This window comes from Balaenoptera acutorostrata, chromosome 1 (assembly GCF_949987535.1).
Source record: "Balaenoptera acutorostrata chromosome 1, mBalAcu1.1, whole genome shotgun sequence".
In the NCBI taxonomy this organism is placed as follows: Eukaryota; Metazoa; Chordata; class Mammalia; order Artiodactyla; family Balaenopteridae; genus Balaenoptera; species Balaenoptera acutorostrata.
The window spans coordinates 35,002,362-35,579,077 of record NC_080064.1 but is presented as its reverse complement, the minus strand read 5'-3'; the positions used below and the strand labels follow the sequence as shown (position 1 = coordinate 35,579,077).

Here is a 576,716-nt window from a genome sequence, read left to right as displayed (position 1 = left end):
CACCCTTACCTTTCAAATAACTTGGTTCTTAAGTTATTTCACTAGCATAAGGCCTGACATAATCAGGATCACCCACTTAGAAAAACAAATTCTGGAGAAAGTCTCCTGTGACCTTAACTAAGACATTTCAGCTCAGGGTTTTAGGAGAATAGAGGAGGGCTCACTACCCATAGAGGAGAAATTAAAGAAAGCAAACCTTATTGTTTGCACAATAAATAAAAGACATAGAAACCTTCCTTTTAAAAACAGATTATCTGCAATAAATTAAAGGTGAGATTTACATGAATGCAAAGGCAAACAAGTAACATTATTTTTAAAAAGGACTTAGACCTTGTGAGTAGAACCCAGGTGAGATTGAACATAACCAAGTATCTGCTATCCACACATGTGGTGGGTGTTTAAGGGACAGGGGAAATAAGGATAGTGCAAATGGTAGCAAGGACAATATAAAAATTCAGGGGGCCCCATCAGCCCAGGTAGGAATTCCTGGGAAAAACAGAAAAGAAGGGAAGGACCAAGTCACAAAAGGATGTTAGAGGGGCGAGAGGGTTCTAGCTCTCCTGAGACCTGGCCATAACAAGTACAGCTGCCTTCCTATGGTGTTCCTTCATTCTCTCTCGTAGGGAGGCTGATGCCTGTGGAGCTGGCAGAGCAATAGAGGCGAGAAGGACTGCGCCAGCACTGGACTCCCACAATGGAGTCTGGGTCTGCTGTGCCTGAGGCACCAGACCTTATGAGGTCCTCCTTCTATAGCCTGACAGAGCCCAAGACAAGACTCTCCATGTCGAACACTGCTCCTCCTCAGGCCCCTTTGCCAGCTCCTCCTGATCCAACTGGGCCTTTAGATGCTGGAGTTCCTGGGGATCTCCATCCCCAGGTTCTCTTCTCATCTCTCCCTACACTCTCTGTCTGAGCAATCTCATCACTGCTATAGCTTTAATTATTATTACTTTAGTTATTATAACTTCCCGATCTTCACCAGCCCAGACCTTTCTTCTTCAGCTTCAAAAACAAAATCCAACTGTTTGACCTCCCATTCAAGTGCCTCATAGGCCCTTAACATATCGGAAACTGACATCAGAACTTACCTTCTGGCACAGTGGTTAAGACTCCGAGGTCCCAATGCAGGGGGCCCAGGTTCGATCCCTTGTCAGGGAACTAGATCCCACATGCATGCCACAACTAAGAGTTCGCATGCCACAACTAAGGAGCAGGCGAGCCACAAATAAGGAGCCCACGAGCCACAACTAAGGAGCCCGCCTGCTGCAACTAAGACCCAGCGCAACCAATTAATAAATTTTTAAAAAACTGACATCTTTCTATCAAATCTACCTCTCCCTCTAGTCTTTTTGCTCTTGGTAGATGGTACTCAAGTTGAATATCTAGGAAGCATCCTTAATCCACACCCTTGCAAATCCCATTAATCACCAAGTTCTAGTGAGTCCATTGCAGCCAACCTCATTTGAGTCATTGTCATCTCTCCACTGGGCCACTGCAATAACCTCCTAACTGGTCTCCCTGTATCCATTCTTGCTCCACTGCAATCTATTTTCCACATAACAAACCGATCTTCTTAAAACACAAAACTGAATGTCACTTCTTTGCTTAAAACCTTCATTATCTTGTAGTTACTCTTAGGATAAAATATAATTTAGCCCCAGACTAAAATATATTAAATTATATTATAATATATTAAATTATATTATAATATATTATATATATAATATATTAAATTATATAAAATATAATTTAGCCCCAGACCATACCAGCATTCTTTTAGTTCCTTGAACATACTATGCTTCTTCCCATCTCAAGGCTGTTTCCACTTCCATCTATCCCCTTCCCGTATGCCTGGATAATGCCTACTTATCTTTTAAGTCTCAACCTCAACGTCACATAGAAAAGCCTTTTCCTAAAGTGGTGAAACCAGCTGGTATTAGCAAGTCAGTTAGTTGGTCAGTAAAAGAACTGATATTTTGATACTTATCTGCCTGACTCCTGTGTGTCTTGGTTCGAAACTCAGGTGGGGAGAAGAGATGTGTTGCTTTTTGAGCTCCCTCAAAACCCAGCAGTATAAGCTCTCATAGCACTCTGTACTTGTCCTTCATAATCAAACCATCCTTACTTACTTGTGAAATTGTTTAATGTCTGTATCTCCTCCTCCACCATAAATTTCACATGGGTATGGAGCATGTCTTTTGCTTATCTTTATATCCCCAATGCCTAGCTCAGGGTGGCACTCAAAAATTTGAATGAATACAATGCTGACATTTTACCTTCATAGAGAAACATATATTACTGATACCCGTTGTACTGACCCCAGGCTTGACTTCCAAAACCCTAACTCCAGTCTGTGAAGAATTCACTCCCCTACCACTGATGGCCATCTTCCTACCACTCTCCTGAGACACATCCTCCACCACTGTCACCACTTATTCACCACTTTCTGGACAATGTTCCTGTACCCAGCTGTGAATTGCCTCTGGCAGCACAGTAAATAGCTGTTTTCTTGTGTGCATCTCTGGCCTTAGCCACTGAGGGCAGAGCTTCTGGGAGCTGGCTGAGAGCTTCCTGGAGTCCTTCTCTCTCCTGGTAGTGGAACTGTTTACCAGACTGGTAAGAAATCTCAGGGCTGGGGCCATGCCCTTGCAGGATGGAATCATGTTTCCAATTTGAGGTCTCTTCTAATGTCATCATTGGTAGTTTCTCTTATTCCTGGTGGGCCCGGCCTTAAGAGCTCAGGACCATGGTCACCCAGGACTCTGCACTCATCATTCAGTAGACAGATATAGGGCAACAATTCCGTTTCTTCACCCTCAGGCTCTAGAGGATAGTTTCCCCCTAAAAGAACCTGGAAAGAGAGACCAACAGGGCAGAATTAAAATGGGAGAAATGTTTCAGAAACAGCCAATCTCAAAGGCCTACAACTCATGTAACTATCAATCAGTAAGTTTAAGGAAGTTCAACTCCCTTCAATGATGACTTACAGAAATATGTAAAAGACCTTTTTCTTTTTGGCCGTGCCACGTGGCTTGCGGGATCTTAGTTACCCAACCAGGGATCTAACACAGGCCACGGCAGTGGAAGTGCGGAGCCCTGACCACTGGACCGCCAGGGAATTCCCTCTAAGAGACTTTCTAGAGAGTGAAATCTCATAGGAAGCCAGCAGAAACAAGAGCAGCTAAACACTATCCCAAGAAGCAGGTAGTCAGACAAGCTTTAACATCAGAGAGGATCTGAGGGATATCAAAATCAGAATGAGAGGGGGGCAAGGAAGAAAAAAATGAAGACTACGAACTCTATTTGAAAGGCCCCAATAAATTACAGTAGGTTTGTTATTTTTAAGTTATATTTAGGGGCATAAAGAAAAGCATACTATGAAGGCTTTAGCTGTGAAAAAACTTATGAATTCAGATGTCCCTGATCTTGTAGGTTGAACAAGCAACTGCCACCAATAATATTAGTTGGGGTGGGGAGAGGGGACAGGGATGCCATAACCTGTCTAATGTTTCCACAGGAAATTTGTTCTCCACTCCTTGCAGGTGGGAAGGGGTGGGCAACAGGAAGGTAACTTATGCCCATCTCTTAACCCCCTACCGACTCCTCCTCAAAAGGAGGGAGACAGTTTATCTAATTGGTGAAATTTTTTATCTAATGGGCAAAATTGAATATAAAACTGATTTTAGGGGGCAAAAGGGAGTCCTGCTTCAAACACCAACATCTAGTGAACAGGCTTGGAATACTGAGAAATAGATACAGGAGTAAGAGAGATGGAGATAAACGTCAGCTCTTCTACTGACAAATGTTAGTTTGGGGTTTCCCTGGTGGTGCAGTGGTTAAGAATCCACCTGCCAATACAGGGACACGGGTTCGAGCCCTGGTCCAGGAAGATCCCATATGCCTCGGAGCAACTAAGCCCATGCGCCACAACTACTGAGCCTGCGCTCTAGAGCCCACGAGCCACAACTACTGAGCCCACGTGCTGCAACTACTGAAGCCCACATGCCTCGAGCCTGTGCTCCGCAACAAGAGAAGCCACCGCAGTGAGAAGCCCGTGCACCACAATGAAGAGTAGCCCCCGCTCGCCTCAACTAGAGAAAGCCCATGCACAGCAACGAAGACCCATGCAACCGAAAATAAAAATAAATAAAATAAATAAATTAAAAAATATTTTTTTAAAAAATGCTACTTTGGAGGACAGGGTTCAGACCTGGGGAAAATGAGCTCGTTAAGTTCATCCCTGAATTAGGCAAACTCACACCCACTGCTGCAGAGGCTGCTGATTATTCCCTATTCTGTCTTTCAGTTTCAATTTTGGGCTGAGGAAATGGTTTCTTGGAGTAAAGACTATAATTCCTAGTTTTCCCTGTAGCGAGGTATACAGGCCAACAAGATATAAACCGAAGGTCTACAAGGTAGCTTCAAGGAAAACCTCCCTAAATTTTGCCTTTTGTGCCTTCTTCTTCTCTCCTTCCTCCCTTCCTCCATCCTGCTGCCTGGAACACAGATGTGATGGCAAGAATATACTAGTTTTATGTCCTCAGAGCACCCTGTACTCTAGGTTTAACTGAGCAATAAGCAGGAGGCAACTGGGTCCTCAAGGACTTTGAGGGCACAAAGCCATCAAGTCCACTGGCCTTGGCCTGCCTACCTCTGGACATTATGTAAAAAAATAAAAATTCTAATCCATTTAAGCTATGGTGTTTTGGATTTCTGCCACCTGCAGCAAAATTAATCTGAACTGATACACCCAAGCAGTCAAAGACAGCTCTGGGTTCTTCAGGCCTCCCACTTGGTGACCAACCTAATAAAACTTAAAGACATGGAAGGTAGACCATTCCCAAAGAAAAAAGAGGAAGGAACTTAACCAAGTAGCTCAGCTTTTTCCAAACTTACCAGCTAAGCCACCTTTCCTCTCCTTGAAGGAGAGAAGAATGAGGAAGCAGAGAGAGGTCAGGAGGTCTCTTTAAAAGCTCCTCCACATAGAAACAATTAGGAATGGGGTTCCCACCTCTGCCCTGCCCCATTGCCTACATGTCAACTTCAGCTCCTCCCTTCCCTTCAGATCCTATATCTCATCAATCACCAGGTCTTGCTGATGCTTCCTCCTTAGTATCTCTTACATTTAGCTGCCTCTTTCTTTCTGAATTGCCCCTATTATAATTCATGTCAGTAGAATAATAGTGTAGATTACTGGTCAAGATCATGGGCTTTGAAATTAGACACACCAAGGTTAGAAACCCAGCTTCTGAATCAGTCTGTGTGTGGCCTTGAGCAAATTGCTTACCTGATTTACGCCTCGATTTTGTAATACATAAAACAAAGATAACATTAATCTCACAAGGCTGTTAAGAGCGTTAAACAGGAGAATGTTCACAAAGTATTTTGATAATACTTGACCATAAATGATACCTACAGATCTATAACTTACCTCTCCTCTGGACTACTGAAACAGCCTCCTAATTAGCCTCCCTGCATCCACATTTACTTATCTACCTAACATTCCACACTATTACCAATGTGATTTTTCTAGAATCTGATTGTCACTCCCTACTTAAAAATCCTTCTATGTATCCTACTGCCCTCAGGATAAAGTCCAAACTTCCTAGTGCTACACAAGACCCTCTATTATCTGAACCCTGCTTACCTTCTCTGCTTCAGTTACCATCACTCACTTCCTCGACCACTCTCTGCAGGGTTAGACGTGAGCAGGGTCAGACTGTGAAGGCACAAAGATTTTATCCTATCTGTATCTGGGAGTCATTGACAAAAGCCCTCTCGGGGCATATGATCACAATTGCATAAATGCAGCCTCAAAGCAAAAACTCTGTGTCAAGAAACTCATCAACTAATACTGATTTTTTTTTAGTTAGAGGTATTCCTATGTATTTTGATATTATTATAAACAATCCCTCTTTATATAAGTTTCCCAGTTGGCTTGGCACAATACAAAATAAAAATCACTGTAACGCAAGACTCAGCCAACTTACCGTGCAGTATGCACACATCTCCCAATGAGCAGCCTTTCTCTGACTATAATATGGACAATATGATTTTCCTCACCCTCCTATATCAAGTTTTTTCTTAATATTTATTTTTTAAGTGTATAATTTTCTAGATTTTTTCAAAAGGTAAACACTAGCCGAATTTATAAAGAATATTAAAATTCTAATTCTAATGTAATTTTAATTCTGACCCAATAGTTACAATAATAGTGTTAATAATAGCTAATGCTTGCAGGGTGCCAGGGACTGTTCTAAGTATTTTAGGCATATGAATTCTCACAACAACCCTATGAGGTAGGTGCTATTGTTATCTTCATTTTACAATAAGGAAACTAAGGCAAAGAGAAATTGGGTTGTTTGCACAAAAACCCACAGCTAGAAACCTTGATTTTGAAAAACATTCAAAAGAAAAAAATCCTCACTTTCCCACTCTGGAATGTGATTGGTTATATCTTTTTCAGACTGAAAAGTTCAGAGGCTGAATTTCCTGGTCTTGATGGGGAAATAAAATATTGCTATGAATTTCTGGGACATGCCCATTTATGATCATATGAGCTGTTTACTGTTTTACAACTGGCTGGAAACAGCCAATGCTTGCTTTAAGCAAATCCTTTCCTGTGCCAGTTGGGGAAGTTGGGTCAAATCTTCATTTTCCACCTTCTGTATTTGGAGATGCCCTCCTTTCTCTGATACAGTCACGTGAAAGCAATCTTTTACATAAGGTTCTGAAAATGGATAGATGATACAATCATATTAAAAGCCATTCCAGCATCTTAAAGAACAAATACAAATTCACATATCCTGATCCTAACCCAGGAAAGTTCTTTACCAACATCATATATACCCTTTCTCTAGAAGGAGATATTGACCTCACCTGCATTTAGAAAGGGGCTCTCTTGTTTTCTAAAGATACCATTATCAATTGAGACTTTTCTAATGAAATTGATGTTTTCATTTTTCCAATTAACCTCTACATGAATAATTTCTAATAAAATAAAGCAAATTAGTAAATAAACATATGGAAAAAAATATTAACAGTGTCAACCAAAGAAAAGCAAATGATAATAACAATAACAATTACATTTTCCTAATGAGTGAGAGGCCAAATTGGCCCTTTCTTTTGGAAAGCAATTTGGTACTATCTGTCAAATAAAATGTTTAAATACTTTGACCTCTCCTAGGAATTTATCCTGTAATACTAATCCAAAATAATGGAAAAGTTACTTGCACAATGATGTGTGATGTCCATCCGGTCTATAATAAGTTAAAAGCCACATAGATGAACAACTATAAGGAAATATCCATTCAGTGGAATGTTAAACAGTGACTAAAATTTTAAAAGACTATGCAATAACATGGAAAATGGTTATGACACATTAAATAAGAATGCAAGATTAAAAATTATATTGAGCTATGACTGCAATCCACTCACAAAACAAACGCATAGCCTAGTCAATAGTTAACATTCAAAACATAGTAGCCATTTCAATATTGCTAAAATCCATTAGCTCTTAAAATTGGAAACTATCCTGGAATCCATGGATGGGTTTCAGGGAATCTGTGAAAAATCTGGAGTTGGCATTTTTCTGAGGAATAGGTCCTAGATTTTCATCATACTCTCAAAGGGGTCCATGTCCCTAAAATACTTGAGAACCTCTGCCCTAAAAAATTAGGGTCGGGTTTGGGAAGGAAGAGGTTAAAGCCAAAGGGATGAGATACTGAGGCTTGACTCATCCTACAGTTATCAAATTAATCTTGCTAAAGTTTTGCTTTTGTCAAAATAGTGCTCTGCTCGAAATCTCAAATGACTCCTTGTTTACTATCACATTAAATTCAAACTCCCAGGACTTCCCTTGTGGTGCAGTGGCGAAGAATCCACCTGCCAAGGCAGGGGACACGGATTCGATCCCTGGTCTGGGAAGATCCCACATGCCACAGAGCAACTAAGCCCGTGCGCTACAGCTACTGAGCCAGAGCTCTAGAGCCCGCGAGCCACAACTACTGAAGCCCGCACACCTAAAGCCTGTGCTCCACAACAAGAGAAGCCACCGCAATGAGAAACCCATGCACCACAACCAAGAGTAGCCTCCGCTCACTGCAACTAGAGAAAGCCCACGCGCAGCAAGGAAGACCCAATGCAGCCAAAAATAAAAATTAATTAATTAATTTAAAAAAAATCCAAACTCCCTTTGCCTAGCTTTCAAGGTCCATCCTAATCTTTCTCAGCCCATCTCCCCAACAGTACTTACTTCCCAATTACCAAGATAATCCTTCTTCAAGCTAGTTTCACCAAACCCCACACATGGCAAACAATCCTTGCTCTTGCCATCCCCTATCCCAAGGAAGTTCTCTCCTCTTCACCTTTCAAGACCTAGCTTAAGTGCCGCTTCTCCTACACCACCTTCCCAAACCCGTGTCTCCCTTTCTGCGATCTTTTCAACTGTAGTTTCTTCTAACTGCTAGTGGAAGAACTCTTAGCTAGGCAAAAAGAAATGATCCTTCCTTCTTCCCAGCTGTAGATAAGCAGACACTATTCTGCTTCATATAATTGTTCTTGCAAAGGGCTACTAACAAGGTAGCCCTTTAAAACATCAGGGCTTCTGAGATTGCTGGTATATCCAATGAAAATAATCTTTAATCCCAAAAAGGCCTTTAATGATTGACTGTTGTTGGGCTGCACCCCACAGGCCTGCAAGCCTTGTAGTTGCCCAGCCGCAAGACTGAAGGAAGAGTCCAGATACAGTGACAGAGTCATCAATGGTTTTATTGGATAGGAGACCTTACAAGTCTGAAGCAAGGTCCTGGAGTGACACCCCACCATGTACAGCAAATAGCAGGCAGGACATGGCATCAATCTTCACTATTGGGTGGTGGGGAGAAGGAGGCTACCATTTATAGGGGAACTGACATCCGTTTGGCTCATCAGTTACCAGGGAAACCAGCAGCTGGGGCAGGAGGCAAGAACATAGGCAGTTACTGGTTAAGCCCCATAATTAAGAGGATTGGATAGTCATGTGAGTGAAATAGGGACTGATCAAGCAGAGGATGTAGAGAGAGCAAGGGAACAGCCATTTTGAATGGCCTGACCATAGAGATGTCTTCCTTAATAATTGTTGGCATCTCTATTCTATGGAAGGTATAAATACTTGTAACGTTATTTTGTTAAGCTGGTAGAGGATCAATGGCATTTTCCTCTTCTCATATTGAATACATACACAGGTAAAAAATAAAATGACACTAGGAGATTTCTGATTTTAACAGAATTTGAGTATCTGCACCACATTTAAATTTAACACATATAATAATTTCTGAGATAAGAGTGAGCAGAGAGTACCTTAGATGCACAGAAGAACACTCATATTGGGCGAGATTTGGAGATAGTTTATATGATTTCAAGAGTCAAGAATGATTGCGCTGGGTGGGGGGGGATGGGCAAAATAGGTGAAGGGGATTAGGGGGCACAAACTTCCATTTATAAATAAGTCATGAAGATGTAATATACAGAATAGGAAATATGGTCAAAAATATGGTAATAACTTTAAGTGATGACATGTTAACTAGATTTATCACGGTGATCATCTCATAATGTATGTAAATGTCAAATCACTGTGTTGTACACCTGAAACTAATATAATGTTGTATGTCAATTATATTTCAATTTAAAAAAGAAAGAGGGACTTCCCTGGCGGTCCAGTGGTTAAGATTCCGCGCTTCCACTGCAGGGGACAGGAGTTCGATCCCTGGTCTGGGGAACTAAGATCGCACATGCCGCATGGTGTGACCAAAAAAAAGAAAGAAAGAAAGAAAGAAAGGAAAGAAAGAAAGGAAGGAAAGAAAGAAAGAAAGAAAGAAAGAGAAAGGAAGGAAGGAAGAAAGAAAGAAAGAAAGGAAGAAAGAAAGAAAGAAAGAAAGAAAGAAAGAAAGGGGCTTCCCTGGTGGCGCAGTGGTTGAGAATCTGCCTGCCAATGCAGGGGACACGGGTTCGAGCCCTGGTCTGGGAAGATCCCACATGCCGCGGAGCAGCTAAGCCCGTGAGCCACAATTACTGAGCTTGCGCGTCTGGAGCCTGTGCTCCGCAACAAGAGAGGCCGCGATAGTGCGAGGCCCGCGCACCGCGATGAAGAGTGGCCCCCGCTTGCCACAGCTAGAGAAAGCCCTCGCAAAGAAACGAAGACCCAACACAGCCATTAAATAAATAAATAAATAAATTTAAAAAAAAAAAAAAAAGAAAGAAAGAAAGAAAGAAAGAAAGAACGCTTGCACTGAATGTGGAGTAAAAAGCAGACAACTACTGGAAAAGCATTCCAGACACAGGGAACAGCATGTGCAAAGGCACAGAGTAAAGAGAGAGCATCGTGTCTTCAGAGAACAACAAATAGTATGACTAGAGCAAAGGTTTCTGTCACAATGTAGTGGAAAATAAGTTTGGAGAGGGAGGCAGAAACAAGATTATAAATTATCAGGTTTTCTTCTCTAATTGGGAACACAAGTTTTTTCTGCTAGTTCCTGTCATGCTATAGATAGGTGATTGCCAATACTTTCACTTGTACTGAACTAGATGGCATATAGGTTGACAGGAACGCACAGGCTGGGGTAGTATTTTAGGTGTTTGGGAGGTTTGGGGAAAAGAACAAGTATGAGGATTATGAAACTGGACAGCTGTTGCTAAATGCCATTGATTTGTTAAAGAGAGAAAATAACAGAATTAAATCTATTAATTGAAGGTTTAAAGAAGAGTGTGAGCATCAGAGACCCTCCTTGGGAATATTTAAAGAAATCCTCATCTCCTGCAGACAGAGAACAGAAAAAAACTACCTTTTTAATTGTAAGACAAGCAGAACTTTGGAGCAGACTGAATTCTCAACCTAAGCAAGTCTCCTACGCCCTGATAGGAAAGGGATGGGACCTGAGAATTGGAATGGGACCATCCAGGTAAGTGCATTTAAGAACCCTACATTTTGGATACCCCCTGAAACTTCTGGTCCTGAAGAAGTGTACCACTCCTCTTTATGGGGAGATAGAGGACCCCCTTACCTGAAGACTATGTAGATGACTCAAATGAGGCAGGTGCCTCACAATACAATGCCTGCCCTCCTAAAGATCTGCTCTCACCCCTTTCATCACCAGAGTCCAAACTAGGTTCAAATCTCAGCATAATATGACTGGGGAAGGCACTAGCATCGCTGAAAAACTTAATAGGCTTGGATTGACAGGAGGAGAAGCTATTCCAGAACCAGGTTCCATAGCAGCAATAGTGATGGTTGGATCCCAGAATAGCAAAGGTCTGGTCTGGTGGCAGCACTTAGCTACTAGAAGCAATGTGAGGCATAATAATGTGATGGGCAATAAGATCAAAATTGCAACCAAGAGGACCTTAGCCTCAGGGATCTATGGAGATGATCAGAGAACATGGTGTTTCTAAGGGCAAGATAGATGAGCAGCTAACAGGAGAATCGCTTAAATTATATACTCAAAAACAGTGAAGAATAGATGAGCAAAAGACTTTGGTCAACTACTCCATGGAAAGTCACTATTCCTTGTCCGATTTCGAATCATGAGCCAGTTCTCAGAGGCAAAACCATCAACTGAAGGAGAGGCCAGATCCCTGTAAGAAAAAAACCCTGAAACACTGTGCAAAGTGAATACAGTAGAGATTTTCACAGTACCCCAACCCCAAAGAGATTACCTATTACCTATTACTTATAAGGATACAGGGGGGCTGAGTTGATGTTGATACCTAGGGACCCAAAGCTCCATCATGCCCCCACTGTTAAAATAAAGTTGTATGGGGGTTCGGTAATAAGTCTTAGATTAGGTTCATAATACAGTAGGTACATTGGGTTCACTGGCCCACTTTGTGGTCGTTTCCCTGGTTCTTGAAGTGTATAGTTGGGAATGACATTTTTAACATTTGGAAGAACCCTCATATTGACTTGACATGTCATAGAAGAGACCAAGCAGAAGTCACTGAAACTGTTCCCTTTCCCACCAAGAGAATAAATCAAAAACAATTTGTATCCTGGGGGAAATGGCAGAGATTAGTGCTACCCTTGAGACTTAAAGGTACTATAAACCTACACCATATCCCCATTTAGTTAATCAGACTGAACCCTGAAAAAACTACATGGGTGACAGCAAATGACAGAGGAATATCACAAACTTAACTATCTTTACTAGATCAAATTATCACAGCCTCAGCCACATGGTAAGTGTCTACTGATTTAGTGAAAACATTCTTTCCCATCCCCATCATACAGGAGGATTCATAGCAGTTTGCAATCGGTGGGACAGATTTCATTATGCATTCACAAGCTCCATATTCACATTCACAAAATTCACATTTCCCCAGGGCTATGTTGATTCGCCTTCCCTCTGTTATAATAGAATCCAAAAGGTCCTGAACTGTTTGACCATCCCACAAAACATCATATCTAATGAGCAAAAGGTGATAGAAACTCTGAATGCCTTGGTAAGACACATGTGCTTCAGAGGGTAGGGGATAAACCCTGCAAAGTTCAACATTTTTTAATAAAAAAATATTTCAGAAAGTTAGAAAGGAAGTGTCATTTGGGACTTTCCTGGTGGCGCAGTGGTGAAGAATCTGCCTGCCAAGGCAGGAGACATGGGTTCAATCCCTGGTCCGGGAAGATCCCACATGCCATGCAGCAACTAAGCCCACGCACTGCAACTACTGAGCCTGCACGCTGCAACTACTGAAGCCCGCACACCTAGAGCCTGTGCTCTGCAATGGAGTAGCCCCCGCTCGCTGCAACTAGAGAAAGCCCACGTGCAGAAATGAAGACCCAACACAGCCAAAAATTTTAAAAATAAATTAAAAATTTAAAAAAATTAAAAAGAAGAAAGGAAGGGACTTTTCTTAATTTAGATAAGGGCTATACATGAAAAACCTATAGCAAACATTACACTTAGCATAGAATTTTAGATGTATTCCCCGTAAGAGCAAGAACAAGGAAAGAAGGTCAGCTATCCCAGTTACTGTTTAACATAGTCCTGGAGGTCTTGGTCGATACGATAAGAAAAATAATAAGTATAGAAATAGGAAGGGAGGAATTCCCTGGCAGTCCAGTGGTTGGGACTCTGCGCTCTCACTGCCGAGGGCCCTGGTTCAATCCCTGGTGGGGGAACTAAGATCCCGAACGGTGAAGGAAGGAAGGGAGGGAGGGAAGGAGGGAGGGAGGGAGGGAGCAAGGAAGGAAGGAAGGAAGAAATTAGAAGGGAAAATATTATATATAGTATTACTATTCACAGATGATATGAATATACACAGAACATCCAAAATAATCAAGACTAAAACCAGTACAAGTTCATCAAGGTTTCCAGATACAAGGTCAATTGTACATCTGTGGCATTTCTTCCAAAAGTGCATAACCTGAATCTAACCATAAGGAAACATCAGACAAACCAAAATTAAGGGCCATTCTTAAAACTAACTGGCCTACTGTGAGCCACAGCTACTGAGCCTGTGCATCTGGAGCCTGTGCTCCGCAACAAGAGAGGCCACAACAGTGAGAGGCCCACGCACCGCGATGAAGAGTGGCCCCTGCTCGCCTGCAACTAGAGAAAGCCCTCGCACAGAAACAAAGGCCCAACACAACCAAAAATAAATTAATTAATTAATTAATTAAAAAAAAAAAAAAAACAAAACTAACTGGCCTATTGTGATAGCCAAAAGATAGCCACATACTAATCCTCAGAACCTGTGAATATGTTAGGCTACCTGGCAAAGAGAATTACGTTTGCAGATGAATTAAGATTGCTAATCAGCTGACTTTGAGATAGGGAGAGTATCCTGGACTAGCCACATGGGCCTAATCTAATCACAAGGGTCCTCACGAGTGGAAGAAGGCAGAAGAGAGAGAACCAGAGAAATGGCAGCGTAAGAAGGTCCCAGCCAACATTGCTGGCTTTGAAAGTGGAGGAACAGAGCCTTGGGCCAAGGAATGCAGGCAGCTTCTAGAAGCTAGAAAAGGCAAGCAAAGGGATTACCCTCTAGAGCCTTCAGATGGAGTATAGCCCTGTGAACACCTTGATGTAGGCTTGTGAGACCCATTTTGGACTTCTCACCTCCAGAACTGTAAGATAATAAATTTGTGTCATTTTAAGCCACTAGGTTTGTGATAATTTGTTACAGCGGCAATAAGAAATTAATATATTTCCTTCAAAATGTCAATGTCATGAAGAAAAAAAGACTGAGGAACTCTTCTTGATTAAAGGAGACTAAAGAGACATGGCAGCTGGAATCAATGCCTGATCAAAAGTTTTCTTTTGCTATAAAGGATTCTATTGGAACGATATCTGAATATCAGCAAATCTGAATAAGGTCTGTAGATTAGAAAATAGTATTGTGTCATCTCTTCAGCAAGCAGTGTTGGGAAAGTTGGAAGGCCGTGTGTAAATCAATGTAGTTAGAACACACCCTCACACCATACACAAAACTAAACTCAAAATGGCTTAATGACTTAAATATAAGACAGGACACCATAAAATGCCTAGAAGAGAACATAGGCAAAACATGCTCTGACATAAATCATGCCAATGTTTTCTTAGGTCAGTCTCCCAAGGCAATAGAAATAAAAGCAAAAATAAACAAATGGGACCCAATCAAACTCACAAGCTTTTGTACAGCAAAGGAAACCATAAATAAAATGAAAAGACAACCTATGGACTGGGAGAAAATATTTGCAAATGATGCAACCGACAGGGGCTTAATTTCCAAAATATACAAACAGCTCATATAACTCAATAACAAAAAAACAAAAAACCTAATCAAAAAATGAGCGGAAGACCTAAATAGATATTTCTCAAAAGAAGACATACAGATGACCAATAGGCACATGAAAAGATGCTCAACATTGCTAAGTAGTAGAGAAATGCAAATCAAAACTACAATGAGGTATCACCTCACACTAGTCAGAATGGCCATCATTAAAAAGTCTACAAATAACAAATCCTGTGGAAGGTGTGGAGAAAAAGGAATCCTCCTACACTGTTGGTGGGAATGTAAATTGATGTAGCCACTATAGAAAACAGTATGAAGGTTCCTCAAAAAACTAAAAATAGAGTTGTCATATGATCCAGCAATCCCATTCCTGGGCATATATCCAAACAAAACTATAATTCAAAAAGATACATGCACCTCTATGTTTGTAGCAGCACTACTCACAATTGCCAAGACATGGAAACAACCTAAATGTCCATCGACAGATGAATGGATAAAGAACATGTGGTATGTATACACAATGGACTACTACTTAGCCATAAAAACGAATGAAATAATGCCATTTGCAGCAACATGGATGGACCTAGAGATTATTATACTAAGTGAAGTAAGTCAGACAAAGACAAATACCATATGATATCACTTATATGTGGAATCTAAAATATGACACAAATGAACTTATCTATGAAACAGACTCACAGACATAGAAAACAGACTTGTGGTTGCCAAGGGGGATGGGGGGAGGAAAGGATTGGGAGTTTGGGATTAGTAGCTGCTAACTATTATATATAGAATGGATAAACAACAAGGTCCTATTGTATAGCACAGGGAGCTATATTCAATATCCTGTGATTAAACCATAATGGAGAAGAATATGGAAAAGAATGTGTGTGTGTGTATGTATGTGTATATATATATATATATATATATATATATATATATATATATATACTGAATCACTTTGCTGTACAACAGAAATTAACACAACATTGTAAATCAACTATACTTAAATAAAATAAACTTTTAAAAAATAAATGTGGGAAGGGAAGTGAAAAAAGAAAAGAAAATAGTATTGTCAATGTTAATTTCCTGGTTTTGATCATTAGACTGAAGCTATTAAGAAAATGCTCTTGTTTGGGGGATACATACATTGAAATATTTAGGAGTAAATATTGTGTCTACAACTTACTCTTGAAAATTCAAAACAATTATACGCACAGAGAAATATCAAAGTGTTAACAATGGCTCTTTGTATTAGCGTTGCCACTCTATCACAACTTTTCTGTAAGTCTGAAATTATATCAAGATTTGAAGTGAAGAGAAAAACTTTTTAGTTCCAGTTTTAGCAAAAACCAAACCAAACCAAACCCAGAGCACTCTTATTTGCAGATACCTTGATTTTAGGTATATTTCTAATGACTAGAGGAATGCCCTCTTTTAGTAGGAGAATTCCAAAGTTGTATTACATACTTAAACATTTTATACTAAATATTGACACAGGTAATCTGAGATAAGTTAACTTTTAGGGGTCAAACTGTTTATACAAACATTTCCAGTGTTACACTTGTTTCCTCCCTCACTCTCTCTCTCTTACTCACTCTTTCATCATCTTTTTTTATTTCTGTAGAATTGTTTGTAATGTTCCCACTTTCATTTCTGACCTTAGTAATTTGAGTCTCTCTCTGTTTCGTCTTAGTCCATCTAGCTAAAGGTTTGCCAACTTTGTTGATCTTGTCACAGAACCAACTTTTGGTTTCATTGATCTTCAGTTTTTGTTGTTGTTATCCTCTATTTCATTTATCTCTGCTCTAATCTTTATTATTCCCTTCCTCCCACTAGCTTTAGGTTTAGTTTGTTCTTTTTCTAATTCCTTAAGTTGTAAAATTAGGTTGTTCATTTGAGATCTTTCTCTTTTTTTACTGTAAACATTTATAGCTACAAATTTCCCCCTTAGCACTGCTTTCACCACATCTGATAAGTTTTTTATTTTAATTTTTTAAATTAAGGTATAATTGATAAGGTTTGATATGTTGTGCTTTTGTTTTCATTCATCTCGAAGTATTTTCTAATTTCCCTTGTGATTTCCTCTTTGATCCATTGATTATCTGTCTGTTAATTTCCACAAATTTAACCATTTTCCAGTTTTACTTCTGTTATTGATTTCTAACTTCATCCTGTTGTGCTCAGAGAAGATACTTTGTATGATATCTATCTTTTTAAATCCACTGAGACTTCATCTGAGCCTAACATAGGCTCTGTCTTGGAAAATGTCCCACATGCACTTGAGAAGAATGTGTGTACTGCTGTCGATGGGTAGAGTGTGCTATGTATGTTGTTAGATCTAGTTGGTTAATTCTGTTATGTCCTCTTTTTCTCGCGTTTTCTGTCTGGTTGTTCTTCATTTGACTTTAATAACAAGACGGTTTGCTTTTATTTCAGTTCTTGCCAACCCGCATTCTTGCTTGTATCTGGCAATACATGTTTTATACCAATTCTTATCTAATCATAAACAGAATCACAAGGAGCAAGATAATTTCTAAGACTACAGTCTATTTTTAGGTTTTGCCTAATCATGTGTTTCTTCTGTTTCAAGATCCCTCCTCACTTAATGCTAGAGATCCCAGGCTTTTAATTATGTGTATCATCAGAGTCACTGCTCACCACTGTCTCCTGGACTGTTTCCCTTCTATGTCTTGAGACTCTCTCTTTCAATTCAATCTTCAATTTGATGAAATATTTTCCTTATGTGGCATCCATTTGTGGTAGTTTTTCTGAATCCTCATATGTCTGAAAACGTTTTCCTTTGAAACAAACCCACAGGTGTAGAGAACAAACTAGGGGTTACCAGTGGGGAGAGGGGGGACAGCCAGTATAGGGATGGGGGATTAAGAGGTACAAACTATTGGGTCTAAGATAAGCTACAAGGATATATTGTACAACACGGGGAATATAGCCAATATTTTGTAATAACCGTAAATGGAGTATAACATTTTCAAGTTGTATAAATATATATATGGAGGAAAACAAATTTTTTAAAAAAGAAAAGAAAATGTTTTCCTTTTGTGCTGTCAGATGAATTCTGTCCTTGCTGGATTTAGAATTATTTAATTGCACAACCTGTTTCCCTCAATAGTCTATAGACATTATTCAATTATCTTTTCTCTTTCATTGTTGTAAATGAAATATCCAACATAGGTCAGATTCCTTTTTCCTTCTGTAGGTAACCTGTTCTTTTTATAAGAGAAGTTGATAAGATTTTCTCTTGATCCTTGAAATTTAGTGTCTTTTTGCTTTTTTAGAAAAATCATGCCTAGGATTATTTGAGCTCTTTCAATCTGGAGGCTCCCCTTTCTTTAGATCCAGGAGATTTTCATCTGTAATATCTTTTCCTCTTAATTATTTATACTTATGTGCATTTTTCACATATAGGCCAAAAGACTGGAATTTGTCTGGGTTTTTCAATGACCAAGTAAGCCCACATTCAACTAGACAAAGCTGTATTTTTCTATTTGTGCTTTAATTATGACTTCTCCATCTATTTTCCTTTTCTACCCTCTGTAATTCCTATTATAGCATGTTCAGCTTCCTAGTCCTATCATTTGAGTCAACCATTTTTTTCACTCATGATTTCAACTTCTTTGTATTTTTACTCTGGATTATAAGGGTATTTTAACTTAAACATCAATCAGAATGTTAATTCAACACACCATTGTAAAGCAATTATACTCCAATAAAGATGTTAAAAAAAATGTTAATTCAGTTCTCAGCTCTGATCATACTTCTTAATTAATTTGCCAAGTTTTTAAACATAGAAATTATGTCTTGCACTTTTGAAAAGTCTTTTCTGAGGTTTAGTTGCACTGCCTTTGGCGTTCTTGTGGTACTTTTGTTTCGGTTCTCTTTTTTATCACTCATTGGCTGCACCTCAGGAGGACCCTCCTGTTTTGATTGTTTGACTTTGTCTCTCTCCTCTAAGATACTGTCCCCTTAAATGTACTGCAATTTGAGTGTGAGCTGGGGACTCCCATGCAGTGGCAATCCAGCAGAAGATGAAAGTCATGCAAGTTTTTGTTCTGGAGGGCCAATAACAAATGGGCTGGTAAATAATGACCACTCCTTTGCTTTCTGGCCTTCTTAGGTAAGTTAAGACTGGTATTCATGTTTCAACTAAACTTATAGGTACCACCCACCTTCCAAGATTTCCAGCAAGATCAGACCCCCCCAAAGATGACACATGGCAGGAATAGAACAAATGAAAAGCTCGATCAATCTCACTTATTAAAAATTTAACATCGTGAGCAAAAGGCTTCATAAACAAAATTAGAACAAACAACATACACTGAGGAAATACTTGTAATATATGTCAGAAAATTGATGCCATTAGCACATAAATAAATCACATAAGTCAATAGAAATAACTGTATATCCCACCTTTTTTTAAAATAAATTTATTTGTTTATTTATTTATGGCTGCGTTGGGTCTTCGTTGCTGCGCGTGGGCTTTCTCTAGTTGTGGTGAGCGGGGGCTACTTTTCGTTGCGGAACATGGGCTCTAGGTATGCGGGCTTCAGTAGTTGTGGTGCGCAGGCTCAGTAGTTGTGGCGCACGGGCTTAGGTGCTCTGCAGTATGTGGGATCTTCCCGGACCAGGGCTCAAACCCATGTCCCCTGCATTGGCAGGCGGATTCTTAACCACTGTGCCATCAGGGAAGTCCCAATATCCCACTTTTTAGATGAATGTTCCTTAACTCACCAAACAAGACATACAAACGGCCAATAAAACATGGAAACATATTCAGCTTCACTAGTAAAGAAGTGTAGACATAAGCAATAAGATATCATTATTTTTCGTCCACTAAACTGGCTCTTCTTTTCTTCAGGATAACAGCAATGTTGGCAAAGGTGGAGTGAGAGGATGCGCTCGTGCTGTTGGCAGGAGCATATATATTGACACAACGTTTTTTGGAAAGCAGTTTGGCTTTATGTAAAAGGAACCTGAAAGTATACACACCCTTTGTAGTTAGCGTTGCTTTTTCTTGCCTGGCAAACAGCATCTTAATTTCCTTTGAGGAAATACAGACCTGGTAGGACTCTCAGTTAGAGTGCCCTGTGCTCCCTTGCCCACGAGGAAGGCACACAACCCAAGCTAAGTCAATCAGATTCTCTTTCCTGGGAATTTGAATCCTGAGATGATGACGATGACTACTGCTAGCACTAGTAACATCTATTGAAGTCTCGCTCTGTGCTAGGCACTGTGGGGAGCATCTTGTAGCCTCGTAAACAGCTCTATGAGTGAGGTACCATTACTGTGCCTATTTTGCAGATGGGGCTAATAATACTGACACCAAGATCAATAATCATTGGAGATACCTTAAAGATACCATCTTTGTTATCTACTGCTGCAAAACAAATTACACCAAAACTCATTTGCTAAAAATGATAAACATTTACCCCACGGTTTCTACAGGTCATGAACTCTAGAGGTTCTTAGCTGGTGGTCTGGCTCAGGCCCTCTCAGGGTTGCCGTCAAGATGTCAGCCAAAGCTGCAGTCATATGAAAGCTTGGCCGGGACCGGGAGATTGCTTCCAAGATGGTGCACTCACATGGCTGTTGGCAGGAGGACTCAGGTCCCTACCACCCAGGCCTCTCTATGGGGCTGCTTGATAGTCATCAAGACACGGCAGCTGCAGGCTTCCTCCAGATCAAATGATCGAAGAGGGAGGAAGGTGAAAGTCACAGTGTTTTCTATGGCCTAGATTCAGAAGCCACAGACCATCATTTCTGCCATATTTTATTCATTAGAAGTGAGTCACTAAGTACAGCCCACATTCAACAAGAGGGGATTAGGCTCCACCTCTTGAAGGAAGGAGTATCCAAAAATTTGTGCTTATCTTTTAAAACTATCACAAATACCATCCATTAATTCTGTTATAAACATCAGCAGATCTTCCTTGGTTCCCATCTGCTCTATGGGCTTGTTCAGTCTTTGCTTTGTTCCTTTGAATTACATTCCTTTAAAATATTCCCTCCCTTTTATCTTAGTTACTCAAACCATTTCTGTTGCTTTCTACAACAGCCTTTTTTTAAAAAACAAAAACCTCTCATCCGGTCACTCCACTCTGAACCTCTACTTGTCTTAGCCTGGGTCCCCTGCAAATCAGAGCCTGAGGCAAAGTTTACCTGATAAATCTTTCCTTGGAAGTACAATCCCAGGCAGCAAGAGTGAGGGGGGAAAGCGAAATAAAGCAGGGGAGAAAAGAAAGCAAATACAAGGTGGTGTATTACAAAACCAGCCACAGTTTCCCCAGAAAGAATAGGCAACCACTTGGTCATGCAGAATACCTTACCAACAGGTTATCAAGAATGCCACACCCTGAAACAGTATGTCATGGGAAGGAAGGAGGAGGAATTGATCTGCTGTCTCTCATTCTTCAAGGTTTGTCCCATGGAACATTAACTTCCCTACTTTTGGGGCTTTGTAATCCAGTCTTTCCAAAAAGCTTCTGGGAAAGCCAGCTATTACATCCTGCAATATGGTGCTTCATCCACATTTGGAAGCCTTAGGAGGACCCAGAGCCTTCTTGGGTGCATTATGGTTGGACCTGAGCACCAGAGCTACTGTGGTCCCCACGTGGAAAGCACATTGGAAGCTGTGTTAAAGCAGATCCCATCCTAAAAGAGGCTGAGAGAGTTGGCAGCGTTAGGAGATGAGAAGCGGCAGTAGGGGACAGGACTCTCCATTGACAAGAGTCTAGGGCCTGGGGCAGAGCACATGAGCATATCTCATGGGGCACATAAACTGGGTTTGGTGCAGGGCACCACTTGCATCTCTCATATCTGTTCACACCCTCTTAGTATATCTGGATCTCATATGAAAACAAGAAGCCCTCACTTCTTACCTAAAAGAAGTGCAAGTCCAATCCTTCAAGATGATGACTATGTAAGTGTTCATCGATAGATGAATGGATAAAGGAGGTGTGATATATACGTACAATGGAATATTACTCAGCCATAAAATAAAATGAAATCTTGCCATTTGTGACAACATGGATGGACCTAGACAGTGTTATGCTAAGTGAAATAAGTCAGACAGAGAAAGACAAATACTGTATGAGTTCACTTATATGTAGAATCTTTAAAAAGCAAAGGAACAAGCACAACAAAACAGAAAAAGACTCATAGGTACAGAGAACAATCTGGTGGTTGCCAGAGGGGAGGAAGTGGGGGGGATGAGTGGAATAGGGGAAGGGGATTAAGAGGTACAAACTTCCAGTTATAAAATAAGTCATGGGGATGTAATGTACAGTAGAGGGAATATAGTCAATAATATTGTAATAACTGTATAGTGACAGACAATAAGATTAGACTTATTGTGGTGATCATTTCATAATGGATAAAAATATTGGATACTATGCGGTACACCTGAAACTAAAATAGCATTGTAAATGAATTATACTTTAATTTTTTTTCAAAAGATAATGGCTAGGTGTGATATCCTGCAATGACTTAAATAGGGTTAGCAAACCAAGATCCAGTCCCCACAGCTAAAGCTGCAGCTGATCCTGAGGCTAATTGATATTCATCATCATTCTCCTCCATTAGCCATGTTGGATTTCTTTCACTTTCAACTAGCACTGCAGCTGGTCTAGGTTGCTTGCTTAGAGGGGTGACCCAGAGCTTCATCCTTAGAGGGTCTTAATCCTTAGTTGCTGTGCCTTTTTCAGGTCATGGTTGGCAACTGACCATTAATGGTTAGCACTGGATATTGAATCAACAAGAGATGTCCCATGAATCTCCTGGGTTCCAGATATATTGTTCTCTACCCGTATTGTGTAGTAGCAACCCCATGTCCTAATGCTAATCAGGTCAATTACTATTGCCTATTTGTAACTTTTTTCTTTTCTGCTGGTCCACTGGCATGAGGAGCTAAAACTGCTAAGTGGGAATCACAGCCCCAAATACAATGAAAATTTTACTGTGTCCCCTGGAGGAAGTGTTTCTCCCACTATATTTGCAGGAATGGTAAATACAGATTTCATAATCAGGTCACCAGGATTGATCATGAAAGAGCCAATCCTACTTCTACCCCTTTGTTCATGGACCTACATATTTTACCTATTAAGGACACAGCAACATATATCAGCCACTGGTTCAGCACATACACCACATGTAAAGGACAGCACTATAACCCTATAAGGTACTGTCCCTAGGCTGGTGCCTTAGCTGAACTTTTACTTAGTTGTTCCACTGTTAATATCAGGCTGACTACTCCTAGGTGATGGGTTATATTTACCAATGAATCATGTGGTGATGAGTTCATTGCCTAATTCCTTTGCTATAAAACGGGCCCCTTGACCAGAGGCAGCATGTAGGAGATGCCATGACAATAAACCAGGCATGCTGTAAGATATCAGATAATAGTACTGGTGAAGGTTATGCAATCAGAGAATGCAAATCTATCAAATTATCGATTCTAGCAAAAAGAAATCACTGCCTCCGCCACAGTATAAGATATCCAATGTGGTCAACCAGCCATCAAGTAGCTGGCAGGTCTCTCTGGAGAATGATGCCGTATCAAGGGCTCTGCATCATTCTCTGATGCTAAAAGGCCAAGCATTAAATCATCCTTGTTGAGAAGGATTCATTGCAGTCGAGTCCATGAAGAACTTTCATCCATGCCAACATGGCCATTATCTTTGGGCTCACCTGGCAAGTTCTAGGATGGCCAAGGAGAGAGGCTAGTGTGGTGGAGGGAAGTGGGCGGAGTGGTGGTGGTGGTCTCTTCTGAAGTGGATGCTCTCTGGAAAACATTAATATAAGACACAGAGATCTGTATGCTTTATGTTCACCCCCATAAGTATACACTCACATAACTCTTCCCCAAACCTCTCAGTCTTGTTCCTTCTTGGCCATTGACCAATTGGCCAAGTCATTCATCATGGCCCAGGAATCCGTGTGTGTAGGTATCTTGAGCCATATCTCCCTCTATAGGAAATCCATGACCAAGTGTACCACTTTCAGCTCTACCCATTGAGAACACACCCCTTCACCTCTTGCCTTTCAGGACCACCCCGATAGAGTCTGTAATCAGGAGCAGTCCTTTTCTAGCGTGCACCAGCAAATCACACTGAACCACCAGTGAACCAAGCCCAAATCTTTCCATCCTCTATCAGTTGGTCATAGGGACCCCTTCCTGATGCCATAGAATAAGTTGCGTTGGTAGGTGACGTGAGAGTCTGGGACACCTGTCCTTATCATTTATTCATGACTCCTAAATGATTACTCTCATCAGACAATGCATTGGTGCTGTGCCCACCCAGCCTTATGACTCAGTGGATCTGTAACGATCCAGTAAAACCAGCTCATGATAGGCAGTCATGGTCACATAGTCTCTTAGCGTCATGTGGTTAAATATTCAGTCTCTACCAAAGCCCAGTAGCAGGCCAGGAAATATTTTTCAAATGGAGAGTGTTTCTCCACCACAGAAGTCATAGTCCTGCTTCAAAACCTAAAAATCTTCACATGAAGGTCTATCGGAGCTTACCAGGCACTCTGCACAGTGTCCTCACGCACCATAGACATTTTGGGCACCATGGTAACTGCTGGTCAAATGGCTGAAGCAGCAGAACAGCTGGCATCACAGCCTGGATCAGCTGCAGAGTCCTCTTTTCTCAGGGTTGTAGTCAAAACTGGAAGCCTCCTAAGTCACCTGATTAAGGGTCAAAACAATATTCCCAAGTGTGGTAAATGCTACCATCAAAATACAACCAAGTGTTGTGCCCCTTTCTTAGCGGTAAGAGGAGTGAGGAGAAACGATTTGTCCTTTACTTTAGAAGGAATGTCTCCTCTAGGGTAGGGGTTGGCCAACAACCATCCACAGACCAAATACGATCCCCCTCCTATTTTTGTAAATGAAGTTTTATTGGAATACAGCCGCATCCGTTCAGTTAACTATTGTCTATGGCTGGTTTCACACTACGATGGCAAAACTGAGTAGTGGCGACAGATACCTTATGCCCTGCAAAGCCTAAAATATTTATTAAAGATAAAACTTGCCAACTCCTGCTCCAGGATAAGAGGGGTCCTAAAAACTTCACCAAGTGGCAGACCCCTGAACCTTCATGGAGTTTATCTCCCATCAGAGGGCATCTAGAATTCTTGACATTTCCTGCTCATGGGTCTGTAAGTAGAACGCCACTAATATAGTGAACAGCATGATACTCTGCAAAATTCTTGCAGACTATATATTAAGACAGAGAAAAGCAGAGTTAATTAACTTGGCCCTGAGGCAAAAGAGTGAACGTGTGCCGGTATCTTTGCCATGAGTGCATGTCTGTGTTCAGCTGCAGCCACGCCCTTCTAAGACTGGGAACTGCATTTCCCAGAGTCCCCTTTCCTATGTGCTTCCAGGTTAGAATTTGCCAGATAAGAGAATTCACACAAGATTTGGAAGGTACAGCCGAGTAGAAGCCATTATTCTCTAGCTGTGGTTGCAGCCAAACACATGAACAGACAAAAGTGTCACAAAAGCTTCACACAAGCTCTTGAGAACTGCCCCCTTTAGCACTGCAAATTGAGATGCCTGGAGCTTTCCGGAGGTTTCTGAGGCTTGCAGTGGTTTCCAGGCAAGCTTCTGAGAACTATGCACTTCACTGCTTGAAGAAGAGATCTTGTGTGTCAGCTTCTCTGACCTTCAGCAACAGTTTCCTTGATTTCCACTCCCTCAGCTTGGCTGGCTCTTTCCACAGCTGTGTGAGCCCCCAATTCTGTATTAAAGCCTTTATTCCCAGAATACATAGAATTGCTCTGTCTTCCTAAATAAACTCTGAAAGTCTTTAGTACTGCAAACAGCTCTGGAATTTGTTTTCCAATCTGTTTAGATGCAAAAGTAGTAATGAACTCACTGATATTGGAAAAAGGGACACTATTACCAGTCCATGGCATGCGGTTACATAAATTATCACCTGTAGTTGGCTAGAGTCAGTGGCCTATAGAAGGCAAGCCTTTGGAAGACCAAGTAGCTATAATAATAGAATGTTGCTGAATACCCCCTCCACAGTGAAGGATAGTTGTTGCATCAGGCACCTCCAATCACAAAGAAAGAAGCACAACATCTTTGGATTTGGAAGACAACTGGGCACGCTGCTATGGCCTATTTGCCGAGTAACCCACAAGGCTGCCACAGGGGGGCAGTGTGGCATCTTGCAAAGTTCTTCGGCTTCAAACAAGTTTGGATGGAGCTTGAGCCTATTTTCTCATATGTAAAATGATCATAAAAAACTTCTTCATAAGGTTATGGTGACTATAAAATGAGCTGAGAAAGCCCTCTAAAGCACACATCCTTGGGTGTCGCCTGAACCACTTTGCAATCTGGTGCCAGACCAATGACAAAATTTTCATCAGCCCAGAGTAAAATTTGCCCCATAAGGATTGGCAACAATTCTATTTTTTTTTTCTGTTGTAACATAGATACAGAAGTGCCTGTAAAACATTAATGCAGGGTTTAAAGAATAATAATAATGCAACACCCTTCTAACTAGCACTCGAGTCAGAAATAGAACGTGGCCACTTACCCTGCAAAATGACGCCGGGATGAGAGGCAGAAGGGGGCTGAAATTGACGAAACTTCTACCCAGTGCCCTCTGGGGCACAGCCTCACATCCAGTAAGTTGTGGAAGTGCACTCACTTTCCCTGAACCCCCAAACTCTGAAAGGACGAGTTGGGGTTGTTCCAAGCTCATCTCACCCTTCTTCGGAGACAGGCAGGTTGCCAGCTCTCCTCCCTGAGAGGACAAGTCACATTTAGGACACCAGAGGGCGGCCACTCCCCACAGATGGTGGTGCCTGGGAAAACAACAGCTGAACCAAGGGTGCAATGGGCCACAGACTCCCAGGGCTCTTTTTTTTTTTTTTTTTAGAGATTCTGTGGCCCACAAAGCCTAACATTATTTATTATCTGGCTTTTTTTTTTTAACATCTTTATTGGAGTATAATTGCTTTACAATGGTGTGTTAGTTTCTGCTGTATAACAAAGTGAATCAGCTATACATATACATATAGCCCCATATTTCCTCCCTCTTGTGTCTCCCTCCCACCCTCCCTATCCCACCCCTCTAGGTGGTCACAAAGCACCGAGCTGATCTCCCTGTGCTAAGCGGCTGCTTCCCACTAGCTGTCTATTTTCCCAGGGCTCCTCTTGTCCCTCCTCCTGCTCAGGCCCACACCACACATCAGAACGGTGCAGTGTAAAGATCCATGGTGCTGGTAACTGGGAGACCTGGGCTTGAATCCAACTCTGCCACTTCCTACCTGTGACCTTGAACAAGTGACCTCACCTCTCCAAGCCACGGTTTCCTCACCTGGAAAAATAAGGTACAAAAATAGTACCTACCTCATAGGGTTGCTGGAATGGCAAGTGAGATTGTGTGGCCCAAATATTGTCCAAATATTCGTTGTTCTTAGGCATCATAACAGTTCATCTAACTGGATTCTCACCAGAGTCCTGGCGGGTAGAGTAGGTAAACGTGATTCTCATTTTTCAGATGAAGAAACTGAGGCTTAAAGCAGTTATCTGACCTGCAGAATCACGATGGTCAGAGTCGTTTGATTTTCTAAGCCTCTCTCTCTACCATTTCACAGTGATGGCAGCTGGCATGAAGAGACTTGCCCATAATCCGTTTGTGATTCTGGTATTCTGAGGTCAAGAGAGGGCATATATTACCCAAGGCTACATGGTGAGCCAGGACTGAATGAGCCAGTCCAGTGGGCTCCTGGTCTGGTGTTCTAGCCGCAGCCCCAGACACCCTGATAAGACACAGCCTCATTGTTCTGCCCTGATTGATTGTCAGAGGATCCCATCCTTGTCCTGTCTCCCTGACTAGATTGTGAGCTAAAAGAGAAAAAAAAAAAAAGTCTTAAGGAATATATATTATTGATACTATGGAAAATCGTCCATGACGTGTTGCTAAATAAAACAAGGGATCTACAAAACAGTAAGTACATGACCCCGGTGTCTATTTCTGTATATCAGCAGAGGAAAATAGTAGAAGGTCATAATACACAATGGTAAAAATGCTTATCTCTGGGTGGCAGAATTACAGGTAACTTTTGTATTTTCCCCTTGTACTTTTGTGCATGTGTTTCTAGGTTTATCCAATAAGCATGTTTTATTTCTGTGATCAAAACAAGTGTGTGTGTGTGTGTGTGTGTGTGTGTATGTGTGTGTATTATACAATTTCAATTGTCCATTTTAAAAAATTGTTACATTAAGTGTTGGGGATCTTGGGCTGTCTTTCACATTAATTTATTGTAACTCTGTTCACTGATGAGCCTCAGTTTCTCTACCTGAAACATAGGGAGGACCCCCCACCCCCTTTACCCAGAGGTTCAGAGCCTTCCTGGTCTGGCTGCTTCAGGCGGCTCCCGCTTCTCCTCAAGCAAGCTTCCGTGCAGTGTGACACCTGCCTCCGTCTCCGCTTCCCCCACTCCATTAATTAATCCCTCACGTCCCTGCAGCTTGCGTTTTGCCCCCTATTCTTCAGACTGCATTCTGCAGGGGTCCCTGGTGGCCTCCAAGCCCCGCCCCTCCCCAAGCCCCTCCCCGGTTCCCCTGCATGGGGCTCTCTTGGTCTGCCCTCCTCCTTGGAGCCCAGTCTTCCCTCGCCCTCTCTGCCCACAGCTCGCCTCGGTTTCCTTAGCCCTCTGGCTGCTGCTTCTCCCAAGGTGCTGCTTCTCAGCAAGGGGTTGGCTGGGCTCCAAGGCCCCGTTCTCTATCTTTAGCCTCCCTGGGATGACCTCGCCCACACCACGAGCCTATCAAATGGTCCCCACACCCATCTCCAGCCCAGACCTGGCTCCTGAGCTCCAGGCCTGATAGCAAATCCCCAGGGGGCTCACCCCACACTCAGCACAGCTGAGCCCCTTCTCTCCTCCGTCCCCTCCCACATCTCACTAACCCTCCTCCATCGTCCACTCTGAAGATAGCTTCCCAGGTGCCAGTCACTCGGAGCCAAAACCACAAGTGCTCAGCCCGGACTCTTCCTCTCCTCCTCCCTGGCCACAGGGACTTGTCCCCAGGTCTTGGTCAACTCACCTCTCAAGTACCTCTCTAACCTACCCTCCTCCCCAAACCCTGACAGAGGTCCCTCCACCCCTCCCGCAGTGAAGCCATTCTCAACCTCTCCCTCACACTCCCCAGCACTCAGCACGAGTTCTGCCCACCTTCCTGCAACAGCCCAGACCCCCTTGAGCCCTCCGCCTGGGTCCCTTACTCATTCAGGGGACCTCACCATGGACCTCCATACCTCTCATCCACAGGACGTCCTTAGAATCCCCACTGGTCTCCCTGCCTTCACTCTCTTTCCCTCCAGCCTGGCCTAAAATATAGGTTATATCATCATATCATCATAACTATTACTGAGCCCTTAGTATGTGTCAGGCGTTGAGGGCTTTACCTGTATTCTCATTTATTCATTTATTCCTTACCACAAGGTGAGAAAAGTACCACTGTTATTATCTCCATTTCAGAGATGAGAAAAGAGAGGTACACAGAGTTTAAGCAGCCCACTCACAGTTATACAGTTAAATATAGTTACTAAAGTCTTGGAACTGCGATTTGAATACACACAGTCTGATCTGACTGCAGAGCACCTGTCTTTAATCACTCTGCTACACTGCTAATTGGCCTCTTCTGCCAGAAACACCTGGTGGATAAAGTCCACACACTTCTGCCTGGCCTCTGGGGCCCCTCAGACACACCTTTTTCAGTCCCATCGCCTACTGTGCCCAACTGGTGGCTCCCAGCTCTCCATCCTGACTGCACTCCTTCCCGGCCCACTTCCATATCTCAACCCACGTCGTCTCGCCACCGGCTGCGTGTCTGGCTCAACCCCATCTCCAAATGTCAAAGCCCTCCCATCCTTCAGGGCCATCTCAAAGGCCTCTCCTTCCATGCTGAGTAGGCCGAGCTGAAAAGCAGCCATGATGGCAGAAGGGCCGGCAACTGAGAGACAGGAGACCTGAAAACTTGATCCTTGCCCTTCCAGGAGGTAATTGGGGGATCTGGATCCAGGCCTCACTTTTTCCCCGTGTATAAGATGGAGGGAATAGGATGAGACCATCCTTAGGAGCCTGTCTCACTCTAAGAGTCTAGGGCCCTAGGCTTTCATGATCCCTGAAATGGGGGTGAAATTGCCCTCTTTAAATCCCTTTAACGTTCACAGAATGGAGAGAATGTTAGGGCGGGGAAGGGCTTCAGAGAAAATATAATCCCACCCCCTCACCTTTCCCCCTCTCCAAGGGATACTTAGGCCCAGGGAAGGGTGGAGGCCCGGCTAGCCCTCTGGGGAGTGGTGGGAGGGAGGCCTTGCTCTCTGCTTAATGGAAGACCCATCTCGGCAGGTCCCCAGCCCTGCAGAGAGGAGTGGGAGGAGCCTGGGAGGGCAAAAGCTGCTGAGCCGGGCTCTGGGCCGGTTTGGCCAGCCCTTCCCCAAGAGGCCTCAGTAGTTTTCCATAACCAGCAGGCCTGCAGCCCAGTACACGTGCTCCCCTCTCCCCTTGCCCCTCACATTCCTCAGCACACTTAGGCAGCAAAGTGGCATTCAGGGCCCTGATGCGGTGGGGCCGGGAGGGAGGCCCACACACAAAGACTCACTGATACCAGTAAAGCCACAAACATGCAGACCCAGAAAGATAACATAGATCCAGCTGAGGCAAAAGGAATCACACACAAACAACACACGCAGAAACAATATGCCCATCCCGCCAGACAAGTAGGTCCATTCTCAGAAGCACACACACATAAGACCGTCACACAGAGATATGCAACCCGTGCGCAGACACACACAGGCACGTTCACCCCGGGAGACTCCCGTGCACACTCGGCAAACACCCCACCCCCGGCCCCTGCCATCCTCCCTCCTCCCCCGGCCCCCCACACTGCTTGTCTAGATCAAACATTAGTCAAGGAAAGGGGGGAAAATCCTGAGCTGCCCCAGTCCTGGGAGATAGGACAGGGGCTAGACAAAACCCAGGGCCCAGCCAGGCTCCCCCTGCACTGAGAAGGCGCCACTTTTTAATTCCAAAGAATTCACCGGACAATCCCCATCCTGTTCCCAGAGGCCAGGGTGAGGCTTGTTCTAGAGCATCACCCCTCCATGACCCTTCCTCCAGCCTCTCAGATTCCAGCTTTGTCCCCAGCTGTTAAGGGCAGAGCAGAGGGGCACTCAGCAGCCATCCCCCTGGTTCATTTCCCTCCAAGCCCCTCTCCATCCCCACACCTGTCTCCCTCACTCCGTCTCCCCGCTTCAGCCCCACAGTCTTCCTCCAAGAGATTAACTCCACACCTTCACCCGGTCCACCACACTCAGGAACCCAGAAACACAACTCCTTGACCAGATGGACCCAGGGGCTTACACCCTCCCCAGAACCTCCCATGGGATGTTCCATGAGTACCTGGTGGCCAGGGGGTCCAGCAGGGGGACTGCATACGCATAGCGCCCCGCGTTGAGTCAGCAGAGGTGGCTTCAGTCCCAGCCTCACTCCACCTGTCTGGGAACCTTGGACAGGTGGCTTCAACTCTCTGAGCCTCAGTTCCCTCATTTATAAAATGGGGATCGCGATGCCGCCCAGCTCTCAACAATGTATGTAGTTTATCACGGGGGCTTAATTAAGATCCCTGGTTTTAACCAAGAAATGGGCTAAGACTACTACTCACTACCGCGAGCCTCAGTCTCCCCGTCTGGGAAATGCGGTAACTCTTGCTACCCTGGGGGAGCGAAATACCCTGTCCGGAGCAGACGGCCTCTGGGCGGGGGCGCCCGCCACTGGATTCCGCTCCCCTCGCGCCCACCTCACCCCCGGCCCCACTCGACCCGATTCCCACGCCGCCGGGCCCCAGCCGGCGCGGGCTGTCAGCCGGAAGGGATTTGGGATCAGCTGCGTCGGCACAGAGGCCGCCTTGTCCCGGTGGGGACCCGAGGCCGCGGTGGGGCCGCGCGATCACGTTGCTCGGCGGCTGCGGTGCCAGCGGCCACCCGCCCCCGCCCGACCTGGGGCCGCTTCAAGGGCCGGCGCCGGATTTCCTGGCCCCGCGCCCAGCGCCCCGCGGGCTGTTTGGGGGGCGCGCGGCGCGGAATCTGCTGGGCCTCGCAGGGCGCACGGTTTCCGCCCAGCGCCGGGGGCGGCTGGAGGGGGCTGCCGCGCACTCCCCACCCGTCCGCTCCCACCCGCCGGCAGCAGCCAAAGCCCACTCCTCAAGCTGGACCCCCAGCCCTCCCTGCAAAGGGCGTGGGCCTGGCTTCCTGCCCCCTCCTCATCCCAGGCATCCCGAAGGACGACCACAGATTTCCCCCAGAAAAAGCCTTGGAACCTGCGAAAGCCTCTCGGGATGAGCTCATCTGAAGATGGATTGGGGGCGGAAGGGACGGAGCGGGGCAGGGGTGGGTGGGGTGGCCGGAGGGAAGGCCTCGCTGTCTGTTAGGTGTTGGGACCAGCTCCGGGTGTTCTGGGTCAGGTTGCTGGGATACAGTCAGGGTGTTCTGGGTCTGAGTTGGAAGTCAATCAGATGTTATCTGGTCCAGTGTTGGGATCTTCTCGTTCAGAGTTTGGGTGTTGGGACCCTCTCTGGGTGCTCTCCTCTAGATGTTGGGATCTTCACTGAGTTTCTGGATGGAGTTGTAGGGATCCACTCAGGCCAAGTTTGCAGTGGAAGCTGATCCAGAGGTATCTGGTCCAGGTGTGGGGATTGTTTCTCCGGGTTCAGAGTCTGGGTGTGGTGTTCCTCTCCAGGTCAGGTTGTTGGAGCCTTCTCTGGTGTGGCTTGGAAGCCCATCTAGTACCCGTGGTCCAGTGTTGGCGATCTTCTCTGGGTGTCAAGGGTCTGAGTTTGGCACCTGCCCAGGCAGATTAGGTCCAGGTGTTAGTAGCCGCTCTAGATTTGTTTGGACATAATGTTTAGCCCCAGAGCCTTCCATTGGCCTGAAGGCACACATCACGGCTCACCATCCGCCCCAGTTCATCAAGAACCCTGTGGGGGGCTTCCCTGGTGGCGCAGTGGTTGAGAATCCGCCTGCCAATGCAGGGGACACGGGTTCGAGCCCTGGTCTGGGAAGATCCCACATGCCGCGGAGCAACTAGGCCCGTGAGCCACAATTGCTGAGCCTGCGCGTCTGGAGCCTGAGCTCCGCAACAAGAGAGGCCGCGATAGTGAGAGACCCGCGCACCGTGATGAAGAGTGGCCCCCGCTTGCCACGACTAGAGAAAGCCCTTGCACAGAAACGAAGACCCAACACAGCCAAAAATAAATAAATAAATAAATAAATAAATATTTAAAAAAAAAAAAGAACCCTGTGGGACCAGCTAAAGGAGGGCCCGTGGCAGCTCAGCTTGACACCCCTCTTCAGAACCCAGGAATTAAGGGCAGACCCTAAACTCCAGTTGGGAAGCAGAGTGACTGCACTCTGCCCAGAGGCACATCCTTTCCCTTCTCTACCTTCATTTCCTCACCAAGAAAAGGGAAGATGGGATCTGATATTCTCCAAGGTCCCCTACACCACCCTCTCCCTGTCCTCCCCTACACACACACACACACACACACACACACACACACACGTTGCTCATTCCCATCTCTCCACATTTGTTCACCCTGGTCTTCCCATCCAGAATGCTCTCCTTTCCCTTTCCAGCCTCTACGAGTCCTCCAGCCCCCTTTCTGCTAGAAAACCTTCCTTACCCCCACCCCGCTTTCCAGCCTGACTCTCCTGGTTCACTCCATCTGGCTGGGAGCTCTCTGAGGGCAGGGCCCTGTCTATTCCTGGCCCTCCACTCTGAAGCCTCATTCTAGATGGGCACAGGGCTCAGGGGTTCAGGCTCAGCTCAGCCACCATCCCACGTTGGCAGTTGACCCTCTAAGAAGAAGAAGAATTTCTTTAGTCTCTAATACCCCAAATAGTGGGGTGGGCACTAAGCGGATTTAGGAGGCCTGTCTCCTGCCCACACCAATCCTCCTTTCCAGGCCACTGCACCCATGTGACAGACAGTCTGGGGCACGGGGGAGCCCTCAGAATCACGTGGGCCCAGGTGGGTAGCTGGAAATTGACTGCCCAGCTCTACGTCTCCTGGGTGGCTGTGTCCCAAGCAGTCAGAAACCCCAGAGGGCAGGAGTGATCTAGATCAATTACTCTGTTTTCCAGACCAACCTGCACAGTCAAGCACGTGAGCATGGCTGTCCACGTGTACACACGCATATCCACACAGACATGCACACACACACATGCATCTCTCGCAGAGGGAACTAAGCCAGATTCTGAGCTAGACCCATTGCAAGCAATATTTCCTAGTCCTCACGGCAGCCCTGTAAGAATCACTAGCATCTGCAGACGAGGAAACTGAGGCTCAGAGAGGGGAAGGGACTAAGCTGAGACCACATAACTGTTAAACGTGGAATCAGAATTCAAAGCCATGCCCTTTGCACAGCACCACCCTGCTGCTGCGTGTGCACACACACACACACACGTGCACAAGTGCACACACAACTTTCACACACTTGTGCTCAACTCCTAAACTGGTCATTGAATATCAAAGCTAGAAGGAAACTTCAGAGATATCTTGTCTATGCCATCCCATTTTACAGTAGGAGGGGAAGGGATTTATTTAAGTTTTCAACACATCTAGGAAATGGCAGCACCAGGACTCAAATTCACATCGCTGCTGTCACACAGAGTCACGTGTACACACATCCACACACCATACAGCTTACCCAGAGACTGTTACACACAAACCCATGAATGTACACATAGACATAGATAGCCATTCCCACCCACATCCCATCCCCAGTTGGTTTGTACACCTGCACACATGGCATTGCACATGTCCACTCATCACACACACGCATGGTCATATGTGTTCACACAGAGCACACACTCACCTACACTCATCACACATGATCCTCTCACTCATCTGTCTACTCACACACACGGACTCACACACCCACGTTCTCTCACTTTCACACTCACGTGCCCCACCCTCCTGCTGCAGAAGAGATGAGCTGACCCAATCAGGGACCCTGCGCAGCTAGACCCTGGGGTGGGAGCTACGCGCTGAGCCTTTAAGAGGGGGTGCCTGCAACCAGCATGGCGTGGCGTGGGTGCACCCTGGCATCGCCATCAGCAACCCTGGCAAGTGTGTGCTGCCAGCAGTTCCCCACAGGCCCAGGCAACTCGCCCTGGCCAAACCCAGCAGGTAGGCCCAGAAAGTGCCAAGTCACAGGCCAGGAGGGGCCTGGCCGGGCCAGGCTCGCGGCAGTGCTGGTCCCAGCTTGCGAGCTGCTATTTGTCTTCTGCCTGGAGCTACACTGGGGACGCTCCTCCCTGAAAGGGCCAGACTCTGAGTCACGAGGCCTCTTCCAACACCCACTGAAGATGAGGATCAAGGCGCCAGGATTTGGGGGCAAAGCACCCAGAGCTGCTAATGGGATTTACCAAAGTTGGTAAGCCAACTAATGTATATATCTAATACAGAATAATCCCAAAGCCTAGCCCGTGAACAGTGACACCTGTCAAAGTCCTCTAACAGATGCTCTGAGCTGGACAGACCAGACACGTAAACAAGTAATTACAATGCCAGGATTGGGGGCTCTAACACGGAGACAGACATAGCATGTGGGAGCTCGGGGCAGAGAACAGCCACCCTGGACCAGAGGCGGGGCCACTTGATCTGGGTCTGGAGTGGTGAGCTGGAGTTCACCAAGAGGCTTTCCAGATGGAAAACTGTGTTTCAGAGAACAGAGGCCAGCATGAGTGAAGTAAGGAGTGGAGGGTGGGCTTCAGGTACAGGAAATGAGGCAAATTGGAGTCAGCCCTTCAACACATATTTATCAATACTTACTATGTGCTAGATTATGACACATAAAATATACAAGTCTCTCTCTCAAAGAGCTTAAGCTCAAGGGTCCCAAATCAAGTGCTTTCTGGTGCCAAGCAGGTGGTGTAGTTGGACGAAATGGTACAGTGTAAATGATGGTGGCGGGAGGGGGGTGTGTGTCTAATGGGAGCATTCCTGTCCTGTCAAAAGCATTTCTGTTCAAGATTATGTGTCAATCCAGTGACAGCCGAAAAAACTGATTTGTGGATGCGTTCAGAGGATAGATCCTGAATTGGAAGGAAGCCTTACATGTAGAGCGAAGGAGTTTGAGCCTGACCCTGTAGATGGACCTAAAACCCACGGGAGGTTCTTGCCATGAAAAGACACTTGTCAGAGGGGCCTCCCAGAGATGCTCTCACACTGTGGTCACTGGACAAAAAGGGGCGGTGTTCCTGTTACCCAAGACCCTGACGGCAGGGACAACTTCTGCTTTGCCCCATCACAACTGCTTCCTGGCAAGGGCCACTGTGTCCTCACATGAACCTTCATCTTCAGTCCCTCCTCCTACCCCTGCCTAAAATCCTCCTTTTCCTACCCACATCATGCATAGAAAAACTGACTTGATTGAGTCCTCCCACATTTCTCTCTCTGACCCAAGGCCCTCACAAAAGGACAGCGCACACGCGCACACACACACACACACACACACACACACACACACACACACACACCCCTCTGTAAGGCCAGGGGCTTAGACTAGTTGACACGGGAATGATTCTGTGTGTTCCACCTCATGGAAATGTCAGAAGGGCCTGAAAGATGAAAATGCCTGAGTTGCCGTCCTGGTTCCCCTGAAGTTCCTTGGGGAGACTGGGGGCTAGATTGACATCCAGGCGAAAGCGGGGAGCCTGAGCCTGGGATTCAGATGCAGCTCTGCCGGTGCCCAGGGAAGGAGGGCAGCGTGGCCAAGTCCCCAGCACAGCCTTTCCCCTCCCTGACACACGTGCAGGCCCCGGATGCTTGGCGGTGGAGCCTGGGAGCTGCCCTGGGCACATACTGGCAACCCTCACCAGCCGCAGCCTCCCTCCTGGACCCTCATTAAATTATTCTGCCCCACTGGTCCCAGGCTCAGACTGCCTTTGATGTGCACCGTTCAGCTTCTGAGGCCAAGGCCAGACCCCTCACACCAGGCCAGGCTGATGGGCTCTGACAGCTTCCCTGGGGCCCCAGGAGAGCAGGACACCAAGGCCCACTCTCATGCCCACAGGACACATGCTCAGGCCCATGGGCAGCCAGAGATTCCCACACTCACATGCAACGCTCTCTCACACACATGCACACACACGCACACTCACCGACTCCTAGTGGGACTGGCCCTGTGGCACAGACACGTCCACCCTGGCGCACTCACCCGCACTCAAGCACACCCATGTGCACACACTCATACACACACCCACCTGCAACACTTGCAGCACACACACCCCTCACGCACTCCTGTGGTCTCACACGCTCATGACACGGCACCCGGCTCGCACATGAGGCTCCCGTACCTTCTTCCTTGCCCCTCGGCCATCTCACTGACCTCCTCACCTTCCGCAACGTCAGAGGTCGTAACATTGTGACTGTGAACCCAGACAGCCTGGCTTCAGTTCTTAGGGATCCCATTTGTAAGCTGTGTGACTGTGGGCAAGTTACTAACCTCTCTGGGACTCCATTTCCTTTCCTGTCGAAGGGGAATGATAATGGTGTCTTCCTAGGGTTCTTGCGTGGCTTAAAAGAGGTTCTGTACTCAACCGCTTCAACAGTGCCTGGCACATAATAACTCAACAAACAGCTCTTGCCTCTGGCCTCTTCCCTTTCATACCCTTTGCCTCAGCCGTAACAAAACCATGAAGTTTCCTAAACCTGCCGAGCTGCGACATGCTTCTGACCCTTTACCTAGGGTGTTCCTTCTATTTGAAACATCTCTGCCCCATTTCTCCCTCCCTGCATCCACCCGGTGAGCTCCTACTCAACTTTTAAAACCCTACTCCGGGGGCTCTGCCCGCCACCAGCAGAACTGATCACTGACTATTTTGCATCCCACCCCTGCCCTGAATTGTCCATTTCCTAGACTGTGAGACCCTTGAGAACATGGGGCCGCATGAAAGTCATCTCTTCAATCCTGTACTACATCATAATGAGAGCATAAGAGGCCCTTGTGCAACTGATTATTAAAGATTATGGAAACTATGTAGCCTAAAGGCCTGATAGAAGCAATCATAACATCCCTGTAATGATAGCTGACTTTACGGAATGGGAAATTTGGGCAAGCTCAGCATTAAGGGCTTTCTGCTCAATGCTTCAGTAATACTGTGAGGCTGTGCTGGCGATGCGTCTGTCGCTCGGGGGAATGAATGAGGGAAGCGTGTGGATGCTTCTTATGGAATACCATGCAGGAGCAAGAAGGAACAGAGCAATCTACGTACAGGAACTTGGACAGACCTCAAAATCACGGTGTTGAGTAAGAAACTTAGGGACCAGAAAGATTTACTGCACAGTACTATTTTTGTAAATGCACCCCCCAAATGCATATTTTATAAAGATAAACACATTTTAAGGACATAGTTTTTAAAAATACATATTGGAGTGGATTCCTGGATTGTGGAAGGGAGTAAGGAATAGGAACGGAAATCTGGGAAGAGGGGAAAAATTAAACTGGCAGAGAGGACTCAACTCTATGCACCTGAAGCCCAATCAAACAGGAAAAAAAAAAGTTAAATCCATGGGAGTGTGTCATTTTTGTCTCTTTTACAGCTGAGAAAATAAACTAGTCATACAGTTGATCTTTTTTTTTTTTCCTCTTTTTTTTCCGACCTTTTATTCAGCTGTTGATTTTATGGTATCTAAATAGCATCACTGTCGACAGTTTTTCTCAATGTAAAGTTTGATTTTCATGTAATGTTTTCTCTCCCTCCCTCTCCCTCTCAATCCCCCTCTTCCTCTCTCGCTCTCACTCTCAGAATCATTCACTGAAGCCCTGGTTGAAGCCTGAACTAGATTCTCCCTGAGACAAAGGCAGACCCTATGACCTCCATGTCCTGTAGAGAAATGAATGAATGAATGAGTGAATGAATGAATGAGCGAATGAGGAAGCGAAGGAAGAGAAACAGAGAGGGAAGTAGGGATGAAGGAATGAGAAAAGATTGCTCAGAAGCCTCAGCATGGGAGAACTCTCCTAGAGTATTCTCTTCCTTTCTCCACCCCATCCTGGGCATGAGCTGGGGTTGGGGCAGGCGGGAGGAGGGCAAAGGGCTAGAAACTAGATGGCTGATCTCCTCAAACTCCCCCATCACAAGGAAGAGGAGCTGCTTCCAGGAGGCAGCCGGCGCTGGCACAAGATCCTGGAGCTGCAGGATAGCATCCAACGCTCTAGGGATCCAAAATCCCACATGACGTGAGCCCCCTGCTCCAGGAGGGACACTGGGACTGGCTCTTATACTAACGACAAGTAACAACTAATGTCTTCACCTGTTTACTCCTTTTCAATTCTCTTATCAAGCATGTACATTAAGGATTATCTCCATTTTGCTGGTAAGAAAACTGAGACCCAGAGAACTTAAGGGTCTCTTAAAGTGACCCAACTCTCAGTATAATAATAAGAGCAAGCACTTTCTGAATGCCCGCTCCATGCCAACACCTCAAGCACTTTGTAAGCCGTAACTCATCTGATCTCACAGCAGCCTATGAGTTGCACGGCCATTGCCCCCATCTCACAAACGGTGAGCCAAGATGCAGAGAGGGCAAGTGACTGTCCCAAAGTCACACAGTGACTGCGTGGGGGACCTGGAAATTGAGATTAGATGGTCTGGGTCCAGAGCTTCCTCTCCTCCCTCCCAGGCTGTGCTGCCTTTTGTACAGCAGAGCTGGGATTTGAACGCAGGGTAAACCAGCCATGTGGAGTGGGTGAGGGGGTGGGGGGTAGGGTAACTAGATTCCTTGACACCTGGGGACCCTGGCTTCCTGCGAGTCATATGAGGGCCCACTGGGAATGAGGTCAAGGACACACAGGGTCAGTCACTGGCCCTGCTGGGGCCCCAGATTCTGCCCACAGCCTCCCCAAGGGCCCCTAAGCCCGGGGAGATGGGAGAGGCTGTCTCCCTCCCCCTTTCCCAGCCAGAGCTGAGTGAGCTAATCCCAGGAGAAGACACATTAGTCCAGGAGAATCAGCCCCAGCCTGCTCTGCTGAGTCAGCAGGAAGTAGAGCCCTTGTTCTGCCAGCTACGTGAGCCCCTGCACGGCCACCACGGCTGCCGGCCCGTCTGCCTGGTGCGGCCCCCACCATGGGCATGCCCTCATGTGCCTGTTTCCTGCTGACCTGCCCACTAGAGCACTCTCCAGCTCAGCAATCCTGGGCCTCCCTCCCTGCCCACTTTTCTAGCAACAGACTTATTTCCCCGCTCCATCCCCACTGACCCCAAAAGACAGCCAACTAATCCGGCACAGACAACTAATCCTCACCAGAACTGCAGCAAGTGGGAAGGAGGGCTTTGGGGGAGTGTAGTGAGCCTTTTCCCCACATCCTGCACACGGTCAGCTCCAGAGAGGAGAGCTGCGGGCAGCTCATGTAATCTAGGGGTCATTGCCAGAAGTGATACCACTCTCAGTGTAATCACAACCAACCTGGTCATCATGCCTGTCTCCACTAACACCCTCCCTATTACTGCCACTGTCACTGGGACCACCACCATCATCGCCACAGCTGTCAGCCTGACAGCAAGGCTACTGTCAAGTTCACCTCTGACGCCAGCACCCGTACCACCACCACTTACTTGCATCAGTTAGTTCTACCAACTAAGACAGGCAGGTGTCACCAACATCATCAAAAACAGTACTGCCACTAGCACTGACACCAATACCACTACTGTCATCACCAACACAAGGCATCAGTAAAATCATTTTGACCAACACCTCCACCATTCTTATACCAACCCCACTGTCACTGTCACCACCATCCAAGCCAATTGTCATTTTGCCACCAAAAATATGACCACCATTTGCAACAGTGGCACCACCCTTGCCTTTACCGCTATCACCACTACCGACATCATTACGACCACCACCGTCACTATCACTCTTACCACTACCATAATCAATACCACCCTCATGGACTTCCCTGGCAGTCCAGTAGTTAAGACTCTGTGCTTCCACTGCAGGGGGCACGGGTTCAATCCCTGGTCGAGGAACTAAGATCCCGCATGCTGCAAGGCCAAAACAAAAAACAAAAAAACACCACCATCACTGTCACCTTACCCACCACCACCATTATGGCTTCCATCATCACCATAACTCTACTCAGCACCTCTAAACTGGACACCACCAACGCCAACACCACCATCATCATCATTACCACCATAACCGTAAACAATACCAATGTCACCATAACTTTAATCAACACCATGAAAAATGGTACTACCAACATCTATACCACCATCACTATAATCTCCACAGAGTTGTCAGCAATACCTTCCCCAATATGAACACTCCATCATCCCCAAACTGTCACCACCACCACCTCTTTATCAGGATGAGGAACATTTGCTCTTTACCTGAGCCTGTTTCTATGCCAGGCAGAATGTGAAAACAACAGTTGGAGGAAAGCAAAGCTCTTCTTATTGTTCTGACTATATAATTATATGCCCACTCACTTCCCATTAATGTCCTCCTCTGAACAGACTTGATTGTTTGCTAAATTGGTCCGTTTAGCGATTCACAGAGGAACAGCTATGCATGCCTGAAAAACACAGGAGTGATTACAGGAGTGACCCCCTGCTGCCTGTGACATCAAGAAGTCCAGCTCCTAGCATCACACGCCCGTTCCCCTCCGTACCTCTCTCAGACATTCTGGGGCTCTGCAGATAGAGAGCCCCAAGTCTCCAAGGTAGACTTAATCCCTTCCCTTCCCCAACTTCTGTCCTGCTCCTCTAGAGCAGAACAGAATGTTGGAAGAGTGTTAGTCTGAGAGCCCTAGATCCCAGCCTCAGTTCCACCTCTAACTCTCTGTGTGGCCTCAGCAAACTCACTTCCTTTTCTCTGCCCCAGTTTCCTCACCTGTGAAAGAATGACCTTCAACTCTGCTTCCTGAAAGGTTTTTTGAGCTGAGACACACTTCCAGGACAAATCTGAGCCCTTTTTCCAGAAGGTCCCTTCCAATGAGAAAACACAGACTGTCAAGTCATCTATTGATTCCCCCAATAGACTCGCCTGGCCAACAGGTCCCAGGATCTCCAGAGAGGCCTCCTCAAGCCCTGAGATGCTGCTGCCAAGGCAGTGTGGGGTGTGAAGGGTTAAACAGTCAGGGCTGAGCTTCCCTGGTGGCGCAGTGGTTGAGAATCTGCCTGCCAATGCAGGGGACACGGGTTCGAGCCCTGGTCTGGGAGGATCCCACATGCCGCAGAGCAGCTGGGCCCGTGAGCCACAATTACTGAGCCTGCGCTTCTGGAGCCTGTGCTCCGCAACAAGAGAGGCCGCGATAGTGAGAGGCCCGCGCACCGCGATGAAGAGTGGCCCCCGCTTGCCGCAACTGGAGAAAGCCCTCGCACAGAAACGAAGACCCAACACAGCCAAAAATAAATAAATAAATAAATAGAAATTAAAAAAAAAAAAAAACAGTCAGGGCTGTGCGTGAGCAAGCGTCTCAGATGAAAGGCTGGTCCCCGAGAACGCCATGAGGCTGTTGTGGTTGGCAGGCTGGGGCAATGGGGCCAGGCTAGGTCCCGAAGGAAACCCCCTCCTGGTCTCACCAGAACAAAGTGGTGTTTTACGAAAACGCCATTGTTCTTGGGCAAGTCTTTCTCATCTCAACATAAACCAGGAAGCAGTGCTTCCTTTCCTTGGGCGAGACCCCAAGGTCCCCCCACCGGTAGGAGTGGGGGGAGAAGAACAGAGTTTTTCCTGCCTGGAATGATCTACCACAAAGCCCCTGCCCAGCTATCTGCAAGGCTCCCCAAGGCTGGTATGTGTGTGTGAGCGTGGGGGGCATGGGCGCATGTGCGTGTATGATGGGGTGAGGAGTGCAGAAGCAAGAGGGGCACCTAGCCCAGTATCTTGCCTCCAAACAGAACTCTGTAGCAGGAGCCAGACCATGAAAGAGGAGTCACTGCCCATCCATCTCCCCACACCCCTGTGCCACTGAGGCTTTCTTCTGTGCCCACCAACATGGCAATCTTCTTTCTGCCTGTGGCCTTTGCACATGCTGTTCCCTCTGCCCGGAACTCTCTGCCCTTCACACACTTGCTCCTTCTCATCACTTTGGTCTCTGTTCTAACATCAGTGAAGATATAACTGTTGAATCACTAGTTCAGTGTCTGCCTTTCCTGACTCCATGAGGTCAAGGGTGAAGAATTACGTCCATCTTGCTCATTGCTGCATCCCCAGGACCTAGCACAGGATAACCCCTGTGTGTGTGTGTGTGTGTGTGTGTGTGTGTGTGCGTGTGTGTGTGTGTATTCCCACCTCCACCCCACCACCCAGCCCCATATAAAAAACAGGTTACAGCAGTCTCTCAGGCAAGGAAACCATTTCCCTTCTCAAGCTGGAAAATAAGAGGCTTTCAGCCCTTGGAGAGCAAGCTCCACTTTCTTGAAGGGGAAACTGAAGCTTAGAGCCTGGAAGGTCCTGGCCAGAGGCCCATGGTTGGTCAGTGGAATTCCTGAGCTAGGCTCCAGGTCTCCTGATGCCAAAGTTACCAGACAGGACCTATCACCTGCTTTCCAAGCTTGGCCACATCCTGGTGCTAATTCTCTCACCTCTTCAGATACAATACCTGGCTCCTGCCACAGCTGAAGTGTGCCCAACCTGCTTTCCCCATCTCCCTGAGAACTGACTTACTGAAGGCCCAAAGAAAGAAATCCCTCCATGGGGCTCGGAAACTTCCTCCTCACCACCATCACCCCCGAACTTTCCATCTCTCACGTTTAGCGAGGGACAGGTGAGGGCTTCCCTGGTGGCGCAGTGGTTAAGAATCCATCTGCCAATGCAGGGGACACAGGTTCAAGCCCTGGTCTGGGAAGATCCCACATGTCACGGAGCAACTAAACCCGTGCACCACAACTACTGAGCCTGTGCTCTAGAGCCCGCTAGCCACAACTACTGAGCCTGTGAGCCATAACTACTGACACCCGCACGCCTAGAGCCCATGCTCTGCAACAAGAGAAGCCACCGCAATGAGAAGCCCACGCACTGCCGCAACTAGAGAAAGCCCGCGCACAGCAACGAAGACCCAACACAGCCAAAAATAAACAAATAAAATAAATAAATTTTAAAAAAAAAAGAGAGAGAGAGGGGTGAAATCACCCTCTGGGCATCCCTAGTGGCCAAGGAAGCAGGGTTCCGGCTTTCTATCCCTTTAAACTTCATTTTTTCTTTCTTGCAATTAGTATTTCTGCTTTTGTTTCTATAGCTTTTGCTTGAACCAGCAAGGCTCATTCACTTAAATCTTTGTGGATAAATAGAGAAGGAGTATTAATACCTCCTTGAAGGAGTTGAGGGGAAGATTAAATGGGATGCTGTCCCTAGCACAAGTAGATGCTTGATTAATGCCAGATCCTTTCAAAAGTCTAAAGAGCTATGTAAATGCAAAGAGTTACTTTGTAGGCAAGGAGTATTTACAGATTGTTGCTTTTAAAAATGTGTGTTTAGGCCTTCTGAGGAAAGGAGGCAAAGTCCCTTTTAAGAAGTATTCCCTAAGTGGGCTAGGCTGGGAATGGTTAGCTTTTTTCTATTCTTTGCAAAATAATGTATACTCCCAGGTAGGACATGAAAGCAAGCAAACAAGTGGAGATGAACAGGTGAACAGAGTTGATACTAATACCAGTTCCCAAAGAGACAAAGAAACAGAGGAGGGAGCTTGCTGTGTTTGTTCCATTCCTTTGAGGCTCCTAAGTTTATCTCTTATCCCAGGCTGGTGGACAGGACACAAACAGATGTATTTTGTGCCTCCAGGCAAAGAGCAAGATAGGGAACAGATAAAATTCCACCTGAAGAAATTAAGATAAGCAGCTAGTAAGGGATTTAACCCCCCTGGGGTGGGAAAGAGGGAGAGGAGAAGAGGCCTCTTCTCCCAGCTCAAGTGCCTCTTAGAAAACCAAACAAAGAACTCATTGCCGTGATTTCTCACCCTGGGAAGGGAGAGCAGTTAGATTCCAGCCCTGGAACAAGAGGGGGTTAATAACCCTCGAATTTCCCATAGAGATGCAGCTTAAGCTGGACGGTGGCTATGAGTTTGCAATCACAAGCTCAAGGGTGCTTGTGATTCTTTCAAGTCAAATTAAAACTAATGGTGCATCTCTTTATGCTGTGCTGATGGAAAATTCCAGTTCCATTATTCGTGGGAAGGTCTTCCCTGTTCTAAGGATGCACAAGAGTCTGGAAGGCTTAGGTTGTGTCCAGAAAACCAGGGAACGACCCTTGGAGCTCCTTGTTGCTCAAAGCGTGGTCTGAGGACCAGTCACATCAGAGTCCATGGGAACCTGTTAGAAATGCAGAATCCCAGGATCCACTCCAGAGAATCAGAATCTGCATTATCTCAAGATTCCCAGGTGATTCACGGGCACATTAATGTTTGAAAAACCCTGTAGACTACCCCCGCATACCCCTCGGAGGCTGACAGCACTGCGGCTTTGGTGGATCGCAGGAGCGTGGATGCCTGGGGTTCGGCCTCCCTCAGGGAGCAACACAGCAGACACTACCCTCCAGAATTCCGCCAGTTCCTCATTCCTCCCAGAACCTACCCAACCACCTCCCTTTTGTCCCTCCTTCCCTTTCTTTCATCACAATTCCTTCCATAATCTCAGGCTTTCCATCAACAAAAGCCTGAAAGACCAGTTGTCTACAGGGGACTTTTAACTGCAGCTTCACCAACACCCCCTGACGTGATGGAGAACAAAGGCAGGGCTCTCTGCTCTCTGCCTGGGATGGAGGATGGCAGGATGGGGAGGAGGGATGGGGAGAAGAAAAACCACCCACCAACACAAATAACATCACAATCTATTATCCTGCCACCCTTGTAACTCTTTAACTCTTGCTCTCAATTATATCTGGATTTAAGAGTGCAAAACAAAGGCTTATGCTGTAATTTTAATGGACTTGTTTTTATAGGAAAAAAATGAGTCCCAGAATCCTAGAAATGATTACTTCTAAGACTCCCAGGGATTTAATGAGCTCCTAGTTTAAAGATTAAAAAAAAATTTTTAGCATCAGTGGAACGTGTCTCCTGCCCTTCTTCCAAAATAAACCACTTTGGGAATCCCACTGTATAAAACAGAAATGGAACTGCTTTAGTTGTCAGGTGGGGGGCACAGAACCCCAGCTGGATGGTTTCCTCTCCATCCCCACAGCAGCCCTTGCAGTGGCGCGAGCAGATCAGAGGCTCAGTGGAACATGGGGTGTAAAACCAACCTCAACACCCCCCCCCACTCAACACTGGAAGTTGCCTCATGGCTCCCCTTCTCCCACCTCTGATCACACACTTCCAGAGAGAAGTCTCACAGGCAGCTGGACCCAAAGCCCAGAGGTACCCAAGACTGGAATACACTTCCTACGTGATACCCAAACTCACTTCCCTGTCACTTTCACCCAGAAGTCCCAGTTCTACCTAGGGGACTGCAAGGAACAGGTCTAGTTCCTCTTTCGCATGATGTACAGAGCATATCTCTCCTGGAGTCTCCTATCCAGATGAAACAGGTGCTTAAACCTATGACAAATGGTTAAATGGATGAAGAAATCAAGAAATAACCAAATGGGGGAGTGGATTGGAGGCAGAAAAGGAAGGAAGAGAAAGAACAGCTGAATGGAATACCCTGCCCATTCTCTTCTGGACATGCTGTAACTTGAAAACAGTTCTCTTAAAAAGTGATATGTGTAAAAAAAAGTTTAGCTTTTGGAATCAAACACAATACTCCAGAAAGACCTTAAGCTGGTGTTTTTCAAACGATGGGTGGTGACCCATGTAAATAGTAAAAATCAGTTTAATGGTTCTCAACCATCATTTTGTTTAATGAAACAACAGAATAGAATAGAACAAAAAATATAATAGTTCATCAACCAGCACTAAGGTTAGGAATTGTTTGGAAAACTTTTTTTCCAGCTATACATACACATGTATGTATGTATATATATGTAGGAATGTGTGTACTGGGTCTTGATGTAGAATGTATTTCTTACTGTGGGTCACAAGTCAAAAATAAAATGAAAACCAATGCTCTAGCTCTATGAATGAGGCACCACAATTACCCCCATTTTCAGGTAAAAAAAAAAAAGAGACACAGATCAGTTATTAACTTGCCTAAGGTCACCCAACCAGTAAATGGCAGAGCTGAGACTGGAACAGGATGGGAGGGTGGGGGTAGGAGGCAGTCTGCCCCCAGAGCATGAACTTAGAACCTCTCCACTCCATGGCCTCCGGAATAGAAACAGCCATGCCATGAAGGCAGTGGGAGGATAGTGCAGGACCAATCTTGGGACCCGGGCACCTAGCAGGGTTTTCCTCTCACACATTAGACTCGCATTCTCTTCCTCAGCACAGGACACACAGAGACAGACACCAGCGAGCTTTAGTGGAAGGACCATATTGTTGATGCTCTAGCTCATAAAAGAGGAAGAATCCCATCCAACAGAATCGCTGTTATTCTTCTACCCTGGGCAGAGGGCTTCAACCAGCCATGAGAAGGCTGAACGACCCTAAAATCTGGTCCCTATTTCTCCACTGACCCGCAAAAATATGTGTGAGAGGCATTTCAAAAGCCTCATCAACAGCAAAATTGACCTTGGTGCTACTGGTGCCTGACAAGGAAATCAGCCTCTCCATAATCCATGTCACATATTCTAAGGGAGTCTTGATATTTTAGTCCTATGGGCGAAATAAAACTTTCTAGGTCCTAACTGCTATGTTGGGCAAATACTATCACTGTCTCTCAAATGTAGGTTACCAACATTCATCACCTCAGCACGTCTCGTCTTTCTCACTCAGTGTCCCAGGGTTCTTCCTCCATCACCGACCACAAGACAAATTCTGGCAGCACTTGAGTCTCCTCTGCTATAAAGGGAAGCTTATAATTTTGGTATGTAAGGGACTGGGGTGACTCTGGCTAATGAACCCTCTCTTTTCTTCCTCAATGCAGCTCTTTTTTTTTTTAGATTTATTTATTTATTTTATTTTTGGTTGCATTGGGTCTTAGTTGCGGCACGCGGGATCTTTGTTGAGACATGCGGGATCTTCCGTTGCGGCGTGCAGGCTTCTCTCTAGTTGTGGCGTGCCTCTCTAGTTGTGGCGTGTGGGTTTTCTCTTCTCTAGTTGTGGTGCTCGGGCTCCAGAGCACGTGGGCTCTGTAGTTTTGTGGCACATAGGCTCTCTAGTTGAGGCACATGGGCTCTCTAGTAGTGGCACGCAGGCTTAGTTGCCTGGCGGCATGTGGGATCTTAGTTCCCCGACCAGGAATGGAACCCGCGTCACCTGCATTGTAAGGCGGATTCTTTACCACTGGACCACCAGGGAAGTCCCCTCAATGCAGTTCTTATAACAGAAAAGTCTTATTTTAAAATTCTGTGTCTGTGGTCCTTTTCCCACAACATGCTCTGATCACCCTTCCTACAGGGGAAGTCTGTAGAGTGAGGCATGCCTTGACCTACGTGAACCCGTCTTGGCTCCCAATAATCCCTGCTTAGAAAAGGAACTTCTGGAATTTTGCCTAGGATTATCATAAGCTCAATGTACCATATTTTTCCCATGCTCAAATTGAGGCAGCATTTTTTTGAATTCCTTCCTGGAAACCCTCACCTCCCCAGAAGGGCCCCTGGAATGACCCATCTCTGCCCAGAGGGGCTGTGAACAAAGCAAAGGAAGCTGGGGGTAGCTAAGTCTTTTAACTTACTGTTAGCCAGGATTGTTCTACTTCTCGGTTTGAAGAGTGTTTTCCACCATAGAGAAGGCAGGGTCCATTGGGTTCTGTTCTGTTCTGTAACATTCTGTTCTGTTCTATAAACATTAAACCTGTGCCTTATTTTTTCTCTCTTGCTCTGAACAGGGTTCAGAAAGTCTCTTCCATCTTCTTTAGGTCTCAGTGGTTCAGGAAGATGGGACTCAGCTACACCTAGGAAGGGTTTATCCTTTCCATGGTCCAAGTCCAAAACTTGGGGCTTGTTCTGAGGAGCCAGAGCAAGGGAGGAGGGGTGGACAAAGCAGGGACCTGGCCAAGGCATGGTCCCCAGGTGCAAGGATACAGCAGTCATTACCAAGGGGAGATAGAGACCCGCATCAAGGAAAGTGCATGAGCTTTGGAGCCACACAGGCCTGGATGGAAATTTCTGGAAAACAATTCTTCCCTCTCAGAATTGCTGGGAGGGTTAAATGAGATCATGTTTGTTAACCCTATGCATCTGGCACGTAGTAAGGATTTAATAAATTGCAATCAATCTTGATATCATTACTTTTGCTGTGATCCAAAGAGCTCTGGTAGGGACTTCCCTGCTGGCACAGTGGTTAAGAATCCTCCGCCAATGCAGGGGACACAGGTTCGAGCCCTGGTCCGGGAAGATCCCACATGCCGCGGAGCAACTAAGTCCATGTGCCACAACTACTGAGCCTGAGCTCTTAGCCCGCAAGCCACAACAACTGAGCCTGCATACCACAACTACTGAGCCTGTGCTCTGCAGCAAGAGAAGCCCCTGCAATGAGAAGTCCGTGCACCGCAACAAAGAGTAGCCCCCGCTTGCCACAGCTAGAGAAAGCCCGCTCGCAGCAACGAAGACCCAATGCAGCCAAAAATAAATAAATAAATTTATAAAAAAAAAAAAACAAAGAGCTCTGGTAATTCCAAACTCTCCAGCGAGCCTTCAGGGCCTACCATGACTTTCCTGACCCCAGGAGCTCCTCCAGCTGCCTCTCCAGCACATAAACATCACAAGCTAGAGCAGGCCGGATTCACTGTGGCCCTGGCTCCCCAGTTACCTGGTTATGAGTCAGGCTTCTCAGATCTCTATCCCTACAGATTTGGGCAGTGACCCTACCCAGCCATACTTGCATTAGAGGAGGAGCCCTGGGCTTGGAGGACAATGGGCTGGGGTCCAATCCCAACTCCACCTCCTCTCTCTCCTGAGCCTCCGTGTGCTCAGAATAACAGATCCTGCCTCACCAGGTTGTTGTGAGAGTTATTATGGGAAAGTGCCCAGCTCAGGACCTGATACAAAGCGGGGACGCAAGAGTGTTTGCTAAATTTCAGCCCTGATATCTGAGTGCCTGGCCTCCTTCTGAGAATTATAGGAGGCAGGTATTCTGGGGGGTGGGAACGAGGGGGCAGAGAGAGAGTGGGTGGTCTTGGAAATGGAGACTTTTCCTCAATAACTCATTGGCAGTTACTGGCAGAGAATCTGTCCCTGAGGGATTCTGGCTGGGCCTGTACTGTGGAGGGAAAAGAGCAGCCATGCAGTGTGGAAGAGAAAGAGAGAGGAATCAGAGAGATGACAAAGATGAGGCCCTTTCAGGAGGCACAGAGGCCAAAGCTCCATGACCCGTCAGTGCAGAAGCTGCGATTGGAATCCAGGTGTGTCTGACTTTAAGCCTATGCCCTTTTGACTTCCAGAGGCTGTTCAAGGGGAAGGTGTGGCCTTCCAATGGGGCCTGAGAACAACTCTCTCACTTTCCAGATCCATCAAATGGACACTGAAAGCCCAGGTTACCTGGTGTGATCCTAGATCCTGAAAGTTACTCAGGCTGCTGTCAGACTGTGAGGCAAAACTGACAAAGAAGTCCAGCCAACACAATACGGAGCTCCCCAGCAAAGACTGCCCATTAGAAGAGCCCCACACTGGGTAGAAATGGCCAGACCCTAGGACCCACATGCTTCTCATTGGCTGGGAGTTGCCCAGAGAATACGGCCTTGGCCTGAAGGCTCTGCAGCTGGAAGCTGTCACCTCCTGCTCCCCTCACAGATGAAGGGCAAGTTCTTCACTGAAGGGAGGTCTGGGTAGTGCACCTCCATGACTTCCACAGTCCACCTATTCCCTGCAGGGATGCACTTCTCCAAGCTTCCAGGGGACCACTCCTCCTAAAGGGAGGAGACCTGGAAGAGGGAGGTTAGTGGGACAAACTTCAGCTCCCATCACTGCAGTTGATCTTGGAGCTTCAACTGGTGCTCATCATCTCCCTCCTCCAGTATCCATTCTGAATCCCCTCCCCTTCCCTGAGATGTCACCTTGACAGGTCAGAGGATGTGACCCAAGCCCTCGATCCTCATCCCAGGGCTTGCCTTGTGATGCTTCTTCTGGGGCTTGCTGCAAACTTCACTCCACACCTTTTTCTGCACTGGCATCTCCCAAACCAAGATCATATGGTGGATCATATGGCCCAAGTGGCAGGGCTGCTTGCACTGCAGCCTGGACTTGCTGCATAGCCCTTTCCAGCTCTGGGCCCCACTCAAACCTGGGACCCTTTCCTGTCACCATGTATATGGACTGGAGCAGTATCCCTAGACATGGAACGTGTGCCTCCAGAACCTAAAAAGTCTAACTGGCACTGTGCTTCCTTTGTGGTGGCAAAAGCAAAATGCAGCCATTCATGAATCTTCTCAAGGCTTATCTCCCACTCGCTATAGCACACGTGTCTTATCAAAGCCTCCAGCGTGCTAGCCACCTCTTGCTCATCCTCCCAGTTACAATAATGTCATCAGTGTCACGGGTTCCTGTGATGTTCTGCAGGATGTCCAGGTGGTCTACAACTCTTTGGACTATATTGTGACAAGGAGCAAAAGAATTAACATGGCCCTAGGATAAAACTAAGAATGTATATTCTTGTCTATCCCACGTGAATGTGACCTGTTTCTGATCTTCTTTCCTGATTGGGATAGAAAATAACACATTTACCAAGTCAATAGCAGCACGCCATGAACCTGAAGTCATCTTAATTTGCTTTAGCAAAGACCCTAGATGAGCATGGCAGCTGCATTTGGGGCTACTATTGAGTAGAACTTCCAGTTGTCTACAGTCACACTCTAGGATACATCCGGTTTCTGTAAGGACCAGACTGGTAAATGAAACAGAGATATGATAGGGACCACCACCCCTAAATCTTGAGATCCTCACTGATAGCACTAATATCTGCCACCTCCCCTAGGATACAATACTGGTTTTCATTTACTATCTTGGTGGAGAGTGGAGTGTGGAGAACAGAGAGTGGAGAGGGAAAGAGAGAAAGGAGGACAGATTCAGGGGCTTCTACTTGGCCTTCTCCACTATGGTAGCTCTTACCCCACAGGTCAAGGACCCAATGTAAGGATTACTCTATCTGTCAAGTATGTCAACCCCAATAATACATTCAGAGATCAGAGAAATGAGTGCTTAGTGGTCTCACATCCCAGTGGGTCTACTGTAAGCTGGACCCTGGACAGGACTCCATTATTACTTGGCCCTCATATGTAGGTCCATAATGACACTTCAGGTTTCTGGGTATCAATGTCAACTCAGACTCTGGGTCCAATAGTCCTAGAAATATCCGGGTATTCCCATTTCCACAGTAAACAGACTCTGAGTAAATGGCCATCAGTCTCTTTGGGGAATGACTGGGAAGATCCTTAGAGGATGTGCTTGCTGTGATATAGCACAGTGTTTCCTCCTGGAGACACAGCCACTTCTTCAGTTCAACAGGTTCTCCCTTCTACTAACACAAGGATCTAAAATCTGGATCACACCCAAGAATTGGGCAAGGGATTGTGACTATTTATGGGGCAACCACCCTAAACCTGCTGCTTAAACATTCTTGCTTTCTTTTGATGATACCCTCACTGATTAGCCATCTATTTTGCCTGTAGGGCAACTTATTCTATTAATCATCTCTACAGTTCTCTGCAGGTCAAGCTCCATTGGCTGCCACCTTAACTTTGCCAGTTTAACAATAATTGTGACCTCCTGGTTTTTGTAGGAGCCATAATCCCCATTGCTACCAAGAGGCCAAGCTCTATGACAGTCATCTTCTACTATCACCTCCTCTTAAAAAGGAGAGAACCACCATTGAGCTTAGTGACACTGGTGCCCTCTCATCAATACACACCCGATGAACTTGGTGAGTAATGTCTTCTCTGAGCCTTCCTAAGGACTATCATCCTCTGATGGGTCTTCTGACCTCACATAATATATTCATTCTAGCACATCTGCTTCCCTGACACTTTTAATCCCTTTCTCCTCCATTTGCCATGGCAACTCAGGCATTTCAACTTTGCTTGGCATACACCACCATATTCTCCAAGTTTCTAGGAGCCTCCCAAGCAGCAAGTTCCCACTGTCCCCTCAGATCCTTGCCAGAGGGTTAAATCCCATATCCCCAAGTAAATAAACTCCCCTTTCCCAGTCGTCTGTTCTGGATCCCTTGTCCAGCACCCTTAAAATACAGTCTACTGTATAATTCTTATAGTTCTTCTGGAGTATAGTCCCTTTCCTACAATGTAAGACTCTGGCTGGGTCATGATGCAACTTAGTTCTGATTATCAGCCTGGCAGCCAGGAAGGGAGATGGGGGCAGACTCTGGAGAAGACCCCTATTGCCGGGTGGGGCAGAAGTGTCTTCAGTGTCTTCCTGCATGAGGGGAGTGCTATCTCTTATTAGAGAGGAGTGGGCCACCTCTGCATGCTCTGATAGTGCAGAGTCTGGGGAGCCAAAATATACAGGTGTCCCCATCCCAGGTGTCCCCATTCCATGTGTCAGGCCCCAGTTTTTCCCAGCCAGGCCCCTGAACTTAGCATAGAGACTTGCCTCAGCTGAGCATTCTTCATCTTTGAAACTCCATACTATTCAATCCTGATTTGGATCATAAATTTTTTCTGCTCTCCTTCTGCAGGAAATAAAGGCTCATTTGTAAACCACCCAAAAGCGTCTTCACACTTAGTTTTTGTTTTTTAAGTGCCCTCCACTTTTCATGATCTCTCTGAAGGGTCAATATAACTTATGTAACTTAATACAACCAATTAATTCCATTGTCTTTATATGCATTGTCCCCTGTGCTTTTCAAACAAACACCCACATCATTGCATGGCCAGGATGTTCCCTCCACTGGAACATTCTCCCAAGTCATTACCAATGAAAGTTTTAGCAACTGAGCTGCCATCTTGTACCAGGGACTATCGTGCCTCACGTACTCTTGGGGACGGGGTCTTCATTGACAGCTGGGCAGCAAGCGACCCAGTAAATAAATCCATCTTACCTCCTGTGCCAGGTTTGGTCCTTCAGGAAGCACACACCGTGATGGAGTAAGGGGTACAAAATACTTAATGGGAGACAATGTCTATGAAAGATGAAGAGAGAAGAAGAGGATTAGGCCTTCTGATTGTGATGCAGATCTGATAAAGCCTCTTGCCACTGGTTGAGAGCTGCCTGGGGAAAGCGTGGCTCCCCAAAAGTGCTACAGCAAGAAGGGGTCCACTAACCGCACTCCTGGTAGCTTGTCATGGGTTGAACTATGTCTCCGAACCCCCTAATAGGGATATGTTGAAGTCCTAACCCCATGAATGTGACCTTATTTGGAAATAGTGTTGTTGCAGATGTAATTAGCTAAGAGGTCACATTGGAGTAGGGTGGGCCCCTAATCCAATATCATTAGTGTCCTTCTAAGAAGACGGCCATATGAAGACAGAGGCACACAAGAAGAGCACCACATGAAGACGGAGGATGGAGTAATGCAACCACAAGCCAAGGAATGCCTGAGGCTACTGGAAGCTAGGAGAGAGGCATGGAACAGATCCTTCCCTCGCACCTTCAGAGCAGCATGGTCCTGCTGATTCCTTGATTTCAGACTTCTAGACTCCAGAACTATGAAAAACTAAATTACTGTTTTTTAAGCCACCCAGTCTGTGGTACTTTGTTATGGCAGCCCTAGGAAACTCATTCACAGCTGACTAGCAAGTTATCTTTTGAAGGGAGAGCTGAGTGGTGCACCTCCATGGTTGACACAAATCTTAAACTGGCTCCAGAGCCCACATTCTTTACCTTCCCTGGGGGCCCATGAACTGGGGAGGGAGAAGGTCAAGGCCCCATGCTTTCCTTTGGAAGTCCTCCCACCACCACCTCTGCTCCAACTGGTCCTCGGCTGTGTGGACCCAAAGACTGGGGTGATGGAGACTTAGGGCAGCCCCTCTGGACAAGAGAGCCAAGGCTCTAGGAGACCTGAGCCCCATCTAGGCCACAGCAGCTCATCTGGCCCCATCACTTGAGTGACAGAGAAGGAACTTGATCTGCCACCTCTCACACTGGGGCTTCCATCTCCTGGGAAGCTGGCCCCCAGGTCCTCTGAAGCTGGAGACACTCATGTGGGGAGGGGAAAGGGGTGCAGAAGGTGCCCCGTTCCAAGCCCCGCACCTCTAGGGAAGAGCTTGCTGCAGTCTCTCAGCCTACACACATGTATATTTCTGGGGAGGGGGTTTAGGGTTTTCAAAGATGTCTCTGACCAACCCCCCAAAGGTAGGAACCAAATCTTCCTCTCAACCAACATCTCTTCTGAGCTCTGCACTTGACTCACTGACTTCCCTCCCTCCCTACAGCCCCAGAGACCCGCCCTTTGGTGACACCCTAGGGCCAGGTTCCATTTTCCTCCAAAGAAGACCTTGGCCACAAGGCTTGCCCAGTGCCTTTGGAAGTCTCCACAGACAAAACTCCATCCACTTGAGGTCTCAAGGGGCTGGAAGTGCCAAGTGACTGAAATGGGCAGCCTCTGCAACTGGAAAAGACTGACATGCCTTGAGTTGCCTTTGGGGATAGTTTTAAGAAGTGGGGAAGGAAGCCCCCACGTCCTGAGTTCCCAGGCTGTGTCAGGCCTGGTGCGAGTCCTTTGCCTTCTGCAGTGTCATGTTATTGGCCCCATTTTGTAAGTCAGAAGTCATGGGCTCAGGGAGAAGAGAATGGCCCAAGGCCACCCAATGACAGAGTGGTGAGGTTGGACCTGACCCAGATCTCCTGCTTCCTAGCTTGCCAGCATGCTGCCCTCTCTGGAATCATCTATATGGAGAAAAGGATGGAACTCTGCGATGATTCATCTCCCAATCTGATTCAAATAGAATCAAGTTTTTCATAAAGTTCTTTGGATGCATGTGCCAAACTTATTTTTCCAGTGTCTGGGAAAGCTGTTAGAAAGACTTTGACATGGGCAGAAAAGATTACTGGGTGTCTTGTCTACAGTCGTCTTCCAGGTTGTTGTCACATTTTATTATCCTTGAGATAGTCTACAACTCTCTAAGTAGTGGAAAATTGATAATAAGGCAAATTATTCTTTTCCATGGAAATGCAAATGAATAGCATCCAGTGCAATGCATTGATGATTGCCCCATGGATAAACCAATTATGTAAATATTTTTAAATATATCAACATTCTTATAACCTATATATGTAAGGTTCTCTTAATTCTCCTTTGAGCCAGTGGTACCATCTTACTGGTTCGCTCATTCATCAGTGGGTTAACCGACACATGTTCGTTACATATTTGTAAGTGGCTAGGAAATTCGTACTTACTGGGGTGACTTTGCTTCTTGACGCAAATCTGCTACTCGTCACCTGAAGTGTGATAAGGTTCAAGAAGCTGGACTTTGTATTACCCGGAACTTGCTTTTTAAGACCTCTTCCAGAGTTCATAAAGAGACATTCTTTTCCTTTTTGTTCTTTTATTTTTGTTACTATTTCCAGTCTTCTTAATATTTATTCTTGTGTGTATCATAGGAAGGGCCACGAGCACAAGTCTACCTGTGTCCCTTAGTGGAAAGGCATGTGTGCTCGCCAAGGCCACACGGGAGACATTTATTGACACTGTCACCTCCTCTGTTTACTCTCACTCCAAGGACAGACTGTAACCCAGCAGGATGGAAAGGGGCACGAGATTCAGACTCCGTCTTACACACTTGGGCTCTGATAACAGGAAAGGCTGTTGAAGGCTCCAGAACTGATAACCTCCTGGGCCAGCAGGAGCCAGACATTCCGGGAGCTGGCGAGAGCAGACAGCTCTGACCAAGCTGAGGATGCACCAACATCTGAGAGATGATGCTATTGGTCCCTGTTGGTCCCCTGCAGGGACCCAGCCTGAGCTGAGCCCCAGAGCAGGAAGGAAGTCATCCTGAAAGGTAAAGTTCAGGATGGTTCCCCAGAGCTGTGGTCTCCAAACCTCTTTGATCTCATACCATTACTGGTTAAAAATAATCTAAGCATGCTGTTTCAAATATGTGTGCGTTTTATTTTGAAATATTGTATTTGTTTTCCTCTATATTAAATAGCAGTAAAGCTTAATGACTTTTTTGTTTTGAAAAAAAATGCATATAAAGAGAAGTTCTTCCTGCAGCCCAGAGAACTGTCTTGCCCTCACTTCGGAGTCCACACTGCCCCGGAGCAAGCCCACCTTCACAGCACAGGACAGAGTGGAGCACGTAGGGAGCTTATAGCCAGCTCTACCACTGAAGACTTAGGACAAGCTGTGTCTCCTCTCTGGACCTGAGTTCCCCCATCTGTTTAAAACCAGGATTATAATATGTGTCACTGTCATGCCACCCTTACAGTTTTAACAGAAACACCAGTTTATGTGAAAAATGTGAAGTACTATAATTATCTGCTGTGAAGTGTCATTTCCAGGAGCCTGAAATACTCATGCTTTTTGTTTTTGTTTTTTTTAACAGCAGACCGACAAGAATCTGGGCAAGAATGAAAGCTCAGGTCTAAACAAGGAATACCCCCTGAGGGTAACACCTGGACGGTATAAACTCACCAGAGCAAAGCTGCACTAAATTACCGCAAATAGATCCTCTTCCAAGGAGGAGGGAATCCTGGAGGGGACAAAGGGATGTAATCAGGGCCCCAAAGTAAATGTTGTTGACTTCCCTTCTTTGCCTCCAGCAATAACTAAAATTTGTACTGATATTATTTGCTGACAGTAATAATAGTAACTATTATTTACTGAGCACTCAGGATTCTAAGCGTTTTGCATGTATTATTTCATCTTGTTTTTGAAATTGGACCGGGGTAAAGCATGATTATCCCACTTTATCTATGGGGAGCCTGAGACTCGGAGACATGAAGTAAGTTGGCCAGAGTCCTCTGGCTGCCAAGTCTTAGACCCAGGTCCTCTGGCCCCAAGGCTCCCTTCACCACCACACTCCAGCACGCCATGCTGCCTCCTTTCCTGGGCACCTCCATCTTTGGCGAGACGTGGATGATTCCCTTCTGTCAGTTTCCCTTCAGACTTTCCCTTAGAGATGGGGGCCAAGTGGGCCACCAGCAGCTACGGAAAGACCCTGGGACCAAGGAAGGCCGCCAGCAGCCCTAAGGCTGGCAGAGCCACGTTCACGGCCACTACAAAGCTTGCAGCTGGGGGGCATTTAAACTCATCCAGACCCCCGGCCACTCTTTGACTGACCTCTCAGACCGAGTTCCAAAAGGTGATGCACCCCGCTTGGGAACTCCAGCCCCGTGGTTGGCTGGTGGGTTAAAGAAGGCAGAAGCTGCTGCATTTGTTAGGAGCACTGGCCTTGGAATCAGCCTGAGGTTTAAATCCCAGGCTGCTGCTTAGTCGCTCACTTAGTCACTGTGCCTTTCTAAGCAAGCAGCTTTATCTCTGGGAGCCTTGGTTTCCCTATCGTAAGATAACACCTGCCTCATGATTGCTTTACAATTCATTATTTTATTCATTCAACAATAATAGGTTGAACAATTTGAAATTGCTGATGTTTAATCATTTTCTTACAAAAACAGCCATTTCGTATAGTTCAACTCTAGTATTTCTTGAGCTCTTTATCAGTCAGGGTTTTACAGAGAAACAGAACCAACAGGTTTGAGACAGAGAGAGAGAGATAGCTTTTCAGATATTGGCAAATTCCCCTTCTTTTAACAGGCTGGCAAATCTGAAATCTGTAGGGCAGGCTAGAAGTCTGAAAATTCAGGTAAGAATTGACATTGAGGTCTTGAGTCCAAATTTTGCAGGACGGCAGGAGGGAAACTCAGGCAGCGTTTCTATGTCACAGTCTTGAGGAGAATTACTGCTTCGGGAAACCTCAGTCTTTGCTCTTAAGGCCATTAACTGATTGGATGAGGCCCATCCACTCATTATGATGCAAAATCGGCTTTACTTAGACTCAACTGACTGAAAATATGAATCATATCTACAGACACCTTCACAGCAACACCTAGATGTGTGTTTGACCAAACAACTGTACACCATGGCCTAGCCAAGTTGACATAAAATTCACTTTGCAAGTGCCAACTATGTACTAGGCTCCGTTGGAGGTGCCGGGGGTCCATGAGTGGATAAAACTGACAAAAGTGCCTGACTCAGTGTAGCTTAACATTCCAGTTGAGAGACAGAAAGTCAATAACCAGCACAATAAATAAGTAACTGTGTATTATGTTAAGAGGGAAAAAAGTGGGCTAAGGGGGATGAAAGCTCAGGGGGCTTGCAGGCACGGCCTGCAGAGTGGTCAGGGGAAGGTCGGTCTCACTGGCCGCCATGGCGTGAAGGAGTGAGGGGTCAGCCACGCCAGAGCCTTCTGGGCAGAGGGACGCGTCAGTGTGGAGATGTTAAGGCCAGAGCATGCCTGGTGTGTTCTGGAAAGGAGGCCAGGGTAGCTGGAGTGGAGCAAGCGATGGGGAGGGAGAGTGACAGGAGGTGAGTTCAGAGAGGTCCTGTGGGGCCTTATAGGTCATTGTCAACTGAGAAAATGAGGATTAACTCAGAGACACATGCATGTCACGTACACAGCACAGTGTCTGGCCTAGGTGACCTAGGTCCTTTAGTGCAGGCCACTGGACTCCGAGTTAGCGCTTTTTCCTCTCCTCTTGAATTCTGTGTCCTGGACTCCACATTTTACCCACTTCATTCTTAAACAGATATTTTGGGAACCACTGGACCACCATGAGAGCCTGGAGGTCCAACAGCACCTGCCGTATACGTGAGAGAGCTGGACCCACCGTGCGAGGAAGCCAGAAATACCCTGGGTGAGCTGGGCTGAAAAGGGGCTGGCCCGAGACATACGGACCACTTCCCCCACTGGCATCCCAGCCCTGACCTATCTGCCCGGCCGGTCTGCAGCCCCAGCCAGCTCTGTCCCGGGCTTTGTTTCTGAGTTTCCAAGGCCCCTCTTCCTGCCAAACAAAGCCCCCAGCCCCCGCCTGCCGCCCAACAGGCACCTGGGGCCTCCGGGCCTGGGAATCAAAGCCTGTTTTGCAAAGGAGGCCCTGTGTTTGGAGAAACACCCATCCCCTGCTGCCCAGCCCTTCAAAGAGCTCGCATTGTTCTGCGCTGAGAAGGCGCCTCCTGACGCGAGGGCTGGGCCGGGGCTGACGCGGGTGGACCTCTGATCTCAGGCCAGGCCCTCCACACCACTCAGGGGGGATGCAGGGGCCAAGCCAGGCGTGGTCTGTCTCATGGCACTGTGCCCCTCTCCTTTCCTCTGCCCACCTGAGCCCCCATCCCTTGCCTCCCCGCCGAGGCCAGGACCTGGCGGCCCAGGCCCTTCCACCACCTGCCCAGACAGCAAGGTGGGCCAAGAGAGGCATCAGGACAAGAACTGAGGTGGGCCCCACAGGAGTGCGCCAGGGCGAGCGTGTCAGACGCTATGTGAAAAACGCCCTCATTTCACAGATTGCGAGACCGAGGCCAGAGAGGAGATGGAACTGGACCCGGGGCCCAGCTCCAGCTAGGGAAGACTGGACCTCACTCCACACCCTTGGTAATGAGAGGTCCAGGCCAAAACACAGACCTTCTGACCCAAACCCAGGTGCTCTTTTTATTTTTTAAGAAATATTTCATATGTACTTTTTTTTCCCCAACCAGCATTGTTTTACAATGACAATTACAACTTAATTTCAGGTAGAAGTAAACTTAAATCCTCTTAACAGCAAGTGGAGGTCGCAGAGCTGGCAGTGGGGCCCAGGCGGGGCCCGATCACTCACTCGGCCCTTGGAGGCACTCTCCTGTGCCTGCTTTCCTTCTGTCATCGTCACACAGCCCAGAGGTGGCCGTGGGGCCTCTTAGCCTCACCCCTGCCTTCCTGAGGTCTCTCAAGGCACAGAGAGGCTAAGTCATCTGCCCAAGGTCATACAGGAAACCAGGGACAAGCCATAACTCAGACCCCCATCTCAGGGGCTACTTCCATATTCTTCTTTTCTCCAGCTACACTGGTGAAGCGGTGGCGTCCCTTTGCCACAGTGTCCCCAGTACCAATGTTGACTTTGCGTCCAGGATACTGACTAAGATAGAGGGCTCTGCAATCAGACAGACTTGGGGTCCAGCCAAGGCCCCTTCACTGCAGAGGCGAACTACTTAAAGCAAACTACTCGCTCATTCTGGGCCTCAGTTTCCTCCTCTGTCAAACAGGAATGATGACAGCCCACAACTTAGAGGCTATTGTGAAGATTAGCTTTGGGGGGAGGGAACATGTGAAAAGCCCTTAGCACATGATAAATAATAAACGCTCAATAAGTGTTATCATGATCATTATTATTACTCCTACTTTTCACTATTTGGAGCAGAGGGAAAATGAGGGGCCAGGGTAAGGTGTGGCATTGTCTCTTTGTGTGAGCTCTTCCTGAAGCAAACAGCAACGGCCCCTTCCTGCCGGGCTAAAGGGAGAGGGAAGGGCCGTGCAGGGCAGGGTGGGGGAGGGGATGCTGTTGAGAGAGACTTCTGATCTCCAGCCTGGGATTCTCGTATTTCACCTCCTTGGCCTTCTGGGTCCCTGAGTGTGATCTTTTGACAGTCAGGATATTGCTGTCCTGGTCATCTTCCTCAAGTGTCTAATGACCACAGAGGTCACTTCCAGCCCCAGATTCCTGGAAAATTCCACAAGACTATTTGGGGAGGTAGTATGGCAGAGTAAAAACTATGGTGACACCCTGAGCAAGCCACTTCTGAGACTTGCTTGAGAGACCGGCAAGCACGGCAGTTAAGGGTTCCAATCCCAGCCCTGCCATTTGCTCATTGTGTGAACTTGAGTAAGTCCCTCAACCTCTGTAGGTCTCAAGTTTCCTTCCACCAAACAAGGACAACAATATCCATGCGATAGTATGATTTAGAATATTCTATATGCCATATTTGCTGGACCCTAAATGGTGCAAGGTGACATTATCCAAAATTATGCAAAACGTCCACTGTAGTGTGTGGTTCCTTACAGACACTAAACAAATTCTAGTTCCCTTCGGAGCCAGAGTTTAGACTCTCTTAAACTTGTGTCAATGGGCAAGTCATTCCAGCTATTTGTTAGGTGATTCCTCATCTACAAATTGGAGCTAAACATGACTTCCTTACAATATTAATAATAATAGCTGCCATTTGTTGATTACATACTACATGCCAGGCATTCTCTGTGCTCGGCACCTTTTTTTTTTTTTTTTAATTTTATTTATTTATTTATTTATTTTATGGCTGTGTTGGGTCTTCGTTTCTGTGCGAGGGCTTTCTCCAGTTGCGGTGAGCGGGGGCCACTCTTCATCGCGGTGCGCGGGCCTCTCACTATCGTGGCCTCTCCCGTTGCGGAGCACAGGCTCCAGACGTGCAGACTCAGTAATTGTGGCTCACGGGCCTAGTTGCTCCGCGGCATGTGGGATCTTCGACCAGGGCTCGAACCCATGTCCCCTGCATTGGCAGGCAGATTCTCAACCACTGCGCCACCAGGGAAGCCCCAGGGGAGCCCCCGTCACTTTTCATATACTAACTCATATCATCTTCTTGGCAAGTTCATAAAAAGGTATCCTTATTCCCATTTTACAAATGGGGAAACTGAAGAGTTTCCCTAACAGGCAGCCTGACATCAGAGCCCTGCTTTCCACCACCACACACACCGCCCAGCGCTCAGCACCTGCAGGGTAGGTCAAAGAGGGGCTTGTGTATAAAGTGACACACGGCATCTGTCAATGCTAGTGCCCTTCTGGCCTTGCTAAGAGCCATATCAAATACTGGGGGACAGAGCTAGAGATACAAGTATCGAGAGGGATTTTTCAATATTTGCTTCTTAAATGATAAAAGATTTGCCTATGGAATATTCATACAATGCAACACCACACAAATAGTAAAATCTAAAGATGTCTTAGAAGAATTTGCAATGACATGGAGAGACATCCGCAATATTACAAAGTGAAAAGAAAAATAAGATCTGTTCTCAAACAATGTGAAATTCCCAAAACAATTGATGTTGAAATGCGATTGCTTAGAAGAATGCCTGGAAGGATCGATATGGCAAGTTATTAACACCAGTGGGTATGGCTGGACAGTAGGATTGCATGGGGTTGTTATTTTTTTCTTTTTGATCAGCTGTATTTTCCAATTATTTTTCTAGAAGCAACATATATTTCTTTTGTAATTTAAAAATATTTACAAATGCAAGATGATTAGTGACTTAGGTCTACCAGTTAAAAAAAAAAAAAGACTGAGCTTTATTCTCTCACATTCATTTATTCACTCAATAAATATTCAAGTATGTACTACGTGCTTCTGTTCAGCAGCAAGTTCAGTCGGTCCAGAATAACACTGCTGTGAAGGAGTAGATGGTGGGAAGCACCAGGAAAAGGGGTGCTGGAGCACACGTGGGGACTGGTCTCGTGCTGGAAAGGACACATGCCTTCCCTGTGACAGCCCAGAGAGCCTGCGCTTTTTCCTCCAAGGTGGTGTAGCCCCCTGTCTATTCAAGGGAATCAGGCCTCCCTCCTGAATGACTCCTTGAGAGGGAGATACAGGAGCTCATACCACATGGGAAAGGACGAAGAACAAACATCTGCTGAGGATCTTTCGCCATGCTGGGGACTTTCATGCCACCCAATGAGTCCTCCCATCCACCTTGCATCTCCATTTTTCCAGATGAGGACACTGAAACTCAGAGAAGCAAAGTTGCTTGTCCAAGGAGACCAGCTAGGCAGTGAATGAGCAGGAATTTGAATCTAGCTCCTTCTGACTGAGACGCCATCATCCTTCTACTGCAGGACCCACTGTCTCCCTCACTTCTCCTTCACTATCGTCAATATTCTGGACACCATGTGCTGGCGCCCTGCTAAGGGCATTGTCTCAGCGATCGATGTTTTCTCATTTACTCTTGCCCTGAGGTGGAAGCAGGAGGGAGGTGGTATTTACCAGTGATGAATCCCAGGCTCAGACAGGTTTCTACCTGCCCGGTCACACAGCACTGGAGTGGTGGAGCTGAGATTTGCAATCTGTCCTTCTGGGTTCTAGAGCTCTGGTCCTGAACACCCGCACTGCCTGCCTCTCCTCCTATCTTAGGTTAGACTCCTCTGAACAGCATGGAGCACTTTGGGGGTAGCATTAGGGAACATAAACAAGTGTCAGCTCTTCTTTTCCTTTTCCCTGCTTTTTACAACATTTGAGGAGTCTGTAATGTGGAAAGATAAAGAAGGTAGAGGAGTACAGCAAGAGGGAAGATGTAGGAGGAATGTTTGACAATTTGTCAAGCTGCAAGAATCAACACCCCATTCTTTGATAGAAACAAAAATTCAGTTTCTGAAAAATGAGCATGGAAGCATGGTGGGGAAAGAGAATGGAGAAAAGGCTTGAAACCAAGTTCTTGGAGGTACAGTTAAAGGAACTGGAAATGCTTAACCAGGAGAAAAGTAGTTTTGATCATTCAACTAACAAATACGTGACAGGCTTTTCTTCTGGGGCAAGCATTGTGTAAGGTGTGAGGACATGCAAATAAACAAGACAGACATGGCCTCTGTCCCTGTGGAAACCTAAAATGGATGGGATGGTCAAGGTCTCTGCCTGCAAATATCTGAAGGGGTACTGGGGAAGAGTGAATGGCCTTGTTCTGTGGGGGTCCAGAGACAGAGCTTGGATTGTTGTGTGGATGCCTTGATGGGCAGATTTCCTCCCTGAAGATGGAGGAACTTGCCTACAGGCAGAGCTCTTCCAAGATGGATGGCTGCCTCAGGGAAGTAGTAAGCTCCCTGGCACAAGGGGAAAGGAGGTGTGAGCACTTTGAGAGGATAAGGAAGAGGGACTGTATTTGTCTGCTCAAGCTGCCAGAAAAAAATACCACTGAGTGGCTTAAATGCTAGACATTTATTTATCACTGTTCTGGAGGCTGAGAAGTCAAAGATCAATGTGCCAGCCAATTTGGTTTCTGGTGAGCCCTCCTTTCCTGATTTGCAGATGGTGACCTTCTCACTGTGTTCTCAGATGGCCTTTCCTTAGTGCATGTGCAGAGAGGGGGTGTGGGGGAGGGAGATAGAGCTCTGATTCTTGCGTCTCTTCTCATCAGGGCACTAATTCCATCATGAGGACCACACCCTCATGACCTCATCTAACCCTAATTACCTCCCAAAGGCCTCATCTTCAAATATCATCACCTTGGGGGGTTAGGGCTTCAACATATGAATTGGTGGGGGGGCACACAAATATTCAATCCATAACAGGGGTCTCAGCATGAACAGGGCAGCTGGACTAGCTCACTGCAGAGAGCCCTTCTATACTTAGTTCTGTGCTTCTGTGGAAGTTGAGGGCCATATGGGCCCTGTGCTGAGGGTCAGGTGTGACTCAGGCAGCTGGAATTGGGCAGGATGAGAGAACCAGGCAGAACACCTGGGTGGTTCACCCATCAGCCCTCTCTGCTCTGTGAGTAGAGATGCAAAGACAAGCAAAACCACTACTTGTGGTAACACAACCCTGGGCAAGGCACTTTCCCTCTTGTAGTATTAACTTCTTCATCTGATAAAGAGGGTGTCATCACACCCAAAAACCTATTGTGAAATGGGGATAAGGTAGGGAAATGTATGGTACAGCTCAGCACAGAGCTCAACACATAAGCACTCAGTGGATACGAGCTGCCATTTATGATTACTTATAATAATTAGAACGAGTGCCTGCCATGGGGTTTCAACCAGGGTGGGGAACATATAGGAACACAGACGAGGAGATTATGGTGTAGGGTGTCTCTCTACCTCAGAGGGTGTTTAATTCTCACAAATACCCCTCCTGGAGTAGGAATCAGGGAAGGCTTCTTGGTGGAAGGGACAATTTGAGCTGAAACATGAAGAAAGACTGAAAAAGTTGAGGGGTTTGGGGTCAGGTTATTGAGAACTAAAGGATTAAAAAAAAAAAAAAAAAAAAAAAGACAGGCTGTTGGGCTAACTGGAGAAAGAAAATGGCTCAGATGACCACATACGTATATTCACTCATTCACCTGCTCAATCATTCACCACTTCCCACATCCCCACCTGCCACAACTACAATGGCTTCAGCTCTAAAAATCACAACTCGTACATCCCACCCTCTGACCACAGTTCCACTCTCCCACCACATGTACTGCACAGGTCCCCTCCACCTGTTCTTCATCACACAGGCATCTCCAGCCACTGGCCCTCTTTGCTCTTCCAGTCCTTCACCCTCTTCTTCCTCATGTCTTTCTCCTTCCCCTCCCCCCAGCTCCTCACAACCACTTTTCTACTGTTTTTTATGAGTCTGACTTTTTTGTTTTGTTCTGTTTTTAGATTCCACATATAAGTGATATTGTGGAGTATTTGTCTTTCTCTGACTTATTTCACTTAACATAATGCCCTCAAGGACCATCCATGTCATCACAAATGGCAGGATTTCTTTCTTTTTCATGGCTGAATCATATTCCATTGTATATATACCATATCTTCTTTATCCATTCATCCATTGACAGGCACTTAGGTTGTTTCCGTATCTTGGTTATTGTGAATAATGCTGCAACGAACACAGGAGTGAAGATATCTTTTTGAGATCTTGTTTTCATTACCTTTGGATATATACCCAGAAGTGGAATTGCTGGATCATATGGTAGTTCTATTCTTAATTTTTTGAGAAACCTCCATATTATTTTCCATAGTGGCTGCACCAATTTACATTCCCATCAACAGTGGACAAGAGTTCCCTTTTCTCCACTTCCTCACCAGTGCTTGTTATCTCTTATCTACTTGAGGATAGATTCTAACACTTGTGAGTCATGTCCTTCTTTATTACAGCTCAGAGTCTGAGGTCCGAAATTTCAATAACAGTCTTGCTAATGCCATGAATTCTCTTGCCCCTCTGTCTTTAGATCTCATTGGTTGAGAAAAACCCTCCCTATCTGTTCCTGTGGCTTACTCTGCCCGGCAGCCAAACACTGCTGAGAACTGTACACCACAGGGCAGAGGCCTTCCCTGTAACTCTGGGACCCTCACATCAAATGGGCCTTGGACACTGCCCATAACCAACCACCCTCCAATGGCCACTTCACACCTTCACCATGCTCCTGAAACCTGCTTCCTCATCCTCAGTGGTGACTTCACCTCCTACTTGACAGAGAAAGAAAACACTATTCCTTATCTTCACACACACACACACACACACACACACACACACACACACGCAACCCTACACCCATCCTCTTCACTTTCCCCTTCTATTTCAGCACAGGAGCTGACATTCTCATCAAAGCCCAGTTCTCCACCTGGCTTTTGGGGCCCTGCCTTCCCCCTTTCTTGGGGACCTAGTATTTCTTATTATCCTTTCTTTCTCTTGGATTTTCTAACTTTACTTCTCCATCACATCTTTCCTGTTAGCCTTTAAACACATTCAAATCACCTTGCTAAACAAAAACAAAAGCTAACTCCCTCAACCTCACATCTTCTCCAGCAACCACCCTCTGTGTTTCTAACCTCCACCACAGACCTCTGTCTCCACTTTCTCAGCTCCACTCACCTTTCCTGACAGCTTCAGCGAGGTATAACTGATGTACAATAAACTGCACATATTGAAAGTGTACAACTTGGTAAGTTTCGCCATATGTCTACACCCATGAAACCACCACCACGATGAAGATAATGAATACCTCCATCACTCCCATGAGTCTCTTTGTGCCCCTTTACAAGCTTCCTGCTCCATCACTCACTGAAAATGCTCTTGATAAAGGTACCTGTGAGCTGTATCTCACCAGATCCAATGAAGAATGTAATTGCTCCTTAGACATCTCAGAAATACCTCAAATACAACCCATCCAAAACCAGACTCATGAGCTTATTCCCCCAAACCTGCTCCTATTCTGGTAGCACCAGTCAAGTGCTAGTGTGAGGCAGGAGCTTAGACGTGTCCTCGACACACTTGGGCAATGCTGCACCAAGTACCATCCATTTCACATCCTCAGTTATCTCTGTCCCCTCCTCTCCATCTCCATCATCACTGCCTTAGCCCAAAACTCCTTCCTCAGTCCCGCACCATAGCAAGGGTCTCCCAAGAGGCAACTCTATCCACGTTGGTGCACACACCTCACCTCCCAGCTGCAGCCAGAGGGATCTTTTTTGAAAGCAAGAATGATCATGTGATCCCCACCCCCACTTAAAATACAAAGACTAGGGCTTCCCTGGTGGTGCAGTGGTTGAGAATCTGCCTGCTAATGCAGGGGACACAGGTTCGAGCCCTGGTCCGGGAAGATCCCACATGCCGCGGAGCAACTAGGCCCATGAGCCACAACTACTGAGCCTGTGCGTCTGGAGTCTGTGCTCCGCAACAAGAGAGGCCGTAACAGTGAGAGGCCCACGCACCGCGATGAAGAGTGGCCCCCGCTTGCCGCAACTAGAGAAAGCCCTAGCACAGAAACGAAGACCCAACATAGCAATCAATCAATCAATAAAATAAATAAATCTTTAAAAAAAAAAAAATACAAAGACTAAAATCCATAACACAACCTACAAGGCTTGCAAGGTCTGGCCTCTCCTTTCCTCTGCAGCCCCGCCTTACCCCACACCCTCGGTCCCTGGGTTCTCACCACACTGGCCTCTGTTCAGTCCCTTTAATTTACTGGGATTCACCCCATCACAGAGCTTTGCATATGTTGTTTCTTGTCCAGAACTCTTCTCGTTCATGCTTCAGACCCTGGCACAATTATCACCTCCTCAGGAAAGCCTTCCTTGATGCCCCTAAGTTGGCTAAATTATCTTGTCACATCTTCACTTAGCATTCTGTACCTTTCTCTGTAATATATGCCACTTGGGTGTGACTTGATTATCTGTCTGCATATCTGTTTCCCTTACAATGTCATTTCCCTCACTAAAGTCCTAGGCAAGGGAGGGGGTCTGTCTTTGCTCACCATGGTATTCCCGATGCCTGACCTGGTGGACCCAGTCTCCAGCATTAGTAAGAAAAATGTGTTAAATTAATGAGCATCTGCTGAGCATCTACTGTGTGCAATGCTCTTCTGTATGTTTGATTGCATTCAATCCTCACAACAACCTTGCAGGTGGATATTTTGCTCTTTATAGATGAGGTCACTGAGGCTCAGAGAAGCTAAGAAACTTAGCCATGGTCACACAGTGGGAAGTGACTGAGCCTGAGCAAGAACCAGGTCTGTCCAACTCCAAGTCAGAGTCCTCGTCAGTTTCCCCAGCTGCCTGGAAGGGAGGAAACATTCTCATATCCACTCCCACACTCGGAGGGCCTGTGCATACCAGCTGCATTATCTCCATTCATCTTCAGAATCAGTCTGAGGTGGGTGTTCTAGCCTTTTCTAAATGCAGTAATTGAGGTACAGAAAGGTTATGTGAACAGCCCAAAATTACTCAGCAGAACAGCAGACCTGGGCTTCTAACTCGGGGTAGCAGGGCTCTTTTCACTGCACCAGACACGACAGAACAGGCAAGGGAAAGCATAGCCAGGATGGAGTACCTGTAACCTCCCACTGAAGGACCAAACTGGCTTCTGCGCCTCTTCTCTGGCTCACACTTGCCAACTTGAGTCATCTTGGCTTTGAGAAATACTCATGCCTACAATTGCTCTGTTGACTCAAGGCATCAGAGAGTTTCCAATCGATGGGGAAGCAAGGGTAGGAGCCATGCCCCATCCCTGGTGCCAACTCAAGGAGGCCCAGTGTCAAGACAGGAGGTGACATCACAATCCTGGAGCTGACCTTCCACCTCCACTTAAAAATAAACCGTTTGGTCTTAGGGTGGCTTTTCAAGGACAGCCTGTGCCAGCCATCACCCTCCCTCCAGGGCACAGTGTGGAAGCACAGGGAAGGTGGGGCCCTGACTGACAGCGGTAGGTGCCCACGGGCTCTGGACAGAATCAGCCACTTTCCAACTGGAGTAGAACCAAGAGCCCTTGGGCAGTGGAGCTGCTTGGGCCTGAGCCTCCTTGCTCACCCTCTGGTAGGCAGGAGAGGCATGTCGGCTGCAGTGGCCTGCACTAAGGGTGGGGTTCCTAGGAAGGTTTCCCTTGCCAGCAGATGACAAAACCACAATCGGAACGGTGGGATGGACATTCTGCACACCGGGGCCTCCCTGTGTAGGACCCACTAATGCCACCATGGTTTCCTTTGCTCATGCTTTAATACAAGAGATAACCAGGACATTTCTCCACAGAAGACAAACAGATGGCCAAAAGGCACATGAAAAGCTGCTCAACATCACTAATTATTAGAGAAATACAAGTCAAAACTACAATGAGGTATCACCTCACACCTGTCAGAATGGCCATCATCAGAAAGTCTACAAATAATAAATGCTGGAGAGGGTGTGGAGAAAAGGGAACCCTCTTGCACTGTTGGTGGGAATGTAAATTGGTACAGCCACTGTGGAGAACAGTATGGAGGTTCATTAAAAAACTAAAAACAGAGCTACCATATGATCCTGCTATCTCACTTCTGGGCATATACTCAGAGAAAATCATAACTGGAAAAGATACATGGACCCCAATGTTTATAGCAGCACTATTTACAATAGCCAAGACATAGAAACAACCTAAATGTCCATCGATGGATGAATGGATAAAGAAGATGTGAGATATATATATACATACACACGATGGAATATTACTAGCCATACAAAAAAGAATGGAATAATGTCATTGTAGCAACATGGATGGACCTAGAGATTATCATACTAAGTGAAGTAAGCCAGAGAAAGACAAATATCATATGATATCACATATGGGGAATCTAAAAAAAAGATACAAATGAACTTATTTACAAAACAGAAATAGACTAACAGACACAGAAAACAAACTTGTGGTTACCAGTGGGGGGAGGGGGAGTGGGGTAAATTAGGAGTTTGGGATTAAAATATACACACTACTGTATGTAAAATAGATAACCAACAAGGACCTACTGTATCGCATAGGGAACTCTACTCAATATCTTGTAATAACCTATAATGGAGGAGAATGTAAAATATTTTTTAAAAAAGAGATAACCAGACAGATCGATGCTTCCCAAATTATTTACAATGTACCTCAGACCTATCTTTTTGTACTACCACACTTGGATGTCAAATTGCTGCAAAATGTTTCTAAATGCTTACTCAGAATGTTGGTACTTAACTCACAATGCACTGGTAACAAAGAGTGTGCAGACCAGCATAGTCCATGGACCACATTTTCAGTAGCACTGGAATAGAGGACCCATTATGGGCTAAGATCTGGAGGGGGAGTGCAGGGGGAGACCCAAGAACGAGAAAGACCGTGTCCGCTGCCTTAGAGGAGCACAGGCTACAGAGAAAGACACCTGGGTTCAAATTCTGCCATACCAGGGACTTCCCTGATGGTGCAGTGGTTAAGAATCCTCCTGCCAATGCAGGGGACATGGGTTCGAGCCCTGGTCTGGGAAGATCTCACATGCCGCGGAGCAACTAAGCCCATGCGCCACAACTACTGAGCCTGCGTGCCACAACTACTGAAGCCCGTGCGCCCTAGAGCCTGTGCTCCGCAACAAGAGAAGCGACTGCAATGAGAAGCCCACGCACCACAACGAAGAGTAGCCCCCGCTCGCCGCAGCTAGAGAAAGCCCGCGCGCAGCAACAAAGACCCAACACAGCCAAAAATAAATAAATAAATAAATAAATTTATTAAAAAAAAAAATTCTGCCATAACATACCAGATACTAGTATAACATTTGGCAAGGCACTTCTGTTTGCTGAGCCTCAGTTTCTTTATCTGGAGAATGGGGGTGGGGTCATAGTACAGAAGATATCTGTTGCTTCTTTCTGTTCAGTGTCTGGACAAAGATAGCATCTGACTTCCCTTTGGGTTTGGGTGGGCTTACCTTTTCTCTTGGTTTCGGAGCTGAGTACATAACCTAAGTGTGACCAGTTAGCAGGTTCAATCACCCTACGTACAATATGCTTGGTCCAGAGATGGGCACATACACCAACCGAGCCACTGAAAGTCTATCTTGGATCCCTTGCTGGATGTGTTAAGGGAGAAATGCTCTTTTTGTGTGGGCTGCTAAGTGCAAAGAGAGCCCTTCTAAAAATGAAGCCAAGACAGAAGAAAGCTGAGCCAAAAGTTGGAGAGAAAGGCTCCTGATAATAGTGTTTGAATGCCTGGACCCAGATGAGCTTCCAACACCCCCTCCTCTCCTTCTCCCAGTCACTGCCCTTGGTCAGACTCCACTGGCTCTCCTCCTCTCTGACCTCCCTGCTGACATGGGCATCCAGGATGGGAAAGGTCCGAGAATGCAATCTGGGTCAAGAGGTAGGGACAAGCTTTGTGTCATGTCTCTGGACCTTGGCCTTCTCATCTGTCCAGTGGGGATGCTGTCTGTCTCAGACTCTCAAAGTTCTCTCCAGAACTTGGCACACTCATGAGCAAACATCCTTTAGAAGCTTAAAGGCTGAGCCTTGACCCAGGACTGTTGCTGGCATTTTACTTATTTCCCTGAGGCCATTATGACATGTGCAGGTAGATAGAGTGTAGGGAGAGAGCTTTGTTAAAAAGATCTGATCTCCACTTATTGTGTGTGACGCCGTGTGTGCCCATGATTCAGCCTCCCTAAGTCTTTGTTTCCCCATGTATAAAATGGAGTAATAATAGTACCTACCTGCCAGTATGTCTGTGAGAGGCAAGTGATAATGTAGACAAAGCACATGGCACATAGTAGGTGCTTTAAAATGGACTTTATAATTTTTTAAGGACACCAAATGTAGGTGAAACTCAGCTGACTAACTCAGGAAAGGTTTCTGGTGTGTTCAGTACAATGTTCCTCTTTTGATGCTTCCTGAACAAGACACGTCCCGAAGGTATTACTATTCCTATGAGGCAGAGCATCGTCTTGATAACCTCCTCTCTTTCCCCTGCTCCACTCCAATCCAGTCAGTTGCCAAATTCTGTCCATTTAGACTCTGCAACACCCTTTCACCAGGCCAGCTCCACCCGACCACCTCCCTCTTCCCTCTCCCCTGCAGCACATTGTGGGGCTGGCAGCAGCTTTGGGGAGCAGCCCCCTAAGTTCAGAAAACTCCCATGGCTTGCCATTGCCTAACAAGTAAACAGCAAATCTCTAGTAGGGACTGCAGGGGTCCCACGAACTCTTTTCAGCTTTTCTTTCTACAACAGGTGCTATTGGTACCCCACCTGTATCCCCTTAGTGCATCTTGAACATCACCTACAGATTTGGTGAGGAGCTCCTGTACACACTGGTGGTGTCCTATGTCAAGCACCCACACCTCTTTGCCCAAAAGCTTTCTGTGGCAGCAGGAATAGGCTCAACCATCTGAGTAGGATCATGGGACTGATCAGACTTGATAGACAAATACTCCAGCTTCCTCATGCCTCCGTAGGACACTTCTTTTTTTTTTTTTTTTTTTCTGTGGCCACACTTCGCGGCTTGCAGAATCTTAGTTCCCCAACCAGGGATTGAACCTGGGCCCTCAACAGTGAAAGCGCTGAATCCTAATGACTGGACTGCCAAGGAATTCCTGGGGACATCCTCTCAAATACAGTACTTACACCTAAATCCTTGATTCAGCAATAGCTTTGGAGGGTACCCAAATTAGGACACTTTCAAAGCTCAAGTCCCATCACACCCTTTCATGCACCCTAAACTCTAGCCAACTTAAACTGTAAACTAGATGCCCCATACATTCACCCTTTCATGTCTTTCTTCTTTCTGGGCCTGTTACCTAGAAGCCCTTCTTGCTTTCCATGGCTGTCATCCCCTATCTATTTTTCAAGAACCAGGTAGAGTTTCATTGATTCTACGATAAGCACAAAGAGTGATTGCTTAACCCTTTGAAGTCAGGAGCAGTCTCTCAGGTCCCTCAGTATGCAATTTGCCCTCCAGGTCTCTTGACCAAGTGGAGTCTACCGACCATCTTCCTGCCTCCCCCATCCCCTACACCCACTGCCCCACTTTAGTTCAGTGGCTTACTCCACAGTCACAACTAGACCTTATCATCACCCAGAACGGCTCAGGCTCTGGGACCTTCAACTCCAGTGTCCCCAGGGTGACCACAGACACTTCTCACTCTCTTGCTTCAGAGGCATCTGCTCTAGGAGGTTATCAAGCTCTCCAATCTCCTCTTCCCTGTCTCTTGGCTCCTCCAAGCCACACCTACCCTACCAACGCCATAAATCTTTTCCCCAAACTCACCAGTCCCTTGGCCCCTTCCACCCCTCCAATTGTACAAAACACAGCTCTGGGTCAGTTTACCCCTCAACCTTTTTGGCTCCCTCTCCACCAGTGGCCTGAGAAGAAGGGCAAAGTGGTTAAGGGCACCCACAGGAATTATCAGGGTTGGAATCTTGGCTCCACTACATGCTCGTTGTGTAACCTTGAGCAAATTACATAAGTTTTTGATCTGCAGGCTCCTCATCTGTAAAAGAGAAAAACAATAAAATGCACTGCTCAGGTGGAGGGTTCAATTTTTAAATGCCAGAGACATGGCAAACCCTCAGTATCTGGTTACATGTTGACATTGCTTTTATTACTGCACATCTACTTCATTGGGTTGGGGAATTCAATGAAGTAATACATGTAAGGCACTTAAACCTGTGCCCAGCACAGTGTAGGCACTCCATAAGGTTGGGAGCTCTTATCATTACTAAATTAGTTTCTTGCACTGCCTATAAGTCGCCACAGCTTATAACAGGGGTTTATAACAACAGCAGTGTACTGTCTCGCAGCTCTAGAGGCCAGAAGTCTGACATTAAGGTGTCTTCAGGGTTGACTCCTTCTGAGCCTCTGCCCAAGAACCCCCTTGCTTCTTATGGCTGCCAGCAATCCTTGGAGTTTCTTGGTTTATGGGTGTATAAGTCCATTCTCTGCCTCTGCAGTCACATGGCCTTCCTTTCTGTACCCCAGCATCATATCTCCCTCTGACTTCCTCTTGTAAAGATACCTGTCATCGTATGTAAGGGCCACCCTAAATCCAGACTGATCTCATCTTGAGGGCCTTAACTTAATTACATTTGCAAAGACCCTTTTTTCCAAATATGTTCACTTTCACAGGCTCCACAGTTTAGGACTTGGACATATCGTTTCAGGGGCCAGCATTCAACCTTCCACAATGATCATTACAAAGAGTTCCAGGGGAGGGGTGGGAGTGGAAGCCAGATTGCAAAGAAATGAGACAAAGGGGAAAGGGAGAGAAGAGAAAACAGATTTTTCTTAAAAAGACAAAGGGACTACACTACCTAAAGCAATCTACAGATTCAATGCAATCCCTATCCAACTACCAATGACATTTTTCACAGAACTAGAACAAAAAATTTCACAATTTGTATGGAAACACGAAAGACCCCGAATAGCCAAAGCAATCTTGAGAAAGAAAAATGGAGCTGGAGGAAACAAGTCCCTGACTTCAGACTCTACTACAAAGCTACAATAATCACGACAGTATGGTACTGGCACAAAAACAGAAATATAGATCAATGGAACAGGATAGAAAGCCCAGAGATAAACCCACGCACATATGGTCACCTTATCTTTGATAAAGGAGGCAAGAATATACACTGGAGAAAAGACAGCCTCTCCAATAAGTGGTGCTGCGAAAACTGGACAGCTACATGTAAAAGAATGAAATTAGAACACTCCCTAACACCATACACAAAAATAAACTCAAAATGGATTAAAGACCTAAATGTAAGGCCAGACACTATAAAATTCTTAGAGGAAAACATAGGCAGAACACTCTCTGACATAAATCACAGCAAGATCCTTTTTGACCCACCTCCTAGAGAAATGGAAATAAAACCAAAAATAAACAAATGGAACCTAATGAAACTTTAAAACTTTTGCACAGCAAAGGAAACCATAAACAAGACTAAAAGACAACCCTCAGAATGGGAGAAAATATTTGGAAATGAAGCAACTGGCAAAGGATTAATCTCCAAAATATACAGCTCATGCAGCTCAATATCAAAAAAACAAACAACCCAATCCCAAAATGGGCAGAAGACCTAAATAGACATTTCTCCAAAGGAGATATACAGATTGCCAACAAACACATGAAAGGATGCTCAACATCACTAATCATTAGAGAAATGCAAATCAAAACTACAATGAGGTATCACCTCACACCGGTCAGAATGGTCATAATCAAAAAATCTACAAACAATAAATGCTGGAGAGGGTGTGCAGAAAAGGGAATCCTCTTACACTGTTGGTGGGAATGTAAATTGATACAGGCACTATGGAGAACAGTATGGAGGTTCCTCAAAAAACTAAAAATAGAACTACCATATGACCCAGCAATCCCACTACTGGGCATATACCCTTAGAAAACCAAAATTCAAAAAGAGTCATGTACCACAGTGTTCATTGCAGCTCTGTTTACAATAGCCAGGACATGGAAGCAACCTAAGTGTCCATCAACAGATGAATGGATAAAGAAGATGTGGCACATATATCCAATGGAATATTACCCAGCCATAAAAAGAAACAAAATTGAGTTATTTGTAGTGAGGTGGATGGACCTAGAGACTGTCATACAGAGTGAAGTAAGTCAGAAAGAGAAAAACAAACACCGTATGCTAACAGATATATATGGAATCTAAAAAAAAAAACGATTCTGAAGAACCTAGGGGCAGGACAGGAATAAAGACACAGATGTAGAGAATGGACTTGAGGACACGGGGAGGGAGAAGGGTAAGCTGGGACAAAGTTAGAGTGTGGCCTGGACATACATACACTACAAAATGTAAACTAGATAGCTAGTGGGAAGCAGCTGCATAGCACAGGGAGATCAGGTCAGTGCTTTGTGTCCACCTAGAGGGGTGGGACAGGGAAAGTGGGAGGGAGATGCAAGAGGGAGGAGATATGGGGATGCATGTATAGCTGTTTCACTTTGTTATACAGCAGAAACTAAACACCACTGTAAAGCAATTATACTCCAAAAAAGATGTTAAAAATAAATAAATAAATAAATAAAATGGGTAACCAACAAGGACCTACTGTACAGCACAGGGAATTCTGTTCAATATTACATAACAACCTAAACAGGAGAAGAATTTGAGAAAGAATAGATACATGTATATATATAACTGAATCACTTTGCTGTACACCTGAAACTAACACAACATTGTTAATCAACTGTTCTCCAATATAAAATAAAAAGTTTAAAAAAAAAAACAAGACAGAGTGGGGGGTAAAGAAATGTAGATAATTATTGACAGAGATTTGGTGAAGAAAAAATACAAATAGAGAGGGAGCTGGAGGGGGGCTAAGTAGAAGAGGAATTTTTGTTCCTATTTTAAAATATGGTAGAAACTTGAATCAAGGTGGGGGGAGGGGGAAGGGTAACAGAGAAAGGGGAAGACCTTGAAGACACAGGGAAGAGAGGGGAGGGACAGTGGAGCAAGGAGCAGGCCCCAAAACAGGGTCACCTTCAACACATCAAGGCTAAACGGATGACTCAGTAAATCCAGGGGTGGGTCAGCCACAGACTGACGGCAGCCACAGAACAAGTCAGAACAGATACATCGTTGGAGGAGAAAAGGCTGAGCCAAGGAACCACCAAAGACAAGAGAAAACATAACCAACAAGCCTCTGGAAGAGCCTGAGACTTCAAAGGGCTGAGTCAGACATCATCCGTTGGGCAGCTGACGAGGCACTTTCTGCAGCTTCTCATTGGAAGCTCTGACTGCTGCTGGGGGGCAGGCAGAATTATGATGCGCCTTGCGTGGAGGAAGAAACTGAGACCCAGAAAGGCCTTAGGGTTACTGAATGACACACAGGTGACTGAGGTTACCAAAGGACACACAGAGCCCCCGGGTGAGGAGGCAGGGAGCCCAGGGAGGGCCTGGGGCATCCTCTATCTGGACACATGAAGAGACGCCCTTGAGGCCCCGCCCAGAAGTGGGCACTCTTTTATACAGTTGCCCTTTTTCCACCCTCCTCCCTGGGCTTCTGAGATAGTCTTCCTGGTTTTCTACCTCTTGGATCTTTCTCAAGAGACTTTGCAGAGCACCGCTTCTCCCTCCAACCATTTACAGATCCAGAACTGCATTCACCTTATTCCACCCCAGACTCCTCCTGCCGTGCTCCCTACTTGGTGGTTGGCACCACCAGCCACAAATCTGCCTCTGCCTCTCCCCAACATCCTGCCAATCACCAATCGCTGTGTCTTCTGCCTCCTAAATACCGTGTGAGCCTGCCCGCTCTCTCCATCCCCAGGCCTTGTCGCCCTGTCTTGCCTGAGCCCTGACTCTTGGCCTCCCCAGTCCATCCTCCAGACTGCTACAGCCTGAGCCTCCTAAATCACAATAATGAGGTTCTTGCTCAGGCATTTAAGGATCTCTGCTGGCTTCCTACCTCTGTTGGGTAGAGCACAAACTAGCATTCAAAGCCCTTTATGATCTGGGCCCTGCCAGATTCTCCAGCCTCAACAACCCTGAACACATTCCACCCTCCAGCCACACCTACAACTTGCCATTTTTCAAATGTTCCACACCATTGTCTAGGTTATTTCTACTGCCTGGAAGATCCTCCTTCCCACCACCATCTGCCTAAAGCCAGCTCAGATATCTACTCCCGTAAGAAGCTCTCCTGACCCTCCATCCCATGGGGTTAACCCCTCTACGTGCACTTTTCCCCACTCCTCTTGTCACACTCTCACACTATACAGTGATTGTTTCCCTGCCTGTCTACCCATCAGATGTGACAGAGAAGTACTCCCAGGTGGCCAGGGGAGAGTTCAGGACCTGAAGCATGCTCGTGCTCAGTTACTATTGGCTGGACTGTGTTGATTGTCACAGTGTATACCGATCTACCATACTTTGTCGTTCACTTACTCATTGCTCTGTTATTGCCACTTTTCCCCACGACGCATAGTCAGCTCAAAACATCTTTAGACAAATACGGGTTTTTTCCCTTTCCATTATTTACTTGGAATATATTCCCCAAAATACTTTTACTTGGCCAAAGGTTATACTTAAGTGTGTGGCTTTTAATAGGCATTGCCAGATAGTTCTCCAGAAAGATTGTGTTGATACATATCACTACTAAGTGTGTGCATGGATCCCTGCAACACTGCCAGCACTGGCTTTTACTATTTTCATTCATATTTACTACTTTAACAGGTATGATTGGTGATGGTCACTTCCTTCAAGGAGCCTTCTCTAGTCCTAGAGAGGCAGCTATCATGCCATGACAGAAGGCAGCCAAGGAGACTGTGGGAGCCTAGGTGGAGTGGAGGTGAGGTCTAATCCAGGCGGTGAGGTTCAAGGAAAACTTTCTAAAGGAGATGACACCCAACTTGGATCCAACCAGTTGACGTTTCCTCTCACCTTGCCTTCCACAACATCCCGACCTGCTTTGGATTTCCCAATCTTCTCTCCACCAGTCTTCATTCATCTCATGCCATGGGGCTCCCATGTCCAGAGACAGCAAAGTACAACAGCTCAATGGGAATAGATATTTTTCCCATCTCACAAATGAGGAAACTGAGGTTCACAGGGACCATGCAGCTAGTGAGGGACGGGACTAGAATTTGAACCAAGCCCTATATGATTGCCCCTGGGCCCTGCTCACCCAGCTACCTTCACTGAGAAGGGAGAAAGAGGACACTTTCTGGAAAGACTATGTGCCAGATCCCATGGAAGCCACTTCTCAACTATCACTCCATTCACAACAGCCCTGCAAGGTAAGAAATACCAGCCAGAGTCTACAAAAGAGGAAACTGAAACCCAACAACGACCTTTCCAAGGTCACACAGTGGGGCAAGTCCAGTGGGACCAAGAATGTCCAGGAACATAGACTCTCCCTCCTAGGGAGGGCTCCCCACCTCCACTTCCCTACCACACTCATCTCAGAGGGAGCAACGCCAGCTGAACAGTGTGATAGGTTGAATTGTGTTCCCACCACATTCATATGTTCAAGTCCTAACCCCTCGTACCTTAGAATGTGACCTTATTTGGAGGTAGGTTCTTCAAAGAGGTAATCAACTTTAATGAGGTCATTAGGGTGGGTCCTAATCCAATATGACTGGTGTCCTTATAAAAAGGAGAAACTTGGACACAGAGACAGATATACCAAGAGAGAAGGTGATGTGAAGTCACACAAGGAGAAACTAGACAAGGAACACCAGAGGCTCCCAGAAGCTAAGAGACAGGCCTGGAACAGATCCTGCTCTCACAACCCTGAGAAAGCGTCAACCCTGCCAACACCTTGATTTCAGACTTCTAACTTCCAGACCTGTGAAACAACAGATTTGGGGTTTGTTTTGCTTGTTTGTTTTTTTAAGCCACTGTTTGTGGTACTTCGTTACAGCAGCCCCAGGAAATGAACACTAAGAGAAAACTGCTACCCACCCCAAAAAGAAGAGATCCTGAAGATATTTTTGAACACATGATTGTTGTGATTTTTAAATTGCTAATGTTTTTATTATTATTCTATATTTCTATTGAAGAAAATTTAGAAAGGATCAGACAGTATAAAGAAGAAAATTAAAACCACATGCCCTCTTTGGAAGTGAATTCTTGGGGGGGGGCAGGTACACACATGCCCTCTTATTTTACTGTTAACATTTTAGTGAATTTCCTTTTAGTCTCTTTTTCCCCCCCCTTGCAGTTACTAGAATCTCCCTTGCAAGGCTGCTGTGATGCTTGACTGAGAGACTGGGTAAAGTTCTTAGCACAGGGTAGAGCACCCAGTCCAGCACTATCAACAGTACATATTGTGCATATTTATATAGACATTGGATGAAATTGGATTCATGCTGTTTTATAACTTCCCCTTTTCACTTACCAGCACATCTTGAGTGTTTCCTCATATCTTTTATGTCCTTCAAGAGCATGATATTTAATTTCTGCACAGCCTCCCCACCTGTGAATGTGGCATCACTTATTTACCCAATTCCCTCTCATTGAACATTTCAGGAATTTCCCATTTTCCCCAGTTATAAATAAGACTGGGATGAAAAAAATCTTTGATTTTAGGGTACATCCTGGAAGTAGAATTGCTAAGTCAAAGCATAACTCTTTTAAAAAGCTTTTGTATATAAAAAAATGTGCATAAGTTCCCGCAGAAACGCTGTATAATTTATCTCCTCAGCAGAGAAAAAGGCACTGACTTCCCCACGCTTTACCCACATCTGGTGTTTTCATTATTTTTTTGTCTTGACCAATTCTATAGGTAAAAAAAGCCGGAATCTCCTTTTCATTTGTACTTCGGGATTTCTAACATTTTCATAAGGTTTTTGTATTTCCTCGGTGAATTACGTTAATCATCCTTTGCTTGTGGTGTCCCAGGTCAGTTCCTTTCATTGTTACGGGTTTAGCAGGACTTGAAAGGGCTGCTGCAGTTGGGGCCCCACGAGCAGTTTCCTCCCCGCCCTTCTCACCCTCCTCTTCCCACATTCCCATCCTCAGAGCTTTCCTCTGCTCCCCAGGGAACCTCTGTCATTCAAACTAGCCCTTGCTTTCCCTGGGAAAGCATCTCCACCACCTTTTGCTGCCTTCCCCACCCCCAAGCCCCACATGCCTTCGGCTCCCACCTCACCTCTCACCACGTCCAGCAGCCCAGCACGTTCACCCCTGAAATTCCCCAAGGAGGCCCAAAACCACAGGGCACCCAGACTGACTTAGCCCTAGAACAAGCATCCCAGCCCTGCTCTGCTCTGGCCTGAACACAAGGAGATGGTGAGCGGTTCAGAGGAACAGTTGTCCCCAGGGGAAGGCCTGGGAGAGCAAGGCAACAGTGTGGGGTGGGAGAAAGCATGCTTTGGATGTCTTTTGGTGTTCGATGTCTTTCTAGCACAGAGCTCAAACCCCAGGTCAGCCACTTGAAGTCTGTCAACTCACTATCTTGCAGGGTCACAACGAGGGGAAAATGCAACATGATGTGTACAGCACCAGGCACAAAAGTCGGTTGCGCTGATGACAAACCCCAAGGATCAGGTACTGCTGCTCCGGGAGAGACGGGCCTTGGAAGGGTCCAGTTTGCACTTGCGGCTGGAGAGGGAGCGTATCAGGCAGAAGGAACAGCTTGAACAAAGGCTGGGAGGCCAGAGGTGGGGCTGAGTAGGTCACGTAAGTGGAGGGTCTCAGGGCACCGAAGAGGCCCCAGGGTCAGTAGTCGGGGCTCACAGGGAAGCTCAGACCTCAGCTCGGGCCGTGGAGAGGGCCACGCCTGGCTCGGGAAACCTCGGTTTTCCTTCCTGCCCGTCTCCAACTTCACTCCTTCACTCCCCTCGGGAAGACACTTGTATGTACGGCGGTCGGGCCTGGGCCGGGCCCCACCCTGGATCTTGAAGTCAGACGAGCCTCGACCTGAGTGATCAGGGCCCAGAGGACACCCCGAGGAGAGTGACTAAAACTGAGAGAGCTTCCCAGAAGCAGCCTTTGAGCCAGGCCTGGGGGTGCGAGTTGGTCAGGCGCTGGGAGGGGGAGACAAGGCGGGCACCGCGTGCAGAAGGGTCGCCTGAACCCCGACTGGCCGGCCAAGCCTGGCTCCGGGGATGGTCTGCGAGCACCACGAGGGTGGTGCGCGGGGGAGGGGCGGGATGCAGCAGGTGCCCAGAGACGCCCGGGAGGCCCCGGGCCGGCGGGGAGGCGGGAGCGGTCGGGGGAGGGGAGATGGGGGAAGGGGAGATGGAGGGAGGCCGACGTCCCCCGCCCCGCCCCCGAGGGCTGCCGCACGTAGCTCTCGTCGCTGGTCTGCTGCGTGTCCCGGCAGGTACAAAGGAGGAGTTGCAGCGGAGCGGGGCCTGCCCGCTACCTGCCGCGCCGCCCCACCCCCACCCCCTTCCCCGCCAGGGTTGGGGGGTGCCCCAAGGAACGAAGCGGGGGGCGGGGTGGGCAGGGGCCCAGGAGCACACCGTCCGGGCCAGGCTGGTCTCCTCCACCCGCAGCTTACCCTCCCGCGGCCTCCCCAGGGCCCCTACGGCCCGGGATGGAGGCGGGGTCCTTGTGTGGCCGACTGGATGTCTTGAGGCCCAGACAAAGGGACTGCCCCGGTCCCACAGGGGTGGGGGCGAGGCGACTAGTGAAAGGCACGATCGTGTCTTTTGCAGGAGAGAAGCGAGGCCAGGGCCCCCTTTGTACTTGCCCCGACCTCACCCCCACCCCCAGTGTGAGGACGGGGACTGTGCCCCAGGCCCTCTAAGCGGAATTTGATGTACAAGAGCACTCAAGTACACAAGTCTGCGCTCCGGAATGTCTTATCTAGGAGTCAACCCAGATGGATCTGTCTCCAAGCAGCTCTTTACGCAAGATCGTCCAGTCCACATCAAAGGAAGGGAGAGGCGCCGATAGAGGTTAGAGGGAGATCAAAGCTTTCTCAAGCCATCCGTGGCTCCACCTCTGCACGTACCCATGCCCAGAGGATGCCCTCCCTCGTGGGCGCTCACAATCCCGCACACACACAGGTAGCCCCGCCCGCGCATGCGCTTGTGTGTTGTCCCCACAGACCCGTGTTCCCATCTGATTTCACACATGCACGCGTACGTTCGGGCTCCCCAGGAGCCACCCAGGTTCTGAAAGTCAAGGAGGGCTGGAGAATGAACCCTAGAATGATCCTTTGGGATTATCCCTCCTATTCACTCCCCGGACCCTCACTTTGTCCTCCATGCAAGGCAATCCTGGGGCAGATGGGAGAAGAGAATGGGGCCAGGCTAGTTGGAGATCAAAAGCACTTTGGGAGGGAATGTCCCCTGGATGGGAGCGGCTGCCCTCCCCCACCACACCAGCCCAGTGCAGAGGGACCTCCCATCCCCCATCAAAGCAGGCCAGAGGACCACCCGGGATAGATGTGAAAGCCACAGAACAGGGAGCTAAGAGACGAGGCCCCCTTCCAGTTGTAGGGGAGGGGAGGGAGTGGCTGCCTCACTTTTCTAATCATTACAGTGGGGTGAGGGCTGTTCCCTGTGATTGTGATTCTGCTTTGGAGCTGATCAGCAGACCCAGGGAGTGCGGCCCTTGTGCCCACATACACACACACACACACACACACACACACACACACACACTCCCCCCACCCTTGCAACCTGGCCTAGAGCCCCCATTCCTGGAGGAGGAACCCTGGGAGCAGCAGACAGAAGCTCTGAGGCAAGGCGCCAAACAGCCTGGTATAGTCTCCGCTTTGTCAGCTAGAGAGGAGTGAGGCCAGGCCCCTGCCCTGCGGGTGTTTAGACCATGAGTAACAGGCACGTACACACATGCAGGCGCGGGGCTGCAGCCCAGGTGCTGAGGGCTCAGGACCAGTGTTCAGAGAGGGAGGGAAGACCGCCCCCCACCCAAACAGGCACAGGGCTGGGTACACAGGTACCCTCAATACTATCTGGTGACTGAATAAAAGAACAAATGAGTGGGTGAATTCAGTGGATAAATGAATGAATGTCCGAGGCCATTAATTTATTTGAGTGGAAAACCCTCGGCATGCCCAGGCTGGGACTTTTTGTGGATCGTCACTGGTCTTGCCCTAGTATGTGTCATCACCCCAGCAGGCTACAGCTCCCCCGGGGGCCAGAAAACCCTTTGTTTGAGCCCCAGCCTAAGGCCAGACATTCATAAGGTGGCCAAGCAGTGCTCACCGCCAATCAAGAGTGGGTGTTGATGTGTCCACCTCCCCACCAGACTGAGAACTCTTCACAGGAGTCTTCAGTATCCGGCTCAAATTCCTTCCCATCCTCCACCACAGTGTCCCCTACAGTGAAGGGCCAACTGTGCCAAAAGAGAAGGACCTGGAATGAAGGCAGGCCTGGCCACTTCCTGGCTGGGTGGCCTTAGGTAGTCATTTCTCTCTGCGAGCCTTAATTTCCCTGTCTGAAGAATGGAGACAAGATGCCTTCTTTGGAAAATAAAAAAGGCCTTCTTTGCTTTGCTTTACAGGATGCGGGGTCACCTGCAGCACCACCCCTCTCTGAGCGCCCTCACTCAGCACCCAGCGTTCTTTGTTCACCTACACACCTCTTACCCACCGCTCCCTTTATACCTGCCTTTGTACCTGCACTAGCAGTTCCCCGAAGACAGGAATTGGGGCTCCCTCTGTCTCTCTGGGCCCTCTATTGCCCAGCAATGCCCAACACATGGTGAAGCACGTGACAGTGAGTGGAAGAAAAGGCTCCTTGAATGGTAAGTGATGAACGAAAGCATTTTGTTAACCAGACAGGGCTGTGCGAATATGAGGGCTTTGGTCATTATGACAGTAATTTAAATCATAGAGGTTCAGGACATGAACATATCTTACAGGTTAACTGAATCCTCCCGTTAGACAGATGAGGAAACCGAGGTCCAGAAAAGACTGCCAGGTCATTCTCCTCAGACCACGCCCCCTCCCCTGCTGGGCTCAAGCCAGCACAGACACAGGGAAGCCCAGAAGGAAGGGCCCAGTCTTCCTTCCTCCAGTGACTGCCTTCTTCCAGACACCTGAGAGTCATGAGTGTATCTGGGGTTCTTGAGGGCTGAAGATGAGGTCCTGCTGTAAAGAAGCTGTGAAGTCTGAGTTTGCACTTCAGTGGAAGGCAGCGGCAGTGACAGCAGCGTGTGGAGGGGAAAACTGGAGCCTTAGCTCGGAAGTTCCCAGTGGAGCCCGGGGCAGTGGAATCAGCATGGACTCCAGAGCCAGGCCAGCCTGGTTTTGACTCCTGACTCTGACGCTCAGCTGGGGGGTGACTTGGCAAGTTACTTCATCCATGAGCCTCAGTTCCCCTCACCTGTCATATAGGAATACTAATATCTACCTGACAATATAGTTGAGATGATTCAATAAGAACATAAGCAAAAGTGTCTGTTATGGACTGAATGTATCTCCCTAGAATTCCTATGTTGATACCCTAACCCCTAGTGGGGCTGTATTTGGTGATGGGACTCTAAGGAAGTATAATAATTAAGGTTAAATGAGATCACTGATCTGATAAGGATCAGTGTCCTTAAAAGAAAAGACATTAGGGAATTCCCTGGCAGTCCTGTGGTTTGGACTCCGTGCTCTCACTGCCGAGGGCCCCGGTTCAATCTCTGGTCAGGGAACTAAGATCCCACAAGCCGTGCCCATGCGGCCAAAAGAAAAGACACTAGAGAGCCTCCCCACCACACCCCCGCCCCAAGTACAAACAGAAGAAAGGCTATGTGGCGGGTGACATGGCAACAAGGCCGCTGTCTACAACCCAGGAAGAGAGGTCTCACCAGAAACCAACTACACTGGCACCCTGACCTCAGAGTTGCAGCCTTCAGAACAGTGAGAAAATTAATTTCTGTGGTTTAAGCCAAAGAGTCTGCGGTATTTTGTTATGGCAGCCCAATCTACTACAATGACTAAATAAGTAGGAGGCCATAATTGTTCTCCCTCTTGACGTCTCCAGTTTCCCCTCTACTCTCAGGATGGAATAAGAAAAGAACCTGCTGCTCCTTCCCCCACAGATCAGAGGCCACTGGAAGGAAGGTAGTGGTGTCGGGTGGTGAAATTGGTACCCCAAAGATATCCACATCAAATCCCTGGAACCTCTGAGTGTTCTCTTATAGGGCAAAAGATGTGATTAAGTTAAGGATCTTGGGAAGTGGAGCTTATCCTGAATTGTCCAGGTGGGCCCTCAGTATCATCCCAACTGTTCTTATAAGGGAGAGGCAGAGGGACAGAGAGAGGAGAAGACATACATACACAGAGAAGGAAGCATGAGGACAGTGGGAGACTGGAGCCATGTGGCCACAAGTCAAGGAACGCCTGCGAGCACCAGAGGCTGGAAGAGGCCAGGAGCAGATTCTTCCCCAGCATCTCGGGAGGTAGTGGGGCCCTGCCAACACCTTGCTTTCAGACTTCTGGTCTCCAAAACCGTGAGAATACATGTCTATTTTTGTACGCTAACCAGCTTATGATATAGCAGCCATGGGTAACTAAGATAGGGTTATTGGTCCTGCCTCCAACTCAGCCAGCCCCCTGCCTCTGTACCTTTCATCTCCTAGCCACACCTGGACCTGGACCCCCCAGGCACTCGCCCACTAAGCCCTAAAGCCCAATCCTAAGTGGGATGGGACACCTGCCACCCACAGCGTAGGCTGAGTCACAGCTGCCACCTGAATCCACTGGACTCAGCACCAGTTCTCTGCGCCATCAGACCCCAGTAGGAGTGGGAGGTGGTGTGCCTCCTGGGGCCAAGTATGGTTAGTGGGGAAAAAACACTAACTTGGGAAAGTCAGGGGGTCTGCATTTAAATTTTGCCTCTCTATGAACTTGAGCAAGTCACTTGAGCTCTCCGGGCCACAGTTTTCTCATCTGCCGATGCCTGGATTGAAGTGCGTGATTTTCCTGGGCACGTGCAATTCTGACTGTGAATAAGCAGAGAAGGGGGTGGGAGGGTTTGGGAGGGAGGAGGCAGATAATCAGTGTCGAGCATAAACGTGTTCAATTCTATAAGTGGGGTTTGGGTTTCTCTCGTGGATTGGATGAGAAGCAGTGTCACACAGGGATTCAAGGCTTGGAAGGAAGGAGCGCTTGGGGTTAGAGGTCTGCATGAGAGGTGTCCATCAAAGGCCCACCCTGTGACACCCCTTTCCAGGGAGGTTGCTCGGTCTCCAACCCCCGCAGCCCAAGTGGGTACATTCGGACCATGGAACTTTGTCTCCTGTGGACAGAACCAACTGGAAGAAGGGGGCACCTGAGGAGAGGGCTGCCTGGCAACCAATGACATGGAGGGAAGAGATGAGATGGGCCACCACATTGTCGTACTTGGGAACTTGAACTGGGAAACATGGGAAAACGTGATAGGAAAATGGAGACAAAGAAGTCACACTATAGAGAAGTGCAGAGATCCGAGCCTGGTCAAGCCAGTGACTGAAAAGAGAAATTAAAAGAAGTGAGTTAGTAGCCAGCAGAATGAGGTGAAGCAAACTGGGATGGTAGTCAAGTCAAGTCAAGTTATGTTAAGTCCCATTAACACACTGGGATGTGTTAATGTTGAGCTGTGAAAGTAAAAGGCCATGCACTCCTGCAGCTGGCTGTCCTAAAGGGTTCTAGCACTGGAGGGGAAAGGCCTCAGACTTAGAATTAGTAAGAACTCTATTTATTCAAAGTGCACTGCAGGGAAGAAGGAAGAAATGCTCACCAACCAGAACTGAGGACTACCACGCTAGTTTCTTTTCTTTTCTTTTCTTTTCTTTTCTTTTGCGGGATCTTAGTTCCACGACTAGGGATTGAACCAGGCGGAAGTGAAAGCTTGGAGTTCTAACCAATGGACCACCAGGGAATTCCCAACCACGCTAGTTTCTTAACATATCAAATCTACAGACTTCTAAGCTACTAGGACTGAGTTCAGCAAGGTCACAGGATATAACGTCAATACTCTAAATTCAGTTATATTTCTATCTACTGCCAATAAGCAATTGGAAACTGAAATTTTTAAAACATCTTTTTAAATAGTATCAAAAAACCATCAAAGACTAGTTGACACATTTATCAAGATAGATGCAAGATATGTATATTAGTTATCTATTGCTACATAACAAATTATCCCAAACTTAGTGGTTTAAAACAACAGACATTTCCTATCTCAGTGTCCAGGGATCAGGAATTTAGGACCAGCTTAGCTGCTAGATGGTCTGGCTCAGGGTCTCCCATGGTTGCAACCCAGATGTTGGCCAGAGCTGCAGTCATCTGAAGGCTTGATGTGGCTTTTAGCAGGAGGCCTCAGTTTTGCATCACATGAAATGCTCCATAGGACTGCTCACAACATGACAGCTGACTTCTCCCAGAATGAATGATCCAGGAGAGAAAGGGCAACCCAGTTAGAAAGCCACAGTGCTTTTCATGACCTAGTCACTGAAGTCCCACACTGTCCCTTCTGCTTTATTCTGTTAGAGCAAGTCAAATCACTAAGTCCAGCCCATACTCCAAGAGAGGGAAATTCATCTCCACCTCTGGAAAGGAGGTGTATTAAATAATCTGTGGACTTACTTTTAAAATCACCATAACCAGTACACTGGAAACAATAAAACATTGCTGAGAGAAATTTTTAAATGGAAAGATAAGGCATGTTGGGCTTCCCTGGTGGCACAGTGGTTAAGAATCCATCTGCCAATTCAGGGGACACGGGTTCGAGCCCCGGCCCGGGAAGATCCCACATGCCGCGGAGCAACTAAGTCTGTGTGCCACAACTACTGAGCCTGCACTCTAGAGCTCACGAGCCACAACTACTGAGCCCACGTGCTGCAACTACTGAAGCCCGCGTGCCTAGAGCCCATGCTCTGCAACAAGAGAAGCCACCGCAGTGAGAAGCCCATGCACCACAACGAAGAGTAGCCCCCACTCGCTGCAACTAGAGAAAGCACACGTGCAGCAATGAAGAACCAACGCAGCCAAAAATAAAATAAATAAAAAATAAATAAAGAACAAAAACTGATGATAAATAAAAAAGAAAGATAAGGCATGTTCATGGATGGGATGACTCAATATTGTTGAGAAATCACTTCTCAGATTGATCTATAGATTCACTACAATCTCAATAAAACACCAGCAGAATACTTTTACAGAGATTAACAAGCTAATTGCCAAATTTATACGAAAATGTGACGGTCCTAACATAACCAAAACAATTTTGTAAAGGAAGAACAAAGTTTGAGGATTACGCTACCTGATTTCAAGACAATATAAAGCCACAGTAATCACTTTGATGTAGGGATGGATATTGATGTGATATAGGGATAGATATATAAATCAACGGACTAAAACAGAGTCCAGAAACAAACCCACACATACGTAGTCAATTCATTTTTTATAAAGGGACCAAGAGAATTCAATGGGGAAAGGATAGTCTTTTCAACAAATGGGCTGAAACAATTAGGTATCCATATTCAACAAAACAAATCTCAACCATCACATCAAATACAAAAATTAACTCAAAATATGTCCAAAAAATCATAGGAGTTAACACTATAAAGTTTCTAGAAGAAATGTAGGAGAAAATTAGTTTTATCTTAGTTTAGGCCACTGTTTCTTAACTTGGGGCAATTTTCCCCAGGGAACATTTGGCAATGTCTGGAGACACTTTCAATTGTCACAGCTGGAGGGGTGATGCCACTGAGTTAGTGGGAAAAGGCCAGGAATGCTGCTAAACATTCTACAATACACAGGACAGCCTCCTACAACAAAACATTTTCTAGCGTAAAATAACAACAGTACCGAAATTGAGAAACCCTAGGCTAAGCAAAAAGATTTCTTAGAAAAGGCACAAAAGTCAGAAACCATAGAATTTGAAAAACGCAAAGATTAAACTTTACCAAAAAAAATAATTTCTGCTCTTTGAAAGACACTATTAAAAAAGCAAAAGGCAAGTCACAGATGGGTGAAAGCATTTGCAAAACATATTTCTGATAAAGGACTTTTATCCAGAATATATAAAGAACTCCTACAACTCAAAGTAAGAAGATGACCAGTTTTTTTTAATGGGAGAAAGATTTGAACAGATACTTCACCAAAGAAGATATATGAATGGCCAGTAAGCACACAGAAAGATACAAGTCATTAGAGAAATGCAAACTTAGATCACAATGAAATGCCATTGCACATCCATTAGAATGACTAAAAAATTTTAAAAACTGACCATACCAGTGTTGGCAAGGATGTGGAGAAACTGGAAGTCTCATAAGCTGCTGGTGGAGATGTAAAATGGCACAACTTTGGAAAACAGTTGCTAGTAAAGATAAATATACACTTACAACCCAGTAATCCCATTCCTAGGTATTTACCCAAGACATACTTACCAAGAGAGGTATTTACCTAAAGACTTATAAGTGAATGTTCATAGCAACTTTATTCATAATAGCCAAAAACTGAAAGTAACCTAAATGCCAATTAAGAGGTAAATGGGTTAACAATCTGTGGTACATCCATACAATGGAATTTACTCAGCAATGAAAAGAAACAAACTGCTCAAGAATATGGATGAATCTCAAAATCATTATGTGGGGTGAAGGAAGCCAGACACAGAAGAATGCATATGGTATGATTCCATTTATAAGAAATTCCAGGAAATTCAAAATTACAGTGATAGATTAGTAGTTGCCAGGGGCTGGGAGGAGAAAGAGGGGACTGACTTCAAAGGGGCACAGGAATATTTTGGGGTGACAGAAATGTTCTATATCTCAATTGCGGAAGGGGTTACACAACTACATACATTTGTCAAGACTCATGATATTTTATACTTGAAACTGAGGAATTTTTATTTCTATAAGTTGTACCTAAACAAAGACTATTTTTTAAAAACTACAGGCTTCTTTTTATACCACCTCCAAGATTCACCTTGGGGTCAGCAGTGGAGGAGGAGCCTTATAACACCAAGGTGGGAAAAATGACAACTTGGGGAATTTAACCAAGAAGAGGAAAGTGCACTTAGCACTCTAATTATCAAAAATTTTAAATCTGAAAGGAGTTCTAATATACTGTACATTTGAAAGAGTTTACTGTTTTTTTCCAGTAAAATATATATGGGTTATAGTATTTGCCCAGTGAAGATTACCTATCAAAGATCTATAAAGGGGGTCACATAGCTTGTCCAGGGAATAAGTCATTTAAGAATCTCTTCGTTCATTGAGATTTCTGACGTTTAGCACCTGACATGGAGTTCTGCTGATGAGAGGGGGGCTGCATTCCTCATTTTTAGGGGCCCACCTCCACGTAGACCTCCTGAAGCCCATGCTATAGAGTCCTTGTAATAGTCAGGGGATTTCACTTACTGCACCTTACATACTCTTATACAAATGCCCCCTTTGTCCTTTGTTTCTTGACACTAAAGCTTTTCACTAGAAAAGGGCCAGAGTTCTAGTTTATGACTGAGGATTAGGTTAAGATTAAATTGAGGATTATGCTCATGGAAAACCTGGTAGATATCGCTCCTAAAACTGTGTCTAACACACAGTGTCAGTATAAATTGGTCACATAAATAAATGAATGAAAACTGGTTTAAACAAAAGGAATGTTAGTTGGGTTCAGGTGGCTCAAATAATATCATCAAGAATGAGGAAGTGGTCTCTCCCTCTCTCTGCTCTGACCTCTGCAGTGTCAGTCAAAGCCTTCCTACCACCCACCATCATTCTACTAAAAGCCCCCTTGTCCCTCCCTGTACTGTTCTATAAAAGGGAGTCTCCCTGGTAGCACTTTCTCAAGAATCAGAAAAAGTCTCCTTGTTTTTCATTGTCTCTGACTTGGTTCGGGGCCAACCCTGGACAATTGCTGTGGATGTACGGATTGGCTAAAACCAATCAGAACATATTATCCTTGGTGCTGGGGAGTGAACTGCTTCCTAGAGACATAGGGAGAATGGGTGCTTGGTGGTCAAAAATGATAAATGTCACAAGGAATTTCAGGGTCTGGACTGGAGTTCCAGGAAGGCTCCGGCTTACGCTAAAGCAGTGAACAGGTTGTGTTTTTTTAGATCAAGATAAGTAGGAAAAAAACATGTCACACTTTGCACCCTGCAGCCTACTCTTCAGACTTTGCCTAAAAACAAAACATCACCTAAGAGCTGTTCTTACTGGTGTTTCTTATGTAGAAGAATATAAGACCACATGTAAAGATTTAAGATTGGGATCAGGGAAAGGGAAAACAAATTTTTATGTACATTATTGAATTATGGTGGTAATAATACTTTTTCATAAGGATAAAAAACATGGAAGGAGAGTCAATAATGTACAGGGGTTGATTGAAAGCAATTTAAATTTTTTAATTTTGTCTTCCACAAATATCACAATGTTTGTATAATCATAAGAACCAATTAAAACAGAGTTTGAATTAGATTAGGGGTAAATGCTGGGGCGAGGACTCAGTCAGATGCCATTTCCTTGGAGAAGTAATTTAACTGCTCTGAGCTTCAGTTTCCTCATATGTAAAACAGAGTTAATAATATAGCATCACCTCACAAGACTACTGTGAGGGTAAAATTTAAAATTCCATATAGTGTTTAGCACACAGTACCTTGTGCATAATAACCCACTCAATGCACACTGGCAGTCAGGATGAAGATACAGGGGCAGGGATGCTGTGTAAAGACCAGACTGGCCGTGACTGCTCAGAACTGGCATCAGATTTTTTAAACAGTTTCATTGAGGTATAATTAACATTCAATAAAGAGCACATGTTTAAATTATACAATCTGACAAGTTTTATCACACGTATACACACTTCAAACCATTGCCGCTGCCACCAAGATAACAAACATATCTGTCACCCCCAAAAGTGCCCTCTCATCCCTCTACCACCCTCCATCCCAGGGAACCCTTCGTCTGCTTTCTGTCACTGGAGATTAGTTTGCATTTCCTAGAATTTCATATGAATGGACTCACACACATTATGTACTCTCTCTTTTTTGCTTGTTTTTTTGGTCTGACTTCTTTCATTCACCTTGTTTTGAGATCTATCTATGTTGTTGCATATATGAACAGTTCCTTCTTTTTCACTGCTGAGAAGTACCCCATTATATAGATATATCACAATGTGTTTATCCAGTCACCTGTTGGTGGACATAAGGATCGTTTCCAAGTTTTGGTTATTACAAATAGAGCTTTTATTTACCAGTCTTTGGGTGGACATTTGCTTTCATATGTCTTGGGGAAATACCGACGAGTGGGATTGCTGAGGTGTAATGTTAGTGTATATCTTTACAAGAAATTTCCTGGCAGTAAATGTGGTGTTCCAAGTGTGGAGTTCCCTTGGAGAGGGTTGGGAGGCTGGGGGTCAGAGTCAGGGGTCTCTCACACCCCCTCCCCACCTTCTCAAGCTCTCTGTTCAAATCTGGTATTCCAATAGGGCCTCTCCCTGCATAATGACACCCTGTCCCCATATGTGGGTGGGCATCAGAATCCCCTGGGGAGTTTTAAACATGGTCCCAGCTGAAACCTACTACTGAAAATATTGCCTGGTGAGGCCAGGTATCTGTGTTTTTTTTTAATGTCTCAGGTGATTCTGCCACGTAAACCGGCAAAGGAGCTCCCCACCTACTGGAATGAGTTTAAACCCCCAGGCAAAGCATTCTGCACCCCCGAAGCCTCATGCCTTGCCCCTCACCCCAGACATGCAGCCTAGTGAAAAGTCTCCATATTCCCAGACATGCTCAGGCTCTCTCACCACCAAGCTTTCACTCATCTCTCTACCTTCCCCCTTCTCTACCCAGGGAACTTCTACAAGTCCTTTGAGACCCAGAAAAGGCCACTCCCCCCTACCCCAAGCCTTCCACACCCATCCCCCAGCCAGGCAGGAATTTTATCTTCCTCCTGAGTCTCACAGCACCACCCCCACCTATATCATAGCATCTGTCACTCACTCTGCCCTGAAATTACTGTCAGCCCTCCTGTCCCCGGACTCTGCATCCACAGCTCAACCTACAGCGGATCAAAAATATTAGAACATAAAAATTCCAGAAAACTCCAAAAGGCAAAACTTGAATTTGTCATATGCTGACAACTATTTACATAGCATTTACATTGTATTAGGTATTATAAATAACCTAGAGATGATTTAAAGTATACAGGAGGATTGCCAATAGGTTATGTGCAAATACTGTGCCATTTTGTATAAGGGACTTGAGCATCCTCTGATTTTGGCATCTGCAGGGGTCCTGGAACCAATCCCCTGCGGATACCAAGGGAAGACTGTATCTAATAATACCTCTGCCAGACAGTTTGCGTCAGCAGCCTTGTTTAAGCTTTCTAAGAAACCTTTGAGGTAGGTCATGGTGACGATGATGCAAAGCCTGATTAGGTGAAAAGCCTGCTACAGTCCTTCTGCATATGCTGCTAGACCCTTAAATCCTCACAACAGACAGATGAGGTAGGTACTGTTATTATCAGGCCCATGTTACAAATGAGGAAACTGAGGCCCAGAGAGGTAAGTGGTAGAGCCAGGATCTAACTCAAGAAATGCTCCAGGGCTTCCCTGGTGGCGCAGTGGTTGAGAATCTGCCTGCTAATGCAGGGGACACGGGTTCAAGCCCTGGTCTGGGAAGATCCCACATGCCGCGGAGCGACTAGGCCTGTGAGCCACAATTACTGAGCCTGCGCATCTGGAGCCTGTGCTCTGCAACAAGAGAGGCCGCGATAGTGAGAGGCCCGCGCACCGCGATGAAGAGTGGTCCCCGCTTGCCGCAACTGGAGAAAACCCTCGCACAGAAACGAAGACCCAACACAGCCAAAAATAAATAAATAATTTAAAAAAAAAAAGAAAAGAAAAGAAATACCTGGAAACATTAAAAAAAAAAAAAGAAAAGAAAAGAAATGCTCCAGCCCTTTTACAGATAAGGACACTGACACTCAGGGAAATAATTTGCCCAAATTCAACATTTTCTTAAGTAGCACAGTCATAATTTGCACCCAGGAGCCGCTGATCCCACAAGGCCCCTGTTTAAAACTTCTACTTAGTAATCCACAGGCCTAGCCCTTCTTTTTTCCTGGTCCTGGGACAAGGATTGTTTCCAGTTTGGGACTATTACAAATAGGGTTGTTATGAATATTCATGCACAAGTTTTTATAAAGCTTTCATTTCTCTTGGGTAAATAATTGGAAGAGGAATGGCTGAATCATATGGTAGGTATACATTTAACTTTCTAAGAAACTGTTTTTCCAAAGTGGTCAAACCATTCCACACTCCCACCAACAACATCTGAGAGTTCCAGTTGCTCCACATCTTCACCAACACCTGGTATGGTCAGTCTTTTTGATTCTAGCCATTCTAAAAGCTCTGTAGTGGTATCATATTGTACTTTAATTTGCATTTTCCTAATGACCGTGATATTGAGTTTCTTTCCACGTATTTATTAGCAACCATATATTTTCTTTGGTGAGGTGTCTGTTCAAATCTTTGCCCATATTTTAGTTTTTGTTTTCTTAGTGCTGATTTGTGAGAGTTCTTTATGTGTTCTGCAAACAAGTCTTTTGCCAGATATGTAGTCTTTGTTCTCCCAGTTTGCGGCTTTCCTTTCATTTTCTGAACAATGTCTTTCAAGTTGTAAGTTTTAATTTTGATAAAGTCAAATTTGTCAGTTTTTTTATGGATGGTGCTAATTTATCTCAGCGATAGTTTATCATTTTTAGTGTATAGATCTTACATGTATTTTGTCAGATTTCTCCCTAAATATTTCATATTTTTGATGCCACTGAAATTTTTTAAATTTCAATTTCAGACTGTTCGTTGCTAATGTATAGAAATATAATTGTTTCATATATTGATCTTATAGCCTACATTCTTGCTAAACTCACTTATTAGTTCTAGTGCCTTTTTTTGTAGATTCCATAGGATTTTCTACAAACGTAATCATATTGTCTGTAAAGATAGTTTCACTTCTTCCTTTCCAATCTTAGTTGCCTTTTTTTTTTTTTTTAATATTATTGTATAGCTATTTGGCTGTTCAAAGTTGTCCCACAGTTCACTAAAATCTTGGGGATTTTTTTAAAGTATTTTTTCTCTCTGTGTCTCATTTTGCTTAGTTTCTATAACTATGTCTTCGAGTTTACCGATCTTTTCTTCTGCAACGACTGATCTGCCATTATTTCCATCCACTGTATTATGTATCTCAGACATTGTAGTTTCCATCTCTAGAAGTTTTATTTGGATCTTTTTTAAAATTAAAAAAAAGTTTTTAATTTAAATTTAGAAGTGCCGCTTTTTTGTTTTTGTTTTTAAGTTGATTTATGTCTCTACATAAGTAGGCAACCTTTCTTCTGGTTAAACATATGAAATGGGCAGCTTCCCTGGTGGCGCAGTGGTTAAGAATCCACCTGTCAATGCAGGGGACACGGGTTCGAGCCCTGGTCCGGGAAGATCCCACATGCCGCGGAGCAACTAAGCCCATGCGCCACAACTACTGAGCCTGCGCGCCTAGAGCCGGTGCTCCGCAACAAGAGAAGTCACAGCAATGAGAAGGAGCCCGCGCACCACAGCGAAGAGTAGCCCCTGCTCTCCACAACTAGAGAAAGCCCGCGCAGCAACGAAGACCCAACGCAGCCAAAAATAAATAAATAAATAAATTTATTTTTTTTAAAAAATATGAAATATATCTGTAATAACTATTTTAATGTTATTATCTATTAATTCTACCATCAGTGTTGCTTCTGGGTCAGTATCAATTGATTGATTATCTGTTCATTATGGGTGGTGTTTTCCTGCTTCTTTGCATGCCTAGTAATTATTGATTGGATGCCAGAATCTTACCTTTTTGGGTTCTGTATAGTTTTGTATTTCTATAAATAATCTTGAGTTTTGTTCTTGGAAGTAATTAAGTTACTTGGAAACAGTTTCATCTTTTTGATAGATGGGACCAGAAATGTGTTTCGTTAGGGTTACTCCCCAGTACTCAGCCAAGACCCTTCTTAGTACTGTAATTGATGTCCCTTGAATTATGAGACTTTCCACTCTGGCTATCAGGCTATGAGGAACAGGATCTATTTCTCAGGCTTGTGTGAGCCCTGAGCACTATTCCCTCTTATCCTTTTGGGTGGGTCTCTCTGCAGCCTCAGATAATTTCTAGTTGATTAATACTCCGCTGAAGGGTGGAGGGGTACCCGCTGCAGATCTCCAGGGCCCTCACTCTTGCAGGCTCTCTCCCTACAGACTCTAGCCTCTCTGGCGTCCCCCAGGTTCCCAGTTATGTCTCCTTAATTCAGGAGACTGTCAGGCTCTGCCTGAATTCCCCTACCCCTGTGCCATGGCCTGGCAACTTTCTCCAAGCAGTATGATCACTGTTTGTCATTGCCTGATGTGCAATGTCTTGAGTGCCATTTTGTGTGTGTGTGGGGGGGGGGGGGGTCTTTTGTTGTTGTTATTTCAGATGGGAAGGTAAATCTAGTCTCTGTTGCTCCATCTTAATCAGAAGCAGAAATTCCTGTCATCAGAGTTGGTACTGGAATTGGTCAGGGTTGGCTCTGAGCTGAATCTAGGAGGTTTTTCCTCTCTTACACCAGGTGGCACAGCTGGCCCCAGGGAAGGGCTGATCCTACTGTGCTCTCAAGCTCTCAGGCACTGGGTAACAACCAGAGCAGTAGCCAGGAAGAGGAGGTAACCAGTATGCCCCATGGGAAGTCGAGCTGGGGTATTTCATTATAACTTTGTCAACAAAATGATTCCGCACTGAGGTTCCAATGCCTTCCCCTCCTTCTGCCATCCCAGCTGGAGTCTCTGACAACTCTGACCTCTTCTCTGGTTACTGGCCAGGGCTGGAAAGGGTTGGCACCTGCAGCCTCCCAGCTGGCAACATTAACTACTACCTAGCAACAACAGTAAGAATTTCCTTCTTTAAAGCAACTGCCATTTTCCTGACCCTGGGCTACTTAGTAAGAACCTGAGGCTGGAGGATGTAAAGTGACTCCCCTAAGGTCACATAGCTGGAAGGGGCAGAATCACGGTTTAGCACTTACCTCCAGAGACCTGTTGTGTTGCCTGCCAGGAAAGAGCCTCCATTTTGGCCTGGGCTCCTGTGTCTAGTTCTGACTTGTGTCTGCCTCTGGGCCTGAAGCCCAATCTGGAACCTGCTTAGTTATGGGAGGTGACATGGGGGGAGATGGGTGGGACACACACTGGCTTTGTAATCAAACAGACCCAAGTTCAAATCCTACTTTCTAATGGTGTGAACTTGAGGGAGTCACGTACTCTTGCTAAGCCACAGGAATCGCCACTACAAAATCAAATAATGGTATTACTTCACAGTATTGAGGTGAGGATTAAATGAGATATTTCTAAAAAGTACTTACTGGAGTTCCCTGGTGGCCTAGTGGTTAGGATTCGGTGCTTTCACTGCTGTGGCCCGGGTTCAATCCCTGGTCAGGGAGGGAACTGAGACCCCGCAAGCCAGGGGGCGTAGCCAAAAAAAAAAGTTTCCAGTCCAGCGTGGAAAGAGCTTGGAAGTCATCGCTCCATGTTAAAAACAAGTTAAAAAGCTGGATAAACTTTGAAAAATCAACAACTCTTCTTAGACTTGTCAGAGAAGTGAGGTCACAGGGCAAACCACTGCACTGAAAATTGGAGAGACAGACAGGTGAATGCAGAGATTCACACAAAATCTGCCACAGTAGAAACCTATGTGTAGACACTTCCACAAAACTAGCACTGGATGGGAAAAGCTAAGCTGTCATTGAAGAATTGCTGAAGACTCTGTGCAGACATGGAGAGTTTAAAAGCCCAGGGGGGGCCCAAACACAGGGGGACCCCACATGTTTGTGAATTTTACCTCTGGAGCTCTGCCCCTCTGCTTCTGGCAAGGGCAAGGGAAAATGAACATCCTGCTCTCCTTAACAAGATCTGCCCTCAGGAGAAACTATTTTACCAGTGCCTAACCTACTGGAGTTTTATCAGAGCCTAACCTGCATGGAAGGGCAATACCCAACTCCAGCCCCCTCCAGCCATCCTATCCTGTCCCACCTAAGGGCGGAAAACTGAGAAGCACTTGTGAAATTCACAGTCCAGGGGTGCAGGTTCTCTAAAAGACAGAGACCTAGCCATAGGGCTACAGAATGCCTCTCATCCCCCATACCTTTACCACCATATCACTAAAGGTCTATTTACTGGAGTGCCCTCTAACCAGTACATCATATCCGACTTTCAACAGATACTTACAAGGCATACTAAAGGGCAAACACAGTTTGAAGAGACAGAGCAAGCATCAAAACCAGACTCAGACATGGCAGGGATGTTGGAATTATCAGACTGGGAATTTAAAACAACTATGATCAATAGGTTAAGAGCTCTATGGAAAAAGTAGACAGCGTACAAGAACAGATGGGCAGGGAATTCCCTGGTAGTCCAGTGGTTAGGACTCCGTGCTCTCACTGCCCAGGGCCCGGGTTCAACCCCTGGTTGGGGAACTAAGCTCCCACAGCATGGCCAAAAAAAACCCAGATGGGCAATGTACACAGAATTGGAATTCCTAAGAACAAAAAGCAATGCTAGAAATCAAAAACACTATAACAAAAACGAAGAATGCCTTCGATGGGCTCATTAGTAGACCAGGCACAGCTGAGGAAAGAATCTCTGAGCTTGAGGATATTTCAATAGAAACTTTCAAAACTGAAAAGCAAAAGGAAAAGACTGGGGAAAAAATGGGACAGAATAGCCAAGAACTATGAGACAACTACAAAAAGTGTAACATACACGTACTGGGAATACCTGCAGGAGAAGAAGAGAAAGAAGCAGAAGCAATATGTGAAGGAATAATGACTGGGAATTTTCCCAAATTAAGGTCAGACACCAAACCACAGATCCAGGAAGCTCAGAGAACACCAAGCAGAATAACAGCCCCCCCCCCCCCCAAAAAACAACAACCCTGCACCGATTATGTTCAAACCACAGAAAATCAAAGATAAAGACAAAATCTTGAAAGAAGCCAGAGGAAAACAACACCTCATCTGTAGGGGAGCAAAGATAAGAATTACATCCAAATTCTCCCAGAAACCAGGCAAGCGAGAAGAGAATGAGGTGAAACTGAGTGCTGAGAGAAAAAAACCACAAACTAGAATCTGTATTCTGTGAAATTTCCTTCAAAGTGAAGGAGAAATAAAGACTTTCTTAGACAAACAAAAATTGAGAGACTTTGTTACCAGTAGACCTGCCTTGCAAGAAATATTAAAAGAACTTCAGAGAAAAGGAAAATGATGATAGGTCAGAAATTTGTGTCTGCATTAAAAAATGAAGAGTGGGCTTCCCTGGTGGCGCAGTGGTTGAGAATCTGCCTGCTAATGCAGGGGACACGGGTTCGAGCCCTGGTCTGGGAAGATCCCACATGCCGCGGAGCAACTAGGCCCGTGAGCCACAACTACTGAGCCTGCGCGACTGGAGCCTGTGCTCCGCAACAAGAGAGGCCGCGATAGTGAGAGGCCCGCGCACCGCGATGAAGAGTGGCCCCCACTTGCCATATCCAGAGAAAGCCCTCGCACAGAAACGAAGACCCAACACAGCCAAAAATAAATAAATAAATTTAAAAAAGGAAGAGTATCAGAGAAGGAATAAGGGATGGTAAAATAATAATAAATTTAATGTTTTTAAATTGATCTTAACAGATAACGGTTTCAAAATAATAGCAGCAACAATGTGTCTGATGATGATAACGTGTATATGAAATGAATGATGGCAATGATGCAAGGGATGGGAAGGAAGAATTAGGAATGTTTGTTATTATAAGGTACTTGCACTACCGTAAAGCAGAATAATGTTATTTGAAAGTAGACCTGGATTAGTTGTAAATGTACATTGCAAACTCTAGGGAAACCACTAAGAATATTTTTTAAAATTATAATTGATATGCTAAGAAAGTAGAAAAAAATGGAATCATATAAAATGTTCATCTGAAACAAAAGGCAGAAAAAGAGTGGAAGACAAAAATAGGAACAAAGAACAGGGCAATGAATAAAAAACAGTAACAAATATGGTAGATATTAATCCAACTATATCAATAGTCATTTTAACATCAATGGTCTAAATATACCAATTAAGAGACAGAGATTGTGAGAGTAGATCAAAAAACAAGACCCAACTATATGTTGCCTTCAAGAAACCCACTTTAAATATAAAGATACCTGTAGATTAAAAGTAAATGGATATGCTTCCCTGGTGGCACAGTGGTTAAGAATCCACCTGCCAATTCAGGGGACACAGGTTCGAGCCCTGGTCCAGGAAGATCCCACATGCCGCAGAGCAACTAAGCCCGTGAGCCACAACTACTTAGCCTGTGCTCTAGAGCCCGCGAGCCACAACTACTGAAGCCTGTGCGCCTAGAGCCTGTGCTCCGCAACGAGAGGCCACAGCAATGAGAAGCCCGCGCACTGCAATGAAGAGTAGCCCCCACTCGCCACAGCTAGAGAAAGCCTGTGTGCAGCAACGAAAACCCAACGCAGCCAAAAATAAAAAATAAAATTTTTTAAAAAAGTAAATGGATAGAGGAAGATATTCCATGCTCACCCTAATCAAAAGTAAGCTCGAGCAGCTATATTGATTTCAGACAGAGCTAACTTTAGAGCAAGGAAAGTTATCAGGGATAAAGAGGGGCATTACATTGTGATAAAGGAGTCAACTCTCCAAGAAAACATAATAATCTTTAATGTGTATGCACCTAACAACAGGGCATCAAAATACATGAGGCAAAAACTGATAGCACTGCAGAGGAATAGATGAATCCACTATTACAGCTGGAGATTTAACATCCCTCCATCAGAAATGGATGGATCCAGCAGGCAGAGAACCAGTAAGGGCACAGCTGAACTCAATAGCACCATCAATCAGCCGGATATAATTGACATCTATCAACTACTTCATCCAACAAGAGAAGAATACACAGAATACGCATTCTTCCCAAACTCACATGGAAAATTCACCAAGATAGACCACATCCTACCCCATAAAACATACCTTCACAAATTTAAAACAATAGAAGTCATACAAGATCTGCTCTCAGACCACAGTGGGATTAAACTAGCAATCAGTAACAGAAAGCTGGGAGAGAAGTCCCAAATTACTTGGGGATTAAACAACACACTTCTAAATAACACATGGGTCAAACAAGAAATCTTAAGAGAAATTTAAAAATATTTTGAAGTAAATGAAAATACAACTTATCAATACATGGTAGCCATCACCATTATCCTCATTCTCTGGCTGCAGCCCTGCCCCAATCGTAGCTGAGCTCACCATGATTATCACGCATTGGATCACTCAGGTCCCAGCTCTCGGCTCTAGCTAGTTTACTGTATCTTGGTCTTCCCAAATGTCATTGCTCTAAAAACTCGGCACACCTTGAGCTGGAGTCCACCTGTGTTATCACAGGTATAGAAGAAAGTTAATTAGGGACCTCCTTATTGCAAGCATTTCTACAGGCAGCTGATGTCGTAATCTAACAATGGAATGGGCCACCTGGTCAGAGAGTGCGAGCTGTGTTTCAGTAGAGCCAGCCGAGCAGTCAGAACAGCTGCCAGCCACGCTGTTGTAGAGGAGATGCCTGCACCGAATAAGGTGTGGACTCCAGGACTCTCTATGGTTCCTTCCAACTGCACGATGTGGCGGATTCTAAAATTCTCCATGAGTCTCAGAATTTACAATCCTTAGGTTAGATTATTCCAAGATTCTTCTTCTAAGATTATTTGATTTTAAAGTTCTCTGAGTCTTGGGTTTCACAAGCGGTACTAAATGTGATGAGGTATACAAAAATTATTACCTAACACATGGCCCAGAAGTCCTTTTGGGAAGAGGAGGAACTATCTTTGTGGGGGAAATGATGTGATAAGGGTAGAGACCCCATAGAGTGCCTGGACTCCTGAGGAATGAACTGGAAGGGAGAGAGGGAGTGGGGTCGGGGGTAGATGTAAGGTGGGGAAAGGGAGCACATGACCCATCGTACTCTCTAGATTCCAGTAGGCTATGCTCCATAAGATGTGCTCCTTCTCTGGAGCATTCCAAAACCTCTGTAAAGTCTACTCTCAGGAATGCTTGGGAGGAGTGATTTTGTTTTTTATATGAAATCCAAATAAAAGTGTGAGTTTTATCACATTCAAGTCAGTGTGGTTCAGGACAAAGCCAGCATGGTTTGCTGGGGGAAGAGAGTACAGGGTTTAGTGTGAACCCCCTGACATTTAGCAGGCTTCTCTGGAGAAAGTGGGGCCTCCCTGTGTGGTGAGGCAGGCATCTAGGGGTCAAACGGCATCTAGGGGACTCCATTCCTATCAAAGTCTATATGGATGGCTCTCTCTAGAGGCATATAGTGCGCGACCTGAGCAACTGAATGTGACAGCCCTGGCCTGAGGCATTAGAGGAAATTTCACCTCCATCTGAAGGAACAGGGAGACCCACCCAGCTAATATTCAGGCTCCATGTTTTCTTTAGGTTCTATTCTTAAGGTTGTAAGATCCTAGGGTTCTATGACTCCAAGAATCTAAGAGTGTAACACAGTTTTATAATTCTAAGGCAACAACCACTACCACCACAGCCAATGCTACTGTGTTACCACATGCCAGGCACTGTGCCAGGCACTTTAACTGTATTATCTCAGTTAATCCTCAAAATCTATGAGATACACATTATTCTCTCCATTTTGCAGATGTGGAAACTGAGGCACGGAGAGTTAAGTCATCAGTCCCAGATCACAAAGGCAGGACTGAAGCCAGGTATTCTGACTGTGGAGGCTCCTTACCTGTGCCCTCTACTGCTGGCATTCCTTCAAGCATCTTTGTCCCTCACAACCCTTTTGCCTATGAGCTGAGCGTTTTTCCAGCTCAGGCCCCAGAGATCTGGAAAACAGACCTGAGATCTGAGATGTGTTGAGTTGAGCTGGGTCCTGTTGGGTTGTGTTGTTATGTTACAATAGGTTGTGTTGTGTTTAGTGTGTTTGTCTGCCTCCATTATACTTTGCCAGGACAAAGACTGGATCTGGTTCAGTCCAGGGACTGGTACACTGTGGGTGCTTAAATAAATGCCTAAAATACAAGTGACTAATTGGCCAAGCGGGCTCTAGGTAGTGAGCTCTTCCAGCCATACACCCTGAGATCATCATCCTGTGATTGTATCCTGATGGGGGGCTGGCGAGGTGGGCACACTCCCAAAGGCACCTGAGCAGGTGAAGCCAAGCCAGAATTCATCCTCAAAGAACCTTGGAACCAGGGGTAGGCCAGATCCGTGAAGACTTTGGGTCCCTAGGCCAGGGGTAGATGGTAACTGGAATCAAGATGAGGAGTCTGAGGGGAGCCTTATGTGAGGGGGCCAGGCATGGGCAGGAAGACAGCCCCAGGTGCCCCCATAGTCCATCTTCACAGGTAGCCAGAGAAAGGAGGTGGTCCAGGAAATAAAGGTGCTGGAGCCAGGCATCCTCTGCTGCTTTGACTTGTAGCTTCTTCTCCCTTCAGGACCAGGGCACCATCTGACACCCAGCCTGGCTCATGGGAACCCTTCTCTAGGGCTGGACCTGGCCCTGACTCCTATGTGTGGACTGGGGTCCTGCTGTGGACCTCTTAAGTCTCTAGACACAACCCAGCTGCATCTGCTGACCTTGAGCCTGCTCAAGCCCAAAACCCAGGAGCTCTTGGAGTTCCTGCCTGCCTCAGCCTCTCTTTGACCTCGAGCCCTGGCAATGCCCAGCTGCCCTGAGTGGGGCCAGCTCTGCAGCCCATCTGCCCCATGCCCACCTCAGTTCTTCCACCCAGAGGTGCTCACGCCTGCTGAGCCACCTGCCCTTGCCTGGGCTGCCCTTCCCTGGACTACGTCCGGTCCTCTTCACTGGCTGCCCCGCCCGGCCTCTTCTTCTCCAGCCCATTCACCCAAATCGGCTTCCACACCACGTTCTGAGATGCACATCTGACCGTGTCCCTCCCCCGCTCACAATCTTCCAATGGCTCCCCATTGCCTATGGCAGAAAGTTCTAGTTCCTTAGCCCAGCATTCAAGGCCCTTCATGGACCGCCCCTCTGAGCTCTCCAGCCTCCACTTCCTCTGTCCCTTGAACCCTCCCGGTGCCGGAGTCATTGCAAACATCACTCCTCCTTTACACATGCTGTTCTCACTGCTTGGCATGCTCTCCTTAAGTTCCTGCTCATTCGTCAAGGATCAGTCTTGCCTTCGTTCCTCCCTGGGTTTATAGCAGCCTGCGCACAGCTCCACAGTGGCCATAATCACCTTGTGTCAGTATTAGAGCTCTTGGACTGTGTTTGTTTCCCTACCCGGTGGGAGTTCCATGTGAGGCCCGATTGTGCCTGCAGCTTCATCCTCACTGTCTGGCACGTGGTACCTACGTGCTGAACGAATGAGGGAAGAAATGAACGGATGGCAGTGAGTGACAGTGACATCCGCAGCACCCACACTGGGGACGGTGAGGGTGGGACTGGGGTGGGCAAGGGATGATGATGAAACAGAAGAACAGAACAAAAGCATGAAGCCACAAGGAGACGGCTCCAAGACGGAGGCAAGGAAGTTGCTGCAACACGGTTCTAACTCCATCTCTCTGCATGGGTCCATCCTGTACCGGAGCTGCGTGCTCTGAAATCCTGGGAATCCCTGTCATTTCCTCCTGTTTGTTATTTCTGCTGCCCCTGTGAGGAAATGCTCCGTGAGTTGCTCAGGCCTTACCCAAGGCTGTTGCCTTCTCTGTGGGCGGGGTGTGAGGTGAGGACTGCACAGATCACCCCCTCTCCCGACCACCAGGACCCTCCTGGCAGGGGGTATCCCAGGGATGGCCTGGGAGTTGGGTAGGCAAGGCCTGAGCCACCTGGGAGAGGAGACTGGGCCTGTGAGACAAGGGGAACCAGGAAGCCAAGGGGCCTGGAGGATGGACCACTGCTGCTGCTGTCTGAGCCCCCGGCTGGGTTTCCTGTCCCAGCTCTCTTGTGCTCAGTCACATTCCCAGTGCACTCCAGGCTAGCCAGCTGAGGGAGTCAGAACTGATGGAAGGTTCTCTAGGGGGGCACGGAGTGTCCACTTCATTCACCCTGTACCTCCATGACCCAGCACCATGCCTGGCAAATGGCAGGGTGGGCAACTCAAAAACAGTATTGAATGGATGAACAGATGGATGGATGGACAGATGGACAGATGGGCAGAGAGAAAGAAGGTTGTCCTTCCTGGAGCTAGAGGGCTATAGGGCAGTAGCATCTCTAGGGTCCATCCCTGGTGGCAAATGTGACCATCAGAGTGTGGACTTCCTTGGGGAGGGGTGGGAGGCTGGGGGTCAGAGTCAGGGGTCTCTCACATCCTCTCCGCATCTTCTCAAGCTCTCTGCTCAAATCTGGTATTCCAATTGGGCCCCTCCCTGCATAAAGACACCCTGTCCCCATACGTGGGTGGGCATCAGAATCTCCTGGGGAGCTTTAAACAGTATAGAGTCCTGGGTCCCAGCTGAGGCCTGCTACTTAGAATATTGCCAGGTGGGACCATGGATTCTGTGTTTGTTTTTTGTTTCGTTTTGTTTGGCCACGCCACCTGGCTTGCGGGATCTTAGTTCCCCGACCAGGAATAGAATCCCGGGGCCCTCAGCGGTGAAAGTGCGGAGTCCTAACCACTGGACCGCCAGGGAATTCCCGGATTCTGTGCTTTTTAAATGTCTCAGGTGATTCTGCCATGTAGACAGTCATAGGAACTCTCCACCTACTGGACTGAGTTTAAACCCCCAGGCAAGGCGTTCTGCACCCAGCACCTACCCCCTCCCCCGGGCAGCCTCATGCCTTGCCCCTCACCCCAGACACGAAGCCTAATGAAAAGGCTCCACGTTCCCAGACATGCTCAGGCTCTCTCACCACCAAGCTTTCACTCAAGTTCATCTCTCTGCCTTTCCCCTCCTCCACCTGAGAACTTCTACACGTCCTTTCTTCGAGGCCCAGAAAATGCCACTTCTCCCAGGAAGCCTTCCACACCTATCTTCCAGCCAGGCAGAACTTTCTTCTTCTTCCTGAGTCTCACAGCACCTCCTACCATCTACATCGTAGCACCTGTCACTCTGCCCCATAATTACAGTCGGCCCTCCGATCCACGGGCTCCACATCCATGGCTCAACCAATAGCGGATCAAAAATATTCCGGAAAAAAAATGACAGAAAGTTCCAAAGAGCAAAATTTGAATTTGCCACATGCTAGCAACTATTTACATAGCATTTATATTGTGTTAGGTATTATAAGTAATCTAGAGATGATTTACAACATGTGATAAGATGTGTGTAAGTCATATGCAAATACTATGCCATTTTATATAAGGGACTTGAGCATCCTCCGATTTTGGTATCCACAGGGGTCCAGGAACCAATCCCCTGTGGATACCAAGGGGCGATGTATCTAATAATGCCTCTGCCAGACAGTTTGCATCAGCAGCCTTGTTTAAGCCTCCCAGGAATCCTTTGAGGTAGATGATGATGATGATGATGATAGCAAAGATTGATTAGGTGAAAAGCTTGGAAGCCTACAAATGCTGCTAGACCCATAAACCTTCACAATAACTGGGTGAGGTAGGTACCGTTATTATTAGGCCCATCTTACACATGAGGAAACTGAGGCCCAGAGAGATGAATTCATTTGCCCTGGGTCACACTGATAAGTGGTAGAGCCAGGATCTAACTCAGGGAATGTTCCAGCCCTTTTACAGATAAGGACACTGATGCTCAGGGAAATATTTGCCCAAACACACCATTCTCATAAGCAGCACAATCATAATTTGCACCCAGGAGCCTTTGACCCAGAGCTCCACATTCCCACATGGCCCCAGTTTAAACCTTCTGCTAAGCAATCCCCAGACCATGCCCCATTCCTGGCCTGTTCCAGGCTCCCTTCCTCTTCCCACAACCCCCCAGAGATCTGTCGTCTCCTCTTCCCAGACTGGCCTGCCCTCTGATCTCACTTCTACCCAGCCTGCCCCACCTTGAGTTCCCTGGAAGGAACACCCAGCCCTTGCAGAGGTCACAACTCAGCTGGCAGGCAAAGGTCCAGCCCTGCTGGCAAGCTTTTCCCTGCAACTTCCCCATCCGCATTCCAGACAGAGCAGGCTGAGGCGGTAGGGGGAGCAAGGCCCCTCCTCTCCCTGGGCCTCAGTTTCTCCATCTGTTGGGCAGAAAATAGCAGGGCTGAAAGGAGGCTCTGATGATCTTGGGGTAAAAGGCTTGGTAAACACTGGTGGTCCAGCCCTGACTGCCTCACTCCCGAGTCCTGGATAGGAGGGTGGCATCCCCTGTCGGCCTGGAATCCACCTCCGCCGCCCTGGCAGTTACCTGCCCTCCTAACGTCCCCGTGCCCCTGCTAAAGAACAGGATCACAACCAAAGCATATAAAGGGTACTTCACAGAGTAATAGCTCCATAAGTAAATAGCAGCAGTTATTAAATGAAGGGCCTTGCCTCTGTCTGTGGAGAGAGCAGACTAAAGCCGAAGCATAGCTGTGCAGTCAGGCACCTTTCTGGAGAACTCGATGGGAAACTTGGCTCTCCAAGGTCGGTCCCCAGCGCAGCCATCCCACCCACTAAGCATGAATCTAACCGTCCAGAGGGTGACGGCAGGTTGTAACTGCAGCTGTTTTGGACACACGTTGCAGAACTCTTTCACATGCCCTTTTCTTCTCCAATCCTTTACAAAGCCTGTAAAAGGAGCTGGCGTGGGCTTTGGTTCCAGGCTGACCTGAGCTCATTTCCAGCTCTGCCACTTATTTGCTGCGTGATCTTGGGAAAGTTATTTCTCTTCTCTGAGCCTCACTCTGCCTCGTCTGCAAAGTGGGCACGATACTCCCAACCTTTGAGGGTGCTGTGAGAGTTACAAGGATCAGGCACAGAGGAAATACGTACTAATCCTTATAGCTCTATCACCCCCATGTTCTAGATGAAGAAACTGAGGCTCAGAAAAGTCTATTGTTTGTTCCACAGCTAGTAAGAAGCAGGGCTGACTCTGAGTCCAGGACCCCTGCTTCCACACAGGAAGGTGTCCCCCAGTTCATGAATTTGTGAGGCCAGGAGGTATGGCTCTGGATGCTCAAGGCCAAGGACCGATCTCAGGGTCCTGCTTTATACGCCTCACCTTACAACCATCATTAGTCATGGCTGGCCAGGTTCCAGACCTCAGCATCAGGCCCTCCCGAGTGGGTCAGAGTGGACAGGGTCAGAGTCAAGATGGACTTGGCGGGCATGGCAGGTGGGGCCGTGTGCCCTGTGCACACCGGAAGACCCGCAGACACAGGAAATGAAAGCAGCGGGCTTGTCCCAATTGATCCACACTGTGAGGACACAATGACCTCATCTCCACAGCCAGGAGCTCGCTGTCAGCCCTGTGTTCCTTTTAACAGCCTGAGTCAGCGTGCAGAGACACACCGCAGAGCACTGCCTTCTCCCTGCTGATTTATTAGGGCGCTTTCCCAGAGAAAGATAAAAACTCTTCTTAAGCATCTGGCTCCGGGCAACTTACTTTTAATTTTCACCCTTTGAAGACAAAGATGAGATACCATTTCTCACCCATCCAACTGACAAAGACTAAAAAGATAAACCACACCCAGGATTGGCCAGAGGATTGTGAAAAGGGCAGGTCCCTTTACAGCCGGTAGAAATGCAACAAGTAAATACTATGTTTTTGAAGGGCGATTTGGCAAAGTTTTTAAAATTCCCGTCTCCTTTGACCCTGTAATCCCTCTCCTACAAGGATTTGTACCTAGTTTTTGGTACAAAGTTGATCTTCACGGTGTTGTTTATAACTGCTCCCAAATGAAAGCCACCTAAATATTCGTCAGTATGGGATTGGTTAAATCAATGATGGGCTATCAGTCAGCCATTAAAAATCAGGCTGGGAAGAATATTTACTCAAAGAGAAAATGCTCATTATAGATTAAGAGACAAAGCAAGTCATATCCAGAATGATTTGCATTGATATGAGCAGGCTTGATAAGATTTTCCACACCTGGGCTTGTTCTTGAGAAATTCTCCCTCTTGGCCCCAGCCGCCATGTTGTAAGGAAGTCCAGGCTATCCTGCTGGAGACAGAGGAGGATGCAACACCATGTGTGGAGAATGGCCCCAGCCAAGTATCCCATTGAATGCAACTGCATAAATAACCTCAGCTGCATCACGGGGAACAGAACTGCCCAATCCCCCAAATCAAGAGAAATACATCATTGCTGTTTAAAGCCACTAAGTTTTGGAGTGGTTATTTGGCAGCAGTAGATAGCTGAAACACCCCGTTTTTCAGTTCCTAGATTTTCAGAACGCATACAGACCATTAGAGCAGAAGCACCTGTGTCTGCGCACCCAGCCCGCTGTGCAAACCTTGGAGGGAGAGCCTTGGGTGACCCCAATGGCTGAACCTCTACTGCTGGCCAGTCATTGTGCAGCTTTCACAAGCACCATCACGTACTAGATGCTTAATAAATATTTATTGAATAAGTGAATAAATGTCTTAGTTAACACACACTGCAGCCCTGTGTGGTAAAAGTGATCATTTTATTATTACTCAACTGACATTCATTAGAGAAAAATCAGAAAAATGCAGGCATTACAAAAGAAGAAATGAAAAGTTACCCCTAATTCTACTACCCGTAATTTCAATTAATATTTAGCATCTATGTATGGAAATTCAGTTACATTACATATGCATATTTACTTTTTTAAATGTGATAAACATACTGTTTTGTAACCCATTTTTTCAATTCAAAAATATCTTGACTCTCTTTCCATGTCAATGAACATATATCTCTGTCCCACATTTTTAATGCATGCATGTGTTTGCCTGTGTGACCCCATCGGTGAGTCACACACCCCTCCTCCACCCCAACCTCACAGCAGATATGAGCCCTGCCAGCCTTGTTCGTTTTCTATGACCCCACCGCCCAACCACAGCCAATAGGACCCAGGACAAACATCTCACCCAAACTGGGCCAATCCGCTTCTCTCGTCTAGAAACTTGGAATCCAGACCAGGAGAGAGTCAAGTCAGCCTTGAAGTGGTCCCAGGTAAATTCTGGCATTGTGTGGTGGTTATAGCCTACCACCTGGAGCAGAACATGCCTGTCTGTGAAGAGAAAGAGAAATAAAGCAAGGATGAGGGATGTAGACCATCCTGGTGGCACTCTACTATGTCCCAAGCTTAGTCAGCATCTGACTGCACCCCTGCCACTGTTTGCCGGACACCTCTGTTGCCTTTAATGAAGTCTCCTTTATTGGCTGAAGTTGGCTTAAATATATTGATACTGGCAACCAAAAAATTCCTAGCAATGATTACTCTAAGGAAATAAGACAGATGGGACTCTCAGCCACAAGGCCAGGCCTCTGGGAACCAATAAAATGAACACCCAAGATAGAAGACTAGTGCCCCAGCACCTTCTATAAGCCACTTTCCAATACTGGGTACACAGGCTGGAATGCCAGCTGCTTGAGGGGAGGGCTCTAGAGCCAAGCAGTCAGGGCCCTCCCTCGATGACACGGCCCCCACCTTCCAGCCTCAGCAGCAAACGTCTGTTGGGCACCTGCCACATGCAGGGCACTGTGTGAGAGGCATAGATGCACACGATGTATAAAGTTCCATGTGTGACTTTAGGCAAGTCATATCCGCCTCTTCAGGCCTCAGTCTTCTCATCTGTAAATGTGTTGAAAAGCACAATTCTAACGTCTTTCCAGCTCTCACACCTACAAGTCTAAGCCAGGGTCCCAGCCCCAGCATGCCAGGAAGAGGGCATATATAACAAGCTCTAGAAGGGGCATTGGACTTTCCAAACACCTCCCTATCCACTGTCTCCTGTGAGCCTGCCAACAGCTCTGCAAGGCCGGACTCATTAGGCCAATCTTAGGGATGTGGAAATGGGAGAGACAGAGAGGTTAAGCAACCTGCCTGAGGGTACACAGCTGTTGAAAGGAAGAACTGAAACTTAAATCCAAGTCTGAGCCAACTGCCCACTGGGAGAAGGATCAAAGTACCCTTGACATTGGTTATCACAGTTTTGTTGTTGTTGTTGTTATCACAGTTTAAAGACAAGGACAGTTTAAATGAGGCACCTAGAGAAGTCAAATTCAAAGAGACAGAAAGTAGAATGGTGGCTGCCAGGGGCTGGGGACAGGGGGAGTGGAGAGTTATTGCTTAATGGGTAAGGACTTATGGTTTGGAAAGATGAAAAAGTTCCAGAAATGGATGGTGGTGATGGTTGCACAACAGTGTGAATATATGTAATGCCACTGAACTATTATACACTTAAAAATGGTTAAAATGGTAAATTTCATGTTATGCGTAGTTTTATCCCAGTTTTTTAAAATGAGGACGCTGAGGTCTAGCAGGATAAAGGTCTAGCACTTATTATGACAAGGCTTCTCAACCCAGAGCTAGAAAGGTCTTGGAAGTCACCTGTTGCAACCCCTTCATTACGAAACTGAAGAGACTGAGGCTTAGAAAGGGACAGTGACCTGCCTGAAGTCACCCAGCAAACCAGTAACCGCCCAGAGTGGAGTAGAACCACTGTCGTCTGAATCCAGGGATGTCCGCCTCCAGTGCTTTCCCTTTCTTAAGAGCCAAACTGCTGTGGGATTGGGGCATTAATTTCAAGCCTCAGTGAGGAAGGGAGGGCTTCTCCAGGCTTTCAGTGTCTCACTTTCCATCTTCTAAAGCGTGAGTCAGCTCCGGTATAATGCGGTGAGTCAGCCGGCTCCTCCGTGATGAATGTACATGTGACTGCCAGGTGGCAACCAGGTGGGGCTGGGAGTGGGGGAAGTGGGCACAGCCAGATGCCGGCTGGGCCATGGCCGCTCACTCAGGAGGTGAGGTCTGTGCTTTCTTTCGGCTCCAAATTGCTGCATGGTGGTATCTGGAGGTTAAGAGGTCCAGGTCTCACACCTTCCATTTGCTACCCAATTCCTCCTTTGGTGTGACCTCAAGCAAATGGCTTTAACCTTGGTGTGCCTCGGTCTCCTCACCTGTCCAATGGGCACATGAATAAATCTGGTCTTGACCTCCGCACAAGGTGTGGGGAGGACCCAAGGAATGACACTGAGAAGGTGTTTTGCACAGTTAAAAAGTTGCACCAGCATAAATGGCATTGTTATTTCACTTCTCGGGAGAAATAAAGTTCTAAGAACAAAACAGAGCCCAGCCAGGCTATTTACTTGCTTTTCCCATCAGTCCTTGGACTTCTTAGGGTCTGAGAGCCTCTGGTCTCCTTGCTCTTCCCCAGGGCGCCAACCTTAATGGAGGGCGTACTGTGGACTAGGCCCAGGGACAAGCCACTGAACCCTCCCCAGAGCCCCACAAGGTCAAGATTATTCTGAGCCCCATTTTACATAGAGGAAAGTGAGGCTCACAAAGAAGAAGCAACTCATCAAAGAAGGCACCACCGGAAGGGTAGAGCTGGGCCCTAAAGCCAGACTTGCGGACTATTCCGGCACTGGTCCTCTCTGTGGGTTCAAGGAGGAAAGCTCCCGGGGTCTGCATCAGGTCCCCTCCTTCCAACAATACACGGAAATCGAAAGAGGTAGATCCCTGCCACCCTAAAGTAAATCAGGCTTTGAGAATGTGAAACACTGGAAAGAATAACAATAGTTACCATTTTTCAAGAATTTATTATATGCCAGTCACCTGACAGTCATCTTCTCACTTCATATTCTCACTAAATCTTTGAGGTAAGTACTGATATTATTCCCATTTTACAGTTGGGGAAATTGAGACTCAGAAAGGCTGAGCAATAAGCCCAAAGACACACAGCTAGCAGATCTGCCTCCCCGGCCTGTGTTCCACCCACCGTATATCACTGCCGGCCTCCTCACTCGTTCATTCTTTGCTTCATTCATTTATTAAACATTTAGAGCCTCTTCTCTGTGCTATAAGTAACTAGCTGGACAGAGGAAAGACAGAGATGCCTGAGCCCCTACCCAAAGGAGGTCATTATCGGGAGAAAGATACGGCTCAAATAACTGTAATCTCATCGGTAAAGGGCCAGGCCCTGGTGCACTGCTGGTGCTGGTGCTGGGCCAGGTGCCTAACCAGGTGCTGCAGGTCAGAGTTTTTGTTTATTTTTTTTAATCAAGGTGCTGGAACTCATACCTACTACCTGTGTGATCTTGGGCAAATCACTTCACTTCCCTAAATCTCAGTTTTCTCTTTTAGAAAATGGAGAGAAAAAGACTCATCTCACTGAGGTCTTGTGGGGATTAAATTAACTGGAAGAAGCCAGGTACCATTTTGGGTGCTGGGGATGCTGGAAGAAGCAGACAGCAGTCATTCCCTTGGAACCGCAGAAAGAATTTTTTTTAAGTAAAAAAAAATTTTTTAATTGAAGCATAACATGCACACAGGGAAGTGTAAAAACTGGAATTGTCCAGCCCAATGAGTTTTCACAAACTGAACACACACATGTAACCAGCACTCTGATTACAAAACATCACCAGCAGGGTCAGGACTAGGACATGGCAAGTGAGACACTCACCTCCTGAGTAAAATTTAAGGGGGTACTGAAAAGCTCAGCCATCAAGATAAATAACGTTTTAATGCAATATTTTTAAAAAATCAAAACTAATGCAAGAAAATCCATGATGACAAAATATTAAACTTTTAGATAAAGACAGGATTAGGAACAATGCTGTGCTGAGTCACATTAAAGCTCAGGGCAAAAGGGAAATATCAGTAATATTGATCCTGCCTCATCTGCCTCACCCTAGTCCCAGCCCTGATTACCAGACCTCCTGAGGGTCATTCATCCCTCCAAGGGTAACTAATACCCAGACTTCTAATCCTATAAATAAGTTTTGCCTGTTTTTGAACTTTGCATACATGAAATCACACTCCTTTGCATATGGCTTCTTTCACGCAACATTGTGTCTGTGAGCTGTAGCCACGTTGCTGTGTGCCAGGGAAAGATGCTTAAACAAGGAAATGACAATGTGCTGGCTGGATGTTTGAGAGAGACCATGGAGGTGGCAGGTGGGAGGGTGAATGAGCAGAGCTAGCACAGGACCAGTGGAACGGAGAGAAGGGGATGGAGTCCAGTGCTATTTTGGAAGGGCAGAGTCCACAGGATTGACTGGATATTGGGGATGAGGGAGAGAGAAGAGTCAAGGAAGATGCCAGATCTCTGGCTTGAGCTATTTGGTGGATAGAGGAACTGTCTCTGCAGTGGGGACCAGGAGGGATGGGAGAGGATAATGAGTTTAGACTTAAACATGGTGAAGGCCAGGTACCTGTGGGGCATTCAGAGGGCTGTCCTGGAGGCAGCTGGACAGACAAGCCTGGTGCGGGAGAGAATGGGGGAAAGGAAGTGTTCCCTCAATATCCCCCAGCATTGGGCGAGCAGGTGGTGGCCCTGATGAGAGCGTGTGCAGAGGGCCGGGGAGGAGCTTGTGAAAGGATAAAGGAGGGAAGCTGAAAAGTTCTCTGAGAGCAGGTGGTGTGATCTGGTGCACAAATCAGAATGAAAATATTAAACATACAAAACTGTCCTCCCTGGCCCATCAGGACTTCCAGGAGTCCAACACAGGGTGTACCTGCAGCCTGTGAGGGTTGCAGAATATCCTGCGGATCAGGGGCTCTCCCGCCCCAGTCCCTGCCAGCCCCACTTGCATCAGCGGCAGCTGACTCAGCAAAGCCTTTTCTCCTGGCTGCCAGAGACGCTTGCCTTTAAAGGCAAAAAAAAAAAAAAAAAAAAAAAATTGCCTTTCCCCCGGCAGCCCTTACTCACTCCAGACTCGGGAGCTGCTGCTACCACCCCCTACCCTCCTCACCCCGCCCCGCCCCCAGCGCGCACAGCGAGCCCAGCACGGCTGGGGACCCGGAGCATGCGAGCGTGCGTGCAGGCACGCACCAGGCCGCCAGCATCCGCCTGGCCACCTGGCACCGCCCCGCCAGTCCCACGGAGCTCTTTTCCTCCGACTGGCTAGGGCTAGAACTGCTTGGAATCCAAAAGTCCGAGTTCCTTCCTGGGCTAAAGGCAGCCTCCAGGGAACAAAGCTGCCAGTGTGAGAGCAGCTTGGCGAGGTGGGCGCTTGGTCCTTCCAAGCGGAGCCCAAAGGCTCCACCCCAGCCTCCTCACACTCCCCTTTAAAGCCTCGGGGTAGGGAAGGCTTGAGAGGAGGCTGACACCTCCTCAGGTCCTTCCCTGCTCAAAAACCCTCCATGACTCCCCACTGCCCACTGAATAAAGCCCTAACTCCTATACCTGGCATTGGACCCCTCCTCAGCTTCTTCTCCCATCAAATTCCCCCTAACTTCATCTCTTCTTGCTCCCAATCCCCTGCACTCCCACCGCAGGGGCTACTTAGCCTGGCTCTCTGGCTTACGCTGCACCTCCATGAGCCCGCTCTGGGCATTTGCTCTCTCTTCCCAGGCATCCCAAACTTCCAGGCTCACTTCCTTAGTCTTTCTCTGGTGTTCCCTCTCTGGTTGCAGTTAAATCCGGTTGCCCAGGATTCAGCCATCCAAAAACTAAACTAGCCCATTTGTGAATCTAATATCTGATCAGTGTCAATAACTTCTGATGAATTTACCTCTATACTGTGCCTTCCAGGGATCATAAAGCTTTTACACAAAGAACATCTAGAAATGCAATTTCAAGCATATAATGGGAGTCTATTGGGGCAGGTATGATGGGGTAGGGCGAAGGTAAAGCTGTTTTTCTAGCCACTCTGCTCTGTCTTCAAGTCCCACCCTGACCATAGGAAGGGGGTTTGATTGAACTTCTGACATCATGAATTAGTACTGTTTATTTGGATAAACTTTTATACACAATCCGTTTTTCCTCTGGCCAAGTCAGGAGGGGATTGTTACACCCATTTTACAGATGTGAGTCTTGAGGCTCAGAAAAGAGAAAGGATTTGCTTGGTGATGTTTGACAAGTAAATAGCAGAGCTGGGACTCAGGAGTCCAAATCCAGGGCTCCACCATCAGTCTCTGAGTGTGGTCTAGAGATTCTTTCTCCCCTTCAGCAGTCACTCTCTGCCCGTCTACTGTCTTCGCACATGTTCTTCCCCTTGCCAAGGATGGCCTTCCCTCTGACCCACCTGGTGAACTCATATTCAGCCTTCTAAACCCTGCTCAGCCTGCCCTCTCCCTTTCCTGAAGCTCTCTCCACTCCCTCTCCTTCCTCTGTAGTACAAGTTCTCTCCCATACACATTCTTAACCATGCACACCCAACTTGCTACTGTTGCTGTGCATCTCGCCGCTTCATCCTCTCCAGTTTGGGGGCTCCTTAAGGCTAGCAATAGGCTTGCCTGCCTCTGTCCCTGGGGAAGTGGCCAGCACAGGGCTGGCCTGGAGAAGGAAAGGGAGCCTGATGGTGAGTGTGCCCCATGAGCTGGGTGGGGTGTACCCACAGCTGGGAGGAGGCATACGCAGTAGACTGGATGTGTTCGGAAACAGGGAGCGATGGAGAGACTTTGAGCAGGGATGTGGCAAAACCCAAAAGGTACTTAAGGGAACACTGGTCTTGGCAGGAAACAGGCAGACTAGCTGCTCATATGTTCATTCATTCCTGCCTTCTTCCTTCACTCCTTCACCCCTGTGTCTCAGCTACAGAAGCCATCCTCAAGATGCTCAGTCTGGAGGGAGACAGAAAGGACTGCAGCACGCTAAGAAGCATCAAAGGGTAAAGGAGAGAACAAGCTCTTGGAGGACTCAGGGACACTTCCCGGAAGGGGCCCCATTCTAGGGGTGCTTTGTGCCATCAGAAGCATTTTGGCTTGGTGAGGTGGAGGGAGTCAGGCAGAAGAAACAATCTGAGCAAAGGTACAGATGTGGAAAGTGCTGGTGTGAGGGGTGAGGCTGAGCCTGTAAACTGCTGCCCTGAGGGCCTTGCTAGCCAGGCTGGACCCTGCTGCCTCTATGGCAACGTGGGACATACGAACAGGAGAGTGAGGGTCAGCACTAGAGGACACGAGGCCAGAGGCGCTGGAGGCCCTGCAGACAGAAGGAAGGGAAGGAGGATGAGGTGGTACAGAAGGTGAAATCAACAGGACTTAGGGGCCCTTGGCACCAGATGAGGAGAGAGGTGGACCTCAGCTTTCCAGGCTGAGCAGCTGGGAGACCACAGAAATAGGAGCCACGGGCAGGGGTGTGCCCAGAAGGGGCAGGCCTTCCCTTCCAGGGCTTCTTGGTCAGCCAGGGTGCCCCCTCCCAAGGCCAGAACTGGACCGACAGCCCAGACAGAGGACTCCAGGGGTCATGGGGTCAGCTCAGGCTCCTCCTTCCCAACAGAAAGTAGCCCCTCCCTGGGCCCCTCCATACGGAAAGGGACCCTCAAACCAACCTCAGGATTTTGTCCAGACCTTTGGACTGGGGGGTCTTTCCTTTCACTGTGTCTCATGTAAGACACGGGTCTAGAAGAAGAAACGAGGTGAAATCAGATGAAATAAGGTGAAATAATACCACTACCACTAAAGGGGTCTAGAAGAAGAAAAGAGGTGAAATCAGATGAAATAAGGTGAAATAATACGACTACCACTAAAGGGGGACTTACCGCGAGTAAGCATGTGCTAAGTATTTCATGAGCTTATCTGGACATTGTATCTCTCATGATAGCACATGAAGTTGGTGGTCATGTTCATTCCGTTTAACCCAGAAGAAAGCTGAGCCTCATAGGCCAGCACCTTGCCTAGGATCACTTGAGGGGTGGTCTACAGTGGAGCTGGTTCAAACCCAAGTTCTCCTATGTTCCTACCATTCATATTTTTCACACGTACCTGTCACCATAGAGTCACATGTACTGTCAGGAGTGGAGAAAGGCTTCACAAAGGGGGTGATTTTAAAGTGCAAAGAAGAGGTGGGCATAGATTTCCAGGCAGAGGGCCCAGCCTGTGCTAAAGCAAGGCTTGGCTTACAAACAGGAATGTGGGGATGGAGAGGGGAAGGGAGAAAATCGCGGAGCGAGACCTCCCGTAGTCTAACAAATACTTAAATACCACTTACCACGTAACAGAAGCTGTTCTAAACACTTTACAAATATTAACTCACTTAATCTTCATAACAAACCTATGAGGTGGTTCTATCATTACAGCTAGTTTCCCGAAGTTATCCGGTGGCGGAGAGAGGACTCCAGTCCTTGCTCTTAAGCGCTACCTTATGCCGCTCCTATTTTGTCTCACAGCCGGTACGAGCTCCTCCATTTTGCTACAGGCCGCCGAGGCTCAGAGAGGTGCGCACACTTGCTGAGGGTCACACAGCGAGGGAACTCCCGGGACCCAGAGAGCAGGGGAGACGCTCAGCCACAGACAGGTCCCCGCGGGACGCCCTCCTGCCTGCCCTCCCGCCCCCCTACCCCGGCCCTGGCCCCCTCCCCGCGGAGCCCCGCCCCGGACGTGCCCCAGTCCCCGCCCCCAAGGCTCTGCCCACCCCTCCTCCCCCGCGCACCCCAGCCGCGCCAGCCAATGGCTGGGGTCCTATAAACGCGAACGTCCCAACGCTCAGAGGTAACCCCAGCGAGCGTTAAGATCGTGGGCCGCAGGTCCGAGGAGCTAGCTCGCTAGGGAGCGGGAGGCCAAGCGACCAGAGTCGGAGTCAGAGTCGGAGTCGGAGTCTCGGGACCGGAGCCGGAGCCTGATCCGCAGAGTGCAGCCCGCCCGCCCGTCGCCGCCCGCGCACCCAGCGCTGCCAGAGCCACCGGCACAGCGCGGCCATGGAGCCCAGCAGCAAGGTGAGTCGCGCGCCCGCGGGCCCTCCCCGCCTGGAACAAAGGCGCGGACCCCCGGTCACCCCTCCGCCGGCCTAGGCCTCCCCGGGCCTCCCCGGCGGCCCGGACGCTCTGTGCGCCCGGCGCCGGCGGCGCGCCTCTCAGAGCCATGCTTTGCGCGGGCCTGGAGCGCAGCGCCCTGCCGCTGCCGGGGACGCGGGCGGGGATGGGGTCGGGATCTGGCCGGCGCGTGGGCGCCGCGTGCGTTGCTGGCGCCCGCACTGAGTAGCTGGCTTCCTTCCGGGGGCGCCGCGCCGTCCACGCGGCCCCGCAGGGCCGGGGGACCCAGGGCCCGGGCGCGGCACGTCGCTCACGATCTCCTCAGCGGCGGCCCAGCTCCGACTTCTCCCGGGGCGGGGGAGGGGGCCCGAGCGCGGCGCCCATTGGCTGAGCCGGCCGAGCCCCCGGCCGGGCCCCGGCCCGGGCGCTCTGAGGAGGAGGGACCCGCCCCCGCTCGGCCGGCTCGGAACAGATGCTCCCTTTTCCTGGGCGCCACACTGGGCGCGCGGCCTGGTGTTGGGCGTTTTTCGCGGCCTCGCGCAGTCCCCGCGCCGGTCCTCCGGGGTTCCAAGGCGGAGGGCACTCTCTTAAGGCCCGGGCTCCAACCCCAGGGTGCCTGGCTACAGGGTTGAGGCGAAAAGCCTGACTTCCGAGGCCCTTCTTTCCGCGTAGTGCAGGCCCCAGAGCTTTTGCCAAGACCCGGGGAGATGTGCTCTGAGGTGGCACGTTTCCCTGCTCGGGCGGAGCTGGTGAGGGCCTGACGGAGAGAGGACCCCAGGGGCCGCCGCCGCGATTCCGGGGGTGCGGAGGGTCGGGAAGCGGCCCCTGGCTGGAGTGGAGTGGGAGTAGCGCGGGCCAGGGAGCTGAGGGACGCGGGACTGAATAGATGAGGACTCTTCCTTCCCCCGGGAGCAAACAACTGCCTAGATACGATCTCTTTTTTTCATCTGTAAACGGGCTTGTCCTACAGGGGATCTTTGTGAGTTTCCCAGAACGGTTCCTTTCCAACAAATATTTATTGGGCCCCACCTTGTGTGTTGTAGGGCATTGTTTCTTTCCTCCCTCCCTTCCTCCCCTTTCTATAGAATATTTTCAAGTGACTTTTTTCTTTGAAATTCGGCAGGGAAGGCACGTGGATGTCCGTTTTTCCACCTGGCATGGGGGGTTAGCGCTGAACTCTGCACTGCCCTTTCTATGGGCTGTGGAGGTGTCCGGTGGAACTGAGCAAGGTCTTGGCTGGGCGGAGAGGTGCGTGACAGTGACGCCAGGCTGTACCCTCAGCGGGAAAAGGCTCCTTTATGCCTGATGAATCCAAACAACTTGCTTCACCACCCCGCCCTGGCCTGAAGGGAGACCCTGAGCCCAGAACACATTTCCTGACAGTCATAGGTGAGCCATTATGCTGGGATATAACAAAATAAAAATAAGATGAGAAGCTATTTTAGCTAGTGGTAAGAACGTTGCCACTGCAAAGCTTAAATATTTGCTGTGTTACCTCAGGGCTCTGGCAGGTCACTTAACCTCTCTGGGCCTCAGTTTCACTGTAAGAGAGGGAAAACTTTTTTCACTCCGTCAAGGGTAAGAAATGTCTGTTCAGCATGTGATGCAGGACCTGGGTGTTCATCTGTTGAGTGGATAAGTGAATATTCTGAGAGGAGACAGAAAAGTGGAGGAGAAAGTCAACAGTCACTTGTAGTTCACTAGGCTCTGGGCTCAAATGCTTTTCAGTGTCACTGACCCTCCATATATAGCTCTGCTGGTTCAGGGGCCTAGAGCTCAGAGAAGGGAAGTAACTTACCTGAAGTCACACAGCTAGTAAGTGGCTGAACTGGATTTGAACCCAGGCCAATCAGAAAGGGCTTTCAGTCTACACTATCCCTTTTCACCACAGACTTTCTTGAATTTTGAGCCGAGGGGAGAGAGTTTGCCTAACTTCCAGGGTGCCCATGTGCCAGCCATTTCTGTAGCAGGTAGGTGTTTTTCATGCAGTACCCTCCAAACTTTTGATTGCCGGCTCCATCAATAAATAATTTTGGAGCACCTCCTTCCCAGTGGTTTACCTGTATTTATAAATTCATGTATGTGCACTGTTATAATAATAGATTATATGTCTACATAAAGTAGAAATTTCAAAAGACAAATATAGATAACAGTTATAGTAAAAAATTTTTATTTTTTATTTTATTTTATTTTTTTGCTAAACTTTCTATGAATCATCCTGTATACATTCTAGAAAAAAGCCCTTCCCTTTGGAGCTGCTGATTCACTCAGCAAGCCCAGCCCTTTTGTGCAAGAGGTTAAACTGAGGCCTGGAGAAGTTATATCACTTGCCCAAGGTCTTAAAACCAGGTGTGTCTAGTTCTGAAGTTCCTTCGGCTATGTTCCTCCTCATCTTCTCAGTTGACTCAGCTGACTTTCCTGCGTTCTGTCGTGCTCCTCTGCGGCTCACTGTGCTGACTTTAACTGAGTAGGAAGTACGGAGGAGACAGGTTGAAGACCCTCCTGTCCCAGCCAGCGCTTTGCTCATGCTCCGTCCTGGGCAGCAGATGAGGGTGAGACCTGCCCCCAGATGTCTCACCCAGCCCTTTGTGAAGAACTCCCAACTAGTCCCTCCTGGCACCCCAGTGGTGCCCCAGGACTCTGTCGCTCCGCCCTCCAGACAAAGGAGAAATGAGAAACCCGTGGGGTTCCTCAGCCCCTCAGTGGTACGGAAGAGCATAGGCTTTTGAAGTCCTGCATTTGCGGTTTTGAATTCCAGCTTAGCTCAGTTGCCACGTCTGCAGAATGATGTCATTTTCGTCATTAGAGTGTCTGTAAGAATTCAGAAATAAATGTGTCTGTCTGTCCCCATGGATGCTCCATAGATATCCCTTGTTTCTCTGGATTCCCAGGATGCATTGCACCTACCTGGGCCCCCGGTGACCTGCTACCTGGGTTGCAGCCTCTGTCCAGAAGTCTGGCATTCGGGCAACATGAGCTTTTGGGGAGTCCCAGGATGCCCGGGCTGTATCGCTTGGTTGGGTAAATCATTAAAGTTCCCGCTGGCTAGTTCTCCAGTAGGGGTTTTGTCAGGAAGCTGGCTTGCAGAGTAGCCCGTGGGTGAGAGTGCCAGGCCCAGAGATGGGTCAGCCGACGTGGCTGCCCTGCCTGCCCTGTGAGGGTGATAACAAGTCATGATGATGCCACAGTCCAATGGAAAATGACTTTTCCAAGGTCACATACTAGCCTCCCACCACAAAACACCTGCCAGCCTTTCTAGGATGGCATAAGAGGATAAAGGAAAAGTCCCCAGCAGGAAGGGACCTTCCCGTGCATGGCCCAGCCCTCTGTTTGACAAATAGGAAACTGAGGCCAGAGAAGGAAAAAGGCTTAGCCAAGATAAGGCTGTCACAAAAAATTTGAGATGTTCTTCAGTATTTTTTTTTAAAACATGTTTTTTTCTGCACACCCCTGTCCTATGTGCCACCTTCCACTCACCCCAAATGAGCAGGAGTTCCCAGACTCCCAGACTTTCCAACCTCTTTCTGGGTGCAGTCTAATAGTTGGATTAGATATAATTTGACAACTGAAAGCCTTCTGTGAATGGAAACAAAACACATCCTCATAAAACCATGACCTTGGGGAAGTGGCCTTCCTCAGAGCCTCGGTTTTCTTCCCTGTAAAATGGAGGTTCACTCCGCATGGTGGTTGTGGCGAGACTGCCCAGTGCCCTCAAGCAGGGTGGTGGCTATTTTCAGTGGAAGGACCCTTTGCATGTCCAGTTTGGGTGTACGGACATCGTAAACATCTCCATGATGATCCCTGTCCCATGCTGAGCCATTCCGGGACCAACCCTACCTGGCCTGGAGCTGGGTCAACCCCCAATCCCCCTGTAATCAGCTTGTGACTTCAAGGAGCTCAGCTTTACCCAGTGCCTCCTGGTCACAGGATGTCAGGGCCTAGAGCTCTGCTCCAGCTCCAAGGGTACAGGCATCCAGTTCTCTGCCCCTCCCACCCCAGCTGGCAGAGCTGGGGAGGCCTGGGACAAAGGGGAGGTGTGCAGCATTGGCTTGGGACCTGCAACCTCACCCCTCCCCCACCTCACTCCTGGGCAGAGAGGTGACAAAGCCACTCAGTTTGGTAACCTGCGTCCCAGAATGGTAGAGGTTGAGAAGGTTCCTGGTTGGACCTACGGGCTCAGAGAGGCTGTGTCTAGGCCTGGTCACCAAAACAAACCTCCGGTTGTTACCGGCCTCCTCCGTGGGAGGCATGGAGTGGAGCCTAGGGCTCTGCCATCCAGCCTCCAGGCCAGGGAGGGAGTAGCTCAATAGCTAATGCATAAACATTGGGGTTTTGCAGTAATGGAGCAGGGCTCCCAGACCTTGAACTCGTGCAGAATGAGGGCAGTGTTCACCCTTTCTAAGACTTCAGCACCACCACCTTGCTGACTTTTGCCTCCCCAGGGCCTTGGTACCCTGGAAGGGGAGAGAGCTGTCGCCAGACCCCAGCTTATCGAGCCTTTGGCTACTGAGGCCTCTGCTGGACAGGTCATCTGCCCAGAGCGCCTAGCCCAGAGTTCACCCCCACTATTTTGGCACTGGGGAGTGAGGAGGAAAGGGCTCCACCAGAAACAGCTCTACCATTTGACCTCAGACCAGCCACAGCTCCTGTTGGAGCTAATTTCCTCAACTGTAACAGGGATAATACCTACCTCTCTAGGTCAGGTTGCAGGGTTTGTTTGTTTTTTTTAATTACAGAAGTACTGTAATGGAGCCAACTATAGAGAAGCATGCAAAGTAAGAGAGTAAACATCTTCTCCCAGTTGCAATGGTTTGGTGTTTACCCTCACAGACCTCTTTTTGTGCATGTGTATATGTGTGCCTGTAAATGGAATTTAGTGTAATTGGATCACACTTTCTACATAGTTCTGTGCAGCCCAGTGCAGCCCATCCTGGTCACCTACCAATACTTGCAGTGTTTCTCTCTGCACATATGAGGAAGTGCCATTATACAAGTTCATTATCTCCTCCTTCCTTACACAAAATGTACATTCTATACGTTGTTTAGTACTTTGCTTTTTTACCTGGCACTCTTTTCATATCAAGTACATACAGATGTGTTGCATTCTTTCCAATAGCTGCATAATATTCCATTACAAGATGTCCCACCGTGATTAAGAATTAAGTGATTGTCCTCATCACTTTCTTTCTTCATACCACTCACCACCTGATGTATTTTACGTATTTATTTTCTACCCTTCCACCCCACCCCCCGCTGCCAGCCCCCAACTAAAATATCAAGTTCCATGAAGCAGGGATTCGGTTGAGTTTATTGCTGAATCCCCGTTGACTAGAATAGTGTTGGGAACATGCACTCAGGTATTGTCTTTCCTTAGTAGTATAATTTCTTATTCTTAGGAAACCTCTCTTATGGAGAACAGGATGTCTTAGGGGAAGAGGATTTTTCAAGGTCACACAAGTGGGGTACTTAAACTTGTCTGCTGAGAGTGTTGGGGACCTTTACATATTCCCATGGTCTTATCAAATTACTCTTATCATAGTCAAATTGGTGCCCACCTCTCCACTGAATGGGTACCTCTCTGGGGTGTCAGCTTCTCCAGATGCCCGGGTGCTGACTCAGGGAGTCATTTGTTTGCATTTAACACCTTTTTGGAAGATGATTTGGTTTTGCCTGGAAGGCTTTGAAAAGTCCTGTGCAGCTCGTGTGTTGGGTTTGCACTTGGCAATTCAGAGCACCTGGGAGTGCAGAGATGGGCAAATTTTTTCTGTAATGGGCTAAATTGTAAGTAAATATCATCGGCTCTGTGGGCCATATGGTCTGCTGTTGTAGCACAAAGGCAGCCATAAACAATATAGTCTTCACAAACAAGTATGGCTGTGTTCCAATCAAATGTTATTAATGGTAACTGAAATTTGAATTTTTTTTTTTTTTTTTTTGGCCGAGCCACACGGCTTGTGGGGTCTTAGTTCCCCAACCAGGGATTGAACCTCAGGCCCACGGCAGTGAAAGCACTGAGTCCTAACCACTGGACTGCCAGGGAACTCCCCTGAAATTTGAATTTAATACAATTTTCATGTATCACAATATATAAGTCTTCCTTTTTTTTTTTCCCAGCCACTTAAAAATGTAAAACCCATTCTTAGCTGGCAGGCTGGATTTGGCCATGGACCATAGTTGACCAACCTGGGCTTAGAGCAAAATCTACCCAAGCGACCGAGAGGTTTCTGAGCTTGGGCCTGGGCTGTCCTGGCTCAAACTGGGCAAGGCCCAGTGAGTTGCTGGAACGGAATTTGACCTACATAGGAAGGAAGGAGCAGATAGAAACCTTGCTTCCTTTGGGGACCAGTACCCGGAAGCAGGGGGAGGATGTGAGCAGGAAGGGTTTGGCAGCAGAGACCCCTCAGTTTGAAGCTTTCAGCAGCCGAAGGCCTCCTGATCATCCGCCTTTTCCTCTCTGAGTCTCCCGTTTTCTCATCCGTGAAGTGGGAGCCATCTCTCCCCCAGAGCCTGGTGATGGTGGTTAAATCAGGATGTGGATGCAGCCCCTGGCACGTTGCCTAGGGCCTGCCCGGTGCTGCTGGTGCTGATAAAAGCGGCAGCTCCCTCTCCTCTCTGCTTTTGAAGACTGATGAGCACCTTCTGCCTCCAGGGCCACTGCGGGGTGCAGGGGAGGCTCAGCCATGCAGAAGTCCTGACATCACTGGAGGACTTGAAGAAGATGGCTGAGAGGAGTAAATGCCTGAGGTCACCTGAAGGTCAGGCTTCACATGGTTATTACTCTTCTTCTTGAAAAGACCTGACGGGCTGGAAGAGTTCAGAGGGTAAAACGCCTTGTCCAGGAATCCAAAGAACTCAAGTCCCAGAATTGGCTTTTGTTTGCCGAGTATCCTGGGCCCTACCCTCTGACCTTAGGCTCCCCATCAATCACATGAGGGTATTACAGCAATTCTGCAGTTTCTTGGGCTTCTTTTTTCATCTCCCAGAATTTTGTTCAAATGAAATCTTAGAAAATTAAAGTAAAAAATAAATAAATAAATAAATAAATAAAAAGGGAGCTGTCACGGATCCCATAAACCCCTGCTCCACCCTGCTTAGAACTGGGGACCACGCAGTTACAAGGTCCTTGTCCCATGCTCCAGTGCACCCAGGGCTACTCAGGAGCTGTGGGAGGAGGAAAGGATGTGAGTGACATCTGGCTCATCCCGCCTCCAGGACCCTCCTCCCGGACCCTCCTCCCATTGGGAGTGACCTACCTCTGAATGGCTTGGCCACATGCCCTCCCTCCGCCAGTACTGACTGGGAGAGCCCGGAGCTGGAGTGCGTGCCAGGGAGAGGCCCGGCCCACGGACTCAGGTCGAAAGGCCACGCATGGTGCTTGGCAAGTTACATAACCTGGCTAGGCCACCCGGCATCCCCGTGTGTGGGAGGAGAGGTTCTGAAGCCAACACCTCATCAGTGGCTTCCTGGGAGAAGGAGAGCTCTAAGTGGGCCTCAGGACCCCCAGAATTGGGATGGGGTGGTGAGGGGTGAGGGCGTGAGAGCCTCCTCGTGCAGGACCCTGAGCCCAAGCACTTGCTGAATTGTGAGGCCTGGGGCACCCCTAGGAGAATCAGGATTTGAACTCGGGTCAGAGGTCTTTCCTCCACAGCCCTGTGGGTTGGGGTGGGGGCCTGGAGCGTGACTTTTAGGCTGTCTCCAGCTCTCAGAGCTGATGTTCCAGTACTCCTCGTGGCTTTGCTACACGGCCGAGTTCGAATCTGTTAGGATGGACACTGTTCTCAGAGAACAGATACACGCAGAGCCAGTTCTGCCCAAAAAGCTAATTTCAGAAGTGACACGTTTGCTTTGTACAAATATTCAGCGCTGCACCCTACTCTGGGCACCCTAGGTGCCATTCTTAAGGAGTTCCCAGTGTGGTGGGTAGACAGCAGATGGGTATTCCCAACTGCTTGGAGCAGAAGCTGGAGACTGTAGAGCACACAGCAAGGGCAAAGGCCTGGAACAGCAAGGGATGTTCTAGGAGGTAGCCCCATCCCCAGGGGTGGTGATGGGCGGCCGTGGTCCCAGATTCTGGACTCTCCCTTGCTCCTCCACCCCTATAAAAGGCTTCCACAAGAAAGCCGTGAGCTGTGGGGCTTGTACCCCTTCTTTAAGGCACCACCAACTAGTCCATCAGCTTGGCACCTACATATATACATGTTGAGTGAATGGACTTCATCACCGCCTTTCAGTTCCAGCCATGGGACTGGTGGGGGCAGACGGCGCCATGGGGACTTCCCATCCCTCCTTGATTCAGCGAACACCTCTCGAGTGAACCCTGCCGGCTCCATGACGCAGAGCTTGACAGCAAGCCTTAAGGGAAGGCACTCTTATCCCCATTTCTTATGTGAAGAAACTGAGACCCAGAGTCAGGGCTTCCACATATCCCAACTCCAAGGTGAGGGAAGCAGCTCGATGCCTTTCAGCCTGGGCCTCCTGATTCCAAGTCCTGTCGTGAGCATGCTGGGTGCAGTGGGTGCAGTGGGGCGAGAGGTGGTGGGGGCCGCTTGCCTACCCAGGAGCGGGGGCCATGCTCCTCCCCTGGATCTAGCATCCAACCACACTGAGCACCCCATTAGATCCGGCTTTGCAGGGCCCCCCCTTCTTCCCCCTGCATGTACTGTTCTGTCTACCTGGAATGCAGTCTTGCCACCGCTTCTCCACTTGGCAGACTCCCTGCATGTCCTTCACGGCCCAACTCCAGTATCACCTCCCAGGAACCCACCTTTGATTGACTGTCCCAGACAAAATTACAAGTCTGTCCCTGCAGGGCTCCCGCAGTGCCCCGGTTGAAGCTCAGACCACACTAGCCTCCCCTTCCCAATGGACCTGATGCCTCTTCCTTGATAATAGGACCGGGGCCCGGGGCACGAGTCACTGAGCCTTTTAGTAGGTCCTGATGCAGCAGCCTGCCTGGGTGGATGTGGATATAACCCAGCGGGTGGGTAGGCAGGTTTTCTAAAGCAGAGTTTGACCTTGACCTGCCAAGTGGCAAAGTCCAGCAGAGGGCTTTGTCCTTGGCTCCCAGCAGCCCCCGCTCTCAGAGGCACAGCTGCTCAGCAGGGCCCCAAGACTGACTTCAGAGGCCCAGAGACCCCTGGCACACCAGAGCCAGACTGGAGACAGGGCTGTAGTAATAGTACTGCCCCCCAGCAGAGCCCCTTCTGCGAGGGCATTCATGCAAGGGCACGATTTTTACCAGATCCGCATATCATCTGTATCATTTTTCACTTCTATTTTTATTTAAATTGCTGTGTTCTAAATAATATGAAACCACAGGGCTTGTAAAAAATATTTTGAATAGGTGATACATTCATGTGGTTCAAAATTCAAAAATGTACAAAGGGATATAAAATGAAAATTCTCCCTTCTACCCTGCCTCTGCCACCCAGATCCCCAAGGTACACTGTTACCTTTCTTGTGCATTCTTTTAAGGAAGTAGATGTGTATATTCTCCCCCATCCTAGCCTTATTTTTTTCCCCCCCACACAAAAGGTAGCATACAACACACTGTTCTGAAGCTTTGCTTTTTACTTAATATAACTTGGGGAGTATGCCAAATCAGTACCTAAAGAGCTTTCTTTGTTAAGTACTCCATTATATAGTTATGCCACATTTTTTCAAATCATAGGTTTGCATTGCTAGTTTTATATTTATTCGAGTGTGTACTAGAAAAATATATACCTTGTATACCATTAGTATCAGACGATGGCCAACCTCAAAGCCAACCCTGAGCCGTGACGCCTGTGACTCACCAGGCAGAAAGCCCCCACATGGGGGTTCAACAGCCGCTGTTGTGCCGTCCTTGTGACATCCTCTTACTTAATCCCAGTGGTCACCCGAGGAGTTGGGCTTGGCCGGGGCCCACCAGAGGAGGTCTGTCAGGTGCTCACCACCCACTCAGAACCAACAGCGTTGGGTCTGAAGGCTCCCTAAGGAGTTGAGAGGGAGGCTCTGAGGGGTGCTGGGCAGGGTGGGCCGTGACAGACAGGATTTACAGGGAGTGCAGCCCGCTGGGAGGAAAGCCGCAGCGTCTAGGATGAATGTCCAGAGTTTGGCCAGGAAGGAGCCCGTGGGAAGGGAGGATCCAGCTCTCCCTGGACAAGGAATGGGCTCTGAACTCCTGCTGGCTGAAACCTTCCTCTTAGCCTCTGACGTGAGAACCTTAGCTTTCGCAATCGTTGGCCTGAGGCTTCTAGAGAATGAAAAGACCATACTAGGAATGTGTCTGATTAACAGCTAAGCCCAGCGCTATCTGTGAGGATCTTGAAGTCAGGGCTGCTTCTGGGTTCCAGGGGTGGGGGTGGGGGGGTGGGGGGGGGAGACCAAGGCCATCGCCAAGCTGAGGCTCTCCCCTCCACAGGTAGGTGCAGCTCAGGATCTGTGCCTACACCCCTCCCCTCCAGTGCCCAGCCTGGTGTGGTGCACCTGGTGAATGCCCGCCCATCATTTCTCTGGCATCCCTCCCCCCAGGCCCTGTTCTTTCGGTCAGTTAAGGGCCTGCCTTAACTGTCATACATCTTGGCTTCTTCATTTTTTTTTTTTTTTTTTTTAAATTTTTATTTTATTTTATTTATTTATTTATGGCTGTGCTGGGTCTTCATTTCTGTGCGAGGGTTTTCTCTAGTTGCGGCAAGCGGGGGCCACTCTTCATCGCGGTGCGTGGGCCTCTCACTATCGCAGCCTCTCTTGTTGCGAAGCACAGGCTCCAGACGCGCAGGCTCAGTAATTGTGGCTCACGGGCCTAGTTGCTCCGCGGCATGTGGGATCTTCCCAGACCAGGGCTCGAACGTGTGTCCCCTGCATTGGCAGGCAGATTCTCAACCACTGCGCCACCAGGGAAGCCCTTGGCTTCTTCATTTTAAAAGAAAACAAAAGTCCTCTCCCTAGCAAGGCACCTTGCTCTCCCCGGGCCCTCCTGCCTTCTGGCCTCCTCCCTTCCTGCTGCCTCCGGCCCTTGGCTTCCAGGAGACAGAATCCCACTGCCCTTTTTCTCCCCCAGCCCTTTGCCCATTGGAAACACCTTGACCCAGCACTCTTACTCGCCTTGTGTTGTGTACTTTTCCAAAGCACATTCCTGGCTGCTATGTCATCTGTGTCCTGACAACCCTGGGAAGCTCGTGGTCTGGGGATGGTTGCCCCGAGCTTCAGCCTGGCTCTCTGCAGACCCCTGAGTGAGCTGGAACTTGTCTCTGCCTCAGTATCTGCCCTGTGAATGGAGGCGAGGGTTTGCAGACAAGCAAACAGACGGTCCGGGAGGAGTGGGGAAGGGGACTCACCTGCTGGAATTCACAGAGCAAGGAGGCAGATGGGCTGGAATTAGAAGCCAGCATCTTGGGCTCCAAGTCCAGGGCACTTCGCCCATCTACGCCGCTCCTCCCACGTAATTTGGCCCCCCTTGCATTGGTTCCTGGGCCTCCCAGTCAGAGAGTCTGGAGCAACCTCAACCCCAGGCATGGCTTCAACAGGGGAATGAGACCCCAGAGAATGCCAATCCCTGGCTACAGAGAGGGGGAAGACCCTAATTACCCTCTCTCCCCAGGAATGAGTCTGGCCAGCCCAGTGTCTAGAAGTTGGCAGGGCTGGTTTGGGCACCTGAGGTCGGGAAGTGGCCAGGTTTCTTCAGAGAAGGGCTGGTGTGGTGCCAGGAGTCAGGCAAGCTATCTGAACAAGGGAACCTGCCAGCCCAGGCCCTGCCCTCTAGTAACCTGGGCCTGACGTGCCTCTAACAGTGTGGGGTTTTCTCTCTGCAGAAGCTGACGGGCCGCCTCATGCTGGCTGTGGGAGGGGCAGTGCTCGGCTCCCTGCAGTTTGGCTACAACACTGGAGTCATCAATGCCCCCCAGAAGGTGAGTGCTGTGCCGTCCTAGGCTTCTCGAGACCAGAGGGCTCTGCTGTGCACCCCTGCCCCCCATCTCTCACACACACACGCACACACACACACACGCACACACGCTCACCCTGCCTCTTGGACGTTGCAGTCATTTACATCAACTCACCATCTGCCTTACCAGCCAATATTCTGGCCCTGAACGGGTTAGAGACTCTTAGCTTTGGCCTTGGAATCTTGGGGCCCACAGAACCATGAGATCTTTATAGGTCATCTCGACCAACCTCCCACCCGACACAGACATTTGTAAAAATTGAAGCCGTGTTCGGTGTAGTGATGCTGCATTCGTGCGGCCCTCTGGGGCTACAGAGGGCTTCCGTGGTGCTCTTCTCACCTGCTGCTCACACCGAGCCCTAAGGCAGGCAGGCAGCCATGCCCACTCCTACCCTGCAGGTGCGGGGAATGGCCAGAACCTGCCCAGCATGACCAGCTAGTCAGGGATGGAGCTGGTATGCGACAGCAGTCTGCCTTGGCGCCCTCCCTGCCAGGTGGTCCCCGAGCCCGTGCTCTCACCCATCCACACGCAGCACACTCCCTTGTAAGGGAGCCCATTCTAGGCTGAAACTGCCTGTCTCCCTGGAGGCCCCGGGCCAAGCAAAGCAAAAACAGCGTCTTGCCCTAGGGAACTGGAGGGGTGCAAGTGTGCGCTTATTCCCTTCCCCCCACAGCACAACCCAGATCTGTCCTCACGTGTTCACCTGAGTGTCGGGACTGGGAGGGGTCCCGGTGAGTGCCTCCAGCGTAGCCAGCCCACAGCTCTGGGGAGGAGAGAAGAGGACGGGGGCAGGAAAGGAGACTGTAACGAGTCCCTCCTCTACGCCAGGCCTGTTGTGTATATTCATAAGGTCGGGCGGTGATTTCCATTTTATACACCCGAAAACCGAGGCCCAGGGCGGGTGAAATGACCAATGGGCTCAAGGTCACATAGCTAGGGGATGGTGGAGTCAGAAGCCAAACTCTGTTGTTTACACAACCTCAGGCTGTCTTCCGGACCAGCCACCTGGTCATTTTAAAAGTCTGTACCTTCCCGGGCAGGACAAAATGAGAGTGGACCGTCCTGTCAAGGCCACATTCATGGTCCAGACAGGTGAGGCCAGGAAGTGAGTGTGGCTGCTTTCCGAGGATTGGGGCCTGTCTGGGGGAGCTGGGCCTCCTCCAAATAGGCGGAGGGTGGCCGTGGGGGCCACGCCCAATGCTGGGGAGCAGGTCACCAGAGCGGCCAGGCCTGCTGAGTCATGCTCAGCTGCAGCGGACGTGACGGGGCTTTTCCAAGCTTGTGGGAAATGGCGACCGTGGGCCCATGCTTGAAACAGTTCCAAGCCCTGCTTTCGCTAAGTGCTCTGAGCAGATCTTGCCAAGGTGTGTGCCTTGGAGCTGGCTCCCTTTGGGAATCCTTACAGATGCAAAGTGTGTACAGTCTTAGAGAGAGGTTGAGTTCTCCACTTGATTGCACGTCAGTAAGTGTCCCCTGACACTTACAGAATCTGACCTCATTGGTCTGGGATGCTGTCTGGGCATCAAATTTTTAAAGCTCCCCAATTGATTCTAATGTGCAGTCAAAAGATGAGAAGCACTGGATTAAGTGATCACAGTCAGGGGTGATCACTTGACTGTGATCACATAGTGAGTTACGCACGGTGACAGAACTAGGACTCTAAGAACAGGATAGAGGTGTTTTCCAGAAACAGAACGGGGTTGTGGTAAGCAGGGGCCCACAGGTGGGGATAAAATGCCCAGAGGAAAGAAAGTCTGTGTGTCACTAGGGTAAATGGGAGGAGGGAGAAGGAAGGGCGATGAGGTAAGCCAGAAGCTGCCCACAAAGGGCTCTTGTGGTCGGTAGTTTCATCTGTAGAATCTCCAGCCACTGGCAGGGCATGGCACAGCGAGGATGGGCACGTGGGCACCAATGCATAGGCCGAGCTGGGGAGTGTGGACTTCAGAATGAGGACAGTAGGACCCCGTCGAAGAGGATAGATAGGATCAGATTTGCATTTTGGGGAAATGATTCAGGCGTCTGGTGCAGTGGGATGGGTCTGAGAATGTGAAACTAGAGACAGGGAAATAGTGAGAAGCCTGCTGTTGTTATAGGGGTAGAAAAACCAACACTGAGTAGGAAGAATGGGCAGGAGCTGGTCATCAGTTCAGCCTGAGGATGAGAGAGCGGGGTTTAAAACTGGCTTCTAGGTTTCTGGCTTGGGCGACGTGGGGTCTGGAGGAGGAGCAGGGAGGTGCCGTGGGATATGCAGGAACTGAGGTTTGGTGACACAGCGGACAAGCACTTGGACACGGGGGTCTGTTTCTTTGGAGGGTAGTCAGCGGGAGAAGACCGATAGGTTGGTCACCGGTATCCATAGTGATAGAGAAGGATCTCCCAGAGGAACTGCAGAGTAGTAAAAAGAGAAGTAAGGGTCAAGCCCTGGAGAGCACACCCACTGACAGAAGATCCTGGGAAGGAGGAGGAGAGCTGGCATCTCTACGCCAGGAGACAAGACCCTTCTGAGCCAGAGGAAGAATGGAAGCGCCTGAGGATGAGCGTCCATGGCCATGTCCTTCGTCCCTAGAGCAGCGCCCGCCCATAGGAACAGGCACTCGGATGTGGACGGAGTGAAGCGATGCTATCCGGTGCTCCGGAGGCTGACCTGGGCAGATCAGCTCCATACTGCCGAAGGCAAAAGACCCTCCGGTGACCCTGCCGTGGCAAAGTGGAGTCCTGTCCAAGTGGAGTCCTGTGGGCAGAGACCTCCCTGCAGTGGGTTGAACAGGGAGAAGGGAGATGGGGGAGAGCAAAGACAGCCCTTCCAAGGGACTCGGTAGAAAAGGAAGAAAGAAGGGTGGTCGCCAGAGGGGTTGTCTGGCTAAGGTTTTTTTAAATACGAAGACTTCATTTTTTTTTTTTTTTTTGAAGAATTCATTTTTAAATGGGCTGTAAGGAATCAGCAGAGGAGGAGAGGATGAAGATAAGGAGTGGGGGTGGTCCTTCAGGAGGCCGGTGGTGGTGGAGCAGAGGCAAAGGGGTTGCATTTGGCCGGAAGGGACTAAGACACTTCCAAGGGTGCAGATGTGGACAAACCCAGAGTGTTCTCTAATTCTTGGGACCTCCCATCTAATCAGAAACAGGCGAAAGGTGAGAATTACAGCGGAAGATGGGCGGGGCAGCGGGCAGCGGTTCCGGGCAGCACAGAGGGCCCAGCGGTAAACATTTATAGGAGCATTTGCGGGCACCTGTCCAAAGGTCACCTGGGCAGCCGGCCTCTGAGGACTGAGGCGAGAGACCTGCGTGGCATTTCCGGGGGCGTGCGCTCAGGCACTCCGCCTGTTTACTCTTGTACTTTACAGACACTTCTCATAAGCCTGGCGGTAGTTTTTCCAACCGGGAAAAAACGTGATAAACTTAACATGTGAAGAGGGGAGAGGACAACACTAGAGGAAGAGATGAAAGCGGGTCTCAGAGCCAACGGCCGTGCCTCAGGAGGCACCAAAGCCATTGTCCTGGGATGGCCCAGTGATTGTGCCAACACCTTCACTCATCGTGGACTGTGTGCCAGGCACTGCCCTAGATGGTGGGGAGGGATAGAGCTGAGAACGCAGCAGGCTCACCCTGGCCCTCAGGGAGCTGCCTGACACATGGTCAGAGCTGGGCCCTGTCCCTGCCCTCCAGAGATTCAACCATCCAGAGTGCAGGGGCAGGGTGGGGAGGGGAGACCCCTTGGGAAAAGCCACAGTATTATTAACGGAGGGCTTATCCGTGCTGTGGGAACGAAGAGAAAGGAATGACTAATGCTGGAGGTAGGGCTGATGGGAGAGACAGAAAGGGCTTCGCGAAGGAGTTAGCAGCTGTGCTAGACCTTCGAGGGCAAATCAGTCCCAGAGGGAAGGAGGGGCAGGTATCCCAGGCAATAGGAAAGGCTTGTGCAGAGATGCGGTGGCATGAAGTGTTCCACTGATGGGGAATTGCTAACGGCCCGCACCGACCAGGCTGACCCCCCCTTGTCTGTCTAGAGGCACTTCCCTTAGGAAACTGCACTGCGCTGGCCACATTGGCCTGCTTGCCAATGGAGACTTTGCCCCACTAGAGGTGAGGGTGCCAGTACTGCTGTTAATTACCAGAAACTTGGTCTCCTCCATAAAACAGGCCCCAAAGGGCTTCCTCTTGGAAGTGGTTAATTAATCATAACATTATTTTAAATGTTTACAAAGCACCTCCTAATAAGTTACCTCCTCACAGCAGCCCCACAAGGTGGGTGGGGCCGGGGTTATCTTCCCCCTCATAAAGGAGGCACCGAGGCTGTGAGAGGTCACCTGGAGAGAGAGGCTTAGTTACAGATGGACGCCAGGCCTGATGGACGTCACGCCTGATGACGACATCCCTGCCAGGCCTCCGGCCTCTCCAGGGGAGGAGGGGAGCCCAGCCACACAGAGAGCAGATAAATGAGCAAGGGCATCCTGACCATCATACTGAGTGGAGAGAACTACCTCTCCCCTCCCCAAATGGCTGAGCTGCCAACAGAGGTGACTAAAGGCCACTGAGGAACCATGAGTCACTGGCCAAGGGACAGTGTCAGGCATGTCTGAGGGATCCTCAGAAACCAGACCACTTGGGCTGGAAGGGGCCTGACAGTCCGCTGGCTCAACGTTCCTTGTTTGCCAAAGGAAGAACTTGGTCTAGAGAGCAGGCGAGGTCTGCCCAGGACGACCTGCTTGGTGAGTGAAAGTACTGGAGGCAAGACGGGCTTCCCAGCCCAGGCTCCAGGCAGCCTCTCCTTATCTCTGCCTAGATCCAAAGAGCTCTGGGCCCCCTCTCCCCTTCGCCCATCTCCGCTTATACGGACTCTCACAGCTTACAGCTCACTTGTCACGCGCCAGGCATTGTTCCAAATGCATTAGAAACAATAATTCAATTGTTCCATATAATATAACGCCATTAGGGAGACACTATAATCCCTGTTTTATAAGAAACTAGGGCACAGAGATGTTAAGCAATTAAACCAAGGACACACAGCTAGTAAGTGGCAGAGCTGGGATTTAAATCCAGGGAGTCTGGCTCCAGTCTGCGTCCTTGACCACCACAGAAGAAATGGCAGTTACACTTACAGGCACCGAAACACCCTTTTACACGTCAACAACTGCTACCCTGCTGCTCTCTCCTGCTCTTACTTCAAGCTGAGTCACGCACAGACATCTCAGTTTCCCACACACAGTTGCACAGCCTCTTACACCACGACACCCTGCCACAGCTGTGTCATCTCTTAAGCCTTTCCGGTTCATGGCCTGTTTATCAATTAGTGACAAAGCTTTCTGCCTCCAGCCCTGTGCTGGGACCCAGATGAACCAGACTGTCCCCCTGTTGGAGTTTAGTCTAGAGGGAGCACACAGTGCCTCATAGTTAGCTGTCCGGGGCGGTGATGGAAACACAGACAGGCTGGTGTAAGCACACGAGGGGGAGGGAGAGGGTACCTGGCCCATAGAGGAGGGTTTTTTCCAACACCATAGACATTTGTGGCCAGATAGTTCCTTGGCATTACGGAGGCTGTCCCATGCATTGTAGGGTGTTTAGCAGCATCCCTGGCCTCTACCCCTGCCAGTGGAATGACCAAAAATGTCTCCAGACACGGGGGGGGGGAGCAAATTGTCCCCGTTTGGGAACCACTGCAGTAATGAAGAGGAGGTTATGAAGGCTCTCCAGAGGAGGGATGGCTCTGGAAAGCGACCAACAGCTCACCAGGCAGGTGGTGAAGCAGCAGCAAAGCGAAGGTGCAGAGGTGTGGGGTGCCCAGGCAGCGTGGGGGCGTCGCCATGTGGGGTGGGAAGAGACACTTCATCCTGAGGGTGGTGGGGAGACAAGAAAAGCTGTGAGCAGGGGAAATGAAGATTCTTCTGTTTGCAGGGGAGACCCCAGAGGCCAGGGACCAGTGAGGAGGTCAGAGCAAAGGCTTGGAGAGAAGCCATATCAGGGCTCTTCCAGAAAAGCAGCCAAAGCAGCCAGGGTGGTCCGATCATCTGCTCTGGGGTTGGGGCCCAGCTTCTAGCTCCATCTGGCTGCCTGGGCCTCTTCACCAGGCCCCAGGGAGAGGCCCTGAGGAACCCAGAAGTTATCTGTCCAGCCCCACCTGTAGCATCTGTCTCGGAACTCCCAGCTGACCCTGGGGCGTGGCTGAGTTGCTATGGAGACATACCATCTGGGCTGAGGGGCGGGGGCAGCCCCAGCTGTGGGGGAGGGGTAGGTAGGGAACAGGAAATAGGGGTCAAAGCCAGGCTGAGGGGCTGAACTGGATAAGCTGGCCCTTACTTCCTCCCGACTGGACCGGCTGTTTAACCCCTTCATCCCCACAGTATATCTAAGAGAGAGAAGAAAGGGTTGAGAGAGAGCTGATTCCCTCTCAGGATGATCTAGAACAGGGGGCCCCAACCCCTGGGTCAGGGACAGGTACTGGGCGACGTTTCATCAGCCGCTCCCCACCGCTCGCATTACCGCCTGAACCACGCCCACCGCCACGCCCGGTCCGTGGAAAAACCGTCTTCCACGAAACCGGCCCCTGGTGCCAAAAAGGTTGGGGACAGCTGATCTAGGAGACCAGGCCTCTCCAGGGGAGATGTGGCGAGCAGCCAGAAATTTCAAAACATATACCCCTTCTCTTGGCAGTGGTCTGGAATTCTAGAACACGGGTTGGCAGGGGGACCAAATCTAGCTAGCAGCCTGTTTTTGCATGGCCTATGAGCCAAGAATGGCTTTTACGTGTTTAAAAGGGTGGTTGGGGGAGGGAAGGGAAGAAAAATAAGCAACAGAGGCCATATGTCGTCAGCAAACTCTAATATTTTCTATCTAGCCTTTTACATAAATTGTTTATATCAATCCCTGATCCAAACTTTGACTTGTATGCTCCCTGCTGACAGGGGACTCACTACCTGTAACATGGGTCATCTCATCCTCTGAAGCCTAGAAAGCTCTTCTTTCCCCTGAGCTGAAGTCTGTGCCCTGGGGCTCTGCAGACCTGCTGGGTCCCTCGGCCTGGGGCAGCCAGCACGGTCTGAAGATAGAGCTTTACTCCCCAGGGCAAGCCTCTAGTTCCTTCAGGTTCTTTCTTGTACTATAAATTCCTAGGTTAATGCTTTGTCTTGCAGTAATTTAAAAATGGAAAACTCTGGGCTTCCCTGGTGGCGCAGTGGTTGAGAGTCTGCCTGCCAATGCAGGGGACACGGGTTCGCGCCCTGGTCTGGGAAGATCCGACATGCCGTGGAGCAACTGGGCCCGTGAGCCACAATTACTGAGCCTGCGCGTCTGGAGGCTGTGCTCCGCAACAGGAGAGGCTGCGACAGTGAGGGGCCCGCGCACCGCGATGAAGAGTGGCCCCCGCTTGCCACAACTAGAAGAAAGCCCTCGCACAGAAACGAAGACCCAACACGGCCATAAATAAATAAATTTTTTTAAAAAAAAGAAGAAATCAAGGCACAGTTATATAAGTTTAAAAAAAAAAAAAATGGAAAACTGTCCTTAATGTTCCTCTCAAGGAGATGGCTTCTCTTCTTGAGAGAACAGTGACACAAGGAACAGCTTACTCCATGTGCCAGGCAGTGGGCTCCGCCTCACACCCAGAGCCTCACTACAGACGCTGCCCTGACACAGAGGAAGTCAGAACTTCCGCTCTAGACAGGCAGACGTGTGGTCCTTCAGCCACAGTTACCCAGGCAGGGAAGGGAGGGGGGATGACAGACATAACACAAGCCTCTCCCCACCCTCACCCGCAGGAGAACTGCTGGGATGAGGAATAGCTTTTTACTGGAAACCATTCAGTCCAAGGGATGGCAGCTGCCCAGGGCCATCCTGCTTCTCCATGCTGGCCCCTACAGTGTCATCAAGTGAGCCTCTACCCTCTAGGTTCAATGAGGGGATGCTTGGACAGAGAGAGCTCTAATAGCCCCTCAACTTCCAACAGCCTGATGCCATGGCTGACCAGGACCTGCCCCAGCATGCATGCACTCACACCGACCCTTGGCAGGGAGAGGGGTTGGGAATGGGCTGGGAAGGGAGCAGAGACAAACGGAGGGCTGAGCCTGGTCCACTCGATGTCCAGGGCTCGACTGCCAAGTCAGGGAATAATGGTGGGAATGGGAATCTGGCTTCGGTGGATGGGAGGAGTCCAGAGCAGAATCCAGGTGAGACCTCGGGCAGGTGCTGCGTGAGTAGAGAGGAGGACCGATTAGGAGGTAGAATTTTATGGACAGGACCTGGTGAGTGACTGCATGTGGGGCAGTGGCAGGATCAAGGGTAGCTCCCAGGCTTGTAACCAGAATGTGAGGAAAGAGCATTCAGAAGAAGCATGTGTGAGGCCTCGCCTCAAACATGAGCCGGGGCTGCGGAGGCTGCCAGGAAGCTCGCTGTGGAGACTGGGCCTGTGGGATCCTGTTAAAGGAGCAGAGCAGTAAGGAGGCTCTTCTTCCATGACAGGCACCCAGCCGCTGCTGGATGATGCTCAAGGCGGCGGCTGGGTGGAAGAAGTGACCCCAGAACTTCTCCCCACGCAGGGTTCTCCTGTTCTCCAGGGACCCACCGCCTTTCCTGGGCCAAGGGCCAGCTTCACTCCCCACATAGGGCATGGACCCGAGGGGAGAGGACAGAGAGCCCACACACCGCCCGCAGGAAAGGAAAACCACGCTTAGCTTCTTCCCACAAATCTCAAGCACCAGATCAAGAGGGAGGAACCCAGCGGGCAACCTCGGCTTGGCCAGGAAGTGCTGCTGGGGGGTGAAGAGGATGAGCCTGGGGCCAAGGTGGAGGGTGCTGGCTGCTCACCGTCCCTCGACCCCATAAAGTGGTCTAAGCAGCAAGGGGCCCAGGAGCCATAAAGGAGCTAGTCGTGGCCAGGGTTTGGCCCCTCTGACTTGTTACCACATGCAGGAGACTTAACTGGGGAGGATCTGGTAACACCTCACTTACACATGGCTCTTCAACATCTCCAGCCAGGTCCCAAAGAGAGGGTTAAAGACCTCAGCCTCACACCCTTAAACCCATTTAGGTAGTAAGCACTTACTACCTAAATACTACACGTATTGGCTCTGCATACAATTCAGACAAGTTCCATTAGCTGACTTGGCAAATTTTAAAACAGATGTGGAGAGTTCTGTGAGACAAGCATCTGAAACACAAGGGGCAGGGGGTGAGCCTGAGAACTACAGCATGCAAAAATAAAGTGTCATCTGGGGCAAACACCTCTCCTTGCCCCTGCAGAGAGCCCCAAGGACATCAGTGCCCCGGAGCCCTGCTTGTAGGTCTGGTTGCTCAGAGCGGCAGTGTGAGGCACAGGAGGGAGAAAGATTTCCAGCCAGATGATGGGCCCTCCAAGGGGTGAGGGCCATTTATCTGGGCAGTTCCCTTATCCAGGACAGCTTGCTCTCTGCAGAGCCTGATAAGTGGAGCATTACTGTTCCCAGCCAGTCCTCCTCTGGGGTTGGTTTTGTCCCGTGAAGAACACAAGCACTTTGTGTTTGTTTTGTTGAAATCTGCCTTCTCTGCCCATGGCAGAAGCAAGGGAGGCTAGGACAGAAGCCTAAGGCCCTTTCATTGCCTCCTCCATCCACTTGCTAGGCACCCCTGCAGCAGCTCTGGGACGGGCCCTGGGGTGAATCCACTGGGGTCCCTGCCCTCAGGGAGGACAGACTCTTGGGACCCTCTGAGCTGGATCTCAAAAGGTTTCAGCGTGGTAAGGCAGGTGGGCCCTCCAGGAGGAGTAACCGTGGAAGTGGGGGAAAGGGTGCATAGGGCAAAGGTAGAGATGCTGGGAGGTGGGGAGGTGGGACTGATATCTGGCAGGAGGCTTGACTTTGAATTATGGGACGCAGGCTCTGTTAGCCTTTGTCAGTGGCCTGCACTGCCCTTGGGTCAGTACCGGAACGTGGTGGGGTCCCTCAGCTCAGTGGTGGTACCAAGCACCGTGTGAGCACTGCCAAGGGTATTTCATTAACTTCCCACAACACTATGAAGTGGATATTGCTAATGTCATTCGAGATGAAATCATTTGTCCTCGGTCACACTGGAGATGAGTGGTGGAGCTGGGTCTGAACTTGGTTGCGTCCAGGTTCCTCACCCCTGAGCTGTCCAGCTTCCCTGGGACAGACAAGTAGATACTTCAGTGGGCATTCCTGGGACTGTGGGCCTTGGTTCCCCCTTTGGCTGTTGTGGCTACCCGCAGCCTCCTCTTCTGCTAGACCCCTGGAGCTTGGGAGGGTTTTACGGGGGGCCAAGAGCAGTGCCATTGGAGATCGTACTGTATAAGAGGCTGCATATTGCCCGGTGCACACAAACTTGCAGTGGGGAGGGGTGCCAGATGGGTGCGTGGAGTTGAGTTCGAGCTGCAAGTGGGGAGGGGAAGAGGGGCATGCAGGTTTGTGACTGGCTGAAGCCGAGAATATTCAGATTACATGAGCGCGAGTACGTGTGTGCGATGGCATGTGTACACAGGAAGCTGTTTCTGGGTACGTTGGGCCTGTGGCTACGCATGTGGCTGGGTGGGTCTGGTTTGTCCCGAGGCACTGGGCATGTATCTGCGTCGCCTGAGAGGAGGGGTTGAGTGTGAGCAGGCAGAACCGGTGCTGCCCGCCTGCCACATTCCTGGGCCTGGGCCAGCCAGGCCCTCCCTTTGGTGGGGGCAGGGCTAGCGGGAGGCCTGTTCTAGGACAGGTGTCTCCAGTTCCTGGAACTGCTTCCTTGTCTGTAGCTTTCCCTGTACCGCCCAACTGGGCACCTGGGAGAGGGGACGAGGCCATGGGTCCTTCAGAGGGGAACTCCCAGGCCAGCCAGGAGGGGCTGGGCCTGGGGGATAGAAAGTGGCAGCGTGGGTCTCACAAGCATTTGTGTGCAAGTTGCTCACACCAGGCCTGAGTGCAAAGTGAGCCTGCCCTTCCCTTCCTCGCAGGGCCTCTGTCCAGCTGTATTTCCTCCCCAGCAAGGGGGATTGGGGAGGGGCATGCGGGAAGAAGCACTCTCTCTCTGAGCCTCTCTGCTATGCCTGAACTTCCACCACTATTCACTTGCCATCATCCCCAGAAAGTCCTGTTGAGCGCCTGAAACTACAGGGCACTGGCAACCACCCCTGGGGGAGGTATGAGAGCCGGCACCACTCTCCCTCGGTGGTGTGGGTGGCTGAGGCCCACAAAAGGGGCGGCACCCGGCGTAAGACAGCAGCGAGTTTGGGGTTGGACCTAGTGCTGGGCCCCTGGGCCCCCTCTAGCATCCCGTGATAAAATGGTCCTCTTTGAGGCGGGGAGTGCAAGGGAGAAGGATGACTGGGTCCTGGCCTTGCCCATCAGGCTGCTTCTCCTCCTGCAGGTGATTGAGGAGTTCTACAACCAGACGTGGATCCACCGCTATAAGGAGCGCATCTTGCCCGCCACACTGACCACGCTCTGGTCCCTCTCTGTGGCCATCTTCTCCGTGGGGGGCATGATTGGCTCCTTCTCTGTGGGCCTTTTCGTTAACCGTTTTGGCCGGTGAGCAGAAGGGGTCCTGGCCCTTCCCAGGGAGTGGGAGGTGGGGGGCCTTCCCTGGCTGTCCTAGGGCCTACCTATGACCCAGCCCCTGGGGCCTCTAGGGGGGTCCAGGGACCTGCCTGACCTGTGACCTCCGCCCCGTCCTGCCCCCCAGGCGGAATTCAATGCTGATGATGAACCTGCTGACCTTTGTGTCCGCTGTGCTCATGGGCTTCTCAAAACTGGGCAAGTCCTTTGAGATGCTGATCCTGGGTCGCTTCGTCATTGGTGTGTACTGCGGCCTGACCACTGGCTTTGTGCCCATGTACGTGGGGGAGGTGTCCCCCACGGACCTTCGTGGGGCCCTGGGTACCCTGCACCAGCTGGGCATTGTCATCGGCATCCTCATCGCCCAGGTAAGCCCCCACCCATGGCTCCAGTGCCTCAGGTGTGTGTCCAGATTCAACTCCTCACCTGGCCTTCCACAACCCCGCAAAGGACAGCCTCGTAGACACATCCTAGGCGCAGGTCCCGAGAACAACACTGCTCACCATTCTCCCGGGGGCCCCAGTGGGAGAGCAAGTCCAGATGCCTTGACCCTTCTCATCCCAGCCCACTCAGCCTTGCGTCCTTTCTTCTCACCGTGGGGATCCAACCACAGGGCAGCCCACTGGTTCCTCAACATGCCGACTCTCTCACACCTCCACACCTTGATGCCTGTATATATATATATATGCACTCCCCTCTCTCGAGGCTCTCCCTGCCCCATCCCTAAATCGTCCTGTGGCAAAGTAGCAGCCCCCATCCCCCTGCCAGACATGTCTGTAGCCCTGCCATCTTATCCCCCACTAATGCCATGAGGTAGGCCCTACTTCCCCCTTGTCACAGATGAGGAAACTGAGATTCAGAGAAGTTAAGCCTCACGTTAGTGGCAGAACTAGACTGACAACTAGAGCCCTCTCTCGAAAGCAGCAGCTGCCACAAAGCAGGTGAAGAAGGCCCCTGGGTGGATTGGGGCCGCGAGTGGGCCCAGGGCAAGGTGCTCACAGCCGCTGCTCTGGCCCTGCCTCCCCCAGGTGTTTGGCCTGGACTCCATCATGGGCAACCAGGAGCTGTGGCCCCTGCTGCTGAGCGTCATCTTCATCCCAGCCCTGCTGCAGTGCATCCTGCTGCCCTTCTGCCCTGAGAGCCCCCGCTTCCTGCTCATCAACCGCAACGAGGAGAACCGGGCCAAGAGCGGTACGGCGGGCCCTGCCCCTCCCCGCCCCCGGCCCCAGCCCCCTCCCTGCTCTGAGCCACCCCTGCCTTCCCTCCGGCCCCCCCAGTGCTGAAGAAGCTGCGCGGGACCTCGGATGTGACCCGCGACCTGCAGGAGATGAAGGAGGAGAGCCGGCAGATGATGCGGGAGAAGAAGGTCACCATCCTGGAGCTGTTCCGCTCGGCTGCCTACCGTCAGCCCATCCTCATTGCCGTGGTGCTGCAGCTGTCCCAGCAGCTGTCTGGCATCAATGCTGTGAGTGCCCTCACCCACCCTTTCCTGTGGCCCTAGCCAAACCCTGCGGTTAAGTGTGTGCTGTGGACAGGTCCCACACTTAAAACAACAGACGAGCCCCTGCCAGAGGAGCAGCTCTCCTTTAGAACCAAAACCCATGAGGGCACTGGTGCAGTGTCCCCTTCATTCTTTACTGACCGTGTGTCCTGCCCCCACTGGGACAGAGGCCAGGGAAGAGCCACCGCACCTGGCCGAGCCCCATGACTTCTGTGTCCCGTAGGTTTTCTATTACTCCACAAGCATCTTTGAGAAGGCGGGGGTGCAGCAGCCTGTGTATGCCACCATCGGCTCCGGCATCGTCAACACAGCCTTCACTGTCGTGTCGGTGAGTCTTTTGCATCGTTGCTCACAGCCAGTTGGCAGCTGGGGTCCAGCTTGGGGCCTCAGGGCCTCATGACCAAACAGCAGCCTTTACTGTGAGCCAGGCACGCATCACGGGCTCCCTAAGTGCTCTCCCATTTCATCTTCGACAACTTGTCAAGTTCATTACTCTATCAAACAGCTGATGACACTGACGCTCAGAGAAGTGCAATGGCTGGCCCAAGGCCACAGCCAGAATGCTCAGCTGTCTGGCTCTCGGGGGCCAGCTCTCATTCCCTCAGACCCTATGTAGTCCCCGAGCTGAGCCCCAGGGAGGAGGCATCCATCTCTGCAGTGCCACGTGGCTTTCCCAGCACTGGGGGCCACCCTCCTGGAGGAAGGGGTGTGTTCAGAGGGGCACCAGGCGGGCTGCACTGACATCCTCTCTGCCCACAGCTGTTTGTGGTGGAACGAGCTGGCCGGCGGACCCTGCACCTCATAGGCCTGGCCGGTATGGCAGGCTGTGCGGTGCTCATGACCATCGCGCTGGCGCTGCTGGTGAGTTGCCACACTCTGGGGGCGAGGCGGCAGGTGGGGGGAGCTCACATGGGCATCAGACCCCAAAGTGCCTGTCTCAGCCCCAGGCTGGCGAGCAGCACTGGAGGCCAGGTGGGGTGGGAGGGCTGCCCTCACCCTGGTTCTGCACCCCTCACAATCCTGGGCTTGGGCCTGACCTTCTGCCTCTTTAGGCTGGCTCCTTCCATCCCACTCCCGTCCTGTCTTCAGCCGGCTCCTCGCTGCTTGGTGCTTTCTCACCACCGCACCTCCAGCCCCAGGCTTCAAGTTCCCTCCCCCCAGGAGCTACTTTGCCCGATACTAAAGTTTTCAAAGTCTTCCTCTGCATCTTCATTTCATCTTCAGAACAGCCCTAGAAAGTAATGCCCTCCTCATCACAGAGGCATAGAAAAAAGCCTCATCTCACTCAGTCCTCACGACGCACAGGTGTAGTTCAGTCAATATTCCCATTTCTCAGGTGAGGAAACCTCCCCCAGTGAGGTTAGTAATGTAGCAGATAAAGGACGAAGCCAGGAATCAACCTCAAGCCTGCTGGCCCCAAGCCCGTGACTGTAATCTCTGTGATAATCCTGTCCCAGGCACTTCACACACAACACTTGATTGTCCAACATCTGGGCAAGGAAAGCACCAGTACACTCATTTTACAGCTGAACCAAGGCTTAGAGAGCGCGGTGATGGCCGAGAGGCCTGGCAATACGTAGGCAATGAGCAGCGGATCTGGGATCTGGAACAAAGCCCATATAACTTTTCTACTGCAGCCTCCTCGAGAATGATTATACGTAAAACCACATGCCTGCTCTGTGCCAGTCCTGAGTAGGGCACCTTACAAGCCTTCTAACACCCACCCCCAGGAATGTTCTTCCACATCCTCCTACTGTAAGCAGACTGCTCCGCAGCCAGAGCCAGGGGACCTCAGGGACCTCTTCTTAGCACCTTCCACATGCAACTACATGACCATTCTGGGAGGGCAGACCATGCAGGACTTAAACTGTTTTGTTCAGATGAGGAACCCGAGACCCGGCACAGGGTACCTAAGTCACACGGCAAATCCAGGATCAACCCTGGCCTCCTGCTTTCCAGCCTAGAGCTCTTAGGCCTGCCCTGGGCTGCCTATGCAGTTTGTTTCTTCTGAGGATCCAGCACAACCCAATCCAACTTTCCTCCGCTCTCTCATCCTCAACAGGAGCAGCTGCCCTGGATGTCCTACCTGAGCATCGTGGCCATCTTTGGCTTCGTGGCCTTCTTTGAAGTGGGCCCTGGCCCCATCCCATGGTTCATTGTGGCTGAACTCTTCAGCCAGGGCCCTCGCCCAGCTGCCATTGCTGTCGCTGGCTTCTCCAACTGGACCTCAAATTTCATTGTGGGCATGTGCTTCCAGTATGTGGAGGTGAGAACTCCCAGAGTCCCCACACTCAGCGTTTCTCTCCTGCATGCAGGACCCCATAGTACTGTGCAAAATGCTGTCCCTGCCGTTCTTACGGGAATCATGCTGGGGAGGAAACAGGCTCAGAAGCCCAAGTCACACAGGGTTCTTTCCTTATCTTTGAATTTTCTGTTCTGCTCTGCCGTGGGAACCTGCTCCTATCACATGCCAGGTGCCGCAGAGTCTAACATTAACATCCCAGTGCTCCTGGGTTGTAGGTGGGTGTTCCCTTTTTCAGATCAAAGGCCCAGAGGTAAAGTGACTTATCCAAGGTCCTACGGCCCGATGTAGGGTCAGGTCTCCAACCGAGTGTTTCTGTGTATCTTTCAGCAACTGTGTGGTCCCTATGTCTTCATCATCTTCACCGTGCTCCTGGTTCTGTTCTTCATCTTCACCTACTTCAAAGTTCCCGAGACGAAAGGCAGGACCTTCGATGAGATTGCTTCCGGCTTCCGGCAGGGGGGAGCGAGCCAAAGTGACAAGACACCCGAGGAGCTGTTCCACCCCCTGGGAGCTGATTCACAAGTGTGAGGTGCCCCACACCACCAGCCTGGTCTGCTCCCAGCAGCCCAAGGATCTCTCGGAGCACAGGCAGCTGGAGGAGACTTTCAAACTGACAAGATCTCAGCAGAGCTGGGCCTGGGGCTCCTTCCTTCAGCCAGTAGTGATGTCCAGAAGAATATTCAGGACTTTTAACGGCTCCAGGATTTTAACAAAAGACTGTTGCTCAGATCTATTCAGACAAGCAACAGGTTTTATAATTTTTTTATTACTGATTTTGTTATTATTTTTTTATCAGCCAGAGTCTCCTTTATCCACATCCCTGGCTTCACCCTGAGTGGCTCAGTGCCTGAGGGTGGGGACCAAGCCCTGCCTAGACACTTGCCTTCTTTGCCAAGCTAATCTGTAGGGCCGGACCTATGACCCAAGGACACACTAATCGAACTGCGAACCATGAGTCTTCTACCCCAAGAGGTGGCTCTGGCCACACCTTCTGTGGGCCTGGGTCTCCCCACCTAGGGATCAGGCTCCAGGATCAGGCTCCATTAGGATTCGCCCATTCCTGTCTCTTCCTACCCAACCACTCAAATTCATCTTCCCTTGCCTGAGACCAGTTGGGAGCACTGGAGTACAGGGAGGAGAGGGGAAGGGCCAGACTGGGCTGCCAGGTGCTAGTCTCCTTTGCACTGAGGGCCAGACGATCACCAAGAGAGGAGGGCCATGGGAAACTGAGAACTCACTATTCAAGAAGACGTGAACACTCCTGCCCTGCTGTGTATAGTTGGAAGATATTTATATATATTTTTTGGTTGTCAATATTAAATACAGACACTAAGTTATAGTATATCTGGACAAACCAACTTGTAAATACACCACCTTACTCCCTCTGTAACTTACCTAAGCAGATATAAATGGCTGGTTTTTAGAAACATGGTTCTGAAATGCATATGGGTTGAGGGTAGGCAGATTTGGATGGGAATGGGAAAGAAGCAACTATTAGAGCGGCTTCAGACTTTGATGCCAAGATTCAGTCACTTCCAAGCACCTTTGATCAACACCCTCTACTGCTTAAAAATCTGTTTGATCTCTATTACCTAGAGAAAAATCTAAAAATCTTGGTATTCGAGGCATTCCCATTTTCCTTCACGTATGATAGCTGGTATTCAAAAAAATGATAGCTATGTGCTGACCTTGATGCTCATGCCTTGATATGCATTATCTTGAATGTGAGGTAGGTACTATCTCTGTACATCTGACAGGCTCAAAGAGGTTAATGTGCCTGAAGCCTCACAGCAAATATGCGAAAACCCCTGCTTTTAACAATTATACTGCAGGAATTCCCTGGCGGTCCAGTGGTTAGGACTCGGCGCTTTCACTGTGGTGGCCCAGGTTCAGTCCCTGGTCAGGGAACTAAGATCCCGCAAGCCGCATGGCCAAAAAAAAAAAAAAAATTATACTGCACACCCCCCACCCTATACCCGACTCCTCCCCCCAAACCCCCAGCCCATCCAAAGCAAAATGAACCATGTTCACTGCATGGGCAGAGTGAGCTGTCAAGCTGCCTTCTCCCATCTATTTAATTCAGAATGCCCCCTCTGATCCAGCTTACAGGCTACTGCACACTCTCTAAAGACTTCTAACCGCCTTCGCCCAATCCCTGAATTTCAAGAGCACTTCATTTGTTCCTTTCCTGTGGCACTGTATATTTATCACGTCTTTTATGACCACCTTTATCACAAGTTCCTATTTCCCCCACTAGTCTCAATTTCATGGAAAGAAGTCAATTTGGTTCATCTGGGTCTTCAGTACTAAATACAGTGCTTGGCACAGAGCAGGCACTCAGAAAACAGTTGAAATAAAAGCACCAAGGATATTTGTCCCTAGAGGCTCAGCTGACAAAATCGGGGGGGTGGGGGTGGATATGCCTGTCGAAGCCTTCGTAACTGCACACAGGTTAAACTATAAAATTTGCTTGCCATGAAGCGGGGTTGTACGGAGAGAATGAGAAGGGAAAACGGGTACATCGTAACTGGCAGCGCCTGTGTGTATTATCATTAGGTACAGAGAATTTGAGGAGTTAGCCATCCCCATCTCAAATCAGGAGTGAGGCTCGGAGAAGGGTGTGCCTCGCCTGAGCCTGGGGGCAGGGTGGTTACGATGAAGGGCTGGGACCAGGTGCGATGGAGGAGGCCTTATCACATGGCCCCAGCAGACCTCTGTTTAAAGAAGTTAGCTCTTTAAGCTTCGCAGGGGCCCCGGGAGGGGTAATGCAAAGAGGAGTCAGGGGCCCAGGATGTCAGGTGTGCACTCAGGGCTCTTAAAATCCTATGGTGGCACTCTGGCTTTTGTTCCCACCGGATGGAAGGAAACGGACTAGGGGTGGGGTTGGGGCGGAAGGGGCACGCTAGAGGCCAGAGCTTAAGGATGCAAAGCAGATGGCGCCCGAGGCCCCACAGCGGGGCGGAGACCGGAAGCATCCCGGCCCCGCCCCAGCCCTGGGCTCCACACCCTGGTCTGAAAATGCCCGAGAACCCACTCCCGGGTTCCCGCCCCTCACAGGGCTTGCACCAACGTGCCGGGGGCCACCATTTCCCAAACTGCTAGGTGCACGCAGGCGCCGGAAGACCCGGCCCACCCCAGCCTGGGCCCACAATGCTTCGGGAAGCACAGCTTCCGGTCCCTTGACGCCTTTTTTCTAGGGACTGCAGTCCATCGCGGGTATAGAAAATTTGGGGCCGGGGCGACCTTCCATCTACCCCAGACCGTAACAGCGGTGCTCCAGGGCCCCCTCAGCAGTCGCGCACCCACCTGGTTAGCCTCCTTTGCCGACTGGCGGGAGGGGCGGGGCCACGCGGTGTCTCCACCAATCAGAACCGCAGTGTTGGGCTGGTGAGGGGCGGGCCCCAGGCTCCCACCAATCACAGCCTGTCTGCCCTGGGCGGCGGTCCAGGAGCCTCTGAGGCACACTAAGCATGTCTGTCTTCTGGGAAGTGCGTTTGTTTGCTCCAGGAGCTGGCGACCGTGGCTGGGTTAGCGCTTTCATCCTGGGGAATGTAGCTCACCTGGGACACCTTATCGCGCATAAGGTGACGTCTACGGTTTGTGACGAAAAGGGGTAAATAGGTAACGGGGCTGCTCCCAGACTCCCTTCTTTTCCAGTGCTTAGCTCACTGACAGTTCTGTGAGATCCTTTGCATATCTTGGGCTCAAAAGTCTCCTCTCCCTGGAAACCTGCATCAGGTTCCCCCGCTGGACCCCACACTGTCCTGTATTTCCTCCATCAAAGCCCTCTCCGCACTGTGCAGTTGACTGTTATTCCACCAGAGTGGGGAGGCAACTGCTAAGTCATTCCTTTGTCGCCAGTTCCCACCACAGACTGATAGGATTGTTGAGTGAATTTAGACGTAAAGAAGTTCCACGATCTGAGCTCTTCCACTGCAGTTTTAGGGAGAAAATCCAACAATTCAGCAAGTGTTCTTAATAATGGGGAGAGAATATTCATTCTCTTCTGTGAAAACTACATTTTAATGCCCTCTTTCTCATTCTATGATTTTTATTTCTTAAGTCTCCTACAACTCTGACCCCTTCTGTCCACTGCAATCGCTGACCCTAGTTCAGACCACTCATCATCTCTCTGGGGATCACTGCAGCACCTCCTCACTGTTCTCTCTGCTTCCTGTCTCTTTCCCCTCATTCTCCACACTGCAATCTTGGTGATCTTTCTAAAAGGCAAGTCTAGTCATGTTTCTCTTCTACTTAAACATGGGTTTCTTGGGTCCCCATTTCCCTCAGGATAATGTCCAGCTTTCTTAGCCTGGAAATTCAAGGCCATTTGCAATCAGTCTCTAGCTCTCAGATGCAGCCTCCCCTCTCAGCCCTGCCCCCCACCCCACCGCAACCATCCTCCGGGCATTGATCACCCTGTCCTCTGACCTCCACATACTCCTTCCCCTGTGGGTCTTTGGGGTTCCCTCCGCACAGGCTGTTCTCCCAGCTACTCTTGTGTTCCACCAGGTGACCATACCCCATCACAGCCCAAGGAGTTGGCTGAGGAAGCTCCTACTTGGGGGCTGGCCCACCTGTTTCTTGGGACATTGCTGCCAACTAGTGGCTGTTGTGTGAATGTTTAGGTCAGGGCTGGTTTTAACTCAACCTTTCATGGGTTCAGAGAGAATTGACTGCTTTGGTGATAACCCTTCACTGGGACTATTACAATAAATCCATTTGGTAATCCCATCCCCAGCACCCCAGAATGACTTCCTAAAGCAGTGTCTGAGCACATTACTCTACAGCTTAATGCTCCCCACTGTCTCATGGTAAAGTCCAAATTCCATAACCAAGCAGTCAAGATCTTTCACATTTGGGTCCTTGGAGACCTTATCTCCCAAAATGCTCCTTTAACACCCTAAGATCCAGCTAAGCTGATGTACTCAGCGGTCCCTGGACAGCTCCTCACCTAACTATCTAATCTTAAAACTTTTTGTTCAATCTCCTTCTTTCCCCAGGTCTGCCTTTGGTCTCTCCATAAGGCTGTTTGATCTCAAAAAAGACCAAATTAACAGTCACTTTCTCTATGAAGCATTTGTTCATTCCTTCAACTGTTACTTAACTGAACACACACTCTTTGCCAAACTTTCTCCTCAGCTGTGTGGTGTCTTGAAAAGAACATGGTTTCTAGAGTCAGACAGAGTTGACTTCAGATCGAGGCTCTGCTACTTAGCTGAATAACCATGGGTAAGTCACTTCACCTTTCTGATCTTCAATTTCCTCATCTGTTGTGATATTAAGATGAAATAAGATAATGTGTGTGTGATGCAGGTGTCAGTTAGAGTTACTCCATATTCCCCCTTCCACCCCCTTCATAAAGTCTGGTACTCACCCCCCATGTTTCTGTGAATTCCCAGGGATCTCTTCCCTTCTCAGGGTCATCTCTGGCTCTGATGGTCGGCATCTCCTAAACCGCCTGGTGCAGGGTTCCCAGTGCAAGCTCTTTCCTGTCATGGAACCCATATCTTTTCATTAGTTTCACTTCATTCATTTACTGAGCACCTGCTGGGCGCCAGGCATTGTTCTAGGGCTGGGGATACAGCAGCAAACAAAACAGAGATTTGCCTTCATGGAGCTTACATTCTGGTGGGGAAAACCCAGCAATCAACAATCAACAAATGCATAATAAAGTATGAGATGGTGATTTGTGTTATGGGGAAGAAAAGGCAAACCAAAGAATAGAAGATGATGGATGTGAGGGTGGGGTGGGTGGCTTGATTTTAGATGAGATAATTTGAAGGTCTCCCTGAGGGAGTGATATTTGAACAAATGTGAATGAAGTAAGGGAGCAAATCATACACATAATCTGGGGGAAAGGCTTTTCTAAGCCAAGAGAACAGCAAGTCCAAAGGTACAAAGGCAGGACCATGTCTGGTGTGTTGAAGGACAAGCAAGGAGGCCAGGATGGCTGGACCAGGGCGACAGGGAGATGAGGGCAGAGAGGTGGCAGGATGCTAGATCATGTAGGGCCTCATATATCACATGAGGACTTTGGGTTTTGTTTTGGGTTTTTTTTTAATGTAAGAAGAAACTTTCCAGTTTTGATATTTTGTTTGTATTCATTATAATATGCAGTTATGCTCAGCAGGTTAGTTATCATAGAGTTAGTGAGCAAATCCACCCTCCTATGACATACTTTACAACTTGGAGGGGACCTATATTGCAACACATATAGTTTTCTATAATGAAAATATAGTTGTAAGGTGAAAACAACCCATGGAAGATAATTATGAAAACAAACCTCTGACTCTTACAGAAATTTCATTGCCTTTCCCAGTAACGAGTCTTGGAAATTTCTACTGCTCTGCAAGATAGAAATAAGTATAAAGAATAAGTACTAAGTTTCACGGCGGCACACTTGTGGTGGGAATCGGGAGGAGCAGGAGACAGCAAGGATAGGCCCACGAAAATGAAGAAATGGAGCAGCTTGTGCAAAAAGGAAAGGAAAACCGCCCTTTGGGAGGGGGCGAAGGCCACCAGCCAGCAGGAAGTAATAGACGGGGACAGGCTCGCCAACTTGCCCCTAATTTCTGATGGGCCGTACCCAATAGGCAGGTCAAAGATGGGATGGGTGGAGATGGAGATTATATGGAAATGTTCATGAAGAGATGAGCGAAATCAGGAGAAAACTTAGGGAACTGCAGTTGAGGAATTGTCTACATATCCTTATGGGGGAGCTCTCTAATCACCATGACCATCATGATGAATTTTGCCTTATGCATTGACTCCTGCCATTTTCCATGAGATTAATACTGTGATTCCCACTGTTGTTCTCTTTTTTCTTGCATTTTCCTGATACGCCTTTTCTGATCCATTTGCTGTGAACCTTACGTAATTTCCATGTCAGGTGGGTTCTGTGTTACCAGCTTCTAATTGGAGATTGCCTTGGCACCCAATCTAAGTTTCTGTCAACAGTAGAGTTTCACCCATTTGCATGGAAAATGTGAAGTTAATAAAGCAATTAAAAAGCAAAAAAAAAAAAAAACCCCAAAAAACAAGAATAAGTATAAATTTAACCTAACCTTTATAAGAACTGGGAAGTAGATATTCTGTCTCCTCCCTCCTTTCTTTCTAAGCAGAGGGTACAAGATCTATTGGTGTTTTGAACTTTCAAAAGCACTTGTGTCAACAGGCTTCACTCAGAGTTTCTCAGAAAGTACCATTGATACTCGTGGCCTAGGGTTTAAAATCTAATTTTAAACAAGGAATCTCAAAGTACTTGGGGCCTATAATTTATTTCCTTAAACCCTACTGCAGACTGTGGTGTAATTATGGCGTGTCTTAGTTCCCCCACCTCCACCCCAGCCTGTTGACCCCCCACCTTGATGTCTGGTTCCCAGTGGTAAACCCTCAAAGAAGCTGAGGGTAGAGGTTAGAAGTGTGGGCTCTGGGGTCATATTGCCCAGGCAAGAATCCCCATCACTTTTTGTTTGTTTGTTTTAAAATGAATTTATTAAAGAATAGTTTTAGGAAGGCAACAGTGTTTGATTTGTCATTAAAAAGAAAGCTCTGTTTCTTCATGATGTATAATAAATGTAATGTAAGAGGGTACAGAGTTATAAGCTTCTTTCTACTGGAATTCTCTGATAGTACAGCACAGTGTAGTCATTTCTGCAATGCTAGAATAAATTTTTTAAAAAGTCTCCTATGCTTCTCTTCGAAAAGAGATGAACAATAACAGGATGGCATTAAAAAGCCAATTTTTTTCTATTCATTCTGTAGTATTGGAGCCAGTATTTTTACCATCACAGCCTACACTTTTTAAAATTATTTATTTATTTATTTGGCTGCGCCGGGTCTTAGTTGCAGCACATGGGATCTTCATTGCCGCGTGCAGTATCTTCGTTGCGGCATGCAGGATCCTTAGTTGCAGCCTGCAGGATCTATTTTGGTTGCGGCGTGCGGAAACTTTAGTTGCAGCATGCGCAACTCTTAGTTGCGGCATGTGGGATCTAGTTCCCTGACCAGGGATCGAACCCAGACCCCCTGCATTGGGAGCACAGAGTCTTAGCCACTTGCCCACCAGAGAGGTCCCACTCACAGGCTACAATTTTCACTTTATCAAGTTCTGTCACCTCTCTGAATTCAACATCGTTCAATACAAAAGTCCACACATTATCGCAGAATCTGTACGTATTTAGAGAGCCCTTCAATCCTGCAGATAATGTTTCAGACTTTTGAAATCTCAGTAACTCTTTAGGGAAGGTAGCCAAACATACATAGGCCTGGAATTGACCCTGTTCCTGACCTTCTGTACCAACACTGAATATATAGCCTTATCAAACCGAAGTAAAACTTGAAGGGCAAGTTGGGGGGTAATCTGTTGAGACTGTATGAGCTCATCGAGGCTCTCCTGAAGACTGTTTCCCGAAGTGGTATTTCTGTACAACTAATGTGCCATGGCTTAGGAGGGAGAAATTCTTTTTCTTATTCAGGCTTACACGGATGTCCTGTGGAAGAGGCGCTTCCTGCCTCGGAGAGAGCCAAGAGAAGCTGCACGGCCGGGAGCCCAGCAGGACCACCCTCCACCCCACCTCTCCCATCACCTTCTATTGTCTTTTTACAGAGGTGGGAGTGGAGGCTGACAGAGGACACAGTTAATAACACCTACCCCACAGAACTGTGAGGATTAGGCAAGACCAAGTTGGTATACTCTTAATGTGGTGCTTGATTATAGAAATGGTAAAAATTAGGAGCTATTTTTATTTTCTGATAACGTTATTTCTCCATCCCTGTCATATTCTTTGAGCTCTGTTTACTATTGGCCACGATTATAGCTAGCTAATCTTCCTAACTAAATGCCTACTAGGAAAAAGCCAGGGTGAGTGAGGCTTCTCCCCTATCTCTGCTTGGAGGTTACATATATTTATGGCCACAGTGATCCCTGGTAGCCAAGTTTCTATCTTTAATACCAGTAATGGCTAGTATTTAGATAGCAAGTGCTATTTGTCAAGCACTGTCCTAAATCTGTGACATGTATGAATACATTGGATCCTTACAAACACCCTAGGAGGTGGACACTATTATTATTATACCCATTGTATAGATGAGGCAACTGCACTTGGGCCACCAACACAAACCACACTCTGTAAGTGGCCTCTTATTTCCATTCACACCTATGGGTGGACATGGCCTCTTTTGCAATCAAACCAAGAGAGAAAAACAGTCTTATCTCCCGTTACTCTTGCCTGATAAACAGGCAATTATTTCCATTTATTGCTGAGCAAATCAAGACACAAAGAAGTCAAGCAGTTCTTTTCTTGTCACATCATCATCCCCAGGGGCAATGCTATATGCTGTCTGCCAAGCACAACTGCTTAAGCACATGAAGTGCAATGGGTAGACATGATTTTGAAATAGAAAGCACAGCATTTTAATCTACGTAATGCTGCATATTGACTCTGACCTCTCTTAGACTCAGTTTCTTTTTTTTTTTAAAGATTTTTTTTTTGATGTGGACCATTTTTTTTTTTTTTTTTTAATGAGGATCTTGAATCAGATGCGTATGTTTGATTGATTGATTGATTGATTGATTTTGGCTGTGTTGGGTCTTCGTTTCTGTGCGAGGGCTTTCTCCAGTTGTGGCAAGCGGGGGCCACTCTTCATCGCGATGCGCGGGCCTCTCTCGTTGCGGAGCACAGGCTCCAGACGCGCAGGCTCAGCAGTTGTGGCTCACGGGCCCAGCCGCTCTGCGGCATGTGGGATCTTCCCAGGCCAGGGCTCGAACCCGTGTCCCCTGCATTAGCAGGCAGATTCTCAACCACTGCGCCACCAGGGAAGCCCTCAGTTTCTTTATCTATGAAATGATGATAATAAGTGAATCTACATCACAGGTTTGTGAGTATTGAATGAGGAAAGACTTATAGTACCTGGCTCATAGCAAGTGCTCATTCAATGGTTACTATAATCATTTTGTTTGTTTATTTGTTTTTAATTCTTTTTTTAATTGAAGTATAATTGATTTACAATGTTGTATTAGTTTTATTATTATTGTATTATTATACAGCCAACCTATGTTGGCTCTCTTAAAAACCAATTAGAACAAAAGCAACTTGGTCAAAATCTGTACATTTGTTTGTTCTTTTATTTTGGGGCAATAGGTGCTGGAGCTTGGGCAAGCTTTAGCCTTTCATTTTATACTTTCAAAAATCATGTCTAGGGCTTCCCTGGTGGCGCAGTGGTTGAGAATCTGCCTGCTAATGCAGGGGACACGGGTTCGGGCCCTGGTCTGGGAAGATCCCACATGCCACGGAGCAGCTGGGCCCGTGAGCCACAATTACTGAGCCTGCGCGTCTGGAGCCTGTGCCCCGCAATGGGAGGGGCCGCGATAGTGAAAGGCCCGCGCACCGCGATGAAGAGCAGTCCCCGCACCGCGATGAAGAGTGGCCCCCACTTGCCGCAACTAGAGAAAGCCCTCGCACGAACCGAAGACCCAGCACAGCCAAAAATAAATAAATAAATAAATAAACAAATAAAATAAATTTTAAAAATAAATAAATAAAAGGCTGCTAGTAAAAAAAAAAAAAAAATTGTTTAAAAAAAAAAAAATCATGTCTAGGGCTTCCCTGGTGGCGCAGTGGTTGAGAATCTGCCTGCCAATGCAGGGGACACAGGTTCGAGCCCTGGTCTGGGAAGATCCCACATGCCGCGGAGCAACTGGGCCCATGAGCCACAACTACTGAGCTTGCGCGTCTGGAGCCTGTGCTCTGCAACAAGAGAGGCCGCGATAGTGAGAGGCCCGCGCACCGCAATGAAGAGTGGCCCCCGCTCACTGCAACTAGAGAAAGCCCTCACACAGAAACGAAGACCCAACACAGCTAAAAATAAATTAATTAATTAAAAAAAAGAAAAAAATCATGTCTAACTCTTTGAGACATATTTTCAGAGGCAGGCCCTATTAGGGGTATTTTATATCAGGACATTTATGGAAAAAGGTGTATTGTTCTCTGAGTAAACTGAAATAACTCCTCAACCAAGTTGACTTCCTCCACACTCTTCTCATTTCATCCTTCACACTCAGGTCTGGGATTATGGCTCCTCCCTGCTGGATGGCCTTGATGACTGCACACTGCAGAAAGAATACCTAGCCTGCCATTTAAAACTCTGTACTCTCTGGCCTGCTTTTTCTTACACCCTTACCTCTGCTAATACCCCTAGTAATCTGTAACCTTTTTTGATTTAAAGTCTATTTTGTCTTTTTGCTCTCTTTTGCTTACTATTTCCATGGAATATCTTTTTCCATCCTTTCACTTTCAATCTACTGTATTTGTGTCCTTGGATCTAAAGTGAGTCTTTTCAGAGGAATGGATAAAGAAGGTGTGGTACATATGTACAACGGAATATTACTCAGCCATTAAAAAGAATGAAATAATGCCATTTGCAACAACATGGATGGACCTAGAGATTGTCATACTGAGTGAAGTAAGTCAAACAGAGAAAGAGAAATATTGTATGACATCCCTTATATGCAGAATCTAAAAAGAAATGATACAAATGAACTTACTTACAAAATGGAAACAGACTCACAGACATAGAAAACAAATTTATGGTTACCAAAGGGGAAAGGGGGGGGAGGGATAGTTAGGGAGTTTGGGATCAACATGTACACACTGCTATATTTAAAATGGATAACCAACAAGGACCTTACTGTATAGCACAGGGAACTCTGCTCAATGTTATGTGGCAGCCTGGATGGGAGGGGAGTTTGGGGAAGAATGGATACATGTATATGTATACTCCAATATAAAATAAAAAGTTTAAAAAAATAAAAAATAAATAAAGTGAGTCTTTTGTAGACAGCATATAGTTGGATTATGTGTTTTCTATCCATTCTGCCAGTCTCTGTCTTTTGATTAGAGAACTTAATCCATTTACATTTAAAGCAATTCCTGATAAGGAAGGACTTACTTCTGTCATTTTGCTACTTGTTTTCTATATGCCCCATAGCTTTTTGTCCCTCATTTCCTGTGTTACTGTCTTCTTTTGTGTTTAGTTGATTTATTTGTAGCAAAACATTTGCATTCCTTTCTCATTTTCTTTTGTTTATATTCTATAGTTCTTTTCTTTGTGATTATCATGGAAACTACATTTAACATCCTTAACTTATAACATTCTAATTTTAATTTATAACAGCTTAACTTCAATAAGATACAAAAACTCTGCTCCTTTACATCTCCATCCCCACCCCTTTTGATGGTTGATGCCACAGAATTACATCTTTATATACTGTGTGCCCCAAAACATAAACTAATAATTCTTTTAAATTCATTAGTCTCTTAAATTATGTCAAAAATGAAATTTGGAGTTTCAAACCAAAGTTACAAGAATACTAGCTTTTAGACTAATTGGATTTTTTTCTTTAAATGTATTAGTCTCTTAAATCATGTTGAAAGCAAAATATGCAGTTACAAACCATTGTTACAATAATACTAGCTTTTGTAATTGCCCATGTATTTACTTCTGTTGAGATTTCTATTTCTCTATATGGCTCCAAGTTACTGTTTAAATGTCCTTGCATTTCACATTGCAGGACTCCCTTGAGCATCTCTTGCAGATCAAGTATAGAGATTGATTTCTTCAGCTTTTGTTTATTGGGGAATGTCTTAATTTCTCCCTCACTTTTGAAGGCCAGTTTTGCCAGATATAGGATGCTGGTTCACAGTTTTTTCCCTTGAACACTTCGAATATGTTGGCCCACTGCCTTCTAGCCTCCAAAGTTTCTCATGAGAAATCTGCCAAAAATCTTATTGAGGCTCACTTTTGTGTGATGATTTGCTTCTGTCCCGCTGCTTTTATATCTCAGTGTGAGTCTCTGAGTTCATCTTACCTGGAGTTCATTGAGCTTGTTAGATGTTTATATTCATATTTTTCACCAAATTTGGGAAGTTTTCAAACATTGTTTCTTCAAATATTCTCTCTGTCCCTTTCTCTCTCTTGTCATGCTGGGTCTCCTGCAATGCATATAATCAGTCTGCTTGATGTTGTCCCACAGTTCCCTTAAGCTCTGTTCACTTTTCTTTAATCTTTTTTCTTTCTGTTCCTCAGACTCAACAATTTCTATTGTCCTATCTTCAAGTTCACTGATTCTTTCTTCTGCCTGCTCAAATATGCCTTTGAATCTCTCTAGTGAATTTTTCATTTCAGTTATTATACCTTCTGGCTCCAGAATTTCTTTTTGGCTTCTTTTTAGGTTTTCTATCTCTTTATTGATATTTCCATTTTATTCATAGATTACTTTCTTGACTTTCTCTACATCTCCCTTTAGTTCTTTAAGCATCTTTAAGACAAGTGTTTTAAGTCTTTTCTAGTAGATTCGCCATCAGGCTTTTTTCAGGGACAGTTTTTGTTGGTTTTTAAATTTTTTTTATTTTTATTTTTATTTTTTGAATGGGCCATGATTTCTTGTTTCTTTGTATGCCTTGTGATTTTTTATTGTTGTTGAAAACTGGACATTTGAATCTAATAATGTGGTAACTTTGGAAATCATATTCTCTCCCATCCCCAGGACTTGATGGATTTGTTTGGTTTTTTTTGTTTTATTGTTGTAGGCTGTCTCTGTGCCAGTGATCAGCCTGAGATGTAAACTTAAGGTCTCCTCAGGTCTTTTCTGGACCTGCATCTTTCCCTGGGTATGTACAGTCACATTGTAATTTTCCCCATATATACAGTTGTTTTTGAATCTCCTAGTCTTTAATGTCTGGGCTCCAAAAGGAGAAAAAGAAAAATGAAGGGCAGGAAAAGGGTGCTGGTCCTTTAAGTCACCTGGAAGTCACTTGAACCAGAGGGGGAGTGGCTTGTGACAGTGGGGGAAGATACAACAACAATAGCTGCCCTTCTCTGTTTGCACCTCTGTGATCAGAAGCAGCAATCAAATGCCATTTACAGCAACATGGATGGACCTAGAGGCTGTCATACTGAGTGAAGTAAGTCAGACAGAGAAAGACAAATATCGTATGATATTGCTTATATGTGGAATCTAAAAAAAATGGTACAAATAAACTTATTTACAAAACAGAAATAGAGTCACAGACATAGAAAATAAATGTATGGTTACCAGGGGGAAAAGGGGAGAAGGGATAAACTGGGAGATTGGGATTGACATATACACAGTATTTTTTTTAAGATTTTTTAAATATTTATTTTATTTATTATTATTTATTTTTGGCTGCGTTGGGTCTTCGTTGCTGTGCACAGGCTTTCTCTAGTTGCAGCAAGCGGAGGCTACTCTTTGTCCTGGTGCGCAGCCTTCTCATTGCAGTGGTTCTCTTATTGCAGAGCACGGGCTCTAGGTGTGTGGGCTTCACTAGTCATGGCACGCGGGCTCAGTAGTTGTGGCTCACGGGCTCTAGAGCACAGGATCAGTAGTTGCTCTGCGGCATGTGAGATCTTCCTGGACCAGGGCTCGAACCTGTGTCCCCTGCATTGGCAGGCGGATTCTTAACCACTGCGCCAGCAGGGAAGCCCCTATACACATTATTATATATAAAATAGATAACTAATAAGGACCTACTGTATAGCACAGGGAACTCTACTCAATGCTCTGTAATGACCTATATGGGAAAAGAATCTAAAAAAGAGTGGATATATGTATATGTATAACTGATTCACTTTGCTGTTCACCTGAAACTAATACAACATTATAAATCAACTATACTCCAATAAAAATTATTTTAAAAAAAGAAAGAAGCAGCAGCAATCAGAGCACAGATCCCCAATATTTGGAGGACAGTGTCCTTTTTATTCACCATGGCTCCCACTGCTCTGTGTAGGTTACTCCAAGAAATGTGTGTGTTGCCTGCAATGAGGCTGGAGTGGAGGATGAGTACCTGCTACTGTGCTAAGAGCTGAAATTGACCAAAATTAACTGCTATTTATCATCCAAGCCTTCCCCTGGAAGTTGCAGGCCTTCAGTAGACTCCAGCCAGATCTCCAAAACAGTTACATCAGACAGATTCTGCCAGTTCAATTGTTGTCTTGGTGGGGAAACAGATTCCAGGTGCTTCCTACTCTGCCATCTTCCCAGAATCCTCCCTCTGTAATTCTTTTTATATTGAATACATTGTTGGATTCCATTTACTAATATTTTGTTGAGAATTTTTGCATCTATGTTCATGAGAGATATTTTTCTGTAGTTTTCTGTATTTGTAAGGTCTTTGTCTAGTTTTGGTATTAGCATAATGCTGATATCATAGAATGAGTTAGGAAGTAGTCCTTCTTGATTCTGTCTTCTGGAGGAATTGTAGAAAATAGATATAATTTCTTCCTTAAATATTCGGTAGAATTCACCAATGAAGCCATCTGGGCCTGGTGCTTTCTGTTTGGGGAAGTTATTAAATATTGATCAATTTCTTTAATAAATATAAGCCTACTCAGATTGCCTGTTTCTTCTTATGTGAGTTTTGATAGTTTTTACCTTTCAGGGAATTGGCCCATTTCATCTAGATTATTAAATTTGTGGGCATAGAGTTGCTCATATTCCTTTATTATCCTTTTAATGTCCATGGGATCAGATGCCCCCTTTTTCACTTCTGATATTAGTAATTTGTGTCCTCTTTTTTCTCAGTTAGCCTAGCTACAGGCTTATCAATTTTATTCATCTTTTCAAAGAACCAGCTTTTGGTTTTGATCATTTTCTCTATTGATATCCTGTTTTCAATTTCATTGATTTCTGCTCTAATTTTTATTATTTCTTTTCTTCTGCTTACTTTTGATTTAGTTTTCTCTTCTTTTTCTAAACTTCCAAAGGTAGAGCTTAGATTATTGAGTTTATAGCTTTCCTCTTTTCTAATATATGCTATTGAGTGTCATCAAAGCACTTCTTTTGCTACATCCCACAAATTTTGATAAGTTGTGTTTTTCATCTAGTTCAAAACATTTTAAAATTTCTCTTGATATTTCTTCTTTGGCCAGTGTGTTGTTTAGAAGTTTTGTGTTATTTAAAGTTTATTTAATACTTTAAATTCCATGTATTTTGGGATTGTCTAGCCATTTTTCTGTTGTTGATTTCTAGTTTAATTCCACTGTGGTCTGAGAGCACTCACTCTATGATTTCTATTCTACTCCTGAGTGCTCCAAGCCGTGCCAGCTTGGGAGAAGGGCTATTGTGAGTGAAATGAAATGGTTCCTCTTATCTGTTTCAATGTAGCTGTTCTTGGCTTTTAGTTTGCCTGGGTACTGTGAGTTTCTTAACTGGTTTCTGAAATTCTCATAAAGGCTTTTTGGACTGTATATTATTGTTAAGTCAATGTCTCTGTTGGGGAAGGGAGTCTGGGCTTCTTATTTTACCATCTTGCTGTCATCACTCTTCTTAGTCAGATTAATTTTTGTAAAGAGTACACCTGGAAGCTGAGGATCTTTACATTGATTCCCTTTAAGCTAAATATGCTCACATACCTCTTGGAAAGTTTTTGTGAACCCCCAGGGGTATGCACACCCAGTTTGAAGACAACTTTTCTGGAGGGTCCAGATTAGTATTCCTCTGGCTTCGCTTGGGGTTGTGTTTTCTAACTCTGCCCCTGTTGTGCTGACAGGGTGCCAGCTCCCTATTCAGGTTCTCTTCCATCCCCTACCTGGGGCATCTGGGTCAAGGGAACTGCCTGGCAGGCCTTGAGTGATGAGTGATGGGCAGCCGTCCTGGGCCCATATGTAAAAGCAGCAGGGTTACCATTTGACCAGGAGGGCAGGCTATTCCCTCTTCACCCTCAAGAAGCTCTCCATGTTTACCTCAGACCCACATACACTGAGAAATGAGTATCATGGTGGGCTGCCTTCTATCACTAGCCTCTCCCTCCAGGAAGGTAGGAGGGAAAAGGAATGAGCTGTTCTCTCATAGAGCCTGGATGGCTCCTTCTCCAGCTCTACTCCTGTTTTCCCACACTTCCTATGCAAGCCTTGGCTTCTGAATGACCACAGTCAGGTTTTCAGAATGGGTGAAGTTTGATAAAGATGTCCTTCCTCTGAACAGCCAAAGTAAAAAGTGTGATCAACTCTATTTCACAGTCTCAAGCTCAGGCACCCTGCACACCCTCCCTCTGGAACTAAGCAGTACCCTTCCCATGTCTGTAGACATGCTGTCTCTGGGACAATGCTCCATTCCTTTGGGTGTCTGGAAGCATGGTCTCTGCTTTGTCCCAGTTTGCCCCATATGTCTGTGGTTTTGTGGGTAGCTGGGTCTATTTGTGACTAGGTTCTTCACACTCTGAAGTGGTGGTTTTAACCCTGAGCCAGGACCTGGGCCTACTCTGGGAGCCTTTTGACCTGCCTACTCCCCAAGCCCCAGGACTTGGGTATAAGTAACTTGATGGGGGTGCTCAATAAATGGAAACTAAAAACCTTAAACCCAATCAACATTACACTTGATAACCCCAACCCTCTCCAGGACTCAGTCCATTACCAAGGGCTCTATGGTGGCCCATTCTAACATGGATCTGGGCCGAAACCAAATCACAGTAACCAACACCTTCCATCTGTCTCTTCCTCTAAGCTGGTTGCTCTTTGAAGGCCACTGGAACACTGTCCCCAACAGGAATCAGCCTAACACAAAGAAGTTATCAATAAGTGTCTGGTGAATTTGACTTACCCTCCTTATACTACATAGCTACCACCCACAATACCATAAAAACACTTTCCCATCTTCCTTATTTCTCTTCTGAGGTAACAAACCCAGGCTCCTGTAACCTGGGTTTCATTCATTTAGAAAAATGCCTGAACAGCTTTTATTTTGGTCACTGATGAAAGGAAAGACAGATATCCCTGCTCTCAAAATGCAATAATGGGAAGAATAAAGGATAGACAGTTAAGTTAGAGTGTTGTATCGTGATTCCTGGCCAAAAGGAAGAGACTATGTCAGCAGTACATGTGAATGATATAGTGAGGTACTTAAGTAAGAGAGAAGTTTGCCCACTGTAGTGGACATCTGTTTTGGCTGCCTGTCATCCAATCACCCTTCTCTAGGACTGCTCCCTCCCTACTCTCAGCCCACGTGTTTGTGGTGGATTTGACTCCACCTCCAACTCTAGGGGTCAACCTGAGACCCCAGGCATGGCCATTTAAAACATCACATTTCCTCGGTCACAGTAATTAGTTCCAGAATAGACCCATGAGCTAATCCGGGTCAGTGAGATGCAATGATTCCTTTGTGGGAACACTGGGAGAGAGGCAGCCACATTTTCTAGCTGTCCTTGAGCCCAGAGGGGTAGCACCAGTCATCTTGCACCACAAGAAAGCCTGTGTCTGAATGGAGTCAGCACAGACAGATGGACAGAGAGAAGCAGGGTTTGAGTCTGTAGCAACCCTGCCTGAAGCCAGAATTTTCTGTCACATGAGCCAGTAAAGTCTCTTTCCTTGAGCTGAAATTGACCACTTAGCTGTGAAGTCAACCTATAATGCATATGAGCAGACATTGATTAAGTCACTTCAAAATAGTTTACTTAATTATTCCGAAGTCATTTGACTTTTCAGGAGGTTGATCCATCAGGGAAACCACATGCACACTGGTTAAGAGCACAGGCTTTAAAAGCCACACACGCATGGAGTTGATTCCTGTTTTCTTAACCTTTCTGAGCTTCCATTTCTTCATCAGTTAAATGCAGATAATAATAATGTTGATGTGATTTTTTTTCATGTCTGAGGGCAGATTTTGTGAGCAGAAAAAACTACAGCATTTTAAGTTCTAAATTAATATTAAATTTTTTCATCTACAAACTCAAAACCTTGGCTTTATTTAAAACTTAAAAGTTCAACTTACAAATATATTATTCTATTTATAAATTGATTATATTTATATAAAAATAATGATTAGGCTTAAGGGGATCTTTTATTATTGTTCGGGTAACTCAGGCAGAACAATTAAACTCTGTTAAACAATCCCATTTATAAAATGTAATTTCATTAAACATTGTAAACTGAATATAAATTTCATGTATTCTCTTTTCATTTTACACCCATCATATGCATGCTCAATCAAGTTTCATCTCTAGTGAGCAAATTCTTCCCAAGTACTTAACAAAAATTTGTTACATATATATAAATAACATATAGATCAGGATTTCTCTGGTGGTGCAATGGTTAAGAATCCTCCTGCCAATGCAGGAAACACAGGTTTAAGCCCTGGTCCGGGAAGATTCCACATGCTACAGAGCAACTAAGCCCATGAGCCACAACTACCGAGCCCATGTGCTGCAACTACTGAAGTCCGTGCGCCTAGAGCGCGTGCTCCACAACAAGAGAAGCCACGGCAATGAGAAGCCCGCACATCGCAACGAAGAGTAACCCCCACTCGCTGCAACTAGAGAAAGCCTGCACGCAGGAACAAAGACCCAAAGCAGCCACAAGTAAATAAATAAATAAATAAATTTTAAAATAAATAACATATAGATCTAGTAGATCTAGTATTCTAATATTATTTACATGGGAATTCCCTGGCGGTCCAGTGGTTAGGACTCTGCGCTCTCATCACCAAGGGCCTGGGTTCAATCCCTGGTCGGGGAGCTAAGATCCCACAAGCTGCACGGCATGGCCAAAAAAAAATTTTTTTTAATAATATTATTATTTACAAACAATTAAATTTCCTTACATTTCATAGGTCTAATCTACCAAACTAGGCTAATCTCTTAGAATCTTCAATATGCCATATTATTTCAAAATTACATTTTAAGTACCAAACACACACACAATTATTTTAAACACAAAAGTATTTATATGATAGGTTTGATTTATTTAACATTTCTATATTTATTTATTTATTTGGCTGTGCTGGGTCTTACTTGTGGCATGTGGGATCTTTAGTTGTGACATGAGAACACTTAGTTGCAGCATGTGGGATCTAGTTCCCTGACCAGGGATTAAACCTGGGCCCCCTGCATTGGGAGCACGGAGTCTTAGCCATTGGACCACCAGGGAAGTCCCCATTTCTGTATTTAATTCTAAGCCTTTTCAGACTTGAAAAGCCACTTATGCACTGAGAAAGAAGTTCTACCATCTCCAGGGATTTCAGATTACTGGGTCAACAATTCACAATCATGATAGAGTTACCATCTAGGGAGGCCACACTGAGGTAACCAGCTTAACAGTTCCTGGCTGTGATATAGTTACCTTCTTAGGAAGGCTGAGATTGACACATTAAACAAGTCGAGGCTATTGGGTTGACAGTTTATTAGCACAATAAGTCACTATCATCAGAGATTTGACACCTGAGCTTTGCAGGCTTCAGGATGACTCTATCTGAGCCACATGTGGATACACTGAGACCTTTTTACTGTCTCCACCACAATGTGGGACTTCTAGTCCCTATCCTTCTCCTGGGTTCAAATTACACCCTCTGTAATTCATCTGCTCAGAGTGTGCAACCTCACCCAGCTTTCAAGAAAGGAAACTTACACCACAATTTGAATGGATTCTTGAGTTCTCTTAAGACATTTTAATGCAGTTGTTCTTTAAAAACTACTGAGGCCTTTCTACCCTTCTTCCAAGATTCAGATGTAATTGGTCTGGGTGCAGGCTGGGCATCAGGATTTTTCAAAGCTCTCCAAGTGATTCCAGTATGCAGCCAACATTGAGAACCACTGTTACGCCTTCTCCTCTAGCTCTAAAGACGTACTAATTTTATTTCATTGGCTCTTGACTACCTCTCATACCTCTCTTTGTCTGTCGCAAGTTGTGTTGATGACAGTAAAGTTATAATATAGAAGAGTGATGAAAACTTAAGGGCCTAGAATTAGACTGCTTTGGTTGATCTTGAGCGAATTTCTTACCTTCTCTGTGCCTTAGTGTCACTATCTGTAAGATGGGGATAATAGTTATACCTATCTCCTAGGGTTGTTTTAAAGTAGGATTAAGTGGCATTTATACATGTAATGCTTACTGAACAGCTCCTGCATATATTAAGTACTCAATACACATTAGCTATTCTTATTATGATTATTTTTATGCAAATGATCATATAATCTGCAAATAAATCTCTTCCTTTCCAATCCTTAGAGTTACTCTTTCATTTTCTGGTCTTATTGTATTGGTCAGGACCTCCAATATCACACTGAACATTAGTGGTGATAGAAGTACTCTGCATCTTATTGGCCTACTTCATTACCACTATTAAAGGAAATGCTTCTAAGGTTCATAAGCATACTTGTACTTTAATGTATGAGGTTTGATGGAGGTTTTGCTACAGATGCTCCTTTTCATATTAAGGAAATTCTTTTCTCACTTTTTAAGAGGCACTGAATTTTACTGTGTGCTTTCCTTGCACTGAGGGCAACAGTCATATAGTTTTCCTCCTTTAAGCTATTAAGGTGAATTTCACTTGTTGAAAGGACAGCATTGATCAATGGGGGGAAATTGAGAAGGGGAGTTTATTATATAGGAGGTGGGAAAAGCATCAAGGTTAACTACCAAGAAATAAATTCACTAAGTAAATTCAGGAGAAGCTATTCAGATGAGTCAGACCTTATAAAGAGAGAGGAGAAAAACAAAAAGTATGGAATGTTTCCATTTTTGTGACCACAAAAGTGAGGGTTTCAAGAACACAGTGGGTGATTAACCAAGTAAGATTAAAGTTTCTGTAATTTTGCACTGCATATCCTTTCTCCCTTGCTGCCCTTGCCTTTTGCCAACTGTAGTAGGTGCATTTTTTTTTTAGTTTTTTCTTTTTGCTTTTTCCCCCAAATTTTTATTTTGAAAAATAATCCCCAGAAAAGGTGAACTTGTGGTATAATGAATTAGTAGCTTATCCATTACCTAGATTCACCAGTTGTTAACGTTTGGCCACATTTTATTTATCTGGGTATCCATATATGTACTTTTTTCTCTTTTTGCTGAACCATTTGAAAGTTCCAGACATGACGACGCTTTATGCCTGAACACTTCAGCATGTAGCTCTTTAACAAGAACATTCTCCTAAATATCTGCAATACCATTATTACATCCAAGGAATTTAACATTAATATATTTAATATACAATAACATAGTAAAATTTCATCAATTATCGCCAATTTCCTTTATAACTTTTTTCTTATTTGATATAGGATCCAATTAAGGATCCCACAGTGCATTTGGTTGTCAAGCCTTTTTAGTATCCTTTCATCTTTATCTTTAATCTAGAACAGTACACATACACATGCATGTATGCAATGCACACACACATAGGTGGTCTTTCATGACTCTTCTGTTTTGGAAGAGTCCAGGGAAGTTGTCTTTTAGAATGTCCCACAATCTGGATTTGGTCACCTTCCCCCAACAATTAGATTTAGGTTAATCATTTTTGGCAAAAATACTATATGTGTGATGTGTACTTCCCATCACATCACATCAAGAGGCACATAATGTCAGTTTGCCTTGTTATTGGTGATGGTAAATTTGATCATTTGTTTCAGGTGGTATCCATCAGAATTCTACTTTAAAGTTACCTTTTCCTCTTTATAGGTAATCAATTAACCTATGGAATGATACTTTGAAACCACGTAAATTTCCTGTTCTGCAACAATCTTTCACCCAATAGTTTTAGTATACATTGATGATCCTTACCTGAATCTATTCATTACATGATGGTTGTAAAATTGTGATCTTCTAAGGCAATAATACCACCTGCAAATGAAATAAGTGGAAGTTAGAGATGTTAACTCTACCTTGGGGGAAGATCTGGGGAGGCACCTACAAGGGATTTATGCAGAAGACAAAGACATGATGTCCTGAAAGAAAAACATTATCTTGAGCCTTTACACCCAGGAGAGCTTCTGGGTTCTGGATCCATAAGACAGCTGTTTTTCCTGTCAACTTCAACCTAGTTAAAGTTAATAAATCATGCAGTTGCACATCTGTTTTATCCGTATGTTGAAATCATTAGCCTTGCTGTATGAATGAACCCCAGACATTCATTCCCTGGTCCTCCATATAATTTGGCCTGGATCACAGTAACTGTAGTGGCTTACTGCTTGGATTGTTCTCCTTGCCTGTGCTATTTATTGCCTACAAAGAAGTAGTGGGACTAGGTTAGGAAGCCAAAAGCACCGATAGTTTTTAATTTTCAAAAATCCTTACATTCCTAGAATAAGCTGTACTCTGGTTGTATGTAATACATTATTTTTAAATTTACTACTGGGTTTAAATTTTAATATTTTATTTAGAATTTTCGCTCCATGTTCACAAATAAGGTTGTCCATTCTACTGCCCTTAAGTGGTCTTGATATCAGTATTATATTAACCTCTTAAAAATGAGTTGGATAATTTCTCCCCTTTGGAAAAACATGTATAAGATAAGAATTATCTGCTCCTTTGAAAGTTTAGTAAATATTCACCAGTAAAACAGTCTGGCTTTAGTGTTTGTTTTTTTTAATTTATTTATTTTATTATTTTATTTTATTTTATTTATTGTTTCTGGCTGCATTGGGTCTTCATTGCTGCGCGCGGGCTTTTCTCTGGTTGTGGCGAGTGGGGGCTACTCTTCTTTGCGGTTCACAGGCTTCTCATTGTGGTGGCTTCTCTTGTTTCAGAGCACAGGCTCTAGGCACACAGGCTTCAGTAGTTGAGGCTCATGGGCTCTAGAGCGCAGTCTCAGTAGTTGTGGCTCACGGGCTTAGCTGCTCCATGGCATGCGGGATCTTCCCGGACCAGGGATCGAACCTGTGTCCCCTGCACTGGCAGGCGGATTCTCAACCACTGCGCCACCAGGGAAGCCCTGGCTTTAGTGTTTTTAATGAAAAGAATAGGTAAATAAGTTGTGGTATTCCCCCAGTACAACAGTATTCATACAATAGAGTGGTGAAAATCAAATGCAGCTTCATGCAATAACATAAATAAATCTCAAAACGATGAAGCCATCATTTTTGTTACATTTGTTTGTATGTTTTGCTGTTATAGGCAATGCAGCTATAAACATTCTTCTACAAGTCTCTTGCTGCCCATGTGCAAGAGTTTCTCTAGGAAATATACCTCATAGTAGAATTCCTAGCTTGTAGAGTGTATGCATTGTTCAACTTATTAAGGTAACGACATACTATTTTCCTAGGGAACTTTTCCAGTTTACACCAATATCAGCAACACGTGAAAGTTCCCTTTAGTCCATATTCTAGCTAACATTCACTATTATCTAAGTTTTGCATTTGGTGGCTGTGTAATTGGATTTTATTATGATTTCAACTTTCATTTCCCTGATTTCAGATGAACTGGAAATATTTTTCAAATGTTTATGGATTATTTATGCTTTCTCAATCAAAAACAATCAAAATGTCCATCAATGGGTGAATGGATAAATACATAAATGTACAGCTATATGACAGAATACAACTCAACAATAAGTATGGATGAACTATTTATGAACCCTACAGCATGCATGAATCTCAAAATAATTGTGCTGATTGAAAGACAAACAAGAGTACATACTGTATGATTCCATGTATATAAAATTACAGAAAATGCAAGTGATCTACAATGACCACAGCAGATCCAGTGGTCACGTGGAAGCAAGCAGAGGGTGAAGATGAGAGGGAGGATCACAAAGGACATGAAGAAATTTGGGGGATATTGGATGTGTTCATTATCTTGACTGTGGTGATGGCTTTACAGGTGCTTATGTGTGCCAAAACTTAACAAATTGTAGACTTTAAATATGTGTAGTTCATTGTGTGCTGATTTTACCTCAATAAAGCTGTCAAAAACAAGCAGCCCATTAAAGATTTATTTCTTACTCATGCTCCATGTGCATCATGAATTGCTAGTAGTATTTTCATTATCCTCACTCTAGGACCCAGGCTGATGGAGAAGGTACCATCTGGACAGTCCTGATTGCCATGGTGGAGGAAAACAAGGGCATGTGGCAAAGCACATACTAATTCTTAGAGCTTCCACCCAGAAGTAACAAGGCCACACCTAACTTTTGAGGCTTTACTAGGTTCTCATAGCATCAGGATCATTATATGTTTCTGATGAATTATAATTCATCATTATGTGGTCCTTTTTAACCCTAATAATACTTTTTCCCTTATAGTCTGTGATTTCGCATATTAATGTAGCTACACACTGGCTTACTTTTGGTAAGTAATTGCCTGGGATATCTTTTTAAATTCCTTTACTTTCGATCTTTCTGTATCTGTACATCTTATTTATTTTTTATTGTGGTAAGAACATTTAACATGAGATTCACCCTCTTAAATTTTAAGCTTACAAATTGTATTGTTACCATAGGCATTGTGTTGTACAGGTACTATGTTGTACTGTTGTTACTAAGGCACTATATTTGTCTTTAGAACTTGTTCATCTTGCATGATTGAAACTTTATACCCATTGAACAATACCTCCCATTTCCTTTGCACCTAGGAACCACCATTCTACTCTGTTTCTATGAGCTTGACTATTTTAGATAAATGGAATCATGCAGTATTTGTCCTACTGTGACTGGCTTATTTCACCTAGCATATGTCCTCAAGGTTCATCCATATTATTGCACATGGCAGAATTTTCTTCTTTTTTAAGGCTGATCAATATTTCACTGTATTATATACTGCATTTTCTTTATCTAGGCTACATTAATGGACATTTAAGTGGTTTCTGCATCTTGGCTATTGTGAAAAATGCTGCAATGAACATAGGAGTGTAGATATCTCTTTGAGATCTTTCTTTCAATTATTTTAGATATATGCCCAGAAATGGGAGTGCTAGATCATATGATAGTTCAATTTTTAATTTTTTGAGGAATCTCTGTACTATTTTCCACAGTGGCTGCACCATTTTTATATTCCCACCAACAGTGTACAGGGGTTCCAATTTCTCCACATTCTCACTTTTTTTTTAATGTAAATTATTTTATTTATTTATTTTTGGCTGCGTTGGGTCTTTGTTGCTGCGCACGGGCTTTCTCTAGTTGTGGCGAGTGGGCGCTGCTCTTCATTGTGGTGCACAGGCTTCTCATTGTGGTGGCTTCTCTCGTTGTGGAGCACGGGCTCTAGGCACACGGGCTTCAGTAGTTGCAGCATGCGGGCTCAGTAGTTGTGGCTTGCAGGCTCTAGAGCGCAGGCTCAGTAGTTGTGGCGCACAGGCTTAGTTGCTCCATGGCATGTGGGATCTTCCCGGACCAGGGCTTGAACCCGTGTCCCCTGCATTGGCAGGCGGATTCTTAACCACTCTGACACCAGGGAAGTCCCTCATTTTCTTTTTTTATAGTGGCCATTCTAACAGGTGTGAGGTAACATCTCATTGTGGCTTTGATTTGCATTTCCCTGATGATTTGTGTTGTTGAGCACCTTTTCATATACCTGTTGGCCATTTGTATGTCTTCTTTGTAGAAATGTCTATTCAAGTCCATACCCATTTTTTAATTGAGTTTTTTTTTTTTGCAACTGGGCTGTAGGGCTTCCTTATATATTGTGGATATTAACCCATTATCAGGTATAATGTTTGCAATATTTTCTCCCAATCTGTAGGTTACATTTTCATTTTGTTGACTGTGTCCCTTTGCTGTTCAGAAGCTTTTTAGTTTGATGTGGTCAGAGTTGTCTATTTTTGCTTTTGTTGCCTGTGATTTTGGTGTCATATCCAAGAAATTACGAAGACCAATGCCAAGAGGCTTTTCCCCTATGTTTTATTTTAAGAGTTTTACAGTTTCAGGTCTTATATTTAAGTCTTTAATCCATAAAGGTTCAATTTCATTATTTTGTATGTGGATACCCAGTTTTCCAAAACAATTTGTTGAGGAAACTGTCCTTCCCGATTGTGTATTCTTAGCTCTCTCTCTTTTTATTATTATTACTGAAGCAGAGTTAATTTACAACATTGTTAGTTGCAGGGGTACAGCAAAGTGATTCATACATATATTCATATCATATATTTTTCAGATTTTTCCCATTATAGGTTATTACAAGATATTGTACATAGTTTCCTGTGCTATACAGTAGGTCCTTGTTGTTTATCTATTTTATATATAGTAGTATATAACTGTTAATCTCAAACTCCCAATTCATCCCTCCCTCCTCCGCTCTGCCCCCTTTGGTAACCATAAATTTGTTTTCTATGTCTGTGAGTCTATTTCTGTTTTGTAAATAAGTTCATTTGTATCATTCTTTTAGATTCCACATATAAGTGATATCACATGATATTTGTCTTTGTCTGACTTACTTCACTTGGTATGATAATCTCTAGGTCCACCTATATTAACGCAGTGGCCTTATTTCATTCTTTTTATGGCTGAGCAATATTCCATTGTATATATACCACATCTTCTCTATCCATTCATCTGTTGATGGCCATTTAGGTTGCTCCCATGTCTTGGCTATTATAAATAATACTGTTATGAGCATTGGGGTGCATGTATCTTTGCGAATTGTCTTTTCCAGATATATGCCCAGGAGTGGGATTGCCAGATCATATGATATCTTTATTTTTAGTTTTTTGAGGAACCTCCATACTATTTTCCATAGTGGCTGCACCAATTTACATTCCCACCAACAGTGTAGAAGGGTTCCCTTTTCTCCACACCCTCTCCAGCAGTTATTATTTGTAGCCTTTTTGATGATGGCCATTCTGACTGGTGTGAGGTGATATCTCATTGTAGCTTTGATTTGCATTTCTCTAATAATTAGCAACGTTGAGCATCTTTTCATGTGCCCATTGGCCATCTGTATGTCTTCTTTGGAGAAACGTCTATTTAGGTCTTCTGCCCATTTTTTTTTTAAATTTTTATTTATGTATTTATTTTTGGCTGTGTTGGGTCTTTGTTGCTGCGCACAGGCTTTCTCTAGTTGCAGTGAGTGGGGGCTACTCTTTGTTGCAGTGTGCAGGCTTCTCATTGCGGTGGCTTCTCTTGTTTCAGAGCACAGGCTCTAGGCACGCAGGCTTCAGTAGTTGTGGCACACAGGCTCAGCAGTTGTGGCTCATGGGCTCTAGAGCACAGGCTCAGTAGTTGTGGCACACAGACTTAGTTGCTCCACGGCATGTGGGATCTTCCCGGACCAGGGCTCGAACCCACGTCCCCTGCATTGGCAGGCAGATTCTTAACCACTGTGGCATGTGGATTCTTAACCACTGCACCACCAGGGAAGTCCCTTCTGCCCACTTTTTGATTGAATTGTTTGGTTTTTTGATATTGAGCTATATAAGCTGTTTATATATTTTGGAAATTAATCCCTTGTCGATTGCATCATTTGCAAATACTTTCTCCCATTCTGAGGGTTGTCTTTTCGTATTGTTTATAGTTTCCTTTGCTGTGCAAAACCTATTCAGTTTAATAAGGTCCCATTTGTTTATTTTTGCTTTTATTTCCATTACTCTAGGAGACAGATTCAAAAAAATATTGCTGTGGTTTATGTCAAAGAGTGTTCTACTTATGTTTTCCTCTAGGAGTTTTATAGTATCCAGTCTTATATTTATGTCTTTCATCCATTTTTAGTTTATTTTTGTATATGGTGTTAGAGCATGTTCTAATTTCATTCTCTTAATGTAGCTGTCCAGTTTTCCCAGCACCACTTACTGAAGAGACTGTCTTTTCTTGAATGGATATTCTTGCTTCCTTTGTCATAGGTTAATTGACCATAAGTGTGTGCATTTATTTCTGGGCTTTCTATCCTGTTCCGTTGATCTATATGTCTGTTTTTGTGCCAGTACCATACTGCTTTGATTACTGTAGTTTTGTAATAGGGGAGAAGTCAGGGAGAGTGATTCCTCCAGCTCTGTTCTTCTTTCTCAAGATTGTTTTGGCTATTTGGAGTCTTTCATGTTTCCATACAAATTTTAAATTATTTGTTCTAGTTATGTGAAAAATGCCATTGGTAATTTGATAGGATTGCATTGAATCCATAGATTGCCTTGGGTAGTATGGTCATTTTAACAATATTGTTTCTTCCAATCCAAGAACACAGTATATCTTTCCATCTGTTTGTGTTGTCTTCAATTTCTTTCATCAGTGTCTTACAGTTTTTGGAGTACAGGTCTTTTGCCCACTTAGGTAGGTTTATTCCTAGGTATTTTATTCTTTTTGATACAGTGGTAAATGGACTTGTTTCCTTAATTTCTCTTTCTGATATTTCATTGTTAGTGTATAGAAATGCAACAGATTTCTGTATGTTAATTTTGTATCTGACAACTTTACCTCATTCACTGGTGAGTTCTAGTAGTTTTCTGATGGCATCTTTAGGATTTTCTTTTCTTTCCTTTTTTTTTAATTGAAGTAGAGTTGATTTACAATGTTGTGCCAATCTCTGCTGCACAGCAAAGTGACTCAGTTATACACATAGAGACGTGCTTTTTATATATTCTTTTCCATTATGGTTTATCACAGGATACTGAATGTAGTTCCCTGTGCTATACATTAGGACCTTGTTGTTTATCCATTCTAAATGTAATAGTTTGCATGTACCAACCCTAAACTCCCAGTCCATCTCTCTCCCTACCCCCCCCTTGGTAACCACAAGTCTGTTCTCTATGTCTATTTCTGTTTCGTAAGTAGGTTCATTTGTGCCATATTTTAGATTCCACATGTAAGTGGTATCATATGGTATTTGTCTTTCTCTTTCTGACTTACTTCACTTAGTATGATAATCTCTAGTTGCATTTAGGATTTTCTATGTATAGTATCATGTCATCTGCAAAGAGTGACAGTTTTACTTCTTTTCCAATCTGGATTCCTTTTATTTTCACCTCTGATTGCTGTGGCTAAGACTTCCAAAACTGTCAAATAAAATTGGTGAGAGTGGGCATCCTTGTCTTGTTTCTGATCTTAGAGTGAATGCTTTTGGCTTCTCACCATTAAGTATGATGTTGGCTGTGGGTATTATTGCCTCTCTTGTCAAAGATCAGGTGACTGTATGTGTGTGGGTTTATTTCTAGGCTCTTTATTATGTTCCATTGTTCCATGTGTCTGTCTTTATATCAATACCTTACTATTTGATTACTGTAGCTTTATAATATATTTTGAAATAAGAAAGTGTGATGCCTCCAGCTTTGTTTTTCTTTCTCAGAATTGCTTTGGCTTTTGGGGATCTTTTGTGGTTCCATGTGAATTTTAGGATTTTTTTTTCATTTCTATTTAAAATGTCAGGATTTTGATGGGGAAAGCACTGAATCTGTGTATAATTTTGGGTAGTATAGACATCTTTAAAATATTGTCTTCCCCAATATGAACATGGGATGTCTTTCATTTATCAATATTTGCATCTAATTTCTTTCAGTGATGTTTTGGTTTTTTCAGTGTATAAGTCTTTTGCCTCCTTGGTCAAACTTATTCCTAAGTATTTCATTCTTTTTGATGCTATTGTAAATGGGATTGTTTTCTTAATTTTCTTTTCAGTTAGTTCATTATTCTAGAAATGCAACTGATTTTTGTATGCTGATTTTTTAATTCTGCAGCTGTACTGAATTTATTACTTCTAACAGTTTTTTTTGTGGTCTTCAGGGTTTTCTACATATAAGATCAGTTCATTTGTAAACAGAGATAAATTTACTTCTTCCTTTCCAATGGATGCCTTTTATCTATATCTGTCTGTCTATCTATCCATCTGTCTATCTATCTATCCAGTTTTTCTGGCTAGGACTTCAAGTAATATGTTGAATAAAAGTGTTCAGAGTGGGCATCCTTGCCTTGTTCCTAATCTTAAGAGGAAAAGCTTTAGTTTTTCATCACTGAGTGTGATGTTCCCTGTGGGCTTTTCATATATGGCCTTTAATCTGTTGAGGTACATTCCTTCTATACCTGGTTTGTTGAGTGTTTTTATCATGATAGGATGTAGAATTTTGTCACATGCTTTTTCTGCATCAACTGAGATGCTCATGTGATTCTTGTCCTTTGTCTATTAGTGGTATATACATTTATTGATTTTCATATATTGAACCATCATGTATCCTGGGGATAAATCCCACTTGGTCATGATGTATAATACTTTTGATGTGATGTTGAATTCAGTTTCCTAGTATTTTGTTGAGTATTCCTGCAGCAAATTCATGAGGGATATTGGTCTATAGTTTTCTTGTAATGCCTGTCTGGCTTTGGTATCAGGGTTATGCTGGCCTCATAAAATGAGTTTGGATGTGTCCCTCCCTCTTCAAGTTTTTGAAGAATTTGAGAAAGACTGGTGTTAATTTTTATTTAAATATTTGGTAGAATTCTCCTTTGAAGCCATCTGGTCTTGGACCTTTTGTTGTTGGGAGCATTTTGATTACAGATTTAATCTCCTTAGTAGTTATTGGTCTGTTCAGATTTTCTGTTTCTTCATGATTCATTCTTGGTACATTGTATGTCTCCAAGAATTTATCCATTTCTTTTAGGTTATCCAATTTGTTGGCATATAATTGTTCACAAAAGCCTCGTATGAGTCTTTTTATTTCTGTGGCAGAAGTTGCAGTGTCTCCTCTTTCGTATCTGATTTTTGTTATTTGTGTCCTCTCTTTTTTTCTTACTTAGTCTAGATAAGGTTTTGTAAATTTTGTTGCTCTTTTCAAAAACCAGCTCTTAGGGACTTCCCCTAAGTGGCACAGTGGTTGAGACTCCACGCTCCCAATGCAGGGGACCAGAGTTCGATCCCTGGTCAGGGAACTAGATCCCACATGCATGCCACAACTAAGAGTTCTCATGCCACAACTAAGAAGCCTGCATGCTGCAACTGAGGAGCCAGCAAGCTGCAACTAAGTAGCACGCAAGCTGCAACTAAGAAGCCAGTGAGGTGCAACTAAGGAGCCCATGTGCTGCAACTAAGGAGCCCACCTGCCACAACTAAGACCCAGCACAACTAAATAAATATTTTTTAAAACTCTTAGTTTTGTTGATTTTTTTCTATTGTTTTCTAATCTCTATTTCACTTATTTCTGCTCTAATCTTTATTAGTTCCTTCCTTCTGATAAGTTTGGGTTTAGTTCTTTTTTTTTTTTTTAGTTCCTTAGAGTATAAATTTAGGTTTGCTGATTTGAGCTCTTTCTTCTTGCTTAGTATACACATGTTCTGCTATAAACTTGCCTCTTAGTACTGCTTTTCTTCATCCCATGAATTTTAGTATGTTGTGTTTTCATTTTCATTTGTCTCAAGATATTTTCTGATTTCCCTTATGATTTCTTCCTTGACCAATTTGTCGCTCAAGAGTGGTTTGTTTAATTTCCACATATTTGTGAATTTTCCAATTTTCCTTCTGTTACTGATTTCTAGTTTTATTTTATTGTAATCAGAAAAGATACTTGGTATGATTGTTTTGTGGCCTAATATGATCTATGCTGGAGAATGTTCCATGTGTACTTGAGAAGAATGTGTATTCTGCTGATGTTGAATAGATAGAACATGATAGAATGTTCTGTTTATACTTGTTAGGTCTGTTTGGTTTATTGTGTTGATCAGGTCTTCTATTTTCTTATTGATCTTCTGATTGTTCTATCCATTATCAAAAGTGGGGTATTGAAATATCCTACTATTATTGTGTTACTCTCTATTTTTCTCCTCAGATCTGCCAATATTTAGTTCATATATTTCAGGGCTCTAATGTTAACTGTGTGTATATTTATAATTGTTATATCTTCCTGGTGAATTGACCCTTTTATCATTATATAATGTCCTTCTTTGTCTCTTGTGACAGTTTTTAACTAAAGTCTATTCTGTCTGACATAGTATGGCCACTTCTACTCTCATTGGGTTTCTATTTGCATGGAATATTTTCCCTTCTTTTCACTTTCAGCCTATGTGTATCTTTACACATAAGATGAATCTCTTGTAGACAGCATACAATGAGTACAGGGTTTTGTTTTTTTTTTAATCCATTCAGCCACTCCATGTCTTTTGATTAGGGAGTTGATCCATTTACATTTATTTATTTATTGATTTGGCTGCACGGGGTCTTCGTCACTGCGCATGGGCTTTCTCTAGTTGCTACGAGCAGGGGGTCTACTCTTTGTTGCAGTGCACAGGCTTCTCACTGAGGTGGCTTCTCTTGTTGTGGAGCACGGGCTTTAGGCGTGCAGGCTTCAGTAGTCACAGCACACGGGCTCAGTAGTTGCAGTGCATGGGCTCAGTAGTTGTGGCTCATGGGCTCTAAAGCACAGGCTCAGTAGTTGTGGCACATGGGCTTAGTTGCTCCACAGCATGTGGGATCTTCCCAGACCAGGGATTGAACCCATGTCCCCTGCACTGGCAGGTGGATTCTTAACCACTGCACAACCAGAGAAGTCCCTCCATTTACATTTAAAGTAATTACTAAAAGGAAAGGACTTACTATTGCCATTTTGTTCATTGTTTTCTGCCTGTCTTGTGACTATTTTGTCCTCTTTTACTCTCTTTCTGCCTTTCTTGTGTGTTGTTGATTTTTTGCATTGACATTCTTTGATTCCTTTCTCATTTTCTTTTGTGTATCTTCCATAGGTAGGTTTTGTGTGCGTGGTTACCATGGGGCTTACACAAAACATCTTATAATAACCTGTTCTAAGCTGATAACAATTTAATTTTAATAGTATATATAAACTCTTTTGAGATTGGATCAAGATGGTGGAGTAGAAGGACGTGTGCTCACTCCCTCTTGCGAGAGCACCGAAATCACAACTAACTGCTGAACGATCATCAACAGGAAGACACTGGAACTCACCAAAAGAAACCCCACATCCAAAGACAAAGGAGAAGCCGCAATGGGATGGTAGGAGGGGCGCAATCACAATAAAATCAAATCCCATAACCGCTGGGTGAGTGACTCACAAACTGGAGAAAAATTATACCACGAAGTCCACACTGGAGTGAAGGTTCTGAGCCCCACGTCAGGCTTCCCAACCCAGGGGTCTGGCAACGAGAGGAGGAATTACCAGAGAATCAGACTTTGAAGGCTAGCAGGATTTGACTGCAGGACTTCGACAGGACTGGGAGAAACAGAGACTCCACTCTTAGAGGGCACACACAAAGTAGTGTGCACATCAGGACCCAGGGGGAAGGAGAAGTGACCCCATAGGAGACTGAACCAGACCTACCTGCTAGTGTTGGAGGGTCTCCTGCAGAGGCAGGGGGTGGCTGTGGCTCACCGCGGGGACAAGGATATTGGCAGCAGAAGTTCTGGGAAGTACTCCTTCGCAGGAGCCCTCCCAGAGTCCACCATCAGCCCCATCAAAGAGCCTGTAGCCTCCAGTGCTGGGTTGCCTCAGGCCAAACAACCAACAGGGAGGGAACTCAGCCCCACCCATCAGCAAACAAGTGGATTAAAGTTTTACTGAGCTCTGCCCACCAGAGCAACACCCAGCTCTACCCATCACCAGTCCCTCCCATCAGGAAGCTTGCACAAGCCTCTTAGATAACCTCATCCACCAGAGGGCAGACAGCAGAAGCAAGAAGAACTACAATCCTGCAGCCTGTGGAACGAAAACCACACTCACAGAAAGACAGACAAAATGAAAAGGCAGAGGACTTTGTACCAGATGAAGGAACAAGATAAAACCCCAGAAAAACAACTAAGTGAAGTGGAGATAGGCAACCTTCCACAAAAAGGATTCCGAGTAATGATACTGAAGATGATCCAGGACCTCAGAAAAAGAATGGAGGCAAAGATCGAGAAGATGCAAGAAATGTTTAACAAAGACATAGAAGAATTAAAGAACAAACAAACAGAGATGTACAATACAATAACCGAAATGAAAAATACACTAGAAGGAATCAACAGGAGAATAACTGAGGCAGAAGAATGGATAAGTGATCGGGAAGACAGATGGTGGAAATCACTGCCATGGAACAGAATAAAGAAAAAAGAATGAAAAGAAGTGAAGACAGCCTAAGAGACCTCTGGGACAACATTAAACGCACCAACATTTGCATTACAGGGGTCCCAGAAGGAGAAGAGAGAGAAAGGACCCGAGAAAATATTTGAAGAGATTGTAGTCAAAAACCTCACTAACATGGGAAAGGAAATAGCCACCCAAGTCCAGGAAGCACAGAGAGTCCCAGGCAGGATAAACCCAAGGAGAAACACGCCGAGACACATAGTAATCAAATTGACAAAAATTAAAGATAAAGAAAAATTATTAAAAGAAACAAGGGAAAAATGACAAATAACATACAAGGGAACTCCTACAAGGTTAACAGCTGATTTCTCAGCAGAAACTCTACAAGCCAGAAGGGAGTGGCACAATATATTTAAAGTGATGAAAGGGAAGAACCTACAACCAAGATTACTCTACCCAGCAAGGATCTCATTCAGATTCAACAGAGAAATCAAAAGCTTTACAGACAAGCAAAAGCTAAGGGGATTCACCACCACCAAACCAGCTCTACAACAAATGCTAAAGGAACTTCTCTACGTGGGAAACACAAGAGAAGAAAAGGACCTACAAAAACAAACCCAAAACAATTAAGAAAATAGTAATAGGAACATACATATCGATAATTACCTTAAATGTGAATGGATTAAATGCTCCAACCAGAAGACACAGGCTCCCTGAATGGATACAAAGACAAGACGCATCTATATGCTGTCTACAACAGACCCACTTCAGACCTAGGGACACATACAGACTGAAAGTGAGGGGATGGAAAAAGATACTCCATGCAAATGGAAATCAAAAGAAAGCTGGAGTAGCAATGCTCATATCAGATAAAATACACTTTAAAATAAAGAACATTACAAGAGACAAGGAAGGACACTACATAGTGATCCAGGGATCAATCCAAGAAGAAGATATAACAATTATAAATATATATGCACCCAGCATAGGAGCACCTCAATACATAAGACAAATGTTAACAGCTATAAAGAGGAAATTGACAGTAACACAATAATAGTGGGGGACTTTAACACCTCACTTATACCAATGGAAAGATCATCCAGACAGAAAATTAATAAGGAAACACAAGCTTTAAATGACACGATAGACCAGAGAGATTTAATTGATACTTATAGGACATTCCATCCAAAAACAGCAGATTACACTTTCTTCTCAAGTGCATATGGAACATTCTCCAGGATAGATCACATCTTGGGTCACAAATCAAGCCTCGGTAAATTTAAGAAAATTGAAATCATATCAAGAATCTTTTCTGACCACAATGCTATGAGATTAGAAATCAATTACAGGGAAAGAAAACTTAAAAATACAAACACATGGAGGCTAAACAATACATTACTAAATAACCAAGAGATCACTGAAGAAATCAAAGAGGAAATCAAAAATACACAGAGACAAATGACGACGAAATGAAAACATGACAATCCAAAACCGATGGGATGTAGCAAAAGCAGTTCTAAGAGGGAAGTTTATAGCAATACAATCCTACCTCAAGAAACAAGAAAAATCTCAAATAAACAATCTAACCTTACACCTAAAGGAATGAGAGAAAGAAGAACAAACAAAACCCAAAGTTAGTAGAAGGAAAGAAATCATAAAGATCAGAGCAGAAATAAATGAAATAGAAACAAAGAAAACAATAGCAAAGATCAATAAAACTAAAAGCTGGTTCTTTGAGAAGGTAAACAAACTTGATAAACCTTTAGCCAGACTCATCAAGAAAAAGAGGGAGAGGACTCAAATCAATAAAATTAGAAATGAAAAAGAAGAAGTTGCAATGGACACCATAGAAATACAAAGCATCATAAGAGATTACTACAAGCAACTCTATGCCAATAAAATGGACAACCTGGAAGAAATGGACAAATTCTTAGAAAGATATAACTTTCCAAGTCTGAACCAGGAAGAAACAGAAAATATGAACAGACCAATCACAAGTAATGAAATTGAAACTGCAATTAAAAATCTTCCAACAAACAAAAGTCCAGGACCAGATGGCTTCACAGGTGAATTCTATCAACATTTAGAGAAGAGCTAACACCCATCCTTTTCAAACTCTTCAAAAAATTGCAGACGAAGGAACACTCCCAAACTCATTCTACGATGCCATCATCACCCTGATACCAAAACCAGACAAAGATACTACAAAAAAAGAAAATTACAGACCAGTATTACTGATGAATACACATGCAAAAATCCTGAACAGAATAGTAGCAAACAGAATCCAACAACATATTAAAAGGATCATACACCATGATCAAGTGGGATTTATGCCAGGGATGCAAGGATTCTTCAATATATGCAAATCAATCAATGTGATACACTATATTAACAAATTGAAGAATAAAAACCATATGATCATCTCAATAGAAGCAGAAAAAGCTTTTGACAAAATTCAACACACATTTATGATAAAAACTCTCCAGAAAGTGGGCATAGAGGGAACCTACCTCAACATAATAAGGGCCATGTATGACAAACCCACAGCAAAAATCATTCTCAATGGTGAAAAACTGAAAGCATTTCCTCTAAGATCAGGAAGAAGACAAGGATGTCCACTCTCACCACTATTATTCAACATATTTTTGGAAGTCCTAGCCATGGCAATCAGAGAAGGAAAAGAAATAAAAGGAATACAAATTGGAAAAGAAGAAGTAAAACTGTCACTGTTTGCAGATGACATACTATACATAGATAATCCTAGAGATGCTACCAGAAAACAACTAGAGCTAATCAATAAAGTTAATTGTAAAGTTGCAGGATACAAAATTAATGCACAGAAATCTCTTGTGTTCCTATACACTAATAACAAAAGATCAGAAAGAGAAATTAAGGAAACAATCCCATTCACCACTGCAACTAAAAGAATAAAATACCTAGGAATAAACCTTCCTAAGGAGGTAAAAGACCTGTACTGAGAAAACTATAAGACACTGATGAAAGAAATCAAAGATGACACAAACAGATGGAGAGATATACCATGTTCTTGGATTGGAAGAATCAATATTGTGAAAATGACTATACTACCCAAAGCAATCTACAGATTTAATGCAATCCCTGTCAAATTACGAATGGCATTTTTTACAGAACTAGAACAAAAAATCTTAAATTTGTATGGAGACACAAAAGACCCTGAATAGCTAAAGCAATCTTGAGGGGAAAAAAAACAGAGCTAGAGGAATCAGACTCCCGAACTTCAGACTATACTACAAAGCCACAGTAATGAAGACAATATGGTACTGGCACAAAAACAAAAATACAGATCAATGGAACAGGATAGAAAGCCCAGAGATAAACCCATGCACCTATCAACTAATCCATGACAAAGGAGGCAAGGATATACAGTGGAGAAAAGACAGTCTCTTCAATAAGTGGTGCTAGGAAAACTGGACAGCTACATGTAAAAGAATGAAATTAGAACACTCCCTAACACCATACACAAAAATAAACTCAAAATGGATTAAAGACCTAAATGTAAGACCAGACACAATGAAACTCTTAGAGGAAAACACAGGAAGAACACTCTGACGTAAATCACAGCAAGATCTTTTTTGACCCACCTACTAGAGTAATGGAAATAAAAACAAATATAAACAAATGGGACCTAATGAAACTTAAAAGCTTTTGCACAGCAAAGGAAACTATAAACAAGATGAAAAGACAACCCTCAGAATGGGAGAAAATATTTGCAAACGAATCAATGGACAAAGGATTAATCTCCAAAATTTATAAACAGCTCATGCAGCTCAATATTTAAAAAAAACAAAATATCCAATAAAAAAATGGGCAGAAGACCTAAGTAGACATTTCTCCAAAGAAGACATACAGATGAAAAGCTGCTCAACATCACTAATTTTTAGAGAAATGCAAATCAAACTACAATGAGGTATCACCTCACACCAGTTAGAATGGGCATCATCAGAAAATCTACAAACATCAAATGCTGGAGAGGGTGTGGAGAAAAGGGAACCCTCTTGCACTGTTGGTGGGAATGTAAATTGATACAGCCACTATGGAGAACAGTATCGAGGTTCCTTAAAAAACTAAAAATAGAATTACCATATGACCCAGCAATCCCACTACTGGGCATATACATCCAGAGAAAACCATAATTCAAAAAGACACATGCACCCCAATGTTCATTGCAGCACTATTTACAATAGCCAGGTCATGGAAGCAACCTAAATGCCCATTGACAGACAAATGGATAAAGAAGATGTGGTACCTATATACAATGGAATATTACTCAGCCATAAAAAGGAACGAAATTGCGTCATTTGTAGATTCATGGATGGACCTAGAGACTGTCATACAGAGTGTAGTAAGTCAGAAAGAGAAAAACAAATATGGAATATTAACGCATATATGTGGAATCTAGAAAAATGGTACAGATGAACCGGTTTGCAAGGCAGAAGTAGCAACACAGATGTAGAGAACAAACGTATGGACACCAAGGGGGGAAAGTGGGGGGGCGGTGGTGGTGGGATGAACTGGGAGGTTGGGATTGACATATATACAGTAATATGTATAGAATAGATAACCAAAAAGAACCTGCTGAAAAAAAAATAAAATAAAAATTCAAAAAAAAACCAAAACTCCTTTGCATCTCTCCACCCCTACTTTATACTGATGTCAAATTACATCTTTATATAAATTGTATCCATTAACATAGTTTTATAGTTACGTTTTATGCTTTTATCTTTTAAATTCTATACTGAATTAAAAGTGCTTTTCATAACACCACTACAGTATTATAGAATTTTCTATTTGTCTATATTTTTATCTTTACCAACAAGCTGTATATTTTTATATGCTTTTTTGTTTCAACTTGCAGACTCCCTTTAGCTTTTCTGATAAGGCAGGACTAGTAGGGATGAATTTCCACAGCTTTTGTTTATCTAAGAAAGTCTTTGTCTTTCATTCTGAAAGACAGTTTTTCCAGATACAGTATTATTGGCTGGCAGGTTTCTTTTTTTCTTTCAGCACCTTGAATGTATTATTCCACTCACTTCTGGTTTGTACAGTTTCTCCTAGAAATACATCAGTAATCTTATGGGAGCTACCCTGTATGTAACAAGTTGCTTTTCTATTGCTGCTTTCAAGATTCTCTCTTTATCTTTGACTTTTGACAGTTTGATTATAATGTGTCTTGGTGTAAGCCCCTTTGGAGTCATCATACTTGGAGTCCTTTGAGCATATTCGAATTTGGATGTCTAATTCCTTCTTTGGTTTTGGGAGATTTTTGACCATTATTTCTTCAAATATGCTTTCTGTCCTGTTCTCTCTCTTTTCTCTTTCTGGAATTCCCATAATGCATATATTGGTCTACTCTACGGTGTCCCATAAGTCCCTTAGGCTTTCTTCACTCTTCTTCATTCTTTTTAATTTTTGTTCCTATGACTCTAAATAATTTCAAATGACCTTCTTTGAGTTTGCTGATTCTTTCTTGTTTGATCAAGTGTGCTGTTGAACCCCTCTAATAAGTTTTCAATTCACTTATTGTATTCTGCAGCTCCAGAATTTTTTTGGTTCTTTTTTATAGTTTCTGTCTCTTTGTTGATATCCTCATTTGGACGGGCTTCTGTCAGGGGAAGACCTTTAATAATTAACCTGACTAGAGATTCTGGGGAATCTCTGAAAACTTTTTTGGTGGATGTGACTTCTCTGAGCTTGTGCAGCTAATTTTCCAATTACAGAGGTCTGCTGGTTTCTTTTTCAGGTTTCTTTTTCATAATCTCTTGCTCCCTCTGGTGTCTGTCTGTGGTACTGAAAGCTCTCTGGTGCTACAGCGTCAAGCCACCTCACTCAGCAGCATCCCAAAGTATGTTGTGCTTAGTGGCATCCGAAGTATTTTGGCTCCCCATCAGTACTGCAAATCATGAGAGACAGAAACCAGTCCCTCGGGCAACCCTCTGAAAAGCCAGAACGTTGAATGCATAGTCCACTCTTCTTCCCACCCTCACCCCAACCCCTTGAAAAACAACCCAAGTTGAGCTGTGCCTGCTTGTGGGTTTCTGGAGTTCTCGAAAAGGTATTTTGGTCCATACATTGTTGTTAAGCTGGCGTCTCTGTTGAGGACTGACATTTGGGACTTCCTATTCCACCATCTTGCTGAAATCACTGCCTTATCTCTTTCTTGTAATATGGTATTTTATCTAAAACAGCATCTAATTTTGGAGATGTTAAAATGTGGAGGAAAAATGACCAATGGCAAGAGTAAGACATCATATATAGTAAGATGACCCACAGTCTTGTTATGGCAGAAATTCACCTCTAAGTATTAGGATGAAAGATTAGGGTGCTGTAATAAAGAGACCAAACAACACAGTGGCTTGGAGTACAAAAAAAGTGTGTTTCTCTCTCACTAACAGTTTTGAAATGTGTATCCAAGTGAATGGGGTAGCATTGCTACATGCTAAATTCAAAAACCCAGTTCTTTTTATCCTGTTGCTCTGCCATCCACTAAGATGCAATATCTGGGACATACTTATACTAAAAATGATTCATTGTTTATCTGAAATTCAAATTTAACTGGGTACCTTGTGTTTTATCTGGCAAGTCTACACTAGGACATTGTATAGTCTGCAACCATCAAAGCTGGGCTCCTGCAGGTTACAGCTGGTAAAAAGGGGAAAGAAAATAATGTGAAGGCATGCCTGCTTTCCTGAGGGTATAGGCCCAGGAATGTCATATACCATTTCTGCTCATTTTCCATGGGCAAGAACTTAAATTATAGGATTATACCTAACTACAAAGGAGACTAGGAAATGTTAGTTAGTTAAGTGCCCCCAATAAAAAAGGTGAACGGATTTTGGAGGACAACCAGCAGTCTTCATCATAAGAAGTTGATTTTCTGTGTCCTTTATTTCTTCTTTCCCTATCTCTGTATTTTTGCCTTATATTTTAGGGGCTTTTCTTGATGTTATCTCCCAAGTGGTTTCTTGAATATCTTATTTTAGCTATCATATGCTTAATATCCAAAAGTTATTTCTAATTTTCCAATTGGTCTCTTTCCACTAGCAACCTTTCTTGTTCTATGGAGGTAATCTCTTCCCAGATCTTCCTGAGGATATCATTAAAGTTTTTAAAGATTCTACTGTGCCAGAGAGCCCAGAAATAAACCCACACCTTCATGGTCAATTAATCTACAACGAAGGAGGTGAGAATATACAATGGGGAAAAGACAGTCTCTTCAATAGGTGGTGCTGGAAAACTGGACAGCTACATGTAAAAGAATGAAATTAGAACATTCTCTAACACCATATACAAAAATAAACTCAAAATGGATTAAAGACCTAAATTTAAGGCTAGAAACCATAAAACTACTAGAAGAAAACATAAGTAGAACACTCTTTGATATAAATCATAGCAATATTTTTTTGGATCTCCTAAGGCAAAGGAAACAAAAGCAAAAACAAACAAATGGGACCTAATTAAACTTAAAAGCTTTTGCACAGCAAAGGGAACCTCAACAAAATGAAAAGACAACCTACTGAATGGGAGAAGACATTTGCAAATGATATGACCAATAAGGGGTTAATATACAAAATATATAAACAGCTCATACAACTCAATATCAAAAAAACAAACAACCCAATTTCAAAATGGCCAGAAGACCTAAACAGACATTTTTCCAAAGAAGATATACAGATGGCCAACAGGCACATGAAAAGATGTTCAACATCATTACTCATCAAAGAAATTAAAACACAATGAGATATCACCTCACACCTGTCAGAAAGGCTATCATCAAAAAGACCACAGATAACAAACGTTGGTGAGGATGTGGAGAACAGGGAACCCTGTACGCTGTTGGTGGGATGTAAATTCGTGCAGCCACTGTGAAAAACAATATGGAGGTTTCTCAAAAAAACTAAAAATAGAACTACCATATGACCCAGCAATTCCACTCCTGATATATAGCTGAAAAAAAAAAAAAACCCACTAATTCAAAAAGATACATGCACCTCAATGTTTGTAGCAGCATTATTTACAATGGCCAAGGTGTGGAAACAAGTTAAGTGTCCATCAACAGATGAATGGATAAAGAAGATGTGGTATATATATACTATGGAATATTAGCCATAAAGAATGAAATTTTGCCATTTGCAGCAACATGGATGGACTCAGAGAGTATTATACTTACTGAAGTAAATCAAATACTGTATGTTATCCCTTATATGTGAAATCTAAAAAAATAACACAAATGAATGAATATAACAAAACAGAAGCAGACTCACAGATACAGAAAACAAACTAGCGGTTACCAGTGGGGAGAGGGAAGAGGGAGGGGCAAGATAGGGATAGGGGATTAAGTTACTAACTACTACATATAAAGTAAATAAGCTACAAGGATATATTGTACAGCACAGAGAATATAACTAATGTTTTATAATAACTTTAAATGAAGTATAATCTATAAAAATTCTGAATCACTATGTTGTACACCGGAAACTCATATAATATTATAATCAACTATACCTCAATTTTTAAAAAAAGATTCTACTGTGCCATTAAAACTTTGTTGCCTAGAGTCACTTATTCTGTTTATCTTGCCTCTCTCTTATGCTTTTAGTTGTCTTTATAATTCTGGTCCTCCTGGTTGCATGTTTATGGAATAACAGACCAACAATCTTAGTAACTGAGCTGGTGTCTTCTGTTGCTGTATATTTCCTCTGTTTCCCTGTATCTGTTTCCCTGAGACAGAACATGAAGGACTTTTGGCAGTAGGGTTTTCTGGCAGGCATTACTGTAGGGTGAGTGTGTGGGTGATTGTTGGGGGAAAGGGTGGGGGGAGGGTTTATAAATGTCACAATAACAAAAGTTTTATTCTGGGATGTCAACACATTAAACACCCTAGATTTCTCCTGGGGACTTACTGGATTTCTATAGAATGAGCCTTCTTGGTTTTGCTGTGTGTGTGTGTGTGTGTGTGTGTGTGTGTGTGTGTGTGTGTGTGTGTGTGTGTGTGTGTGTGTGTGTGTGTGTGTGTGTGTGTGTGTTTTGCTTGTCTGGAAGTAAGTGCCAATCACTCTCCATTTTGAAGGTAAAGGGGTTAGGGGGTGACGGGTACAAGCTTCTGCATAGACAGACTTTCTACAAACGCCCTTGTTTTTAGGTCCACTTTTCATGTCTGTCTCAGCACTTGCTGGTTATGAGTTCAGAGCCTCTCTGGGATCTTGCCGGAAAGACTGGCTCTCACTCCCATTGCCTACCTTCTGGGCTATGGCTTCCTCCACTCTGTTGAGCAACCAGTGTACTGTCATTTACTTCTAGAAATTTGTTGAAGTCTCTACACTTGCCACCCCTCTTCCCTGCCATTCTCTTTGCTGTTATGTGTTAATATTCCTATTCTGTCATTTTAATGAAGGTCTCAAAAGGAAGAGGAAACAACCACTTGTGCTCACACTACTGTCTTGAACTTTAATATGTTTACATGCTTTGCAAATCTTCAAGGGCATTTATTTGTTTGGGTTTTTTACAGCTGCTTTTTTTGGGGTGGGTGTACCACCGTTAAGTGGTGAGACCTTGTTCTGCTGAGCCCCTTGATGTGTTTTTGTATACAAATTAGTATCAGAGGCTGAGGAAAGCTAAACAGCTTTTTATAATAGAGTAAAACAACCTGGAATTTCCATGGCAATCTGGGGGAGAAGGGGTAAGGACAGCGATGGGAAGAAAGAAGAGCAGGGACTTCCCTTGTGGTCCAGTGGGTAAGACTCTGCACTCCCAATGCATGGGACCCGGGTTCAATCCCTGGTCGGGGAACTAGATCCTGCATGCTGCAACTATGAGTCCGCATGTCGCAACTGTGAGTTCTCATGCCTTCGCATGCCGCAACGAAGACCCTGCATGCCACAACTAAGACCCAGCACAGCCAAAATAAATAAACTTTTTTTTTTTTAAAAAAAGAAGAGCAAGTTAGTCACACACCATGGTGTGACCTCTCCCCAAGATTCCCCATCTCTTCAAGGGATTCTAAACGTACAAAATGCTTGGTATGACAGAACTTCTCAGGGAACCCATGAAGGTGCTTAGTTCTGTGATAAGGCAAATGGGGACAAAATAGATGATGAAATAAAATTCATATTTTATGGTAAGACAAGAAAAATTAAAATAACATTTTTCTTTTTTCCTCCTCCCTCCCCTTTAGTGTGTGTTGTGCACCTGCACTAACCAGACCTCATTAGGAGATAACATTCCTTGTTAATCTCATTAAGGGTCATAACTCCTTGGGAGATAACCTTCCTTCTTAATCTTGTAAGGGCCCATGATGACCCATGACCCACTACTTGCTTTGTACACGTAGATCTGGATTGTGTAAACTGTCAATAATACGTCACTTAATGTACAGCCCTCTGTCTCAGAAACTTATATAACTGAGCTTTGACCTCTAACGGGTGGAACAGTTCCCAGAGCTTTCTGAGAGGCTGTTCCCGGGTCATAATACCCAGTTTGGCTCTAATAAAATTTTCCATTTCTTTCTTAGATCGACTGATTAATTTTTTGTCAACACAGAGAAGGACTGCACAGACCACAGGAACCTCAGGCAAGAGACCATGAGAGCATAAGGGCCAGGAATCTGCAGAAATTGTGGCGGGTTTGGACTCTCCCGTGCTGTGGCTTTGGCAAGGCTCTGAGGCAATCAGAGAGCTCTCTGTGGGTTGGGAGGCCCCAGCTGGCACCTGGCTTCTATATACACGTTCCCGACTTACTTGCCCCCTTTAGTTCATACTCCACACTAGCCTGGTGTTCTTCCTACAGGGTGAATGCGATCATGCCATCCCTCGGCTTTAAAATTCTCTACCATCCACAATCTGAAATTCTTTATCCTGGCATCCAACACCCTTCATGAGCCGGCCTCCAACTACCTAACAAGCCTCATCTCCTCCTCACACAGGACAATCTTCACTACCTCAAATGTTTCACCGTTCCCTAAAACACTAAGGCTTCCCTTCCATCGGAAATAGGCTTCCTCTTCTTTACCTAGTAAACACTTACTCATTCTCCAAGACCAAATTCAATCCCTCTCTCAGCCTTCTCCTCCCCTGCAGTTAGCCATCCCACGTGTGTTCCCCCAACACCTTGATCAGAAGGGAGTTTCTCTTCCTCTGAGTTCCTTGCAGGAAGGACTGTGTCTTTCTCACTTTTGGGGCCCAATGACTAGTACAGGCCAGGTTAGGGCCCTCCCCAGGGCTCCCACAGCCCCCGGGGCACAACTGTAATGACACCTATCATCCTGCCCTGGAACTCTGGGTTTAAGTGCCAATCTCCTGCACTCAAAGGGAGAAACTCGGGAAAACAGAGTAGAAATTACTTTTTTGAGAGGGAAATTTATACTTAAAAAGGAAATCGCCATTTGTTAAGGGTGTCTACCTCGCCGCACTTGGAGGAGAAGATGACTAAATCATAAGAGAATGTTATCAATGGAGAAGGCAGAGACTTAATCTGCATAGCAAATCTTACCTTTGTTTACCCTGCTTTTCCTGCTAACTTCCCATAACTTGCTTTCTCTCCCACCCTCACCTTTCTTTATTTCATATTTGGCTAAAGATGGTTTAGGCCACCTGGGCAAGTTAACTTATTTTCCCTGGGTGTCTCCCAGGTATACGTGAGGTATACACATGAATAAACTTCTGTTTTTCTCTTGTTAATCTGTCTCTTGTTACAGGGGTCTCAGCCAAGAACTCTGAAGGGTAAAGGGACAGTTGTTTTTCACCCCCTACAAGGGGGACAGCTACCTGGGGCCGAGAGGCTCCCCCCTCTCCCACCTGTCACTAGCCCGCTACTGCAGGTGAAGGAGCTCTGTGGGCTGTACCCTGGTCTGGCGTCTCAACTCAGGACTTGAGAGCATTATTGGTGGAAATTAAACCCAGGGTGGGAGCCTCAGGCCAGTAGGCTGAGGCCCTGGACAGTGTCCCAGAGCAGGGGGAAGAGAAAGTCCTGCAGCTTCTCAGAGTCAGATAAGGAGAAAGAAGAGCAAGCCCCGTTTGTCATAGGGTCCCGAAACACCCTGGGGACAAGAGCAGGACATTGCACTGCCCTGGAGATGCCCTATGGGGAGGGAGAACAAGAAGGAGCTTCACAGGGCTCCAGCCGATCCCTCTGTCCTTGTCCAGACTTCTCCCCAGCAGACCTTATCCTCAGCAGCTTTGCCTTGGCTCTGTACACCCCATCTTTCCCAGGAGCGTCGATTCCTAGGCCCAGCCAAACAACCATGAGAGAGATGTGACAGAACTACATCCTTCTGGGATGGGACCACTCTAAGGAGTAGCGGGAACTGACAGGGAGCGGGGGTCCAGGGAGCAAGGCTTAACGACAATGCGGTCATTAAGAAGGCATTAGTATGAGGCCTGGGTTGGTTAAAATCCCAGGTGAGCCACCTAGCAGCCATGTGACCTTAAATGAGCAAGTCACTTGATCTAACTGAACCTCAATTTCATCATCTGCAAAATGGAAACAATAATTACCTTGCAGAATTGTGAAGATTTAGAAATTAGGCTCAATAGTAAATGCTGTTATAATCACTATTTTCCAATACCCAGATGTGTGTAGGATTGGCTCCAGGCCTCTCTTCCAGGCTCTGACAAAAGCAATCCTGTAATTTGCCTGCACTACTGTATTGTGATCGTGAATGGGAAAGAAGTTATGTTACCCAAACAGTAATGGGTTAATGTCTCCCTGTTGACTAGAGACTCTGGGGAAATGCCTTGATTCCAAGGAGTGAGTATTGGATGGTAGGCGGCAAGGCCTGTGGGTAAAAGTGCACGTGGGTCTCTCCTTTCATCTGGGATCTCATAGCAGAAGGAACCCAGAATTTTCAGAGCAGAAAGAGACCAGGCATGACTGCCTGTTCCAACAGAAGTTGGGGTCCATGGGCTCTGCCTATGGCTGTACTGATGTCCCTTGTACCTTTCCTATCACGGGGGAGAGAGTTCAGGGGTCAAGTTCCTCCAGTGCTGAGGCAAGAAAGAGGGCCTGAACATAGGCTAAGTGTGCACAGCTTTTCCCTTCTCCCTGCCTACCCCCAACCTCCCTTCCCTGTTCTGGACCCTGTCGGGCATCCAGTTAAAACTCCCTTAGGTGAGGCGGGGAGAACCCCCTGCTTCCTGACACATAACAGCCGCTTGATAAATGTTGGTGGATGGAACTGAATTGCATGAAGGCCATAAGGTTGACGGGAGGGAAAGGGCTTCATGTGAATTCGGTCTAGGGGCAGGGAGCCTGCGGGTGGCCACCACACCAGGATCAAGTGCCAGGAGCTGATGAGGGCCCCACCCTTCCAGGTTTGCGTGTTGTTGAAGCCTGACAGCCACCCCACATCAGAGAACACAGGAGCCACAACTTCACTGTCAGTATTCCTAGCAACTAGGAGGAAGAGAGAGAGGAAGGAAGTGGGGAGGGAAGAAAGAAGGGGAGAGGAAAGGGAGAAGAAAGGGAAGAGGAAAAGGGAATGAAGGAGAAAATAAAGGAAGCTAGCAAAAAAGGAAGTCAGAGAGCGAATAAATGGACTAGTCAGGACTCAATAGCCTGGACCAACACAGAAAACCTAGCCTATGAACTTGGTCAAAAAAGGGCAAATGAGATCGGCCAGCAAGTTATGTCCCAAGATCAAAGCAGGTCCTGGGTCTCACTGGCAGCAGACTCCAAAAGAATCACAGCAGTTGTCACTAAGGCTCTGGGTCTGGAAGGATTACCAAGCTCCCCAGACTGAGAGGAGAACAGCAGACCTAGCTTGGTAATGAGCAAAATGAAGAGCTGGCCTTGGAATCAGACACACCTGATTGGAATCCCAGCTCAGCCATTAGGTCAGGTCATTTAACCCCTCAGAACTTCCTTATCTTGACAATGGGGATACTACTACTTTGCAGACTAGTCATGGAGATCAGAAATAATGGTGTATAATAACTGGCATTCAGTAGCTGTTAGATGGCAACTTTTTAAAGTTTTATTTATTTATTTTGGCAACATGGCATGCGGGATCTTAGTTCTTCAACCAGGGATCGAACCTGTGCCCCCTGCAGTGGAAGCATGGAGTCTTAACCACTGGACCTCCAGGGAAGTCCCTGGCAACTTCTATTATTAGGGAGCAATTCATACATGCAAGTTGGGTGACTATATGTTTAAAATATTTTGTATGGAGATTTTCAAGGAGCAGGAAAATGTACATGAAATAAAAGTGCTTTGTAAACTGAAAAGGATCCTACAAAATGTCAGGGAATTGTTTGGGAAGTCGTCTTTTATGGTTACAAAAAATACAGGCTTTGGGTTTGGGTAGAAGTAGGTTAGGTTCCTGACCCTGCCACTGACTTGCCATGTAAGCCTGTTTCTGCATCTGTCAAATGTGGGTAATCCTTACTTGACAGGGCTGTTGTGAGAATAGGATGATGACTGGCGTATCCCTTCCTGGGGAGGCGGCGAGATCCCGTGTGATAGGTCAGGTCATCAGCAGTGCCAGAGTCACATTCTGCCAACTGGCTACAAATGAGGAGGGCCCCTCACTCTGGAAGAGCAGGGCTCCAGACTGGCAAGAGAGATAGAGAGGGGTCTTTTGTATTTGTTGGAGGAAATTTGGATGAACACTAAACTTCCATGCAGAAAACACTGAAAACTGCCATGTGGAGCCAGGCCTTCAGAAGGGCAGAAAGCCAGGCATGATCCCTAACAAGCTATCCCTAAGAAGTAGTTCCGTTAGGAACTGAACTACTGCTACTAAGGGCAAAGGCCTTAGGTTCATCTTGTCCCACCCTTCACCCCCTATTCCCTGTCACTGTCATTTTTCCTAGGCACCGAATAAGTGTCAATCAATAATCAATCTAAAGTTGAAAAGGTTCTCATGCTTGGCACCGACATCCCACAGGGCAGAGGGTCCAGGGCTGTATCAAGAGGCCACGCTAACTCCCACTTGCAGGGAATCACTTGGTCCCAGGCCAGCCCCCTACGTGGCTCCTCCTTCGGAAGCCAGCAAGGTGAATGTAGTGAAAGAGCATCAGCTCAGAATCAAGGGAGGCCCAGGTCTGAACTCTGGCTCTGCCACACACCTGCTGTGAGACTTCACAGCGAGTGACTTCACCTTTCCTCACTTGTCTCATCTTACTCCCTTGCGGTTGCTGCGACAACTAAATGAGATAGAGAATGTGAAAGTGACCTGCAGAATCCAGGGCATAGAGTGGATGCGCAGTTGATATTCCTGCCTTCCCTTTCCCCTTCCTCCTCACAGACCTCAGAGTCAGCTGCTTCCTTTTGCTCTTCAGAGCAGCCACCCGTTCTTTCTGGGAATTCAACTCCCTTCCAGAGTGGCTGCGGTGCAGCCACCTCCCCACTTCTTTGATGCCCCCAAATAAGTACACGGGTCCTTTTCATTAAAGGGTTTTACTGCTAACCCTGGGGAAACAGATGCACGTTGGGGCGGGGGTGACAAGTCACAAACATGAGGGAGTGTGAGGGTCCCTGGATCATGGCTCCTTGAGGGCTTCCCTTTCATTCCGAAAGTAGGACCTCAGACCTCTTCTCTGGGCCAAGGGGGCCCCTTTCTCCCCTGCTCCTCCCAGCCCAGCTGAGGCACAGCAGGTGGGAACTAATGGCCCACTGCAGTGTGCCCTAAGCGGTCCACATACTATACAGAGGACCTCCAGACAGGGATGCCCACCTCACAGGTACTTCCTCAAAGGCCAGGGGACGGTTGCCCAAATGATACGAGCATGTCCTAAGCCTACCTTATTTCTCTTTCACCCCAAGGAGGTGAAGCCAAGACGGGGTCCTCTGACTTTCTACCACAAGAAATCGGCCTGGAAAAAAGTGAAGATTTTTACTCAAGAGTCCCTTCTCAGGACTTCCTGGAGATCCTGGCTTCAGAGGCAACAGAAAACCATTCTCCAAAGTGGGAGGAAGGGCTTGAGGTCAAGGGGGCAGCAGGAGATCCTAAAGACCTTTCTGCACTAGGTTGGGGTCCCACGCTCTGCTCTCTCTCTTCCTTGCCCTCTTCAGCTGGCATCTTTCCCAGCCTGCTCTCCTCGGTGAGTTTTCTGGTGGCGGATGAGATTGGAGCTGCGGGAGAAGTGCTTCCCGCACAGCGTGCACCGGTAGGGCTTCTCGCCCCTGTGGGTCCTCTGGTGCGCCCCAAAGTTGGAGATGTCGCTGAAGGTCCGCCCGCACTCGGCGCACTCATAGGGCCGCTCACCCGTGTGGGTGCGGTGGTGCACGCCGAAGCTGGAGCTGTTGCTGAAGCTCTTCCCGCACTCGCAGCAGATGTAGGGCGCCGGCTCCAGGTGGGTCCGGTAGTGCACGGCCAGCGCCGAGCTCTGGCTGAAGCTCTTGCCGCAGATGTCGCAGCGGAAGGGCCGCCTGCCCAGGTGGTCCTGCTGGTGCGTGGTGAGGTCCGAGTGCCGCCGGAAGCTCTCCTCGCAGTTGGGGCACTTATAGTGCTTCTCCTCCAGGTGGATGCGCTCGTGCCGGATGCGGTTGGAGCTCCTCGAGAAGCTCTTGCCACACTCAGAACACTTGTAGGGTTTCTCGCCTGTGTGGATCCGCTGGTGTGTTCTCAGGTTGGAGGTATTATTGAAGGTTTTGCCACACTGGGCACATATAAAGGGCTTCTCATCGGCCTCGGGCCTCGGATGAGCAGAGAGGTCCTCTGGCTCTCCAGCGGGGACAGTGGCGTCCTGCGGTGGCTTCTCTGGATAGAGCCCTCGTGGCCCCTCTGACAGGCTTGCTCGCCCATGCTCTTTCTCCCCATCTGGGATCCAAGAACCCTCTGAGTCATCCACTCTCCAGGGCTTATTACCCCGTTCCCCTTCCTCAGGCAGGTGCTGTTCTGGGCTCTGCTCCTTCTCACTGCCCATCTCTGAACCCTGAGAATGAACACAAACGGCCAACACCTTTATTCCTTGGGTCAGGCCAGACCCCAGGGAATCTTTCGTCCTGGTTGAAGGGGTGGGTATACACCATCCCTATGGAACCATTCGTCAGAAATAACCTCAATTAACTGGAATACTTGGATAGAATGCCTTTACTTACTTTCAAGTGACAAACTTCCACAGATATTTAAAGCTACCCACCAGAGCAAAAAGAAGGACCCAGCTTTGTCCACCCCCAAAAGATATTTGTATGATTTGCATAATGTCACTTTTCTTAATACCACTAAACAATGACAGTCTAGACTCTTAATTCACCTACAAGTAAAGGAGCTTCCATTTGGGGATGAGTTCAATTTTTCTGCCTAACTGTTAAGTTAACTGAAGTTCCCATTATGTTTAATCTTTTTTGAAAAGCCTTCCTTAAAAGTATCCACCTATTTGCCTGCTTTCAAAATGAAGATAACAGAATCTCGAATTCTTGAGGCTCTCCTACTCGTTTACAAGGCCCAGCTGTGAATCCTCTTACGTGTGCACTCCTTCCCTTCCCCAGACCTCACCACAGTCTAGCCAATAAAGGCTTAACATCTGGGTCCTCCAAGACCCACTGAGGGCCTGGGCTGTGTCTGTTCTGATTGGTCAGTGCCCACTTCCACTCAAACACCACACACGGCAGTACGTACACAGACGGTCTGACACAGAGACTCACACCACACACAGCCACACTCACATACCAAACACACTCAGCCACTCTCACAACACACACACATATCACGCAGTCACACATACACAGTCACACACGTACATGCCACATACAGCCCTCCCACACACAGAGCCACATTCATGGCTATACAATTACACACCATACACACATCCAGCTATACTCACACACCACACACAGTCTCCCAGACACACATTCCCTGCCCCCCCCACACACACAGTGCCCAGCACAGGGCCTACTTATGCAAACATCAGCAAATGCTTGCTAAGCTGCACAGACTCCTTTGAGTTCTGACAGCCAAGGACAGGGAATGAGGGGAAGAAAGTACTGATAAGAGGAGAGTGGTATGTCCTCTGAACCTTGAAGAAATAACAGCATTTCAAAAGGCAGAGTGGGCTGGTGGAGATACTGTACAGAGTGACATGAACAAAGGGATGAGGGAGGGAAGCACAGACTATGATGGGGCATTGATGATAGAAAATGAAAGCTTGATAGTTGCTCCAGGTGGGGCCCGGTGATGGAAGGGACACCGACTAAATTTAGGGTTAGATCCCTATAGTGACACATACTGTCTTTACAACTCTGCAAATTACTCAACCACTCTGAGCCTCAACCTCCACATCACTAAAACTGTGATACCGACCGACACAGCAGGACTTTGTTAGAGAAAATGCCTATAATATGCTCAGTGTAAAGTGTGGCAGTATTAGTCATTCAGTACATGACAGCTGCTACTACAATTGTTGAAGACGCTACATGCTAGCCCTGTGAAGAAGGCAAGAATGAAAAAGATCCCTTACATGATCTTGTTAGGAAAGAAAAAAATTCAATTAAAAAATGGTACATTACATATAATCTAAAATGTGAAATACGGACAGTACCTTAAATCTTTAAGGAGTGGGGGGTCAGCAAACTTTCTGTAAAGGACCAGAGTATATATTTAGTAAATTTGGGGGGCCATAGGATCTCTGTTGCAGCTACTCAACTCTGCCATTGTATCATAAAAGCAGCCATAGAAAATCTGTAAATGATTGGGTGTGTCTGTTTTCATAAAACTTTATTTAAAAGCAGGGCAGGGATAAAGATGTAGACATAGAGAATGGACTTGAGGACACGGGTTGGGAGGGGGAAGCTGGGGAGAAGTGAGAGTAGCACTGACATATATACACTACCGAATGTAAAATAGTTAGCTAGTGGGAAGCAGCATCATAGCACAGGGAGATCAGCTCTGTGCTTTGCAATGACCTAGAGGGGTGGGATAGGGAGGATGGGAGGGAGGCTCAAGAGGGAGGGGATATGAGGACATATGTATGCATATGGCTGATTCTCTTTGGTGTACAACAGAAACTAACACAGCATTGTGAAGCAATTATACTCCAATAAAGATCTATTAAAAAAACCCAAAAAAACAAACAAACAAAAAAAAGGAGGTGAAGTATAATTTACCAATCTCTATTAGAAAGTGCTTTTTCAAGAATCTAGATAAGTGATGTGAAAAATAATAGGACTGCTTCACTTTCAAAAATGCAAAAAAAATCAGAAACAATTTATTCCGATATTTATTCACTGTCTCCTGACCATCCTTTTAAAAATTACAACCCCTCCAAAAAAATAAATTTAAAAATTACGACCCCTTCCCCTTCACTCAGTCCCCCCTGCCCCACAGCACTTCTCGCCTCCTAACAATCTGTTTTTTATGTCTATTATTTAGTATCGGCCTCCCCCTGCAAAACATAAGTTCCATGAGGGCCAGGTTCTTTGCTTTATTCATTAATATAACCCCAACTCCTACAGCAGTGGCAGTCATACCTAGTAGATCCTTAATAAATATTTGCTGAATGAATTGAATGAAGGCCGGGCCTGTCTCCAGAACCCATTTCATGCCTACTTGTGTCTATTCTCACCCACTATTCCTTAGCAATCTCCTAATTCCTGCCCACTTCCTCCTTTATGCACCCACAGAATCTTGTACTTGCTTTTACAGTGTTTTGCAATTATCTGTTTACATGTCTATTTCCACTATTAGTTTATAAGCAACTTGAGGGCAGGGACTGGGTCATTCTGGTAATCTCTCCAGCACAAGGCCTGGTGCTCAAAACTTTTTTTAAGTACAAGTGAATGGATATGATCTAATTTACTTCCTACCGCTGCCCATCCCACCTAGGGCTCCAACATCTGTCTTTATGCAATGAGCTACATGGCCTCCTCACTACCAATCCTGCTATCCTGAGAACCCACAATATTCCAAGCTCTGACTCTACCCAGGGCTGAATGCTGGGTCAAAAAAGAGCAAAAAGATTTAAGATTATAGTCACCACCCTAAAAGAGTTTATGGTACAGTGCAGTGAAATAGACCCTGAACTCCAGAAACTCATACAGTGTAGAAGGTTAAGTTCCAGTGGAAGCAGGGAAATTGTAATCTGCCCAAGGGCACACAGCAAGTGAGAGGCAGAACTGGGAGCCATGCCCATCACTCCAAAGCCAGTGCTTTTAAGCACTACACCAGTATCGGAGGAAGAGGAGAGAAAGAGGGAAGGAAGGAAGGAAAGCAGGAACAGGGCCATGGTAGTTCTGATGACACAGGCACATCTCCCCGAAGAGATCAGGGATGAGCAGCCTGACGGAAAAGGTGGTCTTTGAGCTAGGACTTGCAAGATGGGTGAGCAACATTGGGACTTACCGAGATGGGGAGCCCACCATCTACTGAGAAGACAGTGGCAGGTAAAGTAAAGAGGCTCTTACATATTACATTTCAGAGATTTCAGAGGAGAAAGGAGTCCATGGGGCTTGTCTTCCCAGGAGGCTCAGACGTACAGGGAGGACCAAAGGTGGAAGGGACTGAGGCAGTGGAAAAGGAGCCAGGTCTAAGAAGGTGGGGTTGTTGATCACAGATGCTGAAGACCAAAGGCCTGGGTTAGAGGGAAGAGGCCAAGCTGGAAAGCGGTCTGAAGGGCCGAAGTTCGGGGTCATTAGGATCAAGTCGAGAGCTGGAGGGGAGGAAGGGGAGAGAGGAGCTTGGAAAGATCAGGGAAACTGTGTTAAAGAACTGGGAATTGTACAGGGGAGGTGGATAAGGGGTGAGAGATAGAGAAGGACCAAAAGAGTCAGATGGTCCGAGGAAACTGGTCAGGGGACCCGGCCCAAGAGGCTGGGTCGTGTGCAGCGGGGCGGAGTCTGAGTCTGAGGGCACGAGCGTTCTAGAGCACAGAAGCTGGGTTCAGACTTGCCGGCGGGCTTGGGGCCGGAGCCGTGGGAGAAAAGGAGAAGCTGACCCCAAAGGTATGGTCAGTGGAAGCGGGGCTGGACTACTCAAAGGCCAACAGAAGGGCGAGAAGGTAGGGGCTTGGGGCCAGCAGCCTAGTCGTGCAGGCCGGGGGAATGGGTCAGGAGTTAGGGCGGAGGGACCACAGGGCCCCGTTTGCTCCCCACTGGGTCCGGGGAGCAAAGCCACAGCCCCAGCTGCCCGGTGAGAGGGAAGGGGCCACGTTTAGAGTCCCCCGCGACGCCATGCGCGCCTCCCCCGAACCGCCACCCCGGGCCCGACGCCGACCAACCTAGCTCCAGCCGTACGGTCAGGGACAGCACCGCCTCGGAGGGTCAGGGGAAGGAGTCGGAACCGGAACCCTGATAGGATCCGCCCTGCCTCTCCAGGACTGGTTCCTGAGGGTTGCCCTTCCTTGCTATTGGCTATACTGGCTGCCACAAGGCAAGAAACCCGGGCAGGGCCGCCAGTAAGCTTTGGCCTCGGGCGTGGCCTGCTGGGAGTTGTAGTCCTGTGGAAGATGGTAGCCGCAGAGAAGAAATTCGAGTTTAGAATTTAGTGGTGGAGACTGGATTCCCTCTAAGGTCGTCGGATTTCCTTCTGCGCTCTGGCGTTAAAAGCCCAACGTGCAGGGCCACCGGTCTGGGAAGTTGTAGAATATGTAGAGCTAACCCACATGACCTCCAAGGGGTTATGAATTCAGAGCTGCTTCTTTACTCTGAGTTGGCGACCCTTGATGGTCCTGTAGACATCCCGCGAAGCCAGAGTCCCGCGCCTCACTGGACGTTTATAATTTAAAGCCAAAGGATTGTGGAACTGGAAGGGAGTCTATTTATTTATATTGATGTATAGTTGATTTACAATATTGTGTTAGTTTCAGGTGTACAGCATAGTGATTTGGGGTAGTTGTTTGCAGATTATATTCCATTATATAGGTTATTAGAAGATATTGTGTATAATTCCCTGTATGATACAGTAAATCCCTGTTGCTTATCTATTTTTTGGATACTAGTTTGTATCTGTTAATCCCATACTCCTAATTTGTCCCTCCCCCTGGAAGGGAGTTCAAAGATCAACTAATCCAATACATTTGTCAGAGAAGCTAAACGTTCTCTGTCCAAGGAACCACCTCCGGTTTCCCAAAGCCCCTGCGCAGGGTTTTTTCTGAGTGCTATTTAATTAAACCTGACTGTTGTTCATCAGTTCAGACACAACAAGACCACTAAGGCATATCCAGGATTAGGATTTTTTTTTCAGGTTTAACTTTTTAAAAAAAAGTCTAATCAAATATGTATGCTAAAATTCTACACGCCTCTCATATCTTCGAGGTATTTCACTGCAAAGAGAAAACGGTATTGTCTTCAGAGCTAGATACACTAGATTTATGCTCCCAGTTCTACTACCTAGCCATTTAGAGCATTATTTCCTTATTGTAAGGATTAAATGAGTCAGGACTTCCCTGCTGGTCCAGTGGTTAAGACTCCACGCTTCAACTGCAGGATGCATGGGTTCGAACCCTGGTCTGGCCTGCAATGCAGTGCACTGCAGCCAAAAAAAAAAAAAAGAAGAAGAAGAAGAAAAAGAGTTAACATATGTAATGCTTCTGTCTCCATAAATGTCAGTTCTCTTTCCTGCTGGTAAGTTTCCTTGGGTGCAGCCAATGTGAATAATGTGAATTAGTTTTAAGACTGGGATATTCACAAAAGTATGTTTGAAATTTAATATGGATGAGTGAAATGTAAATACCCCATACACGCTATTACTTTATAAACTGATATAAATGAAATACAGAGAAGGCAGACGCAGAAATAAAACTGTGGCTTTATTTTTAACTGTAGTTAAAGCTTGCATGGGTTGAATCAAGGCTGTTCAAAACCAATCCCATAACGTGCTCTTCTCTTACCAGCCCAAAGCCTTTCCCCACAACTTCTCATTCACAATGAAAATAAGAGCATGCCAAACAATGAATAACAAACTTTTATTTAAGGACTGTACAAAAGCAAACAAAAAATTCCATTCAGGAGCTGTGATAGTTAATTTTACTGGGCCATAGGGTGCCCAGATATTTGGTCAAACATTATTCTGAGTATTTCTTTAGGGGTTTTTAGATGAGATTAACATTTAAATCAGTAGATTGAATAAAGTAAATTGCTCTCCCTAATGTGGGTGGGCCTGATCCAATCAGTTGAAGGACTAATGGAACCAAATAGCTGACCACCCCCCAAGTAAGAAAGGATTCTTCCTGCCTGACAGCCTTCAGACTGAGTCATCAACCTTTTTCCTACTTTAGACTCAAACTGAAATATTGGTTTTTCCTGGGTCTTAAGCCTGTCAGCCTTTAAACTGGAATTACACCATGGGATCTCCTGGGTCTTGGGCCTTCAGACTTGGATGGGAACTAAACCATTGGCTCACCTGGGCCTCCAACTTGCTGACTAACCCTGCAGATCTTGGGACTTGCCAGCCTCCATAATGGTGTGAGCAAATTCCTTATAATAAATAAATATATATATTCTTCCTGCTGTGTGAGTGTGTGTGTGTGTGTCTGTATACACACATATAAAATATATATTCTGTTTCTCTGGAGAACCCTAATACAGGCACTAAGAGAACTTCTGACAGCCAGATAGATCCACTTTCTGTTGGGCAGAACTGTGTACCCATCTGCAAACTGATAGCTTACATCACCACAAAGAGGTCAGATCACATATGTGGTGTGACTTGAGAGTGATTAGGTTTCTTTCTGAAACCCACACCAAAAAAGCAAGTTCATTATTTTATCCTCACACCTGGTCTACCAACTTCCTATGTGAGATCAGTACTCTCTGATCTAAGAGGCTGTTTGCTTCACAAATAGTCAAGTTTTCCAATATTATGGTCTTATAGAACAAAAGCTTCTACACTGGTGGTTAAAACTGCCACTTTTTCTAGCTGGACCTCTCTGCATCCCAGAGGGGATTCAAAAAGGCCAGTGCAACAGATGGCCTAACCCACTGCTGCCTTTTCAAGGCCACACACAGCTGAGCTGCTCTGTTTGAAGCCATACCTCCCAGCTTCCTGATTGCGCTCCTGAGGTTTTTCAGGATTACGGCTACCACATTTAAAGTCCCCATACCTGGTTATCACCAAGTTAGCTTTGAAAACATGTACATTAGCGCTGAATGTCACCAAACTATGCTGTAAACAGCATCAAGGAAATAGAAAAGGGTGGCTTTTTTTTTTTTTTTTAATTCCTCTGGGCTTCTGCCCTATATTCTAGAAGAAAGAAGGAAGAGTGTGTGATCCAAAACATGTTTACTTTTAAAAAGCTGGCTATGGGGGCTAGAGGCCTGAACAGAGAAAAGGAGAAAAGCAGTTCTTGACGGGATAAGTAAGAAGTCAGTACTGGTCATCATAACTTCATGACTACAAGCCTGAGTGCAGGGTGAGGCAGGATGAAGTGCTTTTAAACAGCCCCTCGAGTAAAGAGCCCCTGTATCTCAGTGACACACATTCAACAACACCACCTAAACCTAATCTGATTGTTCACTTGGTTTTCTTCCCGTTTTTTTTTTTTTTTTTTTTTTTTTTGCTCACACCACACAGCTTGCGGGATCTTAGTTCCCCAACCAGGGATTGAACCTGGGCCCTCAGCAGTGAAAGCACGGAGTCCTAACCACCGGACCGCCAGGGAATTCCCATCATTTGGTTTTCAAGAATTCTTCCAGAGCAATGCAAACTTCAAGTCCCCAGAAGGAAGACATGGTTTAGAACTGAGCCCTGGGAGAAAGTTGGTACAAGAGAAACCACAAAGGGGCCTGGGTTGGGGGAAAGGAGGAGAGACGGTCCAGAATCAGGTGGTTAGACCAAGAGACTGAAATCCAGGGCACTGGGCTGGAGGGTCCGGGGAGCAGGAGATGAGGCTCATCCCTAAAAAGAAGGAACCTTGAGCCCCTGAAGGGCTGGGCCAATGTCAGAGGGCCAGGACAGGATCATATCTCTGAGTGGGAGGAGCTCTGGTGCCTGAGCGGGGAGCAGAAAAGGGTCCACCTGCAGGGCCACATCTCCATTAGCAAGGCCTTTTTCTTCTGGCTTGGGGACAGTTGATTCTTCCGGTTTTTGGAGTTCAGAACAGATGATTAGAGGTGCCGTGTTTTTCCCTCCATCATGAAGGCAAGGTTCAAAGAAAGGGCGAAGGGGGCCAGAGAAACTGTGGGTGAAAGTAAAGATGTGGGACTGGTCGGTCACGTTGTAGAAGGAAATGACTCCTGCTTCATAGTCCAGAAAAATCCCCACACACCGCGGGGGCTCTTTCAGGCGGAAGGAGGTCTGCGGGGATGTGAGGGCCTCGTACTCATTCCCGCGATTCTGTCGCAGGAGCCAGTGTCCATTGGCGGGCGAGGCGGTGACCTTCCCCTTCCTGCTCACTGATTCACTACACACCCCCAGGGCCCACTTGGTCTTGTCTGCCACAGACACCTCCCAGTAGTGACAGCCAGCTATGAAGTACTCAGAGCCCAGGACACTGACGACGAAGTCAAATCGCTGAGGGTTGTTGGGCACAGGCTGCCTTGTGTCTCCAAGCTTCACGCACCTGCGGTCCTCAGACAGGATGAGTTTGGGATGCGCTGTGTCTGGGTCCAGGGTCACCGTCACTGCAGAGAGTCACAGAGAGGTGAGGTTTGAGACAGCTAGGTCTCAAGGGATCTCTGAGTAGCTTTGGAGGGAATAATCATCCCTAGGTCTGCAACCACTGTCATCGGCCCATTTTAGTTTATGGTGCCCTCACCTTCACATGTCCTTGAACTAAAGAAAATTGTCTTCCAGTCTCCTAGATCTGCTGATGGTCTACTAAGTAAAAGAGGAAACGTTTCTCACCCATCTGTGAAGCTGCCTTAATCCTTAGGAAATACTGCCTTTGTCTTTGCTAGTCCAAAGAAATCTAATTCCTGATAATAAACAGGCTTTGATGTTAGACCCAGTAGCTAGATAGCATGTTTTAAGTCCCAGCTCTGCCACAAGCTAGTTATGTGACCCTGGGCTTGTTATTCATCTCCAAACCTTAGTTTCTTCGTCTGTAAAGTGGGAATAATAGCAGCACCTATGTTGGAGAGCTGTTGTGCTGATTTGATGAGCTAATGCATGAGATAGTGCCTTGTTCACACAGTGAGTGTGTGATGCTCATTTTCTTAGCTAAAATTATTGCTTATCACTATCATTTTAACATGGTAATATAGAGAGACTTCCCTGGTGGCGCAGTGGTTAAGAATCTGCCTGCCAGTGCAGGGGACATGGTTCAATCCCTGGTCCAGGAAGATCCCACATGCCACGGAGCAGCTAAGCCCGTGCGCCACAACTACTGAGCCTGCGCTCTAGAACCCACAAGCCACAACTACTGAGCCTGCATGCTACAACTACTGAGGCTGCATGCCACAACTACTGAAGCCTGTGTGCCCTAGAGCCCATGCTCCGCAACAAGAGAAGCCACCATAATGAGAAGCCCGCACACCGCAATGAAGAGTAGCCCCCGCTCCACGTAACTAGAGAAAGCCCGCACGCAGCAACAAAGACCCAACGCAGCCAAAAATAAATAAAATAAAAATGTTAAAATAGAGAGATGGATTCTTCCTTAAAATTGTGGATTATGAGGGTCACAGTGAGTCTCCCTCCTTCCCCAAGTACGGAAAACAGGCTCTTCTTGGAGAGTTAAATACATGAAATGTGTACTCGGTCAAAGTAGTGGGAATGAGTCAGACTGTGAGAGTGAAAAGTGTTTGTAAGTTCCCAGAATTCCAACCAAGGTGACCTGGTGTTTTCTCAAGTGGCCGACTCATGGATTATATTTTTCCTGCCTGAAGGAAGACCCTGTGAACGGAAGGGGGATGAGCAGCTTGCAAAGTGGAGAAGGACTGCAAAGCAGTGAAAATAACAGGTCTCGTTCAAACAGCAGCAAAACATGCAAACTAGGAAACAATTGAAAAGAGACGTGCAAGTCTTTTTGAAGAAAACTATGAAAACTTTTCATAGTCTACATTGTTGGGGCATCTGCCCAACTCACTCCCTTCTCTGAGAATCACCACCCCCCAAGGAAACTGATCTTCAGAGAAAGAAGGATGTGGCAGATGCGTAGAAAGAAGAGACAGGAGCACTGGCTATCTATCTATCCAACAGCGGGAAAGGAAGGACTTCCCAACCTGAAAGCACAGAAGAGACTACACAGGAAAAGATGAATAGATTGGACTACAGAAAAATAAAACACTCATGCATCCAAAAAAAAAGGAAATTAACATGCAAATGAAAAACTCAGAAAAATATTTTGTGAAAAATAGGACCAAGAGTGAATATAGAAAAAGTCCCCACAAATCGAAAAGTAGCCAGAATAGGACAGGCGCAGACAAGCCAAAAAGATAAAATACAAATAATCAATGAACTTAAGAAAAATCTCAAAAATCATAGAAAACCCATAAGAAGAGTAAACCAAATATTTATCAGTGTTCTAAAAGAAGGGAGACTTTCTGAATCAAAGATTTTAAAATTTGATAAGCAGATAAACAGATTTGACTTAAATGTTTTTTTTAATTACAGTCTGCCTTCCAAAGGAACAGAGCAATGGGCTCTGAAATGTGGATCCATTAAACTGGTGTAACTTACCAAAGTGTAGCCGGGCCCTTCTCCAGCCTGGAAGACAGAAAAAGGGATTGTTAAAGTGGTGGAGAAATGGAGACCTCCTGGTGCAGGTGGAGTGGGGGCAGGTAGAGTGGGGGGACAGGGTGAGTGCACCTCACCTGAGTTTGCTGCAGATCTCTTTAACTCTACAAAAGAAGAAACAAGGGGAGTGAGCTTTCACTGGAAACATAGAATCAACAGGAGATAAGTTGGTATAGAAGTTATAAGAACAGGGGAACTTACTCAGTTCACGCCGGAGTTTCTCTAAAGAATAACAATTTGACAGATCAGAATGAGGGCTTGTACATACATGCCTGTGATGCTCCGGTCCCACCCCAACCGCATTCCCAGAGCAGATCCCCACTAGCAATACTCTGAACTTTCCCCATGACAGTGTTTCCAACGGCAATGGCTCCCAGCCATGGGCCTGGGGTCCCCAGAGATACTGCAGAGGGTCAGCGAGTCCCTATGGGAGCCAAACCTGACCTGCAGATTGAATCAACAACACATCTCACACATGTAAGTGATGGCAACATAAACGTATGTAGATGTTGCGGGAGAAGAATAAAATATAAGTTCATTTAAAACTATTACTAATTTCCATTAGATTTTCTTATGCATATTTTCTCAATGTAAAATCAAATAGACATATCACATGTCTGAGGATTTGGGGTTGTTGTTGTTATGAAGAGGTTCTCATACATGAACAGGTGGAGAAGAACTGTTCCACATATTCAGTTGAATGAGGATCCATCTACCTTGGGTCCCACCAAAGGGAACGTCATGCCTGAGTGACAGAAGCGTCTCCCAGATGGCTTCACCTATGGAAGGTATCTCTCTTCTTGCTAAAACATTTCCCATTTAGAGACTACATAACAGTTGTGCAGGAAAGAGGAGCACAGAATATTTGAGAAAAAAGAGGCCTTAGGGAGCCAGGAAATTCCCAACCCTCATGCTTGAAGTATCCTTGCCCCCTCTCTTCTGCCCCAGGAGGTGAATCTGAGACTCTCATCATAAAGCAAAGATGTCAGCAGAAGGAGGTTTGTGGCACGGATGAGGAGCAGAACTTACTGAGGGCTTTATAGAGACGTCCTAAAAAAACAGAGAAAGAGGCACAAGTGAGCAGATCCTGCCGCTTTATCCCCAGGGCCCAGGAAGTCTCATCACTCCGCCCCCATGCCCCCCAGCCCCCAAACCCCACCCCCGGCAGAAAGAATGATGACAATCCTATCAGCCCCCAATACAGTCACATCCTCCTAAGGGCAGACTGGGGGATTCACCGGTGCTGGTGCCACTTTCCAGATGACCTGGACTACCCTGACTTTGGTTCCTCTTCCCTTCCTTTTGTCTGTCTGGTTTCATTTCCGCTGTTCATATGACTGTTTCCAATATGTTTGTAACCGAGTGTCCATGAGTGTATGCCTTGCCGCCCTTTTATAACTGTTTATAATATCTATGGTGTAAAACTAGCTGAAGGCCTACCATTGACTTACTGATGTGGGCTGTTATTCTCTACACTAACCTCCCCCCACCCCGCTGAAGTACTGTGGAGAAACACAAATTTGGAGACCCCAGAAGGTCTGGGACGTGTGCATATGCTTCTGTGCTTTGGGGGAGTACTTGCAGCCTCTCTGGAAGGGTCATCTGCCCACATTTCCCCTTAGCACTGGCCCTGCCACAGAGTTGAAATTATACATTTGAGTTCACTGCCAGGCCCTGTGCTAAGGGCTGGGCATGTGTTAGGTGTTGGGCATTGGGGCAGTGAAGCTGAATATGATATGGCCCCTAACAAGATAATGGTTTATTTTTACCATTCCCACTACCAACAGCCTCCATTTAGTGTGTCCTGTTTTTACGACGTAGGCCCTGAATCCGCTCAACAATGTGAGGTGCATATAATTATTATTCCCATTTTACAGAGTGGTGGTCTGAGGCTCAGAGGGACATGGAAATTTATCCAGATTATCCATCTGGTAAGTGGCCAAGGAGGCAGGATTCAAACCCAAGTCTGTCTGATTCCTAGTTGGAGGCCTTCCCCACTACACCACACTGTTCCTTCCCTTCTAGGACACGACGGTCATTGTGTCCCTGAGGTGTGCACCCCCATGCTTTAACTAGCCTGGAGCAGATGTGAGGGGGGAAGGGAGGAGATGCCGAAATCACTGCAGGTGGAGCCATTTCTGAGCCAGTGACTCGTCTTCCCAGCTAGACATTCAGAGGGCAGAGCCCCACCTGCTTTTTTGTACCTGGGGTGTCTGTCTTTTACCCTCAGTGGCCCAGAGCAAACATTCAATTAATGAAAACAAAATGGCAATAAGGGAAAGGTTTCAGGCACTGTAGTAGGAGTTTTGTGGGGTTTTTTTTAAGTTGTCTCTTTTAATCCTGAAAATAACCGGGTGAAGAGATCTATTATCCCCATTTTACAGATGAGGAAACCAAAGCTCAGAGCAGTAAAGCGACTTAACCCAGCCAGTAAGTGGCAGGTCTGAGCCAGGTGCTGCGGACTCCAGAGCCTATGCCCCTCCCACTGTTTCACACCACCTCTCTCAATGCAAAGATTGTGTGGATCCTCCTATAATACCATTTTAATATATGTTAAAATAGTATATGGATCTTCTTTTTAGGTGATTGGTGGGAAAGCCAATGACAGAACCTATGAATTTTGACCCCAGGCATCCCTTCGGCCACTGCTACCAAACCTATAACCCCTTGATATTAGAAAATAAATTCCAATGGTATTAACAGAGAATATATGTGTGGTGTGTGTGTGTGTGTGCGTGTGTATACACATACACCACATATATATTGTATGTATAACAACTATTAGCATTTATGTAGGAGAAAAAATGTTATTTGTTCCCTACCCCTTATTCTATATATATAATTACCTTTTTCTTTTGCATGGTCTGAGAGAAGATTTTCTAGAGGAAGGAAAGTAAAAGAAAATGAGATTCTGTGCCATAACCTTGAGGGTCCCTGCTTCCTATTGAATTTATGGGCTCTCGAACTTGTCCCCCTCTATCTCCACCTCCACCTCCCTGATCCAGGCCCTCATCTCTCATTTGGATGCCAGAAAGAGCGGCCCAAATTGCCCTCAAATTCTGTTTCGCTCCCTCTGGCCTCCTCTCAACACAGCAGCCAGAGAGAGCTTTCTGGAAGCACAATTCTGGTCAGGATAGCCCATTCGCAGCTTCTCCACAGCTCCGAGGAGAAAGACGAAAACCCTTCATGGGATCTGCAAGGCCTCACATGCTGGTCCCCGCCTAACTCTGCAGCAGTACCTTCTGCCACATTTCCCCTCACTTTTGCACCATGTATCTTTCTCAAGCTGTTCTGCTTTGGTTGTTTCCTATTCCCCCTTCCCCCATGCCTGTCCATCTTCCAGATCAAACATCACTGGGAACATCATCTGGAAACTCCTCTGCCATCCCTGAAGTTTGGTTGGTTCCACCCAGTCACCGTCTTCCCAGCCTTCAGAACTTCCTTTTGTGGTTTTTTTGTACATATTTATTTGTGTAATTATTTAATGCACGTATACCTCCCTGACTAGACGGAAGGTTCCAAGAAGGCAAAGACCGTGTCCACTTTCACTCACTGTTGTGTCCCCAGCATCTGGTATAGTCTGCACCACTTAGCAGAGAATTATCAATTATTTGTTGAATGACTAAACGGGTCCCCTACCTTAGACCTACACAACTCCCCCAGGATAAGATCAAGCCATGAGCTCAGAGACAAAATCACCAAACATACTGGAAGGCAAGTTATTACAAGGAAGAGTCAGCAGAAACTGGGAACGACAGGTTTTGACACCACCACCACCGTCACCACCCAGCAGATGCTGGGATCTTCAGGTCTGGAGTTTAGATTAGTGGGCCCTGGGGACACAAAAATGAACAAAACGGAGAAACATACCTGCCCAGCCCAGGACACTCACCTACCTCCATTGCGTGTTCATAGAGAAGCCTCTCTGGAAGGGAGAGAGAGAGAGAGAGATATCACCTCAGCTTAAGGAAGGGCCTTTTCTAACAGGCAGAGCTGTCCAAGGGACCACAGGCTGCCTGAGCAGGACTTTGCTCCTTGTCGCTGTGGGTGTGTGACCATCAGAAAGGATTAGAGGGTCTTCAAACCATCAGACAGGGAGAGGAGTGTTCAGTTATGTGACTTTCAAGGTCCTTGGCAACCCTGCGAGCCATGAAATGCAACCATATTAATGAGGGTTTTATCCAATGGATATGATTGGATTTCTTAATTAATTAGAAGACTGGCATCATGCCAGTCTTCTAATTAATTCACAGCTCTGCCCAGGAGCTTTCTGCACTTTCTTTGATCCTCTCTTCAATGTGGGTCCCCAGAACACAGCTCTACCAGTTTTCTCCCAGACAACCTATGGATAACTGTTAGGTCTATGTCTGCTTCCTCCCAGCCTTTTCCTAGAGAGGCTGCAGTACCAATTCCTGCCAGCCTGGGCTCCCTTACCACTTAGTTACCTTTTGACCTTCTTTGCTTCCAGATGATGTAAATGCCCACCAAGATGAAAATCCCCAGGACAGGCAGGATCACAGCAAGAGCCACTGCTGATGAGGAGAACCTCCCTGGAGATGGGGCTGAAACAGAAGCCACCTGTGACCACCCTCTGAGAGCTTCTCCATGCCAAGGGCCCCACCTCGAATGGCAGGTGACTCAGGCACATCCCAACTGCCTCCATCACCTTGAGAGAGACCTCCAGCCAAGTTGGTGAGGCTCTCTGCTTCTCTCAGCGACTCAAACCCCAGATGACCCAGGGATGACTTTAAAGTGAGATGTTTATCTCTCAGGATTGGTTTCAATGGTCCTGCCTGAAGACAATGAGTCAAACTCAGCATCTCAACCACAATCTCATCCTGCCCGAGACTTTGGAGAGCTGGAGGTGCTTCCTCAGGAACCGCTATAGTCTTCTCATGAGCACCCATCTGCTGCCCCTTCGAATCCTCACTCTGGGATAGAACAGCAGTCAACGAACTCTTTGCCCTGAGCCCTATCAGCAGGGGCAAAACAATTTCTATGGTGTTACAGCAGCAAGCCGAACGTCTAGACAGGAGAGAAAGAAGAACGAAAAGAAGAACTAGCGAAGAAAATAACAGCAGAAGAGGCTCTATGACAAGTGGCAAAGAGCCTAAGCTGGATGTGAATTCTCACTCAGCACTGTGTGACCCCCGGAGAGAGACTGAGGCTCGCCAAGCCCGGCCTGCCCTCTGGAACATGCACCCAAGAAGAAATAAGGCCCCGGGCCTGGCCTCCTTATTCTTGGAACCCCTTTGTCAGATGTCCCAGGCAGGGAAAGAGGTACAGAAACTCTCACCTGACACATGCAAAGGCAACTGGAGGAAGATGAGTGTGATGAAGCATCTGGAGAGCCAGGAGCCTGAGGAACTTGCCATCTTCATCCAAACTAAGAGGACAGACACAGGGAGACATCAGAAAGAGTTGGCGAGCTTGATGGGAGAAAGGGTACCACCCAGGAGGTGGGGCAGAGATGGAGGCTGCATTGGGTACACTCTGGAGTCACAGGCCAGGTATTGAATCCCAGCTCTGCTGCTTACCTCCATGTGGCCTGAGTCTCTGGGACTCAGTTTCTCCATCTTTGAAATGGGTATAATAACTGTGCCTCCTGGCAGAATCATTGTGAGGATTGAAGGAAGTAAGTGCTCAACACAGAGGCTGGCATCATGGTTAAGTCTATAAATGCCATGAGTGAGCACTGGAGGGTGACACTCTGAGTGTGATTTAGAAGGCACAGGGAGGAGTCCAGAAGAATGAGAACCTATACCCAGAACTAACCAGGTAAACACGGGAGGACTGGCTTCTTTTTGCATTTAGTGTCCCAGGTCAGGCTTGGGAAGTGCCTATTGCAAGCCAGTCGTGGACGCACAATGTAGCCTGGAGCTCTTCCCTGACAGCTTTTCAAGTTTGACTCTTGAGAAACAAGAAACCAAGGCAGTGAAGTTCCTCCATTTCATTATGAAGGCACTAATCCTACAAGTTCAGGGTCTGGAGTTAGAAAGACCTGGGTTCAAGTCTTCGCTCCACCCATGTCCTAGTTCTGTGTCCCTGGGAAAGTTGACATCTGTGGGTCTTCAGTTCTTAATGTATAAATGGGGAACCTTCTTCAGAGGCAAATGTGAGGGTTCAAGGACATGATGCATGTGGAGCACTTGCCACATATGCCTGTTGTTATTATTACTAAACTAAAAGAGGACAATCATCCCTGGGAGGTGTGGGTCACTGTGTGCACTAACCACAGGAAGACCCTAAGGGATTCCCTCCTGTACGACTCTTTCCCCTCCTACTTGCTACTGTCTGAAATTCCTTGAGCAGGAAACAAACCTTTCATGCCACCCCTGGGGTTGAAGTTCAAATGCAAATACTCAAGGAAGAGAGAAACTGTCTCTTACATTCTCCAAGACTTCAAATATTTTCCAAAGAAGAGGGTTTTGGAAATTCCCTGGCAGTCCAGTGGTTAGGACTTAACGCTTTCACTGCAGAGGGGCTGGGTTCAATACCTGGTCAGGGAATTAAGATCCCACGAGCCGCGTGGCACTGACAAAAAAAAAAAGAGGAGAGTTTTATGGAAGTCGTAAGGCCAGATCTCTGCAGGTCTTGGAAGATGGCAAAGTGGGGCTTGGAGGAGGTGGGGCAGACAAAGCAAGATGGGGAAACTGAAGATGGACTCAAGCTTTGAACACATTTCCAATTCTGTTTTTCTCACAGCAAACAGCACACTGCTTTAGGCTTGTTTTCTTTGTTTGTTGTTTTAAAATCATGATGCATGCATATAACAACCCCTCTAATCCCCTGATGTTGCAAGTGGCAACATAATGCTAGGACATTGTAAGGTTAGGAATACGGTTAGGATGGTTTTGTTGTTGTTGTTTTTGTTTGTTTGTTTGTTTGTTTTGCCTCTATCCCACCCACTTTCCTGCAGGTTACCAGCTACTCAGAAAGTGAACAGGACAAGTTAGGTAAATGAGAAAGGCTCTCTACCTTATCAATTAAAGGTTGAAGGTGGAAGTAGGCAGGGCCCTGGATGCCCTGGAATTACCCCAATCCCCAAACCCTCAATGAGAAGGTATTTTTGAAACACAACCTGGGTAGCCATGCCCAGAGTGATGTGGAGCTGCAAGCTGAACCAGGGCTGCCTGAAATTTAATAAGAGGAGACCCTCAGGGCCCCATCTTCCTAGATTCAGATAGTTTATTAAGTGATTAAGAGGATGGGCTCTAGAGTCAGCCTGGATTCAAGCCCTGGTTCTGCCATCACCTCCCTGGTGTGACCTTGGACAGGCTAGTTTACTCCAAGTCTCCTCTCATTCACACATGAAGTGGAGTTAATAATAGCACCCACCTCGTAGATAGGGCTATAGTGAGCATTCATAGAGAGCATGCGGTTCAATGGTCTGCACCAGATACTAAGAATAAAAAAGTAGGACTTCCCTGGTGGCGCAGTGGTTAAGAATCCGCCTGCCAATGCAGGGGACACGAGTTCGAGCCGTGGGAAGATCCCACATGCCGCAGAGCAACTAAGCCCGTGCACCACAACTACTGAGCCTGCACTCTAGAGCCTGCGAGCCACAACTACTGAGCCCGCACGCCACAACTACTGAAGCCCGCGCGCCTAGAGCCTGTGCTCTGCGACAAGAGAAGCCACCGCAATGAGAAGCCTGCGCACCACAATGAAGAGTAGCCCCTGCTCGCCGCAACTAGAGAAAGCCCACGCGCAGCAATGAAGACCCAACACAGCCAAAAATTAAAAAAAAAAAAAGTTGGAAATAAATGAGGAATAATTAAAAACTGACAATGTGGGTTGTTAAAATACAAATAAATGTAATATATATTTCTATTTTTTAAAAAAAGCAAATGAAGTCCTTCCATCCAATTGTCACTCTGAGTAATGAGGGCAGGTGAGGTGGCTTCGGGAGGAGAGCTAGAAAAGATGACACCAGATACAGGACTTTCACTCTCTAGTCATTAGAGAAATGCAAATTAAGACCACAGTTAGATATGCTTTGTCTTCCTTCAAGTTATCAAATATCAGGGGGAAAAATACCCAGAGTTAGCACACATGTGGGCAAACTGACTCCCTTGTCCATTGCTAAACAACTTTCATTGCTAAAGGATAATTTAGCAATAAGTATCAAAAGGTTGACACGTAGGCAAAAGTTTTAATCCAGTAATTTCACCTCCAGAAAAGAATACTACAGAAATAAATAAGGATGTGCATAAGGATTTGATGGTGAGGATGCTCATCACAAAGTTATTTACGAAAAGAAAAAATTGAAGACAACCTAAAAGTCCACTAAAATGGGAATGAATATTTATGGTACATTCTTGCAATTAAATACTATGCAGTATTTCATAATCACATGATAGAACAATCTTTAACAGCACTGGGAAATTTTCACTATATCCCAAACAATAAATTTTTAAAACGATGCATAGGATGATACAATTTAGGCAGAATATGCTTAGGAAAAAGGCAAAAATGTAGATATTAAGCAGTGGTTATTTCTGAGGGTGGGAGAGGGGAATGAAGGTGATCTTTATGGTTTTCCCTGTGTATTTTCTAAATTTTCTACCTTGAACATGTATTACTGTGATTATCAGGAAACAAATATATTAAAAGAAGGAGGAGGATGACCAGGAAGGGAAGGAGAAAGAGAAGAAACAGAATCCACTTTGGGCAAAGGCACACACAGTCCAGGAGGCAAAGAAGCACAGCAGGAAGTGCCTCCGAGGTCCAAAATCAGAAGCCACAGCCACAGTTGCTTTACAGCGTCTCTTCTCAGAGCTTTGAGTGGAAAATTAAGTGCTGCCAAATCTTTTATTTCCTATTTTCTTGCATGGATGTAATAACCCTCTATCTGGTCACCGTACTGATCTCCAGATCTATTCTTCTGATCTGGTTGACCAGGATGGCCTTCTTCCATCATGTCCTCAGTTAACTTATATTATAATATATCAATATTATAACAATCAACATTATGTTACTGTAAGATTGAATTAATACTAAATCATAAATATATTTTTGAGTTATTAATATTGTTCTATATCCATAATGGCTCCAATTTATTGCATCTGTGGGTACTCTACATATATTATCTTTGCTATTGACAACAACCCTGAAAAATAAGTATTACTGTCCTCATTTTACACTCAGAACAAGGCCATCTTGCACATATCAGGGCATCATGCAAGCAAACTGACGGGATCCTTTCTGGAAGTAGGTAGAATGTAAAACATGGATAAATAGATGAGTGAATGAATGAATGCACAGCCTTGTATCATGAGTTACAAAATGCACAAATCACTTCCTCACTTCTCAGAGTGGTTATCATGAAATTCCTTTATGAAGAAAGTTCCCCTAATAAATATAAAGCATAATTTCACTTCCTAAAGTTCAATGTACATGACACAATTTGGGGACCATTTATACCTTAACAATATTGAGTGTTCTGGCCAATAAACAGTTTATCTCTCTACTAATTTAGGTCTTCTTTAATTTCTTTCAGCAGTATTTTATAGTTTTCAGTGTATAGATCTTGCACATCTTTTGTCAGCTTTACTCATAAGTATTTAATATTTTGATGTTATTATAAATAGTATTAAGTTATTAATTTTAATTTCTGATTTTTCATTACTAACATATAAAAATACAGTTGATTTTTGTATATTTTGCCTTATATCCCTGACCTTGCTAAACTCATTTACTAATTCTAGCATTTCTGCAGATTACATAGGATTTTCTATATAGAAGATCACATCACCTGTGAGTAAAGACAGTCCTACTTCTTCCTTTTTAATCTGAATGTCTTTTATTTCCTTATCTTGCCTTGTTGCCTTGGCTCCTTGCCTTGTTCCTGATCCTAGGGAAAACATTCCTTCTTTCACCATTAGGTATAATGATAGCCATAAGGTTTTCATAGATGCCTTTTATCAAGGTCAGGAAATTCCCTTCTATTTCTAGTTTTCTGAGAGTTTTTATCAAGAATAGATGTTAATTTTGTCAACTGATATGTCTGTATGTATTGAGATGATCACACAATTTTCCCCTTTTTTTATTGAAGTATAGTTGATGTACAATATTATATAAGTTTCAGTTGTACAACATAGTGATTCAAAAATTTTAAAGGTTATATTCCATTTATGGGCTTCCCTGGTGGCGCAGTGGTTGAGAATCTGCCTGCTGATGCAGGGGACACGGGTTCGAGCCCTGGTCTGGGAAGATCCCACATGCCACGGAGCAGCTGGGCCCGTGAGCCACAATTGCTGAGCCTGCGCGTCTGGAGCCTGTGCCCCGCGACGGGAGGGGCCGCGATAGAGAAAGGCCCGCGCACCGCGATGAAGGGCGGTCCCCGCACCGCGATGAAGAGTGGCCCCCGCTTGCCGCAACTGGAGAAAGCCCTCGCACGAACCGAAGACCCAACACAGCCAAAAATAAAAAATAAAAAAAAAAAAAAAAAAATTAAATAAAGGTTATATTCCATTTATAGTTATTCTAAAATATTGGCTATATTGTCTTGTTGTACTATATATACTTGTAGCTTATTTATTTTATACATATGATTTTTTTTATGTTTCTGAAAGTACTGAGTTTATTTTAAAGCATTGCATCAAGTTTGAATCTCAGTAAACAAAGCCATGTCTTCATTATATGTTGATTTTGGCAAAGAGCACAGACTTGCAAACATCAAATGATATGATAAAGTACTTTAAAGTAAAAGGTGTTTGCTTTTAGTACTGTGGAACTAAAGTATCGATAGAAAGTTAACGTGGGACTAAAATACAATATATATGTCTTCTGGGTGATTTAGGCCATAATGTTTTGGCTTCTTAGAAGTTTTCAAAATTAACAGTTTTAAAATTGATCCTTTTATCTGATTATTATTAAATAAGATAATATTTAATAATATTAAATTATAATAAAATTATATTATTATTAAATATAAAAGGATTATTATTATCCTTTTATCTGCTATTCGCTGGAATAGAGGCATAGAAAAGATTCTCTCTGCTTAGATTAACGTACTCATACAATATACGCCTAAGCTGAAACAAAAAGGTCAAATATCTGAGAGATAATGGCATTCGTGATCACAGGTTGTTTTAAAAGGGGAAAAATGAGTTCCAACCTATTTCTTTTTTGGCCATGCCACACGCCTCGCGAGATGTTAGTTCCCTGACCAGGGATCGAACCTGTGCCCCCTGGAGTGGAAGCGTGGAGTCCTAACCTCTGAACTGCCAGGGAATTCCCAGTTCCAACCCATTTTAAAATAGTTCATTAAAAGTCTGAGCTCTTTGCAAAAGGGTGCCATTTTAAACTTATTTGCCATCCCACTTCCATAACATTTATAAGCATATTTCACTGGGCAAGCAAATTAGTAACGTGATTGCATCATAGCTGTGTAGTTAATCAAGAAACTTGTCAACTGAATACAACTTTGTGTGTGTGTGTGTGAGGTCATCTGTTCTGACCACTGAAATATGCAATGAAAGGCTATATTTAGAAGCTTAGAAAACCTGTGGTTCAGTACCTAGAAGTTTCAACTTCAAAAGAATAGGAATGTTATAATTACTATAGGAAATTATAATGTCTGGAATATCATAAACATTATTTGCAACTACTTTTTAATCACAACGATTTCACATCAGAAGGGTACATATTTTTGTTCACTAAAACTAATGAGGCAATTTGGCAACAAGAGACAGATTCTTTCTTTCTCACTCTCCTTTCAAAATTACTCAGTGTAGAGCTACAGATATACTTAAGCTGCAATAATAATACCAGAAAAGGGAACAGGTGTTTGCTTTTCAAAATCACTGAAGTACATAAAATGTCAGCAGACAACAATACTATTCCATGACATCTACTTAAAATTTTATGTTCATCTCCCATTCTTCTCATCATAACGTTCACATTTTAATTATGTATTCATTTTGATTGTTTGCATGTGAAAACACCAACTAATCTATTATTTCAGCATTAAGGCTATTTCTTTTGAAGCCAAGATAATTTTGGAGACTCCTTTTTCAGGATTCTTAAGGCAAAATGTTTAAGGCTCATGGCTGCTGCTTTGCCTGAGCTTCTGCTTCCTTTGAACCAGGTGGGGCTGTTAAACCTAAAAAGGCATACACTGCATTATTTTCTCTGGCTTCAAAGAAGACATCTTAGTCCCCATGGTACTGACTTTCATTGAAAATCTCAGGTGGCAGGGGGTACCCTTTGGCTGGTCGACTTTTCAGGAACATTTTCTCTCATCCACTTCCAATTGTCTTCACTGGCTGCAATATCTTTTTCTTCAAATCCTACTTTGTTAGCTTCTAAGAAACCAAGCGCATCTTGCTGTTTCTTCTTAATCACCGTGGAGCCAGAGGAAGGTGCAATGTACTCACGGATCACTATCCTGGGAACAACGGTCGTAGCTGAGTCCTACAAATGGCCAAAGGGCCTATTTTTTACGTATGATTTTTAATTTTAGTTTGTTAATATAGTAAATGACATTGGTTGATTTTTTTGAATATTATACCAACCTTGCATTCTAGGGGTAAACACCAGTCAGTCATGAAGTAGTGTCCTTTTTATATATCTTTGGATAAAATTTTTTTTAATTTTAAGAATTTTTGCCTCTATGTCCATGAGGGATATGGATCAGTACTTCTCTTGTAATATCCTTTTCTAACTTTGGTAATTAGGGTAATGCTGGTCACAAAGAATGAAATAAGAAGTATTCCCTCCTCTTCAATTTTCTGGAAGAGTTTGTGCAGCATTAATATTATTTCTTCCTCAAATGTTTGATGGAAATCATCAGGAAAGCACCTGGGCCTGGAGTTTTCTTTATGAGAAGGTTTGTAAATACACATTCAATTTCTTTAATAAGTATAGGGTAATTCAGATTATCTATTTCTTCTTGAGTGATTTTTGGTAGTTTGAGTTCTTTCAAGGAATTTGTTTACTTAACTAGTATAAGTATGTTCATAATATTTCCTTATTATTCTTTTACTATATATAGAATCTGTAGTAATGTCACCTCACTCCTTCTTGATAATGGTAATTCGTGTCTCTTTTTTCTTGATCAGTCTGACTAGAGGTTTATCAATTTTATTGATCTCAAAGAACCAGCTTTTGGTGTCATTGATTTTCTCTAATGTTTTTCTGTTTCCTATTGTATTAGTTTTTGCTCAGATCTTTATTACTTCCTTTCTTTTGCTTACTTTGGGTTTAATTTGTTCTTCTTTTCCTTGTTGCTTAGGTCATTGATTTGTGATCTTCTTTCCTAATACTGTCATTTAGTACAATACAGATGACTTTATTTGTCCTCTTTTCTAATATAGTCATTAGTTGCTTAGTCATAAATTTCTCCTTAGGTATTACCTTAGTGACATCTGGAAATTTTGATATGTAGTGGTTTTCATTTTCATTACATTCAAAATATGTTCTAATTTCCCTTTAAATTTCTTCTTTGACCTATGCATTATTTAGAAATGTGTTATCTAGTTTCCAAATATTTGAAAATTTTCAAGATAACTTTCTGCTATTGATTTCTTTTTTTTTCTCAGTTCAAGTTTAATAGAAACTACAAAAGATCAAAAGTGATACCCTACTACTGTACACATCAGTTGGCCTGCCCCATAATACAGCTCAGACCATTTCCCCCAGAGGAAGAAAGGCTGGCCTCCCCAACACCTGCAGGAAAGGCCTGTCCTGTCCCACACCACATCTGGGCTGAGTGTAAGGTCTTGTATTTTAAGCATGACAATAGTACAAACGAGGTTTTGTTTTTATGGCCGCCTACTAGAGCCTGGCCCTAAAATGGCCCAGCGCTCACTTCTGCTTAGAGAAATATTCTTTGCTCTTCTGGACATCAGGCTTAACGGTATCACAGCCAGGCTTCCAGCAAGCTGGGCACACTTCCCCATGTTTGTCAGTTAACTGGAAGGCCTGAACTAGTCTCAGTGTCTCATCCACAGAGTGGCAGACAGGAAGGTCATTTATGGTGATCTGTCAAAGGATGCCTTTATCATCAATAGTAAAAAGGCCCCCGAATGAGATGCCTTTGTCGGCCTTTAATACCCCATAGTTCTGAGCAATGTTGCGCTTGGGGTCTGATATCAAGGCAATGTTCATGGGCCCCAGTCCTCCTTATTTCTTGGGTGTGTTGATCCATGCCAGATAACAGAAGTGAAAATCCACAGAAGCACCCATCACTTGGCAGTTGAGTTTCTTAAATCCATCTGCCCTGTCATCTTTATGGGGCACACAAAGGTGAAATCAAGAGGGTAAAAGAATAACACAACACATTTTCCTTTGTAGTCAGATAGGCTGATATCTTTTAACTGACCATCTGGCATAATAGATGTTGCTTTGAACTGGGGGGCAAGGTGCCCAATTTTGGCATTTCCTGAAAACATATTGCTATCAGCAGTTCTCAGACAGAAACCACCAGGACCAGTCAGGAAGAAGACAGGCCTCTGTTATTGATTTCTAATTTAATTCTGCTGTGGCCAGAAAACATACTTTGTATGACTTGAATCCTTTTAAATTTATTGACTTGCTTTGTGTGCTAGCATATGGTCTATTTTGGTAAATGTTTCATGTGTATTTTGCTGTTGTTGGGTAGAGTGTGACTAATGTGATATGAGATCTTAGCTTTTTTATTAAAGGTGTGAATTTCCTTCCTCATAATCTCATCCGAGAAGAGCGGAGAGTAAGCTAGTGGCAACATTCCCAAAAATCTAAGACTAAATAAAACCAAAAGGTAAAGAAAGGCTTATATCCCTAGTGAATTGAGGACTGGAGTCAGATGGCTTGGTTTTAGTCTTGGCTTGGTCTCTACTATCTGTGTGACTTTGTAACTTGGAGCAAGTCACTTAAACTCAGGCCCTGATTTTCCATCTTTAAATTGAGAGATTCATTTACATTTGCTGAGTTCACTGTAAATTGGGAAATAACAAGAAGTAAGGAAACGTATTTGCCTTTTGATCCAGTAAGAAATAGTCTGGAAATCTACTCTAAGGAAAGAATCTGAAATACAAAAGTTTACATGATGTCAGTAGTATTTGTATAATAGTGAGAAACTGGACCATCTATAGGTACATCGATAAGGAAATGACTAAGTAAATTATGGTTCATCAAACCTATTTTTCAAATGAAAACTAATGATGTGTTAAAAGCAAAATACAAAATAATACATTTACAATGATTATAACTACATTAAAGAGTGTGTAGGAAAGGAACTAAAAGTAAGTCTTATAAAATATGAATAGTTGTTAATAATTAAGGTGGTTGGAAATATGGGCAATTTTTTCTTATCTCTATTTCCTAACTTATTGATAAAGTATAATATATTGATGAACAAATGTGCAACATGAAACTAAATTTAGCAAAAATGAAATTTATTTAATTAAAGAATTTTGACAAGTTGAAGCTTTAAATTCCTTTCCAGCTCCAATATGCTCTAATTCTGCTTCATGAAAAGGAAAAATAACATTTCAAGACTGTTTGTCTAACTTTCAGTTCTCCACTAGAAATAACCTAATTTGGAAACTTGATGCTTCAGATTACAAAATTACTGAGTTAAGAGGAGGATTAGTCAGATTCTATTTCTGAGAGTGCCTTCCATGGGCAGAGCAATGGTGAAGGAGAACCATGGTATTCAATGGAAGTTTCCAAGCCAAGTGGGGAGAAGAAACCAAAGAACAGGAGAGGAAACTAAAAGATAGTAGAGGGGAAACAGGGTAGAAGAAAAAGACTGAAAAAATAAAAGGGTGAACAGATGGTGAGTGAGAGTTTTCCATCATCAGCTGTCTAGATGCCACCTTTGCTGTAAGTCACCTGTAGGACACTAGGTCCCAAAATTGTTATATATAAATATATATTTTTTCGTTAGTATATATAACATTTTAATTTTTTCTTGTATCCATCCTACTTCAAGGAAATAGAAGCCCTCTCTTCTCACTATCTCCCCTAGTCTTTTTTTTTATTTTTATTGGAGTATAGTTGATTGTGTATAATGTATAATGTTGTGTTAGTTTCAGGTGTACAGCAAAATGAATCAGTTATACACATACATATATCCACTCTTTTTAAGATTATTTTCCCATATAGGCCATTACAGAGTATTGAGTAGAGTTCCCTCTGCTATACAGTAGGCCCTTATTAGTAATCTATTTTATATACAGTAGTGTGTATATGTTAATCTCAAACTCCTATCTCTCCCCACCCCCCTCTCTATCCCCTTTGGTGACCATAAGTTTGTTTTCTGTGTCTGTGAGTCTATTTCTGTTTCGTAAATAAGTTCATTTGTATCACTTTTTAGATTCTGCATGTAAGTGATATCATATGATATTTGTCTTCTCTGTCTGACTTACTTAGTATGATAATCTCTAGGCCCATCCATGTTGTTGCAAATGGCTTTATTTTGTTCTTTTTATGGCTGAGTAATATTCCATTGTATATACCTACCACATCTTCTTTATCCATTCCTGTGTCGATGGATGTTTAGGCTGCTTCCATGTCTTGGCTATTGGAAATAGTGCTGCAACGAACATTGGGATGCATGTGTCTTTTTGAATTAGGGTTTTCTCCAGATATATGCCCAGTAGTGGGATTGCTGGGTCATATGGTAGTTCGATTTTTAGTTTCTTAAGGAACCTCCATACTGTTTTCCATAGTGGCTGCACCAATTTACATTCCCACCAACAGTGCAGGAGGATTCCCTTTTCTCCACACCCTCTCCAGCATTTATTGTTTGTAGATTTTTTGATGATGGCCATTCTGACCGGTGTGAGCTGATACTTCATTGTAGTTTTGATTTGCATTTCTCTAATAATTAGTGATGTTGAGCATATTTTCATGTGCTTTTTGGCCATCCGAAGTGCCCTAGTCTTCGGCCTCAAATTCCCTCAGGCTCTGGGGCCCCTCTCGTTGCCCTCTGGGATGGACGCTCCCTGCCCTGACAGGCACCCACGGTCAGCCAGCTCCAAGTCACCTCCAGCATAGCCCTATGGCATTTCAGTTGTTCTACAATTTTTATCAAATAAAATTTATTGCTTTTTTATCCTAGCTATTATAGAAAATCTGGAAATTACAAGAAACAAAGGACAAAAATGTTTGAAATCACCTGTAATTCCTCCACCTGAAGACAATATGGTTCTTCAAATATTTTTTCTGTGTATGTATATAACTTTTTTTAAAAGTAGGACTATACTGTATATATTGTTTTATATTATTGTTTTATATATTGTTTTAATACCCAACATTTTCACCAAGAACTATATTATGTAGTTTTCCCATGCCATCAAATATTCTTTTAACGATTTCAGTGTTCCATCATGAATATGCAAGAATTTTTAAAATAATTCCATATTGTAGAATATTCAGGTTTTTCCCCAATGCATTGCTATTATAAGCTTTATCACTACAATTGATAGTAGATTGAGGGCCAAGTTATAAGACTTAGTTCTAGACTTGGCTTGGTTCCTAATTGTGTGACTGTAACTTTAAGGAAGTCACTTAAACTCTTAGGCCTTGAGTTTCCCATCTTTAAAATGGTGAGACTTTTAATTTGCATTGCCAAACCATCCTCCAGAGAGGTCATATCCATTTACCAAAGTGTATGAAATTGTTTGTTTCTCCACAACCTTGCCATTACTGGGGTGTTTTTTTTTTCTTACATCTTTGTCATTTTATTTATTTATTTATTTATTTATTTATTTATTTATTTATTTATGGCTGCACTGGGTCTTCATTGCTGCACACGGGCTTTCTCTAGTTGCGGCGAGCGGGGGCTACTCTTCGTTACGGTGCATGGGCTTCTCATTGTACTGGCTTTTCTTGTTGCAGAGCATGGGCTCTAGGCACGCGGGCTTCAGTAGTTGTGGCTCGTGGGCTCTAGAGTGCAGACTCAGTAGTTGTGGCACACGGGCTTAGTTGCTCCGCAGCATGTGGGATCTTCCCAGACCAGGGCTTGAACCCATGTTCCCTGCATTGGCAGGTGGATTCTTAACCACTGTGCCACCAGGGAAGTCCCTTTGTCATTTTAATGAGTAACAAAACTGGGTTTTTTTTTACATCTTCGTTATTTTAATGAGTAACAGTATCTCTCTAAAAATAATTAATTGTGTTTCATCTTAATTTGTATTTCTTTGATTATTCCTTTGTCATTTGGATTTTGTCAATTACCTGTCTATACTTTGTCCATTTTTCTATTTGGGCATTTGTCTCTTTAATGTTTTGTAAAATTCTTCATATAGTAGCAAATTTTTTTTCTACTACATATGTTGGAAATATTTTTCCCCACAGGCAGTCATTTACGTTTAAGTCTGAAACAGTTTAATTCCAAAAACTTCTAAAGCAGAAAAAAACATGCAGTAAGGACTTCCCTGGTGGCGCAGTGGTTAAGAATCCACCTGCCTGGCAGAAATAGAGACACAGATGTAGAGAACAAACGTATAGACACCAAGGGGGGAAAGTGGCGGAGGGTGGGGGAGATTGGGATTGACATGTATACACTAATATGTATAAAATGGGTAACTAATAAGAACCTGCTGTATAAAAAAATAAATAAAATTAAAATTTTTTTTTAAAAAGCAGAAAAAAAGAAAAAGAATACACCTGCCAATGCAGGGCACACAGGTTCGATCCGTGGTCCGGGAAGATCCCACATGCCGCGGAGCAACTAAGCCCGTGCACCACAACTACTGAGCCCACGTGCCACAACTACTGAAGCCCGCGCACCTAGAGCCAATGCTCCGCCACAAGAGAAGCCCCCGCTCATCTCAACTAGAAAAAGCCAGCACGCAGCAACGAAGATCCAATGCAGCCAAAAATTAATTAATTTTTTAAAAAGTGTTTCTTTCTAAAAAAAAAAAAAATACATTCAATGGAAGTTCCCTTGATAACTTCAAGCAGCTTAAGAAGACCCGGCAAATCTACAGCTGTTCTGTCTGAAAGCACACAGCCAGGACCTGGCTAAGAGTAAGGGCTAAATAAGTGACAGCTGTCCTACTTAATGATGACAATAATATCTAAAGGAGAGTCTTTTGACAAAACCTATCCAGTCCCCTTGTCACTTGTCCCCTTTTGTGCTCCCCGTTTCCTGTCGCTCCATTTCATCCTCTAAAATGTTCTTGTGAGTATGAAGAAAGGGGATAGTTTCTCCAACAAACCTGAGGATCCTGAGAAAATCAAAGGACTAAAAAGAACGAAGAGAGGAGAGAGGCAGGAGGACTCACCACCTTTGGAATTAGGGGCCCTTTGTCCCTCACCGGCTGAGCTGGAGTCTCCAAGCTGGGAACATCCCTCTGCCCGATCAGGGAGATGAGGCATCAGGCAGGAACATCAGGAAGGACTCCGGAGGCGGGCCTGGGAAAAATTCATCTTTTATTCTAATGCCTGAAGCCCTCAGCCAGGGGCTCCATCCACCCGGCAGACTCCCTTCCAGCTGTTCCTATACACCAACAAGCCACGCCCTGCCTGTCTGCCCCGATAAAGGAACAGAGCAAAGAGGAAGCTCCCTAAAAGCAGGGAAGCCTCCCCGTGCTGCCGGGGTAAGGGACTTTGGCACCTCAGCTCCTTCTCCCGTCCAAGCCAACTGCAGAGTGATTGCTTTTGATACATTTTGATCCTATCACACCCTTTCTTAAAAGCTTGCTCCTCTTTACTTTCCAAATCAGAGTGAAACTTAAGATTGGTTTCAAAGACACCCACCAATTAGCCACCTTCTTTAACGCACTGCCTTTATCTCCAACTGCACCCTGACATGTGCTTTCTGATAAGCAAACTTGCTGACTGTCCCCCAATATGTGATAAACCCTTTCCTGCCTATCTTGCTTTCAGAATATCCATAATTTCATATGCATAATATCCATAATTGTTTCCTTAACCATGCATTATATACTTTTATGTATTTTTGAACTTTATATATAAAGATGGAGCACATTGTACATAATTCCCTGTGATTTCCTTTTTTCACTCAACATTAGTTTCTGAGTCTAGCTGACACCTGTGGTAGCTCACACCATGTCCCCTCAGCCCACTCAATTTCGGGGTAGCTGAGACTTGAAGGCAAGCTGCTAGCATGCTACCTCACAGGCCACAGCCGCTCTTTGCTTATCTGACTGGGGCTCTTTACAAAGCTTGAGAAGGCTGTTCAGCCTGTGTGTAACCCAGGAGTTCAGGAAAGTTATTGCCCCAGGGGATCGATCAATGGGGCTTGGGGCAGGGGGTGGGGGGGTGGAAGTAAGTGGAAAATGGTCCAGTCCCCACATCTTCAGAGGGACAATTCTGAGCTGTATTCCACACAATTCCTCAGGGAGTTCTCAGTGGGAATGAGCTCAGTGGCCCACTGTCATCAGTAGCTCAATAATGCACATCTTATTGGTTTGTCTTCCTTTTCTTCTTTTTTTTTAATAAATTTATTTATTTATTTATTTTATTTATTTATGTTAGACTGCCTTGGGTCTTCATTGCTGTGCGCAGGCTTTCTCTAGTTGCGGCGAGCAGGGGCTACTCTTCGTTGCCGTTCGTGGGCTTCTCATTGCTGTGGCTTCTCTTGTTGCGGAGCACGGGCTCTAGGCACACGGGCTTCAGTAGTTGTGGCTCGTAGGCTCAGTAGTTGTGGCGCACTGGCTTAGTTGCTCCGCAGCACGTGGGATCTTCCCAGACCAGGGCTCGAACCCGTGTCCCCTGCATTGGCAGGCGGATTTTTAACCACTGTGCCACCAGGGAAGTCCCTTTCGTCATTTTCTTCTCACTCGCTATTTCTGATTCCTGGGATCACCTCCTAAATAAACTCTTGCACTGAAGAATTTGTCTCACACCCTGCTTTGGGTGGAGTACAAATTAAGACACTGAAATCTATCCATATTGATTGATAGAACTCTGGGACGTTCATCCACCACTGTGAGGTAGATCATTGTATGAATATACCAAAAATTTGTCCATTCCCTCATTGATAAAAGTGAGGGTTGTTTCTGGGCTTTTGCTTTTACAAACAGTGCTGCTATGAACATTCTTTTTTTTTTTTTTTAATCTATTTGATTGCGCCAGGTCTTAGTTGCAGCAGGCGGACTCCTTAGTTGCAGCACGCGGGCTCCTTAGTTGTGGCATGCGAACTCTTAGTTGCAACATGCATGTGGGATCTAGTTCCCTGACCAGGGATTGAAACCCTGCATTGGCATCGCGGAGTCTTATCCACTGCGCCACCAGGGAAGTACCCATGAACTTCACTCTTATCTGAAAGTATAACCAACAGACAAACTATTGTTATTCAGACTTGGGTATTTGGCAGGTGTTTTCTCTAAAATGAACAAAGGGCCCCTGTCGCTTGAAGGAAAACAACTGACAGTATTTGTTGCCAAAGTGATTTGATATTTTGGTTGGAAATTAGCAGTTTTATCTGCTAATGTGAGCTTGATAGTTTCCCAGTAAAGGAAGATTTTTCTGATGAGATTGGTAGTGACATTAGTGAATGCGAGTTTTTTATGTTATACAATGAAATGTGTCAACATTTGAAATATCTGCACAGTGAACCAATAAATTCTAAATGACTAATACATGTCTTGACAACTATGCATAAGTAAAAGAGCCACCAATATGCAAGACAATCTGGTGGATTTTACTAGAACAGAGTATAAAAAGTTCATTGGTGTATTATATATTTGAAAGTTGCTAAAAGAGTAGATCTTAAATGTTCTCAGCACAAAAAAGAAATGGTAATTATGTGACGTGCTGGTGGTGGTAGCTACCTTTATTATGGTTATCAGTTTGCAATCTATAAGTGTATCAAATCAATGGATTGTATACCTCAAACTTACACAATGTTATATGTCAATTATATCTCAATAAAGATGGGCAGGGAAAGAAAGGAAAAGTTCACTGGTATGGTTTTAGATTCCATGTTGCATTAACCTTTAAGCAACAACCACTTGTCAAGTTTCTTCTTGCATCAAAAAAAAATATCCACAATTATCTGAGGTGATTGAAATGCTCCTTTTCCAGGGAAGCCTCCTACACTGTTGGGGGAATGTAAGTTGGTGCAGCCACTATGGAAAGCTGTATGGAGGGTCCTTAAAAAACTAAAAATAGAGTTGCCATATGATCCAGCAATCCCACTCCTGGGCATATATCCAGAGAAAACCATAATTTGAAAAGATACATGCACTTCAGTGTTCATAGCAGCACTATTTACAATAGTCAAGACATGGAAGCAACGTAAATGTCCACCAGCAGATGAATGGATAAAGAAGATGTGGTATATATATATACAATGGAATATTACTCAGCAATAAAAAAGAATGAAATAATGCTATTTGCGGCAACATGGATGGACATACTAGACAACATGGATTGTCATATTGAGTGAAGTAAGTCAGACAGAGAAAGAGAAATATCGTATGATATCGCTTATATGCAGAATCTTAAAAAAAATTATACAAATGAACATATTTACAAAACAGAAATGGACTCACAGACTTAGAGAATGAACTTATGGTTACCACAGGGGGAAGGGTAGAGATAAGGGATAGTTAGGGAGTTTGGAATTGACATGTACAAGCTGCTATATTTAAAAAGGATAACCAGGGACTTCCCTGGTGGCGCAGTGGTTAAGAATCCGCCTGCCAATGCAGGGGACATGGGTTCGATCCCTGGTCTGGGAAGATCCCACATGCCGCAGAGCAACTAAGCCTGTGCACCACAACTACTGAGCCTGCGCTCCAGGTCCCTCGAGCCACAACTACTGAGTCCACGTGCCCACACACCTAGAGCCCATGCTCCACAACAAAAGAAGGCACGCAATGAGAAGCCCATGCACTGCAGCAAAGAGTACCCCCCGCTTGCCACAACCAGAGAAAGCCCACGTGCAGCAACAAAGACCCCACGCAGCCAAAAATGAATTACATTAATTAATTAATTTTTTAAAAAAAAAAGTTTTCCTTACACCCTTGATTGCTGGTAAATTGTCTTGTACAATGTCCTGCATTCTGGATTTGGCCAGTTGCGTTCTTGCGGTAACATTTAATTTATTTCTCTATCCCTCAGATTTCTGAAACTGGAAAGCTACAGGTTTGTTTAGATTCAGGTCCACTTCTGAGCTGTGTGACCTGAATGAGAGCCTTAACCTGTCTGTGTCCCAGTTTCCTTACTAGTAAATTTTTTTTTCTGGCTGCGCCATGTGGCATGCGGGATCTTAGTTCCCCGACCAGGCATGGAACCCGTGCCCCCTGCAATGGAAACTCAGAGCCCTAACCACTGGACTAGCAAGGAATTCTCCTTACTAGTAAATTTTTTTTACACTTTTCTTGATTTTTTCAGGAAAATTGACTTTTTAGAATTTTATCATAGTCTCATACACCAGAACAATAAATAAACCACTTTTTTTAAAGGTTATATTCCATTTATGGTTATTATTAAGTATAGGCTCTATTCCCTGTGCTGTACAATATATCCTGTAGCTTATTTATTTTATACACAGTAGTTTCTACCTTTTTGGTAAATTGAGGATAAGAATGGTAACTCACTCATTGGGTGTAAGGATTAAATTAGTTAAAACATGTAAAATACTTAGAACTGTGCTTTACACCCAATAAATGGTAGCTAGTATTATTATCTGAGGAAAGTCTCTAACTTGAAAGCTAGAGACCAAAATAAACAACAAGAGACAATCTAGGAAGTGGAAGAAAATGGCAGAAAACTACAACTGATATCCTCAGAAACATGAAATAAGAGAAGATCCTGAATCCACAACACAAAAGCAAGAGGCTACCAAAAGGAAAGTCAGGGAACCAGGAAAAACACTTGGAAATTAAAATTTTATGACAGAAATGAACAAATTCAACAGAAAAACTACGGGATAAATTTCAGAAAAATCTCTCATACAGACTTCCCTGGTGGTCCAGTGGTTAAGACTCCACACTCACAGTGCAGGGGGCCCAGGTTCGATCCCTGGTCAGGGAACTAGATCCCGCACACCACAACTAAGAGCTTGCATGCCACAACTAAATGATCCCGCATGCCGCAACTAAGACCCGGCGCAGCCAAGTAAATAAATACATACATGCATACATAAAAATGTAACTACTAAAAAATCTCTTATAAAGTTAGAATAAACAAAACCAAGGGATGGAAAATGAGAGAAAAATGATGAAATAAACAAGGGAATCTAACAGAGAGAAAATTTCCCAGAAGTGAAGACTGTATGTTTCCTGATTGAAAGGGACCCCTGAGTACCTAGAGCAATGAATGAAATAGCCTTACATTATTATTACTTATCATGATGAAGGTTCGAAACATCAAGGATAAAGGAAAAATATATGTCCTAAAAGCTTCCAGAAACAAGTGAACAAACAAAAATTACATAAGAAGTAACGGAAATCAGAATAAATCAGACTTCTCAAGAGTCTAGCCACATGAGAAGCTAGATAACAGTGGATCAACGCCTTTAAAATTCTGAGGGAAAATGATTTCCAACTTGGAACTCTGTACCCCGCCAAACTGTCAATCAAGTGTGAGAGCAAAATAAAGCCATCTTTAGACAAGCAGGGTTTCAAAAATGTACCTCCCATGAACTTATTCTGGGGAAATTACTGGGGAATGAGCTCCTCCAAAATGAGGGAATAAGCCACAAATAGGAATATCCAGGAGACAGGGGATTTGGCACAGGAGAGGAGATGCAAGTCCCCAGAATGTGGTTATGGGAAGTCTCAGGACAACAGTTGGATAGCAAAGCCAAGACGACAGCTTGGAGCGAGAGGAGGATAGGCCTAAGGAAGAATGTCTCTAAGGGGAAAAAAAAAGTTGAAAAGTATCGGATTCATGTGACCAGATAGAAAGACGTTTTGTAGTCCTGATGGAGAGTTTATGGAATAATTAACAGTAGGTGCATAGATAATTACACAAATGGAAAAAATAGGCAATTTTTGACTCCAGGAAAAAAAGAGTTGTAGAGTTGTTTAGAGTTGTTTAATAAAGTGAATGTAATCTTAGTACAGTATACACTGTAAAAATATTCTTTTTTACCCTTAGGAATAGTTATATTCATGTAAACACTGACTCAATCAACCAGGGAGTTTTGTAGACTGGTCAAGAGTCTGTTGATGTTCGAGAGAGAGAGAAAGAGAGATCATAAACTCATGGAGGAAGAACAGAGAGGGGACTTTCACTCCCTCCTGGCTCCAGCCTTCACCTTCCTGATGAAGAATCCCAAACCAGTATCTACACACCTGTGATTTTCTGCAGCCCTATACTTACTGGACAACTCTTCTTGCTTATTGCCACCTGTAAGTGTAAACTAGCTCTCTCTGTCTCTGTCTCTCTGTCTCTGTCTCTCTTTGTCACTCTCTCCCTCTTTCTCTCTCTCTCTCTCTCTCTCTCTCTCACACACACACACACACTCACACACCTCTGACTTATCCTCTTCCTCATCCTTTCCCAAGCCAACTCATCATACCTTCACTTTTATCAGTGGCTCCACTCTTTTTCCAATCTTCCAGTTTGGCTTGTCCACTACTTAATACCCTATATCCAGTCTGTTTCTGTTGGCTTTGTAAAGCCTTCCAAAGTCCCTGCCTTGTCTCCAGCTGTAATCTAATCCAGAGTTTATATGAACTTTATAAAGTGTACAATGTGACAAAAATGTAAAAGAAAGTATAAATCTTGCTAAAGTTTAAATGTTCATTGTAGAAATTTTGGAAAATATAGAAAAGCACAAAGAAGATAAAAATAATCTCCATTCTTAATTTCAATTTGCAATTTGGTGTGTTTCCATCCAGTCTCTTTTTCATGTGTATATAATAATCTTTTCTGAAACAATAAAACAAATATTGTGACTATGTTGTATATGCCTCTTTGTAACTTTTTCATTTACTAAAATAAAAACATTTTATTACATAAAAAATTCTTCTATGTTATTTTAATGGCTGCATAGAATCCCATTATAGCTATCCTATAATTTATTTAATTGACCCCATTTATAAATATTTTCGTTGTTTTGGTTTTTTACTCTTAGGAATAGCACTGTCTCTGACTATTTAGTTAGGATAACTTAAAAGTGTAGTTGCTGAGTCAAAGTTGTGCTTATTTTTTTTTCAATGTGGTTAAAAAAAAACCCCACATAACATAAAATTTACCATCTTAAGCTTTAAAAAATTTTTTTAATGGAAGTATAATTGATGTACAATATTACATGTTATAGGTGTAAAATATAGTGATTCACAATTTATAAAGGTTATATTCCATTTATAGTTACTACAAAATACTGACTATATTCCCTGTGTTGTACAATACATCCTTGTAGCTTATTTATAGTTTGTACCTCTTAATCCCTTACCCCTATCTCGCCCCTCCTCACTTCCCTCTCTCCACTGGTTACCACTAGTTTGTTCTCTATTTTGTGAGTCTGTTCCTCTTTTGTTATAGTCACTACACTAGTTTGTTTTATTTGTTAGATTCCACATATAAGTGATATTATACAGTATTTGTCTTTCTCTGTCTGACTTGTTTCACTTAGTATAATACCAGCCAAGTCCATCCATATTGCTGCAAATGGCAAAATTTCATTCCTTTTTATGGCTGAGTAATATTTCATTGTATATATATATATATAAAATACATCTTGTTTAACCATTCATTTGTTGATGGACACTTAGGTTGCTTCCATGTCTTGGCAATTGTAAATAATCATACTATGAACATTGGGGTGCATGTATCTTTTTGAATTAGAGTTTTCGTTTTCTTCAGATATATACCCAGGAGTGGAATTGCTGGGTCATATGGTAGTTCTATTTTCAGTTTTTTGAGAAAACTCCATACTGTTTTCCACAGTGGCTGCACCAATTTACATTTCCACCAACAGTGTACAAGGGTTCCCTTTTCTCCACATCCTCACCAACATTTTTTATTTGTGTCTTTTTGATGATAGCCATTCTGACAGGTGTGAGATGATATCTCATTGTGGTTTTAATTTGCATTTCTCTGATTATTAATGATGTCGAGCATCTTTTCATGTGCCTGTTGGCCATCTGTATGTCTTCTTTGGAAAAATGTCTATTCAGGTCTTCTGCCCATTTTTTTGACTGGGTTGTTTGGTTTTTTGATATTGAGTGTATGAACTGTTTATATATTTTGGATATTAACACTTTATTGAACATATCATTTGAAAATATTTTCTCCCATTCAGTTGATGGTTTCCTTTGCTATGCAAAAGCTTTTAAGTTTAATTATTTTCCATTTGTTTGTTGTTGCTTTTATTTCCTTTGCTTTAGGAGACAGATCCAAAAAAATATTGCTACAATTTATGTCAAAGATGTTATGCCTATGTTTTCTTCCAGGAGTTTTATTGTTTGTGGTCTTACATTTAGGTCTTTAATCCATTTTGAGTTTATTTTTGTATATGGCATTGGAGAATATTCTAATTTCATTGTTTTACGTGAAGCTGTCCAGTTTTCCCAGCACCACTTATTGAAGACACTGTCTTTTCTCCATTGTGTATTCTTCCCTCCTTGGTTGTAGATTAATTGACCATAAGTGCATGGGTTTATTTCTGGGCTCTGTATACTCTTCCATTGATCTATGTGTCTGTTTTTGTGCCAGTACCATACTGTTTTGATTACTGCAGCTTTGTAGTATAGTCTGAAGTCAGGGAGCATGATTCCTCCAGCTCTGTTCTCCTTTCTCAACGTTGTTTTAACTATTTGGGCTCTTTTTTGTTTCCATACAGATATTAAAATTATTTGTTCTAGTTCTGTGAAAAATGCCCTTAGTATTGTGATAGGGATTGCACTGAATCTGTGGATTGCCTTTGGTAGAATCGTCATTTTAACAATATTAATTCTTCCAATCCATGAACAACAGGGTACATCTTTCCAACGGTTTGTGTCTTATTTCTTTCATCAGTGTCTTATAGTTTTCCAGTACAGGTCTTTTACCTCCTTAGGTAGGTTTACCATCTTAATTATATTTAAGTGTGCAGTACAGTGGTATTAACTATATGCATATTGTTGTGCAGCTGATCTCTAGGACTTTTTCATCTTGCAAAACTGAAACTCTATATCCATTGAACAATTCCCTTTTCCCCTCCCCCAGCCCCTGGCAATCACCATTCTACTAAGAGTTTGACTACTTTAGATATCTCATAGAAATGGAATAATGCAGTATTTGTCTTTTTGTGGGCTCATGTTCATTTTCAAGGCTTTTGAAATGCAGTGCTAAACTGGCTTCCCAAAAGGTTGTGATAATTTACACTTTGACTGAAAATATAAGTGTCCATCTGGGCTACACTTTCACTGTTGCTTAGAATCCATCCTTTGTTTCAATTCTTGCCCAATCCTTAGAGGAACAAAAGGAGTGGGCTTGAACACGTTTTCTTTTGGATAGGCCATTGTCCTATCCTAAATCCTAGCTGAAATACTTGCTAGGGCACTTACTAGCTGTGTGACCTTGGACAAGTCACAAACTCTCTGTGCCTCTGTTCCCTTATTTGTAAAATGGGGACAATAATAGTACATTATTATATATTTACATTATTATATGTACTTATTATGAGGAATACATGAGTTAATAAATGTGAAGCTCTATGAACAGTGCCTGTAATATAAGTCCAGAAGAGAGGTAGTTACTACTGTCATTGTTATTATTAGACTGTACAAGATTTCTGCCGTCCAAGTACTTATCTACCATTTTGTCCAATCCTTGATAATCTAATAAATGAAAAATGATAGCCAGCTCTTTCAATTTGTAAAATTATTGTAAATAGTTATAAAATTGTAATTTTAAAATTATCGATTATCAGTGAACTTGAACATTTCTCTTTGTTTATATTGGCTATTTATACTTCCATCACGATTTCCCTTTTCAAAGCACTGTGGCAAACAGGAGCTCACTTGATCTTTCTAACAAGCTTCTGAATCAAGAAGGCGGCAATCGGGCGATTGAGATTGACATGTATACACTGATGTGTATAAAATTGATGACTAATAAGAACCTGCTGTATAAAAAAAAAAAAGTGATCAAATGTATTCTACTGGAAAGAAGCAAAAATAGACCATGTTTACTGTCTAAATTGTATTAAAAAAAAAAAAAAAAAAGAAGGCAGCAATCATCATCCCTACTTTCCGAATTGAAAACTGAGGCTCAGAGAGTTACAATTCTAGTCCCAGGTTTCAGATCTCACCTTTCAAAGCCTAGCGTCTGTCCCAGAAAGTATTCCCGGGAAATGCTTTTATTACTGGTACCCACCCATCCGCCCCTGCCCGTCCCCCAGCCCCAGCCCCAGCCCCAGCCCCAGCCCCAGCCCTAGCCCCAGCCCCAGCCCCAGCCCCAACTCCAGCACCGATGCGGGGCGTCCAGACATGCTCTCTGCGCACGCGCGGCCCTTCCTGTGGGCGGGGCCTCGACGCGCCGGCCCGCCCTCCGCCTCCCGGCCCCGCCCAATCCGAGGCGCGGCAGGCTCGTGCTGCAGGCTGGGAGGTAGGGGAAGGCGGGGGTTCCCCGAAGGCGGGGGTTCCCCCTTGGGCCCTTGTCCGAGTCCCGAGGCCCGGGAGGGAAAGCCCAGGCTCCCGAGCGCTGCCCGCCTCCAGCCGCCGTTTTGCACCAGGAGTGGGCGGCGGCGGGAGGGGAGCTCTCTTGGGGCCGGGCTTGGGCCCGGGCGGGGCGGTGGCGGAGGGCGGGCCCCTCGGGCCGAGCGGGCCGTAACCTTCTGGGAGGGCAGAGGTAGGAAAGCCCTGGTCCGGAGGCTGGCGGCCGCGCGAGGCTTGGGCTCCCCGCCAACCCGCTTCGAGACCGCGGCCGGTCGGTCCCTCTGGGCCGCGGTGTCCTCGTAATTCTGGCAGTCCCACGCTGGATGCAGCGCGCTACAGTGTAGGAAACCGTTCACCGGGCTCTTCGCACTTGGTGCTCACACGGCAGCTCGTGGGAGGGGGCCAGGGGATGGACTGTTGTCCCATTGTGCAGACGGAGAAAACTAAAGCTCAGAGTGGGGAGGAGGTTTGCCTAGAGACACCCAGCGAGGTGGTGGCAGTGGGACTCAGCACTTACTCCTCCAATGCAGCGCCCTTTCCCCCGGGCCCCTCTGCCTCCCCTGCCAAAGCAAGGGGATGAGGTAGGGCATTAGTGAATGGAAGTTCGTTCGTTCGTTCTTTTTTTGTTTTTAGATCCGTCTTCTTCTGTACCATCCAGGTCAGAGCTGACTAAGAAGTATACAGAAGCCAAGTCATGGATCCACCTGCACGTAAAGAAAAATCCAAAGTTAAAGAGGCCGTCAGCAGAGTTGAGAAGGCCAAGCAGAAATCAGCCCAGCAGGAGCTGAAGCAAAGACAGAGAGCAGAGGTGAGAGTAAGGAGGGCCTGTATACCTGTAGTCTGCTGGAGATGCCGGTATAGAGAGATACGAGAGGGGAGAGCTGTGACGGGGAGCCCTACCTGCCTCCAGCCAATCAAGCCAAAACAGGTGTTCTCCCAGGTTTCCAGAGGAGATCACTGAGCTTCACGTGGTGAGGTGGCAGCCCAGAGTCACATGCCAAGTGTCAGAACCCCGACCAGTACCAGATAGTCTCCAGATGACTCCTGGTGCAGAGCTTTTGTGGTAGGACCTGAGGGAAGGAAGAAAGGAAAAAGAGAAGGGACATGTAAGGGAGGGGTCCTGTAAGGGAGTGAGAGAGAGCAAGTGTCAGACACCCTAGTACAGATGTCCTGGATTTGGCCTGGAGAGTTACTCCTCCTAATTGGGAAGTAGAGGCCCAAGCTCTACACCCAACACTGTGTTCCTTTGTTCAGTCTGCACTTAAAAATCAACCTGACTATTTACATGAATATTTTATTTTAGCATTTAATATCAGGAAAAAGCTTACTGCAGTCTTTTCCCTCTTTCTATTTCTTTTGCTTTTGCTTGTTTCTTTTCTTTTTTTTTTTTAGAAATTTAAAAATACAGAAAAGCAGAATATTATAACAACACCTGGATACTCAGCACCCCAGATTGGTAGTGTTTAACATTTTGTCATATTTGCCTGGAGTCTTTTTTAAATAAGATAAATAAAAATTACATAAAAATTTGAAGTCCCCTTTCTCCATTTCCTTTTCCCCTCCCTATGGGCAACCACCATTTTTTTTTATACTTTTACACTCAAGTATTAGTAGATATTTTTGAACAATATAAAATGTTCTTTTGTGTTTTAAAATCTTACATTAAACTAATTCCATGTGTTTTTTTTTGCATTTTGTTCGTGTTTTTTAAAACTATTCATGTTAATGTAAGAATCTAGTTTATTCCTCATCACTGCTAATAGTAGTCTAGTTTATGAATCATTTTAGTATATTTACCCTGTCCTCCGGTAACGGATGTTTAAATAATTTATAGGGTTTTTTTTTTTTTGCTGTTACAACCAATGCTGTAGTAAAAAACTTTTAGATGTCTCCTTGGGCACCTGTGCTGGAATTCCTGAAGGGCGTATATAACTAGAAGTAGAATTATTGGGTACATTTTCAAGTTTACTAGACGTTGCCAAATTGTTTTCAGAGAGATTGTACAAGTTTGCACCTGCATTAGCAGTGTGAGAGAGTTCTCATTCCTCACTTCTTTTCCAATGCTTAATAGTGTTAGACTTTAAATTTTTGTTAATCTGATCCATTCACTCACAATATTGAATTGCTACGACATGCCAGGCACTGTTGTAGGAACAGAGGAGTCCCTGCCTTTGTGGAGCGTGCATTCAGTGGGGGAGGACGACATAAACATAATAAGTAAACTTAATAGTGTGTTTGAAATTAATTCATAAACTGAAATCTGCCTTTGGATTAAGGCAGACTGTCTGAGAGCTGTGGACGTGGATTCTAACAGATTGTGCCCCTCTTTCCTTCACCTCCCCATCCTCACCTGGACGTAGGCCCCCAGACGGTTTTACTGCTCAGCGCTTTGGTGAAAGTTGGAGGGCCGCTGTAAGAAACAGCCCTGGGAAACTGTCCTCTGTGCACACTGCAGCGATAATGTTGTTGAGGACGTTGTTCATGTGTTTACTGACGCCCTGCTGGTGAGGTTGCACAGGTTACACTTACTTGTCTGACTTCAAACCCCAACTCCTCCATAAATTCCAGTTCTTCCCAAGTCACCCTGGACGAGATACTTAACCTCTCTGAACCGCAGCTCTTCAGTTCCTTTTTGGTAAAATGAGGATAACATCAATCACACAAGATTATTGTAAGGAATAGAAATGTTGTATGTAAAGCATGTAGCACAGTGCCTGGCCCAGAGAAAGCACTCAAAAATGGCAGCGATTGATCGTCATCAGGAGTCACTGTGTTTTCATTGTGCGGACTTGAAGTTGGATTGTGCTGATTTGCCAGGATGTCATCCTGGACTTGCACTGTCGTTGCAGCTGGCACTTGTTGAGCTCCTCAGATGTGCCAGGCACATGCATCACCGCGTGTAATCCTCACACCAGGGTGTATTATTGTTGCTCCCACTCTGACCTTTGTAAATCCTTCCTGCAATAAGGAAGGGGGATACAACATACATGACCTTGTGAAGTAGAAAGTATTATCCTCATTTCAAGTGAAGTGTCGTGACCAGAATTCCTAGGTAGTAAGGGATTGAGGGGCAGGACTGCCATCTCAACAGGTCTCTCGACTTTCTCCCCTGCTCCCTGCTTTGCCCCACAGTTGCCTTGCTGTTTTGTCTGTGTTGCCTGGAATGCAGTTTCCTAAGATAGGAATGTGACAAGAGCCCTTGTGGGGAGGCGGAGACACAGTTTCCCTTCAGTTCTGTATAGATGCCACATTCCAGAAAGTGAGATGAGAAGGAGAGATGGGAGGGGTGAATGGGAACAGAGGCCCATTTGGCAGTTGAAGCAGCATTTGGCACTGTTGGTGATCCTCTGCTTGAAAGTCTCATTCCTTGGCTTGGACCCTTGACCCATTTTGAGTCTCTTCTTTCTCTGCTTAATGTATTACTTAATATATTCTTAATACATAATACTTAATACTTACAATACTTAATACTTAATATATTAAGTATATTCGTACTTAATATATTCTAATTATATAATACATATAAATAATATATATAAAATGTGTTTGTGCACCTAAAGAAGATGAATAAAACAAACGCCCAACTACAGAAATAGAACATGACCAGTAACTTAGAAGCTCTTCAGGCCTCGCTCTGGTCATGTCCCCAGCCTTCCCACTAGCAGTACCCTCGGTCCTTAATTTCATGCTAATCACTCCCTTGCTGCTCTGTATTAATTTACTATTTCTGTGCATACCCCTAAATAATATTTTATAGCATAACAATATATTGTATAGTTTTGCATGTTTCTGAACTTTATGTCTGTTACCATATTCCGTGACTGTTTCTCTTCACTCAGCATCTTTTTTGTTTTTTAACCATGCAGATTTATTTATTTGTTTGTTTGTTTTATGGTAAAACATACATAAAACTTGACCATTTTAACTATCAGTATTATGCTTTTTGAGAATCATTTGTGTTGTTGTTTGAGACTATTTTCATCACTGTATGGAATTCTGTTTTACTTAAGGATTATAGAATCTTTTTTTTTTTTTTTTAATGTATTTTTGACTGCGTGGGGTCTTCGTTGCTGTGCGCAGGCTTTCCCTAGTTACAGTGATCAGGGGCTACTCTTTGTTGCGGTGCGCAGGCTTCTCATTGCGGTGGCTTCTCTTGTTTCAGAGCACAGGCTCTAGGCGTGCGGGCTTCAGTAATTGTGGCGCATGGGCTCAGTAGTTGTGGCTCGTGGGCTCTAGAGCACAGGCTCAGTAGTTGTGGTGCACAGGCTTAGTTGCTCCGTGGCATGTGGGATCTTCCCTGACCAGGGCTCGAACCCGTGTCCCCTGCATTGGCAGGCGGATTCTTAACCACTACGCCACCAGGGAAGTCCCAAGATTATAGAATCTTATCAAAATTTTTTTTAATTGGGAAAAAAAAAGATTGTAGGATTATTCAAGCTTTCTATTTAGTCAGTTTTGATCATTTAATTTTTCAAACTTATTGACACAAAGTTCGTTAAGTTTTGTTTTAATCTCCATTATATCAGTAATTATGGCTTCTTTTAAATTCTAATAATGTTTGTTTGTGCCTTCTCCCTTCTTATCTCGACCTGTCTTGTCAGAGGTTTGCAGGGTTTTCTTTAGTATTTTCAAGGAACCATCTTGCAGTTTTGGTGATCCTCTCTATTGTACATTTGGTTGCTTTTTCATTAATTTCTGCTCTTATTTTGTATTTTCTATTTGTCTCACGTCTCAGGTTTTTTTCCCTTCTTTTTGATTACTCAAGTTTTATCCCCTACACACAAACATGGCCCTTCTTTTTTTTCTTCTATACAAATGTGGAAGTGTTATGTTGTTTCTGGTTCCTTGGTGGATTAATTGATTACTGCAAGGTGAGCAATAAGGTAGACACCCTGCCTTTCACCTTAGAATGTCTCTCACAGTTTTCTTTCCACCCCACTGCCTGCCCTGGGTCATGTTCCTACTACCTCCTCCCGGACCATTGTAATAGGTGTCTCCTAACGCCTATAATCTCTCCGCCCCGACTCCATCCATCCCTCACATGGTCTCCAGTTTTCTTTCTCAAAGCACAGATATAATCAAGTTGCTTCCCTGCACACTTCTCTCTCCAGAGTCAGCCCAATAAAGTCCAGATTCCTTGGCATGGCATATAAGGCCCTAACATACTTTTCTTGCTTTCTCCAGCTCCCCAAACCCCAGTCCATGATATCTTTCATATTAGCATACTTGAAGTTTCCAGAACTAATGCTGTACTTTTCCATTATATTTATTTAATCATAATATCCACTCCCCCATCACCTATGTGCTTTCCCCAGTCTCTACCTGTTCAAATCCTACTGATCCTTTAAAGGCCTGATCAGCCACCTGCCTCACTGCTTCTTACCTGATTCCCCAGTGGAGTTACTGTCTACCTCTCCTGCCCCTGCGTTACCAGTGCAGTTCTGGCATTTTCAAATGACACAGCCTCTGGTGTCTGAAGATACACTGAGCATTTGCCTCCATTGCTAACACGTCTTTTCTCCCGTTCAGATCTATGCCCTCAACAGAGTCATGACAGAACTGGAGCAGCAGCAGTTTGATGAGTTCTGTAAACAGATGCAGCCTCCTGGAGAGTGAGCTACCCCTGCCTTCACACTCGATGGGACCCTGGAGGCTTTGTTTGTGTGTTACCAGTCTTAAGCTGAGATGGCCCATTTGGAGCCTTACACAACTGGACCAGAAGACATTTGTGTTATTCCTAAAACTGGATAAATCGGAACTTCCTATATCTAACTTACTTCACTAGTTCCTCCGACCTGAATTGGCCCATTGCTTGCTGAAGAGACTTGTTCTATTCTTCCAAGACAATAGATTCTTTTTTTTCATTTTTTTTTAACTTTTTCTATTTTTTTGGGAAAAAAATCAGTGTTTCTTGTGAAACTGTAAATCTCCAAAACTACAAATAAAATACCAATAAGCTGTTTGTTTGCTCATACTTTAGCGTCGGGGTGCCTAGCCATAGAAGGTGGAGTCCTAAAGAACGTACTAGGCAGGCAAAGTTGAGGTGAGCAGAGGGGACCCTTTCTCCCTCAGGAGGAGAGCGGAGAGGAGAGGAGAGAGCGAACATGGCTGCTTCCAGATTTCATTCTTCCTGGGCCCAAAGCTCTGCAGACCCTACAGACCCTACGTTTTTAGCCACACGGGTATAAATATGTGGCCTCTGCTCCCAAATGAGCCACAACTCAGGTATAGAGGCTTGAAGATAGGATTCCTGTCACCCTATGAATGTGGACAGCTAGTGGCAAGCTTGCACCAGCAGGGGGAGGGGAGTGAGGCGCTTTTGGTTTTTCATTTTAGTTTTTGGTTTTTTATTTTTCATTTTCATCTTTCACTTTATCAGGCCTAGAAGCAGAACACATATAGAAATGAGGCGGATCGCTTAGCGAGGGCACAAGAGCCAACACTGCCACCTCCATTACTCTCCACACTGGAAATACCTGTATTTTCCCTAGTGGTGCTGGGAATATCTCCGGCAATTCCCATCTCCTTTGTCTCCCTGCCGCTCTGAAGTCACTGAGAATTCTGTTCCCATTGCTGTGCTCGTTTTAGGAATAAACTGCGGAGTTAAGGAACTTGCTATCCCTGTGGAGAATGTGTTTTGAGAGCCTAAGTTATAGTCAAGGATTACCTCTACATAGATTATCCCCATATGTAGTAATTAGGTTCTATAGTATCCTACTGAATTTGGGTTGAATGTGGATTTTTCAGTTTTGTGTTTTGGAGAAATGGGGGTTTGGAGTAAGCTGTCATCATAAACCTAAGGAAATGATGTATTAGTATGCTAGAAAGAGCAGTTTTTGGAGTCAGATGACTTGGGGTCAAGTGCCATTTTTACTGCATTGGATAAGTTATTGACCTCTCCAAGCCTCACTCTTCTCCCATCTGTGTAATGGAATAATATTTTCTTCTTCTCAAGATCATTCATTGAGAAATAAGTAAGATAATGTATGTAATAACTACTCAGTAAATATTACTTCCCTTCCCAACTACCTTACTTCATGGGATATGTTTCAAATTTCAAATAACCAATTAATATATGAGCATTGGTTGGAAAGATTCTGATCCTTAGTTGGGAACTGCTTGTATTAACATGTCGCAGCCCTGGATATAGTTCATCCTAGAGAAGTGTTAGTATTGCAAACTGTAGGTGGTTGTAAAATCAGTTGAATAAATTGTGACCAGCTTTTCTTTTTAATGAAGTAATAGAACAGATTGTAAAATATCACATGTGGTGAGGATATTGTTTCATGAAGCTTTTGTTTCAGCTTTCAGTTTTTCACCATTGAGTATAATGTTAGCTGTGGGTTTGTCATATATGTACTTTAATATGTCAAGGTACATTCCTTCCATACCCACTTTATTGAGAGTTTTTATCATAAATTGGTGTTGAATCTTGTCAAATGCTTTTTCTGCATCTATTGAGATGATCATATGGTTTTCATACTTCATTTTGTTAATGTGGTGTAGCACACTGATTGCTTTGTGGATGTTGAACCATCCTGGCATCCCTGGGATAAATCCCACTTGATCATGGTGTATGATCCTTAATGTATTGTTGTATTTGGTTTGCCAATATTCTGTTGAGGATTTTTGCTTCTATGTTCAGTAGCGATACTGGTCTGTAATTTTCTTTTTTTGTGTTTTTTTTGTCTGGTTTTGGTATTAGGGTGATGTGGGCCTTGTAAAATAGTTAGGAAGCGTTCCCTCCTTTTCAACTATTTTTTGGAATAGTTTGAGAAGGATAGGTATTAATTCTTCTTTGAATGTTTTGTAGAATTCACCTGTGAAGCCATCTGGCCCTGGAATTTTGTTTTGGGGGAGGCTGTTGATTACTGTTTCAATCTCTGCACCAGTGATTGATCTATTCAGATTTTGTTTCTTCATGATTCACTCTTGGAAGACTATATGATTCTAAGAAATTGTCCATTCTTTCTAGGTTGTCCAGTTTGTTGATGTATAGCTGATCATGATATTCTCTTCTGATCCTTTGTATTTCTGTGGTATCTGTTGTTATTTCTCCTCTTTCATTTCTGAGTTTATTTATCATTACCTTCTCTCTTTTTTTCTTAGTGAGTCTAGCTAATAGTTTGTCAGTTTTGTTTATCTTTTGGAGAACCAGCTCTTAGTTTCACTGATCTTTTCTATTGTCTTTTCAGTCTCTATTTCGTTTATTTCTGCTCTGATCGTTAATATTTCCTTCCTTCAGCAGACTTTGGGCTTCATTTGTTCTTCTTTTTCTAGTTCCTTCAGGTGTAAGGTTAGAGTGTTTGAGATTTTCCTTGTTTCTTGAGGTAGGCCTGTATTACTATAAACTTCCCTCTTAGTACCACTTTTGGTGCATCTCATAGGTTTTGGTATGTCAAAATTTCACTTTCATTTGTCTTCAGATAATTTTTATTTTTCCTGTGATTTCTTTGTTGACCCAATAGTTGTTCAGTAGCATGTTGTTCAGTCTCCACATATTTGTGATTTTTTTCCCCACCTTTCTTCTTGTAGTTGATTTCTAGTTTCATACCATTGTTATCAGAAAAGAGGCTTGAGAAGTATGTTTTTTAAGTCTTGGCCTTCCCACTTGTTCCTAAGATCTGTTATATGTTAGAATATTTTATTTTATTTATTTATTTAATTTTATAACATGTTCTATTTTAGTTCTATTTTTTATTTTGATTCCTGACTAAGGAATTAAAGACATTGAATGGTTAGCATTAGCATCCTGAGACCCCAGAGCCAGAGTAGAAGTGTAGCCTTACTTTCATATAGGTAGAAGGAAGCACATGTCCCTCTGTTAAGTCAAGAGGCTCTTAGCTGACCTATAACTATCTTCATATTGCTAACCTAAACTTTTTTTTGAGGCAATGTAGTATGATTATTATTGTTATAAACAAAGTACAATTTATACAATCAAATGTGTATTTTCCCGTTCAAAGCAGTCCTCTTGGGAGTCTACATATTTATTTTAGCTCTGCTGCTACGGCTCAAAATGGACATGGAAATCCTCTTTCAGAATTGCATCTTTTTCCTTTGAATGTAGTTCAAGTTTTAGATATAGCCAAAAATCACTTGAGGCCAAATCTGATAGCTGATGTGGTTTTGGTTTAAGAAGAGGACATCATTGGCTAATATTGAATATTAGGTTTTTGGACTAAATTTGGTTGGTTCAGAGTAAAATAAGTATTTTTTTGATTACCTACTATGTCCAGGCACTGTGCTAGGTGCTGGCCTCTAAGAGCTTATGTGAAGACATTTCTCGACCTGGAGTTCCTAAAATATTTTGATGAAGGATAGCATCAGTGAAATGAGGGTTCAGCATTGAAGGACATCACACTGAAATGTCTGAGCCCATGTATATCTGTAAGATTCTTACTACATTATAGTAACCTTGTATATAACTCACTAGAATGCACAACCAAATCAATTCATCAACAAAGTAAATGTTTTTGAGTGTGGGGCACTGTGGTAGGCAGCAGAAATATGAAAATGTAAACTGAAGGAGCTTAAAATCTAGTGGGAAACAGACATATTCATCTAACCATGAAAAAAATACAAATGATATAACAGAGATACAAACAGAAAGCCGTGGAGAAGAGGAGGGTGCTGTCTATTCCTTTAGAGTCAAATCATAGCAATGTGGACTTCATTGGACTTTTATTTTTCGTTTAATTTTAGATTTAATGCATATTTGCCATATACTTTGTTCTGCAAACTTCAAGAAGTTAGACCTGAGGTAAAGGGGCTCTGGTGCCCTAGTTGAGGAAGGGGCAGAACTAGCCAATAATCTGGTTCACCACCTGGAGGTGGAAAGTCCAGAGGCAGTGCCGGGGGCATGGCTTTCACTGGGCCTGAGTTCTTTGTGAGGTGCCACTTTAGGGCTCCATACAATTTTATTTCTATTCAATTTGGATTTTAGAATATGAAATGCCCTTTGAATATCTAGAGTTTAGTATTTTAGAGCTCAGGAAAAGAACACATAATGAGATCCCGGAGACCAGACGATGCCCTCAAGATGCCAATGTGTCTAATCTCTAAACAAAGCAAAAGTCAGAAGCTTTGATTGTGGAAATATGGAATTTTAAGTTACAAAATCCTACACACAAATTGGGCAACGTGATTGTCCTGCTATCAGCTCTGCTCTACAGAGCCAGAGTCTGTAAATTTAAGAAACGCATTAGTAAGCCCCACCTCACCACTGGAGTAATTACATTCAGGCAGGGCCAAGGTGGAGGCTATACCAACTCTGAAGGGTTTCACTCATTTCCAAGGGACTAACCTTAGTGCACAAGTTCACCCAGCTGGTAACAGGGATGGAACTCAAGCCCAGCCCAAATTTAGCTTGGAAAAAAATTCTGTTCTGTATGACATAAACAACTCTTGTCCCCAAGAGATTCAGAACCCTGAGTAAAGAGGAAGACGTATAGGCCGCTGGCCCTACTGTGGGTTGCTCTGGTTCAAGGCAACATGTATCTAGCACATGCACAACATAGGGACAAGGAAACATTTAGTAAGGGTAAGGCGAGGCTTGGCCCAACATGCTGGCAGAAACCCCACAGAGGTCAGCGGGAGTGGGTAAGGCTGTTTAATATCTTCGGTGCTGCAGGTTAAGACACGCTGCCTTGCCCCACAGAGCATCCGGAAAGAAGATGTAGGAGAGTGACCACATCAGGCAGTAAAAAGCAGTTAGTGACAGTGGAGACAAAAACACCAAGATGACACCTGGAAGAAAAAAGGCAAAAACACTCAATTTTTATGAAGCTGTCTTATGTGTATTTTCCACCCTCTACTTCCCATTCCCATCTTTCCAGCCTTCAGTTTTTACTCACAGAGCCTAAGACACTAAAACCAATGACACATGATCCCTGCCTTTGCAGAGTTTGTCCCTGTGTAACTAGACAATTACAATCTAATGCAATCTCAGGCTCCATTTTGTCAAATTCAGATCAGAAGTCAGTCTTAGCCAAGAATAAATTTGAGTTGCCCAGATCTCTTGTTAGAAAAAAAAAAAAAGAAAAAAATATATTCCTAATTGTTTCAAGTTTAACATGAGATAAGGGTCAATAAAATATTATACGCATGCAGAAAAGAGTTAACATAGCAGGCCTGAGACTGCTATCCTTAGAAAGGCCTGCTTGCAAGGTGGGCCTGGAAACTTGAATAGTAAACAATTCCCTACACTGACACTTTTAATATTCTGACTGCCTAGGACAGTTAGTTATTACCCCCCAGAATACAGATTTGTTGGTTGTCCTGCCTCCTCTGGAATGGAAATGCATGAGTGATCCTGTAATGGATACCGCTGTGATGTAGTAGAATGAACATGGGATTTGGAGTCCCAAGACCTGGATTTAGGAAAGTCCATACTTTGCCACTTATCAGCTGTGTGACCTTGGGCAAGTCACCTAACTTTTTAAAGCCTGTTTATTACCTTAAGAGAGGAATAATAATGCCTCTCACCCTCTGTCATAATGAGATTGAATGGGTAATGTGTGAAAGAAATTTATGGAAGTACTACAAATGTGAGATGTTATTCTTCCCCTTTAACTTTGTTGCAGAAGTCTGGAGAACAAGTAACAATGTGAGATTTAATAGCAGAAGCTAGCCCCACACAGGGCCAGTTTAGATGACAGGTGAGTTTAGCTTTGCATGCTTCAAAGTTGACCAAACCAACTTTGTCCCTGTGTTACCGTATCAAACTCAATTACAAATGTCAACCAAAATCCCTACCAACCTGACTGTGGTAATACTTTGATGGAAATGCAATTCACATGAATTAACTATGTCACTTTGACATTTATGCCAAATCTCTTCATCTCCACCGCAACCATCACCTCTCATCTGACAAAAAGCTGGTTTTCCTACTTCCATTCTTAGTCTCCTACAATCTATTCTCTTCATTACAGGCCAAGTGATCGTTTAAAACTGTGGCTCAGAAATCCCTTCAAAGGCTTCTCATTTGCCAACAGGATCCAATCCCCAGTCCTGCCCAGTCTGCTCACTTCGCTGGCCTCAGTCTGTCACAAGCCCTCCCTCAGCAAGTCCAGCCACACTGGTGCACTAATGCATCCAGCTGTTCTTGCCTCAGAGCATTCAAAAATTGTTTCCTTTTCTGAACCATCCTTCCCACCACTTGGCCAATCATCTTGCAGTTTTCATGTATTTAAAATTTTTTTCCAGCTTTATTGAGATATCATTGACATATAGCATTGTTATTAGTCCAAGGTGTAACAACAACGATTTGATACTTGTATATATTGCAACATGATAACCATAATAAATTTACTTAATATCCATCACCTCACATAGTTATACATTTTTTCCTTGCGATGAGAACTTTTAAGATCTACTCTCTTAGCAACTTTCAAAAAGACAATACAGTATTGTTAACTGTAGCCACCATGCTGTACATTACATGCCCAGAACTTATCTTGTAACTGGAGTTTTTACCTTTTGACCACTTTCACCTAGGTTTCGTTTAAATGTTACCTCCTTAAGGATCCTTTCCCATCCTTAAGGCATTCCAGTCTAAATTAGGTCACCCTCTGATGCCCTCTGAGGGCACCCTATAGTTTCACAACACATCAAAACTATATATTTTTAGTTATTTCTGCCATGATTTGTTTGGTGTCTGTCTCCCCTATCGGACTGTAAATCCTGAGGCAGGAAGTATTTGTCTGGTTTACCGTTTTGATTCCTAGTACCTGACATATGGTCAGTGTTCCCTAAATTTCTATTGAACTTAGTGATATCCAACAAATATTTATTGAGCATCTACTATGTGATTGGCATAATCCTAGGCACTAGGAATTATAGCACAAATAAAAAAGAGTCTTCTATGGGAGGTGCAGGTTTAGTGTGTATAGACAACAAACAAGTAAATATACATCAGGTGATGATAAATTCTATGGAGAAAAGTAAAGCAGGGTGAAACAGAGAGGGAATGTGGGGGGCGAGGTACAGGGTGGCAATGAGCAGCAGTGATAATAAATGATCACTAGTGACGTTTAAGAGCAGTATTTTCACTCACCTCCCAGATAGACCATTTTTTTCCAGTTCTCAGACTCCAGGATTTCGTCATGTGGGTAGTAGCTCTGGTCCATCATGAATAGTATCATGAGTGAGGCCATGCAAGAGAGAATGAATGTGTTGCCTTTGGTCAGGAGGGAGGTGGAGGCCAAAACACAGGAAGCATAGGGGCAGGGTAGACCCTTGTATGTGAAGGGAACGCCTGCAGGGAAAGAAAAGATGGGGTTTGCTGCTTCCCACTGCTCTAAAGCACCCACCAGAGGAAGCCCTTCTCTCTCTGGGTCTTCCCTGCCCCACATTCCAAATCCCCTAATCCCAGGGCAGTGGCCAGCCATAAAGCACTTAGTTATTTAGAGATGATGTGTGGGTTTTGCACTGGATCCTCAAGGTAAAGCAGGCAGCTAGGACCAGGCCTATGCCTTGGCCCCTAGGAAGCCTCTGTAGAAGGGTCCTTTGAGATCTTTCTGTCTGCATCTGCAATCCCTTGCGTTGTGACCTTAGGCAAGGTAATTACCCTCACCAGAGTTCAGTTTCTCCATCTGTTATGGGAAACTGGAGTATGACCTCTAGTTCTAGAGTCTGTGAATTCTTGTGCTCCATCCAAAGGTCACACTACAAGAAAAAGGCACAGCTGGTTCAAGAACCAAGGGTTCCCGCCCCCTAGAACAGGTCTCTGCCAATGCAGCCTGCAGTCTCCAGTGGGCCTAGAGCAGGAGAGAAGGAAGGAAGGGGGCCTCCATAAAAGGAAGGAAAGGAGTCAATTACTGCACCTCACGCTTCCCGCATCCAACAGCTCCTCCCCTCCATGGTTCCCTACCCTCAGCCATAAGGCTGGCTTCCACTCACCAGTTGAATAAAAACAGAGGTGGACTGAAATAGCCAACACATAGATGATGGCCAGGAACCCGTTCAGAGGCCCATCCATGCCTAGAAGCAGGGCTGAGGCCAGGCCAAAGGTGGTGAAGACAGCAAAGTCATTCAGCTTGGCTCCTGCTCCAGAAGGCCAAGGTTAGAAGAACTTACACTCATATGTCTTATACCTTAGTCCCCTCTAGTGGGGTAGCTGGAGTGAGGAAAAGCAGGATCCTGTTTGTCAGGTCCCTGAGGGGCCAGAGGGCAACAGCTGCTCCCCAGGGATCTCCTTCTGGCTCTGCCTCAAACTGACCACATGGCCTTAGACAAGTCTTTCCCTGTCTAGGTCTTAGTTTTCCCATTCTTTAACATGCAAGGGTTGGACCACAATTGGGAACAAATTGATAAGCTGTGGAACCCGTTTTTTCAAGCAAAATCTTGCATGGAAATATTTTGTCATATTTTAAACCAGCAGATCTGCTTGGGGTAATTTTTCATTTCCCCACTCCCCCGTGACCACAACCACCACTCCCACTCCCAGATCCACCCTGAAGAAGGAGACGGGACAGATAAGCCCACTGAAGGCCAGGACAAAGACAGCCAGCGATCAATTAAGCGAACCAGCAGAGGAGCTAGATCTAGACTGTGGGGCTCACAAACTCCTGTTCAAGGGCTGCTTCTGCTACACTCAGAGGGATGTGAACAGGAGTAGCGACTGAAGGAAGCCTGCTGTATTTCAGGGGATGGAGGAGCTGACCCGAATGGGTGCTCCTGGGGTCAGGGATTATGAGTCTGAGGCCTGGACTCACCCGATGTGGAGCAGATGTTGAGGTGTCTGGTCATTGCCCCGATAGCCATGTCTAATAGAAAGCTGACCAAAAGCATCCAGGAGGCACAGGGGGACTTCCTAAAATGCAGGCCAGCAGGCCCCAAAGGGCGGCTCTTTCATAGTCTCCACTGGACTCCACCTCCCTCCCCCTATACGCTTCCTACGCTAGCACACATACACACACCCCTACGTGTTCCCCACACTCACATCCTTTCTGATATGTGCTGCTTTACACACACACACACACACACCCCTCACACATATCTACATCCCTTCCATACTCTCATTCTCAACCCACAGTCTTAAAGGGGGGCCCTCAACCCCCTCGGTAATCATTAAGGTCCCTTTCAATTCTAAATTCCAGGCACATTCAGTGGCAAGGGGGGGTCCTAGGCCTTAGTCCAGCCTCTACAACCATCTCAGATAAACCACTCCTCCTTCCTATAGGTCTCTGTTCCTCCATCTATAAAATGAGGGGTTTGTACCAAATGATTTATTTAATAGGTATAGGCCTATTTAGATGATCTGTTTCTCCTAGTGTGAGTTTTGGTAGCTTGTATCTTCTAAGGAGTTGGTCTGTTTCATCTAGGCTATCAAGTTTGTGGGCATAGAGCTGTTCACAATATTCCTTTACTATGCTTTTAATGTCCATGTAATGATTCCTCCACTTTCATTTCTGACACTGGTAATTTGTGTCTTGTCTTTTTTTTGGTTAGCCTGGCTAGAGGTTTATCCATTTTATTGATCTTTTCAAAGAACCAGGTTTTGGTTTCATTGATTTTTTTAAATTGATTTCTTGTTTTCGATTTCATTGATTTCTGCTCTAATTTTTATTATTTCTTTCCTTCTGCTTACCGCAGATTTAATTTGCTCTTCTTTTTCTAGTTTCCTGAGGTGGAAGCTTACATAATTGATTTTAGATCTTCCTTCTTTTCCATTTTTTCTATGACTTTTTTTTTTAAAGGAATTCCTTTATTATTTTTTATTATTATTATTTATTTATTCATTTATTTATGGCTGTGTTGGGTCTTCGTTTCTGTGCGAGGGCTTTCTCTAGTTGTGTCAAGCGGGGGCCACTCTTCATCGCGGTGCGTGGGCCTCTCACTATCGCGGCCTCTCTTGTTGGCGGAGCACAGGCTCCAGACACGCAGGCTCAGTAGTTGTGGTTCACGGGCCTAGTTGCTCTGCGGCATGTGGGATCTTCCCAGACCAGGGCTCGAACCCGTGTCCCCTGCATTGGCAGGCAGATTCTCAACCACTGTGCCACCAGGGAAGCCCTAAGACTTTATTTTTTTATGGAAGTTTTAGGTTTACAACAAAATTGAGAGGAATACAGAGATTCCCATATACCCCTTAGCCCCACATATGCATAGCCTCTCCCATTATCAACATCACTCACCAGAATCGTGCATTCTGGCCTTGGTACATACCAAGGATGAACCTACACAGACACACTGTAGTCACTCAAAGTCTATAGTTTACCTTAGGGCTCACTCTTGGTTTTATACATTCTATGGTTTTGGACAAAAGTATAATGATATATATCCATCATTATAATATCATATAGAGCATTTTCACTGTCCTAAAAATCCTCGGTGCTCTACCTATTTATGTCCTCCTCAACCCCTCTGGAAACTACTGATCTTTTTATTGTCTCCATATTTTTGGACACATATTTTCTCCATATTTTCTTTTCCAGAATGTCATATAGTTGGAGTCATAGAATATGTAGCCTTTTTGGATTGTCTTCTTTCACTTAATAATATGCATTTAATGTTCCTCCATGTCTTCTTAGGGCTTGATAGCTCATTTCTTTTTAACACTGAATGATATTCCATTGTCTGGATGTACCACAATTTATTTATCCATTCATCTACTGAAGGACATCTTTGTTGCTTCCAAGATTTGGCTACTATGAATAAAACATCATAAACATCCAAGTACAGGTTTTGAATGTAGTTTTCAATTCATTTGGATAAATACCAAGGAGTGTGATTGCTGGATTATATGGTAAGAGTATGTTTAGTTTTGTAGGAAACCACCAAACTGTCTTCCAAAGTGGCTGTACCATTGTGCATTCCCACCAGCAATGAATGAGAGTTCTTGTTGCTCCACATCCTCAGCAGCATTTGTTGCTATCAGTGTTCTGGATTATGGTCCTTCTAATAGGTGTATAGTGGTATCTCATTGTCATTTAATTTGCATTTCCCTGATGATATATGATGTGGAGTATCTCTTCATATGTTTAAATGCCATCTGGATATCTTCTTTGGTGAGGTGTCTGTTAAGGTCTTTGGCCCTTTTTTAATTGGGTTGTTTTCTTATTGATGAGTGTTAAGCTTTGTATATTTTGGACTGTAGTTCTTTATCGGATGTACTTTTGCAAATATTTTCTCCCAGTCTGTGGCTTGTCTTCTAGTTCTCTTGACATGGTCTTTTACAGAGCAGATTTCTTTTCTAATATATGCATTCAATGCTATAAATTTCCCTTTAAGTGCTGCATTCACTGCATCTCATAAATTATGATAAGTTGTATTTTCACTTTCTTTTAGTTCAAAATATATTTTTTTAATTTCTCTTGAGACTCCTTTTTTTAATCTATGTATTATTTAGAAGTAAGTTGTTTAACCTTCATGTATTTCGGAATTTTCTAGTTATCTTTCTGTTATTAATTTCTAGTTTAACTCCATATGGCCTGAGAGCATACTTCGTATGATTTCTATTTTTTTAAATTTGTTAAGGTATGTTTTACAGACCAGAATGTGGTCTATCTTGGTGAGCTTGAGAAGAATGTGTATTCTGCTATTGTTGGATGAAGTATTCTATAAATATCAATTGGATCCAGTAGATTGATGGTGCTGTTCAATTCAACTATATCCTTACTGATTTTCTGCCTGCTGGATCTATCAATTACTGATAAAGGGGTATAGAAATATCCAGCTATGATAATACAGTCATCAGTTTCTGCTTGTAGTTATATCAGTTTTTGTCTCATGTATTTTGATGCTCTGAATGATTTCTAAGATGTCTTTCAGACCCTACATTCAAGGATTCTATGTTTCTTTCCAGCACATGCTCCCAGACTCCTCTGAAATCACCTACCACAATCTCAGACCAAACTGCCCTAGGAGGCCATACGCAAGTCGACACCCTGACTGCAATGCTTGGGTGGCCCAGAAGAAGCAAACAGAGAGCCTGACCCCAGACTTCAGCTGTCCCCAAACAACCTTAGTATTTCCTTTGTTTAGACCCATACCTATGTGTCTAAAGGGAATTGGGCCCACCATCATGGCATAAAAACTACACCCCCAGAAGATTAGGTTGAACTAAGAAGACAGCGATTTTCTGCTGCAGGTATACCCCCACTTTATGAGACCCCAAAAACCCAGACTTAGAGAATCATACAATTTTCAAACTGGAAGGGAACTTAAACAACATCAGGTAAAATCCTCTTATTTTATGGTTGAGAAACAGATCCAGAGAAGTCACTTGCTCATGGTTATAAAGAATCAAACAGATTAGGAGGATATTATTTGCATTATAAAGGACTTATCTTTAAAGAGCTGATTTCCCAAAGCCATTGAAATATGATTCAATTTACAGAAACATAATTTGCCTACAACTTTTTTGGGGGCCCATATACATGTCTCAGAGTTTCCAGAACAGTGCTAATTTCAAATATTCTGCCAGATCACATGCTCTAATTTAAGAATCAAAAAAATTTAATGGTTGCCTGCCTACCCAAGGATTGTGCAAAGGCTACCAGAACAGAAATCTCAAAATCTCTTGATTTTCTCATAGAAACCATTCTAGATTGCCATAGCTGGAAGGAAGTATAGAGCTCATACTGTGAGCTGCTTATTTTAAAGATGGAGAAACTGAGGCTCAGGATATGAACTAGCTAAGGTCGCATATCAGGCTGGTGGTAGAACTGAGGCTAGGATTTTGACCCCTTGACTCCCAACCTACTGCACTTTCTCCTGCCCCCAGTTGATCTGTATGCCTCGGAGCCTGGTTCTCTAGACTCCCCACTCCTTCCCTCATGCCATTGGCTCCAGCTCTTGGCTAAGAGCTTGCTGGGCCCCAGACCTACTTGCAGAAGCTGCAGAAGATGGAGAAGAGCCCCAGGATCATGTTGGCCAGGGACAAGGCACTGGCAACATCCTTCCAGGAAAATTCATTCATCTGGGCGTGGCTCTGCTCTTTGGTCAGGAAGAAACTGGTGTGCTGACCTGGGGCCCAGGGGAGAGGGACAAGGAGTTGTCAAGGTCAAAGAGTCCCAAAAGAGGCTCCCAGGGACCCAGTAGCTCCTGTTCCCCTAGACCTCATCCCAGAGCTGCACTCTCCCAACATGGCTGGAATCAGGGAGACTGCAGGTAGATGGAGGAGACCCAGGAGGTAAGACAAAGGTGCTGAAGATGAGCGCCTGGGAAAGTTCAATAGCAAAGTGAGTGAACCAGCATGACCATAGCTTCCACCCCTCTCTGACTACACCCCTTGCCCTACAGCACAGACCTCCCTCTAGCCCATACTCTGACCCTCCCGGCACTCCCATGGCCCAGGGTCCAAGGGGTATGCGCCCTTCCCCCATCTGAGAGATGAGCCCTTGTCGTAGAGACCTTTATCATAAATGAGCCCTCCTTTTTTTTTTTTCTTTTTTTAATTATAAAGCTACTTTTAATACTTTGGAGTGAGCCCCACAGGAACAAAAACACTGGGAAGGGGTAACCCCCTCACCCCCAGGAGTGGCCCAGGGGGAGAGAGGCCACCTGATGGGAAGGAAGCACAAAGGGCCCGCTGCACACTCAGGCTGCTTTGTCCCGGAGGCCACGCTCACTCCCTCGGAAGGACAGGGCTGTGGCTGAGGTGCCCCAAGCGATGACAGGGGAAGAGATGAGCAACAGCAAATGAATGTGGACAGCACTAAATAGTTCACATGGCACTTTCACCACGTTCTCTCTTCTGATCCTGACAACCTTAGGAGATGGTGCTATAATTCTCCCCGTTTCATGAATGAGGGAACTGAGGTCCTGAGAAATGGAGGTACTTGCTCAAAGTCACACATTAGGTGAGTAGAATCAATCCCTCCTGTTTGATTCTAAATCTGGTGCTTCTTACTGGGGGCATAATCTCAGCAGGAGGAGGTCTGTGGGGTAGTGGGCACTGAGGGAGCCCAGATGGCCAGTCTGGCTGGGCAGCTACGGCCTCCCTGCCCGGGCCTCCTCCCTCCCCTCAGCCTGTCTCAGCAGCAGGGAATCAGCTGGCCCTGGCCATTTTCACAGTCCCTCTGTGTCCATTTTCGCTCTAAGACCAAACATGTGCACTCCTTACACGTAAACTGTCTGTGAAACTTTCTTTTGGAGAAAGAGCCCCAGCGCTCTCTGAAACAGGGAGGCCCCACTGGTTGTAAACACACTACCCACAAATAGCAATCCTGCACGTGAGTAAAATGTACAAGTTCCAAGGTGTTTTCTCATTTAATCCCCACTCATTTTCGAGGTGAGGAAGCTGAGACTCTGCCTCCATACAGCCCCTCTGTACAGCCCCAGGCCCTTCTGGTCTGGGCAAGAGCTAAGACAAATCATGGTCATTTCCCATAAATACTGCCACCAGTATGTCAGAGGTTGAGAGGGGGCCGGACTTGGAATTTGGGGCTGGGAGTTTATCAGGCAGCACAGTGGAGCTAACTGCTCCCATAGGCCAGCTTCATTCACCAAGGGGTATCAGTAGCTACAATGCCAAAGCCACTGGGACTCCTGAGACCTTGTCACGCCAGGTCCCCTCAAAACCTAAGACAGGAAGCAATGCTAGTCCGAGAAATCTGGGATGGGAGGGGGGCAAAGGATTGGATGCCTACTCCCTCCCTATCAACCCTTCCCTCCTGGTCTGTCTTGAGTCTCAGGGCTGACCCGAGCAAGACCAAGCACCTCTGTTCCAGCCTAGTCTGCACCTGGAAGAGCAGCATCCCAGTGTCTCAGAGGCAGTCAGCAGATACCTGGGGTATGTCCACCAAGTATGAGACACACCTCATCTATACTACTACATGGTTTGGGTTTTTTTAATTAATGTGCAATTAATTGTCTACTATAGTATCTCTTTCATTCACAAAGCACTTTCACCACTATGGTTTCCAATGGCCCTGTGAGGTCTGCCAGGTAAGGCAAAGAAGACTCAGAGAGGGGAAGAACCTTGTTCAAGGTCACACTGGAAGTGGCAGAACAAGACTTCCAACTTCACCGTAAGTGTTCTTTCCTGTGTACTCTGCTGTCTACCAACCAACAGGACTGATCGTAGTATTCGTTGTAAGCTCAGACTGAGCAAGGTGCTGGGGAAAGCCCTTGGTCCCTGCCTGGACCATGGAATTTACAGTCTGTTCAGGAAAACAAGACTCATGCATGCCTGTGGAGACTTATAGACAGTTCATGGTGGTAACTCATCTTAACAACGGGGAAACTGAGGTTTCAGAACAGTGAAGCAACTTGTTCCAGCAAATTGTGGAGCCGGGATTGGAACTGGGCCTCCTCTTTCCCAATTAAAAGCCATTTGCAGCACAGGCCCCAGGTATGGAAGGATGTGGAGCTGAGAGTAAGAGCTGTTGAAATTTAGAGAAAAAAGGAAAACTCCATTCATTCAGCAAACATTTGGTCTTGGGACAGAGAAGATTAAGACCTGGTCTCGTCTCTCAAAAAGCTCAGTCTGGCAGAGGCATTCAACCCTGCACAGAAGAGAAGAGGTGACAAGGCTGCTGAGGGAGCACAGAAGAGGGGCCCCGCCCGTCAGGGGGCTCAGAGGAGGCGTCTCAGAGGAGGGGGTCGGAGCTGAGGCCTTGCCCAGCAGTGGCCTGCAAGACTGGCTCACGTCACTCCCCGGCTCCTCGGAAGCCATCAGTGGCTCCCCGACACCCTCAGGATGGAGTCCAGCTCCTTCATGTGGTATGCAAGCCCTTCGTGATGAAGCCCTGCTCGACTCTCAGCCTCCTCTCTCCATTGCCCCTTGACCCCTTCTCTGCCCCCCTCTGGTCTTGGGTTGGGTGGTGGGCCTCTTTGGGAAGCCTGACACCCCCTCAAGTCTTGAGCTGCTCCTCCTCTGCACTGCCACATCTCCTTGTGCTCGCCGTGTGACACTTGGCACTCTGTATTGGCACCGCCTACGTGGTCTTCCTTCTCTACTACAGGGGAAGGAACTTGAGTGCCGACCGAGGTCCCCTGTGCCCGGCATGAGGCCTGACAATAGAAGTTGTTCAATGATATTGTTACATTAATAGAGCATTCTGGTGCTTGACCGAGATCCTCTCCCTGCACGGAATCACTCAAAGCCTGTCTAGTTTGTCCTGTGAGAAGCCTTCTCAAGTGAACAATCCAGCCCCTCAGCACACCCAGCATCTACCCAACGTTTATGATCTTGATTTGCCCATGCCTGCTGTGCGCCAGGCCTGTGTGTTCTGGGCACCCTCAGGAGGCTGGGAGTCTGGTAGGGGAGGCAGATGTGTGTAGGGACGGTGACGGCAGTGTGGCAACTCTTGTTGGACAAGGGGTTGTCCGGTTGCTGAGGGTGTCCAGGGAAGACTAAGTCTGGGGTGGGGGCAGGGGAGGGCTTGGCCAATGTGATATTTACGGAGGGTCTCTGGGCATAAACAAAGGGGGGTGCTTCCTGGCAAAGGAAATTGCAAGGGCGGAAGCCCAATGGGGAGGCTGGGTCCCAGGGAGACAGGGCTGCCTGGAGGCAAAGCCGGCAGGGAGGCCACAGTTGTGATAGCTGCTGTGACCTTGCCTTGCCGCTGTGGACGGGCAGTGATGTTTATTTGGTAAGGGGGTGTCTTGATCAGATGTGGGTTGGGGATGGAGGGTGGTCTCGAGGGGAGAGGCTGAAGAAAAGGAAACCAGCCATGAGACTGGTGAGTGAGGAGTACGAAGTGAGCGAGCAGAAATGTCCGACGCTGGGGCTGCTAGCGGAAGAAGAGGGGAGAGTTGCGTGGGACTCGGCGATTCCTCAGGAGAGGCAAGGCGTGGCGAAGTCGGTAGTGCCTTGCCTGGAAACCCGCGCAGCGTTGGAGCGAGAAGGCCCCGGGCGGCGCTCCCCCGCGGGCGGTGGGCGGTGAGCCACGCGCACAGCCCCTCGGGTTAGAAACGCCCCACCCCCCACTGGCCGCCCCCCACTCCATCCCGCCACCCTAGACGCCAACAGCCCAACAGGGAGCCGGCCTCCTGCCGACGCCCGTCTGTCCGAGCTGGAGACACCGGCGCTCCCCTCCTCACCCCTCCCCTGCCCGCTGTACCGCGTCGGTCCTGGACGACAGCGACGGCGACGATGCCCAGGCGAAAAGATGGAAGAGACGGAGCCGGGGCTGGGCGCCCGCGCTTCGGGACAGCTCCTTCCCCCCAGGACCGTGGTCGCCGACAGCACCCTGAGGGAGGCGCGTGCGACGCTGCGGCTGCTTACCTGGGGACCAGACATTCTTAGATGGGGTGGGCGCCCGCACTCCTTCCCCGCTTCCTGGGCGGTGGAGAGGGGCCAGCCCAGGAGAGGGGGAGCCGAGCCGTCCCAAGCCTCTCACCCCCCGGCTGTTAGCTCACAATCCCCGAGAGGCAGGGGTGGGGCCACGCGGCCTTAGTTGGCAGGAAGAGGGTCCTCAGTTTGCCGGGGAGCCCTAGGTCTTGCAGCGGCGCGGCAGGGGGAATGGAGGGATCTGAGAGGAGGGGACTAGTCTAACATGGGGAGCGTGGACAGGCTTGGCAGGCGAAGAGACCAGAGTGCCCGGCGTGTGGGAGGTGGGCTGGAAGGGAGTTGCGGGGAGATAAGGCTATAAAGGGATGCTGGGGTCCAGACTGTGAAGGGCCCCTGGACTGTAAGCCCCCTCCGTGTGGGCAGGGCTTTTGCTGTGCTTGGTGCACTGCTGTATCTTTATGCCCATAAGAACGCTTAGGCATAAAGTACATCCCCCATCCCCCATACTTGTTGGATCAATGACAAGCTGAGTAGTTGACACTCAGTCCTGAAAATAGGAAATTTTAAGTAGGGAAGTGACATGGTCAGGTTGGTTTAGAAAGATTATCCTGGCAGCCAGCATGTAGGAAGGCTGTGTAACACTGCATGAGCTGAGGGGGGGCTGGAGCAAAGACATACTGTTGGACAGCAGCAGAAAGGAATGAGAAGTAGTCGGACCAGGAGCCACTGTTGAGATGGAATGTCAAGAGTGTGGGAGAGGAGTGAGAGGGAGGAGCTAAGAGCCTCTCTGAGGTGTTTAGGTTCCGCAACTGGATGAATATGTGCCACAGAGAGAAACGTGTTAGTACTGGGGGATCCCAAGCACCAGTTCTAATACCTGCCCCACTTTCTCTGACCTACCCAGTTGCTAAGTTCCAGCAGCAATAGCTTCCAGGGCCCCACAGAATATGCGAACAGAAGGGGTGGAGCTAGGAGGTCAAGTGACTCTTCGCCTCACCTTGCAGCCTGGAGGGGGAAGAGAAGTATAGGACCTAGCCTGTCCTGAGTGGCTACTGGCCACCGGGCACTGTGCCCAACGCTTCACAGACGTTATAGTCATCTTACTGGATTTTCTCAAATGCCCCTGATGTTAGTATTAGCATTCCCATTCTCCAGAAGAGGAAATGGGCATTACTCGATTTTACTGAAGGTTACACCGTTATTAATTAGTGGATCTGAGACCTGAACACAGTTTGACACTGAAGTCACACCTAAGGTGTTTGAGAAACTAAAAGGGAGAATCAGGATGGAGGCAACTTCAGCTGTGCTGGGAGTCCAAGCCCAAGAGTCAGGTCAGCTCCTTTCTATCATTTGTATTTCTCTTCATTTGTCCAGGCTACATGGACCATTAAAGTGGCAAAATAAAAACGGTCACATAATGATTATAATACCGGCTTTAACTTTTAGCCAGATTTACATTCCAGCTCTAACACTTGGCAGATGTGTAAATTTGAACAAGTTACTTTGGTTTCTGCAACCAAATGTGTAAAATGGGATTGCCGTGAGAATTAAATGAGCTTACATGAAATGCTCAGCACAGCGCAGAAGCTCAGTCGTCATCATCATCATCATTCTAAGGACATGATCATGGCTTCCCCAAGGCTTCCTTCCCCAAGAGGGAAACGAAGCAGGGAGAGCTAAGAAACACCCTGCTCCCCAACCACCAGAAGTTTCTAGCTTCCTCCCATTCTGGATCTCACAGAAGTAGAGAACAAGAACAGTAGGGTGACTGTCTACACTTGTACTAACATGATAGCCACTAGCCACGTGTGGCTCTTGAGTACATGAAATGTGACTAGTCTGAATTGAGGCAGCTGTACATTTACCAGAGCTTGAATACTGAGTTTAAAAAAAAATGTAAAATAACTAATTTTTAGTATTATTTGTTAAAATGTTAATATTCTTATATACTGGGTTAGAGTAAATTATTAACGTTAATTTCACCTGTTTTCCCTTATTTTTTAAGGTAGCTGCTAAAAAATTTTAAATCACACATGTGGCTCACATTCTATTTCTCTTAGCTGCATTGACTTAGACGCCCTGCAGGATGTAAGTACGGAGCTGCAGATATCCATCCATCCATCATTAGAGTATTTATGTACCAGGCACTGTTTTAGATGCTAGGGATATAGCAATAAACAAGACAGACACTGTTTCTGCCCTCAGAGAACTTACACTCAAGTATGGGGCAAAGGCAACAAATAATGTCTAGTCACAACAAGTGTCATGGAAATCAAAACAGGGTCAGAAGTATTTTGATGTGAGAGGAGTTGGTACCTCTGATAGGGTAATGAGTGAAGTGATATTTGAGCAGGGACCTAAATGTTGAGAAGACACAAACCATGAAAAGACCTTGGGGGAAATGTTCCAGGCAGATGGAGCTACAAATGTAAAGACGCTGGAGCAGGAACAGGCTTGATGTGCTGAGGAGCTGAGCACAGTCAGTGGGAACGCAGTGAGTACTGAGAATGGTACATCACATAGAACCTTGGCAAGAGTCTGGACTTTATTCTAAGTGTAATGAAAAACTTGGGGGTCATTTTTTACAGAGGTATTATAACCTGACTCACATTTTTAAAAGGATGACTGCAGTCTCTGTGGAAACAGAATGAAGGAGGGTGAGAATGGAGGCAGGGAGTCAAGTTAGGAGGCTACTGCATTGGTCCAGGCTAGAGATGTTGGTGGCCTGGACTAAGGGGGGAGGGGTGGAGGTGGTGAGCAGCAGTCAGATGTGGGATGTATTTTGAAGACAGCTGAGAAGACTTGCTGATTGGTGTGGGAAGAACAAACAGAATCAGGATGACTTGGGTTTCTGGCCTTAACAGCAGTGTGACACAGGTGCTGATGGAAACAGAGGGACTGGTAACAAAACAGGTTTGGGGTATAACTCAAGACTTCCATTTTGGACATGTTAGGTTTGTAATGACATCAAGTGAAGCTGTTGGATAAATGAAGTCTGCATAAAACTCAGGGAGGGATCAGGACTGGAGACACACACGTGAGTCGAGAGCATATAGGTGGCATTTAAAGCCATGGGAAATGATTAGATCACCTAGTAGAGAAAGAAAAGAGGGCCAAAGACTTGGCCCCAGAGCAGTCCAAACTATAAGTGTCAGGAGACAGAAAAGATGCAGTCAGTGAAGCAGAAGATGGTAATATTCCAAATCAAAATGAAGAACAAAGCTTTCGAGTAGGAAGTAGTCCGCTGAATCAAATGCTGCTTGGACCACAGAAGTCTAATTACTCCAGGCACTTGGTAGCTCCTTCCTCCCAAGCTCTGGCTCCTTTAGGGAATGAACCTTCTCTTGTATGTGGGGGGTTTGCACATGGGCTTTAGTGCCAGAGATGTGGGCTCAATTGTTTTTAAGTTGTGTGACCTTAGGTAAGTTACTTATCTTCTCTGGACCTTGATATACATCGTCTGCATGCTCATCACTAAACACTCAAGTGAACTACTCCTATAGTATCCCATATGCACATGTTACTCTGTCACTTTTGTATTTTAACTTCTTCACACCTCTATGTAGAGATATTCTAGGACTGTCCTAATCGGCCAAAACAGGTTATGGTTATAGCTATGGTCAGACTTTAATCAAATAGGAACGTCTGAGCCTGACCTCTGCCACTTTTTATCTGTGTAACCATGGGCCAGCTGCTTAATCTCTGAGATGTCCCAGCTCTGTAAAATAGGAATACTGTCTAATACCTCATAGATGGTGGATTATATAAAGATTAAATCAAACAGTGGCTATGCTTGGCAGAATAAAAGCTCACTGAACAGTATTTATCATCTTTGTGTCTACACCACCAATACTCTCAATACTTGTGGACTGACTGATAACTTGAGAAGGTAAGGACACAAGCAAGCCTTCTTTCCCTCCTTCTGGAATGCTAATGTGGAGAAAAGGAGGTAGTGTCAGCTGTTACACCCAGTGAACCAGGCAGGGCCAGCATGGTGGATTTTTGAGGCAAATACAGATTGCTAATTATTTTGGAAAATAGCAGGGATGTCTTCCTCTTCCACATTTTGTTGAGTGGATTCCCACCATCCACACTCTCAAGCCAGAAATTCAAGCATTATCTAAGATTCTTTCCTTCCACTCATTCTGCCACATCGTATTAGTTAACAAGATGGTGATCTATTGTACTTTCAAAATGCCATACTTCATCAAGCCTAAGATGCCATCCACTGTAAGACAAACCATTATTAAACGATGACATACTACTGACATCTAGAAGCATCTAGGTCTGAGAGATTAAAACGTGGGGGAAGAAAAGTACGTTTACAGTTGATGAAATACAACACCTCTCAGTCCATCACCATCTTTGTTCAGACCTCCAACATCTCTTGCCTGGACTGGGTTGGAGGCTCCCAGTGGTTTCTTCCCAACTCATCCTCCACTGCCAAGATGAGCTTTCTAAAAAGGCCAATTTTACCAACTCCCTACCCCTAACCCTTCAATTAGCTCTCCTCTCATACCCGCCTGGCCAATATTCTTCACTTTCAGCTGCAATTCCCCAAATGTCATATTGCTTCTCGTCAGTGCCCCTCACGTGCTATTTTTTGTCTAGAATTGCTTTTCATCCTATTCCTCATCTACCTATCTCCTAGCTGTTAGAAGTAAGTGTTCTGGCTGGGACCTATCTCACTCCACCCTTCCTGACTGGCAGGATTACTCTGGTTGATATGGCTTGTTAAGTGGATATCCCTTTGTTCATTCAAAAATAAACTCCATCCAAAAATAAACCCTACCCTAACCCCCAAAGACAACCTTCCTACAGAGACGACAGTTGGAGCCTCCAAACAAGCTCTAACTCTTGTTTCTTTTTCAACACCCAAGCAGGTGTCAGCTCTTCCAAAAAGTCTTCTCAAATTCTCCAGGCTGAGTTAAGCAGCCCTCCCCGCTGCTCCATGATATTCCATGTGCACCTCTATCACAGTCCTTCTTATACCATGTTGTAATGGCTGACTTGCTTTCCCCCCACTAGACCGTGAGCTTCCTGGAAATAGGGGCCTGTCTTACTCACCTGTGTCATTCTCCAGAATCTGGAACCTGGAAGGCACTTAATACTCAGTAATTAAGTATTACTCGCTTATGGATGGATAGATGGATGGATGAATGAAAAATGGTTACTGTTTATAATCACTGGGTCCTAGTACCCCTAGGAGATGCTACCTCCAAAATCACTTCACAGTGCCACTAACTTTCTCTAAGCTTGGTAACTGGCTTCATCAGGAAAGCACAATGGCACTACCCGGTGGTTAGTGTAGGGAGCACACCTTATTGAACAAAAGAAAGTTTGCTCTTGAATCACTGTTCTTTTCTGCTCCAGTGGTTAGGAAATGTCAAGGGTGAGGTGGATCTGTAGCAGTATTCACAAAAAATAAAAATGCAATATCCTTTGTAACAAAGTAAAAAAATTTTTTAAAGTGAGGTCGGTTTGCATTTTCAAGACAACCAGGAAACTGCAATGACACCACCTGGTGGTCAGTGCCAGGAGCACACCTTATTGAACGGAAGAAAGTTTGCTCCTGAATCACACTGCTCTCTGTTCCAGTGGTTAGGATACATGTCAAGGGTGAGGTGGATTTGCATTTTCAAAAGATCAAGCTCGGGATTTCCCTGGCGGTCCAGTGGTTAAAACTTTGCCTTCCAATGCAGGGGGTGTGGGTTTGATCCCTGGTTGGGGAACTAAAATCCCATATGCCTTGTGGCCAAAAAACCAAAACATAAAAACAGAAGCAATATTGTAACAAATTCAATAAAGACTTTAAAAAAATTGTCCACATTAAAAAAAAAAAAAAAAAAGATCAAGCTGATGACTGAATACAGAATGGACTGGAGAAGGGACCAGAGGAGGAAGCAGGGACAGTAGGGGGAGGTTATTTTGTCAGAGCTAAGAGTCACGTCCAGATCTGTGACTTCAAAACCAAGCCTAACCACTTTGTAATACTGCCTCTTCTACCCACAGCCTTCCTTCTCCCTCTCAACTGAGCACTGCGGCATACAGATTCTAAGATTCAAGGATTTCCACCTTCTGGTATTCATATCCTTAGGTAATTACCTCTCTTGAGCGTGGGCTGGCCTAGTGACTTATTTCTAATTAACAGAGCACAGCCAAGGTATGAGATGTCACTACCATAACTTCCATCCTGCTAGCAGACTCTCATCCTTGTTGGCTTTGATGAAGACAGTTGCCATGTTGGTAAGACTCATGTAGCAAAGAACTAAGGGCAGCCTCTGGCTAACAGTTCATTAGTAAACAGAGCTCCACAGTCCTACAAACCCTTGAGGAACTGAAATTCTGCCAACAATTTAAGTGAGCTTGGAAGCAGATCCTTCTTCAGCTGAGCCTTCAGATGAGGACACAGGCCTGGCCAGTAATTCAACTGCAGCCTTGTGAGAAAAGAAACCCTGAAGCAGAGGACCCAGTTCAGTGTGCCTGAACTCCTGATCCATAGAAACTCTGAAATAATAAATGTGTGTTGTTTAAAGCCACTAAGTTTGTGGTAACTAATGCAGTAATGGATAACAAAGCACGTACTCAAAGTGTCATTATCACGCAAGTCAAAACCTTCTGAAAATCTGGGAAACTTTCTGTAGTAAGAATCAACTACTATACCACTAGTGTGTGCGTGTGTCCCATATCCTGCAGCCTCCCAGCCAGAGGCTTTCACGGCTGCCTCCACAGAGCATCCTCCTGTGAACTGAGTGACCACGTATCATCTGTGCGACCTTGACAGAATCTAGTCCCAACCTCTGCTAGGCCTTTGTGGACCATTTACAGCTCACAAGGAGCGAAGCTTATAAGGAAAGGCCATTAACACCAGGATGAGATTGTGGCATTACCAAGCAGATCAACACAAAGGACATTCATCCCCAGAAAGGAACTTGGACAATTTGATTTCAAGTACAGATCTCTCACTCCTTTTACAGCATGTTGTAATAGATTATATGGCACTGAAGGAAGTACAGCAATGCTGGATATGCTATCAATTTAGCTAATTCCACTGAACAAACAGGAAGTGAGGTAGAGTCCCACAAGAGCTCAGTCAGAATCAGCATAGAGTAACTCAGCCAAAAAGCTTCTGTTAAGCTCCTGAATAATTCAGGTCAAAATGAATTTTAATCTGAGTTAACTCATAATCAACAGGTTGGCTGTTTTTCTTGTTTCTTACCCACTGTCCTATTCTCTTTTCCACAATATTCTAAAGTTGCCACTTAATGGATTCTTCCTGCTGCAGATGGCGGAACTCTGGATCTCCTGCTCAGTGGGGCTAGAGAGTGGATTCATAACATTGTTAGTGGCAGCCTGCAAAATCTCTTCCAAGTCTAAAATTCTATGAGTTTAGAGGCTGACTGTTCCAAAACCTGGCCATTGCTGCTGCCTCAAATTCTCCAGTCATCCTAGCTCAGCAGAAAGAGCAGAATGGGACAAGCCAAACCTTATCAATCGTGCAGAAATACCAGAACCACACACTCGCTCGCTAGCCAAGCCAAGCTGTTCATCATCCGCCAGTACCCAACATTCTGCTTCCCAGACGAATCTGAAGCTGCAGGTGCACCACCTGTTAAACAGCCACAACCCCAATCTCAAACACTTCTAGTTACTAAGAGACTAACAACAGTCCTCTCTGGAAAATGACTTGCCAATCTTTTCGAGGGAAGAAGAAACCCTTCTTTCTCTAATGCTCTGACTTATGGGAGAACAGATGGAGATAAAGGAGAAGGAAAGTACACTGGCCAGTACTCTGAAACTGACTAGTTGAGTATCTGTGACCTGGAGAGGATCCCAAAAGAGACTGATGTGATTCTTTACCATCCCAACTAAAAGTAATAACGACAGCGTTTACATTCACACAGGACCACCTTCAAAGAAGTTCATGATTTACCTACATGCCCTCGACTCTCGTGCCACCTCCCATCAGGGCAGAGATTGGGGCAACAAGGAGGTGACAGGTCCTAGCCATGACAGCCTTTGTCAGAGTCCACTCTCAGTGGAAGTGAAGCCCTGGAAGCTGGGTTCAGTGCTTGAAGGCAGAGCCACTGGCTGGCTTAGCAACTTGTTCACGATGCTGATTTTAGCATCCTGCTTCTCAGCGTCTTCATACGGAGTCCAGGACAAGTCATGCTGTAGCTTGTAGGCACCAAGGAAGTCATGTGGACAACCTGTCCCCCATTCCTAGAGAAGGCAAACGAGTCAGTTCTGATCAGGGCAGGAGATAAAGAAACTGAGCTCACGTCCTAATTCTACCACAATTTTCTTTTTTAGCTTTTCACTCCAGACCAGTCAGAATCATCTTGGAAACCGTTACATTACACATCAGATACCTCCCTTAACAGAGATAATGACTGTGAAATAATTTAAGCACATGCGTATTTTTCAGAGTCATGTCTGGGCTCATGCCACCTCCAGTTTTCTAGAAAACCACTTCCCAACCCCTATGCCTACATTTTCTCACACACCACACACACCACACACACACACACACACACACACAAACACACACCCAAGAATTTCTCAAAGACAAGAGTAGATTTTTGTGCAAAAATTAAATGTTCTTACCTTTGGAGAAATAATGGAAAAATACCGCTGACCACTCTCCCGTTTATAAAGGTAGTAAATGTTGCCAGGTTTTTTCACTATATTACAAGCTACATGGTGCAAGTCAGCATCTCTGCGAGCATCCTCCAATACCTAAGAACCGCAGAGATGTAACCAATTAGGTATTAGGTAACAGGCACTCATACTCAGTGACCATCCCACTCAAAATCTGGAAGCAGTTCAATGCCTAGGGTCTTGCTCCCTCGCAGCAGTGAATCATGACTGAGACCCAGACGATACTGAAGAGAAAAATTACACAATGTTACGCTACTGTGCTGTAAAAATGCCTTTAGGAAAATTGTATTTCAAAATGTTGAGTGTTACTGGCTTTTGAATGGTTTTTACATTTCTTTCCAATTTTTCTGTGGTCAGTACATTTCTTTTATAACTGAAAACATAGTTTCCCCTCAAAATGCTTTATCTCACTGAGCTTTCTCCCAGTGAAAACACTTATACTTAACCTCTTGGGCTTATTCTATTTTACTCAACACTTCTATATTTCTAGGAGGTACTGAACAAGTAAGTTACAATGATTATAAGCAAGTTCAGTCAATCCTATGAACTAAGTAAAGAAAACGAATGCTTACCTAAAAGCCACTACTTACCTTCCTGGCTTGTTCTTGCAAATGTTCGATTTGCTCAGCTATGACTGTCAGCTTGTTGGTGGCATTTGCTCTGACAAATTCATTAGCCTAAGGTGAGAAAAAAACTGAACTGTGGGTCAAAAAAAGGATAAGACTTCTACGATGTTCTTATTTAGATCCCAATGTAAAGTTATGTCAACATCTTTGCTTATGCCTAAAATACTCTTCCCATTCTCACCATTCCCCCATGAACGCCCACTCATCCCAAGGCCCAGCTCAAACAGTACTGCTTACAAAAAGCCAATGCTGACACGACCCACACCACAGAAATAAGTGCTCCTTTTCTATTTCCCAAAGCGTCTACCTTGTTCACTCTAGATTCTAGTCACACTCAAATTTTTCAGTCTTCCAACATGCCCTGCTCTCTCTTGCTTCCAAATAATATGGAATATGCCCTCTCCTCCACCCAATATGTTTCCTTCTTGCTCTTTTGCCTGACTGACCCCACTTATTCCTCAGATCTCCATTTTTTTTTCTCACATTTAAACATTTCTGAAATCAGGGATGGGTTTTACAATGAAAATCCAAAGACACTTGTGGTATATGCCTCTTATCACCTGCTATATAGGAACCTAACTATATATAGAAAGTATCTGTTAATCTGACCATTACCTCAGTTGAATTATTTACATCACACTTAATTATATTTTAACTTATATTTGCATTCCTAATTGTTACTTAAAATGTATTTTTAAAAGATTGCACTATGATGTAGACCTGAAACGATTATAATATACACAGAGGACTGTCTACCATGTGCTAGGAAATTCAACTGAAGGCACTGGAAATTGCTTAAAATAAATAACTTTCAAAACTAGGAGAGACAGGTGTGACCAATTCACGTAATGGGAAGGACTATCACTCAGACATCAGAAACTTCCAGATTACTTTCCACAAAAAGCTGATTAACATTTTTTTTTTTTTTTTTGGCCACACTGCACAGCTTGCGGGATCTCAGTTTCCTGACCAGGGACTGAACCCACGCCCTGAGAGTGAAAGCGTGGAGTTCTGACCACTGGACCACCAGGGAATTCCCCCCAAAACTGATTAACTTCTAGTGGTATACAATTAAGTTAAGGAAAAGAAAGTAAGAGGTTAAATTTGAACTAAGAAATATTAAGAGAATTTGCTGGTTAGTTGTGGAAGCTTAAGGTAAAGGTCAGGTATAAGCCATGTTATGAGTGAATAGAAACAACTGAGTAAGCTGAGTCAAGCCTCTATCTGTTCCACGAATACACACTTAGCAATTACTGTATGTCAGACACCATGCTAGGCATTGGATACATTGGCAAACATGAGAAAGAGGTCCCTGCCTTCGTTAAGATTACAGTCTAATGCAACTATCCTTTAGAATATGAAACAAGTCACATATGTAATTTAAAATTTTCTAGTAGCCATGTTAAAAGTAAAAATAAATAAGTAAAATTAATTCTAATAATATACAGAATCCCCGGCAGTCCAGTGGTTTGCACTCGGCGCTTTCACTGCGGTGGCCCAGGTTCAATCTCTGGTCAGGGAACTAAGATTCTGCAAGTTGCATGGCGTAGCCAAAAAAAAAAAAAAAATCTAATATTTTATTTAACTTAATATATCAAAAAAAATTATCATTTCAACATGTAATCAATATAAAAATTGTTAAGAAATATTTTACATTTCATATTAAGTGTATATTTTATATTCACAGCACCTATCAATTTGGATGCTAAATTTTCATTGGAAAAACTTGATCTGTATTGAGACTTCATAAAATTTACAGTTGAAAGAGTTGATTCACATACTCAAATTGTTCCAAATATACTTAAAAGTTTCCAGTAATTGAATCAATTACCAGGTTTTAAAATTTAAATTAATTAAAATTGTTACAGGGAAGAACAGAATCTGACTCCATGTTGAATCTGTTTCTTTTACTTTAACCTTTGCTTTTCATTGCTTTTGTTACTATAATCACTAAAAGGATGCTGTCTATAGCATAAGCATACATAATGGCCTGCCTCAGGAACACTGCCCCTCTGCCTGAATGTTAAACTAAAGTGCTTTTGTTCAGCTCACAAGGAGACATTCTGACCCTGCCCACCTGTGAATGGCTGCAAAAAAGAAGAAATTAACACATCCCCTCCCTAAAACTAGCCAAGCCAGGAGATATTTTGCAAGACTTATGGCCTCTTTACTTCCTCACCTCTTCCCTCTCTCTGTTCTATGAACGAAACTGGCATCCAGACCCCGATTAAGATGGCACTATAGGACATTAGTCTGCCAGCTTCTCGGATGCCCAGCTTTCCGAATAACGTCACTATTCCTTGCCTCAACACCTCGTCTCCCGATTTATTGGCCTGTTGTGCAGTGAGCAGAGCAAGCTTGGGCTCGGTAACAAATTTACGTTAAAATTTAAAACTCAGTTTCTCAGCTGCACTAACCACACATTCCAAGGCTCAACAGCCATATGAAGCTAGTGGCTACCATACTGCATAGCACCGCCCTGGGGAGTGATACAGACGCCAAAAAGAAAGATAGTGTTGTATGTACTTGGAACAATGATGCACTATTATGAAGGAAATAACCATAATTACATGGTAGAGGCAGATCAAAGATAACAAATGAATGAAGCAACTGGTTTAATAACAGGGAGTGGTGAGGACTGCAGGAATTAGAATGCATGTGTAGTCTAGAGGCATTCAAATTCAATTTAATAATACTGTCATTTGGATGGGGTGGGGTATAGCCTTCTACAGATAAGAAGGCCTTACTGAGGATGTGACATTTGACTTGGGTCTGAAGGAAAGGAAAGGGCCAGCCATGCAAAAAACCAGAGAAGCAGCTTCCAGGCATTTCTAAGGCCAGTGCAGCTTAAGAGTAGTCAGTGAGGGGAGATGTAAAAAAGAGTGCAGGGACCAGATCATGTAAGGCTTTATGGCCCTTGACACAAGAATTTGCATTTTGTTCCAAGGACAATGAGGCACCTTATGGCCAAGGAGAGAATAGGTGGTTCCTAGAGCTAGGATAGTTCTGGGTTAGGAGTGGCCTTACAATAAATCTCCTTTCTCTTAAGGGGGCAACAAATCTGTCATTTGTGCACAAATAAGCCTAATTAAAACAGAAATAAGAGAAAGAGTACCAATAATGATAAGCACAAACTCTGGCCCTAATCACTCTGAGGCCCTTTGCATATTGTCTCATTTAATTCTCATAACACCTTATGAAGTTGGAGATGATGAACTCCAACTTCACTTTCTCATTTTAGGAATTAGACTAAGAGAGGTGAAGCAACCTGTCCACGGTTTCATAGCTAATAAATGGCAGTTAAAGATTTCAACACAGATCAGTCTGATCCCAAATTTCATGCCTTAAAACCAGGGTTCCCGAGCTTTCACACACGAATGCCTAAATGGCATGTTAAGAAGTCAGTCCTGCTAGAAAGTACATTTCAGTACACAGATTGAAATATGCTTGATTCTCTTTATCTCCAGAGTGTTTTTTCTTCAGCTTCTCAAAGACTAATATTGGAAAAATGGAAGCAGCACAATAATGTGTCCTCTGTATTTCACTAGATTGATTATAGGCTAAAGGACAAAAACCGTGTTCCTTCTTTCTTTGTTTCAGGCCATTGTAATACACATAATGGTCACTCAGTAACCCACTGAAAATGTTTTGCCTAAGATCTGACTTTGGGAGCCTCCCTCCCAATAGGTGATCTGATTAAACAGACACATAATGTTCTCCTAATCCATAAAAGTTATACCTTGCTTCCCACCTCTCTAGAAAAGAGAAAGCACACGATTTGAATCAAAGGAGCTTTCCTAAGCATTTGAAAATTTCTTAGTTAAAAAAAACAAAACTGAAGCAGAGAGATGTACATATAAGGGAATTTGAGCACATTAATTATTAAAATTTTTTGAGCAAAATGAAGGCCTTTGACCATAACCAAGGCCAAATGTGATCGTGTATACAAGGACGAGGGGGATAGCATAAGCTTTAAAGTAGCAAGGCCCTGTACCTGTACATATCAAAGAGGGTTCTACAACTGGACGTCTTGGTAAGAAAGATTAGATGAAATCTGGTTTTTCAAGAAATTTAGATCTAGGAGCTCTCCTAGTTCACACCCTGCACTTTTTTTTTTTAAATACATTTATTTATTTATTATTATTATTATTATTTTTGGCTGCATTGGGTCTTCGTTGCTGCACGCGGGCTTTCTCTAGTTGCTGTGAGTGGTGGCTTCTCTTGTTGCGGAGCATGGGCTCCAGGAAAGTGGGCTTCAGTAGTTGTGGCTCACGGGCTTAGTTGCTCCATGGCATGTGGGATCTTCCCGGACCAGGGCTTGAACCCGTGTCCCCTGCATTGGCAGGCGGATTCTTAACCACTGTGCTACCAGGGAAGTCCGACACCCTGCACTTTACAGATAAAGAAGCTGAGGTCCAGAAAAAAGTAATTTATCTCAAGTCACAATGCAAGTTAATATCAAAACTGAGATTAAAATGCATGTGTCCAAACTCCCAGTGCTATTTCTGTTACGTCATATTTCCTCCTTATTTTACTTCTTTTGGCAATCAATGTCTAAGCACTGGGCTTGGGAATACTGTGTCCAGTGAATGAAGACAGAGGGCAAAACTTAGAGTCCCTGCCCTTCTAAAAGATATTAAGCTCTACAAGCCCTCAGGTCAGAAGTAAAGATCTTAGGGAAGCAGTTTAAAGTAAGCGGGCTATGCATCCCTGCGTTAGTGAGTGATCTTGAAAGGTCCCTGGAAACTTCGCTTCACGTGTCAAATAGGAAGAATAACTGTACTGCCTACCTGACAGGGCTGTCCTAAGGCCCAAATGAAATCATGAATATTGAAAGTACTGTGCAAACCTTCCCACGAAGGGAGATTATGGGCACTCAATTTGCAGCTGAAGGAGTCTTTGGTCTCAGAAGATCAGTTGGAGTCAGGCCACCGACTCGCCATGACCATCAGTTTTCCCCGCGTGTAAAATGGAGACGAGAACAAATGCTACCGCACACTAAGTGGCTTGGAGAACCAAACGTGCACGAAGCTGGTCATTTACTTCCCCAGCCGCGCCTCCTCACCTTCTGCACCTGCTCTGCGAGCGCCACGAGGTCTAAGGGGTCTCCGACCCGGTGGGTGTGGTAGGGGCTCACCAGGGCCAGGCCGCCGGGGGTCGGGGTGAGCTCCACCAGGGCTCCTGCGACACACACCCAGGAACACAGGCCGTGAGCACCCGCCCTCGGCCTCCCGCGGAGCCCGGCAGACTAGCTACTCCGGGAGGGCTTCTTTTCCCCATCTGACTCCCGCCCCGCCTACCTCCCCAACCTGCCGCCGACAGAACTCCTTGGTTTTCTATGACTCCCTGGGTCTTCCCGGGCGTTGCACCGTCTTCCATGACACCACCTTCCTCTCCCTACTTCCCGGGCGGCGCGAGGCTACGGAGCCTGCGCAAAAAGGCCCATGGGCGGAGCTTCCGTGTTCCCTGGCCATTGGGCGTCGGAGCTGCCCGGAGCTCGGAGGCGTAGCTGCGGCTGACGCTCATGGTTCTGCTGAGGGGCGGGGTCCAAGCTGGGGGAAGGCCAAAGAGGCGGTGCAGCCTCCTGGGCGTGCGCTGCTGGGTTTGGGAGGCGGGGCTTCACTCGGGGCGGGGCTTCACTCCGGGGCGGGGATTCCCGGGGGTGGGACTCGGTCCTCCCTGGCCTCCCTGGCCGGTAACCAGCGGTCCCGTTAGGTCTGAGCGGCTATGGCGGCGCACTCGTTGAGGCTGCTGACCACATTGCTGGCGGTTGCCACCGCTGCCTGCCGGGCCGAGGCGGAGTCCGAGGCGGAATGGGACATGACGGCGCCTGATCTGCTCTTCGCGGAGGGGGCCGCGGCCTATGCTCGCGGTGACTGGGCCGGGGTGGTTCTGAGCATGGAGCGGGCGTTGCGCTCGCGGGCCGCCCTGCGCGCCCTTCGCCTGCGCTGCCGCACCGGGTGTGCCGCCGACCTCCCATGGGAGCTGGACCCGGACTCGCCCCCCAGCCTGGCGCAGGCCTCGGGCGCCGCCGCCCTGCACGACCTACGCTTTTTCGGGGGCTTGCTGCGCCGCGCCGCTTGCCTGCGCCGCTGCCTCGGGCCGTCGGCCACCCACCCTCTCAGCGAGGAGCTGGAGTTGGAGTTCAGCAAGCGGAGCCCCTACAACTACCTACAGGTCGCCTACTTCAAGGTGCAGATCTGCCTGGGCCCCGGGGCGGCCGGGATCCTTCTGGGTGTGGTTGGCCCGGGGGAACTTGGGGGGCCAGGGAAGTGCTCGCGGAGAGGGAAAGTGGCGTCTTGGCCAGGGAGCTCTTCCCGGATCCAGGGAGAGCAGAGACCCTGCCGGGAGACCAGCCTCGCCGGTTCGCATAGGCAGATGGTGACCCCAAAGATCCAGCCGGGGTTAAGGCACAGACCAAGCAAAACTTGGTCTTGTGTTCCCCGAGAGGCCTCTTAGAGGGAACTACAGCGGCAGCTTGGGTCTCTGATCCTAATTTTGTTGTAAGTGACCGAGTGAGAAGCTAGGACCTTTCTACAGTATCTTCCTTCCTGTTCGCTTTTCAGTGATGCTTTTCCTGCTGCCCGAGTGCAGCAGCTTTCTTTCAGGACATGAGGTTGCCACGTCGCCAGTAGAGGCTGTCTGGCCCCTCCCTGTAAGGGACCCTCTGGCTGGTCGGTCAGGTTTCCAAAGAAAATGAGTATTTTTAGGAATTCCAGAGTGCCTTAAGTCCAAGTGTATACATAGATTTGGAGTGCTTCTGATTTATGATGATAATGAGAGCCAACACATACTTTCAGGCTATTAAGTACTTTGCGTTTATTAATTCATTTGCTCAGATCCTGGCACTATCCTGTAAAGTAACTGCTGTTATTAGCCCATTTTGTTGGGGAAAAAAGGAAAAAGGAGGGACTTCCCTGGTGGTGCAATGGTTAAGAATCTGCCTGCCAAGGTAGGGGACATGGGTTCGTTCCCTGGTCCTGGAAGATCCCACATGCCGCGGAGCAACTAAGCCCGTGCACCACAACTACTGAACCTGCATGCCACAACTACTGAAACCCACGCGCCTAGAGCCCATGCTCTGCAACAAGAGAAGCCACCGCAATGAGAAGCCTGTGCACCGCAACAAACAGTAGACCCCGCTAGCCGCAACTAGAGAAAGCCCGTGCGCAGCAAAGAAGACCCAACGCAGACAAAAAATAATTAATTAATTAATTAATTATTTTAAAAAAAGGAAGAAGGAGCTGTGCCGGGTATCTATTATATCCATAGTTTAACAGACCTTCAATTCAACCTGAAGAGAGACTTAGAAAATCTTGGGGACCTCAGATTTTCACCTTTCCACAGGCATTATGCTTACACAGTTCTGGTCCATTCCTCCTAGTTTCCCAGAAGTGTGCTGGACTTGAAAACAAAATAACTGGGCTATGTCTTTGGTCATGTCACTTAACAGCACTTTTTAAAATTCTTTGACAAACATTTATTGAATACTTACTACATCCCAGTTCTTGTACAGGTAATTAAAATGCTTGACTTTATATTTTTTTGTGTTACCTTGCTTTGCTGTTAAGAGTCACTTTAGTAGTAAGGGCTACTAAAAGGGTATGTACATCCAGCTGTGGGAATACAAAGGAGGAGGAATCTAGCTTTGTGTCAGAGAAGTTAGACTTGAAAGAAGAGGTGACATTTGAAGCTGATCCCAAATATTGTTAGAGGAGAGGAAGGATGACCATTCACGATAGAGTGGGGCCAGACTGGGAAGAGAATTCTGCAGGCTTCAAGGAGCCATCATCAGAACTGGGTTGTAGAATGCTAATTCTGGAAGCCATGTGACGTAGGCCTTGGGAGAAGGAGAAAGTGGTGGCAGGGTGAACCATTAGGAGATGACTGCAGTTGTCCACATAAGAGAAAGAAATGAGGTGCATCGTGCTTAGTGGGTAAAGAAGGTCTGGGGATGGGGTGAGGGGTGTGGAGATGGAGGAGAACAGAGAAAGGCAAGAGCAGTGCTGAAAGATATGGGAGAGAGAATCAATCCGTAAAAGGGACAGACTTGAGAGAATTTCTAATTTTATAATTAAGGCAACTGAGGTACAGAGATGGGGATTGTTGACAGTGGGTCACCTAGCTATTTGGGGGTCACAGCCAGGGCTGACTTCTTGTTTAGTGTGCATTTACTAGTACTGATGATCAGAAAAGAAAAAATATTTTTCTTAGCATATTACTAACGTGCTAGGATTTAAATTTATTGAGCTAACATTTATTAAGCACTTAATATGTGCCCAGCACCATGTGTTAGAAGCTGAATATATATCCTCTCATTTAACTTTCCCAGCAATCCTGTGAGGTAGCGAGTACTATCTCCAGATGACCGATTAGAGAACTGAGTTTAGAGAGTAAACTTTAACTTGCCTAAAGCCTCAACAAGTGAATAATTAAACCTACCTTTGTCACCAGTCTGACACCACAACCCATGTACTTAATCATTAGATCATCAGTGATTTTTTTTTTCCAGGTAAAAATCATGTTTCCCTTTTAATTGACACCGTTTCCTCTCTCGGGTGCTACTTTGATAATGATTAGGTCCCCACCTCTCAAGAACATTGCATCTGAACAGGCTGAGACAGAGCCAGTGTGAACACAGACCCCAAACCAGGGCTTTTGGAATAACAAGAACAGAAAAAAACAGCCTTTCTCTTCACTTACAAAGGGAGTCACTCAGAGGGTCCAAAGCCCTGTTTTCCAAATATAGAAAACCTGGAGCTCAATGCAAACTGGAAACCAAAATATATCAGAAATGAAGCATAGTGCTTCGTCAAATACTCAAGGGCTGATCATCCTGCCCCTTCTACAAGGAACGGCCCCACTCCAGCATTTTTAAAGGAAAGTGTTTTGTTTCTATTTCACTTTCCAACTGGGTGTAAAATCTACTAAAAGGGATACAAGGAATCAGAATAAATCAGCTCGCTCACAAGAGACACTCTCAGATAATGATTTTTGGTTGCTGAGATTATTCAGCACGTTATTTCAAAGTGGCAAAATTCAGGACAATCTGAGAAGAGAATTCAGAAGTGGCAGCTACATTCGCTGTTAGGTTCATGTGCGATACACATACATACAACCCATTTTTCAGTGTATATGTCAAGGGGCCAAGACCCCTGATCAGCACAATACATTATTTTGTACATTACATGCACAGAACAACAGAGGGAGAGACACTTTCTTGGAGAGGTTCATACGCTCTGAAGGAGGCTGGAGCCCAGCACCCCAGGCCTTCATTAGCTGGATCCCTCCTCTTCTTTGGTCGCGGTGACCTCAGAAGCAGCCGATTCCTCTAATCGATCTGCTGGCTTCTCCTCCTCCTCCTCCTCCTCCTCCTCCTCCTCCTCCTGGGGATAGAGGTACGGGTACTTCTGCATGCACTCCTGCATGGCCTGGAACTGGTCTACACAGTCCAACCCCTTGACATCATCTGTGCTGCAGTGGAAGCAGGAAAAGGCCGCCTTGAACTGTTCCCCACGCGGGCCGCTGGCCGTGCCCCCAAGGCACAGCCAGTTCCAGCTGATGTCTCCATTGGGCAGGATCCATCAGTGCTCCTCTTACGGACCATTGGGGTCGTTGGCCACCAGCTCCGCGTTGCTTGGAGTTTCATGGTCTTCTTTGGTCACAAATACGATTCGATCCTTCCCTTCCTGCCGGCAGTAGGCCACAGTGCAGCCCAGCACTCCGACCTCGCGGCAATTGTGGCGGTGGCCTCATGCCATGACCTCTCCGCTGCCAAGCAGGCGGCTTGAAGACCCACACGGACCCGCCTAGTGATTTATTTTGGATTCTGCATATGAAGCTGTGTAATTTTGATATGCTGGAGTCCATTGCTATGGGCATGATTGTGACCTGTAGCACATTTCCCCCCTCAGATTTCTGTATAGCCACTTGTTTTAACCTCATGAGCCCTGGGCTTTGAAAAGTCAGAAGATGCCATGTCTGGATTTTGTATAGGATCTTAAGACTTTTCAGCCACCCACCTTTTCCTTGAATGTGTCAAAAACACGTATGCAGGGGGGAAAAAAAAAAAAAAAAATATATATATATATATATATATATATATATATATATATATTTTTTTTTTTTTTTCCCCCCTAAGCAACTTCTCCAGCATGGTCTAATTGTTAACTGCTGTTTCTCTCCTACCCCTTAATCCTTGACTCCTTAGACTTTCTTCAGCTTAGTCGCCACATCTGAATTTCGAGAGTATATTATTTAGGCAGTCAGTCTTCCATAGCATTCCCCCTACAATACCACCTTTGTTTTAGAATAGAATGTTTACACTTCTGAAGCATTGCCTCCTGTAATTTGAGGAATCCCTAATGCTGATTTGGGAAATAGCTGAAAACCTGCCCAGGGCCCCGTGCTTCTGATCTCTGGTATGTAGTTCCTGCAATAGGTGTGTTTTCTGGGCTTGGCAGGGGCCGAGGCACAGAGTGGAAGGCTCAGGAAGGCGGGGATTTCCTGTTTACTGTGAACTGCACATGTGGACACAAACCATCAAGGTTTGGCTGTGACAACCATGTTCTTGTTCTTCACCCGTAGATAAACAAGTTGGAGAAAGCCGTAGCAGCAGCTCATACCTTCTTCGTGGGCAATCCTGAGCACATGGAGATGCGTCAGAACCTGGACTATTACCAAACCATGTCTGGGGTGAAGAAAGCCGACTTCAAGGATCTTGAGGCCAAACCCCATATGGTGAAAACAAAAAACAAACAAAAAACGCTATCCCTTTCTCTCGCTCTTTCTTTTTATTTTAGTGACGTTCACTAGGGTTGCTTTCTTTTTTTTTTTTTTTTTTTTTTTTTTAAATTTTTTTTTTTTTTTTAATTGTATAGCTACTTTATTTATTTATTTATTTATTTTTGGCTGTGTTGGGTCTTCGGTTTGTGCGAGGGCTTTCTCTAGTTGCGGCAAGTGGGGGCCACCCTTCATCGCGGTGCGGGGACCGCTCTTCATCGCGGTGCGCGGGCCTTTCACTATCGCGGCCCCTCCCGTTGCGGGGCACAGGCTCCAGACGCGCAGGCTCAGTAGTTGTGGCTCACGGGCCCAGCTGCTCCGTGGCATGTGGGATCTTCCCAGACCAGGGCTCGAACCCGTGTCCCCTGCATTAGCAGGCAGATTCTCAACCACTGCGCCACCAGGGAAGCCCCAGGGTTGCTTTCTGATTACAGAAGTAATGTATGTTCATTGTACAACATTAGAAAAATGCAAATACGTAAAAAACAGAAAGTAATCATCTATAATAGTGCCACCTTCAGAAAACCAGTAGTTGATATTTTGGCCTATTTTTTAAGTCTTGAGTATTTCTAATTTTTAAACCTAATTTGGCGTCATATTGTGTATGTATTTTTCATCATCTCTTTAGAACTAACATTATATGATGCGTCTTTTCTCATGTCTTCAAATTTTCTTTGAAAACACAGTTTTTAGTGGCTGCACGACAATCCGTCTTATGCACACATCGTATTCGTTTACTTGTCAAATTTTTTTGGTCATGTAGGTTTTTGCTTTTCACTACAGTGAGTGGTACAGTATTCCTCAATGTTCTTATTTATTTAGCAGGAAAAGTCTGTGTCCCATAGGAGGTATTGTCTATGATGACATAGCATTTAAAAAAAATATTTATTTATTTATTTGGCTGCGCCGGGTCTTAGTTGTGGCCTGTGGGGAATCTTCGTTGCAGCACACGGGATCTTTAGTTGCCACAGGTGGGATCTAGTTCCCTGACCAGGGATCGAACCTGGGCCCCCTGCATTGGGAGCACAGAGTCTTAGCCACTGGACCACCAGGGAAGTCCCGATATAGCATTTTCATAAAGGGCTTATGTTGTAGTTTAGAAATAGGCATATTAGAAACAACATCAAAATGACTTTTAGGGCTTCCCTGGTGGCGCAGTGGTTAAGAATCTGCCTGTCAATGCAGGGGACACGGGTTCGAGCCCTGGTCTGGGAAGATCCCACATGCCGCGGAGCAACTAAGCCCGTGAGCCACAACTACTGAGCCTGCGCGTCTGGAGCCTTGCTCCACAACAAGAGAGGCCACGATAGTGAGAGGCCTGCGCACCGCAATGAAGAGTGGCCCCCACTTGCCTCAACTAGAGAAAGCCCTCGCACAGAAACGAAGACCCAACACAGCCAAAAATAAATAAATAAATTAATTAATTTAAAAAAAAAAATGACTTTTAAAAGTAAACTGTGTACATCTAGTACATTATACAACTCTACACAGTTTGGGTTTTTTTCTTTTTTTTTCTTTTTTAGTGATTCTGTGACAAATGAAAATGGTTATTGTCCGCAAGAAGGGAGCCGTGTCCCACAGAGAGCAGAAGCAAAGTCCATAATCAGCTGCAGCAGCCCAAATCACTCCTTACTGCTAGAAAGATTGCTTTCATCACCTCAAACCACATTCTGATAGCTAAGAGTTAAATGTTTTTTTATTAAATTTTTATTTTGAAAACTTTCAGCCCTAAAAAAAAAGTGCAAGAAAATGACAGTGAATTCCCATATATCTTCCAAGTAGATTGAGTTAAATGTTTTCAAATTTCAAAAGAAAGTCAGATGTAAAGACTGACCAAGTAAAGACCGTTTCCAGCAGGCTTTCTTTGTGTAGCAGGCACCCTTTGCATCCGTAACCTGAGAGGGCCACGGGGATGCCCGTGGAGGTGGCCGTGGGCAAGGAGGGAGGGCTGTCCGCAGCCTGCCCTGCATCTGAGTACCCCTTCCTCCCAGTAGCACGAGTTTCGGCTGGGAGTGCACCTCTACTCCGAGGAGCAGCTGCAGGAAGCCGCGCCCCACCTGGAGACGGCGCTGCGGGAGTACTTCGTGGCCGACGAGGAGTGCCGTGCCCTCTGTGAAGGGCCCTATGACTACGATGGCTACAACTACCTGGAGTACAACGCTGACCTCCTCCAGGCCATCACAGGTGCGGGGCCCAAACCCAGCCCTCGGCCAGGCCTCTGGGTTCTGAGGGCGACAGTGTGATTTCTGCAGACACAGCATCTTCAGCCTCATTCCTGAATCTCTTAAATCTGGGAATCTGACTGAAAATTGCTTCCACTTGAATTTGTTCATCTTAAGCAGCATTTGAATCCTGGAAATTGACCTTATGGTTCTTCCCCCTCCTCGATTCCTTTCAGACCATTACATCCAGGTCCTCAGCTGTAAGCAGAACTGTGTCACGGAGCTTGCTTCCCACCCAAGTCGAGAGAAGCCCTTTGAAGACTTCCTCCCATCGCATTATAATTATCTGCAGTTTGCCTACTATAACAGTAAGGCCTCCTTTCTCTTTCTCAGCTGCTTTGCGCTAAGCCAAAAGCAAGGAAGGCAGGGATGATGGCCACTGTGCTTCTTCAGGCTGTTTGGTTTCTCTCTGCGGCTCTGGCAGGCACCATGCCAGGTGATCCCTGAATACCTTGTTACAAGCCACCTCCCAAGAAGCAGTACCAGCAGCCTGAAAAGCTGGGGGAGGGAGACTCTAGGACCTCACCCTCTGGTCCCCTCTGTAACATTTATAATCTCATTTTGCACCTGAGTTAAGTTATAGTAAAGGCAAGGGTGTGCTTCCATTTAAACCAGCTCACAGGGCATTTCCCCCCCCCTTCTCCCTCATGTAGCACTGATGCTCTGGGGTGAGGTGAGGGGGCTGTCAGTATCCAGAAAAGCAACAAGTCAGCGGGTCTTTACTGAGTCCCCACTGTGTGCTAAGCATTACAGCATATTCAAGAATATACACTTTTATGGTTGAGGAGACCAACACATATCAACAAGAACTCTGCCAAAGAGACAATCTGCTACTGTAATCTTCCCTTCTCTTCTGAAAATCCATAGGGAAAAAAAAGTAGGAAGACAGGGGAATATTCCTGAAATTGGTCTAATGATTGGGAGTATTAGGGCCAATGTTTGAATTACTTGCAGGCACTGAGCACCTTAAAAATCAATCGTATATTCTGTAATTTATTCTGTAATTTCTCCCGCCAAATCAGGCAGTCGTGTTATGTAGCTGGTGCCACCTTGCCACGTCATCATCGCCTCGAGCTGTGCTGAGACTGAACACGAGGCGGTTCACGGTACCCAGGATTCGACGCTTTCTTCTCAGCCATTTTTTCCCCTTTGCAGTTGGGAATTACACCCAGGCCATTGAATGTGCCAAGACCTATCTCCTCTTCTTCCCCAATGATGAGGTGATGAGCCAGAATCTGGCCTACTATACAGCCATGCTTGGAGAAGAACAAGCCAGATCCATCGGCCCCCGTGAGGTGAGAGACTTGCATTACTTTGGGTGGCTGCCAGCTGAACCCAGACCAGAAAGCAGAGAGTGGGGTAGAGGAGGAGCCGGGGCTGCTCGGGCAGGGTGGGGGCAGGTTGCCTGGGTGGGTGTGAGTGCACAGAAAGGGGGGAATAAGCCAGAACCTTAATTAGCACGATCTGGGCCCAGAAGTCTGTTCTCCGAGTCGGCAAGGAAAAGCAGAACTGCAAAGCAGCCATGTTCTTTCCCTTTTTCAGCACCTCCACTTTGAGACTTGATTTGGCCAAGATTTATCGTTTTCTACTTCATGCTAAAATTTTTTTTCACTCACCTCTTTTCTGCCTCCATTTTCTTCCCCGCCCCCGCTTCTTTCTGCCATTGTTCGATCTCTCCCTATTTCAGCATTATGCCCATCTCACTCCAAAACAAGGAAAAAAATCTATGTAATAGAAAGACTAAAACGAAATGCACTGAAGTGAAAGCAGGCCCACGCCTGCACTGCCGGGGGGACTGCACTTTGTGCTGTTCATTTAACAATGGCTATTTCTGGAATTACGGGTGATTTTTGTGTTTTGCTCCTTTATATTTTCTAAATTCCCTGCGGTGAACGGGTATCATCTTTGTATTAAAAACATGAAAAGTTCTCTGTTTTTAACTTAGTGAAGTTCAATACTGTGAACCTCGATATTTGTACATATGCCTCGCACAGGCCCTAGATCCTCTCCTTCTTGAGCCCAGAACAATGAGGTGGATTTGAAGTCACTAATCTGGACTCAAGTCCTGGCTCCTCCACTTACTAACCATGTGATTTTTGACACATCATGTGGAATCTTAGGCATGCTGCACTGCCCTTCTGAGTCTCATTTTCTCCTTCTGTAAAATAGGATTATGGTTCTTGCTCTGTCTTCAACACAGGACGAGTGTGAGGGTCAAATGAGATAGTGAGCCGACAGGTGGTGTACAAAGTGTTGTGTGGACAGGTGGCATCACAGAGGTCTTGCTGACGGTACCCAAGTAGCAGGCGGCGGGTTTTCTTACCTCCAACTTCAGCCACCTCCTGAGATGGGGTGGCTTGTCACTGTGACCCTCAATCACTTGTGTCCTGCTGGCCTCTCCAAAACCCAATCTTACAGTCTGTAAAAATAGCTGTAACTTTGGATCAGTTTTTCCTTTTGTCAAAGAAAAAAAAAAAGATACATAGCTACAGTTACTCTAGAGGCCCCTCAGTTGTGTGTGCAACAAGTCTGTTGGACACATGTAGGGGAGCAGGCACACCCCTGGGCTGTTGGTAGGGCTGCAAACTGTACTGTTCATTCACCCAGCGATCTGACTGCCGGGGATTCACCCTTGGCTGTACTACACAAGCGTGCAAAGGTAAATGTGCACAGGTGTGCATCGGAAGTCCGCCGCTAAAAGCAAAAAACTGGAAACAAGCTCAATGCTATCAATTTGGGGAACTGGTTAAATAAAATACGGCACGTTCATTCAATGATGTACAAGATAACCATTATGTTGCTTGAGTAGATTCCTACGCACCAATATGAAATTGCCTCCATGATGTAATTTTAGGTAAAGAGAAAGAAGACATAGAACTGTAGTGGTATTCTATTTACTTTTTTTGGTAATGCATATATATTTTTAAGTTTTTTAACTTTCTGCACAGATTGGTAAGAAACTGTTCATCAGGATTAACCCCCACACCCCTAGGCATGGGCCTGTGGGTCAGGGGCTGGGCGGGGGAGAACTGAACATTTCTATTTATGTCTGTCGATACTCGGGGGGTTTCTTTTAGCTACATTTGTACTACTTTCATGTCTTTTTGAATGCCATCTAAAACCGCCTTGGAAAGGTGTACAATCCAAGATTTGTAAAATGCTGCGGTGAATATCATAGTAGAGGGGTCAGCGAGCTAGAGTGGGAGCACGGAGGAAAAGTAAGCAACTGGCGGGTCCGGGAAGGCTTCACAAGAGGCAGTGGTGTTGACAATTGGTTTTAAAAGCCTTCAGTAGGTGAACGAGTCAGAGAAGGGCCTTTTAGATGGAGAACAGCATATGCAAACTACCTGGACAACAGTCCCATGTGAAGGGAAGATGGCGCTGGGGAGTTGCAGGCAATGAGGCCCGGGAGGGTCAGATTTTTGAGGGGTCTTGAGCGCCTCTCCAGGACCTTGGAGCCTACTGTGTGCAGCAGGCAGTGGTGAGCCCTCAAAGGGTTTGAAGCAGCCTGACGAGATGTGATGGGGCAGGGCTCAGAATGGGAGGTGCCGGAGGCCGTCACGGTGCAGAGAGAGCTGCTGAGGCCTGAGTGAGGCGGGGGGCTGGAGGAGGGGAGCTGACCAGGTGGAGGGGAGAGGTGGAACTGGCGGTGGGGCAGGGGGTTCGTGCCTCCCTCCTCTCCATGTCTAATTAGGCACCCCATTCCCAGCCTGGGAGACACGTGCACGGCGCTGGCCCCGGGGCACACGGGTGGCAGGATACCGCCCTCACGGCCTCCTGCCCTGCCCGCACTCCAGCCCAGGGTGGCTCATTTTTCCTCTGTTCACTGGGAGAAGCAGGTGGATGATGCGGCAGTAACAGACCTCCCATTCTGGTTGTTGTGGCGCTTCCTGTGGAAAATAAGCACCCTTCAAATGTGTGTGGCATTTTATAGTTTACAAAAATTTTTCATAGCTTTTCTTTCATTTGATTCTCATAACAACCCAGTGAGGTGGGGTCACCAACCTACCCTGAAGTTAAAAACCAAGGTTCTTCCTTCTTGGATCTGCAATCCTGAGAGTCTCTAATAGAAATAACGCTCCTCTTGCCACCCCCTCCCATATGGAGACTGGTGACCTTGTCGGTGTCCTCTTTGGCCGCTAGATGGTGGCCGTCTGGATTTGAGATGGCGCCTCTCCTAGTCTCTTTGCTTGGTTAAGACCCCTCCCCCTGACCCTTTATGGTCATATTAGTGAGTCTGGGGCAGAAAGGGAAAATAAGTGGTCAGTCTACCATTTCTAACTAGAACTGCCCTTCTGGACAGAAGGTAACTAACATCTGTTGAGCCCTGTCCCAGGCCAAGCACTGAGCTAGGTGGTTTCTACCCATCATCACATTTAATCATCACAGGCACCCTGTGAGGTGGGCGCTATTCTTGCCATTTTCGAGATGAGGACATTTAGGCTCCAGGAAGTGAGTTAACTTGCACAGCAGCCTATGGCTGCCCACGGTGGCCGGAATCTCTGTTCCCCTGCTTTATCCCAGTGCCGGCACAGTTCTGACACATAGCTGATACTCAGTAAATCAGTGTTGAATGAGTAACTGGTAGAAGTGGGACTTGCTTCCCGGCAGGCTCATAGAGCAGTTGGAGAGGGTTAAAGGAGATAACACATACCTAGCTTGGTGTCCAGCACTAGGTGAGGGAGGCCAGTTATTTAAACTCCTTAGGAGAAAATTTCCATCTTCTTCTTGGGTAAATATAATAGGTGATATAGGCCTCATTGACACCTTTAAAGTTTTCCTTATTGCCCTCATCTTTTATTTCAACTGATGATGTCTTCTTTTTCTTTTCCTTCCTTCTTCTGCTGCTGGGAGACTAGCAGGGCACCTAGGGAAAGATGTGACCCCAGAAGGTACTTAGTTTCCCTGCCCTGGGTGAGCCCTACCACTGAGCACATGTGGGAATGGCCGGATGCTGGACCCAGCTGCTCCTGCACTGGCCCAACTCCCGGGAGGGATACTGTCCACTCCAAGTCTGAGGGGAGGCAGATGGCATAGGAAAAAGCACGTGGGCTTTAGGATTGGAGAGACCCAGGCTTGGATGTAGGTCCCTGCTCTACCATCTCCTATAGTGTCACCTCAAACAAGTTGCATATCCCCTCTGTACCTCGGTGTCTTCGTCTGTAAAATGAGGATAATCTTATCAACCTCAAAAATGGCTGTAAAGATTAAATGAATAACGCAGGAGTCACCTAACGCCTAGGTTTTTCTTCCCCTGCGTGTTGAACTCCTGCAGAAGTCAAGAAGGAATTTTTCTTTCTTAAAGAGTATTTCCTGAGAATCCTCAGGTTTTCTGTCTCAGAGATTAACGGCAGGGAAAGGAAGGGGGGCTGCTTTCCCTATAAGGGAAGGCTGGCTGTGCCACCCTCAGAGGGGCTGCTTGTGTCAGGCAAGAGGAACCCTTGAGCACAGACGTGAGACTTGTCCCAAACGGGGGGACACTAGTGATAGTGGGAGAGGAAGCCTTGGGTCGCACTGGGGGCAACAGTATGGAACACAGGGGCGGGGGGTGCGGGCTAGAGCCAGCGTCAGGGCTGAGTACCAGGGCGTCCCTCCCACTGCGTTTCCTCAGAGTGCCCAGGAGTACCACCAGCGAAGCCTGCTGGAGAAAGAACTGCTGTTCTTCGCTTATGATGTTTTCGGAATTCCCTTTGTTGACCCGGTGAGCCAGGGTGCAGGGAGCCGGAGTGGGGAGTGGGGCGGGGATGCAAGGGATGGGCTGAGCTGTACACCGTGTGCCTCTGGGGAGAGGGCCGTTCGGGGGTTGAGCCAAACAGGAGATCTGCGTGGACGAGAGACGGGAGATTCTGGGCAGCCAAGTACAGGTGACTCAGTTCCAGAGACCTCTCACTTTATCTCCTGAAAGGAGGCCGGTGAGAAGGTGGATTCCCTGTAGGCCCTAGTATGTGCATCGAGACCTGGAAGATTCAGCAGGTCACCCGACACTGTTCATTTTTTCCTGCTCTGCTTTTAGGATTCATGGACTCCAGAAGAGGTGATTCCCAAGAGACTGCAAGAGAAACAGAAGTGAGGGCCTTGAAGAGACTGCATGATTGGATCGGTGTGATGAAGCACTTGAGGCTTCCTGAGCCCAGGCAGAGGCAGATGTGAACTCCTGGCAAGGGGTGGGCAGGTCCAGTCTGGGAAGCTGGGGTGGGAGCCTGGGCTGGCCCTGGAATATAGCCCTCAGACTGGCTGTGCTCACAGGTCAGAACGGGAAACAGCCGCCCGCATCTCCCAGGAGATCGGAAACCTGATGAAGGAGATTGAGACCCTCGTGGAAGAGAAGACCAAGGAGTCAATGGACGTGAGCAGGCTGACCCGGGAAGGTGAGAGGACGAGCGTGGGGCCACCTCGGCTGTCATGGGGGCAGCAAGGCTGGTGGTCCCCATGTCAGCTGGGCAGCTCCCCTTAGAGAGCAGCCTCAGGATCCGAGCTGGCACGGGTCAGGGCTCACCCCCGCCGTGGCCCTTCTTCACTCACCCACGGGACTTCCACCTGCAAAGAGCACTGAGAATTGGCCTTTGTTTAAGAAGTAAGGCTCCTGAGTCACAGTGACGCTAGTTTAGTTTGCTTCAGTAAGTATTTGTAGGAGAAAACTTGTCCTCTCTCCTTACCCCCAAACTGTTTTCTCCCAGCTGCCATCATTTGTCCTGTTACCAAGCCTCAAAATCTTCAGGTCTCCTTTGGTCCCCCCTTGCCCATCCCCTCCAGTCCTCCGGGGGGGCCTGCCAATTAGGACTCTGCTCTCTTTCTCTCTCCCCAACCCTTTTCTTGTCCCATGGCCTCAGGCGTGCATCAGGCCCCCAGCCCCTCCTCTCTGCACTCATCTTTTCTCCTCCAATCTGTCCTTGCCCCTTCCCACCTGGGGGCTAGACCAGTCTTCCAAACACAGGGACTCTGATGCCGTCCTCCCTGCCTGCCCCTTTAACCGTATGTTCTACCATTCCCCATTTATACCTTCTCTTCGTCCTTGAGCCTCTCTCTGCTCACAAGTCTTTGTTCAGGCCTATGCCTCCACCTATACACTTCCCATCATCTCTCCCCGTGAGGCGTCTCAGATCCACCCTACAGAGCCTTTCTTAAACTCCAGGCCGGTTGGGATCCCCACCCCCATGTCTGTTGAACTTCCAAGGCACTTTGTACTTTCACAAGGTCTGCCTTGTGTTGGTCATTTGTGTAATTGTTGGAACAGGTGCTGTCTTCAGGTGTTAATCCCTTGCCTTTTCTAGCACAGTGCTTGGCACACGCTGAGGCCTCAGTAAATAATAGATGGAGTCGAATTGGGTCTCTGGTATGTCCCCATCACAGAGAGACACCAGGAGAAATAGAAGAGAGAAAGGCTGGCCTTTACTCTACAGTTGCTTCAATTAACAAGTGCTTAATTTAATGAGATTAGCATGTTAAAGAATTTGTCCAGCATTCCTTTGTTTTCAGAGAGCTTTCACCCTGTTATTTCTCTTGATTCTCATAATTGCCTGGGAAGTGGGTTGGGCAGATTGTAAGATCCTCATTTTAAATAGATGATGATATGATGGTAGCTAAACTTTTAAGCATTTACTAGGTGCCAAGTATCGTGCTAAACTTTTAAGTTGTCATATTGTTCTTTACATCAAACTTACGAGGTAGATGCTGTTTTACAGATGAGATAAGGCTCAGGGAGGTTAAGTAACTTGCCAAGGTCACACAGCTAGTAAGTGGAGGATCCAGGAGTCAAACCCAGTTCTTTCTGGTCCTGAACTCATGTTTTAGGAATGTCTTTATGATGTTTCCTCAACAATGCGTGAAAGCCCAGGAGCCAACAGCTGTGGACCAGGACTTGGATCTCCTGCCCTTCAGCTCTAAGTTTCATCCTCTGGACCACCCTACCTTTGGAAGCGACCAAACGGGAGGTTTCTCTGGTGAACAGGAAACAACTGGAATTTCTCTTCCTTTCAGCAAGGCAATATCTGATGGAGAGTGTCTGGACAGAACTACTGCTGGATTTAGCCGGTGTTATTGCTTTGCAGGTGGCCCCCTGCTTTATGACGGTATCAGACTCACCATGACCTCCAAAGTCTTGAACGGTTCCCAGCGGGTGGTGATGGATGGTGTCATCTCTGACGATGAGTGCCGGGAGCTGCAGAGACTGACCAATGTGAGGGAACCCGGTGACCATACCATCTCCCTAAGGGCCCAGCCTCCCCCGACTAGGTGCCTCTTAGGTGCTGAACGATTGCCTGCCCCTTGCTGCGGGCAGTCGACCACCTCTTCTTGGGCCCTCAGCTGCCTGGCTAACTCCACCTGTTTTTGGGGCCTCGTAGGCAGCAGCAACTTTAGGAGATGGCTACCGGGGTCAGACCTCCCCACACACTCCCAGCGAAAAGTTCTATGGCGTCACTGTCTTCAAGGCCCTCAAGGTAGGGTCAGTACTGTGTTCTAGAGTGTGGAGAAGGGGGAGGGGGACGCGCAGGCTCTGGGGAGGAGTTGGAGATGGTGGTAGGAAAGGTAAAAGTGTCTGCCTGTCAGCGTCCCAGCTGCCACGGAGGCAGGATAAACCATGCTGGGTGAGCTTGACTTTTGAACCATGGCTATTAGTGTAATAACAATGAGGCAAGCAAGCAAGACTGATACCCCAAGCTTGAGAGCGCTTTCTGAAGAACCGCTGTACTTCTGAGCAGGTTACTCATAAAGAGAAGTGTGAAGGGGAGGGGAGGGGGCGATGGCAGAGAGTCGTGTACGGGAAGCAGAGGGGCTGGTCCTTGGTGGGCACGAGGAATGGGGCCTGGCGCCCCTGTGGTCTCTGTTGGTCCGCAGAGGAGCGTGCAGCGTAGCTGACCACTGGTCTCCTCGGCAGCTGGGACAGGAAGGGAAGGTTCCTCTGCAGAGCGCTCACCTGTACTACAACGTGACGGAGAAGGTGCGGCGTGTCATGGCGTCCTACTTCCGCCTGGACAGCCCCCTCTACTTCTCCTACTCCCACCTGGTGTGCCGCACCGCGATCGAAGGTGGGCCTCCCTCAACCCACAGCCCCCGTGCAGCACACGCTGCCCACCCAGGCACCAGCTGGATGCGGAGGACACGGAGAAGAGCAGGATATGGTCCCTTTCATCCTGCTGGGGAACCAACGTAAACCAGTGCAATGAGTGCAGCAGAGGAAGTTCGAGTCAGTCTCCCCGGGGAGTCAGGAGGGCTTCCCAGAGGAGGTGATGAGAGCTGCGCAGGATGAATAGGAGCTGTGGAGTAGACGGGGCAGCGGGAGGACGTTCGAGCCGGAGGGAGCAGCATGAGGAAAGGAGTGGAGGCATCGAGCAACCGGCAGCTGGGGGGGACTAAGAAAGTGGCCGTTTCTGGAGCGTAAGGTCAAGGGGGGGACGGGGGGCAGCCACGTAAGACTGGTGAGGTCCTCAGAAGCCAAATTACGGAGCGCTGCATTCAAGATTATTTTGCATCCTGTAAGTCAATGGTTCTCAGCGCTGGTATTGGGCATACAGGTGTCCTTAGGTGAATGACGATCTGCGTTGCAAGTTCTCTGTCACTAATCATTAAATACCAAATTTCTGAGAGAACTACTTATTTTACAAGATAGGGCAGGCTGGAGGTTGTTCATCGTTCACTCTCCCTCTGTCACATTCCCTTTTGCATTCCCTAGGAGGGGTGAGGCAGGGCCAGTGTCCAGGAACCGCGCGTGATCCACAGCCGGGTCTGTCATGCCAGAGCCTTCAGCGGCCCCTGGTGCCGATATGACCCTGATGGGCAGCAGAGATTAGAGGACTTTACTCTCCCTCAGAAAGTTTGGAATTCTATCAAAATCTGGGCACACCCAGGGAATGTGCCAGACTCGCAACTGTGTGTGTCCCGTCCTCCAGGTGGGGGCCCTGGGGCCTGGGCAGCGGGAAGCCAGGAAGCCAGGAAGAGTCGGCAGGCAGTGAAGGGCTGGGTGAGGCCTTGTTTTTACTCACCAAGGTTAAGGGTTTAAGGTTAGTCTTGCTGCTATGTGTCTAAAGACTTGGAGTACGTGGATCAAACCAGAGGAAGGGAAGCTGGTCGGCAGTGACCCCCTCCCCTCGCATGCCAGCAGGAGAGCTGCAGTGTCCCCGGAGGTGGCCCGGAGGTGCCCCAGTGCTAACGTGTGTTTCCTTGGCCGCAGAGGCACAGGCTGAGAGGAAGGACGGGAGCCACCCCGTCCACGTGGACAACTGCATCCTGAACGCCGAGGCCCTCGTGTGCGTCAAGGAGCCCCCCGCCTACACCTTCCGGGACTACAGGTGCCAGCTCTGCTCTGACGCCCCCAGGGCCCTGTGCCCTGCCCCCTCCCCCGACACATGCATGTTTGGGACCGGCTCTTCCCAGCGTCCAGGACCCTCCGGATTGGGAGTCAGATAAAACTGGAATCATTACAGTGCAGTGTGAGAGTAGGACAGGGAAAGGTAGACTTGGTACAGAAGCACCCCAGAGAAGGGCATGGCGGATTCTCAGGGGCGAGGGTAGGGAGGCGGGAAGGTCAGGAGTCGTGTTCGTGAGGCTTCAGAGAAGGCCCCCCTCCTGCTGCTGGTTGGGAGCACTTGGAGATAAAGGCACTGGAGCCGTGGGTGTCTGAGGGGCGGGAAGAGGAAGTCGGTGTCGAGGTGCTCTCTGCCTTTCCCAGTGCCATTCTTTACCTGAACGCAGACTTCGACGGAGGAAACTTTTATTTCACTGAACTAGATGCCAAGACCGTGACGGTGAGTGCGCCCTTGTCCCCATCCCTGGGAGGGGAGACAAAACCTCAAGGTGCAGTGGGCAGAATGGCCAGCTGGTCTTCCTGGTGGCCAGCACTCCCATTCCCAAACCAGGGGGCCTCTGACCAGTCACCTGTTCTCTTTAGCTCTGGTCTTTGGGAAGCCAGGCAGAGGGGCCATCCCCTCCTGGACCTGAATGACCCCGTGTCCCTTCTGAAGGCAGGTTATGGTCTCTGTCCTGTGTACCCCCCTCGTCGTCCCCTTTAGGCAGAGGTGCAGCCCCAGTGCGGAAGGGCCGTGGGATTCTCTTCGGGCACGGAAAACCCTCACGGAGTGAAGGCTGTCACCAGAGGGCAGCGCTGTGCCATCGCCCTGTGGTTCACTTTGGATGCTCGACACAGCGAGCGGGTGAGAGCAGGTGGCGCTGCTGTGACCTGTTCCTGGCAGGGCCCTTGTTCTGCTTCCGCCTTCCCCAGTCCCACTGCCGATGCTTAGACGTGGAGGAAGCCCTGGGCTTGGGAGTCCATAGAGACTCCTCGCTTCGGCACTGTGTCACCGTGTTCCCCGGCTCTTCTTCCTTCCTTGGGAATGGGGCTCCAGGTGGGGGGCAGGGGGGACAATAAGGGGAGTGATCCTGGTTCTTGGTCCCTCGCTGGGTACCACCTCTGCTGCCTCTGCCCAAAGAGTAGGACCTGCTGGGATTAGGATGAGCTCAGAGGCCACTGGAGAAGAGCCTTCTTGTTCTCCAGGATGTAGCACCTGAGAGATGGTGAGTGCCTGGTCCAGAGGCCTCTCTGAACAGCCGGGGGTTTGTCCTTGCAGGACAGGGTGCAGGCGGATGACCTGGTGAAGATGCTCTTTAGCCCAGAAGAGACGGACCTCCCCCAAGAGCAGCCCCAAGAAGCCCAGGAGGGCCCCCCCGAGCCTGTACAGGGGTCTGTCTCCAGCAGTGAGTCAGGGCACAAGGATGAGCTCTGACAGCTCACGTGTGGACGGTGATCACCCACGTGAGGAACTCCGTCCTGCACCCTGGACTGGCCAGCCTCGGGTGAGGAGCAGTGGGGAGCTTAGGTCTGCCCCCCGCTGAGGGGACTCTGCTCATAGCCGTCCACATGGTGCTGCCGCTCTTGGAGTGGACGTAGCAGGACGGCCCTCTCCCCCTGGGCCTGACCAAGGGCTCAGGACGCAGGCCCAGAGCCACTCCGGGGGCCTGCACAGGCAGCCACGTGACAGCAATACAGTATTTAAGTGCCTGTGTAGACCACCAAAGAATAAATGATTCGTGATTTTTTTTACTCGGTGGTTTGTTCAGAGTGGAAATATGCCCATCGGTGCCAGGGGTCTCACTTGATAAAAATTGCTCTGGGCAGGATGCAGTGGCAGGCATGGTGTGAAGAGGCCTAGCTCTGTACCCGGCTCGGCCACTTCCTGTGCAGTCTCAGGCCAGACCCTTAACCTCAGGGACCTCAGGGTTGTCATATGTATAACGGGGACCATAATCGCTGCTCTGCCCACCTCTGGGCAGTTGTGGGGCCCACATGCGACGCCGATGTGACAGCATTTTGTAAACTGGAACGCTCTGGGTGGAAGGCAGGGATTATTACTAATCCTTCTCTGGCAGCTAGCAGCGGTCAGCAGTGCTCTGGCATGTTGCCCCCGTGTCGGCCACATGCATCCTGCTCTGATGTCTGGCCTCAGGGTCCTCATACCTCAGGGCCTCCATATGCAGGACAACACTCACCTCTAGGAGACGGAGTAAGAGCAGACCTGGAGATTCAGCTCCTCGGGCCGCAAGCCCATCTCCCTCCTGGGCTTGAGGTGCAGTGGGGTCGTGAGTTGGGAACCTGCACCCTGAGAGCCCATTTATTCAATCAACCAGTGTTTATTTATTGAGCACCAGCTAAGTGCTGGTGCTGGGAATATGGTGTCAAACCAAACAAGCCCCAGTCCTCATAGAGCTTCTATTTTAGTAAGGGAGACAGGTAACAAACACATAAACGTGTGTGTGTGTAATCCTTTGAGGTAGAAAAGAAGGCAGGTCAGGCCCTGAGGAGAAGGCAACAGCAAGGAGGCCGATGTGCCGACACAGGGCAGCCAGCGAGGTCAGGGTCCCTGGGGCCTGGTCGGCCACTGAGAGCACCTGGGCTTTGACCCAGTGGGACAGGAGCCCTTGGAGGGTTTTGAGCAGGGGGGTGAGAGCATCTGACTTACATTTGAAAGGCCTCATACATTTGAAAGTCCTCAGTGAAGAATGTAAGTGGAGAATGGGCTACAAGGGCAAGAACGGAGACAAGGAGAGCAGAACGGAGGCTGCTGCAAAGACCCCGGGTGGAGAGAGAGGTGTTGTGGATCGGGTGTTGCCAGCGAAGGCAGCGAAAAGGTCAGGTTCTGGATCTCGTTAAAGTAGAGCTGACAGGAGTTGCTGATCAGTTGGATGGTATGAGGAGGAGCAACAAGAAGGATTCGGCCTAGGAAATTCCCTGGCGGTCCGGTGGTTGGGACTCCACGCTTCCACTGCAGGGGGCACAGGTTCGATCCCTTCTTGGGGAACTACGATCCTGCATGCCAAGGGGCACGGCCAAAAATAAAAATAAAAAAATAAAAAAAAAGAAGGATTCAGCCCAAGCAGTTGGGGAAGTGGAGCCGCCCTCTCCCACGACAGGGCCGACTGCAGGTGAGATGGTTATGGGGCGTGGAAAGCAGGAGTCCGGTTTTGCATGTGTTATGCTCAAGTTCGAGGAGCCTGTGAGACAAAAGGTTTCTGAGTTCAGGGAGAGGTGGAGGTAGGAGCCAGAACTTTGGGGGTCCCCATCAGCCTTTGAGGGGTGTTCAAAGCCGGGAGACTAAGGTCAGTGTAGACAGAGGAAGAGTCAGAAGACTGGGCCGGGCTGCAGGCAACTGGGGCTCCAGAGGCAGTGGGGTCCAACAGAGGACACGAGGACCAGCCGTGAGCAGGGGAACCAAGAGGCCTAGTCCTGGAAGCCAGTGAGAGTGTTTCAGGAAGGAGGGGCTGAGCAGCGGTGTCTAATGCTGCTGAGAGGTTGAGCACGGTAAGAACTGAGAACCCGCTTTTGGATTTGATGACATGGAGATCAGGGAGAACTTTGGCAAGAGATGTTCCGGTCAACGAAAGACTGGAGTGAGTTCAAGTGAGAAGGGGAGGAGAATGAGTGGTGTTGGTGGGTATAGACAACTCTTCTCAGGAGTTTGGCTGTCCGTGGGGGGCAGGATGAGCTGGAGGGAGATGTGAAGTGAAGGAACGGTTGTTTTTTAAGCTGAGAGACAGTATGCTCATGGGAATGATCCCATAGGGACAGTCACTATTCCTTTAGTCATTGGTGATCCCGTGTCCTGTTTGGATGACCCACTCGTCGTATGAAGAGAGGACCACGTTAATGGAAAGAGCACGAGCTTCACCCACGTGCTGAGTTGGGCAAGACTCTCACTTCCACCACTTGCAGTTGTGTGACCTCTGAGTGTGTTTCCTCACCAGTAACATGAGATCACAGTCCTTTCCTCCCAGGATGGCTGAGAGTATCAATGAGGGAATACTCATAGAGAGCCTGGCACAATGCTTAGCACACAGGAGATACTCAACATTACAGAAAACTCCATCAGCCTGATTCTGGTCTTCCAGAAGTTTCCACATCGGGCTTCCCTGGTGGCGCAGTGGTTGAGAATCCGCCTGCCAATGCAGGGGACACGGGTTCGAGCCCTGGTCTGGGAAGATCCCACATGCCGCGGAGCAACTCGGCCCGTGAGCCACAATTACTGAGCCTGCGCGTCTGGAGCCTGTGCTCCGCAACGGGAGAGGCCGCAACGGTGAGAGGCCCGCGCACTGCGATGAAGAGTGGCCCCCGCTTGCCACAACTAGAGGAAGCCCTCGCACAGAAACGAAGACCCAACACAGCCATACATACATACATACATACATACATAAAAAGAATGTAAGCAGACAAGAATAGCATTAAAAAAAAAAAAAAAAAGAAGTTTCCACATCAAGGCAGGTGACCTTCACAATTTCAAAGTATGCTAAGCCCAGAGAGACAGCAGACTATCTCAGTTTAGCTCATGAAAGGCCAAATGTTTTCAAGGGCAACAGAACTGGGATAAGTGAATATAATTATGGTGGGTGAGTCCTCCCAGCAGCAGGGGGTGATGGCGGGGTCCGGGCTGAGATGCTGTGATTGCTTGGCCCGTTTGTAAAACACAGGCATGAGCAGGTCAGCCCTGGGGAAGTCTGCTTGAGGTGAAGGGAGAGCAGCCATGGGAGCATTAGAGGGGACGGGAGGCAACTCAGCAAACTCAGGGGAGATGTGGACGTGGAAGACGTCCATCTCTGGCACCCAAGGCAGCTGGCAGAGCTCTCAGCGGGGGTGTCAAAGAGAGCCAGTGCTCAGGGTTGTTTGGGGAAGAGAAGAGGGCACTACCAGACAGCCACGTGTACTGCAGAGATGCCCTCACCCTGGGTTAGGCGTGGGACACAAAAATGGGGCCAGTGGTAGGGCTGGGAGATGCTTTCAGTCCTCAGGAAGGAGGCAAACGAACAACCCACCAAGTGCTGTGAAAGGAAATATGCAAAGAGCATTACAGATCCCAGATCAGAGCACCTGACCCTGCCGGGGCAGGCAGGACACTGGGGTGGCCACACCGCTGGCTGCACTGCTTTCTAGCTGTGCCACCTGGACAAGTCCTCTCCATTCCGAGCCTGGGATTCCACGGGGAAGTCACACTCAGAGTTGGGGGGAGTTTGACCAGCACCACCTCCTGAGCCTCCAGCGTTTCAGGTGGTGGCTGTAGAGAATGTGCTGGACGAGAACCGAGTCGGACCCTCCTGACTGGCAGTGGGAAAGGACCAGGGAGGGGGCTCCAGGATTTCTCTGGGAGGGAGGCAGAAACAGTTCATCCTCATACCCATCAGTCAGTAGTCAGCAGAGATCCATCTACAAAGCACCCGCCCTGCCAGGCACTGCCAGGCAGGAAGGGGCAGCGGGTCGTCAGCCACCAGCAGTCGCCTGCACCCAGGGTGCGGGCACAAGGGGGAGACGGCCCAGGAGGCAGTCTTTTTGGAACGGAGCTTTCATTAGCCACATTTCTTCAGGCATATTATGTTTTCCAAAAGCACTTCTCGCCCATCTGGATTCTTGTGAACTCCCTCATGACCCAGACAGATGAATGCTTTTATCCCTATTTTTCAGTTTGGGAACCAGGGCCAGAGAAGCTAAGGGACTTGCCTAGCATCACACAGCTTTTCAGTGGCAGAGGTAAAGCTAGAACCCTAAGCTTCTCGTAAGTGAAAGCATCTTTTAAACAGTGAAGCGTGACACCCCAGGGCGGTTTCTAGTTAGCTCTTAGTGGAGGCTGGGGTGGGTCCTGAGCCTTCCTGCTCTCCCCGCATGCCTGGGAGTCGCTGGACTGCAGGGGGGCACTGGGGTGGTAGGAGTCCTGATGGAGAAGCTACACAGGGTTAGGGAACTCTACTCCAGGAGCGGGATCTGAATTCCAAAGGGCTTTGGAACACTGGTGAGGGAAGGCCATCAGGGCAGGAGGGGATGTTTTGGTAGAACAGACTCAAGACCTCAAACAACAGAAGGGATAAACAGAAGAGCTTCTGTATAACAGATTCACTTTGCTGTACACCTGAAACTAACACAACATTGTAAATCAACTACACTCCAATAAAAAAAATTTTTTTTAAAAAGAAGCACTTCCGAGGGAGATGTGAGCCTCATTCTGGACCGTAAAGTGGCTCTGGGTCCTCGGTGTGGGGGAGGGCCCTGGGGGTGCCCAGGGTGGAGGAGTGAGCAGGCCCTGGGGGCAGCAGTGTGACCCTAAGAGGCTAGCTTCCCCTCTTTGGCTCTCAGCTCGTCAGTTGTCAACGGAGGGGCTTTCAGTCCCCGGTCTCCAGGGCTGTGTGGCTCTGGCACTCTGTTTCTGTGCGGCCTTGAAGATCCCGAGGCTCAGAGACCTGACTCAGGTGCTCCTCAGGACCAGAATGACCCGTGTATCCTCCTTACAGAGAGAGCCCTGCGGAAGGCTGGGAGAGGGACACCCGGCCTCCGGGAATCACTGTGCTGGGCGACCGCCCCCTGCGCGCACCTCACACTCTCCCAGACATTGGGCAGCTCCCTCGGTGACTCCGTGAAGCCGACGTCCCCTTCAGAGGTGAGGGCGAGGCTCCACAGCCAGCTCAGCCTCGCCCCTCCCAGTGCTCCTGAGAAAGCGCGGGGTGTGGGGTGGACAGATCTGATAGGAAAGCCCCCCAGCCCCTGGCTTCCTAGCTTGGGGTAGGTCACCTCTCTCAGCCTCGGCTCCTTATCCGTGAAGGGACACCCATCGTGAGGGGGCTACCTTGAGGATTAGACGGTTAAACGCGTAGAAATGGAGCTCCCTGCGGCCCCGGAGTCTCCACTCTGGGCTCCGGCTGTGTCCTCTGCTCGTCCCCATCGCACAGTCTCTCACCGTCCGTGGTAGAGGAATCCGAATTCGGGACTGGCTTCTGTACCACGGATCCAGGCCCCGCTAGCCTTGGGGGACGCGCAGGCCGCCCCAGGAAGCAGGTCTGCGTGTGCACAGATCCACGTGGCTCGGGCCTCCCCAGCACGGAGGGCCGGGGCGAGGGGGTGGTGGGGAGGGAAGGGGAGCAGAGTCGGGAACCGCAGGCCCGCCCAGCAGAGCCCACCGCCCCCTCGAGGGCAGGCCCCTCCCCCAGCTGGCCGCCGCGGGACCGCGGGCCATACCAGGGCCCACGCGCGGGCGGGCGCACAGGGCAGCATTGTCTGCAGCGCCGGGCACCCTCTCGTTTGCATAGCCACGTGAAGAATGCGAGGGAGGGAGCGGGCGGGGCTGTCCCTGCGGAGGGGGTCTGGGTCGGGGATGCAAGGAGGCCAGGGTCTGCGGCGGGACCCTGCCTTCCCCCAGTGCAGTCCGGCAAAGGGCGCGTGGGCTGCTGGGGTTGGAGGGGGCGCCGGGGGGCTGGCGGGAGCGGGGTTGTGACATTCCCCTGTACCCACGCCTGGCGAGCCGAACTGAACGTGAGGGGATTGCTAATGAGGTCGAGGAGAGTTAAACATTCCCCTGCTCCAGGGGGTTGAGCTGGGACGCGAGAGAGGAGGGGAGGTGGGGCGCTAGGAGGGGGCAGCCTGAACCCCGGGAATGTGCAGAGGCCACTGCTCCCCACCAGGCTGTTCTGGAGCGGGGGGCTCAGGGGCCTGTGCCTCAGGCCCCAGCAGGAGCTGCTAAGCCTGCCAGCAAGGGGATTAAAGGGGCTGAACAGTCTGCCTTCCTTCAGGCTGATCCCTGAAGGTTGGTGCTGTCTCCCACCTCCCTGACAGGCTCCTTGCTGGCTGGTGGCCAGCCCTGTCCCAGCCTTCATGGGGTCCCTCTTCTGCCCCCTCAGATCTCAAACAGATCCCATGCTGAGTCTGGCCTCCGCTGTTTTTGATGCACATGGGCCCCAGGTACCAAGGACCCCCCACTCCCCAACACCCCTCCCCAACCCAGTCTCTCCATAGCTGACCTCAGAACCCGCTCCAAAAAGTTCTCCCCAGTGTCTAACCCTAGTCTTACCTCCTGCAAATTGGAATTCCATTTTCTTTCTGTCCTGTGGTCAGAGGACAGAAAACCCCAAGGGTCACATCAGCAGTGCAAGGGCAAAGTCCATCATCTCAGGGCTGGTGTTTGGGATAGGAATTAGGAGAATTTTAGGGCACTTGTATCAGGCTCCTAAAGGGGTTTCCCTAGGGGAAAGACCCTGAGGGCCAGCCGGGGGTCACTCCTCCCAGCCCCTCCCTTCTCTATCCCTGGGGAGGGGCACCACCTTGGCCACGCCCCACGCCCCACCCCCCGGGGGCTGGGCAGGAGCTTTGCTGGGGACCTTGCCCTGGCTTAGGTGGTGGCTGTGGGCGGGCCCCTGGCCTTTCCAGCTCGGGCCTCCCCCAGCATTCTAGAGCCTGCAGCCACTGCCTTTGCTGCTGCCACTGCAGGGCTGTCACCTCTCCTTCTCAGCCTCTGACCACCTGCTGCACCCCACCCCCAACCCAGCTGCTCCTGTCACCTGGCCATGACCTCGGCCCCCGCAGGGACCCTGGCCCAGCCCTGAGCCCTGGAACCCCCATCCCCTCCCCTGGGCCATGGCCAACGCAGGCCTTCAGCTCCTGGGCTACTTCCTGGCCCTGGGTGGCTGGGTGGGCATCATCGCCAGCACAGCGCTCCCGCAGTGGAAGCAGTCCTCCTACGCAGGCGACGCCATCATCACCGCCGTGGGCCTCTACGAAGGGCTCTGGATGTCCTGCGCCTCCCAGAGCACCGGCCAGGTGCAGTGCAAGCTCTATGACTCGCTGCTTGCCCTGGAAGGTAGGCCTCATGCCCGCTGGGATGGGGAGGTGGGATATGGGGCCGAGAGGTCCGGAGCAAGCTTTCCCACGGTCTGCCGTCTGCACTGGGCTGCCCTCTCCAGCCCCTGCCCCCCCACCCCCGTGCACTCATGAAGATCCAGGCCAGCCTGCTGCCCTGCTGGGGGCAGGGGCTCTAGGTTCCAGCAGCCATGGGTCCACATGCCAGCTCTGCCACTGTAACCTTGAAGGAGTCACTGACCCTCTCTGTCCTCATCTGGAAAGGGGACTAGGACTTTCACAGGACTCTGGGAGGGTCAGAGGAGATGAGTGCCCGGCACTCAGAGGCCCTAAGTCAAGACCCTTCCCTCCATTTCTCTCCATACTCTGAAGACACACTGTGCGCACACACCTACCTGCCAGTCCTGCCATGTAGACAAGTATGCCGGCACTCAGGTGCACCTACCCACACACACAGACACAGCCACACACGTGTACATGCACGTCCACACCCAGGCGCTTGGGCACACGGGTGGCTCTCCTCCCCCTGGGGTGTAGGGGTTGAGCCTGACAAGCTGGCTCGTAAACAGGCACCACTGCAGCTCTACCCCTGGCTGGGGGCTGACCCGCCTGCCCGCCCGCCCTCCACCCCGGGGCCGCACGGGCCTGAGCTGGGCTGCTGTCACATGGCCCCCGCCACGCCAGACCAGGCAGGTCATCTAGCCTCCCTCAGGGACCCAGATCCCCGGGACTGACCCCGGCAGCAGGCATACAGCTACCATGGGTGACTCAAAGGGCGCAGGGGAAGGTAACTAGAGTCGGAATGGACAATGGGCGAGGTATCCCTGTCCAAGGGCCAACCTGGGCTGAGCTGGGCCTCAGACACCGTAGCTCCGCCTTCTGCTGAATCTGAAAGGCCTGAGGAGAAGCTGCCCCCCGCTGCCTGGGAGGGGTGGGCCCCAAAGGGAGGCGCCTGGCCAGAAAGCAACTGATGGGAGAACTCATACCACCCTGTCACCACACACTACCTGGAAGAACCTGTGAGGGAGAGTGAACGGTGGGGTTAAACGGTGAGGCTCAGCCTCCGCACTCTGCCCTCACACCCTGTAGTCACCTGAGCCCCCAGGATCCCCTCACACCTGCTGCAGGTAGTAGCCCAGGAGGAGCGTCCTGCTCTAGCTCCAGCCCCTCCCATCTTGGGCTCCTCCCACCCGCCCACTTCTCCCGTTCCCCCCACCCCCACCCCCACCCCCACCCCCCGCTCAGTCCCTCCCGCCCCATCCAGGTCACATCCAGTCAGCGCGAGCCCTGATGGTGGTGGCTGTGCTCCTGGGCTTCGTGGCCATGGTCCTCAGTGTCGTCGGTATGAAGTGCACCCGGGTCGGAGATAGCAACCCCATCGCCAAGGGCCGAGTGGCCATCGCTGGGGGTGCCCTCTTCCTCCTGGCGGGTGAGTGCCCGGCTCCTCCTCCAGCCTCTTGACCGTGGCAGGTAGCCCCATCCCGGGGGGCCCTCTGGAGGCCAGAGCAGAGCTGAGACCCCCCCGCCCTGTCCTTAGGCCTCTGCACGTTGACGGCCGTCTCGTGGTATGCCACACTGGTGACCCAGGAGTTCTTCAACCCCAGCACACCCGTCAATGCCAGGTGAGCCCCAGGGCATGGTTTGGGCCAGGGAACAGGCTGGGCCTCCCACTCCACCCCCTCTGGGACCACTGGCCTTTGTCCAGCAGGGCACTTGGAGGGGGAAACAGGGGACAGACGAGCCCCAGGTGCTGTCACTGAGAAGCTCTCTGGAGTGCGGAGCAGCTGTGGCTGGGCCCTGAATGCCACCCCAGGAGCTAAATGCCCTGGCTCTGGATTTAAATCCCAGCTCTGCATGGGCTGGCTGTGTGACTGGCAAGTTCCTTAACCTTTCTGTGCCTGGTTTCCTCCCCTGTAAAAGGCAGCTAGGACCGAGGACGGAGCTCAGTGCGGTTGTGAGGGTTCTGTGAGATGGTGCAGGTAAGGGACTTAGCACAGTGCCTGGGCTGTTATTTCTGCAGGAGGCACAGTGACTTTGGGCCGGAGAGATGAGTCTGGAAAAGTCCTAAGGGCAGATGGCAGAGGGCCTTGCAGCCATAGGAAGGTTTTTTTCCATGTCCTGGTGTGGAAGGCAGGACAGTCCCTCTGGCTGTGGTGTGCAGAATGGTGGGGAGGGAGCAAGGCCAGTAAGGTGCTGATGCAAAGGTCTGGAGCATAGGGCTTGGGGTCGGGGGCTAGCAGTGGAGAGTAGGCCCAGAGATATTTAGGAGCTAGAGTGGTCAGGACTTGTAAGGCCAGGGTATGGGGGCCGAATAGGGGGCTCTGTAAAGGGCCTGGACCCTCCCTTACCTCTCAGCTCTGCGGGGAGCAGAGAATGGGATAGTCTCAACCCCAAACATCCCAACAGGCCTTGGGCCCTGGGGTGGAGGGAGAATGAGAAAAGAGATGCCTGGGTTGCTGCAGTCAGGAGGGCTCCCTGGAGGAGGCAGCAGAGTGGAGACGGGGAGGAAATGAAGACTTCAGGAGTGAGGTTCATTCCCTGGGGCTGGCAGCTCTAGCCATGAAAACCTGCCAAGCAAGAGGTAGCTCTGCTCAGAGATGCCATGCTGGCGCTTGCTCCTGTCCCTTCAACACTCCACAAGGCTGCCTGAGTTGCAGGCCCTGTGCTGGGCCCTGGGGACATGGATGAATCCGGTGCTATCTGCCCTCAAGTTGCTCCCCAGGGAGCCAGACAAACGAGGAACTGATCAACCACCCAGTGAGAGTCAGCGCCAGGCGGCGAGCGGAGCTGGGGTCAGGGGAAGCCTTCGGAGAAGGTGGCATCTGAACTGGGCCCTGGAGGCGGAGCACAGGAGGCGAGACGCTCCGGCAGGGGGCGCCTCGTGCAAAGGCACAGAGGTGGGGAGACCCGGGCGCTGCAGAGGGGGGCGCCGGGCTGGCCCGCTGGGATTGTGGGTGGAGAGGCCGGAGTGCCAGGTGGAGCCGGCGGAGGAGTCTGGCCTTCTCCAGAGGGCGGCCGGAGCCCGGCGGCGAGTTCCGTGGGCCAGACCGTGACGGAGAGAGGTGGCAGGACTGCCCCGCTCTCCTCTCCCCGACGGGCCTGGCGGGCCCCGCCGCGCCCCCTTATCTGGCCGGAGGAGGAAAGGGGCTCGAGGTTGCGCGGAGCAGCCCAGCCTGAGCTGGGTCGCCCCGGGTGGTGTTGATGTGCTGGGGCAGGGGCGGGAGGAAGGATGAGCGCTCATCCCAACCTACCGGGCGAGCCCGAGGAGGCTTGTGAGGCCCCAGCCTCAGCTCCCCACGTCCAGCCCGCCCTCTGCTCTGCCAGGGCGGAGGCCGGGGGCCCCCGGGGGAGGACGGGGCGGGGCGGGGCGGGGCGGGGGCGCAGGCACACCTGATGGCGTCCTCCACCCCTTGCAGGTACGAGTTTGGTCCAGCCCTGTTTCTGGGCTGGGCCGCCGCCGGCCTGGCCATGCTGGGCGGCTCCTTCCTCTGCTGCACGTGCCAGGAGCCCGAGAGATCCAACAGCAGCCCGCAGCCCTACCGGCCCGGCCCCTCGGCAGCTGCCCGAGAGTATGTCTGAGCCCCGCGTAGCATCCGCCGGCCCCTGCAGCACCCCGGGCGGGGCCGGGAGGGCGCAGGGTGTCCCCCCAGCTCGGTTAGGCTCTGAGCAACTTGTCCCCAACCCAGGCACCCACCCTGCGCTCTGAGACTCAGACCCAGACACTCAGAGAGAGGTGGGAGGCAGGCCCCAGCCCTCAGGCGCACACGCACGGCCAATGCAGGTGCAAGTACGGGCACAGACCTGTCCACACCCCAGCCAGCTGCAGTCCCTTTCACGACCACTTATTTACTCACTGACAGGCTATGTGAGTGTCTTCTCTGTGCTGGGCCTCGAGGACACAGCAGTAGAGAGAAGCTGGGTGCCCAGTGCCCTGGGGTGACCAGACCCCATCGCCTCCCCCGGCCCATGGGCTCCTCACAGCAACCCCACGAAGGAGGCAGTGCCGGGGGACAAATGTCCCCGATTTACACACGAGGAAACAGGTTCAGAGAGACCAGGAGGCCTGGCCCTGCTGCCTCTGAATTCAGGTCTCGCAGTATGCCTAGCACTGCATGGACACCCACACAGATGGCTAAGCCAGGCCGTGTCACCCCTGCCCCGGAAATGGGCCCCGGCGGGGCTGCTGTGAGCTGCACTGGCCAGTCCCCGGGCCTGCGCCTGAACCCCATAGCCCCTGCCACCCCCCACTGCCTGCTGCTCCCCTCGCTAACCAGCTCTCCTCTCTTTTGACTTTCAGACCAGTTGTTAAATTGTCTGCCTCCACCAAGGGCCCCCTGGGTGTGTAGTGTCCAGGTTCCCCAGCCTGGCTCTGTCCCCCTGCCACACCTAGACCGGGTGCTTGGTGTCTTTTGGAAAGAAAAGTGAACATCCAGCCCTGAGTGTGGTGTCATTTGATCTGTCCCTGGTATGATGAGGGTGGGGCCTGGCGCAGAGAGGTCAGAGCTGGTCCCTGGGGTCCTTGGGCACAAAGAGAGGGAGACAGACCCAGTGTGGATTACACAGCACATCCAAGCTGATCAGGAACCTCCCTACCTGTCCTTGGGTTGGCACCAGGACCTCCTTGATTGGAGACCCCCAGTCAAGGGAAAATTAACCCAGATCAGCCCCTGCCCTCATGCTCAGGCCTCTTCCATCCCAGACATCCTCCCGGGACCCTGAGTCTCTCTCTGGCCTCTGCCCTCTGTCTCTCCTGACTGGAAAGAGCTGACCACAGCTCTTGGAAAGAACTGTCCCTTGCCTTCCCCCGCCCTCCTCAGCCAGCTCTGTCCTGGCTTCCTCCACCACCTGTCCTGGGACATCTCCCACCAAGTCACCAGATCCTAAGGACACAGCCCAGCCTTGTCCCCTGACGTGCCTCTGAGAGGTGAAGTCAGACAAAATGACTATCACGCATGCACTCTCCAGGAGAAGGTAGGGGTGGGAGGGGAGAAGCAGATGGCAGAGCTGCTGTGGGATCATCCACAGGCGCCCCAGCGTGGCAGCGGCTGCACGTACACAGGGGCGCCTCAGGGGCTGCAGGGGGTGGGCAATCTGAGCCCAAGTGGGGTCACCAGAGCCCTGCCCCCCGAACTATGAACGAGAACTACAGAAGAGTGTCTCTGGGTGCCTGACGCTATAACGCAGCGGTTCTTGGCTCTGGGTGTGCACATTCGAGTCCCCTGGGGAGCTGATGCCCAGCTCACCCCCCACCCCAGGCGTCCCAACCTAATGGGCCTGAGGTGGACCTGGGCGTCTGAGGTCAGCAGCACTGAGGGCACTTCTCTGAGGCCTGAAGTTTGGGGCTGGGGGGGGGCACATTTCTTGCCCCTCTGAGGAGGTCTCATGTACAAGAAGAGGCAGGACAGACAAGAGGAAGCCCGTTTCCCTCTGCCTTTCCTGGGACCAGGCCGTTTCATGAGATCCCCACACCCTCTCAAGAAATAAACCCCTTTTGGCTGAAACAATTGTGCGTTTGATTTCTGTCACACACAGCCAGAAGAGCCCTGACTAATGCCAAATTTGGAACCTAGAAAGTGAGCGTCACAGTGAGGGCTCCTGCTCCAGGGGTCGCTGAGCAGGTGGGGTGTGGAGCCCAGAGGCTGGTCTCTGTCCCAGGCGGGGGATTCGGACGCCCTCACTATCTGGTCAGGAAGCGGTTGGCTGGGAAACCACGTGTCATCTCTTGCGGTTCAGGGACCACCAGAGGCTTGGGACTTGGTAGGAAAATGTCGGGATAGAGTGTGCTGGCTGCTTCAGGGATAGGCTGTGAGAGAGACAAGCTCTGGGCCAGCGGGCAGCATGAAGGCAGGGCGGAAACAAGCTTCCATGTGATCCTTCGTGAAGAGAAGACTTTTGGAGCTATAGCCAGAGATTGGAGAGCTGGAGAGTCAGCTGACCACTCACAACCCAATCAGTACACTGATTAACATCGGAGTGGGGCCCTGGCAATGGGAGGATGCCTGGGAAAAGTTTAGAGTTTGCTGCTAGAAGAGTTTGGGAGGCCTGATCCCCTCCCCCCAGCTCCCAGCCTCTCCTCTTTCAAATGTCTACACCACGGTCACCTCGGCTGCCAACCTGTGACAGGGCCAACTGTCCAGCTCTCCTGTTTCCTGTCCCAGCCTCAAGGCTAGAGGACTGAGAGGAGACCCAGGAAGGTGGGTCAAAGGACATGATCCTAAACTTGTGCTGTTGTTTATTAGCAGAGTTCCTCCAAGAATGAAATTGGCAAGCCATAAAAGACGGTTTGGGGAGGGATATACCTGTGCCCTCAGCCCCGAAGGAAAGCCCAGGTACCATGGCAAGAGGTGTTCGGCTAAGGGGCGTGAACTGGGAGCTGGAGTAGCTGACCAGTACACTCATCTATTGCCTGAACCTGAGAATATGGACAGGAACTGAGTATTAGATGATGTCAAGGAATTATAGTTAATTTTGGGTTATACGTATTGTTCATTTTATGTGATAACGACACTGTGGTTATTATTTTTTTAAGCCTTGTCTGTCAGAGGTGCACACTGAAACACTATAATGGCTGGATTTGCTTTAAAATACTCTAGGAATAGAAAGGTCAGGGGCAGGAGAAATTATAAAATAAGATTGGTAAATGCCAGTGGTACTTAGGGGTTCACTCCGCTCTTCTGTGCGTGTGTGTGTGCAAATGAAAAAAATCTGAAGGTTAAAAATATGTCTGTTTTACTGGTTGTATAATTTAGTATCCTCCCTCCTGACCACTGGAATAAAGGTGATGAATAGAGACTCTTGCTACTCAGAGCACAGTTCTCCAACCACAAGATTCGCATTCCCTGGAAACTTGTTAGAAATACAGACTCTCAGGCCCCACCCCAGACTAGGTGAAACAGATTCAGCATTTTAAGGAGACCTCCAGGTGACTCCTACACATACTGAAGTTTGGGCTAGGGAGGGCTGTGTGTTGCTTCTCCTTTTCTAGATTTCAACTGAGAATTGCAACTGAGCTACCATTGAATACTGGATATAATGAAAGTGGTTCAATTTAAGATTTTGCCTAGAGTTGGCCAAGCTCATGGGGAACCACAACGAAACCTGATCCAGGCAACACAGGACATGGAGAATGGACTACACCCAAAGCAGTGCTTCCTGACCTTTTCTCCTCATAGAGCACATAAAAACAATACTTAATTCAATTTATGAGACTATTGCAGGCAATTTTATTCTGGACAACAGTCTTGTTGAAAACAACTAAAAATGTGGAGGGAACTGAATCAATTTGCTGTACAGCAGAAATTAACACAACATTGTAAATCAACTATACTTCAATAAAATTTTTTTAAAAAGAAAAAAAAATGTTGAGGAAAGGGTAAACAATTCTTCAAAGCATCAAAGGGCTGACACGATGCTATGGAATCACAGAGTCAAAACCTGAAGCACTGCCTCTCCCTCTCTGTGCAGTGGCCCATGTGGTCACCGCAAAGCTGAAGAGTCCTTGGCTGGCAGGGTCAGAGATTGGTTACATATAAGGGGATTGAACAAATAAGTAAATACACTGAAAGTAATGGGAGCCAGGCTTCTCGTTGTCAGAGAACGGATTTACAAAGGTGGAAACGAGGAAGACTAGAATAAATCTTGTGGAGTTGGATTGGAATTGGAGGTATCTGGATGAACACACAGCTTTTTATATACGTAGATAAATGTAGAAATAGATATAGTTGTGTGTGTATGTACATGTGTGCGATATACATACACAGAGCCTTCTGTAACCATGGATGTGGACCTGGAAAGATGGAGAGCCGACTGCACTACATTATTTTATATAAGGGACTTGAGCATCCGGGAATTTTCGGTATGGTTGTGGTTGGCGGGGGAGGGGGCTGGGTGTCCTGGAACCAATCCCCCGTGGGTGCTGAGGGTCGACTGTACATATATCTGTGAGCTCTATCCCCTAGACAGGCCAAGAACAATGAGCCCCAGGGGCAAACCCATATCTTGATTTCTGAATACCATTCTCTACTAAAAGGTAGCAGAACTCCAGGGAGAAATGGCTAATTCGAGGTCTGGGGTAAGGAAAGTACAAAATAAACTTGGATCATCTCGTTCCAGAAAGTAAGAACGTGCTCAAGGAATGATGGTGACATGTCTAAAGGATACAGAAGCCAGACTAAAGGGGTTCCCTCTGGCTTTATCTGAAACAATTTGAGTATCAAAGTAAATAATAACAGTAATGGATTTTAACTCCGTGAATAAAAAAATAAGAATCCACTAGTCCATACTGATATAAATAATTAAATAAATAAGTGGGTAAGAAGAAAAAGCTCTACAGTAAAATGCCAAGTAATATGAGTAATTTATTAACTAAGAAGTACAAAATATTTAACTTTGCAGTGATGAACATAGCAGGCATATCTTAAGTGATAAGAGTTAACACCACCCGTAATCAGACAAGGCAAAACTGTGTGTCCCTTGATATAATGCACTGAGAAGAACACAGCATCATTTATATGATATTCCTGCTAAAGGTACGTAAACTGAATCTGCTTAAGACGGACAAATACAAATCGAGGTTATTCTACAAAATAACTGCCAGTACCCTTGAAAACTGTCAAAGTCATGAAAGACAGCAAAGGCCGAGGAGACTGAAGAGATATTACAGCTACATGCAATGAATGATCTTGGATTGGATTCTGGACCTATAAAGGACATTCTTGGGACAACCAGTGAAATTTGAATGGTGTCTGTGGTTGAGATGATAGTACTATATCAAAGTTAGTTCACTGTGAACAGATAGTTTTGTAGGACATTGTCCTTGTATTTTAGGAAATTACACACAAGTACTAGAAGAATAATGAGGCATCAGGAAAAAAATATGCGTAAATACACATGAAGAAAGAGTCACAAGGCAAATAGTTGCAGTATAATATTAATTGGGCAATCTAAGTGAAGGGCATGCAGGAATTCTTTGACCTATTCTTGCAATTTTTCTCTAAAGTTTGAAATTATTTCAAGATTGAAAGTTTTTTTATAAAAGTCTAAGGGAAAGCTAGAATACTGGAAAGCCACTCTTCTAAGAGGGCACTTGAAAATGCCTCCAAAGATGGAGATGGAAATGAAAGCTTTGAACTCACCTATGATGAAAACAAACAAAATCTTTATTTCACCTTCATTTTTGAGAGATGATTTTGCTGGGTATATAATTCTGGGTTGACTTCCCCATCCTTTTCAGTACTTTATAGATGTCATGCTAGTGCTTTCTAGCTTACGTAGTTTTTAAATGAAAACTCTGCTGTAGTTCTTATTTTTGCTCCTTTGTTTCTCTCTGGCTGCTTGTCATATTTTCTCCATCTCTGGTTTTCAGAAGTTTGACCATGAAGTTCCTGGGTGTGTTCTTTCCTCTGTGTTCATTTTGCTTGGGGTTTTCCGAGCTTCCTGGATCTGTGGTTTGTTACCTTTCATTGACTTTGGAAAATTTGCAGCCATTATTTTCCAAACATTTCTTCTGCTACATTTTTCTTGTCTTCATCTGCTACTTCAGTCACATGCTTGATATTGTGTCACAGCTCTTCGATAGTCTGTTGTTTTTTCCATGTTTTTCTCTGTGTTTTCGTTTGTAGAATTTCTACCAACTTATCATCAAGTTCATGACTTTTTCCTCTGCTGTGTCATCATTTGATAAGCACATCTAATCAATTCCTCATTTCTGATGATAGTGGGCTGCTGATACCTTGTGCTTAGTTTGAGACCTGGAATCCAGAGTTTTTCTTAGTGTTCCTGAGCTTCAGCATTCAACACTTCCTGCATGCCTGCACAAGAGGGAATCTGTCTCCATGCTCCTGCCCCTTCCCCAGCAGCAGCTTGCCGTTGCTCGCTTTATGATGCAAGGCTCATGTTGGTGGCAGGGAGTTTTTCTCAGTTCTGCTTCAGCCTTAGTCATAGACAGGCCCTGTGCACGTGAGCGTCTGAACTCTGCCTTGTAATGACAGTGGGGCTTGCGGGGAGGGAGTTTCCTGCCCTCCCATCAGGCAGCAGACTTCTGTTTTGTATCTATTCAGGATCCTAGTAATGAGTTTCCTACTTTTCTCTAGTGTCAGGCAGCTTTTGCTTCTACCCCATCTCAGAGGTAGGCAGCCTTGGTTTAGGACTTCTTTCTTTGCTTTTCATTCCTTTTTTATCTCCTAATATTCCAAATGGGATCATTATCTTCGGCTTGTTAGTGCAGGTCTACTGCTTGTGAATGCTCTCCATTTTTGTCTCAAAATGTCTTTTTTTCACCTTCATATCCTACTGTGTATAGAATCCTAAGTTGATAATTATTTTCTTTCAGGTCGCTGAAGATATCATTTTACTACTCTGAAACTATAATTTTACTATTTTCTGGCATCCATTGTTTCTGTTGAGAAATGAAATAGCTTAAATGTCTCTCCTCTGAAAGTAATTTTTTTCCCCTGGTTCCTTGTAATATATCCTCTTTTGCTTTTTTTTTTTTTTAATAAATAAATTTTTTTTAAAATTTATTTATTTATTTATTTTTGGCTGTGTTGGGTCTTTGTTTCTGTGCAAGGGCTTTCTCTAGTTGCGGCAAGTGGGGGCCCCTCTTCATCGCGGTGCGCGGGCCTCTCACTATCGCGGCCTCTCTTGTTGCGGAGCACAGGCTCCAGACGCGCAGGCTCAGTAATTGTGGCTCACGGGCCCAGCTGCTCCGCGGCATGTGGGATCTTCCCAGACCAGGGCTCGAACCCATGTCCCCTGCATTGGCAGGCAGATTCTCAACCACTGCACCACCAGGGAAGCCCTGCTTTTTTTAAAAAAAAAAAAATTGTGGTACCATTTTTGATGTGTTTAGATGTGGATTTCTTTTTATTTAACCTCTTTGGGATTCTTGACTCTTTGTTTTGGTGTTTCCCCCTCTCCCCACCCCAGTCATTTCTGACTGAGTCTCAGCCATTATCTCTTCAATTTTCTCATTTTTTCTTTCTTCTGTGACTCCAGATACAGACTGGTTGATTTTCTTACTATATTCTCTATCTCTTAGGTTTTATCCTCTATTTTCCACATTTTTTATTTTCTGTACTTCATTAAAAATGATTTCCTTCAACTATCACTCAGTTAACTAATTTTATGTTATTTATTATTTTTTTAAGTTTTATTTTTTGGCCGCGCTACGTGGCTTGCACAACCTTAGTCCCCCAACCAGGGATGGAACCCAGGCCCTTGGCAGTGAAAGCGCTGAGTCCTAACTACTGGACCACTCTAGGGAATTCCCTAATTTTATCTTCACCTGTGTTTAATCAGCTTCTGAACCTGTCCATTGATTTCTTTGGTGTAGTGTATTTTTATGTTCTCGGATTTCCACCTGGTTAATCTTTTAAAATCTGCTGTGCCAATTTAAACAGTCTCTGTTTCCCTTCTTTATTAGTTTGCCAGGGCTGCTACAACAGATTACCATACACTGGGTGGCTTAAACAACAGAAATGTATTTCCCCACCTTCCTGGAGGCTGAAAGTTCAGGATCTAGGTGTCAGAGTTGGTTTCACTCTGAAGCTTCTCTCTTTAGATTGTAGAAGGCTTTCTTCTTCTGGTGCCTTCATGGTCCTTCCTTGTGTGTGTCCATGTCTTAATCTCCTCTTCTTATAAGGACATCAGGTATATTGGATTAAGCCTCACCTCAGTGATCTCATTTAACCTTACCTCTTTAAAGGGTCTATGTCCCAATAAGTCACATTTGGCAGTACTGGGGTTAGGATTTAAATACATGAATTTGGGTTGAAGAGGGTCACAATTCAGCCCATAACACCTTCTAAAACGTTCAAGCTTCTCCTTTTATCTAATGAACATAGTAAACATAGTCGCTTTACATTCTGTGTCTGATATTTTTGGTATTTGGGTTTCCTGTGGGTCTTTTTCCATTGTCTGCTGTCTCTGCTGGTCCTTGTTCATGATGACTTGTCTCCTTGTAGACCTAGTTATCTTTGAATATATGCTTGATTTGGCACTTGGAAAATATCTGTAGAAATAATGCAAAGCCTAGGATTATATAATTTTCCACAAATAGTATTTTATTTGCTTTAGCTTGGTGCCTGGGGTGGGGGGAGTGGAACCAGCAATTCAGGATCACCTTTATCCAATTTAGGGCTTGAGATTTCTGGGCCCCCACCCGACTCCAAGTCAGGTTGCAATCTATGTGAGGGTTGGTTTAATTTACTACCACGGTACAACCATTCAAAGTCCTCCACTCAAATCATGGGGTAGTGTACAAGGGTTCACACAATTGGTGGGCCCGGACTCCAAATTTTTCCCTCTAGCACAGTACAGCTGCCTCTTCCAGACCAGCAAATATTTAAACTTCCAGATCAGCACTCAGCCTCTCAGTTGTCTCTTTGAGGTTTTCAAACATATCCAGGGGAAAGGTAGCCCTGAAAATCACTTACTTTTCTACATTGCCATCCTCTCCTGGACCTAGCCTAGGAGTCTCAGTATTTTGTTGTATTTTGTTGCTTTTAGAAAGATTTTTAAAAACATTTTGCCTAGTGTGTTTTTTTTTGGTGGAAAGTTTGCTTTATTTCAGATGTCGGCAACCAGAGGTGGGTGGGATGGAGTGGACGCCTGTTCAAAGGCCAACTCCCCCGCTACTGACAATCAGTGGGTAAGAGCTTTTATAGGTGAAGGGAGGGAGCTACATGCAGAAACAGCAGTCAGCTCTGACAGTCATCTTGAAATTGGTCATCAAGACGAATGGTCTGATCAGCGTCATCTTGATTAAGTACAGTTAGCCTTCAGTTCCAGGGTCGGTTTGTTCCCATTTCCCTGAGACCAGTTCTCGGAATTGTGGCAGCATACGTTATTTGCCTAGTGTTCTTGGCAGTCTTCAGCAGAAGAGTTGGTCCAACGTTACCAGAAGTGGAAAAGTCATCTTGTCAGAGTGCCCTCACATAATTTTAGAATACATTTAAAAATTATTACTCAAGTAGAACATTTTTATTATTTCCTGTTCTGTGAAAGTGATTGTTCATGACAATCAAAATTAACAAAAAAATATTAGATGTTAAAATACCACAGTTGGTTTAAAATTATTATATCATCTCTTTTAAAAAATTTTAAGTTTTAATTTAAATATATACTCCAAAAACTGTATAATGAGCACATGAATCTTGCTTTGTGACATTTTTACAAAAATGGGAAAGATGATGTACAAATGAAAAAGCCTTTAAATACTGGTTGTTTCCACTAAAGTTTTTGTTCCTTAGGCCATCTAACTTCCCTTTGTACAGAATCTGACAATCACTGTAAGACCCTAAAACTATTGAATAGTTTTCCGTTTCAAGCCTACTCTTCTCTACATCTTTCCTCAGCATCTTTACCATCATGTTTCAATTTCTTATTGTGGTACAATACACATAACAAAATTTACTGTCTAAACCATTTTAAAGTGTACAGTTCAGTGCTATTAAGTATATTCATATTGTTGTGCAAACATTGTTACCACCCATCTCCAGAATTCTTTCCATCTTGCAAAATTGAAATTCTATGCCTATTATGCAATAACTCTTCATTACCACTATTCTATTTTCTGTCTGCGATTTTGTCTAAGTACCTCATATAAATGGAATCATACGGAATCTGTCCTTTTGTGATAGTTGGATATAGGATTCTTGGATGAGTTTTTTCTTTTAGCACTTTTAATATCAGCTACTTCCTTCTGTCTCCAAAGTTTCTGAGAAATCTTCTGATAATCTTATTGAGAATCCCTTGTATTTAATGAACTGCTTTTTTCTTGTTGATTTCAAGGTTCTTTGTCCTTTTCTTTTGACAGTTTGTTTTTAGTATGTCTTGGTGTGGGTCTTTTTTAGTTCATCTTGGAGTTTGTTAAGCTTCTTGTATGGTTATATTCACGTATTCCATCAAATTTTGGACATTTTCAGCCATTATTTTTTCAAACATTCTCTTTGCCCCTTTTTCTCTCCTCCTTCTGGAACTCCCACAATGTATGTGTCAGTCTGCTTGATGGTGCCCCACAAAGTCCCTTAGGCTCTGTCCACCTTTCTTCAAATTTTTTTTTCTGTTCCTCAGACTCAATAATTTCCATTCTCCTATCTTCAAGTTCACTGATTCTTTCTGCTGCCTGCTCAAATCTGCCTTTGAGTCCCTTTAGTGAATACTTTCAGTTATTGTAATTTTCAGCTGCAGAGCTTTTTGGTTTCTTTTTAGGTTTTCTATCTTGTTACTGGTATTTGTTTTGTTTATACATTGTTTACTTGACTTTCTCCACATCTTTCTTTAGTTCTATGAACATCTTCAAACATTTGTTCTAAAATCCTTGTCTAGTAGATCTGCCACCAGGTCATTCTCAGGGATAGTTTCTGTTGGTTTATTTTCTTTCCTTTGGACCATATTTTCCTTTTTCTTTGTATGCCTTATGATTTGTTATTGTTGTTAAAAACTTGACACTGAATCTAATAATGTGGTAACCCTGGACATTAGGTTGTCTCTCTTCTCCAGAGTTTGCTGTATTGTCTCTTTTGCTCTAGGCTGTCCTCCAGAGTTTGCTGTATTGTCTCTTTTGCTCTAGGCTGTCCCTGGGCCATCAGCTTGAGGTGTAAATTTAAGGCATTTTCAGGTCTCTTCTCAGCCTGTGCATGTGCAGTGACTTTCTAATTTCTCCCATATATGTGATTGCTTTTGATTGTCCGAGTCTTTAATGTCTGGCTCTCAACAGGGGAAAAAGACTAAAATGAAGAGGCAGTAGGCACCAGCCGTTTATATCCCCTGAAGTCACTTCAGCTGGCGGGGAGGGGCTTGCAACAGCGGGGGTAAGTGCAACAACAATGGCTGCTATCTGTGTTTGCATCTCCTTCATCAGAAGCAGCTGATTGATTAGTCAGAACACAGAGCCCCAGTATTTGGGGGACAGGGTCCTTATTGCTCACCCTGGCTGCTGCAAGATATGTGCAAGGTGCTCCAGGAACATGTGCACAACTGCCTGCCATGGGGCTGAGCTGGGTGGGGGATGGGTAGCCTCAGCTGAGCTAAGAGCTGAAATTCCCCAAATTAATCTCAATTTACTATGTCTTCCCTAGATGTTGCAAGCCTTCAATAGACTCCACAGTACCAAAATAGTTACATCAGACCAATATTACCTGTGTACTGGTTGTTGAAGTTAGGGGGACGGATTCCTGGTGCTTCATATGCAGCCATCTTCCCAGAATCCTTACCTCCTTGCTTTTCTGTGATGCTTATGATGTTAGTCTGGGTTCCCGAAGCAGTAGACTCCCAAATAGGATTAAAATGCAAGGATTTTATTAGGGAAACACCTTTCAAAAAATAGGGGAGGGAGCTAGGGGAGCCATCAAGCCTATGTGAAGGAATATTGGGTAGCAGAGTCATAGACTACCATGCAGCCTAAGGGAAGTTCGGCAAGGCCATCATGGGTGTCCTTGAGCCAAAGTTGGCTGTCAGAAGAGTTCCATGTCTTCCAGGTACAGGACTGCTTTAGAATCTCTGCTGAGCCTACTCCTTGGCTTGGGAGCACTTGGAAAGCATGGCCACAAGACAAACGTGGTAGATTTCAGAGCAAAGCATCTTGGATCAATTATATTATCTGTAGTTAGAGATCTACAAGTCATAATCTCATGGCCACCACAGTTTGTTTACAATTTTCAGAGCTCTTATCTAAGTTGATCCTTAAAATAGTCCTGTAGTAAGTCAACATTTACTGAGCACTAACAAAATGTAAGGTATTCTCACTTAATCTTCACAAGAAATTTAGGGAGCAGGTACTATTTCTATCTAAGGTTTTAAAAGCTCATCCTCCCCTGCATTTGGATTAGGCAGTTTGATGGTGGGATCCAGGAATCTGTTGATTTTCTTGTGGGTGGTCCATAGACCTTACTTTGAGAAACACTTCAACGTTCAGTACTGAATGTGGTAGCTCCAAATTGAAGCTCTGGGGGTGAAGTTTCATTGGCAGGACTGGAACTCAGGTTTTCTGACTCCAAATCACTTTCCATCCTAGTGTCTCAAATCTATGAAAATTGAATTTTATGCACAGGGTAAATGAGGCATTTGGTTTTACTATAATCATAAAGCTCTTCTTGGTTGGCTCCTTTTCCCTCAACCCCACATAAACATGTCTCATCCTAAAAGACCCTTCCCTCAGATTTATCTCTGGAGTGATCAGAACTCCCATTCTGGTCATTCTAGGGCAGTCCTTTCATCCCAGTGTAATTGACAACCAAATCCCTTTCACTCTCAAGAGCATCCTATTTAGCTAACACATAAATTATATAGTCTAACAAAACTAGTTTATCTGCCCTTCCAGCAGCAGCCCTTGCTTCCTTCATCCCACTTCCCAACTTCGACACACTGAGTTTTTACTCTGTACTCTTTTGTTACAGATCCTGGGATATAGCACAACAAACAAACAGAACAAAAATCTCTGCCCTGAAGATTACTGTCTAGCAAAGACAGAAAATAAGCAATTTTGATTAGCAGATGATTATATACACTATGGAGAACAATCAAGCAGGGGCAGGTGGTCAAAAGATCTGGGCATGGAGGGGGCTGCTATTTTAAACAGAGTGGTCAGGGAAGGCTTTCCTATTCCTTCCCCAAAATAACAGAGGGAGAAAGCCATTTATAATACTAGAGTTCTCTGGGGAAACAGTCTTCCTGTCAAGAGGCAGAAGTGTAAAGGCCTTGAGGTGGGAATGTGCTGGCACATTCAAGGAAAAGGAGGCCTGTGAGGTTGGAAAGGAGTAAACCAGGGGGAGAGCAGTGAAAGTGGGAGTGGGACAAATGGGGACACACTGTGAAGCCTCCTGCAGGATGCTGGCTTTTGTTCGCAAGAAAGAATGGAAACCTCTAAGGTTTTGAGCAGAGAAGTGACCCAAAGTCTGACATGGCTTTTAAAAGGACAGACACCCTGGCTGCTATGTTGAGAACTGACTGGAGAGGGGTGGGACAGGAAAAGGAAGGTAGCAGGGAGCTCACCTAGCAAGTACTACAATAATCCAAGTGAGAGATGACAGAGGTCTGGACCCACGTGGATGGAGGTGGTGAGAAGTGGTCAAATTCTGGATATATCAAAGGCAGAATCAACAGGGTTTGCAGACCCATTGGATGTGGAGTGTTCTAAAAAGTGAGAAGTCGGGGGCTTCCCTGGTGGCGCAGTGGTTGAGAATCTGCCTGCTAATGCAGGAGACACGGGTTCGAGCCCTGGTCTGGGAAGATCCCACATGCCACGGAGCGGCTGGGCCCGTGAGCCACAGCTGCTGAGCCTGCGCGTCTGGAGCCTGTGCCCCGCAGCGGGAGGGGCCGCGATGGTGAAAGGCCCGCGCACCGCGATGAAGAGCGGTCCCCGAACCGCGATGAAGAGTGGCCCCCACTTGCCGCAACTAGAGAAAGCCCTCGCACGAACCGAAGACCCAGCACAGCCAAAAATAAATAAATAAATAAATTAAATAAATAAATTAAAAAAAAAAATCAAAAAAAAAAAAATTTAAAAGTGAGAAGTCGGGATAGACTCTGAGGGTTTTGGCTGGGACCTGTAAGGATGAACTGGCTGTTGCTGAGATGGGAAAGGCTGTGGGAGTAGCAGCCCTAGTCACCCCTCAACCTGCTGAGTCTGGGGCCACCCCACTTCCACAGGGCTGCTCTCACCCTTAGTCTCCCTGTCACTAAGCCCAGTGGACACCTTTCAGCCTCCACCTTCTTGGACCTTTTGGTTTTGATGCCAACTGAGTCACTTTGTTCTCTAGGATTCTGTGACGTCCCCCTTCCTGGATTCCCCACATCTTTGGGCCTCCACAGATGCTCTGATGTGATTTCCTCCATGACCACAGCTTTCAATAGCCACCTGATGAGCATCAAACGTTCAGCTTCAGCCTACACCTCACTCCTTAGCTCCAAATCTGCTTCCCACATACTCCCTATGGATGCCCCAGACACCTCAAACTCTGTGTATCTGAAACCAAACAGGCCCCTCCCCTTTGTGCATTCTCTACTCCAGCAAGTGGCACTATCTGTAGCACCACTCCGCAATCATGCCCCACTCTTCCCTCTTCCTCATTCCACATTCAACTAATCACCTCAATCTGTCAACCCCATTTCTGAGAACATCTCAAATTTGATGTTCTTTCCTACTGCCTTATCTATGGTCTCATATTATCTGGACTTCTATAGCAATGTCCAAATTGGCCACTATTTTGTCCCAGAGTAATCTAAAATGAAAATCATTCTATTTAAAAATCATCCACAGGAATTCCCTGGTGGTCCAGTGGTTAGGACTCCATGCTTTCACTGCTGAGGGCCTGGGTTTGATCCCTGGTCAGGGAACTGAGATCCCTGCAAGTTGCACCTTGCCAAAAAGGTATAAATAAATAAAAATCATCCAGATCCCCTATCACCAGCTTCTCAGCCCAGACAGAAGGGCTGTATAGCTGGCTGCCCCGAACCATTAAGAAGTACTAAAACATCATTTGGATAGGTGTAAATATTGTGCAAGTTAAGTTGGCTCACTTCTTTGTATCATTTATAGCCTTTAAAACCAGGCAGCCAGACTGATGGGATGTAAGCAGGCCTTCCAATACCTGAGGCACCATTCAGGGCAGGGAGAGGCAGAATTCCTAACAAAAATGCTCCTTCCCCAGCCACAAACCAGCTTACTAGCCTTAGTGTCAGACTAATCCTTCCATTAGCAGAACCTCAGGTCTAAGCCTGTCATGGGCTACACTTGCCTGTTTATCTGTACCAGATTCCCATTCAATGCCACTACAATTCCCATTAGCTCTCCCCTACTCCTAACCTGACCCAACATTGCTCCCTTCCCAAACCCTCCATTGTGACCTCTGGGTTCAGTCACCGGCTTTTTCTCTGAATGTTCTCTTACTCTACCTCTAACCAGACTCGCGCCTAGGATGCTACTTCCCTCGGAGCCCTTCCGGTGATTATTTTTTTCTTCTTCAACACCAAGTACTGTGGTATCTGGTAGTGAGCTAAGTCTATTACACCACTGCCACTTCTAAACACAAATTTTCTTGAAGTCCATGCTTTCAAGCTAAGCCCACTATCCAGCAGCATTCCTTCACATTCCTGGGACTTCTCCACACCCACTTCTACCAACACTTGTGGGAACTGCAACACTCACTGAACACCATGGTCTATTTTTGACCTCTTCACATCTACTACTGTCTTCCTCCTCCTTTCTTCTACTCACATGATCCTAACCTGAACTGCCACTACCAGTAACTGCCACATGTCTCCAGGCTGAGTATGCCAGGCTAAGGCCACCACCTCATATTCTTCCAGCTCCCTTAAATTAGTACTCTTACTCCATTGGGCCAATTTGGAATACTTGCCAACTCCTGGACAATTCCAATCACCAAAGGTGGCGTTGTACTCTTACTGCCTTTGGCTACCCAGGATTCACCCCCGGATCTGGGGATGGGGGAAGTGGATGCTGGGGGACAATATCATCAACTATAACCTTGCATTCACTTTCACTACCTTTGCTCTTTTCCTCCTGTTAGATTCAGCTGGCCAAGCTCTGGTTAAACCCAACCCTCCACCTGCTGGCAATTCTATTTCCCTGGTATACCTTTTCCCCATTCTCCAAGACAACTACACCTTTTTCTCTCCTCTAAACTCCAACCTCTCTTCCTTTTCTAAAGCCCACCAAAAATTTTTTTTTCTTTTTTACTGAACCTAATCTTTTTTCATTAAGATTTTCTAAAATTTATTTTGGCTGCACCTGGTCTCAGCTGCAGCATGTGGGATCTACTTCCCTGAACCAGGGATTGAACCCAGGTCCCCTGCATTGGGAGCATGGAGTCTTACCCACTGGACCACCAGGGAAGTCCCTTACTGAACCTAATTTGAATAGATGGATTGACATCATTTTCAATATTCATGAACACGTAAATGTCCATTTCTCTTTAATGTCTTCCAATGGTCTCGCTTCCTCCCAGAGATTTGGAAAATGTTAGTCCTAAATATATTTCCTTAATACTACTGTATTATACAAAATAAATTTTAGCCATTTACTATTACTAACAAATTATCCATCCTTAACTGCAAGCTCTTTTGGTTTATTACCACTACCACCTATTCCTTAAGTCTTACCTCACTGCCTAGGTCATCTAGTACAAGGTTCAACAGAAACCATAAGCATCCCCACCTAATTTTGAACGGAACGAAAGAAAGACAACATGCCCTTAGCACTTTCCATGCTCTCTGCTCCAGTCACATGGGTCTCCAAGAACATGAGGTATTCATGACCCTTACAGCTGGAGAACCAAACTCAAGGATAAGTGCCAAAAGCTAAGGAAGGTCGTCACAGAGCAACTCACTGCTGCTACTGCTGCAAAGCATTGCTTCTACCACCCCTCTTCTAGTAAACAGTACTGACTTCCCCAGAGTCTCATGCTGGTGCATCTGAACGGTAGACCAGGTTCTAAACCTGCAGACTGGCTGCAAGACTGAATGCACTCTCTCAGCTGTCAGAGACTCACAGGCTACCTAATCCTTACACATAGTGAATTCACACATGAAATACTGGGCAACAACACAAGACAAATACACATGAAAAAAATGTTGTTTGCAACACTGGCAGCAAGACTGCATCACAGAAAACTTTCTTCCTTGCCACGGTTTTCAAACTCACATTCCAACATTATTGGATTGTGTAAGCACTGCTGGCATCATTTCCACAACATATATCCTCATGTATGCAACTATTAAAAAAAACACTACATACCATCAGCAGTGTTCAGCATCCAAAGAGTTGGTCCCAAATTCAGAAAAGGCATTTCAAAGTGTTGACTGATACTAGCCTAACCCACTTGCCTATTTTTTCCCCACTTTATTCATCAGTCCCCTGAATTAAAACTATCAGTGCAATGCAAATCTCAGTTCTGTGCTCGAGCCCATTCTGGAGAGGCACACAGCACTGCATGACTCCCGGACATGCCACTCTAGCCTACTCTATAACCCCAAGGCCTCAAAAGCTGGCCAGAATGATCCAGAATTAGTCTCTAGATAGCAGTCATTAACTATTCCACAAAGGAAGCCAAAGGGCATTTAATAAGACATTATAAAAGAACAGCCAGAACAGGCTTAGGTTACAAGGGTGCCAAGAACAAAATGAATGTCACTGACCTCTATGTTCTTTAAGCAGACTTCACACAAGCATTCCATTATTTGTGGTCACCATCTCCAGTGCCCAAGCAAAGGAGCTGAGCTGTGTTAACCGAGTACACCAGTCTCTGTGGCAGGCATATGATAACTAAGGTGGGTATCCTTCAATCCACAGGCTGAACTCACTCACAGTAGGGCACAAATAAATGGCTTCTAAGGATTAGAGTCCAGTTAGTCTCCACTAGACCATGCGCTCTCTCTTCTCCTTTACCACTGCCTCCCAGTAAAAAGAGCGCACAGAAAGGAAAATGGCCAGATTACCATAGTAAATACTTTCTAATTTTCAGTATGGGCCCACAGGCATGCTACTCAATAAAGGATTACACATTCTAAAAAATTTCCTGAGTAAATACCAATGAGTACCACCTATCTACAGATAGATGTAAGCTAATAAGGGTCCTATAACCAGCTAAGTACTTATAAACTAAAACGAAACAAGGCAGAAATATACACAGACAATTATTTAAGACCTTTATTAACAGGTGCTTGCAGTTTGTTAACTTTTTTGAAAAAATCAAGCTGTAAACTTTTATTACAAATTAAAAATGAGGTTCTTAAAAATCTCAACTTGACCAGATATGAAACAATTTAAAAACCTTTAAAGGTGTATTGAGAAAAACCAGGCTTTTTTTTTTTTTTTTTAAAAAACACGTTTGTCATTACCAAAAAGAGACGTCTTTAGGTAAAAATAATAAAAACCCCATATGCTGCATAGACAATGCAGATCGTTCTAGTTATCTGGTCAACAGGCAAAAAGCAAGCACTTAAGGTCTTCAGCTCCAATCTTTTGTTCATTTCTTATTGCTGGAATTTCGTATTCATTTCTTCTTGTTGGATGACTAAACTGTAAAAGAAAAAAAGTTTTTAAATTATCTTGCGCAGTTCACTGCAATTTTCTTTTAGTACACCAAACTGCTCCAGATTCAAATTAGCTAAGCAGGGAAGGCATTAACAAATCTCATACTGGTTTATTTTAACACAGCAATTCGTAACAGGGGTGGACCCTGCTGTGTAACAAGAATGGTTACTCCTAGGTTCTGGATGACCTTTTGACACTCAGAAAATAGTATAGAGGGGAAAAAAAGTTATCAGTGGCTGAAAATAATAATTCTAGAGCCAAATGCCTCCCAGAATCCAGTAAAAAGGGAATCCCTGAATTTTGGAATTGATGATACAATGCCAAAGTTGTCACTTTTCCCAAAGAGACCAACCATATTGGTCATTATCACCTAGGTTATTAATCCTAGTAGCTATCCCACTTATTTTTGAAAAATGAAAAATAATGCAATGTAATTAACATTACTTGTTAGGGTAAGGTTAGCAAGACTTTCCTCTGCTTACTGGTAAAATCATCCAAAAAGGTTGACAAAAGGCTCTCATATTCAAGATACAATGTAAAGCTAGGCCTCCAAGTGTCAGTGAGCCAAAGTATGGCTCTGATACACCCCATTACCAAAATGGGATATTCAGGTCATGTTATGATTAGTTTGGGTAGAAGACACTGTATGTTTAAGTGGCTTACCTTACCTGATGAACTGGGTTTTTTTCTCTTTCATTAATGGACACCACTCATGACTGCTCAGAGGCCAGAAGGCCATCTACGCTTACTTACCCGGATGATGGTAGAGATGGTAAGCCGGCATTTACTCAGCCCCGCCCTGCTCAGCCTCGGGAGCGGACGAATTCTCAGCTGGTGGATCGGCTGCTTTTGTCTCTTTGCCATCTTGTGGTTTAGGGTTTTCTGGGCGTCTGCGTCGGTAATTGAAGTTGCGGCGGTACCGACGTTGAGGTGGCTGCTGACCTTGGGTCTCATCTCCTTGATTTTCCTTATCTTCTTCATTGCCGTCCTCTCTGGGCTGTCTTTGGCGAGGAGGGCCCCTGGAATGAACATTGTGCAAACTTGCAATGATAAAACATTCTTTCTTTAACCTAGCCACCAGTATTAACACACCTGGCCTTTCTGTTTATCAAGTGGTCTGCAGGCAATTTAGCAAAATCAAAAGAGCAAATTTGGCTTTTATTTCACAAATTGAGTATGACTTGGGAAAAGGATTTGCAAGTATAAACTGGAAGATGAACGTTTAAAACTGGTTTTAATAGTCTCGTAAACTTACCCATAGTATAATCTATTACAAAGTTAGCCATGAAAGGACTAAAGGTGGTACAACACTATCAACACCTTGATGTCATTTAAAAACACGGGCTTTAAGGTAACCAGGTTTGGGAACAAGTGCTAACTAACCTTTACAGATGAACACTTGCTAAAAAGGCAGGAAGTCAAAACCAGAGAAAAGATGCTCTCTTCATATAAATAAAAGTATACAGCAACCATTAGTCACTGGGAAAGGCAAATCAAAACCACTTCTTACCCACTAGGATAGCTGTAATCCAAAGGCTGAAAAATAACCATGTTGGGGTGGATGTGAAGAAACAAACCCTCAATACATTGCTGGTGGGCATATAAAATGGTGCAGCAGCTTTGCAAAACAGCTTGGCAACAAATGTCAAAGAGTTACTATATGACCCAGCGGTTCTACTCCTGGGTCTATAGCCAAAACAGTGTCCATCATGTGATTACTGTATTATTCACAACAAAAAAAGAAAACAACCCAAATGCCCATCAACTGGTTAATGAAGAACAAAATGTGATATTCATACAATAGAACATGACTTGGTCATAAAAAGAAATCAAGTACTGATACATGCAACAACATGGATGACCTTAAAAATATGTGAATTGAAGGCTAGACACAGAAATACCCGAAAGAGGCAAATCCAGAGACAGGGAAAGCAGATCAGTGGTAGCCAAGGGCTGGGGCAGAGGGCAATGGAGAGTGACTATTAATGAATACAGGACTTTGTGGGTGGTGGACTGGGGAAAGCGTGGCGGTGATGAAAATGTCTGGAATTAGACGGTGGTAATGGCTGCATAACTTTGTGAATATACTAAATACCACTCAGTTGCATGCTTTAAATGAACACCAAGATTAGTATCATCCTTTTATACCTATTATAGGTCATAATAAGCTCTAATTTCCTATTTAGATCTGTACATTACATTTTTCACCTCTAACCCCTCCAATCTCCCACCTACCTCTCCCAACCCCCCCACCCCTTCTCCTGAAACTGTTTCCCCACATTTTGTGAACTCATGACCAGTCTTCGGCAAAACTGCCTTGTCTTTCCCCTGTAGCCTTCAAGTGGTGGCTGTCCCACCCCTATCACTGCGGCTTCTAAAGTGAATTCTAAAACCCCAAGCTTTCCAATCTTATGTTATGCCATATTCCATTTACTACACTTTTCCTGTTGTAATTATCATGACAGTCCCAAATAATATGGGCTTTTAGATTCTTTACTTCCCATCCAATTCTTGTTTGCTACCTAGGTTTTCTCAACTTCAAGCATTCCACTCTCTAATCACCCCTTACTTATTTTCCTGGTTTATTCCAGGTGTCTTGTTCTCCCACTCTATTTCCACTAGGACCTATAATCCAATGATCCTATCACTCATTCTGTCACTTACTCTTCCTTAATCTGTTTCTCCCCTCTTTCTCCAAGTATAAAGTCCACCATTAATCATTATAACTAATCGCAAACTCAGTCATCTTTGTGTAGACAAATGCTGAACGAATCTAACTCTCTGCCTAATCTGAGGCTGCTGCTCAAAATGGCTGGAAAAGTACAACCATGTTGGGTGGACCCACTTTAAGTTTGTGAACACTATTATTTGATTTCCCCTGTCTATTTCTCTTCTAGAGATAATTTCACATCTTTGTCCCAAACTCCCCAAACCTCTCTCACCCGTCTCTCCTTTTGACTTCACTAACACACCCGGGCCCATATACTCTGGCTTCTTACACGTGCAATGCCCATGGTTCCTAGCAAAAGACCAACCCACTATTTGTGGACCATACCCTATCCTAACTGAAGACAGTTCCAGCAGTTACTTCCCTAACAACTGTCCTCTTTTACTACATTTTCCAGCCTACAAATATGTTTATTTGTCAAACAAAAAAATCCTTTCTTGATGACACATTTCCCTTTATTGCCACCTCATCTGTCTCCTTCTCAGCAAAACTCCTGCTATAATAGGTCTCAGATTTCTTACAATTTGCTCTTGGATCTACATCAATCAGAATTTCACCCCATGGATTATAAGTAGCATGTGTCATTTACTACTTTGAACAAAAAATTCCTGGCTAAACAGTTTGGACAGCCCTGCATTCGTTGAGATAAACTATAAACTTTAAGGCAAATCAATCTATCTACCTTATCTATCTCACCACAGCAATTATCTGGCACTGTAATACTAGTCTATTCATTCAAATGAGACCATTTAGTCTAACTTAAACCAAAAGGCAAACAGTAAAACAGAAGCACTTGACAACAAAAATTCATTTGCTATTTTTAAGAACACCAATGAAACTAGGTAGAAAATTTAAGCAGCTCTACAATGTAAGAAAGAGTAGACCAAGGATTCTGCCCTTGGAATTTAAATGGATAGACTGCCATGAAAGCCTATTTTAGACCATTTATCACATTACAGATAAACATTATCACTATTTAAAAACATATTGTTATTATTTGCAGTATTTCAACAAGGTATCTATGTCTAGGTTTAAAATAGTATACTACCTGTTAGTTTTAGGGATCACATCTGGAGACCCAATGCTCTAAAACCCTTAAAAGAAATAACTGCTACACCAGTCAATCCTAACACTGTGGGACCGGGAACACTGTCTCAGTGTGCTACATATATGTATAAACGTGTCTGGCTCATGGAGCTCTTCCCTAATTACTCTTTACTCTAATAATTAAATACCTTCTGTTAAAAAGATATGCTTACCTTTTACCTTTCTCCCTCCCAATGAACCAGGTCTTACAGTTATAATACAATGCGGTTTAAACTACTATTCTTACCTGTTAAAGGACAGAAAATGTGTAATTCCATACCCTCATTAGAGAAAAACAACAACAAAACCAACTGCATAAAGTAGACCACATCTATAAAGGTGTTTTTAACCAGTGCCAGCAAAGATGCAAAGAACACATTCTCAAAGATAACTGACTTCAGGTTCACCTCTTAGGCATCTGATGAAAGAAAATGTGAAGTGTTAACAGATAAATGACTGAAAAAGCCTGCAGAAGAAGCATGATACTGCTGAGTCCTAATACATGCTTGAGAAATTTTAAAATACAAACCATACCTGCGGAATCGTGGTCTATAACCCCGATACATATTCTGTCTCACTGGTCTACCTTGTTCTCCTGCACCCTGGTTGTCAGCACCCTGAAAAGGCAATGGAAATCAAGCCAATGTGGACCAGTAAAAACCCAACCAGACAGAAGTCTGAATACCACAGCAGTTAAAAATAAATAAAATCACATTTACCTCCATCACTTCTCCCTGCACAGGAGGGTTGGAATACTGTGGTCGACGCCCGTAGGGTCTCCGCATGTAGTAAGGTGGGAACCTTCGCCTGCGGTAGGGCCGGCGCTGTTGGGCCTGGCCTTCAGGAGCACTCTCCGATCCCTCATTCTTTTCCCCACTCTCACTATTCTGGTAATTCTGCTGGTAATTGCGTGGAGGACCCCTGCGACGTGGATAGCGTCTATAATGGTTACGGTCTGCTGCGTATTTACTGCCTTGTACTGGAACTCCACCAGGGCCTGTAACATTTGCTGCCTCCGCACCCTACAAAAGCCATCATATATTGATAGTGACGATGGAATTAAGTACACTTAACAAAACTTACACAAAGCAAATAAAAAAGGGTCTCTGTGGCCAGGGGTGCATAGAAATGATTAAATATTAGTTCCTCACTGTTCTGAAGAGATAGCCCTCTAACTGCAGCCAGCACATTAGGATTGATGCACCTGTGTTCAAGTGGTCACCTGACCCATCCATCCACATTAGAGCCACCATCCTAATGGATGAGATCTCCAAAATATTTCCATACTGAAGTCAAACCTTTACACAAAAAGCATCCTCACCTTTTCTCCTTCAACAACATCAAACTCCACAGTCTCTCCATCTCCTACACTGCGAAGGTACTTCCTGGGGTTATTCTTCTTTATGGCAGTCTAGTAATATCACATTCCAAAAATAGATTAACAGGGGAGAATAATGTGCTTTTTCATTTAAAATGTACCAGAGTCAACAATATTTTAGCTTGGATATACACTTAAAATTAGCTTTAAATAAGACCAAACCATCAATAAATTTAGGAAAACAGGGACCAATGCTACCCCCAACCTCAACCAAAATACTCCAATCTTACAAGGCCCCAGCATTTTACCACTATTTTCCAAACTAAAACAAGTAATTTAACACTCAAGACAGACACTATATAGATATATATTTTAAAATGCTTTTTGAAAAAGCATTATATGTAGCTTTGAACAAAATGAGGATATCCATCTATCCCCAAAGACTGCACTTAATAGTAGAAGCTAGCCCCACACAGGGCCAGTTTAGATGACAGGCGAGTTTAGTTTTGCATGCTTCAAAGTTGACCAAACCAACTTTGTCCCTGTGTTACCATATCAAACTCAATTACAAATGTCAACCAAAATCCCTTCCAACCTGACTGTGGTAATACTTCGATGGAAATGCAATTCACGTGAATTAACTATGCCACTTTTAATATTCCGACTGCCTGGGACAGTTTGTTATTACCTCCCCAGAATACATTAAATCTCACATTGTTACTTGTTCTCCAGACTTCTACGACAAAGTTAAAGGGGAAGAATAATATCTCACGTTTGTAGTACTTCCATAAAGTTCTTCCACACATTACCCACTCAATCTCATTATGACAGATGATGTGAGGTGTTATTATTCCTCTTTTAAGGTAATAAACAGGATTTAAAGTTAGGTGACTTGCCCAAGGTCACACAGTTAATAAGTGGCAGAGTATGGACTTTTCTAAATCCAGGCCTCTTGGGACTCCAAATCTCATGTTCATTCTACTACATCACAGCGGTATCCATTACAGGATCACTCATGCATTTCCATTCCAGAGGAGGCAGGACAACCAACAAATCTGAAGCCAATTAAGCTAAGTTGCCCAGAACTGCAGTCTCCTTGATACACCACCAAGACCTGAGCAGCCAAAGTCCTAAGAAACAACTAAATGTTGAAACCACCTCCAAAATAAAGAGGAAAGCATATTGGTGACACCTTGTGGGTTGGTACAAGCGGGTGATATGCATTCAGCCAAATAATTGATCTCATCTGTCATCTAAACTGTCACAAAGTTTTCATACCTTTCATATAACTCAATTATCTGCAGTCATAGGGGATAGCAGAAGTATGGGTAATTAAAATCCCAAACTCTTATTTTGGTCAGCATTTTCAATGCCCTCCCCAATCTTCCCAAACCCTTTACTGTTGCTGACAGGTAGCAAGACTGGCAAGCTTGCTGTCTCGTGCACCTAATTCTGCAAATTCCTTTGAACATGCAAAAGGGAAGTAAGGAACAGGTTAAGTGTTTGTATTCAATTTTATAAAATGAACATTTGTTTTAATATAACACTTTGCCTGAGCAGTCCTGTATTTGTTTAGAATTTAAAAGTTTCCATGCTTATGTTTGACCCTGTGATTACTGGACAGGGTTTTCGATGTATCTAGAAATTGATCTGGCTTCCCCCTTGATTGCCACTGAGTGCTGTACAGGACACTTCAGAGAGCTACAAAACACCAACCTAAGACAGCCCTTCCTATGAAGTATGCTGCCAGCCAAACTCATACCTCCCTGAATAAAGGCGTGAGTGTAGACTGACTTTGTCTTTTGATGTCTACATTACAGTATAGTGGTTAAAAAGTTCTTAGAGTGATTTTCAATACAAGTTGACAATATTTCAACAGTCTTAGTAAAAAAAAAAAACAAAACTGCAGAGTACATAAAAGTACACATTTATAAACATTTTTCCTACCTACTGCATTCCTATGAGGATAATTAAGTCCAGTGGGGCCTATGATATACTTAAGGTTGAAATATTAGTGTTCATTTGGCAGTGGCTTACTTTAACAATAAACTCCTTAATGTTTAAGCATTTTCCAAAATAATTTCCTTAAATGGTACTTGAGGGGGAAGTTCAGCATGTAGCACCTATCCTGTTGTAACAGAAAGACCTATGCTACGTTTGCCAGTTTTTCAACATTCATTTCAAATTAATGTATTTTGCAGCTTTGGCCAATTTCTCCCAGGATTACTGTTATTTGTCCTTACCAGAGGTAATTCTAACAGCATCTTGTCAAAGTTTCTGTGTATCTATAGCAACGGTATTAGTTCAAGTTTAGATTAATGGAGGTTTTCAGTTCATCTGCAATTAGGCTTCAAAATTTAGTGTAATGAGTAGAGCAGATTCAACACTTAAAAAAGCTATAGCTATTAACAAAATACCAATGTGAAACACCTATTTTAATTAAGTGAACTGCCAACATAATGTTTCAATCTATACATTTAAGCTGTACTACCCCTCTTCCTGTGGGAACTAAATTGTTTGGTGACTGGACTTAACCTTTTTGCAAGGAACAGTAGTTGACAAGATATCCACCCTTTTCTTCCCACAAGCCTTGAGCCAGAAGTGTAAATATCCACAGGAGCACTCACCTGGTGTACAAATACATCTTCCTTGGTGTCATTCCTACAAGATAGAACCAAGTTGAACAAGTTATAAAATTGAACACTACATTTCATGTTGCCAAAGATTAAAAATACACTTGGTCCTTTGTGCACTCCCCTCCCCTTTTTAGAGACTTTCTCGGCTGCCAACCAGCCATTAGGAAATTAAGAAACAGAACAAAAACACAACTAGTAAGCCACAACGGTTTTGCTAATAAATCTCACTATCTACCTTAGAAGCATTAAAGACTAATAAAGTGTGACCTACTAAGCCATTAAGAGGATAGAAGTGACTAGCAACATATATTCTGTCACTCCTCATCCTACTAAACAGTGTTCCTGCATAACCCACTCCTACCTCTAAGAGCATGGTTACTAACTTAAGTAGGAGAGATCATGAACATATTCTCTTCCATTAATTACTAGCTTCCTTCTCACTTCATCCTCAATCATTTCCTTTTTACCATTTCCAATTCCCAACTTTCCTTGAGGATCATAAAGATGACCACAGAATGTACAATACCAGGAATGAGCCCTAAATGTAAACTATGGACTTTGGATAATAATGATGTGTCTACGTAGATTTATCAATTGTAACAAATGTATCCCTTTGGTACAGTATAGTGGGGGAAGTCATGGGTGCAATGTGTAGGCCTGGGGTATATGGGAACTATGTATTTTCTGCTCAACTTCGCCATGAATCTAAACTGCTCTTAAAAATAAAGTACTGATTAAAATAGAGAGACAAGATCACAATGAAGTACAAATATGAACACCACCAATACTGACATCATTCACACGGCAAGCATTGTTTGTGCTGGAGAACTAAGGCGGTAAAGATGAATGAAACTTTTTACTAGCACACACAACCCCCTTTTTTACTTCATATGACACCATTTTACACCAATCTTTAGTCTGTTCCTAAAGAAATATGGTTGAAATATTTGCTTCAGGACTTTACAAGTAGCTATTAAAGGAGGCAACATTTGCCCTAAGTCTTAAAGGAGTTTACTGGAAAATGAGAAAGATGTTCCAGGTGGAGAGGTCATGGACATGGGTAAAACCAACAATGAGCAAATTAAGTGCAAGTTGGGTTCAAACTAGCTGGAGAATATGGCTAGGGCTGTGGCTGTGTGGAAGGGTGAATATGGGCTAAATCATCATGTAGGTAGAGAAGCCAGTAAACGCTTTTATGTAGTGGACATATAAATTATTGGATAAATTAGAACACGATAAATTATTCGGTGTTAAAAAGTGGTTGCTATTACGAAAAGTTTGAAGCCAAGAGGAGACCTGGTAGTTATAAAAGCTACACCAGAAGTCCAGACTAGGACTGATGGAGGCCTGGACTAAGGGGCTGTGTATGAGGGAGTAGACTTGAGATATCGTTCTTGAATTAATATGGGAAAAACTCTGTGGATGAATGGAGGCTAGAAGTCAGGGGGCACTGGTGAATGATCTGAATTTTTAGCTTAGAGATTGCAGGTCACGGTGATGATACTATGAACAAAAAGAAGCACTGGAGGAGCAACAACATTTCTAGACCTTTATTGATTTACCCTTACCCTATTGTCTTTAGGTCAGAGTTGAGAGAGGACTCAATAATAGTTCTAGTGTTTAATGACAAAAGGAACAAAGGTTACAATGAACTAGCCTGACTGGTTTACTGACTATTGGCTCCTTGCTGATCCATGGAGCAATGTATGCACCAAAGAATCCATATAGCTCGGATTATCATAACATGAGGACATTTAATTTATGGAAACAGGATTACACACACACACAGCTACCCAAAGCAGGCGAGTGAAAACTGACCTTATAAGCTAGTTGAGTATTAGGAACACCTAGGTATTAATGGTTGCTCATAATGTCCACCTGTCAAATAGGTCCACATACATCACATAAACAGTTCCATAGCCACCACTAATTAGCTTTCATCTCCAACACGATTGAATTTCAAGCTCTAAGGTTGTTCCAAAGACAGGGGGCACTACTTCCATTAAAGGGAGTGAAGGGTATAAGACTTGCCAGATGACTAGGTAAAGGATATCTGGTATTGGACTTCCATGTAAGTAAATTAATTGAGTTCTGAATATAGTATTTTACAGTTTTAATATGCATTAAAATTTCCTAAAAAATGCAGCTTTCAAGAGAGGGATTTTTCATTACTGACAGTGTCACCCATGTATCTGGGTAGCCAATACAACATTTTTTTCTAATATAGTTGCAAATAGACATTTATAGATGGAAAACATTATACACCCCAATAAAAAGAAGTAAAAGCAGTTATCTACGAATTTTACTTCAGGGCTGTAAAAGGAGTATTAAAAAAATTCACCAAAACTACTTCTCCAGTCAGGACAATCTTAAAGATAGTACAAGACAGGTAGTACATACAAGATAAATCATCTCTTGGAAAACAGCTTAGGGAGAGGTTTTCTGGGTACAGAGCTATGTGGAAACCAATATATGTTCACTAATGATGTCTTGCCAGACAAGGTGATACTCATTTATTTTGTTGTCACTAAACCAGTCTATAAGAGAATATATCATGGTCAAAAGATATATAGATCTTAGGGGACTTCCCTGGTGGTAAAGTGGTTAAGAATCCGCCTGCCAATGCAGGGGACACGGGTTCGAGCCCTGGTCCGGGAAGATCCCACATGCTGCGGAGTAACATAGCCCGTGCACCACAACTATTGAGCCTGAGCTCTAGACCCTGTGAGCCACAACTACTGAAGCCCGCAAGCCTAGAAGCCCATGCGCCGCAACAAGAGAAGCCACTGCAATGAGAAGCCCATGCACCGCAACAAAAAGTAGCCCCCGTTTGCCACAACTAGAGAAAGCCTGTGCGCAGCAATGAAGACCCAATGCAGCCAAAAAAAAAAGTATGTAGATTTTAGGGAAAAACTTGAGAGATCAAAAAATGTAGTTTTAGCCAAGCCATAATACTACAGTATGAATGCAATAAATCAATCTAGTTGCAACTTGTTAAAGGACTACCAAGAAGTTCAGGGCACTACCAATAGGAAACCTGATTTTTACTCCTCATTCTACTATTAACACCTGTGTAACCTTGGAAAGCTGTCCCCTCCTAACTGGATCTTTTTCTTCACCCACAAAAGGGGAAAAGCTTAGACACCTAAGAGCTTATGCTGCAGAGGGTTTACGTTCCAGATACTGTGCCAAGCGCTTTAACTCTTTAGATCATACCAATCCCAAGGTAGGTGCTTTTATATTAACCCCCCGTTCTACAAATTAGGAAAATGAAGTATGCGGTCATCTGCTTAGACTGGTAGAATTTGATTCCACAGGCCCTGTGCTTTATCATGTTGAGAACTCAAAAAGGACCAGTTTGGAAATCTTTACATATTTCAGCTGTAGAAGCAGATAACAGCATATGGTTTCTCCAATTTTGGGAGAGGACAACAATGAATAACAAGCATCCCTACATCCTCACCTGTAGTACACAAAGTTATTCGTATAATTAGACCAAGGTTCTGCTGCACGTTGCCCCCTCACTTCCCTCAACACTTAAAAAATGTAAAAACCATTCTTTGCTCACCAGCCAGATAAAACCAGTTCTGAGAGGGTTTCTTGACTCCTGATCTATAGTAATACTGGAAAAAAGGCGTGTCATGGCTACTAGAGATCTTACTGAAGAGGGAAAAGCAGCAATTGAAGATGACCAAAATGGCTCATCAAGAAGCATGTTTTAACCTTTAACTATTTATTAATGCAATGAGGAGAGAATGGAGGCATCACCAGCACTGCCTCTTACCTCCTGAGAACCAAGAGGCACACTTCTGCCTTTACCATACTTTACTGAGGGTGGAAGGTTAGACACAAGCAAAAGTATGAGCTCCAACCCCATGGAGCCAAGTCACTGAAAACACAAGCTGCCATTCTTCTGTCTAGCACTTAGCATACTGCAGGAACATGGTAGGTGCTCAATTTTAAAGTATCTATTGAGTGTCTACTATTCATTAACATTAGCCAGCTCTAATCTACCACAAGCCACTGGGCTGATGATGAAAGGATAGCAAGCCCAAAGGCCTCATTCAATTCTTTAATACTGTTGGGTATTTACTTGTGCTAGTTAGCTATCTGGGCATTGTGCTAAGCACAAGAAATAAAAATAAGATGTGGCCTATCCTCAAGGATTTCTATCTAGAAGGCCACCACTATTCAACCCAAGGCAGCAGCTGAATTACCAAATATGGTTTTCTACATATTATAGTATGTTAAGTCATACTAATCAGAGAGGAAGGAGGAGAGAGGGGCAAGGTGGGATATAGAACACAATGGTTAAGAGCTCCTTACCAGAACCACTGGAGCCAAGGTTGGAATCCTGGCTATCCCCATTACTAACTACATAATCTTGGGCAAAGTGCCTTATTTGTAAAGCCAAATATCTAAGTTTGTTTTCTAGTAGCCATGATAAAAAGTAAAGACAAGTAAAACTAATTTGATCATTTCAACATACATGGTCAACATAAAATACTGAAGTATCTTACATTCAGTTTCTCAGATGCTTAATAGCCACATGTACCTACTACTGTATTGGACAGCATAGACTTAAAGTGTTCCAACAGTGTCATTCCATGTATCACACACCAGCCCTCCCATTCTCCTGCAGTCAAGTGTACTCTTTTTGCTGTATTCTTCTACTCCACCTCTTGGTATTAATAGATCATTATTTACAACTGAAAGTTTTTTAATGAAAACATACTTTTCTCACCTATCTAGAAATATAATATTGTTCTCATTCAGCAAATAACACAGTAGTGACTTCAAGGAAAAAGAAATCACACAGATAGCAAGACACTGAAGAAAAAAAGGGAAGACCATTTTAAGTTAAGAGAATGCCAAAGAAAAAGAAATCCTGCAGGGATCTAAAGAAAATGGAACTCTCTTCAAAGTTCCTAATATAGCACAATGAAGGTATGTCTTTTTATGCCTCCACCCCCTTCCACCCCACCCCATCCCTCCCTTAGCACACCACCAAATCTTCAAGCCTTCCCTAGTGCCACAACATTTACTCATTTAGGTTACAGACTACCTATGATTTCTTGGTTCTTACTGTGCGATCAAGTTATTATCAGTTTGACTTTAACAGCCCAAGAGACTTGGCAATCACCTTTCCACAGGTCTATAAAGTTAAAATTAACAGGGTTTGTAGGGTCACAGACCGTTGTATATTTTTCTCTTTTTTAACAACACTTAAAAAGGCAAAACCTGTTCTTGGTTCACAGACCATATAAAAACAGAATGGGTTTAAAGATAAAGATCTAGGGCTTCCCTGGTGGTGTGGTGATTGAGAATCTGCCAATGCAGGGGACACGGGTTCGAGCCCTGGTCTGGGAAGATCCCACATGCCGCGGAGCGGCTGGGCCTGTGAGCCACAACTACTGAGCCTGCACGACTGGAGGCTGTGCTCCGCAACAAGAGAGGCCGCGATCGTGAGAGGCCCGCGCACCGCGATGAAGAGTGGCCCCCGCTTGCCACAACTAGAGAAAGCCCTTGCACAGAAACGAAGATCCAACACAGCCAAAAATAAATAAAATTAAAAAAAAAATGAAACTTAAAAAAAAAGGATAAAGATCTAATACTCTTTTAATTCCTTAATTGCCTCCCAATATTAGGTATTAAGCAAGTCCTTTACTTCGTAAAGACAATCTGCACACTGGACTAGAACTATATTACAGCAATCCCTAACTATACGAAAATAGGCAGTGAAAAGCAGAAAGCTTTTCAAATCTGGGGAACTAGTAGCATACAGCTCTAGTGACAAGCTAGAGATCATTTAAGAAGAACCTTTCAATGGCCAAGAATAACCCCTGCCCCCATTATCTGTAACCATGTAGAAACAACCAAACTGAAGACGACTAGGGTCTATTTTCATAGACAGCAATAACAGCAGTTAGCACACACAAACTCCAGTGTCAGAAAACAGAGTTCAAATCCTAGCTCTGCCACTTAGCAGCTACACTTCCGGGGCAAGTTTACTCAACCTCTCTGTGTTTCAGGATAGTACCTATTACCTGAAAGGTTGGATTAAATCCATTAGCTGATTTTAACCATTTACTACAGTTCCTAGCATAAATACTTGATAAACATTAGCTACTCTTATCACCACCATAATGAAGGATCAGTTATATACACATGGAATCCCCAATAGGTAGGCCCCCCGCAAAGGGAGACTAAACCTGACAGCCATGACTAAGTATTTTTTCTAAGGAGGGACAGCTACACCTTTCCCTGGCTTGGTTTATTAAACATCATCCTAGACCATGGGTAAAAAGTAATACACATAAATGCATATAGGAAGGGAAGTCAACAACAGGAGAGAACTAAGCCTGACAGACTGTGGTAAAAAGAGAATGTATGCCCCATTTACAGGTGGTAGTACTCATGACCAGCTGATTTTCATTTACATGGAACTAAAGACCCCAAAGCTAAAATACAGCTCTTAAAAAAAAGAAGATACTCTGGATCAGGTAGGCCACCAGTTTGTGATCTCTTCTCTGATTCTTTTTGCTCCATATACCTTGCCCAACCCTTACAATTCAGCATTTTAAGTACTCTGGATAACAGAAAAGTATTCCTATTCTGGTCACTATAAAAAGATGCATGTCCAATTGTAAAATAAATTGTTACTGATTCATGCCAATCTTTCATAAGTTTGGTGAGCATGGATTAATCCTCAACACCTGGAAGCAAAAGAGAAAATCAAGTTTCTAGATTTAAAAGCAGAGAATCAAACCCTGAAACCACTGACCCCATGGCATCCTTCTAATGCCATCTTCAATAGTCTTGAGTGAAGTTTCTCATTATAAAATGAAAAGTAATTTTGGGGGGTTAATAAACGCCTCCAGTCACATAATCCAATTATCTTTTGCAGACACAGCACACAAAGGAATAACAATGAATTCCTAGACTACATAGCCTAACAAAATAAAACCAAAAATTCTGCTGTGTTAAAATCTTTCTACTCTTATTTAGCACCTTTCATACAATGAAACCCTTTAAAAAATAATTCTAACAAGGCTATAACAATTATCGCAGGCAATAACATAGACTGAAATACATGTTTACAATAAAAATACATTTCTTTAAAGGAAAATTTTACATTAAAAATGTATTTCAATTATAAATACTTGAAGAACCTAGAATATATAATTCATAGAATTCCAAGGTTAAAATTAGAGCTACACCAATCATCCCAAACACTGCATCCTCTCCTTTATACAGAAACAGTACACGTGTGTGACACACACACTTTCTCTCTCAGGAGAGCCAGGTGCCTCCAGCCCCGAACCACCTGCTAGCTTCCAGAACTACAGTTCTTTAAGACATACATTTTCCATTAAGTAAGGTAAACCTCTCCTGAACTTACCTGTTGTTAGGTTTTACAGTGTCTTGTTCGAGTCTCTGAATCATTGAAACGACAAGTTTTAGAAATGTAAAGCACATCTGAACCAGTTAGTGTGACAAAATACTTGAGGTTAAGACAGTCCAAACAAAGGATCATCAAAAGCCAACTTACATTTAACTTGCCCTGTATGATGGCCAAATGAGTTGATCGCAAGTCAGAACAGAGAGATTCAAGGAATGGCATCTCACAGAATAAAAATTTAGAGTATATGAAGAACTACTTTTATCTTGGATTATCAACTGTTCACTTGAAAAATATCATAACCTAAGTCCACTTAACAAATGCAGCAAAACAAAAAACATATGCTACAATTTCTAAAGCACAAACTACTTAAAAGCCTGCAAATTACAGTCCCTCTTAATGTGCACACCAGTGATATCCTATCACATTGGGTCAAAGGTCAAAAGCAGTGTTCCTCAAGGTAAGGCCCACAAGCCATAATCACCTGGAATTCTCCTTAAAAATGTACCCCAGACCCAATGAATCCAAGCTGGGAAGAAAGAATTCAGGAACGTGCATTTTTACCCTTCCAAGGTAAGCACACTTAAATTTGAAAACCACTGGTTTAAAGGTGAGACCAATAAGGAGGATCAGAGTTAAGACTGAAATACTAATGGAAATGCTAACAAATTCAGAGATCACCTAAAAAGTGATCGAATACTGGCATCAAAGCATTCCCTTCCTTCCTTCCTCACTAGTAGCCCATTATCAAAAAACTGATGAAAACAATGTGGCCTTGGCCTGTCCCAAAGGCAGTCTGGAAAATTCCTAAAGTAATTTTGGAAGAGACAAAATGTTTCCCCACAACTGCAAACGTGGAAAACAAACCATCAAACACTTACAATCTCTTTTGCTCTGAATGCTTCCACAATACCTTATGGTTGAGTAACTAACGGTTTTTCATCAGCCAGTTGCGTGTCTAAGCTTAATCTTGACCATTTGGCTTCCTTTAATAGTGCCCATTTCAGAAACATTTGGTGTTACTTCTTATTCTTAAGTTCTTTCAAACGTCTAGTGTAAGTAAGGATGGAAGACAGAAAATGCTGAGATGACTGTATCACACGTGTAAGGCCAATACTGCTGTTAGCGTGCACAGTGCTCTGCACCCTGGTAACTGCACTACTAGCCTTGGCAGCCATCTTGGATATGATGCCTGGCTGACAAGGAGACCATGAAGAGCACTGTGAGTAAACTGCCGTTGTTACCATCACTATAGCTACAAACAACTCTAAGGATTAATCCTAAAGATGCAGTTTGTAGCTCTGCCTTCAAATACGAAGAATAATGTTACCGTGGACTAAGACCGCTCTAATAAGCTACAACCAAAGCTTTAGTAAGTACGATTTGGGGGCATGGAAGTAGGAGAAATAAAAATTGAGGAAAGGAAACGGGCCATTCATTTTCTTCCAGATGTTACAGTATGAGCAAATAAAAACAACTGTTGTCAAAACAGCCCTAACGTGAAATTTATCAGAGGCATTGTAAAACAGCATACAGTGGAACACTAAACAAAGGAATTATATCCTTAGTCAAAACGACATACTTGCATTATCAAATCACATTGTCTCTAAAGGGTAACAAGTTGTAAATAACCTACATAATTAGTGGCTCACATTTTCAAATACCAGTTTCAGTAACGTATAAAAGCTTGACAAGGATAAAAATGCGGTGGGCCTGAGCCTAACGGAATTATACCAGATCTTAGCTTTCTCAGTTTGCCGTAACTGGTAAGAGATGGCTCACTCCGCTTGCCTTTTAAATCGCTTTGTACCTTTCAAGTTAGCTTTAGATTAACATTTAGCTGCAAAACAAAGACAATCTCTAGATCCATTAATCCTTTCAAGTCACCAAGGAAAACAAAATCCCACTAACAATACACCAGAGGTGGCAACCTACACAAGCTCCAACAATCCCAAGTCCGCAAAGCCTACAGATGGGGCAGAGCATGCAAGAGACAGGACGAGGCTTCAGCGGCGGTCATCTCACCTGTTGATGAAACCATATCCGTTTCTTACATTGAACCATTTTACTGTTCCCAAAACCTTCGTTGCTGGAGAAAAACAAAAAAACCCCACAATTACGAGACATCCTTTTTTTTTTTTTTTTTTAAAACCGCCACGCATCAGCATCCGGTGGCTCCCGCGTTCCCCGGCGGCCACCTGACAGCCTTTCTCTCCAGGGCCCGCCGGCCAGCCGCGCGGTCCACGTGGGTGAGCCCACCGCTGCGGAAGCCCGGGGCGCGGGCCCGAGCTGGGTGTGCGCGGGGACCGCGGGCTGCGGGCGCTGCGGCGAGCACGTGAGAAAAGGGAAGCCGCCCAGCCCACTCCGGCCTGCGTAGGCGGCGCGCCGCGCCCTCCGAGTACACGCGGAAGGGAGCGGGTGGGGGACGGAACAACGGCGTGCGGGCCCGAGCGCACGCGGCCGGCGGGCGGGCAGGCGCCGAGGGGAGGGACCCCGCCGCACACGCGGTCGGCGGCGCGCGGCCGCCCAGGGGGAGGGGCGCGCGGCCGCGCGGGGTCTGCAGGGGGCGCGGGAGGCGGCGCAGGCGCGCCTCGGGCACGCGGACCGGGCGGGCCGGCGTCCGCGAGTGGGGGGGGGCTTGGGGGAGGGGTGGTCGCGCGCCGCCGAGTCGGTCCCCGCCGGCCGCGCGCCCGCCGGCTCGTCCCGCTTCGGGTAACGGTTCCGCCGCCAAGCTTCCCTCCCGCCCCACCCCCGTCCCCGTCCGGTCCTCACCGATGACCTTCTTGTCCCCGCCGGCAGGCGCCGCCGATGTGAGGCCACCCGGGCCGCCGCTCCCTGCGCCGCTGCCCGTCGTGCCGGGCTTGGTGTCGGCAGCGCTGAGGGCGGGGGCGGCGGGGGGGGCGGCGGGTGGCTGCTGGGTCTCGGCCTCGCTGCTCATGGTTGCGGTGATGGTGACTGGGGCCGGCTGCGGCAGCTGCGGCTCCTCCCGGGATGTGATGGTAACTAGGCCGGCGGCGGCGGTGGGGCTGCTCAGGGCTCTCTGGGGTCCGCTCTCCGCTCCCGCTACCGATCGAACTAGCGAGAATGGCGGGACGGGCGGGATAAGCCCGGCGATCGACCCGCCCCAAGGATCGTTCACTGGCCAGCAATGCTGTCAATCTCACCACCTGACCTCAACTCTTGGCTTCTATTGGCTAATACTCTATCACTCCTCCACTGTCATTGGCCCTTAGGCAGCTAATTCGGCCGACCTGCAACCGTTCCTGCCTCCGCCGCCGCCATAGAGACCGGAACTAGAATTAGAGTCAGCACGAGAACCATAGAGTACTCGAGAGGACGGGCAGAGGGAACGTGACTTTCACGAGGCGGCAACCTGGGCGGGCCCGAAGTCCGGGGCTGTGTCCTGGCCGAAGGAAAGGCATGGCCAGACGCCTGAGCCGGGATTACCCGACGTGACCCGGGGCCCAATTACACCTTAGTTCCATATGGAGAGAAGGCCTCCCGCCTGCCCTGCTCCAAATATGGTCCTTGTGACCTCAGACCATGACTGCAGATGGAGCTGTCTTTTCTACAATGGCCGTGTACTCGCGGCCGAGCTGAGAGTTTCTGGAACGGACTTAAACGTATGCATTCAAAGAGCGTCGGTTTACGGCGGAGCAGTCACCTTGGGGGGACCACGCAAGCTATCAGGCAGCCCTTGCCCAGCATATGGAGGGCGGGGATGTACTCCTTGGGGACCTGCCTTCCGATCTATCATACCAGGCACAGGAGGACTGTCTTTAAGTATTCACGTCTTTTCGTATTGGCCACAAATCAGATTTAATTTCACCTTACGTTTATTGAGCACGCTAGACATTTTTCGTGCATCTTATTCCTACAACAGCCATGTGAAATAGGGATTACTATGCACGTTTCACAAACGATTTGTAATTGAGGCTGCCGCATGATGTAGATGAAGTCGTCCACCTTAGTTCGTTCTTTATTAAGCGTCTACTATCTGCTGGGTATAGACAAGTGCGCCAGTTGCTGCCTTCTTAAATTCAGTCTAGGTATAAAGGCAGAAATTTAAACATGCAACACACCCAACGCTCCAGTGCTGCAAATGCACAAAGCATTTTGGGAGTGGCGGTGGGAAGAAGGTTTAGTGCAGACTCCAAGCACATGGAGGTTTATGCAAAGGCGTAGGAGGCAAGAAGAGATGGGGTCTGGGGCAAATACAAGTAAAGTAGTCTAATAAGACCAGAATGAAGACATTTGGGTTATAGAGGTAGGCAGGGTTAAATTAGGAACATTTTATCTGAAACTTAACCTAAGGGCAATAGTGAGAAGGGTAATTTTAGAATTGAAAGTAGGGAATGGCACTTTTTTTTTCTTTAATGGCTAGGGAATAGTGAATGGGCTGCAGAGGGGCAAAAATGAAAGTAGGGAAACCAGCTAGGAGGCTAGTGCAGTAGTCCTTACCCCATTGGTATCATCTAGGCCTGTCAATTCCACCCCTTAAAGGCCTCCCTGAATCAGTCCTAAAAAATCTCTAAATGCCAATCCAGAGATTCTTCCTTCCTACTGCTGCTACTTTAGTGTAGGCCATCATCATCCATTGCTCAGAGCAGGAGTAGGCACTTTTTCAATAGGGGCCAGATAGTGTTTTAAGCTGTGCAAGCCAGATTCTCAACTACTCAAATTTAGAGCCTGAAAGTAACCACAGACAATCAGTAAACAAGTACATCTGTGTTCCAAAAAATGTAATTTATGGACACTGAAATTTGAATTTCATGCAATTTTTATGTCACAAAATATTCTTTAGATTTTTCAACTATTTAAACTTTTTTTCCCCCAACTATTTAAACATTTAAAAATCATTCTTATTCTTAGCTCACGAAACACTGAAAAATAGGGAGTGACACCTGGCCTGCCAACCCCTGGCTTAGAGCACTGCTGCGGCCTCCTAGCCAGTGTCTCTACCTTTCTTACTCTAATATTCCCCATCACAATATCCAGTGTTCTTTTGAAAACATCCATCTGATCACGACACTGTCTTACTTAAAATCTTTTAGTGACTACACCACCCACAGGATTGTCCAGATTCCTTAATGTGGTTGGCAGGACCCTGCATGACCTCTAAACTTACTTCCCACTCTTCTGTCACATTCCCTGTCCAACCTTCCAGGTGACCTTTTAGCCACTGCTTCCTTTGAGCTATCACATACTATTCCCTCTACTTATAACATTTTTCCTTTCTCCCTTCTCCTTTGCCTGCTTAACTCTTCATCCTCTAGGTCTTGCCTCAGATGTTACTAGGTTAGGAGACCCTCTCCTAACACACTGTACTGCACTCATATCTTCCCTGCCACACTGTGAGTTCCTGAGGCATCTAGCATAGTCCCTGACACACGATATCTTAATGTGTCAAGTGAATGATGTGATGTAGAAAATGGATTGGAGAAGAAGGTACTGGCAGCAGAGAGGTCATCTGGGCAGCAGCACCAGTAATCCAGGTGAAAAAGGTCTGCGGCAGCAACAGTGAGTAGGGAAAGAAGTAGGTGGATCCCAGAGCTGCTATTCATCTGTTCCAGCTCCAGGTGACTTTTGACTGTTAAAAAGAAAATATTTCCTCAAAGGCAACTCTGCCAACACTTTGGACATTTAAAAGTGTGCCCCATAGGCTTGAGAGCTTTTCCCCAAAGTGGAGTTATAAAGACACTTAGAATAATGGCAGCAGCACCTCTGAGAATAAGTAACGTTCCTTATGTAACTGCTTTGAAGGGATGGCTTCTCAAGCAGAAATATAAATTCTGTAATATTTGTCTTTAAAATGTTACTTAAAAGTATCATTACTTACTCATCCAATTACTTCACTAAACTCTCTTCACGCTCGGTGAACATAAAGATGAGCGATTTAAGAAACTAGTTTCCTTGTAGCCCCCTCTCTACCACTGCAGAGATGGTACTGAAGCACTGGAGGAGAAACAGTTCATGTCAAAATTCATCTCCTGTTCCAAGGTGGGAGCTCCCCAAGCCACAGTTCTCCTAGTCCCCCTGCCACCCTGAGAGCCCAGCGTGGTGACCACAGCTCCAGTGTCTACATTTAAGTGATCTGAAAGACAAGTGGTTTCATTCCAAGAATCTCCTCTGCAAAACTTTCACCTTGTCCCCATCTCTAACAGACTCTGGGCCCCAAAACATAGTTGCCTTTTCCTAGAAAGCCCTCCCCACCCTTATCTCCTGGCTAATTCCAACCAATCTGTCAATACTTATCTCAAATGTTGCCTCTTCCTCTCACCCCCAATCTTTCCGCTCTGCTCCCATAGCATCTTATACATACCACTATCATTCACACAACAAATATTTATTGAGCACTTACTGGCTACTAGGTGCTGGAGACGGCAGTGAAAAACAAACAAAAACGACCAAATTTCCTGTCCTCATAAGGGCTCCCATTCTAACACTCAACCGCACTGAATCCAAACCATGCCTATCCCGTCACAAGCACAGGCCACATCTTACTCATCTTTACAGCTCCAGTGCCCAGGACAGAAACTGGCAAAGAATGCAGGTGCCAAGTGTAATTGAATTCAACTGAATGGCCCATCATAAGAACGTCAGCTCAGGATCTCAGCTGCTCATCTTCCTTCCTCTCTCTGATTCTACCCCGTTTAGTTACTTGAAGATTTCTCCTCCACTAGATCACAACCCTTTCTTCCCCGTGTGCCCTGAATCCTGTTTACTTAGCTAGACAGTTGCAAATATCCAAACTATAGGGCCCTTGTATACCTCACCACCTTTCTTGTCCCCCAATACACTGAAATGGCACTTTTAGCCTGGTTCTATGTTATCACAGAATTCAGCTCTCTGCTACTCTGCTGCTGCCGTAGTCTGCTGCTAGTAGTTATGAGTCATCCCTGCCATGAGCCAGGAGAAAGTAGGAATGGGATAACATAGAAACTGCCTCATGAAAGGAATACCAGGGAACTCCCTTTACCTCCTGAACATTATACTCAATGGGATCTTTTTATCTTTTATGTTTTTATGTTATCCTTTTATTTCCTTTGAAAACAAACATTTTCCAATGCACGTTACTGTCTACAAGTTACCCTCATCTCCATTCTCTTGTTTGACCCTTTCGACAATGTTATGAAGTAGTATTATTATCCCCATTTTACAGATGAGGAAACCGAGGCTCTGAAAGGGGAAGTGAACATCTCAAGACCTCAACTGTTTAAAAAATGACTTCGGAGTCAAACCAAGATTTTTAACTATTAATAAATGATTTCCACTTCATCATGATCAAGACACATTCTACCAAATGGTCTCCCATCCAAAAATATCCCAAGCTAGTGACCCTTCACCCACAGGCTCTAGAACTAACCAAAATGAACCTACTGGGAACATAAGGCCCTGGGGCTTTGCCTTCTTTGCCCGATCAGCTTGAACCTAAGAGGGGACTGCTACAACTGCTTGTAAATCTGAGGCATCAACTCTACCTATCAAGGGCCTGGCTCTGGCCCATGCTGGCCTCTGGGGAGAGTCAGTACACTTAGCTGGAGCTAAGGAGTGAGGAGACAGGGCTATCATTACAACCATTTAAAAAGAACACAACACACGGTAAAAAAACAAACAAACAAAAAAAACCCCCAAAAAACCCAAAACCAAAAAAAAAAAAAAAGAACAACTTTATTTACAGTTGAAAACTTAAACACAAAATCTTGGCTTCTGAGTCTGTGATACTTCCAAGGTCTTTTGATCAAATGGGGCAGCAGCAGGCAGGGAAGCAAACACAGGGGCCAGTCCAGTTTATCTTACTCAAGAGCATCACCCCGAGCAAGGGAAGGCCTGCAATGGCAGATGTGGAGGGTCTGTGAGAGACGGAAGAGAGAAGCAGCTCAGAGGAACGGGGAGGGGACAGTCCATGAGAGAAGACACTCGCAGCTCTCCTCTACACCCCGAACCCTCCTTTCCCCAAAGAGCAGACCACTTTGATTCTTGCCACAGGCCAGACCTTTGGTGCCCCAGAGCAGAGCTGAGAGGCATGTTACACGGAACCAAGAAAGAAACTAATACTTACGGCCAATACACTGTCTCCTTTATTATTTACCCTTCACAACTCTGTGCAGTATATATTATTTATAATTAAGCAAAGGGAAAAACTAGGGTTCCAAGGGGTTTAATGGCCTGACAGTGATGGGGCTTCCTGGTCTACTTGGCTCCGAAGTCTGTGTGCTTTCTGCCAGACCTTGATTGCTCTCTGTGGAGCTCTAGAACAAAGAGCAATCCTTTTCCTTGAAGGTCTTGGTCCCAGGGTTATAAAGAAAGGAAACTCCACACCCTCTGTTTATGGCCTTGGAGTTAGCTGTCCTAAAAGAACAGGGTGAGTACACTCAGTTACTACTGTTCCCCTCCCCCCAAACATGGCCACACCCCTCTTCCTCCAGAGCACAGTGGGTCCTGGCCTCATACCGCAGGCTCAGACAGAAGTTTAACCCTGGGCCCTCAAGCAGAATGTACAAAAATGTATAAATGCACTTTACAAGTTGCGTGGTGCTCCGGGACCTAAGCTCTATCACTGACCAGGCACTGTGTTAGTCAGCATGGCCCCTGCCTCAAGGAGTTCTCAGTCTAGAGAAAACCAGACCAACATATTCATGATACACTGTGTTAAATGCTGTAATAGAGGGATGAACCAAGTACTGTGGGTGCACCCAGGAGGGGACCAGGGAATGATTCACAAACTGATGTTAGCTACATGCTCCTGGGAAGGGCTGGGAGGAACTAGGATTCGTTAAAACTACATATATACAGTATGTATTTCTATTATAAAATACATGCCCAGTGTAGAAAATTCAAGCATATACAGGACAATATAAACTGAAAAGAAAGTCTCTTTGCTATCTCTACTCTGCAGAGGTAACCATTACTACCAGTCAGCTATCTATCACTACAGTAATTTCTGAAAGAGTAATTCAAAATAAATAGCATCATGTTTATATAATGTACTACATCTTGACTTTGTCCCTTAATTTACCTTAGAAATCTGCCAACACATACAGATCTACCTCTTTCTTTTTCAGGCTATGTAGTATTCCATGGACGTGATGTATCTCTCTGTGTGTAAGGCCTGGTTACAGGGCAGGGAGCTTCGCCTTTGTACTGGAGGGACTGGAATGGAGCCATTCTCCCTTCCCCGCCCTTTTTAGCTGGCAGGGCTTCTGACTTTCAGGGCGGGGAACGGTGTTACATGCACAGCAGGCATGCAAATATTTGCTGCCACATCTCTGGTGCTCCCTAGATGCACATTTTCATGTGGAACCTCTTTGCTCTGGCCCAGACTGCTGCAGTGGACACCTCACTGGCCTCCAGCCTATCCTCCACACTGCTGCTAGAATCATCTTCTGAATAAGTAAACTCAATTACAGTGTTCTCCTGCTCAAAATCCTTCACTGGCTCCTACTGGCCCGGTTCTTTTTGGAGGGTCAGGCTACCCTTTGGAATCTCAGGAGCATGATGACCTCTCACCCTAGGGGGGAAAGATGTACACACTGCCTGAAGCTCACCCCCATCCTCAGGTTAACATATGAATACCTCAGCCTGCAATGAATCTCACAGCTGACCCTGGCCTCCTCTAGCCTCGCCTCTTACAGTTTGCTTTTCTTATCTTCCTGCTTTGGCTATATTGAATTATTTGCAGTTTCCCTTACACTTCCTGCTGTTTCCTGCTTGGTGCCTTTGCTCATGCCATTCCCTCTGCCTGGAATGCCCTCTCCAGTTTTAGCTACCCTGACAAACTCCATTCTTTCATGTACTCAGCTGAAACATCTCTTCTGCGGTCTTCCCAAACACTCCAGGCAGACACAGGCATTCACTTTCCTTCCTTTGTCTTAAAACCTCCAGTTCAGTGCTTTACTGTACTGTAATTGTCAGTTTCCCCAAGAGACTGTGAGTTCCTTTAAGGCAGGAACTGGGCTTTCCAAGTTTGTTGCCTCATCTGCAGTGTGGGACCTATCTTAATTAATGAAAGACCAGCCCACGTGCCACCAATGTGTCTTTCAGAATCTTCCTCTACAGGAATGTATCACATCTACAGGAAATCCCAGATTGGGGGACAGTATTTCCTAAACCTCAGTCATTCCAACAGCAGTGTCACAGCTCTTACCATATCCACCATCCACAGGTACAATTAATTTTTAACCTACTGACTATGTGAACTCGAATAACACCTCAGTGTAAGCTATAATACCTGTAAAATTAGGTGCTGTATAATTATATTTTTTCCTAAGAGACAAATGTTAAAAAACATTCAACCAGCACCACCTAAAGCAGGGTTACCCACATTTCTCTGATAAGAAGCATCTGAAGCAACATAGCATCCTGGATCCTACCTCAAATTCACTCAAACTCTTCAGGGGGGGATCTGGGAATTAGTAGGTTTAACAAGTGCCCCTACGTGATTCTCATCTTCAGGGAAATTTGGGAAACAATGAACTAAAGAAAGATCTCTGCTGCTTGATAGTACCAGGCTTGGGGATCACAGGGAGATTAGCAGGGCTGTCAGAGCTCACAGCCACTCTCTTTTCCAAGAGACTCTCAGGTTTTCAAAACAGAGGTTCCACGCCCCTGCCCCACCCACCCCCCATGCAGTTGTAAGTAGCCAAGAACCCAGTTCAGACTGGGTAGGAGAATCCTGAGGCCCAAAGTTCGTTTATGTATACCTAATCAAATTCAACGTAAAGAGCTTTCACAGGACCCACTGAGATAAAACCGAGGTTACTACACCTAGAGTTGTACAGAAAACTTCATTTTCACTAAAACCAAAGTCAGGACCTAAGGTAAAGCACAAAAGAAGTTGTGGAAGGAAGTTCTTCATAGGAAGGAAGTTCTTCACAGGAAGGAAGTTCTTCATAGGGAGGTACAGTTGATCAAGTGACTTCACCTATCTTCTGTCTCCTTCCTATCTTCTATTTCCAGTGACTAGGCACAGGCCTTAAATGCATGATTAGGTGATCTCTTGATGTGAATGCAGTAGATTCCTGCTGGACCAATGCCACCAAGAGATTATCTCCTCCTGGGTCTTTTCTGATTGGAATACGGTGGGTTCTCAATTAAAAGACAGACTGTTATTCCTCTGTAGCCTTGCCACTCCAAATCAGCATCAGCATCACCTGAGAGCTGGTTAGAAATGCAAAATCTTAACTTGCATCCAGACCCACTGAATCAGAACCAGCACCTGAACAAGATCTCCTGGTGATTCATATGTACATTAAAGCTTGAGAAATACTGCCTAGTAGGACTTAAAAACATCATCTACACTGGCTGTCAAACATTATTCTGCCCTCAAACAACCTGAGGGATCTGAAATACTCCTTTAGAAATCAGAGATGCTTGTAACTTCACAGCTGGGAAGAAACATGATGAAATGATATCATACTCCCAAATCTTTTACTTACTTTCCTTACTTTTCCTTACTTTCTCCCAAATCCATTACTCAGAAACCCAAAGTGGGGAACCCATCTGTGGAATGCCTTAAGGTCAGACTGCCACCTAGATTCCCTAACACCTTAAAACCTATGAGCTTTTAACTTGGTAAAGTTAAATGAGATAATTAAAGTAAGGTTCTTAGCTCAGAATTTGAGCACAAGAAATATTCAATAAGTGATATAACTGCTTTTACTGTATTGTCTCTAAATATAAGCTATGAAAGATTTAATTCTGAGCAAGTCAAGGTTAGAAGACTAAATTGGAGGTACCACATGTGGCTCTTTAAATTTAATTAAAATTAAATAAAAGTAAAAATTCAGTCCCTCAGTCACACCAGTCACATTTTTCCAGTGCTCAATGGTCACATGTAGCTGGAAGCTACCATAATGGACAGCACAGATACAGAACATTTCCACCATCACAGAAAGGAATGCCTACTGGAAAGTTCTGGTCTAGAGGGCCTCTGGAGCATCAAATGTTCTCCATGGAATTTGTTCTGCTTGGGGTTGTAGGCTAAAAGGAAGGGCTTTCATGGGGGCAAATGTTTACGTGACCTTTGCTAATAGCGGGTGAGGAGAGGAGGGTTGATGATCGCCCACCCTCAGAAAACAAACTCCTAACATGTATTTCCAGTAACTTTCTGTAAGGGTCTCAGAAAAATACAGAAAAGGCCCTAAACATAAAAGGATTTCTAAATTTTATTGTTTTTGTGATCTTCTGTCCTATGGTGGTGATCAGTGGTCAGTCTTTAGAAGGAAAAGGACTTATGAGCTCAACTTTAGTTCAGCCAAGAAACGAGTAGGAGAGGGAATGGCCAGCAGCGAGGGCAGGGGGAAAGCACGTTGAGCCTGGGGCCCCCAGTACTGGCAGAAAAGAAAGCTCAGAGTGTCAACTAGGCCTGAGAAGGGAGCATTTGGCTGAACAAGAGTCCACGTGAGCTTCCAGCACACACTTGTGCATTCCTGCCCTGGCATTTGCTCACACCAGTTCCCTGCCTAAAATGCCTGACATTCTCCCTCTCTATTAACTCATGTAATAAATTTTAACTGAATGCCTGTAAGTGCCAGATGCTGTGAACACAAAGTAAGTCACAGATGGAGGTATGCACAGTCATTAAGATGGTCTGGTATTTGACTAGATCTCCATTTGAAAAAAAAGGCAGAGTCCAGAAAAATAAATTCTAGATAATTTTGTAAGTATACAAATAAAACTATAGAAGCATTAGAAAAAATACAGAAGGCATTATGATTGAGGTAGTAAGGACCTTCTTAAACAAGATAAAACACAACACAAAGGAAAAGATTAAAAATTTTGATCTCATCAAAATTTAGAACTTCCGTTTAACAAAGGATATCACCAAAGTTAAGACAAGAAACCCACTGCCAGTTTTTTCTTAAAATATATTCTAGACAAAATGGTCAAAACATGTAAAGAACTAAGACTCAGAATGTATAATTATTCAAATCATTAAGAAAAAGGTAAAATAAAATATTTGCTACAAACATCTTATAGCATATTGTATCAGTTTTGTTTTGTTTAAATACAACATAGTTTTACATGAATGGAGGAGGAAAAGTCTTCCAGACATAAGATCAAATGGAAATAAAGTGATGAACAAATAGTATGATGCCATTTAGGAAAAACAAAACCTCCCAAAATTAGATGGGCAAAGAAAAGGCCCTATGGACATACATCAAACTGATAAGAAGTTTCCTCTGAGGAGAGCAGTGGGATGGAGATGTGGATGGGGGTGAGCGGTTAAGGGGGGGCCTTAACTGTTTTCTGTGAAAATTTTCATACTTCATTTCAGGAGATGATGTTGCTTTCATAACTAAAAATAAACAACCAAATGAAATATGTGAACCTTGATTGGATTTCTTTTTTTAGAGCTAAAAAAAGTTACTTTGTGGACAACTGGGTAAGTTTGAGCATGTACATTAGACAATATTATTGTGATTATGCAGGACGCTCTTATTTTTAGGAGTCGCTTGCTGACGTATTCTTGGGTAAAGTGTCAAGAAGTCCTCAACTTCCAGATGGAAAAGAAATGAAGAAAGGGAAAGGAAGGAAAGAAGGAAGAGGAGCAGGAGAGGAATGGAAATGGGAGGAGAGGGAAGAAGGGAAAGAAACAAATGTCAAAGTAAAATGATAAAACAATGTTAAACATTGGCGAATCTAGGTGAAAGGTAAATAGGTGTTCAATGTATTACTCTTCCAACTTTTCTGCAGGTTTGAAAATTTAAAAAAAAAAGAAAAAAAGAAAAGAAAGGCAAAGCACTACCATCCTTTACCTAGCTGCAAGTGATCAATTTCTTTCTTGAACTCTTATTAATCCTTAACAACATCACTCATACTACTAGTGATCACCTCTGAGAATGTGTTTTATTCTCCACAAGCTCCTAAAGGGTGGAGGCATCTTTCCATTCTTTCCCCCATCCCCATGCTCAGAATGATGCCCAGCACAGAGCAGGCAGTGAGTGACAAGTCTGGGTAGGAAGTGAGTCTATGTCGGCTGAGAAATGTGTCACATTCACCTATGAGGCTGGCAAATACAAAGTCAGGGGCTGGAACTGCAGCGTCGGTTCTGGCGAGAGGCATGATTGGGGTGTCTCCTGGCTGCCCAGGCTGGTCCCAGAAGGGAGCGACCCAGGGATGGAGCCAGGTCTTCCTAGCGGAACTACTGAATGGAACTAGAGTCTAAGAGTGCTGTCAGAAAGTGCCTGATGGTTTTCAGGTTGATACTTTGTGAACTATAAAGTGTTAGAAAAGCAAAGTGTCCTACCAACCCTTTCTCTTTCGATGCTTGCAGTGACCCGAGGAGATACGTATTATCACCATTTTGGCAGATGAGAAAACAGGCTCAAGAAAGGGAAGTGACTTCTCCCAGGGCACGCAGAGAGGAAATGGGCTCAATCTCGTGTCTTCAGGTCTAAAGTTCTTTCCACTAGACCATGCTGCCTTCTCTGGGGTCCTGACTCCTGCTCAAGAAAGACACACTTACCTGATTCAGTCTTCCTCTGGACTACATCTCTCCACACTGTGAGATCACCACAGGCAGCTTGGGTTTATTGTTGGGGCCTGTGGGAACATTCTAGGAGAGAAAGCACAGTGGTGACTCCTCCACTCAGACACTCCCCCACCACACACTTACTGATGCCTGCAGGCCCCTAGGCTAAGGACTGGGAGCTTACAGGCTGATCTGACAACAGTCTGCAGCCTAGCAGACGGGAAGAATATAACACATATCAAAGAGAAAATGTACAACATTTAGAAAACATCAAACCCATGACATGTAACAATGTAGTAAGTCATAAGAGAGAGTTGTATACAGGGTGAGGAAGCAACTAAACTGCTGCTTGCACAGGCCAGGGAAGGATTCACAGAACAGGGGATATTTGAGCTGGGCCCAGCAGGATGGATGGGATCCCACCAGGAGGAAAAGAAGGGAGAACACTTCAGTAGAGGAAACAGCATGAGCAAAGACTTGAGGGCAGGAAGGAGCAAGAGGCAGGGACGTGTATGCACGTTTAGAGGAGGGCTAGTAGCCTGATGGGACTAGAATGTGGAAGTGGCAGTGGCAGTGGCAGTGGCAGAAGGGGTCGTGGAGAGGGAGGCAGGGACCCGATCATGAAGGACCTTGAGTACAATGCCGAGGAGGATCTTCTCAGCTAGATGGAGGAGACACCAGAGGCCAAATCTCAGTAGGCACCGCACCAGAGAGGCTGAGGGCCCAGAACACTTGGGGGGTACATGATCTCTCCTCCCTCTTCTTCTCCCTGTAACTGAGGAGTGAAGCCTGGGCCTAACCAGAGCCCACTCATGGTTCTCCCGCTCCTCGACACGAGTGAGGTAGCACTAGGCCAGAATGGCTGAGAAAGAGGAGATCAAAACCGGACTCACCTCAATCTTTCTCATCACCAGAAGTCCATCAATGATTTTTCCTGTGGGAAGAGTATGAGCTGGACTTTATTACTCTCATTTGCACAGTACTTTCCAGCCTCCAAGGCCCATTCTCAGCCATTATCTCATTTGATCCTCAGACTAACATCAGAAAATTAATATTCAGTGGAAGTGAAATGTTGCCCAAGGTCACAGGTGGTAAGTAGCAGAGTTAGGGCTCAAAACTAGGTCTGAGCAATTGCAAAGCTCCACTATACCATGCTGCCTCTGTGTGGTATTTCTTAAGTGCTACCATCCCCCCCTCAGACACACCTATCGCCCAGGTGGTTACTCACTACATCAGATGGCCCCTTCGTCCTCCCCTCTAGCTCTCTAACCACAAATCCTCCCCACCTCCCATGGCTTCCACCTTTCCTACTACTACCCAGGACAGTTACACCTGACGAGCACTCTTGGTACAAGAGTCAGGGGACCGGCTCCATAGGAAGTTCCGCTCTGGGTGAACTGGGCTTGGACTAGGACAGGAACAGGACTCACCAAACACCACGTGCTTCCCATCTAGCCAATCACACTTAGAGCAGGTGATGAAAAACTGGCAGCCATTTGTACTGGGACCACTGTTTGCCTGATGGAAACCAAATATATTTGCAGTGAGTTTTCCTGGCCATGTCAGCCAAAGGACAAAACTCCCCAAAAGAGCCTGTAGCCCTGAGTCCTCCATGCTTTCTTTTGGCAAACCTGACTGAGCATCTACTATGAGCCAGGGCCTGAGCTAGGACCCAAGGATACAGAGAGGAACAGAATACACAATTTCTGCCCTCAAGGAGCTATATCCTTGAATAAATGTACATTTCTCCTACAGTGTGAATTTTTATAATGGGAACAATTGATTATAGAACCAGATTTGCTGTATTTAGTCCAAAACCAGTAATAACTGGATTACACTTACAAATTAGGCACCAGCTGAGAAAAAGCCTGTTGCCTGTGCCATAAGCTACTTTGTCTGAATGACTCTGTACTGTCCCTTAACAACGGTAATAAGAAAATTTAAGCGGCAAGAAGCTGCTATGTTAGTGTTATGCTAGAAAAAAGACTACATTTAATCAATGACATTTGCTTTTTACAGCTACACCCCAAATCCTTTATTATTGAATTTTATCGGTAAAAGTTTTTTAAATCAAGAATCTCAAATTCTTCAGCCATATCCCTTCCCTTTTCCTCCCTTGAAATTGTCTTTATATCATTATATTTCACAATACATTATAAAAGAACAGGCTATAATTACAATGCAAAGTAATCAGCAAACCCACATCATGTTTCAGCAGCACTGCCTTACCACAATGTCTGTGTAACTATGTGAGTATTTCAATGCATACTTACATTATTTTGGAAAATGGAAAACTGAAAGAACTAGTACTATTAAGAGCACAGGTCTCATCAAAGTAATACTACAGAGGCAACACTGGAAATCATTAGATAGGTCACTAGAGTTAACTGGATGCTTAATGGAATTAAATTGGTTGAGTCTGTGTTCAACACTGAAGGAATAAAAATGTATATGAAATACATGAAAGACATTGTCTAGGGGTAAGCTCTAATTAGGGATGTCACATTATACTTTAGAAATTCCCCACGTGAGACGAGGCTATCAGGGGTTTCGCACGTGTATGCAGGAACATCTCGCATATGAAAGCAAGGGACAGCCTGAGCCGGTCAGAACAGACCTACGCTCTGCAGTGAGGGCGGACTCCTCAGTGGCCCCAGTTCTTCCTCCCTCCCTCCCTCCCTTCTTCCTGTTTCTTCTATCTATCTATCTATCTATCTGTCTATCTATCTATCTATCTATCTATCTTGCTGCTCAATGTATAAACATTTATTAGCAAGCAGGCAGGAAAAGAGTCATACAACATGTGTTTTTAGCTCAGGGAACTCTCTGCCCTTAGCCACTCACTTATCCATTCTTCCAGACAGGATAGCTTACTGGTTTAGGGAATAAGCTCTGGAGCCAGATGACTGAGCTTGAATCCCAGCTCCATCACTGACTGGGATCTAGTTTAGCCACATAACCTCTCTGTGCCTCGGTCTCCTCATTTGTACCTATCTCAAAGGAATAACGAGAGAATTAAAATGAATTAATGCAAATAAAGTGTTGTTGAGTATGTGCTCAACATTAGCCTTTATTCTGATTATCTTTCAGTCATTCATCAGTATCTGTTCAGCACCTTTCTGTATCAGGTATTAAGGCTTGGAGATCAATGAGACTCAGTCCCTGCCCTTGAGGAACGCATGATTTAGTGGAGGATGGAAGCAAAAACAATTATGCTACAAGATGTGTGACAGCACAACTTAACTAGTGTCAGCCTGAAGGGAGCAGAGACCAAGGCTTCCTTCCATTTTCTGACTCCTCCCCAGATGCTAACATAGTGGCATGCAGTCCTCACGGCGATGATCCAAGCCCACTTAAGCCACTTCTGCGCTCTTTACCCATGCTTGCCCAGCCTCACTTTCCTAAAAGAGACTTATACACTCTTTGCTATGCTAGGCTCACCCAATTATTATGGCAGCCTCCTAACTGGCTTCTCTGGCCTACCCTCTCCACTCCTGTCTTCCATTCACACTGCAGCCAGGGCCTTTGTTTTAAAACACCAAGTTGATCAGCCCTGCTCAAAAAAGTGCATGGCTCTCCATATCCTATAAAATAAGGTCCACATACCTCATCCTTATTCTGGCATTTAAAGCCCTACACCCACCTGCCTCTCCGGTGGTCTCTACTAGTCATTCCCTCCCCCATTCACAACACTTTCCTCACTTTCTGTCCCTTGCCCATGCCACCCTGCTATTTCATGGTCACACATCTTTTGTCTAGCCAGTTTGCTTGACTTGAAATGCCATCTGGTAGAGAACTTCTTTGGATCCTTGCAGCAATTACTCTCATTCCCTGGGGCCCTCACAGTACTTTTACATACACTGAGGTACCCTCCCCTTATTACACTGATGGCATGAATTATACCATACTGGACCCATCATTCTGCATGTGCGATTCCCCCACTAGATGTTAAATGTCACGAGGCCAGGGATCAGGCCTGTATCCTCATGCCTTACCATGAGGCCTGAAACAGTGTATGTCAACAATCTTTATTTGATGAATGGCTGACTAGATGAGTGGAAGAGTGGGCAAGGAGGACGGAGAATGTGTGCATGTAAATATTGGGTTTGGGGGAGTGAGACTTGGGGCACTGAGAGAAGGAAATGGGTGATGACAGGAGGCAGGGAGAGGCTTGAAGAGTGAAAGAGAAGCAAGGTGGGAGGGGTAAGGGGAAATGAGGAGTGAGGGGTGAATAAGGGCAAGTGAAGGGGGAGCGAGTGGGGGTGTGTAGATGAGGGGCTGAAGGAGGTGGGCAGGGGGACGGTGAAAGGGGAATGAGATGGGTGAGTGGGGTTATAAATGGGAAGGAAGGGTACTGGGATGGGGAAGGAGGAGTGGTGAGTGAGCTGAAAGGGGTGACCAGCCAGAAGGCAGCGTAAACGAATGGGTGCTGTGAGAGTCCTGGTGAGTGGTGTGATAGAGGCGCGAACACTGGGTCTTGAAAGCACAGCTGGCTACATTCTAAGCAGCAAGGCTGAGTGCCCAACCACACGTCCTGGCTCAAACAAAGTTAAGAAAACACACATCAGAGTTCAATTTTGGTTCCCCAGCCTGCTAGTGGATCCAGCCCAACAAAATCAAACCAGATTGAGGAAAGAGGTGGGCAGTACAGAGGTGAATCCTGGGTCAAGCAAGGGAAGGAAAGCATTTGCTTCCATCCCAAGAGACAGCACTGGGCCTCAAGAGGGACCCAGAAGTCAGCTGGCTATAAATCTAGCCCAAAACCTTGACTGGTCCCAACTTACCATGGAAAGCAAGCCTGGAGCTGAGTGTCTAAGCTTAAAATTTTCATCTGCAAATGGCCCCCGGTAGATACTGGCGACTCCAGTACCATCTCCCTGAGCAGAGAAAAGGGAAGTGTTAGCAACTTGTGAGCACTGGCCCCTAGAGCCCAGAGGAAGCAGCTGCTGCACCCCAAGCCTCACTGCTTTAAAGTCCTCTTACTCTTTTTTTTTTTTTTTTTAATAAATTTATTTATTTATTTATTTAGTTTTGGCTGTGCTGGGTCTTCGTTTCTGTGTGAGGGCTTTCTCTAGTTGCGGCAAGCGGGGACCACTCTTCATCACGGTGCGCGGGCCTCTATCGCGGCCTCTCTTATTGCAGAGCACAGGCTCCAGGCGCGCAGGCTCAGTAGTTGTGGCTCACGGGCCTAGTTGCTCCGCGGCATGTGGGATCTTCCCAGACCAGGGCTCGAACCCGTGTCCCCTGCATTGGCAGGCAGATTCTCAACCACTGCGCCATCAGGGAAGCCCCAAGTCCTCTTACTCTTGCAGGTCACTTTGGGAGCCACACCTCTTTGACCCTATCTTGCAATCAAAGCAAGCCCCATCCAAGGAACGTGCAGCCCACAACCTGGCCAGGGCATCTCATGGGCTGGAAAAAAGACAACAGGTCACAGCTGGGCCTCTAGAAAGATAGGCTAAGACACAAGCAAAGCAGAGGACACCAGTACAGTGATCACATACATAATCGATGCCTCGATGCCCTTCCCAAAGACTCTCATGCCTGCAGTCATATAAGAGAATCTATTTAACTGTCTATGGCTCCACTCCCCCAACTATGCAGGTGGGTGGGCTCTTGGAAGTGTAATCTATACAACAGGACACCACCCTCCTGGTCAAAGTTGAAGTCAGGGGAGGTCCAGGGGAAGATGCCTAATTCATGCAGGGCCAACTAGAGTTCCTTCTCTGGCAAACATGAAGTAGAATAGCTGCTCTCTTGAGGGTGAACTTGTATCATGTAAACCTGGAAGCTGGAGATAACTATCTTCTTTAAGGTGGACTGGAGAAGAGAAAGAGAAGGCAACATATGTGTAGAGAGTGCTAGAGAAACAGAGAGAAGGGACTCATTGGTTCTGTGGCTCTCTAGTTCCTACATCTATTTCTTCCTTTGGGTTCCAGGAAACACCTTGTCATAAATCCCCAATTTATGCTTAAACTAGCTCTATTTGTGTTATCTCTTTGCTCTTCCAGTAACTCTGTGGAACAAGCATTATCATCTTCCCCATTTTTCAGGTGAGCAAACTTAAGTCAGGGTAATAAAGCAACTTGACCAAGGCCATATTTGCAGTACCTTAAATAGAATCCCTGGGGTTTAAAGGTAATATCAAGAGAGTGCCAAAAGACCAATCTCTCCCAGCCAGTTAGTAAAGAAAAAGAATATTAGGACTTCCCTCGTGGCACAGTGGTTAAGAATCCGCCTGCCAATGCAGGGGACACGGGTTCAAGCCCTGGTCCGGGAAGATCCCACATGCCGCGGAGCAACTAAGCCTGTGCGCCACATTTGAGCCTGTGCTCTAGAGCCTGCGAGCCACAACTACTGAGCCTACGCGTCACAACTACTGAAGCCTGCGCACCTAGAGCCCGTGCTCCGCAACAAGAGAAGTCACTGCAATGAGAAGGCCACACACCGCAAGGAAGAGTAGCCCCCGCTCACCGCAACTAGAGGAGAGTAGCCCCCGCTTGCCTCAGCTAGAGAAAGCCCGCACACAGCAATGAAGCCCCAACGTAGTAAAAAAAAAAAAAAAAAGAATATTGGGTACATGATGGAATGTGGAAACACTGACCTAGTGTAGAATCAAGGCGCCCTTACTGGAGCAAAGACTACTAAAGGGAATTAACATAAGCCAAGGAAGAAAAGAAAACTCAAATCCAAATCGTTATTTGACTAAAAATTATTGGGACTTTCCTGGTAACACAGTGGTTAAGAATCCGCCTGTCAATGCAGGGGACATGGGTTCGAGCCCTGGTCCGGGAAGATCCCACATGCCGTGAAGCGACTAAGCCCGTGCACCACAACTACTGAGCATGCGCTCTAGAAACCGTGGGCCACAACTACTGAGCCCGCGTGCCACAACTACCGAAGCCCGTGCGCCTAGAGCCCGTGCTCCGCAACAAGAGAAGCCACCGCAGTGAGAAGCCCGCGCACCGCAACAAAGAATAGCCCCTGCTCGCTGCAACTAGAGAAAGTCTGCGTGCAGCAACGAAGACCTAATGCAGCCAATAAATAAATAAATAAATAAATAAATAAATAATAAATTTATTTAAAAAAATTATCAATAAAACCAAGCTCTGTATAGTGGAAAGACTGGATTTGAGTTTCAGAACTATCATTATTGAGCTGGGGAAGTCACTTCCTATCTCTGAGCCCCAGTTTCCTCAACTATCAAGTGAGGATGAAATCACCTACTCCTTATACCATTGCCATAAAGATCCAATTAGTGTCTATGAGAAAAGTGTTTTGCAATCCATACAGCACTATGTAAATGTAAGCTATTACACCTTTAACTCCACATAAATACATACATACATACATACAGAAGGAAAACATGTTCATTTCCAATTTCCCAATAAACCTAGAGAACAGAACAGTTACCGCATCATTCTCTATATAATCATACTATTTATTGCACTCCAGAAGCCACAGTAGGGAAAATGACAAAATTAATTTGTAGGGCAAACAAGAGAAAGCAACTTAAATCTTCAATAACAGTGGGTTGATCAAATAGATTCATTGTCTATTCATAACAGAATATTACGTAACTATTAGAAAGATTGTTTTGGAAGAAGACAATGACAAGGGAAAATGCAGACAATTATCAAGCACAAAAAAGTTAAAACACACATATGATCTTAAGTCTGTTAAAAATAATATTTGACACACATATATATGCAATGATAAGACAGGCAGCTTTAAACTAAAATGCCAAGAGTATATTCCTTGGGAGGCGAGATTCCTTGAGAGATGATTTATTTTCATTTTTGTACTTTTCTTGTGCAATCAGAAAAAAACCAAAAACAAATATTATTAAAACAAACAAATATTCTTGGTCCAACTTTAGAAGGTCTCAAATCCTGCTTCTTCTGCCTCTTGCTCATTCCATTTTTTCTGCCCTAGGGGTAGCTCTGAGTAATTGCTTCTCTCTGACACTCAGCCTTCTGGCTGACCAACTGCTATCTAACCCTGGGGCTAGCAGCTAGTGATCAAATGTGCCTGGCAAAGATTCTGGCAATGACCCGTAAGAAGCTGGTCCTGTCCCTGCTAAGACAATATGGCAATATAGGAGCCTGTGGGAAGAAAGGAAAGAAGGCAGAGAATAGCTTTTCAGCCCTCTTACCAGCCAATAAAAAAGTATATGGTCACCCCAAGCCCTACTATGATCAGTTGTGACCAGGTGTTGCAAACTTAAATGCCTACAGGGGCAGATGACATAAATAAGGGAAGCAAAAGGTTTAATAATAAGGACACACCGTGTCTAAAGGGAGCAGTTACTTGACTCCAACCAACTGCTGCTGCATGAGGAACACAGGCCTCATGTACACCTACTTTCCGTATGTTAGAGAGAAAATTTTTCGGTTAAAATCTCCCAGTTTTGCGACATCAAACAGATAAAACAAAACAGATCTGTTTTTGATTCAGCCCCAAATTTGCCACTTTGTAAACTTACCTAGATAGGAAAGAGAGAGATCTTAAAAAACTCCTAAGAGTCAAACTAAATTTACATATAAAGGAGAAAGAATGTCTCCCAGATCCAAGAAAACAGCATCATGACTAACCAAATGATATTAGTAAGAAAGATCATGCACAGAAGTGGGTGGGTAAGGAGAAAAGTGGGCTTAAGAAAGCATAAATGTGGTTTATTCAGCACCTTCCAAGGTTGGAGGAAGCGGAGGAGGCTTGATATGGGGATACATACAGTCTCATCACAATAAAGTCACGCTTAGCAGTGAAGGATTAGTTCATTGGGCTCTCCCAGTGAATAGGGAAAACATCCTTCCAGAACTCTCTTGCTCTGATTCCTTTCCCACTAATGAACTTCTGATTAAAAAAAACTCAGCTTTCCAGAAGTGGACAGGAAAATGGGGCATAAGCATTTAGCTCACTGGAAAGGGACTTAACAACCATTTAGAAAAAACAAATTGCATCCAATTTCTAGCTAAATTCTATGTGGCCAATTAATTTGGGTCTGTCATGGATCATCTACTGGTATGCTGGGAAAGTTCACTTTCTGGCCCTCAAGGGCTGAGATTTGGAAGTCAGTGACTCAAAGTGCTGATATCTGTCATCTAGTGATGCAGTGAGTAGTAGCCATCGAAGGACATTCCCATCCCCACCCTCTCCCCATCAAACTTGGCCATTGTTCTCAAGCCTTAAGACTGGGTCCCTGAAGTAAAAACAGCAGCAGCTGCAATAACAACAAAAAACCAAACGTGTAAGTCCTTAATAGGCAAGGAACAATACTTACATTAACAAAATCTCCACCCTGAATCATGAAATCTTTTATGACCCTGAAACAGAGAACAAAGCATCCTGAGAGAAGATTCTGTAGTTTAGAATAACATTGATTTCAAAATATAATGTTTATCACTTTGGCTTTTAGTAAGTCTTCAAATCAGTTGCTGAGTTCACAACAACATCCCTTCTCAAGATCTAAGAATTATCCTCCATTTTGTTTCCTAAAAGCCCCCCAGTATGGCTTGCCAAAGGCCTTACCTGTGGAAGGTGCTCCCTTTGTATCCTATTGGAACCCCATCTTTTCTATAACCAAAAAGAAAGAGACTTGGAATGATGACAGGTAATCATAGTCCTTTCCAGTTTACCACACACCTGAACCAAAGAGACTCTCCTAAAGATGGTCAGAGAAGAGAGATAAAGAAGGCAAATGAACTGAGGATAGACCCGTGGGGGATTACCTTCTATTACTGCCACCAGCAATCATTCAAGGTCTGCCGGTGGTTCCCCAGTACCCTCACTGCAGCCCCAGGACACCCCTCAGGAGAAAGCAGAGAACTCAACCACGTCTGAGACTGACCTGAACTCTCCAGTGCAGAACTGCCTGAAAGGGAAAGGAGTGAATGATTCAGTCACCATGGCATCACAGTTGTGAGCGCTCCTAACCTCGGAGGGGAGGGCACAGACATCGGCGCTAGCAAGCCCACCTACCGGCTAGTCAGATGTCCAGACACTCAGGCATACAGATTAACAACATAAATTGACACGGGAACAGTCAAGACTATTCAGAGCGATACCCAGAGGAATCAGATCTCAAGGGCAGTGAGTGGACGGACTGAGGCAGGCAGACGATTCCACAGACTGTGGCCCAGCTTCTGGTTTAGTTAATCTAGCAAAGCTGGAACATCTCCTTACCTAAAATTCTCGGCCGTCTTAGGCACAACGTCTGCAAAGAGCTCGATCTTCATGCGGCCAACTTCCTGCAACCGGCGGGAGACGGTCAGAAAGCCCAGTCCAATCCCGTGAAGGCCTCACCGAGCAGGGAACCCTCCCTCCCACATGCCGCTTGATCTCTCCCACTTCCGCCTCCATAGCCTACCCTTGCTTTCCACCCAGTCCCTCCGCAAGCGGGGCGCCACGACGGGCAAGACTCCTCCTCTTTCTCCCTTCCTCCCCAATCCCGACCCGCAGGTCAGTATGTTCTGGTCCAATTCCACTTTCTGGCTTTCCGAGTCCGTTACCCCTGGGGAGGGGATGAAATCTGCCTGTCAGACCCCGTGCACTTTCCCTTCGGCGCTGGGCTGGGTGGCTGCCAGGACCTCACCTGGCCGCCAATGCTGACATCAAAAAACACCACGGGATTGACAGGGCTTGAATTTGCCACCGCCATGGCTCCGACCCGGAAGCAGAAGTCGGGAGCGTGGGGTTCCGGCGAACCTAGTCCCTGCTCTGAGGGTTTCGTCTCCGGCGCAGGCGCAGGCAAAGCCGACCGAGGCCAGGCCCCGCCCCCGGAAGTTCTCCGCCTCCAGCGCCAAACTGGGCGCTGCGTGGGTGGCCAGCGCCTCTTTCCTTACTGACCACCCGGACGTCAGCCAGCTGTTAGCTCACCTGACTCTCCCTGGGTGCTGAGCCGGGAGGAAGAACTCGGCATTTTTTGCTCAAGGTCAGCGGATATCCCACTCACTTGGCTACACTAAGTACAGTACAAATTATTCTCGCTCAGGCTAGGGGGCTTGGACCTAGGCAGTCTTCAGGGTCCATATCAGCCTTTGAAATTAAGACCTATGTGAACCGTCATACGTGCGGTTTTCTACCCCTGTCCACTAGTGTGGAGCCCCACGGAAGCAAGAACTGTGTTCATCCTCAGCGCTTAGAAGAGCCTGGCGTATCAGGCTTGTTCAGTAAATACTCAGCACTTCCTTGAAGTCAGGACGCTAGGATTTTAATTCCAGTTCTGCCTCAGGCTTCTGCTTTCAGTCACCTCCAAATCATTTACCACAGAGCACCTAGAGCTTTTAAAATAAATCTGCTTATAAATCACTCCTGATTCCCCGTATTTAGCATAAAATCCAGTTTCTTACATAAAAGGCCTACCTTACATTATCTGGCCGCCACCTTCTTGGGACTCTGGCCTTCTGTTCCTCGAGGTCACGGAGTTCCCATACTCTCTTTAGGGCCTTGGTACTAGCTGTTAACCGTCTTTAATATTCTTCTAGATCTTAATGGGGATGGGGAGTGGTCTTGTAGCTCAGATATCACTCAGGAACATTGCACCCAATCTAAAGTAGCCCACCATCACACTTTCAGATACATTACTGGTTTATTTTCTTCATGCCGTTCACCATCCAAAATTATATGGTTTCCCCACCTCACCTGCAGCCTCACACACATTTAACTCCATGAAAATGAAACCGAGTCCCCCTAAACCTGGTTCCTGTGCCAAGCTTATGAATAACCTATCCAAACCTTTATTCCCTTTCTTGTCCACCTGTTTCCATGAAGACTGAGGAGTACCAAAGAAAAGGCGGGGCCAAAACTGAGCAGGACCCTGCAGGACACTCCCGTGTACAAAACCCTCTCCGTGTACCCCATTTCTTGTTTGTAGAAAAAGGCTTCAGCCTTCTAGACCTTCCCTGAGTTACAAAGAGCAGATTCAAGCAGATACTAATTAAGGAAGTGAGGGAACGCAGAAACAAAGGAAAAGCAGTCAAAAAGTTATAGTTCAATCACTTTGCTGCACACCTGAAACTAACACAACTTTGTTAATCAACTACACTCCAATAAAATTTTTTTAAAATTACAGTTCAGTGATAAAACAGAGTCCTAGTTCCTTCTCATGGGATATACATAACAATCTGACACAGAAATTTTGAGTTCTGTAGGAATTAAGGCCCCCACCTAGGTGGAGGATGGTAACTACCTTCTGAGACTCCAGACTGGTGGGAACTAGAAGGTTGAGGATTGAGATTCCTGGACCACCACCCTGTTACCTCACCACCAACCAATCGGAAGAAAGTCATACACCCTGAAGTCATTACCCCAAAAGATGCCTTTTAAAACTCTTCCCTGAAAACCATTGGGGACTTCAGGTCTTTTGAGCAGGAGCCACCCATTCTCCTTGCTTGGCCCGTGCAGTAAGCCTTCCTCTGCTCCAAATTCCAATGTTTGTTTGTCCTCACCGTGCTTCGGGCACATGGACTTGGGTTCAATGACAAAAACCGAGACTCTCCTTGCCTGTCTTCACAGGTGTGCCCACTATTGAATAGCACACAGTAGGGATTCAATAAATAGACTCAATGAATCCAGTGAATTGAATGAATTGGGTAAGGCTTAGATTCAATAGCACAGCTATTATTTTCTATATCATTTGACCATCCTTTCTAGTTCAGTGGTCTGAGGAAGCAAGGATCACACATAAAAAGTCAGTGTGTCTCAACTTAAGGGGTCTTTTAAAAAATTTCTGGTTACTTTCCCTCTCCCTTTGGTCTCCCTCTCTACCTCCAATTGAAGGTGAAGAAGAAAGAGGAGGAGAATAAGGAGGGAAAGGGGGAGGAAGGGAAGGAGCAGCAGAAATCATCCTTCAGTATAGTTTTATACCAACTATTTAGAATAATTTTTTAAAAATTGATAATATCCAATGTTGATGAGGTTGTGGAAAAACTAGTACACTCAAACTGCTAGTGAAAATAAATAATGATGTCTAGTATTTGTTAAGCTTTTACTAAGTGCTAAATACATGCTTCATTTCATTTGGTCCTCACAACTCTATGGGATAGGAACTACCATTGCTCCCATTTTATGGATTAAGAAATTGAGGCTTAAAGAGTTCAACTATAGAAAACAATCTTTTTTAAAAGTAATTCGACAAGTGACGTATCAAAACTATTGACATTTATATCTTTAGCCCAATTATGCTGATCTTGTAAATGTGTTTTATGGAGTACTCAAGAGAAGAAAAGAGCTACATTTACAAACACTTTCATCACAGCATAATCTTAAATAGTAAAAGAGTAGAAACAAAGGTCAAACAACAAGAGAATTTATAGGACATCAACATGATAGAATACCATGTGGCTTTTTAAAAAAATTATTTATTTTTATTTATTTATTTTTGGCTGCACTGGGTCTCTTTTACTGCGCGCGGGCTTCTCATTGCAGTGTCTTCTCTTGTTGTGGAGCAGAGGCTCTAGGCACGCGGGCTTCAGTAGTTGCAGCACGCAGGCTCAGTAGTTGTGGCTCACGGGCTCTAGAGTGCAGGCTCAGTAGTTGTGGCGCACGGGCTTAGTTGCTCCGCGGCATGTGGGATCTTCCCAGACCAGGGCTCGAACCTGTGTCGCCTGCATTGGCAGGTGGATTCTTAACCACTGCACCACCAGGGATGCCCTACCATGTGGCTTTTGAAAGAATAATTATGAAGACTGTTGAAACATGGGAAAATGTTTTATGAAATATTAAATTTAAAACCAGACTATGAAAATGAATATACAATATGATAACCATTTAAAATATATACATTTGAATAAGAACCAGAAAAGAATAAATGAAAATAGTTGTGTTAAGAATGTGGGCTTTATAGGGTTTTTTTTTTCCTCAAATATTTGCTTTAAGGTGATTACATTGTTTTTACTTTTAAATTAAAAAATAAATAAGAAAATACCCTTTATAATAAGAATAGAAAGAATGCTGAATTAGCTGTATATGTGCTCTACTGAACAAAATCCTAATTAGGGACTTCCCTGGCGATCCAGTGGTTAAGACTTTGCCTTCCAGTGCAGGGGGTGTGGGTTCGATCCCTGGTTGGGGAGCTAAGATCCCACATGCCTTGAGGCCAAAAAACTAAAACATAAAAAACAGAAGCAATATTGTAACAAGTTCAATAAAGACTTTAAAAAAAATGGTCCACATCAAAAAAAATCTTTAAAAAAAACCCCTAATTAAACCACTGAACTTAAGTCACGACATTGATCAATACAAGGCATTTGAGGATACCAAACAAACTTGAGAAATCCATTTTTAGAACAGGTTTAATGAATTTATCAGCAATTTTGAAGACTCCTGGTTGACGTCCAGTGAGGATCTGTCATAACTCTTCTCCACGTCATGCTCCACCCTCACGCCCAAGCTTTAAGTTAGCAGCTTTGATCAGCCTAGTTTTAGACACCAGTGATTTTATAGTTCTGACTTGGCCTTATTCTTGGATGCGATGTGTTTTTTTCAGAGAAGCCACGTTTATGTATCCAGCTTCAGAATTCTGTGAACACGAAAGAGACTCGAGGGACTTGGGGTTTGCCATTGCTTCTTCTGACCTATGTTCTTCAGTTTCTTGAAGACTTCCAGCTGACTCTACCAAACCCGTTCCTGAAAAACTAAGAATGGCCATGTGTGAGGACTTTGTATAGACAGGATCTCTCGGCAGCACTTTGGGGTTACAGAGTTAAGGCATCAATAGAATTTCAACTTTTGCAGGATCTTAGTTCCCCCTTGGCAGTGAAAGCACGGAGTCCTAACCACTGGACCACTGGGAAAGTCCCTGCTATGCTTTCTCAAGCCAGCAACTAGAACTAGCTAGGCAGCCATAACTCTCAGGCATGCAGATGACTGTCTTGATTTTACTCACCTGGAGTTTGGTAAGGGCACAATTTTATTCAATACTTCAAATTCAGGGATGTCACTAATTGTTGTTTCCTTAAAGAAAAGAAAGGATGAATATTAAAAAATTATAATGATAAACCATTGGCGATATGATCCTAGAACTTATGCTTTATATATATTTTTGGTTAAAAATATAATCCCCTCACCTTACACCTGTTAGACTAGCTATCATCAAAAAGACAAGAGATAACAAATGCTGGAGAAGATGTGGAAAAAAGGGAACTCTTGTGCACTGTTGGTGGGAATGTAAATTGGTGCAGCCACTATGGAGAACAGTATGGAGGTTCCTCAAAAAATTAAGAAGAGAACTACCATATGACCCAGCTATCCCACTTCTGGGTATATATCTGAAGGAAATGAAAACACTGTCCCAAAGAGATATCTGCACTCCATGTTTATAGCAGCATTATTTACAATAGCCAAGATATGGAAGCAACTTAAGTGTCCACTGATAGAGGAATGGATAAAGAATATGCGTACAATAGAATACTACTCAGCAAAAAACAAATTCTTTTAACAAAATAAGGAAATCCTGCCATTTGTGACAACACAGATGGAACTTGAGGTCATCAGGTTGAGTGAAATAAGTCAGACAAAGAGAAAGACAAATACTGTATGAACTCATATACACTGGGAGTTTAAAAAAACCAAACTTATTGAAATAGAGACCAGATTTGCGGTTGTCAGGGATGGGGGAATTAGGTGAATGTGGTCAGAGGTATGAACTTCCCTTGTAAGAGAAATAAGTTCTAGGGATGTAATGTACAACATGATGATATACTTAACAGTACTGTATTTTATATATTGAAAGTAGCTAAGAGAATAGATCTTAAAATTTCTTGTCATGAGGAAAAAAAAATTGTAACTATATGAGATGATAGATGTTAACTAATCTTATTGTGGTGATCATTTTGCAATACATATATATATCAAATCATTATATTGTACACCTTAAACTTATACAATGTTATATGTCAATTATATCAACAAAATTGGGGGGAAAACTGTAATCCCTAATACCTATAGAATATTTGGTAACTATACATGTCATACTTTCAACAACAAAAAACCAAACAACCCAATTAAAAAATGGGCAGAGGAGCTAAATAAACATTTTTTCCCAAAGAAGACATACAGATAGCCAATAGGCACATGAAAAGATGTTCAACAACACCAGTTATTAGGGAAGTGCAAATCAAAACCACAATGAGATATTACCTCACGCCCGTTAGAATGGCTGTTATCATAAAGGCAAGAAATAACAAGTGTTGGCAAGGAAAAAAGCAAACCCTCGTATACTGTTGGTCAGAATGTAAATTGGTGCAGCCACTATGGAGAACACTATGGAAATTCCTAAAAAAATTAGGAACTACCACACAATCCAGTCCCACTTCTGGGTATTTACCTGAAGAATACAAAAACAGTAATTTGAAAAGCTATATGCACCCCTATGGCATTATTTATAATAGCCAAGATATGGAAACAACCTAAGTGCCCATCAAAGGATGAATGGATTAAGTAGATTATACATATATAAAAATGATATCTTGCCATTTGTGACAACATGTGTGGACCTTGAAGGTATTATGCTAAGTGAAATAAGTCAGACAGAGAAAGACAAATAACATATGATTTAACTCACATGTGGAATAATAATAATAAAAAAGAACAAACCAAACCAAACAAAAATAAACACATAGATACAGAGAACAGAGTAGTGGTTACCAGAGGGGAAGGTGTGGGAGGGTGAAATGGGCAAAAGGGGGATGGATGGATGGATGGAAACTAAACTTTTGGTGGTGAGCACGCTGTAGTGTATACAGAAGGCAAGGTATAATGTTACACACATGAAACTGATATAATGTTATAAACCAGTGTTACCTCAATAAATAAAATTATTTTAAAAATAATAACTGGGCTTCCCTGGTGGCGCAGTGGTTGAGAGTCTGCCTGCCGGTGCAGGGGACACGGGTTCGAGCCCTGGTCTGGGAAGATCCCACATGCCGCGGAGCAACTAGGCCCGTGAGCCACAATTACTGAGCCTGCGCTCTAGAGCCTGTGCTCTGCAACGAGAGGCCGCGATAGTGAGAGGCCCGCGCACCGCGATGAAGAGTGGCCCCCACTTGCCGCAACTGGAGAAAGCCCTCGCACAGAAACGAAGACCCAACACAGCCATAAATAAAAAAAAAAAAAAAAAAAAAAAAAAGCGAAGAGACCAAATATTAGAGAGGTTTAATAACATTTAAGCAGTTAAGCAGTTATTTACAAAAAACAACAACAACAAAATTAAATGCCATACTTTTTATATTAGTGCTTTTCACTGTTAGCTTGCTTTTCATATCCACTTTTCTACATGAATTACCTCATATTAGCTGATATAATCATTCCATTCTATATGATGAGTTTCTAATACTCTGGTAAACATTTTCTGTCCCTTTAAATCATAAAAAACAAGTAACTGTTTTGAGCTCCATTACTTTAAAAACCAAATATTCTTTCTCAGAAAAATGTAGACCAAAACAGACCAGAGGCCTACTCACAGAGCATATAAAGACCATGTCAGAAAATGCGGGTTTTATTCTGAAGACTGCGGGAAATCCTCACACAGTGTTGAGTCATCAGCTCAGACTACATGTATTTTCTAAAGACCCCTCTGGCTATAGACTATAAGAACCATAGAACTTCAAAAGACAAAGCCTGGGAAGATGGGACAGGGGAGATGAGATGTGTCTTCCCAAGCAAGGGAAATACATGATTCAGAGGAGGAAACGGCGGAGCTTTTGGGGAAACAGTGAATAGGCTAGTTTCTTTTGATCAGGTTTGTCAGAAAGGTATTTGGAATATGGAAAGTTCTTATGTGGCTTCAGTTCTGGTTTAGACATCAATAACTCCAGAAGCCTTCCCTAGCCACCCCAGACAGGTTGAGACACCACTCCCCCTGCTTCCTCAGCATTCTGGGCCTACTGCTCTTGTAGAACTTAGCGCATGGCAGTTGTCAGTTACATGATTGTCACTCTCACTGGGCCCGAGTTCTGGGAAGACAGACAGTATCTCTTGTTCACCATCATATTTAAACCATATGGGGAACAGCATGAGGCCTGGCACACTGTATATGGTCCATAAATATGTGTTGAATGAATAAACTTTGTCTTATAGACAAAGGCAGTCTCTGAAACTCTTTGACGTGAAGTACTATGAAATCAAGCAGTGTTTCACAATGATGGGTCTAGTGGCGTGGGCAGGGCAGATTAGAAGAGGAGGAAAGACTGAAAGGAGATGAGTTAAGAAGTTGTTGCCGTGACCCAGGTGCTAAGTATTTGGGATACAATGGGTAACAAGATGGGCAGAGTTCCTGCTCTCTTGGAGTTTATAAACCAACTGAGAAGAAAGATGGAATTACAATACAGGCAGCAACATGGTCTATTACATACGCTATGTCCCTGGTTACTCCAATGCCCCTGCAAGGGAAACAGTTGACTTGGAGTATTATGAGATAGTGGCTAAGAGCAGGGACCAGAGAGTGCTGTTTTCAGTCCTTGTTTTCCTATTTATCAGCTATGTGACCTTGGGCAATGATGTCACTTCACCTCTCCAGGTCTCAGTTTCTTCAACTGTGAAAGTGGGAATGACAGGCTTTTCACATAAGATTATCTTGTGGATTACAGGAGATAATATACATAAAATGCTTAGAACAGTCCCAGGCACATAGTAAGCACCCAACGAATGTCAAGCTGTCACCACTGTAGCCCCAAGAAAGGAAGCGAGCTAGGATATGTCTGATCTCAGGGATCTATATACTGAGCTATTTGCATATGTGGTAATCACCAAGAATCAACAGATCTTGGAAATGTAAGCAGTAGCTACGTGGCCTTTGACATATCATTCAACTTCTCTGGGTTTTATCTCCCTTCTGCGTAAAATGAGAGGATTGGATTGGAGGATCCTTAAGATTCTAAGTTTATAAACAGTTTTGGAGTTTATTCCAATAGGTGTCAAGATGTTACAACTTGGTACCTTTGTCACACGTGGGATACTGAGCTTGATGTACTCTAGTTCTGACCCATGTGACATTTCTTATCTTGATTTGATGACAATATTGTGGATCTCAAAACCACTGGTCCTAAAAAATACTCCTTTAAGGCCTGTAACTCAGCACCAACAATACTATAGTATTTATTCATGTATATGTCTGTCCTTTTCTACTAGACTGAAGGTCTCTGAAAACAGGAACTATCTTCCATATTCCTAGGACCTATCACAGTTCTTGGAATTAATAAATGTTTGTTGAGGGCTTCCCCGGTGGTGCAGTGGTTAAGAATCCACCTGCCAATGCAGGGGACACGGGTTCGAGCTGTGGTCTGGGAAGATCTCACAAGCCGCAGAACAACAAAGCCTGTGCGCCACAACTACTGAGCCTGACGCTCTAGAGCCTGCGAACTACAACTACTGAGCCCGTGTGCCACAACTACTGAAGCCTGCACGCCTAGAGCCCGTGCTCCGCAACAAGAGAAGGCACCGCAATGAGAAGCCCGTGCACCACAATGAAGAGCAGCCCCCGCTCCCCGCGACTAGAGAAAACCCACGTGCAGCAACGAAGACCCAACACAGCCAAAAATAAATGGATAAAAATAATAAAGTTCCCTTTAATAAATAAATAAATGTTTGTTGAATGAATGATTAAGTAAAAGAGTGAATGACTAGACAATTAAGAACAGTTGTAGCTCAAGCAAAGACATAAACTGTTGGAAATTAGATCACATCATTTGGCAGTTCTACTTTTTTTTTTTTAACATTTTTATTGGAGTATAATTGCTTTACAATGGTGTGTTAGTTTCTCCTGTATAACAAAGTGAATCAGCTATATATATACATATATCCCCATATCTCCTCCCTCTTGCATCTCCCTCCCATTCTCCCTATCCCACCCCTCTAGGTGGTCACAAAGCACCGAGCTGATCTCCCTGTGCTATGCGGCTGCTTCCCACTAGCTATCTATTTTACATTTGGTAGTGTATATATGTCCATGCCACTCTCTCACTTCGTCCCGCTTACCCTTCCCCCTCCCATGTCCTCAAGTCCATTCTCTACATCTACGTCTTTATTCCTGTCCTGCCCCTAGGTTCTTCAGAACCATTTTTTTTTTTTTAGATTCCATATATATGTGTTAGCATATGGTATTTGTTTTTCTCTTTCTGACTTACTTCACTCTGTATTACAGACTCTAGGTCCATCCACCTCACTGCAAATAACTCAATTTCGTTTCTTTTTATGGCTGAGTAATATTCCATTGTATATATGTGCCACATCTTCTTTATCCATTCATCTGTCGATGGACACTTAGGTTGCTTCCATGTCCTGGCTATTGTAAATAGAGCTGCAATGAACATTTTGGTGCATGACTCTTTTTGAATTATGGTTTTCTCAGGGTATATGCCCAGTAGTGGGATTGCTGGGTCGTATGGTAGTTCTATTTTTAGTTTTTTAAGGAACCTCCATACTGTTCTCCATAGTGGCTGTATCAATTTACATTCCTACCAACAGTACAAGAGGGTTCCCTTTTCGCCACACCCTCTCCAGCATTTATTGTTTGTAGATTTTTTGATGATGGCCATTCTGACTGGTGTGAGGTGATACCTCTTTGTGGTTTTGATTTGCATTCCTGTAACGATTAGTGATGTTGAGCATCCTTTCATGTGTTTGTTGTCAATCTGTATATCTTCTTTGGAGAAATGTCTATTTAGGTCTTCTGCCCATTTTTGGATTGGGTTGTTTGTTTTTTTGATATTGAGCTGCATGAGCTCCTTGTATATTTTGGAGATTAATCCTTTGTCAGTTGCTTCATTTGCAAATATTTTCTCCCATTCTGAGGGTTGTCTTTTCGTCTTGTTTACGGTTTCCTTTGCTGTGCAAAAGCTTTTAAGTTTCATTAGGTTCCATTTGTTTATTTTTGTTTTTATTTCCATTTCTCTAGGAAGTGGGTCAAAAAGGACCTTGCTGTGATTTATGTCACAGAGTGTTCTGCCTATGTTTTCCTCTAAGAGTTTTATAGTGTCTGGCCTTACATTTAGGTCTTTAATCCATTTGGAGTTTATTTTTGTGTATGGTGTTAGGGAGTGTTCTAATTTCATTCTTTTACATGTAGCTGTCCAGTTTTCCCAGCACCTCTTATTGAAGAGGCTGTCTTTTCTCCACTGTATATTCTTGCCTCCTTTATCAAAAATAAGGTGACCATGTGTGTGTGGGTTTATCTCTGGGCTTTCTATCCTGTTCCATTGATCTATATTTCTGTTTTTGTGGCAGTTCTACTTTTGAGAAAATCTGCAAAACAACTCAAAAACTTGGAAACTATCACCTTTCTGAGACCAAACATGATGTAGGCCTTAACGCTTATAGCAGTAGTACCCAATGAGCAGGATCTACTGTGAAATATCCTAGGAAGAAACGCCTAGCAGGTGATACAAGCCAGGGAAGAAAGCAAGCAGCCTCCATCCTGGAGTCAGAATGCAGCTCTGCTTTCTGAAGTCCCTCTGGCTGACTGCTCACCAGCCAGACTCTGGACCTCATCTGAACAGAGAGCCTTATTTGCTGCAGCTCTCTGGACTTGGCTACTTGCCAGCACGTTTTTTTTGTAACATAATTGCTTTTCTCTGACTCAGATGTTCTCCTTAGGCTTGACTCCTTGCCAGAGCAGACTAGCTTCACTTTACCTTTCTGAGCCTCAGATGGGCTCATCTCTCAGCTGGGGCAAGAATAATACATGTTAAACAGGATAGCTGAGAAGGAGGCATCTGTGTGAGGACATTTAACATCCGTTCATTCTCAAATATTTATGGAGTACCTGTCCATAGATACAATGGCATATGAGATGCAACCCTTGCCCTCCAGGATGTCGCTGCTGAGACGATGAGACAGAGAAGTGAAAAGGTGATGACAATACAGTGTGTTAAGGAAGAAGCTAGGAGGCATACACGAATTGCTTTGGGATCACACAGGAGGAGCACGCTGAACAAAGGCTGACCCAGTGAAGAGCAAAGCTGGTCCAGAGCAGTCTGAAGGCCTGCTGCCCCGGTGTGCAGCCGGCGAGCCTCTTCGCTGCAGTCCACCGTGAGGCCAAGTGCAGGCTACAGCTACGTGCAGAAGATGAAGGAAAGTGAGAACAGCAAGCCTTACCTCCCCTCTGCGGATCTGGATGCTCCTTATGATCCGTTCTAAGAGACCAACCTGCTGGGTGAGCCGGAGACGGTTTTCTTGTAGCTGCTTATTTTCTTTATCCAGGAAAAGTACTCTAAGGATGGCATAAATCAGAGGCATAACTAAACATTTCTGTATCCTTCCTAAAAACTCTCTCCCATTTCCCACTAGCTCTGAGTCTTAGCCCACTGCCAGATTTTAGAACCAACTTTGCCAGAATAATTCCCACCATATTCCAAGACCAAGTGAAAAATGAATAAGCCTCTGGCTTGTACACCATCATTAAATACATACTGAGAACAGAGACACACTATATGCAAGAATACGAAAGGCACAATTCCAGCCCTCGAGAAACTTAAGGAAGGATACGATCCCATTTAGGGGAGGGACTCTGCATCCCTTCAAACACTGTTCATCTGGTTGCATCTGGTTCATACACAGCCATACATTGTGTATGAACACTGTTCATACACAGCCTACATCTGGTTCTGATCTCAGTCATCCCATGCTTTTGTTTCAGTAGTAGTATTAGTAGTAGTAGTAGTAGAAGTAAAAATAGTAGTAGCAGCAGCAACCATTTACCAAGTACTTACCATGTACGTTAGGTATTGCAACCTATCCACACAGTAAGCACTTAAAACTTTTCATGTATTAGCTCCTTTAATCCTCACAACAACCCCATAAAAGAGATACTGTTATGAAGCCTATTTTGCAGATGAGGAAACTGAGGCTCAGAGTGGGGAAAGTAACTTGTGTGAGAAGATAAAACCAGAAAGTCATTGAGCTGGGATGCCAGCCTTCTTCTCTCTTGGTCTATACCTTGATTCCATAGGTCCCAAATGATAAACATGAGTGTCAACACACACAAAGGGATGGGCCCGAATGAGCATAGCTGGGTCCTCAGGAGGCAATGTTGCCATGAAAGAGCCTATCTGAATGCCCAGCCCGCCTTCTCCATGATATTTTTCTTTTTAATTTCACAACTCTGCCACTTGTATGAACTGCTAAAAACAGCAGAATGGCAGAGAAACAGTTATCAGATGGGCCGCAAACTCAAAGGACTACCTCTGGAAAGATCTCTTTGTGGAGGGAGAAACCTCCTCTTTGTGGAGCTGACAGGTGACTCAGGCAGGCACCTACCTGCTCTGGACGGAAGATATTATCCATTTATTGCCGTGGATCAATTCCTCTTGCTCTGTGAGCTGCTCCAGAAGTTTCCTCTTTTCTAGGAGCAGGATATCATTTTGGGTGGTGATCTGGTCCTGGAATGCCTTCTCCTAGGGATAATAAAGCCCCCTAATTACCCCAGGAGGAAAAAGAATCACACATTTAAGAGCATCAGCCTGTTTCTAAACTCTGACAGCAAATTGCCTTGTGAACTTCTTTTCTCCTGTCTTCTAGTCTGTCTTTGTCTGTTTGCTGAATTGTCAGCTAGATGGTTCTTCTATTTATCTTGGTTATTTTATGTCACGTATTTTGTTTGGACATTTACTCATTCTTTTGGGTTAACATTTAAAAATATCTGAACACTCAACTCCCAATAAGGTCCCAATGCTCTCATCTGTATTCTAATTCCATAGGTATCGAGTCACTAACAAATACAACTGAATTCTCTGAATCTCCATATTGAGAAAGATTTCCATGTAACACATTTCCATCTGCTTTGTAGTTATAGTCTTTTTAAGGCAAAGGGAGGAAGATGGGAATCTAGCCACCTCACCTGACAACTAATGTCAGGGTCTCAGTTGGCTTGGCAAGTTCAGCATGTAAACCAGGTACCAAAAATATTCTTGCAGTATTATTATGAACTTTCATCAAATCTTTAACCATGGTCATTTTTAAGTCTTTTGTCATTTACAGACAGTTCTGGGTGTACTCTGATGATTTTGCAAATATGTTCCTATAAAAGAGTTTCATCTTCAAGAAATTCATGGAAAAGACTCTGACAAGTACAGGTTTCTGGTAACTGACTGTACTGCTGAACTGAATGAATAAGCATTTTCAGAACTCTAATGAAAAACTGATGAACTCATAAAAGTGCTAACAAAAGATCAAGATGAAAAAAAAAGAAATTAATTACATGGGACTGAGTGAACTGATGAGGATGAGTATAATTTTTGTGACTTTCTGTCTGAATTAAAAAAAAAAAAATCCCACAAGGACTCAGAGGAAAAGAATATACAAATCAATTTTCACTGCAAAGTAAAGGAGCTGTTACAGTGGAGGATTACTGGACTGAATGTCAATATTATGACATAGTATAAGTGTGTTTCATGTTTGGTAATTGCAATCATTGTTGCTTTTGTTGTGGTCATCCATGTACAATGCTTGGTGTCAGTCTATCTATCTCTTGTAAAAATAAAATACAGTGTGTGTGTGTGGAAAAAAAAAAAAAAATTCTTGCAGTGATGATGCTGAAATGATTTCTAGCTTGACACCATGTTTCATTTTCTACTGGAAGCAATAGCTAGCGAAGTTATAGCTAAAATGATAAAGGATTATATTTTGTGAAAAAACACTAACATTCTTATATTGAGTCAGCAGATATTAGTAAATATCACTGTTGGTGAGGAGTTTAGAAGCTCACAAGTGTAGAACTGCCCTTCTCACTTCACCAAGAACCTGTCAATGGTAACAGGCAAGTGCCTTCACCTATTTGTGTTTGTTTCCACCTGCCAGGTGTGGGAGCAAGTGGGAATGGGAGGAGAAAAACCACCTCTGGTAGATGGGTGAATCACAGGGTTAAGAGGGGCAACATTCTTTCTTTTAATAAGGTACTAATATAGATCATTCAGAAAAGACTGTCCATATATGTGGTATCTAAAAAAACCCAAGCAACAAAAAAAACCAGACTCATAGATACAGAGAACAGACTGGTGGTTGCCAGAGGTGGAGAGGGGTGGGCGAAATGGGTGAAAGCAGTCAAAAGGTACAAATTTCCGGTTATTAATAAGTCATAAAGATATAATGTACAGCATGATGACTATAGTTAGTAATACTGTATTGCATATGAGAAAGTTGTGAAGACAGTAGATCTTAAAAGTTCTCATCACAAGAAAAAATTTGTAACTATGTGTGGTGATGGATGTTAACTAGACTTATTGTGGTGAACATTTAGCAATATATATAAATATCAAATCATTATGTTATATACCAGAAACTAATAAAATGTTATGTCAATTATAATTCAAAATGAAAGAAAGAAAGAAAGAAAGAAAGAAAGAAAGAAAGAAAGAAAGACTGTCCATCTATTATTAAGGAATTGTAAGGAAGGAGATTACAGTATGTTTTGAAACAAACTCTTCCAGATTTTAAAGTCCTTCATCCAGGACCCTTCAATGTCTAACGATAGTCTTGCCTGCTATTATTTAAATATATTTATGATAAGGATTGAGAATATAAGCAGCTACCCCACAAATAATGCTCTCTGCAGTTATATCTGGATTAGAAAGGAAATTGAGTGGGGCAGGCTACTGACACCCTGCCCATTGGAAATACTGTAATTTTTTGGAACCAAAAAATCAGGACATCTACTCTAATAATAGGATAAAATATCTGGGGAAATCTGGTTTGGGTGGTCACACAGTCAGAGGACTAAGCTGGCTCACTGTATAAAGAGAAGGCTGAAGGAATGAAGCCCCCCAAAGTGGCATTATTTTCTGGAGATTAGGTGCTTAGAAAGTGAGCCCAGCTTTTGTATGCTCGGGGCTCTGGTTCACGGGCCCTAAAATAAGTAAAATCAGGAGCTCCAGGTTTGTACCACTGTGGTACATCTACTGATTAACATGCTTCTAAGAGATTTTACACTAAGAAGAAAATAACATTTATGAAAATTTATATGTGCCAGGTCCCACGTTAGGCATTTTGTATTTTAATCCTCACGAAAACCTTGTGAGGTAGGGATTATTTCCCCATTTTACAGAGGAAGAAAATGATGCACAGGGACTCGGGCAAGGTCACAGAACTATCAAGTGGCAGGGCTGGACTTTGCATCCAAGTCTGTCCAAGGCCAACACCTACCACTCTTTCCTCGCCTCTGCTTACTTGCCGTCTCCAGTTAATTTCATGGTGGCCTGTGGTTTTTTGGGCAGATATGTTAGTTTCCTAGGCCAGCTGTAACAAATTACCACAAACTGGGTAGCTTAAAACAACAAGAATTTATTTTCTCACAGTTCTGGAGGCCAGTAAGGTGTGGACAGGGTTAGTTCTGGGGGCGCTGAGGGAGAATCAGTTCCATGTCTCTCTCCTAGCTGGTAGTTGCTAGCAATCCTTGGTGTTTCTTGGCTTGTGGCTTCATGACTCCGATCTCTGCCTCTATCATCACATGGCCTTCTTCCCCTGTGTCTGTCTTTGTGTGTGTCTTTTCCTCTTCTTATAACGATACTAGTCATATCGGATTTAGGGTTCACGCTAACCAGTATGACCTCATTTTAACTGTTTATGCCTGAAAACACCTTACATCCAAATTAGGTCACATTCTGAGGCTCTGGGTAGACATGAATTTTGGGGGTACACTGGAACACAGTACAGTCAGGAAACATGCCTGCTGAAAGCAGGAGGCTGGTTTTGCCATGTACGCCTGGAAGTGGAAGGCAGGCATCACAAGGAAGAATGGGTAATACAGAATAGGTTGATGATATTTCTGGGGGGCCCATGAACCAGGGTTGCTACTTTCTTCTGTTATATTTTCTATATTGTCTTCCTAGTTGTGGATCTGAGTCTTTAAAAATTGGATGAATTAGTGCCAAAATAGGAGGGTACTGCAAAATCTAACATATTTTCCTTTTTTACTACAGTTTAGAGTATCAAGAGGATTTTTTAAAACTAAAAACACAACAATAGTGACCCATCTGTTATAATCCTCAGATGTTTTCTGTGTGTAATCTAAGGATTCTTACCCTGGAGTCCTATAATAGCCCATGGAATAACTGAATTTACATCAACTGTTTTGGTATCCTTGGCACATAGTGGTGGTATGATGAAAATTTGTTGGGTGAAGAAATGAGTAATTTAGGACCGAGGACAATGTTTTCAAAATTCTGAAATGGGCTGGGGATCTCCAGAAGGGAAACATTCCTGGCCAAATCAGTTGCTCTCCATTTTGAATCGATGTAGTTTAATGCTCTCAAGGCCATTTGTCATTTGATCCCATTCATCTGTCCCATTTCCTTTTTACCCACACACTAGAAAGTCACAGGGGCGACAAGACAAACAAAGAAACCAGGGATATTTAGAAAACAGCCTGAAGGCACCAGTCAAGGACTGATAAAAGAATAGGGGTCACCTGTTTTCACTGCCATTTTAAAACTGACAGAAGTGTGAGGCAAAATGAAGGCTGCATAAAGTAGGAATGAGTTACGGAGGGTGGTCTGGAAGTCTCTGCTGCAGGGTGATTAAGAAGATATTTTCATTTGAAGGCAAGACACTAGTCCTAAGCAGCAGTGCAGAATATTTTCAGTGTCTAATTTGATCTAGCATCACTATGAGTCTTACACACTTTGGGGCAGGGCTTAAACAATTACTCAAATTGAAAAAGGGTGCAAAGAAAAGAAATGGAAACCTGGGCTATGAAGAGGCCACAAATACATTAAAAAACGAATGGGCTTCCTCCAGATGACCAACACCAGCATCACCAGTGAGCTCTCCACCTTTTCCCCTCACCTTTTCCATTTGTTGCCGCAGGGCTCCAATCTCATTTTCAAGTTGTTTGATTCTCTCATCTCGGAGATCTACTTCATGAACTAAACGATCCTTGACTCTGCGAAGCTTGGCTTTGTGGTGGTGATGCTTCTCATTATAGTTTCTACAAAAGCAAATTTAAATATAGGTGCACCTGAACACAGTGAAAACTATTTTGCCTCCTCAGTACGCACCTTTCTTGGGTTTCTGCTTCTTGCTTTGTCAGGGCCTGGCACCAGAGATGGAGACTTGTCCTGCCTCACATCTGCAGGACTTCTTGCCCCCAAGTTGGGGGAATGGACCAAGTACAACCTCCTAAATAACACAAGATTCAGTCATCCCCAACTCAGGAAACTCCTTGACTTCTGATCCCTGACATCCAAAAATTTGGAATCCTACTCCACTGATTCAGCCATCAATTTAAACATTTCTAGTTCTTGGCTACACCCTTGGACAGTGATATAACCCACTACTTCTATCTTGTCTATTTTCCAGATAACTGGGTTTGCTCTCAGTCCTTGCCTTGAGTCTAGACTTTTAAATGCCAATTCTATATGTCTCTGCTCAAGACTCTGATTCTGACATAAATTTGACTTACCACTAATAAACGCATGAAAAGATGTTCAACATCATTAGCTATAAAGAAAATGCAAATCAAAATTACAATGAGATGCCACTTCACACCTAGTAGAATGGATACAATAAAAAAGAAAGATAATAACAAGTGCTGAGAAGGATGTGGAGAAACTGGAACACTCATACACTGCTGGTAGGAATGGCAAATGGAAAAAGCCTGGCAGTTTCTCAAATGGTTAAACGTAGAGCCATATGACCTAGCAATTCCATTCCTAGGTATATACCCAAGAGAAATGAAAACATACGTCCACACAAAAACTTGTACGTGAATGTTCATAGTAGCACTATTCACAACAGCCAAAAGGTTAAAACAACCCAAGTTTCCATCAACTGATGAATCGATAAACAAAATATGGAGTATCCGTACAATGGAACATTATTCCGCTACAGAAAGGAATGAAGTACTGATACATGCTACAACATGAATGAACTTTGAAAGCACTATGCTAAGTGAAAGAAGCCAGTCACAAAGGACCACATATTTTACAATTCCATTCAGATGAAATGTCCAGAAGAGACAAATATAGAGTGAAAGAAAGTAGGTTAGTGATTGCCTGGGGCTGGGGGGTATAGCTAAAGGGTTTCTTTTTGGGGTAATGAAATGTTCTAAAATTGATTGCGGCGATGGATGTACAAATAAAAGCCTCTGATTTGTACACTTTCCATGGGTGAATTGTATGGTATGTGAATTATATCTCAATAAACCTGCTATTAAAAAAAAGACAACAAAAATCTGAGTTACCATTTCAAGCTACTACAACAGCTAACCTGAGTAAACAAGAAAATAGATTAAATCCTGCATACCACCACTAGGCAAACTGCTCTGAAGACGATTGTGCTTTCCAAATAAGAATATTGTTACTCAGAAAGTGCTTCTTCAAATTAAAAATTAAGAACTTTCACTTTGAACCTAAGGCAGGAGATAGATGGGCTCCAGGGTAGCCATTTACAACTGGCCTCCTGTTCACATTTCTTGGGGCGAGAAAAAGGTGGGCTTCCGGCTGGACACTTACAAGTAACTAGCCTCCTGTTTGCATTTCCTGAGACAGGAGATAGGTGGGCTCCAGGTTAGGCATTTACAGCCAGCCTCCTGTTTGTTTGCTCTCCGAAATGGAAGTAACAGCAGAAACAGGGTAAAGAGTCAGGCTTTGTCTCCTGTGGATGCCTTAAGATAACAGTCATGGCAGGGACAGAGAAGGGCTAAACCCCGTTTGAGGAAAAGATCAAGAGGTCATACATTTCCTATCCTTGGGGCAAGGGAGACACTACACATGCGCAGAAAGCCTCCTTGGGGGTCAAAAAGGAGGGGGCACCACCCCATAATATGTGATGCTAAGGCGGCACCATAGGCCTCTGGGCTGGAATCCATCTTGGAAAAAAGTTGCGCACGCATGTTGGGGAGGGTGCTAGGGCAGGTCAGGTGTGGAAAAAGAAACCAGGTAATTGGCCAAAGGTATACAAAGACCTGGAAGAACTGCCCTATGTAAATGATTTAACCGCTTCTTTACTGCACTCCTCATCAGGGAGGACACCCACACCCTTTCTCTCCGGGTGTGCATCTCTGCCTTGCTTCTATCTTAACTAAACAAACTGTTTCTCTGTGTGCTCTCCCACTTGTTGTTGTGGTATGTCTCTAATAACAAACTTCGTACCCGTTTTTATAGTTTTTGCCTCCGTGAGAAATGCATTTTTCACTGCGGGCAAGAGCCAGGGGGTCTGGTGGCTAGGATTCCTGGTTTTCATACAGGCTACCGAGGTTCAATTCCTGGGCAGGGAATTAAGCTCTAGCTTCGCGCCACCGCTCACTGCTGCCTCTCCGAGATCAAATCTATGAGGTCTAATAACACAAAATCACTCTGAACCAGGATTTCTGCACTACTGACCTTTTGGGCCAGATAATTCTTTCGTGTAGAGAGCTGACCTGTACTTTGAAGAATGCTTAGCGGCATCCTTGGCCTCCACCCACAAGATGCTAGTAGCACCTTCTACAGTGTGACAACCTGAAAAGTCTCCACACATTGCCAAGTGTCCCCTTGCCCTGGAAGGCGAACTACCCCCTACTGAAAACCATTGCTCTAGCTAATGTTCCTAAACTAGGTTTGCTCTAAGCCAATAGCAATGGTTCTCAAACTGTGTTCTGACCAGCAACACCATCATCACCTGGCAACTTGTTAGAGATACAAAGTCTCAGGCTGTATCCTAGAATTACAGAATAAGAAAGTCTGGAGGAGGATCTGTGTTTTACTAGGTCCTCCAGGGGGTTCTGATGCAGGCTAAAGTTTGGGAGAAACCCTTGGGGGACCTCCTCACTACTTCTGTTTCATTGTAATCAGACTACTTGTGGCAGGCTGTAAGGGAAGAATGGCTTTTCGTCATTTCTGCTAACAGAACTCAAGTTCATTTAGGCATCCATCAGGATCCCTTGATCTCAAGGAAGGTGGGTGGGCCCCAGGTGTGTGCGGGGTGGGTTGAGGTGGGGATTGGGTGTGTGAGACAGGGAAGTCCAGCTGGGCATTTCAGGAAAAGCTGAGAACTTGAGCAAAGGTCTCTCTCTGCTCTGGCTGCCCTCCTGCCGAGGCTGTTACCTGCAGCTACAGCCGCTGCCTTGTAACCATGAGGTGTGAAGCCTAAGGACAAAGCCATCAGCCCGCCAAGCACGGCAGAGGAGAAGGAGGGAAAGAGCCTGTCCTTAAGCACGCTACTGAGCAGCTGAATCAATCTTCATAATCACCTTCCTCCAGATTTCTTGTTATATAAGAAAAAAAAAAAGTTTGTTTAAATATATTAGTCAGGTTTTTTGTTATCTGTGGTCAATTACATCCTGATATCTTAAAAACAGAAAAACTAAACAAACAAAAGAGTATTCTAATGCTCTCTCTAGCCTCTGATTTCCCTGATTGCCTAGAAATTTGAATAATGCCTTTTTAACTGAAAGGAAAAGTGTTTAAGGAATGAAGCATCTGCTCTCTGCCAGTGTAGGCACGGGAGGGCACAGTCATTCAGGCCTATGATGCTGGGCAGTTTGCCTATGTCAACTGTCTGGGGCTCTGACACTCAAACTGGAGGAAGTCCTAACTAAGTGAAGGGAACTAACGTGTGCTCCAGGCTTTTCACAAGACACCTCGCGTACTTTTAAAGCAAACTTGTGAAGGTGATGTCCTCACTCTATGACCCAGGAGATGGATGTTGTGCAGTAAACTCAGTGGGTCTGGGTTTCCAGTCCTTGACTGACTCCTGGGAGACAGCCTCTAAGCCCTTGGAATATCCTGCCTGATAATAATGTCTCTGTATACCTGTGGCTTTGGGCCACACCAGATATTTTATGCTAACAAAATGATTTATGGTGAATGCATTTTTGTTCACCTTGGGCCTGGGCCATGCTGGATCAGTTTGACTTTTCAGGGGTTGGAGAACTGGAGACTAAGTAGTTAAGGTCAATCACAGGAGCTCTCTCTGTCCTCCTGACTAATCCCCGATTAAATCCCTGGATGTCAAGGCTCAGGTGAGTTTCTCTGGCTGGGAATGCTTCATATATATTGTCACACAACGTTGCTGGGAGAATTAAGTACTGCCCGTACTACTCCACTGAGGACAATGGGAAGCTTGCTTGCATCTTGTCTCTCCTGAACTCTCGCTGCAGGCTTTTTTCCTTTGATGATTTTAATCTGTATCCTTTCACTGTAATAAACCATAACCATGAATGTAAAAGCTTTCCTAAGATCTGTAAGTCCTAATGAATCTCCAAACCTGAGGGTGGTCTTGAGGACTCCTGACACAGAGGCAAGTTACTTTTACAGAGAAGAATCTGACTCCAGAGGCTGTGATCTCTGACTATGCCCCAGTGCTATAATACCAGCAAAGCCAGGCAAACCGGATATTGTCAATTTCTCTTTGAGATACTTTGTTTTACATAAAAACTAGGAACCAGATGGGAGGGGAAGAGCAAAGCAGACTTATTTAGATACTAATTCTAGTCAAACTATGATGGAATAGCTACTCCAAGAGACTCTTATGGTCTTGTAAGTTATATCTTACCTCTAAATGTGTTTTTGCAAGACTCTTCCATTTTCCAAAATAGTGCCCCTCTCTCTCCTACTTGCTGATTGTAAATAAAAGAATCATTTTGTACGGACTTCCCTGGTGGCGCAGTGGTTGAGAGTCCGCCTGCCAATGCAGGGGACACCGGTTTGATCCCTGGTCGAGGAAGATCCCACATGATGCGGAGCAACTAAGCCCGTGCGCCACAACTACTGAGCCTGCGCTCTACAGCCCACAAGCCACAACTACTGAAGCCTGCGCGCCTAGAGCCTGTGCTCTGCAACAAGAGAAGCCAATGCAATGAGAAGCCCGCGCACCGCAACGAAGAGTAGCTCCCGCTCACTGGAACTAGAGAAAAAGCCCGTGTGCAGCAACCAAGACTCAATGCAGCCAAAAAAATAAAATTAAAAAAGAAAAGAATCATTTTGTATATTTTTCCCTTAGAAGATTAATTTAGCTGTTAGCCAGATGCCAAGCGGAGAAGTTTGAATTCTGGTAGGCCAGAGACATGAATACTGGGCCTTGTCACCAGCTTGTCAGTGCGCATGGCAGTGACTGACTGTGGGGATTGTCCCCAATCCACTTTCTCCTTCTTCTGTCATTATAGAGCCCCGGATTTAGCTTGGCACTTGGTTGCTCAAATAGGAACTGCATTTTCTGGCTTTCCTTGCAGTTAGATGAGGCTATGGGAATAAGTCCTGGCCAACAGCCGGAGTGGAAGTAGTGTGCCTTCCAGGAGAATGGAATGCCCTTGCTGTCCCCTCTTTCTCCCTTCTTGTTGGAAGAAATGTGGATATGGTGGTGAACCACCTGAACTATGTGGCTAAGTGCTAAAGATGCTGGAGCAACAACAAGGAACGAGTCTAGACTTCGGAAACATGGAGCTACCATATCCATCCTGCACTTTTAGGTAAGAGAGAAAACCCTCCCTTTTTAAAGACATTCTTATTCAGTGTCTCTGCTGCAGCAACTCAACCTACATCCTAATTAATAGAGTTGCTCTAGATATCTGGGTTCATAAAACTGCCTTAGACCTGTTCAGTTCTGTGGCCCTTGCAGCACCCATTACATAATATGAGGTACCTATTCTTGCAGATTGTGACTTACATTCTTTACAGGGAGATATTTCTATCTCATAAATGTTCTCCTTTTCCCTTATACTAGGAAGAGCTTGGCAAAAGATATCACCGGCTTTCAGCATCCTCTGGTCCATAGCTTCAGAGGTTTAACACTATCTAACAGTACACCTGTTGTTCTCTGAGTTTCCCAGCTGTTCACAGTTCCTCTGATTTTTGACATCATTTGAAACACAACATGTATTTCTGGAATTGCTTTTACCCTTTCTGCCCTGGGATATTAAAACCCACGTCTGCAGCTTCCATGCCAGACAGCTGCTGTCTCTCTTATCCTGCCATTTGGACTATTAAAATATTAATTTATTTTTTAAAGGTTATAAATTATAGAAAATTTTGGGAAAAAAACCAACTCCCATATGATCAGTATTATAATATTCTTGTATTTCCTTCCAGTCTTTTTATAAGCATCTTTTTTTAAAAACACTGTCTACATTAAAATTATCTTATGCTCTTTTCATTTATTGTATCACAGCATTTTCCCATGTTGTTATCTAGTCTTCATGGCCACCATCTTTTACAGCTGTATTATGTTCCATCAAGTGAATGTATTATACTTGACCTAACTGGCTCCTATTGCTTGATATTCAGGCTTCTTTCAGTAGTGCTACATGGTTTGAAGAGTATGTGGATGCAGTTCAGCTGGGGAGAGCTTAGAGCCTTCCCTTCCATAGCAGCCTGGTTATTTGACACACCTATTAGTTTAGCCAGAAGTTCTGTTGGCCAACTTGCCTGAAGAACATGCGGATTTTCTAAGTTTATGTTTGGCTTTGTTAATTTGTACAATAAGACAGCACAGTACTCATGTTCTAAAATTTAAGGACAACTTTTGCTTATGTTTATATAAAACCAGATGGTCTTTCATTTATTTTTATTTCAAAAAGGCAAGGAATTTGTTCCTCTGGAAGATTAGCTGGGAAAACATGGAAAAAAATAAGCATTGTTTGTAAAGGTCAGGAGTGGGATCAGGGGAATGAAAACAAAAATGAACCTAGAGTTTTGACAATCCCTTCCATTTTCTTTCCTAAAGTTGTAGTTTTCAACCCTAGGTGCCCATCAGAATCACATGGGGATGGTTTTAGAAAAGTATTGATACCTAAGCCCTATCCTCACAGATTCTGATTTAATTAATCTATGTTGGGGCCCATGCATGTGCAGCTAGGGTTAGCATCCACTGTCCTAAAGGGTATGGACAAATAATATGGAAAACTATTCAGCCTCACTAGCCATCAAGAAATGTCTATAACTGAGCATTAAAAATCACAGAATAAGTTGAGCAAAAGAAGTCAGACACAGGACTTCCCTGGTGGCACAGTGGTTAAGAATCTGCCTGCCAATGCAGGGGACACAGGTTCGAGCCCTGGTCCAGGAAGATCCCACATGACGCAGAGCAACTAAGCCCATGCACCACAACTACTGAGCCTGCGCTCTAGAGCCCGTGAGCCACAACTACTGAGCCCACGTGCCACAACTACTGAAGCCCCTGCGCCTAGAGCCCATGCTCCACAACAAAAGAAGCCACCACAATGAGAAGCCCACGCACCGCAACGAAGAGTAGCCCCTGCTCGCTGCAACTAGAGAAAACCCACGCGCAGCAACGAAGACCCAAAGCAACCAAAAACAAACAAATAAATAAATAAATTTATTAAAAAATAAGTCAGACACAAAAGATTAGATGCAGTATAATTCCATTTTGATGAAATTCTAGGAGAAGCAGAAATCAGAAGAGTGGATGCCTGGGAGGAGGTGGAGGAGCAAGAGATACAGACTGACAGCAAAAAGGTAGGAGAGAAATTCAAGGGATAATGGAAATGTTCTGTATCTTGATTGGGCTAGTGGTTAGGTGGGTGTATACGTTTGTCAAAACTCATCAAATTGTACATTTAAAATCTGTGTATATGTAAATTATACCTCAATTAAAAGAAAGAACACTGGGGAAAATTTCATCAGAGCCTTCCCCCTCCAAAAGTAGCACCCAATGCAAATTCGGATGTGGTGAAATTGTTACTCATATAATGACGGCAGAAAATTTTGGTAGGATGCTTCTGAATGTTTGATAATACATTTTATGATCCATAGCTCCAGCTTTTGGACTAGTAATTCCACACCTAGGAATTTACTCTATAAAAATAATTTTTAAAATGAAAAATATATGTACAAAAATGGTTTTTTTACTTTGAATAAAAACATCAATCACAGGACCAGTGGATAATTCTTAACTAAATCTGGGCTATGTTGTGAGGGTTGATTCCAGCAGGCCTAGAATTAACCCGAGCTGTTTTGCTAAAGTTCTTGCTTGGCGCTGACCACTGGTCAAGGAATGAAATACACTGATTAAAACAGTGTTGCTTTGCAACCAAAGGTCTGGAGTTTCAGAAAATGGTTTTTAAATCATTATCATGACTACCATCAACATAGTAGGTGAGTGAGAACATAAGAGAATAAGAAACTTCAACCTATAGAAAGAATAGAGCAGAGGGGCACAGAGCTAGGAGCAGAGAGGTGGGTCATGGAGAAAAACTAAAAATAAGTAGATATAATAACAGCTGTGTGCTAGACACTCTTCTAAGTAAATGCTTTACATATATTCATTCAGTTAATTCTCATAACAACTTTATGCGATAGGAATGGCTATTTTGTCCATATTAAAGATGAGATACCTCAGGCACAGAGAGGTTATTTAACTTGCCCAAGGTCACAGCTAGTTCCTAGTAGAACCAGTAATTATACCCAAGCAATATGGCTCCAGAGTCCATATTCTGAACTACTAAGCTACACTTCAGAGAGGAGGAGAGCGGGAGGAATCTGGTAGGATGATGACCAGGGAATGGAAGAAAGAGCAGGTAGTTTGGGAACATAAAGTTTTATTGAGCACCTGTTATATACCAGGGACTGTGGATAAAAGGATGAGTAAGACCTTGGCCCATGTCCTTTAAAACCTACAGTCTGGTGAGGAAGACAGGTGAGTCACGTTATTTCACAACAACATGGCAAGTTCTTAAATAATTACAGAGAGCCATGTACAAAAGGCTACAGGAACACAAAGAGTGACACCTCACTCCACCCAGGCCGGAGGTGTCAAGAAAGGCTTCTTGAGGAGGTGACTCCTAGGCTGAGAATGAAGAGTTGAAATAGGGAGAGCGTGGTCCAGACTGAGGAAAGTACACGAGGGAAAAAGAAGGCTGAAGGCAAGTGAGGGGGTATATTTGGGGAAGAGCAAGACGTTAGATACCACTAGAGCTCAATAAATAGTAATTCCCTTCCCCCTCCCTCTCTTGGGAAGAAATGAGGCCCCACATCTCCCTAGGAAAAGCCCTATAGATGGAAATTCTGGGAACGAAGGAAAACGGTGTTGGTGTTCTTGAAAGGTCACTTCTGCGAGTATCCCCTGCTCTGGCTCCTTAAGAAGGAGCTCACAGTCTTCTAAAGGGAACTTGTTTTTGTTTACCTCACATGGACATCAAGCTGCTTCAAAAATTGCCCATACTCTTCACGTAGAGCTTCCTTCTCCTGCTGCAACCCAGACAGCTTCTTTGACAATTCCTGGTTGCTCTTGAGCTGCTGAAAAACATTTTTAAAAATGGGAATACTCTGCTGAATAAAGGTTTGATGTTGACAAAATGTAAACTGGCAAAGCCTTTCTGCTGAAAAAGGCTTATGGAAATCATGGTAGCGTCCTGTGACTTTGCACTTCCAGAATTCCCGAAAGCCAATAGCTCTTTTCCTTGACTTTTGTTCCCCCAACCTTTCCAGTAGTTTTGTGAGCATTTAATTCCACACATAGAAAGTTTTCCAGCTTGAAGTAGAGTGAAAGCTGTTTTCCTGACCTAACCCTGACTAATAAAGTATTTGGTTCTAGAAGTGCCTCCAGGGAGTCTGGACTTGGTATCTGAGCTGGTTGGATTTGAAGGCAGTTTAATCTTGTCACTAATACTAGTAATCCATGACAGAAAAGTTGATTAAATTATAATATAGTTGCTTGTGGTGAAGTGCTTTGGCAGACCACAGGACTGCTACAAAGTTACAGAGGCACTGAGAACTCCAAGGAGTGTGGGGTGGCTAGCCGCACCTGACCATGTTAATGAGCCTCAGAGGAGAAAATGTCCAACTTGCGATTTAATTATTGGAACAAGGCATACTCAGAGACCCAGAGCACGTCCTTCATGTAGGCAGCAGGTCAATATATCCCAAACCCAAATTTCATCAAGTAGGTTGCAGAATTGCAGCATAAGTTGATTTCATAGCCTTGCCACATCTCTTATGTGAAAAATAGTGCTTTATTTGGAAATACATGCAAATCTGAGAATTGGGAACGAGAACATCTGACAGGATTCCAATAACTTTGAGCACCCTGGACGTAGAAATCCTACTGAACCCCTCTTATCAGCATAAGCAGTCCTGCTGTCTCAGGAGATTAACCACTCTTGCATCGAGGACTCTACTGACTCCACCTGAGGCAGCTACCTGTGCAAGGATACCTATTATTCTTAACACCCACCCTATACCACTGCCGCTTCTCTTTGCCTCCAATCCTACAACTAGAGTCAGATCCCAGCCCATCCTGGGGAGTGGGGGTTGAGTATAGGGACTGACCTAGGAGGACTGCCATATTGAAAGAATGGAAAGATTCTGCCAAATTAAATTGGCAGAAACCTGAGGAATACAGGTAGGTCTGTATTTGTAGGGCATTATACTAGGGAGAAAGGAATATAATGTTGAATAGGCTGAATTTATTGACATGGATGCACTTACCAGAGATTCAGGATTTAATGTGTTAATTTTAACATCTAACGTGACTTTAATAGTTTGCTTGGTTGGTGGACTGAAACTTGGACTCAACAGTGACCTGTGTTAAATGACATTAAGATGCCATACTTCCTCGGTATAAGAGAGGAAAGAATCCAAAGTCTTAAGTAGATAGGAAGTTTGGAGTAGATTTGTCATGGGTGACCTGCTCACCCACCTCATCACTATGACCCACACATCACTCAGAAGACACTCCTCTCACCAAGGCTTTGCCGAATACACTGGTGAGGGGAGCACCAGATTCCTTGAAATGCTCTATAATGCTCTCCTACTGAGGATGATGGTGGGAGATGCCAACATTGAAGGCCTGATTTTAGTGGGGATGATGGTACTGCAGCGTGTCAGAGGTCAAGTAGCAATGTTTAACCCCCTGATACGAGGTGGGCATTATTACTCTTATTAGATAATAGGGCCAGAGATTTAACCAAATGGTTTGACTCATAGCAATCTTTGGTTGTAGTTAATTGCTCACAGTGATTACAGGACTAAAATTGATGAACAGCCTATTAAAGTTTTACTTGAGTTGTATTTTTAAATAAATGAATAAATAAATAAATGCACCTGGGTCTGGTGAACAGAGGCCCAATTTGAATGACAACAATGGAGAGTAATGGCCTCTTACTCAATCCCCAGACCTGAGTCAGTGCAGACCCAGAGTCCTTTTGCTAGGTTGTCTTCAGGAAGAACCTTGTGTGTGATGCTGCCACAAGCATGTGATCTTCTCCCAAGCCTTCCCCAAAGAGGTCTGTGGCCTTTTACCCAGGTGACTGGGCATTGGAGAAAGGGAACTATCTAGACTTTGGGGGAATTACATACAGTACAGTGGTTCTCACTCAACACTAATACCTTGGAACCCAAAATGAGACTGAAGTTCACAATTCAGAGTGGGGGCTTAAGGAAGTAAGGTGGAAAATGGAGTTTGAACACACAGAGTGTCTTAGAGTATGTCTGCAGTGATTCATTAGCTCAGTGTAGGTTTCATGATGGGCCTAGTGGGTTTGTGAATCTCCTCAGTGATTATTCCCCAATTCTTGAATGTATAGTCAAACTAGACAATCTGGAATAGTAGATTCTCTTTGTTGGCTTTCTGACCTGAGGGCTATTGACGGTAGAAAAGGCCAAGTGCCTGGAATGCCTCTTCAGAGTCTAGAATCAACTTATACCACCTTTGCCTTCAACCCATTTATCAAGCAACCTTCAAGGCTGTATGGTTTTAGTGGTGCCCAAAGCAAGACAAAGATCTGTGCTGTGCCAGGCTGCAGTGCAAACTGCTTTGCCACTTGGGCTTTATGACCCAGCAGACCCAAAGTTGCTCCAAGTTTCCATGGCAGCTGAGGAAGCAATACAGAGCCTCTGGAAAACTGTAGTTTAATGTTATGATTTGGGAGGAAAGTCATCTCTCCTCCCATAATAACTCTTTGACTTTTGAGAAAGGTCCTTGCTTGTGACTGGCCCTGGTGGAGACTGAATGGTTGGCTGTGAGAAATCAAGTATCAAGTAACCTGAGCTGCCCTTCCTGAAACGAGGTGTTCTATTATCCACTGAGCATTGAGCTGGGTATGTGCAGTAGTACTCCATCCTCAAACAGCATTGCTATGTAAAATACTGAGCCCGAGCAGGTCCTTAAGGTTCCAAGCTGCATTAGCAAGTGGTACTTACTTCTATTGCATCACCACCTCTCTCAACCCAAACCTATGGCCTAATGGGGAGTTCTCTATGACCAGTTAGCCAAGGAAGAATAAATTCGGTCCTGATGTACGTATGATTCTGTACAATATGCAGCAACCAGTAAGCTGGAACGAAGTGAGAGAGTAACATTGACATATATACACTACCAAACGTAAAATAGATAGCTAGCGGGAAGCAGCTGCATAGCACAGGGAGATCAGCTCAGTGCTTTGTGACCATCTAGAGGGGTGGGATAGGGAGGATGAGACGGAGACGCAAAAGGGAGGGGATATGGGGATATATGTATATGTATAGCTGATTCACTTTGTTATACAGCAGAATCAAACACAACACTGTAAAGCAATTATACTCCAATAAAGCTGTTAAAAAAAAAAAGTAGGGCTGCTGTGGCATACAGCCCCAGCTGAGGGGTAGCCCTTAAGACCAGGGGGAAGGGAAGTCTCAGTGGGCAAAGCTTGTGTTCACTTTGCCTGGAAAGGGAGATGTCCAGAGGCATGGACCTATGCTAATTTATAGAAAGTTTCTAATAGTTTGGCCAGATGATCAGGGATTTGGAAAGAATAATATTGGAGGACTGATGGAAAAAGAGGCCTGGAAAAGGGGCCTGGACTAGAAAGGCTGTCCAATCGGTGGGAATGTTCTATGTCTGCGCTCTCCAACATGGTGGTCCCTTGCCACCTGTGGCTGCTGAACACATGAAACGTGCCTAGTGTGTCTGAGGAACTGAATTTTTAATTTTATGTAATTTTAATTAACTTAAATTTGGATATTAATTTAGACAATATTAGACAGCACAGGCCTAGAGCGTGAACATATATGTGTTACATGTGTTCCTGCTCAGCAGAGGAAGGCTTCCACAGAAGAGGTGGCTCTCAATAATCAGGTGGAAAAAACAGTACATTCTGGATGTCACTTAGCCTCTTTTTCTATCCCCTGTTTGCTCATTCAGTGGGCTCACGTACAAAGTGCGTGGGGGCAGGAGTATATTTTATAAGGCGTCACCGAGGCTAATCCACTCAGCTTGCTAAAAGCACAGATCAGTGTTGCGCCACTGCTATGGCACTATCCACTGGGCAGCCAGGCACTCAGCTGGTAGCGGGCTTATTATACTGGACCCCTTCCACCATGCACAGAACAACAATTTGTCCGCAGTGAAAGAGACACTCATTTTATTTTATTTTTGTTCTTTTCATTAATTTTTATTGGAGTAGAGTTGGTTTACAATGTTGTTCGTTTCTTGCTGTACAGCAAAGTGATGCAGTCGTACGTATATATATATCCACTCTTTTTTTTTAAAATTTTAGTTCACTTTATTTTTATTTATTTATTTATTTATGGCGGTTGTTGGGTCTTCGTTTCTGTGCGAGGGCCTTCTCTAATTGCGGCAAGCGGGGGCCACTCTTCATCGCGGTGCGCGGGCCTCTCACTATCGCGGCCTCTCTTGTTGCGGAGCACAGGCTCCAGACGCGCAGGCTCAGTAATTGTGGCCCAGCTGCTCCGCGGCATGTGGGATCTTCCCAGACCAGGGCTCGAACCCGTGTCCCCTGCATTGGCAGGCAGACCCTCAACCACTGCGCCACCAGGGAAGCCCCAGTCCACTCTTTTTTAGATTTCCTTCCCATTTAGGTCACCACAGAGCACTGAGTAGAGTTTCCTGTGCTATAGAGTAGGTTCTCATTAGTTATCTATTTTATACATAGTAAGGAAACACTCATTTTAGATATGGATTTGCTTTCTCTGTCCACAGTACTTTTGCCAGGACCACCATCTGTGGACTTACCAAATTCTTTATTTCTTGTCATGATATACTACCACACAACATGGCTTCTGACCAAGAAAATCATTTTACAGTAAGAGAAGTGAAACAAAGGCTCATATATATGAGAGTCATTGGTCTCACCATATATCCCACTATCCAGTAAAAAAAAGCAACCTGCAAAACAGTGGAAAGACCTATGGAAGATGTAGTTATGATGCTGGCTAGGTGAAAACATCTTTTGAGGTTCAGTGACGTCTGATAAGATGATGTCTAAACTTTTAACCATTGATTGATATATGATGCTGTTTCTCTCAGAGCCAGAATATGGGAAAGAAACCAAGAGCTGGAATGGGAGCGGCTTTTCAAACCTATACCTCATTGGCAAAACATGTGTTATTGTATTATTGGTAGTTAACTTATAATTAAGTTTTAAAGTTAGTATCCATGTGGATTGAGACTGAAGAAGCAGCAATTAACATTACCCCCCAAATGACCACAGATGCTGCTGGGACTCTGAGAAGTTAAGTGTATCAATGAAACAGGAGGCAGGGCACAACCTTTAAAAGAATGACATAGCTGTTGAGGATACGACAAAAACTGGTTGGAACCGATTAGGTCAAAGATGGCAGAAGATTCGACTTCCAGTAGACTTTGAGCCTCATTATATGCTCGTCGTAATTAGCTAAACGACATACCCACAGGTGCCGTGACAGTTCTGAGGCCAACCATAAAAGTCCAAAAAGTGGGCAGTCGCCCAATTCCTGCAAATCCCTGTCCCTTCTCCAAAATAGTTGGAATAATCCTCCCACTCGTTAGCCTATGAAATTACCCAGCCTATAAAAATTAACCACGTCATATTTCGGGGCCTCTCACCTTCTGAGACGGCCCACACTCTGTCTGTGGAGTGAGTTTCTCCCAGGGCTGCTCTGGCCTTTTGAGATGGACTGCATTCTGTCTATGGAAAATGTTTCTCTCTAAATAAATCCATTTCTTACCTATCACTTTGTTATCCACTGAATTCTTTCTGAGATGAGACAGAAGAACCTCAGCTTCATTAAGTCCTGAGACCAGGTGTGTGATCTCAATTAAGACAGTGGGCTCAAGTCCCAGTCTGGGTTTTGGCTGGGTTCAAGTCCCAATCTGAGTTGTGCGATTTCATTTTCATTTATATGAGTGATAGTGCATCCTATTAGGGGAAAGCATACTATTCTTCATTTAAAAAAATTTTTTTTAATTTAATTTAATTTTTTTAATACAGCAGGTTCTTATTAGTTATCTATTTTAAACATATTAGTGTATATATGTCAATCCCAATCTCCCAGTTCATCCCACCACCAGCCAACCCCTCCCGGCACCCCCCCCGCCCCCACCGTCGCTTTCCACCCTAGGTGTCCATATGTTTGTTCTCTACATCTGTGTCTCTATTTCTGCCCTGCAAACCGGTTCATCTATACCAGTTTTCTGGGTTCCACATATGTGTTAATATATGATATTTGTTTTTCTCTTTCTGACTTACTTCACTCTGTATGACAGTCTCTAGATCAATCACGTCTCTACAAATGACCCAATTTCGTTCCTTGTTATGGCTGAGTAATATTCCATTGTATATATGTACCACATCTTCTTTATCCATTCGTCTGTCGATGGGCATTTAGGTTGCTTCCATGACCTGGCTATTGTAAATAGTGCTGCAATGAACATTGGGGTGCATGTGTCTTTTTGAATTATGGTTTTCTCTGGGTATATGCCCAGTAGTGGGATTGCTGGGTCATATGGTAATTCTATTTTTAGTTTTTTAAGGAACCTCCACACTGTTCTCCATAGTGGCTGTATCAATTTACATTCCCACCAACAGTGCAAGAGGGTTCCCTTTTCTCCACACCCTCTCCAGCATTTGATGTTTGTAGATTTTCTGATGATCCCCATTCTAACTGGTGTGAGGTGATACCTCATTGTAGTTTCGATTTGCATTTCTCTAATAATTAGTGATGTTGAGCAGCTTTTCATGTGCTTCTTGGCCATCTCTATGTCTTTTTTGGAGAAATGTCTATTTAGGTCTTCTGCCCATTTTTTGGTGGGGTTGTTTGTTTTTTTTAATATTGAGCTGCATGAGCTGTTTATATATTTTGGAGATTAGTCCTTTCTCCGTTGATTAGTTTGCAAATATTTTCTCCCATTCTGAGGGTTGTCTTTTCGTCTTGTTTGCAGTTTCCTTTGCTTTGCAAAAGCTTTAAAGTTTCATTAGGTCCCATTTGTTTATTTTTGTTTTTATTTCCATTTCTCTAGGAGGTGGATCAAAAACGATCTTGCTGTGATTTATGTCAAAGAGTGTTCTTCCTATGTTTTCCTCTAAGAGTTGTATAGTGTCCAGTCTTACATTTAGGTCTCTAATCCATTTTGAGTTTATTTTTGTGTATGGTGTTAGGAAGTGTTCTAATTTCATTCTTTTACATGTAGCTGTCCAGTTTTCCCAGCACCACTTATTGAAGAAGCTGTCTTTTTTCCATTGTATATCCTTGCCTCCTTTGTCATAGATTAGTTGACAATAGGTGTGTGGGTTTATCTCTGGGCTTTCTATCCTGTTCCATTGATCTATATTTCTGTTTTTGTGCCACCACCATATTGTCTTGTTTACTGTAGCTTTGTAGTATAGTCTGAAGTGAGGGAGTCTGATTCCTCCAGCTCCACTTTTTCCCCTCAGACTGCTTTGGCTATTTGGGGTCTTTTGTGTCTCCATACAAATTTTAAGATTTTTTCGTTCTAGTTCTGTAAAAAATGCCACTGGTAATTTGATAGGGATTGCATTGAATCTGTAGATTGCTTTGGGTAGTATAGTCCAATATTTTCACAATATGGATTCTTCCAATTCAAGAACATGGTATATCTCTCCAACTGTTTGTGTCATCTTTGATTACTTTCATCAGTGTCGTACAGTTTTCTGAGTACAGGTCTTTTACCTCCTTAGGTAGGTTTATTCCTAGGTATTTTATTCTTTTAGTTGCAATGGTGAATGGGATTGTTTCCTTAATTTCTCTTTCTTATCTTTCATTGTTAGTGTCTAGGAATGCAAGAGATTTCTGTGCATTAATTTTGTATCCTTCAACTTTACCAGATTCATCGATTAGCTCTAGTAGTTTTCTGGTGGCACCTTTAGGATTCTCTATGTATAGTATCATATCATCTACAAACAGTGACAGTTTTACTTCTTCTTTTCCGATTTGTATTCCTTTTATTTCTTTTTCTTCTCTGATTGCCGTGGCTAGGACTTGCAAAACTATGTTGAATAATGGTGGCAAGAGTGGACATCCTTGTATTGTTCCAGATCTTAGAGGAAATGCTTTCAGTTTTCACCATTGAGAATGATGTTTGCTGTGGGTTTGTCATATATGGCTTTTATTATGTTGAGGTAGGTTCCCACTATGCCCACTTTCTGGAGAGTTTTTATCATAAGTGGGTGTTGAATTTTGTCAAAAGCTTTTTCTGCATTTATTGAGATGATCATATGGTTTTTATTCTTCAATTTGTTAATATGGTGTATCACATTGATTGATTTGCATATACTGAAGAATCCTTGCATCCCTGGGGTAAATCCCACCTGATCATCGTATATGATCCTTGTAATGTGTTGTTGGATTTTGTTGAGGACATTTGCATCTATATTCATCAGTGATATTGGTCTATAATTTTCTTTTTTTGTAGTATCTTTGTCTGGCTTTGGTATCAGGGAGATGGTGGCCTCATAGAATGAGTTTGGTAGTGTTCCTTCCTCTGCAATTTTTTGGAAGAGTTTGAGAAGGGTGAGTGTTAGCTCTTCTCTAAATGTTTGATAGAATTCACCTGTGAAGCCATCTGGTCCAGGACTTTTGTTTGTTGGAAGATTTTTAAGCACAGTTTCAATTTCATTACTTGTGATTGGTTTATTCATATTTTCTATTTCTTCCTGGTTCAGACTTGGAAGGTTATACATTTCAAAGAACTTGTCCATTTCTTCAATGTTGTCCATTTTATTGGCATATAGTTGCTTGTAGTAGTCTCTTAGGATGCTTTGTATTTCTGTGGTGTCTGTTGTAAGTTCTCCTTTTTCATTTCTAATTTTATTGATTTGAGTCCTCTCCCTCTTTTTCTTGATGAGTCTGGCTAAAGGTTTATCAATTTTGTTTATCTTCTCAAAGAACCAGCTTTTAGTTTTATTGATCTTTGCTATTGTTTTCTTTGTTTCTATTTCTTTTATTTCTGCTCTGATCTTTATGATTTCTTTCCTTCTACTAACTTTGGGTTTTGTTTGTTTTTCTTTCATTAGTTCCTTTAGGCGTAAGGTTAGATTGTTTATTTGAGATTTTTCTTGTTTCTTGAGGTAGGCTTGTATTGCTAAAAACTTCCCTCTTAGAACTGTTTTTGATGCATCCGGCAGATTTTGGATCATTGTGTTTTCATTGTCATTTGTCTCTAGGTGTTCTTTGATTTCCTCTTTGATTTCTTCAGTGATCTCTTGGTTATTTAGTAACGTATTATTTAGCCTCCATATGTTTGTGTTTTTTTTTTTTTTTTAAGGATTTTCTTATTTATTTATTTATTTATTTATTTATTTTTGGCTGTGTTGGGTCTTCGGTTCGTGCGAGGGCTTTCTCCAGTTGCGGCAAGCGGGGGCCACTCTTCATCGCGGTGCGGGGACCGCTCTTCATCGCGGTGCGCGGGCCTTTCTCTATCGCGGCCCCTCCCGTCGCGGGGCACAGGCTCCAGACGCGCAGGCTCAGCAATTGTGGCTCACGGGCCCAGCTGCTCCGTGGCATGTGGGATCTTCCCAGACCAGGGCTCGAACCCGTGTCCCCTGCATTAGCAGGCAGATTCTCAACCACTGCGCCACCAGGGAAGCCCTATGTTTGTGTTTTTTATGTTTTTTTCCCTGTAATTGATTTCTAATTTCATAGCTTTGTGGTCAGAAAAGATGCTTGATATGATTTCGATTTTCTTAAATTTACTGAGGCTTGATTTGTGACCCAAGATGTGATCTTTCCTGGAGAATGTTCCACGTGCCCTTGAGAAGAAAGTGTAATCTGCTGTTTTTGGATAGAATGTCCTATAAATATCAATTAAATCTATCTGGTCTATTGTGTCATTTAAAGCTTGTGTTTCCTTATTAATTTTCTGTCTGGGTGATCTGTCCATTGGTGTAAGTGAGGTGTTAAAGTCCCCCACTATTATTGTGTTACTGTCGATTTCCTCTTTTATAGCTGTTAGCAGTTGCCTTATGTATTGAGGAGCTCCTATGTTGGGTGCATATATATTTATAATTGTTATATCTTCTTCTTGGATTAATCCCTTGATCATTATGTAGTGTCCTTCCTTGTCTCTTGTAACATTCCTTATTTTAAAGTCTATTTTATCTGATATGAGTATTGCTACTCCAGCTTTCTTTTGATTTCCATTTGCATGGAATATCTCTTTCCATCCCCTCACTTTCAGTTTGTATGTGTCCCTAGGTCTGAAGTGGGTCTCTTGTAGACAGCATATATATGGGTCTTGTTTTTGTATTCATTCAGCAAGCCTGTGTCTTTTGGTTGGAGCATTTAATCCATTCACGTTTAGGGTAATTATTGATATGTATGTTCCGAGTACCATTTTCTTAATTGTTATGGGTTTGTGTCTGTAGGTCCTTTTCTTCTCTTGTGTTTTCCGTTTAGAGAAGTTCCTTTAGCATTTGCTGTAGAGCTGGTTTGGTGGTGCTGAATTCTCTTAGCTTTTGCTTGTCTGTAAAACTTTTGATTTCTCAGTTGAATCTTAATGAGATCCTTGCCGGGTAGAGTAATCTTAGTTGTAGGTTCTTCCCTTTCATCACTTTAAATATATCATGCCACTCCCTTCTGGCTTGTAGAGTTTCTGCTGAGAAATCAGCTGTTAACCTTATGGGAGTTCCCTTGTATGTTATTTGTTGTTTTTCCCTTGTTGCTTTCAATAATTTTCCTTTGTCTTTAATTTTTGTCAATTTGATTACTATGTGTCTCAGTGTGTTTCTCCTTGGGTTTATCCTGCCTGGGAGTCTCTGTGCTTCCTGGACTTGGGTGGCTATTTCCTTTCCCATGTTAGGGAAGTTTTTGACTATAATCTCTTCAAATATTTTCTTGGGTCCTTTCTCCTCTCTTCTCCTTCTGAGACCCCTATAATGTGAATGTTGTTGCATTTAATGTTGTCCCAGAGGTCTCTCAGGCTGTCTTCATTTCTTTTCATTGTTTTTTCTTTATTCTGTTCCATGGCAGTGAATTCCACCATTCTGTCTTCCAGGTCACTTATCTGTTCTTCTCCCTCAGTTATTCTGCTATTGATTCCTTCTAGTGTATTTTTCATTTCAGTTATTGTATTGTTCATCTCTGTTTGTTTGTGCTTTAATTCTTCTAGGTGTTTGTTTTTAAATTCTTTAGGTCTTTGTTAAACATTCCTTGAATCTTCCTGATCTTTCCCTCCATTCTTTTTCCGAGGTCCTGGATCATCTTCACTATCATTATTCTGAATTGTTTTTCTGGAAGGTTGCCTATCTCCACTTCATTTAGTTGCTTTTCTGGGGTTTTATCTTGTTCCTTCATCTGGTATAAAGTCCTCTGCCTTTTCATTTTGTCTGTCTTTCTGTGAATGTGGTTTTCCTTCCACAGGCTGGAGAATTGTAGTTCTTCTTGCTTCTCAAGCATACTATTCTTCTTATTGTTTATAAGGTTAAATATTGGGTAAAAGGGTTTGTTTGGAAGCTGACTATAAAAAGTGGACTGTGACATTGCTTACCAGGGCCCCTATTTTTCTAAGCTGTCCCCTGCGCTGCAAGGTTGGAAGTCTGAAAACATTTCCCAAACTCCCTTGACAGCAGAGTTCCAGTTTGGTTTCTGCAAATGAAAGGCAGCTGCACACAGTTTGGAAAGCATGGGAGAAAGCACAGGAAAAGCCACTGTACTCCTCTAGCACTACTGGAAGCAGATATGGTAGGGGGTCCCTGGAGAAAGAGCCAGGCATGGCTTTCTTGACAGAAGCCATTTTTGGTCTAATCCATTTTGTGATCTAAGCCTGGCCAAAATGCTTGTCCTTGAACAGGTCTCAGTAATTAATGATCTTAAGGGAAGTGAGGGAATGTAAGAACAAAGGAAAAGCAGTCAAGAAACAATAGTTCAGCGATAAATCTAGTCCTAGTTCCTCCTCAAGGGATATACATAACAATCTGATACACGTCTCTGAGTTCTACAGGAAGTAAGACCCCCACCTAGGTGGAGGACAGAATGATGATGTTGACCCTCATGACTTCAGTCAACTAAAGCTTGGACTCTATGGACCTTTGCCCCAATTCTATGCTGAATTCTCCTCTGCTCAAGCTCCTTCATGAATATGCATGTAGCCTTAGCTTAAAACTTCCCCAATTTTGCTGTTCAAGGAGACACTGCTTTGGGAGAGAGCCCTGGTGTTCTTACTTGCTGCAAGTAACAAATCCTTCCTTCTCCTGTTCTTTGGCTTGGCTGTATCTTTTGGCTCAACACCTACCAAGAGGCAAATCCAGTATCCAGGTAACACTACCAGGTAGATGAATGGGAAGACAGCAGATGAGACTTTTGTAAGGGCTTCAGGGAGAGTTCCTGCAAATCTCCCACTTTGGTGCTGCAGGAGTTGGTTTCCCTGTGATTTCTGAACTTCTGGATTTATTGAAAGCTGGCAACCTTCTACTTACCCCTACCTCTCCCTTCCAACAGTTCTGTAAGCATGTTATTCCCCGTGCTAAATTCCTTCTTGCTTGCAATACCTAGAGTAGATTCTGCTTTCCTGACTGAATCCTGACTAAACTTAATGGGTAAAGTGCTAGGCATTCAATAATTATTAGCTCTTATTAGCTATCAATTAGGTCTAAGGGAATAGGGGAACTGAGAAGCATACCTATTTGCTTTCTTACCTCATCAGATTTTCTTTTTTCATATTCCAGTTGTTTAAGTTGGGCCTCTTGTTGCTGAATTCTGGATTGTTGCTGAGAACTGGTCATTTCCAGTTGATTCTCTTTATCCTTTAAGATTTTCACTTGCTTTTGTAGCTCATTCATATTCTGATCTAGGAATTTCCTGAGGGCAATTAATGTACATTAAACCACACTGTGAATTGCAAAGTTCTGCAAAAGAAACTCTTCGACCTAAAATTGTTACACTGGGCACAGGGGATTTTTTTGGTTCACTGAGTTAAGGTAGGTGTCCATAAGATAAAGGGACCAACATCAAAGGAAACTCCTTTGTGACAGAAGCTTTCCTTAGTTTTCTCTCTCACTCCTGAAAACCACCCTATGAAGAAGAAATAATTTTCCTTATTTACCAGAGGAAGCTGTGGCACAGAGAGGTTTAATTAACTTGCTCCAGGTCACACGGCTAGGAAAAGATGGAGGTAGGGCTCTAATTCCAAACTCTTTATTCTTTCTTTCTTTTTTTTTTTTTGGCCGTGCCCAGGGATCAAACCCATGCCCCCTGCAGTGGAAGCGAGGAGTCTTAATCACTGGACCCTCAGGGAAGTCCCCGGGATTCTATATTCTTTGTACTTGTTCTCAGTGCTTCACGAGTTGAATCCCATCATCTTCTTGCTTTAATATAGGGTTGTTAGTTACAAACACTATTGATACTAATGCACACATATTAACACTGCTGTAGCATTCTCCTTTACTCTTCTTTTTTTTTTTTTAATTTATTAATTTATTTATTTATTTATGGCTGTGTTGGGTCTTCGTTTCTGTGCGAGGGTTTTTCTCCAGTTGTGGCAAGCGGGGGCCACTCTTCATCGCGGTGCGTGGGCCTATCACTATCGCGGCCTCTCCCGTTGTGGAGCACAGGCTCCAGACGCGCAGGCTCAGTAGTTGTGGCTCACGGGCTCAGTTGCTCCGCAGCATGTGGGATCCTCCCAGACCAGGGCTCGAACCCGTGTCCCCTGCATTGGCAGGCGGATTCTCAACCACTGCGCCACCAGGGAAGCCCTCCTTTACTCTTAAGATAAAGTAAAAATTCTTTTTTTGGACTTTGGGATCTTAGTTCCCTGACCAGGGACTGAACCCACCCGGGCCCTCAGCAGTGTGGGAATTCCTTTAATATGGTTTGTTAGCTAGCTTACCTTTCTAGCCTCATTTTCTTGCCACTTCCTCTACCCTCAAACATTTTGTTCCAGGCAAAATGCACTTTTTCACTTCCTGAAACAAGTCATTCTCCACACTTATTCCTCCCCTGCAACTCCAACCTTTTCCCTATCCTCCTCTTCCAGGCCTTCCTCTGCCTGATATTTTCCACTTAGCTTTCCCATAACAACTACTTGACTCTCAGCTTAAATAGCTTTCTTTGAGGAAGGCTTTCTCGAGCTTCCTAGACCAAATTAGGTGTCCCTGCTATGTGTTATCTGAGCATCCTAAACCTCCCTTAGTATAACACTTCTCATACTTCGTTATAGTTACAAAGTCTTATGTGTCAGGATATTAATTATAAAATTATTTTAGGGACTTCCCTGGTGGCACAGTGGTTAAGTCTCCATGCTCCCAATGCAGGGGGCCCGGGTTTGATCCCTGGTCAGGGAACTAGATCCCACATGCATGCTGCAACTAAGAGTTTGCATGCCACAACTAAGAAGCCGGCAAGCCACAACTAAGGAGCCCACCTGCTGCAACCAAGACCCAGCACAACCAAATAAATAAAAAAATAAATAAATAAAATATTTTAAAAAATTATTTTATAACAGCAAAAAGTCTAAAAAACATTTTATATAAATTATGATATATCTATGTAACAAAATGCTATACAACTGTTTAAAATATTATGAAACTATAAATCCATAACAGAAAGGTAGAAAATCACAAAATATTTGGAGATTAAACAAACATACTTCTATCTAAACAATACATGTGTCAAAGACAAATCTTAAAATTATTTTAAACTACGTGTATTTTACATGAAAATGAAAACACAACTTATGAAATTTGTGGGATGTGGCAAAAGCAGTGCTTGGAGAGAAACTTATAGCATTAAATGCAAATATTATAAAAGAAGAAAGATTGAAAATCAATAATCTAAGCTTCTATCTTAGGAAACTAGAGAAAGATGACTAATATAAGCCTAAATAAAGCAGAAGAAAAGAAATAATAAAAATTAGAGGAGAAATCAATAAAATTGAAAACAGGAAAACAGTAGAGAAAAACCATGAAACCAAAGCTGGTTCTTTGAAAAACTCAATAAAATTGATAAACCTCTAGCCAGGCTAGAGAAGACACAAATTACTAATATCAGAAATGAAAGCAGGATCATCATCATCACTACTGATCCTATGGACATTAAAAGGACAATAGAGGGATAGTATGAACAACTTTATGCCCACAAATTGGATAACAGATAAAATGGACCAATTCCTTGAAAGACGCAATCTACTAAAATTTACACAAGGAGAAATAGATAATCTGAACTGGCCTATATCTATTACAGAAATTGAATCAATACTTAATAGCCTTCCAAAAAATAAAGCACTAGGCCCAGATGGTGAATTCTACCAAATATTTAAGGAAGAAATGATACCATTTCTCTACAATCTCTTCCAGAAAAACTGAAGAAGAGGGGACACTTCCTAACTAATTCTATGAGGCCGGCATACCCTAAGAGCAAAACCAGATAAAGACACTACAAGAAAGGAAAACTATAGACCAATCTCACCCATGAACAAGTCCAAACTCCATAATGTGGCTAGTTAGGCTCAGCATGACCAAGCCTACCTTACCTTTCTAGTCTCTTTTTTTTTTTTTTTTGCCACTTCCCTTATCCCCAAACATTTTTTTCTAGCCAAAATGAATATTCCACTTCGCTGAAGAGAAGAAGATGATGATTTTGACAACAGTAACATCAAATATAGAAATAACAACAATAATAACACCTTGGTAGTAGTGGCTTTGTAAAATGTGTCAACTTGGCTAGGAATTCCTTCCACGTATGTTTCTGGTTAGAGTGGGCTACAAGAGATCTATTTGTGCAAGATTTGGAGGGTGGAAGTGAAGCATTTTTACACTTGGAAAATCAGAGCAGGTGCTTCTGCAGCTCATACTGTTGATGCTTATCTGCTGCTCACCGTGGCGTGAGGTGACAGCTGGGCCTGCAACTGCTCCACCTTCCCTCTCATCCTCCTTCATCTTCTCCATCTCCTGGGCCAGGTGTCTTTTTAGCTCCTTGATGAGGGGGACCAGCTTCTCCCTACTTTATCAAGGTTGGAGGCAGTGAAACTGACCTGGGTTCTAGGCCAGCCTCTGCGGTTCAGCTTGTGCTCATGGGTTCCAGCTCTCCCTCACTTTATATCCATTTTCACTTCCTGACTGGTTGCCCTGCGGACTTCAAGTTCCAGCATAAGAAACAAAGATGTCAGCCTTACAGACTGTGTAACCTGTTCCCACAACTGTATAAGACGAGCTCTCTGTAACAAATCTCTTATTATTGATAAATACATATTCCTCCTACTGCTTTTACTTCTTTGTTTGAACCCCGACCGATACAAGTGCTTAGTATGTGCCAGACACTGATACAAGCCAACTGCTATAACTCATCCAATCCACACGCTGATGCTATGAGGTAGGCGTGGACAGGCACAGAAGATAAGAAATTTGCCCAAGGTGATACAGCTACTAAGTGGCTAATAAGATGTCCATGTTATATTGTTAGGTTAAAAATGCAAATTCCAAAGCAATAGAGTAAAATGATTCAACTTAAAAGAAAATAAAACTAGAATAAAAAATATATGCATAAACATAGAAAAATATATGAGAAATACATAGCAACCACTTAAAGTGGTTATTGCTGAAGGGTAAAATTCTGAAGAACGTATGCGTTTTATTTTATATAGCTCTTCAATATTTGAAATTTTATGATAGGCAGTTATATTATAATTATACTTACTGGAATTTACCCCAAGGAAATAAAGGATATGCATAAAAATTTGGCTAGGAGGGTATATATTATGTTATTGTTTCCTATAGCAAGAAACTGGGAAAAACGTAGATGTCCAACAATAAAGGACTGAGTAAATAAATTATGGCATGTTATTAAAATAATGTTCTAGAAGAAGATTCAATGGCAGGTAAACAGATTATACTATTTTAAGTGAAAAAAGTAGGTTACAACATAAATATCTAAATTGGGGTTGCTCTCCTCAGGTTACAAAACAATGTGTACTAGATAGTCTCCTTTGTTGTGGAAAATAACTTCTCTCCATATTTCATTTTCCTATACTTAGTTCACATGTTTCTTCTACATATTTCTTTTTTTTTCTTATTAGTTACCCATTTTATACATATTAGTGTATATATGTCAATCCCAATCTCCCAATTCATCACACCACCACTCCCTACCACTTTCCCCCCTTGGTGTCCATATGTTTGTTCTCTACATCTGTGTCTCTATTTCTGCCCTGCAAACCAGTTCATCTGTACCAGTTTTCTAGGTTCCACATATATGCGTTAATATACGGTATTTGTTTTTCTCTTTCTGACTTACTCCACTCTGTATGACAGTCTCTAGATCCAACCACGTCTCTACAAATGACCCAATTTCGTTCCTTGTTATGGCTGAGTAATAGTCCATTGTATATATGTACCACATCTTTATCCATTTGTCTGTCGGTGGGTATTTAGGGTGCATCCCTGACCTGGCTATTGTAAATAGTGCTGCAATGAACACTGGGGTGCATGTGTCTTTTTGAATTATGGTTTTCTCTGGGTATATGCCCAGTAGTGGGATCGCTGGGTCATATGGTAATTCTAGTTTTAGTTTTTTAAGGAACCTCCACACTGTTCTCCATAGTGGCTGTATCAATTTACATTCCCACCAACAATGCAAGAGGGTTCCCTTTTCTCCACACCCTCTCCAGCATATGTTGTCTGTAGATTTTCTGATGATGCCTATTCTAACTGGTGTGAGGTGATACCTCATTGTAGTTTCGATTTGCATTTCTCTAATAATTAGTGATTTTGAGCAGCTTTTCATGTGCTTCTTGGCCACCTGTATGTCTTTTTTGGAAAAATGTCTATTTAGGTCTTCTGCCCATTTTTGGATTGGGTTGTTTGTTTTTTTAATATTGAGCTGCATGAGCTGTTTATATATTTTGGAGATTAATCCTTTCTCCGTTGATTAGTTTGCAAATATTTTCTCCCATTCTGAAGGTTGTCTTTTCGTCTTGTTTGTAGTTTCCTTTGCTGTGCAAAAGCTTCAAAGTTTCATTAGGTCCCATTTGTTTATTTTTGTTTTTATTTCCATTTCTCTAGGAGGTAGATCAAAAAAGATCTTGCTGTGATTTATGTCAAAGAGAGTTCTTCCTATGTTTTCCTCTAAGAGTTGCATAGTGGCCGGTCTTACATTTAGGCCTCCAATCCATTTTGAGTTTATTTTTGTGTATGGTGTTAGGGAGTGTTCTCATTTCATTCTTTTACATGTAGATGTCCAGTTTTCCCAGCACCACTTATTGAAGAGACTGTCTTTTCTCCATTGTATATCCTTGCCTCCTTTGTCACAGGTTAGTTGACGACAGGTGTGTGGGTTTTTCTCTGGGCTTTCTATCCTGTTCCATTGATCTATATTTCTCTTTCTGTGCCAGTACCATACTGTATTGATTACTGTAGCTTTATAGCATAGTCTGAAGTCAGGGAGCCTGATTCCTCTAGCTCCGTTTTTCTTTCTCAAGATTGCTTCGGCTATTCGGGGTCTTTTGTGTTTCCATACAAATTGTGAAATTTTTTGTTCTAGTTCTGTGATAAGTGCCATTGATAGTTTGATAGGGATTGCATTGAATCTGTAGATTGCTTTGGGTAGTATAGTCATTTTCACAATGTTGATTCTTCTAATCCAAGAACATGGTTTATCTCTCCATCTGTTTGTATCGTCTTTAATTTCTTTCAACAGTGTCTTATAGTATTCTGCATACAGGTCTTTTGTCTCCTTAGGTAGGTTTATTCCTAGGTATTTTATTCTTTTTGTTGCAATGGTAAATGGGATTGTTTCCTTAATTTCTCTTTCAGATTTTTCGTCGTTAGTGTACAGGAATGCAACAGAATTCTGTACATTAATTTTGTATCCTGCTACTTTACCAAATTCATTAATTATCTCTAGTCATTTTTTAGTAGTGTCTTTAGGATTCTCTATGTATAGTATCATGTCATCTGCAAACAGTGACAACTTTACTTCTTCTTTTCCAATTTGGATTCCTTTTATTTCTTTTTCTTCTCTGATTGCTGTGGCTAAAATTTCCAAAACTATGTTGAATAACAGAGGTGAGAGTGGGCAACCTTCTCTTCTTCCTGATCTTAGTGGAAATGGTTTCAGTTTTTCACCATTGAGAACGATGTTGGCTGTGGGTTTGTCATATATGGCCTTTATTATGTTGAGGTAAGTTCCCTTTATGCCTACTTTCTGGAGGGTTTTTATCATAAATTGGTGTTGAATTTTGTCAAAAGCTTTTCCTGCATCTATTGAGATGATCATATGGTTTTTCTCCTTCAGTTTGTTAATATGGTTTATCACATTGATTGATTTGCGTACATTGAAGAAAGCTTGCATTCCTGGGATAAACCCCACTTGATCATGGTGTATGATACTTTTAATGTGTTGTTGGATTCTGCTTGCTAGTATTTTGTTGAGGATTTTTGCATCTATGTTCATCAGTGATATTGGCCTGTAGTTTTCTTTCTTTGTGACATCTTTGTCTGGTTTAGGTATGGTGGCCTCATAGAATGAGTTTGGGAGTGTTCCTCCCTCTGCTATATTTTGGAAGAGCTGGCGAAGGATAGGTGTTAGCTCTTCTCTAAATGTTTGATAGAATTCGCCTGTGAAGCCATCTGATCCTGGGCTTTTGTTTGTTGGAAGATATTTAATCACAGTCTCAATTTCAGTGCTTGTGATTGGTCTGTTTATATTTTCAGTTTCTGCCTGGTTCCGTCTCGGAAGGTTGTGCTTTTCTAAAAACTTGTCCATTTCTTCCAGGTTGTCCATTTTATTGGCATATAGTTGCTTGTAGTAATCTCTCATGATTCTTTGTATTTGTGCAGTGTCAGTTGTTACTTCTCCTTTTTCATTACTAATTCTATTGATTTGAGTCTTCTCCCTTTCTTTCTTGATGAGTCTGGCTAAAGGTTTATCAATTTTGTTTATCTTCTCAAAGAACCAGCTTTTAGTTTTATTGATCTTTGATATCGTTTGCTTCATATCTTTTTCATTTATTTCTGATCTGATCATTATGACTTCTTTCCTTCTACTAACTTTGGGTTTTGTTTGTTTTTCTTTCACTAGTTCCTTTAGGCGTAAGGTTAGATTGTTTATTTGAGATTTTTCTTGTTTCTTGAGGTAGGCTTGTATTGCTATAAACTTCCCTCTTAGAACTGCTTTTGCTGCATCCCATACGTTTTGGATCATTGTGTTTTCGTTGTAATTTGTCTCTAGGTATTTTTTGATTTCCCCTTTGATTTCTTCAGTGACCTCTTGGTTATTAAGCAGTGTATTGTTTAGCCTCCATGTGTTTGTGTTTTTTATGTTTTTTTTTTCCCTGTAACTGATTTCTAATCTCATAGCGTTGTGGTCAGAAAAGATGCTTGATATGATTTCAATTTTCTTATATTTACCGAGGCTTCATTTGTGACCCAAGATGTGATCTTTCCTGGAGAATGTTCTGTGTGCACTTGAGAAGAAAGTGTAATCTGCTGTTTTTGGGTGGAATGTCCTATAAATATCAATTAAATCTATCTGGTCTATTGTGTCATTTAAAGCTTGTGTTTCCTTATTAATTCTCTGTGTGAATGATCTGTCCATTGGTGTAAGTGAGGTGTTAAAGTCCTCTACTATTATTTTCTTACTGCTGATTTCCTCTTTTATAGCTGTTAGCAGTTGCCTTATGTATTGAGGTGCTCCTATGTTGGGTGCATATATATTTATAATTGTTATATCTTCTTCTTGGATTGATCCCTTGATCATTATCTAGTGTCCTCCCTTGTCTCTTGTAACATTCCTTATTTTAAAGTCTATTTTATCTGATATGAGTATTGCTACTCCAGCTTTCTTTTGATTTCCATTTGCATGGAATATCTTTTTCCATCCCCTCACTTTCAGTCTGTATGTGTCCCTAGTTCTGAAGTGGGTCTCTTGTAGACAGCATATATATGGGTCTTGTTTTTGTATCCATTCAGCGAGCCTGTATCTTTTGGCTGGAGCATTTAATCCATTCACATTTAAGGTAATTATCAATATGTATGTTCCTAGTACCATTTTCTTAATTGTTATGGGGTTTTTTTTGTAGGTCCTTTCCTTCTCTTATGTTTCCCACTTAGAGAAGTTCCTTTAGCATTTGTTGTAGAGCTGGTTTGGTGGTGCTGAATTCTCTTAGCTTTTGCTTGTCTGTAAAGCTTTTGATTTCTCCCTAGAATCTGAATGAGATCCTTGTAGGGTATAGTAATCTTGGTTGTAGGTTCTTCCCTTTCATCACTTTAAATATATCGTGCCTCTCCCTTCTGGCTTGTAGAGTTTCTGCTGAGAAATCAGCTGTTAACCTTATGGGAGTTCCCTTGTATGTTATTTGTTGTTTTTCCCTTGTTGCTTTCAATAATTTGTCTTTGTCTTTAATTTTTGTCAATTTGATTACTATGTGTCTCGGCGTGTTTCTCCTTGGGTTTATCCTGCCTGGGACTCTCTGCGCTTCCTGGATTTGGGTGGCTATTTCTTTTCCGATGTTAGGGAAGTTTTCGACTATAATCGCTTCAAATATTTTCTCGGGTCCTTTCTTTCTCTCTTCTCCTTCTGGGACCCTTATAATGCGAATGTTGTTGCGTTTAATGTTCTCCCAGAGGTCTCTTAGGCTGTCTTCATTGCTTTTCATTCTTTTTTCTTTATTCTGTTCTGCAGCAGTGAATTCCACCATTCTGTCTTCCAGGTCACTTATCCATTCGTCTGCCTCAGTTATTCTGCTATTGATTCCTTCTAGTGTATTTTTCATTTCAGTTATTGTATTGTTCACCTCTGTTTGTTTCTTCTTTAATTCTTCTAGGTGTTTGTTCTTTAATTCTTCTAGGTCTTTGTTACACATTTCTTGCATCTTCTCGATTTTTGCCTCCATTCTTTTTCCGAGGTCCTGGATCATCTTCACTATCATTATTCTGAATTGTTTTTCTGGAAGGTTGCCTTTCTCCACTTCATTTAGGTATTTTTCTGGGGTTTCATCTTGTTCCTTCATCTGGTACATAGCCTTCTGCCTTTTCATCTTGTCTATCTTTCTGTGAATGTGTTTTTTGTTGCACGGGCTGCAGGACTGTAGTTCTGGCTTCTGCTGTCTGCCCTCTGGTGTCTTCTATGTATTTCTTTTTAGCCAATATTCACAAAAGTTGTATAGAACTGGTATCACTATTCCCACTTCAAACATAAGAAACCAGGCTTCAGGAAAGTTAAATAGCCTTTTTCCTGTTCAATTCTTTGATTGCATCTTTTGTTTCTTCATAAACTTCACACAATTGTTTTACAATCTAGTTTTCCTAATTCCAATCGGTGAACTTCTTGGGGGTTATAAATCTGATGTTTGTTGTTTCTGCTGACTTTCATTCATGGTAACCAGTTTCCTTGTGTTATTTGGTGATTTTTGTTTGTAAGCTTATATTTGATTAAACTTAATACATGGGAGTCCTTTAATATCTAAATTGAGGTTGCTTTCCCTCAGAGATAATTTGGATTTTCTTAGGAAGCAAGGGAGCTTCCTATTGAGGAACACCTTAGCTCCCTCAAGACGCCCAGCTGATACTTAAGTCTCTAGTTCAGCTGTCCTACCTTGTGGCAAACTACCTCAGCTTCTCTTGAACCTGGGGCTGATAGTGTTATCTGCCCCTTGACTTATAAGGTTGTTTACCATTCATTATTTTTGTTCTGTCTCATTGTATGCTCGCCCTAGAGCTTTCTCTTGCTTTGTGAGCAGTGCTTTAAAATGTATACTTATTGTAGTTTATTCAGGATCTAGTTATATTAAAACAGAGGAGCGTGTCATCCTGGTAGAAGTGGCAGTGAGACAAGTATTTTTCTATTGTACCTAACTGAGTGAATTCATTATTCATTCAAACATTCATTTATTCACAACATATTTGCTGAGCACCTACTGAGTGCTAGGGTCTATGCTAGAGCTTTCAACTAGAGCTGAAAGTAAGTTTCTGAGCTTAATAGTTTATGTGAATATCTATGTACCTTTTCAGTAGTTAGAACCATATTTTTCTTAATACATACGTGAATCATTCTGAGTGCCATAGAAGTAAGAAGCATCAGTTACTGAAGTTTAGGATATACAAGAAGATCATTTAAGTAAGAATCCTAATAATAATCAAAATACTTTTAGAAAAAAACATGACAGCTCCTACCCAGTAGCAGCTTATTAATGATTAAGATGCCTGTAAAGTACTTGGATATTCTTTGAAGAAAATCAGCTGATAAATACAAAACACCAACCACATTCTAGTGTGCATTTTGTGCCAATCATGTTAGAGTTAGAAAAGCAAATCCCAGGGTATCATATTTCATAGGCAATCCATTCATTCAAGAAGATTTACTGGTGCACCAAGTGTGTTCCAGAACAAGAAATAATCCCTGCCCTTGAGAATTCCACATTCTAGTATGAAAGACAAGCAAGAAAATAAACAATTAGAATACAGTGTGCTATATATATATCAATATATGAAGTTTTATGACTGAGTTTACTTCACTGGGGACAAAGAGGAAACGCAGTGGTAAACTGACACTGCTCATAAACTCAGTCATGGTTAGCCCATGGAAAAATGATGTCTTTGCTCCTCTTACCTCTTCTGTTGTTCTTCCTGATACTGTTGCTTTATTTTAGCTTCATTTTCTATTGCTTCTTTTATCCTTTCCTCTAATTGCTTCTTCCCCAAAATACAAGTGTCTGTGAGACAGACTTTATGAGCATGTTCTAATTTCTGCTGCAGATCCAAAATCTGAAATGAAAGGAGTTTGCAAATAAAACTTTGAGTGTGACCTATTTTCCAATTAGGGAAATACCATATAAAACACAAGCAGTAGTGCTAACATAAAAATCTCAGCTAAAGTAAAGAGTGTGACTAGATTTTTTTAATTTTAGAATTAAATTACTTAATTTTTGCAATATGTAATACATTCATATAATTTAGTGTATGTGGGTAAACTAAGCTAGAGTGACAAGTCTCTTTCCCATCCTTATCCTGTCTTCCTTCCAGTTTTCCTCCACCAAATAGGTAATCACTGGTATTAATTTCTTATGTACTCTTCCAGAGATTTATTTATGCACATTTAAACAAATACTATTCTCCCTCATACAAACATTTTTTACACACATGATGGTATATTACATGTACTTATGCACCTTGCTTTTTTTATAGCAGTACACTCAGTGATTTTTCCATATTATATATAATATATAGAATTTTCTTCTCTTTTACAGCTGCATACCATTCCACTGTAAGGATATACCATAACTTATTTAACTAGCCCCCTACTGATGGACATTTAGGTTGATTCCAATCTTTTACTATTCCAAACAATACTATTCCAAACAATGTTTTTAGAATAACTTATGAGATGTGTATTTTGCTAGGGCAAAGGTTATGATTATTTGTTTGTTTGTTTAACAGATAATGCCAAACTGTCTCCATAGGTTTTAGACCAATTTACACCTCTAACAGCAACATGTGAGAGTGTCTAGTTTCTCCATGGTGTGGCTAAATTCATGAATAAGTATCTCAAAACAAAATAGAAGTCTCTTACAAACCAAGTACCTATTGGCATACTGCCTAGCACCAGTAGTGCATTCTTTTTTCTTTTTAAAAAATATTTATTTATTTGGCTGTGTCGGGTCTTAGTTGGCAGCACTCGGGATCTTGGTTGAGGCATGCGGGACCTTTTGTTGCGGCTCTCGGGCTTCTCTCTAGTTGTGGTGTGTGGGTTTTCTCTACTTGTGGCATGTGGGTTCCGGGGTGCATGGGCTCTGTAGTTGTGGCACACGGGCTCCAGAGTGCGCAGGCTCTGTGGTTTGTGGCATGCAGGCTCTCTAGTTGAGGCGTGTGAGCTCAGTAGTTGTGGCATGTGGGCTTATTTGCCCCACGGCATGTGAGATCTTAGTTCCCCGACCAGGGATTGAACCTGTGGCCCCTGCATTGGAAGGCGGATTCTTTAGCACTGGACCACCAGGGAAGTCCCAGTAGTGCATTCTTTAATGCTCTGGTAGAACTAAGAATAAGATTTATGAATTTGAAAGAGAGATATATGATTTTATTTTAGAATTTACATGTTAGACTAAAAGTGTCATTAAAATTTTCTTGTTAGATCTCCTTTTAATTTGTTTACATATTTTTTATAAACCCTTATGTCACCTAAAATTGTGACTAGTATGTAGTAGGTGCTTAGTAAATATTTGGCAGATGTATAGTTCTCAGCAGAATTGCTGTTCTCCCTCTATTGTATTCCTGATGCAACAACAAATCCTTTACAATGGTCTGGCACCATGTTCCCCACAGACGTTCAGTGGATGCCAGTGAATGGCAGTCCTCTTCTAAGAGAAGGGCTTTCTGCATTAGCCCTAGGTCTCTGCAGAGCCCACTCACCATAGGAGAGGTGAAGATGTAGAATGATTCACGGGCAATGGCAGTGGGCAGCCAGTTAGCTGAGGCCAGCTCAAGTTCCTTTGAGCTGCCCCATTTAGTTCTGCCTAGGGCAAATGCTTCCTTAAAGGTAGCCAATCTTAATTCCACAGGTGAAAGTATTGTTCCATTGGCTTCTCTGTCAAGGGCAAATGACAAACTTTTGAACCCACCACCCAATTTAAGAAACAGAACATTTCTGATATGTTAGAAGTCTACTCTGTGACGCTCTTTGATCACTCCCCTTCCCTCCTCACCTGAGAAAACCAATATCTTGAATTTTGTGTTAATCATTTTCTTGCTTTTTCTTTTAATAATATGTATTTCTATATGACTCAGTTGTTATTTTGTACTATTTTGACCATTATATTAATGGAATCATACTGTGTTTTTGGTGATTTGGTATTTATTCAATATTGTATTAACTACAGCAAGTACCTAGAGTTCATTCGTTTTCACTGTTGTATGCTATTGTGTAAATATGCAGTTTACCTCTTCCATCTCATGTCAGTGAACATTTGGGTTGTTTGCAACTTTCTGCTGTTTGGAACAATGTTACTATGAAAATGATTGTATTCCCGTATACTGATATATATGCTCAGTAGAATAGTTCCCCTAGTGTTTATGCCTAGTAGAAGTGTTGGGTTGCGCGGTACATACATCTTTAACTTAACTAGATCTAATGCCAAATTGATTTCTGAAGTGTTTATACTAGTTTACTCTTCCAGCTGCAGTCAGAACATGCATTCCTGTTGCACAAAATCCAGTAATAATATTTAGTATGTCTAAATTTAAAAATTTTACTAATCTTTATCAATTTTACCAATTACTTTTTTTAAAGTAATAACATACATATGATAAAGTACACGTATCTTACATACTCAGTGAAGTTTTACTTATATAACCACCTCTTCCAGACCAAGATAAAGAATACTTCCAGCACCACAGAAGATTCCCTCATGTCCCCTTCCATACCCCTCATAAAGACATTATCCTATCACCACGGCTTAGTTTTGTCTATTCTTGAACCTCATATAAGGGAAATTACACAGTATGAACTCTTTTGTGCCGGCTTCTTTAGCTCGACATTGGGTTTTTGAGTTTAAGCCATATTGCTATCATCTAATTTTGATGTTTGTTTTATATTTATGTGGTTTGATGAAATATTTTTTATGTAAGATTTGACTCTCAAACCCACGGATCAAAACGTGCAAGTGTGACATACTACTGCCACCTGGTGTTAGGCAGTCTAAAAGGCAGGGGCGATATTTCAAAATGGTTCATTTCACAACACTCATCCCTCCAAAAGTTACAAAATAAAAATCAAATAAACAGGCAATCCAAATGAGAGGAGAATAAGTCCTTTAAAATTTGACTTAATAATATAAAGTATAAATAATATACTTTATAAATAATATAAAGTCCTTTGGTCTCAATTCTTTAAGTTCATGTTATAGCTTTAATGAAATTTACCTTTTTGAGTTCATGTAGTCTTAAAAAACACATGATTTACTGGAACCGTAGGAGCAGGTGACGTCAAAAGAGGAAAGCAGGGGAGGGTGAAAAAACCCCTAGAATTCTATCAGGTTTGCACTGTATCTATTTTTTAAAATCCCTAGGGAAACAGGATTTCAGTAGTAGTATCCAGTGCATGTTATTTACTAAGTGTGAGGATAATTACCTTTTCCTCTGCATCAGCAACTCTAGATTTCTCCTGAGCCAGCTTTTCCTGTAGGTTGTTCTGTGATTTAATGCTCTGAGCCTGTTTAAGTACTTCCAGCTCCAGTTCCTTGATTTTCTGCTGACAGTGCTTCCACTCAGCCGTGAGTGAAGAGCACATCTTTGCGCTGTCTAATAACTTCTGCTGGGCCTGCTTGAGTTCAATTTTGATCTAGAGGTGGGGAATAAATAAAAGTGACAAAAATAAGCATGGAATGAATGTGAATGTAAGCTAGAATAAGCAGCTTTCAAGGAAGTGTAGTCCCCCAAGAGCTGACAAATACCAACGTCATGTGGCTGATTACCTCTCTGGAGCTGCTGTGTGTTAGTAGGGTTTGCCAAAGTCTATCCAGCCAGATGGCAGCTGGACAAAGGAATTTACTTAAGGCATGGTCTAAAGAGTTTCCATCCTTTTTTTTTTCCAGTCTACTCCAAGCCGGCTTTCATTCCCACTACTTCAGTAGTGCCAAGAGCACTACTGACCTTCCCTGGCCAGAATTTAAGTCCAGTGGACAGCTGACCTGTTAGTAGCAGTTACTCCATCCATCTCAGAAAGTTCTCCTCTCTTGGAGTCTGTGATACCCACCTCTCCTAGTTTTCACTTACCTCTGCTGTTGCTTCTTGGTTTCTTTTGTAGACTATTCTAGTGCACTCAACTTCTAAACATTATTGGACTATTCTAGGCCTTCCTAGAGAGTGAATCATTCTCTCTCTGTTCATTCTCATGATTTAAAAATACCACTTTTATGCCAATATATAATGGAAATGCCAAAATGGAACTCCTTGATTCTGCTTATGTCTCCAAAAGCGTTCTTCTCTCAGTCTTTCTGATTTCGGTAAAGGAGGCCAACATCCAACCTTTTGTTCAGGCCAGTGTGACCTGAGAGCCATCCTTGAGCCTTCCTTTGCCAAAGTGAGCCTATTCAGCACATGCTGTCACTCTACCTCTACAACACATCTTGCATCAATCCATTTTCGTCATTTCTGTCACCACCCTTGCTAGGTCATCATCATCTCTATCCTGGGCCATAGCAATAGCACTGGTCGTGCCAGTTCCATTTTTACTCCCTTCTAATCTGTTCTCCACACTGCAGCCAAAGTGTTTTTTTTTTTTTTTTAAACTTTTTTTTTAAAAAACTTATTTATTTATTTTTAATTTTGACTGTGTTGGGTCTTCGTTTCTGTGCGAGGGCTTTCTCTAGTCATGGCAAGCGGGGGCCACTCTTCATCGCGGTGCGCGGGCCTCTCACCATCGCGGCCTCTCTTGTTGCGGAGCACAGGCTCCAGACGCGCAGGCTCAGTAGTTGTGGCTCACGGGCCTAGTTGCTCCGCGGCATGTGGGATCTCCCCAGACCAGGGCTCGAACCCGTGTGCCCTGCATTGGCAGGCAGACTCTCAACCACTGCGCCACCAGGGAAGCCCCCAAAGTGTTCTTTTAAAAACATAAATTGAACAACTTGACCCCCGCTCCTGCTTAAATCTTTCAGTGGCTTCCCCATCACTCTGAGAACATATCCCACCAGCTTGCCTGGCCTTGAGTGATGTGGCCTTTGCCAGATTAAAATCGTCCTGTTAATCCCCCTCTTCCACTGATCTCCTGTCCCGCTGGTTTCTATTTGGCTTTTATAATGAATAGAAGAAGAAACAAAGAAACTAAAGAAAAGAAGAAACTGAGTGTTGTTGGAATATTTGGTGCATTGGATTGGTTCAGGATTATGAAACTTAAACTTATCGTAAATAGAAAGGGCATATAGGTTTCATAATATATTATCCACCTACTCCATAGGCCAAGAAAGCTAAAGGCCTCTGAGATCTATGATCATTGGTCTTAGAGACAATGCTCAGCATTTTGGTAATGCTGGTAATGATGAAATAAGATGACAACACTGGAGCAAACACTGTTATGGCCAATGACATGTGCATCTAGAGTGGCTTCTTAAGCTTCAGATTGGGACATTTAAGCACAAGGAAGAGGATTCGGTACAGTGTCTCAGTATTGGTGGTGGCAGAACCACTCTCAGCCTGAAGCTCTGCAAACCTATAGCATTCTTCTTGATATTCCCAATGTGGAAACAGGTGATATGGCCATAAATCACAGAAATAATAAATAAATTATGGTATTTCCTTACAGTGGAATACTCTACTGCAAAGAAAACGAATGAACAATGGCTATACACCACAACATGGATGAATCTTCCAAACAAAGTAGATCATCAGAAGACAGATACAAGGTGTGTATACTGATTGATTATATTTATAAAATATTCAAAAGCAGGCAAAACTGAACCATACTGTGTGGAATTCTTACATAGACGGTAAAACTATAAAGTAAAGCAAGAGAGTAATTACTTAAATTAGTGGTTCCTGCTAAGATGGAAGGAAATGGGATTATGGTGGGAAAGAGGTATGCAGGGGCTGCTGGTATGCAGGCAATGTGCTATTTCTTGTCCTGGGTGGTGGTTACATGGGTAGTCACTTTGCAACAATTCATTAAACTGTATATTTATGTTTTGTGTACTTCCTGAGTGCTATATTTCACAATAAAAAGGTTTAAAAGCAACAAATAAGTATTCTGGTTTCTTAACCAGTCTTATAAGTACGCCTAACATTAGCCAGAGACCCAGAGTTCTATTACCTCTGAGTGGATTTTAAAAAGTAATCTCTAAATTGTCAAAGCTGAGGTTCGAAAATGACCCCAAATTGAGGAAAGGGATAATACGGAAAGATAACTCTACACAGGAAAGACAAAAACAGACCTGGGTTTAAATTTGGACTCCACAATTTGTTAGCTTTGCCACTTGAACAGTTTTTTATATATGTATGTATATTTCTTTATTTAATTTATTTTTTTAGTTTTTTGGCTGTGTCGGGTCTTAGTTGCAGCATGCAGGATCTTTGTTGAGGCATGCGGGATCTTTCGTTGTGGCACGTGGGCTTCTCTGTAGTTGTGGCGTGCGGGTTTTCTCTTTCTAGCTGTGGTGCGCAGGCACCGGAGTGCGTGGGCTCTGTAATTTGCGGCACACGGGTTCTCTTGCTGAGGCGCGCGAGCTCAGCAGTTGTGGTGCGCGGGCTTTAGTTGCCCCGCGGCATGTGGGATCTTAGTTCCCCGATCTGGGATCAAACCCGCGTCCCCTGCATTGGAAGGCAGATTCTTTACCACTAGAACCACCAGGGAAGTCCCCTGAACAGTTTTCTCATCTATAAAATGTTCACCTTTCAGGGTTGGGAGGTTTATAAGAGATAAAGTGGACAAACTGTCACTATAAGGTAGTTGGCTATTGCATATGACTCTGCGTAAATGCCTGGCCCAAGGGACCAGCCAAAAGAATGATGTCTCATTACTGAAATGGCAAATAATTTACCCCACCATGAAGGAGATTTAAAACAGAACAAAAAATATCTTCTCTTTTTATCAAGCTCTCATTTACCCATCCCTGAAGGACTCGTTCATTAATCAACAAATATTTATAGGGTGCCAACCATATATAAGACGTCATGATCTGTTGTTATGGTCATTGTGCCTTGACAAAGATGTAGCATTGCTTGAGTACGCTCATAGTAGACAGTTAAAATGATCTAAGAAAGGTGTTTGAAGGGAAAGGTAAAAGGTTGTCTTGAAATGTGAGAAAGATTTGGAATTTAATTTAAAACTACAAAGGCTTGGGGCTTCCCTAGTGGCGCAGTGGTTAAGAATCCGCCTGCCAATGCAGGGGACACGGGTTCGAGCCCTGGTCTGGGAAGATCCCACATGCCGTGGAGCAACTAAGCCCATGCGCCACAACTACTGAGCCTGTGCTCTAGAGCCCGTGAGCCACAATTACTGAGCCTGTGAGCCACAACTATGGAAGCCCGCATGCCGAGAGCCCGTGTTCTGCAACAAGAGAAGCCACTGCATTGAGAAGCCCGCGCACCGCAATGAAGAGTAGCCCCCACTCACCACAACTAGAGAAAGCCTGTGCACAGCAACGAAGACCCAACACAGCCAAAAATAAAAATAAATAAATTTATTTAAAAAAATACAAAGGCTTGAGGGAATATGATCAAATTCAAAAAACCATGAAGGGTGAGAAGTTTATTCAAATAATCCTAGAATTCCCACAAGGGCTTCCTTTGAAGTTCGAAATAAATGACTATTTGTTTTCCTCCATATCTCCCCTACTAGACTGTGAGCTCCTTAAAAGTAGGGACCTTTCTTAATCCATTTTTATGTCGCTTTTTGAATAAGGTCATTGATCCTGCTACACTAGGGGTGGCAAACTTTTCGTATAAAGGGCCAGATAGTAAATATTTTAGCCTTTGTGGGCCATATGGTCTCTGTCAGAGCTACTCATATCTGCTGTGGTAGTGCAAAAGCAGCCGTCAATAATATGTCAACAAACAGGTATGGCTGTGTGCCAATAAAACTTTATTTACAAAAATGGAAGGCAGGCAGGATTTGACCCATAGGTCAAAGTTTACTGACCCCTGCACTAGGGGATAAGAACTGTGTCTGTTTTGCATATCATTAAACCCTCAGTATTGACAAGAAGGCCCGCCTTGTGTAGGACTGATGCTCAATAAATATTTGTTGAATGTTGAATTCCAGAATCTTAGATAGGGGCTTATATTAGGTTCCTAGTATATGTTTACAGAATTGAACCACAATTAAAAGAAAGTTCTATTTTACATGGTGGTTCAGTTTGAACACTTTTGTGGTTCATAAAACTTACTCTTTTTTTTTGGCTGCACTACGTGACATGCGGGATCTTAGTTCCCTGACCAGGCATTGAACCCAAGCCCCCTGCAGTGGAAGCATGAAGTCTTAACCACTGGACTGCCAGGGAAGTCCCCTGTGTTTCATAAAATTTAGATGAATCTGTGGATGGCAGTTCTATATAGATTATTTTTGAAACAAGCATGTTTAGGGGATGTTCCCCCAAATTTTTGATGCACTCATGTCAGGAAGAACAACTTTGCTCTCTCGTGATTTGTACCTTGGTGCAGTTGATATTTGATTCAACCAATAATAATGAATGCATCTATTAGAGGCAAATACATCCAGAGATAGAACTAGGGCAGTACCACCAGTGATTTAGTTCAGGTCATCGAAATTTACTAAGTGCTAAAAGGTCTAGGTAATGATTTCAAAAGACTGCGTAACTTAAACCTTTTCATATTTACAGGTTAACAGCACACACAGCCTTTCAGCAGCAGAGAAACCATTGAGCTGTGTACCTACTCGGTGGGGAGAAGTTAAAGGAGTGAGTTACCAGATAGCTCACATTGTCTACCCATCTGGGGACTCTGTCGTGAATTATCAAGTTGAGGAATTTTGATTCCTTTATTCCCAGGGTAAATTGAGCAACCGAGACTCTTAAATGAAGGATACGCCCACTGGAGTTACCTTAATGCTTTCTTCCTGAAGTAAGCTGTTATGCTGCTTTAAGTCCAAGTTCTTTCCTCGCTCATATCGAAGCTCCTTTTCTGCTGAGTTGCACAGAATCTGGAGCCGGTGCAAATTCTGGCGAAGTTGCTGTAGCTCCTCTTGCTGCTGGTATTTCAGTTTTTCTCCAGATGATGGATACTAAAGCAAACGTTTTACAAGGGGAACATGGACAATTTGAAAGAATGTTGGTAAAACATGGGTTCCAGCTGTCAGAATGTGATTATTCACATGTAAATGCTTTTGGAGTTAGCTTAACTACAGCCAATTACTCTTTTACATGTATTGCTAGTTGTACATGTTCATATAGTTTAACTCCTGTTATATTAGAGTGAAAATATTGAAGAAGTTATGTGAACAAAAGTAATTAAGCATAGAAAATTAACTTTCTTATTTTTCATATTAATGAAGGGGAACAGAAGCGTGGGCAGTTTTAGAACAAAACATGCTTTAAATAGGGAGTTCAAAGAGTCAACATATTAAGATGCAGAGTGTGAACGTGTATGTGGGTTGCATGTGCGCACGTGTGCATAGTGTCTGTTGGCAAAGGGGAAGAGAACATTTAGCGAGAGATACTAAATTACCAGGTTTCCTCATCACTTCCCTTTCACTCCCCAATGATTCTCCTTCGGTTACTCCTCAACAACACACTCTCCTGCCAGGTCTCTCTGGCACAATAAAACTCCCGTGACCAAAGGAGGAGTTATTTAGATTTTCTGAAAGGTAGGCACACACAGCCATGCTGAGTAGAGAAAGAATTCAACCTCCTCCAGTTCAATAGATAAGATACTGTCTGTTTCCTGAGTCCTGGTCCAGTGTGCTTCCTGTTCATGACATTCTGAAAAGCCCACGTCATTATTCTAGTTTACCTTGCTTATAACAGAATTGCCACACTGAATTCCCCAAGTCCTGTTAGCCCTTCAGTTCCTGTCTTGGTTTAGTCAGAAAGGCAATCTAGATCCAATTTGCTTGTCTTAAGAGCTGCAAGTATCTAAGATCCCTGGTTAGCTCGCTATGGGTAAATGCATGGTTCATCTACACATGTTCAAGTGATATTTATTCATTATTATAGAAGAATACCTAATTGACATTCTGATTTTACCCAGTAGTCTTGAAAGTTTGGTTTAATGTAAATGTATCCCCAAGACTCAGATCTATTTTGGGGGGGGTGGCTATTACATCAAAGTTTTGGAGACTGCAAGCCTAAGGGCAAACCACAGATAAATTCACCAAGATAATCTAAGACATACACCCTGGGAGGGCTTTTGGGAGCCAGCTTGCCACCCTTCCTTAGAAAATTAGCTTGACGTGAGGACTATATGCTTTCTTTGAGTTTCTCAGCAAGTGGAAGCAGATGACAAAACTGTTAAAAGGTCAGGCTGTAAAGGAGACAGACCAGGTTCCACCACAAAGTGTCATTCTAGGCCAATTATTTAGGCTCTCTAAAGCCTCAGTTTCTTCATCTATAAAGTGGCAACAATAGTATTTCTGCCTCATTGTATTGCTTAATATACACTGAGTATTAAGTATAGTGCCTAGAGCATAGTAAAAAAACGTGAGACTACATTTTAAACCTATAAAATTAAGATAATTAATGGTGGTTCAAATATGTTTCAAGAATAGTGGGAAAAGAATATCTAGAACTCAGCTACTGTAACCTCACCAGGAATACTGTTGAGCAACAGAAATTAAGCCCCCAAAGGCCATCAGCAGCCACAAATGATGTCACAAAACACATATGAACAATATAGCTCACACAGTCACTCATAATAGAGGCTCTCACAGTTTTTAGCCTACATATTTGCCATTTATGAGCATTCTTTAAAATTTGGTGTCTGGGCTCAGCATATAGTTACCTAAATTTGCACATTATGAGATTAATAAGACACAGTACACATGGAAAGCAGCAAAGTATTAGCACCATAATCTGACAACAGGGTGAAGACTAAAAACTACACACACACAAGAACTAAAAAAGTAGAACAATCTATAGCTATCAGAAGGTCAAAGAACCCCATACACAGAAAGAGTTTCTGAAATTATCACTGAACAGCACACTGCAGACAAAAATCTGTCTAAAATGTATTTTCTTCCTTGCTTGCTTAAAGAAGTAAATAAAATAGCGTGTGTGAGTGTTTTGGGAAATGTGAATCCAAATAACACAAATACGTTATTTTTTCCCTTGCGGCCCACGTCTACCTCATTTACTGCTGTATGTGCCTTAACACAGGGCCTGGCACGTCATAGACACACAATTAATGGGAATTCCCTGGTGGTCCAGTGGTTAGGACTCCGTGCTTCCACTGCAGGGGGCATGGGTTCGATCCCTGGTCAAGGGACTAAGATCCCTGGTTGGGGAACTAAGATCATGCATGCCGTGTGGCATGGCCAAAAAAAAAAAAAAATATTGATACTCAATTAATAATTAATACTGGGTGAATAAATGAATAAGAATAACACACTTCTTTCAATAATTCAAAGTCATTATTATGGAAAATAATTACTGGCTATGTGGTATATACATTTGTTCTTTCACAAAATGGCTATTTTCCCAGATTTCCCAGAGAGTTTTTATATATTTAATAGTTTTTCACCTCCCCCCAAGTACTGAGAAATGATTCTTCAAATAATGGGAAAGGGTAAATTAGAGAAAATTAATAAATTAACCAGGGTGTGACTTCTTATACTGTAAATTTCATTATTCTAAAAGTTCACTGATTATTTTAAGCTCATAAGCAAAGATTTTATCATCTTTGTGACCACAGTGTTCAGCCTCTGCCCAAGCCTCCTACACTGGCCCACTGCCCAATAAAGGGATTGTCTGGGATATGTAAAATCAACCTCTTTTTGAATATGTGATGTCATACTTCTTTTTGGTCTTCCGAGCAAATCCAGTAACTTCCTTCTCATTCAAATGTATCTGAATCTCCTTTCAGGTATATATTTTCCTTGGTTATTATGACTTGCCTAGTTTTCACTCTATCCAAACCTCTTTTCAAATATATTTTTGACTTCTTTTACTAATAGTCTTCCTTGTTTTCTAAATGTACACTTGAATCACTTCTCAAATGTATATTATCAGTCTTTTGAATGTGGTTTCCGTATGAGTACAAAGCCTCTCTCTAAGGATCTCAAAATAATTCCTAGAAAAGTGTGTGCAGGGAAATCTTAATTTGTACAAGAGGGAACCAATAAAATTGAGGTGAAAGAACTGAGGTGTAGTCACTCCTTTTATTTCTCCTGCAGGCAGATTTCTAGTAAATAGCAATAGCCATATTTAAAACAATTCCGAGTCTGTGGCCTTTCCCCCCCCCCCCACAAACAATGTATTTTGTATATTGAGGCTAGGTACCAGGAACAGAAAATGTGGCACAAATCCTGCCATTCTCTATCCCACCTGCCCAGGGCAGACACTGACAATCAATCAGCATTCCTTCCTGCTGAGCCTAGAAGAAGCCTAAGAACACTTTATAATAAAATATATCAACTGATGGGCTTAGCTGAGATTTTGGTTGCTACTTTATTAACATTCGGGCCATGGTTATGATATTGCTCAACAAATATACGTTAATAGTGATATAAAAATTAAGCCTCTATCCACAGCTGATCCGAGGAAATGGAGCCAGTCAGACCAGGTGTTTATAACACCTACCTGGACGCTACTGTCATCTGAGCTATCCCCAGAGCTCTGAGACTGAAGGAGGCTCTGATTCATACAGCTCAGCTCTTCTCTGAGCCTCACGACTTCCTCAGGCTTCAAGGTCAACTGCTGTTCTTCACCTTTCATATCTTGGTTCTGCTGTGAGTCCTCCTCCTTCTGTCCCTCTCTTGGAAAAGTGCCCTCCTTCACTGCCTCCTCTGGAATTTCCTTCTGCTTACTTTCTCCTGATTCAGGACTTAGCACAAATATAATAACAAAAGACTATCAAAATGCTCATTATAGTAGCAGAATATGGAGGGAAAATATCTACCAGTAAAGAAAGTGCTGTGAGCAAGATTTTCAACTTGAATTCTATAGCAGAGCAGTTACCTTATTCTTGGAAATAAACTTTAAAAACAAATGAGTCTTATCTTTTTTACTCATATTCAGGGAAATGACCCATCATAGATTTCTGTCTACAGGTATAGACAAACAACCAGTTTAAGTGAGTTTTTCACTTTTTCAACATTTAGTATGGCATTGGGCAGATACAGCTTATAAAGATTTTTTAAAAATCACTCAATAAGCACCAGGCACTTTGGCAGGCACTAGGGCTACAATAGGACATAATCCCTGTCCCTAAGGAGCTTACAATTTAGTGAGAAATAAGGATAAGTTAACAAGTGATTATATTAAGTTAGTAGTAAGTAATCTGAGGCCTGATGGATGAGTATGCACAAGCTAGGCAAATGTAAAGGTAGGGATGTGTGCATACTTGCTTGTGTGTGTATATGTTGGAGGGTGGGTTGTTGGATGACTTAATAAATAAGATAGGTAAAAGCCCAGAGGCAAAAGAGAGAGTGTGCTTTAGAAACATCATTTGTAATCTGTGTGGCAGGGAACCCAGTTGAGAGATTGTTGTGATCTGCGTACTAAACAACGGTGACTAGAATAGGATGGTGGGGATGGAAAGGAGGAATGGATTCTAGAGATATTTAGAAGACAATATTGATAGGATCTGTCATTTACTGGATGTGGCAGGTGAGGGAGAAAAAGGAATAATGAGTGACACCTGGATTTCTGACTGGGGCAAATGGGCAAGTGGTTGGTAGCCCAAGAAGGGGGAATATAGGTATAGACTGGAGACATGCCTGGGGTGAAGACACAGATACAGAGGAATGTGAGCAGAAACCTTGGGATTAGATAAGATGAGCCAGGGAGAAGCGGGAAAGTAAGAGGAGGAGGATCATTCTGGACAGAAGCCTAAAGACTTGTGAGGAACAAGCAGAGGGAAGAGGCCTGAAGAGGAGGCTCAGAAGCCAGAGAGGGAGGGGGAAAACTAAAAGGCTGTGAGCCATAGAAGCCAAGGGGAGGGAATGTACCTTTCACGGTTAGAGAGTATGAATGAAAAGTAGAGTGAACACAGTATGCTTATTTTATTTTTATTCCCTTAATCTTAAATTTGTTTCAGGTACTGTGGGGCCTAGCCCAGGATGCTTCAAAAATTATAGTTGGTGCTCAAATTCTTCAAGAAGGCAGTTTGGCAATACGGATGAAGAGACATAAAAGTGTTCTGATCTTTTGACTGAATAATTGCATACCAATGAATTTACTGAAATAAAATAACTGACAAGAAGAAAAAAGCTGATTGTATAATAATGCTCAGAACCATGGTATTCAAAATAGTGATTAAATGGAGACACAGAAATGGCTAAGAGGTTTAAAGATAAACCAACTTGAAAGTGGTATGAAGACTATTCATCAACATTAAATACTTATTAAAGTAAGATGGTGGAACAATAAATAATATATATGTATATATATGTGTATAAACATAACACATACTATGGGAAATGTAAATATAGAAAAAACTGGAAAGGAACACAGGAAAAATTGTGTCTATGGAGTTTTTTCCCTTTTAAAATTCCTTTAACACTGTATAAAAAAGAATTAAATATTTTACTTTGAACTCAGCAGTTTTTTAAAGGTAATATATTTAAATGATTAAAAACATGAGATTAAAAAGTAAAATGCTTTAAAAATAAATTTCTGATAAAAATAACGATTCTTTCCATTCTCCATAAACTCTTTTCCTTTTCCTACTCCCAATGGAAGCTAGATATACTTGAAGACTGGGAAAATGCAAACATACATCTATTATTTTTTTTAAATGGGAAAACTGACTTCTGCATTCAGGAAGATAAAGTAGACATACTTTTCCCTATTTCTCCTACCAAGTACAACTAAAAACCCTGGACATTATATATAAAACAAACATAAGAAGACTCTGAAAGGTAGAAAGAAGTCAGATCAGCTAGGTAACTCAGGACCTGAAGAATGACATGGTTTTGGGTTTCCTAGGTTTTCTTGTAGCCTCATATATCCTAGACTTAAAGCTGAAGAAGCTGGCAACCTAGACAACACCAAGAAGCATAGACAAAAGGATTTTTACTCTATACAGAGGACCAAGAAAAGGACAACCAAGCAAGAAAGAAAACTTTCAGACATTACCCACATTATTCCAGCCAAACGCCATAGAAAAAACTGTGGCTCCACCCCACTCATGTCAGCAAAGGTCAAGCTGGGAGCCCATACTTCCACCTTCACCAGGTATAATGAGGCACAACTCCCCTGCTGTGGGTAGTGTCAGAGGCCAGTGGGGAGGAGGGACTTTCATCCCTGCCAGGCAGTACCAAACATGGGGAGTCTGGACTTCCACCCCCACCTGGCAGTAAGGAGATACCCTTCTGTTTACTGGAGTAGTTTCAGAGGAGGCCTAGTGGAGAGTCTGGACTTTTACTGCTGCCCTGCTCATGATATCATGGAGGCCAAGTAGAGAGCAGTAACAAGGCATCCTTCACCATCACAGTCAGAGCAGTCCAAGCAGAGACCTAGTGGGGAGTAGGAACTCCCACCATGACCAGCAGTAATGAGGAGCCCCTATTTCCTTGGGTGTCCATGGATGCTGAGTGGGGAACCTGGACTTCTACCCCAATCTGGGGTAGACAGCAACCCCCTCCACATACCCTGCCAGAGTGGTATCACAAGAAGCCAGCTAAATAGAAGGTTAAAACAAGACCTAGAGTTTCATAACATAATACCCCAAATATTCAGATTTCAATCTAAAATTACTCATCATACCAAGAACCAGGAATCTCAACTTGAATGAGAAAAGGCAACAATAGATGACAAAACCATGATGACAGAATTATTTAACAAATATTTGAAATGAGACATCATAAAAATAATTCAATGAGCAATTATGAACACATTTGAAACAAATGAAAAGATAGAAATTCTTAGAACTAGAAAGTCTCAGCAAAGAAATAGAAGATATAAGAAAGAACCAAATGGAAACTTTAGAATTGAAAAATACAATAACCAGAATTTAAAAACTCAATGGATAGAATCTACAGCAGAATGGAGGGGACTGAGAAAAGAATCAGTGAGCCTGAAGACAGAAGAATAGAAATTACCCAATCTGAAAAACAGAGAGAAAATAGACTGGGGAAAAAGGAAAAAAAAAAAAAAAACCAAAACAAAAAAACAGTGCCTCTGGGAACTGTGGGGCTATAATAAAAGATCTAATCCTTTTGTTATTGGATCCTGGTAGGAAAGGAGAATAGGGAGGACAGAAAAAGTACATGAAGAAATAATGGCTACAATCTTCCCGAAAGACATAAACATACAGATTCAAGAAGCTGAGTAAGCTCCAAACAGGATAAACCTAAAGAAAACCATACCATAAAACATCATAGTCAAATTTCTGAAAATTAAAGACAAATAAAAAAACCTTGAAAGCAACAAGAGAGAAACACTACCTCACAGAAAGGGAAAAACAGTTCAAATGACAGCTCACTTCTCATCAGAAACTACAGAGATCAGAAGGAAGTGGCATAACATTTTTCATATGCTGAAAGAAAAGAACTGTCAACCCAGAGTCCTATACCCAGTGAAAATATTCTTCAGGAATGAAGAGGAAATCAAGACGTTCACAGATGAAGAAAAATCAAGAGAAACTGCCACTAGCAGAACTACTCTAAAAGAATGGCTAAAGGAAATTCTCTATACACATAGGAAATGATAAAAGGAGGCATACTGGAACATCAGGAAGGAAGGACAGAAAGAGTAAAAATCTGGATAAATACACTTTTCTTCTCCTTTTGAGTTTCCTAAATTCTGTATGATGGTTGAAACAAAAATATAGTACTGTTTGATGTGGTTCTAAATGTGTGTAGAGAAAAATTTTAAGACAAACTGTATTATAAATTGGGGAGGGTAGAGGGACATAAAGGGAGATAAGGTTTCTACATTTCATTCAAACTGGTAAAATGTGTGTGTGTGTGTGTGTGTGTGTGTAAAAAGTAATACCTAGAGCAACCACTGTAAAGCTATAAAAAGAAGCACACTCAAAAATATTATAGAAGAATCAAAATGGAATTATTAGAAAGTGTTCATATAACCCACAGGAAGGCATAAAACAGAAAACAGATGCAAATAACAGAGAGAAAAAACAGAAAATCAAAAATGAAAAAATAGCAAACTGGGACTTCCTTGGTGGTCCAGTGGTTAAGAATCCACTTTCCAATGCAGAGGATGCAGGTGCGATCCCTGGTTGGGGAACTAAGATCCCATATGCTGTGGGGCTATTGAGCCCACAAGCTCTAGAGTCCACACACCACAAGTAGAGAGAAGCCCACGTGCCACAACGAAAGATCCCACATGCTGCAACAACGATCCCGCATGCCGCAACTAAGACCCAATGCAGCCAAATAAATAAATATTTTTAAAATAGCAAACTTAAGTTCTAATATACCGATAATTACATTAATGGTAATTTGGCCAAACACACCAATCAAAAGATAGAGATTGGCAGGGTGGATTAAAAAACAAGACCTAACTACATACTGCTTACAAAAACTCATTTCAAATATAATAATATAAGCAGGTTGAAGGCAAAAGGATGAAAAAGACATATCATGCAAATATTAATAAAAAGAAAGCAAGAGAATCTATATTAATATCCGATAAAGTAGACTTCAGAAATAAGAAAATTAAAAGAAAGAAAAAGAGAGGGACATTATATAATGATAAAAGGGTCAATTCACCAAGAAGACATAGCAATCCTAAATGTGTATGCACCAAACAACAGAGCTGTAAAGTATTTGGAGTAAAAACTGAATAACTGAAAGGAGAAACAGACAAATCCACAATTATAGTTGGAGACTTCAACAACCCTCTCAAAAATTAATAGAACAACTAGATAGAAAATCAGCTATATCAGTTGATACTGAAAAACCGTTTGATAAAATGTGACACTCATTTATGATAAAACCTTAGAAAAACAGAAATAGAGAGAAATTTCTTCAATTTGACAAAAACCAAACAGCTAACATTGTATTAATGGTGAAAACTGAAAGCCTTCCTGATAAGATTGGAAACAAGACAGAGATGTTCACATTCATTAGTTTTATTCAACATATTGCTGGAAGTTCTAGCTAGTGCAATTAGACAAAAAAGGAAGTAGAAGGCATACAGATTGGAAAAGATGAAAGAATCTGAAATCACATGATTTTCAGATGATATGACTGTCTATGTAGAAAATCTCAAGAAACCTTTAAAAAAAAAAAACCTAGAACAAATAAGCAAGTTCAGAAAGGTCACAGGATGCAAGATAAATAATTGTATTTCTGTATATTAGCAATGAACACATAGACACTGAAATTTAAAATACAATACCATTTATAATTGCCCAGAAAAATGAAATACTTAGGTGTATATCAACAAAACATGTATAGGTCTTGTCTGCTGAAAACTATAATATGCTGGTGAAAGAAATAAAAGAATATCTAAATAAATGTAGGACATACTGTGTCCATGGATTGGAGGATTCTACATAGGAAAAGATGTCAATTCTCCCTAAATTTATATACAGATTTAAAACAATTAGTATCAAAATTCCAGCAAGATTTTTTGTAGCTACAGACAAGATTATTCTAACATTATATGAAAAGGCAAAGGAACTAGATAGCTAAACAACTTTGAAAAAGAATAAAGTGGAATCAGTCTATCCAATTTCAAAACTATATTATACAGCTACAGCAGTCAAGATTGTATGATATTAGTGGATAGACACATAGATCAATGGAATAGAATTAGAGAACCCAGAAGCAGAAACTCACAATGCCTAACTCATTTTTGTCAAAGGTGCAAAAGCAATTCAATGGAAGAAAGACAGCCTTTTCAAGAAATGATGCTAAAGCAATTGAATATCTACAGGCAAAAAAAGAGAATCCTATCTAAGTCTCATACCGCATACAAAAATTAACTCAAAATAGATCATGGGCTTAAATGCACAACTACTGATACTCATAATAACCTAGATGAATCTCCAGAGAATTATGTTAAGTGAAAAAAGTCAACCCTAAAATGTTACTTATTGTATGGATACATTTATATAACATCATTGAAATGAAAAACTTTTAGAAATGGAGAATAGACTAGTTAGAATAGAACAGCGCCAGGGGTTAAGGAGGGGGTGAAGTGGGAAGGAAGTGGGGGTGGCTATAAAAGGGCAACATGAGGAATCCTTGTGGTGATGGAAATGTTCTGTGTCTTGACTGTGTCCATGTCAATATCCAGGTTATGATACTGTACTACAGTTTTACAAGAGGTTACCATTGGGGAAAACCAGTAAATGATACATGGGATCTCTATTATTTTTTATAACTGCATGTGAATCTACAATTATATCAAAAATAAAAAGTTTACTTTAAAAACTGAAAAATCTATAAACTGGTCATGTAAGTTTAATATTTATGAAGGTGCTTGATTTGTCACAATTAGAGGGTTGAATTACTTTATAAAGAGTAAATTTAGCCAGACCTAATATAATTTCCTCCTATAGTTGCATAGTGGCCATGTAGTCATAGGAGAAGAGAAGTAGCCTTCATTATGTTTCCATAGTTTAAAGTTTAAATGGTCCTCCTCTTAGGTGGGTAAATGAGATGTACCTGTAAACCCATATTTAGAGCAGGGCAGTCAGCGAGTCTTCTTTGGCTTGGAGGGAATGATGAGCAGGGCTCTCCAGGGGATAATCCTGGGCTAATGCCATTTTACATCTTTACTAATGGTCTGGATAAATGAACTGCATTCACATAAATTAGTTAATTAAGGAGAATTAGCAATACTTTAGAATGTAGTAATTTAATTTAAAGTGATCTTAATATATTAGGATGAGATTCATTAAAATAAACACTCTCCAAAAAGAAAAGGCTTTATCCTTTCAAAAGGTGTAAGAGAAAATGTGACTTAGAAACCAAAGGCAAACTGAACAGATTTTTAAAAGTAATACATATGACTATGTATTACTTTATTATTAATTTTATATGATAATAATAATAATAATGTAAAAGTTGCATGGGCAAAAGTAGACTACCAGCCAAAAATAACATGGAGCTGAGAACACGCCATGCAGTCAGTATACCTACACCTTACCGACTAGAGAACCCACCATGACTCTCAAATTTCTTCTCCCCTCTAACGTAGCTCTTAATCTTTATTTACCGAGTTCTGACTGAAACTCACCCCCTCTGTTATTTTTATATCATTATATAATTTTGAATTGTCACCAGTCTTCAGCTAGTATGAGGTGCCTAGACAGCATCATTATTCCATTCCTTTTCTAGTAACCCAGATACATAGCAGTCTTAACCTGTACAGAGATTCAAGAAAGAGACTGTAATAGTAGAAGCCATGGGTTCTCATCCTGGATCTTCCACCTATTATTTATGTAACGTTTGACAAGGCAAAATCTCTCAGAGTCTCAGTCTCTTCATTTGTAAAGTGGCCTTGCCCTACTCATGAGATTTCTGGGATCTTAAGAAGTAAAATGTGAAGGCATTTTGATAACCTACAAGGACAAGGTACAATTAAAACTAAAGCCTAGTAGAGCAGAAGAGTGGCTAGTGATAGAACTCTGTTTTCAGAGAGGAAAGGGAAAAAATGTTAATTAATTCAACAAATATTTATCAAATAACACTTATATGCCAAGCACTGTTCTATGCACTAAGGACTCAATGGTGACCAAGAAAGCCAGGTCCATGCTCTCATAGAACACACAGAGGAGGAATATGAGGACAAATAATAAACAAGTAACAAGATAATTACAGATCATGATAAGTCACCTCTAAACAAGGTGACATGCTAGAGCAGGATGTAGGATTTTCCCTAACGTGGCAGTTACTGATTGTCTCCCTGAAAAGGTAGAAAGGAGTTAGCCACATGGAAAGCTGGCGGAGGAGCACTCTGGACAGGGGGAACATTTCAGTACAAAGTTCCTAAAGAAGGAAAGTGCTTGAAGGGTTAGAGGATCTGAAAGACTGTATGATAAACAAGACATTGTACATCAATGGTACAATGATGAAATTGGAGAGGCAGGCAGAGGCCAAGTTGCAGAGGGCATTAGAAGTCATGGTAAAGTTTGGATTTTAAGTGCAATAGGAAGCCATTCAGAGATTTTTTTTTTTTTTAACATCGTTATTGGAGTATAATTGCTTTACAATGGTGTGTTAGTTTCTGCTTTATAAAAAAGTGAATCAGCTATACATGTACATATATCCCCATATCTCCTCCCTCTTGCGTCTCCCTCCCACCCTCCCTAACCCACCCCTCTAGGTGGTCACAAAGTACTGAGCTGATCTCCCTGCGTTATGCGGCTGCTTCTTACTAGTTATCTATTTTACATTTGGTGGTATATATAAGTCCATGCCACTCTCTCACTTTGTCCCAGCTTACCCTTCCCCCTCCCCGTGTCCTCAAGTTCAGCCTCAATGTCTGAGTCTTTATTCCTGTTCTTCATAAACATTTTTTTTTCTTTAGATTTCATATATATGTATTAGTATATGGTATTTATTTTTCTCTTTCTGACTTACTTCACTCTGTATGACAGACTCTAGGTCCATCCACCTCACTACAAATAACTCAATTTCATTCCTTTTTATGGCTGAGTAACATTCCATTGGATATATGTGCCACATCTTCTTTATCCATTCATCTGTCGATGGACACTTAGGTTGCTTCCATGTCCTGGCTATTGTAAATAGAGCTGCAATGAACATTGGGGTACATGACTCTTTTTGAATTATGGTTTTCTCAGGGTATATGCTCAGTAGTGGGATTGCTGGGTCGTATGGTAGTTCTATTTTTAGTTTCTTAAGGAACCTCCATACTGTTCTCCATAGTGGCTGTATCAATTTATATTTCCACCAACAGTGCAAGAGGGTTCCCTTTTCTTGACACCCTCTCCAGCATTTATTGTTTGTAAATTTTTTGATGATGGCCATTCTGACTGGTGTGAGGTGATACCTCATTGTAGTTTTGATTTTCATTTCTCTAATGATTAGTGATGTTGAGCATTCTTTCATGTGTTTGTTGGCAATCTGTATATCTATTGTCTATTTAGGTCTTCTGCCCATTTTTGGATTGGGTTTTTTGTTTTTTTGATATTGAGCTGCATGAGCTGCTTGTAAATTTTGGAGATTAATCCTTTGTCAGTTGCTTCATTTGCAACTATTTTCTCCCATTCTGAGAGTTGTCTTTTCGTCTTGTTTATGGTTTCCTTTGCTGTGCAAAAGCTTTAAGTTTCACTAGGTCCCATTTGTTTATTTTTGTTTTTATTTCCATTTCTCTAGGAGGTGGGTCAAAAAGGATCTTGCTGTGATTTATGTCATAGAGTGTTCTGCCTATGTTTTCCTCTAAGAGTTTGATTGTGTCTGACCTTACATTTAGGTCTTTAATCCATTTTGAGTTTATTTTTGTGTATGGTGTTAGAGAGTGTTCTAAATTCATTCTTTTATATGTAGCTGTCCAGATTTCCCAGCACCACTTATTGAAGAGGCTGCCTTTTCTCCATTGTATATTCTTGCCTCCTTTATCAAAAATAAGGTAACCATATGTTTATATCCTGTTCCATTGATCTATATTTCTGTTTTTATTTCTGTTTTTGTGCCAGTACCATACTGTCTTGATTACTGTAGCTTTGGAGTATAGCCTGAAGTCAGGGAGCCTGATTCCTCCAGCTCTGTTTTTCTTTCTCAAGATTGCTTTGGCTATTCAGGGTCTTTCGTGTTTCCATACAAATTGTGAAATTTTTTGTTCTAGTTCTGTGAAAATTGCCATTGGTAGTTTCATAGGGATTGCATTGAATCTGTAGATTGCTTTGGTTAGTACAGTCATTTTCACAATGTTGATTCTTCCAATCCAAGAACATGGTATATCTCTCTATCAGTTTGTATCATCTTTAATTTCTTTCATCAGTGTCTTATAGTTTTCTGCATACAGGTCTTTTGTCTCCTTAGGTAGGTTTATTCCTAGGTATTTTATTCTTTTTGTTGCAATGGTGAATGGGAGTGTTTCCTTAATTTCTCTTTCATATTTTTCATCATTAGTGTATAGGAATGCAACAGATTTCTATGCATTAATTTTGTACCCTGCTACTTTACCAAATTCATAGAATAGCTCTAGTAGTTTTCTGGTAGCGTCTTTAGGATTCTCTATATATAGTATCATGTCATCTGCAAACAGTGACAGCTTTACTTCTTCTTTTCCAATTTGGATTCCTTTTATTTCTTTTTCTTCTCTAATTGCTGTGGCTAAAACTTCCAAACCTACTGAATAATAGTGGTGAGAGTGGGCAAACTTGTCTTGTTCCTGATCTTAGTGGGAATGGTTTCAGTTTTTCACCATTGAGAATGATGTTCGCTGTGGGTTTGTCATACATGGCCATTATTATATTAAGGAAAGTTCCTTCTATGCCTACTTTCTGGAGGGGTTTTATGATAAATTGCTGTTGAATTTTGTTGAAAGCTTTTTCTGCATCTATTGAGATGATCATATGGTTTTTATGCTTCAATTTGTTAATATGGTGTATCACATTGATTGATTTGTGTATATTGAAGAATCCTTGCATTCCTGGGATAAACCCCACTTGATCGTGGTGTATGATTTAATGTGCTGTTGGATTCTGTTTGCTAGTATTTTGTTGAGGATTTTTGCATCTCTGTTCATCAGTGATATTGGCCTGTAGTTTTCTTTCTTTGTGAAATCTTTGTCTGGTTTTGGTATCAGGGTGATGGTGGCCTCGTAGAATGAGTTTGGGAGTGTTCCTCCCTCTGCTATATTTTGGAAGTGTTTGAGAAGGATAGGTGTTAGCTCTTCTGTAAATGTTTGATAGAATTCACCTGTGAAGCCGTCTGATCCTGGGCTTTTGTTTGTTGGAAGATTTTAATCACAGTCTGAATTTCAGTGCTTGTGATTGGTCTGTTTATATTTTCTATTTCTTCCTGGTTCAGTCTCGGAAGGTTGCGCTTCTTTAAGAATTTGTCCATTTCTTCTAGGTTGTCCATTTTATTGGCATATGGTTGCTTGTAGTAATCTCTCATGATCCTTTGTATTTCTGCAGTGTTAGTTGTTACTCTCCTTTTTCATTTCTAATTCTATTGATTTGAGTCTTCTCCCTTTTATTCTTGATGAGTCTGGCTAATGGTTTATCAATTTTGTTTATCTTCTCAAAGAACCAGCTTTTAGTTTTATTGATGTTTGCTATCGTTTGCTTCATTTCTTTTTCAGTTGTTTCTGCTCTATCTTTATGATTTCTTTCCTTCTGCTAACTTTGGGGATTTTTGTTCTTCTTTCTCTAATTGCTTTAGGTGTAAGGTTAGGTTGTTTATTTGAGATGTTTCTTGTTTCTTCGGGTAGGACTGTATTGCTATAAACTTCCCTCTTAGAACTGCTTTTGCTGCATCCCATAGGTTTTGGGTCATCGTGTTTTCATTGTCATTTGTTTCTAGGTATTTCTTGATTTCCTCTTTGATTTCTTCAGCGATCTCTTGGTTATTAAGTAGTGTATTGTTTAGCCTCCATGTGTTTGTATTTTTTACAGATTTTTTCCCTGTAATTGACACCTAGTCTCATAGCCTTGTGGTTGGAAAAGATACTTGATATGATTTTAATTTTCTTAAATTTACCAAGGCTTGATTTGTGACCCAAGATATGACCTATCCTGGAGAAAGTTCCATGAGAACTTGAGAAGAAAGTGTATTCTGTTGTTTTTGGATGGAATGTCCTATAAATATCAATTAAGTCCATCTTTTTTAATGTGTCATTTAAAGCTTGTGTTTCCTTATTTATTTTCATTTTGGATGATCTGTCCACTGGTGAAAGTGAGGTGTTAAAGTCCCCTACTATGATTGTGTTACTGTCGATTTCCCCTTTTATGGCTGTTAGCATTTGCCTTATGTAATGAGGTGCTCCTATGTTGGGTGCATAAATATTTACAATTGTTATATCTTCTTCTTGGATTGAGCCCTTGATCATTATGTAGTGTCCTTCTTTGTCTCTTGTAATAGTCTTTATTTTAAAGTCTATTTTGTCTGATATGAAAATTGCTACTCCAGCTTTCTTTTGATTTGCATTTGCATGGAATATCTTTTTCCAACCTCTCACTTTCAGTCTGTATGTGTCCCTAGGTCTGAAGTGGGTCTCTTGTAGACAGCATATATATGGGTCTTTTTTGGTATCCATTCAGGCAGTCTATGTCTTTTGGTTGGAGCATTTAATCCATTTACATTTGAGGTAATTATCGATATGTATGTTCCTTTTACCATTTTCTTAATTGTATTGGGTTTGTTATTGTAGGTCTTTTCCTTCTCTTGTGTTTCCTGCCTTGAGAAGTTCCTTTAGCATTTGTTGTAGAGCTGGTTTGGTAGTGCTTAATTCTCTTAGCTTTTGCTTGTCTGTAAAGATTTTAATTTCTCCATCAAATCTGAATGAGATCCTTGCTGGGTAGAATAATCTTGGTTGTAGGTTTTTCCCTTTCATCACTTTAAATATGTCCTGCCACTCCCTGCTGGCTTGCAGAGTTTCTGTTGAAAGATCAGCTGTTAATCTTATGGGGATTCCCTTGTATGCTATACGTTGCTTTTCCCTTGATGCTTTTAAAATTTTTTCTTTGTATTTAATTTTTGGTAGTTTGATTAATGTGTCTTGGCGTGTTTCTCCTTGGATTTATCCTGTATGGGACTCTCTGTGCTTCCTGGACTCGATTAACTATTTCCTTTCCCATATTAGGGAAGTTTTCAACTATAATCTCTTCAAATATTTTCTCAATCCTTTTCTTTTCCTCTTCCTCTTCTGGGACCCCTATAATTCGAATGTTGGTGCATTTAATGCTGTCCAAGAGGTCTCTGAGACTGTCCTCAATTCTTTTCATTCTTTTTTCTTTATTCTGCTCTGCAGTAGTTATTTCCACTATTTTATCTTCCAGGTCAGTTATCCGTTCTTCACCTCAGTTATTCTGCTATTGATTCCTTCTAGAGAATTTTTAATTCCATTTATTGTGTTGTTCATCATTGTTTGTTTGCTCTTTAGTTCTTCTAGGTCCTTGTTTAATGTTTCTTGTATTTTCTCCATTCTATTTACAAGATTTTGGATCATCTTTACTATCATTACTCTGAATTATTTTTCAGGTAGAATGCCTATTTCCTCTTCATTTGTTTAGTCTGGTGGGTTTTTACCTTGCTCCTTCATCTGCTGTGTGTTTCTCTGTCTCCTCATTTTGCTTAGCTTACTGTGTTTGGGGTCTCCTTTTTGCAGGCTGCAGGTTTGTAGTTCCTGTTGTTTTTGGTGTCTGCCCCCAGTGGCTATGGTTGGTTCAGTGTGTTGTGTAGGCTTCCTGGTGGAGGGGACTAGTGCCTATGTTCTGGTGGATGAGGCTTGATCTTGTGTTTCTGGTGGGCAGGTCCCCGTCTGGTGGTGTGTTTTGGGGTGTCTGTGACCTTATTATGATTTTAGGCAGCCTCTCTGCTAATGGATGGGATTGTGTTCCTGTCTTGCTAGTTGTTTGGCATAGGGTGTCCAGCACTGTAGCTTGCTGGTGGTTGAGTGGAGGTGGGTGTTAGCGTTGACATGGAGATCTCTGGGAGAGCTTTCACTGTTTGGTATTACATGGAGCTGGGAGGTCTCTGGTGGACAAATGTCCTGTACTCGGCTCTCCCACCTCAGAGGCACAGGCCTGACACTCGGTCGGAGCCCCAGGACCCTGTCAGCCACACAGCTCAGAAGAAAAGGGAAAAAGAAAGAAAGAAAGAAAGAAAAAATAAAATAAAATAAAGTTATTAAAATAAAAAATAAAAAAAATTATTAAAAATTAAAGTAACACAAAAAAGAAAAAAAAAAAAGAAAGAGAGAAGAGAGCACCCAAACTAAAAAGCAAATCCACCAATGATATCAAGTGCTAAGTACTAAAAAAAAAAAGAAAAAAAGAAAAACCAGACAGACAGAACCCTAGGACAAATGGTAAAAGCAAAGCTGTATAGACAAAGTCACACAAAGAAGCATACACATACACACTCACAGAAAGAGAAAAAGGAAAAGTATATATATATCGTTGCTGCCAAAGTCCACCACCTCAATTTTGGGATGATTCGTTGTCTATTCAGGTATTCCACAGATGCGGGGTACATCAAGTTGACTGGAGATTTAATCCGCTGCTCCTGAGGCTGCTGGGAGAGATTTCCCTTTCTATTCTTTGTTCGCACAGCTCCGGGGGTTCAGCTTTGGATTTGGCCCCGCCTCTGTGTGTAGGTCACCTGAGGGCGTCTGTTCTTCGCTCAGACAGGACGGGGTTAAAGGAGCAGCTGATTCGGGGGCTCTGGCTCACTCAGCCTGTGGGGAGGGAGGGTATGGATGCGGGGCGAGCCTGTGGCGGCAGAGGCCGGCGTGATGTTGCACCAGCCTGAGGCGTGCCGTGTGTTCTCCCAGGGAAGTTGTCCCTGGATCACGGGACCCTGGCAGTGGCAGGCTGCACAGGCTCCCGGGAGGGGCGGTGTGGATAGTGACCTGTGCTTGCACACAGGCTTCTTGGTGAATGCAATAGCAGCCTTAGTGTTTCATGCCTATCTCTGTTGTCGGCGCTGATAGCCGCGGCTCGTGTCCGTCTCTGGAACTCGTTTAGGTGGTGTTCTGAATCCCCTCTCCTCGCGCACCCTGAAACAATGGTCTCTTGCCTCTTGGGCAGGTCCAGACTTTTTCCCGGACTCCCTCCCGGATAGCTGTGGTGCACTAGCCCCCTTTAGGCTGTGTCTACACAGCCAACCCCAGTCCTCTCCCTGGGGTCTGACCTCTGAAGCCTGAGCCTCAGCTCCCAGCCCCCGCCCGCCCCGGCGGGTGAGCAGACAAGCCTCTCGGGCTGGTGAGTGCTGGTTGGCACTGATCCTCTGTGCGGGAATCTCTCCACTTTGCCCTCTGCACCCCTGTTGCTGTGCTCTCCTCCGTGGCTCTGAAGCTTCCCCCCTGCCACCCCCCCATCTCCGCCAGTGAAGGGGTTTCCTAGTGTGTGGAAACTTTTCCTCCTTCACAGCTCCCTCCCACTGGTGCAGGTCCTGTCCCTATTCTTTTGTCTCTGTTTTTTCTTTTTTCTTTTGCCCTACCCAGGTACGTGGGGAGTTTCTTGCCTTTTGGGAAGTCTGAGGTCTTCTGCCAGCATTCAGTAGGTGTTCTGTAGGAGTTGTTCCACATGTAGATGTATTTCTGATATATTTGTGGGGAGGAAGGTGATCTCCACGTCTTACTCTTCTGCCATCTTGAAGGTCTCCCATTGAGAGGTTTTTAAGAGGGGGAGTAATATTATTCAATTTGCATTCTTCAAAGACCACTTTGGCTGTTCCATAGAGAATGGACTGAGAAAGAGGTATAGAAGCAGGGAAGCCAGTTAGGAAGATATTGTGATAGTCCCAGTGAGTGACACCAGTGTCATGGAGTAGGGTAGTGGCAGTGGAGATATAGATAGAAATAGACAGATTAAATATTTTATATTTTCATGGTAGAACTGACAGGAGTTGTTGATGGGTTAGAAGTGGGGAGGAACCAATGATGACTCCTAGTTTTGGCTTAATCAACTGTGTGAATGGAGGGGCTATTCACTAAATGGATTGGGCTGGGGAAGGAATAGTTTAGAGGAAGAGGAAAAATACGTTTGTGAAATGGATATAAACTCACTGTCAAATTGAACTGGAAATGGAAATCAACTTGAACATTCATCAAACAATTCTTGATAAAGAGAGTAAGGATGCAGTGAGATGGTAAATGAGAGCATATTAGAAAAAATAAAGCTCATTAAGGCATTAACGTCAAGGGGAAGCTGCCAGCTGTTCTGGCCCAAGCTTCCTAATACAGCAAACCCAGGCTGAGTTCAGCTATGCTCTGTAAGTTTGGGGTTGCCACTGGAAGTCCAACTCTGGCTTCAGCCTCAAGTACATAGTGGGAATAGTGGGAATTCCATTCACTGAAAAATTTTTGAGTATCTACTATGTGTCAGGTATTATTCTATACACTGGAGACAGTCCAGAACAAGACAGACTGGGGCTTCATTCTCCCTCCCATCCCACCCCCATGTTATGCATATACTGAGACTAAAGTCCCGAGCAAGTTTTTAACTGCATAAAGCTCTTTTTCACAACAACTGACTTAGAAACCAAGTGTTCCAGCACCTTCTGGCCGTTGGGATATTTGTGACTATACCCTTTCCAAAGCAGATAAAGTAGTAACTTCTCCTGACTCAGGAGACTTGGGACCTCACCCAGTCCTGCCAATAACTTGCTAAGTGCATGACTGTGAGTGAAAGAGTCATTTTTGTTCTCTTGGTCTGAGACCTCTTCTGTGGAAAGAGAAGACTTAGCTAAATAAAGTGGTTCTCAAACTTATCTCAGCTGTGGACCCTTTCTCGAAGTAAAATCTTGCATAGAGCTCCACATATGAAACAGCTAAGAGTGGATCTTTGGCTGCAATGGGAGCCGAAGGCTCACAGTCCCACTCATCAGGCTCCCCTCATCTCCCAAGGTAGTTTCTGAGCCCCCCTCCCCAGAGAGCTCAAAGTTTAAAAGGTAGAAGTTTGAAAACCACTAGTTCAGACGATCTCCTGCAGGTCCCTCTTGTTCTAAGATTCCATTTCTCTATAAGAAAAGCACTATAAACAGCAGAAAAACAAGACACAGTCCATTACCTTAAGGAGCTTAAAATCTAATAGAGGAGATGTATTACAAGAATCAAGCAATTTGGCTTATTGAGCAGCTTCTATGTGCACGGGACCATGCTAGGTGTGCTGTGGCACTTCCTACTTCTCTTCAGTTGAAGATTCTGGCTCATGGCATTCTGGCATCTTCTTCACCCCAAGTCCTGTCATTATCCTGGAAGATTCCAAGGTCCATATAGATCACCCACCAATGCCTTGACATCTCACTTCCTCAGTCTCCTTATCTCCAATTACCTTGTCATCTCTCCCACTTTGCCAACTACTTGCATAACCACACAAAGGGTTGTATCATCAATAACTGCTTCACTTCTGAAATACTAAAATTAGACATCTGGATTCCAGCTTTTCCTTTTTACATAATTTGCTCTCAGTGCAATCATAAGTACCTTAAATTCCTTGTCCAGCTCCCTTTACTTGCTTCTTTATCCAATGCAGAGTCTATAGAGTTCATTATTTTAATCACTGTCCAAATAAAATATTCAATTCTCTTGCCCCATTGTCCTTCCACTCCATTTATGTGGCAGAACGTCAACCCTGGATAAATTCAACTGTCTTCTCATGTCTATATTAAACGTTGCTAAACATAAATTCAGGGTCTCTGGCCTTGACTGGACCCTCCACAGTCAGCTTTCCTTTCCATTCCTGCTCTCCCCAGTCAGCTTTCTTCTCCTTTCTCCACAGTGATTATTTCAAACTTTTTCACTCTCTTGCAAACTCTGATATTTCTATTCCTCTCTGACTTTCAGCAGATGACTTTGCTTCCTGCTTCACAAAGGACACAAAAACCATTGAACAAGTCCTTCGGTTTCCTCTCAAGTTAAAAACCCGTTTGGATCTCTGTCCATCCTCCCTTTCTTCCTCCCGATACAATGGACAAAGTGGCCTACCTCCTGACTAAGGCTAGCTGTTTTCTGATTTTCTGAGTCATAAACCTGCCCATTTGGGGACTCTTTCCCACGAGTAATTAAACATACAAAAATTTCCTCTTAGCTTGGCTCCATAATCTCTTCTCCTCTTCACAATCAAACTTTTTGGAAAGCGTTATCTACATTCACCATTTTCACGTACTCATCTCTCACGCCCTCCTCAATTCACTCCCATTCACCATCCCATGGGATGGGATCTAGGAAGCGATCTGTTTTCTGCCCTTCATTGGAACTACTCTTATTAAAGTCTCCAACCACCTTCCTGTTGCTAAATTCAGCAGTCACTTTTTATCCATTATTTTGTTTGACTCATTGGCAGTACCTGACACTCTTGACTACTCCTTTCTTCTTGAAATACTCTTTAGCCTGGCTTCTGTTACGCACACTCTCCTGACTTTTCTCCTACTTCTCTGGCTGTTTTGTCCCATTTTCCTGTTGGGAGCACTCCTTTTGTCCACATAGAGAGGTTTACCTTAGGTTTCTACCTTTGAGTGTTTTTATCAACCAACATATGGGAACATTTTATCCATCTTACCATCTACTTATTGATGATTATCAAATTTATCTCCAGCCCAGGCCTCCAAACCCATAAATCCAACTGTTTGTTGAACATCCACACATGGCTGTTCCAAAGACACTCCGAAGTCACTGTCTCAAAAGCTGAACTCCTCTCTCTGGTTTGACACCATCAAAACAGAAAATTAAGTCTTCCTTAACCTGTTCTCATACTCAAACCTCTGCCTATAGTACCTTCTTCCTCACTTCCTATACTCATTAATCCCTGAGTCCTGTTGACTCTGTCTCCTCTCAATTCCATCCACTTGTCTCCATCCTCACAAACACCATTACAATAACTGCCTCCTAACTGGTCTTGCTACCTTCGTTCTGGTACCAACCATCTACTTTCCACACAGCAGGCAGAGTGATTTTCCTAAAGCACAAATCTGTTTGTGTCTCTCCCATGTTACTAAACCCTGCAGGAGTTTCCTATTGTCCAAACTCCCTAGTGCAGACATACATGTTCCTTCATGGTCAGGTCCCTGACTACCTCCTCATTCTCATCATCTCCTTCCTCATTTCCTCTCTTCACACTCTAGGCTATAGCAGCATTGAGGTCACTTTTAATTCCTCAAACAAATCGGCTTTTTCTTGCACATGTCTATCTCCCCTGAAAACTATTCTCCCATCTTTTTCCTTGGCCCTTAAATTCTCATACTTTAGGACTCAATTTGTCACTTCCTTTAAGAATATTTTTTAGTTCATTAGCCTAGACCAGAACCCCTCCTTTGTGCTCCCATAGTATCCAATACTCCCTTGTTTAACTGTTTATCTTCCCCCATCAGGCAATATGGACCCTAAGGATAGGACCTGTGTCTTATTTTGTAGCTTCAGTATCTACCTACAGTACGTGGCACATGGTAGATATGCAGTTTATTGCTGAATGTGATTGTGTAATGGATCTGTGATAAGGGGGGCTGGGAAGTAGGGCACAGAAGATAAGCAAGCAGGGAAACATAATGAGAAGAGGAGAGAGGAAAACATATGGCAGATATGTAGACTTCACTTCTCACAGTCCCAGTGATGGGAAGCAGTTTGGACCAAGTCATGGAAACAGGTGGCAGCAAGGACTTCTTTACTTGAAGTCCAGTACCTTTTTCATGGCAAGGTTCTCCACCTCCAAATGAATTAAGGCCACAGCCTTGCTCCCTGGGGCAAGTATCTCTGCCAATTATCCCAAATCAGCTGAGTGGATTTTTGTCAGCTTTGATTATTAATGTCAAATTTTTCTCTGAAAAGCGTTCAGATTGGCCATTTCATCTCCAGTGCCACTTACTTAATCTAGACTACTATCTTTTCATCTGTGGTGAATATCCAGATTAACTGGTCTGTCTTTCCTCTCTGATTCATCTCATGCAGAGTTACTAGGACTATCTCCCTCAAAAGCCCTATAACACTATTCTTGTGCTCAAAACTAGACATTTTCCCCCATACAACAAACCTATATGTTGTGACCTGGCTTCTTGGCTCTTTGCTCCTGTGACCACTATTACACCTGTTCTCCACCATCTCTCCAGTATCTCTTCCCACTTCTGCAACTAGGTTTCATGACTGCGAATCTTGGACTTAGAGCTCACTCTAAACTTAAAACCAGTTTTTAAGAGGGCATAAAATTCAGGGGCCCAAAACTGGCAAAACAATCTCTTCTATTTTAGAACATTTACAAAGATAAAAATTTGGCTATACCTAGGCAATATTTTCTCATTTCACTGAGAAGGTATCCTTTAATATGGTATATAAGTAAAAACTGACATCTATTGTTTCCATTGGATGATCTATTTCTAGGTTTTTGCCCAGACAAAATTTAATTGCATCTATTAGTATTTGTGCCAAAACACAGTAATGCATTTGTCTAAGTCTCAAAAGTTTCTGTGTAAGATACTTTTGGTGGAAAAGTAGAAATACAAGAGTCAGAGGGCAAGATTAACAACAACAGCAGCAAAAAAGGAAGAAAGAAAGAAAAAGAAAGGAAGGAAGGAAGGAAAATTCTCAAAACAATTATCGGACATAATGTTAAATAAAAATAGCAAAAAACAAACCTCTCTGCAAAGTATAGTCTTAATTATTTAAAAAATACATATATATGTATGTATACAGAAAAAAGACAAGAAAGAAAAATTAGGACATTAACATCTCTCCCTGGGGGGAATTATGGGTTTTTATAATCTCCTTATACTTTTCCATGCTTTCCAGATTTTCTAAAAAAGCATGTATTTATTTTTAAAAGCAGGAAAAAACATTTAAAAATGTAATAACATACCAAAAAACAAACTTTCTGGGGAATTCTTAGAACTAATTTTTCCATGCACATCATTTGGAAATGAATGTCAAATTTTTATAATAATCAAGCCATATAAAATGTACCCCCCAAATAATTAAAGTGATATGGGATTTTCTCAGTTTACCAGAGCTCCTCTCTCTCTTCCTTTGGGCTTTGAGTCTCTACTTCCAAAATTGGTACTTTAGACACAAGATCTTTACAGATATTTTCCGTTGTAATTAAATTAGCAGCTGCAGTTTTTCTCCCTACAGTAAAATGATTTAATTGCTCAAATTCTTGTGAAAGCTTCAAGACCTGTAAAGTTAAGTGAAAAGACAAATATTCTATTTTGCATACTCTTATGCATGCCTGTGTATTGATTCCCTTAAATGCTTAAATAATTATTGGCTTAAATAATATAAATTGGCATCCAAATTGAAGTCTTATTCCAATTTAACAATTTGCAGTTGTTACATAATCTAATCCATTTTTACCATAGGCACAGGAGTGCGTAAGTCCATGGTTTTAAATAAAGGGGGTATTTTTGGTCTTTGGGATTGGCTTCCCAGAGTGCTGTTTAGAGTTTTGTTCTATCTTTTAACAAGCAAAAAGATGTAATACTCTATTAGAGCTTTTACATTATTATCACATATTTTTGTTCTCAAGTTTTGAGTGTACTTCATTGATTCATAAAAGCAATAATATACTATTGCAAGAAAACATTAGAAAGAATACTAGTTATGCATTACAGAGAACATATTTCTTCCAGTCTGCTCCTATTTGTTTGGAAATACTTGAACATATAAGGGCTCCCAGACTGTCGTAGTGATTCTCAAACTTTAGTGAATAAGAGCATCACCTGAGGAGTTAAAAGAATGCAGTCTCACATCGCCACCCCACTCCTGAGATTCAGATCAGTGGTCTGGGCTGGGAAATGGGAATTTGTATTTCAAATAAGTCTCCCAGGTAATTCTGATGCAAGTGGATGCTTTGAGAATCACTGCTCTGCTGTGTGGTTCGGCAAAACATTTGTTCAGGTTTTTGTTTTGTTTTGTTCTTTGACAAACAGATTCCTTTCCTCAAAGATTGCTCTTTATATCTTCATATAAAATGAAAGAATGCTTCCAGAAGGCAGTAGAAAGGGTGGATGGGGGACAGTTCCAAGAATGGAAGATGAATCCCTCTCCAAGTATTGCACAAAGATAGACAAAAACCTGCCTGACTCCCATTCTGAGCCTCTCTGAAAATGCAAAGTTTTTAATAGTTACTATGTTTGATTCTAAGAACACAATGGATTTAATTCTAAAGATCAATTTAGGTTCCTTAAAGGAATCCTTTGGGTCTCCTAGGCCTTTTCAATTTTCTGAAGAAAAATTACAGTGTGTGATACGGGTTATAATCCCGTAACTCCATATAATCTTTTTTTTTTTTTTTTAATTTATTTATTTATTTTTATTTTTGGCTGTGTTGGGTCTTCGTTTCTGTGCGAGGGCCTTCTCCAGTTGCGGCGAGTGGGGGCCGCTCTTCATCGCGGTGTATGGGCCTCTCACTGTCGCGGCCTCTCCCGCTGCGGAGCACAGGCTCCAGACGCGCAGGCTCAGCAGTTGTGGCTCACGGGCCTAGTTGCTCCGCGGCATGTGGGATCCTCCCAGACCAGGGCTCGAACCCGTGTCCCCTGCATTGGCAGGCAGACTCTCAACCACTGCGCCACCAGGGAAGCCCCCATATAATCTTATACGGACTATAACCTCTCCAGGGAGAAGGCTGGTTTTACACTGGACCTTAGGCGGTGGGAAGATACGGACAGGTGAAGAAGAGGCTATAGGGCTTCCCTGGTGGCGCAGTGGTTAAGAATCTGCCTGCCAATGAAGGGGACACGGGTTCGAGCCCTGGTCTGGGAAGATCCCACATGCCACGGAGCAACTAAGCCCGTGAGCCACAACTACTGAGCCTGTGCATCTGGAGCCTGTGCTCCGCAACAAGAGAGGCCGCGACAGAGAGAGGCCCGCGCACCGCGATGAAGAGTGGCCCCCGCTCGCCGCAACTGGAGAAAGCCCTCGCACAGAAACGAAGACCCAACACAGCCATAAATAAATAAATAAATATAAATAAATTAATTAAAGAAACGTTTTTTTTTTTTAAAAAAAGAGACTATAGCATATTTTAAGCATGATCAGTATGGTCAAAGGCATAGTGTGGAACTGAGTATGGAGTATTTGTACAGAAGTGAGGAGGATGGTCTTACTGGAGTAGAGGCTACAAGATGAGGAGCCGAGGAAATAAGATTGAGGGGGAGGGATCAGATTATGAAGGGACCTGAAAGACAAGAATTTCCTTAATGAGCTTGCATTATTTTTGTAAGCAGGATAACAGATTCCAAAATGCTACTTCATCACTGATTTTTATAGTCACTGTAAAAATTTAAACATTAAAAATAGTAAATGTTAGTTTCTTAAGAAGTAAAGAAAGCCAAACAGAATTTAGACTTGATGTTCTAGCAAACTGAGACTTGCTGAAGGTTTCTGAAGAGGAAGGTGACTTTGACACTAAGTGCTTTCTAGGTATTCTGGATTCTCACAGGACAAGGTTGGTGGATATCGCAGGTGGGCAGCTTTGCTCTTTATCATGAAGAAAGGTAAATCCATAGGACCTTTCATGGCACAGACGCTGTGCAACAGGACCAACTCTGTTCCACAGGCTCCTCCCTACCAAAATTTTATCCTGGTTACATAGCTCAGTCTCATCATCAGCCATATTCAAGTATCATAAAGTATTCAGTTGACTGTTCCACTTTATGCTTGAGGCCCTAGAGTAGGGAGGACAGAGCTTAGGCTGAGAATCACCAGGCAACTTGGTAGTTGTTTAATATCCCAAGTCTGGTGTTCATATCTGTAAACTGAGGAAGCTGGCCTACATGAACACACCCCTTTCCAGCCCAAATAAAACCACAGCCTATAAGACAGGGGCTTTAGTAAATACATAAAATACAAGTTTTTAAAGCCACTCTTAGCAAGACTACCTTTAAGTCTAAAGCACTCTATGTTCTAAAGAGAAACTGGAATACAACTAAAGAATCAAAGCTTCAAAATTGAAACTTTTAATGAGTAAAATTTTGATGGAAACAGAATACATATAGTCTCAAAGTACCTCCCCACAAAATATTTATTAATTGCAAAGGGAACAGGAATAACTTTACAGTGGAGAAATCTGGCAGTGAGTACCATACCCAAAGTAAACAGAACAAAAGGATATCCTTTTGTCTTCTGATACAATGCACTGAGAAGGATATAACATCACTTCTGTAGTATTCCTGCCAAAATTATGTAACCTAAATTATATTGTGAGGAAACATGAGAAAAATCCAAATTGAGGGACATTCTTCAAAACAAATGATTTGTACTCTTCAAAAATAGCAAAGTCACGAACAACAAAGAATGAGGAACTGTTGCAGATTCAAGGAGCTTTCGAGATGTGACAATGAAATGCAATGTACAGTCCTAGATTGGACCTTGCACTAGGAAAAAAAAAAAAGTCCTTTTGCTATAGAGTGGGACAATTAGTGAAATTTGAATACAAGCTGTAGATTAGATAATAGTACTATATTAATATTAATTTCCTGATTTTGAGACTTGTACTGTGATAAAAAGATGTCACTGTTTTTAGCAAACATACATGGAAACATTTGGGGGTAAAGGAATATTATGTCTCTACTCTCTGAGGGTAGGAAAAGTGTGTGTGTGTGTGTGTGTGTGTGTGTGTGTGTGTGATGCAAGAGAGAGAGGCTGATAAAGCAAATGTGGTACGGTGTTAACACTGGGAGGGGTAAAAGTATATGGAAAGTCTTTATACTATTTTGCAACTTTTCTGTAAGTCTGATGAAATTATTTCAAAATAAAAAGTCTTTTAAAAGAGAGGGAGAGAAAACCAGATTACCAGGACAGTGATCTGGATCTCTGGTTTTATACTGTATTCTTCTCACTTCATTTCATTCTCTATGTTAAGTTTTCTGATGATATTTTGAAAGACAAGATCCTTCAGTTGTACATTGTGATGAAAACTCATCTTGCTGACAAGGTCCCCAAAACAAAGCTTAGATGTAGGATGTGCCCTACATATCTATCCTCCCAGGCAGCAAACCCTATTTGCTGGACCTTTCCCTCCTTAGGTCACATACTATTTGATCTATGTCCCAATCCCTCAGCAACTTACTCCCTGACTTCAGGGTAACAACTTCATATAGGATAAATTTGGCCTTGATTTAGTCCTCCACTTCACATGTGGTGTTAAAATATAACTCAATGTATTTTAACTGTTGTGTTCAAGCCTTTAGTCCTTCCTACCATTTTAATCAACATCAAGAGAGTGACTGAGGAAGGGAATTTTTCAACCAGGAGTTGATGATAACCTAATAGGTAGAACTCTAGAAATTACACTACTGGCAGTCTCTCCATTTAGTGTTGGACTAACCCTCATCTGGCAGTGCCATTTTATACTTGGGGAATGAATTGGGGTTGGGACATTTAAACATTTTCTGAATTCTAAGTATAAGCCTAGTTTTCAGTATAATTGGGAAAGATGCTTTGATTCTAAGTCTTTAAAGTTGAAGACATTTTAGTAAACCTCTGTTTTTGCATTTTTTATAGTGGTAAAATATAAAAAACATAACATCTACCATCTTAACCATTTTTAAGTGTGCAATTCAGTGGTATTAAATACATCCACATTGTTGTGCATCCATCACCACCATCCACTCCCATAACTTTTTTCATTTTGTAAAACAAACTCTATACCTATTAAATAACTCCCCAATTTTTCCCTCCACATAGCTCCTGGCAACCAGCATTCTACTTTCTGTCTCTATGATTTTGACTACTCTAAGTACCTCATATAAGTGGAATCAAATAGTATTTGTCTTTTTGTGACTGGCTTATTTCACTTAGCATAATGTACTCAAGGTTCATCCATGCTGTAGCATATTGCAGAAATACCTTTTTTTTTTAAGGCTAATAATATTCCATTGTATGTATATACCACATTTTGCTTCATCATTCATTCATTGATGGACACTCGGGTTGCTTCCACATTTTAGCTATTGTGAATAATGCTGCTATGAATATGTGTGTACAAATATCTGTTCAAGTCTCTGCTTTCAATTCTTTTGCATATATACCCAGAAGTAGAATTGCTGGATTATATGATAGTTCTATTTTTGAGTTCACCTTTTACATTATAATATGTGCTTTAAAAACTGAGCCATTGGGAAGCTTATTTAAAGTAAAAAATTTATAGATTAATCCTAAGAGTGAAGTACTGGCTGAAGTCTGAATATTTATTCTGAAATACAGCTTGATTTATAATCCACACTATAAGGCAATTTATTCTATAATAATAAAAGAAACTCCAATTTCCAAGTTATCTTTTACTGAAATTAGTTTCTTTTTATCTTATCCTCATAAAAGATATGTCATACATCAAACATTTAAATACACAATAATTTAGTCTCACCTTTGTTTCTAATTCAGAATTCTCTCTTTGTAGCAGGTCATACACTATTAAAAAATCGTCTCTGTCTTCTGCTGCCCCTGGAAGACTTTGAATTTCATTATAAAGGCATATAAGTTCTGACTTTGATTTTTGCAATTCCTGATTAAGAAATGACAATATTTAGTAGAATAAAATAAGACTTTCCATAGAAAAGGTATACTATTGCTAAAAAGGAATCTTTGAAATGATTCTGACAAATTTTTTGCTTTAAATATTTCAACCTGTCCTCTGGCAGACAGACTCCTTTCTTTAGTAAAGCAAAGATTCCTTAAATCAATTAATTAAACTAAGCATTCTTTTTCTAAATTTGCCTTTCTCTTTTAATGCCCTCCCTGCTCCAATTCTGAAAAAAAGTACCCAGAAATTAAACACAAGGAAGCTCAAAGAGCCAAGGCAAGCCAGCCCAAGAGTAGCAGGCTCCCTCCTGCAGTGGCCAAAGTCTGGGCACTGGGGTCTCCACTCAGAGCCTGATAGTAAAAGCTGGTGCAGCATAAGATAGTTCTAGAAGCTAGCAGCAACCGGCCCAGAGGGGCTTTCTGCACAGGGGCAACCCTAACAGGGTCAGGCTGGGTAAGAAGTGTTGTTTGTTGGTCTTGTCAAAGAGCTCCTTCCCATAGAAAACCAGGAACTGGGCTCTGTGCCCTGTAGGAGGCCAAGCCTAAGGCCCTGGCTCTGGACAAGGCACCCAGGCAGCGGAAAGCAGCCCCTGGACTGGCCATGGTTATGGATGGTCACATGCCATAAGCATTCTTAATTTCTATCATTTATAGGTTCAAAGACTGGGTTTCTAGTTAACCCTACTTTATGCAAGGCTTGTATAGAGGTAAATCTTCAGCAACTCCTGCATTAGTTATATTACCTGTTTTAAAATGTATCTTCTTAAAGTTACTTTTTATAGGACAGGTCCTATGTGGTTTACCTTTAATCTTGTGACAACCCCATAAGGTAGGGTTATTGAAACTGAGGCTCAGAGTACTAAAGTGATCTGCCTAAATTCATATAGCCAGGAAGTGGAAAAGTTGAGATCCAAACTGTCTGACTGACTTCAAACACTGTGTTCTTCACTACAAATTACGTTGTCTTACTTAATAATGCATATTCAGTGACTTAATCAACTAGTCTTTCCTCTAATCCTCTGATTTTTTTTCCATATTCATGAGAGAAAACATTTTAGTTAGATGTAGATTTTAATCAAATTTCTGCATTGATGACATGGAATATGCAGTGTTCGATTGGTGGATGACGGGGCCTGAGAGTCAGGCCATGGTGCCCTATGAAGGAACAGGTGACATAAAATTTATTTAGGAGAGGAGTTACTTGGTATATTCCTAAAGGCTTGAGATCAGAGAGGGAGGAAAGTGTTGATGAGGAAGGCACTGGGCAAAAAGGAAAGAAGGTAGGGAGTGGCCACCCAAAACCATAGCAAGAGGGCAAGTAGTATCAATGTCCTACCTCATTTCATGGAAAATTCCTATAAGTCATCAGCATGGGATATAGAGTATTGTGCCAGCTCTCACCCACTCTGCAAACTGATTGTCACCATCCTCTAAATTAGTGATCTAGACTTCCGTGAACTTACTTCCAGGTCTCTCTTCCAAATATAGGCTGGTATGTCTCCTGATAGACTTTTCCAAGATGGTAGGACCAGCAGTTAAAAGGAGAGACAAGTCTGGGCCACTATGGCCACCATAATAATCAAATCCCTTCTACTTAAAGGACTCTTTCTGGGTAGTGTTGGAACTCAGCCTGGAGAAACAACAGTCACCCCATTGTTACTGATATAAATAATATTCTATAGCTACAATTTATTTTAAAATAAAAATGAATGATAACATGAAATCCCTAAATTACAAATGCAAAAAGAGGAAAATAACATCCTGAATGGAAAAATACCTCTCTTTCAACTTTCAAAGCCTTCTGCACAGTATTAAGATCAGATGTCAATTGCTTTTTCCTTTCTCTCTCTTCTGACAACTCACTTTCAAATATTTCAATTTTTTCTTGGCTCATTTTCAATATCTGCAAAAAGTATTTTACATAATTAATTCTATATACAATAATCATGTATACTATAAGTTCTGATAATACTTTTCTGCCTAAACAATTATAAAGTCATCTAGGGGAGAGACAAACCTGGGAAAAAATAGTTCATGGTACCATAGCTCATAAGATAGGTTTTCCTCTCTAAGCCTGTTTTCTCAACTGTAAAATGGAACTAATACTTGTCCTACGTACATTATAGCCATCAGAGTAGGAGTCAAATGTGATTTTGAAAGTAGTTTGTAAGTTTTAAGCACCTACCAAATACAAGGAATTTTTGTTATCTTACCAAATTGATGATAATAATAATAGTAATTTCAAAAATAATGAGAGCAACTACTATTTTATTTATTTAGTGCTTACCATATGTCAGACATTATAGTAAATGCTTTACATGTATTATCTAATTTTGTTTCCCAGTACCCTTATGACATTAGAACTATTATTATATTCTTTTTACAGAGAACATAGGTGAGGCTCAGATAGATTAGGTAATTTGTGCAAGGTCACACGGTCAGGACTGGGATTCAAACCAAGGCTAATTTATAAGCTCTTGCTCTTATTTTCATTTTATTTTAAAAAACTGAGGTATAATTGACATAGCACATTTTATTAGTCTCAGGTGTACTACATAATGATTCAATATTTGTATATTTTGCAAAATGATCACCACAATAGTTCAGTTAACATCCATCATCACACAGTTGTGATTTTTCCTCTACTTTCAAATATGTAATACACTCTTATTAATTATAGTCACCATGCTGTACATCATATCCCCATGACATTCATTTTATAACTGGAAATTTGTACTTTTCGATTTCCTTCATCCATTTCACCCACTCCCAACCCCTTGCTTCAGGCAACAACCAATCTGTTCTCTACATCCATGATTTTTTGTAATTTTTTTTTTAAGATTCCACATGTGAGATCATATGGTATTTATCTCTTTCTGTCTGACTTATTTCACTTAGCATAATTGCCTCAAAGTCCATCCATGTTGTTGCAAATGGCAAGATTTCAGTATTTTTTAAAGGCTGAATAATATTTCATTGTGTATATATACCACATTTTCTTTTTCCATTCATCCCTTGATGGACACTTGGGGTGTTTCCATGTATTTATTATTGTAAATAACGCTGGAATGAACATGGGGGTGCATATATCTTTTCAAATTAGTGATTTTGTTTTCTTTGGATAAATACCCAGAAGTGGAATTGCTGGATCATATGGTAGTTCTATTTTTAATTTTTTGAGAAATCTCCATAATGTGCTGCACCAATCTCCATAGTGGCTGCACCAATTTACATCTCCACCAATAGTGCACAAGGGTTTCCTTTTCTCTACATCTTCACCAACACTTGTTATTTCATGTCTTTTTGATAACAGCCATTCTAACAGGTGTGAGGTGATATCTCATTGTGGTTTTGATTTGCATTTCCCCGATGAATGGTGATGTTGAGCATCTTTTCATGTGCCTGTTGGCCATCTGTATGTCTTCTTTGGAAAAATGTCTATTCAGACTCTTGGCCCATTTTTTAATCAATTTTTTTTTCTATTGAATTGTATGAGTTCTTCATATATTTTGGATATTAACCCCTTGTCAGATATATGATTTGCAAAGATTTTCTCCCATTTGGTAGATTGTCTTTTCATTTTATTGATAGTTTCCTTTGCTGTACAGAAGCTTCTTAGTTTGACATAGTCCCACTTGTTTATTTTTGGTGTCAGATCCAAAAAATCATCACCAAGACTGATGTCAAGGAGCCTACCACCTGTTTTCTTCTAGGAGTTTTATGGCTTTAGGACCTACATTCAAGTCTTTAATCCATCTTGAGTTAATTTTTGTGGATGATGTAAGAGAGTGCTCCAGTTTCATTCTCTTGCATATAGCTGTCCAGTTTTTCCAGCACCATTTATTGACGAGACTGTCCTCTCCCCATTGTATACTCTTGGCTCCTTTGTCATAAATTAATTGACCATATATGTGTGGATTTACTTCTGGGCTCTCTATTTTGTTCCACTGATCTATGTGTCTGTTTTTATGCCAATACAATAGTGTTTTGATTATTACAGCTTTTAAGATAGTTTGAAATCAAGGAGCATAATGCCTCCAGCTTTGTTGTTCTTTCTCAAGATTGCTTTGGCTATTCAGGGTCTTTTGTGGTTCCAGACAAATTTGAGGACTATTTGTTCTATTTCTGTGAAAAATGCCATTGGGAATTGTGATAGGGATTGTACTGAATCCGCACATTGCTTTGGATAGTATGGACATTTTCACAATATTAATTCTTCCAATCCATGAGCATGGAATATCTTACCATTTATTTGTGTCTTCTTCATTTCTTTCATCAATGTCTTATAGTTTTCAGTGTATAGGTCTTACACCTCTTTGGTTAAATTTATTCCTAGGTATTTTATTCTTTTTGATGCAATTGTAAATGTGATTGTTTTCTTAATTTCTCTTTCTGATATTTGTTATTTGTTTGTTATTATGCAATAGATTTTTGTATATTGATTTTGTATGCAATTTTATTGGATTTATTTACTAGTTCTAACAGTTTTTTGTCGTAGTCTTTAGGGTCTTCTATGTATAATATCATGCCATCTGCAAATAGTGACAGTTTTACTTCTTCCTTTCCAATTTGGATGCCTTTTATTTCTTTTTCTTCTCTGATTGCTCTGGCTAGGACTTCCAATACTACATTGAATAAAAGTGGCAAGACTGGGCATCCTTGCCTTATTCCTGATCTTAGAGAAGAAGCTTTCAGCTTTTCACTGTTGAGTATGATGTAAGCTGTGGTCTTGTCATATATGGCATTTATTATGTTGAGGTACATTCCCTCTATACCCACTTTGTTGAGAGTTTTTATCATAAATGGATGTTGAATATTTTCAAAAGCTTTTTCTGCATCTATTGATGCATCATATAATTTTTATCCCTCATTTTGTTAATGTGTTGTATCACACTGATTGATTTACAGCTGTTGAACCATCCTTGCAGCCTTGGAATGAATCCTACTTGGTCATGGTGTATGATCCTTTTAATGTATTGTTGAATTCGGTTTGCTAATATTTTGTTGAGGATTTTTGCATCTATGTTCATCAGGGAAATTGGTCTGCAATTTTCTTTTCTTGTGGTGCCTTGTTTGGTTTTGGTAACAGGGTAATGCTGGCTTCATAAATGAATTTGAAGGTGCTCCCTCCTTTTCTATTTTTTGGAAGAGTTTGAGAAAGATTGATATTAATTCTTCTTTGAATGTTTGGTAGAATTCACCAATGAAACTGTCTAGCCCTTACTTTTATTTATTTTTATTTTTATATATTTATTTATTTATTTATATTTACTTATTTTGGCTGTGCCAGGTCTTAGTTGCGGCACACAGGATCCTTAGTTGCAGCATGCAGACTCTTAGTTACGACATGCAGACTTCTTAGTTGCAGCATGCAGACTCTTAGTTACAGCATACATGTGGGCTCTAGTTCCCTGACCAGGGATTGAACCCAGGCCTCCTGCACTGGGAGCATGGAGCCTTACCCACTGGACCACCAGGGAAGTCCCTAGCCATTACTTTTAATATCTACTTTATTCAGACTTGCCAAAGTGTATTTCCTTTTGTGTACAAAAACCTATTAGGAACTTAATTTGAGGTCAAAATGCAGCCTAGTGAATACAGAGTGAGAATCGAGAGAATTTCCTTAATATTGCCATGAAGCTGCAGAATCTTCTCCACTGGCAGAGCAAACCTGTCAAGTGAACTAACTGCATATTTGGATTGGCCAGTCAGGGAGCAGTATGAACTTGACAAATCTATACTCTCTAACTTGGGAATTGTGTAATGATATGTCGGAAAAGAGTCCTACCAGATCTGTCCTACTATTTACCAACAGTGGGACCCTGAGCCAGTTACCTAACTTTTCTTAGTCTCAGTTTCCTCCTCTGAAAAATAGGGATAATGATGGGCACCTCGACTGTACAAAGTATATGTAAATGGCAGTTTATATTATTATTGGATTGTTCTGAATTTTCATATTTACTCTTTAGTTGGACAACACCTTTAAATCATCCTTACAATTTCAACATACTAGTTTATCCTAAATACATTTTTAATGGGTTCCTTCCTGAATGACTAATCCTGGAAGGTTTTCTGTAACCACTGATCACAATCATAGGATGTAGATTTACCATACCTTTTGTCTATTTTCAGTAATTCTTTTTTTTTTTAAATTAATTAATTAATTTATTTTTGGCTGTGTTGGGTCTTCGTTTCTGTGCAAGGGCTTTCTCTAGTTGCGGCGAGCGGGGGTCACTCTTCATCGCGGTGCGCGAGCCTCTCACTATCGTGGCCTCTCTTGTTGCGGAGCACAGGCTCCAGACGCGCAGGCTCAGTAGTTGTGGCTCACGGGCCTAGTTGCTCCGCGGCATGTGGGATCTTCCCAGACCAGGCCTCGAACCCGTGTCCCCTGCATAAGCAGGCAGATTCTCAACCACTGCGCCACAAGGGAAGCCCTTTTTTTTTTTTAATATATATATATATATATATATATATATATATATATATATATATATTTATTTATTTGGTTGCACTGGGTCTTAGTTGCGGCACGTGAACTCTTAGTTGTGGCATGCATGTGGGATCTAGTTCCCTGACCAGGGATGGAACCCAGGCCCCCTGCACTGGGAGCGCAGAGTCTTATCCACTATGCCACCAGGGAAGTCCCTATTTTCAGTAATTCTTAAGCAACCTTATGGAGTCTGCCTCATCTGTATTAGAAAATGTAACTGAAAATGATCTTTTTATTTCTTACTTCATTCAAATATTGTACTTTCACTGTCTCTTGACCTTTCATACTGGTTTCTCGTCTGTCTTCCTATATTACTGATAATTCAGGCTCTAAGAGGGAAATCTTAATCCAAATAAACCATCAGTTAAAATACATACGTATATGTGTTGTTTTAAAAAAATACTGAAAAGATAAGCTACATTTCTTAAGTGTCTTTTCCAGAGGCTACACCCCTGAAATCTCCCTTACCAACAAGTTTTACCTTTTTTCTGATCTTGGATCCTTTGAAGAGTTGCTTTATTATATATTTGAGCCCTTGCTCTGTTTGCAACTTAACAAACATACTAGAGAATCCTGATGATTCTGAATTAATCAAGCTGATAATTTACCTTATTTTTTTTAACTTTACGAAAGTAATTTGTTATTGTTGATTGGCCCAGTAACAAATGCAAAGGAGGTTTATGAGTATTTAGATGTAATTCAGAAACAGAAGACCCCAACATTGATATTACTTATTACTTTTATTCAGAATTAGGTTTCAAAAGAAACTTCAATTTGAAGTTTTTAATTTAATTCAGAGATAAAAATATTCCTTTACTTAGGCTGAAGAAAGGAAAGAGTTGATTCACCAAAGATTTTTATCTAACTAAATTTGGGGGAAAGTATTCTGGAGTTTGCTTATATTTCTAGGTTCATAACTTACTGCTAGATGTGTATTTAACCTACAGATTAAAAAAATAAATTCATTAGTTTAGTAAAGCTGGTTATCAATAATTTACCTTTCTCATGTTTAATATCAATAAAACAGAAATAGCAATCCCAAATTGATGAGTTGGAAGAAATGGGGAATGCTACTGGAAAAACGGATGCTAAAACCCAAGTGTAACTTTTATACATCCTCCTGTCCAGTGGTATGGACAAAAGACCTACTTAAAAATCATGTTGACTTAGCAGCAGTGCACAAGGATATAGGGAAGGATATATCTTTTCCCCAGATCAGCTTCTCCCTCTGCATTAGCTGCCATCTGCACTGGCGAACGTTTCTGCACATCCACACATGACATGCTACTTAGTCCCACCCTTACCACCTGTGATTCCCCAGTGCCAAGTGCAGGAAATGTTTCAACTCTTAAAAATGAAAACTCCCCCCATTTCTTTTGTGTTTTCTCAGGACAAGAATGTCATGTATTTTAATGCTATAACTTTTAAGAGATAGATTTTCAAAAGAAAATATATTTGAAATTTACCATAATTTGTGGCAGACTAAATACAGTCATGCATTTAGGCAATTTATGTACTTCATGAGACCGACGATCAAAGTTTAAAGCAGAAAAACACAGGGAAGGGGCCGCAATAATGTGAGAAATGAGCAATGGGATATGGAGACCTCTAGGCAGCTGAAGGGAGCCTCCTACCTCACCTGTCAGCCAGCAGTAAGCAAAGAGGAGAACTAACGGACTTCTAGGGAATCCCCTCATTGGCACAGGGTAGCCGCCAACAACTGTGGAGAACGGTGTAACAGTTCAGAATTTTCCACTCTCAATGTTCTGTCTGAAAGGTGGGGGCCATCTAATACTCTGAACCAAATTGTGCCTCCCAGGCACTGTGTGACTAGAGTTACTGCCATCCACCCATGTGCTTGTGTTGTGCTGTCCTCTCTCACAGGCACAGTCAGATGAGATGGCAGCTGCAGCCCCTATAGAGAATAAAACACTGCCCAGTCATCACCTCCTGGTAGAGATGATTTATGTGCTCAGTGCTGGGCATGTTGTAACCCCCGTGAGTTATAATATGCTCCCCCTATGAATCCTCAAGAGACTTGGTATGATGTAGAAAATGAGCTCTAGGGCCAAACAAACCTGGATCAATTCCTGGCTCTGCCTCTTACTTTGGTCAAGTTCTTCTATGTTCTCTCAAATATGAAATGGAACATACCCACTTACTTTGGGGAGGGCTGTTATAGGGATTATATAAGATTATGTTTGTAAAACAAGATCATGGCATACGACCAATGTTCATTATATCATGACTACTGTTATTCCTGCCAGATACCTAGCATTTCGTCCATTTTAAGCATTTTCTCTGAGAACATGCATACTAGCAGCACTAAGATGGCGTATTTAATGGTAAATCTGTCTGCATATAAAAACAGGTAAAGAACACAGTCATATATTGAGGAGTCTGCTTGATTTAAGGGAATATTTTCTAAATTATTTGTTCTTTTGAAGTCACAGGACTCCCCCCTTCCTTTTATATTCAAAAGAATTTTTTCTTTTTTAGAACATTGTTTATATGTATGTATGTATGTATGTATGTATTTTTGGCTGCGTTGGGGCTTCGTTGCTGCGTGTGGGCTTTCTCTAGTTATGGCGAGCAGGGGCTACTTTTTGTTGCGGTGTGTGGGCTTCTCATTGGATGGCTTCTCTTGTTGCAGAGCATGGGCTCTAGGTGCGCGGGCTTTAGTAGTTGTGGTGCATGGGCTCGGCAGTTGTGGCTTGCAGACTCTAGGGCACAGGCTCAGTAGTTGTGGCGCACGGGCTTAGTTGCTCCATGGCATGTGGGATCTTCCCAGACCAGGGCTGGAACCTGTGTCCCCTGCATTGGCAGGCAGATTCTTAACCACTGTGCCACCAGGGAAGTCCTCGAAAGAATTCTTATGGGGAAACTGTCTACAGAGTGCCCTCAAGTGGAGGCTTCTCTGGTTGATGTGGAGGCAGAAGACCTAGAGACTTGCATCTGTGGAACATCAAGAACCCCTGAAACACAGTTTGGAAACTGCAGTGGCAAAAATATGGGTTTTGTAGTTAGTTGAAATCTGAAATCTTGACTTCCACATTTGTGCATTTGTGATCTTGGTTTCCTCATCTGTAAAGCAAAGTGAACGATACCTACCTCCCCAAATTTCTGTTAACATTAAATGAGTTATGCCAACACCCCACCCAGCAGAGTCATTGCAACATTATAGGTACTCAGATCTTAGTTTCTATCCTTTCACTTACTTTTTTTGTAGTATACAGAAAATAAAGTAGCTAGAGGTCAGGAATAATTGCATGAGACACCCAAGTACCTGTCTAAAAGCTGAAGATCCATGAAAAGGAAAGCATGGCACTAGGTCAAGATCTGGAAATGAGCTCATGGGAAAGGGCTGTTACTCTTTACCTAATGGTTACAGCACTCAGTTCACTTAATTCCTCTGCTGAGAATGACCCTTTACTTAATACTTATTGTTGTCACCATCACCCAGCTGCTAAACACAATCAAGGAAGCTTGAGGTTTTTTCTTCATGAAAGATTAAGAGAGAACTGTGAAGGCAAAAATCTATTTATAGTTACATCCTTTTTCCTCAGGAAATGACTTTAAAAAATCATTTAAGTATAACTACTTATTCATCAAGTACCTTTTCTAGTTTTAAAGACTTCTACTTTAAAGAGAAGAAACATTTACTTACAATGTTCCTCATTACCTCATTCCAGCTGGCTCTACATGGGATGAAGTAAGTGAAAGGATCAGTGAGAGTCAATAAAAGCCTTATTATTTTAGAAATCCACACATATTTCAAGTCTTAATGACAAGGAAAAGAAAACTGGTTTCTATCACAGCCTACAGGATTGAGATTAGACACAGAAAAAAATTTCTGATACTTAATATTAGACATTAGGGAGAAAAATTGTATGATCTTCTTTTCTGAACATCTTTTAAAATAAGATAGATGCTCATTTATTCAGAATGTCATAGACAACATCTATCATAGAGGGAGGTAGATTAACCAGTTATTCTACAAGGATCTTCTCTGTTGTCAAGAATGCTATGATACAAAGGGCCACAAGGTGTCATATCTCCCTTCAAGAAAGAACTTGCCACATTCTTCTCAGGCAGCCTCCAGTGAATGACTGAGCATGGTGAGGATATTAAAGCCTGGTCATTTCTGGTCAGTGTGGATCCTCTACAGGTTATCATTGTGCCAAAGCCCTTGCTGGCCTGGCTGAGACTTCTCAGAGCTGCAATATAGTCTGATGCTCTTCTTATCCAATCTTCCTTCCTTCTCTCTCTTCTTTAACAGATGCCAGGACTGCATCATGACCTGAAGGTTTTGCCCATGTCTAATCCTTCTTTTTATCCTTCACAGGTACCACCCCAAACAACTCTTTTGCAATTCTAAGTTCATCTTGGTGCCTGATTCCCAGAGTGGCCTCCTTCAGGTGAATTTATGGATGACAGAACAAGGAATGGGCCACTATCATGGTCACCATCAACTGGTTTCTCATCTGTCTTCCTATATTACTGATAATTCAGGCTCTAAGAGGGAAATCTTAATCCAAATAAACCATCAGTTAAAATACATACGTATATGTGTTGTTTTAAAAAAATACTGAAAAGATAAGCTACATTTCTTAAGTGTCTTTTCCAGAGGCTACACCCCTGAAATCTCCCTTACCAACAAGTTTTACCTTTTTTCTGATCTTGGATCCTTTGAAGAGTTGCTTTATTATATATTTGAGCCCTTGCTCTGTTTGCAACTTAACAAAAGGGAACAAGTACTATTAGAAAAACATACTAGAGAATCCTGATGATTCTGAATTAATCAAGCTGATAATTTACCTTATTTTTTTTAACTTTACGAAAGTAATTTGTTATTGTTGATTGGCCCAGTAACAAATGCAAAGGAGGTTTATGAGTACTTAGATGTAATTCAGAAACAGAAGACCCCAACATTGATATTACTTATTACTTTTATTCAGAATTAGGTTTCAAAAGAAACTTCAATTTGAAGTTTTTAATTTAATTCAGAGATAAAAATATTCCTTTACTTAGGCTGAAGAAAGGAAAGAGTTGATTCACCAAAGATTTTTATCTAACTAAATTTGGGGGAAAGTATTCTGAGTGAACTGATGAGGATGAGTATAATTTTTGTGCCTTTCTGTCTGAATTAAAAAAAAAAATCCCACAAGGACTCAGAGGCAAAGAATATACAAATCAATTTTCACTGCAAAGTAAAGGAGCTGTTACAGTGGAGGATTACTGGACTGAATGTCAATATTATGACATAGTATGAGTGTGTTTCATGTTTGGTAATTGCAATCATTGTTGCTTTTGTTGTGGTCATCCATGTACAATGCTTGGTGTCAGTCTATTTATCTCTTGTAAAAATAAAATACAGTGTGTGTGAAAAAAAACAAAACAAAAGAAAATGATGATTTGATTAAAGACATAAATATAAATACCCAAGAAGCTCAGTGAACTGCAAGAAGGATGAACTCAAAGAGACCCACACTGAGGCACAGTATAATCAAACTATTTGAAAGACAAAGAAAGAAATAATCTTGAAAGCAGCAAGAGAGAAGTGACGTCACATACAGGGGATCTTCAATAAGATTACCAGCAGATTTCTCATCAGAAACTTTGGAGGCCAGAAGGCAGTGGGCAGATATATTCAAAATGCTAAAAGAAAAAAAAGCTGTCAACCAAGAATCCTATATCCAGCAAAACTGTCCTTTCAAGAGTGAGGAAGAAATTAAGACATTCAAGATCAACAAAAGCTGAGGGGGTTTGTTACCACTAGACTTGCCCTATGAGAAATCCTAAAGGGACTCCTGCATGGTGAAATCAAAGGATACTAAACAGTAACTCAAAGCCATATGAAAAGATAAAGATCTCAGTAAAGGTACATACATGAGCAATTATAAACGCTAGTATTATTGTAACTATGGTTTGAAACTCCATTTTTTGTTTTCTCCATGATTTAAAAGACTAATACATTGTTTTAAAACTATTATTATTGGGCTTCCCTGGTGGCGCAGTGGTTGAGAATCTGCCTGCCAATGCAGGGGACACGGGTTCGAGCCCTGGTCTGGGAAGATCCCACATGCCGCGGAGCTACTAGGCCCGTGAGCCACAACTGCTGAGCCTGCGCGTCTGGAGCCTGTGCTCCGCAACAAGAGAGGCCACAACAGTGAGAGGCCCGCGCACCACGATGAAGAGTGGCCCCCGCTTGCCACAACTGGAGAAAGCCCTCGCACGGAAACGAAGACCCAACACAGCCAAAAAATAAATAAATAAATAAATAAAATTAAAACAAACAAACAAACAAAAAAAAAACTATTATTATCTAAAAGCTAGTACCACTGTAACTTTGGTTTCTAATTCCACATTTTGGTTTCTGCATAGTTTAAGAAACTAATGCATTTTAAAAAGCAATCATTAGTTCATGTTTTTGGACACACAAGATACAGAGATGTAATTTTGTGACATCAATAACTGAAAAGGATGGGGGCAGAGCTGTAAATAAGCAGTTTTTTCATATTATTGAAGCTAAACTGGCATAAATTCAAATTAGGGTGTTATAACTTTAGCATGTTAAATGTAATCCCTATGGTAACCACAAAGAAACCAGTTATAGAATATACTCAAAACGAAATGAAAAGGGACTTAAAGTGTTTCATTACAAAAAAATCAACTACATACAAGAGAGACAGTAATGCAGGAAATGGAGGACAAAAAGCTATAAGGCACGTAGAAACAAATGGCAAAAAGACAGAAGTAAGTCTTAGTTTAATAAGTACTTTAAATATAAAGGGATTAGTTTCTCCAATCAAAAGACAGAGATTGGCAGAATGGATAAAAACAAAATATGATTCAACTACATATTGTCTATAAGAGATTCACTTTAGATCCAAAGACACAAAGGGTTAAAAGTGAAAGGATTAAAAAAATTTTCCATGCTAATAGTAACCAAAAGAGATCAGGGTTGGCGAAACTAAAATTAGATGAAATAGACTCTATTTTTTTAAAACTCTTTTTGGCCATACCCCATGGCATGTGGGATCTTAGTGCCCAGACCAGGGATCAAACCTGTGCCACCTGGATTGGAAGTGCAGAGTCTTAACCACTGGACCACCATGGAAGTCCCAGACTTTAAATCAAAAAGGTTACAAGTGACAAAGAAGTACATTATATTTTAATAAATAGTTCAATACAGCAACAAGATATAAAAATTATAAATATTTGTGTACCTAATAACCAACCAAAATGTAAAAATTGGGAGATAAAAAGAAGAAATAAACATTCCTACAATAAGAGTTGGGGACTTCAATACCTTGCTCTCAATAATGGATAAAACAACCAGATGTAAGATAAGTAAGGAAGCAGAGGACTTGAGCAACACAATAATTCAATGAGATCTAACAGACAGGGGACTTCCCTGGTGGTCCAGTGGGTAAGACTCCATGCTCCCAATGCACAGGGCCCGGGTTTGATCCCTGGTCAGGGAACTAGATCCCACATGCATGCCGCAAGTAAGAAGCTCACATGCTGCAACTAAAAGATCCCACATGCCACAATGAAAGATCCTGCATGCCCCAACAAAGATCCCGTGTGCCACAACAAAGACCTGGTGAAGCCAAAATAAATAAATAAATAAATAAATATTTTTAAAAAAGATCTAACAGACATATATAGGTCTACTCAACAACAATATAATACTCAATCTTCTGAAGTGCACACAAGACATTCTCCAGGATAGACCATATCTTAGGCCACAAATTAAGTTTTAATGTATTTAAAAAATAGGTATCATAAAAGCATCTTTTCCAACTACAGTAAGGTGGAGTTAGAAATTAATAACAGAAGGAAAACTGGAAAATTCACATATCTGTGGAGATTTAAATGACATGCTCTTAATCAACCAATGGATCACAGAAGAAATCATAAGAGAAATAAGGAAATACTTAGAGATGAATGAAAATGAAAGCACACATACTAAAACATACGGGATGCAATGAAAGCAGTACTAAGGGGGAATTTTATAGCTACAGACACTTATATTAAAGAACAAGAGCGACTTCAAATCAACAACCTAACTTTACAATTTAAGAAACTAGAAAAAGGACAACAAACTACATGCAAAGGTAGCAAATAGAAACAATAAAGGTTAGAGCAGAGATAAACAAAACACAGAATAGAAAACCCTAGAAAATCAGTGAAACCAAAAGTTTGTTCTTTGAAAATATCAACAAAATCGACAAACCTTTAACTGGAATAACTAAGGAAAAAAGAGAGAAGATTCAAATAACTAAAATAAGAATTGAAAGTGGGGACATTACTACTGATTCTACAGAAATAAAAAGGATTATAAGAGAGTACTCTGAACAACTGTACATCAACAAACTGTATAACCTACATGCAATGGACAAATTCCTAGCAATACAAAACCAAAAATGACTGAATCATGAAGAAATAGAAAATTTGAATAGACCTATAACTAGCAAGGACATTGAATTAGTAATCAAAAATCTCCTATACAAAGAAAAGCCCTGGATCTGATGGCTCTACTGGTGAATTCTACAAATATTTGAAGAAGAACTAATACCAATCCTTCTCAAACTTTCCCCAAAACTTGAAAGGGAAGAAGCACTTCCTAAGTTGTCCTATGAGGGCAGCATTAACCTTATCCAAAGGCAGGCAAAGACACTACAAGAAAAGAAAACGACAGACTACTATCCCTTATGAGCATTGATGCAAAAATCCTCAACAAAATACTAGCAAAACAAATTTAACACCATATTAGAAAGATTATACACCATGACCAAATCAGATTTGCTCCTAAAATGCAAAGATGGTTCAACATAGGAATACTGATCAATGTAATACAACACATTAACAGAATAAAGGGGAAAAAAATGATCAGTTCAACTGATGCTGCAAAAGCATTTGACAAAATTCAGTACCCTTTCATGATTAAAAAGCACTCCACAAACTAGGAATAGAAGGAAACTACCTCAACATAATAAAATATATATGAAAAACCCACAGTGAACATGATACTCAATGGTGAAAAGACTGAAGGCTTTTCCTCTAAGATCAAGAACAAGGCAAGGATGTCTGCTTTCACCACTTCCATTCAACACAGTACTGGAATCAGCCAGGGCAATTTAGCAAGAAAAAAATAAATAAAAGGTATCCAAATTGGAAAGGAAAGAGTAAAATTATCTCTGTTTGCAGATGATCTTATGTGTAGAAAACCTTAAAGATTCCACAAACTGTTAGAAATAATAAATGAATTCAGCCAAGTAGCAGGCTACAACTGCAACACACAAAAATAAGTTGCACTTCTATACACTAACAGTGAACAATCTGAAAAGGAAATTACAGAAACAGTTCCATTTATAGTAGCATAAAAAAACATAAAATACTTAGGAATTAACTTAACCAAAGAGGCGAAAGACTTACACAATGAAAACTACAAAACACTGCTGAAAGAAATTGTAGAAGACATAAATAAAAACACATTCCATGTTCATGGATTGAAAGACTTAACAATTTATTGACTGGAGCCATATTAATACGCCAAATGTTATTGACCAGAGACGTATCAATACGTTTTTAGAGAATGATACAATTAACATCACCATGGAAGTTGTTAGAGCTTAAAATTGATCAAGCATTCATTATACAACTTATGATTGTCATTATCATTCACATTTTGCTCCATTAGGTTTTTGTTCCAACCTTGTGTATATTATAAACTCAAGTTTATTACTGTAAAATTTTTGAAAATGACACATCATGAAATTTTGAGTGAAGAATTTTTTGGTGAATTTTATGCAGATACTTTCTCTGATTGTCCGAGTGACATATATACTAGTGTCTCAGAAGATGATAGTTCTTCAGAATACAGTTTTGATTCAGACGATGTGAATATTAGATCAAAAAAAAGACAAAAAACCTTAGTGACTGACTGATACGGAAAGTGAAAATGAAACTCATGGTACGGAGAATGCTCCTTTGATTCTACAGAAGAGTGGATTGAAGACAATATTTCACGAAAATTAGATTTTACAGGTGTGTCAGATGTAACCATTGAATGTAATAACCTGCAAAGTATTAGTGAAATAAGAGAATTAATTTTTGGTAACAATTTTTTTGAGTTGGTCACTTCTCAAACAAAATTGAATCACCAACAGAATAAAAAATCATATAAAAAGTATAAAACTTTAAAATAGACTGATGTAACCAATGACGTGAAGAAGTTTCTTGGATTAATAATTTTGATGGGACAAAAAAGAAAGTCACACTGGAAAAAATATTGGTCGACTGATCCCTTACTTGAAATACCAAAGATTATGACGAGAAGAAGGTTTGAACAAAGATTATGACAAGAAGAAGGTTTGAACAAATAATGACATTTTTTCACTTTAAAGATAACTTGGAAACTCCACTTCCTGTAGACAGAATTTCAAAAGCTAAGCCTCTTTTGGATTATTTTCTACCAAAATTTCAATCAATCTACATACCCAAACAAGAGCTATCACTTGAGGAGGCAATGATAAAGTGGAGAGGACGACTCAGATTCAAAACCTATAATTCCGGAAAACTTAAAAAATATGGAATTTTGGTCAGGATGGTTAGAGAAAGTGAAACTGGATACATATGCAACCTTGAGATTTACATGGTTGAAGGAAAGAAACTGCAAGAAACAATATTATTGGTCCTACAACCTTATCTTGGTTCATGGCACCATATTTACCGAGACAATTATTACAACTGTGTGTCCACATCTGAAATATTGCTGAAAAATAAAACCAGAGTTTGTGGGACTATAAGAGAGAATCATGGTCTACCAAACCAATTAAAGTTGAAATCTAAAAATCTACAGAGGGGAGAAATGACATTCTTACAGAAGGGAGAAATGATTCTTCTTATATGGAAAGACAAGAGGCTAGTCTGCATGGTGGCAACTATTCATGACGCATCCATAGCACCTACAGGAAAGGAAGACAGGAGGACTGGCCATCAGAAAACTAAGCCCACTTGTATACTGGAGTATAATGAATATGTGAAAGGAGTTAATCGATCCAATCAATATCTGGCAAACCTCAAAATCCTCTGGAAAACTCGAAAATGGTATAAGAAAGTGGGTTTCTATTTGAGTAATTGCAGTTTATTCAATGTATTTAAAATTTATTGTAGCCTTAAGGCACAGAATAAAATGACTAACAAGCAATTTTTGTTAGCCGTAGCTAGAGAATGGTCAGTAGGGTAACTGACCATTCTGGTGAATGTAGTGGTAGTCCCACCCTGGTCCCTCTTGTGGCATTTCTAAAAGCTCCCTCTGCAAAGATCCACCTTGTCAACTGTCAGATAAATAAAAGAACATATTCTAGAGGAAATGTCCCACAGGACTAAAAAAAAAAAAATGCTGGCAGAAAGTGTAGAGTCTGCTTTTCCAGGGGAAAGCGCAGCGAAACACAGTGTATTTGTAACAGATCTTCTGTTCCCCTGCACAGAGGTGCCTACTATACCACCTATCACACTCTAACAAAATATTAGAATCCTTTAGTAAGACATGTACAAAGTTTCAAATAAATACATTAAGTGCAAAAAAAGTTGTTGATATTTACTCAAATGTGGGTGTTTCAATATTCACTTACATAACAAATCACCGGCCACAAGCATCAGTATCTGAAAAATTCCCCAGTCAATAATGTGTTAATATTGTTAAGATGTTATTACTACCCAAAGTGATCTACAGATTCAGTGCAATCTTTGCAGAAATTAAAAAAAAAACAAACCCATCCTAAAATTCATATGGAATCTCAAGGGATGACAAATAGCTAAAACTACCTTGAAAAAGAACAAAGCTGATGGATTCCCACTTCCTGATTTTAAAACTTACCACAAAGCTACAGCAGTCACAACTGTGTTACTGGCATAAAGACAGACATATAGACAAAAGGAATAGAACACAGAGACCAGAAAGAGACTTTTGCTTATATGATCAAGTGATTTTTGACAAGTGTGCCAACACCATTCAATGGGAAAAGGACAGTCTTTTCAACAAATGATGCTGGAATAACTGGATATTCACATGCCAAAGAATGAAGTTGGACCCTTATCTAACAGCATATATATAAAGTAACTCAAATTTATCAAAGACTTAAATCTAAGACCCAAAACTCTAAAACTCATAGAAGAAAACATAGGAGAAAAATTTCGTAACATTTTCTTAAATATGACAGTGATTTCTTAGATATGACATCAAAGGCACAGGCAACAAAAGAAGAAATAGACAAACTGGACTTCATGAAAACAATTTTTTTGTGCATCAAAGGATACTTTATAATAAATAAATAAATAACAAGTAAAAATAAATATTAAAAAAGGATACTTTAACAGAGTGAAAGGCTATCTGCGGAATGGGAAAAATATTTGTAAGTTATATATCTGATAAGGGATTAATACAAGTAGAACATATAGAGAATTCTTAAAACTCACCAACATAAAAACAAACAATATGATTTAAAAAATGGGCAAAGGACATGAATAGATACTTCTCAAATGAAGACATATGAATGGTCAATAAGCACATAAAAAAATGCTCAACATCATTAATTATTAGGGAAATGCAAACCAAGACCACAGTGAGATATCACATCACACCTATTAGGATAGCTATCATCAAATAAAATATAAAATAACAAGTGTTGATGAGGATGTGGCAAAATTGGAACACTTGTGCACTGTTGGTGGGAATGTAAAATGGTGCAGTCATTGTGGAAAATGGTATGGTGGTTCCTCACAAAATTAAACAGAATTATCATATAATCCAGCAATTCCACATCTAGGTATATACCCAAAAGCAGCAGTCCACAACCTTTTTGGCACCAGGGACCGGTTGCGTGGAGGACAATTTTTCCACAGACGGGGGTCAGGGGGGATGGTTTAGGTGGTAATGTGAGCGATGGAGAGAGATGGGGAGCGGCAGATGAAGCTTTGTTCACTCGCCCACCACTCACCTCCTGCTATTCGGTCTGGTTCCTAACAGACTGAGGACTGGTACTAGTCTGCAGCCCAGGGGTGGAGACCCCTGCCCAAAAGGATTGAAAACAGGGACGTGAACAGATACTTGTATACTCATGTTCATAGTAGCATTATTCACAGTAGCTGAAACACGAAAGCAACCCAAGTATCCAAAGATAAATGAATAGATAAATAAAATATGATATATGCACACAATGGAATATTATCCACCCTTGAAAAGGAAGGGGATTCTGATATATGCTACAACATAGATGAAATTTGAAGACATTATGCTAACTGAAATAAGAAAGTCACAAAAGGACAAATAGTGTATGATTCCACTTATATGAGGTATTTAGAGTAGTCAACATCATAGAGAAAGAAAGTAGAATGGTGGCTGCCTAGGCCGTGAGGGAAGGGCAGAATAAGGAGGTACTGTTTAATGGGTATAGAGTTTCAGATTTGCAAGATGAAGTGAGTTCTAGAGGTAGATGGTGGTGATGGTTGAATAACAATATGAATGTGCTTAATATCACTAAACTGGATGCTTAAAAATCGTTAACATGGTAAATTATCTGTTATGTGTATTTTATTACAGTAAAAAAAATTGAAAAAAAAATTAAGTAAAACAAAGACATTTGCAGACAAACAAAACCAGAGAGTTTATCACTAGCAGATCTGCACTAGAAGAAATGTTAATCATGTTCTTCAGGCTGAAGAAGTATGGTACCAGATGGAAATGTGGATCTGGACAAAGTAATGATGAGCTCTAGAAATGGCCAATCAGCATACGAAAAGACACTCAATATCATTAGTCATTCAGGAAATGCAAATCAAAACTATACTGAGGTTACAGGCTCTTTCTTGGGGCTAATGGTGGACTCTGGGAGGGCTCATGCAAAGGAATACTTCCCAGAACTTGGGCTGCCAGTGTCCTTGTCCCTGAGGTGAGCCACAGCCACCCTCCACCTCTGCAGAAGACCCTCCAACACTAGCAGCTGTGTGGCTAACAGGGTCTTGGTGCTCTGGCCGGCTGTCAGGCCTGAGCCTCTGAGTTGGGAGAGCGGAGGTAAGGACACTGGACCACCAGAGACCTCCTGGTCCCATGTAATACCAGTTGGTGAGAGATCTCCCAGAGATGTCAGTCTCAACGCTAAGACCCAGCTCCACTCAACGACCAGCAAGCTCCAGTGCTGGACACCCCATGCCAAACAACTAGCAAGACAGGAAAACAACCCCACCCATTAGCAGAGAGGCTGCCTAAAATCATAATAAGGTCACAGACACCACAAAACACACCACCGGACATGGTTCTGCCCACCAGAAAGACAAGATCCAGCCTCATCCACCAGAACACAGGCACCAGTGCCCTCCACCAGGAAGCCTACACAACCCATGGAACCAACCTTACCCACTGAGGGCACCACCAAAAACAATGGGAACTATGAACCTGCAGCCTGCAAAAAGAAGACCCCAAACACAGTAAGTTAAGCAAAATGAGAAGACAGAGAAATACGCAGCAGATGAAGGAGCGAGGTAAAAACCCACCAGACCAAAAAAACGAAGAGGAAATAGGCAGTCTACCTGAAAAAAGAATTCAGAGTAATGATAGTAAAGATGATCCAAAATCTTGGAAATAGATGGAGAAAATACAAGAAACGTTTAATAAGGACCTAGAAGAACTAAAGAGCAAACAATGATGAACAACACAATAAATGAAATTAAAAACTCTCTAGAAGGAATCAATAGCAGAATAACTGAGGCAGAAGAACGGATAAGTGACTTGGAAGATAATATAGTGGAAATAACTACTGCAGAGCAGAATAAATGAAAAGGAATGAAAAGAATTGAGGACAGTCTCAGAGACCTCTGGGACAACATTAAATGCACCAACATTCGAATTATAGGGGTCCCAAAGGAGGAAGAGAAAAAGAAAAGGACTGAGAAAATATTTGAAGAGATTATAGTTGAAAACTTCGTTAATTTGGGAAAGGGTCAATCAAGTCCAGGAAGCGCAGAGAGTCCCATACAGTATAAATCCAAGGAGAAACATGCCAAGACACAAATTAATCAAACTATCAGAAATTAAATACAAAGAAAAAATATTGAAAGCAGCAAGGGAAAAGCAACATATAACATACAAGGGAATCCCCATAAGGTTAACAGCTGATCTTTCAGCAGAAACTCTGCAAGCCAGAAGGCAGTGGCAGGACACATTTAAAGTGATGAAAGGGAAAAACCTATAACCAAGATTACTCTACCCAGCAAGGATCTCACTCAGATTCGAAGGGGAAATTAAAAACTTTACAGACAAGCAAAAGCTAAGAGAATTCAGCACCACCAAACCAGCTTTATAACAAATGCTAAAGGAACATCTCTAGGCAGGAAACACAAGAGAAGGAAAATACCTACAATAACAAACCCAAAACAATTAACAAAATGGTAATAGGAACATACATATTGATAATCACCTTAAATGTAAATGGATTAAATGCTCCAACCAAAAGACATAGACTGCCTGAATGGATACAAAAACAAGACCCGTATATCTGCTGTCTACAAGAGACCGACTTCAGACCTAGGGACACATGCAGACTGAAAGTGAGGGGATGGGAAAAGATATTCCATGCAAATGGAAATCAAGAGAAAGCTGCAGTAGCAACTTTCAAGTCAGCCAAAACAGACTTTAAAATAAAGACTATCACAAGAGACAAAGAAGGACACTACATAATGATCAAGGGCTCAATCCAAGAAGAAGATATAACAATTGTAAATATTTATGCACCCAACATAGGAGCTCCTCAGTACATAAGGCAAATGCTAACAGCCATAAAAGGGGAAAATGAAAGTAACACAGTAATAATAGGGGACTTTAACACCCCACTTTCACCAATGGACAGATTAACCAAAATGAAAATAGATAAGGAAACACAAGCTTTAAATGACACATTAAACAAGATGGATTTAATTGATATTTACAGGACATTCCATCCAAAAACAACAGAATACACTTTCTTCTCAAGTGCTCATGGAACATTCTCCAGGATGGATCGTATCTTGGGACACAAGTCAAGCCTTGGTAAATTTAAGGAAACTGAAATCGTATCAAGTATCTTTTCCGACCACAACGTTATGAGACTAGATATCAATTACAGGGAAAAAAGTGTAAAAAATACAAACACATGGAGGCTAAACAATACGCTACTAAATAACCAAGAGATCACTGAAGAAATCAAAGAGGAAATCAAAAAATACCTAGAAACAAATGACAGTGAAAACACAATGACCCAAAACCTATGGGATGCAGCAAAAGCAGTTCTAAGAGGGAAGTTTATAGCAATACAATCCTACCTCAAGAAACAAGAAAATCTCAAATAAATAATATAACCTTACACCTAAAGCAATTAGAAAAAGAACAAAAAACCCCCAAAGTTAGCAGAAGGAAAGAAATCATAAAGATCAGATCAGAAATAAATGAAAAGAAAATGAGGTAAACAATAGCAAAGATCAATAAAGCTAAAAGCTGGTTCTTTGAGAAGATAAACAAAATTGATAAACCATTAGCCAGACTAATCAAGAAAGAAAGTGCGAAGGCTCAAATCCATAGAATTAGAAATGAAAAAGGAGAAGTAACAACTGACACTACAGAAATACAAAGGATCATGAGTGATTACTACAAGCAACTATATGCCAATAAAATGACAATCTGGAAGAAATGTACAAATTCTTAGAAAAGCACAACCTTCCAAGAGTGAACCAGGAAGAAATAGAAAATATAAACAGACCAATCACAAGCACCGAAATTGAAACTGTAATTAAAAATATTCCAACAAACAAAAGCCCAGGACCAGATGGCTTCACAGGTGAATTCTATCAAACATTTACAGAAGAGCTAACACCCATCCTTCTCGAAATCTTCCAAAATATAGCAGAGGGAGGAACACTCCCAAACTCATTCTACGAGGCCACCATCACCCTGATGCCAAAACCAGACAAAGATGTCACAAAGAAAGAAAACTACAGGCCTATATCACTGATGAACATAGATGCAAAAATCCTCAACAAAATACCAGCAAACAGAATCCAACAGCACATTAAAAGGTTCATACACCATGATCAAGTGGGGTTTATCCCAGCAATGCAAGGATTCTTCAATATACACAAATTAATCAATGTGATACACCATATTAACAAACTGAAGGATAAAAACCATATGATCATCTCAATAGATGCAGAAAAAGGTTTCAACAAAATTCAACACCCATTTATGATAAAAACCCTGCAGAAAGCAGGCATAGAGGGAACTTACCTCAACATAATAAAGGTCATATATGACAAACCCACAGCCAACATCGTTCTCAATGGTGAAAAACTGAAACCATTTCCACTAAGATCAGGAACAAGACAGGTTGCCCACTCTCACCACTATTATTCAACATAGTTTTGGAATTTTTAGCCACAGCAATCAGAGAAGAAAAAGAAATAAAAGAAATCCAAATTGGAAAAGAAGAAGTAAAACTGTCACTGTTTGCAGATGACATGATAATATAAAGAATCCTAAAGATGCTACCGGAAAACTACTAGAGCTAATCAATGAATTTGGTAAAGTAGCAGGATACAAAATTAATGCACAGAAATCTCTTGCATTTGTATACACTAATGATGAAAAATCTGAAAGTGAAATTAAGAAAACACTCCCATTTACCACTGCAACAAAAAGAATAAAATACCTAGGAATAAACCTACCTAAGGAGACAAAAGACCTGTATGCAGAAAACTGTAAGACACTGATGAAAGAAATTAAAGATGATACAAACAGATGGAGAGATATACCATGTTCTTGGATTGGAAGAATCAACATTGTGAAAATGACTATACTACCCAAAGCAATCTACAGATTCAATGCAATCCCTATTAAACTATCAATGGCATTAATCACAGAACTAGAACAAAAAATTTCACAATTTGTATGGAAACACAAAAGACCCCCGAATAGCCAAAGCAATCTTGAGAAAGAAAAATGGAGCTGGAGGAATCAGGCTTCCTGACTTCAGACTATACTACAAAGCTACAGCAATCAAGACAGTATGGTACTGGCACAAAAACAGAAATAAAAACAGAAATATAGATCAGTGGAACGGGATACAAACATATGGTCACCTTATTTTTGATAAAGGAGGCAAGAATATACAATGGAGAAAAGACAGTCTCTTCAATAAGTAGTGCTGGGAAAACTGGACAGCTACATATAAAAGAATGAAATTAGAATACTCCCTAACAACATACACAAAAATAAACTCAGAATGGATTAAAGACCTAAATGTAAGGCCAGACACTATAAAACTCTTAGAGGACCACATAGGAAGAACACTCCATGACATAAATCACAGCAAGATCCTTTTTGACCCACCTCCTGGAAAAATGGAAATAAAAACAAAAATAAACAAATGGGACCTAATGAAACTTCAAAGTTTTGCACAGTAAAGGAAACCATAAACAAGAGGAAAAGACAACCCTCAGAATGAGGGAAAACATTTGCAAATGAAGCAACTGACAAAGGATTAATCTACGAAATATACAAGCAGCTCATGCAGGTCAATATCAAAAAAAACAAACAACCCAATCCAAAAATGGGCAGAAGACCTAAATAGACATTTCTCCAAAGAAGATATACCCATTGCCAACAAACACATAAAAGGATGCTCAACATCACCAATCATTTGAGAAATGCAAATCAAAACTATAATGAGGTATCACCTTACACCAGTCAGAATGGCCATCATCAAAAAATCTACAAACAAGAAATGCTCGAGAAGGTGTGGAGAAAAGGGAACCCTCCCACACTGTTGGATGTAAGTGGGTACAACCCCTATGGAGAATAGTATGGAGGTTCCTTAAAAAACTAAAAATAGAACTACCATACGACCCAGCAATCCCACTACTGGGCATATATGCTGAGAAATCCATAATTCAAAAAGAGGCATGTACCACAATGTTCATTGCAGCTCTATTTACAATAGCCAGGACATGGAAGCAACCTAAGTGTCCATTGATAGATGAATGGATAAAGAAGATGTGGCACATATACACAATGAAATATTACTCAGCCATAAAAAGACATGAAATTGAGTTATTTGTAGTGAGGTGGGTGGACCTAGAGTCTGTCATACAGAGTGAAGTAAGTCAGAAAGAGAAAAACAAATACCGTATGCTAACACATATATATGGAATCCAAAAAAAAAATGGTTCTGAAGAACCTAGGGGCAGGACAGGAATAAAGACGCAGATGTAGAGAATGGACTAGAGGACACGGGGAGGGGGAAGTGTAAGCTGGGATGAAGTGAGAGAGTGGCATGGATTTATATATACTACCATATGTAAAATAGATAGCTAGTGGGAAGCAGCCCCATGGCACAGGGAGATTAGCTTGGTGCTTTGTGACCACCTAGAGGGGAGGGATAGGGAGAGTGGGAGGGAGACGCAAGAGGGAGGGGATATAGGGATATAACTATATGTATAGCTGATTCACTTTGTTATACAGCAGAAACTAACACAATGTAAAGCAATTATATTCCAATGAAGTTGTTAAAAAAGAAAAATCTATACTGAGATACTACTTTATTATACCCACTAGGATAGCTATAATAAAAAAATGAAAAAATATAACAAATCCTGCTAAGGATGTGGAGAAATTGGAACACTCATACACTGCTGATGGGAATGTTAAATGGTGGAGGTGCTTTGGAGAATAGTCTGGCAGTTCTACAAGAAGTTGAACATAGAACTTACATATGACCCAGCAATTCCACTCCTATGTACATACCCAAGGAAAATGAAAACGTGTTCACACAAAAATTTGTACATGATTGTTCATAGCAGCATTATTCATTACAAAGTGGAAGACAGTCTGGCAGTTTCTTATAAAATTAAACATGTACTTGCTCTGTGATTCAGTAATTCCACTACTAGGTATTTATCCAAGAGGGAAAAAAAAACATACTGGAATGTGAATACTAGTAGCAGCTTTATTCATAATAGCTGAAAACAATCTGATTATCTATTAACCAGTGGATAGATAAACAATGTATGGTATATCCATATATACAGGAATATTTCTCAGCCATTTAAAAATGAACTACTGATATAGACAACAACATGGATAAATCTCAGAAGTATTATTATAAGTGAAAGAAGCCAAATAGAAAAGAGTATATACCAGATGATTCTATTTATTTGAAATTCTAGAAATGGATGGTCATAGAAAGTGGCAGAGTGGGAGGCATTGATAGCAAAAGGGGAGGGAAAATTTTAGGCTAATGAATGTTTTCTTTCTTGATTGCAGTGGTTGTGGTTATACAGATGTATGCATTTGTCAAAGCTCATTGAACTCAACTCTTAAAATATGTATGTTTATATTGTATTAAATATTTCAATAAAGTTAATTTTATAAAAGAAATATAAATATTGATGTTAAATAAAATATAAACACTTGAAAAATGTTCAAAATCACTATAAATAGATGATTGAAAATGAAAACTACACTGAGATACTCATTCTCACCTATCATTTAGTAAAAATACAAAAGTTTGACAATATATTCAGTTAGTGAAATTTTAGGAAACTAGCTTTCTCATACATTGCTGATGGAAGAGGAAAATGATGCAATTTCCACTGAGTAGTATCTGGCAATATCGACCAAAATTACAGATCTAGCTACCCCCTAACCTCTCAATCCCATTTCTGTGACTCTAACATGTAGAAACACTTGCAATAATATGCAAAAGACTGGAAACAACCCAAGTGTCCATCAACAGGAGACTGGTTAAATAAATTATAGTACATCCACACAATAGAATGCTAGTTGCTCTAAAGAATCAGGAAGATCTCTTTGTATGATATAGAAGGATCTCCAGGAGCATTTTAGTTAAAAAGAAAGGAAGGAAGGTTGGAAGGAAGGAAGAAAGGGAGGAAGGAAGGAAGAAAGGAAGGGAGGGAGGGACGGAGGAAGGAAGGAAGGGAGGGAAAGAAGGAAGGAAGGGCAGGAAGGGAGGGGGGGAAGAAGGAAGGAAGAAAGGAAGGAAGGAAGGGAGGGAAAGAAGGAAGGAAGGGCGGGCAGGAAGGGAGGAGGGGAAGAAGGAAGGGAGGAATGGAGGGAAAGAAGGAAAGGAGGAAGGAAGGAAGGGAGGGAGGGGAAGAAGGAAGGGAGGGAAAGAAGGAAAGAAGGAAGGAAGGAAGGGAGGGAGGGAGGGAGGGAAAGGAAGGGAAGGGAAGAGAAACTAAGAAAGGAGGAAATCTGAATAAACGTTCAAAATGCTTCTATCGTAATAAAGAAATACTGGAAGGATAAATAAGAAACTAATAAAAATAGTTACTAATAAGTCAACTTCTGTAAATTAGAGCACCACCACTGGGTGCTCTGGGAAAAATTTTGGTAAAAGTTACTGAAGTCTTGCCTGGAAATTCCTTCTTTCCCTCCTTCCTTCTTTTCTTTCTTCCCTCCACTCCCTCCTTCCTTCCTTCTTTCCTTCCTGCCTTCTCTCCTTCCCACCCTCCCTTCCTCCCTTCCTTCCTACAAAATGCATTATTTATCTACAAGAGAGTTCTGGAAGACAAGAAGGATATAGGCTCCTTGGGCGGGGAAACAATAAATCCGGTGGCTATAGTTTCCTTGCTACCGAGGAGGTTGGGGGTATAGGGCCCAGGGAGTTACAGTAAAAACAAGCTCTGGTGAAGGAGATCCCTCAGCAACAGGAATGTCACTCATCTTAGGTGTGTGAGAGGAAAGGCAAAGCAGTCTAGCTCCTTGAGCTGAATATCTGAAATCGCCCTCTCTACAACACACTGGCTCTTGCTTCCATCTGCCTTGTGTTTGATCACTTTGCCCACCCCTTCAGAGGCTGATCATTCTGAAAAGATTAGATGCTGTACACACTGGAGCCTAAACCATATTAGTTCCCTATGATATATGGTTCCAACGACCCACTCCCCTGTCACTGGTTGATTCTGTAAGGTAACTTCATTTTGATGATTAAAAATGCCCAAGTTGGTTGTATCTTTGTAAGAGTCTTTTTTTTCTTTAACGAAACCCATTATATTTTTCATATTAATTGTTCCCTGTGGGGAAGAAGTGAACAGAAACATATCCTCTGTACCCCAATTTCTTCCTCATACTCACTGGCAAAGCAATAGAAAAAGGCAGGCAAGAGGAGAATAGCAAATGCTCAGCACCCATTGCTCTGGCGCACTCTTGTAAAATGCAACTTACTTCAAAATTAGAAGTCAGAAAGAACATAATTTTAATACCTCTACTTTCTGTTCAGCACCCACCATTTTTCCAGGAGAGTGGTTTCCAAGTTGCTTATTCTCTTGAGAGTCACAAATTTCTCCTTTAAGCCTTTCAACCTGAAATACAAAAGCATTTTAAATACAAAAGTGAGGGGGGATGCTTTGTTTTAAAAATATATAAGTTATACATGAATACATTCTTTGTGTAAAAAATTTAAACAAAATATAGGTATATAGAGCAACAAGTGATCTTTTCCTTCACATAACTCTGCCCCACAATCTCATTTCCCTTTCCAGAAGTAATCATGTTTGGGATATACCCTTCCTGAACTTTATCTCACATGTATGTGTATGTTTGTGTATATATAAAACATAAACATATGTTTAACATACATTAAACATATTTTACCAGTATTAGATATACAAATTTACAGAAATTTAGACAACTTGAACAGTGTTTATTCATTCTTTCTTATGATTGCATTTAAAAAATTAGGATAAAATATACATAACACAACATTTACCATTTTAACCATTTTTAAGAATTTTTATTTATTTATTTTTGTCTGTGTTGGGTCTTCGTTGCTGCGCACAGGCTTTCTCTAGTTGCCGTGAGTGGGGGCTACTCTTCGTTGCGGTGCATGTGCTTCTCATTGCGGTGGCTTCTTTTGTGGAGCACGGGCTCTAGGCGGGTGGGCTTCAGTAGTTGTGGCATGCGGGCTCAGTAGTTGTGGCTTGCAGGCTCTAGAGCCCAGGCTCAGTAGTTGTGGCCCACAGGCTTAGCTGCTCCGTGGCATGTGGGATCTTCCGGACCAGGGCTCGAACCCATGTCCCCTGCATTGGCAGGCAGATTCTTAACCACTGTGCCACCAGGGAAGCCCCTTAACCATTTTTAAGTATACAGTTGAGTAGCACTAAGCACATTCCCATTACTGTGCAACCATCACCACCATCCATCTCCATAATTCTTTTCATCTTGCAAAACTGAAACTCTACACCCATTAAACAATAACTCCTCATTATGCCCTCCCCCACAGCCCCTAGAAACCACCATTCTACTTTCTGTCTCTATGATTTCTGACTACTCTAGGTACCTCATCTAAGTGGAATTATACACTATTTGTCTTTCTGTGACTTGTTTATTTCAATTAGCATAATGTCTTCAAGTTTCACCCATGTTGTAGCATATTTCTTTTTAAGGTGGAATAATATTCCATTGTATATATATACCATATTTTGTTTATCCATTTATCTGTCAGTGGATGCTTGGGTTGCTTCAACCTTTTGGCTATGAACATGAGTGAACAAATATATGTTCAAGTTCCTGCTTTCAATTCTTTTAGGTATATACCCAGAAGCAGAATTGCTAGATCATATGGTAACTCTATGTTTACTTTTTAAAGGAAGTCCCATACTGTTTTCTACAGTGGCTGTACCATTTTACATTCTTAACAACAATGCACAAAGGGTTCCAATTTCTCCACTTCCTCATCAACATTTGTTAATTTTTACTGTTTTGATAATAGCCATTCTAGTGAATATTTATTCATTCTTGGAACAAAATTTCTTGAGCACTTATTATATGCCAGGCATTGTATTAGACACTAGAGATATTATTGTGAAATGAATATAATTAAAATTGAAGTGACATATAGTATATTTAGAACATGGAAGTACATATTAAAAATCAATAAATTCCTAAGAAGAAATGGTTCAAAAACATAACACAACTACGGGTTTAGTATTAATAATCTCAAACTTTGGTAAACGTGATAAGTATAAACTGTTATCTAAATCTTTATTAAAAAGAAAAGATCCTAAATTGACACAATAGCAGAAACATTACTGTTCAGCATATGTAGTTAAAATGTATAAAATAGAAATACTGATAGAAAGCATCCAGGTCAAAGTACAGCTCTACCTGGGATGCTATAGCCAACAGAATCAGTCTTCACTAATGACCAATAAATGATGTATTGATACATCTAGCTTGTTTAGCTGCTGTTACTATTCTATACACATTTAAATTAACTCTAAGAAAAAATTAAATAACTTACCTCTTCTCCAAGTACCTTTTTTTCTGAGTCAAGTGATCGAACTCGATTTCTTAAAGCCAAAATTTCCTCATCCAGTCTCTGATTATGTTCCTTTGCTTTCCGTAGGTCAACTGAGTCTAAAACAGGGAAAGTGTAGTTGACTCAACTGGATTGAAGTTTTAATTTGGGGGCGTTAACTCTAAAAACTGAGGAAGTGCTGTTTCCTGCTGTTCTTGTCAGTCCTACCATGTCTCTGCATATGTGATTCTCCACAAAGAAGAGCTGCTAGACTCTCAAGTCCAGCCCTAGAATGTTCTACCAACTAATGAAACAGAACAGAATGTTTTTTATTTCTCATACCAGTCTAATGAGCTGGACTTTTTGAGTATAGGGTTTCCAGCAATAGAGATTCTTCCAGGACCTGGAATTTTAAAACAATTGAGCCTGCCTTCTAAAAGTGAAACCACTAAAAAAATCATCTTCTTGGTGATCCTGTGGTCCTGTCTCTCTTACACACCTCATATATTCCTCACATATTCCTAGATACTTCTCTTGCACTCATTAACAGCAGGGCCTCCATAGACAGCTGATGTAGTGAGCTAGGAGCAGTGAACGGACAGACTGTAAAGTGAAATCAAGTTGATTCATCAAAACCATCTTTCTCCTGTAGCACCTCTGCCTACAGAGATGTTAAATGCATGTAGGCTACTCTCAGCTCAGCACCTCATGTTAAGACCTGCTCTTTCCAGCACTCATCAAAGTTTCAATAGTACAAACTTGTTGCCTGTAACTTCCCTGGATTTGCAGCTGTTTCTTTTTTTACTTATGTTTCTCCTGTTTTTCTTTTGCTGCTTTAAAGTCTCCTTTGTTTTCCTTCTTCATTGCCTGTTCTGTTTTTGACTTGTATTATTCTTTCTTCATTTTTTCTTTTGTTTCCCTTGCTATCCTCTTTTTTTCCTTAGTGTGTAAATTTTAACTTGAAAAATGCTGAAAACACACCAAAAAGAAAAAAAAAAGCATTCACAATCCATATACATATATGGAGGGAAAGATTTGTTCTCCTTTTGCATATGCAATTTTAAAAAATGTAAACAATGCTATGCAACACTGTCTGCAACTTTACCACCTCTGAATACATCATGGATATCTTTACAGGACAACTCTTATAAAGTCATTTTCCATTTCTTATTTGGAACTATTTTTTAATTGAGGTATAATTTATATACAATATAATGTACATATCTTAAGTGTTCAATGAATTTTGACAATTTTATATACCCGTGAACTTCCCCTGAAAAAGATATAGAACATCTCCATCACCCCATAATGTTCCCTCAAATCCTTTCCAGTCAGTTCTCCACTCCCACCCACCCCTACAACCACTTTCTGACTTCTATCACATAGACTAGTTTTGCTCGTTCTTGCTTTTCATACAAATAAAATCTTACAATACATACATGTTTGTGTCAGGCTTCTTTCACTGAATATATACAGTATTTTGGGGATTCATCGGTGTTTTATCAATAATTTGTTCCTCTTGACTCTTTAGTCCATCTTATTAATATACCACAGTTTGTTTATGCATTATCTCATTCTGTTCTGCATAGTATGCCACCGTCCAAATTGCCATTTTTTGTGTCACTTTTCCCCTACTGATGAAGATTTAGGTTTGTTGCCAATGCTTATTCTTGTAAACAATTCTAAAATTATTTTCCTTGTTCATCAATCTCTAGGTACTTATGACATTATTTCCAAAAAAATAAATCCCCAGAAAGAAAAGGGATAGCTGGATCAGGAGACATATGCATTTAAAAAATTTGACAGAGCCTGCCAAATTATTCCTCAAAAAGATTGTACAAAGCTATGTTCTCACAATGCCATTGTCCATTTCTCTGTACTATATATTATCAGTAGTTTTAATTTTCACAGATCTTAAAAATACAGTTGAATAATGGCCTATTTTAAATAGGTCACTAAAATCAGTATGTTTTGCTTATTGCTTAAATGGAATATAGGCTTTTTGTTTTAAAAAGAAAAAATCAAGCTATACGGTTATGTTCAGAGCGGATGTTCTCATCCAACCCTTATCTACCCTGACCCGAAATAATGTTGTTAATACTTGGTAAATACTCTTTAAAATTTTTTATATGCATATTCTAATGTATAGACAAGGGTTGTATTGAAAATATTTAACAACTGGTAAAGCGTGGACCCTCATCTATGAGAATGTAGCTCTGGAGCAGAGTTCTACAGAATATCCTGCTGTGCCAAGTATTAGCCTTCTGGTGGCTGGAAAGACAAGGGGCTGGAAGGAGCTGGGACAGTTGGGGTAGGTGGGAGACACTTGGCAGATGCAGGGCAGTAGCTACTTAGAACTTACACAAAACTATCCCAATGTATTCACAACTTTACTGCCATACTAATGTGTATCACCTCATACAGTCCTGTGAGCGCACATACACATGCACACACACACACCCCACAAACACACCCTATAAAAATAAAAACCAAAACGACATTACACTACACATATTACTCTACAGCTTGCTTTTTTCACTTGATAACATGTCATAGACATGTATTCATGTCAGTGCACAAAAATCTATGTCATTTTTATTAAAGTATCCATTGTGTGGTCACTTTTTTAGCTAACCCATTGCAGATAAACACAATTTGATTTTACTACCCAAAAATTACTCCTTACTCTTTGTACTTTTACAAGGTCTTCTGCGGTCACTGGGAATAATGTAATGTCGTTGGTTTTGTCATCAAGGTAATGCTGACCACTTAACAGTTGGGAAGTACGTATTCTCTCTTCTTCTATTTTCTGGAAGAGTTTATGTAAAATCAGTATTATTTATTCCTTAAAAGTTTGTTAAGTGAAGCCATCTGAACCTGGAGTTTTCTTTGTGGGAAGATGTTTAACTATAAATTCAATTTCTTTGGTAGATTTAGGGCTATCTGTTTTTTCTTGAGTGAGGTTCGGTAATTTGTGTCTTTCAAGGAATGTGTCCATCTTATCCCGGTCATCAAATTTATTGTCATAAAGTTGCTCAATATATTCCCTTATTATCTTTTTGATCTGTAGAAATGTTCTGTCATTGCTTATATTGGTAACGTGTGTCTTCTCTCATTTTTTCATGAACAATCTAGTTAGACGTTTACCAATATTATTGATCCTTCCGAAGAACCAGCTCTTCATTCCACTAATTTATTCTATTTTGTTCTGTTTTCACTTTTATTGACCTCAACCTTATTTTAAACATCTCCTTCTTTTTGCTTGCTTTGGATTTAATTTGTTCTTATCCTGGGTTTTTAAAGTAGAAGCTTAGATTATTTTGAGTCCTTTCTTGATTTCTGGTATAAGTATTAAATGGGATAAGTTTCCCTCTTAAGCACTGGCTTAGATGCATCCCACAAATACTGATATGTTCAGTGTTTTCATTTTCATTCAAGTTAATTCATAGAAAATATTTTTTAATATCCCTTGTAATTTTTTCTCAGAAGGCATGGCAATTTAGAAGTATCTTATTTAACTTCCAAATATTTGGCGATTTTCTAAACATACTACTGTTACTGCTTTTTAGTTTAATTCTATTATGGTCAGAGAACATAATTTGTATGATTTCAGTTCTTCTGCAGAAATCTGTTTTATGGCGATAGCATATTTTTGTGAATGCTCCATGTGTACTTGAAAAGAATATAATACTTCTGGTGGAGTTTTCTATAATTATCGATTATGTCATGTTGCTTAGTAGTGTTATTAGGTCTTCTATATGCTTATTGATTTTGTTTTCTTGCTCTATCAGTTACTAAGAAAGCAGTGTTCATTTTATAATTGTATTCATATATTTTTTAAACAATCCTGATCATCAACTATAATGCATGGGTTTTTTTCCCCACACCCACGTAATTCTCCAATGCTAGCTTGGTGTTCTACAATTCAACTCAGTTCTGATGTTATCTACCTGGAGATAGCATCAGATTCCACGGGTTAAGGGCTTAGTACCACAAGACTGCCCTCTGCTTCAGATGCCAATTGCAAGGGCAGGTTGTTATCTGTGCTTCTGACCGATTGGTTATAAATCAGAGTTTCCCATGACCTCCTCCTTGGGTTTGATTAATTTGTTAAAGCAGCTCACAGAACTCAGGGAAACGTTTTATTTACTAGATTACCTGGTTTATTATAAAGGAATGTAACTCAGGAATAGCTAGATGGAAGAGATGCCTAAGGGCAAGGTCTGGGGAAAGGGGTGCAGACCTTTCATGACCTCCCTGAGTGCGCCACGCTCCCCAAATCTCCATGTGTTCACCAACCCGGAAGCTCTCTGAACCCTCTCCTTTGGGTTTCTATAAAAGCTTCATTACACAGGCACCATTGATTAAATCACTGGCCACTGGCGATTGAACTTAATCTCCAGCCCCTCCCCCCTCCTAGGAGGTGGGGGTGGGGACACGGAGCAGTTGGGGTTACAGAGGGGGCGGAGGGTGGGACTGAAAGTTCCAATCCTCTAATCACATGGTCGGCTCCCCTGGCAACTAACTCCCATCCTTTTGTTACCTAGGGGCTTTCCAAAAGTCCTCATTACCATGACAAAAGACACCCTACTGTTCTTATCACTTAGGAAATTCCAAGGGTTTGGGGGTGGCAGAAACAAGGATGAAGACCAAATACATGTTTCTTATTATAAATCACAATAGCACAGGGTAAATAAACCTAGTTTTATAACTATTAAAACCGGTAAACATATTTTAAATTATTTTTGTAGTTACTACAATTATGACACTCAAATTTCATTACATTATTTATAGCTGGTATCATTTTTACACAGCCAAGATAGGGTCAGATTAACTAATTCACCACTTATTCCAAGCATACTGGCTTCCTAGCAAACAAATACGTGTGAGGTGTTGTTAAATGTATTATAAGTTGTCTTGATCTCAGTGGTCCCAGTAAAATACGTATTGTTTGTACTGACCAAAGGTTTTGGAGTCAGACATATATGGATTCAAATACCAGCTCTAATACTTAATGTAATTATTTGTGTGTTTTTTTTTTTTTTTTTTTTTTTTGGCTGCGCGTGGGCTTTTCTCTAGTTGTGATTAGCAGGGGCTACTCTTCGTTGAGGTGTGTGGGCTTCTCATTGTGGTGGCTTCTCTTGTTGCAGAGCACGGGCTCTAGGCACATGGGTTTCAATAGTTGCAGCACACAGGCCCAGTAATTGTGGCACGCAGGCCCTACAGCACAGGCTCAGTAGTCGTGGCGCGTGGGCTTAGCTGCTCCGTGGCATGTGGGATCTTCCCCAACCAGGGTTTGATCCCGAGTCCTCTGCATTGGCAGGCAGATTCTTAACCACTGTGCCACCAGGGAAGTCTCTAATGTAGCTACTGGACAATTCATTTAACCTTGTCATGACTCAGTTTTTTAATCAATGAAATGGGAATAATAATACAACTTGGCACTGTTGTTAACATTAGAGATAATCCATTTAAAATGCCTGACAGGAGAGGAGCTTCAAGATGGCGGAAGAGTGAGACACGGAGATCACCTTCTCCCCACAAATACATCAGAAAAACATCTACATGTGGAACAACTCCTACAGAACACCTACTGAACGCTGGCAGAAGACCTCAGACCTCCCAAAAGGCAAGAAACTCCCCACGTACCTGGGTAGGGCAAAAGAAAAAAGAAAAAACAGAGACAAAAGAATAGGGACGTGACCTGTACCAGTGGGAGGGAGCTGTGAAGGAGGAAAGGTTTCCACACACTAGGAAGCCCCTTCGCTGGTGGAGACTGCAGGGGGCGGAGGGGGGAAGCTTCAGAGCCACGGAGGAGAGCGCAGCAACAGGGGTGAGGAGGGCAAAGCGGAGAGACTCCCGCACAGAGGAGCGGCGCCGACCAGCACTCACCAGCCCGAGAGGCTTGTCTGCTCACCCACCGGGACAGGTGGGGGCTGGGAGCTGAGGCTCGGGCTTCGGGGGTCAGATCCCAGGGAGAGGACTGGGGTTGGCAGCGTGAACACAGCCTGAAGGGGCTAGTGCGCCAAGCTAGCCGGGAGGGAGTCCGGGAAAAGGTCTGGAGCTGTCGAAGAGACAAGAGACTTTTTCTTGCTCTTTGTTTCCTGGTGCGCAAGGAGAGGGGATTAAGAGCGCTGCTTAAAGGAGCTCCAGAGACGGGCGCGAGCCGCAGCTATCAGCGCAGACCCCAGAGATGGGCATGAGACGCTAAGGCTGCTGCTGCCGCCACCAAGAAGCCTGTGCGCAAGCACATGTCACTATCCACACCTCCCCTCCCGGGAGCCTGTGCAGCCCGCTGCTGCCAGGGTCCCGAGATCCAGGGACAACTTCCCCGGGAGAACACACGGCGCAGCTCAGGCTGTTGCAATGTCACGCCGGCCTCTGCCGCCACAGGCTCGCCCCGCATCCGTACCCCTCCCTCCCCCCGGCCTGAGTGAGACAGAGCCCCCGAAGCAGCTGCTCCTTTAACCCTGTCCTGTCTGAGCGAAGAACAGACGCCCTCAGGTGACCTACACACAGAGGCGGGGCCAAATCCAAAGCTGAATCCCGGGAGCTGTGGGAACAAGAAGAGAAAGGGAAATCTCTCCCAGCAGCCTCAGGAGCAACGGATTAAATCTCCACAATCAACTTGATGTACCTGCATCTGTGGAATACCTGAATAGACAATGAATTATCCCAAATTGAGGAGGTGGACTTTGGGAGCAACGATATATATATATTTTTCCCTTTTTCTCTTTTCGTGAGTGTGCATGTGTGTGATTTTGTCTGTATAGCTTGGCTTTTACTATTTGTCCTAGGGTTCTGTCTGTCCTTTTTTTTTTTTTATTTAAAAAAATTTTTTTCTACAAATAAGAAATCTTTTTTCTTAATATAATTAGTTTTTATTTTAATAACTTTATTTTATTTTATTTTACTTTATTTTATTTTATCTTCTTCTTTCTTTCTTTCTTTTTTTTTTCTCCCTTTTATTCTGAGCCGTGTGGATGACATGCTCTTGGTGCTCCAGCCAGGCGTCAGGGCTGTGCCTCCGAGGTGGGAGAGCCAACTTCAGGACACTGGTCCACAAGAGACCTCCCAGCTCCATGTAATATCAAATGGCGAAAATCTCCCAGAGATCTCCATCTCAACGCCAAGACCCAGCTCCACTCAACGACCAGCAAGCTACAGTGCTGGACACCCTATGCCAAACAACTAGCAAGACAGGAACACAACCCCATCCATTAGCAGAGAGGCTGACTAAAATCATAATAAGGCCACAGACACCCCAAAACACACCACTAGAGGGGGACCTGCCCACCAGAAACACAAGATCCAGCCTCATCCACCAGAACATAGGCACTAGTCCCCTCCATCAGGAAGCCTACACAACACACTGAACCAACCTTAGCCACTGGGGACAGACACCAAAAGCAGTGGGAACTACAAACCTGCAGCCTGCGAAAAGGAGACCCCAAACACAGTAAGTTAAGCAAAATGAGAAGACAGAGAAACACACAGCAGATGAAGGAGCAAGGTAAAAACCCACCAGACTTAACAAATGAAGAGGAAATAGGCAGTCTACCTGAAAAAGAATTCAGAATAATGATAGTAAAGATAACCAAAATCTTGGAAATAGAATGGAGAAAATACAAGAAACGTTTAACAAGGACATAGAAGAACTAAAGAGCAAACAAACAATGATGAACAACACAATAAATGAAATTAAAAATTCTCTAGAAGGAATCAATAGCAGAATAAATGAGGCAGAAGAACGGATAAGTGACCTGGAAGATAAAATAGTGGAAATAACTACCGCAGAGCAGAATAAAGGAAAAAGAATGAAAAGAATGGAGGAGAGTCTCAGAGACCTCTTGGACAACATTAAATACACCAACATTCGAATTATAGGGGTCCCAGAAGTAGAAGAGAAAAAGAAAGGGACTGAGAAAATATTTGAAGAGATTATTGTTGAAAACTTCCTTAATATGGGAAAGGAAATAGTTAATCAATTCCAGGAAGCACAGAGAGTCCCATACAGGATAAATCCAAGGAGAAACATGCCAAGACACATATTAATCAAACTATCAAAAATTAAATACAAAGAAAACATATTAAAAGCAGCAAGGGAAAAGCAACAAATAACACACAAGGGAATCCCCATAAGGTTAATAGCTGATCTTTCAGCAGAAACTTTGCAAGCCAGAAGGGAGTGGCAGGACATATTTAAAGTGATGAAGGAGAAAAACCTACAACCAAGATTACTCTGCCCAGCAAGGATCTCAGATTTGACAGAGAAATTAAAACCTTTACAGACAAGCAAAAGCTAAGAGAATTCAGCACCACCAAACCAGCTTTACAACAAATGCTAAAGGAACTTTTCTAGGCAGGGAAAACAAGAGAAGGAAAAGACCTACAATAACAAACCCAGAACAATTAACAAAATGGTAATAGGAACATACATATCGATAATTACCTTAAATGTAAATGGATTAAATGTTCCAACCAAAAGACATTGATTGGCTGAATGGATACAAAAACAAGACCCGTATATATGCTGTCTACAAGAGACCCACTTCAGACCTAGGGACACATACAGACTAAAAGTGAGGGGATGGAAAAAGATATTCCACGCAAATGGAAATCAAAAGAAAGCTGGAGTAGCAATTCTCATATCACAGAAAATAGACTTTAAAACAAAGACTATTACAAGAGACAAAGAAGGACACTACATAATGATCAAGGGATCAATCCAAGAAGAAGATATAACAATTGTAAATATTTATGCACCCAACATAGGAGCACCTCAATACATAAGGCAAATAATAACAGCCATATAAGGGGAAATCGACAGTAACACAATCATAGTAGGGGACTTTAACACCCCACTTTCACCAATGGACAGATCATCCAAATGAAAATAAATAAGGAGACACAAGCTTTAAATGATACATTAAACAAGATGGATTTAATTGATATTTATAGGACATTCCACCCAAAAACAACAGAATACACATTCTACTCAAGTGCTCATAGAACATTCTCCAGGATAGATCACATCTTGGGTCACAAATCAAGCCTTGGTAAATTTAAGAAAATTGAAATCTTATGAAGTATCTTTTCCGACCACAACGCTATGAGACTAGGTATCAATTACAGGAAAAAATCTGTAAAAAATACAAACACATGGAGGCTAAACAACATACTACTTAATAACCAAGAGATCACTGAAGAAATCAAAGAGGAAATCAAAAAATACCTAGAAACAAATGACAATGAAAACACAACGACCCAAAACCTATGAGATACAGCAAAAGCAGTTCTAAGAGGGAAGTTTATAGCAAGACAATCCTACCTTAAGAAACAAGAAACATCTCAAATAAACAACCTAACCTTACACCTAAAGCAATTAGAGAAAGAAGAACAAAAAAACCCCAAAGTTAGCAGAAGAGAAGAAATCATAAAGATGAGATCAGAAATAAATGTAAAAGAAATGAAGCAAATGATAGCAAAAGATCAATAAAACTAAAAGCTGGTTCTTTGAGAAGATAAACAAAATTGATAAACCATTAGCCAGACTTATCAAGAAAAAAAGGGAAAGACTCAAATCAATAGAATTAGAAATGAAAAAGGAGAAGTAACAACTGACACTGCAGAAATACAAAGGATCATGAGTGATTACTACAAGCAACTATATGCCAATAAAATGACAATCTGGAAGAAATGGACAAATGCTTACAAATGCACAACCTTCCGAGACTAAACCAGGAAGAAATAGAAAATATAAACAGACAAATCACAAGCACGGAAGTTGAAACTGTGATTTAAAATCTTCCAACAAACAAAAGCCCAGGACCAGATGGCTTCACAGGCAAATTCTATCAAACATTTAGAGAAGAGCTAACACCTATCCTTCTTAAACTCTTCCAAAATATAGCAGAGGGAGGAACACTGCCAAACTCATCTATGAGGCCACGATCACCCTGATACCAAAACCAGACAAAGATGTCACAAAGAAAGAAAACTACAGGCCAGTAGCACTGATGAACATAGATGCAAAAATCCCCAACAAAATACTAGCAAACAGAATCCAACAGCACATTAAAAGGATCATACACCATGATCAAGTGGGGTTATTCCAGGAATGCAAGGATTCTTCAACATATGCAAATCAATCAATGTGATACATCATATTAACAAATTGAAGGAGAAAAACCATATGATCACCTCAAGAGACGCAGAGAAAGCTTCGACAAAATTCAACACCCATTTATGATAAAAACCCTCCAGAAAGTAGGCATAGAGGGAACTTTCCTCAACATAATAAAGGCCATATATGACAAACCCACAGCCAACATCGTCCTCAATGGTGAAAAACTGAAACCATTTCCACTAAGATCAGGAACAAGACAAGGTTGCCCACTCTCACCACTATTATTCAATATAGTTTTGGAAGTTTTAGCCACAGCAATAAGAGAAGAAAAAGAAATAAAAAGGAATCCAAATCAGCAAAGAAGAAGTAAAGCTGTCACTGTTTGCAGATGACATGATAGACATGATACTATACATAGAGAATCCTAAAGATGCTACCAGAAAACTACTAGAGCTAATCAATGAATCTGGTAAAGTAGCAGGATACAAAATCAATGCACAGAAATCTCTTGCATTCATATACACTAATGATGAAAAATCTGAAAGTGAAATTAAGAAAACACTCCCATTTACCACTGCAACAAAAAGAATAAAATATCTAGGAATAAACCTACTTAAGAAGACAAAAGAGCTGTCTGCTGAAAATTATAAGACATTGATGAAAGAAATTAAAGATGATACAAATAGATGGAGAGATATACCATGTTCTTGGATTGGAAGAATCAACATTGTGAAAATGACTATACTACCCAAAGCAATCTACAGATTCAATGCAGTCCCTATCAAACTACCACTGGCATTTTTCACAGAACTAGAACAAAAATTTTCACAATTTGTATGGAAACACAAAAGACCCCGAATAGCCAAAGCAATCTTGAGAAAGAAAAACGGAGCTGGAGGAATCAGGCTCCCTGACTTCAGACAATACTACAAAGCTACAGTAATCAAGACAGTATGGTACTGGCACAAAAACAGAAATATAAATCAATGGAACAGGATAGAAAGCCTAGAGATAAACCCATGCACATATGGTCACCTTATCTTTGATAAAGGAGGCAAGAATATACAGTGGAGAAAAGACAGCCTCTTCAATAAGTGGTGCTGGGAAAACTGGACAGCTACATGTAAAAGAATGAAATTAGAACACTCCCTAACACCATACACAAAAATAAACTCAACATGGATTAAAGACCTAAATGTAAGGCCAAACACTATAAAACTCTGAGAGGAAAACATAGACAGAACACTCTATGACATAAATCACAGCAAGACCCTTTTTGACCCACCTCCTAGAGAAATGGAAGTAAAAACAAAAATAAACAAATGAGACCTAATGAAACTTAAAAGCTTTTGCACAGCAAAGGAAACCATAAACAAGAAGAAAAGACAACCCTCAGAATGGGAGAAAATATTTGCAAATGAAGCAACTGACAAAGGATTAATCTCCAAAATTTACAAGCAGCTTATGCAGCTCAATATCAAAAAAAACAAACAACCCAACCCAAAAATGGGCAGAAGACCTAAATAGACATTTCTCCAAAGAAGATATACAGATTGCCAACAAACACATGAAAGAATGCTCAACATCACTAATCATTAGGGAAATGCAAATCAAAACTACAATGAGATATCATCTCACACTGGTCAGAATGGCCATCATCAAAAAATCTACAAACAATAAATGCTGGAGAGGGTGTGGAGAAAAGGGAACCCTCTTGCACTATTGGTGGGAATGTAAATTGATACAGCCACTATGGAGAACAGTATGGAGTTTCCTTAAACAACTAAAAATAGAACTACCATATGACCCAGCAATGCCACTACTGGGCATATACCCTGAGAAAACCATAATTCAAAAAGAGTCATGTACCCCAATGTTCATTGCAGCTCTATTTACAATAGCCAGGACATGGAAGCAACCTAAGTGTCCATCAGCAGATGAATGGATATAGAAGATGTGGCACATATATACAATGGAATATTACTCAGCCATAAAAAGAAATGAAATTGAGTTATTTGTAGTGAGGTGGATGGACCTAGAGACTGTCATACAGAGTGAAGTAAGTCAGAAAGAGAAAAACAAATACCATATGCTAACACATATATATGGAATCTAAAAAAAAAAAAAATGGTCATGAAGAACCTAGGGCCAAGACTGGAATAAAGATGCAGACCTACTAGAGAATGGACTTGAGGATACGGGGAGGGGGAAGGGTAAGGTGGGACAAAGTGAGAGAGTGGCATGAACGTATATACACTACCAAACGTAAAATAGATAGCTAGTGGGAAGCAGCCGCATAGCACAGGGAGATCAGCTGGGTGCCTTGTGACCACCTAGAGGGGTGGGATAGGGAGGGTGGGAGGGAGGGAGACGCAAGAGGGAAGAGATATGGGGACAAATGTATATGTATAACCGATTCACTTTGTTATAAAGCAGAAACTAACACACCATTGTAAAGCAATTTTACTCCAATAAAGATGTTTAAAAAAAATTTTTTTAAATAAATAAATAAAATAAAATGCCGGACAGAGTACCTGTTAGTAAGCAACAAGTGGTAGTAATAGTAATAGCAGTAGAAATAGTAATAATAGTGATCTAGGGTGGCCTCGGTCTGCAGTGGCTTGAAGCAGGATTTTGGTTCCCAGCCAGAGATTAAAGTCAGGCCGCGACAGTGAGAATGCTGAATCCTAGCCACTAGACCAGTGGCCAGTGACAAAGCCCTAGCCTGTACAGCTCTGCAGAAATGAATTCCCACAAAGACAGAAAGTAGTGAAACAAGTAAAGTGTTTATTAGGAGGAAAAAGGGTACTTGTGGATAGACACACAGGGGGTCTCAGAGAGTTGGTTGCACCCTCCTGGTAGTTTGATTCACTTTTATGGGGCATTTCTTCCAGGTTTCCTTGGCCAATCATCTTGCTTTGCCTGGTCTGAGCCTGTATTTGGTATATCTCACGGTCCTCCCACGTGTGCGAGCACATCTCTTAGCCAAGATGGATTCTAGCGAAGAGGCCTATGGGTAGCCTGACATCACCTACTATGGGGTGGCGCCCCCTCCCTTTTCGACCGTCAAGGATCCTTTCTGCACGTGTGTAGTCAGGAAGGTCTCCTCCTTCGAGAATGAGGAATATGTGGTCTTTTATCTTTTGTCTGGGCAGGGCTTAGCTTCTCCTTCCTCCTGCTGTTTTGGAGTATCTGTCCACAGGGGACGAACTCCAACTGTTCAGCCTGGGGCCCATCTATCTCCTGCCTCAATAGCAGTAGTAGTAATATTATTTAAAAATATTACTTAACGTAAATTATATTATTGTTTAATATTTTATTATTAAATATTATTATATCTGCTAAAATGACTCACCATTTTCTTTCAGCTTTATCAAATTTTCTTTCAATTTCTCAATTTCTAGTTGAGACTTCTCAAGTGCAGAATCTAAAAGAAAAAAAAGAACAAAATATTTGTGTATGGAGCAACTGATTAGTGTAATAATCAAATTTCAAACGACTATTTTTCTTTGGAACACTTTCTTTCTGATGGCTTTCCCCTGACTTTCTGCATAAATGTCACCTTCTCCCAGAATCTTTTCCAGATTCCCCTCTTAATATTCCTACTACAACTTATATTTATCCCTGTCCTTGATATCATCTGATCTTGTAATCTTTCCCTGTTTCCCTAACCAGATTCTATGCTGAAGAGTTTGGACTACTGTAAACAACAGGAACAGCTGAAAGTTTTCAAGCATGGTACTACCAGTTTAGTAAAAAGAAATTACACACGGAAATACTTAAAATTAATTCCTGCAATTAATAATATTTAGAATTTTGCCAGTAGTTTCTAGAAATATCAAAATAGCAAAATTTCAGGAAATAGCTTTTGGTACTATTCAAGAATTTTATGAGGAGAGCAGAAGGGCATAAGGAAAATATATGGGGCATTGGAGTCTTTTGGATTTGGGTTCTCTAACCCAGGTTTTATCACTTTGCCTCCTGTGGTCTACTCATCACCAATGGTATGGCTGATAGGCCTCCAATAACGGCAAGTTGAAGAATCTCCCAGAATTAAGACACTAACATGAATCTTGTAAGAGATCATTCCCAATCACACAGAAAAGGCACGAGGAAATCAGGCACAAGCTTCTAGGAGTCTTCTCCCAGCGGAGTCACACAGGATGTGCTTAATTTCTCCAGCAACGAATTGACAATTCGTGTGAAATGTTGTCTACCAGGAAAATTCATTACAGACTCGGTGGCCAACGTATTTATTGGGGACTGGTGACATAGACACCACCTTCTGCCTAGGACACATCAAAATCCCAGACTCTCAGAAGGAAAGCAGGTTTTCAGCATAAATCACATTGTTTGTACAAAGAGGTCACACACAGTGAGCCACTATTACAAATTGGGGAATGGTGGGAACCTTCCCCAAATGCAAGTTTCCAGATGCTAGCCAAGGGCTAACCTGACAAGCAGGACTTTCTAAGGACAGCAGTGTCAGGTCTTCTTCTTCTTTTTTATTTACATCTTTATTGGAGTATAATTGCTTTACAATGTTGTGTTAGTTTCTGCTGTACAATAAAGTGAATCAGCTATATGGATACATGTATCCCCATATCCCCTCCCTCTTGAGCCTCCCTCCTACCCTCTCTATCCCACCCCTCTAGGTCATCACAAAGCATCGAGCTTATCTCCCTGTGCTATGCAGCAGCTTCCCACTAGCAGGTTTTCTATGTTAACTATTTTCTGCACAGGATGGTTATACCACGTTTTGTCTATCTACTCACCAAATGACGGACGTTTCAGTTGTTTCTATGTTTTGGCTACTGTAAATAATAGTGTTCTGAACATTCACATACAAGTTTTTTTTTAAATTTATTTTATTGAAGTGTAGTTGACTTACAATGTTGTGTTCATTTCTCATACAAGTTTTTGAGTGGACATACGTCTTCATTTCTCCTGGGTCACGCAGGAGTGGAATTGCTGCGTCACATGATAATTTTACATTTAACACCTTGAGAAACTCCCAAATTGTTTTCCAAAGTGTCTGCATGATTTTACAGTCCCATCAGCAATGTTCCAATTTCTACACATCCTTGCCAACACTTGTCATTGTCTTTTTTATTATAACCATTCTAGAGGGTGTGAAGAGGGATCTCATTGTTTTAATTTGCACTTCCCTAATGACCAATGATGTTGAGCATCTTTTCATGTGCCTATTGGCCATTCATATACCTTCTCTAAAGAAATGTCTACTCAAATTTTATTTTGTTTATTTTAAAATTGGGCTGTCTTTTTATAATAATATAAAAGAATATGTGAGAATTCTTCATATATTCTGGATATGAGTCCCACATCAAACACATAATTTGCAAATATTTCTCTCAGTCTGTGGTTTGTCTTTTCACTTTCTTGTTAGTATCTTTTGAAGTACAGAAATTTTAAACTTTGAGTAAGTACAATTTATTAGGTTTTCTCTTATCACTTTTGCTTTTGGTGTTACAGCTAACATATGATTGCCTAACTCCAGATCGTAAGGATTTACTCCTGTGTTTTCTTCTAAGCATTTTATAATTTTAACTCTTACATTTAGTTCTGTGGTCCATTTTGAGTTAATTTTTGTGTAGGTGTGAGGTAGGGGCCTGTATTATTTTGAAGCATCTCCCAGACATCATATCATTCATCTATAAATATTTCACTATGCATCTCTAAAAGACAAGGACTCTTTTAAAATATAAACTCAATACCATTATGTGTGATTAAGGAAATTTAACAAGAATTCCTTAATACAAATAGCCAATTAGCATTCAAACTTCCAACTGTTGCATAAATGTTAAAAAATCTGTTTGAATCAGAATCCAGTAAAGGCCACACATTATATCTGGTTAATAATTCCTTTAAACCTTTAAAAATTCATCTTTTTCTTGTAATTTATTTATTGAAGAATAAATAAATATTTGGCATGTATTCTTTTTTATTATTGAAAACTGTTTTTATTATTGGCCAAAATTTTTCATTCCCATCCAAATTTTGGGGTGTGATATAAAGAGAGCTAGAAAATAAACTAAAATAAAGTCCTTCATTTAAAAGAGTCAGTTTGTTGAAAGAAATAGGCTAATACTTGGGAAACACTATCATGTAACACATATACTTAGGAATAAATTCTGGCTATAAATTGATGGATGATTCAAGAAGTAACACGTAAGGCCCACACTGACACTACATATGATATTTTAAAAGGACTTGCTAACTCAGCTTCCCAGCAGTCCCCTGGGGATATTCACCGTGCAGACAGTTTTCAATTAATAGTTTAGGATCCACCAGAGCAACCAAGTGCTGATGGAACAGGGTGCTATGTGATTGTGTTCTGCTGCATCCAAATGTAACTAAACATAACAGGGGTCCTGTTTTTTCCTTTGTCCTTCTGTACTGCAAGTAGCAGACTGCTTTTCATCAGACTCACGTGGCCAAATTTCCTTTTTTTTCTAATTGGGTTTATTGAGATATACTTTGCATACAGTAAAATTCATCCTTTTAAGTAATTTGATGAATTTTGACAAATATATGCAATTGTGTACCCGTTAGCCCAATTTTCCATCATTCTGAAAAGGTCATTTGTGTTCACTGTTTAAAATGCATTCTTAACAAAATCTCAACCCTCCTGATATTCTTTGTTTTTAATTCCACAATCAATTCGGCAGAATCATTATTGTTTTATACATTTAACATTTTTAAGATATGACCCTAAAGTAACATATATACTGCATGAAAAAGAATCAGTCTAATTTCTTTAATTATTGCAAATTATATAGAGAGGAAATCATTTAAAAAATTTAAACTTCATACTAAAATAAATTATAGGTAAAGCAAAGATTGAAACATAAATAATAAATCCATAAAAGCTCTAAAAGAAAAAAAAACACCAGAGGAGAACATTTTCAATAACCTTGTAGTGATACAGAAAAGGCTTTACACATGAAAACCCAGAAGCCATAAAGAATAACTTGGTTAAATCTGACTTGATAAATATTAGCATTTCTATATGGCAAAAAAACTCAACATGACATTTATATCCAACAAAAGGCTCATATCCAGAATATACAGAAAACTCCTACAAATTAATAAACTCCTACAAAACATAAAGATACAACCCAATAGAAAAATATGTGCAAGACTTGAGCAGGAACTTCACAAAATGGTATATCTAAATGAGCAATAACAACAACAACAAACTTATTAAAGGATTTTCAACATCGTTAGCTGTCAGGGAAATGCAAAGTAAAGCCACAATTAAATACTAGTACATACTCATCAGAAAAGGTAAAATTAATAAGACTGACAATACTGAGTATTGACAAAGAATGTGAAGCAACCACAATCCCATATACAACCGAGGTGACCTTAAATTAATACAACTATTTGGAAGACAGTATGGCAGTATCTACCAAAGTAGAACAAACCTGTAACCCTTTGATCTAATAATTCTACTCTTAGGAATATCATGATCAGAGATGTATAGATAAGCACAAGAATATTCATAGCAGCACAATTCATAATAGAGCACAACTGGAAACATGAATGTCCATCATCAGTAGAATGGATAAATAGAATACATTGAGTAGGCTTATTCAATGGAATACTAGAGTACAAACAACAAAAGTGAACAAACTACTGCTACATGCAACAATATAAATGAATCTCACAAACTTAAGATTGAACGAAAGAAACAAACTAAAGGATGCATACTCCCTGTAGTCAAAACTCAGAAATAACCTTAAAAGTTAGGATAGTCATTATTTTGGGGGAGGAGAGAATATGTAGACATAGGAAGAAGAAACAGGGCTTCCAGAGTGCTGGAAATTTCTTGCACTGGGTAGTGTAAATATTGGAGTTGTACACTTTTGGGTAGGTATGTTATGCTATGCTTCAATAAAAATTTCTGGACACTGTAGAAAATGAGGCTGTATATCAGACTTGTATGTGTTTATCTTAAAAGATTTTTTTCTCAGTGCTCTCGTGTTCCAACCTGAGTAGGATCATTACACTTAAAACATTGTTAGACATGTTCATCTGTAACCACAGCTTACCTAATTTACTCTGTTCTTTCTCCTTCCCTTGCAGTTCATCAGTGAGCCTTCGGATCTCTTCATGGGCCATCCCTAACCTCCTTGTTACTTGTTCCATATCTCTCTCTCTGCAGTTTTGTGATATTTTACCTTTTTCTGGGTCTTCATTATGGGACTGAAATAAAACCACTGTTAGTAGTACACCAAAAAGTAAATATACCCTTATGACATCGTGCTATTACCTATAAATGTTTGAAAGCCAATAAAGAAGAGTAGCAAACAGAATATTTATGTGCATTTCTTTTATTAGGTTGAACCATAGAAAATTGGTGATAGTTGATTGTTTTTAACCTATAAACGTGCAATTTCACAAGGTTCAAACCTAACGTATCTAAGAGATTATGGTTATATAATAGAAATTTAATCATAAAAATTATCATCTGGCCAAAGAGAGTGAAAATACTCCTCATTTATATGGTAATTAAATACAGTTTATAAAATGCCTTTACATAAGGTATTTCATTTAATTTCAAGGTATGTACACAATTAAGGCTCAAATCATGTTTAGAGATCCTTTCCTACAATTACTTTCAAAGCATTTTAAAAACTAAGTAAGAAATTCAACCTCAGTGATATTTTGCTTTTGATCCCCAAGATACGTATTTATTTTATATGAATATAATCATTACACAAATTTTTCTAAAAAATAAGAAAATAACCAATACCATCTACATAACAAAACTATTTTTAGCTTACTGGTATATTTCCTTGCAGTATTTTTTATTTACGTACATTTTTTACATAGTCTTAATCCCAATCTATATACATGTTTCTGTCTAGCTTTTTCATTTAACATTATATGAGGAACATTTTTCTATATTGCTGTACAGATTTTGTAATGATTTTTTTTTTTTAACTTTTGGGTTTATTTGTTTATTTATTTATTTATTTATGGCTGTATTGGGTCTTCGTTTCTGTGCGAGGGCTTTCTCTAGTTGCGGCAAGTGGGGGTCACTCTTCATCGCGGTGCGCGGGCCTCTCATTATCACGGCCTCTCTTGTTGCGGAGCACAGGCTCCAGACGCGCAGGCTCAGTAATTGTGGCTCACAGGCCTAGTTGCTCTGCGGCATGTGGGATCTTCCCAGACCAGGGCTCGAACCCGTGTCCCCTGCATTAGCAGGCAGATTCTCAACCACTGCGCCACCAGGGAAGCCCTGTAATGATTATTTTTAAAGGCTATATAATGTTCCAGTGGGTGCAGCATAATTTATATAATCATTTCAACATTTCGGTAGTTTCCAATTTTTGCTATTGAAAATAATACTATGATGGATATACAGTTTCATCCATATATATTTATCTTGGGTTACTTCCCATTGTTAAATTCTCTGTATATGCTTTTTTCACTGGATTCAGCTCTTAATAACATTTCCCCAGATCAAAAAATAATCTCCACAAAGAGAATTAATTATATGTAAAATAATGTGCTATATACATTCTAAAGGACTCCCCCCCCAGAAGAAGCTCCAAACATATTTGGGAAGAAGTGTGTACTGTCCCAAGGTGATTTTTCAAAGGACATAACACACATCGATTGTTTAAGTTTTGATACATTCAATAAAAATCAGCTATTGTGTTAAATGGGTGATTGACTTTTTTCTTCTTCCCAAATTTTTGTGATGTGTTTATAATATTCTTATGCACAACTGATATCTTTTACAGCACGGATTTGTACATTTTAATATATTCAAACAAAATACTTCCACGGTAAAAGCTAACTTATAACTAGCTACTGTTATTAAGTAAAAGATTGTAATTTTTTCTTACCTCACTCAGACTTTTTGTAGACTGATGCACAAGTTCTTGATGTTTCTGATGTTCCCTTTGCAGAGGCTGGTGAGTTTGTTCAAATTTCTCCTAAGTAAATATTAAGAGGTGAATTAAAATTACATCAATCAGCTTCATGAATAAAAATGTCATTTAAATTTTTAAAAATAACCACGTAAAAAAAGAGGGAGCACAGTCCAATCCATTTTATGAGGCGAGACCATGCATTCTCAATGAGACAATATTGCCCCCAAGGGAGTGCAAACTGATTTCTAGGGGGGGGGAAAAATCTTACCCTTTTAAGTACAAAGTGCAGATGCCTACAGTACATAAATAGAATTACTTTATATCAGTGCCATTAAAATTTCATGGGAGAGTGATAGAAAAAATTATCTAAGAAGTGTCATTATTGGGTTTCCCTGGTGGCGTAGTGGTTAAGAATCCGCCTGCCAATGCAGGGGACACAGGTTCGAGCCCTGGTCTGGGAAGATCCCACATGCTGTGGAGCAACTAAGCCCGTGTGCCACAACTACTGAGCCTGCTCTCTAGAGCCCACAAGCCACAACTACTGAGCCTGTGTGCCTAGAGCCCATGCTTCGCAACAAGAGAAGCCACCACAATGAGAAGCCTGTGCACTGCAACAAAGAGTAGCCCCCAATCGCCGCAGCTAGAGAAAAGCCCAAGCACAGCAACGAAGACCCAATGCAGCCAAAAATAAAATAAATTAAACAAACAAACAAAACCAAAATAACTTTAAAAAGCGTCATTATGTAGGCAATAATGAAAAAAAGGTTGGCTAACACTGGGTAGCCAGACCTTGATATTAAAACCTGACAACAATAATACAAAAAGAAAAATCACAGGGCAACCTCACTCATAAACATAGATGCAAAAACTTAAACAAAAATTTATCAAACTGAATCTATAATATTTAGAAAGAATAACAAATCATGAGCAAGTTGGATTTATCCCAGGAACGCAAGATAGGTTTAACATTAGAAAAATTAATCAATGAAATTCTCACATTAACAGATGAAAGTTCTAAATTACTTCATTATCTCGATGGCTATAGAAAAACATTTTATAAACTCAACATTAATTCCTAATAAAAGCTCTTAACAAACTAGGAATAAAAGAGAACTTTCTTAACCTGACAAAGGGTATCATTAAAAAAAACCCAACCCTTAATCAAACATCATACCACTGAATACTTTTTCTCTAATATCATTAACTAGACAAGTATGTCTCCTATTCAAGATAATACTAGAGATCCTAGCCAGTATAGTAAGGTAAATAAAAGAATTAAAAGGAATCAAATTGGAAAGGAAGAAACAAAAGTATCATTATTCCCAGATAGGACTGTACAGGTAGAAAAAATTTTAAATCTTCAAATAAATTATTAAGATAAATGAGAAATTTTAGTAACATTGGTAGGTATAGTCAATATATAAAAATAATTATACTTTTAATACTAGCGATCATTAGAAAATTAAATTCTTAATAAATATAGCATTTACTATTAATAGCACCCAAAAATATGAAGTACCTAGCAATAAATATTAAAAAAATGTGCAAGATTTTGTGGGGAAAATTATAAAACTTTATTTATATACATTAAAAAATAAATGGATAGTCCATGATCACAAATGATATCAATAATTTAAGATAGTCAATTCCTCTTAAATTGATTTATAGATTCAATAAAAGTAAAAATCAAAATCCCAGAAAGCCAGGATTTCTTAAACAAGACAGAAAAACACTAACCATAAGACAAATGATTGATAAATTGAACTACATTAAATTTAAGAACTTCCATTCATTAAAAGACACTGTTAAGAATATTAAAAAGACAAACCACAAAGTGGGAAAAAAGTATTTGTGATACATATAATCAATAAAGACTTGAAACCAGAACATAGAGAATTCCTATAAATCAGTAAGAAAAAGACAACTCAGTTTTTAAATGGACAAAAGACCTGAATAAACACTAATAAAATGGGAAATCCAAATGACAGATAATCATACTAAGTTCACTAGTAATCAGGGAAATGCTAATTAAAACCAACATGAGATATCATTATGCACCCAGTAGTTTAGCAAAAATTTAAAAGTCTGACAACATCAAGTGTTGATGAGGAACAAAGGCATTCTCATACACTATTTATTGGTGCCAGTATAAATTGGTACCACTACTTAAGGAGACAGTTTGACATTATCTGGTAAAGCTGAAGATCTACCTACTCTATAACTCCCTAAATCTACTCCTAGGTATATACCCTACACAAGTGCATGCACATATATAAGAATATTCATAGCAGCATAACTGACAGATTATATTACATTCATAATAGATATAAATTGGAAACAACCCAAAACAACTTAGAATGGATAGTCTCATGCCATATATTCACACAATGGAATGATATATAGTAATGACAAGCTAATTAAAAATAAATAATACAAACAAACATAATGTTTTACGAAAAAGCAATTCCCAAAGTTGATTCCTTGTGTGTAATGTTCAAAAACAGACAAAACTAAACTACTATATATATTATTTAGGGATGCACACCTTTGTGGGGAGGAAGGGGGTTGTGATCAGAAAAGAAAGCTTCTAGGAAGTTGGCAATGTTGTATTCCTCACAGGACCAGTGGTTACATGGGTGTTTGTTCCATAACTATTTGTCAAACTGTATTTTTTAAGTTTTATCGTTTTTCTGCATATATGCTGTTATATCCCACAATAAAATGTGTTTTTTTAAATCTTTGATTATTCTTGGCATTAAATGTCATCCCTTTGTCCTCCGCCCCATGCAACAATAAAGTGGTTAAATAAATTTTGATACATCCATTCAAAAGAATATATGTTGTCAAACAGACTAAGGCAAATCTATATACACTAATACAGAAAGTGAAAACAATATGCATAATGGAACATAATTTGTATTTTAAGAGGATGAAAATTTTCTGGAAAGATAAATAAAAAATTGTCAGCGGTGGTAGTTTAGGAGTATGAAACTGAGGATTTGGGGTGAGAAAACTCATTTTTCATTCAATTTTATACTGCTTGAATCCGTTTCTACTATGTGCCTGTATTAAGTCAGAAAACCAACCAAAAAACAAATGTTAGGTAAAATGTAATTAGTGTATAGATCAGGCCTTGCAAAATTCTTCAACTTCCGTGTCACTTTATGTGGCCTCACTTTGGTTGGAATGACTCTCTCGTCTACTTTATGCACAGGTTGATTCAGTATTGGCCTATTAAAATATACCTAGGGGGACTTCCCTGGTGGCACAGTGGCTAAGAATATGCCTGCCAATGCAGGGGACACAGGTTCGAGGCCTGGTCCGGGAAGATCCCACATGCCGCGGAGCAATGAAGCCCGTGTGCCACAACTGTTGAGTCTGTGCTCTAGAGCCCACGAGCCACAACTACTGAGGCTGCGTGCCACAACTACTGAAGCCCATGCCCCTAGAGCCTGTGTTCCTTAACAAGAGAAGCCACCGCAATGAGAAGCCCGCGCACCACAATGAAGAGTAGCCCCCGCTCGCTGCAACTAGAGAAAGCCCACGTGCAGCGATGAAGACCCAACTCAGACAAAAATAATAAATTAATTAATTAATTTAAAAAAATATATATATATACACACACACACACCTAGAGAGGCAATGAAATTTTTACAAGTTACATTTCATAATAAGAACTTTGAAAAATCTTCTTTAAAAATCTTTTTAAAGGTATAACTGATATATAATAACTGCACATATTTACAGTGTACATATTTTTTTACATGTATCCATCCATGAAACCAATACCACAATCAAGATAATGAAAATATTCATCACCCTTAAAAGTTTCCTACACTTCCTTATAATTCATTCCTCCCCTAACACTGTCCCCAGGCAACCACTGATCTGTTTCTGCTACTATATATTAGTTTGCATTTTCTACTATTTTATACAAATGGAATCATAGACTATGTACTCTTTTTGGTCTGGCTTATTTCACTTTGATTATTATTTTGAAAGTTATCTGTTTTGTTGTATATTTATTCTTTTTTTTATTTAATTAATTAATTTATTTTTGGCTGTGTTGGGTCTTCGTTTCTGTGCGAGGGCTTTCTCTAGTTGTGGCAAGTGGGGGCCACTCTTCATCGCGGTGCGCGGGCCTCTCACTGTCGCGGCCTCTCTAGTTTCAGAGCACAGGCTCCAGACACGCAGGCTCAGCAGTTGTGGCTCACGGGCCTAGTTGCTCCGCGGCATGTGGGATCTTCCCAGACCAGGGCTCGAACCCGTGTCCCCTGCATTGGCAGGCAGACTCTCAACCACTGCACCACCAGGGAAGCCCTATTTATTCTTTTTTTATTACCAAGTAATAGTCCATTCTATGGATCTATACATTTACCTTTTGATGAACATTTGAGTTGATTCTAGTTTAGGGCTACTACAATTAAAGTTGCTGTAACATGTATGTCTTTTTTTTTTTTAATGTTTATTCAGGTCCTATGCCATTTTTTAAAAATTTTTTATTTATTTATTTATTTATTTATTTATTTATTTATGGCTGTGTTGGGTCTTCGTTTCTGTGCGAGGGCTTTCTCTAGTTGCGGCAAGTGGGGGCCACTCTTCATCGCAGTGCGCAGACCTCTCACTATCGTGGCCTCTCTTGTTGCGGAGCACAGGCTCCAGACGCGCAGGCTCAGTAATTGTGGCTCACGGGCCTAATTGCTCCACGGCATGTGGGATCTTCCCAGACCAGGGCTCGAACCCGTGTCCCCTGCATTGGCAGGCAGATTCTCAACCACTGTGCCACCAGGGAAGCCCCACATGTATGTCTTTATGTGGGCACATTCTTTCATTTCTCTTGGGTATATTCCTAGGAGTGGAATGGCAGGGTTATGTGATAAGTATATGTTTGACTTTTTTTTTTTTTTTAATCTATTTATTCATTTATTTATGCTGTGTTGGGTCTTCGTTTCTGTGCGAGGGCTTTCTCTAGTTGAGGCGAGCGGGGGCCACTCTTCATCGCGGTGCGAGAGACTCCCACCATCGTGGCCTCTGTTGCTGTGGAGAACAGGCTCCAGACGCGCAGGCTCAGCAGTCGTGGCTCACGGGCCCAGTCGCTCCGCGGCATGTGGGATCCTCCCAGACCAGGGCTCGAACCTGTGTCCCCTGCATTGGCAGGCAGACTCTCAACCACTGCGCCACCAGGGAAGCCCTATGTTTGACTTTTTAAGGCAATGCTAAACTAGTTTCCAAAAGTGGCTGTATCATTTTATATTCCCATCAGTAGGATAAGGGAATTATAGTTGCTCCACATTGTCACCAACACTCGATATTGTTAGTCTTAAATTTTAGCCATTCATTGATACATTGTTACCTCATAATAAATTACTTCATTGTAATTTCTGTGTTTTCCTAATAATAAATGAAGTTAAACATCTTTTCATGTGTTTATTTACGATTTGTATATCTTCTTCAGTGCAGTTACTTTTTTTTTTTAATTTATTAATTTATTAATTTATATTTATTTTTGGCTGTGTTGGGTCTTCGTTTCTGTGCGAGAGCTTTCTCCAGTTGCGGCGAGCGGGGGCCACTCTTCATCGCGGTGCGTGGGCCTCTCACTGCCACAGCCCCTCCCGTTGTGGAGCACAGGCTCCAGACGCACAGGCTCAGTAGTTGTGGCTCACGGGCTTAGTTGCTCCGCAGCATGTGGGATCCTCCCAGACCAGGGCTCGAACCCGTGTCCCCTGCATTGGCAGGCAGACTCTTAACCACTGCGCCACCAGGGAAGCCCGTGCAGTCACTTTTTAAGTCTTTTGACCAGTTTTTAGTTGGATTGTATGTGTTATTATTATTGAGTTATAAGATTTATTTATATATTTAGATACAAAGCTTTTGTTGGATATATTTTTTAAAAGATTATCTCCCAGTCTGTGGCTTGCTCTTTTATTTTTGTCTTTTGAAGAGCAACTGTTCTGAATTTTTATGAAGTCCAATTTTTTTTCTTTTATACTCTGTGCTTTTCCTGTCTTATAAAAATCTTGCCAAACCCAAGGTCACTAAGATTTTCTTCTGTAAATTTTATCTCCTACATGATCAATGAACCATTTTGAGTTAATTTTTGTATATGATATAGGATAAATGTATTGTAAGGCCTAAAATTTCATGTGTTACCTTGACGCCCTTGTAACTCACAGTGCACCAAAAGCCTAAGCATGAATTCCCCTGCTTTTGCCAGATATGCCCCCATCCAACGGGAAACATTCCCCACCCAGCTAGTGCCCTTATCAGCCAGAACAGCTATATTTTATCCAGTCCTCAGCCTAATGGCTGCCATTTCACTGGCAACCCATGGAATTTTTTAAACAAGCCAGTCATATCCTCCCATGGGAACTAGGGGGCACCTCATCCTATTGGTACTACAAAGTCTGTCTCCCATGGCCCCTATGAGTTCACTCCATTCCTGAGTACAACCCCTGTGGCCCTGCATGACAGGCAGTGTCCTCCCTGGGCTGTGAGTGTATCTGACTAATAAACTATCAATCACATCTCTGTTCAACGTTGGGTGTCATGTATTTGGCTATCTCATAGTATTTATTTTAGGGTAGGGACTCCCTCCTTTACCAGTGGGGAAGGGAACCTCAATAGGGTTGAGGGTTTTGTTTTTGTTTTTTGTTTTTTTGCATATGTCTATCCAATTGTGCCAGTATTGTTTGTTGAAAAGTATATCTTTTCCCCATTAAATTACCTTGGCACCTGTGCTGAAAATCAATTTACCATGTAGGTGTGGGTCTATTTCTAGACTCTTTATTCTGTTCCATTGATCTATATATCTGCCTTTATACCAATACTGCACTTTCTTGATTACTGCAGTTTTGTGGTAAGTCTTGAAAGCAGGAAGTGTGTATCTTCCAACTAGTTCTTCTTTTTCAAAGTTGTTTTGGCTATTCTAGTTCCTTTGTATTTCCTTATCAATTTTTGAATCGGCTTGTCAATTTCTACAAAAAAGTGACTCTATTGATTACTTTATGCTCAGGTAAATTACAACATTAGCTTAAACAAAATATAACTGGGAATGTGACAGAAATTTTATGAATTACATTTTATAATAACAAAAACCCTTTGTAGTATCTGTTTTAATTCTTTCTGTCCATTAGTGGTAAAACTATGACTTAGTAGTGACTGGGTAGATAGCCTTAGGGTCAACCCAGACTTCACCTCCACAGTGTCCAATTTGTTTTATAGATCCCATCTCCTTCATAACTCCTTCTTCCCTTCTGTATTACACTCTGAGCCTTGTTTTTGGTTCTCATTCTTTAATTAATTATTAGTTAACATCCCCTGAAATTCCGGCTTCCAATCTGGTCCCTATCCAATCCACCCCTCTACTGTGACCAGAGTGATTTTTCTAAAACACAAATCAGATCATGTTACTCTCCTCTTAAAATCATTTAGTGACTCTCCAGACCATCTATAACAGTTAGTCATTTGTACATTCAAAATATTTTTATGCCTCCAGTATGTTCCAGGAACACTGCTGGGTGCTGATTCCAAACTCTAGCTTAGCATATGAGTCTCACCATGAAGTGGTTTCTGAAAATATCTCCAGGCACATTTCTCAGCATTGACTCACATGAACCAGTATGTATTATACATTGTTTCCTCTGCCAGAAATGCCTTTCGCATCTTCTTCATCCAGCTTTCAAAATGGTACTCAACATTACCTCTGCTGGAAGCCTTTTCTACCCATCCTGACTCAGCCCCTCCCCTGAGTTTTCACTTTATCACAGAACTTTCCACACTGAATTATAACCACTGGTTTATTTCTTTCCTTCATTAGCTTGTAAGTTCCTTGCAAGTCCAAATCATTTCTAATTTGACTTTGTTCCTACATCCACTAGCACAAAGCCTGGCACATGGTAAGTTCTCAATAAATAATAACAATAATGCTAATTAACATGTGAGGTACTATTCTAGAGCTTTACGTATATTATTTCATTTTCATGATCACCTTGTGGAGTAGTTCAGTTGCTCCCAGATTTTATAGATGAGGAAATTGAGGCTCACAAAAGTTAAGCAACTTGTTCAAGGACATACTGCTAACAAGTGACAGAGGAGGTCCATTTAAACCCAAAGCCTATATTCTTAAGCACTATCAAAACTGGTTTCCTGATAGTTTAATGTATGAATGGTTAAATGAACAAATGCATTTTCCAACTAGCTGGCCTCTTATTCAATTACCCAGTTAATTTTGAATACCTGGGGAAATTCTTTCTGTAGGTTACTGCTCAGACATCTTTGTGATTCTGGTTTGGGATCCCCTCGTTCCAGTTTCCTCAAGAGTGTACTTCTTTCCATGAGTAAGTGTGCAATCTGTTCACTAGGGCTGCTCAGAGCTATTTCAGACAAGCCTTCTTCATACAACATTTCGACCTCCTTTATTTGCACTTCTGTTAGGAAGAAACACCAGAAACAAAATTGTTAAAAGAAATGCAGGCAAATAACTAAAAAGTAGTGGGAAAAGGTTCTCAAAAGCAGTAGATATTCTTACTACTTGCAGAAGTTTAACATTTGTTCTTGCATAACTTTAAAGTGTATTGTTGTTTTAGTGAGTGCTTACTATGTGGCAGGTATTGTACTAAGCATTTGAGATAAATCTATCTTATTTAATCCTTACAACAACCCAGTGAGATACGAACCATGATTTTCCCTTTTAAGAAATGAGGGCTCAGGCACCAAGAAACCAAGAAACTTGTCCACAGTCACTCAACTAATCCTGCCAAAATTCTCGATGATTTCAATATTCAGGTAGATGATTATTCCAGTCCCCTGGCTTTTCAGTTCCTTTACCAGCTAACTTCCAAAGATCTAGTCCTCTACCCCACCTCAGCCACCTACTCCACAGTAACTCCCTAGACCTGGTCATTAGCCTCTATAGTTTCTGTAACCTCTCCCTAGCTTCAGTTTCAAACATCTTATCCTCCAATCATCCCTTCTTATGTACTAGCAGCTCAATTTCAATAATTTTTGACCATACTGGAAACTCTATCATCCATTGACTTGAAACACTTTTCAGTGTTCCTTATCCCATTCCTGTTCTCACTTTCTTAGCCAGCTTAGATTCTATAGTCCATCATTACAATCCCTCCCTTGAAAACATTCACAACTCTCTTGCCCCTCTTTCCTTCCATTATACTTGGTGACAAAACTCCAACCTGTTTAAATCCAGCTCTTCACCAGCACTCTCCGGAAGCTGGATGTGGCTACAGAAAACTGCACAGGCAGCGCGGACTGGTTTCATTTCAAACTCACGACTACTAACCTCAAGTGAGCCCTGACTGCTGCCCAGCAATCCTCCTACATTCCCCTGCTCGTTTCATCCCTCTCCCTCATCATATCTCTAATACCTCCTTCCCCATCCTCACTCTCAGCTGAATACCCTACTTCTTATTTCACCGAGAAAAGAGAAGCACTCTGAAGAGAGCTTCCACAAGCTCCCCTACCAAATCTGCCAGCTCCCCCGTACTCTTCCCTCCTGTGAGATGTCACAAACTACTCTTGGTTCCTAAGGCCAGCACCATCCCTGCCCCCCCCCCCCTTGTGCACTGGATCCCATTCCCTCTCCTCTCAAAGATAAAACTCCTGCAGTTGACTCTTATCTCTATTGCCTCATGGAGCTTTCTTCCCAACTAATCATCTTAGAGACATGGTATAACATCTTCCATTAAAAACAACAGTGATGAAAACAACAAAAGTTTTCCTTCAAATTCATAACGCCCTCCAGCTCCTCCACCATTTGTTCATTCCTCTTTGCAGCACAACTTCAAGAAAGGATCAAAAAGAAAGGATCAAAAATAGCCATGTCCCCTCCCCTTCTCCTACCATTCTTTCCTGAATTCACTCCAGTGGCTTTCATATCCACCACTCCACAGAAACAGCTCTCCTCAAAGTCACAATGACCCCCATGTGACCAAATCCAATGGTCAATTACCTGTCCTCACTCCACATAGCCTATCAATGGTATTTGACCCAATTGTTCCCTTCCTTTTCTTAAAACACTTTCATCATTTCTCTTCTGGGACACCACACTCTGCTAGGTTTCCTCCTACCTTTCATGCCACTCCTTCTCAGACTCCTTTGCTGATTTCTTACCTTTCCAACCTCTAAACACTGGAATGACCTAGGGCCCAGCTCTGAATCTTCTTCTTTTCACTCCCTAGGTTATCTCCTACAGTCCTAAGGCTTTAAGTATTTGCTATATGCTGATGACGCCCAAATTTACATCTCTAGTTCACAATGCATTCCAAACATATACAAAATTGCCTACTTGACCTTTCCACTTGGATGTCTAATATTCACATCCAATGTAGATGTCCAAAAGCAAACTCTTTACTGTCTTCCCCAAATAGGACCTCCCATGGTATCCCCCATCTGAGTAGTTAGGAACTCCAATATTTCAACTGCTCAGGCCAAAAAGCTTTGGGTCACCAGGGATTTCTCTCCTTTTCTCCCACCCAACATGAAATCCATTATCAAATTATGTTAGCTCCACCTTCAAAAGACACCCTTTAATTATAGAACCATTTCTGATGTGATTGAGGTATGTTTTCCTAAAACAAACAAGCAAACTTGTATTTCGCAAAACGGCTCACTAAAAATAATAGAGCTTATGGAAAAAAGGTTGGCATAGAGCGCTCAAAACCTTTGTCATTGTGTAGCTAGAGCGCTATAAAAAACACTGAAAATCCTAATATTATACTGGTAGATTTAAACAGATGTGTCAAATTCCTAAAAAATAAAGGAATACTATAGCAAATATAGGACTGTTTTCTTTTAAAAAATTAGGTTTACTGTAAAGGTGAGCTAACGAAGGAGCTGAGTCTGCAGAATTGGAAACAAAAGCAAAATGCAAAAGATTAGTAATATCTTTGCAATAAGCACTTCCAAGACAAAACATGTGGCAAAACAGCCCAGAAGAGGAATATGGGATGAACGGGCTTTATGTATAAACTCCAAGCCTTGCTGGTGGGCCCAAATCATTAACATGCTGGGGAAAATTAAATGTGAACTTCCACATTATAGTGACATCACTCCCCTACTTTCCAATCCTTCATGAGCTAATTTATGTTAGGAGCAGGGCATAGAGTAGCTTCTGCTTCCTACAGTATGGCAGATTAGAGCCCTGAACAACTCTGCTGCCGAGAATAACTAAAAATGTCAGAAGAAATTTTTAAAACTCTTAAAATGCAACCACCATATGAACAAAACTAGAATGCAAGCTTTTAAACCAGCAGAAGAAAACTCAATTATCCAATGGATAACAAAAAAGGGGAAAAAAATGAAACCCGAGTGTAGTACATATGAATTATGTCCTGTGATTAGCTCAATTTTCTCTGCACCTGAGATTCAAAATACAGAAAAACCTTCCATCAACAGACCATTATGAAAGGAAGTTCTAAAATGAAAAAAGGAAAATGATCCCAAATGGGATATCCGAGATGCAAGGAAAAATGCTGAGCAAAGAAAATCATAAATGTGTGGCAAACGTAAATAATCATTGACCATATATCATAATAATATCTAATTTATGGAGTTAAACAAATACAGTATTCTAAAGGGGTCCTATCTCTATCTTCCCTTGTAGCTTTGGAGCACTTAATAAACATTTCCTGAGCCCTTAACACACTAGGTACTTTATGAGGCCGGTGCTGTTGAAAACACGGAAACCAGGAAGACTAGAATGAGATCTCTGCCCCAGAAGAGCTGACACAGGTAGTTAGGACATAGTGTGGTAAGTGCTGTAATCGACATTAAAGAAAATCACCACTCTGTACTCTCTCACACACATTTGAGAATATTTCAGAATGCATACCTTAAAAAGACAGGCAGAAAATACACCTAAAACATTACAAGTAATTTTCTTTCTTTTTTTTTTATAAATGTATTTATTTATTTACTTTTGGCTGTGTTGGGTCTTCGTTGCTGCGCGCGGGCTTTCTCTCGTTGCCGAGAGCGGGGACTATTCTTCGTTGTGGTGCACGGGCTTCTCATTGTGGTGGCTTCTCTTGTTGCAGAGCACGGACTCTAGGCACGTGAGCTTCAGTAATTGTGGCTCGCGGGCTCTAGAGCGCAGACTCAGTAGCTGTGGCGCACGGGCTTAGTTGCTCCGCGGCATGTGGGACCTTCCTGGACCAGAGCTCGAACCCGTGTCCCCTGCATTGGCAGGCGGATTCTTAACCACTGCGCTACCAGGGACGCCCTACAAGTACTTTTCTTGAGGTGGAGGATATGTAGTAATTTTTTTTCCTTCCTTCTACTTTTACACATTTCCCAAGTTTTCTGTAATTGTCTCATGCTAATTATTAGAATTAGGGAAAAAATTAAAATTTACATGTTTACAAAAGGAAAAATTACCCGGTTTGAGTTGGAGCTCTTTAAACTCATGTCTAGGCTGCTTGCTTTCCTTTTCGTAACCATGAGAAAATGCTTCATTTTCCTCTGGTAAGTTACAGACACGGTTTGCATAATTTTCCACCTAAGAAGAAAATAATACATTTTCTTATAAGTCTATGAAGTGAAAGAACCATTAAGAGATCACCATACTATCAATGTTTATAATCTAAAAAATAAACAGAAAATTCAACTTTGCTTAAGTGTGGGTCTCTCTCCCTAAACTTCCTTCCAGCTGCCATATGTTATCAGACACTGTTTCCCATAGATAGGATGACACATCACCACAAATTTCTGGGACAGTCACAATCTCTGATATTTTTTTCCATTAACAAATCAGGTTTCAAATCAAGTCTCTTTATCTATGGTTTAGGAAATATGGTCATGATACTCAGGAACAGAGAAGTATCTACACAGTATTTTATATCTTAAGCAAAACTCATGATTAAGATGTCTTAAATGCTAATAGGAGCTTGTATTAAAATAAACTTGGGTATTCTTTAAAAATAGTTTCTGATTAATATGACAGCTTCACAAAAGGCACTTTTATGTGGCTAATAATAATAGATTGAAAGCTAACTATATGCTCCAGGTACTATGTTAAGGACATCAAATATTGAGTTTTCACCACAACCCTATGACACTGTTATCTCCCACTTCGTAGGTGAGGGCGGCTGAGAGAGGCTGACGGACTTGCGTTGTCAAGCAAAGCAGAAAGGGAGGAGCCGGACTTCACACTGAGGTGGGCCAGAGCCAGAGCCTGAGCTCTTACTATGCCAAATTACTTAGAAGGAGACTACCAAAATAACTGCATTTTGCTGAATTGTGTTGAAGCCTTTTTCGGACAACTGCTCAGAATATGAACAAAAAGCTGAAGGATATAGTAGAAGGAACACAGAACCGCAGTCCAACTTTATCACTCCCTGGTATGCTTCAGTTTCCTCCTCTTTAAAATGGCAGGAACAATACTACCTATTTCTAATAATAACAGCTATAATTTATTGAATACTTGCTGGGTGCCAAGTACATATGTGAAATGTTTTATACACGTTAATATGTGTAAACCTCACAAATCCTTTTGAAGGAGCTATTATCTTCTCAACTTACGGAAGAGGAATTTCAATCTTAAAGAAGCTGAGTAACTTGCCCAAGGTTACACAGAGAGTCAGTGCCAAAGGCAATTTTTCACCCCCAACTGCCTAATGTTAAAGTTCACGGTCTAGTATGCTATCCTGCTTTTGTTCTAAAGGAGCTGTACTCTTCTTTAAGAGTTTGGAAATCAAACTGCCCTCTAAGAGTTAATTTTAAAAATCAACAAGTTAGCTGAGCTGAGCTGTCAAAACACAACAGCGATCTGCAAGCAACCTGAGAAAATTTTATCAACTCATTTAAAGTAAGTAGCTTATATGTAAGAAAGTAGGTTGATCAGTACTGGACACATCAAAAAGAGTGATTAAAGAGTCAAAAGGTGCCATTATCTGCTCATCTAAGGGCTAGGTACCCTGGTTCTAGGATATAACAGGTCCAGAAATAAGGGCAGGTATGGATAGCTTTACGGTGTAAATCTGGCTGTCTTAGCTAGTGCTCTAAAAAATTAGAATCATTTGTTCAGCAAGTAGACATTTGATTAAAATTTGGCTTCCTATGTAGTGTGCCTGCAGGGAAAAAAGGCATCAGTCACAGGATATATGTGTCTGGTTCCTTTGGCAGTTATATTTCTTACTGTCAACTAAAAAGCTGGTATCTATTTTTCTACAAACTTCTCTGTGAGTTTGGTCAATACAAGGTCACCTTTGAGAAGCAGATCCACTCACAGTACACCGACTAATCAGGTTTCTAAGCCTACTAGCAGGAGAGTCAGCTAGAGGGTTGGTTACTCAGACAAGGATGAATTTACCAAGATAATGAAAGCACCTTGAGCAGACCTATTTGGATATTCAACTAGTCATCTCTGGGCAATGTCCTGTACATGTACTCTATTGGAAACCAATACAGCTTGTTGACATATTTCATTAAAAAAAAAGTGTACATGTGGGTGCTTTGCAAATTACACAGTGATATTCAAATGTTGGTTTTTAATATGTTAATATAATGAACGACAATGAACAAAACCACAGCCATCTTTTTTTCTCTTCTTTTTGGCTGCGCTGCGCAGCATGCGGAACTTCCCTGACCAGGGATTGAACCCATGACCCCTGCACTGGAAACATGGGGTCTTAACCACTGGACCACCAGGGAAGTCCCAAAACCACAGCTATCTTAAAACTTTATGATATTAGTTCTTACTTCTTTAATTTCTTCCATGTGCTTCCCTGACAGCTCTTCTAGATTTCTGGTAGCAGTCCTCAGCCTGTCTTTGCTGTAACAAGCACCAGACAAAGTAGAGTTGTTCTTCTGTAAAGGCAAGGAGTTCAATCCCTTCTTTCTCAAGATGGTGAAGTAAGTCTTCTAATTGAACTTTTCCCTTGATAAAAGAGATAAGCATATGTGTATGTATACACACGTGTAAATATACAACTGAGCATGCAAGAAATCTCATAGGTAGAGTTAAACTCTCTACAAAGTATAGTTTAGTTTTCCTATTAATTAATGGTTATGTTATCCACTTATAATGAGCACTTACATGAAACAGCTAGCAATACAAAAAATATTAAAGCTTTGAAGAGTTGTATTATATCTTCTAAAATAAGAAATGACATGAAATATATGCATTAAAAAAATATCAGCTTTCTGTCTGCCCAGTTCTGAAGTTTGCAATTTAATAATCTGAAAATCTCCCAAAGGCCCCTTGCGATGTTATAAATTCCAAAGAAGTTTCTGTCTATTCTTTTGAATATTTAGAAATAAAAGGACTCCTCTGGAAGCTACAGAGCCCATTAATTCTGTACTATCAAGGAACTATTTTGCTCACAGAATATGTCTTATAATTTTTGTTGACTTCTAAGTCATTCAACTCTCTTCTAAAACTTCTTGATCTAAGCCTGCCATCGATATTGTCTTTAATTTTTTTTAACTTGGAAGTAGTCATGCTACATAACAGCTTGCACTACATGGTGGGGGAGAGATAAATGTCTGGTGATTGAATGAAGTGGTACCTGTGTTACTAGAATCACTAACTGTGAATAAGACTTGCTGGTACAATCAAACATAACTTTTAACCAAGTTAATCTGACCCAGATTGTAGGGATAAGCATAATTGTTGTTGTACTGCAGCTAGTCTACATAATTATATTCAGTTTTGCTTAAGAGCAAAACTATATTTTGATTATTTTTATCTTTTCTTGCTAAGTTTTCCAGAGTCTCATCCTTTTCACATCAACAGTTTTTGTGGACGATATACAGAATGTTAATTATCATCTGATACATTAAAAAAAAAAAAGAAAGGGACCCAGATCTGAATCTTTGTGCCCCCATGTGTCCTCCCCATGACTTATAGCTAAAAGTCTTCTTGTGCTCCCCCCCACCCTACCCCCATCGTCTGGTCTGCACTCTTACCCTCCTCCCTACAAGGTTTTTTAGCACTATTCAGTTCCTTGTGGTTTTAGTCGTGGGTATCAGAGCACCCAAGACACTAGGAATACATTACGTTCTATGAGGCCTATTTGGCAATACAGAAAAATGCTTATGTTATAATAAAGAGAAAAAGTAGATGTAAAGGTATCATTACAACTATGTAAAAACCAGACACAGAAGGAAAAGAATGGAAGCAAATACATCAAAATGTTAAAACACAGTTGTGATAAACTGATGAGATTGTGAATAATTAGAAAACAAATGTTTGAATTATTACATGTCCTATACTGTGAGTTGCTTGCCGCCGGAGAGTAGCATAACCCCCACGCCCCATGTTGTGGGGTGGAGTGGGAGAGTCTGAGGCTGGAGGAAGTTGAAAGGAGAAGGGGATGGGGGATACTGAGAATACCTTTGGATCCTTGGCTTCCGGGAGCTTTGGGGTATCGGAAGGTAAGCAGGGATATAGGAAGAGGGGGCTTGGCTGGTCAGGAGGGCGGTAGAGGCTGCAAGTCAATACCCAACTCATCCAAGCTCCTAGACTGAACACCCTTCTAAAGCCAGAGATCTTTAACCTCCATTCCACTTAGTCATCCATGCCCATGGCTACAACCAAGCTCTTGCCATAGCCTAAACTACTGTTGAAATCCTGCAGATCTCAGCTCCAAATGTCCCACTCTGACCACCACCTTCTGCTCTTCTTTGTGTGTGTGGTAAATTCATGAAACTTAAAATTTACCATTTTAACCATACTTCAGTGTAGAATTCAGTGGCATTAAGCACATTCACACTGTTGTGCTATCATCACCACTATCCATTTTCAGAACTTTTTCATTATCCCAAACATAAACTCTGTACCCATTAAACAATGAGTCCCTATTTCCCACTGTATTCTACTTTCTGTAGCTATAAATCTGCCTATTCTAGGTACCTCATATAGTGGAATCACACATTTGTCCTTTTATTTCTGGCTTATTTCTCTTAGCATAATGTCTTTAGGTTTCATCCACTTTATAGCATGGATCAGAATTTCCTTCCTTTTTAAGGTGGAATAACATGGCATTGTATGTATTTTGTTTATCCATTCATCTGTTGATGGACATTTGGGTTGTTTCCACCTTTTGACTATTGTGAATAACGCTGCTATGAACACTGGTGTAACAAGTATCTGTTTGAGTCCCTGCTCGTTGTTTTGGAATTGTTGGATATATAAATCTATGTTTAACTTTTTGAGGAACTGCCATAAAACTATAAATAATAACCATAGTAATGGGTATGAAGTTGTTGCTCTCTTAAACTCTACTTATTCTATAGTAACAGTTGAACTCTCCAGTCCCTGGACCATTACATCCTCTCTCAAACTACCAGAAACTCTTTGGCTTCACTTATTTTCCCCTCAAGCCTGGACCCAACTGTTGTTCATTTCAATCAATCTCTCACCAATGTCCCCAGTTATCTAGCTCCTCGTCCCACCTTCCCCGCAAATCCAAACCCAGGGGAAAGTGTGACCATTTGACTTTTCTCTGCCTATTTTAGTTTGCTGAGATGCTGGTAGAGAAAAATGCAACAAGTATGCAGACTGGAGCCCCTACAAATCCATGGTCTGCAGCCTGAGCCAAGCTCCTTTACTTGCATAGGTCATTCTATGCGCTTTGCCAGCTTCTGCTACCATTTCACTCGGTAAATATTCAGGATTTCCGCCTCTCCCATCAAACTCCAAATCTCACCTCTCCCCTCTGCTGGTCGACGACCTTGTCTCCCACAGCAATAGTAAAACTAAGGCCATCATAAAACTCTGGCAGCTTCTTCTGCTACCACCAATACACTAACCTTCATCTTTAGAGATCCTGCCCTCTTTCCCTCCAGGAGGAGCTATCCATCCTCCTGACCAAAGCTAATTCCTTTACCTGTGTTCTAGATCCCATCTTCTATTGCTTCCTCAAGGAAGCTTTTTCTTTTCTGTTTGCTCATTATCTCCCTCTCTATTGACGTTGTGCCCTTAGGTCAAGAGGTCTCTGATCTTGAAAATAAAGATACAAAAATAACTCTTCTTTGATCCCACCACATCCCCCTCAAGTTACTGTCCTCTTTCTCACGTCTTCCACACTCCTCAGATCACTGCATTTGGCTTCTGCTCTTACAACCACGCTCAAAATGCCAAATCCAGGGAATTCCCTGGTGGTCCAGTGGTTAGGACTCTACGCTCTCACTGCCGAGGGCCCAGGTTAAATCCCTGGTCGGGGAACCACAAGCCGTGTGGCCAAAAATTAAATAAATTAATTAATTTTAAAAAATGCCAAATCCAACTGGACGTGTTTCTGCTCTTTTTATATTCGACCTCTGTGCAGTATCTGCCCACTCCTTTCTCTGTTCTATGATGCCACGTCACTTTCTCCTGTTTTCACTCTCACTTCCCTGGCCTTTCCTCCCCTGTGTTCTTCCTGGGCTCCTCTTCCACAGACCCGTCAAACGCCACCATTCTTAAGGACCCTGCCTTTGGCTCTCTGCCCTTCTCACTATCATGGGGATGAATAGCTCGGGCAAAGGAGTCTGACATACCTTTGTTCAATCCCTGGCTCCATCACTTTATAGCTGTGTGACTAACACAAGTCATCTAACTTTTTAAAACTTTGCTTTCCCCCAAATAGAATGGATATAATAGTAATGCCTACCTCATTGGGTTGTTAGGAAGATTAAATAATAATCCATCTCTGCTAAGCTCCAGGTCTATCTAGAAAAAGTGGAAAGAAACAGAAATACACTGAAGTTAGAACAAATACAAGTGCAGGTGGCAGAAACTGCCAGTTGTCCTTCAATATGTATTCTTCCCTTTTTCTACAGAAATAAGACATTTAATTTTTTTGACTGATCACAGGGATGCCTGCTTTCAGCTTGATACAGCTGTGTGACTAAGTTCTGACCAATGGGATGTAAATGGAATTGTGTGCCACCTAGCCTAGGAAATGTCCTTAAAGGAACAGGATGCCCTCTTCCTCTTCCTCTCCCTTTCTACTGCCTGGAATGCAGACAAGATAGCTTGAAGCTTGAGCAGCCATCCCAGACGCCAAGAGGCGGAAGCCACAGGCCATGGATAATAGAGTATCGCATCGCGAGAGAAGAAATCTGAGTCTTTGGCAATTTCAAAATGCTGCCCTATCAGTTCTGGGCTGCTTTATTCTTGACTTTTATGTGAGAGAAATACATTTCTTTTTCAAGCCATTACTGTTATGAGTTTTCTCACCTTTACAGCTGACCAATCCCAACTACTCAGGAGGGTTACTGGAAGAATATGATACAAGAGCATATGCTGCAAACTAAACCTAGCTACATGGGAAATGGATATGGAACTGGACAGCCATTACTAGTCTATCCTGACCCATGAGGTCTTTGTCTATGGGTTTCCTTGTGAATCTGCTCCCATTTACTTGCTTCTCTACATGGATGGACCTTCTCTGCTTGCTTACTCATCAGCTAAAAACAGCCATCCAAGTCCTAAGCCTATGTAATTTTTCAGGCTGTCATTCCTGTTATCTACCTCTTAGTTCAAATTTATGAAAGAGAGACAATTAATTATTTGTTGCTCACCCAACAAATCATGCCCCTCTCTCCGAAGTTAGTTGTACAGTATTCCTCATTCAGTTAGCTGTGGCTGGGATAGGTTGGAAGTAGGGGTACAAATACGGCCACCAAAGCCTACTCTTTAAGCAAGCATTGGTGGAGAGGTACAAGTTCCAGGGAAGAATATGTAGGCTAGGAAGGCAATACAGAATGAGTCTACTATTTAAGACCAATGCATATCCAACTCTCTAGTGAACAATCAGTTTGAACAATCCACTCATCTTTCTCTTACACCTGCTCCTCCTTCTGTATTCCACAGTTAATAAAATCACCGTCAATATATAGCTTCCCAAGCCAGAAACCTAGGGGTTATCCTTAGCCCCTCCTTATTCATCCCACTCTCATGGACAACCAGTCCTGAATTTGTAGATTCTACATCTTTTATAATTTTCCAGTTCATCCTCTCTTACTTTAGCTTCTCCTCATCATTTGCCCAACTTAGTGTAATAGCATCCTTAACTGATTTCCCTGCTCCCGGGCTGGCCCCCGTCCTGTCTGTACTCCACAAAGCTCTCAGACTGACCCTTGTGAATGCAAGTCACTGGCCGCTTAACATTTGCATTGCTTTCAGGAAGAGTTTGAACCCTTAGCTCAGCACCAGAGTCTCCACAAGCTGGTTCTCGCCTGTCTCTCTCGTCTTATCTCCTGCCACACCTTGACAGCCCTTCATGCCAGTGTACGGATTGATCCCCATCATGCTGCTTATTCCATGACTTTGAATATTTGGGTCCCTCTGCCTGGAATCCTGGGTCCTTCTGCCTGTTCTGCTCTGACATCCCAGAACTCACATTTTTCCAGTGGATTTATTGAGACCCAATAGTTGAGTAATTCGAAAATTCTAAAAATGCAGATCTTGAGGTAATACAAATTCATTCTTTGAATTCTAAATGCTTTGACATCTAAACTGTGCCTAAAATTGCCCACATAACAAAGTATATAAGAATACTGTTCTTTAAAAGGAGATACTGAATAAATGCTCATTAAGTATCTTAAAAAGCCACTGTCTGCAAAGAAGCACATCCTGTAGCATTCTGGGGCTTCCAAAAATGTCTAGATGTAAAGAATGAGGCAGTAAAGCTGTCAAAGCAAACCGAGACAGAGACAAAGAATTTTAAATGGGAGGAGGGCAAAAAGAATGAGTGCAGCCATTTCGACTTGTTCTTATTTCTCCTAGTAGGTGCCCTCCAACTACAGTGCAGGGGCCAGGACCATACCTCATGCTACAGCACATCTCCTGGCTCTGAGAAAAGGATGAACTTTGGATCCCATGGTCTTCGAGTGACATAAGCGAACACAGTAAAGAGTATGGCCATGAAAACTGAAATATGCACTTGGGTTATTCATCCTAGCCCTTCTTTCTTCCTCCTCCCCAAATATAATTTAAAACTTACAGATGTCTTAAATACAGTATATATTATACCTTTTATTCCTTTTCCATCCCTGAATAAAATGAGAAAAATACTTTTTTTAGAAGTTCAGAACAATGTAGCAATGTTTAAACTTAAAATATAAAATTAAGTGAAAAAGAAAGGCAAAATGTACACTATAACTATGTAAAAAACGTATGCACATAAGCAAGGACTGACACAGAACAGAAAAATGAACTGTTGATATGTCGACCTCAGCACTACTGACATTTGGGGCTGGCTAATTCTTTCTTGTGCGGAGTTGTTCTGTGCACAGTAGAATGTAGAGCAGCATCCCTGGCTTCTACTAACTAGGTACCAGTTATACATCCCCAGTAGTGATGACTACAAATGTCTCCATCCATTGCCACATGTTCCCTACGGAGCAAAATACCCCCACCCCCGTCCCGGGTTTAGAACCACTGGGCTAGGGGTGAGAGGAAAATTTTTTAAATTTTATGTTAATATTGCCATAATGATGTTTGTTCAATAAATACATATTGGAAGGGGAAAGGAAAACTCCTTACCATATAGCATCTAACAGCCCCTTTTTTCAAGAGTTAGAATTTATTCAGTTCCCATTTAATGTGAAAAATTGAAAAAGCTGCAGAACTTGTTTTTCTTTTCCAATCTACTATAAAAAAGAAAGCTGAATTTCTCAGTGTTTGGAAACCTGACTTGGCTTTAAGCATGAACATCACAAATAACTGCTGTAATTGGCCTGAGAAATAAAAATATCTAAATCATTCTATCCCCACAAATACCTGTTAAAAAGGTACACTTTGCATATCTTCAAAATAACTTTACATTTAAGAACAGTAAGACTCAATGAGAAACACACACTTTAAGACAAATAAAGTTTTCCATGCTAAAATACAATTGCACTGGATCTAAATAAATCATATTCTATTTTTAAGGCCTCTCTGCTCCAGTCTTTTTAGGACTATTAAGCCTGCCCCCTTGCCAAAAATATTTATTTTCAATCATTCCTCCTGTTTTTTTTTGTTGTTGTTGTTGTTTCTTGACTCAAATCACAAGGGATGTTTCTGATTAAGAAACTGACATGAAGAGGAGGCACAAGAACTGTTTCAAGCATCTCCTTTCCCGAAAATTCTATTGTATCACGGTTTTGGGTTCATATGGACTTAAAGTTGAAATCTTGTTACATGATCATTCTGAATGATCTTTTCACATACATGAATGCATCACGAAAACGTATGCCTAACACAGTATTCACTTAAGCAAGGAACAATCTTCCTTCTTTATATAAGACTGAGATAAGCCCAAAAAATGCATTTTGATTTTTTTTCCCCTCCACTTTCAAAACACACTAGTAGAAATTTACTGTTTGTATTTACCAATGTGTGCTTCTCCATTCTCGTCTCTAGTTTACCCAAGACAGAAAGCTTGCCGTAGCACAGAGAAACAAAGAAAATCTTCCAAATGATTCCAGGACTGGAGAATGTGAAATACTTAGATACCCAAAGCATTGTAGCAGGAAAGAAGGAGGTCGTGTAGAGATGACAGAGGTGGTGGAGACGAATGGACATTCAGGAGTGTGCAGTGTGGACATTCAGGAGTGTGCAGTGTGGACAAGAAAGCGTGAGAATGGCTGCGGAATGAGCAGGATGAGAAAACTGGCGCTCAGGATGAGGGAAGTGGATGAGGTTGTAGCTTGAAAGGCAGAAGGTAACTGACTTGATGACGTCTGATGTTGAGGATACAAAAGGCCTCCAGAGCTTCATCAGGAATTAAAGTTCTGCATGGCGAACATAGGGCAAAACGGAGAAAACGGCAGTTCTTTGTTCACAGGCCGACAACCAGGGGAATCCGTGGCTCGGTGGACTTTGTCATGGCCTGGACCTTCAGACGCAGTCTCTGTGCAGGGGTGAGTCTTCGCCTGGAAAGTGAGAAAAGGAACGTCTACCTAACAGACTGAGGGTTCTAAGCCCTTTTTAAATAAAAGCAGCAGCCTAATTCTAAAGGCCTGAGGCGGGTGGGTCCCGGGAAACCGGCGAATCCATCCTCAGGCAGAGAAAGGCCAAGCCAGGTGAGTCTCTTCTCCTGTCGTTTCGGGCCCTGCTGGGCAGAAAAGCGGGAAAGACCTGGAATGCTTAAAAAAAAAAAAAAAAAGCGGAGAATAGCTGCTTTCCTCCTTGGGGTTGCGGCGGGAACCTCAGGAACCAGGCCGGAAATTGTCCTTTGGCGAGCGCAGTGAGTGTCTGGGGGCCGCTACGCTCCACCGCTGCTCAGCGGAGAGCTGCAGGTGCCGGTCCGGTCACGGGCGTCATAGCAACCGCGCTCTCTGCGGAGACGCCGCGTCCTTCCGGCGGGAACCATAGAAACGACACGCACCATTGGCTCAGGGGCTGTGCTTCCTGCCAGAGACCATTGCTACGGCGCAGACCGTTGGCCTCTGGCTTAGCTCCGGGAACGAAGGTACGGCTCATCCCATTGGCTCTACAGTAACCATGGTAACGTAAAGGCGCGTATTTGCAACTTTTAAGTGTAAGTTTTGCCACAGGATGTTTATAGTTCTCATGTAGCTTCCCGCCAGGCCTTATCGAGAGCCCCAGCCTAATAAACTTGGATTTATTTTTCTAGAAGTAACTTCATTCTTAAAGGGGGAGGTTGCTAGGAGTTCTGAATTTTAGGTCAGAATCTGTCACCTGGGTGGGGCACCTAAGACAAATCACAACACTTTTGGAATCGGCTTATTATTGTAAAAATGAAGAAACCGGACTTGACTAGAACTATCCCTAAAGCTGAAGTCCTTCAGAAGCCCTAAGCACTGAAAATTCGGTTTATGCGAACAGTATCCTCCACCTATGTAATGCAAAATAAAAATAAAAATTTAACATAGCCTCGGTTTTTATCATCTTCATTTAAATGCTCTTATTGCAAGATTCTAGTTAGTTCATCAAAGCTCGATTTTACTCATGTTTTGGGGCCCTTGCTTTGCTGGCATCCCAAACACATACTTGACATTTCTTAGTCTTATTCTAGTTTCTCATAGGATCCTTTCCAAAGCTTTGCCGGTTCTACATGCATTATCTGGACGGATACTGTTCGCATAAACTACTTTCTAGAAGTGCTTCAATCTCTCCCTCTGGCACCAGAGCCCTTGCAAGGTGTTTTTCTCTCTGATCTGAAATGCTCACCACCATCACCTCCAGCCCACTTAACTTCTGTGTAGCAGTTCAAGCGTCATTTCCTCCTCAAGGATACTTTCCTTAGTCCTCCGATCTAGATCAAGTTCCTTATTTGCTCTCACTGACTTATGCTCCTTTCCATTCTTAGGTTTTTTTTTTTTTTTTTGTCCGAGCCGTGGCTTGGGATTGAACCCAGCCACGGCAGTGAAAGCGCCGCATCCTAACCATTAGACCACCCTCATTCTTAGTTTTCTTTCATTCTTTACACACTTCCATTTGCTGATTAAACAAACAAACAAAACAACTTCTTGGAATTTTTACATGTGTAAATACTGTTTAAATGCTCTGAATGGAAACTAAACTGAATTGGAAAACACTCTACATAATTCCATTTAGGGTAGTGGTGGTTGTTTTTAAGCATTAACAAAACACAACAGAAAACGGTTCCCAAGGGAAGTAATAATTATGATAAAAACAAACATCAGAATCACTTCTAGTTCTAACTTCATTTATCCTCACTGTACAAAGATAATGACAGGGCTTCCCTGGTGGCGCAGTGGTTGAGAATCTGCCTGCTAATGCAGGGGACACGGGTTCGAGCCCTGGTCTGGGAAGATCCCACATGCCACGGAGCAGCTGGGCCCGTGAGCCACAATTGCTGAGCCTGCGCGTCTGGAGCCTGTGCCCCGCAGCGGGAGGGGCCGCGATAGAGAAAGGCCCGCGCACCGCGATGAAGAGCGGTCCCCGCACCGCGATGAAGAGTGGCCCCCGCTTGCCACAACTGGAGAAAGCCCTCGCACGAACCGAAGACCCAACACAGCCAAAAATAAAAATAAAAATAAAATAAATAAATAAATAAATAAAAAGAAAATCCTTTAAAAAAAAAAAAAAGATAATGACAGCCATCATCCACATAAGCTATAGATGTAGGGAAGAAAATCAATCTTTTATTCCATGCCCCTTTAGTACTGCAGCCACTGCCTAGTCTGTTGCTTTTTAGGTTTTGCCAATTGGACCAGAAGTTAATTTAAGATTTTTGTTCAATAGGATTTCTGCCTCCAGAGAAGTCCTGATTGCTGCAGTTACTTTTCCTCTGCTTCCTGATTTAATGAAGTCACATTTCCTAAACACTTCACCTGAAGTATTTAGATGTATCTTAGCACTTCTGTTCATATCTTTTCAATTAAAGTTTATTGTACTTCTATTATCAGACACACTTTGGGCTACCCTTCCCAACTCACTCCATGAATTGCATTTTAACTCATTTATGTGAGGTAGAGTACTTGCTTCTACCTAGTTCTTAATGGTAGTGTTTCACATTGCATCCGGACCATCCTATGGATCATTTAGGGTATTTCTCTGGACTCTACTTCTTTTGCACTCCCAACTCAAAGTCCAGGACAGTGGGAGCTTTGAAAACACTGCCTTGCTAAGTGAGAAAAACAGCAATTGCAACCATTTATTGAATGTGAATTACATGCCAAGTGCCAGACTCATGCTTTACCTTCACCATTTTATTTATTTAATCCTCACAACAAATGGTGTTATTTTGCAGAGAAATTATCACCATTTTATAGATGAGGAAACTAAGTCAGGTATCTAAGTTTACAATGCTAATCGGTGGCACAGCTGGAAGGGTCTAACCCGGCTAAGATGATTCCAAAACCCATACTCTTTACCACCTTGTAATGCCTCCTTCAGGGCAGTGGCCACCAACTGGGCCCTGCATGGCCCCAGGTAGAAGCCTGGGTTAACTTTCCCTCAAGAGCAGTTCTAAAATATTTGAAAGGTAAATTCTTAACTCAAATATGGAGTGAGTCTAGGACAAGAAGCAAGGAGTAAATGTAGTGGGACAATCATCATTCTATAGGTAATCTATCTTTGGGGAGGTGTCCTTCTCTCCTACTCCCATCTTTAGTAAATTTCAAAAAAAAAAAAAAAAACACAACATCATCCTTTCCATTGTGTTGGCTTTGGGGCACACACTTTATTGTACTTAATTTTTTATATATCTATTTCCCAAACTAGACATGTTTATTCATCTCTTGAATCCTCAAAATCCTCAGGGCCTATCACATAGTAGGCATGAACAAATATTTGATCTTCAAAGCATGGCCATTCATGCATCCATAATCCCTTTTACAGTATGAAGAAGATTGATATTCAGGCCCCACATGTATATTTTGAGGAATATAATTCCCAATAAGCTCTTTTTTTTTTTTTAGGTGAGAAACAACTTGAATCATTTTCAAAATCAAGATAACATTCAGGTGAGTGTGTCAGGTGGTTTGGTCATAACTGCTTTACCTTTGTTTTCATGTTTTATGAGTATTAAAAGACCTTTAAAAGACAAACACCAAGCAATATTCGTCTGCACACCACTCACTGCTTTTCCCCTTCATTTTCTGTCTTTAAGAAAGCAAAGGATTTATTCTAGTTCTCACCATCTGTAAGAGCCCTGGTCCACTGAACAATTTTTGATCCTATAAATAAAGGCTTTTTACTTCAGTTTTTGTCATGTATAAAAGCGGTATGTCGAGACAGAAGATCATCCACTATCTTCTCTTCTATCTCTATGCCTTTTCCTACTTCTTCCTCTGATAACAATAACTTGGTTTCTGAGTCTTTGGTTATAATAACCACAAAGGACCGACGTGAATCAAGGATATTAGCCACCACCACTTGATGTCGATAAATTTCCAAAGCATTCCGTGCACGATCAATTACAATGGAGGGGTCAGTCTCCAACTTAAAGGAAATTATAAATGCTTTGGGAGCCCAGTCTTTAACCAAAGGAGAAAGCATTTTTGGCACCATCTTCATTGTTATCTGTATTGGAAAAAGAGAAACTTAATAAGCAAACAAGGTTACTACCTACCAACCAGGTCAATCTTGAGGGAAACTAAAGAAGCAGAGACTCAGATGTTTGGCTGTCAGTTTAAGTGGGATTTCTCACTTCAAACTTTTTAAAGCATATTAAATGCTTACTTAAAAGCCTTGCCTCTGTAGTGTTCATAAGGATGCCTGATTTCAAGGCTTCATACATATTCTGCGGCAAACCATGTCTTATGAATTAGCCCTGCTCTGCAAACCTCATCGCCATTAATAGAGCTCTAAAGAACAGCATTACATTTTCTCAAACATTCCCTTTTATTTTTTAAACCAAACCCTCAAATAAACAAATGCAAATAATCTGTTTATGCAAATGTTAGTTTGGCGGAAGCTCAAATAAGGTTGAGTTTTTAAACCTCTTAGCCTAAAATATTTCTTGCATTGCTAGACTGGCTATTTGATTCCATTTAAAAGCTGTAACTTCTAAAAAAAAAATAAAATTGTCACGTACCATCTCAGCATTGAGGAAACAGAAGTGACTGTATTTTCATTCATCAAATACTACTATATTATTCTCAATCCCTTCTAAGGGGAATGTTGAGTCGTTTTGTGTACTTTCAATATAGAACTAAGAATGACAGGAATTACAGGATAAACTAAAGCTCCCAGAATTGAAAAAGTATGAAATCACTAAGCTAACCATCAGGATTTCTCCTCAAAGAGTTAGCAAGTGTGATAGGGATCACATACCCATTACCCGCTTGATTTTTCTCCTTAGCATTTATCACTACCTAACACAGTATGCATTTGACTTACTTATTGTCTCCTCTGCAGAATATAATCAAAACAAGGGCACAGTATGTTTCTTTTCACTGCTTTATCTCCAGGTCCTACAATAGGGCCTGGCATATAGTAGGTACTCAATAAATATTTGTTGAAGAAATGAACAAATGAACTATTCTACAAAGTCAGCAAGTGCCCCACAGGTAGTTTCTCCTATTTAAATTCTACTTGTATCACCCAGTAAATGACTAAGAATTCCCTCAGGTTCCAAGTAGCCAGATCATCTCAGCATCTCAACCACACCACTACCTTCCCCATACCTCTTCCTTAAACTGCAACAATAACCACCATCTAATCACCCCCCACCACTCTCTCTAATTCATCTTTCATACTGATGCCAGAATGTTCTTCTCAAACAAAAACTTTATCTCATTCTCCTACTTTGGTTTCCCTTGGCTCCACAGGATAAAGTTCAAGCTCCTTAAGAAGAAATACAAAATCTTCTACGTAGGAAGCTGTCTCTTCAGTCTGCCCTCCATCCCCACCACTCTCCAGGCTCTCCAGCCTTACCAAACAACTTCAGTTCACAACACACTGCCCATTTCCAAACTCCAGTCATTTACTCTATCTGGAGTGACCTTCCCTACTTTGTCTGGTACACCCTCTGCTCATCTTTTAAAACCCAGTTCAAGCCATCTCCTCCAGAAAGCCTTGACTTTCCCCGAGATTCACTCACCCCATGCTCTGACTTCACTTTGTACGTACCTCTACTAGAGCATTTATCACTCTGTACAGTAATTATGTCTGTGTCCAGCAACCTCACTAGATTGTGAGGTCCTTGAGGGAGAGCGGTGTCTTAGTCATCTCTGATCCCTAGTGCCTAGCACATACGGAATGCAGAAAGGCCATCTCCAGATCAAAAGGAAATTAACCCAAGATTGGTTATAGGGAATCAGATCTCTGGAAGAGAAGCGCCCATCACCTGCAGTGGGCCCCCAGATGACTGGATCTTGTGTTCAGGCATTTCAGACACAGGAACATAGAAATCTGACACGGCCGCAGCCAGGTAAAACATCGCAGAAGAGCCTGCAAAAAGAAGCACAGGGTGTAATAAATCGGAGAAGGGTATGGGGTCAGCTCCTTTTCAACTCAGGTTCCCCCGCTGTGAGAGTCGTGGGTAAAAAGGGGGTAAGGGGATGCGCGTCTTGGGGGAAAGGCTCTGCCTCCCGGCATCCGATGGACACCTAAAGGCACGCACCTAGAGGATTGAGCGCCTGGGCTGCAGCCTGCAGTAGATGCAAATAGTCTGCCAAAGTGGTGAACTCTATGGCCAGGAAGGTGCCGGCAGCCTCAGCCTCCTGGTAGCTCTGCAGAGCCGCAGCGAAGCCCGGGAGTGCCTTCTCCTCCGCCTCCAAGCTCAGCAAGCCCGAAGCCGCTCGGCCGGAGGGCCGCAGAGCCGACAGCCAGGTCTGGGGCGGGAAGCGGTGGGCAAAGGGGAAGGCAGAGCGAGCACGGTACAGAAACAGGACCCCGTAGCCCGCGGCCAGGAAGGCTTCGGCCGAGGTAGCACCGCGCCGCCCGCTGCTGAAGTTGTCCAGGAAGCGCACAGGCCGGGCTTCCAGGGGGACCTTGGTGCCGCCGGACGTGACCAACACTACCCGTCGGCCCTGCGCACCCAGCCTGGCGGCGAACCGAGCCATCACCTCGGCCCAGCGCGCAGCACCGGCGGGCTGGGGGAACTCGGCGACCAGGTCCACTGCCGCCATCAGTCCCGGAACGCGCCGCGCCAGCGCAAGCTACAGGGTCTTCGGCGCCACGCCCCCTGCCCCGGTACCTGGCCCACGCGCAGCCGCAATAGTGAGGGGGCGGTTCGCTACCATGCGCTGCAAGCCAGCGCCGGGTTTCTGCAGGTCTGGAAATGCGTGCTGGTTCCGCCCCACAGCGTGCGCAGTTGACACTGAGCTGGCTGGAGTTCTCGGCTGGGCAGGCAGCTGGAGGAGTCACACCCCCTCGTTTAGTTTCCTAGTCTGGGTGAAGAGCTGGCTGTGTTTGACCCTTACCGGCTACCATACAGACCCTGCTAGGCTTGGACCTTGCTAAAATTTGAGTGCCCGGCCATTTAACCTTTGGATTTGTAGTGCGGAGCTTGTTTTGTTTTTTGTTTTTTTTAAACCCTACAAACACACTCCAAGTGTCAGTCGAGCCACGCCCCTCCCCCCTGCCCTCGAAATGAGGCTGCGCCTTGTTGGTCACGTGACACCGCCGTCCAGTGTGTCCTCGCCAGGCAACGGTCCTAGAGACCGACAACACCGTTTGCCGCAGCATGAACGTGATCTACCCTCTTGCGGTGCCCAAGGGGCGCCGGCTCTGCTGTGAGGTGTGCGAAGCTCCGGCCGAGCGGGTCTGCGGGGCCTGCACAGTCACTTATTACTGGTAGGCCCTGAAACGTGGCACCTGCGCGCCTCAACCCCCTCTCTCTCAGTCAGGGAGCCCTCAAAGCGGCTTCAAGACAGGTCCCTAAGACTTCTGTGTCTGCGTCCGCTTCCTCTCCCACTCAATCATTCCTCCCCGGATGTTTTGTTGCGCGCCTACTGTGCGCTATGCACTGTTCTAGGTGCTGAACTTACTGGGGGAAACTCGGGAGACCACGTCCCTCAAAAATCTAATGTTCTGGGACTTCCCTGGCGGTCCAGTGATTGAGACTCCGCGCTTCCACTGTAGGGGGCAGAGGGTGCGATCCCTGGTCGGGGAACTAAGATCCCACATGCCATGCGGCTCTGGCAAAAAAAAAAAATCTAACGAGAAAGATAAGTAAACCAACAGACAAAACAAGATAATTTCAGAGAGTGATAAATGCCATAAAGACAAAGGACATGTGATGGGAGGTTGGGCAGACAGCCTTTCTGAGGGTAGACTATTGATCTGAAGTTAGAGTAGGAACAGCCCGCCAGGGAAATGCTGGGGGAAGAGTGGCACAGTGAGGCTCCGAGGGAGGGAAGACTCTGGTGTGTTTGAGGAATAGATAGAAAGTTAGTTTGTCAGAGCATAGCCAAGATGGTGACAGTGTGGGGAGGGTAGTACAAGATGAGATCAGTTTTCATTTATTCAGCATAACACCCACTGATCTTTGCTTCAGATTGGACCCTATTTGGCACCTGAGATAAAACAGCTAGGTTGCTGACGTCCAGAAACCTAGTCCAGAGCCAAGTAACTTGTTTAAAAAAGAAAGTCATTATAATACAACCCTACATGACAAGTGCTGTCACTCAGGGAGTACTATTCCCTGGGACCTCTAAGGATGGAAGCATGGTGATGGGGCAGTATCTGGAAAGGTTCCTCTGAAGAAGTAACATTTGCGCTGGGTCTTGAGAGGTCAGAAGGAAGTTGCTAGGTGAATGAACAATGAAGAAGGAAAGGTAGAGCACTCCTGGCATCCAGGACTGCTTGGGTAAAGGGTGAGAGAACAGACTTTGTTCAGAGGTGGGTAGAGAAGGTAACCATGGAGGGAGCAGTCACTGATTTTCAGACTGCAGTCCAGGGCCCATTAGCAGGTCATGAATAAATCACAACCAGCATTTTAAGAAAAAAAAAAAAAAAAAAAGAAAGAAAGTATCAGAGTAATCCTACTTGAATTGTTTCTTGAAACTTTTGTTTTAATGATTTATGTGGATATGTGTCTTTGTACTAGTGAAATGTATTTCCTACTGTACGCTGAGTTAAAAAAAAAGTTTAAAAATCATTGTGATAGGTAGTAGTAGGAGTTTAAACCAAGAAGATAAAGGTTAGGGCCAAACAGTGACATGAGATCAAGGAGTTTGGAATTTATCCTCTGGGGGGTCATGGATGGTTTTAGATTGGAAGGTAGACACTGAAGGCTGCGTAACTTCTCAGTTGCAGTGGCCCCAGTGGAGACTGAATTAGGTGTCCCTCCTCAGTGCTTTCACAGCACTCTTTAGGTCCCTTAGCCTCAGATTTATGACATGGATTGAAATCACTTGTTCAGTGGTCTGTATTCCTCACTAGGCTGTATGCCCCGTGAGGGCAAGGACAGCATCTGTGTTTTCATTGCTGTTTCTTCAATGCATATAGAATACAATTTAGAATTTGTAACAGAAACTACAAAGCCCTGGTTGCTTCTCTATCTTCATTTCCCACCAGTCATCCCCTGTTTTCCTTGTTGCAGTTACAGAGGCTTTCTTTCAATTCTAATTTGCCAACTCTTTTCCTCCCTCAGTTTCTTTGCCCAGGCCGTTGCCTTTGCTGGGAACTTTCCCTACAATCACGAATCTTCCTAGCTCTCTTTCATCTTTCTGTTCTCAGAAATGTTATTTCTTCGAAGAGGTCTTTCTGGAAAACCCAACCTAAATGCCCGTATCTGATTTTCTCTCTCACATTTTTTCTTCACTTTTTCTGTACTTTTATGTTTTTGTTTTACTTGTTTAATATCTGTCTTTTTTTTTTTCTGGCTGGGCCGCGCAGTTTGTAGGATCTTAGTTCCCCAACCAGGGATTGAACCTGGGTCCCCTGCGTTGGAACCACTGGACCGCTAGGGAAGTCCTGAGTAAACAATTTTAAGTACAGGACTGGCACTCTGGGGAGAGATAAGACTCCTTTGCCTGATATGAGCACCTACCTCTTCCCCTGTCCCCTTCATCCCTCCAGCCAGAAGCAATTCCTCCTTCCTCTCAACTCACTTTGTACTTACTCTGTACCTCTCAGATGACTCTTATTTCCCTGCCTCATTTTAGTTGTTGGCGAACATGTTAGCTCAATTTTATTATGCTCTGTTAATGCAGGATATTATATTGAATATGTAGAAGGACTGTCATATGTATGTTATCTTTTGATCTGTTTCAGACCCATCTGTGTATAACCTATGGTCTCCAGCAAAGTATCTTGAAATAATTGAAACTAAATATTTGATGAATGCATGAATAAATTATTTCCTATGCCCTTATCCTCCATTATTTTCTTTCTCTTCTTTCACCTCCTTTAATTATTTTTAAGGTCTTCTACTCTCCCCCTACCTTTTCTCCAGATTTCTATATCCTTGTGTCCTAGAGATTTCATGATTTTTCCAGAAAATAAAACTGTGATAATTGTTCTGTATCTCACAAATGAGGGCCTTTAATATCCCCTTCCAGGGTTTTCACGGTTGAATGTAAAGCATCTAGCCCCATGCCTAAGACCATGCTGGCACTCAATAAATATTGTTTTTCCTCATCCCAAATTTAAAGAGCAGGAAGGACAGTCAACTTGAATTTGTGAAAGTTTATTTTTTTGCAAAATAATTTTTCCCAATTATAAATGTAATTCATGCACACTACAGAAAACTTGAAAATACAAAATATAAAGATGAAAAATAATCCATAATCTCACAACCCAGATAATTAATAGCCTGACATTTTGGTGAATTTCTTTATGCTCTTTTCCTATAAATACATTTATTTTATACACTCTGTGTAATCTTGTGCATATCATTCTGTGTTGGATTGTGAGAATGTTCCCAGGAAATAGAACATTTTTAAGAGAAGGCAATTTTATTAAAGTACACAGTGAAACATTATAGGTGAAAGAGGCTTCAATACTATAGGTTAGTAAGTCATAACATATAGATAAGAGTAATTTGCAATAATTTTTCCTTTCATTTAACATATGGGACACAAATTAAAATGCTTTCACTGTCCAGGAAGAGAAAACAGTGAAGTGGTATTCAATAGTAAGATCTATGGTGAACTGGAGAATGAATGCCCCGCCTAATGACATTCAAATTAGTTTTAAAAACATGGTAATGGCCAAACAAAACATGTCTGGCCCACAAGCTATTTGATTGTGAGCCCTAATTTGAAAGCATACTTTTCAACTCCTTCTTTATGCGTGACCCTGTGATGGCTGTGAGGGGTGATACAGATGAATAAAGAGAGCTCAGGAATATATAAATATGCGCCCTTTCTTTAGAAAGGCAAGATATGCAGGTGCTGTCTGTAGAAAAAAAGTTCAGGCAGTTAAGTAAGTTAATATTTCCATTGCTCACACAATTACTCATTAAGCCCGTATTAAATAAATACCCTGTGGAAGTCACCTATTTCTTTATTCTGGCTGTTAAGTGCTTTTATTGATTTGTTTTCAATAATTATCAAAAAACCCTTAAAAATGCTTTTTGTCATTTCTGTGAGAGCTGTCACAGTTTATAAAGAAGATATTTTATCGCATTTCTGTTGTCCCAGAAGAAAGGTAGGAGAGAGAGTATTTGAACACAGCTATGTATTGTCTATGACTGCTTTTATGCTACAACAACAGAGTTGAGTAGTTGCAACAGAGACCAAGTAGCTCGCAAAGCCCAAAATTTACTATCTGGCCCCAAGAAAAACTTTGCTAATCCCTGCCCTAGGTTATTGTTACCTGTTTTGGAATATGTATAAATGGAATTAAATAGCTAACTTTCTCACATTTAAATAAAAATATATAATAGGCAATAGTAATGCAGAAACCCATGATTGTATGTATCCAACCACAGTCTCAAAATACATGAAGCAATAACTGTCAGAACTGAAGGGAGAAATAAATAATTCAATAGTAATAGTTGGGCACTTCAATATCTGCCTTTCAATAATGAATAGAACAACTGGACAAAAGATCAGCAGGGAAATTTAAGACCTGAACAACACTATAAATGAACTAGACCTAACAGACATTTATAGAATACAGAATATACTTTCTTCTCAAGTGCATATGGAACATTCTCCAGGGTCGACAAGCTGTTCGATCATTAAAAAATCTCAGTAGATTTATAAGGATTGAAAATATCAAGGTATGTTCTTCAACCACAATGGAATGAAATTAGTAGTCAATAAGAGAAGGAAGTTTGGTAAATTTATGAATGTGTAGAAATAGCACACACAAACAACCAGTGGGTCAAAGAAGAAATCACAAGAGAAATTAGAAAATGCTTTGAGATGAAATGAAAACAAAAGCACAACATACTAAAACTGATGTGATGCAGTGAAAGCAGTACCTAGAAGGAAATTTATAGCTGTAAACACAGCTAAAAAAGAAGGAAGATCTCAAACCAATAACCTAGTCTTACACTTTAAGGAGTAGAGAAAGAAGAGCAAACTCAACCCAAAGCTAGCAGGAGGGAAATAGTGAAGATTACAGCAGACATAAATGAAATAAAAGATAGGAAAACAATACAGAGAATCAACAAAACCAAAAGTTGTTTCTTTAAAAAGGTCAAAATTGACAAAACTTTAGCTAGACTGACAAAGAAAAGAAGACTCAAGTTACTAAAATCAGAAAATGGAAGTGGAGGGACTTCCCTTGTGGTCCAGTGGCTAAGGCTCTGCGCTCCCAATGCAGCAGGCCCGGGTTCGATCCCTGGTCAGGGAACTAGATCCCACATGCCACAACTGAGAGTTCACATGCTGCAACTAAAGATCCTGTGTGCTGCAACTAAAGATCCCGCATGCCTCAACGAAGATCCTGCATGCCGCGACTACGACCCAGCTCAGCCAAATAAATAAGTAAGTAAATATTAAAAAAAAGAAAATGAAAGTGGAGACATTGCTACCAACTTTACAGAAATAAAAGGGGTTATAAGAGAATACTATGTACAATTGTATGCCAACAAATTTGAAGACCTAGATGAAATATATTCCTAATAAGACACAAACTACCAAAACTGACTCAAGAAGAAACAGAATATCTGAGTAGGTCTATAAATAAAGAGATTTAGCTAAGTAATCAAAAAACTTTTCACAAAGAAAAGCCTAGGAAGATTTCACTGGTGAATTCTGTCAAATATTTAAAGAAGACTTAACAATTCTTCACAAACTCTTCCAAAAAATAGAAGAGGAGGGAAGAGTTCCCAACTTTTTATGAGGCCAATATTATCCTAACACCAAAACCAGAGAAAAACATCAAAAGGAAACTACAGACCAATATCCCTTTTGAATATAGATGCAGAAATCCTTAACAAAATACTAGTAGACCAAATCCAGCAGAATATAAAAAGAATTATATATCATGACCAAATGGAATTTCTCCCAGGAATTCAAGGTTGGTTCAACATATGAATATCAATCAATATAAAACATCATCTTAATAGAATTAAGAAAAAAATCATATAATCATCTCAATAGATACAGAAAAAACATTTGGCAAAATCCAACACCCTTCATGATAAAAATACTTAACAAAGTAAGAATAGAAAGGAATTTCTGTAACTTGGTAAAGAGTATCTATGAAAGAACCATAGAGAAACACAGCATTAGCATCATACTTAATAGTCAAAGACTATAAAATCTTTCCCCTGTAAAATCAGAAATGAGGCAAGAATGTCACTTTCACCACTTCTATTCAACATTGTACTAGAGGTTCTAGTTGGGGCAATTAGGGAAGACAATGAAATAAAAAGCATCCAGCTTGGAAAAGAAGGAGTAAAAGTATCTCTCTTCACAGATGACATGATCTTATATAGAGAAACCCCTAAAGAACCCACAAAAAAACTATTAGAGCTAATAAATGAATTCAGCAAGTTTACAGAATATACAAGATAAATATGCAAAAATCAGTTATATTTCTGTATGCTAGCAATGAGCAATCTGAAAATGAAATTAAGACAGCTATTCCATTTACAATAGCACTTTAAATAAAGGAATAATCATAGAGGTACAAGACTTATACACTGGAAAAATACAAAATATTGTTGAACAAAATTAAAGAAAACCTAAATAAGTGGAAAGATATTTTATATTCATAGACTGGGAGACTTAATATGAAACAGTTTGATCTGCAGATTCAATGCAATCCCCATAAAAATTCCAATTGTCATTTCGCACAAATGGACACTCTTATCCTAAAATTCATATGAAAATGAAAGGGACCCAGAATAGCTAAAAAAAGTCTCAAAAAAGAGCAAAGTTGGAGGACTCACATTTCTCAATTTCAAAATTTACTACAAAGCTACAGTAATAAAGATAGTGTGGTACTGGAATAAGGATAGACCTATAGATTGATGGAATAGAATTGAGAGTCCAAAAATAAGCACATACATCTATGGCCAATTGATTTTCTTTTTCTTTTTTTTTTTTTTTGCAGTTTTTAAAAATGAAATATAGATTATATTCCATTTATAGTTATTATAAATATGGCTATATTCCCCATGTTGTACAATATATCCTTGTAACTTATTTTATACATAGTAGTTTGTACCTCTTAACCCTATACCCCTATATTGCCCCTCTCCCTACTGGTAGCCACTAGTCTGTTCTCTATATCAATGAGTCTGCTTCTTTTTTGTTATAGTCACTAATTTGTTGTATTTTTTAGATTCCACATATAAGTGATATCATTACAGTATTTGCCTTTCTCTGTCTGACTTGTTTCACTTAGCATAATACCCTCCAAGTCCATCCATGTTGCTGCAAATGGCAAAATTTCATTCATTTTATCTTAGTAGTATTCCAGTATGTGTGTGTGTGTGTACGTGTATATATATATATATATATATGTCACATCTTCTTTATCCATTCATGTGGTGATGGACACTTAGGTTGCTTCCGTATCTTGGCAGCTGTAAATAGTGCTGCTATAAATATTGGGGTGCATGTATCTTTTCAAATGAATGTTTTGGGGGGTTTTTTTTGGCTATATACCCAGGAGTGGAATTGCTGGGTCATATGGTAATTCTATTTTTAGTTTTTTGAGAATCCTCCATACTGTCTTCCACAGTGGCTGCACCAATTTACATTTCCCCCAACAGTGTATGAGGGTTCCCTTTTCTCCGCATCCTTGCCAACATTTGTTACTTGTGTTCTTTTTTGATGATAGCCAGTGTGGTTTTGATTTGCATTTAACTGATGATGAGTGATGTTGAGCATCTTTTCATGTGCCTCTTGGCCATCTACATGCCTTTTATGGAAAAATGTCTACTCAGTTCTTCTTCCTATTTTTTAATTGGGTTGTTGGTTTTTTTGATGTTGAGTTGTATGAGCTATTTATATATGATGGATTATATATAATGGTTGTATCATTTGCAAATATTTTCTCCCATTCAGTAGGTTGTCTTTTCATTTTGTCAGTGGTTTCCTTTGCTGTGCAAAAGCTTTTAAGTTTAATTAGGTCCCATTTGTTTATTTTTGCTTTTGTTTCCTTTGCTTTAGGTGACAGATCCAAAAAAATATTGCTGTGATTTATGTCAGAGAGTGTTCCTGCCTATGTTTTCCTCTAGGAGTTTTATGGTTTCTGGTCTTATATACATTTTGAGTTTATTTTTGTATATGGTGTTAGAGAATGTTCTTTTACATGTAGCTGTCCAATTTTCCCAGCACCACTTTTTGAAGAGACTTTCTTTTCTCCATCGTATATTTTTGTCTCCTTAGTTGTAGATTAATTGTATGGTCAATTGATTTTCAACAAGGGTGTCAAGACCATTCAGTTAAGGAAAGAATGGCCCCTTCCAAATGGTGCAGGGATAACTGGATATCCACATGCAAAAGAAGAATTTGGACCCGTACTTTACAACATGTTCAAAAAGACTTAAATATAAGAGCTAAAATCATAAAACTTTTAAAAGGAAGCATAGTTGTAAATCTGTGTGATCTTGGATTAGGGAACAGTTCTTAGATATGACACTAAAAGCACAAGGAACCAAAGGAAAAATAGATAAGTTGGGCACCATCAAAATGAAAAACTTTTGTGCATCAGAGAACACTATCAAGAAAGTGAAAAACAACCCACAGAATTGGAGAAAATATTTGCAGATCATATATCTGTTAAGGATCTATTATTCAGAATATGAAAAGAACACTTAAAACTCAACAATAAAAAGATAAAGGACCTGGTTTTAAAAAATGGGCAAAGGATTTGAATCAACATTTCTTCAAAGAAGATATACAAATGGCCAATAAGCACATAAAATGATGCTCAACATTATTAGTTATTAAGGGAATGCAAAATAAAACCACAATGAGATACTACTTCACACACACTATACTGGCTGTAATAAAAAAGGACAGAAAATAGCAAGCATTGACGAGGATGTAGAAAAAATGGAACCCTCATACATCACTGGTGGGATTGTAAAGTAGTACAACCTATGTTAAAACAGTTTGGCAGTCCTCAAAAGTTTAATCATAAAGTTACTGTATAACCCAGCAATTCCATTCTTAGGTGTACCCAAGAGAATTGAAAACATATGCACAAAAAATTTGTACACAAATGTTCATTAATAATAATAGCCAAAAACTGGAAACAACCCAAATATCTACCAACTGATGAATGGATAGACAAAAAATGATATAGCCATTCGGTGGAATAGCATTCAGTAGTAAAGAATACAGACATAAAAGGCATATTGTCTGTTTCCGTTTATATGCAAAGTCCAGAACAGGCAAATGCATAGAGAAAATAGATTAGTGGCTTCTGGGCAACAGTGGGTGGAGGGAAGAATGAGAGTACCTGCTAGAATAAATGGAGTTTCTTTTTTTTTTTTTTTTTTTAATTTTATTTATTTATTTATTTATGGCTGTGTTGTGTCTTCGTTTCTGTGCGAGGGCTTTCTCTAGTTGCGGCAAGTGGGGGCCACTCTTCATCGCGGTGCGCGGGCCTTTCACTATCGCGGCCTCTCTTGTTGTGGAGCACAGGCTCCAGACGCGCAGGCTCAGTAATTGTGGCTCACGGGCCTAGTTGCTCCGCGGCATGTGGGATCTTCCCAGACCAGGGCTCGAACCCGTGTCCCCTGCATTGGCAGGCGGATTCTCAACCACTGCGCCACCAGGGAAGCCCGGAGTTTCTTTTTTGAGTGATGAAAATGCCCTGAAATTAGATAGGGTGATGGCTATATGACCTCATGAATATAATAAAAACATTGAACTGTGCACTTTAAGAGGATGACTTTTATTGTATGTGAATTATATATCAATATCAATTATGTATCAATTATATAAAAATATTTGGAGGAAGGGTCAGATTGGGTAATAGATTTGGGAGTCATTCATAGAGGCAATTATGTAAGGAATAGGAGGGAATTCCCTGGTGGCCCAGTGGTTGGGAATCCACGCTTTCACTACCAAGGATGTGGGTTCAGTCCCTGGTCGGGGGAACTAAGATCCTACAAGCCACATGGCATGGCCATAAAAAAAAAAAAAAAAAAAAGAAAAAGAATGGGAGTAGATTCTCTATAGGGGTGCTGTCCAATAGAATTTTTCTGCAATGATGCGAATGTTCTATATTTGTGCTGTCCAATTAAGTGTTTAAAAAATACTAAGTATGCATATAAAACAGTCAGAAAAGCTGTATACCAAACTGCCACAATGCTTCCCTCTGGAGAACTAAAAAATGACTGGCTTTGGAGTACAGGCCTAGAGTAACTACTCACTCTCGACACCCGTGCTTCCTTGCCTTAAGAAAATAATGATTTTGTCTTGTTTTCAAAAAGTTAAACAGTTACTTTCATGACCACCTGCTGCACCACTAGGACTGGAGGGCATTCACAGTGTGTTCTATGTGAATGGCCCTCCTAGAGCACAGAAGACAATGCAAATGGTGCTCTCCCAAGCCATGCAACATATATATATATATATATATATATATATATATATATATATATATATATATACCTATAACTGGTATATATATATACACCTATAATTGGTATATATATATATATATATATATATATATATATATATATATATACCTATAATTGGTATACATACTAATTATTGGGAAAGTGTCTCCTAGAACCTCATCAAATGTAAATTTCTTTCCTTTCCCTAAGAAAAAGACCCTTAAATTCATCAGCTTCAGTGTTCAGATATTTTGAAAATGACCTTAGACCAATGCAGAGTTAAAGTTGTCTTTGTTTTTATTAATGAAGAAGAAAAGCAGAATAACCACGGCATATAACTGCCTGCGAAACAACATCCTCCCACACCCCTGGTTTTTACACCATCCAATAACCACATGAAGGAAAAGCAATTTGTGTCAGAAATGGCTTTGGGCTCCCTGCCTGGTTTGTGCTGAGCTTACTTTTCTAGTTTCTAGGGCTGGGCCAGCAGTAGGGCCAGGAGAATCAGTGGTCAAGCCAAACGTAAAGATAATGAAGTCCATGTTTTTGTTGTCAGTGGTGTGGTTCATCAAAGAGCTGATTGGGGCAGCATCCATGAGAAGATATGTCAGCTCCTGATTCCCCTGCGCACTTCCATGCCCTTCTACAACTCAGAGGAAGAACGGCAGCATGGCCTGCAGCAGCTGCAGCAGCGGCAGGTAGGGCTTATAGGACGGTTGCAGGGTTAACTCACGGGTGCAGAGAACCTGTCCAGGGAAAAGGTTGTACTGTGCACGGTCACTAAACTATAACCTCTGAGGGCAGAGACTTGGTTTTAGGTCTTTATGTCCTCAATACCATTGCTGTTCTCCACATATCTACTGAAAACCTGCAGCATTAGTTTCCAAGGGCTGCCGTAACGAAGTACCACAGACTGGGTGGCTTGAACAACAGAAATTTATTTTCTCACAGTTCTGGACGCTGGAAGTCCAAGATCAACAATGGGTGTTAGCAGGGTTGGTTTCTTCTGAGGCCTCTCCCCTTGGCTTGCAGACTTGTCCTCACAGTTAGATTGGATTATGAGACACCCCATGGCCTCATTTTGACTTATCTCTTTAAAAAGCCCTATCTCCAAATGCAGTCACATTCTGAGTCACTAGAGGTTAGGGCTTCAACATATGAATTTTGGGGGGACAAAATTCAGCCATAACACCCATATATGCCAAGTATTGTAATAAGAACCCAGGCACAAAGTAGAAGGTCAAAAAATGATGTATGAATATACTAGTTAATAAATAAAGGAGATTAGGAAAACTATTACTATGGCATTGGTAGCATCTGAATTATTCTAAAAAAAATAATGCTCTATAAGCTATAAATCTCAAAAGAGTCATCAATTTTAGTGTTGTGACACTTTGAGAGTGGCCTTAGAACAATGCAGAGTTAAAGTTGTTTCTGATATTAGTGAAGCAGGATAACTCCAGAAGGAAAAATATGTTTCTTTCAAAATTAACTCAAATAGAAAGGCAGAACATTTTAGATTGTCCTGAGACATTACAGCTTTGCTAAACTAAAATTTTATTAGAAATGTAAGAATAATAATCATTTAATAAATTTATATTGAGCACTCATTTATGCCAAGCACCAACCTAAGATGAAAAGATACTTGTTCCTGGACCTTGAGGAACTCACAGTCCAGAGTTTGCCTTTTTTTAATTAATTAATTAATTAATTAATTAATTAATTAATGTATTTATTTTTGGCTGTGTTGGGTCTTCGTTTCTGTGCGAGGGCTTTCTCTAGTTGCGGCAAGCGGGGGCTATTCTTCATCGCGGTGAGCGGGCCTCTCACTATCGCGGTCTCTCTTGTTGTGGAGCACAGGCTCCAGACGCGCAGGCTCAGTAGTTGTGGCTCACGGGCCCAGCTGCTCTGTGGCATGTGGGATCTTCCCAGACCAGGGCTCGAACCCGTGTCCCCTGCATTGGCAGGCAGATTCTCAACCACTGCGCCACCAGGGAAGCCCCAGAGTTTGGCTTTTTAATCACCTATTTTGGGTCACATGTCCGCCTCAGTGCAGACAGGCTCACTGTGTGCTCTCGAGCAGGTCATCAGGTGTTGGCCCTATCTCCAGGTGTACCTATAGCCACCATTGCCTTTCACCCTTAGACTGTCTCAGATAGTCTAGTTTTTTTTTTTCCGCAGAAGCATTTGATCGAATTTTGCTACACCGTAGCCCAGAAATATATCTTTGAAGGAAAACATGAAGATGCTGTCCCAGCAGCTTTGCACTCTCTTCGCTTCCGCATGAGTGTTCATGGCCTGAGTTCAGTAGAGCTGGTACCTGCTTACCTGCTGTTGGCTGAGGCCAGCCTTGGTAAGTGAAACTGACTTGAGACCCCCTGGAGCCTGTAAGAAGTGCTATACTGGGTCATATCAGTGGCCAAAACATCCAGCTTTGGCAGTGGCACCAGGATACCTTTTGTGGAAGAGCAGGATTGCTGTAAAGTTTGGCACAAGGTGGGGAAGGAGATGTCATGGACTTTTTGGTAAAACTGAACGAAATCCACTCTAGCTGGCCTTAGCAAAAGGAGGAAATTTATTAGGATGCTGAGGTGTCCTAAGGGAAGTGAGACTTCATGAGATGCTATACTCAGAATGCTATAACAAACCAAGGCTGGTGGTCTCTGTTTCTCTCTCTTGGGTCTTGGGGTCTTGTTTCTTGTCTCTGTTTCTAGGTTTCTCTCTATGCATCTGCTTTATTTTCCATCTCTGCAGACCAGATTTTTCTACCCTATTCTTACTGCAGAAGACAGCTACCCCAAAATGTCAGATGTAGCTGAATTTACATTGAATTTACATATCCTGCAGGTTCAAGGTGGGTTATAGAAACTAATTAGCATCTGATTTCCGATGTTAAATTCCTGGAAGAAAGAATTGTGTTGACTCAGCTTGAGTGTGGCATCTATCTGTATCTACCTTTGTGTCAGGGTCACATAGTTCAAACACGAAAATAGGAACCCGCTCCTATGGATGGCAGAGGCAGTTCTGAGAGCAGGGCACAGACATCACACATGGTGGTTGCTACAACAGGAGAATTAGCATTTTTGAGGGGAATTAACATTTTTGAGCATCTACAGCCTTTTAGGTACTGTACTACTACTTTATTTTTATTTATTTATTTTATTTTTGGCTGTGTTGGGTCTTCGTTTCTGTGCGAGGGCTTTCTCTAGTTGCGGCAAGCGGGGGCTGTTCTTCATCGCGGTGCGCGGGCCTCTCACTATCACGGCCTCTCTTATTGCGGAGCACAGGCTCCAGACGCGCAGGCTCAGTAATTGTGGCTCACGGGCCCAACTGCTCCGCGGCACGTGGGATCTTCCCAGACCAGGGCTCGAACCCGTGTCCCCTGCATTGGCAGGCAGACTCTCAACCACTGCACCACCAGGGAAGCCCTGTACTACTACTTTATATCTTAACAGACACTATTAAAAAAAAAACTTTTTAAAAAGTAAAACGGTAGGAAATACAGTACAAAGAACTTTTTCGCTAAGCTATCTGAGAGTAAGTTGCTTACCTGATGCCCTATGCCTCGACTACTTCAGTATGTATTTCCTACAGAGATGTCTCCTTCATAACCACAATACAACTATCATCCATGATTATCTACTGAGCAGACCCCATTCAGCTTTTTCCAGTTATCCCAATCACATCTTTACAGCAGAAGGGTAGAGTCCAGAATCACACTTTTCATTTTGTTGCCATGTGTCTTTAGTCTCCTTCATTCTGGAATAGTTTCTCAATCTTTCCTTGATTTTTATGACTTTGACGCCTTCAAAGATTACAGGCCAATTATTTTATAAAATGTCCTTCAATTTGAGTTTCTCTGATGTTTCCTCATGACTGGACTCAGGTGATGTGTCTTTGGCAGGAATATCACTGAAGTGATGCTGTGTTCTTCTCATCCCATCCTATAAGTTGGCACATGTTTTTATTTTGTTCCATTATTGATGATGTTCATTTAAGTTACTTTATTAAGGTGGTGTCTGCCAGGCTTCTTCTCTGTAAAGTTACTCTTTCTTCTCTTTGCAATTAATAAGTATTTTATAGAGAGGTATTTAGAACTATATAAATATTCCATTCCTCAACAAACTTTCAATGAATTCATTTATTTATTTATAGCAACATAGACTGTTGTTTTCCTATTTTATTTAGTGGGTTACAATCCATTACTATCATTAATTTGATGTTCAAACTGTCCTTGATTTGGCAAGGGGCAGTCCATCACACTGGCTTCTGTGTCTCCTTAACACATCCCCATTGTTCTTTTTTTTTGGCTACGTGGCTTGCGGAATCTTAGTTCCTCAACCAAGGATTGAACCTGAGCCCTAGGCAGAGAAAGTGTGGAGTCCTAACCACTGTACTGCCAGGGAATTCTTCCCCATTGTTCTTTGATCACTTTCCTGCTTTCTGGATCATACCTCCAAGGAACCCTGATTTCTTTTAGTAGAAAATGGAATTTAGAAGCCAAGAGTTGTGCACTGGACATACTCGTTGCTATTGAGGTGGGGCTGCTCCCAGGCTTCTCAATGGACAGAATTAGGGAACATGTGTAGATATAATAATGTGTATATGCGCATTATTTCTAAATCTCCATCTCCGTCTCTACATCTGTATCTGTATATGATCATGGGTCCATAGGAGTACATTTAAATCCACAGGGTTCAATCTCATTTTCTCCCATTCCATGTCTATAGCTCCATTCTCTGACAGTGAGAATGCTGGCTTCCATTTCCATTGATGTATTTATATATTTAATTGGTTACCCTGTATGAGCCAAACTCCCATCTCCAATCCTATCCTTTCCCCTTGCAGATGCCCTCCTCTCCTTTTGGGGGCTCTGACTCCTATTCTGGGAAGCCTCTTCTGCCTGGACCCCCTCCTCACTGGTTTGGGCTCCGACTTCATACCAGGCCACTTAGCCGCAAGAATGCCCTCTTTAGCCTACTCAGATCTGACTCCCCATTCTGGACTGTCCCTCCTCCCAAACTAGTGGAAGAGCACTGGACAAGAAAATACAGCCCAGGCTCTCTTTATCTCTGACACTGACTAGCTATGGGATTTTGGAAAAGTCACCCTGGCCTAAATCCCATCATCTTTTATTTGGTTTACTACCTGCCAACTGGTCTCTGCACATCTTCCCTGGCCTCCTTCCAACCTGGTCTCCAAACAAAATGAGACCAAGTCACTCCAATAAATAAAGACCAAGTTCCTAAAGCAACCTATGAGTCCCTGTTTGGTCCAGCCTTTATGAATTCTCTCACCTCACCTCTCATTCTTTTCTCTCTCCCTTTCAGTTGTGTTGGCCTTCTCTTGGTTCCTCAGAAGCACTGTGATGCTTCCTTGTTCTGGAAGGTTCTTCTCTAGCCACTCCCCCCACTTCTCTTCCCTTCCTTTTCACCTAACTAACTCCTATTCATTCTTCAGGTCTCAGCTTGAGTCACCACCCCCTGATTAGAACCCTTTCCCAAGCCCCCAGATTGGGTCAGGTCTCTTTTTATGTATCCACTTAGAAACCTCTTTCTTTTTTCTGGGCACTCACTTTGATAATAATTATACATTTTTTGATGAGATTATTTAATTAAAGTTCCTCTCCTGCACTAGACCATAAGTTCAGGGAGAACTGGAACTCTGTCTATTCTTTCTACTCATAGTGTCTTTACATCCAGAACAGTACTTAGTGCAGGGAAGGTACTCAAAAACTCCTTAGAACCTAAATGGGAACTATGTAAGCATTTGTTGAATCTGAGTCCTCTTCACAGGATTGTTTTGAGGTTTAAATGAATTCATGTATAATGGACATGGAAGTGCTTTGCAAGCAGAAAAGTGCTGTCTAAATGGAAGGTTTCATTCTAACTCCCACAGTTACTGATTTAAAACCTTGCCAACCTTTTTGAAAGTCTAAATAAATCACATCCCCTGTGGACAGGCCTCTCCCACTTTAGAGATTCCTCCAGACTGGAGTGGAAAAATAAGAGGCATTCATCCTTTTTTTCAAAGTAAAACTTCGGAATTTTAACGCACTAGAAATGACATTTTCAGTAACACTTCAAAGAGGAGCCACTTTACTCATCTTCCCCCACTGTTTTTAGTGTTTTGGAACCGGGAGAACCTAGGTTCAAATTCCAACTCTTTACTAGCCGTGTGATCCTAGTCATCAAGCTTTTTCTTACCTTAGGGCTCTCACACATACCACCTGGAATGCTGTTTTCTCCCTCTTACATGGCTGATTTCTTTTCAACCTTCAGGTACCTGCTTAAACACCACCTTCTCAGAGAGGTGTTCCCTAATCATCCAACGTAGGTTTCTCCGTGCCTTTTTTGATCACTGTGTCCTGTTCATTTCCTTCCTAGCACTTCACTTTTTGTTTCTTTATTGTGTAACGACTTCACTCGACTGTGAAATTTTTAAGGTCAGGGATCCAGCAGGCACTGAGCATCTGGCAGAGTGGTAGAGACTCAACAGATTAGATGAATATAGGGTTGAATGAATGCGCAGTTTCCTCCTCTGATATTTCTTTTGCAGGGTTGTTGGCAGACTTATATTACAGATGCAGCTGACCTAGCCTAGTGTAAGGCATGTATAAGGCATAGTGTAAGGCAGGCCCTCAGTAAATGATTCCTTTTGCTTCCCTTGCGTGCCTCACAGCCACACCTTTGAATCGTCTGTGACTGTTTTATTCTGTGGTCCTTTAGTTTCATCTGCAAGCCTGCAAAATCTTCCCCCATGATGTCTCTCAGATCTGCCACTAACCCAGTGTAAGCCTGCTGTCTCACCCTTAAGACAAGTACCACTGCTCCATGAACTGGCCATCCTTTCTCTCTCTACTGCATATACTCTGAAAGTCACCCTTTGGGATAGTCTCACTTGCTTTGGCAACTTTAGGTCTCTGTTACCTCTACTCCATCCCTACACCTCTCCAGGTAAGCACTGTATGTAGGAGGGCATGCCTGAACTTACCCACTCACTGGTCACAATCTTAGTTCTGACCTGCTTGTCACAGCTTGTTCTTCTCACCTCATTATACCCTGCTCTCTGAATTTGCAGCCTTGTAGTTTTTTTCTGGCAAGTAGGCTTTTTCCTTTGGGACTGATGCTTGTTTAGATGTGGTTCGGCTTGACCTGGGGGCCTTCCTTTTTTCAGCAATACCTCTGTAAATGAGAACTGGACAATGAAAAATGTAAATTTCCAATATATATCAGTGCCCCCTACCAATTGTTTCCCAAGATAAATGTCTTAGCTAAGAGTCATTTGCTTCTTTAAATTTGATAGGGCCTCAGTCTAAAGCTCTTATTTTTTTAAGCAAAACCCAGGTGGAAAATGTGGCTTGCCTATTTAATTAACATGAGCCAGGATCATGGGCCATGGCCTCTTGATTCTGATCTAATATTTTCCCATTTTAGTGTGAGCATCGGTCAGGCAAAGTTACTTGCTACCTCTTGTTGACTGCTTCTTCCTCACCTCTCCTGTATTTCAGAGAGGTATGATTACAACCAGAATAAAGCAATGCTTACATATGAAGTAGGCCTGGGTGGAAGCACAAGAAGAACAGAAGGTTGATTTATGAGGGATCCGTGTCTTCATCTCCTGACCCTTTACTGATGCCATTTCTGTTGCAGCATCCATCACACAGAACCCTTCACACGCAGGGCATGTCTCCTGCTCTGCAGAACGTTCTCAAAGTAGTTTTCTGCTCACTTCTGACAACCTCCCTAGGAGGCAAGCGTAGGCAGGAAACTATTATGTATCTTCACAACTAAACAAAAAGGGTTAAGTGTCAAGAGTATTTGACTATTAGAAATAAAGGTGACTTTCACTTAACCACATGAAATGGTTAACCACATAACCATTCTAGCTTCTGAATGTCTCTTTTTTATACTCCATCTTCATTCGCTGCCTTATTTCAGGGTCTAGTACCTGCCTGAACTATTTCAAAAGTCTTCTAGTGAGTGTTTTCCTTTTCCTCCTCCCCTCTGGTCTCTCCTCGTCATAGTGGCAGAGGATTCTTCAAATCTAAACCCGGTTCTTGCTCCCTTTCTGAAAGTCCTCTAATTTTTATCCACATGCATCAAGATCCTTGGCACGACTTCCTAAGCCCTCCATGATCTGTGCCCTGCCTACCTCTTTAGCCTCATTTCCTGCCACTTGATCCCTTATACTTTGTGCCCCAGCATCACAGGCCAATATATAGTTCTCTAAGCACAGCACACCATTTCATATCTCTATGACTTTGCATATGTGTTAATTCTCCCTGGGATGCCCTCCCTCCCTTAACTGTCTAGAAAACTTATATTCATCCTCAAAACTTAGCTCAGACTTTTCTGACTATCTTAGCTTGGCTGCTATAACAAATACCATAGACTGGGTGGCTTAAACAACAAACATTTATTTCTCACAGTTCTGGTGGCTACAAGTCCACGATCAAGGTGCCAACAGAGCTGGTGTCTGGTGAGAACACACTTCCTAACTTGTAGACAGCCGCCTTTTCTTGCTATACCCTCACATGGCCAAAAGAGAGATCATCTCTCTCTTGCCTCTTCTTATAAGGGCACTAATCCCATTCATGAGGGCTCCACCCTCATGACCTAATTACCTCCCAAAGGCCCCACTTCGAAATACCATCTCATTAGGGATTAGGGCTTCAACATATGAATTTTGGGGGGACACAAACATTCAGTCCATAGCACTGACCATGCCTCTCCCCACTCCATTGTCCCTCTCTACCCCATCCAAAGAATTGAACACTTCCTACTCACTTCCACTTCCAAACCTTATAATGTTACTATCATTGCATTTACACTATATTACAAATATACTTGTTTTCATGTCTTCATTCCGCCAACCAAGCTGTACATTCTTCAAGAGTAATGGCTTTGATTTATCTTTGAATTCCTATCCCTTAACACAAGGCCTGGCACATAAAAAGTATCGAATATACGTATACATATATTTTAAAATTGAGATATAATTCATGTACCATAAAATTCTCCCCTTTATAGTACAATTCAGTGGTTTTAGTATATTCACAAGATTGTGCAACCATCATCACATCTAATTCGGGAACATTTTTGTCACCCCAAAATGAAACCCAATACCAATAGCAGTCACACCTCGGTTCCCATGCCTACAGTCCTGGGCCACTTACTAATCAATCCACTTTCTGATTTGCCTATTCTGGAAAATTTATATTAATGAAATCATACAATATGCGGCCTTTTGTGTCTGGCTTCTTTCACTCAGTATAATGTTTTCAAGGTTCATCCATGTTGTAGTATGTATCAGTACTTTATTCCTTTTGTGCCTGAATAATATGCCACTCATGAATAGGGAAAGACTACACTTTGTATATTTACTCATCAGTTGACTAACATTTAAGCTGTTTCAATATTTTGGCTAATATGAATAGGCTGCTATGAATATTCGCGAACAAGTTTTTGTGTTTCAGTAGGTATTCAAGTCAATGAATAAATGAGTGAATAGGTGATGACTCATATTTCATCATGTGTTCTCTGGCTAGGATATGGATTATAGTCTTTATTTCTCTTGGGCAGGTCTGGGCCGGATCATCCAGGCTGAGGAATATCTATCCCAAGCGCAGTGGACAGTCCTCAAATCAACTGAATGTTGTTATGCCACCCACTCCTTACTGCATCGGAACCTGGGACTTCTCTACATGGCTAAGGAAAACTATGAGGAAGCCCGTTATCATCTGGCCAATGATGTAAACAAACTAAATTATAACACCCGATTGCTTCTGAGAACAGCTCTGTTTAGTTGTTGTTTGTTCTTGTTTTCTTTCTACTGAGCATTTCTGTGAAACTTTCTGAGTACAACTGTCTGTTTGGTGGAGTATTAGCAAGAACACAATTCTAACGACCTGAATTCAAGACTTTCCACTTTCTGCCTGTGCATCTTTGTCCAGGTCACATCACTTCCCAAGTCTCAATTGCTTGGGGGATGATAAAGGGAGGCAGAAGAGCATCCTGGTTAAGAGCAGAGCTTTACTCGTGGTCCCAGCTCTGCCATTTCACCAGCCACACAGACTTGGATAAATTATTTAACGTCTTTCATCACCTGTAAGACAGAAATCATAAAATAGTCTCTGCCTCATTGGGTCATTGCAGAGATGAATAAGAGGGCACGACATGTGCAGTACTTTTGCTATGATTTTTATAAATAACATCAACGTCTCTACTACAGAGTGTGATTATTACATTTAAATGAGCTGGAGGTATATGAAAGTGCTTTATAAACTCTAAAACTCTGTACCGATGTTAGATAGGTTGATGAGGGTGATGACTGAGCTGTTCTTCCCAAGTTCATGAGGTTTCTGTTAGGATTTCAGTATTGGACAATATTACCAGAGGGAAGAGTTCCTGAGCCTGAAACCTGGATGAGGTTAGAATCAGACTGCAGTCTCCGTGCAGATTGGGTCTCTCTTCAGCCTCTCCACTGGGCAACCCTCCCTCTGGTTGCCTGCCACCGCACGATGCCCCTAAATTTGCTGGAAACATTGTTGTGCTGGTTATTCTCCGTATCCCCTTACCCCAAATGCATTCTCTGCCCTGCTCTTCCTTGGGAGGCTGACCTTGGTGGACTCCATTGCTCTCTGGCCTCGCTGGGTTTGGAGAGTGAAAGGCATGGCAGAGGAGTGGAAGTTGGGAGGAGAGAGAGGTTGGGGTATTTACTCTGCTGCCTTTCTGCACCAGCCCAGTCCCTGCAGGGCCAGTGTTCCTCACGGCCACGGCTCCTGTCAGGTAGCCTTCCTCCACAGCTCTAGCTCTTGCTGGGCCCTGGTAACCCTGCTTTCTCCCCTGGTTTTCTCAGGAGTTTGGACGGTAAACAGTCTCTTGCCACTGATAGTCCCTAGTGCTTCACTAACTCTTGTTGGTTCCGTACCCCTTCCACGTCTCTGTAAATAGTCCTTTCATTATACTAGCCTCAGGGAATATTGATACTTGTGAGGGTGCCATCTACTTCCACCTGGGAGCCTGACCAATGCACTTCATCATTTGTGTTTCCTCTCTGTGCTTCACAGCCTTCAACAAATCAAGCAGAAGCACACTCTCTCTTGAGCTGGGCCACACAGTTAAGAATTAGATCAAGCTCAGCCTAACTTAAAAAAAAAACCAATCCAAACCACCACAGCATTATTGATACATACCATAAAAGTCAATGGTATGTACAATTAAGTGTACAATTCAATGATTTTTAGTAAACTTAGAGTTGTGCAACCATCAACATAATCCAGTTTTCACCACATATCCATTTGCAGTCATTTCTCATTCCCACTTTCTGTCTTTCTAGATTTACCTTTTTAGGACATTTAATATAAATGAATGCTATGTAGTCTTTTGCATCTGACTTCTTTCACTTAGCATAATTATTTTGAAATTCACCTGTGTCGTTGTTTATATATCAATATTTCATTCCTTTTATCGCTATCATCTGGATATACCACAATTTCTTTACCATTCACCAGTTGATGGACATTTGGGTTGTTTCCATTTTTTGTCTATTATGAATAATACTGCTGTGAACATTTGTGTACAAGTCTTTGTGTGAAGACGTGTCTTCATTCCTCTTGGGTATATACCTAAGAATAGAATTGCTGGGTCATGTGGTAAAACTATGTTTAATTTTTTGAGGACTGCCAAACTGTTTTCCACAGAGGCTGCATCATTTTATATTCCCACCACCATGTACAAGAGTTCCACTTTTGCCACATCTTTGCCAATAACTGCTATTTTCTGTCTTTTTGATTAGAGCAGTTCTAGTGTGTGTGAAGATGTATCTCATTGTGGGTTTTAGTTTGCATTTTCTTAGTGACTAATAATGTTGAGCATCATTTCATGTGCTTATTAGCCATTGGTGTATCTTTTTGGTGACGTGTTGTCTGTTCAGATCCTTTGCCCATTTTTTAACTGAGCTGTTGTAAAAGTTCTTTATAGATTCTGGATACAAGTCCTTTATAAGATACATGATTTACAAAGAAAACTCAAGCACTCTCTTTCTTTCTTCTGCTATAGATTTATTTCGCCAGTTGTGCATTTGGAACAGAGCACATCAGGACCTCAGGAGGCTACTTCCACCTGGCTAATATCTTCTATGGCCTTAAAAAGTTGGACCTGGCAGACACATTGTACACCAAGGTGAGCTGGGGAATATGAGAGCTGAGCCTTGATACTTAGGCCTTGTATCTTACTACTGGTGTCAGACCATTCATGAGAAATTCGAGGCACAGACAGATGAAGTGACTTGCCCAAAATCACATAGCTTGATACATGATATATTCCACTTTTCTTTCTTCCAGTTTCTCCACTACCAAAATAGTTTAGTCCTTAGCATCCATAGAGCAACTAACAAATAATAACTTATGGGTCAATAAGAACCAAACCCCTCCAAATAGACTGCCATATACCCTGCCATATCCCTAGGAGCAAGCTAATGTGGGCAGATTGAGGTGTGGGATAAAGGAGGAGATGAAGTTTTTAAGCGAAACTAATTGTTGAAAGGTCCTGTGAAGGGATCAAAGAACATGAAAGTACTTTAAAATGTCCATCTTTACCTGTGAAAGATTTTAAACTGTTATATATATATATATATATATATATATATATATTTTTTTTTTTTTTTTTTTTAACTGCTTTTGATACCAAGTTTTTTTACTGTCAGATGATTTGGGGCTGAGTTGCAAGAGGTGACCTTGACAGAGTCTAAAGTACTAGGCTCCTTTTTTTTTTTAATTTTAAATAGTTTTAATTTAAATCTTTTAGAATAGTATGTATCTATTCCAATTGTAGATTGTCAAGTCTATACAATATTTTCCTCTTTTTAAACAAACATTTTTATTGGAGTATAGTTGCTTTACAGTGTTGTGTTAGTTTCTACTGTACAGCAAATTATATATATATATATATATATATATATATATCTCCCCTCTTTTTTGGATTTCCTTCCCATTTAGGTCACCGCAGAGCATTGAGTAGAGTTCCCTGTGCTATACAGTAGATTCTCATTAGTTACCTATTTATACATAGTATCGATAGTGTATATATGTCAATCCACATCTCCCAATTCATCCCACCCCTGTTTCCCCCTTGGTATCCCTACGTTTGTTCTCTACGTCTGTGTCTCTATTTCTGCTTTGCAAATAAGACCATCTATACAATTTTTTTATATTCCACATATATGCGTTAATATACGATGTTTGTTTTTCTCTTTCTGACTTACTTCACTCTGTATGACAGTCTCTAGGTCCATCCACCTCTCTACAGCTGACCCAATTTCGTTCCTTTTTATGGCTGAGTAATATTCCATTGTATATATCTACCACATCTTCTTTATCCATTCCTCTATTGATGGACATTTAGGTTGCTTCCATGTCCTGGCTATTGTAAGTAGTGTAGCAGTGAACATTGGGGTGCATGTGTCTTTTTGAATTATGGTTTTCTCAGGATATATGCCCAGTAGTGGGATTGCTGGGTCATAGACAACCCTCAGAAAAGGAGAAAATATTTGCAAACGAAGCAACTGACAAAGGATTAATCTCCAAAATATACAAACAGCTCATGCAGCTCAATATCAAAAAAACAAATAACCTAATCAAAAAATGGGTGGAAGGCCTAAATAGACATTTCACCAGAGAAGACATACAGATGGCCAACAAACACATGAAAATGTGCTCAACATCACTAACTATTAGAGAAATGCAAATCAAAACTACAATGAGGTATCGCCTCATACTGGTCAGAATGGCCATCATCAAAAAATCTACAAACAATACATGCTGGAGAGGGTGTGGGGAAAAGGGAACCCTCTTGCAATGTTGATGGGAATGTAAATTGATACAGCCACTATGGAGAACAGTATGGAGGTTCCTTAAAAAACTGTTTCCAATATATTAAAATGTTGGTTATCGTCGTATAATAACACCTTACTTAGCAAACAACAGTTTCTGTGTGTGATATAGGTTGTCATGCGGTGACTGTTTATTCATATTTTAGACCCATTTCTGAAGAAGAGACATTGTCGTGCAGCTGAAAAAAAAAAAGAGCTTTGGAACCAGGCAGACTTGAATTTAAATCCTGTCTGTGCCACATAGCAGCTCTTACCAGAAGTCAAGAGTGATCTTAACTTTTCTGAACCTCAGTTTATTGATCTATGAAATGGGAGTAATAAGAATACGACCGTAATTGGGATGTTGGGAGGATGTAAAGGTAGTTGTATGTGCTCAACACATGGTAGCCATTGTAATTAGACCCCACCAGGGCTGTCCCCAGATCAGCCCTCCATGTGCCCTTTGCAGCCCAACACTTGTCACACTTACCTTGACCAAGCACCTTTGGGCTCCTAAGGCTCCCCGTGCCTTCAGGCACAATGAGAGAGGGAGTCTGCAGACCGGCAGGAAGCCTGGCCCGAGGTGCTGCCCTCTCAGCTGGCTGGTCCAACGGCGAAGGTCCAGCCTGCTTGTCTGATTACCATCTCCTTTCCCAACAGGTCTCTGAGATCTGGAATAAATATTTGAACAATCGCTATCAAGTCCTCTCACAGGCTCGCACCCAACAAATAGATCTACTAGGCAAGCAATTTGAAACCGACACTGGCTTGGGTAAGTGGCAGTTCTCCCTAGGAAGCAGAGCAGTGACTTCATCTCTTCTGATGCACAGGCTTTTCCCCTCAGAGGGAGCGCAGCTGTCCCTGCCGTGGGGCACATCAGTGCCGTCTTCCCATTTTGCCAGTGGGCAAACTGAGACGGGGATCAAAGAGATTTGACCAGCGGTGGGAAGAATTCAGGTCCCTAGCATCACACACAGCCTTGCAGGGGGGTTAATAAGGGACAGATCTGGAGGAAAAAAAGACCCTGCCAGAGCCCCCTGAGATTCCTGCAGAGCATCCATCTTTTATGTGTTATCCCTCCAGACTCCACACGGAAGTCCCATTGCTCACTTGTTCTGGTGCCTTATCCTCTTCCTTTACTGGACAGTGAACTTCGCAGTGGCAGGACTGAGTCAGATTCCTCTCTCTACCCACAGCTCAGCAAAGGGCTGAAGGCTGAGTACAGCATCATTCCCTCTGAGATCATAAAAAGAGATGGAAGATCTAGTTTCTTCTCAAAAGAGACATATAGTATAGTGGGTGAGACAGAAACTATGTGAAAGAAAAGAAAACTTCTACAAGTACAAATTATATTACAAGCTGAGTCCCAGAATGAAGAGGTGAGGACAGTTGGATGGTGTTGGAGAGGGAAGACTTCTTGGAGGAGAAGTTTTGAGCTACGGTTCAAAAAATTAATAATTTTATTGAATTTTCTCTCATTATAAAAACAGTTCATGTTAAAGCAGAAAACTCAAAAATAATAGCTATCCAAAGACAGCCAACCTTAACATTACAGTGTATGTCTTTTCTGTCTTTTTCTCTAAGCTTAGCCTCACATGGGGAAAAGCAGAAAGGCTACTGCTTAAGCATCTTTGGATTTGGGGAAGAAGAATTAAGGTGCTGTGGCTGCCAGAAGCCCCGGCTCCCTCCTCTTGCTATAGAATGGAAGCTGAGTTGGACCCAAGAAATCCCACCATGACAAATTCCCTGTATTGGGGGCCTAAGAGATCTAGTTTAGGATTCTGAAAGAAAGAAAGCTAAACAGCTCTGGGACCTGTAGGAATGAGTTTTTTGGTTTTTTGGGGTTTTTTTAGGTTACTCTGATAATGACAGGCTGGGCAGAGCTGGTGAACTGCCTGAAGGACAGGTGCCCTAACAGGGTGCTTATCCCTGAGGGTAGAGGCAGCTGCCCTAGGGCCTGTTTCTTCTTTCCTCCCTTTCTTTCCATTGCAGATGAAGCCCAGGAAGCAGAAGCCATTCAGATCCTGACTTCAATCTTGAACATTCGAGAATCTACATCTGACAAAACCCCCCAAAAAACAATCTTTGTTCTAAAAATCCTGTTCATGCTTTACTACCTGATGATGAATTCTTCAAAGGCAAGTTCCCCTAGAAAAGAAGCATGTCTAAAATGGAGGGAGAAATTCCTCTAGTTGATTTCAGCTGTGTTTTGCCCAACTGCACTAGCTTTTGCCCTCAGAGTAAGCCTTCACTCCAAAAAAGTTCAGATGCTCATGACATTTCTTATGTGTTGAGTCCAACCTGCACAATGGAAACGGGGTTGTGTTCTTCCCTCAAGGGGGCCACCCTAGGGTTGCCCAGGTTAACTGAGGCTGGGGCAGTGCTGGGAAGCCTGCAGGGAAGAAGGGCTCTGGGGAGTCCTTGGGGGGATGGAGTAGTTGCTCTAACCATACTCAGGTAGTGAGTTCCCTGTTGCTGGAGGGATCCAGGCAGAAATAATTCAAAAGGTAATTGTTTTTAAGTGCTTATTATGTGGCAGTCACTAGCCTAAGTACTTTACATGAATTATCACTTTTAATTCTCATACTAACTTTACAAAGGAAGTATTTTATTATTCCCACTTTACAGATAAGGAAACTAAGGCACAGAGAGGGTCCATTGCTTGCCCCATTTCTTATAGACAGCAAGTGGCAAATCTCAGGGTTCTTGATTTATTGATTGACTGATCCACTCATTCATTCAGGTATTTATTGAGCTTCTACCATTTGCAAGGCATGGTTTTAGGGACTGGGGGTGCAGTGGTGAACCACCAGCCAAGTTTCCTATTTCCAAGTAACACGTTTTTCTGGAGGAGGGGAAGTCACAATAAACAAGTAAACATATAAATGTGTAATATAATTTCAGAGAGTGAAAAGCACTACAAAGAAAAATAAAGCAGGCAAGGGGAGAGAGGAGGGAGGACGGTTGGAGGAGGCCTTTCTGTGTGGGTGACATGGGAAAATTTAAGGTGTCCTTCCCCCGCTCCCTTCCTCCCTTTCTTTCTTCCTTCTTTCCTTTCATCAGCAAACTTTTACTAAGCACCTACTGTATACCAGGGCCTGGAAGAGCTCCCAGTCAGTGGGTTAAAATAGAGTGTGATAGCAAAGCCCAGGGCCCTGTGGGAGCACAAAAGAGGGACAGCGGCCCTATGTGGGATGGGGGTGAGAGAGGTTAGGGAACAGGGAACATTTCCATTGCATGTCCAAGTTTACAGTGGACAAAGCCCCTTTTCTACATTTCAGGGTCTCATTTTCCATTTAAGGAAGTCATTCCCCCAAGGTGTGTTAAGGGTGTTAGGTCTGCAAGAGGTCCTTAGAGAAAAGGGACACCTCTATCTACTCAGGATTGGCACCTCGCTTCCTTCAGGTCTGGACTCAGCTGTCTGCTTTTCAATAAGGCTTTCCCTGCCCTATGTCTGAAACGGCAAACCCCCACTGCCACCATTAATGCTTCCTGTTCCCCTTCCTGCTTTATTTTTTTCCTTAGCATGAATCACTATTTAAGATACCATCGCATTTTAATTATTTGTCTTGTTTATTGCCTCTCTCCCCCACTATATTGTCAATTTCACAAGGGTAGGAATTTCTGCCTATAGTCACAGTACCTGGAACATAGTAGCCTTTCAATAAATATGTATTGAAAGACAGGAAGGAGAGAAAGAGGAAAGGAAGGAAGGATGAAAGTAAGGAAGGGAGGAAGGAAATAAGGGAGGAAAGAAGAGATGGAGGGGAGTGAAAGCACGTGCTTGGCTTCCTGAGGCACCCCTTTCCCCTTTGCGAGTAGAGCCATGTGGCTGACAGGGTCTTGGTGCTCCAGCCAGGTGTGAGGGCTGAGCCTTTGAGGTGGGAGAGCTGAGTTCAGGACACTGGTCCACCAGAGACCTCCCGGCCCCTCGTAATATCAATCGGCGAGAGCTCTCCCAGAGATCTTTGTCTCAACGCTAAGACCCAGCTCCACTCAATGACCATCAAGCCCCAGTGCTGGACATCCCATGCCAAACAACTGGCAAGACAGGAACACAACCCCACCCATTAGCAGAGAAGCTGCCTAAAAACATAATAAGTTCACAGACACCCCAAAACACACCACCAGACGTGGCCCTGCCCACCTGAAAGACAAGATCCAGCCTCATCCACCAGAACACAGGCACCAGTCCCCTGCACCAGGAAGCCTACACAACCTACTGAACCAACCTTACCCACTGGGGGCAGACACCAAAAACAATGGGAATTTCAAACCTGCAGCCTGTGAAAAGGAGACCCCAAACCCAGTAAGTTAAGCAAAATGAGAAGACAGAGAAATACACAGCAGATGAAAGAGCAAGATAAAAACCCACCAGACCAAACAAATGAAGAGGAAGTAGGCAGTCTTCCTGAAAAAGAATTCAGAGTAATAATAGTAAAGATATCCAAAATCTTGGAAATAGAATGGAGAAAATACAAGAAACATTTAACAAGGACCTAGAAGAACTAAAGAGAAACCAAACAATGATGTACAACACAATAAATGAAATTAAAAATTCTCTAGAAGGAATCAATATCAGAATAACTGAGGCAGAAGAAAGGATAGGTGACCTGGAAGATAAAATAGTGGAAATAACTACCACAGAGCAGAATAAAGGAAAAAGAATGAAAAGAATTGAGGACAGTCTCAGAGACCTCTGGGACAACATTAAATGCACCAACATTCGAATTATAGGGGTCCCAGAAGAAGAAGAGAAAAAGAAAAGGACTGAGAAAATATTTGAAGAGATTATAGTTGAAAACTTCCCTACTATGGGAAAGGAAATAGTCAATCAAGTCCAGGAAGCACAGAGAGTCCCATACAGGAAAAACCCAAGGAGAAACATGCCAAGACACATATTAATCAAACTATCAAAAATTAAATACAAAGCAAAAATATTAAAAGCAACAAGGGAAAAGCAACAACTAACATACAAGGGAATCCCCATAAGGTTAACAGCTGATCTTTCAGCAGAAACTCTGCAAGCCAGAAGGCAGTGGCAGGACATATTTAAAGTGATGAAAGGGAAAATCCTACAACCAAGATTACTCTACCTAGCAAGGATCTCATTCAGATTTGACAGAGAAATTAAAACATTTACAGACAAGCAAAAGCTAAGAGAATTCAGCACCACCAAAGCAGCTTTACAACAAATGCTGAAGGAACTTCTCTAGGCAGGAAACACAAGAGAAGGAAAAGACCTACAATAACAAACCCAAAACAATTAAGAAAATGGTGACAGGAACATACATATTGATACTTACCTTAAATGTAAATGGATTAAATGCTCCAACCAAAAGATGTAGACTGGCTGAATGGATACAAAAACAAGACCTGTATATATGCTGCCTACAAGAGATCCACTTCAGACCTAGGGACACGTACAGACTGAAAGTGAGGGGATGGAAAAAGATATTCCATGCAAATGGAAATCAAAAGAAAGCTGGAGTAGCAATTCCCATATCAGACAAAATAGACTTTAAAATAAAGACTATTACAAGAGACAAAGAAGGACACTACATAATGATCAAGGGCTCAATCCAAGAAGAAGATATAACAATTGTAAATATTTATGCACCCAACATAGGAGCACCTCAATACATAAGGCAAATGCTAACAGCCATAAAAGGGGAAATCGACAGTAACACAATCATAGAAGGGGACTTTAACACCCCACTTTCACCAATGGACAGATCATCCAAAATGAAAATAAATAAGGAGACACAAGCTTTAAATGACACATTAAACAAGATGGACTTAATTGACATTTATAGGACATTCCATCCCAAAACAACAGAATACACTTTCTTCTCAAGTTCTCATGGAACATTCTCCAGTATAGGTCATATCTTGGGTCACAAATCAAGCCTTGGTAAATTTAAGAAAATTGAAATCGTATCAAGTATCCTTTCCAACCACAAGGCTATGAGACTAGGTATCAATTACAGGAAAAACATCTGTAAAAAATATAAACACATGGAGGCTAAACAATACACTACTTAATAACCAAGAGATCATTGAAAAAATCAAAGAGGAAATCAAGAAATACCTAGAAACCATTGACAATGAAAACACGACTACCCAAAACCTATGGGATGCAGCAAAAGCAGTTCTAAGAGGGAAGTTTATAGCAATACATTCCTACCTAAAGAAACAAGAAAAATCTCAAACAACCTAACCTTACACCTTAAGCAATTAGAGAAAGAAGAATAAAAATACCCCAAAGTTAGCAGAAGGAAAGAAATCATAAACATCAGATCAGAAATAAATGAAAAAGAAATGAAGGAAACAATAGCAAAGATCAATAAAACTAAAAGCTGGTTCTTTGAGAAGATAAACAAAATTGATAAACCATTAGCCAGATTCATCAAGATAAAAAGGGAAAAGACTCAAATCAATAGAATTAGAAATGAAAAACGAGAAGTAAAAACTGACACTGCAGAAATACAAAGGATCATGAGAGATTACTACAAGCAACTATATGCCAATAAAATGGACAACCTGAAAGAAATGGACAAATTCTTAGAGAAGTGCAACCTTCCAAGACTGAACCAGGAAGAAATAGAAAATACAAACAGACCAATCACAAGCACTGAAATTCAGACAGTGATTAAAATCTTCGAACAAACAAAAGCCCAGGACCAGATGGCTTCACAGGTGAATTCTATCAAACATTTAGAGAGGAGATAACACCTATCCTTCTCAAACTCTTCCAAAATATAGCAGAGGGAGGAACACTGCCAAACTCATTCTACAAGGCCACCATCACCCTGATACCAAAACCAGACAAAGATGCCACAAAGAAAGAAAACTACAGGCCAATATCACTGATGAAGCTAAATGCAAAAATCCTCAACAAAATACTAGCAAACAGAATCCAACAGTGCATTAAAAGGATCATACACCATGATCAAGTGGGGATTATCCCAGGAATGCAAGGATTCTTCAATATATGCAAATCAATCAATTTGAAAAACCATATTAACAAACTGAAGGAGAAAATCCATATGATCATCTCAATAGATGTAGAAAAAGCTTTCGACAAAATTTAACACCCATTTATCATAAAAACCCTCCAGAAAGTAGGCATAGAGGGAACTTACCTCAACAAAATAAAGGCCATATATGACAAACCCAGAGCCAACATCATTCTCAATGGTGAAAAACTGAAACCATTTCCACTAAGATCAGGAACAAGACAAGGTTGCCCACTCTCACCACTATTATTCAACATAGTTTTGGAAGTGTTAGCCACAGCAATCAGAGAAGAAAAAGAAATAAAAGGAATCCAAATCGGAAAAGAAGAAGTAAAACTGTCACTGTTTGCAGATGACATGATACTATACATAGAGAATCCTAAAGATGCTACCAGAAAACTACTAGAGCTAATCAATGAATTTGGTAAAGTAGCAGGATACAAAATTAATGCACAGAAATCTGTTGCATTCCTATACACTAATGATGAAAAATCTGAAAGACAAATTACGGAAACACTCCCATTTACCATTGCAACAAAAAGAGTAAAATACCTAGGAATAAATTTACCTAAGGAGACAAAAGACCTGTATGCAGAAAACTATAAGACACTGATGAAAGAAATTAAAGATGATACAGACAGATGGAGAGACATACCATGTTCTTGGATTGGAAGAATCAGCATTGTGAAAATGACTATACTACCCAAAGCAATCTACAGATTCAATGCAATCCCTATCAACCTACCAATGGCCATTTTCACAGAACTAGAACAAAAAATTTCACAATTTGTATGGAAACACAAAAGACCCCCGAATAGCCAAAGCAATCTTGAGAAAGAAAAATGGAGCTGGAGGAATCAGGCTCCCTGACTTCAGGCTATACTAGAAAGCTACAGTAATCAAGACAGTATGGTACTGGCACAGAAACAGAAATATAGATCAATGGAACAGGTTAGAAAGCCCAGAGATAAACACACACACACATATGGTCACCTTATCTTTGATAAAGGAGGCAAGAATATACAATGGAGAAAAGACAGCCTCTTCAATAAGTGGTTCTGGGAAAACTGGACAGCTACATGTAAAAGAATGAAATTAAAACACTCCCTAACACCATACACAAAAATAAACTCAAAGTGGATGAAAGACCTAAATGTAAGGCCAGACACTATAAAACTCTTAGAGTAAAACATAGGCAGAGCACTCCATGACATAAATCACAGCAAGATCCCTTTTGACCCACCACCTAGAGAAATGGAAATAAAAAAAAAAATGGGACCTAATGAAACTGAAAAGCTTTTGCACAGCAAAGGAAACCATAAACAAGATGAAAAGACAACTCTCAGAATGGGAGAAAATATTTGCAAACAAAGCAACTGACAAAGGATTAATCTCCAAAATATAGAAGCAGCTCAACATCTAAAAAACAAACAACCCAATCCAAAAATGGGCAGAAGACCTAAATAAACATTTCTCCAAAGAAGACATACAGATTGCCAACAAACACATGAAAGGATGCTTAACATCACTAATCATTAGAGAAATGCAAATCAAAACTACAATGAGGTATCACCTCACCCTGGTCAGAATGGCCATCATCAAAAAATCTACAAACAATAAATGCTGGAGAGCGTGTGGAGAAAAGGAACCCTCTTGCACTGTTGGTGGGAATGTAAATTGATACAGCCACTATGGAGAACAGTATGGAAGTTCCTTAAAAAACTAAACATAGAACTACCATACGACCCAGGAATCCCACTATTGGGCATATACCCTGAGAAAACCATAATTCAAAAAGAGTCATGTACCACAATGTTCATTACAGCTCTATATACAATAGCCAGGACATGGAAGCAACCTAAGTGTCCATCGATAGATGAATGGATAAATAAGATGTGGCACATATATACAATGGAATATTACTCAGCCATAAAAAGAAACGAAATTGAGTTATTTGTAGTGAGGTGGATGGAGTTAGAGTCTGTCATACAGAGTGAAGTAAGTCAGAAAGAGAAAAACAAATACCGTATGCTAACACATATATATGGAATCTGAAAAAAAGAAAAAAAAAGGTTCTGAAGAACCTAGGGGCAGGACAGGAATAAAGATGCAGACGTAGAGAATGGACTTGAGGACACGGGGAGGGGGAAGGGTAAGCTGAGACGAAGTGAGAGAGTGGCATGGACATATATACACTACCAAATGTAAAATAGATAGCTAGTGGGAAGCAGCCACATAGCATAGGGAGATCAGCTCGGTGCTTTGTGACCACCTAGAGGGGTGGGATAGGGAGGGTGGGAGAGAGATGAAAGAGGGAGGGGATATGGGGATATATGCATACATATAGCTGATTGACTTTGTTTTACAGCAGAAACTAACACACCATTGTAAAGCAATTATACTCCAATAAAGATGTTAAAAACAATATGAAAGTGATCTGTTCATTAATGAACTTAGAAAAAAAAATGTTTAAAAAAAAAGAAGAAGGAGAAGAGATGGAGGGGGGAAGGGAGGGAGGGCAGAAGGGCCAGCTAGAGCCTGTCCCAAGATGTCCTCTGAAGCTTCTTTCCAAGTCAAAACTCTGGGCTGCTTGGCCCCTCAGATGGCAATTTACTTGTGGCACCTTTCACTTCTATGCCTCCCAATGTTGGTTCAAAGGGCCCTGAAATGTAGAAAAGAAGCTTTGTCCACTGTAAACTCAGTGAACATGTTTTCCCGTTCCCTAACCCCTCTCACCCTCATCACACATGTGTTGGCTAGCTGTGAAGACCCAGTGTATGTTCACAAGTTTCCACAAAGAACTCAGTGGCTGGTGTGAGAAGCTGAAGGGTCCTTTCCCATGTTTTTGGGGTCGAGCAGAGATGGGGCTTCCAATGTAATGCTTTTCTGTGACAACTTCCTTTTGTCACTGCAATTCTATTTCAGGCAGAGGAATACGCCATGAGAGCCCTGGATCTAGCCAAAGAACAGCAGCTTAGTGTCCATGAACAAAACACCATTCAAGACTTACTAAATCTCATCTCAGCTGAGGAAGCTCATCACATTGAATAGTGACCCAAGAGCTCTGCATCATGGACTATTGAGCATCTAATGTATTCCAGCCTTGCATAGCTGCTTTGAGGTGCTATGAATTGCTGAAGTGCCCACCCTCTTCCCCTGGGATTGCACTCATAGCGGTGTTTTTATTGTTTCACAGCATATGTTGGGGAATATAGAGCTTTTGGCATAGAAATCAGTAAAACTCTTGTTTATCATGACTTTGATAAACTCTTGTTTATCACGACTTTGAATAATGTGCTACCAGTTCACTAACAAGGTATTTATAATTAAACTGCAAATAGTTTATCCTATTTCTCAGAGGTCTCCCAGTGATGCATTCTTCATAGATCTTTGCCAAAGAAAGGGGTAGGGAATAGAGCTATATTGGAGTAAAGTTTCTCTATTCTACTGTAATTAAGTTAGCATTAATCTGAGGTAGATTGTGATTAAAATGCCCATTATAATTCCTAGAGCAATCACTAAGGAAAGTAATCTAAAAAACAGTTAAAATCAACAAGGAAATTAAAATGGTACACTAGAAAAGATCCACTTAATGCAAAAGAAGGCAGTAAAGGAGGAATGGAGGAACAAAAAGATGTGAGACATATGGAAAACAAATAGCAAAATGCAGACATAAATTGTAGGTCTTTGCCAGAAAAGGCCCCTGGGCCTTTCAAGGAGCTCCAGTATGGATTGGCCGAGTTACCATTCCACATTGGTGTCTCTTTTCTCAGACAATTATTTGAAGGGGATGTGAGCCATCTATACTGTCTAGGGGGGAAGTACTCTGGAAGGTCCTCTGTGATGTAGGGGACAGAGTGTAGGCATTGGAGCAGACATGCCTGGGTTCAAATCCCAGCTTTCTCACGTAACAGCTCTGTGACCTTGATTCACCGCCTCCCACCCCTCCACACACACCCAACCTCCTCATTATGTTCTAAAATGGCCCAGGTGTGGCCATGGCTGTATCAGCTAGTGCCATCGAGGACTCTGGTCATTTAGTGCATCCTTTTCTTCTCCAGACTCGCTAAGCAGCCTGCCCATTACCACTTTGCTTCCTGGGTAGATCTGTACCAGGGAGAGGTTATGCAAATCAAGGACCTGTGGGAGAGTTTTATGTTCCTCACTTATATTAATTCCCTCAGGCACCTATAATAAAAATATGTCAGATGGCCATCCTGCACCTTCAGGTCTAGGTAAAATCCGCTTGGGGCATTCTTATGCTTCTGCAAGATGGCTGTGAAGTCCCAGGGCCTTACTTTTCTGTCTCTCACTTCAGTTTTTAGCTTCAATTATCAATACTTTGTCACTCTCCACATCTTGTCTTGTAGCTGTTTTTTTTCATCTCTTTAGGGACACATCCCTTCTTCTTGATTCTCACCTCCTAACCCCAGATATGAGCCAGCTCTTTCAAATAGATGTTGAATGAAGATTGGAGGAATGAGGAGAAGGACCAATGGCTCTTTGGCAGATAATTTAAAAGAAAATATTAGAACTTCCTTATTCTAAAAAAGTCCTTCAAAGTCCATTTCATTAAACTCTAGTTCTCTTCTTTACCATAGTCATTGGCCCCTTTCTCTTTTCCCCCCCTCCCTTATCTGTTTTCTGTTCTCTCCAACCCTGAATTCTTGTTCATGACTCCTTCCCCATTGAGTATATTTATAAAATTACTGTTTCAATTTATTGTTCCTATTGACTGATTTTCCTCTTGGTTATGGCTCATAATTTTCTGCTTTTTCACATCATGTCTAGTAATTTAATTTTCAGTCTTTCTGCTTTTCTAACACTTGCCTTAAGGCTATAAATTTTCCTCTAAATGCTGCTTTCATTGATACCACATATTACGAAATGCATTTTTATTATCATTTGCTCTAAATATTTCTTAATTTTTTATGACTCATGAGTCATTTAGAAGTATGATTCTTAATTTCTAAAAGATGATGTTACCTCTTTGCTGTTTTCCGGCTTAATTTTATTGAGATCATAAAATACGTTGTGTACAATTTTGACTTTTAGAAATTGTTTGGGGTTTGCTTTATGGCCCAGGATATGGTTAATATGTATTTGTAAATGTTTTGTGTGTGCTATAAAAGAATGGAGTTATTGGGCACATTGCCCTATATATGTCCGTTAAGTCAAATTTTTTCATATTTTCAAACGCTGCATCTCCTTGCTGAATTTCTAATTTATTTCTGAGAGAGGTACATAAAATCCATCCAATATGATTGTGGTTATATCTATTTTTCCTTGTAGTTCTATCAGTTTTTGCTTTACATATTTTGGGGCTTGGCTGTTAGGCAAGTACAAGTTCAAATATTGTATTTTCCTGGTGAATTGAATCCTTATTTTATAGTATTATGAAGTGATTCTCTTTATCTCCAGTAATGCCTTTAACCTTAGAGTCTGATGTTTTGGTCTGATGTTAACATAGCTATGCCTGTTTCCTTTTGGGCTGGATTGCTTGTTATCAGCTAGGTGTTATCACTTACCTCTGCTTCAGCATTTACCTCTGCTTCAAAGGGGAAGCTTGGAACTACGGTTCCCAGTACTCTTTCCTCTTATGATTCTGGATTAAATTCAGCCAATGAGGGTCTACTGCACAAGATTTGAAAGCCGGATGAGAAGGAGCAGCCATTAATCTTCCTGAGAATCACCCACTGTTGCTTTCCTGAAAGCAGATTTCCTGTGAAAGCAGCTTGCTGACCTTTGCTTCCTGATCACCCAGCCATTTCAAAGATTGTGTAAGATTCTAATTCCCTACATTAAATAAATCTCTTTACTCAGAATGCTCAGAGAGGCTTCTGTTTTCCCGACTAAACCCTGATTAAACACTTAGTATTTCTTCTTGCAACCTTTCACTTTCAAACAATCTATACCTTTATGGTTTGGAGGTATCTCTTATAAAAATAGTATAGTTAGATATTTTTATATCTGTAATTTTAAGAGAATCATTTAGTCAATTTACATTTTATTCGTATGCTAAATTGTTTGGGTTTAAATCTATTATTTTATGCCTTCTATTTGTACTTCACGTTCTTTTTTCCTTCTTCTTTCTTCTAGATTGATTATGTATTTTTTCTCATTCCATTTTCTACCCCTGTCTGCTAGTTTGTAGGTTACACACTGTGTTTCTATTCTTTAAGTGATTACTCCAGAAATTCAAATATTCATTCCTAACTTATCAACATCTAAAGTTATTCAGGATGTTTACCCTCATCCTGGACAGTACAAAGGCTTTAAAACTTTTAAATTCCATTTGCTTCCCCCTAACTTATATATTATTACTGTTATTTATTTCAAGTGTATCTTAAACCCACAAATCACAATTATTATTATTATTTTATAAAGTCATTATTATTTTATAAAGTCATCATATTCCTTCTTGCTTTTCACACCCTGTATCTGGGCTCACATTACTGATAAATCCTTTAGTATTTCCTACGGTGAGGGTTTGCTGATGGCAAATATTCAGATTTTCTTTCTTTCACTAATCTGATAATGTTTTATTTTGCCCTCTTTTTTTGACTCATCAATGAAAATGTATTTCACTTTCATACATGATACAGTGATGCAGGACATAATCTCAATTCTGAAGATTTCTGTGAAATGTGATTTACTTGACCCAAAAAGGTATACGCAGGTTCAAGAGAACCAGGAGTTCTGGGGAGATAAGAATATCTCTTATCATTCTACCAGGTAACCTTTCCTAAGCATCTTCAGCAGAATTTGCAGGTGTGGAGCTGAGGGATCATCTCTGAAAGTCCTGGCTAAATTTTTTCTACCAGCAAGCACATAGCAGTGTTACAAATTATATCACGTTGTCTATGAACTTTTATTTCACAAAGATTCACATTGAGTAGTTGCTCTGAGTACCAACTTTCCAATGTTTTATCATTGCACAGCTTTGGACCTGTGCTGTGCCGTAGGTCCTCAGATGACCAAGATTAGGACCAAGGTGCTCCTACCACCACTAGGTCCCACTGTGGATATATATCATGCAAGTGAGGTTTCTGTATTCACGATGGCTCTATGAAGCATAATATCTCTCAAGAACAAGAGGTCAAACAAAACACACATCTGGCAAAGTAGATGCTTCAGAAAAGATGATGAAGCATTACTTGAATGACAAACCACGTCATCATTTTGTTTGCTAGAAAAAGTACGTCTTTCCTGATATTCATCAAGATTGATGGTGATGAGATGGAGATAAATATTTTATTTAATATATATGCTTACACAGACAGTTTCAATAGTTAATAAATACTTAAACAGCAGCAGATTTGAAAAGCATATAAGCAAGGTTACTATTGAGATCAGGATATAAAACCAAGATGATATATTATAAATGTTGTCCCTTGCTTGCGAACTTTTCTAAGGATTGCAGAAACAATCCTAGAACCTCTTAATGATCAAGGGAGAAAAGCTTTCAATGAAAAAAGACCATTCAGAGTTTGAAAGTCATGTTTCACCACAAGAAACAAACTGGATGTGAGGGATAAGGAAGATAGCAGCCAAAGAATGACTCCTGAAGTGTGTTTTCTTTCCTTCTGGTTTGAGCAAGTGGTTGGCGTTGTGCCCTCAGGTGAGGAGGTCCTGGAAGAGGAGCGAGTCTTCGGGAGAGAGAGAGGAATGTGAATTCATATTGGGGCATGGTGAGTTTAAGATACTTGTGAGACATTTGAGGGGAGATGAAAAGGCAGGCAACTGGACAGGCAATCTGACATTAAGAAAAGAACCCTGAGTTCGAGAGATAAATTTGAAAGCATCGTGTAGGTTGTAATTAATACTGTGGAAACGAAGGCGGCCACCTAGGGAAGAGAAGAGAGATAAGGAAGGGAAGAGAGCCCCAGGAAATGCCCTGAAACAGAACGTTTAATAGAGAAGAGGGGAACCCAGCAGATGAGGGTGACATAATTTCAGATGTATTCAGAGTATTCATACAAAGGATTCCCGTATATCTTTCACCCAGATTCCCCAGATGTTAACATTTTACCATATTTGCCTCATCATTTTCTCTATATAGATACCCATTATTTTCTGAACCATTTGAAAGAAAGCTGCAAACACTATGCCCCTTTATCCCTCAATATTTAATGTTGTTCTTCTAAAAACAAGGAAACTCTTACATATTCTCATCAGTACAATCACCGAAATTGGGAAACTAGGGACTTCCCTGGTGGCACAGTGGTTAAGAATCCGCTTGCCAATTCAGGGACACGGGTTCGAGCCCTGGTCCGGGAAGATCCCACATGCCGCGGAGCAACTAAGGCCGTGCGCCACAAGTACTGAGCCTGCGCTCTGGAGTCCGCGAGCCACAGCTACTGAAGCCTGAGCGCCTAGAGCCCGTGCTCCGCAACAAGAGAAGCCACCGCAATGAGAAGCCCCCGCACCGCAACGAAGAGTAGGCCCAGCTTACCGCAACTAGAGGAAGCCGCGGGCAGCAACGAAGACCCAACACAGCCAAAAATAAATACATAAATAAATTTATTTTTTTTAAAAAAAGGAAATTAATCATTGATAGGATGCGATCAAACAATGAAATACAGACTTTAGTTCAGATATCACCAATTGTCATAATGATGTTCTTTAGAGCAAAAGAACATCCCTGAGCAAGCAGAGCATTCACTTGCTGTCTCTTTAGGCCTTTAAATGTGACACAGTGTCCTGCTACACAAATCTTCTCTGACATGAGAAATTCAGCCAAAATTTTCCAACAAATGAAGAAGCCAAGGCCTTTGGGAGCTCTGAAGAGCTGTGATTCACTGAGGTACAGTAGATCTGAGGCCAGTGGAAGAGCCGTAATCCTTGTGGGGAGGCTCTTCCCTGACTGAGGGAATTCCTGCAGTGAAGAACGCAGCTGCAGGAAAAGCAGTGAAATGGCAACCAGCATGACAGCCAGGTGGGTGTCAGCAGCATGAAGCTGGGAACGTTTCGGGGGATGACCGTGGAACCCTGGAAAACAGAAGAGGAAGTCTCATAGGCTTATTCCTTGGGGAGAGGAAATCCCAAGCTCCAGCAACTGGGGACGGTGTCTGTAGCCAGCATAAAGACCTTTCTACTGGTGCCCTGTCAGCATGGTTGCTGCCAGAGCCACAGGCAGGGTGGCGGGGAAGCAGTCACCACCCTTCTCCAAGGACCTCTGGCCCCACCAAACACACTGGTCTATGATGCAGAAAATGCAGTTCTTCTGGGACAACTGGGCGAAGTGTATATGAACTGGTAGTTAGATGCTATCAAGGAATTAGTGTTAATTTTGTTATACGCGGTAAAGGCATAAGGAAATCTCTTTTTAAGATGAGATGCCTGCTGAAGTATGCAGGGGAGAAAAGATATGGTGTGTGGAAATAGTTTTTAAATGCTTAAGAAGAAGAAGTGGGTAGATGCAGTAAAAATAGAAAATTTTGATAATTTAAAATTTGAGGAGTTTACTAAACCATCCTCTCACCTTTTGTGTAGTTTGAAGAATTTCATATATCAATAGAATAAAAAAGAAATACAGGTCACACTCCCCAGTGTTTGGGTTGAAGGACAATATGAGTGGTACGACAGAGTAGCATCCCTGGTTGCAATAAAGAAGCGTTATCCCTGTGACTCTCTTACCTCGGGGTGGGCTCCCTGACCCTCACAAGTTGAGGAACAGCCTTTGTTCAAGGGTCTCAGGCCTGGTGCTGATCGGAGTTAGTTCCTAAAGGCCTTAGCACTGCTTCTCCCAGGAAGCCTTTTGAAA

At 43.4% G+C, this 576,716-nt stretch overlaps 14 protein-coding genes, 2 long non-coding RNA genes, 1 other non-coding gene and 4 pseudogenes across 50 annotated transcripts; 8 read left to right on the top strand and 13 right to left on the bottom strand.

Moving 5' to 3' along the window:
• Window positions 1-19,093: 19,093 nt before the first annotated feature.
• On the bottom strand, window positions 19,094-27,416 carry LOC130709046 (uncharacterized). Its single transcript, XR_009009497.1, has 3 exons — window positions 27,137-27,416; window positions 24,290-24,454; window positions 19,094-23,545 (listed from the first exon to the last, which is right to left on the bottom strand). It is a non-coding gene; the product is annotated as an uncharacterized LOC130709046 (long non-coding RNA).
• Window positions 27,417-81,294: 53,878 nt separating this feature from the next.
• Window positions 81,295-96,715, top strand: LOC130707078 (uncharacterized). 4 transcript variants are annotated; one of them, XR_009007074.1, is made up of 5 exons: window positions 81,295-81,442; window positions 81,615-81,700; window positions 82,816-83,169; window positions 84,632-84,874; window positions 96,506-96,715. It is a non-coding gene; the product is annotated as an uncharacterized LOC130707078 (long non-coding RNA). The 4 variants fall into 4 exon arrangements; XR_009007069.1 differs by lacking the exon at window positions 96,506-96,715 and adding an exon at window positions 84,992-87,056 and having other exon boundaries at window positions 82,971-83,169; XR_009007070.1 differs by lacking the exon at window positions 96,506-96,715 and adding an exon at window positions 84,992-87,056 and having other exon boundaries at window positions 82,816-83,058.
• A 22,816-nt stretch (window positions 96,716-119,531) lies between these two features.
• SLC2A1 (solute carrier family 2 member 1) lies at window positions 119,532-148,489 on the top strand. The gene is made up of 10 exons (XM_057553826.1): window positions 119,532-119,783; window positions 131,612-131,707; window positions 143,069-143,229; window positions 143,384-143,624; window positions 144,285-144,447; window positions 144,534-144,721; window positions 144,981-145,085; window positions 145,517-145,618; window positions 146,820-147,023; window positions 147,390-148,489. The coding sequence occupies exons 1-10, from the start codon at window positions 119,766-119,768 to the stop codon at window positions 147,588-147,590; spliced, it is 1,479 nt and encodes a 492-aa protein (XP_057409809.1). The 5' UTR covers window positions 119,532-119,765; the 3' UTR covers window positions 147,591-148,489.
• On the bottom strand, window positions 122,035-202,996 carry ZNF691 (zinc finger protein 691). Of its 9 annotated transcripts, none has more exons than XR_009009354.1 (8): window positions 202,937-202,996; window positions 197,525-198,658; window positions 196,168-196,332; window positions 169,626-169,685; window positions 153,349-153,411; window positions 152,440-152,554; window positions 137,468-137,568; window positions 130,449-130,658 (listed from the first exon to the last, which is right to left on the bottom strand). XR_009009354.1 is itself a non-coding variant. In XM_007164636.2 (2 exons), the coding sequence occupies exon 2, from the start codon at window positions 198,647-198,649 to the stop codon at window positions 197,792-197,794; it is 858 nt and encodes a 285-aa protein (XP_007164698.1). In that variant the 5' UTR covers window positions 198,650-198,658; window positions 202,937-202,996; the 3' UTR covers window positions 196,343-197,791. The 9 variants fall into 9 exon arrangements, 1 of the variants encoding a protein (XP_007164698.1); XR_003622267.2 differs by lacking the exon at window positions 130,449-130,658 and adding an exon at window positions 130,676-131,067; XR_003622266.2 differs by lacking the exon at window positions 130,449-130,658 and adding an exon at window positions 133,309-134,128.
• LOC130708957 (protein BEX3-like) lies at window positions 152,550-156,520 on the top strand (annotated as a pseudogene).
• Window positions 202,997-206,476: 3,480 nt separating the features above from the next.
• Window positions 206,477-214,712, bottom strand: ERMAP (erythroblast membrane associated protein (Scianna blood group)). Its single transcript, XM_057553834.1, has 9 exons — window positions 214,628-214,712; window positions 213,777-213,893; window positions 213,224-213,256; window positions 212,178-212,210; window positions 210,361-210,381; window positions 209,533-209,553; window positions 209,409-209,435; window positions 209,275-209,301; window positions 206,477-207,278 (listed from the first exon to the last, which is right to left on the bottom strand). The coding sequence occupies exons 1-9, from the start codon at window positions 214,710-214,712 to the stop codon at window positions 206,554-206,556; spliced, it is 1,089 nt and encodes a 362-aa protein (XP_057409817.1). The 3' UTR covers window positions 206,477-206,553.
• A 6,669-nt stretch (window positions 214,713-221,381) lies between these two features.
• On the bottom strand, window positions 221,382-222,704 carry LOC103012130 (adapter SH3BGRL-like; annotated as a pseudogene).
• Window positions 222,705-223,143: 439 nt separating this feature from the next.
• On the bottom strand, window positions 223,144-223,730 carry LOC103013375 (peroxiredoxin-1-like; annotated as a pseudogene).
• Window positions 223,731-233,204: 9,474 nt separating this feature from the next.
• On the top strand, window positions 233,205-233,277 carry TRNAV-CAC (transfer RNA valine (anticodon CAC)). Its single transcript has one exon. It is a non-coding gene; the product is annotated as a tRNA-Val (tRNA).
• A 5,457-nt stretch (window positions 233,278-238,734) lies between these two features.
• Window positions 238,735-244,797, top strand: SVBP (small vasohibin binding protein). Of its 6 annotated transcripts, none has more exons than XM_057554288.1 (3): window positions 238,735-238,785; window positions 239,494-239,643; window positions 244,365-244,797. In XM_057554288.1, the coding sequence occupies exons 2-3, from the start codon at window positions 239,530-239,532 to the stop codon at window positions 244,449-244,451; spliced, it is 201 nt and encodes a 66-aa protein (XP_057410271.1). In that variant the 5' UTR covers window positions 238,735-238,785; window positions 239,494-239,529; the 3' UTR covers window positions 244,452-244,797. The 6 variants fall into 6 exon arrangements, with proteins under 6 accessions (XP_057410271.1, XP_057410256.1, XP_007164704.1 ...); XM_057554273.1 differs by having other exon boundaries at window positions 238,737-238,785; window positions 239,469-239,643; XM_007164642.2 differs by lacking the exon at window positions 238,735-238,785 and adding an exon at window positions 238,795-239,028.
• Window positions 244,798-248,566: 3,769 nt separating this feature from the next.
• Window positions 248,567-262,089, bottom strand: TMEM269 (transmembrane protein 269). Of its 2 annotated transcripts, none has more exons than XM_028163959.2 (6): window positions 262,012-262,089; window positions 257,666-257,804; window positions 253,553-253,650; window positions 252,738-252,881; window positions 251,893-252,093; window positions 248,567-249,584 (listed from the first exon to the last, which is right to left on the bottom strand). In XM_028163959.2, the coding sequence occupies exons 2-6, from the start codon at window positions 257,755-257,757 to the stop codon at window positions 249,448-249,450; spliced, it is 672 nt and encodes a 223-aa protein (XP_028019760.2). In that variant the 5' UTR covers window positions 257,758-257,804; window positions 262,012-262,089; the 3' UTR covers window positions 248,567-249,447. The 2 variants fall into 2 exon arrangements, with proteins under 2 accessions (XP_028019760.2, XP_057413251.1); XM_057557268.1 differs by lacking the exon at window positions 262,012-262,089 and adding an exon at window positions 261,848-261,939.
• Window positions 262,090-269,924: 7,835 nt separating this feature from the next.
• On the bottom strand, window positions 269,925-276,733 carry C1H1orf50 (chromosome 1 C1orf50 homolog). Of its 2 annotated transcripts, none has more exons than XM_007164644.3 (5): window positions 276,605-276,733; window positions 276,370-276,485; window positions 271,269-271,355; window positions 270,625-270,756; window positions 269,925-270,240 (listed from the first exon to the last, which is right to left on the bottom strand). In XM_007164644.3, the coding sequence occupies exons 1-5, from the start codon at window positions 276,681-276,683 to the stop codon at window positions 270,040-270,042; spliced, it is 615 nt and encodes a 204-aa protein (XP_007164706.2). In that variant the 5' UTR covers window positions 276,684-276,733; the 3' UTR covers window positions 269,925-270,039. The 2 variants fall into 2 exon arrangements, with proteins under 2 accessions (XP_007164706.2, XP_007164707.2); XM_007164645.2 differs by having other exon boundaries at window positions 276,614-276,723.
• Window positions 276,734-276,952: 219 nt separating this feature from the next.
• Window positions 276,953-296,342, top strand: P3H1 (prolyl 3-hydroxylase 1). The gene is made up of 15 exons (XM_007164646.2): window positions 276,953-277,496; window positions 281,892-282,044; window positions 284,081-284,270; window positions 284,485-284,616; window positions 285,464-285,603; window positions 289,920-290,009; window positions 290,322-290,374; window positions 290,555-290,676; window positions 292,357-292,484; window positions 292,651-292,746; window positions 293,184-293,334; window positions 294,477-294,594; window positions 294,975-295,050; window positions 295,315-295,455; window positions 295,870-296,342. The coding sequence occupies exons 1-15, from the start codon at window positions 277,032-277,034 to the stop codon at window positions 296,023-296,025; spliced, it is 2,211 nt and encodes a 736-aa protein (XP_007164708.1). The 5' UTR covers window positions 276,953-277,031; the 3' UTR covers window positions 296,026-296,342.
• LOC103018958 (mitochondrial intermembrane space import and assembly protein 40-like) lies at window positions 280,580-281,283 on the bottom strand. The gene is given in 2 exon segments (XM_057552889.1): window positions 280,580-281,032; window positions 281,245-281,283. Coding segments are annotated over 2 exon segments (492 nt in total).
• A 6,641-nt stretch (window positions 296,343-302,983) lies between the features above and the next one.
• On the top strand, window positions 302,984-308,888 carry CLDN19 (claudin 19). Its single transcript, XM_007164648.2, has 5 exons — window positions 302,984-303,402; window positions 304,666-304,830; window positions 304,939-305,023; window positions 306,818-306,970; window positions 307,699-308,888. Exons 1-5 carry the CDS (start codon window positions 303,180-303,182, stop codon window positions 307,745-307,747), a joined length of 675 nt encoding a protein of 224 aa, XP_007164710.1. The 5' UTR covers window positions 302,984-303,179; the 3' UTR covers window positions 307,748-308,888.
• A 16,166-nt stretch (window positions 308,889-325,054) lies between these two features.
• On the bottom strand, window positions 325,055-343,711 carry YBX1 (Y-box binding protein 1). Of its 2 annotated transcripts, XM_057546092.1 has the most exons (8): window positions 343,398-343,711; window positions 342,651-342,714; window positions 333,215-333,248; window positions 330,591-330,680; window positions 329,989-330,291; window positions 329,804-329,886; window positions 326,209-326,474; window positions 325,055-325,440 (listed from the first exon to the last, which is right to left on the bottom strand). In XM_057546092.1, the coding sequence occupies exons 1-7, from the start codon at window positions 343,561-343,563 to the stop codon at window positions 326,240-326,242; spliced, it is 975 nt and encodes a 324-aa protein (XP_057402075.1). In that variant the 5' UTR covers window positions 343,564-343,711; the 3' UTR covers window positions 325,055-325,440; window positions 326,209-326,239. The 2 variants fall into 2 exon arrangements, with proteins under 2 accessions (XP_057402075.1, XP_057402078.1); XM_057546095.1 differs by lacking the exon at window positions 330,591-330,680.
• Window positions 343,712-348,277: 4,566 nt separating this feature from the next.
• PPIH (peptidylprolyl isomerase H) lies at window positions 348,278-365,828 on the bottom strand. 7 transcript variants are annotated; one of them, XM_007164649.2, is made up of 10 exons: window positions 365,696-365,828; window positions 365,287-365,351; window positions 364,952-364,975; window positions 364,633-364,677; window positions 364,385-364,427; window positions 359,886-359,978; window positions 356,532-356,619; window positions 355,995-356,035; window positions 355,096-355,185; window positions 348,278-348,478 (listed from the first exon to the last, which is right to left on the bottom strand). In XM_007164649.2, exons 1-9 carry the CDS (start codon window positions 365,759-365,761, stop codon window positions 355,117-355,119), a joined length of 534 nt encoding a protein of 177 aa, XP_007164711.1. In that variant the 5' UTR covers window positions 365,762-365,828; the 3' UTR covers window positions 348,278-348,478; window positions 355,096-355,116. The 7 variants fall into 7 exon arrangements, with proteins under 7 accessions (XP_007164711.1, XP_007164713.1, XP_007164716.1 ...); XM_007164651.2 differs by having other exon boundaries at window positions 348,278-348,455; XM_057556380.1 differs by lacking the exon at window positions 348,278-348,478 and adding an exon at window positions 348,485-348,977.
• A 2,669-nt stretch (window positions 365,829-368,497) lies between these two features.
• On the bottom strand, window positions 368,498-529,049 carry CCDC30 (coiled-coil domain containing 30). Of its 5 annotated transcripts, none has more exons than XM_057531494.1 (20): window positions 528,420-529,049; window positions 524,370-524,428; window positions 520,474-520,651; window positions 518,152-518,272; window positions 513,997-514,187; window positions 505,735-505,824; window positions 503,929-504,082; window positions 499,209-499,280; window positions 485,728-485,843; window positions 483,689-483,787; window positions 424,710-424,889; window positions 419,289-419,498; window positions 415,776-415,930; window positions 404,873-405,035; window positions 392,149-392,261; window positions 382,876-383,017; window positions 378,355-378,491; window positions 377,194-377,308; window positions 369,989-370,056; window positions 368,498-369,737 (listed from the first exon to the last, which is right to left on the bottom strand). In XM_057531494.1, exons 3-20 carry the CDS (start codon window positions 520,489-520,491, stop codon window positions 369,560-369,562), a joined length of 2,322 nt encoding a protein of 773 aa, XP_057387477.1. In that variant the 5' UTR covers window positions 520,492-520,651; window positions 524,370-524,428; window positions 528,420-529,049; the 3' UTR covers window positions 368,498-369,559. The 5 variants fall into 5 exon arrangements, with proteins under 5 accessions (XP_057387477.1, XP_057387483.1, XP_057387491.1 ...); XM_057531500.1 differs by having other exon boundaries at window positions 392,149-392,258; XM_057531508.1 differs by having other exon boundaries at window positions 483,713-483,787.
• Window positions 455,146-455,484, bottom strand: LOC103017557 (transmembrane protein 256-like; annotated as a pseudogene).
• Window positions 529,050-531,388: 2,339 nt separating the features above from the next.
• PPCS (phosphopantothenoylcysteine synthetase) lies at window positions 531,389-535,432 on the bottom strand. Of its 4 annotated transcripts, none has more exons than XM_057531524.1 (3): window positions 535,323-535,432; window positions 534,471-534,574; window positions 531,390-532,702 (listed from the first exon to the last, which is right to left on the bottom strand). In XM_057531524.1, the coding sequence occupies exons 1-3, from the start codon at window positions 535,366-535,368 to the stop codon at window positions 532,379-532,381; spliced, it is 474 nt and encodes a 157-aa protein (XP_057387507.1). In that variant the 5' UTR covers window positions 535,369-535,432; the 3' UTR covers window positions 531,390-532,378. The 4 variants fall into 4 exon arrangements, with proteins under 4 accessions (XP_007164718.1, XP_057387507.1, XP_057387511.1 ...); XM_057531528.1 differs by lacking the exon at window positions 535,323-535,432 and adding an exon at window positions 535,192-535,305; XM_007164655.3 differs by lacking the exon at window positions 535,323-535,432 and adding an exon at window positions 534,747-535,312 and having other exon boundaries at window positions 531,393-532,702.
• Window positions 535,433-535,696: 264 nt separating this feature from the next.
• ZMYND12 (zinc finger MYND-type containing 12) lies at window positions 535,697-571,881 on the top strand. Of its 2 annotated transcripts, XM_057534054.1 has the most exons (8): window positions 535,697-535,921; window positions 546,616-546,757; window positions 548,241-548,412; window positions 555,644-555,813; window positions 558,122-558,244; window positions 560,592-560,703; window positions 561,924-562,073; window positions 569,880-571,881. In XM_057534054.1, exons 1-8 carry the CDS (start codon window positions 535,812-535,814, stop codon window positions 569,999-570,001), a joined length of 1,101 nt encoding a protein of 366 aa, XP_057390037.1. In that variant the 5' UTR covers window positions 535,697-535,811; the 3' UTR covers window positions 570,002-571,881. The 2 variants fall into 2 exon arrangements, with proteins under 2 accessions (XP_057390037.1, XP_057390041.1); XM_057534058.1 differs by lacking the exon at window positions 548,241-548,412 and having other exon boundaries at window positions 535,792-535,921.
• Window positions 571,882-576,716: the final 4,835 nt, after the last annotated feature.

What these genes read in the sequence shown, in the direction of transcription:
- SLC2A1 (XM_057553826.1), top strand. An exon ending in TCATCAATGCCCCCCAGAAG is followed by an intron (nt 131,708 to 143,068) that starts GTGAGTGCTGTG and finishes CTCCTCCTGCAG; the next exon opens with GTGATTGAGGAGTTCTACAA. An exon ending in TCGGCATCCTCATCGCCCAG is followed by an intron (nt 143,625 to 144,284) that starts GTAAGCCCCCAC and finishes TGCCTCCCCCAG; the next exon opens with GTGTTTGGCCTGGACTCCAT.
- ZNF691 (XM_007164636.2), bottom strand. Translation starts at nt 198,649, where the DNA reads ATGGGCAGTGAGAAGGAGCAGAGCCCAGAACAGCACCTGCCTGAGGAA.
- ERMAP (XM_057553834.1), bottom strand. Translation starts at nt 214,712, where the DNA reads ATGAAGATGGCAAGTTCCTCAGGCTCCTGGCTCTCCAGATGCTTCATC. An exon ending in GAAGCAAAGAAGGTCAAAAG is followed by an intron (nt 213,257 to 213,776) that starts GTAACTAAGTGG and finishes TCTCCCTTCCAG; the next exon opens with AGAGGCTTCTCTATGAACAC. An exon ending in GAGATCTGCAGCAAACTCAG is followed by an intron (nt 209,302 to 209,408) that starts GTGAGGTGCACT and finishes TCTGTCTTCCAG; the next exon opens with GCTGGAGAAGGGCCCGGCTA.
- SVBP (XM_057554288.1), top strand. Translation starts at nt 239,530, where the DNA reads ATGGATCCACCTGCACGTAAAGAAAAATCCAAAGTTAAAGAGGCCGTC. An exon ending in AGCAAAGACAGAGAGCAGAG is followed by an intron (nt 239,644 to 244,364) that starts GTGAGAGTAAGG and finishes TCTCCCGTTCAG; the next exon opens with ATCTATGCCCTCAACAGAGT.
- TMEM269 (XM_028163959.2), bottom strand. Translation starts at nt 257,757, where the DNA reads ATGAATGAATTTTCCTGGAAGGATGTTGCCAGTGCCTTGTCCCTGGCC. An exon ending in ATCTTCTGCAGCTTCTGCAA is followed by an intron (nt 253,651 to 257,665) that starts GTAGGTCTGGGG and finishes CCTGCATTTTAG; the next exon opens with GAAGTCCCCCTGTGCCTCCT. An exon ending in CAACATCTGCTCCACATCGG is followed by an intron (nt 252,882 to 253,552) that starts GTGAGTCCAGGC and finishes CTTCTGGAGCAG; the next exon opens with GAGCCAAGCTGAATGACTTT.
- C1H1orf50 (XM_007164644.3), bottom strand. Translation starts at nt 276,683, where the DNA reads ATGGAAGACGGTGCAACGCCCGGGAAGACCCAGGGAGTCATAGAAAAC. An exon ending in TCGCAGAGCAGGTGCAGAAG is followed by an intron (nt 271,356 to 276,369) that starts GTGAGGAGGCGC and finishes TTCTCACCTTAG; the next exon opens with GCTAATGAATTTGTCAGAGC. An exon ending in TGCAAGAACAAGCCAGGAAG is followed by an intron (nt 270,757 to 271,268) that starts GTAAGTAGTGGC and finishes TGCGGTTCTTAG; the next exon opens with GTATTGGAGGATGCTCGCAG.
- P3H1 (XM_007164646.2), top strand. Translation starts at nt 277,032, where the DNA reads ATGGCGGCGCACTCGTTGAGGCTGCTGACCACATTGCTGGCGGTTGCC. An exon ending in TACAGGTCGCCTACTTCAAG is followed by an intron (nt 277,497 to 281,891) that starts GTGCAGATCTGC and finishes CTTCACCCGTAG; the next exon opens with ATAAACAAGTTGGAGAAAGC. An exon ending in AGCTGCAGAGACTGACCAAT is followed by an intron (nt 292,485 to 292,650) that starts GTGAGGGAACCC and finishes GGGGCCTCGTAG; the next exon opens with GCAGCAGCAACTTTAGGAGA.
- CLDN19 (XM_007164648.2), top strand. Translation starts at nt 303,180, where the DNA reads ATGGCCAACGCAGGCCTTCAGCTCCTGGGCTACTTCCTGGCCCTGGGT. An exon ending in TGCCCTCTTCCTCCTGGCGG is followed by an intron (nt 304,831 to 304,938) that starts GTGAGTGCCCGG and finishes CCCTGTCCTTAG; the next exon opens with GCCTCTGCACGTTGACGGCC. An exon ending in CCCTCGGCAGCTGCCCGAGA is followed by an intron (nt 306,971 to 307,698) that starts GTATGTCTGAGC and finishes TTTGACTTTCAG; the next exon opens with ACCAGTTGTTAAATTGTCTG.
- YBX1 (XM_057546092.1), bottom strand. Translation starts at nt 343,563, where the DNA reads ATGAGCAGCGAGGCCGAGACCCAGCAGCCACCCGCCGCCCCCCCCGCC. An exon ending in CGGGGACAAGAAGGTCATCG is followed by an intron (nt 342,715 to 343,397) that starts GTGAGGACCGGA and finishes GTTTTTCTCCAG; the next exon opens with CAACGAAGGTTTTGGGAACA. An exon ending in TGCAGGGAGAAGTGATGGAG is followed by an intron (nt 329,887 to 329,988) that starts GTAAATGTGATT and finishes TTGCCTTTTCAG; the next exon opens with GGTGCTGACAACCAGGGTGC.
- PPIH (XM_007164649.2), bottom strand. Translation starts at nt 365,761, where the DNA reads ATGGCGGTGGCAAATTCAAGCCCTGTCAATCCCGTGGTGTTTTTTGAT. An exon ending in AGGGTGGAGATTTTGTTAAT is followed by an intron (nt 359,979 to 364,384) that starts GTAAGTATTGTT and finishes TTCTCTGCTCAG; the next exon opens with GGAGATGGTACTGGAGTCGC. An exon ending in TGGTGATGAGAAAGATTGAG is followed by an intron (nt 355,186 to 355,994) that starts GTGAGTCCGGTT and finishes TTTCTCTCCTAG; the next exon opens with AATGTTCCCACAGGCCCCAA.
- CCDC30 (XM_057531494.1), bottom strand. An exon ending in TACAGAAAGAATTTCCCCAG is followed by an intron (nt 505,825 to 513,996) that starts GTATTCAAAATT and finishes ATATTTACTTAG; the next exon opens with GAGAAATTTGAACAAACTCA. An exon ending in GTGCTGAACAGAAAGTAGAG is followed by an intron (nt 424,890 to 483,688) that starts GTATTAAAATTA and finishes CGTTTGCTTTAG; the next exon opens with TATCCATCATCTGGAGAAAA.
- PPCS (XM_007164655.3), bottom strand. Translation starts at nt 535,254, where the DNA reads ATGGCGGCAGTGGACCTGGTCGCCGAGTTCCCCCAGCCCGCCGGTGCT. An exon ending in CCAGGCGCTCAATCCTCTAG is followed by an intron (nt 534,575 to 534,746) that starts GTGCGTGCCTTT and finishes TTCTTTTTGCAG; the next exon opens with GCTCTTCTGCGATGTTTTAC. An exon ending in CATCTGGGGGCCCACTGCAG is followed by an intron (nt 532,703 to 534,470) that starts GTGATGGGCGCT and finishes TTTCCAATACAG; the next exon opens with ATAACAATGAAGATGGTGCC.
- ZMYND12 (XM_057534054.1), top strand. Translation starts at nt 535,812, where the DNA reads ATGAACGTGATCTACCCTCTTGCGGTGCCCAAGGGGCGCCGGCTCTGC. An exon ending in GTTGGCTGAGGCCAGCCTTG is followed by an intron (nt 548,413 to 555,643) that starts GTAAGTGAAACT and finishes TCTCTTGGGCAG; the next exon opens with GTCTGGGCCGGATCATCCAG. An exon ending in GATGAATTCTTCAAAGGCAA is followed by an intron (nt 562,074 to 569,879) that starts GTTCCCCTAGAA and finishes TATTTCAGGCAG; the next exon opens with AGGAATACGCCATGAGAGCC.